The sequence below is a fragment of the Drosophila tropicalis genome, unplaced genomic scaffold (genome assembly GCF_018151085.1).
Source record: "Drosophila tropicalis isolate 14030-0801.00 unplaced genomic scaffold, ASM1815108v1 contig_1009, whole genome shotgun sequence".
Taxonomy (NCBI): Eukaryota; Metazoa; Arthropoda; class Insecta; order Diptera; family Drosophilidae; genus Drosophila; species Drosophila tropicalis.
In genome coordinates, this window is record NW_027172367.1 from 314,668 (window position 1) to 762,545 (window position 447,878).

Here is a 447,878-nt window from a genome sequence, read left to right on the forward strand (position 1 = left end):
GCCCTAACATTTTTCTGGCGATGTCATCGAACCTCGAACGAAATGAACTGGTTCGATCTATGCATTCGTTTAAGAGATAGGTATAAAGACCAAAGATCAGACAGAGACATTTTGGATGCCCTTCGCAGACGCAAGCAGGCCTCCAACGAAAATTTTGATGAATTTCTCGATTCTATGCTGGCTATTACAGATGCTTTGCGAGAACCTTTAAACGATTCAGAATTCATAGCTGAAGTGCGAAACAATTTAAGACCCGACTTATTTCATGAAATTTTGCATGTAGAGACCCCAAACCTAGCCGCCTTGCGTAGGGAATGTCATAAGCATGAAGAATTTTTCCGCAGCTTTAGGTCAAGACAGCTAACGCGTCAAATAGGCAGTAAACGTATGGTGAATGCGTTAATGCATGATGAACCAGTAGTTGAACAGCTAGATGACGAAACAGATGACCCTATTGAGGTATGCGCATTGCGTGCATCAGAGAAAATAAAATGCTGGAATTGTGACGAATTAGGACATGGTTATCAGAACTGTTTGCAACAACGTCGCATATTTTGTTATGGGTGTGGGCTAGTAGATGTGTATAAACCAAATTGTTTAAAATGTAATCCGCGTACGGGAAACCAGTCGCAGGATATCCGCCGATTAGTGAAGGGGGATGTCCGCCCGTAGTCTTGGATAAACCAAAGAATTTAATAATCAACTCAGACGTGACCTTACTTAATAACTCTGACTTACCTAATACTAAACAGTTCAAACCATATCATGTGCGGTTGCAAGAGTATACCAAGCGAAGATCTGAATTACTTGACAACGCGATGCCGCACTCGCGATCTAAGCGACGATTGCGAACGTTCTGGACTAATAGACACAAGCTAAAGAAATTTACTATATCAACCATAATCAACCTGGATAACGACATACGACCCTTTATTGATTTATCAATAGATGGACAAATTTACACTGCTTTACTAGACAGCGGAGCTAACAAAAGTGTAGTAGGTGGAGAATTAGCAACAAAACTTATGACCACCAAGCAATATTGCCCCAAAACGCGCGGTAACGTTAGGACAGCCGATGGGCAATCGCAACAGGTAGTTGGTACGATTACAAGCAATCTCACTTATAACTCGAAAAGCGCCAACTTAGAATTTCTCATAGTACCGACTATTACTCAAAAGGTAATTTGTGGCATGGACTTCTGGAGAACATTTGGTCTTTCAATTTCTCACATCCACTCAGACCCTAAAATTTCTGAAGTTTCTTTTGCAGAGGATAAATTTCCGTTAACAGCTAGTCAGCATAGTCAATTACAAACTGTAATAACTGGATTTCCAACTTTTGAAAGAGATGGCTTAGGTTTTACGAGCCTTATAGAACATATTATTGACACCGAAAACGCCAAGCCGATTAAACAAAAATTTTACCCGATATCACCAGCGAAGGAAAACTTATTATGTCTGGAGATAGACAAAATGTTAAAGCTAGGAGTGATAGAAGAAGCGCCCGCGTCCTCTTGGTCTTCCCCTTGCGTTTTGTTAGTCAAACCAGGTAAGGTAAGATTTTGCCTTGACTCTCGAAAATTAAATGCGGTTACGGTAAAAGACGCATATCCAATACCTAATCTAGAAGGCCTATTAAGTAGACTTCCCCCTGTACATTGTATTTCCAAGATTGACCTTAAAGATGCCTTTTGGCAAATCGGTCTGGAAGAATCATCAAAAGGGAAAACAGCATTTACAGTTCCCAATCGCCCACTGTATCAATTTAGGAGAATGCCTTTCGGTCTGTGTAATGCCCCCCAAACGATGTGTCGTTTAATGGACCAAGTTATTCCGTATCAGCTCAAAACTCAAGTATCAGTTTATCTTGACGACCTATTGATATTATCTAATCACTTCGATGAACATCTTGCTCATCTTAGTGAGGTATCTGCCCGTCTGAAGCAGGCAGGGCTAACCATTAACATACAGAAGAGTCAATTTTGTCTGCGAAAAGTAGAATATCTAGGATATATAGTCGGAGAGGGCACGTTAAGAGTTAACCCAGACAAGGTTAAAGCCATATCCGAGTTCCCAGTGCCGAAAACCAAGCGACAGCTTAAGAGATTTTTAGGAATGACTGGATGGTACCAGCGATTTATCTCACAATATGCAACTATCACCTTTGCGTTAACAGAATTATTGCGTGGCAATTCTTTTTCGTGGAACGAAGAAGCGCAATGTGCTTTTGAAAACATCAAGTCTAAACTTAGCACTGCTCCGTTTTTAGCACACCCAAATTATAAGAAACCGTTTATAGTGCAATGTGATGCAAGTATGCTTGGAGTAGGTGCGCTTTTAGCCCAAGTTGATGAGTTCGGATTCGAACGACCCATCACGTTTATGTCTAAAAAACTTAACAAAGCACAACGAAATTATTCGGTCACCGAACTCGAATGTCTTGCGGTAGTGTTGGCGATTAAAAGATTTCGGATGTATATTGAAGGCCATGAGTTTAAAGTCGTGACTGATCACGCTAGTTTGCGGTGGCTTATGAACCAACAAGAACTAAGCGGTCGATTAGCCCGCTGGTCAATGAAGCTGCAGGGGTATAACTTCCAGATAGAACACCGGAAAGGTAGTGAAAATGTTGTTGCTGACGCTTTGTCGCGATCATTTGAAAATGAAATAGCTTCCCTGGAAATGGAATTATCTCCTGAAATCGACTTGTCCTCGTCGGCATTTGAATCCGAAGAATATAGATCTCTGAGAGACAAATATGTAAAAGCAAATCTTCCGGATTTTCAAGTTATTAATCAATATATATATCATCGCACTGACTTTATGACTGGTAATTCAGCGGATAACGATAAGATGTGGAAATTGATGGTGCCCCAAGAACTCCGTAACAGTGTTATTAGAGCAGCCCACGATCCTCCCAACTCAGCCCATTGCGGCATAGCCAAATGTTTAGAGCGTATTCGACGTAACTTTTTCTGGCCAGGACTAGTTGTAGACGTTAGGAAGTACATTCAACAGTGTGAGATATGTCAAACCTGCAAATACCCAACATGTAAACTAAAACCGCCTATGGGAAACCAAACCATAAGCGAACGACCATTCCAAAGACTATATGTGGATTTTATCGGTCCCTTCCCTCGCTCAAAACAGGGAAATATCGGAATTTTTATCATTCTAGATCACTTTAGTAAATTTACCTTCTTAAAACCTGTAAAGAAATTTAACTCGAATGTAATAATATCTATCTTAAGGGATGATATCTTTAGCTGCTTTGGTGTGCCACAGTATATAGTCAGTGATAATGGCACTCAGTTTAAAAGCCAGGAGTTCACAACATTTATTAGGAATTACGGAGTGCAGCACATATTTACCGCTGCGTATTCTCCACAGGCCAATGCGGCTGAAAGAGTAAACCGATCCATTAATGCGGCCTTACGGTCCTATCTCCGTTCGGATCAATGTCACTGGGATAAATTTCTCAGTAGTATAAACAGTGCCTTACGAAATCATATTCATCAATCAATTGGAATTTCACCCTATGTGGCGGTGTTTGGCCAAAACATGATAACCCACGGAAAAGACTACAAATTATTGACCAACCTCAATCTACTGAATGAAGCTACGGTTCGGCTAGATAGACTAGACAATTTCGTACGTATTAGATCTGATATTCAAAAATATTTAGATAAAGCTTATGATACAAATCAACGGACATATAACTTGAGGAGTAAAATACGCAACTTCGAAGTGGGCCAAACAGTCACTAAGCGTAACTTTAAACTCAGCAACCTAGCCAATAATTTTAATGCTAAATTAGCACCAGTCGGAGTTAAAGTCAAGATCAAGAACAAACTCGGAAATCATTTGTATGTAGTTGAAAACCTTTCAGGAAAAGAGCTTGGAACCTTCCATGCCAAGGACCTTTGGTAATCAGCTTAGCACCCTTTGATTTTTTTTCAGCTTTGAGCCTCCACTTAATAGGGCGTGTCATTCAAATCTGTGGTGTAAGGGTGCGCTGGTTCAAACATTAAATTATATATGTAAATCTGCTAGCTAGACGAATATATTTAGCATACACTATTTCTAAGGCGAATTGACCTTGAGCTTTTTTTTTGGAACCGAGCTTACACGATCCACTTCCATAGAAAAGCTCATGCAAGCCAAGTGCCCAAAAATTGAGCTTGAATAGTGTGCGGGGAGTCTAGAATGGTCTGAGCGATAGTGCGGTTGTGCGAATAAGAGGAGGGAGAAAGCGAAAGAAAAATCGCAAGTGCAAGAAAGGCACGTGGAGTTACGTAACACTCCATACCCCTCGTGGACATTTCCTAAGTCCACGCCTCTTTTTCAAGTTCCAACTATAAGGAAGGAACAAATAAAATTTATTCGCCACTGCCGGCGCGGTCTTGCCTTCAATAACTGCAAGCGCGTACTCTTAATGTTAGCCATATAAGGCCAAAGAGACCAGTGCCAGACGACGACCCCATCCATGGTTGCAAGTCGAACTTTTCGGAATGCGACCAAATAAATGTCGACCCGGTTCTTGACTTGACCAGCGGATAAGTTTTGGAGAGCTATTTGGCCATAAGTGCTCACACATATAGTTGTGGGGAGCGTAGCCAACCAGCCTAATTCCTAGGCGAACCCTCGTTGGAGTGGATGATTCACCGTAGGACTCGGGATAGCTCCGCCCACCATCACTGGAGATTTCTAGTGGAAGACGTTGTCGCAGACTCCAAACCCATCGTTGAGGAACCCTAACCTCGGCCCCAGCCCGTAGTTGGCCTTTAACCAGCAGCTCTCTTTTTTTTTTTTCATTTAAGTATCGTACAAACATGTGTTAAAATTTATAAGCTTGCAATTTATAATTAACTTTCTATATAGCAGGTGTTAAAAGTGATTCTTGTTGGTAATGAGAAGCAAGTTATATTTCGGTGCCACCACTATTAATATTTTTAACAGCATCTAGTGCTCCGCCCGTCTTCAGGCCTGCTGACTGGATTGGACTCTACAAACTGTAAGTACGGCATAGCCGCCTAAAATCCATTGGCAATATATAACAGCTTGCCGTGACCACAGAGCTAGTTTTTTTTGTAGATTTTGAATCTGAAATGAATGCCTAACGTAAAATCTAAGTTAAATCGAATTCATGCCTATAAATCTACCCACACATTTTTGTACGATTACTTTTACCAAATTAGTTAGGATTTAAATATAATTGAAATTTTTGTTAATACTATGAATATAAGTTGGATATGAAATCCGATGTTAACTTCTGATCTTAAAGGCATATGCCGTTTTTCCATTGAATTGAATATATGTATGAAATGATGAATTGCTGAGTTAGTTTATTTGGGCACCTGACGTAAGAGATTTAACAGCCGCAAGATGGGTAATACCGGGTTTCATTAGGTATTACAAGGTTGGGTGGGTAAAGAGAAGGCAATAACATCTAGGTCCTTCAAACAACTTCCATCACCTCTGCATAAAATCCCTATTTAGGTGTAGTCCTTTATTCCTTATCTCTGTCTTCATTTTACTTATGTAGCGCATGTTTTGGGAGAGCACAAGAACCACCCCATTTTCCCTGAGCTCAGCCGAGCCACTTGTTAGTAAGACAGAGAGTGCACTCCGACACCCGCGTGTTCGTTACAATTTGATGGGGCACTTTTTTCCTTACTTCAATTTCTGGTATCAACTTCTCCTGGATGGAAAATCCATGAAGGAAGGGAGTCAATATAAGCATTGTATAATAACTTTAGACTTTTCTTCAAGCTACGCCAAATAGATAATATGATATCTAAAATAGTAAATACTCACAATCAGAGGTATTTATCTCCTTTTCAACTAAATATTTCACTTCGTAATAAAAGTAATAGAGCTGAAAATATTTGTCAAGTATTTAACATACTTTTTTCATCCGTTTAAACTGAGTCATGAACGAGGACTAAACGGAAAAATCTATTTACTTCACATTCTTCAATGAGCCAAGTTCAATCGGAATTGCCTAAACTTAAACTCAACATCAATAAAGTTCTTAAAACAAAGGAATCGGTTTTGTTATGACTAGTTGGGAATAGAAGTTTTCAGATATCTACTCAAAGAAACACATTTTTTAACAGTCTTGAGTTTTTTTTTTTCAAAAATACTTCCAAAATTTTAAGGCCTGTTATCATTTTCGAATCGAAGCCAAATTATTGGCTTTGAAATCGTTTGCCTTTGAGTCAGTGGAATGAAAAGTAATTGCACATTTTTATTTAAATTTATGAAAACTACGGATTTTAAATATTTTTCTATTAATCTGTAATATGTTTAAAACAATTCTAAGTATTATTAGATAAGTTCAATCTAACCATTAATTTATAGGAATTATTATAAGGAGGCAGCCAAAGAATTAAATGTGGACAAGTTATGACAGCAGTCGAAATGGAGTTGACCTTTTCTTGGTTTCTGAACGTTTTCAATCAAAATGTTTAAGCCACAAATAAATTCATATTTAAGGATTTGGAATTAATAGCAAATTTATAGTTAAATTATTATAAGTCTCGTTAGCTTTGTAAGCTGATATACAGGCAAAAGAAAAGTGTTTCGCGGTTTGCTTCGAAGACGTTTGACATTTCACTCGGAACTAAGAAAACCAGTCGAAAACGTTGGAGATTTGATCTCGATTTACATTTAAGATCGACTCGGAAACGAGAAAAGGTCTAATTACTAGAAGAGTGATATCATTTTTGGCAAATCAAAAGGAAAAATAATCATTTCCATGAGATTTATTTCGGTTTTACAAGGGGAACTTCAAGTATCACCGATTTGGATGAATTTTGAATATGTGGTAGAACACCCCGTCTGTGTAGTGTTAGTGTTAGTGTTAGTTTTTTTATGTGGGAACTGTATCATTTGGGTGATATCTAAACCGTTCTCCCCAGGTCAACACTATACCTCCTTGTAGGGTAACTTTAAGATGAAATTGTGCATTAAAATATGTCACTTGGATATTTCTAAAGCATCTACAAGTCAGTTACAATACTGAATCCCAAAAACGAGTTTTTGTGACAGGCCTTTAACAACTTCCGGGAATAGCTGACGGACCAACTATATTGTTTAGGTAAACTGCAAATGTCTAAGCTAATTTTAGCTTTGCAAAAGTGTTTAATTACAGCTTAGCGTATGGATGAGAAAATCCATTAGTCCATGGCTCATTAAATCAAAAATAGCCTGCTCCATTTTACTAATGGACAATCATCCCCTTTCCCCCTGTCTGGTCGTGCAGTTGGTTGGAAGCAGGCATCTTGAAAGTTGAACGACAACAAATCGCATCGCAGTGGCTTTTGTTTCTCTCTATGTGCGTTTCGAAGGCACTTTAGCCAAGACAAACCCCGAAAGCCCGCTGAATTTTCAAATTGGAAATAGCACACAATTTCCCTAATTGGTGAGGGGATGGCGCAAGAAAAAAAGAAATAGGAAAAGGAAAACCAACAAAAACAACAACGACAACATCATGAGTGGCACATTATAATCAGAAAAATGTTGCTGCGGATGATGATGACGATGACGATGATGATGATGTTGATAAGCTCGCGCTACGTTTAATTATTGTATGTGTGTAATGTGCCACTTCTCCTCAGTCCAACCCCTCTCACACCTATTCCCACCTGCATGCAATTGCACACACATGAGCCAGTCTGAAAGGCAAATGGAAACACCAACCAGGCGTCACTCACAGCTCGTAATGGCAATGGCACAACACAACAAAATGGAACTTCCCCCTATAAACAAAAACATTTTTAATATGTGCACAAATTAGTAGAAAAAAGTATCTCCTCAGCCTATCAAAACGTGTGCAAAATTAGCTAAAACTCTGATTGTAATAAACTGCAGAGCATCACGAGAGGGTGCCATGTTTAAAGACCTGGAAATCTACCACCAACAAGGGCCCAATCCACGCAGGACAACAGCTCCACAATCCTTCAACGCAATCCCTGAATATTGTGCTAATTTAGAGCCATCAAAACATTTCAGGCAAATGGATCTGTCCGGATTTAATAATTCATTTTCATCATATTTAGCATAATCATGGAGATCCAAGTTTGGCAATAAAAGTGAGAAACTTGTTTTCCGAAGCCGAGTTACTCATTTGCAAGAATTTAAAGTGCACTTTGCAGTTGCATGCGGAATATGAAAATACTTTCCTGCCTTATCTGGCAGCGGACACACGCTCTGCCCGGATCCTCCCTTAGTTCTGCCTTGCTGGGTCCTGCAAAATGGCGCAGCAAATGGTAAAGATTTCGACTTCCGTCGACTCCGCAGCTAGAGCCCCAACTTATTTCCCATGTTCTATCCATGCCATGGCCCCGCTCTGCAGTGCTTTCGGGGCCGAAAAAAACTTTCGCCCATGGATAATGCCAAAACCCGAGTGAAAGAAGTGTTTGGCATAAAGTTATGCGGCAACCAAACAACAATAAAATAATATAATTTTTTTGTTTGCCAACTTGCGAGTGAATATGGTGGGAGGATGGGAAAGTGTGAAGGAGCAGCAGATGGGGCCGAGTAGAGAACGTGTTGCATGGGAAGCCCTATTTTTTGGCCCAAAAATCGCGACTCATTCGGCTGAGTTTCGCCCATAAACTTTTTGAAGGAATATCGAAAGTTTCGCAGCGAGCTTCGAGCTGCGCGAGAGACACACAAAGGCTACAAAACTTATAACGAGAAAACTTTGGCACTTGGTAAATGCGCGATAAAGAAACAAACAGAGAACAGAAGAGAAACAGAGGAGAATAGAAACTGAGATGAAGCTGGGACTGGGCTTGAGTCTAAGGCACTGGGAGCACCACCAAAACTAGAGAAAGATGTGGGCAAGCTGATACGAATACGTGAAAAGTAGAGGTACAACTCACACACACACTCAGATGAGCAAAAAAGCAGAGAATATAAGTTGGGGGTCAACAGAACAGAAGGATTAGCGGGCACTTTAGACTTCTGGATGCCCTTATGCCGTGAAATTATTTCATAACATTTTCTAGAGGTTGATCCTCAAACACTTTCTTTCAAACATTGATTTCCAAGTCAATTAGTTTAATTCATTTGTTCCATGCAGTGGTTAATGAAGATTAAAGCTAGTTTCTGCTTTAACATAGTAGTTCTTCGACTTGAAAATCAACCAAGTGCAAAGGATTCTTTATTCATTGGATAAACATGTTTGTTGTTTAGTTGCTTGTTGAATCGATATGCTCCGCATAGTGGGGGAAAGGGTATGCAACGAATCAAAACGCAACCATTGGATAAAAACTTGTTCAACCTTACGCAAAGAAGAACCCTGAAGGAACTTGGCTCGGCTGGCAAAAAACTTGTGCTGCCGCAAATTTTTCCTGACAATGGCAACAAGATTTGGCGAGAGTTGGTCGGAGGAAAACTCAAGGAAAACTCATTCGCGCGTCTTAACTAACTAGCAAAAAGAGGCCGAGGGCGGGGGAAAATTATTATTTACGCACGGATGGTGTCATCTAATTACGAATTCATTTTCATTTTGTGTGCCAGGCAGCACAAGCAACACAAACAACACCAACAACACCAACACCATCAGCAACCACAACACACAGAACAAAATGGCGTCCACCGTTTTACAAAATGGCTGCTGCTTCTCGAGTTTTTCGCGGACCCTGCGGACAATACACCTGCATCATCATCATCATCATCATCGTCAAGTTTAGCGGCTGCTTTTAATACAATATTTTCCAAGATTTTCTGCACTGGCGATAAGCAACAAAAAAAAAAAAAAATGTAGGAAATGGGAAAAGCGAGAGAGAGGGGAAAAGTTTTATGCACGCATTTTCAGCAATTTCTGTGTTTTTTCCTTATACTTGGTTTTTTATTTTGCATTTTCCATTTTTGCACCTCCTTTTCCTCTCCATCCCCCGTCGCCTGTCGGCGACCAAAGTTGCATTGCAGTTTAGCTGCTAGCTAGCAGCGGGCCAAAGAAAATTGCATGCTTCTTTGAGGAAAACTTGTTAAAGTATGATAACCACAATGCAGGCCGCATTCTGGCAGCAACTAATAATAAGCAAGTTGGAATTCCACTCGTTAACTCGCCTCGAAAAGTTAAGAAATGCATAAAATTTGTTAACAAGCTGAACGAAAAAAATGGGGAAACGAAAGAGGCTAAAATGAGAGGCAAAACGGCAACACAAAAAACAGATTGTACTCGTACCTATGACGGGATAAAACTATTTTCTTAGCGGAAATAACTAACAAGCGCGAATTTTTCCTTTTTGCTTTATCCTTCCTTACCTTTCCCCCAACTCCCCCTAACCCTCTCTCTCTGCCATTGCTCTTCCGCTGGACTTGTTAATGGTCGCATTAAGCGGCAATATTGTACAGTGGGCATTGTGTCCAGGACTTGAAAAGAAAGTCTCCTAATGAGTTCTCACCTACTGAGAAAACGAAATGAAAAGGTTGGCCAAATGAGAAAGTACTTGAAGTAAGAGGTGAGCGAATCAAAGGTCTACATGCCATAAAATTCAGAAGTATTCAGTGAACAAATATGCGCGAATTTTCGGCCTCAAAATCCATTCAATCATCCAACTGAATCATTTATCCAATGCGTATATGTGTGTCTCCCTCTCTCACTGTCCATCAACGCCATTGGCTAATGAGGCAAATGTTCATGGAATTTTTTGTTGACTCTGAGTCAGAGCCAGAACCAAAAGCCAGAGCGTTTGGCCAGCTAAGCTGACAGGGCCCAATAAGGCAAAGTCACAGCCAGCGACTCAATGTGGCCAAGTAAGTGTTAAGTGCCAACGCATTCATTAATTTACATTAAAATCGAATTAGCAGACAAAATGTGCCAAGGCAAAGCCTCAAAAGCGAAAAAAGACCTGAGGAACAGGCCAACTTCAAAAATCTCTACAATTTAAAATGTTATTTTTTCATTCCACAACATGTGAATCTCATTAAAAAACTCTTAATATTTATTTTCAAAAACTATTCAAGAAAATATCTGTTTAGTGTTAAATTTACTTTTGTTTTCTTTCTGCTTTCTTTTGTTTTTATTTCTTACAAAATATCTAAGAAACTTAGAAGTTGATTTTAAGTTGAATTTATCTTAGGGTTAAGATACATAGATCTGAAATGCCAATTGAAAGAAAGGAATAATTAGCAAAATGATAAAGTACTCATATATGTTCTTGGTCAGCTCCAGATAAATGGACAAATCATTAATTTCATTATTTGCTGTATTGCTATTAAAGAATAATACAATGTTCTTAAAGCTATATGTGATAGAAGATTTTACAGAGTTATGGCGGTTGCTTTTCAGCTGAGAAATTTGTATATACATAGTTATACAAGTTTACATTTCAACCACGTTTGAATCGCACTTAGCCTTGTTTAAAGAAAAAGGTTTAAGCTGGCCAAAAGATGCCAGTGCCGGATTAGGCCAGCCCGAGGCCTGTAGCAATGAAAAAGAAACAAATGCTTAAGTTTTCGGGGTTTTTATAGTCAATCCCCCCCTTTTCAGGCAGTATTTAAAAAACCTGCTAGAAAACTAGATAGTTCATATTGAACAGAATAGGCTAACAAGGGGAACTTTAGAATAGTGCACAGCTTCAAATGACGGGGTATTCTACAACATATCCAAAATTCATCCAAACCGGTGATTAGCATACCTGAAGTTTCCCTTGTTTGACCTTTGTGAGGTTAAGGTTTATTGAATACATGTAGTGTCATATGGGTTCATAAATATGTGCTGAGAGATGGCAGCCCAGGATGCGGTGCGACAGTGTGGCATCATCGGTAGTAAAAAGACAGAACGACAGAAGGAACGATATAGACAGACGTATAAGCAGAAGACGTACAAAAAGTTGATTAAGTTGTATTTAAAGTTGTTAAAGTCGCTAAAGTTGTCATCTAAAGTTGTTGTGTCAGAGTTCGTTTAATTCTAAATTGTTCAACCGACTATTTTGTTATCTAACTATTATTAATTTTAATAAAAAACAATTATTGTATACACACAATAATTCTTAAATACATGACGATATTTTGGCATTTTCTGTGTCACTTAAGTAGATAACACGATGAGTGACTTGACTAACATTCCGATTTGAAGTTTAAAGCATTAAAAATAGATATTTCTCTCAACAATCGGCTAAAATTTGGGAAATTCGCAAAGTTAAGAGTTTTTGTTCACCTTTTTGTGTTGCCTTTGAAATAATCTTCTTTTGGAAGATTGACCTCGAGCCGGCTAAATTGCAAGGTTGACTCAAATTTCAAAAACGTCGTAACCTAACAAGATTTTTGAAAACATTTCAGAATTCTGTCTAACCAAATTTGTATCAATCAAAACCCATTTTACAATCCTCTCGTTAACTAATCCTTTAGGAAAGTCCTAAGCAGTGCATTAACTGTTGATTGTTGTTGCTCCTGATTTCGGTGGTTCATATAAATAAGTTTCATTAATAGTTGCCACGGCATTCAGACCTAGTGACATCGACCAAAACCTGTTTCTATTTAGTAAATTAAAATGAAAGGCAAATTTCGAGTAATAACAATAAACAATTAAACTTAAAATGGAAAGGGCTAAATCAATTTTGTGTCCCAATCAAAATGAAATGCTTTTAATGGGAGAGAAATATTGGTGGAAAATGTGGAAATTGGTGGCATTGGTCAACCATAAATTAAACTAGAAATATAATTTTCGGTTCGCGTGAAATACATACCAATGGACTGAAAAGAGCTCTGAGTGAGGGAAGGTGGTTAGGGAAGAGTGGAAATGGGGTGGGGGTGGGGGTGGGACAATTGAAATTGTCGTCATTTCTGCTATACTGCTGTTGTTGCTATTGCTGGGGGCTATTCGATGGCAGAACGGATGCAATTCCTACAAAATGATAATTTATGATAATGATGCTTCCGTTGTGGCGCACAAAAACTGGACACTGGGGAAGGCGGCATCAAAATAGGAAAAAAAATAAATAAGAGAAGAGGAAAAAATCATCGCTTGGACACGCAAAAATTTGCGAATTGCGTCTGGCCTCGCATATTTATTGATAATTTCCGCCAAAAAGGAAAAGCGGAAGTTTTGCCATTTGCTGCACGCCTGCCAAAAGAGGACAATAGTTGGCGAAGGATGAGTCCTAGTGGGCAGGACTAGTTGGAAAGTAAAGGCAATGGGCAATGGGCATGAGGGTTATATCGGGGGGTATCCCAAATCAAAGTGCCTATCGATTGCCACGAATTGCCTTGTTTCCATTGTCTAACCGACGACGCGTCGTCGTTGTTCTCGTTGTCTCATGCAATTGTTTTGACTGGGCCCCTCTCAGAGTCTGAGTATTTATGGGTTACGCTCCAGCCAACAATGGAGTGTGGAGAAGGGGTCGGGATGATTGTCGGGGTGAGAATTGTGGGCACTGGCCTAGGCTGGCTAGATGTGCACCAAGTCTATTGTCTGTGATTATCATAAACATTAAACAAAACAAACAAAAGGGGCCTGTCCAGTGTCAGTTTCTCTCAATTTGGCCGTAGCATTCTAATGACCTTGAAAATTAGTTCCTGCTCCTGCCTCATTCTGCCACCAACATCCATACATCTCTTTCTGTCTCCCTCTCCGCCACACTGTCTTCTTCACTCTTCCCCCCTTTATGGATAATAAATCGTTGTAGGAGTGTCCCTGCTCTCTCTCTGTTTGAATAGTGCGAAAAATAATTATTGTTATTTTATTTATCTTTTATTGCAAATTAATTGCTCGAACCGCCGTAACACACTGAATAAATGCACATAGCATTTTAATTTATACCATATTGTTCAGATGCTTGACATATGGCCATAGCTTAATATGCCCATTGCCCAGATAATGATGCACTGCATCCGGAAGGTCAGGAGAACCCATTAGGTAATTGTGACGGTCAGCGAAGCATTAAGTCAACTTGGTAAATAAAAGTTTTTCCGACAAATGTTTTAGATCAATATTTTGCCAGTCCTTAACGAATTGCCTCTAGAATTTAACAAGAAATCTACTTCAATAAGGACAAAACATTGTGAGACATCCTATCATTAAGACGCTGCTGCCTGGAAGTACGAACCAAACTTTCAATGTCCCTCAATAAGCACAGACAAGGACATGCCGCATTCGTCTTGCTGACTCGAATGAATTTGCTGCCTACCTCTTAAGGTCTTCGAAGAGCAGGTGCTTTTACAGACTGATAGACAAACAGACGGATATGTCTATATAGACATGACTGTTGACGCTGATCCGTATATACATATACGTATTTTAGCATTGCATAAATCTATTCATAGAGCATATATGTAACTCTAAGAACTCTTAATACATTCGTCGTACTTAATACTCAAACTAAAACGAATAGAATAGAGCTTAACTCGAAAGAGTTTTCATTAAGAGTATTGCAAGTTTTCACTTGTAATTTAACAGCAAAAGAAAATTTGAGATTATATTTACTCCAAAACGAATTATCACTAATTTTTGGTAAACATTTTTTCTTTGAAACGATGGTTTGTACAAATTATGCATTGTAAAATCTGTCAGATTTTGGTTTTATGGCTCCCGCACAACTTGCCTCTTAATTATTAGTATACGTAAAACATAAAGACACAAAAAAGACAGTTCCAATTTATAATAAAATCCTCGGAAAAGATCCCTTTTCCTAAGGGACACATATTGCATGACGTACAAATCACCGAAGAATGTCAGAATCACAACGTTTTTAGATATGATTGATACCTCGACAAGCAGTTCTCAAAAACAACTAGACGCTTTCGAGGAATTTAGTTATAAAGTCTTATAAGTAGTCAAATGAAACGAGAGTCTTATAAGTTGTCTATCTCACCAAGAATGACCCACTTAAGCAGAGTACGACCCACATAAGAAATCATTTTATCGAAATTTTGTATATCCCATTTCAAGGGTCTGATGAAGTGATCAGAAGACGGCTATAAGTATGTTGTTTATGCTGAAGATGTTTACTTAAACATTAACTAAGTTCTCCGTATGCAAAAAAAAGATCAGCATGACAAATTGTGTCTGTATACAAAGCCGACATTTTACTATTAGTTATAGATAGATGCCGATTCTTTAGGGAATTGGTTTGCCATGACTAATTATATTTGGAATTTCTTGAATGGATTGGAATTCATTTGAAAATAATCTTATAATTTCAAAATGAAATTACAGTTTCCGAACTTTGTGGTGTTCTATTAGTAAGGAAATTAATATGAAGAACCTGAATATTGGAAGACAAAGGACGGACGCGGTTACCCGCTGTTTTAAATCTGTTAAAAAAAGGTGAATATTTCGACCTCAGTCATATAAAGCGGTTGCATTGCCAAATCAGAAAGTCACGTAATGTGAGATTTCAGCGCCGATAAATGATTCAGCAGACGTAATTGAGGCTGATTGTCTTGATGACTCATTCGTGCCATTAGAGAATAAGCTCCAAGGGCCTTGCATTCCGACACGTGTCAATATCACTCCCCTTTTGGCGTTGTGTGACCCACAAATGGCGATATTTGCATATTCTGAGAAGCCAATGTAAAGAGAAGAAAAGCAAGCATTAGAGTGTCGTCTTTTAGCGGAATATCGTTATTCTCACAGAGGGAATAGCAAGGTGAGACTAACAAACAAAATGGCGAAGATCGCGTCCTTACAAGTCTTTGTCCATGACGACGTTTTTATACCTCATTCGAATTAACTCACATCAAAGCCAAACAGATTTCATTCAGACAGTCAAATTTCCTTCAAAGTACAACTTACTACAGTAATGCGGCCTGCAATTATATGCATTGACTTCGATTTTGATTAAGTCTGGCAGAATGACCGCTTATTATTTGTTATTGTTTTGGTGATAGTCGCAAAGCAAACAAACCAAATTCAGAGTAATATTCTTCTGGTTCATTAATATCATTAATAAGGGGGTAAACTTGGAAAATAACGAAGTTTTCCACCGAACGTTTCAATAACAGCTTACCGACTCGATGGTCCGATTCGACTACAAAGAAGCCTAAGTTTTATCACACTAACTTAAACAATCTTAAAGGATATATGTGTACTCTCATCTGTATACATAGGCTTCTATCACTAACCATAGGGTTAGTGCTTCTATAGAAGACGGTTGTGCAAGGGTGTCATAAGGATCATAAGTACTTTTTATCTTTCCACCTTAATAGATTCCACTAGTTAGATGAAAACTACATCCATACACTAGATGGATTAGATTCGAACCCGGATCCCCGTTGATTAGTTGCCTACGACTGGGCCACTTAGACGACTCATTTACTTTTTATCCGGCGTTCACATAACAATTGAAGTTTTTGTTGTCAGTCTCATGTTTTTTAATAAGACAATGTGAACCAAATAGTTTACTCTAGAAGTTGGATATTTAAATATTTAATTGTTGTGGGTCACATTTGAAGGCTTCAGTTGCATTTCCTGATTGAAATGATATCATACGGCAGAGTTTCACCCCGCCAAAACTCTCGACCTGATTCATATCTTCGAGATTGGCCCAACCTCCTCTCAAGTCGCAGCCCTCATTCTAAGCTCTTTGCAGCCGCAAAAGTGCCGACTATTCTGCACCTCAAGTATTTTTTTTTATTTGTGGTTACGGATTGGAGAGGGGACCTCAAATTGAGGCCGAAAAAATCAGAGAGCCGAAGCCAGAGAAGCGCAATATAAATGAAAAATTTGTCGCATAAGCCGACGAGCAAATCAACGAAGGACCAGCACACCCACTCACACACCCACACACACACCGATATACATGTACACACATACGACAAGGACACTCCAAAAAAGTTCTTTGAAGTTGGATCAAAACTGAGTCCTCTGAGGACGGACCAGGTTTTATTATTATTTTTTGTCTCCAAGGAAATAAAACGTAATATAGAATAAAAATCAATCTGCGACTGCTGCTGGTTCTATGTATGTATATGTGTATATAGAGCATACAAACATACCATGAGTTGAGCAGCTCAATAAAATAATAAAAAAAAAGAAGAAAAATAGAGTCCAGACAACAACAGCCCCAAAAGGACATGAAGAGAAAAAAAGTCTATATAATAACATAAAATAAAAGGAAAACACACATATATATTGTAGGTATGTATATGTTATAAATGTGCGTTGTTGTATGTATATATGTCTCGGAAATTGAATTGGAGAATATGGTGGAAAAAAAAACCAATCAAATAAAAGCACTGAAGAAGGTCGAAGAGCGGATGTGGGAAGCCTCGAATGGGCATTACCTGGACCTTAATTTTAATTGAAAATGCGTTGGCGAACCATTTTGAATCGCCACTCGTAATTACAAGCGATTAAAATCTGTAAAAATTTATTAAATTCCATAAATCAGTGATGAACCACAAGTCCGAGTGCCACCCCCGTCCCATTCCAGTCCATCCCAGTCCATCCCAACCGCGTTATCCAACCCCAAACCGGGACAATTCCTTTGACAATTAAAAATTATGCGTTCGTTGCTATGCGCTGCCGCTGAAGGGTAAATTGCTTTACCACAACATGTCATCAGGATTGTGTGGGCGGGGCAGTGCGGACCGAAGGGGAGGTTCGTATGTAGTTTTTACATTCTATCTATGATTACAATGAATTTAAATTCTGTTGGTAATGATTTATTATCCACCGCCCAGTGGATTCCATTCTAATGCCATGTTTGTTATTTCGGTTTGATTTTATCACCAACTTGAGAATGATGTAACAATGGTATCTTTCATTTCGGTCAATATCCTTATTAGCCTCCTTAGTGATAGCATAATGAAAACGTAGACTTAGTATCTACGACTTATTTAGTCCATTACAACAATGCCATCTAAACATGTTCCAATTACCTCACATGCGAATAATAAAGTCTCCGAATTATAGATAATTATGTATAGGACATGTCCACTATACATATTTACTACTGTCTCACTATGTAAGTAAATAATTTAAAATGGAATATAAGTAGAATTTGCAAACACTTAAAACCGAAATATACCTATGATATCTATATATATCGCCAAGACTTATATCATCATATTCATTGAGTCAAATGGATTTTTCGATTTAGGTCAAGTTCAAATAGTTATCATCCAATGTGAACCAACAAATCAAGCTCTCGGGTAAAGGAACGAAATCCTCATTAATGATTTCGAATCGTTTCTGACAACTTTGTCCACCTGTTCATAGAGATTTGACTGATAAAGCCAGACGCAGTCCTAAGCCCATGTCCCAGTCCCAGTTCTCGTCCCAGTTGCAGTCTAAGTCATAAAACACGCAAATAATCAACTTTGAATCTAACGACTCCAAAGCGGATTTGGCAACATGTTTACAATGCCGGATAGGGGATGTATTTTCGATTAAAGCACACACACACACACGCAGTCAGGCAGGCACACACTCACACACACGGGCCCGGCACAGATAAGCTACAAAAATTTACATACATCAAAGACTGAACGAACGAGAGAGAGACAGTGGAAAAAACATGAGAAACCAAAGAGAGAAACTTGACATTTTGCACTTGGTCAAGCATGGGCCGATATATGGAGGATGCAGAAGTAAAGGATTCATGGAAAATTGTGGCAGGCGGGCAACAAACAACAACAAGAAGAACTGAAGGGCTTGCCACAACTTATGGCGACATCGATAGTCCAAATACTTTCCTCACACACACACACACACACATACAGAAGTAGAAAAAACCAAGTGAGAGGTCGAAAGCAGGGGAAGAAACCACTCGACAAGCTGTTGGCACACATAGAACGTGCTGAAAGACACTTGAAAGTATGCTACAGTTGCTGGCAAATGTCTACACTCACTCACTCACACACAAACACGCAAACAACTAGACAAAGAGAGATAGAGAGAATCGCCTCAATCCCAAGTTCTGTATCCTCAATCCTGATCCGCATCTGCCTCCCATAAAAGTTGCCTGTCATTTATCTTCGGCGAGTTCTTTTTTCTCGTCGACCAACCCAAAATTGTTTGTCTGCGTGTTTTTCTCATTTTTTTTTATCTTTCACAATTAGAAATGTTGTTCCTGATTCGTGAATTCTTTTTTTTTATTCATTTTGTCTTTCTTTTTTTTTGTTGTTTGGGTCTCTTCTCGATTTGTTTTGGTCAGATTTGCGAGTTGCTCCCTGTTACCATGTGATTAAGGAAGGAAATTGTTTTGGACAACGAAACAAATAACGCACATGGGAGTTTTCCTTTCCCGTCATAGTCCTTTCTGGGAAAGCGAGGGAGAGTTGGCAGTCCACTGGAGAGGTCGGTTTCTTATCGCTAAAGTAGCATCATTTGACAGTTGTCTATGGTTCGAGTTGGAGTCGGAGTTGTGTCCCCATTTTTCCACTCTTACTGTTTATCTGTGTTTTTTTGCCTTGTTTTGTGTGCAGCTGTTGGTAGTTGTAGATTTGTCCTTTTTAGCAAAAGTAAACAAGAAGCGAGGAATGAATTAAAAAGGAAACTTGTTTAAGCTCATAAATGTATCTAGCTGGTGTCCCGTCTATTAAGACAAGTCCTCAGACAGTAATCAATATCTCAAGATCTCACTGAAAAAACTAAAAACTTATTTGTAAAGGAATTTTATAATGTTAGTTTTTTCTACCATTTCAATAATATCACAACTCAATCGAAAATAACATTTCCGTTTGTCAAGTTATTTACAGTTTATTTGAAAATAAAGGTACTTACTAACCAATGATTTCTAAGGTTAACTAAAGATTCCTATGCTAATAATCATTGCCTTTATTTAGGTGCTGTTTGAATGTTTTCACAAGAATTAGCGGCTAACTTAGCCCTTCATTTACCATTTTCAATTGACTTGTGGATATTGACCTTAAACCCTAATCAAGATGGGATTCTAACGGTAAAACAGTGTAAAGGAGGCGAGTAATTAGTTAGTGAAACCTAAATCTTTGTTCTATAGAATATGTATGGTATTAATTCAGTTCTCATTTCAAATAACTCAAAGTGTTTCTATTCGGATTTTAGGCTTTAAGAGTGGTCACCTCAGTTTTCGCCTTTTTATCGACAGATGTTTTTTTGTCGGCTGGGGAAATATTTATGACATTTTATGTTGTAGATCTAGCAAAACTTATTTTTAATTTTGCTTTTGAATTCGTATTGAAACCAATTGAAATTGGAAATTTCGCATGTAATTTCTGCGTCCCTTGATACCAAAGTATTTGGTTAGATAACGACCTGTTTGAAATTTAAGTCAAACCTTGCATTTAAGCCGGCTCCTACCCTTCAAACCCTCAAAAAGGGAGAATATTTCAACAGGCCACCACAAAACGGTGAGCAGATTGTCTGTATAGCTGTTTTAAGGACCACGACGTTCATCAGCAGACTTTTGCTAAGGAGTTCCAGAATTGCAATGGTTATACCATGTCCATAACGCTAAAACTAGTTGGGAATTGCAATTACATAAAAAGTTGGAGAAATTGAGAACTAAAGTCCGAAAACCTAAACATCACAGATGTATTCATGGCCACTGTATTAACTTTCAAAAGGACATTCTTTGAAAAATATAAAAAAAAAAAAAAAAAAAAAACTAATACAAATTACTTAACTTTAAATCTTTATTGCTTTAAATGTGTAAATATTCTTGGCACTCGTATTTGCTTAAGATTTAGTTAATAATTATGTAATCCTCTGGATTTTACTTATTTGATATGCTCTGTTCGAGAATATGGATTTTTCATTATGTATGCATAAGAAAAATCATTCAACTGATTGTGAGACTTTTTCAACCCCAAATACTGAATATTCAAACTATCCATTACAAATAGCCAACTGGCAGTCTCTGTGCATTTTCTCATGGCAAATTATTGAAGATTAACAATCATTAAATTTATGACCGGGCAAGCCATGGAAGCAACCCTCCGGCCGACTGGCTAACGAACATCATTTGTATGCCTATTGACGAAGGGGATTGAGGGCACAGCCATCTGAGGGTCGTTCCGATCACTCTGGTGGTCAATATTTTATAGGCAATCTGTCATTTGTGCTTTAATTGCGGTTAATGCCATCCCCACACGCCGAATGACATTGGTGGAATCGAATTAATCAAAACCCAAATGTAAAATCGAACAAACAACAGGCACAGAATTCTCTCAGAATTCTCATCCAAGTCAAGGTTTTGGGTCAATGCGGGTAACTTTTCTCCCAAAAATATATATTATTTTCCAATATAAAGGAGGATTAGAATTTCATTTCGGTTTTGTTGTCTAATTATGCGTAATTATCAGAGCAAATGCGTTTTGAACTTGACCTTCTGGGTCTGCGGGTTATTTGTATATGCAGATTTAGACCACGACATTTCGTACTTGGCATCATTGTTTCCGTCGTTTTTATTTGATTTTCATATCCTGCGTCAAGGGCAATTTTTATTGGATTTTATTTTTATTGTACTACATAAATTTATTTATTTTATGATATTCTTCTCCTCTGTTTCTTTTCTTGTGAGGATACCATATGGATATCTGTCGTTTATTGTGGGTAAACGGAAACGCCCACTTTTTATTGGAGGAGGGTTCGTTCATGTTTGGGAAGTCATTTTTTATGTTATCTCAGGAATGTGAATATATGTATAGGAAACATTCAATTCAATTGCCAAAATTGGTTTTCGTTGGAAATTTATGAGGAACACAATAAATTGATATTGGCTCTAGCCAGATCCAAGAGGTGTATTCATTTTAAATTTGACAGAATTGTATCTGGTTATTAATCACATAAGAAACAAAAACGGACAGAACTAGATTTTGCAGCCAATCTCAGTTTTTAAGAGAATAAAGTGAAATATGAAAACTCTGTCAATGGAGATTCCTCGTTTTGTTTCTAAGTCATCCAAATCCCATATACCCTTTTACCAGAAGTATGTTGATGAGGCCTCCAACAAAATTAAAGACATCTTGGACCAACTCTGCTGGTTGGTGAGAACTTTGGAAGTTTGGCCCTCCAAAGTGGAAGTTTCCTTTTAAGGAAGTTTTGGAATCTGTTTTCAAATTTGACAATCATTTTCAACGCTTTCCCCTATAATTAATCTAGGACTTCCCTATTCAATCTCGAACAGGGTTTCTATCATCCTGTTTGATATCTCAAATCCAATTTGACTTCATTCCTTGTAATGTTTTTATCACTTATGTAATTGGTCATCAGCAATGCAAAAATGAAGCCAACATTTTTGTATCTATAAATCAACCACAGGAAAATAAAAAATTCGTTCCTTAATTTGCTAGCAAAACAAAAACAAAACCTAAAAAAGAACAAACAAAATTTCCAAATTGCGCCCGAAGCCCTTTTCAACTTTTGAACCCAGTCAGACAAAAAACGAGACACACGCACCCGGAACATACAGAGAAAATTCGCAATGCCATTTTCAATAACCTTTGGCTGGCAACCAAACAAGAGAGTGTTAAAGTGGGCCTGGAGTCGGAGAGTGGGAGGCAGTCCCTTTTGTTCTTATTGGAGCACACGCTGGAAATGCCAATACAAATGGCGCAAAAAAAGGACACGCCAGCACGAGGATGAAGCAGCAAAAAAAAAGAAGAAAGTATTGCAACCACTTTTAAGTGTTGCCTTTTGCTCTTCTTCTCCTTCTTTTTGGACCCCTTGGGACGTCTGATGATGGAGTTTACGCCGGGGTTTTTTTCTGTTTTTGTTTCTTAAACATGCGCACTAAACGCTAATAGTAGTTGGACGGACGCACACCCTCCTGTTCAACCCACCCACTAAGCAACCCCCAAATACGGCACGAATGCTCCATTTTGTTGGGCTTAAAGTTCCGCTTAAGTCGATAAAAAATTGTTTCAGCTCCATAAAAGGCATCGGGGGGAAAAAATAAACATATTAAAGAAATGCCAAGAAATGATTGGAAATTACATGAATTCTGATTTGGACTCGGATTCGAATTCCTGTTGTTGTTTCTGTTGTTTACTTCCTGTGTCCGCAAGATTGATTCACAGCGTGACCAAAGGTCCTGCAGCAAAATTATTCACGCGTCCGGCCTGAACATGCAAGCAATATAAAAAAAGCACAGCGAGGACAACAAGAGAGGCCACATCGGAAAAAGGACACGTGCACTCCCAGATTTTTTACGAGTTTCATGAGGGAAGGGCAGTAGATGGATGATGAGGTTCCCAAAACTTGAGTATGGTGCAAAGGAAGCAGTTCATGACATCCTTATACAAGGGTTGTGGCTAGTTCTGCTTATCCGCGAAGAATGTGGCTCAAAAGTTTTGGCTTAAAAGAAAAGTATAGTATCATTTGAAGAAACTTAATGCACGATTATACAACAAAAATATTAATCAATCCTAGCAACTGTATTTGGCACTAAAGACGGAAGTCTTTAAGAATGCCAGTAATGACATTAAGTCTGTGAGTAATACCCACTCTAAAATAAATTTACATTTAAGAATGTCCTTTGGTTTGAAAACTGTGATAAATTGTGGACTAACTTCCACGATTTCACCCCGTTAGCAAAGACGGACTTAATGTCAATCTTAAATCAAGGCAATTTCTTCCACAATCTGAACATGTGTTTCCGATTTGGGTATACTTAAATTTTCTCTTTAAAATTTGGGCAAAACTGGGAAAGACTGCCATGAGCCCCCACGAACCGTATGTTTAGAGGATTTTAAACTAATATTCGTCCCTCTCCCCCGCCTACGCACAGACACACTCACACTCAAATACAATGGCGGAAAGTTCTCCTCTTCAATGTCATTGACTAGTACTTGCCCCCAAAGTGTTGGGGAAAAGTTTTTCCTATTCATTTTGTATCGCATTGTTGTTATTGCGAAGCTTTTCCTTCAACGTCATCGTTGTTGCTTTCATTTTCCCCCTCTCAGAGGCATTTTTGTTGTTCTCCTCGAGCGTATCGTTGAACCTGTTTTTTTGTGTCTGTGTTTTATATAGTAGAAGTTTAATATGTATATACTATATAAATATGTGTATGTATATATATATACCTCCTGTCCACAAAAGAGCGATTCTGCGCGTTATTTGTTTGGCGCACACATCCATGCGCATTGTCTGTGCGGATTGAATGGAGGTCTCTCTGCCGGTTTGTTGTTTTTACTGAAAGCAGTCTCTAATTATTTGATTGGCAATGACTTTAACCGGTTATCCAAAGGACGAAAGAGGGTGGATGTCATGGCTCTCCCCCTCATCCATTTCCTTTATAAATTATTAAGTTTTATGTTTCCTTTTTGGACATCGCAACTTGACCTTGAGAGAGTTGAATGCATATTAAACGTACGTGAATGGATTTCAAAACATGTCAATACGAAAGTTACTCACAATAAGGTTTCTTAATGTATCTTTTAAAGTTTCAGGACACAGAAATATGTTCTTCCTTAATTAAGAAAAGAGTATTCATTCCCCTAATATAAATATTCTCAGAGTATCTCAGAGACTTAGCTAATTATGTGAGTTATCATTTACTTTCAAATACCTTTCAAATTATTGGGAGATATCAAGGCTATATACACATACACATGCACACCGCAACTGATAGTCAAGTATTTTTAAATTTATTTAATTAAAAAAACTAAGAAGTATTACTGCAAAGGTTAAACAATTCAGTCTATCGATAAAGGTTAGAATAGCCCAGATTATTTATATATTTGTTATTGCCATATATTTGGCACTTTGCTGGCTCAAGAAAAGTTTATTAATGAATAAGAATTGATTACTTGATATTAAACAAAATACATAGGATTCGCAGCAGTCAAGGAGGGAGAGATTAAACGCTTCTTGTATTCTTCCTTGGGTGATTTGAACAATGTAGTTCTGTTAATAGAGGGTCGGACTTAATAGGATTTTGAAATTGTTTTAAACTTAACATTGCCGCTTACCCAGTAAGATAGACACGTCCACGTGCGGCTACCAAGTGAGCCAAATATGCTGGAGCTGGATACGAGACCGAGCGAGTGCAGCGAGGAAACATGTGACACAGGTTAAAGGTTAATTGCTGCAACAAATCAATGTCCAAGTTGGCAGTGTTCTCGATAACGTTGTAACGGGTTGGCTTGGCTGTGCCTTGAATGGATTGATGGCTGACCATAAAGAATTGCACCTCATTTGGGTGGACAATGACGCTATCTACAACTGTTCCTGGATCCACATTGTTGAATTTATTGCCCTGCGAAGGAGCACCGGGAGGAAAGAATCGTGTGTGATGGCGTTTTACCACTATTACACAACATAGTTTGGGGCTTATACGCAGCTGAAAGACACAAAGATAATTCCATGGTTAGAGTACTACTTCGACGAGTGCCATAGCAATGTTACCTTGGCGCATGCCGCATTAATGCCCCTCAGTTCGAGAGCTTTAATTTTTGGAAATTGGCCCACACTTACTCCATCGCGATAATAGATAATATGGTCCGGATATCGTTTGCGATATGAATGATAAATTCGTAAATGTTCCGTGACAATTGTTTCCATATCCTCGATCTCTTCGACAGTTGAACGCTGTAGACGGTATTGCATGTTATAGGCAGCTCCATAGAGATCATGTGAGGCAGCGACACCAACAACACTAGGCATTTCCCTTTGATCCGGCGAAGGATGGGTAGCATCGGCTCCCAGAAACATTGCATTTGATAGCAGTCGATTTGGTTCATCTTTTAACTTGTGATTTATGCCATTCAGTTTCGCATTGATCTTCAGAAGAACATTGCCAATCAGTTGCGGATTTAATTTACGCTCGACTGTGAATTGCCTGAGGCACTGTGTCAGTATACCATGTTTAAGCTCAGCTTTCTGCTTGATGGTGTCATAGGACACTCCAGATTGGGGTATGATCACAATCACCAAATCGTGCTTACTGCGCCTTAGGTCATCAAAACAACTATCCAACTCCCTTTCATCTCTAAAAGACCTTATTTCGGGCATTTCCTCCAGGCAGACTTTTAGCGAAAGTCCCTGGCGCCGGAACATGTTTCCAAGGTCAGCAACCTGATTATATGACAATTTGCGTTTGCCATCTGAATAAAGAATGGCCCATTTATGGACCTTCTGTTTCGGTTCCAAGAACTGGGCGCGTTGGTCCATGCGCCAAGAGCCATTCCTAACCATCGACATTTGCTTATTCCTGTATTCCACCAACGGCGGGCTGAGAGTACGTGTATGGACTACAATAAAATCGTTGTGAATTTTAATACCGAAGCGACTTATGGAAGGATCATGATTGTGTGCTATAAACTTGAGTAAGTTGTTGATCTTTGCTTTGCGTTCGTTGGTCGAAGTGGCAGCAAATTTGATTATAGACGCGACCTGATTAGTGCCGTCTTTGCGAGTCAATGGCTGGCCGTCTTCGATGCGGCACAGTTCGAGTGGCAGAAAGATATTCTTAGACAAGGGTCCGGCATACAAACAACGCAGATTCGGGTACCTTAAGGGATAGTTACGACTTCGGTAGTATTCTTCTACCGTCACGGTTTTGTTAGCAAACTGGAATTTTTGGTATCTGGCCGGCGATGATGTTAGCCCGTTCACTTTAAACACGCGTGGTACACTGTCGAAACTTGGCGGTGGCTCATAAACTATGGTTAAATCTTTCAAGTACTGCTCCGTTGATGGATACAATCTGTCCAGGTTGGTTGTATTTTTAATCGATTCTTTCAAGACGTAACGTTCTATATACTCCAAAACAGAAAGAGCGATGGGAAAGGATTTGTGCGAGATGTCTACATTCACGAATGGTCGATCTCCTAAAACCAAGGACTGAAAAAGACCAATCAGGCACTCGTAACCATCGCCGAGATCCATGCGCCTATCGGGCTCAGCCATTTTAAAAAAGGAGCGCCCCACGCGAATCGCTTTCCTGTGGCAAGGTGATGCCAAGACTACCTCCAGACACTGCAAGGCTTGCATGGGCTTGTCGTACATTTTGTCTTTCATATAGCTAAGTAAAGATATCAAACGAATACAAAGTTATTTTCATATAAGGGCGAACACGAGTTACCTGCGAAGAGAGTTCAGGTCGACTTGGGGACTCGCAGTCTCTTTAATCTGAACATTGTAGTTTAAATTTCGTCCATGAGCATCGGTCACCTAAACAAATATCAATTAAATACTACATTTTCTTAGTCGCCTTTTACTTTACTTGCCTTGACATCACCACACTTAGTAGCAGTATTTAGTTTGTCTACAGAGTAACACGAGGCTCGGCCATCGAAAGCAGCTGTAGCATTGTTTAGATGGATTATACGAAACTGTTCAAAGGCATCGCGATAAAACTTCCTTGGCCGCTCCGGCACGATCTTCACATCATAATGATATGCCTTTGACGGCATCTTTGTCAAATCAACTTCGAGATAATTGACAGCCACCTGTCCAGGTTTGCCAATGGTGCCGCGTTTAAGGCTACCGGGCTTAAGTGGCGGATAGGTTATTTCTTGGCGTTGCTGATTACCCGACTGAGCTTGAGACTCGATGGCCTTTCCTTTGACATTTACCTCCTTGTCTCCGCTCCCATGACTCTCCGTATTCCTACCCGGGTGTCTCTGCTGTTCCCTTGATCCTTGACTAGATGTCACTGTTTGCGACTCTGTCGGACCTTGATATGGACCTCGAGCTTCCTTTTTTGCACGCGATCCATGGCCGGTTTGCTGCTGCAAACCAACTTGATTTATCACAGCTTTTTGTTGTCCTTGTTGTTGCTGTTGAATTGAACCTTGACTAGGTGGGACTGGCTGATGCATAGTCGGACCCCATGAGCTTTGATTTTGTCTTTGGTCTTCCGTTTCGTACGATCCATGGCCGGCTTGCTGCTGCTGACCAACATGATTTAGCTTTGGGCATGGTTCATTCTTTCTCTGCCCCCATGGACTATTATTTTGAACTTGACTTTTCTTTTTATCCCCTGATCCATAGTCGGTTGGCTGCTGATTTACTTTAACATTTTGATACGCATGTTGTTGCTGTTGCTTCGCTCCTTTGTCTGCTTGGGGGTTTGACGAACCCCATAAAGTTCGATTCTGGTCACCACCTTGTTTTTGGCCCCACGATTCTTGCATGCAACTACCTTGATTTAAATTAAAATCCCGTAGATCCCCGTTTTGTTTTTGATTTAATCCTGAACCATACGAAACTGGTTGAGGGTTATCTTTTTTGTCTAAGGAACCTTGGCTCTTGCCTTGTTGCATGACTTGATTTTGCCCTCTGCCATTACTTGCTCCGTAATTTTTCTTACCTGTAAAACATTGTGTATTTGAATACAGCCGATTAAATATAGTTTTTTAATTAAATATTGCATAATCTGTATGTAACGAGAATTAAATTTTGTCAGTGTTTTTAATTGTAGTTTTTTTCGTAAGGAGTTCATTTAGCCGTACTTCCATCCGTCCGTCCGTGTGGATCAACACAAACTCCTCCTAGGCCGTTGAAGCTACTTAGTCAATATTTTTATATAAGTACTGGTTTGTATATCTTGGATTCAGCCGGGTCGGATCACAATATCCTAAGCTGGAAAGCTGTTCTGTCCGCTACGCCGAAGTTTAAATACCCTTGCAGTTTAAATTTTTTCTGTCACTTGAACAAAACATGCATTTAGTTTGATCGATTCGTTAAAGGAAGTTTTTTTTTTTCTATCTTCGAGTATGGGCTCTAATGTAAAATCAAATCAAAACGCTTAACTGATGAGGAAAGAGAACAAATAAAGGCATAACACGTCTGGCTATGGAAAACATATGAAAGGCCGCACTCATAGTGTGATCACCAATGCTGAGAGACGACTCGTATCAAGAAAAGCGTCTAATTCTCACGACTCTGTGATTCGTGAAAAATGTGACGTTAATGTTAGTACATATATCTACTGTTCATCGGGTTATTTCGAAGGCTAAACATCTAAAGAGACTTAAAATCAAGAAGAAGCCTCTCAACATGGCAAGAAAACCGCAACGTCTCAGTTTTTGTCGCGAGCATGTGGCCTGGTCGACACAGTAGCGCAACGTGGCGTTCTCGGACGAATAAAAATTTAATTTAGAGGGTCCAAAAGGGGTATAGTTATTATTTTCATGATATACGCAACGAACCCCATCATTTGGACAGTCTTATCTGGCCAGTTTGTATGAATCCCTTCCAAACAGGATGATTGAAGTCTTGGAACAGATAGGTGGATCGACACACTATTAAATCTTTTTTTTTACTTTTATACTCTATATTTTCTGTTTAAACGAAGCTATGCAAATGATAAACCATTAAAACGAATATAAAATGTTCAAATGAAATACAATTTGACCAAATTTGATGTAGTTTAAGAAAGCGTAACTATTAAACTTAACTTTAAAAAAAACGAATTGCTATCTTCATAGGTTGGGGAGCACTGTGTTATGAAAAACATATGTTGGACGTGAGCCATTCAAGTGATGAGGAGTGAAAGTGTGACTGGTCAGCGTTCGCATAAACACTTTTTGTAGCGTTGCGTATGTGTGCGTATGCGTGTGCTCGGCTGCTCTGCTGATTTCGAGCGGCGTCGCTGCCGGCAGCTTAAGAGCAGAGCCAATTTTATATGTACCTTGCATTCTATTTATCCCATCTGATTGAAACTTTGGGATCTAAGGTTTTATAGCCAATACTATTACATTAGTGAATTTCATAGCGATACTCCAACTGCTTCATATACTTTTCCCGATCCTAGAGATTTTCAAACTTGGAATGACGTAGTTAATAAAAAGCCCGATAGCGCTTAAGATGGCTGAGTAAAACGCATACGCACCGGAAGACAGATGGACATGGCTTTATTGACTCAGCTGATCAATGCTGATCAAGAATATATATGTCTCCTTCTACGCGTTACAAACATCTGACCAATTTTATAAAACCCTCTGAAAGGGTATACAACCCCGGCCGTCTGGTTTTTGACAAATGTGTCTGTTCCACTAATATCCTTACTGTGACATTAGATTTTGGACCAGTGTTTCTTCAATTATTCGTGGATATTCGAATGTATTAATTTGTGGACTGGCAATGTATATATTATATTTTGTTAAAAATTTGTTGTATACTCACTAGAATTCTTTTTCATTTTATTAAGTTTATATGATATTTATTTTGTAATTATTTATTTTAATCTAAATTATTCTGTTGACTTTGCTCGACTAATTTTTTGTGATTTTTTACTGTGAGGAAGTTTTTCAAATTTAATGATGTTCTTCACTCTGTTGACTTTGCTCGATTTATTTTTTGTGATTTTTTACTGTGAGGAAGTTTTTCAAATTTAATGACAGCAAGTGTTCGACAAGTCTGTAAAGAATGCTTGTAGAAAACTTTGTCAAATCTATATTATATACCATATACCCACATGTTCAATTTACAGGGAACGATTGAGATAACCAGCTGATTTTTGTGTTTTCCGATTTTCATCAAATATATATCATTCGGCGTTGAATTCAATTCACATAATTTCTAGCGAGATCCACAAATTCTTCAAAGGGCTTACACATGTATCTGTTATATTGGAGATATAGAAAAATTGTTATAAATATTTGGCCAGCTAAAAAGCTGGGCCTTGTCCACATGTAGAGAAAAAACGCTCTTATTGTTCATAGTTTGAATACAATTAGAATTGTGGATTAGCTTTTAATGATGTTCCTTGCAAAAATGTATATTAATTTTAGTCTGAAGTGTGCAACACATAGAACGAAGCATCTCCGACCATACAAAGTATATATATTCTTGATCAGCACGACGAGACGAGTTCAAATAGCCATGTCCGTCCGTTCGTCCGTTCGTCCGTCTGGATCAACGCAAACTCCTTCTAGACCGTAAGAGCTACAGAGCTATATACCGCTGGGGGTGTATATCTCGGATTCAGCCGGATCGGACCACCATATCATATAGCTCCCATACTAACGCCAAAGTCACGAACAGTGACATTTATCAATAACTTCGTTATTTTCTGTGCTATTGTCGTGAAACTTAATATTATACAGTTTATTACGCCTATAAACTACTGTGCCGAATTTGATAAATATCGGGTGACTATATCATATAGCTCCCATAGGAACGATCGGTAGAAAACAGTGACTGTGTTCAATATCTTCGTTATTTCCTTTGATTGTAGGTCATTCTTTCGCAAACATAAGCCTTTTCAGATAAAACGTTTTTCCACATTGATGGCTAATAGGTAAAGAAAGAGTTACCTAAAAAGTTGCAATGGTATACAAACTTTGACGCGGTCCTTTGTGGAACAACATACGCATCTAGTCAATACCACAGAAACTCGGGAAGTTGGCTTTTTACATTATAAAAGTAACTATATAGTGGCCCCATCCGGACAAATTTCATATCTTATTTCACGCAGACTGTAAAGAGCTTAAATACTAAATTTCATTCCAGTAGCTTTCAAATGGGAGGCATAGAGTAAAAGTTTTTGTGAAAATTACTTGATTTCTTGGAACTGCCTGAACAATCCATCCAAAAATGATGGCTTATACCGCAAAGGACTGTATGTAGGTAAAAAATATGAATGTATGTAAAATGCGAAAGGAAGTTTAACCTTTGACACTGCAAACAGAAAATACTTTAAGCTGACAACGCAATTTAAATGAAAATGCAAATAGGAATGTAAATTTCGATTTAATGTGTTCATCACCAAATAACAACAAGCAACCACCCACCCACATAACCGCACGACCACACAACCAAGCAAGCCACCACCCATCCAACCAGTCAGGGAAAGTGTTAATATATTAGGCTAAATAGTGTGATAAAAACCCAGCAACAGCAACAACAAGTCATTTAATTTATAAGCAATTCCCTTTTTAGCCTAGAAGGAAGACATCATTAATTTGCTCTCAGGGGGAGAGTGGTGCAGGCGGAGTGAAGAAGTACCGACAATTGCCAAAAATATTTACAGGCAAAACAGAAGCAGGCACGACAGCTAGAGTCGCTACCCATTTTCCAAGCCCTGCTTGCTCCTCATCCCACTCCTCCTCCTCCTCCTTCTTCTTTGGCAGCTGATGACGATGACGACTAAAAGTTGTTCCCAGCGGAGCAAAAGAAGTCGAAATGAAATCAGCAGAAAATTCAATGATCAGGGCAGAAGTAAGGCAAGGGGGTACGGTATATCAAACAGCCAGACGTTCTGGCAGCTGCCACATCCACTGCCTGCCTGGCGGTGGTTGATGACTGCAATTGATGGCTGGGAACCGTCCTCGTTCTCGCCCACATCGCATCATCATTATTATCATCATCATCATCATCATCATCATTGTCGTCGCCGTCGTCGTCGGCCGAGCGAAGGGGTTGTGATTTTTGTGGTGCGCGTGTGTGGAAAAAAAGTTATCGGCTGCTTAACTGAGAGGGTGGCTTCGTCTAGTAGCCGAAGGATGGGGATGGGATGGTATCACAGGAGCAGGAGGATTCTATGTGACGTGCAAATGCCAGAAAAATATTATGTGACATGATAAATATTGCACTCTGGGGGGAAGGCTATAAACCCGCGAAAGAAGTTGTTGCTGTTGCTGTGGCTGTTGTCAACATCATTGCCGAAATAATATGACAGATTCATTCTTGGCTGACAATGATGACCATGATGATGATTATGGTTTGGTGTGGGCTGATGGGTTGGTTACTGCCAGAGGATTGCGGTCAAACTGTCACTTTGCGGTTTTTATAATTGGATAGAAACAAAAAGTCGACTCAATAATATTGGAGGAACGGTAGAAATATATTTAGTTGGTTCTTGGTTAGTTTAGTTTAGTTTATTATTTTCAATATGTTTAAAGATGTAAAATTGAAAGATAATGGAATTAGATAATACAAAATTGGCCTTGTATTAATCGGATGCTGAGCATTTCTTAAAAAACATCACATTGGATTAAAGGGATATTGAGAGGCAATAATTTTCAAAGAACATGCTCTCTAAAAAGTAAAAATTTTACTAAACTTCATTCGACATTCGATTTGATGGGCATTGACAAGTTTAAAGTTTATTATTAATATTGTTATTATTGTAGGCTTCGCATACTTTATTCGCTTCATTTAGTTGCAATTCCCAACTAGTTTTAGCGTTGAAGACATGGTATGGCTATTGAAATTCAGGAGTTCTTTAGCAAAGTCTGCTGATGATAGAACTTGAAGGTTCTTGAAATAGCTATACAGACAATCTGTTCACTATTTTGTGTGTTCCCTTTGAAATAATCTTCTTTTGGAAGATTCATCTCGAGCCGGCTAAATTCCAAGGATTGATTTATTATTATCATTATTATGAGTATATGATAAGACCAAGCACTAGCCACTCATAGTTGCGAACGGCCATCGTTTGTCTTACAATTAGACGAAAACTTCATCCATGTACTAGACTGGGATAGCCTGACTAGGTCACTTAGACAACTCTTCTACCGAGGACTGCAGATTAAGAGTTTATTATTGTTTATTTGTTAAAAACCCAGTTAGAAAAAATGTTTCCCCGACCAAAGCTTATTTATTTAACCGGTCATTTTTGTAGAAGTTCTATGACATATCTCGATGGGCATTGATAAAGTCCAAATCAAGTTATTAATCTTAGCTTGCATACATTTTAAGTAGTTTTAGAGCTACTTTAAGGTTTCAGAGGCGTTCTTTTAAGTCACTGATTGTTTAAGCTTCAATGGTATTGTTGAAGAATATAGCTATTTCATACCCACGCAGGATTCCTTTTCTTTTCTAACCAAAACTTTAGCGATTTGTCCAACCACTAAACAAATTCAAGTACATCCTGTTGCATCCTCACCTAGGACCTACACACTTCCATTGTAAGGTCTTTGGTGAAAACTTTTTACTTCTTAACGTCACGAGGCGTCCCAAATCAGGCATTGAAGGTGTCAATATACAAAAGAAGCGCTCTCTGACACGCGTCTGACGTTTATTGCCCTCCGGCTGACGACATGAAAACTTTTTGGCGGAGCATCAAGAGGAAAACCTTTTTCCGGGAAGCCACATGTGAAAATTGTCGGTCGCGATTTGTATTTTTGTGTAAATATTTTCAAGTCAATATGGCAAGAGCAAACAAGCTGGAGATACGAACGTTTTCATGGAAAGGGACGGTAGCTGGGGGACGGGGTTTTTTTGGCTTTTAGGCAGCTGGCAACTTGGTTTAAAATTTCCCATGTCCATTTCCCATTTCGCTTTGGCGTCGTCACAACTTGTCCAAACATTTTGCAGGCACAAATATTTGAAATGTTTCAGATTTCCTTGAACAACACACAAAAAAAAAAACACATTTTTTAAAGTGTTGTACAGTAGCCGTTCTTACCCCATCCTCTTCTTCCCTCCCTATGCCCGTTCCCACTTTTTCTATCTCTGCACCCTACCCTCTCACGCACGACCTCAGCAAGTGTTGCCAACTCGCTCAATGATTTCTTTTTTCCGTGCAGGGTTTGTGTTTCAAGTTGAAATGCTTCGTTGGAGGAGGCGGAAAGGGGAGAATTTGGTAAGGAGGGGGCGTAGCAAGAGGGCAGGCAGTGAGGCATGGCAGGACTCGAGTGCGTGCTTGAAAATACAAAAATTTCACCGCATTTCGCGTTATTAACACGTAGGTGCAACTTGCAGAAGGTACGACAGGCGGTGAGGTGGTACTCTCGGATCTTTAGCTGAGGCTGACTTGGGTTCTTTTTTTTGGTTGTGGTTGGGTTAGGGTCCGCTGACACCATGTAATAAGGAGTTTTCATGGCCTCTTGAATGCTTACGCTTACCAAGCGAGGACATTTTAATTGAGAGTGTTGCCAGAAGGACGACGATGCTGATGATGATGATGACGAGGCGATGGCGATGGCGATGTGGCGGTACTTGGGCAGCTGCTGCAACTGCTTAAGTGCGGTCCATGGTCCGCCCTCATCTTAGTAACGGATTGTTGACTTGATTTTCTCTCTAGCTTTGCGAGTTGCCTTGTTCTCAGTTCTCTTTAGGTGTTCATGGATGAAAATTCTTAAAAGAATAAGACGAATGTCGCCGTTTCTCTTTGCCTGAACTCTCAAGTATCGCCGAGACACTCTCTTGGCATTTGACCTGCAATGGAACCTTCAGAAAACAATCTGCATAAAATTCATTTCCTGTGTTGTATAACCAAATTTAAAGACATTTCAACAAAATAAGATGAATAAAATAAAATAAAAAATCCTTTTTGCTGACGTGTTGCACACTAATCCAATCCAATCCAATTAAAGCAAATAAGAATGAAACCCCCGCGGACACTTGACCTCACAGCACATAAGACAAAGGTGTGTTCCTTGCATGCCTCGGGTATTTAAAGGAAATCTGGCAGTTACTTTTAATAAGTGTAAAGATTATGACACTACCTTAACAGTCACTAAGTTTGACTTATGGCAAATAAATGCAAAGGCTCTTACCTGATTTGCTGACAAGAAGAATAAATGTCCTTTAGAAAGAAATTGCATTAGAATAGAACTAAAAAGCTTTTCAGAAAACCCGAACCAAGCTATAAACGTTATAACATTTGGGAAAACTAATTTTGAACTGTCCAGAAGAGCTAAAAATGTTGCAAACTAGATAAGAAGCTAACCTTCGTAACTATTATTATCCGGGTACCTTTAATTACGTTTTGATTAATCCGCATCATATCAAGGACATTCTATCATAACAGAACACATCAACAACACTTTGCCCTTGCCCCACGACCTTTTGGTAAGCTCCTCTTATCTGCACGTCAGCAAACATACTGAGACACGCCATCGAGGAAAAGAAATCTCCTCGACTAATAGAATTAAACTGATAGCTAAATCAAACATTTAACACGCAGCCCTGCACACATGTCACAACCGAAAGACTCCAGTCAGTCGAAAATTAGAAAGCCCGATATCGGCGACCCCTTTAATCCATGTGGTCATCCGACACTGAACTCCAACTCCATTTCGAGCACAAGCTTGAAACTTATGTCAGTGGCACGCGTCTCCGGCACGTGACCTTAACATGAAAATCACGCTCAAGATCGGGGTGGGGTGAGGCGAAGCGCACGAGTGAGAGAAGTCGGAATAGTGTAAGATAGAGAGAACGGGGAGGGAGTACAGGCCAAATACAGATGCTTTTAAATTTAAATCGAATCAAATTGATTTGCTCACAGTTTCAGTTCCTTGGTTAATTTTCCCGCACGCCCACTCGAGTTTCAGGGCTTATTTGCATTGGGCCAGGCCCGCCCTTTGTTTAGCCATTTGACAAGTGTTTTGACAATATTTATTGAGTTCAGTCCCCACCACACCACCGTGACTGCCACGCCTCTGGCCCTGCCCCCGGGTCTGATTTGATTTGCTTAGCGCCTCTGCATACTTACTCACTTGTCGTCGGACACGTTTCTGCCTAATGGAGTTGCTCGAGTGGCGTGAATTTCAATTAAATTAAATCAAAATGTTGCATTTTTTATTAAGGCCATTAACGGGAACCCACTCGCAAGTGTGGCAAGAAGGGTTCCAATACTCCTCCCGTGCCTGCCAGCCACCCACTTAGTTAGTTAAATTAAGTTAGCAGCACCCATCTTAATGTGCATAAACAAGTGGCAGATCTGGGCGTGGCTCGTGTCCTGGGTGCCTACCACTTGTCTTGCCACTTGGCACGTGAATGTTGTGCCAATCTCTTGTCATGCCATCTCATACAGACAAATGTATCTGTATCTGAATGTGACACATTGCGAAGTTACATAAGGAGTGGGAGGAAGTCTTCGCAAAGTGCTTGTATAATATTTAATAAAATTACAATTTACAAAACATCTTACACTCCTCAAATCATGTTTTTCTTACATTGTGTCCATTTTTCTCACTACCTTTCAGTCAAAAAGATTGTTCGTGTACTCTTGCAGGTTTTTGGGACAACCTTTCCCTACCTACCTTCCCTCTCAAAGAGAAAAAAGTAGGGTTTTCTACTAGGAACGGACTACAAGTACCATCCAATTTGAAGACAGGCCGACATGAACACCAGATTTCATAAAATCATCGGATCTGGGGTTGGAAAAAAGGCACCTGAAAGTATACTTTAGAAAGTTAAAGAATACATTTTTAACCGATTTCAGACTATCCAATATGTTAGATGCAAGAGATTTCAATAATTCTTTGAATTTAACTTCGTATAAGATATTATCCATTATAGCAAAGACTTACCTCTTTGATATTTTGTTATTTTTATTTACCTGTTAATGAACGCGTTGAATTCGATCAAACAAACTATAAAAGAGCATGCTACATCGCGAGAGTGCTCCAGCCTAAGATTGTAGGCTGTCCTTTCGCCAACATCAGACATTTCAAATAAAACATATATTTACGTTGGCAACAGGTAAGAGCGTGCGATTGGCACGCATACACATACAGTTTATGTAGCGTTGCGTCTGTGTGTGTATGCGTGTGCTCATCTGCTCTGTGGATTTTAAGCAATGAGGTAGTAGACTGGCTGCAGCACTGTCGATTTATGTGTATTGACTGTAACTTGTGTTCTAGTTATCTGATTTGATTGAAATATCAGAATCTGATGTTTTATATCAAAAACTATCATATAAGTAAACTTTATAGAGATACTTCAATTTCTTCATCTATGTTTCTTCTAGAACTATATGAAGTAGTGGTCCGATCCTAACAATTTTCATACTTTATCTGCTCCGGGCTATAAGTAGCTCAAACATCAAGTTTCATTCCGATAGCTCTTAAGATGGCGGCGTGAAGTTGATGTGCACAGACGTCATCATACCCTCTGCAAGGGTATAACAAAATAGGTATAGAAACTTCTGAGCTGTCGAAGCCAGCCCCAGCCATCTGGTCTATACCATGGCCATGCATGGGGTGAAATCACTAACCATACAACACATTCATTCCGACATTCCGATCGCCAAGCGAATACTCTATCGGCACAGCCACCGGGATACATACGAAGCTGATGCCAATATTTCTTGATATTCTTTCCACATGGGCATTTCCTACTCGCATTGTTGAAAATTAAAAATTTTGGTCGAGCGAGCTATTGAAATGCGATGTTGTACAACTTCACATCACACACACACTACGAAGCCTGAGCATGTACCGACGAGTGTACACATACATAGACAGAACGGAATCACAATTGTGTGTCGCTTAAGCGACATAGGCCCGCCTTCGTCGTTCTGTTTCATTTTCGTAGCTGCTTAGCCCTCTCCCCACTTTACGCTCTTATTAAGAGTACGAAGGTTCGGGTTGTTCCCGAAGTTCTCTGGGGTTCCATGACTACGCTAACGTTTGCAATCAAAAAATCATGAGTTTGTCCCATCTAGGTGTTGTATGCTTAGTGGTGAAATGGTATTTTAAAGTCGCCAAAGTGTATGTAACATACAGAAGGAGGTTTCTCCGACCCCTAAAGTGTACATATATATTCCTGATCAGCATCAACAGTCGATAATATCTAGCCTTGTTCTTCTGTCTTTGGTTTACTCGTGAATGGTATACCCAAGTCGGCTAGACGACTTTCTTACTTCATTGAAGACGTGAACACTGATTGAATAGTGAAAACTTTAATGTTGAACGTTTCTTGCACTGTGATTCTTTTCTATACAATATAAACACAGCTGCGGAATTCGGTGTCCTCGTTCTGCACGGTGATATCCTAGTAGGGCATTGGTATATTAAAGGATAAGGACATGTGCAGCCGAGATAGACTATGTTTGCCTTATACTTATTTTAGTAATTTACTTTTTGTTATTTAAAGGCTGTCCAACGTTAAGATGTGGGATATTTAGCTATGTAATATTATAAATTCGTTATCATTTAAATAGTTTCATTTGTGATGACGAGATGTGAGTTCTCACAATTTTGAATTACATTTTCAATTCACCAAGGAATGGTAATGGTAAATCATAATAAATGTTTTTTACGACTTTTCTATACACTTGGATGACTTGAATTTGATTTTAAATTTTAAAAAGTGCCTGCTGAACCACAAAATTTAATTGCACATGAAACATATGCCTCGAGGCGTCGCCACCCACAAAATACAGACGAAAATCTTTTAATAGCCAAAGATCAACATCATAAGCAGCAGCAACAACAACCGACAGTCGGAACAGCAGCAGAACCAGAATCAGACCACGTCCGAGGTATTCCCCAACGCCATTTCGATGCACCCTTAAAATAAACAAAAGCCAAAAATGCTTAAGTAATTCAATTTGGCCAAGTTAATGCTACAAGTTACCGCTGGAGGGTTAAACATGACCAAAGCAACAACAGCCCACCACTTGTCCTTTTCTCCTGATACTCTCTTGATACGGGTATACTCATTAATCCACAGGCAAACAGGCATTTAAATTGATCTTTTTAGCAAGAGGGTTTTGTTGAAAGCGTTAGAGTATTCAAACTTCGTCAATGCCAAGTTCAATTTGCATATATTTTTTGTTATTTTATATACTTTTCGGGGAGTCAAAATTAAATTGCATAATGAAATTTTTCATAGCTGTGCCTTTTGCATTTGCTTTACATTGCGCCCACAAAATTGGGCTGAAACTTAACGAGGCATGCCCTCCCAAGGGGGCAAGTGGGGGAGTCTGGACACTCCATGTGGTCATCTCGCTGCTGGACTACGACATTCCAAGACAGAATTTCTTTTTTTTCAACCTGTCTGTGGCAAAAGGCCATTTAAGGGAAACTTTAAACAAAAACTAAGGAAACGTATTGCTTTTGGATTTGACATAAAAACTAAAAGCATTTAACCTGCTAATGGATAGGGTTGCTTATCACTGATTTTTAGACATGAAAAATTAAAATGAATCAAACTCAAGACTTTTCAACTGCTTTAAGACTAAGCTTACCATTGCCAACAGGCTTTTAACCGTCAAACTCTATTATGGTCCAAACTCTTTTTCTAGCCTTTTCATTATTACTCACAATCATTGTGTCTAGGCCAGGCTCCCAATGGTTGTGTGATCAACTAATAAATATTTTTGGGCCAAGCTTTGATTTTAAAGCATTTTAGGATCTATTCCAAGTAACAGTTGAAAGGGATAGACAGAGTGACAGCTTAAAACACAATAAGTTTGAAACATTTCAAAATATTATTACCAAAGATATATACTTCGGCATAGCCGATGCTAGCTTCTTTAATATTTCTATCCTTGTAAAAAGGGTATATTAATTTTCAATATTTTTGGATGAAAATTTTCACACATAAAAAAATTGAACTTCTTAAAAAATGATCGTTAAAATTTTGCTTGTATGATGGTGCATACTATATACAGTTTGTATACTCCGTTTTGCCGGATCGGACCACTATATCATATAGCTCCCACTCAAACTAAAAGTCACGAACAGTGACTTTTCTCAATAACTTCGTTATTTTCTAAGTTATTAACATTTAATATTGGTGAGTTTTCGTGTGTTTATGTGAACTGTCAATTAATTCTTTGCAAAAAATAATATTTTCCTAGTTAATTGTTTGCATTTCGTAAAGAATTAATTGACAGTGTGAATTTCGACGAATTTTCTTTTTTTGTTTCTTTTGGATGAAAATTTGAAATTTTTGAAAAAAAGAAAAAAAAAACAAAAACTGAACAATTAGTTATCATTAGCATTTGTTTTTTTACCAAAACCATGAAACCAGGCTTCTTTTTGTTTAGTTTTCTTTCTAACTTTTGTTTACATTGAATATATGTATGTATGTACATGTATGTATGTATGTATGTATGTACATACATACATACATACATACATATGTATGTACAATTGTGTTCAAAATAATAGCAGCGCATCTTTTTCTTAGAAATATGTCTATATTTTAGGCATGTTCATTCATGACGATCAAACACTGATGCATTTTTTTGGTAGAATATGGTGTGGGAAAGAGAACAACGAAAAAATCCCGTTAGAATTGCTTTCCTCTATCTTTTTATCGATAATTTTGCGTGAATTGGCAGAAGTTTTATTGTTCAAAATAATAGCAGCGCTTTATTTCAATATTAAAAATATTCAACTAAAAGTTGTTAATTTGTTTAAAGTAAGTTTAATTGTTGAGTTTACTATTATTTACATGGGAATACACCAAAAAATTGTACTTTAGTAGGTAGAGGCAATCATTGTTCAAATGAAAAGCGCGAATTGATATTAAGCCTGGGAAAGCAAGGGAAAACATACCGGGAAATCGAAAGATTGGTTGGATGTTCTTCTAAAATGATTAATAATGCGATTAACTATCAACACAAAGCCGAAACCCGCTGCAGGAAAAGATCTACCACTGACACTGACGACCGACGCATTGTGCGCTACAGTAGCGCTAATCCTTTTGCTTCTGCGGAATCCATAAAAGCAGACCTAAGCTTGTCAGTAAGTGGCGTAACTGTTCGGCTAAGACTTCTGGAGCCTAAACTCAAGGCCCGAAGTCCAAGAAAAGTGCCGCTTCTAACTTCAAAACCTATCAAAGCTCGAATACAGTTTGCTAAAGAGCACCTAAAATGGCCCTTAACAAGGTGGCGCAACATACTCTGGACCGACGAGAGTAAAATTGTGTTGTTCGGTAGAACTGGATCCAGACAATATGTCCGTCGTTTCCCAAACACAGAATATCAGCCTAACCACACTCTAAAGACAGTAAAACATGGTGGATTAAAAATATTAATATGGGCCTGTTTTTCATATGGCCGAGTAGGCCCTATCCACATTAATGGGATTACGGATGCAAAAGTATACGTGGATATACTACAAAACGTTATGCTTCCATATTCCTCTTGGGAAATGCCACTAAAATGGACGTTCCACCAGGACAATGATCCAAAGCATTCCAGCAAACTTGGCAAACAGTGGATTGCAACGGAAAAGATTGACGATGATGTCATGATGCCATGCCATGGCCAGCACAGTCCCCAGATCTCATCCCGATTGAAAACTTGTGGGGGGAGGTTAAACGAAGTGTGGCCAAATCGAAACCGTCCAATAAAGCGCAACTTTGGCAAGTTGTTCAGGATGCATGGGCTCAGATTCCTTTAAAGCGCTGCCAGGACCTCATTGACTCCATGCCGCGGAGATGTGAAGCTGTTATAGCTAATAAGGCCAAGTATTAGTTCATAAGTAACATAGTGTAAGATCCCAATTATTTACAAGTCTGTTAAATGCTCATGTACATACCGAAACCGGTGTTGTAGTATCGATTGTTAGTAATAAGTATCGATTGTTAGTAATAAGTATCGATTGTTAGTAATAAGTATCGATTGTAAGTAATAAGTATCGATTGTTAGTATTTTAAGTATCGATGGTATATATTGGTACGCGACCTAAGGCCACACTAGAGCGTGGCGTCTTTCTTTCTTCTTCCGGCAACCACCAAACGAGACAGATATACAGCTGCTCATCAGGAAAAGAAATCTTTTGCCATCGATACTTATACATTTATCTTTCAGAAAATAAATACGCGATTAAAATAGTTATTTTAATAAATGAAGTTATAAACAAAATTCAGTTGACACATTTAACATTTTCGATTTTTGCTGCTATTATTTTGAACAGGGCAATTTCGGCATTTTTATCATTTTTTACTTAAATTTATAAATGAAATAAGTTTTTTGATAAAAAAAACACACTAATTTTGTTTGAATTTAAACGTAAATACTAAATTGAAAAAAAAATTTGGGTGTTGCGCTTTATATAGCATCGCATATATGTAGCTTACAGTGTGGCTCAGTATGAGGTTGGTAGAGAGAGACAACTATAAAGTTCATCAGTAGTGGTAGATGAGCGTCTCAAGTTCAGTCTCTTTTACTCATGAAATTCAACCAGAAAGCACGTTGAGACTCGCTGCACAATTTTAGTGACAAAAATTAAGGCCAATAATTAAAAATCGATTCAGGAATCCCAAATAAAGAGCTTAGACGAATGGTTAAATTTAATGTAAAAAGGTTTCTTTTTAAAAAAAAAATTCAAATGTTCGATAGAACTATCGATAGTATCGATGGTTTTTTCCATCGATTGCGAAAACTATCGAGTGGAGCCACTATCGATTGGAGACACTATCGATGGTTTTGCAGCTCTAAAAAAATATGTTTATATTTGGAAACGAAAATGGTTTTCTGTCGCAGTTCTTGAACGCATCAAGGCAGAACACACGAAAGCGAAGACAACGGAAACCATGCATTGATTTTAAATTTTAAATTGATGAATATATTTTTGTTGCATTGCGGATACAAATATTGAGTCATACATATGTATGTAAGTACGTATGTATTTAAATGTTGTCAGGTATTTGCTTAACAAGTCGGTATACCAAAACGAACTACATACATACATATGTAAATGTTTAAACGGTACCCGGTTCGGTTTTTGGTACTTGCTTCTCACTTTGATATTTCGTTATGAGCCTTTTGTTTGCACTCGTTCATTCGTACGCGCTGCATGAATAAAGTGTGAGACCGAGTTTAAAAAGTGGTCGGATTGCCAAATGAAGAACAATCATCACAGCTGCAAAAAATTAACTGTTAAAATAAATATCATCAAATAAAAATTCACTTTATTAAATAATAATTCATTTAATGTAAAAAAAATAATCAAAGTTTACTTATGTCGACAGTACTTCATTTCATTTTTCGATTAAAGAGTTACATTTTATATCCAAATGTTGGAGTCAAAAGAAAAGTTGGAGTTTTTGTTTAAAGAATTTTTACTGTTTTACATTTTAAAGATCGCCCGCTTGGAATATTTGACCCTCTGTTACAAATTGTCTTAAACTTCGAGAGGACTGACACATTTTGCCTGGAAGACTGATATTTTTCCAGATTAGAATTTCCCTAAGCTTAACATTTATTACATATACGTTTGTGCGGGGTTTTTGAAAATATCCCATCATCTGCGAGCCGTGTTTCCGTCGTTTTTGCTTCCCGAACCTTTCCCTTAATGAGAGTGTCTTTCCCAGATGTCTTGTTAAACTTTCTTTTTATTTCGAGATATTCGAGATACGGGCTTAGACCGCGATTTAAATTTTCTATAAGGGGCAGAAATAACCCACATTTCAATTGGGGGGAATGGAGTATGTTAGTCCACTCTGTGTGAAAGATCCAGTGTATCGTGTCTTTTCAGGCGCTTTGTTGCAGTGCTGTTGTCTATTGGGTTGATAGCAAGATGGTTATTAGCCTACCCATTTCATCCCCTACCCATGGATTTCCCAGTGCCGTATGAATTTTTGCATTTGTTGTTAATATGGTGGCGTCTGTAAGAGCTCTGAGTGCTTTATTTTATATACGCTGTATTATCTTTTTGCTGAGCATAGCAGAATAATATATTTTGCGAATTGCAACTTCAGCGGACTACGAAATTCCATACACACATCCATTTAAATCCATCAAAACCATAACAAACCACAAGTTATTGGATCACCTATGTATAAGAAAATCTGTATTTTTATTTTTTCACACTGTCGACATTGCCTTTCTACATTTTTGAAGTATAGTATAGATATGTATGTACATGTGTTTGTAATCAGCTCAGCTGTTTTATATTGTGGGTATTGGGCTTTGATGTTTCATTTATTAGTCGGCATGAAAATTTATCATGTTCATAACCTTTCAAAAATGGTTAAATGTAAAATTTTTGTTGCTCCAGGCTCCAGTGAGACGGGAGATTACCTACATGCCTTATGGAACTCTGAGTGGTTCATAGATCTCTGCATTGGAGGTTAGCGGATGCGCCTCCAAAATGATTCTCTGCGCTTTTTTTTGGAATCTCCTATTTGAAATGCTGGCAGTGCCCCAGATAGGAACACTATACATATGTGTGTCCATATGGGCTTTAGGATTTTTGTGCAGCCTGAGCATCGATCTTCCTATTAGCCAGAGAAGCTTTCTCAATCTAGAGTCCAGGATGTTAATTTGGCGTACCAGGTGCGGCTTCCACTTTTCTATTGTTTGAAACCATAATTTTCATTTAAGAATATAAGAATGTTCCCGCCTGTATGAATAATCCTGTTTGCGCGCAGATATTGTCTGTTTTAAAACATTGCCACGGGGTTATTATATTTGAAGCCCTTGCAGAGGGTATTATAAAGTTGGTCAGATGTTTGTAACGCACAGAAGGAGACGTTTCCGACCCCATAAAGTATATATATTCTTGATCAGCATGAGAAGCTGAGTTGATATAGCCAAGTCCGTCTGTGCGTATGCGTTTTACTCAGCCGTCTTAAGAGCTATCGGGCTGAAATTTTTTTTCGGGTGTTTTTATTACCGGGAAAAAATAAAGTACGAAAACCATCAGGATCGGACCACTATATCATATAGCTCTAGAAGAAACATTTTCATAAACATCGAGTATGCTATAAAATTTACATATGTGATAATATTGGATATAAAACCCCAGATCCCAAAATTTGAATGTGATCGGATAAATATAACACAAGTTACAGTCAATTTAATAATCGGCTCTGCTCCCAGCTCTGCCGGCAGCGCTGCTTGCTGTCTACTACGTCATACGTCATCAACAGAGTACATGCAAACACACACAGACGCAACGGTACACAAAGTGTATGTGTATGCGTGCGTTGCTTTGCTTTGGGAAAGAGGGAAGAAGAACAAATTGTAAAATAGAGAGTAAAATTGTTGCAGTTGGTCGCTAGCCACCACAGTCGTTTCGACACAATCTTATCGAGTAATTTAGATAAACATGGATTGAGTGAGATGGGGCGGTATGAATTGGTGGAGTTTTTACCTGTCTTTGGTATGAGGACGGTACTGTTGATGCATCAACAGAAATGCATACACAGACGCAACGCTACATAAACTGTATGTGTATGCGTGCGTTGCTTTGCTTTGGGAATGAGGGAAGAAGAACAAATTGTAAAATAGAGAGTAAAATTGTTTTGTTTGTATATTGATGAATTCTTTTGCAGAAAACAAATTTTGAACATGTAAAATTAATATTACCAAGGACTGCAAGGGTATGTATATAAACTTCGGCATAGCCACCTGCAGTAATTTCCTCCATGGCTTCGCGTAGCAGTTTTGATACTCCTCTATTCGATTTATTTATATAATTTATGATATAACTACAGCAACAATATGCATCCAATATGAATTGGATATCCATATTTGCTCTGTGTAGTTTTAAAATATCTTCATTATATGCGTTCAGCATAAAATCAGCGAATTTTCGTCGAAGGAAAATTTCAGGCTTCTTTAGGTTTGTTCGAATGGCTTGAATAAAATCCGCATATTCAAGATCCAAACGACTAAGAAAATTTTCAAAATTATTTAACTCTATTTGTTCATTATTTGGGAGGTTTCTTTTTTTCTTCCAAGAGCAAAGGGATGAAGAATTCTAGTTTCTGGCATTGGCGGATAGGGAATGTTAAACCGACATTTGCTTTCTCTACGAATTTCTCTTTTGCATGTGGCACTGTGTTTATGGTATTGATACCTAAGAACATCTTGAAGCTCCTCATTATCCCCGTTAGTGGTAATGAACATATCAATGAATCTAATAACATCTTCTGTGTTTAACGATCCATTAGTATTCTCCATTTTTGGAGCTCCTTTTAACCAATACATCCCACGTTGTTAAAATTCTATTCTCCTATAATAATGAGACAGTACAAAATCACCAAAAATGTCTTTGCTTTTAAAAAGTTTCATTAACTGTTGAAGTCGATGATCAAAATATCTTGAGCCTGTCGCAGGGTCTGACCGGATCAACCGTGCTTTTTCTGATGCTGACAGATTCGATGCATCCTCTTCACTGATAATTCTATAGTCTATGAGAAGGGATAGAATTACCAGAAGTTCATTCCATTTGGTCTCGGCCGCGGAGAGAGTAATGAAGAAAGTTGGCAGTCCAAACTGGCGAATCATAGCTAAAACTTTTTTCTTCTCCGCTTCCCAGTGTGCTGGAGAGAAACGCAAGCCTTTAAGAAGATGATATCCATCGTCATGCTGAACCAGGCTATTGACGAAGGATTCATCTATCATGTTAGCCGCGGTAACATGAGCCGTACCTGATTTTTTCCTAAGGCAAACAGAAATGACATTTTTTATGCGAATCATTTCGTATCGTTTGTAAATGTACAAAATTTTTGGTACTTTTGAGACTTTGCTTTGCGAAATAGATGGAAATGACAACTCTTCAGCATCTTCCTGTATCGTCATGTCTATTCGTGCAATAACTGCATTTTCAACGGGCTCATTTTCCAGCAAAGTTTTTTGACCACCGGGATTTAAATTGTCTTCTTCCTCGTTGCCTTCTGGTGCAGGGTCGATTTCCATTTGTTCGGCAAGAAGGTGCTCCACAATTGGGCGATCTCGGTCATCAGCAATAAATGGTACTTCCTCATTATTTGCAAGTTCGCCAAGCCAGTTATGTACGACAGAAATCCCATGCTTTTGGTATAGCTCCGTGCTTTCCAAAAATGTTAATGCATCCATAACTTTTGCTGGGCGAATAGTCTCAGTCATGAAACTGTGTCTGTACTCTAACTTCCTCTTTAGTAGTATTTGTATTTGCACCACATGGGTGTTATCAAAGGTTCGTGGCAGATCTGTTACAGTATCATTTACGGAAATAGGTACATTAACAACTGCTCCTCTTACTGCGCACTGTCTTTCGTAGCCTAGGGAAATAATTCGAATAAATGGGATTACGGGGGGAAAAAGTCTTTCTTCTAGGCATGTTATATCCCGAATGCACTCAGGAATTTCGGCGAATGCAAAACCTTCTGATAGGCATAAGTTTGGAATTTTTCCAGTATTTATTGCTCTGTGGCAAGTTGAGCAAAATAAATAATTGCCATTTTCAGAATGAAATTTCATTGACAAATAGGAGGCTTTCGAGATGTCTAATCGGGGAAACTTAAGAGAAATTTAATTTTTGTTCAAACTCTTATCATTTTGTTTAAAAAATGTGCCACCCCAGCTCATGCATATTTACGTGGGGCCCATTTTTATATTTCGGAGGTACGCCACCTGCTCCTGCAGCCTGTATTCTTTATTGGCTCGTCGTTCAGCACGTGCCAATGCGTCTTGCCTACGATCTCGTTCCCGTGTTTTCAAATCATTTTGCCGATTATTTGCCATGCGTTGCGAATTTCTCTCGCGAACCTCGTTGCCATTTTCTTGGCGGTAATTAAGAGTCCGAATTGCAGCTTCCCGTCGTCGTTGTTCAGCAGATTTCCTCGACAAGCGCGGCATTTTAAAATCTTACAATTATAGTCAGAGCTCGCAAATAACAGTTGAGCGCTTTTTTTCTAGCGCTCTGGTTGAGAGCATAACCGAAAAAATATTACACAAGCGGTCTCGCTCTGAGGCAACCACTTTGACTCTATTCGTTTTGGGTTTCTGTTGAGAGATATCATTTGACAAATTTGAGAGAGGGTCTTGAAATGAGCAACAATTTGAGAGCGAAACAATAACTGTCAGCTAAAGACCTTTTGAAAAAAAACTCAGCGCAAAGTGTTTTTTGCTGTGTTGGCTAGATTTAAGGCTAGATGAATGGCTGAAATTTTAAATATAATTTTTATTAAGTCAAAAATATGTTTTTCTTTTAAATAAAATGTATTTATTTGAAAATATTTTAGACATTATTGTTGTATATTTATTTTATTATATTTAGTATCATGTTGACCCCAATAGTATTAAGAACACTTATTAAATGGATTTTATATATTTTATTTTATTTATATATGTACATAATGCATGTATTATTTTTATTTAATTTTCATTAAGTTTTACAATAAGTAAAGAATTCAAATTTTCCGCGCTTATTGAAGAGCGCCTTTCGCTCAAAATAAAATGGAGTGCAGAAAATGCCCTGTCCACAGAAACTTGATTTGCTGGAGTGGCCAGCACAACCTGTGCCAGTGCATTCAAGTGCGGCGACTTGGTATTTAACGGCAAACGACCATACGTCATGTCGAAATTTTCGATGTCAGTATAAATGTCACTAAGCTTCGAAGAAACCTGGGGTTCTATGGCTTGTGACATTGTTTGAACGTCATCTAAGAATACAGAAAATAAAGATTCTTCCGAGGACGAGGATGAAGACTGGGGCGGAGATGCTTCGTTCTATGCGTTGCACACTTCTGCCCAAAATTAATATACTCTTTTTGCCCTTGCATATGGCAAAATATAAATAAAAATGAATTTGTGTGACTTTTTTTCATTTTGCAAAGAATTACTTGACAAACTGTAAGTAACTTTGTGGCGACGAGCTGCTATTTAATCAAAAAATGTAAATATTTTGTTATTTGTAAAAAACAAAAACTGGACAATTAGTTATCATTAGCGTTTGTTTTTGGTAAATGTTTACTATTACTACTCGGGCCCAAAACGCGCTTAAACTACATAATTTGGTAAATGTTTACTATTACTACTCGGGCCCAAAACGCGCTTAAACTACATAATTTTGGTATCAAACGAAAGAGAAAAATTGCACGAGCACGACCTCAGGTGCGCCTTGGCGATTTATTTCGTAGTTTTTGAGTAATTAACAAAAGAAAATTAATATTTTTAGCGGGACTATAGCTAAAAGTAGCTTTTCCCGGCTAAAACAAGCTGTTCAATTTTGAGATGGTGTTGCCAAATGCCGAATTTTGGATAATCGAATACGCGGGCTTTTTTAATCTTTTGTTCGCACTATTCTCAACAAACGAAAATATTGTTGAGTTTACAATATTTTCTTGAGTTTATAGAACAAATATAGTTTAGAATACAATATTCCTCCCGAATATTCCTCGACATTTGAGTTTAGATTAAAATATTTGGCTACCAGGGCAGTCAAACAGCGCGCCAAATAAAAAATAGCGTTTGACAACACTGAAATCTAGCTTTACCCGATTTTTCCACTTTTCAACACTAAAATCTCGAGTAGTAATAGTAAACATTTACCCTTGAATTGGCGAATTGATCAGTGTTGAGTAAGGGATAACATGACTGACACTAGAAATGTGCGATAACAAGACATGCTGTCGTCCAGTGTGGCTCAGTGTAAGGTTGAGAGAGAGAGAGACAACTATAAAGTTCATCAGTAGTAGACGCTCATCTAGCGTCTCAAGTTCAGTCTCTTTTACTCATGAAATTCAACCAGAAAGCACGTTGAGACTCGCTGCACAATTTTAGTGACAAAAATGAAAGCCAATAAAAATTAAAAATCGATTCAGGAATCCCAAAAAAAAAACTTAGACAAATGGTTAAATTTAATGTAAAAAGGTTTCTTTTAAAAAAAAATTCAAATGTTCGATAGAACTATCGATAGTATCGATGGTTTTTTCCATCGATTGCGAAAACTATCGAGTGGAGCCACTATCGATTGGAGACACTATCGATGGTTTTGCAGCTCTAAAAAAAATATGTTTATATTTGGAAACGAAAATGGTTTTCTGTCGCAGTTCTTGAACGCATCAAGGCAGAACACACGAAAGCGAAGACAACGGAAACCATGCATTGATTTTAAATTTAAATTTTAAATTGATGAATATATTTTTGTTGCATTGCGGATAGAAATATTGAGTCATACATATGTAAGTACGTATGTATTTAAATGTTGTCAGGTATTTGCTTAACAACTCGGTATACCAAAACGAACTAAATATTTAAACGGTACCCGGTTCGGTTTTTGGTACTTCTCACTTTGATATTTCGTTATGAGCCTTTCGTTTGCACTCGTTCATTCGTACGCGCTGCATGAAAAAAGTGTGAGACCGAGTTCCGACAAATGAAGAACAGTCATCACAGCTGCAAATAATTAACTGTTAAAATAAATATCATCAAATAAAAATTCACTTTATTAAATAATAATTCATTTAATGTAAAAAAAATAATCAAAGTTTACTTATGTCGACAGTACTTCATTTCATTTTTCGATTGAAGAGTTACATTTTATATCCAAATGTTGGAGTCAAAAGAAAAGTTGGAGTTTTTGTTTAAAGAATTTTTACTGTTTTACATTTTAAAGATCGCCCGCTTGGAATATTTGACCCTCTGTTACAAATTGTCTTAAACTTCGAGAGGACTGACACATTTTGCCTGGAAGACTGATATTTTTCCAGATTAGAATTTCCCTAAGCTTAACATTTATTACATATACGTTTGTGCGGGGTTTTTGAAAATATCCCATCATCTGCGAGCCGTGTTTCCGTCGTTTTTGCTTCCCGAACCTTTCCCTTAATGAGAGTGTCTTTCCCAGATGTCTTGTTAAACTTTCTTTTTATTTCGAGATATTCGAGATACGGGCTTAGACCGCGATTTAAATTTTCTATAAGGGGCAGAAATAACCCACATTTCAATTGGGGGGGAATGGAGTATGTTAGTCCACTCTGTGTGAAAGATCCAGTGTATCGTGTCTTTTCAGGCGCTTTGTTGCAGTGCTGTTGTCTATTGGGTTGATAGCAAGATGGTTATTAGCCTACCCATTTCATCCCCTACCCATGGATTTCCCAGTGCCGTATGAATTTTTGCATTTGTTGTTAATATGGTGGCGTCTGTAAGAGCTCTGAGTGCTTTATTTTATATACGCTGTATTATCTTTTTGCTGAGCATAGCAGAATAATATATTTTGCGAATTGCAACTTCAGCGGACTACGAAATTCCATACACACATCCATTTAAATCCATCAAAACCATAACAAACCACAAGTTATTGGATCACCTATGTATAAGAAAATCTGTATTTTTATTTTTTCACACTGTCGACATTGCCTTTCTACATTTTTGAAGTATAGTATAGATATGTATGTACATGTGTTTGTAATCAGCTCAGCTGTTTTATATTGTGGGTATTGGGCTTTGATGTTTCATTTATTAGTCGGCATGAAAATTTATCATGTTCATAACCTTTCAAAAATGGTTAAATGTAAAATTTTTGTTGCTCCAGGCTCCAGTGAGACGGGAGATTACCTACATGCCTTATGGAACTCTGAGTGGTTCATAGATCTCTGCATTGGAGGTTAGCGGATGCGCCTCCAAAATGATTCTCTGCGCTTTTTTTGGAATCTCCTATTTGAAATGCTGGCAGTGCCCCAGATAGGAACACTATACATATGTGTGTCCATATGGGCTTTAGGATTTTTGTGCAGCCTGACCATCGATCTTCCTATTAGCCAGAGAAGCTTTCTCAATCTAGAGTCCAGGATGTTAATTTGGCGTACCAGATGCGGCTTCCACTTTTCTATTGTTTGAAACCATAATTTTCATTTAAGAATATAAGAATATTCCCGCCTGTATGAATAATCCTGTTTGCGCGCAGATATTGTCTGTTTTAAAACATTGCCACGGGGTTATTATATTTGAAGCCCTTGCAGAGGGTATTATAAAGTTGGTCAGATGTTTGTAACGCACAGAAGGAGACGTTTCCGACCCCATAAAGTATATATATTCTTGATCAGCATGAGAAGCTGAGTTGATATAGCCATGTCCGTCCGTCTGTGCGTACGCGTTTTACTCAGCCGTCTTAAGAGCTATCGGGCTGAAATTTTCGGGGGTTTTTATTACCGGGAAAAAATAAAGTACGAAAACCATCAGGATCGGACCACTATATCATATAGCTCTAGAAGAAACATTTTCATAAACATCGAGTATGCTATAAAATTTACATATGTGATAATATTGGATATAAAACCCCAGATCCCAAAATTTGAATGTGATCGGATAAATATAACACAAGTTACAGCCAATATAATAATCGGCTCTGCTCCCAGCTCTGCCGGCAGCGCTGCTTGCTGTCTACTACGTCATACGTCATCAACAGAGTACATGCAAACACACACAGACGCAACGGTACACAAAGTGTATGTGTATGCGTGCGTTGCTTTGCTTTGGGAAAGAGGGAAGAAGAACAAATTGTAAAATAGAGAGTAAAATTGTTGCAGTTGGTCGCTAGCCACCACAGTCGTTTCGACACAATCTTATCGAGTAATTTAGATAAACATGGATTGAGTGAGATGGGGCGGTATGAATTGGTGGAGTTTTTACCTGTCTTTGGTATGAGGACGGTACTGTTGATGCATCAACAGAAATGCATACACAGACGCAACGCTACATAAACTGTATGTGTATGCGTGCGTTGCTTTGCTTTGGGAATGAGGGAAGAAGAACAAATTGTAAAATAGAGAGTAAAATTGTTTTGTTTGTATATTGATGAATTCTTTTGCAGAAAACAAATTTTGAACATGTAAAATTAATATTACCAAGGACTGCAAGGGTATGTATATAAACTTCGGCATAGCCACCTGCAGTAATTTCCTCCATGGCTTCGCGTAGCAGTTTTGATACTCCTCTATTCGATTTATTTATATAATTTATGATATAACTACAGCAACAATATGCATCCAATATGAATTGGATATCCATATTTGCTCTGTGTAGTTTTAAAATATCTTCATTATATGCGTTCAGCATAAAGGTTTGTTCGAATGGCTTGAATAAAATCCGCATATTCAAGATCCAAACGACTAAGAAAATTTTCAAAATTATTTAACTCTATTTGTTCATTATTTGGGAGGTTTCTTTTTTCTTCCAAGAGCAAAGGGATGAAGAATTCTAGTTTCTGGCATTGGCGGATAGGGAATGTTAAACCGACATTTGCTTTCTCTACGAATTTCTCTTTTGCATGTGGCACTGTGTTTATGGTATTGATACCTAAGAACATCTTGAAGCTCCTCATTATCCCCGTTAGTGGTAATGAACATATCAATGAATCTAATAACATCTTCTGTGTTTAACGATCCATTAGTATTCTCCATTTTTGGAGCTCCTTTTAACCAATACATCCCACGTTGTTAAAATTCTATTCTCCTATAATAATGAGACAGTACAAAATCACCAAAAATGTCTTTGCTTTTAAAAAGTTTCATTAACTGTTGAAGTCGATGATCAAAATATCTAGAGCATGTCGCACGGTCTGACCGGATCAAACGTGCTTTTTCTGATGCTGACAGATTCGATGGATCCTCTTCACTGATAATTCTATAGTCTATAAGAAGGGATAGAATTACCAGAAATTCATTCCATTTGGTCTCGGCCGCGGAGAGAGTAATAAAGAAAGTTGGCAGTCCAAACTGGCGAATCATAGCTAAAACTTTTTTCTTCTCCGCTTCCCAGTGTGCTGGAGAGGAACGCAAGCCTTTAAGAAGATGATATCCATCGTCATGCTGAACCAGGCTATTGACGAAGGATTCATCTATCAAGTTAGCCACGGTAACATGAGCCGTACCTGATTGTTTCCCAAGGCAAAGAGAAATGGCATTTTTTATGCGAATCATTTCGTATCGTTTGTACATGTACAAAATTTTTGGTACTTTTGAGACTTTGCTTTGCGACCATATCTTGTTTTTGCCTTGAAAATTTGTCCGCATGAAATAGATGGAAATGACAACTCTTCAGCATCTTCCTGTATCGTCATGTCTACAGGTCGACGACCTTCACCGCATTTTCAACGGGCTCATTATCCAGCAAAGTTTCTTGACCACCGGGATTTAAATTGTCATCTTCCTCGTTGCCTTCTGGTGCAGGGTCGATTTCCATTTGTTCGGCAAGAAGGTGCTCCACAATTGGGCGATCTCGGTCATCAGCAATAAATGGTACTTCCTCATTATTTGCAAGTTCGCCAAGCCAGTTATGTACGACAGAAATCCCATGCTTTTGGTATAGCTCGGTGCTTTCCAAAAATGTTAATGCATCCATAACTTTTGCTGGGCGAATAGTCTCAGTCATGAAACTGTGTCTGTACTCTAACTTCCTCTTTAGTAGTATTTGCACCACATGGGTGTTATCAAAGGTTCGTGGCAGATCTGTTACAGTATCATTTACGGAAATAGGTACATTAACAACTGCTCCTCTTACTGCGCACTGTCATTCATAGCCTAGGGAAATAATTCGCATAAATGGGATTACGGGGGAAATAAGTCTTTCTTCTAGGCATTTAATATCCTGCATGCACTCAGGAATTTCGGCGAATGCAAAACCTTCTGATAGGCATAAGTTTGGAATTTTTCCAGTATTTATTGCTCTGTGGCAAGTAGAGCAAAATAAATAATTGCCATTTTCAGAATGAAATTTCATTGACAAATAGAAGGCTTTCGAGATGTCTAATCGGGGAAACTTAAGAGAAATTTGATTTTTGTTCAAACTCTGAACATTTTGTTTAAAAAATGTGCCACCACAGCTCATGCATATTTACGTGGGGCCCATTTTTATATTTCGGAGGTACGCTTGACGTACGGCACTCCTGCGCTGCTGTGTCTGCAAGTCTTTGTGTTCCTGCAACTCCTCAGGCAACAGTGCAGCTCTGGCGTCCCTATTTCGTTCCGATTGTCTCTGAGACTCCGCTTGTCAATTCTGAGGGTCTTGCCGAAAATTAATAACTCGTGCCTCGTTCATATCGCGTATCTGTTGCTCTAAAATTCGGGCTTGCCTTTGAATGACTCTTCTTTGGGATGAATTTAAATTCTGTCAGCACGTGCCAATGCGTCTTGCCTACGATCTCGTTCCCGTGTTTTTAAATCATTTTGGCGATAATTTGCCATGCGTTGCGAATTTCTCTCGCGAACCTCGTTGCCATTTTCTTGGCGGTAATTAAGAGTCCGAATTGCAGCTTCCCGTCGTCGTTGTTCAGCAGATTTCCTCGACAAGCGCGGCATTTTAAAATCTTACAATTATAGTCAGAGCTCGCAAATAACAGTTGAGCGCTTTTTTTCTAGCGCTCTGGTTGAGAGCATAACCGAAAAAAATATTTCACATTAGGTCTCGCTCTGAGTCAACCACTTTGACTCTATTCGTTTTGGTTTTCTGTTGAGAGAGCAACAATTTGAGAGCGAAACAATAACTGTCAGCTAAAGACCTTTTGAAAAAAAACTCAGCGCAAAGTGTTTTTTGCTGTGTTGGCTAGATTTAAGGCTAGATGAATGGCTGAAATTTTAAATATAATTTTTATTAAGTCAAAAATATGTTTTTCTTTTAAATAAAATGTATTTATTTGAAAATATTTTAGACATTATTGTTGTATATTTATTTTATTATATTTAGTATCATGTTGACCCCAATAGTATTAAGAACACTTATTAAATGGATTTTATATATTTTATTTTATTTATATATGTACATAATGCATGTATTATTTTTATTTAATTTTCATTAAGTTTTACAATAAGTAAAGAATTCAAATTTTCCGCGCTTATTGAAGAGCGCCTTTCGCTCAAAATAAAATGGAGTGCAGAAAATGCCCTGTCCACAGAAACTTGAGTTGCTGGAGTGGCCAGCACAACCTGTGCCAGTGCATTCAAGTGCGGCGACTTGGTATTTAACGGCAAACGACCATACGTCATGTCGAAATTTTCGATGTCAGTATAAATGTCACTATGTTTCGAAGAAACCGGGTCTTCTATGGCTTGTGACACTGTTTGAACGTCATCTAAGAATACAGAAAATTAAGATTCTTCCGAGGACGAGGATAAAGACTGGGGCTCATGATTATCTTTCTGTACAGCCGTTTCTTTGAAATGTACATTATGTGTGTCGTCGACCTAAGAATACAAAATTAAAAATAAGCTAACATTTGTTTTTCAATTTTAGTTTAGTACAGGTGAAAGTGTTTGACGAGGACAATTTTACTTGTAAGTATAATAACACAAAACAACAAATAGCTAACATGTAGAAACAGGACCTGACATAAATTCATATTCCATCTTAGTCAAAAACGGTTTTTGTTTAAAGAATTTTTACTGTTTTACATTTTAAAGATCGCCCGCTTGGAATATTTGACCCTCTGTTACAAATTGTCTTAAACTTCGAGAGGACTGACACATTTTGCCTGGAAGACTGATATTCTTGCAGATTAGAAATTCCCTAAGCTTATCCTTTTATTACATATACGTTTGTGCGGGGTTTTTGAAAATATCCCATCATCTGCGAGCCGTGTTTCCGCGGTTTTTACTTCCCGAACCTTTCCCTTAATGAGAGTGTCTTTCCCAGATCTCTTGTTAAACTTTCTTTTTATTTCGAGATACGGGCTTAGACCGCGACTTAAATTTTCTATATGGGGCAGAAATAACCCACATTTAAATTGTGGGGAATGGAGTATGTTAGTCCACTCTGTGTGGAAGATCCAGTATATCGTGTCTTTTCAGGCGCTTTGTTGCAGTGCTGTTGTCTATTGGGTTGATAGCAAGATGGTTAGCCTACCCATTTCATCCCCCACCCATGGATTTCCCAGTGCCGTATGAATTTTTGCATTTGTTGTTAATATGGTGGTGTCTGTAAGAGCTCTGAGTGCTTTATTTAATAAACGCTGTGTTATCTTTTTGCTGGGCATATCAGGATAATATTGCCTTTCTACATCTTTGAAGTATAGTATAGATATGTATGTACATGTGTTTGTAATCAGCTCAGCTGTTTTATATTGTGGGTATTGGGCTTTGATGTTTCATTTATTAGTCGGCATGAAAATTTATCATGTTCATAACCTTTTAAAAATGGCTTGTAAAATTTTTCCTGCTACCGGCTCCAGTGAGACGGGAGATTACCTACATGCCTTATGGAACTCCGAGTGGTTCGTAGATCTCTGCATTGGAGGTTAGCGGTACCGCCTCCAAAATAATTCTCTGCTCTTTTTTTGGAATCTCTAGATCAAGTACCTATTTGACGTGCTGGCAGTGCCCCAGATAGGAACACTATACATATGTATGTCCATATGGGCTTTAGGATTTTTGTGCAGCCTGAGCATCGATCTTCCTATTAGCCAGAGAAGCTTTCTCAATCTAGAGTCCAGGATGTTAATTTGGCGTACCAGGTGCGGCTTCCACTTTTCTATTGTTTGAAACCATAATTTTCATTTAAGAATATAAGAATATTCCCGCCTGTATGAATAATCCTGTTTGCGCGCAGATATTGTCTGTTTTAAAACTTTGCCACGGGGTTATTATATTTGAAGCCCTTGCAGAGGGTATTATAAAGTTGGTCAGATGTTTGTAACGCACAGAAGGAGACGTTTCCGACCCCATAAAGTATATATATTCTTGATCAGCATGAGAAGCTGAGTTGATATAGCCAAGTCCGTCTGTGCGTATGCGTTTTACTCAGCCGTCTTAAGAGCTATCGGGCTGAAATTTTTTTTCGGGTGTTTTTATTACCGGGAAAAAATAAAGTACGAAAACCATCAGGATCGGACCACTATATCATATAGCTCTAGAAGAAACATTTTCATAAAAATCGAGTATGCTATGAAATTTACATATGTGATAATATTGGATATAAAACCCCAGATCCCAAAATTTGAATGTGATCGGATAAATATAACACAAGTTACAGCCAATATAATAATCGGCTCTGCTCCCAGCTCTGCCGGCAGCGCTGCTTGCTGTCTACTACGTCTTTCGTCATCAACAGAGTACATGCATACACACACAGACGCAACGCTACATAAAGTGTATGTGTATGCGTGCGTTGCTTTGCTTTGGGAATGAATTTTGATATTCCTCTATTCGATTTATTTATACATATAATTTATGATAAACCTACAGCAACCATACGTATCCAATATGAATTGGATATCCATATTTGCTCTGTGTAGTTTTAAAATATCTTCATTATATGCGTTCAGCATAAAATCAGTGAATTTTCGTCGAAGGAATATTTGAGGCTTCTTTAGGCTTGTTCGAATGTCTTGAATAAAATCCGCATATTCAAGATCCAAACGACTAAGAAAATTTTCAAAATTATTTAACTCTATTTGTTCATTATTTGGGAGGTTTCTTTTTTTCTTCCAAGAGCAAAGGGATTAAGAATTCTAGTTTCTGGCATTGGCGGATAGGGAATGTTAAACCGACATTTGCTTTCTGTACGAATTTCTCTTTTGCATGTGGCACTGTGTATGGTATTGATACCTAAGAACATCTTGAAGCTCCTCATTATCTCCGTTAGTGGTAATGAACATATCAATGAATCTAATAACATCTTCTGTGTTTAACGATCCATTAGTATTCTCCATTTTTGGAGCTCCTTTTAACCAATACATCCCACGTTGTTGAAATTCTATTCTCCTATAATAATGAGACAGTACAAAATCACCAAAAATGTCTTTGCTTTTAAAAAGTTTCATTAACTGTTGAAATCGATGATCAAAATATCTTGAGCCTGTCGCAGGGTCTGACCGGATCAACCGTGCTTTTTCTGATGCTGACAGATTCGATGCATCCTCTTCACTGATAATTCTATAGTCTATGAGAAGGGATAGAATTACCAGAAGTTCATTCCATTTGGTCTCGGCCGCGGAGAGAGTAATGAAGAAAGTTGGCAGTCCAAACTGGCGAATCATAGCTAAAACTTTTTTCTTCTCCGCTTCCCAGTGTGCTGGAGAGAAACGCAAGCCTTTAAGAAGATGATATCCATCGTCATGCTGAACCAGGCTATTGACGAAGGATTCATCTATCATCTTAGCCGCGGTAACATGAGCCGTACCTGATTTTTTCCTAAGGCAAACAGAAATGACATTTTTTATGAGAATCATTTCGTATCGTTTGTAAATGTACAAAATTTTTGGTACTTTTGAGACTTTGCTTTGCGAAATAGATGGAAATGACAACTCTTCAGCATCTTCCTGTATCGTCATGTCTATTCGTGCAATAACTGCATTTTCAACGGGCTCATTTTCCAGCAAAGTTTCTTGACCACCGGGATTTAAATTGTCTTCTTCCTCGTTGCCTTCTTGTGCAGGGTCGATTTCCATTTGTTCGGCAAGAAGCTGCTCCACAATTGGGCGATCTCGGTCATCAGCAATAAATGGTACTTCCTCTTTATTTGCAAGTTCGCCAAGCCAGTTATGTACGACAGAAATCCCATGCTTTTGGTATAGCTCGGTGCTTTCCAAAAATGTTAATGCATCCATAACTTTTGCTGGGCGAATAGTCTCAGTCATGAAACTGTGTCTGTACTCTAACTTCCTCTTTAGTAGTATTTGCACCACATGGGTGTTATCAAAGGTTCGTGGCAGATCTGTTACAGTATCATTTACGGAAATAGGTACATTAACAACTGCTCCTCTTACTGCGCACTGTCATTCATAGCCTAGGGAAATAATTCGCATAAATGGGATTACGGGGGAAATAAGTCTTTCTTCTAGGCATTTAATATCCTGCATGCACTCAGGAATTTCGGCGAATGCAAAACCTTCTGATAGGCATAAGTTTGGAATTTTTCCAGTATTTATTGCTCTGTGGCAAGTAGAGCAAAATAAATAATTGCCATTTTCAGAATGAAATTTCATTGACAAATAGAAGGCTTTCGAGATGTCTAATCGGGGAAACTTAAGAGAAATTTGATTTTTGTTCAAACTCTGAACATTTTGTTTAAAAAATGTGCCACCACAGCTCATGCATATTTACGTGGGGCCCATTTTTATATTTCGGAGGTACGCTTGACGTACGGCACTCCTGCGCTGCTGTGTCTGCAAGTCTTTGTGTTCCTGCAACTCCTCAGGCAACAGTGCAGCTCTGGCGTCCCTATTTCGTTCCGATTGTCTCTGAGACTCCGCTTGTCAATTCTGAGGGTCTTGCCGAAAATTAATAACTCGTGCCTCGTTCATATCGCGTATCTGTTGCTCTAAAATTCGGGCTTGCCTTTGAATGACTCTTCTTTGGGATGAATTTAAATTCTGTCAGCACGTGCCAATGCGTCTTGCCTACGATCTCGTTCCCGTGTTTTTAAATCATTTTGGCGATAATTTGCCATGCGTTGCGAATTTCTCTCGCGAACCTCGTTGCCATTTTCTTGGCGGTAATTAAGAGTCCGAATTGCAGCTTCCCGTCGTCGTTGTTCAGCAGATTTCCTCGACAAGCGCGGCATTTTAAAATCTTACAATTATAGTCAGAGCTCGCAAATAACAGTTGAGCGCTTTTTTTCTAGCGCTCTGGTTGAGAGCATAACCGAAAAAAATATTTCACATTAGGTCTCGCTCTGAGTCAACCACTTTGACTCTATTCGTTTTGGTTTTCTGTTGAGAGAGCAACAATTTGAGAGCGAAACAATAACTGTCAGCTAAAGACCTTTTGAAAAAAAACTCAGCGCAAAGTGTTTTTTGCTGTGTTGGCTAGATTTAAGGCTAGATGAATGGCTGAAATTTTAAATATAATTTTTATTAAGTCAAAAATATGTTTTTCTTTTAAATAAAATGTATTTATTTGAAAATATTTTAGACATTATTGTTGTATATTTATTTTATTATATTTAGTATCATGTTGACCCCAATAGTATTAAGAACACTTATTAAATGGATTTTATATATTTTATTTTATTTATATATGTACATAATGCATGTATTATTTTTATTTAATTTTCATTAAGTTTTACAATAAGTAAAGAATTCAAATTTTCCGCGCTTATTGAAGAGCGCCTTTCGCTCAAAATAAAATGGAGTGCAGAAAATGCCCTGTCCACAGAAACTTGAGTTGCTGGAGTGGCCAGCACAACCTGTGCCAGTGCATTCAAGTGCGGCGACTTGGTATTTAACGGCAAACGACCATACGTCATGTCGAAATTTTCGATGTCAGTATAAATGTCACTATGTTTCGAAGAAACCGGGTCTTCTATGGCTTGTGACACTGTTTGAACGTCATCTAAGAATACAGAAAATTAAGATTCTTCCGAGGACGAGGATAAAGACTGGGGCTCATGATTATCTTTCTGTACAGCCGTTTCTTTGAAATGTACATTATGTGTGTCGTCGACCTAAGAATACAAAATTAAAAATAAGCTAACATTTGTTTTTCAATTTTAGTTTAGTACAGGTGAAAGTGTTTGACGAGGACAATTTTACTTGTAAGTATAATAACACAAAACAACAAATAGCTAACATGTAGAAACAGGACCTGACATAAATTCATATTCCATCTTAGTCAAAAACGGTTTTTGTTTAAAGAATTTTTACTGTTTTACATTTTAAAGATCGCCCGCTTGGAATATTTGACCCTCTGTTACAAATTGTCTTAAACTTCGAGAGGACTGACACATTTTGCCTGGAAGACTGATATTCTTGCAGATTAGAAATTCCCTAAGCTTATCCTTTTATTACATATACGTTTGTGCGGGGTTTTTGAAAATATCCCATCATCTGCGAGCCGTGTTTCCGCGGTTTTTACTTCCCGAACCTTTCCCTTAATGAGAGTGTCTTTCCCAGATCTCTTGTTAAACTTTCTTTTTATTTCGAGATACGGGCTTAGACCGCGACTTAAATTTTCTATAAGGGGCAGAATTAACCCACATTTCAATTGGGGGGAATGGAGTATGTTAGTCCACTCTGTGTGGAAGATCCAGTGTATCGTGTCTTTTCAGGCGCTTTGTTGCAGTGCTGTTGTCTATTGGGTTGATAGCAAGATGGTTATTAGCCTACCCATTTCATCCCCTACCCATGGATTTCCCAGTGCCGTAGGAATTTTTGCATTTGTTGTTAATATGGTGGTGTCTGTAAGAGCTCTGAGTGCTTTATTTAATAAACGCTGTATTATCTTTTTGCTGGGCATATCAGAATAATATTGCCTTTCTACATCTTTGAAGTATAGTATAGATATGTATGTACATGTGTTTGTAATCAGCTCAGCTGTTTTATATTGTGCGTGTTGGGCAACGTTAAAATATAGAGTGCAGTAATGTGCTTTGATGTTTCATTTATTAGTCGGCATGAAAATTTATCATGTTCATAACCTATTAAAAATGGTTAAATGTAAAATTTTTGCTTCTCCAGGCTCCAGTGAGACGGGAGATTACCTACATGTCTTATGGAACTCCGAACGGTTCGTAGATCTCTGCATTGGAGTTTAGCGGTGGCGCCTCCAAAATGATTCTCTGCGCTTTTTTTGGAATCTCTAGATCAAGTTCCTATTTGACATGCTGGCAGTGCCCCAGATAGGAACACTATACGTATGTATTGTGTGTCCATATGGGCTTTAGGATTTTTGTGCAGCCTGAGCATCGATCTTCCTATTAGCCAGAGAAGCTTTCTCAATCTAGAGTCCAGGATGTTAATTTGGCTTACCAGGTGCGGCTTCCTCGTTAACTACAAAATTATTGAGGAAAATAAAATGGCAACAGTGGCACGCTAATGCCCAACGAGGCATGCAAACCTGCATGTTTTTAAAAAAATTTTTTCATCGCGATAGCTCTTAAGATGGCTGAGTAAAACGCATACGCACCGATGGACGGACGGACATGGCATATATAAAGGGTGTTTTTTTAGGCGTTTGGTTTTTAAAATTGAAATGAAACACAAAATTTGAATATTACTGTTTTTATTTGAGATGATAAAACAATCTCTGCCAATTACTTTTTAAAAATGACTTCATGTAAATGTTGGCCGCGACTGCGTTTCAAGTGATGAACACGGAAGGTCCAATTTTGCACCACTTGCTGAGATCGCCGACGAATGGACAATTCACGATTTTCATTGACACTGGCCGCTACAGCTGCAATATTTTCTTCTGTGCGCACTCTCCGTACACGATTCGATGGTTGAATGTCCAATAAAGTAAAATGTGTGCGAAATTTGTCCACAATTGCCTTTACGGCTTGCTCGGTTGGTCGGTTGTGTCGACCATAATATGGACGTAATTTGCGAAACACATTTTTCACAGAACACGAATTTTGATAATAAATTTCAATGATTTGTAAACGTTGTTCGGGCGTAAGTCTTTCCATGATGAAATGGCAAACTAAACTGAGCATTTTTCACTTTCACAGCTGTCATGAACATCATGCGGTATGTCAGTGTTGCCAACGTGAAAAACCAAACGCTTAAAAAAACACCCTTTATGTATATTCTTGATCAGCATGAGAAGCTAAGTTGATATATATGTATATTCTTGATCAGCATGACAAGATAAGTTGATATAGCCATATCCGTGTTACAACATATCCAAAATTCATCCAAATCGGTGATTCGCATACCTGAAGTTCCCCTTGTGAGTGAAATTGAAAAATATTACGATTCCTTATCAACTCGAATGTTTGCAATACCCAAACCCAAAAGAAAAAAATTGTATTTTATAAGTAACTAGCTGACCCGGCATCACGAAGATCTTTCAACGTTCTGTCCAGTGCGTGCAGTGACCTCTTATGGGCCATTGGGCATTCATCCCAAACAATCAATTTGCATACCTGTAGGATCTTGGCCATTGCGCTATACTTTGTTGTTGATTTAATTGTGGAACATTTGTAAGAACTGTTTCGGCCAATGCTTCGTCGTATTGATGTTGTCTTTGCAACTCGTGGTTTAATGCATCGTGCATATGACGATTGGGTGCTGTCATTCCCAAACACGACAATACTTTATTTGCCATCAATAAACACATATCTTCTATCATGATCAATGATAGTCATTTGTAGTGTAGGATTCAAAGTTTGACGGAGCACACGATGCAATTCACTTTTATCGATATAGATAATACCTTGAAAGTGGGCATGAAATTGTCTTGTATAATATGTGTAACACCAAATGATGTTATCTGGAAACAGTTGTTATATTTCTGAATGTTGGTCAGGAAGTGCTCTGAATCATTTCCAATCCCAGAAACTAAAGAGCGTAAAGGATCTGTTGGTGGGACCAATTGTGGCAACTTTACTTTGCCTTCAGCACAACATAATCCAGTAGATTCACCAGTGTATTTTACAATATTTACCTTACAATATTTACATATTGTTTTCATTTCCCACTCATTTAGCAGTAAAGTGTCACTATCACAAAAAAGAGCACATTACTTGGAATGTCATTATCACAAAGGATCACCAAAGTAAAGAAAAGATGGATTGACATATTAGTTGGTTGTCAAATCTAATGTCAATGTCAAATATATGACTGCGTTCAGAAATATAACTTAATATTTATAATTTAATTTGTGACAAAACCTAAGATTTAACAACTGACAGATTAACAACTAAAGTTAGCTAAAATTGAGTTTCTCGAAGCCGACACTATTTATATACTATGCAATTTTGTCGCGTTCGCGATTCACTTTAACTTTTGTTGAGTATCAGAACGCGACATTAGATCCTCCGACGCGTACGCGAATTTGAACTTTATGCAGCGGTAATAAATTACAAATTGACTCTCCATTTTATATAGAAAACGTTTGTATGGGAAATATAAAAATGCTGTTTTGAGGATTTTCCCGGCAATTAATCGAATTTTTTTCACCTTTTACACCTTCCCTAGACCTCCACGAATAATTCTAGACCAAGCTAAGATAAATCCGGTCAGCCGTTCTCGAGTTTTAGCGAGACTAACGAACAGCAATTCATTTATATATATATAGACTAATCGTTTTACTTAACAAAATTTATTTGGTTTAAATCCGAGTCCTCGTTATAAAGATATTAAGTTCTAAGTCTAAAAATGAAGTCAGACCTATTCTTTTGAGCGGCACTGTAAATTGATCTTTTCAGCAAGAGGGTTTTGTTGAAAGCGTTAGAGTATTCAAACTTTGTCAATGCCAAGTTCAATTTGCATATTTTTTTGTTGTTATTTTATATACTTTTTGGGGAGACAAAATTAAATTGCATAATGAAATTTTTCATAGCTGTGCCTTTTGCATTTGCTTTTACATTGCGCCCACAAAATTGGGCTGAAACTTAACGAGGCATGCCCTCCGAAGGGGGCAAGTGGGGGGAATCTGGACACTCCATGTGGTCATCTCGTTGCTGTTTGTTTCGGCTTTGACATAAAAACTAAAAGCATTTAACCGGCTAATGGATAGGGTTGCTTATCACTGATTTTAAGACTGACATGAAAAATTAAAATGAATCAAACTCAAGACTTTTCAACTGCTTTAAGACTAAGCTTACCATTGCCAACAGGCTTTTAACCGTCAAACTCTATTATGGTCCAAACTCTTTTTCTAGCCTTTTCAGTATGACTCATAATTATTGTGTCTAGGCTAGGCTCCCAATGGTTGTGTGATCAACTAATAAATATTTTTGGGCCAAAGTTTGGTTTTAATTTAGGATCTATTCCAAGTAACAGTTGAAAGGGATAGACAGAGTGACAGCTTAAAACACAATAAGTTTGAAACATTTCAAAATATTATTACCAAAGATATATACTTCGGCATAGCCGATGCTAGCTTCTTTAATATTTCTATCCTTGTAAAAAGGGTATATTAATTTTGGTTAGAAGTGTGCAACGCATAGAAGGAAGCATCTCCGACCATATAAAGCACATACATACATATACAGCTATGGTCACATAATTGACACAAAAAATTTTGATTTAGAAACTTTTTTTCCGGAAGCTTTTCTTTTTATTTGGCTAATGCTTTTTAAATGTAACTGACAATTGTTCCGTTACATCTATTGGTTTTGTTTTGATATGCATTTTCTTAGCACAGCTTAGTTTTTTGTTGGACATAGAATTGGCACCAAACAAGCATAACTGAATGTTTCGCTCACTCAAGCATATGCGCACTCTAGCGCCCCAACCAGCCAGCGGCCAATTTCGGCCTTATGAAAAAATGTTTTTATATGTGCATATCTTGGCTATTTAGATAAAATTTGGTTTATTTTTTTTTAATTGCGGGGCGGAAGGGGGCTTGGCAAATATTTAAAAATAAAGTTCATCACTTTACGTACTACTCGAGCCTACATATCAAATTTGGTGGCTCTATCTTTTATAGTCTCCGAGATCTACTGGTTCATACGGACTGACAGACGGACATGGCTAGATCGACTCGATTGTTGACACTGATCAAGAATATATATACTTTATGGTGTCGGAAAAGCTTCCTTCTGCCTGGTACATACCTTTTTGGCGACTTAAAGGTATTAAAGTTTTTATAGCATTACAATTTTTCTTTTTTTCTGAATGTCCAACATCTCAAGAATGGTATGTTTAAATTTTAGATCGCTGTCGAGTTTTTTTTTTAATTTATTATTTTTACAACAACAAATAACTCGGTTTTTTGTGCGAAAATTGGGGTTTTTGACTTTCAAGTGCTTTTAAAAATCGAAAAAAAAAAATTAAACCAGAGGGTCGGGGCTAACTTTGACCGCGTCAAAGTTTGTATACCCTTGCAACTTTTTTGGTAACTCTTTCCTTACCTATTAGCCATCAATGTGGAAGAACGTTTTATCTAAAAAGGCTTATGTTTGCAAAAGAATGGCCTACAATCATAGTATAGGAATAAAGAAGATATTGATCAAAGTCACTGTTTTCCACCGATCCATTTATTTTTATAGGCGTAATAAACTGTATAATATTAAGTTTCACGGGAATACCTTAGAAAATAACGAAGTTATTGAGGAAAGTCACTGTTCGTGACTTTGGCGTTTGTATCGGAGCTATATGATATAGTGGTCCGATTCGTCTGAATCCGAGATATACAACCCCTGCAGTATATACAGTATGTCAAGAAACACTTTACACACATAGGAAAAATTATTTTTTTTCACTTTAAGTAAAAAAATAACTGGTTTTTATTCATTTTAACAAGTTTTTTTTGATTGATTGTAGTTTAATACTAAATACTTAATATAACTATAAAAAAAACGAAACGAAAATTATTAATACAACTCAAAAGAAACAACAAAAACTGAGATTACACATTACTGACACAGTCAAAAAAAGTGTTTACACATTTCATTTTCAGCTTAAGTGACTACAAATCTCATGGAATTTAAGCACATTTTGGATATTTTTAATACTTTGTGTGGCCCCCGTTAGCATTAGCTACGTGTTGGAGACGTCTTTTCATTTAATGGATTAAGTTGCTAATGTAATCCTGAGGGATCTTTTGCCACTCTTCTATTATAAAAGATTTCAGCTCAGCTTTGTTCTTGGGATTCCTATTTCCCACTTTTTTTAAGGAAGGACCACGCATTTTCAATGGGGTTAAGATCGGGACTCTGTGGGGTATCTATGACCTTGCCACAGTTGTAGAGCAATCAATTCCGGACATTAAACTCTTTGTGTTTTGGATCGTTGTCCTGATAAAATTTGAAAGTTGGCCTTTTATTATGTACGAAGCCGAATTGAGCCGCACTTGTGGGCAAATGTGTCTTTAAAATGTTGAGGTACTGCTCAGCATTAATGGTGCTCTCTATAAATGCGATATCACCGACTCTTTGACTGGATATGCACTGGATATGTATGGTTTTCCTCGACACCGAAAACATTTCGACCAATTATGGAACAGATTTGCCCAACTGGTGTTTGTATAAAATCAATTGGACTACGTCAAAACTTAATCTCTTTCCTGGCATTTTAAAAATCAATTATTCAACTCAATTCAGTCAATCATTCAGCTCATTCAACAAAATTTCGTGACAAAATAATGAGAAACGCAAAATTAAAGCTGTTCTAAGAAATTCTGGAAGCATATCTATCGGAAAAGTTCTATTATTTCTAAGGAGAGCAAAACAGTTGGCAAAAATGAAATGTGTAAACACTTTCTTGACAGTGTCAGAAATGTGTAATCTCAGTTTTTGTTGTTTCTTTGAGTTGTATTAATAATTTTCGTTTCGTTTTTTCATAGTTATATTAAGTATTTAGTATTAAACTATAATCAATCAAAAAAAACTTGTTAAAATGAATAAAAACCAGTTATTTTTCTATTTAAAGTGAAAAAAAAAAATTTTTCCCTTGTGTGTAAAGTGTTTCTTGACATACTGTACAAGCCTACGGACGGACATGGCTATTTGAACTCATCTCGTCGTGCTGATCAAGAATATATATATATACTTTGTATGGTCGGAGATGCTTCGTTCTATGCGTTGCACACTTCTGCCCAAAATTAATATACACTTTTTGGCCTTGCAAATGGCAAAATATAAATAAAAATGAATTTGTGTGACTTTTTACATTTTGCAAAGAATTACTTGACAAACTGTAAGTAACTTTGTGGCGACGAGCTGCTATTTAAGCAAAAAATTTAAATATTTTGTTATTTGTAAAAAACAAAAACAGGACAATTAGTTATCATTAGCGTTTGTTTTTTACCAAAACTTTCTTACTTTTGTTTAAATTGAATATATGTACATATGTACCGCTTATCAGTAGTTGTTAAAGCTAAAGGTCTGCATACTAAATATTAATTATAATTTGTATTAATTTTTGTCATCTTTTTTTATATTTTTTAAGTTTTTGCCTTGGATGTGCCAATAATTTTGTTCAATGAAATTGACAAGTTGTTTTAGTTACTTAATTTTAGTTAATCGTACGTTTAAGATAAGGGAAAAAAAATTTTGAATTCATTTAATAAATACTTTGTTCCCTTTGTTTAATTTTTGGTTTTATTAATTTTACTTCTAAAAAGTTATGAAAAGTTGCCATTAAGTTCAAAAAACTTGCTGTGCCAATAATTTAGTTCGTCACTGTACATATATGTATGTATGTACATATATTTGTCGGAGATTGAATTAGGGATTTCTAAGAAATTGAATTGGCGAATTGATCAGTGTTGAGTAAGGGATAACATGACTGACACTAGAAATGTGCGATAACAAGACATGCTGTCGTCCAGTGTGGCTCAGTGTGAGGTTGAGAGAGAGAGACAACTATAAAGTTCATCTGTAGTGGTAGATGAGCGTCTCAAGTTCAGTCTCTTTTACTCATGAAATTCAACCAGAAAGCACGTTGAGACTCGCTGCACAATTTTAGTGACAAAAATTAAGGCCAATAATTAAAAATCGATTCAGGAATCCCAAATAAAAAGAGCTTAGACGAATGGTTAAATTTAATAAAAAACGTTTCTTTTAAAAAAAAATTCAAATGTTCGATAGAACTATCGATAGTATCGATGGTTTTTTCCATCGATTGCGAAAACTATCGAGTGGAGCCACTATCGATTGGAGCCACTATCGATGGTTTTGCAGCTCTAAAAAAAATATGCTTATATTTGGAAACGAAAATGGTTTTCTGTCGCAGTTCTTGAACGCATCAAGGCAGAACACACGAAAGCGAAGACAACGGAAACCATGCATTGATTTTAAATTTAAAATTTTAAATTGATGAATATATTTTTGTTGCATTGCGGATACAAACATTGAGTCATACATATGTAAGTACGTATGTATTTAAATGTTGTCAGGTATTTGCTTAACAACTCGGTATACCAAAACGGACTACATACATACATACATATGTAAATGTTTAAACGGTACCCGGTTCGGTTTTTGGTACTTCTCACTTTGATATTTCGTTATGAGCCTTTCGTTTGCACTCGTTCATTCGTACGCGCTGCATGAATAAAGTGTGAGACCGAGTTTAAAAAGTGGTCGGATTGCCAAATGAAGAACAATCATCACAGCTGCAAAAAATTAACTGTTAAAATAAATATCATCAAATAAAAATTCACTTCATTAAATAATAATTAATTTAATGTAAAAAAAATAATCAAAGTTTACTTATGTCGACAGTACTTCATTTAATTTTTCGATTGAAGAGTTACATTTTATATCCAAATGTTGGAGTCAAAAGAAAAGTTGGAGTTTTTGTTTAAAGAATTTTTACTGTTTTACATTTTAAAGATCGCCCGCTTGGAATATTTGACCCTCTGTTACAAATTGTCTTAAACTTCGAGAGGACTGACACATTTTGCCTGGAAGACTGATATTTTTCCAGATTAGAATTTCCCTAAGCTTATCATTTTATTACATATGTATACGTCTGTGCTGGGTTTTTGAAAATATCCCATCATCTGCGAGCCGTGTTTCCGTCGTTTTTGCTTCCCGAACCTTTCCCTTAATGAGAGTGTCTTTCCCAGATCTCTTGTTAAACTTTCTTTTTATTTCGAGATACGGGCTTAGACCGCGACTTAAATTTTCTATATGGGGCAGAAATAACCCACATTTAAATTGGGGGGGAATGGAGTATGTTAGTCCACTCTGTGTGGAAGATCCAGTATATCGTATCTTTTCAGGCGCTTTGTTGCAGTGCTGTTGTCTATTGGGTTGATAGCAAGATGGTTATTAGCCTACCCATTTCATCCCCTACCCATGGATTTCCCAGTGCCGTATGAAATTTCGCATTTGTTAATATGGCGGCATCTGTAAGAGCTCTGAGTGCTTTATTTTATAAACGCTGTGTTATCTTTTTGCTGAGCATAGCAGAATAATATATTTTGCGAATTGCAACTTCAGCGGACTACGAAATTCCATACACTCCATTCCATTTAAATCCATCAAAACCATAACAAACCACAAGTTATTGGATCACCTATGTATAAGAAAATCTGTATTTTTATTTTTTCACACTGTCGACATTGCCTTTCTACATTTTTGAAGTATAGTATAGATATGTATGTACATGTGTTTGTAATCAGCTCAGCTGTTTTATATTGTGGGTATTGGGCTTTGATGTTTCATTTATTAGTCGGCATGAAAATTTATCATGTTCATAACCTTTCAAAAATGGTTAAATGTAAAATTTTTGCTGCTCCAGGCTCCAGTGAGACGGGAGATTACCTACATGCCTTATGGAACTCTGAGTGGTTCATAGATCTCTGCATTGGAGGTTAGCGGATGCGCCTCCAAAATGATTCTCTGCGCTTTTTTTGGAATCTCCTATTTGAAATGCTGGCAGTGCCCCAGATAGGAACACTATACATATGTGTGTCCATATGGGCTTTAGGATTTTTGTGCAGCCTGAGCATCGATCTTCCTATTAGCCAGAGAAGCTTTCTCAATCTAGAGTCCAGGATGTTAATTTGGCGTACCAGGTGCGGCTTCCACTTTTCTATTGTTTGAAACCATAATTTTCATTTAAGAATATAAGAATATTCCCGCCTGTATGAATAATCCTGTTTGCGCGCAGATATTGTCTGTTTTAAAACTTTGCCACGGGGTTATTATATTTGAAGCCCTTGCAGAGGGTATTATAAAGTTGGTCAGATGTTTGTAACGCACAGAAGGAGACGTTTCCGACCCCATAAAGTATATATATTCTTGATCAGCATGAGAAGCTGAGTTGATATAGCCAAGTCCGTCTGTGCGTATGCGTTTTACTCAGCCGTCTTAAGAGCTATCGGGCTGAAATTTTTTTCGGGTGTTTTTATTACCGGGAAAAAATAAAGTACGAAAACCATCAGGATCGGACCACTATATCATATAGCTCTAGAAGAAACATTTTCATAAAAATCGAGTATGCTATGAAATTTACATATGTGATAATATTGGATATAAAACCCCAGATCCCAAAATTTGAATGTGATCGGATAAATATAACACAAGTTACAGCCAATATAATAATCGGCTCTGCTCCCAGCTCTGCCGGCAGCGCTGCTTGCTGTCTACTACGTCTTTCGTCATCAACAGAGTACATGCATACACACACAGACGCAACGCTACATAAAGTGTATGTGTATGCGTGCGTTGCTTTGCTTTGGGAATGAATTTTGATATTCCTCTATTCGATTTATTTATACATATAATTTATGATAAACCTACAGCAACCATACGTATCCAATATGAATTGGATATCCATATTTGCTCTGTGTAGTTTTAAAATATCTTCATTATATGCGTTCAGCATAAAATCAGTGAATTTTCGTCGAAGGAATATTTGAGGCTTCTTTAGGCTTGTTCGAATGTCTTGAATAAAATCCGCATATTCAAGATCCAAACGACTAAGAAAATTTTCAAAATTATTTAACTCTATTTGTTCATTATTTGGGAGGTTTCTTTTTTCTTCCAAGAGCAAAGGGATTAAGAATTCTAGTTTCTGGCATTGGCGGATAGGGAATGTTAAACCGACATTTGCTTTCTGTACGAATTTCTCTTTTGCATGTGGCACTGTGTATGGTATTGATACCTAAGAACATCTTGAAGCTCCTCATTATCTCCGTTAGTGGTAATGAACATATCAATGAATCTAATAACATCTTCTGTGTTTAACGATCCATTAGTATTCTCCATTTTTGGAGCTCCTTTTAACCAATACATCCCACGTTGTTGAAATTCTATTCTCCTATAATAATGAGACAGTACAAAATCACCAAAAATGTCTTTGCTTTTAAAAAGTTTCATTAACTGTTGAAATCGATGATCAAAATATCTTGAGCCTGTCGCAGGGTCTGACCGGATCAACCGTGCTTTTTCTGATGCTGACAGATTCGATGCATCCTCTTCACTGATAATTCTATAGTCTATGAGAAGGGATAGAATTACCAGAAGTTCATTCCATTTGGTCTCGGCCGCGGAGAGAGTAATGAAGAAAGTTGGCAGTCCAAACTGGCGAATCATAGCTAAAACTTTTTTCTTCTCCGCTTCCCAGTGTGCTGGAGAGAAACGCAAGCCTTTAAGAAGATGATATCCATCGTCATGCTGAACCAGGCTATTGACGAAGGATTCATCTATCATCTTAGCCGCGGTAACATGAGCCGTACCTGATTTTTTCCTAAGGCAAACAGAAATGACATTTTTTATGAGAATCATTTCGTATCGTTTGTAAATGTACAAAATTTTTGGTACTTTTGAGACTTTGCTTTGCGAAATAGATGGAAATGACAACTCTTCAGCATCTTCCTGTATCGTCATGTCTATTCGTGCAATAACTGCATTTTCAACGGGCTCATTTTCCAGCAAAGTTTCTTGACCACCGGGATTTAAATTGTCTTCTTCCTCGTTGCCTTCTTGTGCAGGGTCGATTTCCATTTGTTCGGCAAGAAGCTGCTCCACAATTGGGCGATCTCGGTCATCAGCAATAAATGGTACTTCCTCTTTATTTGCAAGTTCGCCAAGCCAGTTATGTACGACAGAAATCCCATGCTTTTGGTATAGCTCGGTGCTTTCCAAAAATGTTAATGCATCCATAACTTTTGCTGGGCGAATAGTCTCAGTCATGAAACTGTGTCTGTACTCTAACTTCCTCTTTAGTAGTATTTGCACCACATGGGTGTTATCAAAGGTTCGTGGCAGATCTGTTACAGTATCATTTACGGAAATAGGTACATTAACAACTGCTCCTCTTACTGCGCACTGTCATTCATAGCCTAGGGAAATAATTCGCATAAATGGGATTACGGGGGAAATAAGTCTTTCTTCTAGGCATTTAATATCCTGCATGCATTCAGGAATTTCGGCGAATGCAAAACCTTCTGATAGGCATAAGTTTGGAATTTTTCCAGTATTTATTGCTCTGTGGCAAGTAGAGCAAAATAAATAATTGCCATTTTCAGAATGAAATTTCATTGACAAATAGAAGGCTTTCGAGATGTCTAATCGGGGAAACTTAAGAGAAATTTGATTTTTGTTCAAACTCTGAACATTTTGTTTAAAAAATGTGCCACCACAGCTCATGCATATTTACGTGGGGCCCATTTTTATATTTCGGAGGTACGCTTGACGTACGGCACTCCTGCGCTGCTGTGTCTGCAAGTCTTTGTGTTCCTGCAACTCCTCAGGCAACAGTGCAGCTCTGGCGTCCCTATTTCGTTCCGATTGTCTCTGAGACTCCGCTTGTCAATTCTGAGGGTCTTGCCGAAAATTAATAACTCGTGCCTCGTTCATATCGCGTATCTGTTGCTCTAAAATTCGGGCTTGCCTTTGAATGACTCTTCTTTGGGATGAATTTAAATTCTGTCAGCACGTGCCAATGCGTCTTGCCTACGATCTCGTTCCCGTGTTTTTAAATCATTTTGGCGATAATTTGCCATGCGTTGCGAATTTCTCTCGCGAACCTCGTTGCCATTTTCTTGGCGGTAATTAAGAGTCCGAATTGCAGCTTCCCGTCGTCGTTGTTCAGCAGATTTCCTCGACAAGCGCGGCATTTTAAAATCTTACAATTATAGTCAGAGCTCGCAAATAACAGTTGAGCGCTTTTTTTCTAGCGCTCTGGTTGAGAGCATAACCGAAAAAAAATATTTCACATTAGGTCTCGCTCTGAGTCAACCACTTTGACTCTATTCGTTTTGGTTTTCTGTTGAGAGAGCAACAATTTGAGAGCGAAACAATAACTGTCAGCTAAAGACCTTTTGAAAAAAAACTCAGCGCAAAGTGGTTTTTGCTGTGTTGGCTAGATTTAAGGCTAGATGAATGGCTGAAATTTTAAATATAATTTTTATTAAGTCAAAAATATGTTTTTCTTTTAAATAAAATGTATTTATTTGAAAATATTTTAGACATTATTGTTGTATATTTATTTTATTATATTTAGTATCATGTTGACCCCAATAGTATTAAGAACACTTATTAAATGGATTTTATATATTTTATTTTATTTATATATGTACATAATGCATGTATTATTTTTATTTAATTTTCATTAAGTTTTACAATAAGTAAAGAATTCAAATTTTCCGCGCTTATTGAAGAGCGCCTTTCGCTCAAAATAAAATGGAGTGCAGAAAATGCCCTCTCCACAGAAACTTGAGTTGCTGGAGTGGCCAGCACCTTCTTATAAAATTCCAAAATATTGGTATTTAACGGCAAACGACCATAAGCCATGTCGAAATTTTCGATGTCAGTATAAATGTCACTATGTTTCGAAGAAACCGGGTCTTCTATGGCTTGTGACACTGTTTGAACGTCATCTAAGAATACAGAAAATGAAGATTCTTCCGAGGACGAGGATAAAGACTGGGGCTCATGATTATCTTTCTGTACAGCCGTTTCTTTGAAATGTACATTATGTGTGTCGTCGACCTAAGAATACAAAATTAAAAATAAGCTAACATTTGTTTTTCAATTTTAGTTTAGTACAGGTGAAAGTGTTTGACGAGGACAATTTTACTTGTAAGTATAATAACACAAAACAACAAATAGCTAACATGTAGAAACAGGACCTGACATAAATTCATATTCCATCTTAGTCAAAAACGGTTTTTGTTTAAAGAATTTTTACTGTTTTACATTTAAAAGATCGATGGTTTGGAATATTTGACCCTCTATTACTTCGAGAGGACTGACACATTTTGCCTGGAAGACTGATATTCTTGCAGATTAGAATTTCCCTAAGCTTAACATTTATTACATATACGTTTGTGCGGGGTTTTTGAAAATATCCCATCATCTGCGAGCCGTGTTTCCGTCGTTTTTGCTTCCCGAACCTTTCCCTTAATGAGAGTGTCTTTCCCAGATCTCTTGTTAAACTTTCTTTTTATTTCGAGATACTGCTTTTTATCATCTGTTCTTTAAAAGCTTTAAAATTTTGGATGTAAGATGAATTCAAAGAGCTGAATACAGCAATGCAACGGGCTTAGACCGCGACTTAAATTTTCTATATGGGGCAGAAATAACCCACATTTAAATTGGGGGGGAATGGAGTATGTTAGTCCACTCTGTGTGGAAGATCCAGTATATCGTATCTTTTCAGGCGCTTTGTTGCAGTGCTGTTGTCTATTGGGTTGATAGCAAGATGGTTATTAGCCTACCCATTTCATCCCCTACCCATGGATTTCCCAGTGCCGTATGAATTTTTGCATTTGTTGTTAATATGGTGGTGTCTGTAAGAGCTCTGAGTGCTTTATTTTATAAACGCTGTATTATCTTTTTGCTGGGCATATCAGAATAATATTGCCTTTCTACATCTTTGAAGTATAGTATAGATATGTATGTACATGTGTTTGTAATCAGCTCAGCTGTTTTATATTGTGCGTGTTGGGCAACGTTAAAATATAGTGTGCAGTAATGTGCTTTGATGTTTCATTTATTAGTCGGCATGAAAATTTATCATGTTCATAACCTATTAAAAATGGTTAAATGTAAAATTTTTGCTTCTCCAGGCTCCAGTGAGACGGGAGATTACCTACATGCCTTATGGAACTCTGAGTGGTTCATAGATCTCTGCATTGGAGGTTAGCGGATGCGCCTCCAAAATGATTCTCTGCGCTTTTTTTGGAATCTCCTATTTGAAATGCTGGCAGTGCCCCAGATAGGAACACTATACGTATGTATTGTGTGTCCATATGGGCTTTAGGATTTTTGTGCAGCCTGAGCATCGATCTTCCTATTAGCCAGAGAAGCTTTCTCAATCTAGAGTCCAGGATGTTAATTTGGCTTACCAGGTGCGGCTTCCTCGTTAACTACAAAATTATTGAGGAAAATAAAATGGCAACAGTGGCACGCTAATGCCCAACGAGGCATGCAAACCTGCATGTTTTTAAAAAAAATTTTTTCATCGCGATAGCTCTTAAGATGGCTGAGTAAAACGCATACGCACCGATGGACGGACGGACATGGCATATATAAAGGGTGTTTTTTTAGGCGTTTGGTTTTTAAAATTGAAATGAAACACAAAATTTGAATATTACTGTTTTTATTTGAGATGATAAAACAATCTCTGCCAATTACTTTTTAAAAATGACTTCATGTAAATGTTGGCCGCGACTGCGTTTCAAGTGATGAACACGGAAGGTCCAATTTTGCACCACTTGCTGAGATCGCCGACGAATGGACAATTCACGATTTTCATTGACACTGGCCGCTACAGCTGCAATATTTTCTTCTGTGCGCACTCTCCGTACACGATTCGATGGTTGAATGTCCAATAAAGTAAAATGTGTGCGAAATTTGTCCACAATTGCCTTTACGGCTTGCTCGGTTGGTCGGTTGTGTCGACCATAATATGGACGTAATTTGCGAAACACATTTTTCACAGAACACGAATTTTGATAATAAATTTCAATGATTTGTAAACGTTGTTCGGGCGTAAGTCTTTCCATGATGAAATGGCAAACTAAACTGAGCATTTTTCACTTTCACAGCTGTCATGAACATCATGCGGTATGTCAGTGTTGCCAACGTGAAAAACCAAACGCTTAAAAAAACACCCTTTATGTATATTCTTGATCAGCATGAGAAGCTAAGTTGATATATATGTATATTCTTGATCAGCATGACAAGCTAAGTTGATATAGCCATGTCCGTGTTACAACATATCCAAAATTCATCCAAATCGGTGATTCGCATACCTGAAGTTCCCCTTGTGAGTGAAATTGAAAAATATTACGATTCCTTATCAACTCGAATGTTTGCAATACCCAAACCCAAAAGAAAAAAATTGTATTTTATACATAAGTAACTAGCTGACCCGGCATCACGAAGATCTTTCAACGTTCTGTCCAGTGCGTCCAGTGACCTCTTATGGGCCATTGGGCATTCATCCCAAACAATCAATTTGCATACCTGTAGGATCTTGGCCATTGCGCTATACTTTGTTGTTGATTTAATTGTGGAACATTTGTAAGAACTGTTTCGGCCAATGCTTCGTCGTATTGATGTTGTCTTTGCAACTCGTGGTTTAATGCATCGTGCATATGACGATTGGGTGCTGTCATTCCCAAACACGACAATACTTTATTTGCCATCAATAAACACATATCTTCTATCATGATCAATGTGTCATTGAAAATTTCTTCAGTCATTTGTAGTGTAGGATTCAAAGTTTGACGGCGCACACGATGCAATTCACTTTTATCGATATAGATAATACCTTGAAAGTGGGCATGAAATTGTCTTGTATAATATGTGTAACACCAAATGATGTCATCTGGAAACAGTTGGTATATTTCTGAATGTTGGTCAGGAAGTGCTTAGAATCATTTCCAATCCCAGAAACTAAAGAGCGTAAAGTATCTGTTGGTGGGACCAATTGTGGCAACTTTACTTTGCCTTCAGCACAACATAATCCAGTAGATTCACCAGTGTATTTTACAATATTTACCTTACAATATTTACATATTGTTTTCATTTCCCACTCATTTAGCGGTAAAGTGTCACTATCACAAAAAAGAGCACATTACTTGGAATGTCATTATCACAAAGGATCACCAAAGTAAAGAAAAGATGGATTGACATATTAGTTGGTTGTCAAATCTAATGTCAATGTCAAATATATGACTGCGTTCAGAAATATAACTTAATATTTATAATTTAATTTGTGACAAAACCTAAGATTTAACAACTGACAGATTAACAACTAAAGTTAGCTAAAATTGAGTTTCTCGAAGCCGACACTATTTATATACTATGCAATTTTGTCGCGTTCGCGATTCACTTTAACTTTTGTTGAGTATCAGAACGCGACATTAGATCCTCCGACGCGTACGCGAATTTGAACTTTATGCAGCGGTAATAAATTACAAATTGACTCTCCATTTTATATAGAAAACGTTTGTATGGGAAATATAAAAATGCTGTTTTGAGGATTTTACCGGCAATTAATCGAATTTTTTCACCTTTTACACCTTCCCTAGACCTCCACGAATAATTCTAGACCAAGCTAAGATAAATCCGGTCAGCCGTTCTCGAGTTTTAGCGAGACTAACGAACAGCAATTCATTTATATATATATAGACTAATCGTTTTACTTAACAAAATTTATTTGGTTTAAATCCGAGTCCTCGTTATAAAGATATTAAGTTCTAAGTCTAAAAATGAAGTCAGACCTATTCTTTTGAGCGGCACTGTAAATTGATCTTTTCAGCAAGAGGGTTTTGTTGAAAGCGTTAGAGTATTCAAACTTTGTCAATGCCAAGTTCAATTTGCATATTTTTTTGTTGTTATTTTATATACTTTTTGGGGAGACAAAATTAAATTGCATAATGAAATTTTTCATAGCTGTGCCTTTTGCATTTGCTTTACATTGCGCCCACAAAATTGGGCTGAAACTTAACGAGGCATGCCCTCCGAAGGGGGCAAGTGGGGGAATCTGGACACTCCATGTGGTCATCTCGTTGCTGTTTGTTTCGGCTTTGACATAAAAACTAAAAGCATTTAACCGGGTAATGGATAGGGTTGCTTATCACTGATTTTTAGACTGACATGAAAAATTAAAATGAATCAAACTCAAGACTTTTCAACTGCTTTAAGACTAAGCTTACCATTGCCAACAGGCTTTTAACCGTCAAACTCTATTATGGTCCAAACTCTTTTTCTAGCCTTTTCAGTATGACTCATAATTATTGTGTCTAGGCTAGGCTCCCAATGGTTGTGTGATCAACTAATAAATATTTTTGGGCCAAATTTTGATTTTAATTTAGGATCTATTCCAAGTAACAGTTGAAAGGGATAGACAGAGTGACAGCTTAAAACACAATAAGTTTGAAACATTTTAAAATATTATTACCAAAGATATATACATATATCTATATAAGTATACTTCGGCATAGCCGATGCTAGCTTCTTTAATATTTCTATCCTTGTAAAAAGGGTATATTAATTTTGGTCAGAAGTGTGCAACGCATAGAAGGAAGCATCTCCGACCATATAAAGCACATACATATACAGCTATGGTCACATAACTGACACAAAAAATTTTGATTTAGAAACTTTTTTTCCGGAAGCTTTTCTTTTTATTTGGCTAATGCTTTTAAAATGTAACTGACAATTGTTCCGTTACATCTATTGGTTTTGTTTTGATATGCATTTTCTTAGCACAGCTTAGTTTTTTGTTGGACATAGAATTGGCACCAAACAAGCATAACTGAATAGCGCCCCAACCAGCCAGCGGCCAATTTCGGCCTTATGAAAAAATGTTTTTATATGTGCATATCTTGGCTATTTAGATAAAATTTGGTTTATTTTTTTTAATTGCGGGGCGGAAGGGGGCTTGGCAAATATTTAAAAATAAAGTTCATCACTTTACGTACTACTCGAGCCTACATATCAAATTTGGTGGCTCTATCTTTTATAGTCTCCGAGATCTACTGGTTCATACGGACTGACAGACGGACATGGCTAGATCGACTCGATTGTTGACACTGATCAAGAATATATATACTTTATGGTGTCGGAAAAGCTTCCTTCTGCCTGGTACATACCTTTTTGGCGACTTAAAGGTATTAAAATTTTTTATAGCATTACAATTTTTCTTTTTTTCTGAATGTCCAACATCTCAAGAATGGTATGTTTAAATTTTAGATCGCTGTCGAGTTTTTTTTTAAATTTATTATTTTTACAACAACAAATAACTCGGTTTTTTGTGCGAAAATTGGGGTTTTTGACTTTCAAGTGCTTTTAAAAATCGAAAAAAAAAATTAAACCAGAGGGTCGGGGCTAACTTTGACCGCGTCAAAGTTTGTATACCCTTGCAACTTTTTTGGTAACTCTTTCCTTACCTATTAGCCATCAATGTGGAAGAACGTTTTATCTAAAAAGGCTTATGTTTGCAAAAGAATGGCCTACAATCATAGTATAGGAATAAAGAAGATATTGATCAAAGTCACTGTTTTCCACCGATCCATTTATTTTTATAGGCGTAATAAACTGTATAATATTAAGTTTCACGGGAATAGCTTAGAAAATAACGAAGTTATTGAGGAAAGTCACTGTTCGTGACTTTGGCGTTTGTATCGGAGCTATATGATATAGTGGTCCGATTCGTCTGAATCCGAGATATACAACCCCTGCAGTATATACAGTATGTCAAGAAACACTTTACACACATGGGAAAAATTATTTTTTTTCACTTTAAGTAAAAAAATAACTGGTTTTTATTCATTTTAACAAGTTTTTTTTTTGATTGATTGTAGTTTAATACTAAATACTTAATATAACTATGAAAAAACGAAACGAAAATTATTAATACAACTCAAAAGAAACAACAAAAACTGAGATTACACATTACTGACACAGTCAAAAAAAAGTGTTTACACTTTTCATTTTCAGCTTAAGTGTCTACAAATCTCATGGAATTTAAGCAGATTTTGGATATTTTTAATACTTTGTGTGGCCCCCGTTAGCATTAGCTACGTGTTGGAGACGTCTTTTCATTTAATGGATTAAGTTGCTAATGTAATCCTGAGGGATCTTTTGCCACTCTTCTATTATAAAAGATTTCAGCTCAGCTTTGTTCTTGGGATTCCTATTTCCCACTTTTTTTAAGGAAGGACCACGCATTTTCAATGGGGTTAAGATCGGGACTCTGTGGGGTATCTATGACCTTGCCACAGTTGTAGAGCAATCAATTCCGGACATTAAACTCTTTGTGTTTTGGATCGTTGTCCTGATAAAATTTGAAAGTTGGCCTTTTATTATGTACGAAGCCGAATTGAGCCGCACTTGTGGGCAAATGTGTCTTTAAAATGTTGAGGTACTGATCAGCATTAATGGTGCTCTCTATAAATGCGATATCACCGACTCTTTGACTGGATATGCACTGGATATGTATGGTTTTCCTCGACACCGAAAACATTTCGACCAATTATGGAACAGATTTGCCCAACTGGTGTTTGTATAAAATCAATTGGACTACGTCAAAACTTAATCTCTTTCCTGGCATTTTAAAAATCAATTATTCAACTCAATTCAGTCAATCATTCAGCTCATTCAACAAAATTTCGTGACAAAATAATGAGAAACGCAAAATTAAAGCTGTTCTGAGAAATTCTGGAAGTATATCTAACGGAAAAGTTCTATTATTTCTAAGGAGAGCAAAACAGTTGGCAAAAATGAAATGTGTAAACACTTTCTTGACAGTGTCAGAAATGTGTAATCTCAGTTTTTGTTGTTTCTTTTGAGTTGTAATAAAATTTTCGTTTCGTTTTTTTTTTATAGTTATATTAAGTATTTAGTATTAAACTATAATCAATCAAAAAAACTTGTTAAAATGAATAAAAACCAGTTGTTTTTCTATTTAAAGTGAAAAAAAATAATTTTTTCCATGTGTGTAAAGTGTTTCTTGACATACTGTACAAGCCTACGGACGGACATGGCTATTTGAACTCATCTCGTCGTGCTGATCAAGAATATATATATATACTTTGTATGGTCGGAGATGCTTCGTTCTATGCGTTGCACACTTCTCCCCAAAATTAATATACTCTTTTTGCCCTTGCAAATGGCAAAATATAAATAAAAATGAATGGTAAATGTTTACTATTACTACTCGAGATTTCAGTGTTGAAAAGTGGAAAAATCGGGTAAAGCTAGATTTCAGTGTTGTCAAACGCTATTTTTTATTTGGCGCGCTGTTTGACTGCCCTGGTAGCCAAATATTTTAATCTAAACTCAAAAGTCGAGGAATATTCGGCTGCTCTGGCAGCCGAATATTGTATTCTAAACTATATTTGTTCCATAAAATCAAGAAATATTGTAAACTCAACAATATTTTCGTTTGTTGAGAATAGTGCTAACAACAGATTCAAAAAGCCCGCGTATTCGAGTATCCAAAATTCGGCATTCGGCAACACCATCTCATAATTGAACAGCTTTTTTTAGCCGGAAAAAGCTACTTTTAGCTATAGTCCCGCTAAAAATATTAATTTTCTTTTGTTAATTACTCAAAAACTACGAAATAAATCGCCAAGGCGCACCTGAGGTCGTGCTCGTGGAATTTTTCTCTTTCGTTTGATACCAAAATTATGTAGTTTAAGCGCGTTTTGGGCCCGAGTAGTAATAGTAAACATTTACCAAATGAATTTGTGTGACTTTTTTCATTTTGCAAAGAATTACTTGACAAACTGTAAGTAACTTTGTGGCGACGAGCTGCTATTTAAGCAAAAAATGTAAATATTTTGTTATTTGTAAAAAACAAAAACTGGACAATTAGTTATCATTAGCGTTTGTTTTTGGTAAATGTTTACTATTACTACTCGGGCCCAAAACGCGCTTAAACTACATAATTTTGGTATCAAACGAAAGAGAAAAATTGCACAAGCACGACCTCAGGTGCGCCTTGGCGATTTATTTCGTAGTTTTTGAGTAATTAACAAAAGAAAATTAATATTTTTAGCGGGACTATAACTAAAAGTACCTTTTTCCGGCTAAAAAAAGCTGTTCAATTTTGAGATGGTGTTGCCAAATGCCGAATTTTGGATAATCGAATACGCGGGCTTTTTCAATCTTTTGTTCGCACTATTCTCAACAAACGAAAATATTGTTGAGTTTACAATATTTCTTGAGTTTATAGAACAAATATAGTTTAGAATACAATATTCGGCTGCCAGAGCAGCCGAATATTCCTCGACTTTTGAGTTTAGATTAAAATATTTGGCTACCAGGGCAGTCAAACAGCGCGCCAAATAAAAAATAGCGTTTGACAACACTGAAATCTAGCTTTACCCGATTTTTCCACTTTTCAACACTAAAATCTCGAGTAGTAATACCCTTGAATTGGCGAATTGATCAGTGTTGAGTAAGGGATAACATGACTGACACTAGAAATGTGCGATAACAAGACATGCTGTCGTCCAGTGTGGCTCAGTGTAAGGTTGAGAGAGAGAGAGACAACTATAAAGTTCATCAGTAGTGGTAGATGAGCGTCTCAAGTTCAGTCTCTTTTACTCATGAAATTCAACCAGAAAGCACGTTGAGACTCGCTGCACAATTTTAGTGACAAAAATGAAAGCCAATAATAATTAAAAATCGATTCAGGAATCCCAAAAAAAAGAACTTAGACAAATGGTTAAATTTAATGAAAAACGTTTCTTTTTAAAAAAATTCACATGTTCGATAGAACTATCGATAGTATCGATGGTTTTTTCCATCGATTGCGAAAACTATCGAGTGGAACCACTATCGATTGGAGCCACTATCGATGGTTTTGCAGCTCTAAAAAAATATGTTTATATTTGGAAACGAAAATGGTTTTCTGTCGCAGTTCTTAAACGCATCAAGGCAGAACACACGAAAGCGAAGACAACAAAAACCATGCATTGATTTTAAATTTAAATTTTAAATTGATGAATATACTTTTGTTGCATTGCGGATAGTAGTGTTGGGTAAACGTTGCTCAATTTGGTGAACATGTTCACTTGTTCTTTTTTTTCGAAGTGAGTCGACTCGCTCACTTTGGTCAGTTGCTCATTCACATTGCTCAGTTGCTCACTGTTCATGAACAGTTCAAAGCTACTGAATTCTTCACACAACAGACAATGAAATACGTTATGTTCCATTTTAAATCTTTTTTTTTATGATTTTATAACTCTTGTACTTAAAACTAATTTAGGAAAACAAACCAAAACCTTTTTCATAGATTTGATTCCCTTCATTGGGAGTATTTATGTTCTATAAAGCTTGTACTTAAAACTAAATTAGAAAATAAAAAACAAAAAGTTAAAGTTAAAGAAATTCCCTTCATTGGGAATATTAGTCTTCTCGTTAAATAAAAATACTATTATTTAGGAACATACATAAAATTTACATGTTATTATGTAAAATCATAAGATTTTCCACATTGGTCGGCTTCAACAGGGACCGTCTTTTGGTTACTGTTTCACCAGCACTGGAAAATATGCGCTCGCATGGCACAGATGTTGCAACTATGCATAGGCGACTTAGCATATATGTATATAAATGCGGGTATTGCATTTTTCGCTGATTCCACCATTCCAATGGATCAGCCTTCCGAGATATATACTCTTCAGCTAAATATTTATCCATTTCTCGAATACCAGCAGCAATTGTATTTGTGGGGTGGCTTACTTGTTGGAACTTATTGTCGTACTCGTTCCAGATGTCGTCTTTGTCAGTAGAACCCAATTCTTCAGCTGGGACACCTTCATTCAGTGCGACAACGGTGCGCATTTTTGTCAGTTTTTTTTTATGTCAGAAACCGCGTTTTGAAAGGCTTCTGTTGATTTAAATACTCGTCCTTTAAATCTTGGATCCAGAATGGTGCTTTCTGCGTACAAAACATTTGTTTCCACCTCTCTGAATCTGCCATCCATTTCAAAAATGAGCGTCTCGACAACCTCCTGCAAAGTATGGCTTGCAACAGACGCATTTATTGTCACCATTTTTTTTTGCAGCAACCCAACTAAGACAATTATCTTTGATAGCGTCACGTTTTTTTCCGCGCAGATCTCTTCCGTTAGTTGATAGAAGGGCTGTAAAATTGGAAGTACTCCTTCTATCAAACTCCAGTCTTCTGGGGACAAAATAAGGTCCGTCCGTGTGGAGAGGGCTGCCACAACTGCCTCTTTCAACATCGACAGTCTTTGAAACATTTTGAAGGTGGAATTCCACCTTGTGGACACATCCTGCGTGAGTTTTAGTTGTGGCAAATTAAACATAGCTTGCATGTCCTTTAACTTTTTTAGCCCTGATGAGCTACGGTTAAAGTACTCTGCGATAGCTTTTACTTTCGTGCGCACACTGCTGATTTTTTCCAAAGCCTTTTGAACAATGATGTTTAGAGAGTGCGCAAAACACCTCACCTGTTTCCAATTGCCCAATTTTATAGCACCAACAATGTTGTGGGCATTGTCCGAAGCTATAGCCATTACTTTATTTTGTAACTCCCACTTGCCAACAATTTTTTTGAGAAAACCAAAAGGTTTACTGAAGTGTGTGACTCTTCAAAGGCCTCGCAAGCAATGGTGTGTGATTGTAGCACTGTTGTATCCTGATTTATGTAGTGCACAGTTACTGCTATATAGCTCTCATTGCTGAGTGATGTCCAGCCGTCTGTTGTTAGACATACCGCAGTGGCCATTCGCAAATTGTCCAAAATTTGTCCCAAGTGTTCATTACGAACTTTGGGTATCAAAGAGGTGGTTAACGTCTTTCTTGTGGGAAGCTTATACCCTGGAGCGTGCGAGACATCATCAATAAGCTTTTTGAATTCCGGCTCTTCAACCAATCGCAAAGCGTGATGACCCTTGGCGATCATTTTCACAAGCTGGCGGTCAATTTGTTCTGCTTTTCCATCTGACAAAGGTTTATGTACAAAATTTGTAATTTTTGGTTGAGGGTTTTGAACAACAACCGTTATCTCCTCGCTCTGTCGAACAACGGGCTCCATAGCTGTAGGGTGTTTGCTTTTAAGGTGCCGGCTCAAATTGCTCTGCGATTTCCAGCTAAGGGTGCATTTGCAATATTTGCATTTGGCCTGTTGACTCCCTATGTCCTCAAAATGATTCCAAATCTCACTGTGTTTCCGGATTAGCGACATAATGAATTTTTAAAAGCGAAACAAAAATTGGCGCTAACACGAAGACAATAAAAAACGGAAGAATGCAAAATGAGCTACCAGTACGTAAAAATGAGAAAAGCCAACAAAAGTGAGTGTTGAAAAACAGCTGAGCAAAAGAGCATGTGAGCAAAAGGAGCAAGTGAGCAAAAAAGAACAAGTGAGCAAGAAAGAATAAGTAAGCAATAAAGAACAAGTGAGCAAGAAAGAACAAGTGAGCAAAAAAGAACAAGTGAGCAATAAAGAGCAAGTGAGTAAAAAAGAACAATTCGAGAGGAACATGTTCAGTTGCTCAGTTTAGTGAACAATTCTTTTTTGTTCACTCACTCATGAGCAACCCAACACTAGCGGATAGAAATATTGAGTCATACATATGTAAGTACGTACATATGTATTTAAATGTCGTCAGGTATTTGCTTAACAAGTCGGTATACCAAAACGAACTAAATATTTAAACGGTACCCGGTTCGGTTTTCGGTACTTGCTTCTCACTTTAATTATTCGTTACGAGCCTTTCGTTTGCACTCTTTCATTCGTACGTGTGAGACCGAGTTCTAAAAGTGGTCGGATAATTAATTTAATGTAAAAAAAATAATCAAAGTTTACTTATGTCGACAGTACTTCATTTCATTTTTCGATTGAAGAGTTACATTTTATATCCAAATGTTGGAGTCAAAAACGGTTTTTGTTTAAAGAATTTTTACTGTTTTACATTTTAAAGATCGACGGTTTGGAATATTTGACCCTCTATTACTTCGAGAGGACTGACACATTTTGCCTGGAAGACTGATATTCTTGCAGATTAGAAATTCCCTAAGCTTAACATTTTATTACATATACGTTTGTGCGGGGTTTTTGAAAATATCCCATCATCTGCGAGCCGTGTTTCCGTCGTTATTGCTTCCCGAACCTTTCCCTTAATGAGAGTGTCTTTCCCAGATCTCTTGTTAAACTTTCTTTTTATTTCGAGATACGGGCTTAGACCGCGACTTAAATTTTCTATATGGGGCAGAAATAACCCACATTTAAATTGTGGGGAATGGAGTATGTTAGTCCACTCTGTGTGGAAGATCCAGTATATCGTGTCTTTTCAGGCGCTTTGTTGCAGTGCTGTTGTCTATTGGGTTGATAGCAAGATGGTTAGCCTACCCATTTCATCCCCCACCCATGGATTTCCCAGTGCCGTATGAATTTTTGCATTTGTTGTTAATATGGTGGTGTCTGTAAGAGCTCTGAGTGCTTTATTTAATAAACGCTGTGTTATCTTTTTGCTGGGCATATCAGGATAATATTGCCTTTCTACATCTTTGAAGTATAGTATAGATATGTATGTACATGTGTTTGTAATCAGCTCAGCTGTTTTATATTGTGGGTATTGGGCTTTGATGTTTCATTTATTAGTCGGCATGAAAATTTATCATGTTCATAACCTTTTAAAAATGGCTTGTAAAATTTTTCCTGCTACCGGCTCCAGTGAGACGGGAGATTACCTACATGCCTTATGGAACTCCGAGTGGTTCGTAGATCTCTGCATTGGAGGTTAGCGGTACCGCCTCCAAAATAATTCTCTGCTCTTTTTTTGGAATCTCTAGATCAAGTACCTATTTGACGTGCTGGCAGTGCCCCAGATAGGAACACTATACATATGTATGTCCATATGGGCTTTAGGATTTTTGTGCAGCCTGAGCATCGATCTTCCTATTAGCCAGAGAAGCTTCCTCAATCTAGAGTCCAGGATGTTAATTTGGCGTACCAGGTGCGGCTTCCACGTCAACTACAAAATTATTAAGTAAAACAAAGCAGTGGCGCGTTAGTGCCCAACAAGGCATGCAAACCTGCATGTTTTTTAAAAATTTAATTGAATCAATCTTCATAATATACATATGAACTCGTTGTATGTGGAGGATTATCGACACAAAAGTTTGTTTTAATTTCAATTGTTTGAAACAGTAACAATAATTTTCATTTAAGAGTATAAGAATAGCAAAACATACGATTTCCAGCCTGTATGAATAATCCTGTTTGCGCGCAGATATTGTCTGTTTTAAAACTTTGCCACGGGGTTATTATATTTGAAGCCATGGGAGTAGTAGACAGTGTCTTCTCCTGGGAACCTACTTTACATTTAAAACGGAAGATGTTTAAAGCGTGTAGACTGTCGGTGCAAAATTTGTATTGCCACCTGTCTTTGCCGAGAGCAGTTGGGGGTCAACGTTTTGAATTAAATGTCTGGTAAGAATTTAAGTTAAGTGCAGTGTTAAGTTGCCATTTTCATTCTCATTGTCACTTGCAATTTGTTAATTACTTACCCGATGAATGTTCCAGCAATTGTTTCTTTTTGCTTTTTGTTGTCTGCTTTTAATTTCAATTACCTGTCGGATTAATGCACAACTCCACAGTCTTAGCCTTTTTCTACGATGGTGGCAGGCGGCAGCTTTAGCCTTAACACGTTTCCATTGTTTATTGTCACTCAAACGCTTCTTCCACACACTTCACATGTCCTTCCTTCTTCTGTCTTGACTACCATCTTTTTAAATTCATATGTATGTACATACGTACTCAGACTTCCCGAGGACATCAGCTAAGGGTAACCAACATAATATCAGAATATCAAATCAATATCAAATCTCGTCCTATCTGAGGATGTATTGCTTATTTTTACGAAAACAAAATAAATAAATGAATGGAATAAAGCATTGTTGAATTAAACAACTTTGATAACTTTTGGATCGACTTGCGTTTAGGCCATCGCATAGAATGTTTGTTCTTGATAATCTTATGCAAGTCTCCGCTGGAACTTTCTATAGAAAACTTCACCAAATGGACAGTTCTGCACCGTGAAGAGAAGAGTTGGATTTTGTACATGCTTAAATAAAAAACATTGCTACAATTCTGCAAATAATTTTCGCAATACTTGTCGTCATCGACGACATTTGTGACATTTTGCCTGCAAGACTGATATTTTTTCAGATTAGAATTCCCTAAGCTTAACATTTATTACATATACGTTTGTGCGGGTTTTTCGAAAATATCCCATCATCTGCGAGCCGTGTTTCCGCGGTTTTTGCTTCCCGAACCTTTCCCTTAATGAGAGTGTCTTTCCCAGATCTCTTGTTAAATTTTCTTTTTATTTCGAGATACTGCTCTTTATCATCTGTTATTTAAAAGCTTTAAAATTTTGGATGTAAGATGAATTCAAAGAGGTGAATACAGCAATGCGGTCTAAGCCTGCGATTTAAATTTTCTATAAGGGGCAGAAATAACCCACATTTCAATTGGGGGGAATGGAGTATGTTAGTCCACTCTGTGTGGAAGGTCCAGTGTATCGTGTCTTTTCAGGCGCTTTGTTGCAGTGCTGTTGTCTATTGGGTTGATAGCAAGATGGTTATTAGCCTACCCATTTCATCCCCTACCCATGGATTTCCCAGTGCCGTATGAATTTTCGCATTTGTTAATATGGCGGCATCTGTAAGAGCTCTGAGTGCTTTATTTTATAAACGCTGTGTTATCTTTTTGCTGAGCATAACAGAATAATATATTTCCCGAATTGCAACTTCAGCGGACTACGAAATTCCATACACTCCATTCCATTTAAATCCATCAAAACCATAACAAACCACAAGTTATTGGATCACCTATGTATAAGAAAATCTGTATTTTTATTTTTTCACACTGTCGACATTGCCTTTCTACATCTTTAAAGTATAGTATAGATATGTATGTACATGTGTTTGTAATCAGCTCAGCTGTTTTATATTGTGGGTGTTGGGCAACGTTAAAATATAGTGTGCAGTAATGTGCTTTGATGTTTCATTTATTAGTCGGCATGAAAATTTATCATGTTCATAACCTTTCAAAAATGGTTAAATGTAAAATTATTGCTGCTCCAGGCTCCAGTGAGACGGGAGATTACCTACATGCCTTATGGAACTCCGAGTGGTTCATAGATCTCTGCATTGGAGGTTAGCTGATGCGCCTCCAAAATGACTCTCAGCGCTTTTTTTGGTACCTCTAGTGTCTAGACCAAGTTCTTGTTTGACATGCTGGCAGTGCCCCAGATAGGAACACCATATGTCCATATGGGCTTTAGGATGGCCTTGGTCAGATGTTTGTAACGCACAGAAGGAGCCGTTTCCGACCCCATAAAGTATATATATTCTTGATCAGCATAAGAGGCTGAGTCGATATAGCCATGTCCGTCCGTGCGTATGCGTTTTACTCTGCCAGCTTAAGAGCTGGAATTTTTTTTTTTTTTGTGTCTTTTATTATCTGGAGCAGATCAAGGTTGAAAATGATCAGGATCGGACCACTATATGATATATGTAGCTCTAAAACAAAAAATTTTTTTTTTTTAATTTCATAAAAACTGGAGTATCCCCGTGAAATTTACTAATGTGATAGTATTGATAGTATAGAAATAAAACCCCAGATCCCAAAATTTCAATCCAATCGGATAAATAGAACACAAGTTACAGTCAATATAAATCGGCTCTGCTGCCGGCAGCGCTACGTCATTCGTCATCAACAGAGCACATGCATACACACACACACACGCAACGCTACATAGCCGAAGTTAGCTTCTTTGATATTTTTGTTTAATATAAGGTGCAAAGTACATACATACATATATTAGACAAATCTTCGTCTTGGAGCTCTCTGTATTTCTGTATACTATGCGCAGTACGTTCAAGTGGCCCCTACGACACCAGGACAAAACCTGTTACGCGCGAGCCAAAGCAGATTGCTGCCCACCTCCAACCCGTCCGACCGAGGGTGCAGACGTATAAGGCACGGCACGAATCCCGTGGACAAATACACAATAGAAAAAACATACAAACAAATAGTAATATAGCTATATACGAACTAAATAAAAAAGGATAGATGTTTTAAGTATATTAATAGATATTATAGTATATAAATCAGCACAGAGGCAATATTGACTCTGTCTATTAATTGTTTGCAAAATGCAAACATTCGTCTGTACAACACTCTAATACTTAGTATGTCCTCCATTAGCATCCAGTACTCCTTGAAGGCGTTGCGACATCGACGATACGAGGGCATTCAAGTCGTAATGTTCGGCTATTTTTTGGCATTCCTCGTCTGCTTTAGATATAGGGCGACGTTTCGCTACCTTCTTCTTCAGCAATGCCCATAAACTCTCAATTGGATTATATAATAGCCAAGTGCGACACAGAAGCGACTTATGCTTTGGATCATTATCCTGATACAGTTTGTATTTCAGTTTGCTCGGGTTTTATGATCAACGAAGCCATAATTGTAATTCCTTCTTCAAAATGTCCAAATAATATTCCTTTGTCATTATTTCATTGAATATTCGTAGCTCTCCAACGCCTTTCGGGGAAAAACAATATTTTTATTCTGTAAGGCTGTTTTTGGCTTGCGCCAAACTTTACCAGGGCCATCGTTGTAGAACAACAGCGTTTAATAATGCAAAGTTCAGTCTTTTTTTAACGTTTATACCAAACAGCAAAGGCTTTTTTCTGGCAAGATATGAAGAATGCTTGTGGACGTTCAATACTTTTCGCACAGTCTCAGGGCACATGGTCTTCTTGAGATTAATTTTAATGTCCTCAGCTAACTCTCGGAGGCTTGTATCCGGTTTATTTTTCTTCATTTTTAGAATATGGGAACAATCTCGTCAAAAAAGCTTTCTTGGTCTGCCCTTAGATCTGTGCAATTCCAGGCTATTGATCTATAAACAGTTCTAAGTTGTTTATTAAACATTTTCGCCAATTTTGCGCTATCTTACCCTTGCTATAATTGAAATTTACTCATTCTATTAAATTTTCATCAGTGCCATTACGAAAATGACATAATAAGGACGTGTGATCTTCAGAAGATAATTTTTCAAAAGAATAAGTGCAAAAAAGGCTTGGAAAAAAATAGTGACAGGTCGTATTGGGTTTTGACGTACCGCTAGTTTTCCTTTAGTCATTCTTCGACCAGGGTTTGCATTTTGCAAACAATTAATAGACAGAGTCAAGATTGCCTTTTGGTGGCCTTCTTGGAGTTTTTGCTTTGTTTTCTTTATATTCCTATAGTTAATACCTATGTTAATAAGATTTTGTGAAATCTGGGATCTGGGGTTGGAAAATAGGCACCCAAAAGTATAAACAAAAATGTTCAACTTTTTTAACAGATTTTAGAATATTCTATATAAGAAAACTAGTTTTTGTTTGCACATACATATAACTAACAAACAATTTGTTAGATGCAGCAGATTCCCATAATTCTTTGAAATTAAAAAGCAGACAATTCTTAGAATCCCTAAAGCATACTATTTGGTTAAAATTTTACTCGTTATAGAACTATATCCTGAGTGTAAGATATTATCCATTATAACAAAGAAATAACTCTTTGATATTTTGTAAATTTCTTTTCAATCAAGCCTAATATATTAATAGGATAAAATAATAATGTTTTTAGTACAATATTATGCCTATATCATGGAATAATATATTGCAAATGAGCTCATTTTGAATAATTTGAACGTGATCACCCCCCAATTACTATAGGAGACCTATTGAACTTCAAACACTTTTTCATGACCTCAAAAATGTCGGCCTGTGTTATTGGACATACTGTAAATTTGGTGTTCGAAATTTAAAAATTTGTTTATGGTATGCCAAAGTCGGCGAGACGACTTTATTTATTCTCAATCAACTCTGCAGTTATTTTTTTAAGATATCATAACTTTATGAAAACACTGTGTTGTGGTTAAACATTAACTATCTTATATGTGTACATATATATTTTGTAACAAAAGTAAAAAATTAAGTGCAACAAAATCAGCCACATTCACCGACAACGATATAAAAATAATTATAGTTTTACACACACTAAATTTAAAATTTAATTTTTGTTAAACAATACAATTATGTCTAGATCGACAAGGCTCTTGATCCTGATCAAGAATATATATACTTTATGGGTTCGGAAAAGCTTCCTTCTGCCGGTTACATCTATTATTTTGATGACATGCAGAAGATCTTATTAAATATATCAAATGTATATATCTACTCATATATTCTTGCAAAGCATAGGAAGCCGAGTCATGTCGAATGGAGCCAAGTTTCTATCCCCTGTCCACTGGAAATTAAACCATAAAGGATTTGTTTGAATTATATAATTTCAAAGTTAGTTCTTTAGAGAAGCGTTTTTAGCCAACTTCAATACATTTTCACAGTGGGACTCCAGATTAGTAGAACTGGATTAGTTTTTTTTACTTTTTTTGCAATCGAATCACGCTTCTATCCGGATTTGGTCATATTTTGCACAATTTTGGACTTTATTTTGATGTGTTTTAAAGAATTTTACAATGTTTTTTATAAATTATTTATAACAATTGCAAATTACATACCTTGGTCTCTATTAACCATAACTTAACTTGATTCATCATATATCCATTCAATAAATTAAGTTGGCAGTTGGAAAACAATTTTGTTGTAGCAAGCGTGAAAAATATGTAGTTTAAAATTGCGAAATGCAAAAGGATAAAATATGTTCTTGTTTACTTTCAAAATTATAACTTTCCGCCAAATACTAGTCATGAATTTCAAAAGACTTTTAGACAAGAATCTACGAAATAAAATATAAAAAAATAAAATAATAATACAACTTGACAAAAATGTATTAGATTTATACAACAACAACTTCTTTCTTTTTTCCTTCCCGAATTTTAGGTAAGAAATCTCGTCAAAATGAAAAAGAAATTTTTGACTGAATTGTTGGTGAAATGAAACTTTTAAAGAATATACATTATATATATATATATATACTTTATAAAAAATGTTCCAAATCAATTACATGCTCACCTGTTTCATTTTTTGTATTTAAATGTGCCCGCCTAGACAAAATGAGCTCTTCGGCTCAGACCTGAGCACTTTCGGCTCACTTTTTACTCAGACCTGAGCATCCGGCTATTTTTTTCGACCATCTGGGAAAATAAGGTGACCAAATCCCCCTATATCAAAATGTCGGAGTCGAAAACAAAATAGTGGGAGTCTGATAGTGTGGCCATGTTCGCGGTTGGCACCATGTGTTGCATGTTCAACTCAATGGTTCGAGTTCGATGGCTTGGGTTCACGGCGAGAGGGTAAAAAGTTACGGCGAATGGGCAAGAATTTACGGCGAATAGGCAACTTTTTATGGCTCGGGCGAATAAAACCGCATTGTTTTGTTTGTCTTTTATTGTTTTGTTGGTATTTTTCTGCTTCTTGAAAATGAATCGATTGTGTTAGAAACATAAAATACGAAAATAAAATGCTCGCTAAAGCGGTTTGTGTTTCCCGTGTCAAATGTGAAGAAAAAGGAGTCTAAAAAATGCACAAAATGGTTAAATTATTCTTCAGGTAAACATTATGGTAAAAGTGCAACAACAACAAAAACAACACACACCAAAACTCGCTCTCCCACTCTCTCGCTCTCAACGCTTTTATATTTTTATGAATGACGTAAGCCCGCATCGCTTTGGAGCCAGTGTTGGCGAAATTTGTTCAGCAAAAGTAGCTAAACCGATGACTGAAGTGCTTAAATGTAGCTAACTTGCTTTCAAACGGAGCTTATACGAAAACAGTGTTTTTATTGGAAATTCTACTTTACTAATTTAGCTCAACTCATCATTTTCAACTTTATCGCATTTGTCTTCTTTAGGAGCCCTGACTATAATCGAACCAACATTTTCCGTGTCGATTTATTCTATATCTATAAGTAAAAGTTTATTTTATTTTGAAATCAAAATTTGAAATAGTTGTTCTTTAGTTAATAGCTAACATTGAGCACCGAGAAGTTCATTCTATTCCATTAAGCACCGAGAAGTTCATTCTATTCCATAGTTTTGTTTTTATTAAGTTCACTTGACTGAAAAAACTCTCTACTTCAGCACAAAAATATTTGTATAGGTCGAGTCAAAAACTATGAAATTAATTCCGCATACAATAACAGTGAACTTTATTGTAGCCAATTCAGAATTTTGAAAATAGCTAGACATGTAGCTAATAATGCTTTGAGAATTTTCGTAGCTATCGGCCTTAAAAAACAACCAGATTTAGCTACAAAATAGCCGATTCACCAACACTGCTCGGAACCCCCATCCAAAAGAGCGACGAATTTTGCCTTACCTCTCGCACATAGACACAACACAGAAGAGCGGAGTAGTTTTAGATGAGAGAAACTCTCTTAAGTTGATTTCTTTTTTTGGTCAATGACCTAAGTATCCGCTCCGTTAGTTTCATTTTATTCAAACGCACCTACGAACCAAATAAAATTGTTATTCACCCAAGGAGCTAGACATTTGAACAAAACTATGTTCATAGTTGAACGAACGCAAAGGATGGTTGACCTTTTGCTTGAACAAAAAACTTTTGATCAATCAGTGACCACCAAGCGTTAAACCGGTAATTTGTGTAAGGATGTTGGCTCCTTGTCCAAGACCCCTCCAAAATATTCAACGGGCATCGTCTTTAACCGATCGAAACAATTCGAATACTAGAATGGATCTTTGTAACTGCCATTCGAACAGTGTCGCATTACCGAAATCTGCGGGCTCGGCGCCAAAAGGTGACCCCCGCCTCCAAATTTTTTAAATAAATGTAGTAAATTGACATAAAATAAAAATTCAAAAATTTCTGAAAAGTTGTTAAAACTTTTAACTTTGTCAATTTGTAACTTTGCCAAATTCTAAACGATTTTCAAAAAAGAAATCTCATAAAAATTCTTTCCAATTTTTGAGTTCGAATGTAATTAACTTTAATACTCAAGCAATATAAAATATGTCAAGGAATAGCAAAATATTTCCATAAACCTTAAAATCATGAAGCTGCAATTTAATTTTTAGAGTGTTTCGAAAAATTCATGTTCAATTTAAAAACCGGATAAAGTTTTTTTTTTTTCAAAATATCCGATTTCGATGTAATTAATGTATATCTTTTTGAAGTCGGTTAGCAATTGCGAAAATACACTCTGAAATAATAGGTAGATGAACTAGACATTCAAATTTGCGAATTGTTTTTGACCGATTTTCATTTATGTATATTCTAAAATTCAAGTTGGAAAATGGATTTTTAATTTGCATTATGATCCAAAAGTTATTTTTTTAGTTTTTTGATTGAGTATTTTATTTATTGACTTTATGTAAGTTCATTTATTTTGTATCTCTGGTAATCATGGAGTTCTTCCAGAACAAGTTTTTATCTCTCTTTTCTCATTGTGTTTTGAATGCGTATTATTGTTGTTATTTTGATCTCGCTTTTGCTGTTTTGTGACAAATTTGAGACAATAAACATTTTGCAGTTAATATTCGCGATAAACACGGAAGAATTCCAAAGACGAAGAAGATGTAAAACGTTGATAAATTTCAGAGAATAAAAATTCATTAATAAATATCAACAAAAGCAAAACCTGCTGCTAGTTGAGTAGGCGGATGACCGGCTCCGAGGAGGAGTTCGGCAGGGGGGCGCAGATTAATATAAAGTGCATGTTGTTTATTAAAAATTAAATAAATATTTTTGCTGTCGCGTGAAACTTGTAAACAGGCATTGTTTCGTTTCGGATTCGTTGAAGCAGCGATCGCAATGCAGCTCCGTGTTAACACGAAATTCCGAAACGAATTTCTCAATTATTATATAACAAAAACAAGTCATTTAACACTAGAAATAGAAAATGTAACTTCTATACAAATATTTAAAGAACTGTGAACACTAACTTAGATGCTTTTGTTCCTAAAAGAACGACAGTATTTCAGAAATCCGTTTCGAACACCGATATTGATTAAATTTAGCACGGTCAGTTATATCTATGTATGTTAAATTAACAAATGTTTAATTTTAAAGCAATACCGTGAAAAGTAACGAAGTTATTGACAAAAGTCGCTGTTGTCGACCAATCGTTCCTATGGAAGCTATATGATATACTCATCCGATCTTTATCGAATTCGGCACGGTCATTAACAGATATATTAAACTAACAAATGTTTAATTTGAAAACAATCGCGTGAAAAGTAACGAAGTTGTTGACAAAAGTCGCTGTTGTCGACCAATCGTTCCTATGGAAGCTATATGATATACTCATCCGATCTTTATCAAATTCGGCACGGTCATTAACAGATATATTAAACTAACAAATGTTTAATTTGAAAACAATCGCGTGAAAAGTAACGAAGTTGTTGACAAAAGTCGCTGTTGTCGACCAATCGTTCCTATGGGAGCTATATGATATAGTCATCCGATCTTGATCAAACTTGGCACAGGATATTTATAGGCTACTAAGTTTCACGGCAATAGTTCAGAAAATAACGAAGGTATTGAGAAAAGTCACTGTTCGCGACTTTGGCGTTTGTATGGGAGCTATATGATATATATTTGGCTGAATCCGAGATATAACCCCTGCAGTATATACAAGCCTACATGCTAAATTTCTCTGTAGCTCTTACGGTCTAGGAGGAGTTTGCATTGATCCAGACGGACGGACATGGCTTTTTCACTCGACTCGTCGTGGTGATCAAGAAAATATACGTTTCATATGGTCGAGGATGCTTTCTTTTATGCGTTGCACACTTTTGACCAAAATTAATATACCCTTTATGCAAGGGTATAACAACATAGACGCAAAGTTACTCATTTTAGGTCCTAAATATTTGAACCGTTTAAAATTGGACTGTTCAGTCAAAAATACATTTTGGTAACAAATTAAATTGTTAAATAAAACTCTAGGGGACTATGTTTTATAAACGGACTTGGGTAGGATTCCAGGCTCTAACTTTGGAAAGATAAGGAGTCGCTTTGTCGAATCGAAGGGCAATAAAATGTCACCATGATCGATGAGTTTCGCTAGTCGTCTCTCTGTTTTATTTATACTATCTTTGTAGTAAAGAGCACAAAAATATTGAAAGAAAAAGAGAAAAGTGTAGTGGGAAAGTCGAGAGAGAATGGCGGTGGGTGGAGGGGAGGAGGTGGTGGTGGTGGTGGTGGGAGTGGGAGTCAATTTGTTAATTTTCGCGGTGCAGTGCCAGCCCAGCGTTTCGAATGTAAACAAGCGTTTTGTGGCCCGGGGAGCGAGATCTGCGTGGACGCGTGCCATTGACAAAGAATTTTGTTGGCCGCAAATATATATAATAAATTTTACAATTAACACATACACGCACACACACACGCAAGCACCCATGTGGATGTGGATGTTAGCAACTGCAATAAGGCCAATAAGAACAGAGACTAATTAGTGTAATAAACTGGAGCAAAACGGAAGTGAAATGCACACAATGAAAATGGTATTGGCAATAAGGAATCGATGGACTGGTCAGTGAATGAAACATATATAGAAAATGATATAAATATCATTATGTATGTATTGTTTATATGTATGTTCGTATGTGTATATACCGCTGAAGGTCGTTTTTGTTTGCCTGCGATAAATTTTTGACTTTAAAATAAATATCACACATACGCAGCGTATGCAAATACAATTTATGACCACAAAAGTTGTCTGCGTCTGTATATTTGTTTCGGTGGTTGTATCTAAATATACGTATATTATCTATATGCTTTTGTTATCCAACCTTTTTTTTTTTTTTTTTTGTTTTGCTTATCTCCTGCCATATGTGTGATTATATATGTATGAATGACTTCTATATATGTATGACTGATACTTGATTGAATTGTAGCCATCGTCGTTTGTGCGCATAAACTAAATCGGCCTTTAGGCTCTCTCTATCTGTTATCAGCTGTCGATTAAAAGGCAAACAATTGAGCAAAGAGTCAAAGTGAACAATGTGAGCAATGCCAATCCCCCATCCACCCATCCACTTCTTTTAGTTACTTTGTAAGCAGCCCTCTCCTCCGATTCCACTCACACACGACTAAACAATTTGTCAATCAACCTGACAATCAGTTGCCAATCATCAAAAACCTGCGTTGCCTTAGATGTGAGAGAATTGCGCGATTGTGACTAATTTGCAAATGCTGTGAATTCTAAAAAAAACACACAAAAAAGAGGCCTAAACAAAGGTGCCCCACCAACAGTCATTGACGACGTCCAATCGTTGGCATAATTTAGCACAATTATTCCAATTTAGAACCAATCGATCGTATTAGTTGGACATTTGAGGCTGGTGTAAATAGAGGCCAGTGTCCCATTTAAAAGATTAGATCGATAAATAGTACATATGTATTAGAGTATTGAGGGGGCCATTTTTAACTAATTGTAATGATATCAAGTATGCGAATCTTTAGGCAGGAACAGCTCCAGGAATCCCATCAAGATCTATTGAAATGTCAATTTGACAATTAAAATTCATCATCCATTGCATTAATTACTATCTGAGGGTTTGTTTCTCGAATTCAATTGTTTATATTTAGTATCTGATTTATGACATTACACTTAAACAATCTGTTATCCGGGATTATCCGAACCCACAAATCATTCAACATATTTATTGTTTATTGTGCTTGGCTTGGCCTTTTTGTTGTTGTGGTCCATCCGAAAAATCGGTGACAGCATCATCGCAAAATGCTCATAAAAGGCGCGTACATGACAACATCTCTTGATTGTGCATATTTTTGGCCAACACACACACACACACATGGAAAGATATCAGTGTGTGTGTATGTTCATACATCCAAATACAACTTATTGGACATGTGCGCAAATCTTTTTGAACTTTCGCATACGGCTGCTGGCAGAAACAAGTGCCAAGAGCAAACCCTGACATACATTATAAATTGTGTAGCAACGCCCTCTTTTTTCTGCGATTTTTCTAACAATTTTCGAATGTTTCTTCGATACGTTTTTTGTTGTTGGCTTTTTTTCACCTACACGCGCGCATAATCTCATTTCGAGCGGCGTCAATAAATTTTGTTTGTATTCGGCTTTTTTTGGCAAGGCATATTCAATGTAGAAACATATTATCATATATGTATGCTTATATATACATTGTTTTCTTTAAGAGACGCCCACATCAGAAGAACAGTTGGTGACCATCAAAACGACGGAAATGCCATCAAATTTGGTCTACCTGTTGTCCTAGTTGTGGACCAAGAGGCAATCGATCGATCGTTGGAGCCATCAATAGAGCCATCAATGATAGGGGTTGGCCTTATCAGCCAGAGTTATCTACTTGACCGTATTAGTCACATTTTAGCCAGTCCCGAAACAATCTAAAATCACATTTTATGCCCATGAGTAATCGTAATTATTAGTAATTAGGAGCAGATCCATAGTTTACTCATAGCCATTCATTTGACCCAATGATATAATCGGCCAATTTTCGTATCAAGCCAAACATATGTTAATAGCTTTCTGTTGCGATTTGCATTTTGGCCAACTTTATTGACCAAAGAAAGCCAAACTCTTTGTTTGTCACCATAAAAATTCGCAGCATAAAAAGAGAAAGTATTCGATCAATTAAGGGAATTGAGAAAGCATAAAAATTCTTCTACCTCTGCCAGAGAACTGGCAATGATTTCGCGTTGCCAATAATTTAACTTAGCAATATTAACAACTTATATCAAGTCAAAGATTTTACACCCTCTTTCGAGGATTGCCAAGTTCAGTCATCAGCAGACACCGCTAACCGCATTATATTGGCACTAGAACCAGTTGGGAATTGCAACTGGATGAAGCGAAAAGAGAAATTTGGTAAATCTTTTTTATACTGGAATACTTTCTATCCATTGAGAATCATTCGGCTTGGTAATGGTAATCGTAACACACATTAGAATTGATATCGAGCGTTATTTGAACTAAAGTAAAGTGATAGCATTATTTCCTTACAAAGAAGAATGGAGGAAAGCCACTCTGACCATATTTAAGTGCATACATTCTTAACCAGCATAATGACACGTTTTTTTCTTGACCTAACCAAAACCACCTCCAAGGATATACAAAAGTTAATGCGACTGAAAATTCTGATCAGTGGTTCTGATATATTTTCTGATATTTTTGACTATTTATTATTAGGCAGATACATATGTATATTCAAATAGTAGGCAAATCAGTTTTTAACTTTTAAAGAAGATGATTAAAGACTTTTGTTATAATACAACGTTGTTTTCAGTCAATTGTTAATAGAAGCTGTTTAAGTGGTCAGATTATGCCGTGTCTTATATTAATGTTAAGATGCCTGCCTTATATTAATGTAGAATGATCCTTACATTCTTTAAAAACTTTTTATATTTTCTATCAAGATTTCATATACCAAGTATTGAATGTGTGATCCAAATTAGATTTCGAATTATTAACTATTTGCGAAGAAACCTGAAAGTATGTATGTGGACAGTGGCAAATGGATATGCTATATAGCGCATATCGGCGCAGTTGCCATTAGCCATTTTCGATTTCATTGATTACGTACGAGAGGCTTTCAAATTGTGCAAATTGGTTTTCCTGTTTCATGCCCACGCGTTGGGATCCAAAAACGAACTCATATAGACATACATTGTACATATGTACATACATACATATATATATAAATATATATGTATTTGGATAACATTTGATTTGATTGAATGTTTGTTTTGAACAAAAACACATTGGACGCCCGCGCGCGCCATCTGCCCGCTGGGTCTCCACGAATGTTTGGGTTACATTAAGAGAGCGCGCCACACGACTTTGTTGCTCTTTCGCTCCCTCTCTCATTGGCTCTCTGTTTGCTCACACTCTCTGTCGCTGGCGCTGTCGCTCTTTGAAGCGATCTTTGGAGGAGGGTTAGTGGTACTTCTGTCCCGTTCGCTGTGCTCCGCATTTCATTCGTTTGCGTTGGCTTGACGCGTTCACAACGTTGCGTATACGCCCCGTTATCGTGCGCTCTCTCCCTGCTTTTAATGCGATTTGGGCTTCCTTTTTTGAGAATTTGACGAAATCTTTAACTGCGTGCAACTTCCGTTCAACTAAGTGTGTGAGCGTGTGTGTGTATGTGTGTGTGTGTGCGTTCATACGCGAGTGTATGTGTGTGTGTGTGTGTGGGCCTATGGAAATAAATTCATTTCTATATTTATAAATGAAAAATATAATTCTGTGCTCTCTCTCTCTCTCTCATTCAACCATAAAATCAATTTAATTCGCGCGAATATAAAAAAAAAAAAAACAAAAATTATATCAACAAATAGCAAAAACCAACACCCACACACTATAAAAGAAAAACACACACATTGACGCCATTATTTGTTGTAATGCCTGGCTTTTGTTATTAACATTATTATTTGACTATTATTTGATTTGGTTTTGTTCCATCTTAGCACCTAACATTCTATCGTTAACGAATCGAAAGTGAAAGCCAACAACTCGCGATCGTCGACGAGTTATGATAATGATGATGATGACAAAAAACAGTCAGCAGCAACAAAAGTATCTACCATTGAGTTGAGCAATGTGAAACATATAAGCGGATACACCGATAAACGGATAGACCGATAAGTTCAAGTAAACAGAGGAAAACAAAAACACTTTTCAAACTTACATATCGATTCAATGAGCAGCCGCAATAGCAGCAACAAATTGGCCACAATGCGTCTGCAGCAACGATATAGTCCAAATACAGCGACGGCAGCGGCCACAAAGGCAGCCCAGACAATTGCCAATAGCAACAACAACAATAACAATAACAACAACAACAACAACATTAGTAATAATAACATTAGCAACAACGGCCACAACAATACAAGTCGCAACAACAAAATTAACAATCAGCGTGCCAAGAAATTGAACCTCAACATCGGCAACAACAAATTGCAAACAACAGCAACCGCTGCCGCACCACCAGCAAGAGGCACAATGGCCCCCTCAATCCCTGCGCCCAGCCAGACCATACTAATGGATAACGATGGAATTACCGCTGCTCCAGCTGACGAAAACCTCATCGGAGAGACCACCACAGCCGTGGAGTTGCGATCGTCGGCAAGTTCGCATTATCGTGCATATACCACATTGCGCAGCAATTCGACCTCCGCCATTCTGGCTGAAGCTGGCCTGCCCCTGGGCCCCATGGGCGATCATGGTTCCAGCAGCATACTCTATGCCCGACCCCGCACCCTCAATGTCCATAATGTATGCCAGACGCCAGCGCAGATAACACAATTGTTTTTTGGGTATGTTTTTGTTTTGTTTTCCTTTTTTGTTATTGTTTATTTCATTATTTCCTTCTCCTTTCAATTTGTATTCTGAAAACTTTTTATTTTCTGCGATGACGATTACATTTACACACAGAAAATACTTTACAACAACTAGAAAATTAAAAGTAAATATAGGATACTTAACTAGGAAAGATAAAGATACGTTTTATCTTTCGATCAGCACAGATTTTATATTACAAATTCAAATATACTCCTACTTATATGATCTTAATAAGCAGTTCTTCTACTTTAGGATTATATTTAATAGTTATCTAGGCATTTAAAAGGACTTAACAAAAATCAAATGAGGATTCTTTGAAGAAGAATCTCTGAGATTGTCTTAACTTAAAGATCGTAATAGTTTTTGGCTTTTATTTAGGTATTATTTATTGTTCAATTGAATGTATTTAACCTCATATAGTTGAGACTTTTTAACAAGTCTTTTGATTCTTTGAGCTTATTTTGACATTTCAGTTTCTTTTTATAAGGATATAGTGAGAAATCTTTAATTGGCAATTTTCGACGTTGTTAATTTGCGGGATAAGATAAGAACTTCAAGTATAAACCTACAAGAATCAAGATTTTCAACTGACTATGGCTATTCTAATTATATTTGCTTTCCTTATTCAATTGTTGATTAGGATTTTCTTTATATTTTGCTATCTTTCTTCGATTGGCCATACTTCTGGAGGGTCAAACTCTCTTCGATTGGCCAAGGTCGCCATCGATGAAAAAAGCATTTCAGATTAATGCCATATCGTATAAATATTTATGGGTTATTTAAGGTTCCCGCTAATTGATGTGCTCTAAAAAACAAAAATAAGAAAAGATACGATAAAATTGGCTTCGTTTTTTGTAATTCAATGTGTATTGCGTCATATGCTATGAATAATCGAGATGGAGGAGAATGTTTGAATGTTCCTAGGTGAATTCAATTGTGTATAATTCATAAACTGTTCTTGTCTGATCTCTATCTCTTACATCTCACCATACAAAGGTATATATACACCATACAAATGTATGACACAAAGCTGATTAATCATATACATACATAGTTGAGCAGACAAGATCAGATGGGATCATCAGAGGGCGTCGGGACTCTTGGTGGTCGGCATGTCTCCTTTGTACATGAGTCTAATTGTCTGCAAATGATGCCAGCCACGCCTCCTCAAGCTAACGCCCTCTTCCTACACATATACACAAGTAGATATGTATATGTATTTCTACAAATGTCTCATTTTGTATTCCGTTTTCTGTTTTTGCTGCACAGAGATTTTGTCATCGTTATTTTAAACCAAAACAAAATTGATATATTCGTTTTTCCCTCACCAAAAAGACAACAACAAGAAAAGAAAGGAGGTGGGAACAAAAGAGAATAAGAACGATGGGGGGGAGGGTCGGAGTAGAATTCAATTAAATGGACATTGCGACGAATTGTCCCCCGCCTGTCCACCGAGTGCAAAGACTGAAAATTCAATGAACTTGATCTTTGTGTTGTGCGAAACGCGAAGAATGAATTGAATTTAAATGAAAAATAATAACAAACATATTAACACGAGCATTCGCTCTGTATGTCTGTATGTGTCTCTCGGTATGAATATTTGTCTCAATTTGCATATAATAAAGTCATAAATAAGCCAACAAATTGTCATTTTAATAACATATCGTATTTATTGGGCACATTGCCTCGAGGTGTTGTGAGAAATTTGTTTAGAGAATTTAACTTAAGCCGCACACCGAATTCTGTATATCCTCATAGGTTAGATAAGTCGACTCGATTTTATGATTTAAGCCAACACAAATTTGCCAGTAGTATCTGTTGGTCTATTAATATTGTGTCCCAATTCCTCTGACTGAGTTTTCATATGCTCCTCTTCTTTGACATTGAAGAGTTCAATTAATCAATTGATTTTACGAGTTCGATGCACGATGGCAAATTTAATTTTAACTCTGACTCTGACTTGATTTTCGTTTTTTGTTTTCCGTTTGTGATTCGTCTTGACCTTCTTCTTCTGGTTGAGTTCAGCTCAAACGATTGACACACACAACGATTTTTGTAGACCATGTTTTGCTGGGCACGTGTCTACGATTTGCCCATTGTAATATGTTCATTTCAAAGGGGAGTCTGGGGGGGGAAATGCTCATTAATAAGAAAAAAGAAAAAGTCAACTGATTTCAACTCATAAATCACAACGACCGGGAGTCATTAAAAGTATAAAATTAAAAAGAAGGCAACACATTATGGAGCAAAAATCTAATTAAAAAAGTTACGAGTTTTTGTCATAATACAATGTGGCCATAGATAGAGAATAGTTAGGGTATATTTGGATCGAGTGAATGTTGATCTTGAGTTGGCTCAAAGTCTGGATTCGTATCACGTATTATAAAGAAGCCTACACTGTACAGGGTATCTCCTAGTCATCCCACTGTAAGCCCCTCATCTTGGCATCGCCTTAATTTAATTGTGATTGTGACCGACGGTCGTTGGTTGATAGTCGTCAGTCGTCAGTCGACAGTCGTCTTCATTTCATTCATGCATCAATAAATCAAGCATTGACCAGAGCAGAGCAAGTGGCCATGTGTCTATATGTAGTAGTTTTCATTCCTTTTTATGAGTTTATCAAAAGCACTTCAATTTAGCAAAATTGCCGCATTCTTTGTCAATTATTTTATTATCATTATTTTTATTATTTTGTTATTTTGCTTGGATTGGCTGTTGTGAAGTGCATTTATCATATTCGTAATAAAATTTGCTTTGCTTGTTTCTTTGTGCATTATTTTTAACTTGATTGCGGCATAGACATAAGCTATATGTGGTTATATATGTACATATGTATGCCAAGAGGAGTCGTCGAGTATAATTAATTTAATAAAATGGCAAATGAGAAGCAAAAAGAACAGAGTCTTAAGTTTAGTCAGTTAATTAATGACAAATCGTGCGCCGTTTGGCTGGCTAAGCGAGAGGTGCGACTTCTAAGAAATCGGCAATTCTAACAGATTTTGTTTGAAAACTATTAATGAATCAACTGATCAGAGGTGCGGACTCAAAATCAACAGTAGTACCAACTGATCTATCTCTATTTTTAACGAAAATTAAGTTAAACCTATAAATCATCAGCTAAGAGACAACTCCTTATCCAACGCCTGACAGTTGGATAAATGATACGATTAAATAGTAACCAAATCAGCTTAGAGATTTCCCAGGGATTGGGAATCACCTAATGAGTTCTCCTCCCCATCCCATCCTGGACATCCAAATCCGGTTAAGTTGGAACCAAACTGATTGTTGTCTGTTGTCATCGTTTATGACTTATCTATAAATAAGAAAGGTTTCAATAAAAAACTTGAAATTTGAAAAAAAAAATCAATTAGGTAAATTAACTTGGCACTTGATCACATGCCACACACACCAGCAAACTTACACACACAAACACACATGTGCAAATGAAGCGTTGAAGGGAAATGGAAAACTTTCATTGCGGAACTCTGGCACGTTGGCTAATAAATAATAATTAATGTGCTGGAAAATTCATTAATAATAAGCAAGCGAATGTGTGTGCTTGTGTGTGTGTGTACATTAATTATTCATTGACTTTTCCTTCGATACAATTGAGAAACGTGTAGAGCTTTGTAGTAAACAATTAATTGATAAATTGCAGAACCCAATGATTCCCAAGCATAAACACATTACAACGAACAGAAACTGAGCTAATCGTTTAAAAATAACAGCAAATCAAACAGATTATTATAGTACCTACAGAGATACAAAGTGATACGAGACTATAAGTGGGAAAATGCAAAGTAATCAAGGGAATCAGGGAATCCCTAGAGCCAGAAACATCTCCCCTCAAGGTCTCCATCCACTACACATAGACAACCTATGGACTAATCCACAACTCTTCTTGGCGGCCTTCTATTAGTGGGGACTATATTAGGGGAGACAATCGAAAAGCTGGCAAAGTGCTTGACAAATATCTGATAACCCAAGAGCCGATTAGCGATAATGGGCGCTGATCGAATCGAACTAACTAACTGGCACTACTATTTATATAGATGAGACCATGATGTGGTCATCCTTTGAGTCATCAATGATGCAGATAAAGTAGATTACATGGTCAACCGTTCTCAAATTTTGCGGCTTCCTTTCCTTCGATTTGTTTACTAATACAAAATCCCCCACTGCATTTCGATGCAACACATTTTTGGCGTCACTTTTCTATTTTTGGCTGACATTCCATAACGTCATGGCTAAAGATCGCTTCCTCCCCCGCAAACTTGTGCACTTGACGCGTTTCGTTCACGGTCTTTTGGCCGAAAAAGAGTTTTTCAGTGCCATAATTTTTGGTGTATACAAACAAAAAGCGAGAAGCGCTTAAACAACTTTTGGTTTCCTATTTTGCTCTTTATAATATTTCTCTGTTTTGCTTTGCTTTTTTAGTTTTGCACTTATTCATTTGGTCTGCACCCGTCGTTTTATTTATGCGCGTTAAATTCTAAAAATAAGTAAGTCGAAGAAAGTGTGAATTGCGAGGGCCAAGAGCGAGGCTACTTCATAATGTGCAAAGCAAGCAAAAATCATCAAAAATAAATAAATGTTAGCAAACAAAAACAAAAAAAAAAAAAAATGTTTAAAAATTGTTATAAATACTATACTAGACACCATCGCACACACACACCCACACACACACACACACAAACATATATCCCATTAAATCATGTGAGAGCCAAAGTAGCCGAAGAAACCGTCTATAATAATTAAGAATATAATTTTATGGAATGCTGCCATTTCGCGTGTAGGCGGAGGCTTTTTCTTCTTTTTTGTTCTTTGTGGCTGCTGCTGCTGCTGCTGTCATTCCCAGTTAAGTCACGGCGAATTGCCAGTCACGGTGTGATCGGCAAATCGTTACAAAGGCATAAGCCCAATTGAAGTATTGAAGAGGCATATATCAGAGAATAATCTGCGGCTTCAGAAAACATGCCAATAGTCGCCCAGCCCCTTTAGGACTCTGGGTTGGTCTCCTACTACCTTCAGCTAAGCTAAGCTAAGGAAACTCTCTAATTTATAATGTTTTTATCTGTCAATAAGAACTGGCAAATCAGCTGATACATATATTTACTTAGAGATCCATTTATAGAGTTATTTGCACTAAGCTCGTTCGAATTGCTCTCTAACAATGACCTCAGTTTCTTCACTGGATGATTGATTTACTGACTCACTAGGCACATTTCACCGATTCCATTCCATTTGCTTGTAAGTCGCATTCGGACAGAGCCTAAAGATCGGCCAGTGTGTGGGAGCATCATGTTCCCAAAGACCTGAATACTTGCACATGGTTAGCTTTTTTCAATGGCGATCGAATGGTCGGTCGGTCGATCGATATTGTCCACAGATATGTAGTTAATTGCTGGTTCTTTGTTTGGCCGGCTACGCAATTTTGTATGTTCGATAGGCGGTGATAGGCGGCGTTCTTGGCGCGACATGGAGAGAGGGCGGGACGGTAGGTAGTCAGTCAGTCAGTCAGAGAGTGAGGCACATGTAACCTATTTATTTTTGAAATGTTGACCTCATACAAGCACTCAGCCGACTAGCAAAACTAAGCACAGCACGAATACGACGAGGCCGTCGGCCTGTGGCTGCTGTTGGGGCTATTGGGGCTGCATGGGAGTAACGACGACAGCGTCCAAATGTGGCGATGACAACTTCATTATGAAGCATGTGGACTGTTGGTGTGTGACAGACTGTAGAATTCACAGTGACTTTGTTCTGAACCGCCTGCCACAATGTTGGCCACTATCGATACTTTCAATCAGAACACGATAATTCATGACATCATCATCGTCATTATCATCATCATCATCATCATCATCATCGACACAACCATCACCCAATCATCAGTTTATGATGAACTACGGGCAACAGCCCGTAACATCGACAGCTCCAGCTCCAGCTTTGGCTCTCTCTCGGCCCCCGCTCTCTGGTGCCGCTTGAGTGACTCGCTTAATTAGTAATTTAACACAAAATTAAATAAATGAAGCGCTCCGTAGCCCCTTTTGCCCTGCTGTAATGGCTATAAATATAATCCACTCCATAATTTCATTTCGCCTTTTGTTGTTTTGGCTTTTCGCTTTCCATGACATCAAAATTCGTGCGCGATAAAAAATCACTTCCAGCTTGGCGATTTTCTTTAATCGGCATTTCATTGAGCACATTTTGCAAATAATTGTTGTTGCTGTTGAGTTTTTCTGATATAGAATCCACTTGTGGAGAGAGGGGTTGGGGTTGTGTTGGGGTTGGGGCTTGGGTTGGGGGATAGTCAGCGGTAACCAGCCGCAGCATTGTGCAGTCCGAATAATCAGTTGCCTCTGGGAGCGTTCAATGTGCGGTTCAGCGTTGACTGTTGTCTTCGGTTTCCTCAATATCGGTTAACAATTTTTGCCATTTTATTAAATTTGATACCAAGTTTATGGTACACAAAAGAAGCCAAACATAGCCAAGTTGTCAAACTGAACGATTAAGAAATACAAAAGTAAGACGTGGATAAAAACATACAAGGTATTGGTTTAGATCCTTATTATCCCTTATTTTGGGATAGTATAAAGCAGAGATTTTTAATGTGAAGGAGTCTTGTCTTGAGGAAATCAAAAACAGAAATGACATCATGCAAAGAGTAGAAACTGTCGCAAGAATTGTAATTCCTTGGGCAAGTCTTCCCCTCTTTCAAAATTTGACTTCATTTCCTGGAACTTGAAATGCTGACATATACAGAAACGTGTCGAAAACTTCCTCATTTAAATGTACATATATTTCCATACCTTCCTATATACATATATTTGGATCAGTAACACTGGTAACCTTGTTTCAGCTAGAATCGATTGTTTGATTTCGAAACTATCGCTTAACTTCTTGATACTGATTTGGCAAATATAAATGTGTAAAGATTAGATTAAACCCAATCGATAGGGGCATATAAGTTAAGGCGAGACAAAGAAAAGGGAAAACCGAAAATTGAAAATATAATGGAAGTTTAGGTGCCTTGTTCCATATGGATGTACATATGCACATACGGTATAAGGCTATTTGTTTCCCCCAAAATACTCTCCATACAGTAGGTACACATGTGTGTTTACCTAGCTAAGCAAATTGCCCTCCAAGTGATATCATAGTGCGCTACAATTTTGGCATACAGCCGCTTGAGCGAATAAATACAAAAATGGTTAAGAACCAAAAGAACGAAATGAAATGCCAAAAGACAAAACCAAACAGAAAGAGAATTGCGCTGTGTGGATGTAACTTAAAAATAAATGTTGATGTCACAAAGCGAAACGAAATGCCAAAAAAGGTTATAGGACAACGAACGGCATCAAGAGATGGTGGGGTAAATTAAAGCCAAAGAACTAATGATGATGATGATGTAGAGGTTGATGATGATGATGATACTATGTCTAACCCAAAAACTATCTGTCAGACTTCGTCCATTCTCTAACTGCGATGTGAAAGCTCTGCCGCATTGTCTGCCAAGTAGAAATGTTGGACACAACTAAAAATAGCTGCTTAGTTAAAGACCTGACGGCCCGGCCCCGGACCGGCCCGACGGTCGTCCGCATTGAAACGGCGTTTTACTATATAAATAGCAAACCGATTAAGCAGATATGAGAATTGCTTGAGGTAGGGTTGGCTCTCGCCAGTCGGCAAATAGATTTAGATACAGATACAACCCAGATTGGTTAAAGAGGGGAATGGTGGGATGGAGAAGAGTCCATTGCGGGTCTCAGATGTTATCAGAGAAAAAGAGAAGTATGTCCATTAATCAAAATCAACACAGAAGACGGAATGAAGCTTCTGAAGTCAAATTGGAATAAATAAATCACTTTTTATAAATTACAAGCAATTGATCCTCGCATTTTGACTGAGGTCTCTAAAACAAAAATAATTTAAATTGGCCACATTTGAGTTTACACTTCGATCGACTTTTCTATATTCATTTCATCCAACTTCCTGGAGTTCTAGATACTTTCTATAACACCTTCAAGATATCCCATCGAGGGTCTTTAAGAATCATATACAGTAGTTTGAGAGCAGGAAGGGACTGCATTCCTTATAGACACATCAGCAAGCAAAAACTTTTCTACGAATTTTAGATAAAATTCCGAAAACCAATTTCACTGTAAGCCATTTCAATTATGGCCAAACTCTATATTATTTGGCATTTAGCATATGATTTATTGACTTTGCAGCTGTGAATAGCAACGGAAGAATGGGGTGAACGTTTCCAATCGACTTGCAGATACCCTTTTATACTAAACTTGGTAACTTTTTCCCACTATCTTGTTTGCTGATTAAGAGGACAAAGAGACAAAGTGGGACATCAGGCAGGATGTAGAGCGAATCGATGGTTGTCCCAAGAAGCGTGTGAATCGTTTTAATTTCATTGAGCTTAATATACCCCATCTTACTATCGCAGGAGAGTTTTAGGAGATAAATATTTCTTAAATACATATGTAGATATAGCTTCATACTGAGCAGTCCAAAGAGCTTAGAAATTACGTCAGAGGCGGACCATTGATAAATTTTTATTATAGGTTACGAAGTTGTACGAGAAGATAACGATAAAGTGGCGACAGTTGTCAAATAAATACAATTATGTTCTGAAAACAAAATACAAATAAAATATTCCACAGGCCGGCCCACCAGAAAACAGCTGTTCCGAGAGACACAGGGTGAGAGCGCATGAGAGAGTGTGGAGCTCTTTGGGTGCGCTCTTCTTTCGCCTGCTCCCCATTTGGCTCTCTCGCTAACGGAGGCAGCGCGTCATTTTTATTATTAGTTATGACCTCATCATCGATTATTGCTGAGAGTGTGTGTACAGATACGTGTCTGTGTGTGTGCCTCTGTTGATACTTTATTGAAACGAGTCGTTGCTGAGCAAGCTGCAGGCCCCAGTCAGCCAGCTAGAGTCGTTTGCTCAGCTACCTACCTGTTGGCTCTTTCTTGATACCCTATGGCCCCATTGGAAGGGTTGTATAAGGCTCGCTCCAGAACAGATAGCGGGGGGCATGCTGAAGGGAAGAGGAGGGCCACCCACCTCCATAAGACTGATGATTCCAACTCCAGTCACTCGCTTACAGGGTATCTTGAAATTCAATTCAATGGTTTTGGTGATTAGCATTTCGTTTCTGTTCCGTTCATTTCCATTGGCGCCACAAGTTTTATGCAAACAAATCTTCACTAACACACCTCTTGGTAATAGGCATTTGGCCATACTATCGCATGGACATTGCCAACTGCTGATTAATCCCCCACTCCGCCAATAAAGCATCAAGTGAAGTGTCTCTAACACATCGCGACATGTGCTTGATCTCTCTCCCTGTCTCTTTGTCCCCATCTCTCTGATGCGAGATTTGTTTTATGCAAATAATTTCTGTGCTTTGATTTACAATCTGTTAAATGCAAATATTATGTCTAGGCGCCTGTTTTTATTATTGTTGCTTGTTTGTTTTGTTATTCTTTTTGCAAAGTGGCAAGCAACATTATTTCGAGTTCAATGTACACTTTCTGTTGTTGTTCTCTGTTTCTTTTTTGGTTTTGTCACTTTTATTGTTGTTGTTCATTTTACTTTTCGTTTTGTTTAATTGCATTCGGAAATTGTTGACGTTGATTACTCATTTGTAAGGCACTTGCACTCCGGGGGTCAATGGAATCATTTTGTACGAATGCAGCAAAATGAAGTGGATTTCGCCTATGGATCAATATGATGACTATGATAATGATGAAACATCACTTCAGTTGGCCCCAGTCCAACGATATTTGTTTGCGAAATGTTCATTCATCATTGTCGGAAATGCTGATCCGATTGAATGTTCAATTGGAGACATGTGTCTCTTGGATTACCCCAAGCAATTCTGGAATAGAATGAAAGCAATTGACATAGTCCAATGATTCTGCATCGATCTTTGATTGCTTGTCTCATTGACATTTCCCCTTTCACCGTAGCAGCAGCGAATGAGGAAAGTCCTCGATCTTTTCAGTGGAAACCCTTCCGAGGTTTCCCAGTCATAGATTAACCATGCTTTTTGAATCATATGGAAACTATTGGCATTACTATCTCGAAAACCTTGGCGTCTTAACTTGGCTTATCTGGGGCAGAGACCTGAGCTGATATTCTCTTTACCTACATACATTTCCGGTAGCTCATAAGGCGGTATGCTATTATTTACAGAGGCCATTACAGATATTTACCGGTGTCCCACCTCACTCTCTCTTTCTCTCTCTGTGCTCATTTTTTGTTATTTACTTCTTCATTGCCAGTCATTGTGGCCTTTTTATTGTTTATAAAATGCGTCGCCTTAATACAAACCTAAAGAAAACTTGTTTACCACCGCAAAGAGCGACTACGCCCAGATACGAATATCATTGGCAATTTGGCTCATCACGTCAGGTTCTTAGAATCCACTACTGGAGAATTTCATCACAAATGATAATTGTGACTCATTGCCCTGGGACCTGTCAAATGTCGGAGTGTAGTCGTAGCTCAGGAACAATGGAAAACAACCGAACAAATATTCCCATGATTCTCGTTTCCATGGGCGACCGCAAAGCGAAATTGGACTTGGCAGAATTGATCAGATTTGCTTCATATGAGTTCAAAGTTCAACGTCGTTCAAACTGCTTAACTTTACCGGAAAGATTACGAGTTGAATTGGGATTTACTTCCGATTACAAGAAATGATCCAACACATTTTTTGTTACTAACTGCCATGCAGATGGGTGATTGGGTTAATGGGTGGGGGAGTTGATTGTGCGGTTGCTGCACTTCCTCATACCCTCCCGGAAATCTTTCAACAGCAATGCGATCATCTCTTTGCGTTTTATTCTTGCTGTAAACAAAGCATAAATATTGCTTCTGGTTGCCATAAAAATACCAAACACAGATGAAAATGGCGCAACTTCTGCCTCTCCGGGCAGTAAATAGCAATCTTTATCCCATTCACATCCACATCCACATGCACACCCACTCGCCACCAGAATCGGACCAAAAATAGAAGTCCAAAAGAGGCAAATCCCATTGATATGCCGAATTTAGTCATTTTCGTAGTACGCGAACCCAGCCGAATGTGTGGGCGGGAAATCTTCTCGCTCTTGCTCTGCTGGTCTAACCAAGGTGCAAGTTTTTGCTTTCCGTTTGTTTCTTGGTTCTTGCCAGTCATGTAATTGGCATCTAGACAAGTTCCACCGCAGCTGCACTCATTGTTCGGCTTCTTGGCTCAGTGACATAATCATTTGCCTATTGCTTTTCTTGCATTGCTCAATGTGTTACACCAAAATGTTTTCATATTTTGTCTTACCTTATACTGCTTACAAATTCGTTGCATATTTTATGTTGGTGTAGTGTTGTTTGCACGATGTTTGTGTAGGTAGCCGCAAACGAGCGAATGACAAGTTTGTTGAGCCATAAAAAATGTTGTCACTCCCAATATGTTTGGTTAATTGGACGCGTTTTGTGCCCCATTTCCCCCCTAAAGAGGTTTCGTTTTGTCTTTTTGCGTTGGCTGCAAACTACGGATTATTTTGCATAGAAGGTAAAATATCCATACGATATACGGTAAATAAACCTTTAAGGAATGACCGAAATTATTCACTCCAGTCCAATGAACTCCAAAGAAAGATATTTTCCAATTCTCGAATTAGATTATCCATTTTTCGATCCGCTGATCTAGTTTCTAGTTACTTTTAGAAGTATTTCCTATATATTTATTTAATAAAATGTATGATTTAATTGCCCATCAATTTAATGTGTCTGATCTGACAGGCTCTTGACGTCATTTGGTTGGCGCTTCACTGGCAACTGATAATCTAATTTTGATTCCCAAAAACTATGGAAAAATTGAAAACGAAACGAAATGGAATTCAGTCGCAATTCTAAGCTCAATGAGCCTTATCGTCCAGTAACAATCGACAGACGTCTCAATCAATAACAAAATAATCATCAACATCAACAAAATAAATGCTCATTAGGCTAACTCCAGGTTCTGTCATCGCGAAAAGATATTGACAAACGCGATTACGAAATCGTATTACACAAAGTTCTGTTTCGTTTTCTATCCCTGTTCCGCTTGTGACACTTGTGGATGATTTCATTTGTGCGTTTCGAAAACAAAATTCATAACGAAAAGTCTATATATGTATGTAGATGTCGAATGAAAACAAAAACAAATTAAATGGAAATCAAGTAACTGCGTCGCGAAATATCTCGAGTAGCAGTATATCTGACTATAATATATCAAAATAAATTTCTTATTTCTGTGCTCTATACATATGTACATATTCATATGCGAACTGGTATACATTGCGTATACTCGATAATTTGAATTGCACTACACAATATTCATCTCTGCATTTCGGTTTACATATATTCTGTTTTCTGTTTTGCCTTAAACTAAACAAATTATGAGATTTTCAATGTTTTTGTTGTTGATGTGGACGATGTGTTGTTGTTGTTGCTGTTGCATTCTTTGTCATTGCCAACAGTCGCCGGAAGAGGCTCAAACGATGGAGAAGAATCTGATGGATGCAGCTGCCACAAAAATCTCGTAACCATATATAGAATATACTCGCTTTTCTTTTTATGGACTGCTCGAAAACAACCGAAACAAAGTTTCTGGTTTTGGTTTTTTGTTTTGGGTTTTGTGTTTTTGCGAATTCCAAAACATGTGTCTCTTTGTGGAACGTGCCTGGCTTGTGAATGTGTTCATCGTAAATGCGATAAGTTTTGTAAAAACTGAACAAATTGGCTCTTCCTACATATACGGTAGCCGTTGTCGTGTCCTTCACATCGCACAGCGATATCTGAGTTTTTGTTTATAAGGAAAATAATGTAAAGCAGGTAGTAAAATGTGTGTGTATGTGGTTCCTGTATAGACGTATTTGGCATTAGAAGAGGCTATTCAATTTACTTGACCCGAGCTGGCTCAGTTGCTATTAATATATGCTTGTATCATTGCCGATATTGAGTGATTTATTGGTCCTTATCACATTTCCCCAATGAAGGCATAAATATTTCATGATTATCGTAATGAACACAGTCATGCGTTATTTCCGATATCCACATTTATTTATTTTAACCGGCTTGTTTGTTTTCTTTTTCCCATTACAGAGAAATCCTGAATGCCTGGCGTGCTAAGGCTCGATGCAATGTGGTGCCCGATGAGCGAACACACGAGCTCTTCCAAGAGCTAAGTTTCCATCCCAGCCAAAAGCAAAGTGAGTGATTAGCCTGAATCCCTCGATCCAACATTTAACTAATGCGCATTCCTCTTACAGTCAGCGAAATGTTGCAAACCGCCAAAAAGGTGGCCCGCAAGAGCAGTGGACAGACAAATGGTCTAACATTTGGACAATTTTGTGTCTTGGCAGCGGATTTGAAACGTTTCCGGTGAGTTGGTTACATCTAAACTAGACCGTCAGCTGTTAGATTGAATGCTTTTGTTTAGCACTTCTTCCCTAGTTGAGTTTCTTTTCATTCTTAAGGGTTTAAGACCGTATACCGTTCATCATGTTTTTCAATGTCAACTTAGTTAGAGATACAAGTTGCTGGAACTGTACATCCTTCTTTGTTTTGGTTGAAATGTTTTAACAACTAAGCCACTTATATGCTAAAATATGTTTGTTTAGTGCGGTTTAATAATAGAATGGATGGGGTTGATTGTCTTTGATGAATGCATTCGTTAACCTTTCACTTATTTTGCGCCCACAGAGCTTCATCGATTTCGTCGAATACGCCATCAACAACCTACAGTGAATACAAGTACCAGCCACTCGTAAACTCTCTCGATCATGACGAAGCCAGCAATAGCAGCAGATCAACTGAAGCGGCTGCCACAAGCTCCTCTGGCGCAACTAACTCCACGACATCAGCTGCCAATGCCAGCATCTATAATAACAAGAAACCGGAAAATTATGGCACAGAGCTTCGTAGTACAAAATCATTCAGCAGTGTCGATGATACCAAGAAAAAGAAGAACGCCAATAATGAACCAGTCGAAGTATTTCTTGGTGGCTCCTGTAATCCCACCACTTGGCGAGCAGATGTGGCCATCCCCGCCCTGAAGGAACTGGGCATTTCATTCTATAATCCTGTAAGTCCAAATATTCCACTGCTCCATTCGCATTAGCTGATCCCAATCTTCTATTTGAACTTGCAGCAAGTATCCGATTGGACTCCCGATCTCATTGAACTCGAGCATCGCGCTAAGGAAAAGGCCCGCGTATTATTCTTCGTTATGGATTCGGAAACACGCGCATCTGCTGGTGCCATCGAGGCGGCACACATAGCGGGTCAAAACTGCAAGCAGCTAGTGTTGGTTTTGCATCCGTATAAACCAAATCAGAAAATCTTAAACGAGCCTATTTCGCAGCAGTAAGTTTGGCCAGAGTGTTCTCCTCCCGCCGTCCATTTAATAAACCCGATTCCTTGCAGAGAATACCTCGACCTAAATCGTAATCAATTGATACTTAAGGAGCTGGTCTCCCGTCGCGGTCTGCCAGTGTTGGATAATATTCCTCTGGGCTTGCAACGAACCAAGGAAATACTGTCTGGCATTAGGGATCCCCCGTCCAATATATCTTCTATCCTAGAGTGAGTCCCAAAATCTTCGCCCCCCACTCGCTCCCGATCTCACCTGCCTTCTTCTTCATCTCTCTTTCGCAGTACTGTGCGTGGTGCCTTCGATCGTGTCAATCCCCAAAGCGGTCTCCTCACTGTCGAACAGTGTAAACGTGCTCTCTTATTCTTAGGCTACGCTCAGAGTTTAGTTAATTTAGATAATTTAACAAAGATTATAATTAATCAACGCGAATCATTGAAACTGCTACAAAAGAACAGTGAGAAACCACTGTTGCCGGACACGGATGACACGGCCGAGATCGGTTCGGATGACGAACATCATCATTCTTGCGGCAATCCACCCATTCAACCTAACCAGGAGCTCATCGATTTCGATCTCTTCTGCATCATATCGGCATATCTGTCGGTGCTGCAGCAGGAGATCCACGAGAGCGGCTGCATATCGCCCATTAAGGGCACCAATGTTCCACCGCCCCAAGTGTACTTCACCAATGGTAAGCACTTATTGAGTACCGATGATCTAGGCAGATTCTAAGCACCCTTTCCTTACTTTTAGCTCCCGATGTCGATATTTACTTCTCGGCCAGTAAGAACATCTCTCGCACCTCGAGCAATGGAAGTGTACCCTCCAATAGCAGCAGCGGCATTGGCCATGATCTGGAACATTTGAGTCGCAACCGTGATAGTGGCACGTCTTCGCCCCAGCCAACAACAACGGCTGGACTGGCTAAGGGCTCCAAGCCTCAGATCTTAGTTAATGTCGAATCCATAGAAACAACCGAAATAATCACCACCAAGACGATAGAGACGAAGCCAACAACGCCAGGAGTGACAGCGGTACCCTTTGTGCCCACCATGGAGGAGGAGGAGAGTGACTCCAGTGACTCGCTGTTCTCCAACAGCAGTTCCAGTTCGCTCTGTTGTCCCGGCATCGCTGGTGGAGCAGGATTGGATCTGCGCGATGTCTATTTGGGTGGCAGCTGCGTCATGCGCACCAAGTGGCGTCAAGAATTGGCAGTCCCCTATCTGCAGGCCAATGGCATTAGTTTCCATGCCCCCGCTCTGCACGAGAGCATACAGCAGTTGGCCAATGTTACACAGGAAGCCGACTCCGAGGCAAGTACTAATCTGCAGGAGCAACAGCAGCAGCGCTCCTTCATACGCACACGCAGAAAGTGCCGGGGCAATCAACTGCAGCTGGAAGAGCAGGAAGAGCTAACTGTGGCCGAGGAGTCACTCAGCTGGTCACTGCCGCCCGTGGCAGTGCGCCAGTCACTGTACAACCCCGCCCTGTTGGACTCAAGTCGCGTTCTGCTCTTCGTCATCACCAATGAGACGCGTTCCCTGGCGCCCATGACCTTGGCCGCCCATTGCATAGGTCTGATGTACAATGTGGTGCTGGCCGTGCAGATGCTGCCCGAGGATTGTGTCCTGGGTGGTGAGAAGGTGAGACTGATTGACTGACTGATACCAGCGGCTAGTTGGATGCTAATCGGAATCCTCATTTATTGCCTTTTCAGTTAACGGTGGCCGCCATTAAGGACTACAATCGTGGACGTTCCTATCTCATTGACCTGGCCATGCGACAGGGTGTACCCGTTTTCAACGATATCCGTGCAGCCCTCCGATGCACAGCGGCCAAAGTGCAGGCCTACAATAACCGCGATCGTTGCTAATTCGTACCTGTTTTCTACCTTTGAAACTTTTCGTACTTCTTTTATTTCCTACAAAGTGGCAGCCCATGACAATTTAAGCTATAAACTTATATAATCCTATACATACATACATATACGTAACATTTTTTAGTGAAATTTGTGTTTGTTTCTTACGCCTATCCTCTAACTTGAAAGAAAAAAGCAAAAACTTACTTAAACTGTGTCTAAAAGTGTATTCTGTACTAAATTTAAATTTTATTACTACGCGTCCAACCTTTCGGCTTAAAATGCATACAAATACATACAAACATACATACATAATGACCTTATAATGACTTTAAATCTATTCACACAAGTGTCGTCGCCCAGAAAGCGCATTTCGGAAGCAACAAGAACTATCTTATTGTTAGTAAAAGCCCTAAGCATGCTTATTAAATATTTATTTACAATCTGCATCCATAACCGATTACTCGATACATGTACATATACATAGATATAGATACTATTCATGCCACAACAAAACACGCAACAGCAGCATATAGAATTTTAGTTACTTAATAGTGAAGAAGGCATATTTTATACTTACAATTAGTAGGCATTAAACATTTAAACTACAAAATTCATACAAACATAAGTGTATACATTACAGACACACATACATACACACATACATGCAGTGCTAGTTTTGCACTCTAGTAGTAGTGATCCACTGCACCAGCGTGCTGGTCAACAAATATCTCAATAAACAATTTTTTCTAACATATCTTTCGAGAACTTCTAAATACCTACATATATAACTTGCAAATAAACCCAGTCTGGGCCGGTTCCCTATATATACCAGCCGATTTTCACAAACTGTTAAATCAAAAAAAATTATCCCATAAGATTCCATCCTTGGCGAGTAGTTGGCTTATACCACTTACAGCATTGGAGCTAATAATCAATAAGTTTCAAACTTGGATTCCACAAAACACGTTGCAAGAAGGATGTGAAAAGAACACAGAATATTTAAATTTATGGGTTAATTGTTGAAACAAAACCCCAAACCAGAACTGAATACTCTCTAATTAGGAAACATAAAGCTTTCCATTCCTGGAAGTGCAGTTAATAACAGTTTATGAACTGCATTCCTAGTATAAAATGGAATGCATATGCCGAAAGATTTCGACTTTTATGCTGTTGTCATTTTCCTTAAGATGTATAGCTGGCACACTCTGCGTATGCGTTATATTTGGCAGAAAAATCATTTGCTACCAAAAGTGAAGTCACCCAAAACGGAAATATCCCAAAATTGGAAATATGTGCGAAGACATGTCTTTAATTGAATTGAATCAATTCATTTTTCTTTTATTCTAAAAATGTAGAAATTTTGTTTCTCAAATACCTATCCACAACGATAAATTGAGTAAGCCACGTAAACGTAATAATTAATTTACATGAGGTGAAGGAAATTGTAATTAAGAATGGCCAAAGGAAATTGTAACAGTTTTTTGAAATATATAATTTTAGCCCAATCGTCAACGGGGGGTGGGAAAGCTTTCTTGGACACTTAGGGTTCAGCTAACCAGTCCATTTTTTGCCAAAGGGGCAGATTGAATCGGCGACTGGTGTGGTTGCTTTAACTATAAGGGCAATTCGGTTTGAAAACGACTATGACCTGGAACTCTACGGTATATTTACATTTTAAGGTACATCTTGGAGTTGACAACTCTGTGGGTGAGGAGCAAATTGTAACTTTCAAGGGCGTAGTGAGGGGGGCCGAGACGTGCAGGTGTCATCCTGAAAATATGTTAAATCGAACCTTTGGGGAATTTAAATTTAAGATAGGAGACAAGAGACATTTAAGGTCTTTAACATGAAGTTGTGCTAAAAAATAAAGTAGAGTAGTTTTGAATGGAGAGTCTTTATTCCGAAAATCTTTCGGAGGTCAATCTTTTTTTGTAACGAATGAAGGGTCATTTAAGACTCGAAATACGCTGGAGAATAGGGATAGGGAGGTTGATGCCTCTTGAATTTTCTTCGGAAAATAGTTGTATATGTTAAGCCGTTTTTATAATTTACTTCTAAGATAGTAATGAAAATATACATACATACATAAGTATTTAATTTCTTGGTTAAGCCTTCCTAGATGACGTCCTGAATGCAGACTTGGTGGCATTTGACGATGAAGTAATAACTGTATTATACATATATTGCCAGTTTACATATAATACAATACAAATCACATTATTAAAATTAAAAACTAATTAGACCTGTTCTAGTTTGTGAATATAAAATCGGATTTCATAGTGTGAGCAAGGCAAATTTGACAATTATAAATTCAAACACGAACTTTATTTCAAAATTTCCAAATGTCAAATAAAAGCTTTTGCTCTTGTCTACCCAGAGTGCTGCCAGACAAAGCATGACAATTGTTGACGAGCTGGCAACTTGAGCAGTACGATCAGCTAGTGGAAATGGAAATGGAAAACTGACGTGATAACGAAGAGAGAGAGAGAGAGAGAGAGAGAGGGAGTGCGCAAAATAATGAGCAGCGTAACTCTCACTGTCTGCTGAAATATTGTGAATATCTCGTTGTGTGGGGCATAATTTTTGCATAGCTTCGTTTAAAACTCAATCAATTAATAGATTTGTTGATGACACTTCGCCAGAGACACGCGCGTTCTATGCACTTTTACATGCTCGGTATGGAGTGACGTTGGGAACCCCTCCCCTGCATTCCTCTCCACGGTTCTAGCCCGCTGCTGAATTTGGCGACTTCGACTTTGATTCAGTCGCCAATTGTATCGTCGTGTGGTATGAACGGGCTGCCGCCGGCCTGGAGTAAAGAGCATGAGTGTGCATGTGTGTCCATGTGTGCGTGTGGGTGTGAGTGGGTTCAATCAACCTGTAGACGGCGTGACATTCCTTAGAAAGAGACACTAGACTAGTGTTTAAACAACAGCATTTTAATCAACAATTTTGGTTATATAATGAATACAAGTGAAACAAAAGTTTAATATACAATATGTACAATGTACATACATATTTTGTTTTGATTGAAACAGAACTACGTAACATTTTGATGCAGGCAAACAGACTAAAATATTATTATTTTTATGTGTGAGTGTGTGTGTGTGCGTGCGTGTAACTGTGAGAGAGAAAGAGAGTGAGTTGTCGACTAAAAAGAAATAAATAAAACCAGCGTAAGCAAGCAAGAGAGACAGCTGAAAGAGAGAGTGATAAGCGCTCTCTTGTCAGTTGGGGCTTTTATAATGGGCCTGGGCCCCACAGAAGCCGTAGTTGAGTTCGAAGACGGACAACGAAACCGTTAAAAAAAGAATATTGAATCGCGAAACTTGACTAATCATGTCATAATTTCATACAAATATAAATTCACTAAATTTGCAAGTGCATTGCATCTCTTCTTCCCCTTACCCATTTGTTAATTAAACAGCGAAAAAGCCGCCTTGAGACGTGGCGGAGTAGAGTGCAATAAAAACACAAATAAAAATCAGAAGCAAAACAAAATCCCCAAAGTGGAAGTGTTCAAGTTAGTAAAAATACAACAAAAATATACATACATACATATATGTAAATAAATATGTGGATGTGTGCCCGCCAGCGACTTTAATTATGTACAACGAGCCACAAAAACAAAAACAAAAATAAAACAAAAAACACACACAAAGAAATCAACAAGTGTGTTTTGTTGTCGACGTTTCGTTTGTCTCGTCTGTTGGTCTACTTCGCTTTCATTCATGCGGTCAACTCGAATCAACGCGTTCAGAACCAACAACAAATAACAAAAGCAACAACAATAACAACAGAAGCTGATAAAAACGCCAGAACTGTAACCCGCCTCTGCCTGGTCATTACTTGAATCACAACTTAGAGTAAGTTTCCATACTAAAACTTATTGTTTATCATGGGCGTAGTCAGGAAATCAAAAAGTATAAGGGATTTCCTTTAAGAAATCCTAGGAACTCCGCAAATACCCTAACAATATATATGCACGTATAAATGATTAGACCGAACGAACCACCAACAAGAATAATAATAAGTTATATTAGTCTATTTTCCAACTATACGTACATACAATTCCAATAACATCGAAAGACATACTCCAGTTTGTAAATAACTTTTTCTTGGGATCTCCTACAACTTGGATATTCTGGCTGTATTCAGGGCCTCTGTCAGCAGACGACCGAAGTCCGAGTGGACCGCGGTAAACAGTTTAACGGCACGTTCCTGCAAAAATTGGCTTGCCTCGCACAGATGCTCGGATATGTTACGGATAAGACGCTTGCGACCGCAATTATCCAGCGTGTAGGTCCAGAAGTCGGTGACCTGACTGTAGTTGTCCTCCGTGTCGCCACTCATGTACCGATAGACGTCGCCCGAAACGGGACAGCAGGTCTGCAAGGCGAGAGCTCGGGAGCTCTCCTTGGGGCCGCAGAACGAATTGGGAAAGTAATTCGGGGCTCCGCTCTGATTATCATTGACAGTCATAGCGCCATCGCGCTGGAAGTTCCTCACTTGAACCCGATATGGACAATTCACCGGGATTTGCATGTAGTTTGTGCCCAAGCGATAACGCTGCGAGTCCCCGTAGGAAAAAAGACGTCCTTGAAGCATTTTGTCTGGTGAGGGCTCAATCCCAGGCACCATGTGTGCAGGACTGAAAGCCAACTGTTCGATCTCGGTAAAGTAGTTGGTAGGATTGCGATCCAGGACTAGTTTACCAACTGGCAAAAGAGGGTAGTCCTTCTGAGGCCACACTTTGGTGACATCGAATGGATTGAACTTGCATTTTTTGGCCTCCTCATTGAGCATAACCTGAATGAACATGCTCCAACTGGGGTAATTGCATTTCTTAATAGAATTGTACATATCCCTGATGGCATAGTCGGGGTCATGGGACCTCAGCTCATCACAGCGACGGCAATCCAGATTCTTTATACCCTGATCCGTTTTGAAGTGAAATTTGACATAGTAGGTCTCGCCACTGGGATTAACCATACGATAGGTATGCGCTCCATAACCATGCATATGACGATAGCCATCCGGAGTGCCGCGATCACTAAAATACATCACCAGAGCATGCAATGTTTCGGGGCGCAAAGTCATGAAATCCCAAAACATGTCCGGATCTCTAAGATGGGTTTGTGGATTTCTCTTCTGGGCATGGATCAGGCTGGGAAACAAAGATGGATCTCTCACATAGTAAACAGGCATATTGCAACCAACAATATCCCAGATTCCATCGTCCGTATAAAACTTGACGGAGAATCCCCGCTGCTCCCTCACCGTATCAGCCGATCCATTCTCTCCGCAAGCAACCGAAAATCTCATAGCGATAGCTGTCCGTTTCCTCACCCGCTCAAAGAGAGACGCTGCACAAAACTTGGTTATATCGTGGGTAGACTCAAAGTACCCAAATGCCCCTGCCCCCTTGGCATAGGCTACACGCTCCGGGATGCGTTCGGTATCAAAGTGCATCATCTCATCCAAGAAAAAAAAGTCTTGCAGCAATGCCGGACCCCGTGGACCCACTGTTTGAATGGCATCCTTAACCCCTATACTTGCTCCTCCAGAAGTGGTGCATTCCTTCTGAACCTCGGAATCGTTGGTCTTGTAGTCGATTAGTTGATTGGAAGCCGGGTCCCGAGAACACATTTTCAAATTTCGTCACTAAGAACTGCAAATGCCTAAAAAGTATTGTATGTATCTGGAAAGTAGTCGAATTTTTATATGCTATTGATACTATGTAGAATGGATATGATTTTTCTTTGACTAGAGATTTTAGTGATAAATTCAATTTGAAGTTTAATACAATGGAAAATGTTTTTTTTTCTAGAGAATCTAAAGTGTGACTAAACCTGACTACTTTGGTCAGTCATTCAAACTTAAATTACTCAAAAGTAATTTCTCCTTTTTCCGACTCTCTTTCCATCCACCCAGTTAGTCCTCGCCTCCAGCAAAGCAACTTGGTCACACCCATCCCTTGTCTTAATTCTGTTTATGTAATAAATGATCGTATCAGTTCATTCAACGAATGAATGAGAAGTTAATTGACTTAGTCATTCGGAAATTTTGTGTGCCATGAATACTCATAATATTTTTGAGTACTTTAAAATTTCAATTAGTTTAATGTTTCTACTTACTAATGGTTCCATTTTCTACTTTACGTCTCATACCAGCGGACAAATTGTAGCACACTCAAATGTTAGTGAGTTTTGGTATAATAAACACAAGGAGTTATTCTCTACAGAAAAGTGATCTAAATTCGGGCCCGAATCTAGATCTCACGGCCCTACCCACATTTGTAGTGATAAAATTGAAAAGGGTTTTCGCCAAAGCCGGCAAAACGTTTGTCGGCTGTGACTCGCGACAGTCACGAGCGTTCAAAGGTGACAATTTGGCAAACAGGAGGGGGGTCTGTGACAGTGTGCGGATCCGATAAGAAGGACGGCGGAGCAGAGGTAGATAGAGCCCCTACTTAGTATAGGCTGCCACGGAGCTTATCGGCTGTTATGGCACTCCAGCAAATACGCACCACGAACGACGAACACTGGCGAGAGAAAATAATAAAAGTCTGATAATAATCACAATTTCTGTTTCAGCATTATCAGCGAAAGCAACTTCTTTCTCGCTCTCTCTCTCTGCCACTGTCTCTCTCCTTTCTTCGTCTAAATGTTTTTGTTTATCAGGGTCTGGGCAGTCAATAAAGTGTTGAAGATTACTATTTCTCCAAATATATATGAGTGTGTGTTCGTACATATGTGGTATATGGTTTTTTGGCGGGTTGCGGCGGAGAGACACGTCTGCATAAAGTTGAGTCGTTTTGGTTTACAATTGAATCGTAAAATACCTGCACATACATAGTACACATATTTATATAGATCGACATATAACGATAAGAAGAGAGGTTTGTGTGCACAATCATAAAACATGCGACCCCCCATTGGGGGGTATGTAATGAGAAACGTTTAGCTGTCGAGTCAAGCCCACTCTCGAGTTGTACGAACAAATAGATTTATGGACAATACTTCAGTTGGGCTTATCGGACCAGCTATTGACCGGAAAGCTATTCGAACTGTAAAACTTATGTCTCTGTGCCTATGTAAGTCGACGGCTTACTTAGTTAGTTGCACTCTATTAAATTGAATTACCCCAATTAACAATACAACAAAAAATACCAATTGACAGCTTTTACTTATCTTTTCATTTACAGTTGCCAACCATGGTGACTGGACTGGTGGGAGATCTTTAAGTACCACAGGAATATCCAACAAGAATATACCATGAAGCATCCCCAGGATTTAACAATCACCGATGGACAGCAGCTAATGAAGGTCGATAAAGTGGAGAATATGGAACAGGACTTACATGAGTCTGGTAAGTTAAATATTTGGAAAACCTATTCAGATTGATTGGATTGTTCAGAGTGAACGATAATTTTCCTAACTTTGTATACAATTGGTCAAACTCTTGAACATCCAAGTCGATTTACCTGTGGCTACACGTAGGAACAATCTTAGTCCTTTTCCCTCCAAGTTTTACTCAGATCATGTATACAAATAAAAGTTCTAGCAAAAGAAAAGAATGGACTAACTCTAGAGTCCACTAAGGGATCAGGGTGAAAGTGATGTCGAACAAAGAGTTTTATCCAAATAGTCCTCTAGTCTTCCTCTTCAATGTTTTCCGAATAGATATAGCATGTGCAAAGTATTTGCTACACATTCTTTATTAAAACACAGTTATGCATTTCTTAGAGTCATAAAAATATATTCCGATGCAGTTTGGGACCTTGTGAAACGGCGATAGATTGCAAGGGTATATAGATATCAGTATATCCAAAGTAACTTTGATATTTTATGATTCCAACTCTGACAAAAGCTTCAGATTACATTTTTATCCTTTTGGTGCATATAAAGAAATAAAATTGTTTGTTTTATCAATTATGTCGGCATATCGGGAATTTGTTTCTCCACAAACTTGGACATTGAATCTTTGTTTCGTTTGACTGATTTATCATGATATGTTTTATGATTTGAGCATGATTTTGAATTGATTTCCGAGCTGCTTTTGCAGGCTGACACAAATGCCATGACTAAGCCGAACACGTGCCAAAAGTCTGGCAAGAAGTCGTCCCAAATTGCGCTTCAGGTGGCTTGCCATTTGTGCAGGGAATTTTTGTTATAAATAGGCACTGGGCTTGATAAACTCGCTGTGGGCTCTCCTGATAAGCCTGCAATCATTATAAATGTTTATAATTTGTTTATTGATTAGAGCAAAACACACAAAAAAAAGAAAAGGAACAAAATAATTGCTTGTTCTTTATAAATGTTGCTTCCAGATTAAAACAATGATTGCTGCCATAATAAAACTATTTATATTGGATTAAAGACATCTATTTGTGAGTCGATAGATACAGAAAAAGTTGGCTATATAGCAAAATGTGCTGAAATTGCAAAAGCTAAAGCAAAACCGAAAACGAAGTCAAATAAAAACCTTACAAAACAAAGCGAAGTAAAACTTAAACGTAATGCTTAACTTAACCCCAAAGGGTTAAATATGCGCAAAGGCAAACACAAGCGACTAAACGACAATACCCAAGTGCTAACTAGAAGCAAGCTCAGCTTTAAATTGTTGAATATTTATAGAACGAGGTGTGGGGTGAGGTGTGGAGTGGTGTGTGGGGTGGGGTGGAGCGGAAGGTTTAGGGGAGGAGGGGCTAGAGACCAGGTCTGCTTTCGATCTATACTAAGCTATTCCGTGCTGTATTCTATATATTTATATGCTAGTGTCACCTTAGCCACTGACATGACGAAAGCTATTCTTAACAGCTAAGGCGCACTTCATTTGTATACTCTAACAGAGAGCATATAATATTGGGCCACAGGTTTGCCCCTTACCCAACCTTAAAACCTACATCCATATACTATGTGTATATGCGGATCGACTAGCAACAAGGATTCAATATTTCAATGAATTTATGAATCCATGGATTATAAGAAAACCTAGAGCATAGGGCCTTTGAGGGGCTTTCTAGTTTTGTGATTTCCCGATCCCTCTTTCTGTCTCCTCCTTCGCATCCACTAATGAGAGATCGAAACCGAAGCAAAGACTGAGGCTATTTGGTTGGAAACATATTTACTATATATTAGATTGCTAGACACTTTTGGTTTTGCGCTCTACTGATATGATATGGGTGCGAGGTTATCGCCCAGACGTGAACTCAATTGATTTGCATTCGCATCGGTGGGTAGTGGCTCCAGGGGCAAGGGGGTGAGGAGGGGCAATCATTCTGTCATTTGCTTTTCATTTGGAAACTACGGCAAATCTCTGTTTTTTGTAGTTTTATTGAGGTTTTTGCCTTCTTCAGTCGCTTGAGTCGATTATAATTAAAAATATTATTATTATTATTTTTTATTTGGTTATCTAGATAAGTAGCAAGCAAATGCCGCTTTGGCTGGGTCTGTCCCTCCCAGTTTATATATACATAAGTTATCCGTAGTTTTTGTTTTCTTATATCCGCTTTAGACACTCATTAATTTCTATGAAGATAATTGAAGTGTCTTGCGTCATATTCCCCATCTCATGTGTGTGTGTGTAAGTAACTACAAACGAGTATAAAGTAAACAAATATGCGTTACATGGAAATTTGCTTGAGGTCTTCAAGAGTTTCACAATAGATAACTATAGATAACTAACTATTTATGACACAGTGGCAGGCAGGAGACTAAACTATGTTGATAGGTTGCTATCTTGAAGGCCCAATTCTTTCTGTAATTGTAAATGGGATTGCCAACAAGTATCTTAACTAATCTAACCAACTGATATACATATTTATGTATGGATTTCCATATCCTACAACTTAATTGTGAAAGGTATCAAATACCGTAATGCCCATAAAAGTGAAATTCTGGAGTCTACTTGTGTTGTATAGATCTGTCCCTATGAGTTCGGATTGTAAAGAGACAAGCTCGGAGAATGCAGCTTCACAAAAATGAATAACCAAGATAAGTTCGAGCTACTTTAAGACCCAGATCTCTGACACGATCGCTCGCCGTCAGATCTCCATCAGTTAAATGAGGCCTCAATCGTCGGCCTTCGAGTGACTCTCCGGCAATGATGCACAACGGTTGCTCCCCAACTGTCGCCTGTTCCGCCGACATATGGGCCGGAGATTGCATTAATTGCAATTACAAACTGTATGTGAGTATTATGGAAATCATACTTTGTGTGTGAGCAATAGGAGCGATCGCAAACATGACGCATATGTTTTGGTTTGAAACCAAACACACAACAACAACGCGGCGGAGGCATGAATCACGGAATACCAACTGAAAACTGTTAAAGGGTCGGCCTCGGGATCGGGCACTTGGTTGCTATCGAGCATGAGCTACTGTACAGTTGCTATCTAAAAGATACAACCGGGCGTTTCCTGCACGATGGGTGTGATGGAGAAGTGGCACAACATAAGATCACAGAGTGAAGCTTGAATGCCCTTGCGATCTTCGAATACATTGGGAAAGTTTCAAAAATTTTCCCAGAATTCTTTTCTCTGGATGGAATATATCAATTGTTTTCGATTCCCTTTGGCAGAATATGCCCTTCTGTAGTGTGTTTATAGTCGGATATGCTTTGATATATTGAGGTGTTACTTGGTTATCATCAAAACGAATGGACACTTCTTCCAGTGACGAAAAAATAGAATTAAAATAAAATGCATGTCATGTTCATGTTGTTGATGTGTCGCCTGACTGTCGCTTTTCCCGCAGCGCCTCCACTCACTACACACACACACACACACACAGGAGACACACACATGTGGGGCCGTTTTACTAGTGAATTTCCAGAGAATTATGAAAATTAGCAATGCCAAAAGACCTGTCTCCCTCTCTCTTTCACATTCTCTTTGGCATTTCTCTTCCTCTCACTCTCTCTGTCCCTGTCTGTCTGTCTGTCTCACTCTGTCGCATTCGTCAAGTGAACTTTTTGAACGAAAATTATTATTTTATTTGCATACTTTTTTATATGCGTTTATTTTTGCACATGCAACAAACAAGTATCCATAAGATACTAGCCATGTGATTTGCATGTGTTGTTTGTCATCATGATCATGCTACACTCACACCCATATGATGAACGCCATCATCGTCATGCCGATGATGACGACGGCAATAATGAACAGAATGATAATGACGATAATGACGATGATATTCATAATGTTTGACTGCAATTTACTATTTACACTTCATTTAGCGGCGACAACTTTAAGTGAAATGTGTCCACATTGCTGAGTGCCTTTGTTGTATCTCTGAGATACATCACATCACATTGCATCTGGCTGTGTTTGTTGTTGCCCACGATATGGAAAAAGCTTACCGCTGCTTTTCTAATTGAGAAATTAGCTCAAGTGTGAGGACAGAACGATTCCGAGTGGATTGTGTAAGGACAGTTTCAGTGTGAAAATGCAAATGCAGTGCTTAACTGAAAAACGTCTATAGATTTTGAATATATGTATTAGATAAAGACCCAACTGCGAGATGAACATCATTTCCCTCTCATTATATCGTCTAGCTACGTCCTTAATCCTATGATCGACAATCGACCTCTTCTTAGCTTATTTGTTTTGTCTATAAAGTCTGTAACATTTAAAGCTATTTGGAAGGATTCTTAATCACAAGAATGATGTCCAATACTTTTCCTTCTTTCCAGAGTACCCGAAGGTCATTGACACCAACTTATTAACGATCTTCCTTTGATTCAAGTTATCTCTGCCTCAAAACGATCTTAATAAATTATAGAATTGGTGTAACAAGTGATGTTAAAGCTGGTAAAGCTCTGTTTTTTTAAAGTCTTCTTTGTTCCCTGCGATTAAGTTCGTCCTATCTTAGTATCCTGTCTATGTCCATGCTTTCGAGTTTTAGTTGACTTCTCATCCTTTTCACAGACAATGCTTCCTCCAGGACTCGATTCTCTGCTGTTTGCGCTCCAGTTATTATCAAACAACTTCATTTGACCGTTAGAAATTGATATTGTCGCCCCACTTGCTGTATCCATCAATAATTTGCAACATTTTTCCCACTACTACCCACTCGATTCGACTCCATTCCATTCATATAGCAACCACGTCACGTTTTCTGCCTGCAGAACGAACCAACTGTCCGCACAGACCCACGACAAAACAATATGATGACGCCAATCACCAGCGAGCGGCACCGACGACCGGCAAGCAGCCAAAGTACACATTGAATATGAGTATGAGTGGCTGCGGTGGGGCAGTGCTACTGGCAGTGCTTCTGTTTCGTCACAGAAATTCCGCCGTATACATAGAGTGGCTGGCCATCCGGTTAAAGTACGGGCTTGCGGGAGGGCCTGGAAAGTCCGCTGCGATTGTGCATTGCCATTGGGCTCGGAGCGGGAGTGAGAGAGTGGGAAAAAAGGGAGACGGAGACAAACAGAGAGTCGTTGGTGTTGAATGACAATCGCGCACAGACAAATACAAATTAATTTCAATTGAATCAAAAGTATCAATCAACGTGACAAAAAACAAAAATCTCACTGCGACTGCGCCTGGCGAGATCCAACAAACAAACCAAAACACTTGGCAACTCTCCACAGCCCGACAACTGGGACCGGGCACGGCTGTCGCTATCTATGCATTCTATCTGCCACATACATACATACCTATCTATCCATCTATCAGACATTGCAGTCACTCTGACTAACTATGTATGAGACTGTTTTGTATGGGTTATATTTATTACCTCGCGTTGATAACCGCGGCTCAACTCGCCTTGGCTTAAGCTCATTCAGCCTTATAGAGTATCAGCAATCCGGGCGACCTTATTATAAGAAAAATGCTCACAGACATACATAAATAATTCCAACTGTCCCAACAGTTGCTGATGGTAATGATGATGATGGGGAAAGAACATCATTTAGCTCTGGTTTGATAAACTCTCAGTGATATCAGTATTTGCCTAGCCAGAAATATCACAATTTCTCTCTTTTTCTCTCTCCCATGCTCTCTTTATTGTTTTACAATATTTTGTTTAAATATTTAATTATGCTTGCCGACGGCAATACGTGTGAGAAAAACAAAGCCCATGGGTCTTATCAAATATGTGATATAATAACATAAACAAAGAAAGAGAATTAGCTCTCTAAATACATAATAGAACAAATTGAATTAAAGTTACTTAGTTGTTTTTACGATTCCCAACTTGTTTAGGAGTTGTCGTTTCGACTGGGGATTCCCCTGGACACGAATGGGGTGAGGTTTACTTTCATTCAAGCTGAAGAGTGGAGATCCGTTTCTGCACTAGTTTGTGCAGATGAGCATTCCCTATCAAAAGTATTCCGCCACAATCATTTATGACTCCTTCAGGAATCTATGGAAATATCATAAAAAACATGAAATAAAAACGATTTACTTTAATGAATAGCATACAAAAACAAAGCACACAAAGGCGAATATGCGACATACATAAATGTACATACTTATATGGGATTTTATATATAGACTACTAAACATGCTATATACCATATACATATATAAGCTTAACCTGGGTTAGTGATAACAGGCAATCGCTGCTACTTTTGCTGCAGCAGCGACCCGGCTGTTTACCGAGGCACGATCCGATTCCGATTCCGACTCCGAAACCGAGCCGAGTCCGAATCTAGTCCGACTGGTAATCAGCGTAGATTGTTAACAATTTTGCTAAGACCCGAGTATAAGCAAGTGCAACAACAAAATACAACAAATACAAACATACATACATACTAGGTAATAATATTTATTAAAGTTTATACAATTGTTGCTTTTCGTAATGTTGTTGTTGTTGTTGCTGTTGTCGTTTGGCTGGACTAATCACTGGTCCCCAGCCTACAGAGCCGAGCAAGTGGCGATCGTCTCTGCTGCTAGTGCGGCTGCTGCTGCTGCTCGCCGTCGGCGTCGACGTCGTCGTCGCGACTTCTATATCTACAACAAATAATATTAAGACAGTTAGTACGTGTTGAGAACATTATTTGAGGTTTAGTCAATGTTTTGCACTAGGCGGTTATAATACAGTAGAAACCAGAGAGGAACCCGGTACTCGATAGCTGAGAGCCGACCCGATAGTCTGCCGGTTCGTTCAATTGTCAGAGGCTAAAACGGAATACCATAATTAATTAAAAGTGTTGATAAAGGACTGTGATAATCCTCGTTTAACTAAATAACATACATATATGTATCCATCTATATATATGTAAACGCGTCTACCTTTCCTTATATACGTTCGCTAACACGATTTTCGCATTATTTATCAATGGGAATGGACACTGACTGCATCGCCTTCGGTTGCTTGTAGTAAATTCCCTTCCAGAAAAACAAAAGGAAAGACAAAAACCAAAATAAAATTAAACAGTATGTAAATATACAGTGAACCAAATTGCCGTCGGTTGTTTTTGCGCTTTAGCTAGAACATTTTTTTCGGTTTTTCGATTTTTTGGTTTTTTAATTTGTGCAAATATTTAGCTTTACTTAAGTGTGTCTATTGCTTGGAGAACAACAACAACTACAAAAACAACAGCAACAACTAAAATTATAAAAAAAAAGGGAAACGCTGCAATAACAACAACAATGTGCCCCAACAACAAATTGTGAAAAATAAATTTGCAAAAGAGTGTGAAGGATTTACAAATATTTGCCAATCGCCAATTGTCTATGAGAAACTAGCCCTTCTACACCCTTCAGACACACAAACACACACATACACACACGCACACACGAGGCAAACTAATTCGCAATATTTTCATTTGAGAAAGAGGAGAGTAAACAAAGAAAATTGAATTCCAAATGTATGCATCAATGTTGCCCAGTTTGTTGAATATGAAAACCGAGACCCTAACCAACTCAAGCTACGATGATGCATTTCTGTTAGAGGAGAATCTAATGCACATAATGGGTGAGTCCAACCGATATCTAGTATGTAGTCAAATCGATTTCAGAGACGATCTAAAGACTTACTTTCATCTCTATTCTCTATTCATTCCCTTTGGATTTCTCTGCCAACAAGTGGTATCCCATTGGACTTTTGTTAACAAACAATTTGCATATAAAAGATCATAAAGAACCAGCTAAAATACTCAGTTTGCTCCAACTAAAGATTCTACATAGTCATCGTGAGAAGAACTTTTAGCGGATTTGTTATACAGTTCTCCGAAAAAGGTTCTGACCTGATTAAACTGCTGATCTTCATTCAACTGCAAAGTATAAAGATTTCCATTCAAATGAAATCCATAAATAAATCTGCATATCCTTAGATATTGAGTGTGTGTGTGTGTGTGAGTGTGTGAGTGTGAGTGTGCATTGATCAAGGGGCATTGCATGATGGACGACTATTTCATTGATGTAATATTCAAGCTCATCCTTGCTGGGGCTTTATCACTGAACCTCCATATCAAAACATCTGATAAGTGCCATTATATGGGGGGGTCTTTATCATCACCAGCAAACCAAGAGAATTTTATCAGATTGCTGTTCTATTTTGTTTTGCTTTTAATAATTAAAAGCAACTTTATTGCAATTCTTATCAAAGATTATCATTGTACCCATCCATATCTCTCCTTCTACCCCCCACATATGCATCCACACACAGACAAGGATAGGTTGTTGCAGACGATAAGATTTCATCAAAATACAATATATACATATGTACCTAAGTCTGTAGTCACAAAGATAGTGAGGGAAAAAACGAAAGTGGATCTGTTTTGCTGTTTGTCAAGAATTTAAAGCGATTATAATATGCCCCCGGGGTATAATTAGATTATGCATAACAAAATGGTAAAACATTAGCATTATAATGGACATATGTACATATGTGTTGTGTTTTTCTGGTGGTGTGATTGCCATTGGATTCAGAGTATTATCAATTTCTTTTGGGTGAATCTGTTGTACACACAAATGGCCCAATTTGGGGCATTTGAAATTTCAACTCATTTCTAATTTAATTGCCATTCCACCACAAAATAGAACAAAACACAACACAACAAGTTTCATTTGTTTCACACGCGAATGGTTTAATTAATTGTTATCAATAGAGACACATAATATTATTGACGATTCTGTACAATAGTCAGGGTGATAGGCACTTTGTCTAACTCCATCGATGATAGTCGTCACAACCTCTCCAGCCACTACATGTGTTATTTGTACTTAATTTCTTGTAATTATTCATCTACCTTATAATATAATCACCATGTACCGAGTTTTCCTAGTTTCAGTTGCCTAACCGGAAATACAACCCCATACTAAAAATTATTCGTACACATGTATGTACCTACCCAACTACATATGAACATTTGACTGATTGAGTTTTGGGATTGGCGTTCATTTAAAAGGGCCACTTGAGAATTAGTCTTCAAGCTCGTAGAACTACAGTAAAAACTGATCTTTATTATCGATAAGAATTGTCAAAGAAACCAAAATACCTGAGCTAGGAGTACTCAACTTTTTGGTTGACCACTGGAAACCAGAAGCAGATAACACTCAAATCAAAAATCTCAAGTATCTGGAGAACCCACAGTGTGCTAAATGTGTATATGCTTAACCGATACAGCCAAATATTTCGAAATGTATTTTAAAATATCATGTATTTTTCACTACCTTACATATCTCGCATTCTTTAGAGATTATTTCAGATTTGAATATATGTTTATCAAACTTAGAATTTCGAGAAATACATTCGCAAATCACTTTACCTTGGTGTAAATCACTTTCCCTGTGTAAAAAGTAGAATCTCCGTCCAAATATGGCATAAAACCTGTTATAGGAAGATGGAAGTTATACGATATAACTCTATGATCTTGATGAAGCTTGACACAAATGTAATACCGCAATCACTACTATAGTTATTGATCTAAAACTCGATTCTTTAATGAATGGGTCTATCTATTCTTCCTCGTCGTTGCCAAGGCTAGACATTTGCATAAAAGGTGTGTAGTATCTTACATTTCTTGCAACTGGTGCAGCCAAGTGGGTTTAGTTGGCCACCGTGAGCTGTTCAGGGAGTATGCCTCTAAGCATCCTGTAACCCGTGAGGTTCAGATCTAACCCACCGCTCATTATCCCCATTGGAAACTGTGAGTTCTAGTGTTCGGAAAGTTTTGTGATTGCCTTTGCTTGTTATTCTGACCACTCGCTCCCATCGATGCAAATAGCCGCTTTGCTGTCCACAAAGAAGTTCATGCGATCCTTGTCTTGGGTCAAACCTAGCAGTACATAAGAATATTACAAATACCCTATTAAACTGGGCTAAAAGTGTGTACCACTAAACTAGATGAGTTCTGGTTCTAAAGTATATAAAATGTGAACAGATATGCAAATATCAGAACTCGTCGGAGTTCTGGATCATATTCCTATTCTAATGATATCGAAGTGAAGTGTTGTCCATGTGTTTTCCTACCGTTATAATCATAATTCTTGGTCTCTGTCAATTTAATCACGAAAAGTACAGTATTATTTCAAATACAACAAGATTCGTGATCGTATGTTATGGATCAAATTCCAATATGGACAATACTGATAGGGATGCACATCAGAAGTGTTTCGTCTTTGAGGTAGGTCTAACCCGAAAAAATGTATTTTTGCCTGGTCATGCTGGCCAAGCAAAAAGATATTGCCCGTCACAATGACTAGCCGAAATTGTCGCTCCCACCTTTAGGTAAAAGAGATGCCTAGTTCTTAATGTTAATTAGTTGGGCCATAAAAGCGAAAACCCCAAAACCATACGAATTAATTCAGGTGTGAATAAAACGCTTTGGTAGATACATATATTTTATTGGGATAGCCGACCACCGAGAGGTGAGCTACGCAGATGGTTGGGTGGCTGGATAGATGGATGGATGGATGGCTGAACTGAGCTTATTTATTTAAATGCTTTGACAATGTCAAGTTCTAAATGTCGCGCCGTCTCCGTGCTACACAGTTCAAGGCAAAAGACTGTTTAATTGCCTCTACGCTCCGACTGAGAGTGTATGTCTGTTTGACTGTTTGACTAGGAGAGATACAAATGTATCTGAAACACGTTAGCGCCCAATTAAAACGGCTCAAGCACCAAGACTGAGCGAATTGAGTATAACAAACATATTTAATGGAAATTACACTTGACTTGATTGTGCACATACTAGAAAAGTAATATAAGTAGTCGATTTTTTGCTGTTGTTGTTGTTGTCGAGATTTATGAATAGGTATATACAAAAATCACCACTAATATGTACATATGTCTGTATATATCTACTCTTGATGCTTATACAAGTCCGATGATTGGTCCAGGTTTTATTGTGTCTGCTGCTTTGACTTTTTGTTAATAACAATTTAATTGAGACGTTTTTAGTATTTTAATTACAGACAATATGCAAGCAATTATTAGTCATAAAACTAATGAAAAAGCTAATCAAAAGTATGGAAAAGTTGAAATCTTAATTGGATCAAGTTTTCTTCTAAACAGGTTACGTACGTACATCCATTTCTATACGCCATATAGAGATAGGTACACATATGTATCTGAGATTAGCTAAATTGAAGTGGAATCACCAATCCGATGCGTAATGTTACCCAAACTATCCCAATGATCGCATTCGGGATTTGCCCGATACCAAAATCCGATAGAGTCTTAGACATTGTCTTATTTACCCGATAAATAGCTAACTTTATTTCACATCTTGATATGTAAATGGTGGTGGCTACCCCCATATATGTATATATATCTTTGATCGCCCGATATTTGCACTCCAAAGTCACACAGAAATAATTGACAATTGACACTTTCTAATGGCTTAGACAAACATCCGTTCAGAGATCATCTAAATAATGATCAAATCGGATAGATATAGATTCCAATATATGTAGATGGGTGCGAATGATGCGACATATTTCAGCCCTTTTCACGCCTCACAGTCTAGCCAAATATTTGACCAGATGACAGAGAACTATGAGCTCAGCTCTTACTTTACTTTCTTTATACAACTTAATTGGCAGGTCTGATTTTCGGGGAAAAGCCAATCCAATCCAATCCAATGAACGAATTACAAGCTTTGTTTTGGAATTTTCAAGCTTAACCATTCGGAAAATCAACCCATTATACGTACATGAATAGTAAATCTGTGAACACACAGATTGGGTAGCAACCCAATCCCCAATAAACCCCAAACTGAATACACCTCCAATATCATTTCTAAACATCTTATGCAATATTTGCTCATCATGCTAATTTTGTATTCGTTTGTTGGAGTTCAATACGAGTAAAAATCCCAAATTGAACAATTTTACATTTTAATTGCCGGTTTAGCAAGTGCAGAAGTCTTGGGTAACTTATTAGTTAGTCATTAGGAAGTATTTAAGCCACGTCATTAGACAACACCCGAAAGCCATCAAATGTTTGCCATTTTCAAATGTAAAGTTCCATCATTCCTTACGTATGCAGGTTTAATGAACCCTTACAAAAATAAAAAAGGTTTCAATTGCGTGCACATTTCTAATAGACAACCTTGACTAATTGGCATACGTGATTCTATAATAGATCAGACGCAGCGAGTGCAATGCAGCTGTTGTCTCTCCACCGATATCCATTGTATTATCTAGGCAGTCCTAGATCACAGTGACGGATCACGGTGAAAGTGACCTTAAGTTGATTGTGCTCAAAATAGTCCCTCGAACTTGGAAAAGCTATCTATTTATCTATTGAGATGCTAGAATTACCTCCTCAGATGAAGAATACATGGGCTTAAATGAAAGAGTGCCTCGAATTCGGGCGGGAGTTTCCCAAACTTAATCCGCTCCTGCATTTGTTGTCTCAACCATGTGCATATAATCAAAAGTCTCCCCTTACTCCGACGTGACAATTGGAAAAATCGTTTCTCCTTCTGATCGATTGTGTTTTGTCATCGGTTTGTCGATTTCTTACGCATCTCGACGTCTGAATTTGATCTTTGACATGCAATTTGAAATAAACGAAGAGAACAAAAAATTGATATCTAGCCTTTTTCTAGTTGACTCACTTGCCTGCTTTTGTTGCTGCTCTCTGTCGCGATTTTGAATTTCTACTATTACTTATTATCAGTAATGCCATTAGGCACGTTATTGAAATGTTGCCGCCATGGAGCCAAGGCGATAAGAGGTTATAAAAAACAAACGCACATACAAAAAGTTGATCGTGCCGAGCGGGCAGGTCGATTGAGGGGGTTGGGTTGGGGGTTTCTAAAATGGGTGGGGGGCACTGCTAAATTACACAGCTAATGTTAGTCGTCCCCATTGTTGTCATCGATGAAACAAAGCAAACTCGAAATATATGTACATTTATTTAATTGAGGTCTTTGTTGTAATTGGCAAATCGATTATTCAAATATGTATACATATATGTAAGTAGGAACAATTTATGTTCTATATAGGAAAAATTTTCAATTTCCATTGCCCACAGGTCGCCATTGAACATCGAAATCGAAAGCAATTACTTATATATGTATGTATATCCCCTCGACATCTGGCGATTTCACGAACATTCATACTTTATTTCGATATTTCCTTCAACATGAAGGGCTTAAACATCTTATCAATTGATTGAATTTCGTTTTCTGCCCATGACTAATAATGACTTGCAACTGAATCATCATCCTTTATCTTTTATTCATAAAGTTTCATTCCGTTCTTGACGTCCAATCCTACATCTCATGATTCTAAAAGAGACATTTAGAAATTTCATCCAGAAACCAAAACACAAACAATTGAGCTAAAAATAAATGCATTTTGTTGATTTTTGTTTTCGAGTAGCAAAAATTCAAATATAATATACAGGTACATATAATGTATAAGATCCAAGCAGGTATTCCCACATATGTACTTAGTTTAGTATTTCTCCCCTATACTTACTCTACTGGAAGAAGTAGAACCTCTCAAAGGGACAAGTATTAATCCTTTGCCCACTTTGATCTAAGAGATTGATCGTAACTTTATATGTATGTAGGTTTTGTCTGTGGTACATATACAATCTTTATTTTTGAAACACTTTGAATGTGGCTACCAAAAATAGGTTCCGCAGTTCTTGGGAACTAACACAGACGCGTGAAATATTGTGTATACGTGTTTCTCTAGTATAGATTTATGCGTTTTGCTATTTTGGCTCACTCGGCTCTCTCAGTTTGAATTGGTCATATTTATTTGTTTGTTTTTCATGGGGCTCGTCGGGTGATGTTTTTTTTTTGTTTTTTTGGAGGCTCGTCGACAAATCAATTAAGCATATTAAATTGAGAATCACAAGAACAACAAATGAAACAAGTTGGAATTTAAAATTCTCATTCCACCATCTCTTCCACCTGCCTAGAGATCGTCTCTTACTCCCTTAGATCATGTTGGCCAAATAAAATGTTGACGCGTTCAGTTAGTCTTATCAACCACTGAGAGACAGAAGGAGGTGAGAGTGAGAGAGTAAGGGAGAGTAGAACCACTGCGGGAGATAGAGATAGAGAAAGGTAGAAGTGCTGGGCACTTGAACAACATTTTATAAATGGTCATAAAATATGTATAGAATGGTATGGAATCGCCTGACTAAATCGAATGCATAAACAGAATACAAACTAAATTGAAAATCCAACAATTTTAATCTCAGATTACGAATCAGGCGAAAAACAACTTTTCGCAATGCTCATACTAACGGTGACGGCGCATATCAGAAACTGAACTCTAACGATGACTAGACAAAATTTCATTTTCATGCCGGGGCCTGTTTCTCTAACGCGAAATGGCAACCCCAACTTCAACAGCTGAGTGATCCAAAAGAGAGAGAGGCAGCTACAGAGAGAGAGCGACTGGGAGAGGGAAAGAGCCAACGAAGATTTGTTTATTTACAGTGAGGCGGCTTTAGTGCAAACTCTTCGTACCAAAAACAAAAAAATACCCGAAATTTTGTTGTCATAATAAAACAGAAAACAGCAACAAAGATAAAATGTTGGTAGTAAAGTTGGACTTGATTTGTTTTTTGGCTTTTCGAATTTCGCTGCGTCTGCTCTTATTTCGGTTAAACTCTTCAAGCGAAATGGTTGCAATCGGCTAGACTATTCTGTAATTCCCGAAGAAATTTCAATCCCACCTGGTGAGTAGGAACGAAAGGTGTTAATTGAAATTCTCCGTCGAGTGATGTGATTAATTTAAGTATTCGAGGAGTGTTTAACAAAATGAAGGAATACCTGTTAATTGAACTGCTAATTTTTGGTAATCAGAATATCTGCAACTGATTAAATATCAAATTGCCATTGAACGTGAATTTGCTTCACACCTTAAATTTGGAAACATCATCCAAATTCGGCAGATTTTGTCAACTACGAAATTAACAGACACAAAACGAGTTGTCTCTTTTCAAATTTAGTTACTCTAAAGAAGAAGTGAGGCAAGTATTAGATTAAATTACAAGACCAAATTGAAATGTATATAGGATATGAACATATTCTTATGAGCTTTCGGCCCTATTAGTTAACTTGTTCGTTTATAATTCGATTTTTGTGAAATTTTGTATGCCGATAGATGTGGATAATACAAATGAATGTGATTAATTTGATTGCAGTTTTTTGATTATCAGTGTGGAAAAGACTCCCTGGTCTTAAAGTCTCAGAGATTAACTCAGTTGGTGACGCCTATTAAGAAAATCTGTATACAGCTTACTAACAAACCAAGTATACCAACTATAGCCTACTATAATGCGCCCCTAGGGGTCTAATTTTTAAACTTCGATAGATAATTGTACGGAATATCAAGCTAAATGTCCATGATTCACATAGCACTCATTTTTGTCCACTGTTCCCAACTTGTTGCATGAATTCTTAAAAGTTAAAGAAAATTTTAATTCTAGTTTGTTTGGTCGCTCTGTCCATCGGGCTCTCTCTTACTACTTATGAGCGCGCGCACACACACACACACAGATGTTCAAATTAAAGCCGGCTTGTTTTCAAAATTTATTTATTTGTTTATTTATAAATTTCTATGTGCAACTGTGTGTGTGTGTGTGTGTGTCTGGTGCTTTGAGTCTGGTTTTGCTGCTGGCTCTCTCCCTTTCTCTCTACTTCTCTCTCTCTATCTTCGGGCTTTGCAAGAGAGAGCAAACAAATATGTATATGCAAACACAGTTGAATTGATTTAAGCGTCGATTAACGCCAGAGCCGGATTCAGCAGTCCTGAGGCACCGTGGCACTTAATTATACCCTTGCAAAAAGGGTATATTCAGTTTGGTCAGAAGTGTGCAACGCATAGAACGAAGCATGTCCGACCATACAAATATATATATTCTTGATCAGCACGACGAGACGAGTTCAACTAGCCATGTCCGTCCGTCCGTCCGTCCGTCTGGATCAACGCAAACTCCTCCTAGACCGTAAGAGCTACAGAGCTGAAATTTTGCACATAGGCTTGTATATACTGAAGGCGTTGTATATCTCGGATTCAGCCCGATCGGACCACTATATCATATAGCTCCCATAAAAACCCAAAAGTCACGAACAGTGACTTTTCTTAATAACTTCGTTATTTTCTGCGCTATTATCGTGAAACTAATATTAGAGAGATTATTACTCCTATTAACTACTGTGCCAATATATATATCATATATGTAGCTCCCATAGGAACGATCGGTCGAAAACAGTGACTTTTGTAAATAACTTCGTTACTTTTAACGCGATTGCTTTCAAACTAAACATTTCTTAATTTAATATATCTGTTAATGACTGTGCCAAATTTGATAAAGAGCGGGTAGTCATATCATATAGCTCCCATAGGAACGATCGGTGGAAAACAGTGACTATGATCAATATCTTCGTTATTTCCTATGATTGTAGGCCATTCTTTCGCAAACATAAGCCTTTTTAGATAAAACGTTCTTCCACATTGATGGCTAATAGGTAAGGAAAGAGTTACCAAAAAAAGTTGCAAGGGTATACAAACTTTGACGCGGTCGAAGTTAGCCCCGGCCCTCTGTTTAAAATTAACCTTCCAAATGCTTTCGAAGTCTATTCTTTACGATTTCCGCTTCAATTCAGTGCGGAATCATCAAAATCAAAAATTTTCTTAGTGTTATTTCAATTTTCGGATAAACAAAACAGCTTTTAATATTGGTTTAATATATTACCCAGAGACTCTTATTGGTAAACATTTACTAAATCCTCTGCCTCAGCAGTTTCCATCACGTCTTGGTGATTGGAAAACCGAAATTATTGGGAATCGAGTATTCTATATTTCTAAATTTTTAATATCTGACGTGATTTTAACGACTCAAAAGCTTGCCAAGCCGATTTCAGAATTATATTGGGAAAGTAGTGCACTTTTAAGGCCACTAATCGTATTCACTTCATGTTACGATATGGGTTAGGGCTGCTGAAATAACTAGTAACTAACTAAAGAAGAGGTGAACAGGAAAAGTTCCTTGTTCCGTCAAGTGACTGGTGAGGCCTCTCTCCTGGTAGTTGCCCCGCCTTAAGTCCGGCCCTGATTTACCCATGCAAGAGGCCTGACTCTCGCTCCGCCGCTGTCGCTGCCTCTGCCACTTGGCTTTGGATCTAACTGGGAGCAGAGACAACATACGATGTAGTGTGAGGGCAGCTTCGACGCTTTTGCCATCGGACTTGGCGTGTGCGCAAGTTTTTATTTTGCTTTTTTGTTATTTTTTTATTTTTGGTGTTAAACTGTTGTTTTTTTTTTTTTTACTTTGACTTCGACGTCGTCGTCGTTGTCGTCGTCGTTGACGACGATTCGTGTTTCCATTAATCAGTTGCACTAAAATGGTGCGCAAGTCCGGTAGAGTTAAAATTTCTAGTCGCGATCGCGCTGGGAACGTTTTAATGCGTGGCAAAGGAGCCGATGCTGGGCTGCCCGGGAGGCCCACTAGGCAGAGAAAGAGGCGTGGCACTAGTACCAGTAATACAGACTCAAGTGATGGTATGTATGTTGTTGTTGTAGTTGATTGTTGGTATTGCGCGATTTTTGGTCGTTGGCTATTTAGGCATTTTCTACGATATTTACCTGAATACATGCATACATACAAGTGTATGTACATGCTGTTCAATGTATGTATGTGTGTGTGAGGGGGTGTGTGTGTGTGCATATTTTCATTGCAATGATTGCTTAGGTGAGCATTCAAAACTGTAAATCGTCAAACTGTAGGTAGGAATTCACGTAGGCGTCAATTAAATGATGGACGGATGTGGCTCCAAAACTGTAAGGGCATCTCAAAGAAGTATGCAAATTTATTACAAGTGTGTGGCTCAGTTGCCCTTAAACTGTGCATAAATTATTGTTGATTAAGTCAAATTGAATCGAATTGCTAATCAGAAAGTCTACATACACATGAACAATGACTGTCAAACTGTGAATCGGCACTCAAACTAAGATGAAACTAATCCATTCTCTGTCTATTTGCAGAATCTGAAAGCCGTATAATGCATTCGGATGCTTTGTCTGTGGGTCATCCGGCAACATCCCATAGCCCAATTGGACATGTTCTAAGTCCCAATGCGGTCGGATTGGGCATGAGCAATAGCAGTAATCAGAGCAGCGAGAATTTTACTGTCTGCAATGGCAATAGCAGTAGCACTAACAACAACAACAACAATAACAACATATACTCTCCCAACAACAACAACAACAACAATAGTGGAAGTTCCAGCAGTCAACAACAACAACAACAGCAACAGCAGCAACAACAACAATCGCCAACTGTCTGTGCAATTTGCGGAGATCGGGCAACGGGCAAACATTACGGAGCCTCAAGCTGCGACGGCTGTAAGGGATTCTTCCGGCGGAGTGTGAGGAAAAATCATCAGTATACCTGCAGGTAAGCAATTGAATAAATTCCCCAACTCCTTTTCGAGGTTATAATGCAATCTACTTCCATTAGATTCTCTCGCAATTGTGTGGTCGACAAGGATAAGCGCAATCAGTGCCGCTATTGCCGTCTACGCAAGTGCTTCAAGGCTGGGATGAAGAAGGAAGCCGTACAAAATGAACGTGATCGGATCAGTTGTCGTCGCACCTCCAACGATGATCCCGATCCGGGCAACGGCTTGTCGGTGATATCCCTGGTCAAGGCGGAGAACGAGTCGCGCCAATCGAAGGCTGGTGCAGCCATGGAGCCCAATATCAACGAGGATCTGTCGACGAAACAGTTTGCCAGCATCAACGATGTGTGCGAATCGATGAAGCAGCAGCTCCTTACTCTCGTGGAGTGGGCCAAGCAGATACCGGCCTTTAATGAGCTTCAGCTGGACGATCAGGTGGCTCTTCTGCGTGCCCATGCCGGTGAACATCTACTGCTGGGCCTGTCGCGCCGTTCGATGCACCTAAGGGATGTTCTGCTGCTGAGCAACAACTGTGTGATTACGAGACATTGTCCAGGTAAGTCCACGTAATGGAAACCGGTTAGATGAAACGGTCGTTAATGCCAAGTTGTTCTTGTCATCCAGATCCACTTGTCTCCCCCAATTTGGATATATCGAGAATAGGGGCGCGCATCATTGATGAACTTGTTGTGGTGATGAAAGATGTGGGCATTGACGATACGGAATTCGCCTGCATAAAGGCGTTGGTGTTCTTTGATCCAAGTGAGTAGATCTCGATTGTGACCGGCGATCAATCAGTTATTTATTGTCCTTCCACCAAATCTCATTAGATGCTAAGGGCCTGAACGAGCCGCATCGCATTAAATCCTTGCGCCATCAGATACTCAACAATCTCGAGGACTACATATCAGACCGGCAATACGAGTCGCGTGGACGGTTTGGGGAAATTTTGCTTATCTTGCCGGTTCTGCAGTCAATCACCTGGCAGATGATCGAGCAAATACAATTTGCCAAAATCTTTGGAGTGGCCCATATTGATTCCCTGCTCCAGGAGATGTTGCTAGGCGGTGAGTTCAATCGAACGATAAACTAAAACTCTCGATTTTATTCAACGACTTTTCACTCTTTGAAATGCAGGCGAGTTGGCTGACAATTCGTTGCCTTTGTCGCCACCCAATCACCCAAGCGATTACCAGAGTCCGACACACGGCGGCAGCTTAGACGCCAGCCAGGGAGTTAACTCCTCTACACTGGAGACCCTGGCTGGGGGTTCCAGTAATGGTCTGGATATAGATGTGCAACACATTCAGGCACTAATCGAGGCCAACCATGCAGAGGACACGTTCCGGGCCTATGCCGCCAGCTCGGCGGCAGCTGCAGCTGCAGTAGCCGCCTCAACTTCATCAGCATCTACCCCTACCCCTACAGTTGCTGTTGCTCCGGCTGCAGTGTCCCCGCCATTGGGCAGCCCCAAATCGCAACAACAACAGCAACAGCAGCAACATCAGGAGAGTCCGTATATTGATTCCGCTGCAAGAAATTACAACAACAGCCGATCCGCCGGCCTACAGACTCAGCAACATAGTCCACAGCGTATGCATCCATACCAAAGAACCGCCACGTCGTCGCCGGCCGACTCCGCCGTTGGTCTGGGCTTACGCAATCCCGCGGACATAACCCTCAATGAATACAATCGGAGTGAGGGGAGCAGCGCCGATGAGCTGCTATGTCGCACGCCCCTCAAGATTCGTGCCCCCGAGCTACTGACCACCAGTCAAGCCAACTATGTGATGGGTGAGTGTCATCGGGTGTCCTTATATGGGAAATGTTCTAAAACTCGCTTCCTTTTTTCCCTTTGCAGAACCCTGTCGCATGACGCTCAAACAGGAACCCGAAACGGGATACTAAAACCTTGGTGCAATGGCCTTCAGTTGGCTGTCCCTCTCCCCCCATACCCACAAACATACAGGCCCGTCTTGCTAGCTCCTAAGTGCCTAACTAAAACGGAAATAAAACACTTACTTAATTGTTATGCCTTGAAACACTTTTTGATACTTTTATTAGTCAGTAAGTAGGTATTTTGGAAATTGTTGCTTAATTTGTAATATTTGCAAGCAGTTGCAATCGATTTATCTTCTGGAGTCAATAGTTTTGCTCAAAAACCTTTATATCGTACATAGATATACATATATACAAGTCCTAGCATGTAGTAAGTTTGTTGGTTATCTATATACGTTATATATACTTATACATATATCCATTTACTATGCAATATTTTGTTGTAGGTTAGGGTGTTGTTTAGTCTATGAAACGATAATGTAAATTAGCTACCATATACACACACATATTCTATGTTAAAAGCAGAGAAAAACTATTTTTATATGAACATGTAAAATATACAAATTAATTTAAAATGGCTGAGTGAATAAAACAAACAAAAAAATATTACTGAACAGATATTATCTTTTAATTTTGCTAGTATTCGCTTCAGATGAGAATAAGCCTCGAATCTGAGTGGCAAATTCAAATCAAAATAATCCATGGATTAAAGGGCACAACGTTGTAATCCATATTAATTCTAATATAGTTTCATAAAGCTTAATAGTTTGTATTCAAGACTTGGCTGGATATTGTACAATGTCAACTTTTTCTGTGTTAACCATCGAGTCAAGGTTTTTAACTACATAAAATTCGAGTAATTTAGATAAAGTTTATTGTGTTGACTTCAGATTCAACCTGCCTACCCATTTTTAATGAGTCACTAGAAGTTATAAGGATTTCTTATGCCAAGCCAAGTCTAGTCTGTCTATTTCAAAAGTTAATTTTACTTTTAAAGTAGTGGACAATGCTAATGCATTGAAACCCACGGAGCTGGGTGTATGGCTGGAAAATTTGTTTAACAAATCTCTGCCTCATGAGTCCATTTTGTAAGGATGTACGAATGTCACTTACTCATCATGCAGGAAAAAACAATTATTCGTTAACCACAATCCTTGCCATTAACCCTGATGGAACTACCTTGTTTAGCATTGCTTCATCGAGGGGTAAACGAATTTATAGAGTGAGTGGGTCTCCACTAAACCAACGACGTAACACAAATGATGCGGGAGACTATTTAATTATTAATTAGCTACTAGTTAAAACTGATTGATACCAACCAAAAGTTTTCAGAAACAACTTATATTAGAAACCCGAAATGAAAGACCACCAGAATCGAAACGGATATATCTTTGGAAAGTCTCTTAAGACACATGATGGCCAAATTTGACTGTAACATAAATTGCGCAAAGGGTTAAAAGAAGGAGGAGGAGTCGTGGACCATTTCATGCTGACAAGGGAGTCATTTCATGAACAGAATACGAGTTCATTTAATACCATTTTAATCAGAAAGAGTATTCGAAAAAAGAATCGTATATGGTCAGAAATTGCATTTAATGCTATATGGGTACATATTGTGGGTTTTCCCTGAGTTCAGCGCCTGAATTTGGTTTCACCTGTTGTCATCCTTCCATCGTGTTAGAATAATTGCATTTGGTTTCTTGGAAAATTTCACGAATTAGTTTCCCAAATACATCTAACATAGCAATTCAATTAATTAATAATTGCAGATGATGACTATTAAAGTAACAATTTATATTTAACATTTATTTATCGATATTGCTAATGCCCGTCTTCTCCACCTGAGTCAGCAGTTCCTGCAGTTTGGTATCAAACAATTCACAGCGTATTGGCATTTCCAGTGAGTAAAATGGATTCTTAAGGACATAGTCTGAGTACAGTTCGTAGACCTTACGCAAAAGCAAATCCATGCCATTCAGTCCGGTCTCCGAAATCACTATAAACTTGACCCCCGTCAGGGTCTGGAAACAGTGCAGGGTAAAAGTATCGGCCTCCAGCAACTCGATGCCGGAACTCTTTGGCTCGGGACTCAGTTGGCTGGCAATGGCAAACAGTGGGTAGAACATACTAGCGAGGAAGATTTTTTCGTTGGTGGTCATTTTGGGACGACTGAATTTCAGATTAATGGGATAGTTTTCAGTCGCTTCTAGTGTGGCCTTCACGTCCCGGCCATCTTCCAACTTGACTCCGTTGACGGCAACACCATTGATGGCGACCAGCACATGGCCCACTGGAAAGAGATTACTAATTGTTATTATGGGCAAAGTGAGAGGCATGAGTGGAACTTACCATTAATGCCGTCCTTTCGGTTAAATGCCACCGACACCTTCTTCGCATCGTAGTCCAAGACAAGGTCCAGCGGGTATGTGAATGTTTTCTCATGCTCTATGCGGGGCACATTGTTGTCCAAGTTGAAGATAAGGCCGCCCGACTTATTAACTATATAAACGCCATAAATAATCATGACTTTAAGAATGTAATGTTTATATTGTGAACTCGAGCTTCATATATCGTCATCGCACTGTTATCGATAACAGTAGAGATGGTAAATAATGCTTGTCGTTTATGCGTACACTCTGAATTAATATGATAAAAGCAATTTCTTTAAATAATTTATCTCATCGAAAAAAACACTTGTTGCTTTTATTGTTGAGCTTAAATAAATGAATATAAATATTTTATTTCTCATCTTAAAAATTCATTATTAGAAATTAAATATGTAATTTATCGACTCACGATATACAGACCATCTGGTCTCATTTATCATCTCTTTGAATCGATGGGAACTAGTTCCGTGAGTTTTTTTTTATTAGGTTTCATTCACAGCTGTCAGCTGGCATTTGTATTAAAAATAAACATAATTGATTTTCTGTCCTATCCAAAAATATAATCCCTGGACTGCTCAAGCACCGTAACCAGACGTCACTGCACTGCTCCCCCACCTTGGTTGTGAACTTCACGTAGTGACTTAGCCTCAGGAACAATGGGTTCCGATGATCTCAGCGCCGGCGATAAAATTCAAAAAGGATTCCAAATTAACAACATGATCCTAAGAGATGCAGACTCCGGCAAGATAATTTGGCAGGAAAACAAGGACTTCTCCGCTCCCGATGTCGAACACGAGGCGCGCGTCCCAATCAAAATTCTGGACATGCGAGCCGTCTCTCGAGAAATCAATTTCAGCACCATCGAGTCCATGGAGAACTTCAGACTCGACCAGAAGGTCCTCTTCAAGGGGCGCATCATGGAGGAGTGGTTCTTCGAAATGGGCTTCGTTGGAGCGAACACCACCAACACCTGGCAGTCCACCATCGAAGCGGCGCCCGAGTCCCAAATGATGCCAGCAAAAGTCTTAAATGGCAATGTGACAATTCAAACCAGTTTCTATGACAACGAGACACTCATCACAAAATCGGTTGTGCGCTTGTACTACATATAAGAGGCGGCGTAGGCGGTCGTCGAACGCCCACACTTTGGCACACATTGGCCAGGTGTCTGCTTGTATTCATCGCATATACATATGTATCTATGATTTGGATATTCATCTGCATGCGTGAATGATGATTCTCCCCATTTCTACTCAATTCTCTCGCGTTCTTGGCATTTCAATGCAATTCTTTTGATTGTATGTGCGTTCGAGTTAGTGAAATTGTTGCACTACTCATACACACACACACACACACATACACGTACATACATGTACACACATTTATTTAGTTATAGACTAATGCATTTTTAATTTATTTATTTAATAAACAATTAACAAATCAAATGTGAATAATAAATTTTCTAACGAATTTCCCCTGTGTCTATTTCTAAATAAGTGAGAAAAGTCTCTAATTTAATTATGTATGTATGTATTTATGTTTGACTTAAGGATAATCAAAGATAATATATGTATGTATGTATTTAGAGACAACGTGGAGTACTGATTGGATCTTTAAGGAACATCACATTGACATCTTCAAGAGTACTTTAGGTCATCACGATCCTATAAAAACCATTTATCAACAAGGAAACCTTTTTTATATTAAACAGAAAATGATCCAAGTCCGTCGACTTACATTGATATGTTCCATAGTTCATTTTGATATTCTAATACGTTCTCCATGTCTCTATCGAGAGTGACTCGAATCGTAAATGGGGTCAATACAAACAAGTTGCGGCTATGTTTTACTTTCAAGTCGCTTCGAAAACCAAGCCTAATTCAGTCGAGGGTCACTCCAGAAGAGTATGCCCACCGGCAGCGGTTCTGATTTCGTATTTAGATTAAAATATGTGGCGATAAATATTCATAATTTGATTCGCAAAAACAGAAAGATGGTCAAGCAACAACGCAGAAGAAGAACTCGAAGAAGAGGCCAAGAGACTTGTTGTTGACCCCATTTCGGGTTAGGCCAGGCAGGCGGCGGGCCACTTCATCTAAAATAGAACTTTTGGCCGGTCAAGAGACACTTAATTATGCTGGCCGACGCGACGGACGGTGGCCGTCGATGAGAAAGTCTTCGTTAGACCAATTGCCCAAGTCGGCCCTCAGTTGTAGTTGGACTTGCAACGTGGACGGGTTAAAGAAATGGCAAAACTACGCACTATCGTTCTCCTGCTGGCCACATTGATCCTGCTGTTGGCCGTGGTCAGCAGTGAGGTTCAGAGGTCGCAGAAAAACAGGCAAAAACAGAAGCCGGGAGGCCAGGGAGCCACTGGCGGTGCCCAAAAGAAGCGTCCAAAGCCTCAACAGGCTCAGAAACAGAAGCCCAAGCCAAATAAGCCGCAGCAGCAAAATAGTCCCGATGTGTTCACCACAACGATTCCCGAGTTGGGAAGGATCCGTGGTAAGACCTTGACAACAGAGTGGACTGGACAGACAATTATGCAGTTCCTGGACGTGCCCTACGGATCGGCAGATCGCTTCAAGGTAAATTAGAGAGTTTTGTAAGAAATTCCCTTTGACTGACATTCCGCACTTTAAGGCAGCTGAGCCTGCTTCGCCGTGGAAAGGAGTATTGTCGGCCCATCGGCACCATGCGGGCTGTCCTTCAATACAGGACATTTTGAAGTTTGCCAAGCTGGAAGAGGATGGCTTCGATGTCGAGGATTGCCTGCGTCTTACCATCAACACAAAATCGGTAATCCTCTAGATAATAATATCCATTGGCAGCAATTGATTTTGTTTTCAAATTTCCAGCTGAAGGGTGAACTTTCGCCCGTTATGGTGTACATCCACGGAGACTTCTTCTACGAAGGCAACACAGTGGAGGCAGCGCCTGGTTACCTGCTGGAGAACGATGTGGTCTTGGTATCGGTCCGCTATCGTCTGGGTCCTTTCGGGTTCATGTCCACCCTCACCGAGGATATACCCGGAAACGCAGCGGTAACTGACATTATTTTGGCTCTCGAATGGATACAGAAGCACATAGCCTCATTCGGTGGCGATCCTAGGAGGGTAACGCTCTTCGGACAAGTTGGTGGGGCAGCAATGGTCAATGTCCTGACCCTGAGTCCGTCAGTGGCCAAGGGGTTATTCCACCGTGTCATATACCAGTCGGGCACGGCTCTGTCGCCAGCCTTCATTACGGACAATCCCATGCCTGCCACAAAGGACATAGCCAAGATTGTTGGCTGCAAACAGCTGACCAAAACGGATTCGCTGAACAAGTGTCTGCAACGCGCGAATGCGACCACTTTGCTGGCCGCCTTCAGCATTCATGGCGAGGACAAGCCCTCGCTGAGTGGTGGAGCTTATGGCGGAGTTCAGTTGGTGATTGGCGGGCCATCTGGCATCTTGCCCGAGCATCCCGGACGTTTACTGGCCGCCGAAAAGTTCCAGGCCTATCCCACTCTGGGCGGAAGTGTCAAGCACGGCGGAACCTTTTTGCTGAGGGGTAGGTGCAGCCCTTGTTAGTCTTTATTTCCTTTCTAACTGTTTGGTCTTACAGACATCTTCGTGGAGAGCTTCAACGAAAGCGTCGCAGTCGACAAGCTAAGTGGGCAGGAATACATCAACACTGTTATTCAGCAGGCTAATGGAGAGGACCCTACAGGCTCGTGGCGGGAGTTTGCCAGTGAGGAGATCTTTACGGCAGCGGACATTAAGAACGGAAGCTTCAAACGCCTCACACCAGGCCTCATTGACGTAAGTTGCCATCGGTTAATGTAAATCATTTGTCTTACTTTAGTCCGTCTTTTTCACAACTACAGCTCTGCAGCACTATTTCCCTCAAGAATCCTGTTCTTCTGGTTCTCCAGGCTAACGCCAAAAAGTTGCCAAACAGCACGTATCTCTACAGTTTCGACTACGAGGGCGAGTTGAACCGGTATGCCAGCACCGAGGAGGAGGCCTCCTTTGTACCCTTTGACTCGGGAGTGACACTGACCGACGACAATCTCTATCTGTTCCCCTGGCCACGCTTCCACCTGATCAACTCCGTTCGGGACATCAAGATAGCCAAGCGCATGGTGGATCTGTGGACCTCATTCGCAGCGACCGGAGTGCCCCGTGCACCAGGAGTTCCCGCTTGGCCACCAATGAGTGTGGATATCGCCAGTGGTGAGGAAGCCACTGGTCCCTATATGCGCATTGGTCGCACTGTCTCCTTCGGTGACAACTTTTTGGATGAGTACAGCATTGCCGTGCAGGAGGTGAAATTGGGTTACACGTTGGTCAACGAGGACTACTACGAGATCGAGGAAGCGATCCTTGCTTCAAAAAAAGGCGCTCAAGTTCCTGTCTCCCATGCCAATCTGGATGAAGACAACGACGAAGCCGACGAGGAAGAAGACACCGATGCCAATGAGGCTCGCGGACAGAATTTAGTATTCATTGCCAAGAAGTACAAGTCCTAGTAGTCAAAATCTTCTGTTTAGAAATTAGTCACTTATTTATTGAGCATTAAAAAATAAATTTCACACATTACAAAAATTAGAAGTCTTCTAAATGTTTTCAAAACCGATAAATATAAATCTCTAGGTCGAAACAGTCCTTGACGCCCAACGATGCCCGACCTCCATGTCAAACTTCCTATATCCCATACATGAGAAAACGGTCAGACAAGTTGGTGACGCATTCAACCAACCAAAATCGACAACCCGGAGAAGGACAAAAGGAGTATTTAAATACTCCACAGGTTGTAAGTCTCGGATTCAGCCGGATAGGATCACTATATCACAATTCCAAAAGGTTTCAGTTTAATGAAGCTGCTAATGATTGTGGCAAATTGAATTAAATTTGGATAACTGTATTATATATCTGTCATATAAACAGGCCATAAAAAGCATGCTACATGCGCCGCATTGCTCCAGCCTAAGATTATGTAATGTAATATAGACAAATTGAACTATGTAGTTAGCCCCGGTCCTCTGGTTATTGCTAATATTCATCAACGTATTGTAGATGGCTTATTTGCAGTAAGAACAAATTTCAACAAAGAGAGGAACAGATAGTTTTTAAAAGGTATTGAGTAGGTAATTCAATATCTCATGTTGTATTGACTACATTGATTAATTGATAAACAATCAATATGATAGTTTATAGAATTTTAGTTCAAAATATTTGCTCTTACCCATCTCTTTAAAGTGTGTTCAATATACCTATAAATATATGTAGAGGAGAGTGGGGCTAATCGGCGCATTTTCACTGGTACCACCACCAGATGGTAATACATGTCGGAAACTGTTTCAGTTAACATTGATCAAAACTTAAAACCAAACCGCAAAATCTACCATCCATACCCCCCTCTATTACACTCTTAATTACACTATCTCAAAAACATTAAGACCACGAATAGACCAAGTAAAAATTCCACGACTTAGATTAGGTCACACAAGATTAACACCCTGTCCAAACTGCAACTCAACATCCGACCTAGAACATACTAAAGAGCTGACCTGCAACCTCCCACATTGGCGAAGAAGTCTTCTAAAAACTATGCCCAATAGCAACCCTTGCAAACTCCACTCCGACAAAGCTCTCCATCATAATCAACTACCTCCACATCCTATAGGTTTAATTTTGAAAATACAATAATAAATGTAAATTCTGTAAATCTGTTGATCTGTAAATACACACAAGTCAAGCCGACAACTCTGGGTTGCCCCACGCGCCGATTAGCCCCACTCTCCCCTATGTAATATACGAAATCAGAAAACAGTTTCAGATTAATATTGTGGAAGGTCTTCCTTAGGGATTTTCAGATAATATTTCTCAAGCAAGTAGCAACAATCTTTCGAAATTGAAAAATGTATTTCCTAAACTGTAATTCAGATTATAGACAAATTGAACTGAGCCGGAGTTAGCCATGTGAATAAATGTGTTGGATTGAATCTAATTCACGGCTTGGGCCCAATGAGTTGTTAAAACTTTGCCAAAGGGCAGTATAAAAAAACATAAACAATTTTTTTTCAATTTCAACTTGTCGCTGATAACCCCAAAGAGCTCCATAGACGCCAAAGTACTTGCATCATGGGTGAGATTGTGGGGGAGGAGACCATGTCGCAGTGCAGCTCCACAGCAAAAGCTGGCACAAAGACGAGATTAAATATGTCTCGATTGTGACATCGGGAACTAGAACTACTTCGCATCTACTTAGTACATAAGTAATCACAATACACAAACATACTGACATATGTATTTAGAATGTACGTCAAGGCGAATGCTGGCACTAGCGATTAGTTTTGAACTTTCCATTTCCTACAATCGAGTGCCGAAATCAGTTTCAATTGAGTCGCGACGTAGTTGAGAACATGCGGTGGTCTTCGGTAAAGGCCCAGCTCGAGATGCTGTTGGCGACGTTGTTCATATTCTCGATATGCCAGTGCCAAGCCCGTCCCAATGTCTACGATGATGTACACGGGGAAAACGAAAAGGATGCCTGGTTAGCTGGGGTCTACCAACCACAGCCTTTGAGGCCAGCTCCGTGGCAGGTGCCAGGTGCCGCACCTTTACCTAACCCAGCATCCGGTGGGGGATTGCAAATACCTGGAGTCGGAGAGCTAATCGGTCTGCCAGGCTACAAGTTCATTCGGAATCGTCCCATAGATGCTTATCTGGGCATTCGCTATGCGCAGATCGGCAGTGGATTGGGTCGCTTCCAACAGGCCAGATCTGTGCCATATCAGGGTCAAGTAAATGCCACAAAGGCAAGCCCGAACTGTGCCCAGTTTCCAGAACTGGATCGCATCCAAGAAGACGAGGCACGCGGCAAGAATGTGGATGACTGTCTGACCCTCGATGTCTATACACCGAATGGAGCTTCGAATCTGCCTGTCCTAGTCTTTGTCCATGGTGAAATGTTGTTCGACGGTGGCTCCGAAGAAGCCGCACCGGATTATTTCCTGGAGCATGATGTTGTACTGGTCTCCATAAACTATCGCCTTGCCCCATTTGGCTTCCTCAGCGCCCTCAGCAGCGAACTGCCCGGAAATGTGGCTCTCTCCGATATCCATTTGGCCCTTCAATGGCTACAGCGCAACCTGCGTTACTTCGGCGGCAATCCCCAGCAGGTGACCTTGGTGGGGCAGGCTGGTGGCGCCACCCTGGTGCATGCCCTAAGCCTTAGTGGACGTGCACAAAATCTGTTCCAGCAGTTGATTCTGCAATCTGGCACTGCTCTTAATCCCTACCTCATAGATGAACGTCCTCGCGAGACTCTGTCCACGTTCGCCCGCATTGCCCGGTGCCCCTATGCTGGCCAGAACCTTTCACCCCTCTACGACTGCCTCAGCCGACTCCGCACTTCGGAATTGTTGAGGGCTTTCCAGCAGCTTTATGAGCAGAACGAGCCACGTGGCCTCACTTACCTCGGTGGATTCAAGTTGGTAGTGGGCGACAGTCTGGGCTACTTGCCTCAGCATCCGGCTAACCTTGTGGTTAATAATCAGAATAGTTCCGTGCCGTTGATAATAGGAGCCACCAAAGATGCCAGCGCTTTCATTTTGTCGCGTAAGTGAGACGAGTTTTTATTTTTATTTTCATTTTTATGACCTCGGGTCAGGATGGTCTGATAGAGGATCATCGTGGTGTGTACTGATAGCTGAATTGAGAGCAGGAAGTTGATTGAAAAATAGTGCTACTTATGTACACAAAATAGCAGCCACTGTAATCGTTGAGTTTAATTTTTTTCATCAATTGATTAAATATTAATCATTCATTTTAAGCAGAAAAAAAAATAAAAGTCAGTATGATTTTATGGCTTTTCCACAGAGGCAAATTTGATATATCAAATTTAAAAATTTACAAAAAACAGATTATTTTTAAATGTTTTCTGTAAACTCATTTTCTTTTCAAAATCCACTTTTGTTTTGACTTTTCAAAATTGAATTTTTTAAATACTCCGCCGAGAGATTGCACTTTAGATCTGATAAGACCAATTCAGGGCAGAAGAAACTCCCTCGACCATCACTTACCTCGCAGGGACTGAGGGCACAAATTACAGTAATGCATTTTAACTGCATTTGATTAAATGCATGATTAAAAGCCTATTAGATTTAATAGGCTTTGGATTAAAGCTTTCGATTTCAACTGCTACCATTGTCTTCCTCTTCATTGCCTGAGACTACCTCGATCGAATTAAGAAGTTCATTTAGAAGAGGGGAGATACTTGAGATGTCGATGCATTCGGTGCTGACTTCTGCGATGTTGATAGTATCAACTTGATACATTGTCATTAAAAATAAGGAATAAATTTACTTATAAATGTGATCAACATTAGACATTAAGATATGTTCTTACTTTTTGGTCCATATAAAAACTCCTTATAATTAGATTTTTGAGGTGTGTCCTAGCAAGCATGATTGTTAAAGAAGCCTGCATAATACTAATCTAATTCTAGGGTCAAAAATCGCTGCTAACAACCACAGGATTTTCCTTTGAAGACTTCTCCCTGTTTACAAAACATTCGTTAAATATTTTACTGTGGTATGATCTAGTTGGGGTGACGGAAGCTTGGGGTCTAATCGCAACTTATAAAAATCACCCAAATACAATTGAGTATTCTTTTGTTTTTGACTGGCAGAGTATGCTGGTTCCAACTTGTTTAATATCAACTCATTCTGAGTTTATCAGTCTTAAAGTTGCCTTAATGTGGTCAGCACAAAAGTCTTCATATCTTAACAATCAGATTAGCAGAGTTTTTAGAGTTTTGAATGAGGAAGTTCTTACAATACAATATTTCGCGTTGTTTGACAAATTTTAGAGGATGCACATGTTGATAAATGTATTCTACGACAAGCTTAGGACAACACGAGTTGCCTCATTCCCTCTCGCTTGCACCCTTATGCATGTTCGAATGAAATGGGACACTTTTTCTTACAACGATTCGGTGTTATCGATTTAGAAGACGTTACTGCTCCAAAAAGGATCTTCAAATGATTATTGCTTATTGGTTTCATATTGTCATTGATATCTATGCTAGGTTAGACCAGTATACTTATAATATAGCTCTCATAAAATTGATCGTTCTAAAACACAATAGATTCATTTCAACACGATTTAAGGTTCGCCAGTTTAATACATTTAATAATGTAAAAGTTCTCTTGCACGTATATATCATTTAGAAACCCAATAACTATTATAAAGCTTTGCAACACTTTCAAACTTAGCTTCCAAAACGACCACAGAACAGAAAGTTCTAAAACAATGCGGAATTATGCTTACAAATGACTCGGAAACGAGAACAGACCTTATTAAGTTTGATTCAATATAGGTAATATTCCCAAAACCAAAACGTTCTTTAAAACGAAGTCTGAGAGCATACTTGGTTACTTCATTCTTAGAAAAAACAAAAAAAAAGCTTCTTTTTAATTACCGAGCAATTTTCACATTTATTTCTGAGTGAGGTGAAAATTCTTTACTCATCATACTTTATTAAGACATTATAGTATGTTATATTTCTAGCCGTTCCAATAGTCGGATAGACTAACATGGCAGACAGAGACTGATATTAACTTCTTTCATTCATTCTATCAATTACAGGTTTCTATAGTGAAGTGCAGCGAGTGCAATCTCGAAATGTCAGCGATTACATCAACGTTGTCTTGCGGCATATAGCTCCGCCTCAGCACCACAAGATCTGGCACGACTGGGCGTTGCAGGAGATTTTCACACCTGATCAGACGCCGCAATATGTGAACGCGCAGAGTATCTCGCAGCATCTCTTGGAGTTGAGCAATCTGATTTTGTACCGCGAACCTGTCATCGATTCCATTAGGTTTTCTTTCAAGAAAGTTCCGACCTATTTGTACATATTTGACTATCGCGGCCAGTACCATCGGTTTGGTCACTTGAATAGTCCTTTGCCTTTTGGTGTGGATGCTTCGCTCAGCGACGACAGTGTGTATCTGTTTCCCTATCCGGTGGAGGCCAGCCGTTTAAATCCGGAAGACAAGTCACTTGCCCGAGCACTCGTTACAATGTGGGTGAATTTCGCTCAATCTGGCGTACCCAATCCCTACAATGGTGTCTGGCCGAAGGCTAGTTCTGAGTATGGACCATTTTTGCGCTTTACCAACTCAAAGGAAAGCGTACTCGAATTGGATCAGCATTTCGGTGAGGGCATTTATGTTCCCAATTTGTATGGATTTAATCAGATACTTAGGAGCACCACGCCCCAGGTAAGCCCTACTACCACAACAACAACTACTACAACGACGACGACAACAAGGCGTCCGTATGCTTACAATCCGTATGCCCAAAGACCACCTCAGCCATCGCAGCCAGAGCCGAGGAGACCTTCGGATCAGGAACGATATGAACAGTTTCTCAAAGCTCAAGAACGGAGACGACAGCAATATCAACGAGAGCAACAAGAGCGTTTGGAGCGTGAACGAGCGCAGCAACAGCTCCGTGAACAGCACGAACGAGAGGAGCAGAAGCGGGTAGAAGAAGAACGTGCAAAGCAGAGAGAGCAGGAAGCACAGCGGGAGAGAGAAGAACGTGAACAGCGTCTTCAGGAAGAACGTAGGCGCGAGTTTCAACAACAAGAGGAAAGGGCCAGAGAAGAACAAGAAAAACGTCAGCAGCAGGAAAGAGAGCAAGAAGAGAGGGAGCGAGAAGAAAGGGAACAACAACGGAGAAATGAACTTCAAGGTGAGAGTGAGAGACCTTACGAAACTGGCGCTGAAGAAGTTTCTGGCAATGAACCTATTGAACCTCCCAACTATGAAGATTATGAAACCAACACAGTCACTGTCATCGGGAATATACCAACTGGCTACGACCTACCATTTGACGTCAATGACCCTCGGTCGTATTCTAGCTATGACGCATATGTGGAAGCCCAGTTGAAATTAAGAGAGGAAGAGAATCGGCGTTATGAAGAAGAGCGTGCCAGAGAGGAAGAGGAGAGAGCACGAGAGGAGGCGGAGAGGGTGCGACAGCAAGAAGAACAGGGTAATCAGGAACGAGAGCAAGTTCATGAGGAAGAGGAGGAGCAGAGGGCCCATGAGACATATGGGCGAGGTCAACAGCAAGGGGAGCAGGAAAATAACTTAAGAGAGGAAGATAATCTTCCAGTCGACTTTGACCCTAATGACCCTCGATCTTATCCCAGCTATGAGGCATATGTGGAGGCCCAGATGAAATTGAGGGAGGAAGAGAATCGACTGTATGAACAAGAGCAAGCCCGAGAAGAAGAAGAGAGGGCGCGACAGCAAGAAGATCATGGTAATAATTTTGAAGAGGACGATCGTCTACGTCATGAAGAAGAATTGGTTCGAGAGGAAGAGGAGAAAGCCGAAGAGGAACGGAAGAGAGCTCGACAAGAGGAAGGAGAGCATGACGATAATTTTAGAGAGGAGGAAGAAGAGCGGGCGCGAGAAGAAGAGGAACGAGCCAGGGAGGAATATGAGCTAGCAAGAGAGGCGGAAGAGGAGCAGGCTAATTAATCTTCACCGATTTCTTTTTAATCCAATTACACTCTCAGATCCACAATCAATTTGCCAAGTTGTCAATATTAACCAATAAGATGTGTTCAATTACCCAATCACCAATAAAATGGTAATCAATCAAATTTTACTATTATTTTTATCTTTATCAGTTATGTAAATAGATTACAGGCGTATCTTATTGCGATTGGGTCGCTTTACCAGGCTCTTTCGGTTATTTGATTTCGTTGTTTTACTGCTTACGGCTAATTTTTCGTTTGCCGCCAATTGCTTCTTGCGCTGGGCCTTGGCACGTTGCCGGCTACGTGACCGGAGATAGTATATTTCACGTATCAAACTATGTCCTTGGTCCTCATCCCGCAGGGTCGCGGAGAACTCGTTGAAGTAGTTGCCGCCAATCGTGAGGGTTTCGTCGATTTTCATATAGGGCCCATAAAGAGTTGTCATTGGTGGCCAGTAGCCAGTGCGGTAGGAGCCCAATGGATTGCCGCTGATCACAAAGTTAGTCCACAAGTCTACCATGCGATGTGCCATTGTCTCGTCGGGAGGACTGAGCCGCTTGACATGATCGGGGTAGGGAAAGAGATACAGGGCCTCGTCGGTGAGGGAGACGCCGGCTCGGAACGGGCTCTGCATGTTGGTCTCCTCGTCCATTTCACGGTAGCGATTAAACTCACCGGCATAATCGAAGGAGTAGAGAAATGTGTTATCCGGATTGTGTTTGTTGTTCATATTCAGGGCCAAGAGCACAGGTAGCTTGTGGTTCAAAGTGCCAGCCACCTAATGGGGGGCGGATTATGTTTTGTGGTAATGTGAATGTTTAGTATACTTACGTCGATTAGCCTGGGAATGAGTGTATCGAAGGTTCCATTCTCCAGCAGCTGGCGATTGAAGAAGTCATGGGTCACAAAACTAGTCAGCAACATTGTCTTGTCCGTGCCCACTACTTGGCGGATGACATGATCGATGTAGTTGTAGGTGTCGTACTCATCGTCAGGAATCTTCCCCTCAAAGTCGTTTTCCACAATTTCATTCAAAACTCTGGTGCCGGCATTCTTGGGACATCCACCCAGAGCAGGATAGGAAAAGTTGGACTCCAGCATGAGATCGTATGGGTGCTTTGGCAGCACCCCACTTGGTCCGCCAATCGTAAATTGTATGCCACCAGTGTGTCCTATGCCCAAATCCGATTTTTCAAGCTGAAAGTATATATTTTCCCAAGTAGAGGATTGTCTGACCTTTTGATATCCTTTTAACATACCGCATGCTCCATGAAGGCAGTGAGCAGCTCTAGAGCCGTAAGCTCCATCAGGCAGCTGTTGAGATCCCTAACTGTAACCAATCGACAACTCGCTTTCTGTGCTATCTCCTGTGCATGTTTGCGAGGATTATCTTCGAGAAAAATGGGCATTAAGGCCGATCCTGAGTGATAGATAACCTGACTAAAGAGGCCTTGCTGCACCATAGGCGACAGGGTGAGAAGATGTGCAATGGCTGCTCCACCTACTTGACCGGCGACTGTCACACGATTTGCATCGCCACCAAAATACTTAATAAAATGTTTGACAAACTGCAAAGCTAAAAATATATCTAAGAATCCAGCGTTTCCTGGAATTTCATCCGTCTTTGTTGAGAGGAAGCCGAAGGGGCCCAGACGATATTGCGGAGTGACAAGGACCACATCCTTTTCGAGCAGATAGTCAGGAGGAGCCTCTGAGTTGCTGCCCTCGTACAGATACTCGCCATGGATGTACACCAAAACGGGCAGTTTTGCGGTAACATTCGGTGTCGTGATAGTCATGGTGAGGCAGTCCTCGACATCCAGAACATCGTCCAGTTTGCGTAACGAGTCCATGGACACAACCGACGGACAGCCGATTTTTTCGGCTGTGGCATCCATTACATCTTCCCATGGTTCGATTGGACGTGGCGCCTTGTTGAGGGGAAAAAGTACAAGATGAACGACTGCTCGAAAATATAAGGCTGAATCCAATACGCATTACCTTAAAGCGGTATTGTCCTGTAGGTGGTTCGGCATATCTGACATCAACAAACTGCAGTACTTCACGGTTTGTCCAGGCTGTCTCCACAATTTTTCCCTGTATACTACCCAGCTTGGGTATCTCAACTATTGTGTCTGTTTCCTCATCATAATGTTTGCCACGAACGCGTGCCTCTGCCTGTAAGTCGCTCTGGATGCTCAGCAGAAAGCTAAAGAGAACAAACAATCCGATCTGCATGTTGCGATAATCAAATGACCTAAGAATCCTGGCCCAGAGTGTGTCGCAGCGCACACTAGTCACGAGGGCGCACAAAACTGAACTGATCTTCGGCTCAAGCTGGCCAATAGATTTTGCTCTGCTCTGACCCAAAGTTTCACCCCCGAGCTGCGCATAGATCAACGGACTCGGACCAGAAACCTGACCGACATACACTAAAGAAGAATTCGCAAATTGATGAAGACTAAAACAAAAAGACCAAATGTGGCAGCACATTTAACATATGCAAATAATTAAGCATGGATTTCGCCTCACTCTGGTTTCTGTGCAAGTAAAAGGGAAAAGTCATTTCGGCGACGAAGACGTCACCCGTTCCGTCAGCTTACAGATTACAGCTGATGAAGTCGCTCAGCTTGAAATGCAAAATTGATATTTGTCGGCAAACAGTGATCTTAATGGGGCTTGAGTTTGTCTTTCTCACGACGACGACGACGCCGACGATGATGATGATGATGATGATAATAATGATGATGATGATTAAAGGTGCGGGACGCGGGTCGCAGTTTAATGAATTTCTGCGCCCGCAGCATCGGAAAGCAAAAACATTGACGAATTTAAAATTTAAATTTATGCCAAATTGATTTTACGTTTCTGGTGCTACTGGTATTTCTAGATTAATATCAATTTGCGTTTTCAGAATTAATCATCGGAAACTACGGGAGAAAGCATCAGACAGAAACGGGGCGCCCCACGACTCTTTCAAGTCAACGACTTCTCGACTGAATCTTCAGATGGATCGACTTAGCTTATGCGTCATCTTTACATAATTCTAGTTCGAAGACTTTTCATTTCCCATTTGCAAAAAGGGAACTCACTCAAGATTATTAATAATCATCAAGACATTAATTGATGTGGATATCTCTAAATTTCTTGTCTACATATATTTACAATCTGATCGCTCTTAAATTTAAATAATTAACAAATTACAACAAATAGTTTAGAAAACACAAAAAGATTTGCTCACTTTACTGATGAACATTTATGCAAATTATGTTTAAAAGCCAACACTTTCTTTTGTTAGCAAAGAGCAACACAAAAATGATTTATGAATCTAAAAAATGTTTCATTCCCTTCCCCTCACTGCCTGACTACATACGTATACTATGCACGAGGGTGGTCTTAAAAGTTTTCAATCAATTTCACCTGATGAATGAAATAAACAAATGGTTTCTGACCTCAAAATTGAACAACATCCACCTAAACCTAGGTGATTTCTATGTTTCCCTTTTAACTGGAATCTTCCAATTAATAAACAATTTGCTTACGACTGAAGTTGACCCTGCCGTCTAGTTTAAAATGATAATCCATCTTTTTTATACCCTGCAGTCTTTGCAGCACCTAAAATGAATAATTGTCTGCCAAATGCGAGTTAGAACCACAAGGGAGATAATTAGAGAATTGCCGACTTGGGAATACCCCTGCGGTTCCTCAACTATTGAGTCCGCGAAACCTGTCAATCTCTCTCACCTAACACTGGACTACATAACAGGCCATCTAAAAACTAATATTAATCTGAATTTTGGAACATCTCTAAGTGTCCTTTTAGAGGCAAGTTTTTTTTTTTTAAAGGTTCATGTAACTACTTAGGCATATCTTGAAGATTCTTAGTGTGTAATTTGACATTCGATGATATTTTAAGCAAATTTTTAAACTTTCTTTAAGAACTAAGTGAAATGAAACTTAATATGTTTAACTTTTGTACCTTTTACAAACTAAATCGGCGACCGTTTTAGTCAAAAGACGCCTTTTTTTTTGTTTTTTTGGCTAAGCTTTATTTGTTTTTTAAAGTTATTTTTGTTTAACCAAAATATTTGAACCTTTTTATGAATGTTCAGAACTAAAATTTATGATTATACTTGGAGGCAGAGAAATTTTGATCCCTTTTCATATCGGGTTATTAAAGGTCATCCGAACAGTTTGAGAATAAACATCGTGTTCATTTGGCAAATGGCTTCACCAAATCAGATGCACCAAAGAAATATAAAAAACGAAACAAAAACATAAAACAAAATTAAGTCACGAAGATTCATAAGACAAGTATTGCTTAAAAGTAAGTAAGTAATTAACGCTGAGCATGGAATATAAACAACTTTCAACCTCCTCCGTGGCACATTAGAATAAGTATTTTTAAGTACAATTTTCGCCACAAAGATTCTTAGATTTCATTTATATACACAACACTAGATTCTAGATTTCCTATTTACGAACTCTATTTGGACGGAAGATACGGACGGAAGATGGCCAATATTTGATAAACCAAAACAAATAAGCAAAGTTGCATCAAAGTTTGGAGTTTGTGCCGAAGAACTGGACTTTTCTAATTTTTAAGGGTATTGAAAAATTAATAAAGATTGACTCGACTCATTACGAGATCTAGGCAATAAATATTGCTGATTCTTGAATTGATAAGAAAATGTCAGATTCACAGGTTATCACTTGCCAACAACGATCACTTTGCACCGAAACTTCGCTTCGATTCGATTCAGTTTAGTTTTTCCGTTTGAATGGTTTTCGGAAAATATTCCAACAAAGGCCGTAATAATGCGACAAATTATTGTGTTGATTACGTTGGGGATATTCGTGCAGTGCTCCAGGACAAACAGTTGGGTAAGTTCCACTTGAGTTTGAAGCTTTATGAAATAGGCATTAAACTTTGGCTATTCTCAAGGATGGAGAGATAAGGACAGCCAGTGGATTTTGTTACGCAACTGTAAAACCCATTTTGGGTCATCTAATGGGCGTTCTGAGGCACTTGGAAGTCTGTGAGGCAGCAAGACCGATCGATGTAGTTGAAAGATTGGAAAAAATCCAAGCTCTCTTGGTGACTCAACAACAACAAACTCAATCATTGGTAGACTCTCAAGCAAGGGCGCCAGTGGAGCATCAGTTGGCGACATTAGAAAAGATGGAAACTCACCTGGACAGACTGAATATCCAACAGAGCCAACTAAAGGAACAATTAATGAATCAGAACCTCAAAGATTCGGCAGATAAAATGAGAAAACTCGAAAGTCAATTGGCCATCCTGGAGGAGAAGCTTTCCTCGGCCGAATCGGCACTAAGCAAATCTGAACGTAAATTACAGGAGCAAACCCATTTAGTTGACAAATACAGAGAGGCAAGGTTGAAGAGCTTTCAGAGAATCGGCTCGAAATACTATTATATTGATGAAACGGAACGACTTAGTTGGGAGGCTTCTTCCAGGAGGTGTAGGCAAATGGGCGGCCATTTGGTCAGCTTGCAGAGCAAAGTTGAGTACGAGGCCGTGAACATGCAATTGAGAAGCGGAGAAATATACTGGACAGACGTTAATGACCAGGTTAGGGAGGGTCTTTATGTATCACACACTGGTTACGTTGCCAATTTCCTGCATTGGAGGCTTTCACCCGACAATTACAACAACGAAGATTGCATTGAATTGATTCCACACATGGGAATGAATGACAACAATTGCAACTACAAGAACAATTTCATTTGTGAGATTTCCGCTGAGTTGGAGTGAGGCTTCCAGGAAACATTTTAATTTCACCTATGCGCTTTAAGAATCTGTTTCAAATTATAAGCCATTAAAGATTTACCCAACCAGGACTTGTCGAATTTCTCTATGGAGTCTCTCTCTTTTCTTTCCCCAATACTTGATTCACCTTGATGAATCCTCAATGGTAAATTACACTTCATTCTGCCCTCAGCAAGGATCTTAGGTGCAGCATCTCTCATCATGGAGAAAGGATATTCCGATCCTCACAGTCACTTGGTCAGTTTGACTTAGGAAAGATGGAAGATTAGGATTGGCACCCAACATTATTAGGGAAAATCGTTTTTTTTTTTTTTTTTTTTAATATAATATTCTCTATATTTTCATTTTATTAATCATTTTCGATTCCTTTTCATCTTGTTTTTGGTTTTTGTTTTTCAATTGTTTTGCTTTTGTTTTGGTTTTCAGTAGGTATGTATCTATTATATAATAATATGTTATAATTAAGAATCTTCATTTCATCTAAATATTTCAGTTATAATAATACAATATAATAATCATTAATAATATTTTTGTTAAATTTCTGGGTTGCCGTTCTCTTATCATTTCTTTTCTCGAGTGTGAGTGTGTGTGTGTGTGTGTGTGTCAGTGTCGTTTCCTTTCTTCTTCTTGTTTTGTTTGTTGTTGTTTTTGAATGTGGAATTTAACTGGCTTGAAATGGGCTGTTATCGTTTAATTTTATTTGCATTAATAATTATAAATGTTTTTATGAATCTCTTCGACTCTCGCTTTGTGCTCTCCTTCTCTCTCGAGTTTGATTATTTCGATTTCTGTTTCTTGGATCGTTCAGTTCTAATACATAATATTTTTGGTTTCTTCCCCCCTCCCCCTTGAGGTTAGTTTCTATAATCTTCGCTTTCTTTTGAGATAATGAATTCGAAATCAAAAATTCTAGACAAGCTAAAAGCAATTGGTATATATAGGTATGTATGTATATATATATATTTATATATATTCTAGGTAGTTTGCTTCATAAATCTTGATTATGCTGGGCAGCTCAAACAGAGAATGCAAAACTCAAAAGAACACAAACATGGAAACAATTGTATACCCTTTCATTGGCTTTTACGTATATTGTATAATAGCACAAACTTTGTATAAAATTTTGTTAAGTACTTTTGCTTTCTCACTTTTCATTTTCGTCTTCCTGAAGGGCCTAAAACGTGTCTTTAAAACGGAGAAACAAAAGTCCAAATGCCGAAGTCCACGTTCCACGTCAGGACAAAGGAGTTGACTCCATCCATCCTTCCGGGGAACTAGCTCCCAACACTTGAGATTTCCCACTTGCAATATTGAGAGCAAATAATCCCATGTTTCAATAAATGGCTATCATTTGGTTAAGTTATCCTTTGTTTTAAATATTTTTGTAGCTCAGTCTTTTTACTAACAATTTTTTTTTGTGTTTTCTATTCTTTTCGCTTTCGCTTTTGAATTGAAGCGAATTGGGTGGAAAACTATTTAATTTTCGGAAATTAGGTGGATTAGTTTTCCACAAACCAAGATGAGTGTGTGTGTGTGTGTGAGTGTGTGGGGATGTGTGTGAGAGAGGATGGGAAACGAGTGTGGATGAGGATTCTATGAGATTATGTTTCGATCTATTTGTGCTTACTTATCGATTCAATAATTTTGTTTTAATTCATTGCTGTTAGCTCTATAGTTGCTTGGAAGTACCATTTTTTGTTTTGTTTTCGTGTCTACCTTTGGTAACTTATTTAATTTGGTTAAATACTTTTCATTTCATTTCGTTTTAACTCTTTCATTTAGTTTTGGTTTTTGTCTTTTTTGTTAATGCTTTGCGCTACATAGTCAACAATTTAAATTTACCTTACGTATTTGTAACCGCTAAGGAAATGCATAACATATTCTCGTCTTTGTAGCCTTTTCTCAAGATTTGTGTGGATGTATCTGTATCTATAACTGATCGATTTGTTGTTATTATTGTTGTTGTTTCATTTGGGAACCAAAGCAGAGAAAATCAATTGAGTGTTGTGCTGAATTTTTGTTCGAATGAAAGGTTATATTTATTTGGTTTGTATCGTTTTTTTTTTTTGTGTGTTTTTCTTTTTGTCTTTTCATTTTGGTTTTTTGTTTTGTCAAGTATTTACAATGTTTGATTTCGGTTATTAGATATATGTTTATATGCATGTTAGGTTTGTTTGTTGCGTTATAAAATCTTAACATAATTATATAAATTTGTTTAATTCATTAAATTTGTCTTGCTGGCTTGGTTTTTTGTCAATCCTCTTGGATTTGGTTTTGGGTTTGCTTAAGTAAAATGCATTGATTACGTTGCAAGTGTGTATAGAAATAGCGGGCTACTTATAAATTATAAAACCAAATTCCCGAAACTAGAACCCGGAGTCCTCGCGATTCCTTCTTGTTTTGCCGTAAAGTTTACAGTTTTGCCATTGAAGTTCGAATTCGGATTCGAGTTAAAGGCTTATCCTAAGTTAGTAGGTATATTTTGTGTGTTATGTAATATGTAATCATATATATATGTATATATATATATATATATATATATAGATATTTATTTTATGTAAGAAGCACTTGAATATATATCATTTTCGGTTTTTATTTTGAGTTTTCTCTTGTTATTTTAAAGAAAAGTGAAAACATTTCGTTTCATTTGTTTTTGTTTTTGTTTTTGTTTTGTTCTGCGTTTTAAGCGCTCTACGGCTCACTAATTTGTTAATGCTGTTTGTTTCTTTAGTGTTTAATTAGTTGCTCGCTACAATTTGCTTTAATGCATACATAGTTAATAATCTTTTCGTCTTATGTTGGAGAAAGTTAAAAATCTTGTTTAGCTTATATATATATGTGTATATACATATCCATACATACATATGTATGTATGTATGTATGTGTATATGGTAAAGTATTCATTCTCATTCATTCATTAGCTTAAGCTCCTCCAATCCAATACACAGAACTTTTTTGTTTCGCAGAAAGATTTAAGAAATTAGTAAAATACTTTTCTTTTCTAAATTAATAATCTTTTTTTTTTTTTTTTGTTCTTTTTATCGTTTTTTGGGTTTTTGTTTTTGTTTTTTAAAAGCATTTCTAGAGAATTTCTCTTCTAAAGTATCTAATAAGTACGTATGATCTATGTATGTATGTATATGTATGTGTCATCATCATCTATGTATTTTATGTATATTTATATAGAATAATTTGTTGTTGTTGTTGTTCTCTTGTTGTTGGATTTAAATTTGTTGTCTCCGGATTTAGGCATACTCTGTAAAACCTTTCAATTGTTGCTTCATCAAGGATCATCCTAGATTACAATACGTTTCTGCAGTGTATAGGTATATGTATTTGTATTTGTATTTGTATGTATTTGTAGGTATGAATGCATGTATTGGTAGAAGTAATTCGTATGTATGTATATATATTGGTAAATGTAAATGTAAAGTGTATAAAAGTTAATGATCTTTCAATGCAATTGTATAAGTTAGTATTTATGTATGTATAAGTAATTTCTAGATTTAGTCGAGTTGCTAATTAGTTGCTATAACTAAAGTTTCCCCACTTTCCCCATCTTTCCGCTGGCTGTCTGTAATATGTCTAAGTGTGTCCTTTATTGCTTATTTGATTTAGATCTGAAATTGTTGTTGTTGTTGTTGTTGTTATGGAACAGGTTATTTCTATTAAATGAATGGAAACCAAAAGACAGAATTGAAACAAGGATAAAGAAAATATAAATTTATTGCATTTAATTAGAATATTATATCGTACGGTATTTATATATATATTTGTATATTTAGTATGTACAAAAGTGCTAACAAATTATATAAAAATATTAAAAATAATAATTAGGATTGAAAAATTTCAAATTAAATGCTGGATCTTTGGCTGTCTAATGGGTCAACTTAAGGCCAAAAACAAGAAACTAAAACGTGATTCTCGTGTTAGTCTCGTGTTTGTTTGTGTTTGTGTTGGTTGTCGTTTATCCTAGAATTGATTTTTATATAGTTTGCTTCATTCCCATCTCTATTACTCTTTACACAAGTTGCTTTGATTTAGATATTACTACGCTTTGTGGCCTTGATTTGCCTTTTACATATATTTGCAATGGTTTTTCATTTCCCTCCTCTGGCTGATCGCATCCTGGATCCTTGGATTTCAAATGATTTATACAAAATACATATTTTTATTGTTCTCAAACCGTAAGCTTAAACTAATTGCCATGAGAACGATTAGCAATGAACTCTACTACTGCAAAATTTCAGTTGTCTAAATTGTATGTTCTATTCAAAATTTAACTCTATAGCTACATATACATACATACATACATACATAAGTGTGTATGTATGTATATCTCCTCCTTGATCACTTTATATGAGAGAAAAACTACATCATAATCAAAAGGTTCATTTGCCATTCATTTTGTGTAGTTTTGCCGATTATATACAGGATAGTTTCCAGGCATTAGCCAATTGTTTGCAAACTAATATATATATATGTATATACCTATAACTTTTAATATTATTATAATGAAATTGTGGCTCATCTTGCTGAGCTGCTTCTTCCTTATCTTATGGCACATATCGCACATATGTATATATGTACAGTTGTTATACACTTTGAAATTTGTATTTGTGATTTTGCATTTTGGTTTGAATAGTCTCGATAGAAGCCTGTACATATTTTACAATCTCTGTTCTGTTAGTTTAGATAGTAGAAGCGATTAGAGTTTCCAAATGCACTTGCAAAAAGCAAATTAAATTGACTGTTGTTTTCGGTTTTCGTTTAGCTAAATGAGAATACAAAAGTTGTATTGTTGCAGCAATCGATTATAGACACAATGGCAGTTTAAACCATTTCAAAAAAGGACTCTTTGGACTAAGGTTATAGATTTCGGAATCAAAGAAGACAGTAAAGCTATAACGGGAGAACTTAAATTGTTAGTTCTAGGCGGTAAAATTGGAATATATCCTGAAAATGACTATTAAAAAGAGGTTCACGTGATGCCAATTGGGGGAAATTCAATCTTCTTTCGGATCCGTTACTTAAAATTAATTTGTTGTCTACGGATTTTGGTATTCAATTTGTTTTGTTTTTATCTTTTTTTTTTTTTTTTTAGTATTTTTCCATCATCTTGTTTTGTAAATCAGTATTAAGCGTTTTGTTTTGTTTTGTTTCTCATCGATTTTGTTGTTGTAAATTTTTACTATTTTTGTTGTTCTTGTTGTGGTTTTAAATGCAAAAAACTTGTTGTATGTCTTGTATACTAAATTGTTATTATGTTTGCCTTTACATTCGCGGCATTTGTTTAATGGGTTTCTTCCCTTTACTTATGGTTTATATAATAGAGTATTTACAAATTGCTATTCCGTAACCCAATATCAGTGAGTGAATTCATTGGGGACTTGCACTCCTTTCCCCCCACAGTTAATTATAATATTTTAATGATCAACGCGTAGCTTTCACAACAGATTCGAGAACTTTTGTCTGCCTATATATATATATATATGTATATATGTAATTATAAAGTTAATAGTTCTCGGGTCGTGTGTATTACTATAAACTATAAATTTCGTGTATATATTTCCCAGTTTGTTCAAAAATGCAAAAACTATTCCCATTGCTGTGTGTGTCCAATATCCTGGCTTTCTCGTATGTGTATTGTGGATATTATAGTAACGAATGTGTGTCCATACAAGTATGTGAAAAGGATAAGGAACCCAAAGACGCCAAATCAAATCAAACCCTGTCCATATTTCCAACTGAGATCTATCCTTAAGAGACAACTTCATCTAGATATACATACTTAGTTAACGTTTATGAATTGAGTGGATTAGACTTCAATTGTAATCCTTGCCCTGTCCCTCCTAGTTACATATGGTTTGCTATGACTTTCTTGTAAAGTTGCATCTAAAATTCATAAAAAAGGAAAATGATAAGTTCATGTATCGCAGGCTAATTCAATTTACAGAAAGTACAAGTGTGTCTATCCCTCCCCCTTCTGATCTAGTACATTTCATTCTCATCCCAATCGACGGACTGCAGGACTAGCTTGTCCAGTTCCTTGGAGTCGCCCGAGCTGCTGTTGCGCCTGCGTCGCTTGCGTTGGAGGTGGGCCCACTTGCGATTCAGTTGGGCCATTTGAGGCGCCGCAAACATGGCAGCTGCTGCAGCACTCAGTTTCGTAGGCGTTATGGCACTGCCATATCTGGATGTGGGCGTGTTGGCGGCAGCAGGACTCATGCTAAAGAGCTCGCGATTGCCAAAGCGAAACTTGCGCGGCGGTGGCAAAGGCGGAACTGAGGCAGCAGCATTGCCAGCTGAGGAGCAGGCTGTGGTTTTGGCTTTAGCGAGATGTGGAGTGTCGTATGGGGGGCGGTGGCGTTATCATGGCTAGCGATGAGGTGTCCTCGACGTTGGCATCGTCTTCGTCGTCGGTATCATCCCCTCCGTCCTGATCGTCACCGTCGTCAAAGTGGAATGTGGCATCGGACTGGAAGATTCTTGATGGCTGATGCCCGTAGATCTGGTACGAGGGTGTCTCTTCCATGGGAGATTGCAGTTGGATTGGCGTAACAGGCATGGACTTGGCATACTGCTTGGCGTGATGTTGCTGCTTTGCGATCTGGGCGGGCATTACGGGCATGGTTGCGTTTGTAAGCGTGGGCGTTGGTGTCGGTGTGGGTGTGGGTGTGGTCATCGCCTGAATGAGTGGCATCGATTTGGTGTTACATATCAATCAATCACGGTAAATGTAACTGCAGTTCTTGGGGCTCTCCTGCGGGCTGGGGCTGCTGGATGGCGGCGCTGGACTGGAACTGCTGTTCGACATCACTGGCGATGAGCCGGAGCTGGAGTGCGGCTGCTGCTGCTGTTGCGGTTGTTGTTGAGGGCTATTCGAGCGATGTTGAGTTACTGCAAATTGGAGGGAGGAGACTCAAATTAATAACCAAATAGCCATATACGAAATAACTGTTGCATCAAGACCAAGACTCATTTGTACATTCAGACGGGAACTTTCGGTGCATGTTGCAACAACTTTACATTGTGTGTGGATATATCAGATATGGAATGCCTACGAATATAGATCGAGGCTGTTGCATCATGCACAATTAAATTTACACACACACACACACACACATACACACAGAATCCAAATTAAATACACTTACTAAAACAAGAAAAGAAAAACAACTAAAAAAGGATCAATTTGATTTCAAAAGATTGTCGGAACAAGTCACGAATTTGATGATATCAGGGAATACAACCATCAACGACAATGCCAATAGATAAAGACTTGAAGATCGATATTCGATTATTCCGGTTTCGTTTCGGTTGCATTCCCTGTTAATATTATATATAAAAAGTAGACCGATTGCAGGGCCATTAAGTTATGCAGTGAGTGTATATGGAAACACATAGAAGACATAGACAATAGAGTTATAGACAGTGAAAAGTATAGAAAGAGAAGGGAGATCCAGCAGAGATGTAAGATTTGTGTGTGTGTAAGTGTGTGTGTGGGTGTGGGTGAGTTCTGTAATTGGTTTTGATTGAACTAAAACTTAAATCAACTTATCAAGAGACATGTGTTAAGAGAGAAGAACCGGAACTTACCGATACCATGACGGGGCGGCTGTCTTCTTGCGCGACCAAGACTTCTGTTTCGTGTGTTTGTGTTGTTTACAGCCTAAGGGTGGTGATATATAATTATGTTTGTTATATTCATTTTTGTTGTTGTCGCATGTTGTTCATGTGCTTGTTTCATTTTGTAAAGCAAAAGAATTAAAAACTCAAAACGAACAGAAAACCAGACCACAAACAAGGCAAACAAACGTAGGCAAACGGAAATGAAAAGAAAACCCCAATATTTTCACTCTTTTTTCGATTAATTTGGATAATACGCCTGATTTTCTAGATTGCAAGCATAAAAATAAAACTAATTTAGCATAGACAAACGAAAAACAGAATATCTGTGAGTATCTTCTTGTTATATCTATATAGATGTTATATATATATATATTAATATACGATACATTGGGTGGGTACATCTATTATATAGTTATATATTTATGTGTGTATGTGATAATATCTAAGGTAAATGCACTTTGATTCACTATTGGGGGGGGATGGACTAGTGGAGGGGAGTTTACTCAAACATGGTTTGATGGAGAGGGGGGAGACCATGCAGAAGAAGTCAAGAGGCCAAGCCGATATGCAGGAAGGGATAAGTATTTCTTTCGGCAGGGAGGATACGTATCCATCCCCCAACATACACAGACACACGGGCACACACAGACATTCAAGCAGAGAGCAATCATCAGATTGGATTGCCGATGACCATAGAAAACGGAGCGAGTTGGGCGAGGGATGGCTGACTGATGGACTGATCGAATGGCTAATTGACATAATTTTGATTCAGGGCCCCCGTCTATATAGTAGCATAAAACCCAAAACTGAAGGCATTCCAAAAATGTAATTACAAACTAAAATTTGTGCATAAAATCCCAAAAAAAACTTCTGATTTCTGCGAATTTCAATAGACGATTAGAGAGTTAGAGCGAAATTTGTGGATGTGTTAAAGAGCTTTAGAGGAATTTTACTGTTTTCTGTTAGTTCCATATTGCCAAAATCGATAAGCCAATTCAAAATGAAACTAAAAGTTGACCAAATCATAATAGAAAAGAAATGAAACAAAGTAGAAATAGTTCAACAAAATATTGGTATAACTAAAGTTTGCTTTAGTTATGCATAAAGTATTTACCATATTTTGGGTAATTAGTCCCTGACTGGTTTCAGCCGCCCCACTCCCGTCTCAAAGGTAAACCTAATGAAAAAAGGGAAGAAGAAGAGAGAAAAGATAGATAGAGATTTGGTATTTTTGTCTCAGTGAATGTTTTGTTGGTAGTATCTGTTGTACATATGTATGTAGTTGTTGCAGTTGTTGTTATTATGTTATGGACTAGTTAGTGTTTGTGTTTCTTTGTGAAAAAGTAGATCGTAGATAGATATAGAGATTTGTATACAGAAGTTAGTTGAAGAAGTGGAAAATGGAAAAACAAACGTTGATGATAAACAATACATGAAATGCTTAGAGAGAGACGTCTGCTAGATTTCGATATTAGTCCGTCGATTCGAACGATTGGTGTATTTCAATATATACAATAGATAAACCTCTCAGAAGTACATATAGAGATGATAGTAGCCCAAAAGAATTCAATACAGCCCTCAGATTGTAACTCAAATGGGAATGGAAATGGGGGGTGAGATTTTCGATTCGTGCTGACATATGTATGTATATCTTATGATCTAAAATTTATGAATGTGCATGAGAAAAGAAAAACCAAGAATAAATAAATCATCAAAAAGATAAGGAACAAAATTTTGGATGTGATGGGATTTCAAAGTAGATATTTTTGATGGTTAACAACATTTCTTAAGGAGAAGTTCTCTTAACATTGGTTTCTATTTTGAATTGACAACTATTTTAGTTTCCAAAGATTATCATTCAGTTTCCTTTAGAACTTTGAATATGGAATGAGATGGAATGGAGAGTAAAATAAAATGAAAATATCAGCATGCAAATGCAATATCAATTGATAGATACTTAAATAACTAATAGAACATAAATGGGATGATATTTGTGCTTTTATATGGAAACCTGTTGAACTTAAATGTATTTAGGTGAAGTACTACTACATAAAGATACACACACACACACATATCAAGAGAGACACACACTCGTACACACAAGCAACACACACACGCACAAAGTGAGTCTAAGAAATACACCAATCGACGATTGGGTGAGAGAGTTCAATGAAATCAAACAAGCGCACCACAAGGATTCATTTCATTTGTACTAATGTTCAACAATGTCAACAACACCGAAAAGAGAGCAATGGATAATACGATTAGAGATTAGTAAGATACGATAAAACAAATATGAATGTATGTATTGAGAGATGCCTATGCAAGGATATTTACGATACAAACTACAGAACATTTGCAAATCGAGACTTACCTTCTTGACGCTGCGTGTGGTCGAAAAGCCATCACCGCGTCTATAGTTGTCGCCCTAGGGAAGAGATAATTAGGTTAGTGATCCGCATACGCAGCTAGGTCAATCCGAATACCACTTACCATCACCTGGTGGGAGCGCAAGGTGCCAAAATTGTCGCGTCCACGGTACGTTTGCTGGGTGTTGTAGCCATCGGGCTGGAATTGGAAGAGGGTTTCCGAATTGGGTCCCTGATGCATTTGGTGCATGGCCGGTGGTTTGCGCAGAGTATTCTTGGGCGAGTGCATTTTGTTCTGTGGCGGTGGCTGGGGCAAAAGTACGGGCTCGGCATAAGTGACTTCCTCCACTTGGGGCAGTAGCTTCGGTTCCTGCTGGATGCGGCACGACGATGGGAAGCTAAATGGGTTAGAGATGCGTTAGGAACAATCATCTTGTTAGCGGTTCAGTATTTACTCACCTGTTCACATTCTGACGTTGCTCAAAGTATTCATATTCCGTATCGGGATAGGGCAGATTGTCATCCTCGTCCTTATGGCAACGGCGCCCGCAGAAGTAGCCTGTAAAGAAGCCCACTAGGAGCGAGAATATCGAACCGGCCAGGACGGCCATCACCAAAGTTTCCACCGTGTACTGGGCATTGATAATATCTGCAGAAATTTGTGGACCTGTCATTAGAATTCGTTCGTCCATTCAGAGCAATTCGCAACAAATTTGATAGCATTTCCGTTTCACGGTTCATGAATCAAAACATGTTGGTGAGGGCATTGAAAACAATCATCACAAAATATTGAACCACAACGAATAGGTTTATGTATTGAATAATTGTTTGTGACAGGATCAAGGATATTGGGGACGGTGTGTGTGTATGGGTGTGGGTGTGTGTGGGTGTGTTGACGGGAGTTGTAGATAAGTTCCATTTAATTGCAATGACACCAATATAAACGACATCCAAACATCGAAATTAGAGGGCACGTTTCAAAAAGGGTAAAATTATGTGTTGTTAAAAATGAAAAGAAATAAGAAGAAAGAGGAAAGAACAGTTAATATAATGGAACAACAACCATGTATATATATATTATATAATAGTGTGTATATATCAAAGTGTTTTTCGAATCAAAATCTTTAACAAATCATTGACTTGTCATGCAAAATTGAGTGAGAAGATGACAAGAAAACTATAACTTTAAGGATTCTTAACTAAAGAGACATCAAAATACTTTTAAATAGTCATGCATGAGGTAATTCCATATATATTTCTATGATTATTTTAGAAATTTACACAATTTTTATGGTGTGAAAAGCGAAACAAAAGAAAATGCAAGCAATTTGTGACAGAAATTGAAAAGCATAAAGTGGCAATAAGGCAAAGGACAACAGCCGAGAAGACGCGCGAGTCCTGGCTTAAATTGAAATTGTGATTTGTTTTATGTGCAAATGTGACAACCGACAGACGGCAAGGCAGAGAGACTGGCATGCAGGGAAAAGGGCGAAGTAAGGTAAAGCCACATGCATCATAATAAAGGTAAAAACAAAACAAAAATATGGGGAAAGAAAACAGTTTAGTGGCAACGACAGTTTGTACCTTCAAAGTTTTTATCAATATTGTCAATGATTTCCTGATCCTTGCTCTGACGCCGCGAATCCAATAAGTCCATGTCGTTGCGGAAACCTTTTTGTTCGCCCACATTGGCATCCTTCGAATTGATTTTGCCTGTTGGGGAGGAGTGGGCAATGTTTTTTTGTTTAGGTTTCCTTTACTTTGCTCGCTATTTAAGGGCAAAACTCACCTGAGGGACAGGCCGCATGCTGACCGGTGGCCACATTCTGATAGAAATAGTTCTCCTCCAGCCAACGTGGGGCGCCATGGGAGCGACACTTGCCAGCAATTTTGTCCCAGGCACAATATGGATCCTGCAATGCGACGCATTCGCTGTAATGGAAGACAGGCGGAGGGAGGGTGAGTCACATGTATGTAAAATGCCATAAATGGTGCATATTGAGCCAGTCAAGTGGCCCGACAGCACATTTGGAGGGCAGAGAGAGAGAGAGAGAGACACATATAAAAACGACGCAAATTGCTACATGAAATAAAAATGCCTTTCTCTGTCTCTATATTGTGCCTGCTACTGCCCCCACTCCTGGCTATTGCCACTTACCTGCAGCTGGTGATTTTGTCATTGTGACAACGATGCAATTGTATGGCTATCACCTGACTATCTGTCACAATGATTAATTTACCATCATCATAGCTACCATCTTTGGGTTGATCTGTGAAAAGGATTTCAATATACAATACCCACATACATATATGGATTCTTTATTGACTTACCATATTGCATGGTTCGAACTATTTCCAGATTGCGGATGGGTTCACTCTTGGTTAGTACATCAATCTCTTCGATTACCACCGAGGTAACCTTTTCAGCAGAGTCGGCAGATTCGGCATTCACGGATTTGATTATCTTGCCATGATCTACGAAAGACAGAGAGTCAGTATTCGATGGAATCGACCTTTCTTGTGTCTACTTACCTGTGCCCACAAAAATCACATCGTATGTCTTTCCTCCAGGTGTCTTAATCTGTGAGTCTACAGCAATTTGTGTGAAGCGATAACTGAAAGCATAATAGAAGGAAGATTACATTTGAATCGATATTCAATTGAAATTTGATGAAAAACTAAAAGTATATTAGCAAACGTCTAATGTCTAATCAGCTCTCCTAGCGAATTCCCATTGAAGCCCATTCGTTATACACCTTTAGGGATTTTAATCTGTGTTGTTTCCTCATTTTGGCTATTGATTGACAACAATTGCAACATTATAGATGGATATGGGTGGGCGAACGAATGGAGACGAGGACGCGGTGTGGAACGAGATGGGGATGGGGATGGAACAACTGTCTGTCATTTTGGTTAGACGCCATTAATAATGGACAGATGCCAAAATGGTCGCTGACGACAAAGTACACAGTTAGAATGAGAGGGACAGAGAGAATTACAGGGAGAGTGTGGGACAGAGAGGAAGGATAACAAACGTAACAGAATGCCAGAAAGCCGCAACATGGCCTCAGGCACAAGGAACAGCAGCAGCAACAATAACGACAACAGCAACAGCAACAACAACATTTTGTATTTTATATGTAAAAACATATTTTTAACAACACCAACAAAAGGACATGAAATAAAAACGGAAATTTCTCTCTGATTTCACCACAAAAATGTTGATGCTGTTGCCCATTTTCATTCGTCCTTTTCCATGGCAAACTCTGCCATTCTCTCTCTCTATCTGTGTATCTCTATCTATCTTTCTCTTGTCCTATGACGCTTTCTGTTAGTGTTATTGTTGTCCTTGTTGCAGCAGGCAACATTTGTGGCTGGCCGCTTGGCTGCCTTGTCTATTGTTCCTTTCATGTTGCCTTTTATTTTTATTCCATTTTTGTTGCTGTGCAATTGTTTGCCTGCATTTTGCCTCGTCTCGATTTAAATGCAAATGTCCTGGGGACTGCAACTGGGAATGAAAACGGACGGTGAAACTGGGTCTGGGACTTTGTTCCCTTTATTGTTAATTAACAAATCTCAATTTTGAGTTTTACTCACATATCTATAATTTACATGGCCAAGGAATTACATTCAAAAATAGGACAAAAAAAATTTTGAAAAGAAGTTTTGAACTTTTACCATCCTCTGAGTCTGAATTGATCATGAAGGAACCTTTAACATTTTGAAAAACAATTACAACCTTTAAAGCGAAAGCATTTCCATTCTTAATGTACTTATTTTTTAATTTCTTTGACGGGAAAATAAGTATTTACTCGATGGTATAGAGAGGCAAATGAAATATTTAAAGTGATGCGGAAAGCAAACTTAAGCCGGAGCAGCTTAGAAAATGTGAAAGAAAAACAGAGAAAACAAAATGGAAATGAAATAAATTCAAACTAAATGCCATGAATGGTAATGTTAGCAAAAACTTTTCTTTTGGCCAAAATTACAAAAATGGCAACTGAAAATAAAACAAAACAAAGCGAAAAGAGCAGAGACACATGCAAAAATAAAAATGACACTTTTGGAGGCAGATCTCAGGGTCGGACCCTGGTCCAAAAGGCAGATGGCAATTGAAACTTGCAAAAATTTTTGTTTTTTTTTTTTTTTTTTTGCCAACTTTTGTATCGCTCCGATGAATTTAGAAGGCGACGATGACAACAAAAACAGGAGCAACAACAACGGTCGAGGGTCAGAAAAAGAAGTTAACTTTTCCGCTTCCCATTCTCTGTTTCGGTCTCTGTCTCAGTCAGGCAGTTTCAGCCCTTCGTTCGCCGGGTGAGGAATACATAAGTAAATGGAGATGAGAGGAACACCAACAACTTGAGCGATAAGAATGTAAAGAAGAGGAGATAAGAGATAAGCAGAAAACGAAATTGCGGCCAGCACCTTGTGACCCCCAGCCCACCGATGAAAGGATGCTACAGGATATGGTCAACCAGCTGCCAGAAATCAACAGAATACGGATACCTCCGGTCTGGAACAGGAAACAATTTGTTACACAGTCCAGGACTCGACTCCGGGCGGGATAGAACTCCATTGGTTAGGACCAACTTTAGTTGAGATGTTAAAAGTTTCAGCTTATAAGAAAACTTTTGCGCCCCTCGTCTGCTGCTTTCTTCCCCTATTGTTCGGCATATGCAAATCGTTGTCCTACGTTGAGTGTGTGAGTCCTGCCAAGTGTTTTCTATCTTCTTTTCAAAGATTTATTTCTCGTACACACACTCACAATGCGAAATGGCTGCTGGCCGGAAGTGGCCACCATGGAAAGCATTTCTTGGCTCAAATAAAATTATAATAAATTTCTGTTTTCAGCCCCCCAAACGCCATAAATTTTGCGCATTTTTGATTCGATTTTGGCATTGGCATTCGATAATGTTCTCCCCCACTAAAAACTGACACCCCCTCCATCACGTTCGGCCTCGAATTATTTATGCGTATTGTTAAAAATTTAAATGTGGAAATTTGATAAATGAATTGCTTGGCCAATTGCGACAAACCGGCTTAAGAGCTTCGTTCGAGTCGCACCAAGCGACCCTCCCGAAATGGATCCTAAGCTCATAAAGATGTGCTGACAATTTGCCAAGGGCAATAAATCACAAAACATTCACAAAAATATTGACTACATTAAATGAGGGAGCTCCCTCCTTTGGAATTCCAAGTCAAAGCTCAAAGAAATGTAAATGAAGAAGACAGAACAAAAGCAGAAGCGACCTTCCAAGCCTACGACATTTGAAATTTAAACACTTTCAATTGATCGAATTCGTCACCCAATGGTGGACTTAACAATCTGTAGTTCCAACAACTATCTTTGGGTTGAATTGGTCAGATTACCAACTCTTCCATATGGTTCTGTGTAGTAAAGACGTCTTCGAGGTGGCTATTTAAAAGGATAAGCCACCTCGAAGACGTCTTTAATACACAGAACCTTATTAAAAGGGAAAAAAAAGTTCTTGAAAGTTCTTCTGTTGGTGTTTTAAGAGAGATTTCTGCCAACTTCCTTCAAGTTTTATTCATGGAAAGTAGAAACTCGACTATCAGCCAGCCAATAGCCACTGTATTTCAGTTCATTAGCGAGGGATGAGTACTTTGGCAAATTTGCTTTCTTTAATTATTTTCTTATTATATTTTCATGGCATCCTTCCATAAAGCAAGTGGACGGGGGCAATCTCAATTGATTGAGTTTCCCTCTAGTTGGGGAGCAGCTGCATTGAGATTTATGTGAATGACTCAAGCCAGCATTCGGGAATCGTGTGCCACACTTACGACTTACTTAGTATGGATGTCCGCTTAGTATGTCTGTTGCAACTGCAACATCCGAGTATGACCGACTTTCTGACTTATCCAAAAATTGTTGGTCTCGAAATGTTTGAAGTAACTTTGGCTGCGTTTTTATTTTATGCTTTTCAATTGAGTTTTGGGTCATGATTAAATTCAGATGCATGCCCCCGCCTTCTGGCCCATCTTACTATAGCCTTCCTCTGGTAAAACTCCCTCGAGCCAAACGAAAATGCAACGAGTCAGTTGCAGAAAGTGGCCAACATGTTCACCCATCCCCGTCTGCAGTCCATGCACTCGCCTGGCATTTGTTGTGGTGTGCTCATGTGGCACAAGTGCTGTTAAGGGGTGGGAACGGTACATGCTAGGATGCAGCAGGCAGGATGCGAGATCCGGGATGGTCGGCAGTCTGCGTTGTTGCTACGTGTTCCATATTTCATTCTAATTTATTCAGTTGTGCATACATATTTTCGTTACGGGTTGCCTCCTCAGCGCATCCATGCATTTCCTTCTGGCTGGCTCGGTTCGTTTGGTTCAAACTATCGCTTGACTGCAGCAGCAGCCCCCCTTCCCCACAACCACTCATCCCTTGGCCGACCCTTCGCATTCTTTTGCCATGCCCATGTGTGCAAACCTGCTCAGTGGCTCGCTTATGATTTACTCTTTAAAGTTTGCCGCTTACCCATCCCTGAACCGTCCTTGTGCCGCCCACCGACACTCACATCTCAACAGTCCCGTAATTGTGGCTCAATTACATGGAAAAGTTGCCAAATTGAATTTTTAAATTCCCACCAAGAGACCAGTGAGTGAGAGGGAGAGAGACTAAGGGCGAGCGAGAGCGAAGAGTGCAAATAATTTATGAGCATGCAGCAAAAAGAGGCAACCACCATCCCGCCGAAGGATCTTGGATGGGAACACCAGCTGCGGGGCTCCGGCTGTTACCCATTTTACGGTTATATGCGCTGGCTAACACCTTCGGCAAATTTGCATGTGGTTGTTGGCACTTGAAGTGTCTGAGTACAGACAGATGCGATAACCTGAACGATGAGTTCTCCTTTAAGTTGGCCATTCAATACATTTATCAGTCCAGTCGAATGAGCCTAGTGCGGGAGATACCAGGGAAGGAAACAATGGCTTGAATCAACTCAAGACTCGTTAACCAGTTCAAGAATATTACATTTAAAGATTGTACATCATTAAGGTATTCCATTTAAATGTAAACTTGGTGTCGACTTGACTGAAAAGTTGAAATTTTCCGCTTTCCTGGCGCCGCTCATATCATACGACTGCTTGAAATTTTGTATTATTTAAATGAAATTAGCTGCATTGTTCCAGTTTGCTTCTCAAATTAGATGTCACGTATTCACTTGGACACCGAGAGAGTCCCAGCGCCGCAGTCCAAGTTGGATCCAGTGCAACAGCCGTAGTAAAAGTTTTAACAATCCGCAACCCACAAAACTTGGCCCAGCCTCGTCCACATAATGCTCATAATGCGGTTGTTTAATGCTCACTGCCACGCCTCCGTTTTCATTCTCATCCCCCCAAAGCCCGCTTTCTATATTCCATTTCCCAGAACTCAACCCACTTGGCTGAAATTGGCTTTTGTGCAATAATATTTACATTGCCGGAACATCATTTCGGGTCCCAGACCCGGATGCAAACCAAAATCCCACCCTCGCACCACCGCCATAAAGAAGAAATGATGAGAAGCAGGAGTTGCTGGCAAAAATCAACCCATGTATGTATGTGTGTATGTATATAAAGGACATACATGTATGTATATAGATTTATATAGAGGGAGATACACATAAGTGTGGAATACTCACATTGTGCTCGTCCGCACCAAAATCGGTTGACCGAAAAATGCCGGAACATTCTCGTCCATTAGTGAATGTGTTTTGATGAAATTTAATGTGGGATCCGGAAGTGTTCGTGAATCATTGTGACAGGCTCCAGGACGCGGATCAGGCACCTATAAAGAGACATAACGAGAACGTGTGAGAGAGAGGAAAGGAGTGAACGAGATTGGGTAACAAAATATTAGATTGGGTTCGTGATGCGAATGCTTCGCTGTGGAGTCAGACTCTCACCCAGCAGACTCTGGACACAGTGCCTCAAACGAGCATATAAATTGCATTTGCTACTCTCTTGCCTTCCGGAAACTATCTAAAAGTATTCGAGCCAGGACTCGTCATGTTCCTGGATAAATTGGGTTTATGAATCTCAAGCGGAAAGAGCAGATACTCAGTGTACTCAGTGCTTGGTGGACAAGTCACACAATGAGTTAGTTTTCAACTGAAATTCCAACCATGAAATGGTTTATGATATTTTACGTTCTTTTGGTAATCCAAATTTTATTCACATTAAAAAAAAATTGAATTTGCAATTTCTATGTAGAGGAATGTTCCTCTTTAACCCAAATCGATGACGACATGTGCAGTCATCTGCCAAGAATTGGCAACGGATTTACCGACATGCAAAAGCGAATCTTTTGCCAAAAAGAAATTTACAGCATCTTCTCCTTCTCTTTACTATTTGTGTGGCAATCGGCTGAACCCATAAATTTCTTTGTTGGGGTAACAACAGCTGCGCCTAAGTGCGGTCACAGGGAATGAATTCTTAAAGTCAAAGAGGGAAAGGGGAACTTCTTCTCCAGGTATGTGCTTGTTAGTACTCACCTTGGCATTATTCACTGGGAGCCAGTTGGAGTTGATGCCGCTCTGTTCCTTGAACTGTCCCTCGAAGGTGTCGGCTATGTCCTGGCGATGGAAAATGGCAAAGAGAACATTTTGAATCAGAATGAAAAGAAAGTGGCATTGGAATGCTTACCTGCAGGGCAAAGGCACAAACCGCTGAGCCGGGAATCGAATTTGTTGGCGTGTTAAAAACGCCATAAATCAATTTGGAGCTCATTGATCCGTACTGTCCTTCAACCAGGTTGCTGGCCGATTCTGTGGAATAGGAATAGGCAATTAAAGATCCATCTTAATTGGGAGCCTCTCTGCACTTACGTATCTCATTAAAGTAGAAGGGATAATCGCCAGGGATGGAGCAGTTCAGACGCGACTTGAGAAACGAGGTCCAACGGTTGCGGAAACGATGCGGGCCACCCTTATCCCATTTGCAGACGCGGGCAACGCGTGAATAAATCGCCTGAAAGACAAATATTTTAACAAATGCATTGCTGTGGTCACCATCCCTCCTGAGCCCGCCGCCCATGGCGTCCCACTAAATGGAAAACCAACAAAGTGCCATAAACAAACCGAGACCGATAGCTGTGTTTGGTCATGAATCAAAGCCGAATATAGGCAAAACATGAATTCACTTCCCCCGATCGGTGGCTGGTTGCGTTTGTTTTCCATTGGGTTTTCCATATTGTTTTCCATTCGAACACTCACCTTGCCGCAATTGATAAATTCCACCGCCGTCTCCCGGAAGAAGAAATAGACAAAATCTCCTTGTGTAAATGAGCTCACAAAGTTTGGCGCTGCGAAAAGAACGAGAGAAAATCGTCAAAAAGTTAAGTCATAAAATACATTTATAGTTTCGGTTATAAACTTTTTTATAGTTGAAAATTTCCAGCAATTTATGAGCGTTTCGCTTTTCGGGCATAATCAATCGAATGCGAGTTATATGGAATCCAAATGGGTTTCATTGTCATTGGTGTTTGGAGTTTATGATGAAAACATCCTCATCAGGAACATCCTCAAAGGATAAGAACAAAACTTCAAGTGAAATCCTAAACATGTATAAACAAAACTTCATAATGGAATTGGAATTTGGGATATGTCGAACTTTTTATTTCTCTAAATTGGGTATCAACTTTGGCTGATTCTAAGGATAGTGAATTATTAAATATTTTTGTACTAGAGTACCCAACTGACATGTCGATGGGTGTGGTTCTTGCTTGATACATTTTCCAGAGAGAAAGATAAGTTTTGGCGGTTTTAATTCAATGTTTGCTAGAATTGATTTTGGTAAAGAATGCTTTTGATTTCAGCTCGTTTCCGAGCACGTGCTCCACATTTATGGCGGAGGCATCATTTATGTGTCAAGCGAGCTTATGAAATATTCAAGCAATTCATTTTGTCCTCGTCCTGTAGCGACCACTGACCGTTCAATATAAATTATGGAGGCTGATGGACAGCACAGGAGTAGCAATGGCAAACGAGAACCAACAGGCAAGAGGCTGGAAACGGTTTGGCCACAAGTCGAAATGTGCCATGTCTATTCAGATTCAGTTAATGGACTCTTGTCATATGATAACCGAGGAGCCAAGTCAAGCGAGCTCCGGCCAAGTGGAGGCTGAAATATGCAAAAGGCCCGAACCACACGCAACATGATGGCAACGGAAGTTCAAAACGGAATCGGACAATGCACTGTCAATGCGAACGCACACACAAACAGACTTAATTCGATTGGAGAAATGGTATTTTCTATATAAAGTAACCGCAACGGGAGGGCTCTTCTCCCCTCTCGCCTGTTCCTTTTCTCGCAGTTCTTCCGCGACATTTTCAATTACCCGAAGTGGTTATAATAACATCAACAACTTACCATTGAGACTGAGGCTATCATATTGTTCCGTCTGCAAGGGCTCACGATAGATAATCGGATCACTGCCGCTGAAGTCGGCCACTGTTCCCGAATATAATTCGTTGTCTGCAAAAATGGACATAAAGAGGAAAGTTTGATTGTTTAGTAAAATACACAATAATATTTAGGTACACAGGATAAAGAGATTAACGGGAGGAATGTCCACACAGGGGAAATGACCAGTTGAATAAATAGAAACTTAAACAATAGAATCTCACTAAAATCAATATGCAACAATGTTGATTTAACTTAAAGCGGAGGGTCAGTGGACATAGTCATCATTCTGAGTCCTTACAAATTTTATAAAATTAAAGCCAATTAGAAATTGCCTAAAACCACACGACATATTTAACCTCAAATCTATGTCTAGATGAATAGCCAATTAGGACCACCTTTTAAATGGATAGCCTAGCCTTGTTTTCGGTTAGAGAATTGCATTTGGCTTGTGGCAGAAATGATTTATCACTAATTTGTTCTTTGAGGCATTGAAATATATTTGATGGGGCTTTATTTATATAAGATTCTTTGATAAATGTCAATTATGCTTTGCATTTTATTAGCCGTAAATGTTATTTTTTGTTTATACAACTATTAAATATGCAAATGACTTTGAGAATGATAAAAATCATAAAATTTTAATCAATTGTTGCTCCCACTACACATACGCCCTGTCGGCCGACAGACAGGCACACACTCTCACACTCACACACTCACGCACTCACACACACACACAGGAAAAAAAAGAAGAGAGGAAAATGGAAATTGCAAATGTGCGCGCAAATTTAATTAAGTTAAACGACAAACACAGAGCAATAACAACAAAGAACAAGAACACCAAGCAAAGGCCGAGGAAAAACTTTTTGACATGTCTCGGGCGACATTGAGGCCTGAACGCCTGAAGGCCGGGACGGCTTGAGGGCTTGGTAGGGGAGAAGAAGATAAATGAGTTTTTTTTCTGATTCTCCTTTTCCATATCGCCCTCTCTTTGGCTCACTGTGCCTGTGTTTCTCTGCGGCTGCCACAACTTTTGTGTTTCTCTTCTTCCTCTTTGTGTACAGCGAATTGGCCTGGGCTCGAATTTGGCTTTGGCATTGTCAAACTTCAATTTCATGAGCAAAAAAAAAAACAAAAAAAAAAAAAGAAAAATACAAGTATGGAAAAACAGAGGCAACAACCGGAAATGCTGAGCGCGCGGAGCTCAATGGCGTCTGCCCGTTTATTGTCTGGGCGGAAATGGTTTTGCCAACGGCCTAGCCAGTTCAATGGTGGACTCGGTCACTGACCAGGGGATATGGAGAAAGGGGGGCAGCGGGCAAGACAGTACAGCATCGATTGCTTTTATAAGGAAACTTGTCCGACCTTCAGGCAAAGCAAATGCCGCATTATCGCTGCATCTGCAAGCACATAGAGCCACAGAGAGACAGAGAGAGAGAGAGAGAGAGAGAGAGAGAGGTATATGCATAGATAAATAGAGTACAGGGAATCAGACAAAGAATGCAAAGAGAAAGAGGGAGAGAGCAGTGATCTGTGTTTGTCTTCGGCAACATCCTTTGGATACACAAAATGTATTTCATTTATTTATAATTATTCTCACAGAAATATGTATGTATGTATGTGTGAGTGTACATATACAGAGGGGTAAAACATGTTCACAATGATTTATCTTTTTAATTTATCAAAATTGTGATTGTGAATTCGTTTGTGTTTGGGTGTGTGGGGCGGATGGGTCTGGCCTAGGAGAAAAGATTGTGTACGGTTTATGCAAAGAAAGTAACTTTTACTCATTTACCCTGACAAAATTTTTGCTCATACTATCCCTATCCCGCTCTAATCAGTACCCTAATCGGTCTAATCAAGTTGATAAGTATTTTCATGGTATATGAAACTTATTTGCTGACTATGAATGCCCCTACTATTTTGGGAATGGTGAAAAATCAATTTGGGAAGCAAAAGTCGCAACGTCCTCGATAGTATAGTGGTTAGTATCCCCGCCTGTCACGCGGGAGACCGGGGTTCAATTCCCCGTCGGGGAGAGACGGAATTTTTTTTTTTTTATACCCTTGCAGAGGGTATTATAAAATTGGTCAGATGTTTGTAACGCACAGAAGGAGACGTTTCCGACCCCATAAAGTATATATATTCTTGATCAGCATGAGAAGCTAAGTCGATATAGCCATGTCCGTCTGTCCGTCTGTCCGTCGGTGCGTACGCGTTTTACTCAGCCATCTTAAGAGCTATCGGGATGAAATTTTTTTTGGGAGCTTTTTTTTTACCCGGGTGAGATAAAGTATGAAAATCTTTGGGATCGGACTACTATATCATATAGCTCTGGAACAAAAATTTTTGCAAAAATTGGAGTATCCCCATGAAATTTACCAATATAATAGAATTTGATATAAAATCTCAGATCCCAAAATTTGACCCTGATCGGATAAATAGAACACAAGTTACAGTCTATATACATAAATCGGTTCAATCGCTGCCGGCAGCTCTGCTTGCTGCCTACTACGTCACCATCTGTTAACAGAGCACATGCATACACACACAGACGCAACGCTACATAAACTGTATGTGTATGCGTGCGTTGCTTTGCTTAGGGAATGAGGGAAGAAGAAGAACAAATTGTACATAGTATGAAGAGTAAAATTGTTTTGTTTGTATATTAATGAATTGAGTTGCAGAAAAGAAATTTTGAACATGTGAAATTATTATTGTCAAGGACTGCAAGGGTATATAAACTTCGGCATAGCCGAATTTAACTTCTTTGATATTTTTTTCATAATATTGTTTTTTTTTCATATGTATGTATATATAAATATTTTATATATAACTTTTGCCAAACTTTAAATGATTTTATTAATTTAAATGCCTCTAGCCGTTTGACTGTTTAGGCCTCTTGTAATCTTTCAAATTGCTTATGATGATCGAAGGTGTTTAACTTCAGAACATTTACTTTGAATTTCCTTATACCTTCCTTATTCCTAACTGATTTTCGTTATAAGTAGATCTTCCTAAACAAACTCTGTGAAGACATTTTACTGTGAAATTGGAAATCGCTTCTAAATTTCTGCTTTAATTTTAAACTTTAAAATTAAGGTTGTTTAGCTTTTAGACTTGCTCCAACCATTTGGCAAATGTTTTTATTGGCCGTTAGCTTCACCTGGTCTATTCCACCTCGTCCATCCCTCCACCCGCATCTCATGATAGAAAATTAGCATTCGTTATTTATCACCGTCGAATGGGAAAATGTTTGTTGCCGTACTTCGTGTTCCTTTTGCCTCGAAGCAGATTTTCTGTGCTTTTCCGCTTTTACTTTTCACTCACCGCGTGACTTTTACAGCCTCTTAATTTAAGCACTCGCCTGTTGGAGTAGGGCGAACGCTGGTAACAAGGGGCGAAAGGGGGGCGCGTTATGGCCGCCCTGGGGCAGCCAGGCGTGGGTGTGCGTGTGGGAGTGGGAGTGAGGCCCGTGCGGCAAAATTAATTTGTTGCAGACGACATTTTTAATGCGGCTTTTTGTTTGCCGCTACTGCTCCTTGCTGCCTTCGTGTATGCCAGCTCACTTGGAATCATTTTCGAATTTATGTTGCGTTTGTAGTTTGTGTGTTGGCCAATTTTTGCTCTACGCCTTCTTGTCACGTAATTCAAATTTTATATTCACTTTGCCAACCAAGCTTTCTCTCCCCCCAACCGCTTTCTCATCAGCCTGCCCCTCCTCGGCTCTGCCACGTGTAAAGGTGCGTGCAGGAGTCTCTGGGGATTCTGCTGTGAATTTTATCGATTACACGGAATCAAGCCAAAAACCTACACAGCACAGGCATCCAACATTCAACATTTTCGGCGTTTTCGCATGCAAATTAACAAGAAATTATAATTCACGCATCAAAATTTACATGTAAGCTTTTTATAAATATGCAATTTTCCCTCAGTTTAGCATAAATTTCAGCTGGGCAGTTTTGAAATGGATTAGGGCGAAAAATGTCAAATGCGTCAATTTGTTGAAGCACATAAATTTTTGGTAAAACGAAAGCGAATATGACCAATGCCCAATGTGGGCAAGAGTCTAAATCTGAGGTTTGAGAGGCATTACATCAAGGATCCGTTTAAATCTTTTAATCTAATGATTAAAAATAGGTTGGAGCAAAGAGATACAAAGATCTTCAGTTATGGACTTTGAAGGAGTATACAGACATCGAAGGCGTTGCTCAGAGCTGTAATTGCATGGTCAAAAGGTCCTTGGCAATGCTAAATTTATGAATTGGAGGCAATTAACAATGGAAATGCAATTTACGTGGCGTCTGGCAAAAGAGGTTGCCTTTGTTGTAGCTTTAGTTGTAGTCGTAGTTGTCGTTGTCCTTGTAGTTGTCCCCTCTAAGCTAACGAGGCGCACAATAAACAGAGTAACCACCCGCCAGCACACCTCCCCTTGTCACTTGTCACTGCATCGACAGGACACGAAAAGTTGTTGCCACCTTCCGCCCCCCAAACCTGCCCGTTGTCGCAGCTTTGACTTGCATCTAATTGGTTTTTTTTTTGTTGCACTCGTCGCCATTGTTTCATGCAGCAGCGTTTGCTTTTATATTGTTTGCTCATTATAACGCCAGTTACCTGACGACGACGACGACGAGGCCGGCAATGGTTGTGCTCCAAGGAGCACAGGACTCGTCAAGCAGGAGTCGTTCCGCATTGCAGCAATTGCTGGCGCTTAACTCATTTTAAATGACAATCTAGCGTGCACAAATTATGTGCTCAAAAAACCGAAATCCAGAGAACTGCAGGTTGCATATATCCTTCGAAGCCTGCTATCATCCTTTCCTTCTGGATTCCCGCTCTCCGATCTACGACCTCCGACCATCTGTAGTCATTGTGAAATTGTGCTGCTGATAGTTTTGGCCGACTTCCTTTCGGTGTGGCCCAGAGAGAAGTTCGATAAACTCTTTCAAGTGATTTAATCGATTTTTCTTACAGCGGAAAATGCTCTTTAGACACAAGGCTCAACGTCGACGATGAAAGTTCATCGCGTTGACTGCGGCAATTTGCATATTTTTGCATGTTTTATTATGCAGCCAGACACAAACACACGCTAATACATAAATTACACTCATTTTCAATGACAGGACTACAGGGAGACTGGGCAAGAGGGGCAAGAGAGGGAGCAGTGGCAAGGTTGGCGAATGTTTAAGCACGCGTAACTTTATTACATGCCACACTCACACACACACACACACACACACACTAGTGTACACACCAAAGCCCATATCCCTTAGGTTGAAACTGGCGTTTTAAATATTTGATGTCAACATATTTTTTATTTCGGTTAGATGGCCAGAATGCAGGTTGTTTTCCAGCGTTCTTACTATGCCTTAATTACACACTCATATGTATATATGTTGCGAGTGGAAAGCCGTTAGTTAAATAGCTCGTTTAGGAATAATTAAGCTAACACACACACACAACTATAAAAGTCACCCCATAGACCAGTCTTCAAAAATGACTTAATTTGCTTTTGACGTTTTGAAGGAATTTCTTTCAGTGAAGTCACCGATTCTTTTAAAGAACTTTTCACACATACATTTACAATTGCATTAGCTACTAAAATAACTTATCCTTTAACAATAGTTGGCTAGGTTACGACTAAAAGGCTATTCATTAAACTAGTTTGAGTAAGATTTTTAGAAAAAAATTGATTTCATTCTGATTTAGCAAACTTCTTCTAAAGTGTCCTTTTTGATAGTTTTCAAATGAAAGCTTTTCACTGTACTTTTGCAGGACTTGCCATTTGCCTTACCTTTTCTCTTGACCATCTTTTTGAAAGCTTTTGAATGCCATTAATCATTCTTGTTTTTGTGTTGGGTTTTTTTGTTTGTTTGTTGCCAAATATCAAAACAAAATCCTCATCAAAAGTTAAGTCTTTTATCCTTTATCAAGATAACACTCTACTCTTAGGCCACAAAAACCTTTGTCAATAGGCTAGATACCCTGTATTTAATGACTAAAGGGGTATATAAGGGTTATTGAACTCGGTTGTGGAGGAAAACTTTCTTTCCAACTTTCTTTCTTTCCAAAAGGGTATCTAGATTTCGTGGTTCCACATCGACAGTGGGAATTTTTTGTGTCGTTCTTAGGGTTAAATGTAAATAAACGCAATTTATTTTAACGATTTTGCATGCATGAATAGTTTTGGATTTTGGTTTGTGGTTGGATAAAGGTTTTTCTCCGCATCGACTGTCATATATTGCTATGTGCTTGTGTTGGCGCTATTGTGTGTGTGTGTGCGTGTGTGTGTGTGCCTATTAATTACAATAATTGCGGCCATGTGGCTGACCTAGTTCTGATGGCAAGGCAGCAACTTTTATAGAATGCGACATCTTACATATTCTCATTTATTCCTTTGTTTTATGAGCTTAGACAAGGATTTAATCGGGGCCTTTCGTTTCCTTTCTTCTGGCAAACGGCCAGGATTCATTGTTTAACAGTTTCCTTTCTTGACTAAATTTGTGTTAGTTATCAATTTTGGGTTTTTCTTTTCGTTTTTGTTTTCTTGGCTCTAATTACATTTTACTTGTATGCTGATAAAAAGAAATTGCAAAAGATGAAAGTAAGATGGAGAGGCGTGATGGTGCGTCAGGTGGGGGGGCATAGAGTGTGCGGGGGAGTGGGATTTAAACTTTTGGCAACATGTGTCGCCGGGCCAAGAAGCGGTTGGCGGAAAAGCCGAAAAAGCTTTACTTGCTCTACTTTTATTATGCTTCTTGGCTTATTCCCTATTCGTTTCGTTTCCTTCTCTACATTTTCCTCTGGTCGTTGGCTGGGATTTTGCAAATTTTGCAATTAGCTTAATTTGCTTTTTATTGGCGCACCACAATTATCAGCTGTTGGTTTTCTGTGCAAAATCTGCTTCACTTTTTGTTTCCATTTCCTTCTTCATTTTTCTCCTTTTTGCCTTTCTCGTTGCAGGGGCCAAATGAGTTTGACTCCAGTTTCAATGCAGAGACCATTTGGGTCTTGGAGTGTGTGTGCTGATGCTGATACTGATACTGAAGATGCTGCTGGCACTTTGCTTAGAAATGATCAAATTAAAAGTTAATGTCTTGCTCTTGCCCCCAAAATAGCGTTTCGCCATCTGAATGGCCAATGTTTTGCAACTTAAGCCATTGTAGAGGGGATTTTGATTTCGAAATGATATTTATGTGCACATTTTTGGTAGCGACTCAACTGCAATTGAATGACTTGGAAACACATATCTGCTTATTGCTGAAGAGCTTCAAAGCAAATATTTATTGTACCACATACACTCAGTGGATGAATGGCACATTAAAGTCACCAAAGTGTATGTAACAGGCAGAAAAAAGCATTTCCAACCCCACAGCCAAGGTCGTTTGTCCCTCCTTCTATCCGTTCGTATGAACATCTACTTTTACCGTACTCCATAAGCCTTAGAGCCACATATTGGGTATGCAGAAGCTGATACTATATCGAATCAAATGCCTTTTCAAACATTTCTAATTCTTTAACTATCGATTAAGTTTTGTTTTGAAACATTTAGACGTTGTGTTGTTCTTTTATTTGCCTTTATTTTTTGCTATACTAAAGAATTTTGCTTTTGCAAAATACCAAGGCAATATTTCAGAGCAATTTGGGGATGTAATTATCTGTTATTAATGGTAGCTTAAGGGTTTCTTTATGGCCCACTTGTAACTAGTTTCATATCCCTTGTTCATCCTCCGCCCTCCACACTCAATCCCTCCTCTCTCGCTCACTGCAAATGATTGTCAAATGTAAGCAAGCAAAGCCCGAGAAACCCACAGGTCTATAGGCCTTTAAAACAAAACAGAAAAGACAAAAAATGGACACATTGCCACACAGTTGGAGTGAAGATTTTGCGGAAATCGCAATGGCCGCTTTACATAGAAATGTACATATGTGAAGGGCAGGGCGGTCGGGAGGATGAGAATGAATGGCTCTAAAACAAACAGCAGCCTTTTATTTCTTTGGGGCAGGAAGGAAGGCCAGTTAAACGGAAGGAAGCAACACGCAGAATGCTCAAGAAACGTGTCTAGTGTAGCCATGTTGCCATGGCCATGCCTTTGTTTCAACAGGATGCCAACCGGGAGGGGTGCTCGGTGGGTGGATGGGTTTCAGGATTGGAGTGGTGGCGACTGTTTATGGCAGCCCGTTTGTAATTTATATGTTTAGGCAGGCACTAGGCAAACTGTGTTTTCTGCTTTATGTTTGTTTGCTTTGGCTTACATTTTTAACACTAAACTCAAGTAAATAACATAAGACAGCAAGTGCTCCATTCTTCTAGCCAGCGCCTAGCATCACTCAAGTGCCAGTACTCTGATGTATGCCTTATGAATTATGTCCCACACACACACACACACATAAAACAGGAACGATATGAAAAAGAAAGCAGTAGACGACGTCTAGGGGGAATGTTAAAGTGACACGGTTCTAATGCTTGCTCTATGTCTAATTGCCAATGTAAAAACGAATCCACAAATTGAATAGAAATATGATGTACAGCTAAGGATACTCTGTTACTTTGATGATCGACATATCTTTATTCGAGTATATTTGGTTTAGTTTATCAAGGTAATCATTCGAAACTAAGGAAATGAGGTAGCATTTAATTAATCGATGTTTCAAAGATGCTTGAAAAGGGAGCCTTTTTATATTACTCATATCCCAATCTTTAGTCAGGACTACAATCAAACAGTCTAGGATTTAACATGAGTAAGTTTTCGTTCTCGTGTTGAAATATAGCTACTGTTAAGCTTATCATTAATCTAACAATCTTGTAAGCTGTAAAACTAAAACAAAACAATTACAAATTATGTATCTAACACAATAACCTTTGAGCGGTTGAAGAAGTTGGAAAACTTTTGGGTCACTCAACCCACAGGGCAGCAAGAACAGCAGAGAACAACAAAGGTTAAGTCAATATCTCTTAAAAGCTAACCAATATCGATGACGATAAATGCGAAAGGAAGGAGCGGAACCACATCTGAAACTATGAAAGAGGATTATTCATAATTTATGAAATGTGTGTGGAACAGCTAAATGAGTCAGACAAGCCAGCGCCAGTGCCAGCCATGGCGCCTCTCTCTAGGGGATGGCATTAATTTTGGTCGACTATCAACAACGCCGCAATGTATGCTACAAATTCTCCTCCATGTGTATGTCTACGTCTGCACACGCTTGTGTGCGTGCGTGTGCGTGTGTGTGAGGAAAATTAAGGAGAAGTAGAAGGAAACGAGTTCAGGGTTGCTTTTCGGTGGAGACGAACAACAGCCGCGTCGACTGTCACACAAACAAGTTGTTCAACTTTTAATGTTGCACATTTTTCGTTTAAATTTGGTTTTCTGGAGTAGGAGATTTACCCTGAAGTGGATGGTAGAGGCTGCTCCAAAGTGGAGGATGGCAGCAGTGCTCTGGGGGTTGCTGCTGACTTAACCTTAATGAGCATCAAAGTGTGTGCCATAAACCAGTTTATGGAGCTCGTGTAAGGGTAACAAATGCCACTCCCCGTCAACGGCCCGCCGCTCCTTCTGGGGGGATTCTCGTTCGTTTCTCTTTTTTTTGTCAGCCTAATGAGAAACAAACACAAAAATTTCAAAATAAACGACTGAACAAATGGCTTTTGCGGTTCAAGTGTGGGGTATCATTTGCCAAATCTGTCTACTAGGATCTTCTACTGCCTAACCACTAATATCTGCATTGGCAATCACTTTTCAATGCTTTCGCCCATTAATCAGTCGATTGTTGTTAAGTCGGTCTGAATCAGTATAACTAATTGTAAGTCGTGTACTTAAATACTTGCCTAATGCAATTCCTTTCTCTTCTTGCTGTCCACATTTCCAGCAGCTAATTGTTCTTGTTAATGTTTTTGTTTGAAATAATGAAAAAATGGTAACCAACGTGGAAAAAGAAAAACGAAAAAACAAGTCAAGAGCAGGACAAAACATGGGCGTAGTTCGACCACCAAAAGAAGGAGAGAATAGATGGAAAAAGCACTTGTAAGACGCAAATTTTCTTTCAAAGTGAAAACTGTTTTCTCAGGTATTAGAAGAGAAATTAGTTATAGGCATTTATTAACTGAACTTTATGGGTTATATAGGATAAGCCTTCGTTAGCTTAAAACCTTTAAGACATTTAAGAGTGACCGTTCTGACCCTTGACCCCTTGCCACACCCATGAAATGAGCCATTGTCCCTAAAAAGGGTCACAAGCTGCTGTGTTTTTTATCGTCGTTTTTTTTCTTTTGCTGTGTTGCTTTGTTGTTCCGCCATTTTGTTTATTGTTTAGACTTTGTTTTCGAGTACATATTTTACTGCAGACGCTTTTGGCTTTTTTCCTACGACTTTTCGGAGTGGCCAGTGTCTTCCCTTAACCCCGTTTCCGAACACCACCCTCTTACCATTAAGCCCTTGCCGCTCTAGGATTTTTTGTTGTTTCAGTGCTTTTATCCTGCGCAGTTGTTAGACGCTCATTTAAACTTTTGGCTCTTAGCAGATTTCATTGTTTTTAATGAAACTGACAGTTGTTGTTGTTTTTTTTTTTTGTTGCTTTGCATTGCACCCGCATTGTCCTCCCGTTTGCGTGTATGTGTGTGTGTCCTTTGGCCCCTTCTTGATGTTGCTTACACAAGATAACGGGCCATTTGTTTTCTTTTGGTCATTCGCTTAAGCCAATTTAAGTTGGCTAAAATAAATTAGCTGTGTTTTACTCTTAACGACCCTGCTTTTGAGTATGGGTTAGCTTAAAACCAAATGTTCTAGAAAAATTCCCCTTAATTATTCAATAAATGCGCAATTAGTAGGCTCTGATATCCTCTAAAATGGACTAAAATTCCTAAGCAATGATCAAAAATTTATAAAAAGCAGAGGGCCGGGGCTACCTTCGACCGCGTCAAAGTTTTAATACCCTTGCAAGTTTTTTGTTACCCTTTCCTTACCTATCGGCGTCAAAGCCGGAAAACGTTTTATCTAGAAAGTCTAATTTTTACCAAAGAACTGCCGACAATCTTATCAATAACGAAATTTTTATGAAAATTACGTAACAAGAAACGAAGTTATTGACATAAGCCACTGTTTTCGACCGATCGTTCCTACGGGAGCTAAATGATATAATAAACTTAATATAAAATTTCACGAGAATAGCTCAGAAAATTGAGACTATCACTGTTTGTGATTTTGCCGTTTGTATGGGAGCTATATGATATAGTACTTCGATCCGTCTGAACTCAAACTGCAGCTCTAGGAGAAGGTCGCGTCGAACCAGACGGGCAGACGGTCGGACAGGATGGCTATTTGAAGTCGTCTGGTCATGCTGATCATGAATGTATATACTTAATATGGTCGGAGAAGCATCTCCTTCTATCCGTTGCATACTTCTAACCAAAATGAATATACCCTTTTTGCAAGGGTATAAAAACAAGTGGGTCAAGGTAACTTGTGTCGTACCGAAATCTTAATACCCTTGCCAGATTTTTTGTTACTTTTCTTTTGCATCATAAAAGAAAAACACTGTCTAAATCTTAGGCTGGAGCATTGCCTATATCTTGCTTATAATGTATGGATATATGAATATTTTAACAGTTTGTTGATTGTCATATACGACTGTAATGATAATGATGAGGAATGATTTGATCTAGATCAAATTTGGCACAGTCAATTCCAAGTATATATAACAGATAAATATTTATGTATTTACGATGCAAGTTTTGAATATATCAAAATTATTGATTTAAAACATTGTTTTTACCTATCCAATTTCAGACCTGTAGGTTCTAGATCTATAATGAGTTTGCGTATATCCAGACAACGGACGGACGAAAGTATAGTTATTTATGAAATCGTCTGCTGATCAAGAAGATATATACTTTGTATAGTGGGAGATACTTCTTTTTAAAAACCTGCACCAAGGGTATAAAAAACGTAAGACTTGATGCGTTATAAGAAATATACGAGAAGCTCAACATATCCTCGATAGTATAGTGGTTAGTATCCCCGCCTGTCACGCGGGAGACCGGGGTTCAATTCCCCGTCGGGGGAGAGGTTATAGTCTTTTTTTTTTTATTGACCATTGTATTGTATTCAAAAATAGAACTATTTAGTATTAGTATTGGTTTGTCCATGTATACACACAGCACCTTATATGTGTGTGAGCGTTGGTCGAGTTCTCTGAAATGCTTTGGCCTTTTTTCGCGATGCTTTATTATTTCCTCTTTGCGGGGCTTTTCGTTGCAGCTTCATGTCGTGTTTGCATTTCTCTGTCCGCCCACACCCACCATTTTTATACCCTTGCAAAAAGGGTATATTAATTTTGGTCAGAAGTGTGCAACGCATAGAACGAAGCATCTCCGACCATACAAAGTATATATATTCTTGATCAGCACGACGAGACGAGTTCAACTAGCCATGTCCGTCCGTCCGTCCGTCCGTCCGTCCGTCCGTCCGTCCGTCCGTCTGGATCAACGCAAACTCCTCCTAGACCGTAAGAGCTACAGAGCTGAAATTTTGCACGTAGGCTTGTATATACTGCAGGCGTTGTATATCTCGGATTCAGCAGGATCGGACCACTATATCATATAGCTCCCATACAAACCCCAAAGTCACGAACAGTGACTTTTCTCAATAACTTCGTTATTTTCTATGCTATTATCGTGAAACTTAATATTAGAGAGTTTACTACGCCTATAAGCGACTATGCCAAATTTGATCAAGATCGGGTGACTATATAATATAGCTCCCATACAAACGGCCAAGTCACGAATAGTGACTTTCTCAATACCTTCGTTATTTTCTGAGCTATTGTCGTGAAACTTAATATTAGAGAGTTTACTACGCCTATAAGCGACTATGCCAAATTTGATCAAGATCAGGTGACTATATCATATAGCTCCCATAGCAACGATTGGTCGAAAACAGTGACTTTTGTAAATAACTTCGTTACTTTTAACGCGATTGCTTTTAAATTAAACATTTCTTAATTTAATATATATGTTAATGACTGTGCCGAATTTGATAAAGATCGGGTGACTATATCATATAGCTCCCATAGGAACTATCGGTGGAAAACAGTGACTTTGATCAATATCTTCGTTATTTCCTATGATTGTAGGCCATTCTTTCGCAAACATAAGCCTTTTTAGATAAAACGTTCTTCCACATTGATGGCTAATAGGTAAGGATAGAGTTACCAAAAAAGTTGCAAGGGTACACAAACTTTGGCGCGGTCGAAGTTAGCCCCGGCCCTCTGGTTTATTGTTTTCCTTGCTCGCTTGCAGTTCATTGATATTCATTTTATATGCAGTTTGTGCCACACCCATGTCAATGACGATGCCGCCCTTGGCTCCCTCCACATGTCCTGTGGTTGCATCTTGCTTTCGCTGCATGTTTGCTGTTTGTACTTGTGTTCGGGCTCGTGCTTGTTGTACTTCTTGTTTAAAGAGTGACTAGTTGTTGAACATTACATTCAATTAATTAATAATTAATGCTCGACTACATAAACATGAATCAAAAATGTCTTTTATTGTAATTTGTAACAAAGGCATTGGATTGAAGAATTGTTTAAACAAATATGTCCATTTCAAATAGAATTAACAACTTCATACATGGCCAAAATCAATTCGGATAAGTCAATGACGAAGATGAAGGTCTTTTTGGCTGATATCGTAACGTTGCAGAGATCATCTAACTGACGATTGCGTTTTCCAGAAAAAAGGGTCAAGTTGTTGCCAAGAGGTGAGAGGTGAGGGGTCCACACACAAAGACTCACGCACTTGCGGCCCCTTTCCTGTCATATGCAAATGCGATATTGCCCAGGAACCATCGCCATGGCAAAACAAGGCCTGAAAAAAGGCTTTAAAACGACAAAAACGGCAACGTGGTTGTCGAAATTGGACCAACACGGTTTTTTCAGAGCTGGCGGTCTGCGCGCGTTGCGCGATATGCAAAGTAGGCTTCGACTTGCCCATTTTTCGCCAACCTTTTTGGCAATGTGTTGTTGTTCTTGTTGCCCCGGTTCATGGCCGGCCCGGGTTCCTGGGCCCTTGACATTTTCACGTTGGCAACAACCAGCCAGCCCAAGCCAAACCGTTGTCCACATCGCCATTCGTCAGCATTTTAATCGCGTTTGTGCATTTGCTTGGAAAAGTCTAAAATTGAACGCAAGTGATGGCAATTTGTACGCTTCGCTGTGCCCGTGTTGTTGGCGGACAACGCCGACGATGACGACGACGGCCATAGGATAGCTTGGAATGGGTTGGGTTGTTTGTAGCCCCGAAATTAATATGCGCTGGCTTTGGACCGAGAAAACTTTTTGGCTGGCGCAAGGGATTTTGCCTCCCACTTTGTGGACCGCGTTTTTTTGTTTTGTGCCAGCAGCAGCGTCGGCTCGTGATTAATGTGGCAAATGCGCACTTATAAATTATTTATTACTATTCTTCGCATTGTTTTCTGAGGCGTGTGCGTTATTGGTAAGACATTTAAGCCATATTTTTCGACTATGATAAAGGTCGCTGCGGCCGGGTTCAGAAAACGGTCCTGTCTCCACGAGGACAGGAGCTGGTTAAAATTGGCCGCTGGCTATTTTAATATTCAAAGCAGGAAAAGCTTGGATCTCTTTCGGGGAAATCGTCAAAGTTGTGGTATAAACTGGGTAGACGAAGCTGAGACATTATGACTTGGAACCAACTTTCCTTTAGGACATTGAAAAGAGAATAATCAAATCGATAAGGAAATCAACACCAAGGAATGGTCGCCAGCATCCTTGGTGTTGTCCTCTCTGTAAAGACAATTTCAAAAGTCAGTCTTCATTCCTTGAAGTGTGGATCTCCTAGATCTATCGGAGTAGTCCTTACATCTGTTACTTCGTTTATATTATTAAGTAATTCCACTTATATTTTCAAATACTTATAGTTCTATGTCAATTTGAAATACTCATGCTATAACTTATATCCCGAAATTTCTTTAAGCTAATCCAATTTAACCTAGTTGTTAATGAATTTCCTATGATTCGCCAATATTTTTATGCCATTGGGTCTATTGGGACACATTAAATAAATTAAATGACAAAGTCGCTTTTGGGTTTTTTTTTTTTTACCCATACACACACATTCATCAATTTGCCATCTATCCATACACACACACACACACACACACATATACATACACAGCTTGACAGTGAGTGGGAAAAATAAAAGTTTTAGCTTGCTTAATTTTTTATTGGCAAAGTTTTGTATTATGCCTGCCTACATCCCGCCCCCACACTCTCTCTCCCTTTCTCTCTCTCTCTCTGTTGTCAACGACTGAAATTTATTTCGCATGCAGTTTTTAAATTGAACAAAAATAGATTCCTTCCGCCGTATTGAAGACCTGAGCCTGGCGTTACCAGTTGGGGACAGAAAAGCAGGATAGATATATGTGAAAGACAGAGAGAGAGAGAGTTGTTGTTTCTTTTTTTGTGGAAAAAGCAATTGAAAACTTCATCATGGTTACAACAATATTTTTTCAACGAAATTGGCACAAAAATGTTGTCCACGAACTTTTTGGGTGGTTTGTTTTTGTCGCAAGCGTTAGAAAAGTGCAAGAAAAAAAGTTTGTGCTAGTTACCAGGACCACGCCTCCGAACCAAACCAAAAAAAAAGGAGGGAGAATGGAGGGAAGCGGGAACCTCTATGACATCAACGCCCTGTCACGAATGAAAACTGAATTGATAACATTTTCAGCTTGTTCTGGCATTTTGTTGGCTCTTCTTCTTCAGTTGGCAGTTTTTTGTATGCTCCATTCGTGTCCGGGCCAATTTGTAATCTAAACAACATGGCCCCCCTCCGTCCATACCGATCATCATCCATTTTTGGTTAGCTAATATACAAAAATCCTGCCAAGGCAAGCGGCAAAAATCGACACAGCAACAAAATGACTAGCGGATGAGAAAGCCAAAAGGGAAAGGAAAGAGGGACAAGAGATATGTAAAAATGTCGATTTAATATTAGCACCATAAAACGAAATCAAAGTGAAATGAGAACAACAACAAAAACAAAGAAACGTGAAGAGCACAAAATGGCGTCAAGCAATAAAGAAAATGGCGGCAGCTTTGGGTTTATTTTTTCAGCTTTTTCGTGCTGGATTCTTTTTTGTTGGCCAGGATGTGGCAGCTTGTTGATGATAAACTCTTATGACCCACATTGAGGACGAGAAAGGAGATCGCAAAATGGGCAAGCAGCCAACACATGGAGCAGGAGTCAGTCAGTCACCCAGCCAGCTGCATCCGACGGAAGTTCGTGGCAACACTTGGCCCAACCTCTGTCCTCCTCGCCCTCCACACACACAGACACACATACATGTGTTCACACTTTCAAGTTAGTTATAACCGTTTATCGATATTATGGCACATCACGCTCTCTCCTGCCATCTAGCACCTACTTGGCCCACTCTGCCTTGGCCCTAGCCAAAAGTTGACGGTGGCTGCAGACAATGAAATGCAAACAAATCACTACGCGAAGAAACTTTTCCCCACAGGCCGCCAAATAATGCCGATTTATGGAGGGCCAAGTCGAAATATTATCAAAGCTACGATTCCTCCGCGAGTCAGAGAATGAGGGGCAGCCGCACAATGTGTTTGTTTATGGGTCAAATTTGTGGCTCCAAAGCAAGACCCCCTCCCGTCGAAGTGTACACTTGTAGATGAGACCTACAGAACTCATCCACATCAAGGATCTTGTGTGAGAAACAAATCATATGTGCCTTCTCGAATTTACGTTAGTTTGAAAGATATTATGAATAAAATTTTTGGTCAAGCTCAGGTGGGACATGTCCTTTAGTAGTGCCGTTGAATTCCTTGCATTTTATTCGGAATGAATTTCAATTAAATACAAGATGAATGCAATCGAAAATAGTTTACTGTCAAATTGTTGGGCTGCTTCTGGGATGGATGTTTCAGAGCGGATTGTAAATGAAAAATATGAATTTTGTTTGTTTTCATTTTAACTTTTTGTTGCGCACATTGTTTGAAGCATCAGAGATGGCAGGCCGAACAATAATACTGCAAATTCATCATATACAAACATTCATAGGGGTCCAGGGGAGAGGCAGCAAAGAAAACCCGAGCAAAAAGTGTGAAAGAGAAGAGCATGGCAAATACTTTGGCCGAGGCAACAGTTGATGAATGACAATTTTTATCCGATTTACCTTACACATATTTAGACTGGCAGACGGATGGGAGGGAGAGCAGACGGACAGATGAACAATCGAGTACTCCTCACATTGAGTGGGATGAGGTAATTGTCTTTTTTTTGCCATTTCTTGCAAATGGCGATAACGACATAAAAAACACTAAAGTGTGACCTCCACATAGACCCCCGTGCCGATACGATAAATTATTCAAGTGCCACGGGAGAGCAGCGGACTCGATGTAAAGGGACCACTTACCAGCGAGGACCGAGGTGGAATTATGACGCGGATCGTAGGGACACACAGCCTGGCCATTCTTGGTCGCTTCCAGGGTGTAGTTGCTGTCATTGATGATGTACGTGTTGCACATGGGCCGGAAGGAGTTAGTGCCGCAGACGAATAGCCGGCCTGGCGATGGAACTACCATTATTCGTATGTAGTTTTGGCAGGCCTCCTGAAATTTTCAAAACAAATTGACAGCATTAATAAGATGCAAATGCAAAACAACACAGGAAAATAAAAAAAAAAATCCGTCACTCCCCGACGGGGAATTGAACCCCGGTCTCCCGCGTGACAGGCGGGGATACTAACCACTATACTATCGAGGATGTTGTCTCACTCGTTTCCCAATTGGATTTCTCAACATATTGAGTAAATTATTTAAAATGATCTAGAATCTAGAATCTATATTTAGCAGTTTCTTATGGTGCTGATTATGAAAGAGATGGCAAATGGGAGATCTCCTCACCTGTCTGATAACATAATCTGATATGAAATTAGATTAATGAATGTCAAACCTTTCTAAATTTAAAGTAAATACAAGTTTTTTGTTCCTTTTCAATTATTTGCAGTCTTTTTAATTGGGATAAAAATCATTTTCACATGGCCAAGTTTGCCGAGTCAACATAATGACATTACTGTGGTTGCCTGTGCACATCGTGGTCGTGCACGATTCCAAGCAGAGCAAACTGAACCAACTACACATGGGTTCCGTATTTGCCTACCAAGCGAAACCGACACGGAATGATACAAATTAGTAGAACAAAACAGGGCAAACAAACAAAACATTTAAATATTTTAACACCCGGTTGGAATAGGAACCGGGTAGGAACCCCCCTCTCCCCGAAAACTCATGCGTTGTGTTGTGTTGTGTTCTGTGGGATACTCTGTAGGGATGGGGCTGCAGCGAATATTCCAAATGATTTGTCATGTCAGACAGAGAATACTCGTACAGCAGGCAATGTGCAGTCATTTCCGGCTTCGAGGGAGCGTGAGCCAAAGTTTCCATCTTCCTGCGTGTGCGGCAAAAAGGTAAAATGCAAAATGGAAGCAAGTTCCCCATTGCCTTTTAATATTTATTGAGTTGTAGGTTCCACCCCCGACTCTGCCCACTGCCACTTTGCTTCCTGCTGTGCTTGTTGAAGTACGAGTATATTTGTTACGCATTAAATATTTCAATTTGCAAAACATTTATGCAAAATAGAGAAAACACAAATAGTGTTCTGACACACATTCCCTGGCACTTCCGCAATATCTCGCTCTATCTCTTTTATTTCTCTTTCCCTGCCTCGTACAGGGGGAAAACCCTGCTGCCTCTTGGTTCTCCAATTCTAAACTCGTTAGGCCAAAGTTCGCAAAACACAAATTCAGGCCAAAAATTGCAAGCGGAAATACAAGTTCTCTAATGAACATATGCAACAGCATACACTCGAAAAAACTTTGCATCCAAACACAAATTGTGAACTAGAACCATAATGGAAGGTGATCAGTTCAACATTTTGATGACTATTCTTACACTGTGAAAAGTATTTAAGTTTTAATCATTTTTTGGAGTGCATCATCGAATTGATATATGTATGAACCTATGTATCGATGTAAGTGAGAATGCATTTTATCATCATCATCATCAGATTGTGTGTATATCAAACTTTTAGGTATATTGCTATAATTGAGAAGAAAACTTTTCGATTGTCGAGTCGAAACCTCTCTCACATCAGTATCTCGTACAAACAAAGTAAATTTGGCATTAATCACGTCAGCAGGGAAATGAGTATGACAGAGGCATGAAAAATTAAAAAAAGATACATTTTAGTCAGGGCCAAAGTCGATTCATTTGTTGTCCTTTTTCTCGTCTCTAGCATTGGAGTTAACTTTTTGGCAGGATAAAATACGCCTGCAGGTAGGCAACAATTTCGTTAATGATATACAAACACAAGGGACCAACAAACAAAACAGCAAATTCAGGTAAAAATTGTAAAAGCATCTTCACTTAATAAACCGAAAACATGAAAAATGAATGAGGTAAGTGAGTCATCGCTCCGACTAGGGTATACCATGCACCAACTATTTACACATCTCACTTGCTCATTTTTCTGTCCCAGGTGGAGACTTTGAGAGAGGCGGAGAAACATTCATTTTGGCGACTCTAATGTATACCTTCATCCTATTGATACAGGGTATAATGACTGACAGAAAAAGCCTCAACTGTCGACCAAAGGCAGAGAACGGTATAAGTTAATATTTACTTTTTGAACCCACACAAAATGTGTCTACAGTTTGGGCCAGGTCATGACTTAACTAAAATAATTATGCAAAGCGAATTCCTCACAAAGAATTTGCAAATAGCTCAACTACCAGTCAATGAAATATTATTCCCATTATTTGGCAATCCAAAATGAAATTGTTTTAAGTCATGCCTTTCTTTTTCCTTTGCCCAACTAAAGCCGCAAACTGAAATAAATGTATTCATAGGTATTATTCAACTGAAATATGTATGTATGGAAATTGTTCAATGTGCAGAAAAAACCAAATGTTTTATTTATTAAAATGGCAAAAGCATTTCAACTGCAAAATTAATAAATTTAACAGTTAATTGCATTCTAAACAATCCACTAAGTTCATCTGACTCCTTGTCCTCGTTCTGGTTCTGACCAGGTCTGGTCTGTTGGTCGTGTTAATTACAACAGCAATAAAATAATGAAAAAGTACAACACAAAATTTACACACTTTTCGCAATTGAACAAGCTTTAACTCTGTGAAAATGTACCTACCTCCCCCCCATCACCATTTCCCCTCAGTGCTCATGTAATTGTTTTGCTAATTCATTTAAATTTATGCTCCATTTTTGGCCAAAAACAGCAGGGCAAACATTTCAGACATTTCAAATAATCAACTTAATGAAATGAAACCGAAATTATGTTAAATTAAAAAATGTTTGTCGGGTCGAGGTGGGTTAATAAACATTTGTATTATTGCATAGTGCTTAGTATATTATAAGCCAGTCATTAATGCTAGTTAAACTCATCGTTTAACTTTAGAACTTATAAAATCTTCAGACTAATTAAAGAAATGGAAGTTCATTTTAAACTTGAAGCCAGAAATAATGAAATTCCGAAAATGTCAAAATGAAATGAAGGATTCGGAACGGACCCATGACCACGCCCCAAAATGAAAAGGGGTGGGGGCAAGGGATGGCCGGTTAAACAACAAGTGAGATAAATGAGTATGCGACGAATGAATGGATGGATAGATGGATGCATGAACGAATTGAAATGGAACTATAAAGGGTAAACAAATGGCAAAGCACGAGTACTTTTGTGGTTTCTGCATTTGAGCCGGGTTAAAGTGGGGAACAGAGCAAAAGTGTTGGAGCCACCTGTGTGCATAAATTAAAACCATTTCCGTAGGTCTAAATGAACAATGGTCGATGCCGATGCTCATTCCCTTGGACAGTCAAAGCTGAAGCTAAATGAATGCAAAATGTTGGGATTAGGGAGCTGTAGGAGAGGGAAAACAATCTGCAAACCAAGTCAAATGCTTAATGATGGGACAACTGAACAGCAAAATGGCATAGTAAGCGAAAGCTTGTGGTTCTCATTTACGAATTCCTTTCAAGCATTGTTAACTATTCGCAAACTTGTATAACACGCCAAGAAACAATTATGAGGAAAATTTATCGATTATATACATACATACATATGTATGTATGTATGTATGATTATGTAGCCTTTGCGGTGAATGGAAGAGGAGCTTTATAATGCATGAATGCCATAACAATCAGTTCTCTCTCGCTTTCTAGCAAATTATTTATCATCCGAATGTGCTTTTTATAATATTTGACTTTTAACAATAAAAGCAAATATTTCAACGAGGTTTTATTAATTTATTCCGTGGCATATGTTTGCCGGGTTTTCTGGTTATTTTCACCTCTTTGTCCGATGCGTTGGCATTTTTCATATTTTGCCACTTGACCGATTGAGGGGTCGGTGGATGGGGCAAAGAGTGCATGAATATGTTATGATGATGGCGATGATGGCTGCTCATTTTGTATGAGTTGCGAATTCCGTTTCCAGCTATTTATGTAGCTTAAAGGCAAAAAAATAATTGTGGCAAACAATATATCAATCAAGAATTTAATACTCAAAAAGACAGCGAATACTCACAATGGAGAAGTAGTCGCTGGCTTTAACCGTTTTCAAAAACATTTCAATTTTAATGAAATACTTTGAAATTGAAATATCATTTTACGAGATCAGTAAAGTGAAACCAATTAGTAAGGACCAATAAATTCAGAGGGTCTGGGTCCTTTTGTGTGTCATAGATGAGGATACTTTGATATACAGATTCCGTATCATAGTTTTGATTGATTGATGGGCTAGAGCTGAGTTTGTTGGCCTAATTTTTGAAGGCGGTTGGTTAACCAATTGCTTTGAACGACTTGACTTGTCGTGACTAAATCGCATATTTTCGGTTGGGTTTATTTTGGTGGCAAAATCACTGGCAAGTTCAATCAACATTATCTTCATAAGATCAAAAATTAGCGCAAATGTCAGTTAATTAAAATTGTAAATTTTGAACTTTTCATTAATACGCGAGAACTGCAATTTCTTCCTTGAAGTAAAAGTTAATTTGTTCTGCAAGTTTTTGGTGGGGGAAATGGCAATCAGACACGCCATATGAAAAGAGAAACCAAATGGAAAGCTAATTCTTTCCTTCGATGCTATAAATAACTGTGCATAGAGAGAGTATTGTAACATTTGCAGCAAGTCAAGTGGAGTCAGCGAGCAAATTGAGTTCAACAAATTGCACCTGTTAATTTTCTTGTTGCAGTTGGCAGTTGGCAGTTGGCGATGCCACGCCTAGCCAACAAGTGTTGGCTAATTACGTCAGCGACCCTCGATGGTTTCGAGCAGCTGCTTGGAAGTGCATTTGAGCATGCAAGAAAGCATAGAGAGGTGGCACGTCCTTCATTTCTCCTTTGTGCTCGCCATTTTGTGTTTACTTGACCGGAAACGGAAGGCGCAACAGCGCAGCACAACAAGAAGGAGCCAGAGAGATGTGGATGGAGACGGAGCCCCAGACAGAGGCAGGCCCAAAGGCTACCGAGGGGGGCAGAGTGAAACGAAGCCGTAGAAGTCGATGCAAACCATTTGAAAGCCAAAATGTTTGCCATTTCCATTAACCAAGAAGCAAAAGCAAAATCCAAACTTTGCTTTGGGGCTTGTTTATGCTTTGGCTTTGACTACTCATTGCAATCCCCCACACCCCCTGACAGTAGTTAGCAGTTTTCTTAATGGGTCAACTGGAACACATCAAGACGAAGAGCTTTCAAAGAATTTCGGGCATTTGTTTTGTTTTTTTTCCTTTTTTCCTTTGCTCGGACTAGATAGACAGAGACAGAGCTAAACAAACTAAATAAAAATAGCGCAGAAAGTTGCATAAATCAATTTCACTGATGCAGAAAACATTTTATTGCTTTGTTTTTGTTTTCGGTTTTCGCATTTCGCCTTTCGCAAAGTTGCAACGGAAGCAGCAACAACGAAATGGAAATCGAATGGAAATGGAAATGAAAATTGCAATGCCCTCAAGGCAAAGTGCTAAAAAAAAAAATATAAAAACTTGAATTTGAGAATTCGGGTTTCTAACTAGAACACAAATTTCACCTCAGGTGTGAGCTACTGATTAATCGGGTCACAGCAAAATCACGCCCAGATAAAGCCATATAGGTCGTAAGTCCTTCCAACTAGGATCATTGGGGTATACAAAATGGAGTAGTACTCACCTCATCTTTGCCCTTGACGAGACACATTTTGGTATCATCCTCTGGCGATGTCCAGATCAGACGTTGCTGCTCTGCGAGATCGTGTATGCTTAAATTAAATACGGTATTTCTGCAATGAAAGAGAGAAACAAAAGAACGAAATGATAACGTCTTACTGGCGAATGATAACGTTTAAAATAGTTTAAAGGGAAATGAAACGGCCATTTGGATTTCGTTATTTTTATTGTTTTTGCTATGGAATTTCAACAGCTTGTGATTTTCTTAATTAAAAAATTAATTAAAATTCATTTAACCTTTGAACCTCAATCAACGTCCCTTGGCCGTTGCTGGGTTACTTTGCTTTTAACCTCTTTCTGCTGCAGCGCTCATTGTGAAATTTATGCCAAAAATTCCAAAATTTCTCGTTAATAAAATTTTGCACACCCAAAATGAAGTGGAACTAAGGACTGGGCATGTGGGCTGTGGTGGGCGTGCCATTCCCTGGCTTATGAGGTGAACAGAAATTTTATAAAATCAACTCATTGATTATTGAAACCACAACTACATACATACGTGTGGCCATGTGTGTGTGTGTGTGTGTGTGTGATTGTGAGTGTGTGTATATGCACTTTGGTCGAACATTTTATGGTTGCCGTGTCAGCCAGAAGAGAAGGCCAAATGAGGCAACCTTATCGAAACTTCCGACATTTTTGGTTGAACGCAGCAAAGAGAGCGGAAAATTTAAAATAAATATATGTATGTATGTACCTATGCACACAAACAAAAACACACACACATAGTACATATACCGTTTATGTATATATATGTTCTTATATAACTTGACTTTGCATAGAGCATGGCAAATTGGTTTGGGGAAGGCAAAGCAATGATGCGGTTGGTAAAAGTGGAGAAAGATTCTGCTATCCCCCAGCTGGGAAACGTGCAACCATTTGTGCTTTTGCGGTTAATATAGTTGAAATAGTCCTTTTCATTTTATTATTCAACATTTGCTTATCAATTAACCCGGGAAGTGAGACACATTCGACATGATTCCTATAAGTATCTTATATTACTACCAAAAAGCTCGTACATATTTGAATTCGCTTCAAGTTTCTTTTAATCTAAATATTTTGAATGAAGATTTTCACTAGATCTGCGACTTTTTGGAATCCTATCAAACGTAAGGATTGTGAAGAGATAAACTTTATAATTTTACGGTTTCCTTTTTCATTTTGAGTCTTTCAGACAGAAGTTAGAAGGCAGAAAATGAAACATTTCTCCCTCTTCGCTCTCTTAAACACCATTATCAGTCGATATAGCCATGTCCTTGCGATAGTTAATCCCTCTTACATACTCACAGCTGAGAAAGGAAGAATCGTTGGAAAACCAAGTGAGAAAAAGGGTTTTGTGCCTGGTTGGGTTTGGACCTTTTCACCAATTTTACTATATCATATAACTTTAACAGAAACAATCGGAATAAGAGACTCTTTTGAGGAGAATATTGTGGTAACACTAAAAAGTTAAAGAAGTCTACACTTATGATGATGATGGCGGTAATGTGGGTGGTTCTTGGTGGTCGAGTTATAAGAAGTTGATTTTGTGGTTTGCTTGCATTAATCTCTAGACGAATATCGTGTCTTTGGATGTTCGTAATGAAACTTTTCTCTATTTGTATTGCTTCAAGATCCTTGTTCTGGTATTTGTGCACTTCTCTTTGGGACATGGATAATAATAGTACATATCCATGTTGGGGCTATTAGCCTAATAAATGATAGCTGCTTGAGTTTTGGTTTGCTGATTTTTCGCGAGCTTCACTTTTATGTAGAAATCACTATAGCCGGCAAGGCTAAATAAACTTGGGAATGGGTTAAGTTAGTTTCCTTGATAGTTTTGCTTCATGTTATTAAAATTCTCAAGTGGTTTAAGCGTTCCACAGACAATCTGCCCACCTTTTGGACTGTTTAAAATGACCTCAACCCAGGTAGTCATCAGCTAGTTTCTGTTGTGTCAGTTTACCTCATTATATTACTAATCAGAATTTACATTTACTGTTGAAAAGTAATAGAATTGTGTGATGTTTGTGGACCAGGTCCGTAGTTTCGAAAAGTGTTAACCGAAAAAAACTAATCGCATATTGCCAAATTTGTTAGGCCAACTCTGATTGCTTTGGGAGAGCGGAAAACTGAAATCCTGTATGTGTTTGTGGACCCCATCTGAGTTCGGGACCATTAACATAACGTAAGCCCTGCGGAGGCTGCTATTGTTTGGCAATTATGCAGCGCGCTTTAATTATGACAACGGCACACGGCAACTTCAAACGAACGTGCAACGGGCCGCCAACAAGAACAATTCAGTTGGTGACTCTGCAGATTGCAGTTTGGTTGCTTGTACTCAGAGCTGTCTGCTCCTCCTGTCAGCAACTCGGCAACCTGTGTATAAATATAAAATGTGCAGAACGAAATTAGCATACGAAAGGTGCCGAGAGGACAAAAAAGGACGAGAGCAGCAGCAGTCACGCCAACATGGCGGATGCTGCCACACACTGAGAGAAGAACTGAAACCCCAAGTAAATTAAGAGAAAAGGAATACCCTAGCATATTCCACGGAATCGAGTGTCAGTGGGGAGATAATCAAGCCTATAATATAGAAGAAATGACTAACTATTTAGTTGCATCTTTTTACTAAAAACTAATCAAAGTTATTTAAAGTCCTTAATCATTTTTAATTCTAAACAATAGAGTCAAAATGATTGGTTGAATCGATGTTTCTAGTTGTTAACTTGTCTGCTCTTTAAAGAGCATTACAAGAGGAAATACTCCTTGTAGGTTGTTGGCTTGGGGACAGGTACACACCCAAACACACGCACACACACACACCCACACACACACACCCACACAGACGACTAGCGCGGTAAACAAACACATAAACACTTTAACGCACTCCTTAGCACACATAGTAGACGCATACTAAGGCAATGATATTTACACGCTTGCGAAAATGTCCTGGAAAGGCAAAAGCGGCTACAACAGAGGGGAGTCGTGGGGGAGATTTGAAAATAACGGCGGAGCACTGATGGAGGGGCAATACGCAAGAGGGAGGGGAGTAAAACAACTTTATGGAACGCATTTGGCGTAAAAACCGCGCTCATAAATATTTTCCACACGGCGGAGTGTGTTAGTTGTTGTTGCAGTTGCAAGTGGTGAATGCAACGATTACGAAAGGATTTTCAGTACTTTGCGCCCGCTGTGTGTGTGTGTGTGTGTGCAGCGTCATTTTAGTTGTATCTGTGCAACTGAAAAACGCAGTTGTTGGGCCATTTTGAAAACGTTCAAGATTATGTTTCCGTTTTTTTTTTTTGTTGCTTTTTATTTGCGTGTTTATTTTTTCAAAGATATATATTTTTAATAAGAAGTGTTTAAAAAACAAATGGTAAACTACAACTAAGCGGCTTATGCTTTAAATAAACATTTAAGCCATTTTGTTGCCCGTTTTTATTATCGAGAGCATTGAGTTTTAAATATTCAACACAGAATACACATATAAACAATTGTGACTGTGTGTGTAATAACTAGGCAAATCAGACAGAAACCAAACACACAGTTTGAAATATTTGCGGTTTTCCGGGAGTCCTCAAAATCGATGGCGGTTACTCTCGTCCAATCTACATTCATGAATAAATCGACGGAACGCATTCAGAGATATGTTGCAACTATTCCAAATGACATTTTAAATGCCAAATTTATGTATTTATTTCGTCCAATAATTTACACTTTCTATTACTGTTGGATTTTTAAGCCTTTAAGCCGAATTCTTTCTGGCATTTTGTTTCAAAAGGACATCTAATTAGTTAATTTCTGGAAAATCAATAATTGATTTAAGGGAAAATCCTATTGAAGCATATTCAAATATTGAAAAGATATCTTTGATTCGTAGGGATAACAATTTGTTGTCACTTTCTTCTTTGGCCAAATTTCGAACTCTTTGAAATTGAATTAAAACAAGAGGATGTGCCGAATTGAGATAAGATTATAAAGTTCGTGCTTAGTGAAAACATTCTGTAAATCGTTTATTTAAATAAAGTTTTAACTCTCAGTGTAGATATGAGTGTAAACAATAATGCTAACCACATTCTTAGTATGGGTGTTCTTCGAATTGGCATTCTAATTATTGAAACTACTTAAATATTCAATTGAAGCTACATTTTTGAAAGGTTTTTGGGTTGTGAACGCAGACTCTTGGTTTCATTTCTGAATAATTTAAACACATTTAATAAGAAGCCATTGCTTTGTTATGACTGAAATCGGTCGGCGCTCTCAAAAGGCAAGACCCGCAGGCAGTGGACCCTTTTCAAATATCAACCGAGCAACAACCACCAGCAAAACAAAAGACACATGCACATAAATAACAGTATTGTGGTCGAAAAGCTTTCAAAAAGCGTTGGGAAATTGCAGCACGAAACGAAAATAAAAAGCAAAGGCCGACAGTGAGAGTGAGAAGGAGAGATAAAATAGATTGAAAAGGATACATGAGAAAAGGGAATGGAATTCTTGTCGCCATGGCCGCCATTTTGTGGTTTGACCCACAAAAGTATCAAGTAGACAAAACACAACAACAACACCAGAAGCCCTGTGGCACAAGTCTAGACCCAAAAGAATAGCAGACCAAAGAAGAAGATGCAAATCACTCATACGCAGCGCTGTCGCCATCCTCCCGCTCCGCTAGTCCCTTGATCTCAAATAACCTTGATTGTCATGCCAAGCCAAAGCAGTCCAAAAAGGAAACAGTGTATTGTCCTGTTAAGGGTATTATACAATTTGTCAGATGTTTGTAACGCAGAAAGGAAAGCGTCTCTGACCCCAGGAAGTAGAAAAATATTTTCTTGATCAAGGACAACAACCAGGCCGATCTAGCTATGACCGGCTGTTCATTCTTCCAGGACAACTTAAAGCAAGAATTTAAATAAGAATTGAGAAATAAAGGGTATACATTTGTATTGAATAACAGAAAAAGTTTCTGCAGTCATGAACTGCAAGGGTATATAATCTTCGACTTAAGTTTCCTTCTTTTAAATTTTTTTCGCATTTTCCGCTTCTGTTCTTTCTTTTGATAGCCAAGCAACGCATCTAGTCCATCACCTTACAGGACCCATTCCATCAAAGGCACTGCCTTTATAATCTTCATTATTGTTATCTCAGTTATCATCAATATTGCTGATTCAATTCCTCAGCTTGTTATTCAGCGCCTAATAAATCACAAAAAAATATACATTTTCCCCATTTTTTCCTGCAGTGCGTAATGAGCATTTTCAACGCACAATCTGATTAATTTGTTGTCAGCTCAGGCGAGAAACCAAATGAACATTATTCGTAAGTATATCTAAGCATCATTAATTTAAGCTATGATTTGTAATCAAATATATTCAAGTTATGAATGCCACTGACAAATCATTTGATCAAACTTGAATGTGATATTTGACTACTGACCATTTTAGCACTTCACTGCAAAACTCTTTGTTATTTGAGTAGATCCTTTCTGAAAAGAACGAGAGCAGCTGAGACATTTAAGCCTTCAATAATATCATAATACAAGGAAACGGGCTTAGGGCTTGGACTAGGAAGTGGGTCAAGCAACTCGCGAAACTATTAACAAATCTATTCAACCGCCTCTTTAATATATTCACAGACAGTCAAGCCTTCGAACCACGCGATCAAGAACACTTGCGATACAGAACTGTCCTCTCGTTCGGCAGATTCCTTGAATTGTTGCTAAAGGCAGCCATTTATCTATTTAGCTATCTCGTTAATATCACAAGAAATGAACCAAACGGGTTGTAGGATGCCCAAGGAAACCCACGAGAACAAGTTTAACCTACTAGACCGCTTATCTATCTAGCTACCTGGGAAATTATGTATCTCCTGAACTTGCGATATGCATTCAAATCAAGTTAAAAATAATGATTTTACCTGTAGTTAACGTATTTATTTAGATAGGGGGAGAATTAAAGCGATTAGACTTGGTATTCCTAATGCCAAATGCGGGAGTGAATAATGTTTGTCTCCTGAATGATGCTAAAAATCGAAATTCAAGGTTTCTTTCGATAATCCTTCCAACTGCGTCACAGAGAAGTCAAAAATTATTGAAGCGCAGCAGGAGCTTCTCCTTCAAAGCCCAACTGAGCCTTTGTCATTTTTCATTGCTTATTTGATTTTTCTAGGGCTTACGGAGCCAATTGCAGAATTTGAGTTTTTGTTGTGAATGGATGCATCGAATTGACGGTTTGAATTTCAACTTTCCTCTCTGTCTGGGAAAATGTCGAAACTGTCAAATGCCAAAAACGAAAATGTGAATTGCCTGTAGAGTTGCACGAGAAGCAGGAAGCCCCAGCCAGGTGGCATTTGATTTTACCTGCAGGTCATGTGTCTCCGTCTCACCTGCTGTTTGTTGCTGGCTGCCTGGCAGGGCAGCTCTGCTCTGGAGTCTCGGCCTTCAACATGACAAAGCGCATAGCATTTCATCAATGGAGCCGAGAAGGACAGAGCAACGTCGAGCCACACATTCAAGTAAGCTTGATTAAAGCCTTCCCGATTGCAAACCTATTACGACTACCCGCCCTGAAGTCAACTGCAATACATAAAATATTCGTCACAGTCATTTCCAATTTGTCAGATGGATTGAATGAAGCTTTGATACAAATTTAATATAATGTTATGTCTGCAAAATGCACTTTGTCTAATTATAAAGTATCCGTAAAAACAATCAAGAGTCAAATCATTCAGGCCGTTAATATAAATGACTGGTTTAAAGGTTTGTCACACTAATTAATTGGTAATTTCTGTCACATAAGGACTTATACCCAACAGAATCTTCTAGGCATTGCTGTTTATCTGATTTCACTTTTCCTTTTGCCCTGCAAGTTTTCGTGAACATTCCAAGGCGGTAAATAATGCAAGGGAATTGGCTTCAGGGCCCTTAACATTGTTAGCAACTCAATGGAAAACCTTCGTGAGTTGTCTGTGCCACTTGGCGAACAATTCAATCTGCAATCTTCCATTAAACACATTGGAGAAAAAACGGCGCGCTTCAGTCGTGATGAAATTGCCATGAAATCCGTTTTGGAAGACATACACTGGTGCGGCAAAAAAACGCATGCCACATTGCCTGAAATTAGCAGAGAATTGTTGTGCACACACACACACACCGAGATACCCACAACCACACCCGCACTTATTCGTTGACGGTGAATGAATGCATCGTGAAAACGAGCACAAACGGAAATGAATTTGCGGTGCAAAAATGATTGTTGCGCGGTTGCACAAAAGCTTGCCCCATCACTTGCAACATACCACAAGAAAACCGGAATAAAAGATGGCCACAAGTTAAAAGAAGAAATGAAAGGAGTAGAGCCAACTGGTAGAACTGACAAAGGGAAATTGCAAGCGAAAATTTAATGCCCAACACTGTGGAGAGAAAATAGTGGACAAAGTTTTGTTATTTGGAAATGATATGTGAAATCGAAAGGCATTATACGGCTTTGAAAGGTTCTACAAATGATGTAGACTTATATAATCGTCGAAAGGATCAAAGAAGTAAATAGCTCTTGTTCCACTGTGCGGGATTCGCACGAACCATACGATGAAAGAGACACTAAGAGCCAACAGATAGGCCGACATACAAAAATACAAATACATCTGAATGCACACACACACACACATGGTTATAACGAAAGCAAAATGCCACTCGGCACCGTTAGACATTCGACGCTGAAATGGGTTTCTTTCTTTCAGTTGAGTTCCGCCATTTTGGTTCCTTTTTCGTTTAGCAATTTTATTTCCTCCTTTGTCGCTATTCCATTCGATTGCCAACCTGATGCGGTGACAGCAGCGAATGGAATACGGCGAAGCCAGCGACATTTTGCACATATTTTCCATCTTAATGTGTTAACCCAATTTTCGTGTCGAGCGCTTAGTACTACGCTCGGTTTGTACAGGATTGGATTGGATTGGATTGGATGCCGACAACGATCAATGAGACAAGCTATACACAATTTGCCGCCAAATTACGAGTATAACGTCCTTCCATACGAATTAACGAGCCTTGACAAAATTTTCAGAAGAAGCATGCAATCTAGATTGAGTTAGACAACCACTCTCACACGTTAATTTGCATAAGTGACACTTGCCAGAGGCAAGAATAGATAGAAACTTGGCTTTTTAATGCGTTCTTGGCCACCGTGACAGACAATTAGACAGAATTTAGACAGAGACGTTCTGCTGACAGACGGCCGAAAGGTCAAACGAGTGCACTAAGAAGAATTCTTTCGAATAAAAGTTTCATCTTGATGTTTTTTTTAGAATATTCATATGTATGTATCGGTTAATAAAATAAATCTCCGGATAAGGTGCTAGGAAGGTAACTTTGCTGACTAATTTAAACAAATTCTTTTTGACAGCACATACATATTTAGTTTGAGAGCGGGTGAGGAAATGGAGGCGCACGTTTTCCTATATGTGTATATGTATATCCCACATTGTCCGTGACGTTTCACATGCAAAACGCGTGTCACATTCGCATTTCCGGCTGTCATGCTAGTTTACCCCACACACACGAAAAAAAGGACCTCTCTCACTCACATACAATCTACATACACGTGGCTTTGTCGTGCCCTGCAAAAAAGTAAGTTTTGTCAGAAGAGAAGAAAGCATTTGCGACTTCGCTTCGAATATCATAAAATTCCATAATTTAATAAATTTACTCATGGCCTTTTTGATTTTCATTTAAATGATCAGAAATTAGCAAAGGCAAAAGCGATCAAAATGGGATTAAGAGGTAGGGAAGGGTATTCAAAATTCAGCACGGTCGAAGTAAGCCTGGCCAACTGGGTTTATTTTTTTGGCTTTCACAAACAGTTGCCGTTCGTTACTTTGGTTACTTTGGCTCTTTTTTGGTCTGAGGTCAACGGGCGGGGTGGGGAGAGGGAGGAGCGGGAGGGGAGTGCGTGCATGTGTGTGTTTCTGTGCTCCTTTTGAAATGTGGAACTTGTTAAAAATCCATTAATCACGTAAGTGGCAACTCTGGCAACGACAACGTCGGCATACAAATGCGTTCATGCGTGCAAAAAGCTGAGAAGCTTTCCCCTCCAGCCCCTCTCGCTCTCTCCCACTCTCTTCTACCATCCCACCTATGCTGAAGACGGAGCTTTCTCTTCCTCTTCCTACACTATTATTTACACGCACTTCACTGACACAAACACAATTCAGTGTATGAGTGTGTGTGCGAGGGTGCTCGCTTAATTTTTCTACTTTAGTGCGTTTGCATTTTGCTGCCTCATTATCTTCCTTTCACTTCCTGATTTCGACTGAAAATATTTACTAGAATAATTGCATTCAATTTGAGAACAAAAGCTTATTTTGCAATATTAGCTTTTAATAGAATAAATAGAAGGGTTAACAAGGACTCGATGTAATCTCGCCAACTTAAGAACAATTGAAGAAAGATCCAATGCTCTGATTAAATCAATAAATTCCAGTAGACTTAGAGCCAAATTTACAGCATTTCATTTGAGGAAAAAGATTACTTGGTCAACACTAAGGGAGTTTTCATTCCAATTAACCTTTCTAGGAGAACTATGTCACTTTGTGGATTTCTTCATTTGGTAATGCTTTCAACTTTATCTCTTAACTTTTCGGGTTGACTCGAGAAAAGTGTGATAAATGTTTTCATTTGAAATTGCTGCAAGAAATGTTCATGCACATGCCTTACTAATTGCTAAAACCAAACATTTTCCCTCTACAGCGCCTTTTGCTAAATTTATTTTTGCACCATTTTTGCAAATTTTATGTGGCTGCAACGCACACACACTCTTTTTTAGTGTGTGGCCAAAGTGGACTGCCAAGTCGTGTTAATATTAAATTACCAAAAACTATTTGCAATTTTCAAAAGTTTTCCCACTGTCTGCTGCGTAGACATGGTAGTCCTGGCTGGCGCTGTGTTTCGGCCCAGTTCGGTTACTTTTTGCTTGGTTTCTATGTATGTGTTGACGTCTTGTCTTACAAGCTGCACGCATTTCACATTGGTAACAAATTCCAGCACTCTTCACTTGTACCCTTCCTTCTTATCATTCTCTCTCTCACACACATACGCACACAAGTTTATTATGTCTGGCCTGGCATACGAAAAGTATGCAACATTTTAATATGTGTGCCAGCCAGCTGAAAGTGTGTTTGTATGTATGTGTGATGATAGCGAATGGGTGGGGAGTTTCTATAATAAACCCTGGGCAACCAACATTTGTAAGCATCTTTTGCGGTCTAAGCCAAGGAAAGACAAAATTTACAGTGAACACACACACACACACATTGTCTGGGTCGCAATCTTTTGTCTTCCTGCCACAATTCTTTAGACTCCCCAATACCCAAACTCCGCCTGACTCCGACAGAGTACAACTCCAACTTCAGATTTCGTCTTCAAGTCATCTTGAAAACTGGCTGCTTGAAAACTGAAAACTTGGAGCATCTTCTCTCATATCTTTTGGGCACCTGGTGCAAAGTTTTTCCCTTGTTTTTCTAGCCAGCGTTGCAAAATCAAAGTTAGCACGCATGTTGGTCCTGGCCCGTGTTTGCCCTCTTCAATCTTGGGCAAAAACTTTCGCATACATGAACACGAACTCGGAGTATCTTCTACTTAAATTAAATACAATGTGTGCGAAAAGTAAATTGAAGTTTGCTTTATGTGGATTTTTCACTCGTTTTCAAGGGTTTCTTTTTGTTTTTTGTCTGCTCATAGTTTCGTTTTGAGCGAGTCTACAGGTACCTGCAAAAGTTGACATTTAGAAGCAAAGGATACATGAAAGGCAGGTGAGCTCGCTATGGTTTGGGTTAAAACTTGAACTTTAAACTGTTGCTTGGCATGCTTGAAACTTACTTTGCCTGCTATCTTACTCACATTAGATGTATTTTACTTCTGTGTAGATCAGCTCTGTGTTTTATTGTTTATAAATCTATTAGAATCTTTTAGCAATATTCAAATTTAAATTGAGGGATTTTGTCCCTTCTCTGCCCTTTAAATCGACTTGACCAAACGCAACCCACAACAGACTTTTTCCTTTTGAGTTCAACACAAGCAAGAAGAATGTCGCACGAAAAGGAAAAAGTAAGTCGACTAAAGTGAATGGGGTTGAGAGGCACTCGAGTGACACGCCCACAAGATTGTTTTGTGGATGGCTTTTATTTTCAGTTTTAGGTTTCGTCGAGTCGTTTCTCTTTCATTCTTCCTTTGCATTGGTAAAAACTCACCTAGCACCGATGAGCAGGCTATTGCCATCCTTGGTGACGAGCTTGAAGTGATCCACGACACTTTCGTTGCCCAGAAATTTTAGTATATCTTCAGGACCTGTAAAATAGAACAAACCAAAAGATATAGTCAAGTAATTGTATATTCTATAAACTAAACTCTTCCTTTAAAAAGGCGTAGGGTGTTTTTGGGGAGAAGCATGCAAATGCCTAATTAGGCAATTAGGCGGCGTTAAAGGCGACAAAAAGCATTTGAGAAGACGTCAAGAAAGAGGGCTAGGAAAAGCGAAAGGGAGAAAATGCTAAAAATGGCGCAGCACAGGAAAACAATGCAGCTGTCGGCCAAAGCTCAGGAGTTGGGAATGGAGTTTCTCCAGTTGCTAGATATGCAAATGAGGACACTGAGTAGTTCGGGCTAGGGGAATCCGAGGGTGGCGTGAGCGGAAGACGAAGGAGGTTATGCGGGCAGCTGCACAAAGGATTGCCCGTTTAGTTGCAAAAACAACAACTGCAGCAACAGGGAAGTAAAGTTTTTGTCATTTGTTTACTTTAGTTATTCGCATTTACTTTTTGTTATCCTCGGCGAAAGCGCCGAGGCACAAGGAGGCACTGGTTGAATAAGGAAAACCGACCAAGCCACCGCTGATGGTTGTCACTTGCCACGAACTTAAAAGCCATGATAAACATGCGAGGAGAGCCCACACTCATTAAACGGCAAGGGAAAACAAACTGCTTTTAGAATTTATCACACAAAACTTCAAAAGATACCTACAAACGTAACAACTGGTAAAACAAAGGTGTATATCATCTAGGACCTTACTAACCAGGCCTCACTGAAAAAGAACTTTAAGGTATATCCACTTGCTGTCTCTGAATCAACTTGCAAATTTAAAAGTTCCTTGGTATCCAATGCACGAGCTAAACTCTCTGTTCATTAAACATAATCCGCCATTTGACCAATGATATCGCAGTAAGCTGCTCATTCACTTTTTTCTCGGACCGGCAAACCTTTCAACTTTGACTGCATGTGGTCAACCGCAAAGTGGCAAAAAATGGTGCAGCTCGTTTTTTTATTAGTGATAGAAAAGATTCTTCTCCCATCTCGTGGGACTCTGTTTGCCCATGTGTATACATCTGTGTATACAGCTCCACCTACCAACGTATTGAAAGTGCATTTGGACTTTTCATTTCACCGGCATCATCTCACCCGCGAACTCGAAAAAAGTACTGAAAAACCCAGCTCAAATTAATGGGCAGAAAAAACGTGGCTTTATGCGAGAAGCTTTACGTTGGAAGTGAAGAACAAGCCTTTTGTTTGTCTGACATTTAACGTGACACATGGGGACATGTGGGAGAAAGGCGCTAGTCTGATGATGGGAGGTGCCAGGACGAGATGCTGAGGGTGACGTGAAAGTTTCAACAGTCTGATGAAGCGACTGTTTTAATTTGGTGCTTTAATTAAAAACAACAAAGACTCTCTTTTGCCCAACAATAAAAACAGGAAATTTGTCAAGCGTCGGGAAATGGCAATGCGAGAAATAACTACGAGAGGAAATTGAAAAAAATAATTGCAAAAAAAAAAAGAAACAACAAAATGAAATGGCACAATGACAACAACGTGTCTCATTATCTGATAAAACAAAACTTTGTGGCTCTTTAACAAAGAAATGTCCAACTATGTATACATTATAGTTGATTGCCTTCATGTAGCTAAACTGGATGACAACAGCATTAAGGCAATCCAAGGACAATCTGTGCTATACTATTTGATCGGGAATCGAACTGGCTACATATATCGTCGTAAAGGATACAAAAGTCACCTCGAAAACCTTTTCCATACGTTCAACAATTTTTCGGTTTGACTAACTTTTGTTTAATGCCACCGCGGGCGAGGCTTTTTGTCGACCCTGCGTAAAACTTCTCTAAGCCCAAAATTGTAAGCTAATATTTGCCTTACCTAGAAATATACACACACATACATACATATATACATACATACATACTAGAAGAGCAAACAAAGAAACAAAAAGCAAAAATTGTTCACAACCGAAAATCTAATATTTACCTTGACTTTGCCCAGAAAATGTAAACTGCAACTCAAAACGGCCAAGCGCGAAATGGCAGTGGAACTCGCCATCGCCAACGCCATCGCAATGGCTCTGGGCCGAGGCTAAAGCCTGTGCCAGGGCCTGGTCCCCGGACCGCTTTCGATGTCCCCCTCGACAGCCATTTCCCTTACATATATTTGAACAAAAGCCAGAGGAGCCAGAATGGAGTAGTAGTTGATGGGGAAGAGTAGTGGAGGCAGGGGAATACCCGTAAAAAAACACACACACACAGAACGCAAAGGAAAACTGACAGAGTCTATCACTTTAATCAACTGGACTCGACTGTGTCGACTCTGAAAATTATGCAAATTCAACGAAAATAACGTAAATTCTGACGTGCGAATCTACAAATGGTACTCTTCTCCTCCAGTTTGTATGTGACTTCTCTGCCCTGCTCTGGGGAGTTTTGCACTGCGGTGACAACGTGTTCATGTTTGACTTTGCCTTCCATTTTGACCGCCTGGCGGCCTGCCAGCCAACCAGCCAACCAGTCAGCCGGACGTACAGCCTCACTAGCTCAGGGAACGTGACAACGCAAGGAGTGGCCAACTTAATGGTCAACTTCCGACAAATGAAACGAATTTAAACCTTCCGAGGGGGAAATTTCTCCTCCCACTTGTGGTGCGGCATTTCTTTATACAAATTGCAGTGGAAAAATAAGCCGATTATTAAATATTTCTTAATGAATTTCTCATTTTTCTTTGGTGGATTCTTGAACAAATTTACAAAATAATTCCACGCGTATTGTGCAGACCAAAAATTTACACGTCCCTAGTGGCACCCTCAATGAAATGGGAGCCCAAACAAAACTGGCAGGTGAGACTTAATGCAGCTTGAGATTCCCAGAGTGGAGCGTTGAATTCGGCGGACAAAATGAGTGAAAGACAGACAGAGAAAGTATCTTCATATTAAATATTCAACAGCTTTATAAATGCAAGACAAATGTTGCTCGTTCTTGCTCTTAGAAATGGAAAGACGGGAAACTGTTGAGTCTGTAAATAATACAAACCTCCGGAAGAGGAGATGCACCTGCAAAGAATTTACTCGAGGCAGCAGAATAAAAACGTTTAAATGCATTTCAGACCATAGAACCTCTTCTCCACCTATCTACAAAACGGATTCAAACGACAAACCTTTTGAAATATTTAAGAAAAAAAGTTTATTACAAAGGATTACAAAAAAATTGATTAAGTAAAATGAAAAGGATTGGATAATTAGTAATTGTGTAACTTTTAGCAAATTTTTGACATCTCGAAAACAATGAAAACCCATGACGCAAAGTTCCATGTTATTTCAGCTTGTTTCAGTCTGAAATTGATGTTTTCACGGATAGCCCATCTGGATGCGTGGTCATTTAAAGTCCCTGGCACACACAAAGAAGACGCGGCATCTCATAAAAATTATATGGTTGAGAAAGAAAAGCCCAGGGCAAAAAAAAAAAAAAAAAAGAATGAAAAATGGAAAAGAAGTTGGAAAAACGGCTTCACATGCCGGAAAACAAAATGCAGCGATGCGTGAAAAACATTCCACGACTTTTGCGACGCCGCCAGTTCAGGAAGCTGTCCACCACCGGCCGATGTTCAATGGGAAAAAATTCCCAGTCGAGATTTGCATTTAATTGAAATGAACGTAGTGGCCAGTATCGGAGACACACACACACACACACACGATACAAATATACAAAGGCACAGAGGAAAAAGAGCGAAAAGCAAATAGCAGGAACCAAAAAGGGAAAAATCATTGGGCCGATGTGAAAGCAGAAGACTGACTCCCATTCGTAGACTCTGCCAGGTCGGCCTCTCTGGTTGGTCTTTGGTCTTATCTCTATTTCTCTCTCTCTCTCTCACTCTCACTCACTCACTCACTGCCTCTAGTTTATCCCACAAAGCGGTCGTACTCCTTTCTTGATTGGCTTTGTTGGTTATTTTGGGATAGAATTTTGTCTAATCCACTTTATATGAAATTCTGTTTCATAGAAGTTGCCAGTTTAAATTTCAACTTTCGCTGGATGGAATTCCTAGAAATGGGGACGATTCTAATTATCAGCGGGAAACCAGTGTTGGAAAACTACAAAGCTTTGCTTAGGGTTGATCAATAACTCAAAAACTGGCTGTTGATGATAGCTAATGTCATCCAATTGATTGTTTGATTTACTCAAATTTACGATAAACAATAATCCTACATGCCAAGGACACGGTCAAGGGTCTAGCCAGGGATTTGGTCGTACCCAGGTATCTATTTATCATCATCAATATTTCAAATTGTTGCCAATTTCTTGCACAATTCGTGCATTACAATTCGATTGGTTTGATCCAAAGAAAGCATCAAAAACTGCTTCGTAACCTTTTAAAAATGGCTTTAAAAAATGCTGATCTGAATCTCCGACCGATTTCGGAGGAACTTAACTGTCCAGAATCTGCCACAACGTGCCAATTTGTTGTAAATGGTAAACTGAGACACATTTTCTCTGCGTGCTTCGGACAAAATGAAATTAATCGACAAACGTTAAAGGAAATCCATAAAAGCCTTTAAATTCACTTAGGCTGGAAAGGAGGATGGGCGGGAATATGGGTCTAGGTTCGTCTTCTGTTTGGTACGCATGTCCTGCGGTGGCCACGAAATGTGACAGGATATGAACTACATGCCATTTATGTAGCAATTAAGACAACTTACGCCAAGTGGAAATGCAAACGCATCAGTACAAGGACCAAGGACCAGAAATAACCACTCATTCTCGTGCTCGTGCTCTCTCTTTCTCTCTCCTGCATTTTATGCAGTTTTAATTATTATTGTATTATTTTGCATTTATTTACGCATGTCGCGCTTTCGAGCCCGGCCTTTGTGTATTGGCCGTAAAGCATCTCTCTGCCACAATGATTCAGATGATGATGATGATGATGATAATGGGAAACTTCTGTCAGAGTTCGGGGTTCTTTTAATGACAACAAATTGTCACAACCAATTGCCAGGTGTTTTATTAAAGGACCCAAAATGAAAGTTGAAGAACAATTCGTTTAAGCGAGTTCAAGTAATGGGAAATCGAGTTATTAAAGAGATTGCAGTGTAATTTAAATTGGATAAAATGGACTTAACCTTACTTCGAATCAGAAACTTCATTTACAGCACAAACTGACTTTTGGTCGTTAATGCAATTGGATTACGATGGTGGGATCTCATCATATACAGAGATATGATACTTTATTTATGTTTTATGGAGGATGCAGAAAAAGAGTTTGGCACATAATGAAATAAAATGATCAAGTGTATAGGATGGAAGATGGTTAGATCTTTAATATTTATGTCATCCAAGTGACTTACTTTTTTCTTACAAGCAAAGAAATAAAGTGTCCTGCATGACGTTTGAGTCCTTTTTGTCATTAGAAAACTTGAATGAGTCTTGTTGTGTCTGTAAATGTGATTCCGCGCTTATGTCTGTGAATACATCTGTATGCCAACAAAGCATTATCTAGGCACAGCTCGGCTGTATGCTTACTCGCATAATCCTGGTCTGACTCTGTATCACTGTAAGAGCAGCCTGGTAACATGACGGAGATAAGATGCTTTACATGTGCCTAAACAAACAGAGGAAGAAGGCAAGTGACAGGTGGCGGGATGCGGGAGGCAAAGGTTGTCAAATGCAGAGGCAGCTCCGCACAGCCCACATCCATCTACAGCTGGGCCTGAGGTGCGCACTAAGTGAAGGCATGCTTGAATGAATCGCAAACATGGCCCAAAGATGGCATCAGCAGGGACGTGCGGCAATGGAGACTCAGGTGTGTATGCCAATCTGTGAGTGCATGGGTGTCCCTGTGTCCCCGTGTTTGACTGTGTGTGTGTGTGTGTATACTAAACACACGCGTCACTTATTACTATGACAATGATATGTACGTCCCGCACAAATATGAGCACGAGCCAACAACAGTGTAATTGATCAATGCTGACTGGGGCACGCACACAATCAAACAATGACTTGCAGTGCCTTGTAAATTGGCTCAACTTTATGCGAGCAGGATGAAGGTTTATCCCAGAACCTCCAAGGCCTCCAGTACCTCTGGCAGCGCAACATTCTCTCTGTTGCGTCTCTTCACATACGGCATTAGTATGTGCGTATAGTCTGCACTTGCACTGAAAGAAATCGGTTGAAGTACTCAAGAAAACACCGAGAAACTAAAATATTTTGAAACATAGAATCAATCTATTTTGTGTGCGCACTAATGTAAAGTAAGAATTAAACAAGGGTTCTATGCGTTGATATGGATACAAAGATTATGTTTGGCTATTTCCAGCGTCCTTCATGTAAAGTTTTTAAGGCAATCTTCGAACACCTTAATTAGTCATTCGCTCATTTCTTAGTCTTACATGATAGTCATTGCAAGTTTCTGACAGTGTAAGCACGTGCTAAAGTTTATGTATATTGCCTCCACAACTGATGATGACGACGCTGACGATGACGATGGCACTTTGTTCGTGTTTAATGATGCCGTTTGGATGTCAACCATACATAGATAGACAGAGAGAAAGAAAGAATGGGAAAGAGCGAAAGATAGACACACACGAACTCATTCCTGTGGCTCGTCTGAATCTTGACGGGGATTGGAGATTGGGCAAGATGGGATGGTCTCCTCGTACTCTGCTGCCCTTTACTGACATCATCATGTAGGTTATGTCGCTGCACGCTCGCTGGCTTTTCATCAACTCGCATCCAATGATTGCCATGTCATGGCATTCTCCTCTTGGCTGCTCCAATGACCCATAAAAGGGACGCTAGCCTAGCCTAGGGATGCTAAAGCAGACTTTGCCAGCTTTTGTGGTTCACAGATCTGAAAGCGGGTCATGTCAATTCGAGCATTAGCTGAACAAACCATAGCTAAACATAGTAACGGACAGGTGCAAGATAGAGATGCACCGAAACGGGGTGGCACTAGGCAACCGAACTCGTCAGAATGTGTCTATGTTTTCAATGCATCTCCAGTCAAATTGAGATTATACAACATTTCACTCTGAAATAACATTAACGTTGAAGTTGTGATCTAATTCATTAAGTTCTGCTTGTTTTGAACAATAGCTAAATCTTTAACTTACTTAAAGTGACATTAACATATATATAACATATATTCTAAGAACAACAAAAGGCAGTTAAAAAGGTTTTTTCTTTGTATGCACTAATCAGAAAAAAATACGAATGGCAGAAAGAGATAAAACATCGTAAAAGAAGACAAAAGATAAAAGCGCCGAAGGGTTCAGCCAAACAAAACGACATGCAAAAACAATCATGAACTTCTCCACAGATGGCAGGGGTTGATATCAAGAACCCAAAAGGCTGCAAAGCCAAAAAGTGTAGCCTACTTTTGTGCGGTTTATTTGAACTCAAAGCGAGCCTTTGGAATATCTTAACAAATACGTGTTTAAAAAAAACGATTTCTACTTATCGCTAGAGTGAAATGTTCATCCGACAAAGGCAACTTGATAAGAATGCCATAACTTGCACAAACCTGAAAAGAGAACAAAATATTGGAAATTAGACAAGGAGGTATGGAATATATAAGAATGTATGTAAGTAAAAGTAAAGATTTCTCCTGTAGTTGTAAGCGATAACTCTAGTTTCGTGTCATTTATATTGATTAGTTTTCAATTGGCACAGCCATTAGAACAAAATTGGCGAGCCAAACAAAATATTTTCAAAGATTACTTTTTGTAGTTGACTGTGGCAAAAAAAAGGACCCAAAATTGGTTGCGAAATTGGTAAAAGAACACCGGGACACAATAAACCAAAAAAACTTCAACGAAAAGGAGAGAAAAAGGTTGTGCATGTTGCCATTTTGGTTGGTCGCGCAGCTGCTTTGTTATCATGCTAGCAATTTATTTGCTAGTTGCAACAACATTTAAAGATGCCAATGAATGTGAAAAAACGGCAATAAAGAAAACTAAAATCGATGGAAATATTCGCTGTGGCATAAATTCACTTGTTTTCGTAAAGGGGACTGCACACAAAAAAGGAAAAGAGGGCACGGGAAATGCCTGCCTGTAACCCAGATTCGTTTTAGTTGAGAGGATTCAATATTTTTGTTTATGGTATTTTTTGCTCTCATGTGTGTGCCAACATGCACAGGTGTGTGAGTGTGTGTTTGTGTGTGTGTGTGTCGTTTACATTTCACCACAGCTGCAAATGGCGGAAAATGAGAGCAGTAAAAGCAAAGGAACAAGCCAGAACAACTAAAACGAGAAATGTACATTTTTTAAGCACTGTATTTACCGCTAAATTCTACAACAGAAAATAATGGAACAAGAAGGATGCAAAAGCGATGGCAGCTATTATTCGCAAGTCCTTTGAATGCAGTTGTTTAATGTTGCTCATGGAAAAGGTTCTTTCTAATGGGTAAATGTTCATTTAAGAATATCTGAATGTCGACATCTTGTGCCTTTGATGGTGCTCTTGCCGTATCCTGTTGTTATTGTTGTTCACTTATTGTTGCCATATATTTCGACTTGTTCCAAAAACACATGCGCATCGTTCCCCCTCAGGCAAATTTATTGAATTCGCACAGTGGCCAGGAAGGCAACTTAATTTTCGGCTAAAACTTTGTTACGGTTCGCCATGTGTTCAAAGGACGGAGGCATCGTGAAAAATAAAATAAAAAGGACCCCAGCAGACATTTTCAAGTGCCTTTGGGATGTGAAAAGCGGCAGGAACAGCCGCAGCCAAAGCAACAACAACAACGAACATAGAACAAACTTTTAGAACTCTGCTTTTGCTAGATATTCTCTATGTTTGAAGAATCTGAGAAGCTAAATCGGATCCTGTCGATCGAAAAATATCACTTGATTATAACTATGCAATAAACACCTTAAAGTTTAGTTTAATCCGATTGTTGCTACAAATGTGACTGACTTAATAAAATTAATAGAAAGCGATGCAAAAAGAGACCCTGCGAGTGAGATGGCAAATCAAAGTCAGCTGGGGAAACATTGTTTTAAAACGATGAAATGCCAAAGAGAAAAATTCATACGACGGGCAGCATCGAGGGGAGGGCAGGGAGCACCCCAAGCTGAGTTACAACTAAGCCAGCGAGGAGAAGGCAATAAAAGGCAAAAGTGGAATATGTGCCACAACGCTGAACAGATGCCAACGACCCACTGCACCGCTCCCTCACCCTACAACCTAAAATCCCCTCTCCATCAAAGCCGGTTACATATTTCCCCTCATGCGAGCCCACTTGAAACTTTGGCTCTATTGTTACTCCCAAACATCTCCCCCTCCCCTGGCAGGTCCCATCCCCTAACACACAGCTCCGCCCATGCGCTGTTACTATTATTTTTTCCCCAGCTAGTGCTTGTACTTTCCCTAGACTTTTTGTGTTTCGAGCTCAGTGAATCTTGGACCAGCTATGTTCTGCCACAGCTCTTAAAACGCAAAAAAAAAAAAAAAAAAACACACACACACACATTCGTACTTTCATACCTATACACAGTTATGATGTACATATGTACATAACTATTGAAATCCAAAGGGCTGTAAAAAGTTTTAAAATATAATTGCCGCTCCTTTTGTTAACTCCATTAAATTTATCAAATGGGCAAAACTTTTTCATATTTCCCTTACACTTTCAACATTTTTTTTTTGTTGGGCCTTTTTTGCTGCATATGAGCTCTTATTGATTAATAGTTTTATTGTATTTATATTGAGCACGACCATTAATTTTACATGTTAAATAAAAGAGCACTCAATTATGTGGGTCGAGCTGCGACCCGCCCATCTGGGGGAATCGAAGTGTATGCAATATTCATGAATTCCCTGCGTTTAACAATGAAAGCTTTTTGGTCAGTTGACAAATGTTGGCCATCGCATGGGCGTAGGTTTCAACCTTTCGAGAGCTGTTCCATAGAAGAGTATCGTTATCAGTCAGTTAGTTCTATCTCTGTTTCTAGCTCCCTCTGAAACACATGGAGGTAATAAGATGAAGACCAAACGCTTGGCCCTTCCGTAAAGACCTTTCTTTCTCCATGTAACAACGTCGTTACAATCCTATAACTAATCATTTAAAACAATGGATTATCATGATAAATAAAAGATCTCTGGTGCAGTGGCACGGGATTCCATTAATTGACTTTCAGTTTCTTCCAATGATTATGGGTTTGTCATCGAAAGACGAAAACAAAATTCTTATCAGTAAGGCAAGCCGGGCACTAGATTAGTCGAAGGTCAGTTAAGATGATTAGAAATTATATTTATGTTTTCAGTTTCGTTTCTTTCGTTTGTTTTCCTTTTCTTTTTTTAGCTTAAACCCCCAGCTAAACCTTCCAAAAATGTCCCAAAGCTGTTAACAAAAAGTTTCGCCATCATCGGGCCTCATCATCATCATGGTCGTCGTCGTCAACCTCACTGTAGCCCAATGATGAGGCGTCAAAATGCCTTCAAGGCCCAAACCTGGATGGAATATTAAAAAAGCAACAAACAGGAATTGAAAAGAGAATCAACGGAAGGCAAACCAAGGCAAAAAATAAAACTGGATGCTGATGACTGGGATGCTGGGTCAGAATGATGATAGCATTCTGCGATGCTGCCGGTGGTGGCAAACATTTTCATTTCATTTTCATAATTTTGCCATTTGGCAAATATCTCACGCATTTGCAATTATGTGCGGATTTCTCATTTCATTTACGTTTGGGAGGTCGGCCCCCGACGCCGAATCGTAGTTTGTTACATCTTAACTTTTCGTTTGTTGCACATTTACGCGCAACCGCATTTCAAAAGTAATAAATTCTGCAGCATTTGCCAAAGTTGCACAAAGCACGGAAAGCGAAACAAAATATAATGCGAAGCAAACTTTGCTCATTTGCGGCCGTTGCATATTTTGATTTCGCTTCTTTTTTTTTTCCTTGCCATGTCGAAAATAAATTAAGAATTGTGCGCAAACACACACACACACACACACAGACACACAAAGTGAGGGAAGGGAACAACAAATTAAAAGTATTTTGTAAAACTTTCAATTCCAAGCCCCAAGCAAAAACCCAAACCAAACAACCAATATTTTAATAAGAAAAAGTTTCATCAAAATATAAGTAACAGAGAAGTTGGATGGCACGAGGGGGGGCCGGGAGTGAGGACAATGTTTGTTTAGAAAAAATACCCTAACAAGGATCCACTAGGTTATCCCATTCATTTGTTCGGATTCGACCGATAAGATTTCGAGGTAGAGGAATCGATTAAGACTTGTCGAATTTTGAGCTTAAACAAAATATTCTGAAAATTTTAGATTTACTCTTAAGTTTATTGTGTTTTCCGCCGTGCGAATGACTTAAGCACCCGTCCAGGAAAAGTGTATGAATGGGAATACGTATACAAACAATTTTTTATTGGGGTAAGGAAAAAATGTATAAATATTTCACACGCTTGTTTTTATTGAAAAGAATATATTTTTTCCGTTTATTTTTGTTGCTTTCATTTCGTCCTTTTTTCTCTTTCCTGCGTCTAAACACACTTTCTGTGGACTTTTCGCTACTCCTTTGCCCATCGAAAGAAAAGTGGAAGAAAATAAGAGGAAGCAGCTTGTTATTATTATTTTTCCCATTGAAAGGTAAAAGTTGTAGTTGCAAACAATCTCTTCTTACCCCCAAGAAAGGTAGAGAGTAACAGAGAGCGTGTGTGAGAGAGAGAGAGAGAGTGAGCGAATAAGTAAAGGCAAAAAGGAAAAATCAAAAACCAAAGCCGAAGTTCCTGTTGAGTTTTGCCATGAAAATTAATTGCGCATTTATTTGAGTGAGTTTTCACCCCAACTAACTGGCTGCATTTGTTGTTATTTGCCGCTGGCTTTTCTTTTGAGCGAGTAGAAGTTAACTAAGCATAGATGAGTGGATAACTCACACATACACACACACAGAGAGAGAAAGAGAGAAAGGTTTTATGCATAAGTGGAAATCATGGAAATGTACTGCCAATTAATGTGGCATGGAAAAGTTTTGAGTCGACAAAGAAGCATTTCAATGAAGCATAGAAAAATAACTATGTGCAGCGACCTTATCGCCACCTCAGAACAGCATTGAATTGACGACGCACTGGAAAGATCAGATCAAAGTGGATCGAAAGAACAGTGCAGTCTGAAAGTCCAGTGTCATTTGCAGTTCAAGAACATAAACAATTATCACATAAGCACAAATGCCAAAGTCATTGTCGTCTTCATAATTACACAATAGCATCGCTAAATATGCGCGGTCTATGCACTAGGAATGGAGGCGCCGGTGGTGCTGGCTTATCGCACCTGAGAGCCCAGTCAACGATAAGGCGGCAGTGACCATTGCATTGCTATTTTTGGGAGGCTATGTTGGTGCCATTGTCCGTGCCTGTGTCTGTGGCTGATATGATATGATGCGAGAGAGGTGGGCCAGAGATCAGGGCCAGGGGTAGGGATAGTAGCAGCGGCATTCAATGGGTATAAAAGGCCAACGAATGCATTGGCAGAGGCAACAGTCTTTAGGTCTTGGTGCTTAGAGTGTGAGCAAATCAAAACCGGAGCAGTAACAGGAACAGGATCTGTAGAAGGAACACCAGAACAGGATGAAACTCACTATTGTGCTGTTGGCCCTAGTGGGCTGTGTGGCCGCCTTTAGTGTGCCCACACAGAAGGTTAAGATTGCGGACAAGGAGTTTTTGATGAAACAAAAGTTTCTTTTCGAAATTGTCAACCGCATTACTGAGCCTCTCATGTTCGAGGAATGGATTAAGACTGGCCAAAAGTTGGTAACCGAGAAGGCGCAATATAAGGTAAGAATAATAAAGGGAGACGGAGAGAGAGAGGAAGAGACAGAAAGACCTAATGCTTTTACTGCCTTTGCAGACATTTGACTTTTATATGGAAAAATTCTGGGAGTCCTACAAGTTGGGCGCATTGTTGCCCAAAGGTGAATTCTTCGGTTCCCTGGTGAAGACCCACCACAAGCAGGCCTATGGTCTGTTCAACTTCTTCTACTATGCCAACGACTGGGAGACTTTCGTAAGCAACGTGGCCTGGGCCCGTATGCATGTGAACGAGGGCATGTTCATCTATGCCTTGACTCTGGCTGTCATTCACAAACCCCAATTCGAAGGCTTGATCCTTCCTCAGATCTATGAGATTTTCCCACAATACTTCTTCAACAGCAAATTCGTGTACGAAGCCGAGAAGTTTGACTACGAAGTGTTCAGCAAGCTTATCATGTACGAGAAGGAGTACAAGGATATTCTGTACAAGGATGTCAGTGAGTTCAGCGACAATTCCTACTTCTATACTAAGGACTGGAAGACCTGGCAGTGGTGGAAGATGATGGGTCTGGGCGAACACTGGTATGTTGAGGACAAATTCTTCCTGCGCGAAAACTTTGGCGAGTTCTACAACGATCCCAAGTACGTGAATGTGATGCAGGGCTTGAAGAAGTTCTACATGCCAGTCGACTACACCCGGGACATTGCCTTCTTCAATGCCGATAGCAAACTGACTTACTTCACCGAAGATTTGGGCTGGAATGCGTACTGGTACTACCTGAACATGGACTACGCCTTCTTCTTGAACGGCAAGGAGTTCGGTTTGGAAAAGGATCGTCGCGGTGAATGGTGGATCTACAATGTCCAACAGATCCTGGCTCGCTACTACCAAGAGCGTTTGGCCAATGGCTATGGCGAAATCCCCGACTTCTTCTGGTACAAGCAAGTGGAGCAGGGCTATGATCCTCAACTGATCTACTACAACGGTGTGGGCTACAGTTACCGCAAGAACTACTATGAATTTGCCACCTATGGCAACTTCGACATGCTCTACCAGGTGCAGAACTTCTTCGGCCGCGTCAACAAGGTCTTGGAGAATGGTTACTTCAAAACGGCTGATGGCGTTGTCATCGACCTGCACAAGCCCGAGTCGCTGCAGTACATTGCCAACTACCTGCAGGGTAATGCCGACACCGAAGACAAATACTTCCTTAACTACTGGTACTTGCTCGCTCACATGTACTTCGCCGATGTTGATTACAATGACTTCGAGGTGTTCCCCAACATCTTCCTCAACTTTGAGACCATGATGCGCGATCCCTTCTTCTACACCTTCTATCAGAAGTTCACCGATGTGTTCTACAAGTTCGCATATTACCTGAAGCCATACACTCAGAAGGATCTCTACTATGAGGGAATTACCATCAAGGACGTGAGCGTGAGCAAGCTGGTCACCTATTTCGACATTGTTGACTTTGATGTCACCACCCTGCTGAATGATAAGATGACCTTCGTCGATGGAGAGTTCGTATGGGACAAGGCTCTGTTAGCCCGTCAGGCTCGCCTTAACCACAAGCCTTTCAACTTTGAGTTCACCATTGAGTCCGACAAGGTGCAGAAGGGTGTGGTCCGCGTTTTCCTCGGACCTAAGTTCGACGAATATGGTCGCGTTATTCCCCTGGAATACAACAATCAGAACTTTGTCCAAATCGACAGCTTCGTCTATCCATTCATTTCCGGTGTGAACACCATCAAACGCAGCTCAAAGGACTTCGCATGGACCTCCGAGGATCGCATCACCTACACCGAACTCTACAAATACGTTATGTTGGCAAGCGAAGGCAAGTACGAATTCCCATTGGACATCAGTGAGCCCCACAATGCCTTCCCCGATCGCCTGGTCCTACCCAAGGGCTGGGAACAGGGCATGCCCATGCAATTCTACTTCTTCGTCTCACCATACACCGAGGAGTATGAGCAGTTCTCCAACTTCGACTACACCTACTCGTCGGGCGTTGGCTCCGGCACTCGATTTGTGGACACCAAGCCCTTCGGCTATCCTTTCGACCGTCCCATCGATGAGTACACGTTCTTCGTGCCCAACGGATACTTTAAGGATGTCAAGATCTACTACGTCGACACCTTTGCCAAGTACTTTGAAAAGAAGTATCCCAACTTTGGCACGTTTGACTACTCCATCGAGTACTAGAAGGTGGATTTAGCTGTAATTAACTTTAATACTACTTCTGCAATGCTCAACGAAAAATAAAACAAAAAAAATTTATATGTAAAAAAAAATACCAGCAACTATCACAAAGAAATAAAGACTCGAAAAAATATAATTAAACTTGGCTTTTCCACTACTTGAAACCGCTACAAATACAATGTCACCGACAAGTGACAGCCCTTCGACAAATTAATGGGCCATACACACCGCAATCTGCGGCTCTGATTATACTCGAATCGAATTTAACCGCAAAAACTAATAATAAAGTTGAAAATGTTAAGTGCTTGGAGGCATTCGAAGGGAGAGATGACAATCAACCAACCCCCTCAAAGGGAGTGACCATGTGGGCTGGTTACTCGATACACATTCATCCGAAAAACCACTACGATTGCGATAGTCATGCAAACGATATGGTCCCTGCCGCTTATCGTTCCTTCCGTCCCGCAAAGACCACTTATATGTAACGCAATTCAATTGCAAGACAAGCGGCATTCACTTTGCCACGTTCATCAGTATCGACGAGGCAAACTGATTTGGCAACCGATAATTTACAATGCTATTATATCTGTATGCAATAGGGTGAATGCAAAATAGATTGACTGCCGAAACGAGCTCAGTTAATGTCATTTAGCCAATCCCTTTGAAGCTACTTACAATTAGAGATATGCATTGCAAGAAACATCCTTTCCAAATTGAAGAGCTTTAATCAAAGTGGCTGGAAACTAAGTTTTTGACTTTACTTTAACAAGTATGTATCTTTGTTACGTTCCTTTCTAATGAACAATGGTTCGACGCCACGGGGAAAGACGCATCTGACAGCGATGACGCTAATCAAAAATATGTAGTGACTAGTCTGATACAAAGCTTACATTTTCTTTTTGTGCTGCAGTGCTTTGTCTCTACAATTTATTTCAGTCATTTTAATTGATTTTGGCGTAGACGCACGGACGACGGGAGAATACGTTGGCCAAGCTGGACTTCCTAGTGCAACGACTTGGTATTTGTAACAATTAATATCCGATATCTTGGAGGCAGCCATCATTAGTTTCTGTTCCAGCGACCATCTCTGACGTAGATATTTTACTTGAACTGCAGAACTGAAGATATCAATAGCCTGCCTCTGATGGCTAAGTAGGAAGGAGTCAAACTACAACAAAAAACACAAAAAAAGTGGACAGAAGACTGGGTGCTCCCTGTTGCTGCCGCTACTGATGCTGCATTTGACAGACCATTTATCATCGCACTAATTGTGTATCATTAAAAAAAAGCGGCCCGGCTGGAGGATGCGCTGATGCTGAAGCTGATGTTAATCCAAAGAAAAAACAGCCACAGCCACCATCGCGACGGGCAAACCTCAATACCCGTTGCTGGAAGGCTTCCTACTTCTGTATCGATGAGCCTCCCTCTCAACCTGACAATGGCATCGCCAGCCGCCAGCCGCGACGGCGCCAACGTTAACGAGGACGACAGCGGCATTGGCCGTGGCAGCGTCAGCGACAGCAACATCGACAGCATCCAACAGCCATGACAGTGATAGAAATCTGTGGCAAGGAGATTAAAACGTGTACCCAGCCAGGGGGGTTGCAAGCATTAAGGACGAGAGAGAAAGTTGTTTTTGCAAAAGTCAGTCATGATTATCGCCACTTTGCCACCATGTCGAGGGAAAGACATGGCATAACAATGGGATGTACAAGACCTTTGTGACGAGAGGCAACAATCTTCTTCGTTTTCTAATTAGGCTGAAAACTTAAGTCAGAGAAGAGGCTAAACGCTTGAGGATCATTTTACATTTTGTACACAAGTTCATCAGTTCTGGAAACATTCTTATGGAATATTGACAAACAAATGTTTCCTTTCAACGGTTTTTTCCATTTGCTCGGTAATCCCACTGTCCAGCTATAGAAACGGATGAACAACTCCATTCAATCTAATGAGAAACGTGCGCCATGAGTTGCGATAAATGGTTAACATGGCGGAATCGTTGATAGTGAGTCCCCATGCCCAAGCAACTCCCAGCTCTAGTTTCAGTTATACCCGCCCATTGTTGCCGGCCGCCCTTCAAACGCACAAATACATAATAATCATAAAAATTCAAAGCCCTCTCCCCCAACTCGAAATGATGATGGATTACAACGTCAACTCTGGCATATCCCATTCCCTACCCTTGACTAACCCTCCCACACGGAATGTGTGACTCAGCCAGAGGCTGATGAAAATGTTAATGTCGTTGCCAATCACTTTGTTAATCTGGCCTGAGCGGGTTAGTTGATTTAGGCCATCGTCCTAGCACCCAGCGCCAAGCAAATTCAGAAAATCGAAAACAATTATGAGCCTCATTCCGCAGAAGGCTTCGTGCTGACGAGTCGCGCTAAATTACAGTAGGGAAATGCCCGCCCAGTGGAGGGAGGTGTTGTAGGTGGAACAGAACCAGGACACTGACCAATGTTGTCACGTAATACACACTAATTAATATTGATATTATGGGGCGTGGCAGTACTGAAGTTGTCTGCTTGGCTTCTATTTGGCTCATTAGATTGCAGTTTCTGCTTAGCCATTGGCTTTTTCCCTACAAATCAACATGCCAAAAATGAATTTTGTTCTTCCTGGAAACCAATTACTTCAACAGGGAACAAACAGAAATGAGTTGAGGATTTGAGATTATCTATATCTATACATCAAGTATATGGTAGATTTTAATTACATCCGAAATGGATTTTATCCTATTTCTTCGAGTTGGTTTTCATTTAGTTCTAATACTCTATGAACTTCTATCTTGGTGTTGTAAGGTTCATATCGTTTAAATTTTCAATTACATTTCAATTTTCATAAATGCATTTACCATTTTTCTTAATCTATCAATATTCCTAGGTTTGTTAAGTGAAAGTCCAAAGGATTTGACAATCTATATAGAAAACTATACCTTCGGTGACTTAAAGAGCTCCTGCTTGAATTTGGTAAGCTCTTATTTTCTAGTAAATTTATTTTAATTGATTCTCCTTCTTTAATTAGCCGGGAACCCTGCTTCGTTTTATCTCCCCAAATCAGTTTATCCTTTCCAAGAACTATAATCCCCTCATCCCTGAAAACAACAGTAAATTTCATTAATCGAGGTTTAATCTATATCGGGTACAACTAGTACGAGTAATCTATTAAAAGAGGTTCAAAACGAATAATCAAGGGGCATGTTCTAATGATTATAACGACAACTCCGACTACCAATAAAATAGTTATTGCAATTAACATCCCAATTAATTGTGGCAAATGAAGAAAGGACAGTAAAAATTCAGCCTTAACAAGTTTCTCCAGCTCGGAACAGGCTTGTAAAAATGAAAGAGGCATGCTTGTTTGGTATGCCAAATGCATTTAATGGGGGGCCACACACACACACTCACATACACAGATCACATTTAATGGTTATGGGGACATAATTTTCATGTCCACATGTCTATGGCTTCTGGTGTAAGCCCCACAAAAGGTGAAAGGGATGGGTCGTCATAAAAGCCGGAGAAAAAGAAAAGCTGATAACAGTGAGCGGGGCAACAAAAATATTTAATGAAATCAGGCAAGACCAGATAGAGAGAGAGAGAGAGAGAGAGAGAGAGAGAAAGGGAGATGGGGTAGCAGCGAGGGAAAAAGGGCATAACAAAATGCAATTGTTGCATTATTAATTTATATTATGCGCAATTGTTGAAGGAGTTCTTCACCTCACCCCTATCCCTCTCACACACACACACACACAGATTGCTGTTCATGCGGAAAATCGTGAAAGAAAGGCAGAGAAAGGAAGGCCACAAGATAAGCACATGCAACGGTTGTCGGGGTGAAGCCATCAAAACCGAAAAAGAAGAAAAAACTGAGGGAAATAAAACCAAAAAACAACAAAGAGAAAATTTGCTCGCTCTTCCTGCCTTCCTCTTTCTTCCTTCTCACTCGGACTCATATCCTTCATCTCACTGTCTCTCCCCATAACTGTTGTTGTCTCTGTTTTGCTTTCACTGTGGCCAAGGTGAAAGAAATGCGTTAATAAAAACAACAATTGAACACAGTTATGATTGAAGTGGAACTGAGGAAACAGAGACAGCAAAGGAAAGTAGAGAATCAACGTCATCAATGCGGAACTATGCACCAGGGGGTTGACCTGGTCCATGGATGAGTTGGCTCTAGCTATGGCTATGGCTTTGGGTTGGAAATTGGAATTGGAAGAGGATGTGAAAGTGGAGTTACAATCCGGGATAGGGATAAACCAACCCCCATCGACCACTCTACATACATATACACGAACGTATGTGTGTGTGCGTGTGTGAGTGTGTATGCATGATATGTGTGTGAGCATCCACCCCATCCCAACCAAAAGAGGGAGCGGAGTGTTATTGCGGCTCCCATTGCCAAAGTTGGTTTTGTAATTTGTATCGATCGATTTGATGTTTTGTAAACGGGCAATGGGAGCACATACTGTAGTACCCACCCAAAGAATGGAATTCGGGATACATACATAGAAGATGCAAAAGTTTCAAAACTTTTATTCAGCACCATTCTCGTTCTATTTAAATCCCAATAATATCAACAGTTATTCTAATAGTTTTATCTTTTTATTGATAATCCACACTATTTGCGGCTCGTTGTTCCGCAAAAACTTTTGCAAATTTGTTCAAGGCAAATAGAAAAGAAGCAACCACAAATAGTTTTTGGGAATATCATAATCTTTTAATATATAAGACCTATCTAATCAAATCGGTAAGAGAAGAAAAACTGTGATGGGAAATAATTCAAATTTTGGCCAATTGCAATCCTTTTTAAACCAAAACTTCAACCGCCAGACATTGGAATACTTTTAAAGCTACTGAGATTATGAAAGAAACATTTCATATCTTTTATTTAAGGCATTTCTTCGGTTGCGTTTTCTTGTTTAGATTAGAATGTAATGTGAAAAAGATCAATAATTATGGTATGCTGGTTTTATGTCTGCATGTGTGTGTGTGTGTGTGTGTGTGTGTGTGTCTGTGGTTGTGTGCGAGCCACTTGCCCTCTATCAAACTCTCCATGGCCTTTGAGGGGTGGGATTTTGGGTTCTTGGTTAGTTGAGACTTTGATTATGTTGTTGCCGTTGTTGTTGTTGTTGTTGTTATTGCTATTTAATAGTGAGCACCAAAATTGTGCGTACACTTGCCACGAAGCCTTTGGCGTTGTGATGGGTCTGGTTAGTGTGTTTGCATTTGCAACTAGTTAGCAGCTCCCGATGCAGGCGAAGAGGCAAATTGCGGTTTACTGTTTCAATGGGCTCCCGTCTACATACATTTGTGTTAGAATGTGTGTGTGTGGGTGTGTGTTGGTGAAAATAATTGTTATTGTTACTTGAGAGAGAGAAAATAGAGGGAGGACCAAAACCGATCCGAACCCAAGCGAACCGCACTGCATCCTCCAAACATTATAACGTTTTGCGGTAATGTGATTAACATTTCGCTTCAAAACTCCCTAATGACCCCACCAGCCTTAGAGGTCTAGCTTGATGGGGATGAAAGAGGGTAGAGAGAGGGGGACACAGCCAGAGAGTGGCGTTTCGGTGAGCGAGGACTAAAGTTATTAAACTTACATATTGAGCATTGATTGGTGTTTTGCGGGCTCTAGGAAATCAATGCGGATGCTGAGCTGATTTTGATGCTGATGTTAAGGAGATTGTTTGTATAACGGCTCGTATGCATTTCCATTAAAAATCATTCAGACAAGTCTGCACAAGCAATAGTCGAGTAATTGCAAATTAAAAATTGCTTATTACGGCAGAATACACACACAAACACACACACACACATACATTTCCCTTAATTTAAGCCATACATGCATAAATCGTTTCCATGTGTGTGTGTGTGTGTGTGTGTGTGTGGGCAAAGGACTCGTCGCCATTCCGACTACGCACACATAAAATGGCATCGCATTTTCTGCTTAATGGCCATTAATTAAAGTAGTAACAATGCCATTTCATATTAGCCCAAAAGGAAATTGAAGACCTACCATCGGTCCGGTCTTTGGCTTTTATAAATACATACATATGTGTATGTATGTATGTATGTGTGTATACTCAGTTTACTGAGTAATTTAATTTCTTACTCGATTTAATCGCTTCAATTGGTTTTGTGCAGATTAATGTAACAGGACGTGCCCTCGTCCACGTCCTCTACCAAGTCCTACCGCAATTTACCATACACACATACATATGTATCTACATACCTGTAATGAGAAGAGAGGGGAGAAATTTTGATTAGAATTCAATTGTTTATAAATTGACGAGCAATGTTCCATCAGATGGTTATTAAATTTCACAATGCATATGTAAATTGCTATCGTTTTGCAAATTGTTATAGCAAACCGATACAAATAATTTAGCCAATGAAAAAATGAAATTCCTGTAAATCTATAACTCGTACAGGTTTCAGCGACACATTTGAGATGACTCAAATTACTTTGGTGACAATTTTGAGAGCTTTCGAAAATTATGCTCAGAAGATAAGTGGAAATGAATTTGATTCGACCATTTCTAGTTTTTAATAGTATTAAACTAAGGTTTTGCATTCACAATCAGTCAAAACTGGGGCTTAGCCGTCTAATTCATAAGATTTTTAGTCATGGGAAGGAGTTAGTGCAAAAATGTGTGCTCTGGGGTTATGCTTTGATGGAATCGAACTAGGCATGACATTCATTTTGAACAATAATCACGATTGTTTCTTGTTTGTCAAGCAAAATTACTCGTGTTGTTTCTTAAAAATCTAAGGACATTTCCAGTTGTGGGTCACAACTACATTACCTGTAATGTAGGTGCCAACAACGGAATTAACATTTTCTTTTGCCAGGTAACCATGATAATCTTCATGAATACTGAGTGTAATACCCAAAATAGCCTGCACAATGTATGCTCAATGTCCAGAAAGGATGACACTAATGGTCCACGCTAATGCTACAAAATGTGGAAATGCTGTTTTGTTCGGTTTTGCTCCTTTTTCTGGGGCAGACCAGGGTGTGGTCCATCTGATTACGATGCTGATGTTGATGCGGCTGCTGTTGGGCTGGCGAGGCCGATGATCCTGGTGATGGGAAAGCCATACCCCAAGGAGAACATGAACATCTCAGCCAGGCCACTCACTCAGCCAGCTAACGAGCAGTCCAGGGTCAACATTAATATTTGAGCAACGTACGTTGGCTGCGCCCCGACTCATTTTTTCACTCTGTTTGTATGTGTGCCTTGCTTATTCGTCCTGTTGTTGATTATTCAAGGATCAGAGAGCCAAACAAAGCACATGGCAGCAGCTTTGCTCTCTCTTTCTCTACCTCTCTCTCTCTCTCACTCTCTCTTTGTGTGTGTATATGGAGTATAAATTTCGTTGTGCGGAGTCTGCCAAATCAGCAAAAATTTTCTACTGTAAAAGCAAAACAAAACAAAAAAGGAGAAGCATTCTCTGGCCTTAGTCATGCAGCATCTCAAGGGGAACAGGCGCTGGATGAGGTAGAGGGGGGCTTGGCAAAATATGCGGCGTACGTGTTAAGTGGCAAACGTTTTTCAGCTAGAACCCGTACAAAAAGCGAACGGAAAAAAAAGTAGAACTGAAGCCAAGTCCGTCAGTCAAGTCAAGTCACGAGCTTTTTGCCACGCATTTGTAAACTTTATAAATCAGTTCGTGTCGAAGCTAAAGTTGGCCAACCATCTGTGTGGGTGTGAGAGTGTATAGTGTGTGTGTGTGTGTGTGGAGTAGAGAGCAACGATGCGTTACGAAAATATTTCACGTTATTTTTTAAATTGCATACTTTGCGGCGCAGCATGTACGCTGATTTGACAGTCGTGGCCATGGCATAGTCGTGGCTTGGATGAGTCACAGCAGACATTGTATTAAATTCCTTTAATAATTGCAATGCAGATGCAACTATTTGACTGTCGACTTGACTTTGAACAATCTTTCTACTTATCCAACTGACTCAGCTCAAATCTCCAAATTGAAGTATAGACAAACCCAAAAAGGCTACAGGACAAAATTTTTAAAAACAGACCCAACATTTTAGCTCAACTTTCAAATCCAACTCAAATGAACTTCTTTTGCTCGGATTTCATTACTAAAATTTAAAATATTAAATCACAGACTTAAGAAATTTGCCTTCAAATCTAACAATAAGTAATGACAAATAACTAACCAGATACTACAGCTTGAGTTTATATTGATCAAAATATCATTGTTTGAATGGAGATAGTGGATATTTGAATCATGCGACATATATACATGTATAGCCTATAAAAACCAATATTGAATTTAATTTTTCAGGTAAATATTTGTGAAAACAAAGGCAATTTCTGTCTCTCTTGCTGAATTTTCGAAATGTTTATCTTTTGATATTTCCTACAACTTGTCAATCAAAAAAGTAAATTGATTGTTTTTCCAGGAAACCAAAATTCAAGTAAAATGTAATTCAAATCAATTCGTTTTTTTACTTTCACCACAAAAAAAAAAAAAACATTTTTCCATGAATTCAACCTAAACTGAATTATTTTATTTGGCAATGTATCTATCTACCTCTAGCGGTCAAAACCTTATGTAGGTTTGTTTTATTCCTCGGAAAAAGAAGTTGTGATTTGTATTACCTTCCTAATAAACCAAGCAATGGAAAAATAAGACCAATTAACAAAATAAATTGTTTATTTTTCGTATACTAAAAGTGCAAAGAGTGAAAAGTTTCATTTAGAATGGACATCTCCAGATACCTTTCTGTCAGATATGTATGTATATATATTTCTGGTTAATTTTTCTTCTCTTTTTCTGTTGTTTATTCAACGTTCTGAATTTTCTGTTTTTGCCCTTGCCTCATAAACATTTGCTTTTTGAGTGTGTGTGTGTGTACTTCGCCATTAGATGGTTCTTTTTCATAAGCTCTTTTTATGCCATCTCTGGTTGATGTTTGCTTCTTTTCGTGATTCTTCTTCTACTGATTTCTTGTGTTTTGTGCCATTGCAGCAGAAGCAAGAAGAAGCTGAAATATATTTGATGTATTTTTCCAACTTATTGTGTTCATGTTTACATATTTATGTGTCCCTTTTTCGCCCTCTGTGAATGCTCGTTTAATATTTATTTCATGTTTTAATATTTGACACGATTGCAGAACAGTTGCGATGACCAGAGAAAGGGGAAGGAACTCGGAGCTGCCCAGTTGGTGTCCATTGAATCGTTGGCATTTTCAACGTGCAGCGGCTGGCAAAGTTTTTCCTGTTGCCTTTTTGCTTGACTGGCCATTCTCCCCTCCGATCCTTCCGCTTGTGTTTCTTCTTTTGCTGCTTTCTATCGTTTTTATTTCTAGAGTTTTGCAAACATTTGCGATTGAATAAAGTTGCCTGCAGGATGGTTGCCAAGATTTGCTAAACAATTCGATTCCAGAAAGTTTATGACACTTATTGGTTTTCTGGGAGGGGTTTGAAGGGCCTTACGGGGGGGCCAGTGTGATTGAGACGATTGGAAAATTGGTTACTTTAGTGGAGTGAAAATGTAACATCAAAATTTTACAACAATTAGCTCTGACAAATAGGAAAAAACAATAAAAAAATAGGCCTTTTCAATAAAGTCCAATGATAACTGGCAATGTTTTTGTTCGGTTGTTTTTTGAAGCATTTGGACTTTGGTATTGAATAATATTTGATCTCCAATAGCCTTGACAAGGCCAAACAAGAGACTTGTTGTGAGCTCAACATTTTTATTATGTTTGCTCATTTCTGCAACTACTTCTTTATCCTTCCATTCTGTTGCCCCTTCCCGTTACCCATTGCTCTCCATCAAGCTCTCACTTAGTTGACTTCCACTTTAGACGTTGGATTTAAGTGTTATTGTGGGCAATTTGATACTTTCGATTGAGCAACAACATTTGCTTGTGCGTTCAACTGGAGCGTGCAACTCTTCAGACTGCCAGCTCAGGCCCACAACATCCCAACAGTTCCACAGTTCGAATGGCCCCCATATTCCTGCTATGCCACAATGCTGTAAAAACAGGAAAATGGCTGCCATACAAATACATAAATTCACAACTCTCGCTCTCCTTCTCTGCCTCTGTCTCTGTCGCTTTCTCTGTCTCGTTCTAAATCTTTCCCTTCTTCGCAAGTTTTGCTCAATGCGTGGAATAGTCGTCTTCAAAGTTCTGCAGACGCTTCGAAAACAAGTTGAATATAAATGATGTTGTGTGAATTCAGCAACCGCCATCCAGCCATTTAAGGACTAGAGAGGAGAAGGAGCATATCCTTGGCCGGACTAAAAGAGATGTCTGCTGTGTGCGTGTCTATGTGGGTTTGGTTATTTATTTGTATGCGTGCCAGTTAAGCTGCAGCATATAAATATACCATATAAATCGTTAGCCAACTTTAACCAATAAAAAATAATGTCTGCAATCACATTGCCATTTGTTAAAAATAAAGAATGATTCGACTCAAAATATTGAAATCGTGCCCCAAAAAGTAGGCACTCATTATTGGTAATCGAAAAACAGCCTTTCATTCGTTTTGAGAGTCTATTTAAATGGAAACCTTCTATATACTTTCCTTTATCTTCATTATACAACTTCATCCAGATTTAGCATTGCCGTTTTCATTTTATTTGCATCCAAAACAACAAAAAAGACAACTTTTTGCCAAAGATCTTAATTAACTCGCAGCAAAAACAAAATTTGTTCAGCAATCTAAAATAGTTTGACAGGATAACCCACTTGCCAGAGTACGACAATGAGACGAGCAGAGAGAGAGAGAGAGACAGAAAAGGCCAGAGAACGAATAAATTTTTGAAAAATTGCAAAACTTGATTAGCGATTTGCGAGCATTTCCTGGCCCCGCCGTTGCCCTCCACCTCTAATTTCACTCAACTTTTCTATGACGATGCTGCACAAATTTGCACAGCTGAAACAAAAATGAGAAAAAAAGGAAAGTTTTTCTTCATTCTGCGAGTGCTATCAGTGGCAAATTAATCTGACTCCAATGCCATTCGGAAACTGGGGAACAGGGAAGTCTGCTCAGGTGGTGGTCAGGAAACTCGCTGGCGCGCATACATCACGAAATGCAACAGCGAGAGGTCTCCTTTTGCCCATTGCCTATGCTCCCTTTTGGTCCCAGTTCACTTATCCATTTTGCTTGGCTGCTGTTGCTCCCGAATAATTTTTGCACTTTCCCCCAAACGATTCTCTCTCGCTCTCTTGATGTCTCCGCCCACTACCTCCTCGCTCCCAGACACACAATCCAATTCCCAGCGTGCACTGATATGAACTAGAAATGCAAAAAGTTGAGGTTGCTTTTTGGTTTTCAACTCTTAGTTGCCGATAGTTTCATAGATGGCACGGTGACACGAGGTTTTAATAAGGACTAATTCCATTTTCCATTATAATCAAACACGAATCCAATAATAATTGAGCGATAGTTTAAAAAAGGCTAATGCTTAGCTTCAGGTTACCAAGTATTACACAATATTCGTTGTCAGACGAACAACATTCTTCGCTCTTCGATCATCATCTTCCGATTGGGAATATTCGTGAGTCCTTCGCACGTGAGTCACTTGAAGCTTCGTGCTGTCTCTAATTTTGCGGAATTCTCGCATCGAAAATCCTTGTACGTATTTGCAATTTGTCGGTTTGCCGGGGGGTCGAGGCAAAAGCTGAAGGAAAAAACCAAATGTTGGGGCGCGATAGCGTGATTGAATGGGTCGCCAGACTCTGCGGCATAATGAGAGTTATTGCTAATGCATTCAGAGGGGGTTTGGGGGCAACTAGCCAGCTTCCCCCAAACCAGGTTAGTTGTGCGCTCACTTTTGGTCCAGCTCGGCCCTCAGCTTGATAAATGGCCCAGGCCACAACCCGGACCGAAGGTCTGCAGACCCCCGTCATCTCTGCCCCCTTGCCTCCGACGCTGTGGCTTGAAGTAGAAAAGTCTAATGAAATTCTAAAATGAAACATAAAACTTCCAACTGGACACTGCAGGTGTGCAGTCAGATTTGCATGCAAGGAGAGTGCCGACGATCTACTCAGTGTCTGTGTGTGTTTTCCATTTGAAAATTTACCTTTTGTGGCTACTTTGTGTCCTTGGCTTGGATTGTCGATGAACAAGGTGAAAGTCACCTCAAACCAATATCTTCAATCCCCAACCATTTGGGGCTATTCAATTTATTTTTTCCCCCATTTTTTCAATTTATTTAATGGTTTGCCCACAGGCATCAGCTCTTTAAAGGAGAACAAAGGTTGGGCCATATATCATGTTGAAGGGGTGAAATGAGCATAGACAGATGTTGGGCTTTAAGCCGGATATTAAACTCTGGGAGAACTTTAAAGTCGAATTCAAATCAATCGCATTGGCATATGGAAAACAGTTTTAACCGAAAGGAACATACGACAGTAAATATCCGAAAACGTCTTTGAGATATGCTCATCGCATAAGTCTTAATAAATCGAGTAAGACAAAAATGTTTGTCGATTGGCCACACCCTTTATATTGCATTCAACAGATTGTGGGATAGTGGCTTGACCGGCCATTTGCCAATCACATGTCCATCTGCATGCAGTAGCAAATATTCCACATTGTCTGTACTTTTGTGTTCAATCTAGCAAAGTGAACTGGACAAGGTATATAAGTACCGCAAAACTGAATATGTACCAGGATATGTCCCAGGACAAAGCATATGGACGGACGAAGGATGGAGGACGGAGGACGGACAAATGCTCAGACGGACGGGAAAGAGCAAAGAGCAATAGAGTAAGCGAAAGAAGAATGTTGCTGAACAAGCACAAATTTTATGACATTGCCCAACAAGTAAGAGGAGGAGCACAAAGAACTGAGAACGAGGGGGAGCGACAGAGGATACATACGTACATACATACATATACATATGTAAAGGCACAAAGAGAGGCAGAGGGTAAAACTGAAAAACGCAAACACAATTATAACAAGTGCGGGAAAAAGGCAAAAGCGCAAAAAAGAATGGAAAGAAAACAAGGGAAAAGAGAAACCTACAGCACAGCACAGTTTGGGGAGAGAGGAAGGCTGCATGAGGCTGCTGGAGTGTGTTGACCAACAATGTTGGTCACAACATGTACACACACCCAGGACCCACACTCATACACACACACAGAGCCACTAACAAGAACTAATATTTGACAGCTGCCTCTGATGCTTACCATCCCGCTTTGCGTTCGGGTTTTCTTCTTTCTTTTTCCGTTGTTTTTCTTTCCCTTTTTTTCTGTGTTTCTTTCCCGGCGTTCTTCGTCCTGCGTCCGGTCGTCGGACGCATAAATGTCGACGAGCCTGCGCCATTTTGGTCTAACGTTCAACGACTTTTGGCTGATTTCGTAAAGGGCCAGCAGAGCGAAAGACCCAAAACAGCAACAAAAGCAACAACAACAGAAAATGCGAACAATTTTTCCCAACTTTGCCAACATCGAAACTCAAGTAGCCACAGTAAAAAAAACCCCCAAAGAAAAACATTTGTTGTAAAATAAAATTAAAGCGCAGCCACAACACATGCCTCCCATTTCGATGGAACAAACACAAACGTCGCGACTCCAGCGCGATGGAGCCACACACCTCTTCAGCGGGAGGCGATGCAAATGAAGCACTCGAATCAAAGGCAAAAAAATATATGTTTTATATTGCAAGTTTCATATGCCGCAGAAATGTTGCAGCAACTTTTAGAGTGCCGCAGTCAGGTGTGATGCGGTTGCAATAAAAAAGTGCCGGCAACGAGAAGCCAAAATTACGTACAAGTGGCCAAGTACTTCTTCAATGGAGAACTGAAACTGCACATAGAATTCGACTAGGAAATAGGCTAGGCTATACTCTACAACCCAAAAAAACATATTTTTTCTTTTGGAATGGCTCATTTAACGAGCCTTTCCACTGATAATCATAACGGTGAATGGTTCATCCCCAAGACTATGAGGTTTGGTCTACTTTTGTTAAGGACACGCCTCCACATATGGGTGCACACACGCTCGAGTCTCCCTCCGTATACAAAATAGCTTAATGAACCATTGAAGAACGCATAGAAAACGAAAAAGAACAAGGGTAAAAAGCAAAACACATCAAACAATTTCAAAATTTAAGCGCACTTTCACATATTTTAACCCTTTTTTCGAGTGGGGAGTGCAAAAACTACCAGGGAATCACCCTTGTCATAGTCCTTGTTTTAATCAGCAAATGGAAAAATGAAATTTAAATGCTGCACATAATTTGAAAAATATATGCAAAGCCCAAATGAGCACTAGTCATCAGCTCAGAAAAAAGCAACAAATATTATAAAATCGTCCTTCTTATCAGCAACATGAACGGGTCTCCACTCCTAGCTGGTTGTCCTTGTGTCGTTTAAAAATCTAATTTGAAATAAATGAACTAAATATGCTTAACACGCGCGAGCATTCCAGACGCGAAGGACCAACCCACTGGCAATTGTTGTCCTTGTGCTGAAAAGTCCTTCTTACTTGTCTAACAACTTCCCCGCCACCCTCGACTATGCCTCAACTGTCTCTACATATGAAATGGTCGCTTTTTATTTTTTATTCATTTTTCCCTCTGCTAGAATTTCCCTTTTTGTAGCGATACAATTGTTGCCGCAAAACTCAACCCCGAAAATAACCACATGATGAGGAATTCGGCGATGAGCATGAGGGGCATAAGCGCATTTGCATGGAATTTTAATAAGGCAAAAATATTTTGTATATTCGCACAACCCATGACTACACACACGCACACACCCAGACATAAATACATACATATGTATATATTTTTATTTATATGTATATGTACATATATGTGTGGAAATACATAAAGATACTTTTTTTGATGCTTTTGACGCCATATTTATTTATCTTTCATACGCAACGCGTTGTCAGCCTCGACTGATGCGAAAATGTGATAGAAAATACTAAGAGGAAAACCAGACAACCCAGGACTGTGTATCCTTTAAAGCTATAATGGCAAAACTTTGTTAACACGTCTGCATTATTCGACAAGAAACTAAAATTTGCAAGCGTCGGGGTCACCATTAATCGATATATGATATATATGGAAGCTGTAACAAAATGTGCCATAAAAAGTCAACATTGTCAACTCAATCAGATTTGAAGGCAGGCTTATTCTGTAATGGCACTTTGTAGTAATTTAGAGCAGCACCCAAAAGTAGGCCACGATTCAAGGATGATTCTCTCTTACAGAGAGTACCCCCAAATGATTAGCAAATGAAAGCAATAGCAAATATTTTCCATTGTGTTTACTGTGCGTGTTCGCCGTGTAAAGAGTCGTTTGCCCATGGCAAATGTGTTTTGGACAAAAACTTGCACAGGATAAAAAAAAAGACAACTTTGGGTAAAAACAAGATGGACGCTGTTTTTACGCTTGAAAAACATGCGAAAGACAAATTCACGCGACATCAACATGCCATAAACCGAATGGGAACGTGGCTGCCAATCCAATGATCATGATGATGATGCGAATGATGGTGATGGCGATGGTTTTACATGACCGGAGTATTTTGCTGCCTTGTTGCTTTTGTTTCATTTCCTGACTGCAGTTGGTGTTGGTCCTTTGTCAGCAGGGGGTAGAGTGGTGGTTAGTTCATTCAACTGCAAAACCAAAAAACTTGTTCGGCCACACAACTTCAGTTGAGCTCTGAACAATGCCCCGAAATGAATCACCTTACACCTTTCCCCATTCCCTTTTCCATGCCCAAGCCCCATTCCCATCCTCCCCAATCTCATATCCATGTCCATGTCACTTTTTTGCTCCCTATTTGTAGACATGTGAAGCTAATAGTTTTCAGTCAGTCAGTCAGTCAGCCAGTCGGACAGACGAATATTGTCTGCTCTGCAATATTTCAAAAATAATTTTTGTCAACCAGCAGTAAAGTGACCACACACACACACACACACATCCAGGACAGAGGAGCAAGTCAAGTTTTAGCTTGATAACCCACATACTATACTACATACTACGTACTCGTATCTCGAGGGTGCTAGTCATAATTTCCTACTTTATTAAGGAGCATCACATTTGGAGTGGCCAAACAGTTTTTGTCTCCATCTGCCTCTTGTTTCAAGTGTGTTTATGGATTATGGACATCGTTTTCAAGGGGTTAGGGCAAGGAGAACTGAAGGGACACAAACAATTCTTGGTAATATGTTTAAGCTTTATGTCAAAACATTTTCGGACAAGGGCTTTGTGCATTGTGATTGCTCAGAATCACAAGAATAAACTAATGCGAATGCTTTGTGAATTTTAAATACAAAATGTTTCGCTTTCGAATAGTAGTCTGAAATTTGGATTGAAAGTATTATTATGTTCATAAAAAGTAGATACTAAAAAGAAACCTACTCCGAAAAGTAACTAACTAATCAACCCACGAATTCATCAAGTAATTACATTCTATAAAACATATAACAATGCATTCTTTTTGAAGCAATTTAGAACAAACAGCAAGCAACGCTTATTATTCGCTCTAAGCTTCATTTGCATTTTGAAATATTCAATCCCGAAAGTGAATGAAAACCAACCCAAAAAAGATCTGGTAGAATAAAATAAAATGGCAAAATAAAAGACCACAACACACACAAAAAGTGTTAAAGCATGTTTAATGATTTTTAATGGCACCCGGGCAAAGTGCACAATTTGAATGCGAAATGCACACAAGCAAGGCTCAGAAGTGTCCTTCTTTGGAAATTGATTTAAATTTTGTCGACTCAATTAAAAAATGCACTTTTATTTTAATTCAATGGCATATTCATCAATCATTTGAAAATGGTTTCCTCAACAACAAAATGCTAAAAACCGAGCAAATAAATTCTCTAGAGCAGGAACCACACAGAGAGGACAAAAGGGCGAGAGGGCGAGAGAGAGAGACAAAAGACATTGAACCGGCAACATCCTTTCATTACTTTTTGCACATTCGGTCATCAATTTTATGCATTCATATAACTGTCAATGGGCGGTAGAGTGTGGTCCATTCATGGGTGTGGTTAGACTTAAATTCTCTATGAAATCCAAGTGCAGATATGTAAAGATTTTGGTAAATTTGTTTATGTTCTTTTCACTTCAAAGGGCAACAGCTGGGCAAACATGATAAGCATAAGTTGTTTTCGGCACACCAAATAAAGCCCACATCCACACACCACCCACCGCCCCCACACACACACATACTATGAATGCAAAAATTCAATTTCAATTGAATTGCAGGAATGAATTTTGTTCTAATGGTTCCCGTTCGATTGTTAACAAACAAAATGTTCCCAGATTTACATAGAAAATTTGCATTTCTGTTTCATTGAAAATCGGCAAAATATTTTTAAAACTCTTCCATGTTTAACAACAGATTGAAAATCAATACTTTCAATGCCGCATCACTTTGGTTAAATTTCACAATAGCCAAAAAGTTAATAAGTCCTAAAATCTCTATGATGACATGGGACATGCTATTAAAGTGGCGCCTTCTATCCATTGGTTTAATGAGTATATAACTGACGGAAAAGATGCATTTCTGATAAGGTATTCTTTCATTTATTATTATGGTATGCAAAGGTTATCAATTCATTTGAATTTGAATGGAAGACTGTCTGACTCGACTGTCGTTTCTATGTGCCCTGCCTTGTTTATTTAGGTGCCAAGTTCCTTCTTCGATTCGGTAATGTCTATAGACTTGTTTTATAACATAATTTGCAAATTATGAGTAAATCAAGTGCACCAAAATGGTTTCCAAGAATCACATTTAGAATTAGATTCATAGAAGGAAAACGAGGGAGAGATTAGAGACGAGAGAGAAAGGTCGGACGGGGAGTGAAACCCCACATCGTCCAACCTTATTATGGGTTGTTGCAGCTGCTGCTGATGTCGCTTTGGCAATGTCATGCAAAAACTCAATAAATTTTGCGCAAACGATTTATCATGAGGTTGATTACGAAAATGCAGACACAATCACAAAATGTGAGCGAATGTGAATGTGGGTGGGTGTGTGAGATCGCGTGTGTGTGTGGGTGTGGCACAGACACAGTTGCATGCATAAAATAATATGGCAATATTATAATAGACATACAACAAAAAGCTCCTCCATTGCCATTTTTCACATGTCAGGACATTGATTTGCAGTTGTTACACAAAATGGCGCCCAAGCCGAGTTCGAATTTAACCCACTAATATGGCCCAGTCATTATGGGGGGTGCTGTGTCTGTGTGTGTGTGTGTGTGCACATTTTATATAATGAATGCTTTTGGGATCATAGTAATACATAGATTGGAGAGTCGACCAGTCTATTCGACTAGTTCAAAGGTTACAACTAAATTAGCATAAATTTGTGGTGTGAAAATTGACAACAGTTCGCAATGGCAAATTTCCTAAGCGTTTTCCTCTTCAAAATTGAGACATTAACGCCGGCTGGAAGCAGCTTTGATTTATGATTTCAACTACATCCATAAACATTTAAATGTCTGTGTGTGTGTGTGTGTGTGTGTGTGTCGTTGGCAATTTCAATTGAAATTCATCTATTAATATTTTATAATCGAATTTTACGTTTACCAAAGTCTTTGTTCGTGATTTGCATATTTAGTTGGGCAGAAATTTGACGAACGAATCGAACAACAATCTCCGGTCCTTTGGTCCGGCCACGTATTATTAACTGGAAATTTAATTTACTCCGCACCAAAGGACAGAGGGTTGAGACTTCATTGCACTTGGCTTAAAAGCCAAAGGATAAATCCTTTTCGACCTGTGTTCGACGCTCTTACGTCCTCTCCGTTTCTGGCAAGTAGTAAATTAATTAACTTTATTGTCAATCTGACCATTTTTGTGTCCTTTTGAAACTTGATTAAAAAGCTAACAGCCCTTCACAATGATACTCCACATACATTCATATATTTGAATAATTTATAAACATTTGATAAGAATATTTGTCAATTTTTCAGTTTTCGTTCAAGGTAAATTATTCATGCTTTTGATTTTCCACATAATAAACAATAAGAGAATTATAAATATTGACGTAAAATATTAAACTCTTGATACATTAGATTTCAAATTCAACAGCTCTACTCTACCCACAGAGACGGCAATAGTCAATTCTATGACTATTCTTACTTTACATCATTTAATCAAATGATCAAGTTTCATATTACTCATATTACTCGAGTTAATTCAAGTTTCTTAAGCTCCTTAGTGATACCATTAAAAACAAAACAAGCAAATTGTCGTGGGGATATTTAATCCATTCCAACTGAGAAGATAATTAACTCTCTATTAATATAGAATAATTGGTACATCTAATTAGCCGATTAAAAGGTCAATAAAGAAGTCATTATTATCAATAACAAATAATGATTAAACTAAATGCTTATTAAGGGGAGCAACTAATCTCATATAATCTAAATTTTTGACAAGAAAATTACATTTTATGTAAAGGGTTTTCTTTTATGGATTATAGCGTTTTCTCACATTTTGGCCATGACTTTTAACGTACCCTCACATCATTGCAGACGCTCTATAACTGATTTGTCATTGGCCATTCTGTTTCCAAAAGACTCAATTTTTCGTTATCCTATATGGACACTAAGCAAACATTGTCAAAGGTAATCATGAAACCAGTCCGTCCCTGGTCAAGTGGGTAACTTCTTTTCAGATGTCCAATCTGCATGCTGTTCTCCAGGGTTTCTATGGGTTTCTAGCTTGGAAAGGTAACGAATGGGCCGGATTCAGGCAAGGGTAACGTAGGGCAAGCTTGTGAATGAAGTTCATTATTTCAGTGCTTTTGCATAGCCTACTTTTGGGGTTATAAATGAAGAACGAAACGTGAAATTCACCTCATTGAAAATCCGTTTAAATTATATTCAACTGTGCAAGGCTTTTTTTTGTTGTTGCGCTAGTTTTATAATTAGTATATGCATTAAATAAGTTCTAATTTGCAGCCTGTTTAAGCTCTTAGTTGGTTTAATTTTTTAATTAACAATTTCATAGTCGCCTCGCATAATCGCCAAGTTTAGAGCCGTTTTTAATGAATATTTTATGTTAATGACCTGAATGAATGGGAAATTGTTGTGAAAAGGTAATAGATATCCGAAAATAATGAAATACTTTTAACCATATTTGAATAGCCTCTTAGCCGCATTATAAATTTGAGTAAGTTGAAAAAGTCTCTCTTGACAAGGAAACAAGGGAAGGATATAACTCTCATTTATATGCACATAAATTGCATTAAGAATTGACAAGAATAAAATCAAATTAAAAACTCTTCAAGGATGGTTCAGCAAATGCAAAAACTCCCACAAAAAAAAAAAAAAACTTCGAGAAATGCATTCGAAATGGGAAAGCGAGGAAATACGCTGAGCAATGCGTGTCCTTGTCCTAATAACAACAACAACAAAAGAGACGAAGAAGAAAGAAAAGATATAAAATATATACAAATAAAGAAGGAAAAATTTGGCATAAAATGGAAGTACTCTAACGCTGCTGACACGCCCTCGGGCAGAGCACTCTTGCTGATTTGGAAGTTAGTAATGTTTTTTTGTTCATTCTCTTGCCTCTGTCTCTCCCATTGCTTTTTGTGTTCTTTCTTTTTTTGCATTTATCATTCCCCCCTACCACCACGCTGATACACCTTCACCCATTTCCCTATTTGATTTACTCAATTTTTTCGTGCATTTCCTGCTTGATTTTCACGAATTACGTTTATTGCTGAATAGTCGAAAAGGATAGCCAGAGGAGAGGGAAAGCCAACACTGAACACGATGGAGAAAATTCTAGAAAAATTGAAAATGCCATTCGATTTGCAATCAACAAGCTCAATACAAGGAATCCCAGTGAAACATAGAACTTCGAATTGATGATGAATTGATTTATGTTTGCTTATACACTTCTTCCACTTGCTTACCAATTCCTTCTACCACACTTTTCCATTACATTTCCATCTGCACTTCATTTCATTTACCTTGGCACTGATTCCGTTTTTATTTCTTTAACTCTAAAGCTCAGTGGACTGGGCTTAAAGCTGAATCATGTAAAACATGACCAATATAGGACAATGGTCTTAAATAGTATATACACTTTCCCCTACTCTATCTATCTCTCTACTCTCTTTACACCACATATTTCAACGACAGACGTAAGCAAATAACTAACAAGTTTTATGATGCAATTCTTCCAGTTTTGAGTTGTGTCTACAACTATTTCCATCTAGAAATACTCTTAATTAATATTTTTCTGAATAAAAGCATTTTGATGATATTAAAAGCCAAGATATTCGAATTCCCAGAAGCTTAAGTAGCGCCTTAATCCCACAAAAGTGCAATTAGCCTAGACAGTGCCGCCGCTGAAAACCTGTTTTGATCGCGTCGCAGAACAACGAACTTTGATGAAACGTGTGCTGCGAATAGCTAAATGCATCAACACGCTTGTCAGTCAGTCAATAAAATGACGTCACTGACTAGAGCTCTCACCTCAGTTCCAGTTTCGATTTCAATAGCACAAGCTAAGTGATAATCCGACGGACTGGCTCTACTTATCTGTCAGTTCAGCGCATTTGGGAATTCTCACAGGGCAATTCCACTAATATATGTAAGTCGGTGCGGTTTCCCCACAACAGGCATGATAAGAATGAAAGTATAAAAGCTGTGCTCTACCACCGAAACGACATCAGTTCTCAACAGCTCAGCATCAGCACCAACAAGACTCAACCCTAATCAAAACAAAATGAAATTCCTATCAATTGCCTTCGTTTTGGCTGTCGTCGCCGCTCTGGCCAGTGGTAAGCATAAGCGACTAGATGATTCTGGCTAGATCAATAACTAAATACTTTCAATCCTAACAGCCACTCCCCTGAATCCTGGCAATGTGATCATTAACGGCGATTGCCGTGTTTGCAACGTCCATGGTGGAAAGTGAGACCAGAAATGAAAGAACAGAAAGCGCTGCCTAACTTGACATTCGATAAGCCTCAAAATGTGAAACAAAGAAACTGAGCAAACCTTAAATAAAATACACATGTAAACTTTATTCGTTCCACCTGTCTTTAGCAGCAATTATCTCCATTCTAATTGAGGACAGATTATCGAACCTCATCTTTTTGAAGGCCACAATCTGGTCTGCCCTTGGCACCATCAACTGATTGCATTATTCTCGCATTAATCATACCCGTCGCTTCTCGAATTAATACCCGAATTAAGATATATACTCAACTCAATGAAATTATAATATCTTGGAAAACACAATTAACACAATTATTATTATATGAAATATTTAAAATGATTAAAAATCTGCCAAATACATTGTGTATCGCATTAATTATATATGATTTTTGTGCGGTAGTAGTTGAAAATATGCCCAGGACTCGTTTACCGAACGAGAAATATTAATGAATCAGTGGCCGAAAAATGGAAATTTGAATTTCCCAAGGATTGGGCAAGTGAACTGGGACGATGCACGGTGGCATCTGCATTAACATAACATTTATGTGTGTTTGTGTGTGTGTGTGTGTGTGTGTGTATGCATAATAAGTGCACCATTATGTTCTACATAATCCAGACAATGTAGCACCAAACCAACTGACAAACTGACTACACTCTCCCTCTCCGCCCCTTGGATCCCGATAATATCGATGCGAAATTAAATTATTATTCATCGTTGTCCTGGGTTATGTCACATTCATTGGACAGACAAATCAATGGAGCATTATGTTGCGGCCAGTCCTTGAAATGTTTATTTGTATGTGTGTGTGTGCGGATGTTGTGATGTCACTTATGCATTGGCCTGGCATGGCAATTATAATTGTTATTAACAATTCTTTGGTTAAGGGCTTAATAAAATATATATTGCACACACTCTCGCATATTGCGTATGTATGTTGTTAGGTTGAAATGTAAATTCCCATTTCCATAAGTTTCAAGTGACAGATGCTCGTGAAATGCATTGGCAATATTGTAAAATCCTATTGTATATAAACATATTATTAATATTTGAAGGTCTTACAATTGGATTAAATCGGAGAACACATAAACCAGGTCAGTAATGAAATATTTGAATACGTTATTTACCTGCAACGAAAAACAAAAGAGAGAAAAATTCATCAGTAAAGTTAATCCATTATTTATTAGATATATAGTATTCTAAATCTGAGATCCGATTATAAAGTGGGTTGCGCTTTCCCATGAGCTGATGTTTTGAATCCTTTGAAGAAACTTTAAACAAACGACTATGATGGACTTTAAGACTTGGATAGTATTGAAATGGAGATACTTAAAATCCCCCCTGGCTAGCTATAGCTCTTTGTCTACCTCTCTCTCTCTCTATCTTACTATCGCCATTCCTTTTTATGTAACTCAAAATGTAGATTTATGTCCCACTAGCGTAAATCATCAAATGCATTCCTTTTGGCACACAAACTAAAAAATTTCCTTTTCCAAAAAAAAACCGCAAAGGGATGACCGAGATGAGCTATCCCGCAGCGAGAGCAGATATGGAGAAGAGGACGACATCACATCATAGCCATCATCATCATCATCATCATCATCCATTGCAAATGCCAACACGAGAAATCCCCGAAAAAAATGTAATACCTACCAAAAGAAGCCCAATGCGCATAATTTTGTTGGAAAAGGCGGAGAGTAGGGACAGAGATAGAGAACGGGCAAAGGAAAGGAGAGAAAAGAACGGAGGGAAAGCAGCAGTGTAGGTTGACTGCATTTCATTTTAGTTTCGGAAGCCAACAAAATGGCAGCCTGGCAAACAGAATAAAAAAATGAAGCGAAAAAGGAATCGGGAGACAGGGATATAGAAGGACAACTGCATCGTGTTTGTGCTTTATCGCGACTTTGGCAACCCGCTGATGATGATGTTAATGATGAAAAGCCACCGCTCCAGAAAGCTCGATAGTCCAAGCAATTTGCACCATAATTGTTTAAGATGAAAGCCGCAGAGAAGAGAAGCAGAAACAAGTCGAAAGAGGAGTCAAAGCATAGCATACTTTTTGGCATCTTTGAGCTGTTGCAGTTATTGCTTAGTAATTATGACCGTTTGAAAAAAAGATTCTATGTCAAAGTGTTTGTGTGCGGAGTCAGCGGAAATTGTCTGACAGACAAAGCACTTTTTCCACTCACTCTTTTCTAGGCGACGCCATTTTGTGTTTAGAAAACGTTTTCGCTTATCTTCTTTCTTCTTTCGGTACCTTTTCCCTCTTTTCCTGTCTGCCATTGTCTGTCTGCGTTTTGTGCACTTCCGTTTTTGCCTGTCGCATCAGTTTTTACGGCCAAGAGCTGAGCCGAACCGAGCCATAAAGTATGCAATAACATTTTATTGTAACAACTCGTTAAACGTAACAAAAACAAAAACAAAGAAATGAAGAGAAAGAGAGAAAAGGTAAAAGCAAAGGTAAAAGAACAAGCCACAAGGCTGCTTCTCGCCCCACCCATTCTCCGCCCTTTCTTTTGTCCACTGTTTAGCATAAAATTTACTGCGCCACGAACATTTGACGTTTACGTTGGCCGTCTGCCCGTAAATCCTACTAATCAAATTTATTACCCACACACTCAAACCACAACACACACACACACACACACACACATACCGATTCTTAAAGTCCAACCGCAAGACCTGCTGCCCCTTACCTCCCTTTGAACTCTTCAAATGCCCGGCAATATGCATATTAAATTTAATTAGAGCGACGGTAAACATAAATTCAGCCACTGGAGTACAACGGCTTGACGTCTATTGCTCCTGCAATGGCTAAAAAGACCAATACCAACAGCACAAGAAGACTTATAACAGAGACAGACACAAAGAACAGAGAAACAGAGAGAGAGAGCATTGGCACTTTTGCTCATGCTCGGACTTTTTGCCGCTCGAGAATATGACAGGTGTTCAACTAGCAATAAAATGGTCTAGTCCCTTTCAGATTTAAGTTTTTCAATAAAATTTCATCCGCCCAAGAAACATAATAACATCCCTAACATTTAGTCTCATACCACAATCGACTTTAGCTTTTTGGCTAATTTTGATTATTTTACTGCCTCATTTTGGGGACTCATGTTAATTATCCCACAAACGTGGCCAATCCCCGCCCCCCCAAAACCCGTCGCAGTCAACAATTTGTTGTGCACACTCCATTTAAACAAATAGAGGGTTTCGGGGTGACGCTGAGACAAGAGTGTGTGTGTGTGTGTGTGTCCTCCATCTGGGCCTCCCTGATAGAATTTTTGCTCATTTTATGCTTCTTCCGGAGTTGCCATGAATGTGACATTAATGAGCTCTCAGCTTATCCCACAGGCACCAAAAGAGTCGGAACTCAAAGCCCCCGCACACACACAGACACACACATAAAGTTTATGGTTATAATTTGTCCTTGAATTGGGCACACACACACACACATGGCCTGTTCATAATTAAATTGTTATTTAGACAGAAAAGCTAAACTGCTCCACTCATTTAGAGGTTATAAAAGGTCGACGTTGTCGTTGATTTACAAATGGAGGAAGTTCAAAATTCACTTTATGCAGAAATGCCTAAATCTCATTTGCCAAGCTCCATGACAACCTTTTTATTCCATGACGGCCACACTTTGGTGGCCAACAGAAAAGTGGCTTCTTGCCAAAAGTTCCCATCCTCTCACACATACATAAGACTGAAAAAAAGACGAACAGAAAACTTTGTAATTTAACAACAAAAAGTAAAAACATAATCCCGACTCTAGGTAAATTCAAAAAGTTGACAATAACTTGGCATTAAATTCATTAACATCATTTGGCTTTCCATCCCCACTTCCCACATAGTCCAGTTGCCACTTCATTATCAACATTATATCCTCTAACGTTCACAATGAAGTGTATATTTAATTTGATTGCTTATTGCTTTCTTTGGAAACTTCGCAAAGTCCTTTCAACGCCAAGTCTCCACACTGAAACTGAAGACTGGTCAAAGTTTGTGAAACGGGAAAGCAGCCAATTTGATTAAAAACTTATAAAAACTACTAGAAAGTTGTCATTAGATATGATGCCATTATCTAAGGGCAAGTCCCTTATAGGGAACACCTTTGCTAGCTCGATTCGGGTGGTCGATGATAATTCTCGTCGTTTTAATTGATTTTTTCAGCTTAAAATCTGAATTAAATTTTAATTTATCACACTTTTAAATTAAGGTCCCAAGTCAGGCAAATCAAATGAAGATTTATATCCACATGGCGCGTAACAACCATAAATCTCTGCACTGCGACTTACAAGCTCATTCGGTGTCACCTACCCCAGAAGGGGATGGGGTCGGGGGGAGTGCAGCCTAATTTATCTACCATTTACATGCCACTAATTACAGGAGATGGGGCACAGCACCGGCAGAGGCGATGGCAGTGGCAGTGGCAGGGGCACTTGGCTTTCATATAATGAAGTTGCATGCCCCGTCCTGCATTTCGTTTGTCTCGTAATTATTGTCAACAGAAAAATATATATACACACACGCACACACACACACACACACTCACGATCTTATCTAAATCAGTTTAATGAATGCTGTTGCTACTGATGTCGATGGAATACCACCAAAAATGATGCAGGCAAATAGAAAAGGGAAGACGGTAAAGGAGAAGGAGGTAAGGAAGGGGATGGGGAAGAAAGCATCCCGCATGTTGCACACAGCAGACAAATAGCTAAAAATACACACAGAATACGGAATTGCAGGAGAAAACATCCCTGGCACCACCCCCTTTGCCTGTCGCCCACAATCTCCCGCACATCGCCTCCCCAAATAAGCAAACAAACAAACAAACAAACGAATGAACGAACGAACACGGACTGAGAGATGAGAGAAAGTACGAACTGCAGATAAGAGAAACAGCAACAGAAAATAGAAACAGAGAAACAGAGAAACTCGAAATTAAATTAAAATCTTTCAGTTTCAATTACGAGTTTTTGTGCCACTTCAATTCCAACATACAAAACACAAATTGCATTCAAAATGCATTAAAAGCAATTTGCACGAAAATTTGCATAAAAGGGAGCACACGAAAAGTTGGTGGGCCCTGCAGCCCGGGGAAGACTTGGATAGCTAGAAAGGGATGCAAAAATTATACGCTATCAATTATAATGGCAATGACAAAAAGCAAATGCAATGCAACACAAGGTGAAGATGAAGAAGAGAACTTTTTTGTTCCACTGATTCGAAAGCCAAGAGAAAGAGGGGGCCAAAGAGGGGGCGAAGCAAAGCAAAGCAAATTGCATGTTGCATTCAAAATGCGCGCATGTGTTGCAACAAAGGGCCGAAGATACAACCACACAGACAGAGGGGAACAATTCGTCTGCTTGTCGCCTTGATCCATACCACACTCGAAATGCTTGTTCATATATAAAAGTGCATAGGACAGCAACAACGTTAGAGATGAGCACGTGATTAGGGTGGAAATGAAAGTGACATGGTCAAAAAAGTGCCTAATGGGAGAATCTTTAGTTAGGGGCAGATCCAAGGTCGTGGTTTCTCTATACACACACTTGCTATACAATAATCCTGCAGTTAGTATACTTTTCCATCATTCTTTGGATTACCAATCCATAGGTACCTTTCATTTATCTTGATCTGGGAAAGCCCCTTTTACAATTTGGTGATACTTATTTTGACCAAACAATTTAGAGACAAATTTATGGATGTAAGTGAAACTTATAAATGACTCAAATCGAATACCACCAACAAGAAAACAAATTGAAACCGAGACCTGTCGAACAATAAGTTAGAAACTGGAAAACTATTTTACAAGATATTCGAATCTTCTTTTTATTCTTTGAGTCACTTTCATGACGTTTGTCTTAAGCCGAAATGTGGTTTTAATTAAGTTCTATCAATTTATTCGTGTCACGTGTTGCTTGTCATCTTTGGAAGTGCCATGTGCCTATGGAGCGAGGTTGTCACCGCCGGTGGTGGCGGTGGTGCATTGCCGCCATTGCCGACACACGAACACGGACACGCATCAAAGGTGCAAGCGATTGCACTCAAGGCGTCAACCAGGCGCATGTGACCTGACTCCACCTCAACCCTCAGCCCGACCTAGTCGACCAGCGACCTCCGACTGGGCGGCAGATAGACCGACATAGAGATTGGCAGGGCAGACAGATTGCAGTTGCAGCCAGCCGGCGCCCGGCCAACACGCTTTTCCATCTGCCCCGTTCTCCGTCCCTCATCACTAACCACTGACAACGGCATTGTCGAAGGTGTTTGCGATTTCCCGCAATTTCTCCCTCTTTCAGGGAGCATTGAATTGAATTATTGCTTGCTGCATGCAACAAATCAGCTATAAACTTGAAGTTGCAGTTGCCGTTGCCGTTGCCATTGCAGTAAAATGGAATCGCTTGGCGATGAATCGTTTGAAGTTCTTGAAGATCTGGAAATTTAATTCGCAAACTTGTTTAGAAATGCATAAATTGAATATTAAATGAAACTGTTTATCCTTCAAGGCATTGGCAATGTGACTACCCCAACTGGCCTCACTAATAGGACGAGGAGATTGGGAAAAAGTTTCCAAGATTCCCAGATATAAACATCTGTTGTTTATATAACGAAAGTTATCATTTCCGATGTGGTTTCCCAGAAATAACACGAGATTCTTCTCGGCTATTTATAACCTAAGCAAGTTGAAAAAAACTCATTCTGTATTTTCTTTTCGGAATCAGTTTACGACGGAAAACGTTATTTATTTAAACATTATTTATTTGGACTTTAACCTCGCCCAGTCCTAACCATTTCACTGTACACACATGAATGTATGTATATTCAGCTGTTACATTCATCATTACACACTTCTCCTATGTCCATTGGTTATCTTCATTCGCTTTTGTTCTTCAGATATCCATTTGCATGTTCTGTCCATGTCTGGTCTATGGTATAAAAGGGGGGAAGAACTGCAATGTTAGATATTCTATTTGTATGTTAGGATAGTTGAAAATAGAGGGATACAAGTTGGACTTGTTTATCTAACGTCACACAGGATATTAGTAGAGGCATGACTATTTCAAAGACTTCTCTAAAGAAACTAACTTTCTTCCCTTCGAGAGGTCCCACAAGAAGCCCTTTCATTTGACATAAGAATGTCTACAAGAGCTTTAAATTGATTCAGTTATCGATACGTTAATACTTTCTCTGAGAAATCTTAACCAACGGAACTTGCATTCCAACAACATGTTTAGTTTTACGTTGGACCAAAACAATGCCCGACCAATAACTGTAGCTTCTTCCTTTTAATGTAGTGTAATATCCTGTATTTTATCCCTTTTACTCCATGATATTCAATATGGTTTTGTAAATTTGTTAGTTAAAACTGAACTCAGCGATACTTTAATGAATTTGCAGCCTTTAAATGACAACTCATTTGGCCTAGAAAGTATCTCATTAAAAACAAACTATTAACAAGAACAACTACCAACATGACACACACATACACACACACACACACTTGCATGCAACCGTTTGTTTTAATTTATAAACAAAACAAAAAAAAAAAACGAGAGAACATATAAAAAGGAGACAAGAAGACAAAAGCAGAATTGCAATACGAGTCGTTTACATTGAAGTAAGACACGGCGAAAGGATAGAAAGAGAGGGCAAAAAAAGAACTGGTAATGTTGACGTTTGATATGTGGAACACGCCCACTGCTCCCACCCACTCGTACATACAGCACAGAAACATCCCCCCTTCTCCTCTCTTCTGCTCTCCACTCTGGAATCCCACCCCGGGCGTGAAGCAACAGAAACATGTGTCTACATTCGCATCAGCGTAAAGCGCAAAAGAAGCCACAGCCAGCGCCAGCGCCAGAGCTAGAGCCAGAGCCATGCATTAAAAATCTACGCTTCCGGCTACAGTTGGGGGCATTGGAGTGTCCCCCCTCCCTCCCACCAGTCCGGCACCAATAGAAATAAAAAACTAGGGAATGGCAAATGCATTTGGAGTGTTTGCGGCAAATGCCAAAATGAAATACATAATACTTAGCAACAACATAAAAAGGAAACAACAAAAATTGTAGAAGAAAAAGTTTTATTTTGTTTGCTGAGTTGCATTTTCGGTAGTCTAGCCTACTTTGTTGCCAGGCCACACACCCACACACACCCCCACACACACACACACAACATTTTTACTAAATCATGTCCGATTTGCCGGGTGTGTTTCCTTTTTTCTATTTAGACATTATACACAAAATTTGTCTTTTTTTTTTTTTTTTGTATTTATTTAATATTTCTCTGTGAGCCATTTGAATTGTATTGTTCGAAAACCCGCGACAGGCCCCGCGGACAATCGTCGATGTATTTTCCCATTTTGAATTGTACAATTTCCATGTGATTCTCTCTCGTAATCCGCTTTTAAAATAATGAAAAAATTTGAACACTTTTAGTGGGATAGAAAATTGTTGCATATACAAATGTATAAAGTTATAGGTTTGGTTCTCCATCCAGGCCGAAAGTGCGGAGAGAGAAAATCTCATTCAGGTTCTAAAGTAAAAGTGCTTCACTTTTTTAGTTCCTCGTTGGTTCTCCCTTGGTGTGTTTTGTAGTGTTTCCTTTTTCCGCCTGAAACAATAAATCTTCTGCAGCGTATCAATAAAGCTTGCTAATTTTCCGCTCCAATTAGCAGATTCTATTCTCAACAAAATCAAAGCGAAACCAATAAGGGATAAAGGAAAGAACTTAACACAATGGGAGAAACAACTACAAATCAGAAAACTATAAAATGGGGCCAAAAAAACTTGGTATTTGTTTGCTCAAAGGAATCAACCCAAGTGGAGGATATTGAACAAATTAATAGAAATAAAATTATCCCAACATTGCACACTGTCTTGATTCTGGTTAAATTCTATTAAGTTCTACCTGAAATCTGTTCGTACTTTCTTTTGAATCTTCAGCAATTGGATAGTAAGAAACTTTGTCTAAGTTCGACTGCAAATCAGTCTTGTTGTTAGTTTACGATCCTAACTTTTGCTTTGCCGAAAATGACTTACTTTTACAACCTTTGACAGACAGACAAATCCTTATCGAATCGTCTTCTTATACCCTTATACCCTTATACCTTTTATGAGTTATAAAGATTAAGAGTATTACAAATTAAAGATTCAGATCGGCCAAGATTTGTTAAATACGATATATAATAGTCTGGAAATCAAAATCTCACACTGTTTGAAATCAGGAATAAGATGCTTTGATTGGCATTTTACTTTGGTTCTGTATTCATTACAAGTGCAAAACTGCAGAAAAATATTTTTTCAGCAAAATATTTTTTCAGCACTTGACAGGGGAGAGAAGGAAGGAAAGAATGAGAGAGAAGAGCGAGAACTTAATCCTGGTGACGCAGGAATGCGCCGTGACAAATAGTTACCCATGGAGAGAAAGACAGAGACAAAGGCCGGCTCACGTACATAGCGCGATTTTGTCACTTGTATCTGCAAGATACTTTTCGACACGTCGGAACCATTTGCAACTTGTGCATCCTTCTTAAAGAAGAGCCATCCCACACTTGCTCTCGCTCTCTCTCCCTCTATCCCTCCCGGCATCCCCCAGTAGGCAGACTTGAAAGATACAAATGTATCTTCATTTGTGTATACGTCCATGTGTGTGGCAAGCAACGCCCCTGAAAACACTTTTGTGGCGCCTCTCCGAACACACCCAAAAGAGACGTGGCACACACATGCAGCCAGTGCACACAGACACGGACGTATGTTTGCATACATATCGACAGAGTCAGCTGACGTTGCACAGGGGCAAGTTGTGTGTTTACACTCAAATATTTTTCATTTTATAGCAATGCGGTTGGTATATCCCTCACTCTACTCTCCACCTCTTCTTCATCATCATCATCATCAGCATCATGAGCATCAAGAGATTGCCGACACTCATCGTTAAAGTTTTTAGTGGAGTGTAATTAGTCTTTTCTATGGCATGTGTGGCACTCTTGTTGCACACGTTTTTATATTTGTTGTTGCCTGTCGGACAGTGTGCTTCGAATAGTTTGTAAATCCTTTGCGGTTAACACTAATTTGATGGCCCCGGCTTGTTGATTTTTTGGTCAAAAGGTAAATGGCTGCATAATGTGAAAATAATTGGTATGGAAATCGTGTTGCCTGATGCACTGAAGTTTATTTGAATTGTAAATGGTGCATTCAATTTTGGGAGTTATTCTGTTTATTCTGTAAATAAATGGGGCTATAATGTGTCCAATCAAATATTTAAAGTCGATATAATTTCAATACTTATCAGGTACTTATTTACTTTAGAGGTATTTACCATGTAAAATCTTAAACTTTTTCGATGACAAACCATCTTTGATTAATCAGATAAACAAATATTAAACTATACCAATGATATCGGAATGATTGTTATTGGAAAATTGGAAAATTCAGCTGAATTCTGTTTACAATTCCATATGCATTTTCCTCTAGCCGATTGGTACTCCGAAAACGCAATGTAATCAACATTTACAAAACGTTTCTTTCCTCTGTTTATCTAGGCCACATTCAAGTAAGTAGATGATTGTTACTGTGGAACAATTGAATTCAATTACTTAACGAAACTTTTCTCTTGGTCTTCCTCTCTCCATCCTTGTTTCGTCGTATCTATGTATCTTTATCTCTGTCTCTGTCTCTGTCGGTCTCTCCCAGTTGAATTTTCGCAAAAACAGGCAAGACAAATATAGATATAATTTTTTTTAAATTGAAATTTATGTGTGTGTGTGAAGACAAAGTCATTGGACAGAGGAAGATTCGCTTTTATAATCGTCACATGTGTTACAGATACATTTGTATCTTTTTGCTATCTGCCGGCATTCCCTGACTGAAAAGTCAAATGCAGTTGCTAGTAACAAATGCGCTTAAGCAAACTGTCAATTTTAGTTGAAAATTTTCGCTTCATTGCACTTGACTCAGCTCCTCAGCGACAGATACAGCTCCATTCTCCATTCTCCGTTCACCATTCTCTCTGGCTCCCAAGCTGTCTCATTCTCTACTATCTGTGTAGCTTTTCCATGACCCCATAATATATATGTGTAATATAAAACTTTGCTCGTAATTATTTTTCCAGAAACACCCGCATAGAATTCCCACATGGAAGGCGGCAGCAGCCATAAATTGAAACGGAGTATGGGCAGAGCAGGCGAGGGAAATGTAGGAGGAGAAGGGGAAGGGGACAGTGTCGTTGGGTGTGAAAAATGAAAAGCATCCATAATCTAATTTTATCATTATCACAGTTGTCTGCACTAAGTGACGTCACACGCACTCCATCCACAAGAAAACAGAAATGCATTCGAGAAAAGATGATGAAGACGTAGCAAAAGACAGGAGCCAAAGATCGACATAAGATATGATCAATTAAGTCAACTTGGGGAAAGTTGAAACTAAAATATTAAGTGAAATATCTACAATATATCGAATCCATTTTGATAAGTTCTTAACTAAATTGAAACAACTTCAAAAAGTTCTTATAGGTCTAGAAAAAGAAAAGTTCATGAAAGGAACAACAAATACTTCTTAAGAATTTCAACTTTTTGTGTCATCCTCTATGCGGACTAGATGGAACATTTTAAAACTTAACCTGAAGGGTATCAAATAGAAAAAGTGTATTATTGTGTAAGAAAAATCGCCTGGCAATTGACTTTGCTAGCAACAGCAGCAGCAAGTGCTGCTATTTTATGCTATTTTCATGCGACTTTTGTTTTTGTCACATACATAAAAGAGAAAAGGAGAGAGACCGAGAGAGAGAGAGAGAGAGATGGAACGAGATAGAGTGGTGATAGGAAGATGCATCCTGCTTAACCGTTCTCGTCCGTTGTCCTTGCGCTTATTGTGCTCCTCGGCTTTCCTGTGTCTGAAGTTAAGTGCAACTCTAACATTGTGCACCCAGAGAGATAGCACAACGGCATTCCATTGTTGCGTTGACTGCTTGAAAAGACTTAATTCAGCGCTCAGCTTTTTACACCCAAAGCCAATTGGGGTAAGTTCCCCCTCAACGCCCCTTCTTCGACCCCACACACACCATCTCTCCTCAGAAGTATGTATAAGCTCTAAAACTCCACAAGGACTCACCTCTCCACTAAAGACTGACACACACCCACACAGAGTTCAACTAACCGACTCTATTACGCACTGTTGTTGGAGCATTCAACGCAAATGGCGACAACATTCAGAACAGCACAGGACAAAAAAAAACACTCACCCTACAAGTGGAGTTTAACTTTTCATGATGTCCGACAAGCCAAAAAAAAAAAGTCTCAAAACGAAGAGGAAAACAAGAAAAAACCAAAGGGTTAAGCTGCCACAAAAAGTACACTCCGAGTTACGTGCACACTGGAATGAAAGATCCCACCAAACTTTAATTTGATAAGCTCTTGAAATAAATTGCAGCAGAGTGTCAAAGTGTTACCAGAAGGTCACCTATCTCGTTACAGGTATCCAAATTGGATTGCGGTCAAAACAAAACTGTTTAACTTTTCACCTTCCAAGCGGCAAATTTGTTGCCATCAAATTGACAGTGATTCCAAAACGATTAAAACTGATTAACTATTGTTCAATTTACCTCGAGATGCAATGCAAAACTACTCAAAAGACTGGTTCTGATTTTAGAATACATAGAATATGTTTCGATCTCGAATTTTCAAACAAATTAGTAAACTAAATCGTTGACTGATCGTTTCTTTGACAATTATCAATTAAATTATATGGTTTATTCATATTAGATTTGAGTCTTCTATCAAAAGAATATTCGATTGTTTTTAAGCTTACCAAATCAAATTGTAATGAACTTCAATTGTTAGAGTTCTGATTAACATACCTGCAAAGAAAGAAGATGAAAGATTTATTATTGAATTGAAATCAGATTCAGGTTGAATCGTAAAAAAGGAGAGTCCCCTCATTAGAAACCCATTTACCGAATCATAGTCGCAGAGCAATTAAAATAAACCCGGCCACTTCAACAACTGAGCAAACACACCCAATTACAAATGGACGGAGAGAGCTCGTAAACTTGGCATTTACCACATACTCGATGGGCCCAGAGCTCCGTCAAGAGGCGGGGCGAGAAAAGGCGGCAAAAGAAGGCCAACAGAATTAAAGGCCAAGCCAAATAAAATCAGGTAAAATGCTGGCTATAATTACGAGCATTTTTTTTATTATTCTTTTTTCGAGTTTAGAAAGAGGCAAGAGGTAAAACAATTATTTACATGGTTGCATGGGAAGGGTCGTCGGTTCGAGAACAGTCAACGAACGGAGACAACCATTTACAATCATTGACCTCGACCCTGTCTGTGCCGACGCCACGCCTCTGCGAGAAGATATGTATGTCTGGCAATTTATGCATCATTAAGCAAGGGGAATTAAAACGAGAGCAAAGTAACAACAAGATCAACAACATCCAATAATAAAACAATAACAACACCAATAGAAAAATGTATTTAAAGCTCATATTAAGGCCATCTAGCATCTTTATAAAACCTCATTGAAGCTTTTGAAATTAAAATATTTGTGTCCTAAACAAAAATTCGCATCGCAACTGCATTTGAAATGCTTAGAACAATTGTATTTGACAGAAATATAAAAAGGACTTCTGAAAATCCATCTTCTCCTTGCTGGTATTCATCGTCAATGCTTGATTTATACCTCCGAACACATTTCAAATGCAGATCCCGATTATTCTTGGTCATAAATTAAAGACAATTTCGATGCACTGTCAGCAAAATATTGAAACCATTCTATTTTCTATATGTTTTTTTCTTTTGCCCAAAAAAAAGTCAAAAATTTCATCACCAAAGTCGACTTTGAGATACCCTGCGTAATGGAACTTAAAAGAATCCCAACATATATTATATTAATTTGAATAAATCTGTTAATACTACGACTATTAATAATTAGAAAACAGATAGAATTCGATTGTTACATACAGTTTGTCAGTTTGCATATAACCCTTTATCTTTTCTGGCTGCAGGGTATAGAAAAGGGCCCATGAACGATTTATGGTATCGCTTTGTCTTGTTCTCTTTCTCACACACGCAGCACCCGCACACACACACACACACAAACATATCGTGTTAAATGTTTACATGCCTAATTATGATTTATTTGTGCAATCATTTTTCTCAACTGGAAATCGTCAGAGTGCCCAGCAGAGCCAATATCACCAAGGCAGTTGGTCCAGTTCGCCAATTTCCTGTGGGTGGTTGATTGCTCGAATTTGCTACCACCTCAGTGTGTCCTTAAGTCAGACCAAAGGACACACACGCACAGTTCAATAAAGAGAGTGAGAGTGAGATAGAGAGACAAATGTCCCAATGGCTGCTTCTTTGTTTATCTTAGTTAATTACAGCAAAACATTTTTAGGGTCGCTTTCGCTGTCCCTTTCGCCTGCAGCTGGCAAGAATGTTTCTGTGACAGGGGACAGTCCGTATATTTATTGTAGAGACTGTGAGTAAATGTGGGCGTGGATATGCATGAATGTGTGTTGCTTTTGCGTGCGGACAGTTCCGCTGATTAATTGCCATTAAGCATACAAGCTGTCATTATTCATTCACATACACACATACAAACATACATACAAATGTAAAATGAAGCAGGGAATACCCACTGAATGAATGCTATGTGAAATTATTATTCAAATTAATTTGTTTCGTCTCATCGTTGAGAATAAGCATTCCGAAAATGTTTACTTCAATCGGTTATTGGTTCAATTACTCAACTAGAATCGTTCAGTTTTCTTTCTCTTTGATTAATTATTTAAACAAACAATTAGTAGACGTTACTTCTATTCTATTACGAATTCTAATGATAGCGATCTGAATTTGTGTTAGAGATCCACAGCCTAACACCAAATGGTATTCGGTCACGAATCGATCAACGTCCTCGATAGTATAGTGGTTAGTATCCCCGCCTGTCACGCGGGAGACCGGGGGTTCAATTCCCCGTCGGGGAGAGACAATTAAAGTTTTTTTTTTACTTTTTAAATAAAATGTATTTATTACAAATGTATTTATTAAGCCCAAAAATTTCAATAAGTGAGCAAACTTCATTTAAACATTAATGAAACGTCTTCATACATCATTAAACTAGTTTTGTAGCCCACGAATTTCTTATTATTAGATTAATCTGCAAAAAATTTGAAGAAAAGTTTAGTTTAATTAGCCTTGGGCAAGAGGGCACTTTAGTCTGCCAACCATTTAGATAGTAGAGAGTAAAATGCAACTAAATCGCACATGTCATCATCGCCCGTCCCTTTCCCATTAACTGCTCAGCTAAACTCAACTGTGGCCCTTTACGAAGGGGCGAAGGGGGCAGTCAACAACATCCACTTGCAGTTCTGCTATCCCGTCTACACTGTTGACTTATTTGCTTTGAGATAAACGCCAAGTTGATTTATACAACCCACCGACAATTCATTCAGCCATTTGCACCAACAGTCAGTCAGTCAGTCACTCACTCGCTCATTCATTCATTCATTCAAGCAGACATGCAGTCAAGCGTACAAAATTCTCTTGTTTGTTTCTTTATTCATTGGCCCAACAGCTGGAGAGGGAGCTTAGAATCGAAAGAGTGGCCACTGCAGATACTTATCGCCCAGCTAACAAACTAGCAAACAATAAGAAAAAGAGCCAAATGGAGATGGAGAGTGGAAGAGGAAGAGCGAGTGAAAAAGAGAGATTGAGTGAAAGGCAGAGTGCGGGGGAGGAACGGAACTACGTGGCTACTTGAGGGCTCACGTCACTTGACAGACAATCAATCGGCCAGGCCATCGAGAGGCGGAAATTATTCAAGAGTTGCCGCCATCGTCGGTGCATTTGAATTTGAATGTGGCCATTTTATTTTCCACAACGGTATTCGGCAGACATTTTGTCTGCATTCAACGTGAGCATGAAGAACAACAAAAACAACATTACCATGGAGAATAGAAAAAGCAGCATGGACTAGAACTGGAGGTCAAAGTTCTCAGTGCTTGTGGGTTCGTTCTCTTCGGTTTTGGGTGGTTTATCAGCTGATGATAATATTTTATTCAATTAACTCACACCATTCATAGTGCTTCACGCTTGATTAAATTAGGCACCCAAATAATAACTCGAGACTGACCACAGCTGTGGAGCAATTGATACGCTTAGCGTGGCAGTTCTGATAACTTTTCTCTTGTTCGTATACTCGAGTACACACCCAAGTACATACATACAAAAGATAGTATATACATATGTACATATGTACATACTCAGAGACCAGCTGTTTGATTGCCTTATAGGCGCTATCAGTAACTGAGTGAAAGTTCAGAAGTTCAAGGGTCTAGCATGTGGTGTCAAATATGATTATTTCTTGACGTTTAAAAGTCAAAATTGATTATTTATACCGACATGGCCAGATACCTGGTATAACACGAACCAAAGTCGAGTCATCCGGACTAGTTCTTTTGGCGGCAGCTGAACGGACTTATTGTTAGATCCGCCTAAAAAGACTCCCGAAGCTGATGCAAAAGCAGTCTATTAACATACATGGTCTAAACAATCTGGCTAAGAGCTAATTAGAATTCGGGAGAAAGACGATATTGCTCAATTTAATGCTGTGTATTCTGTGCGAGAGGATGGTTCTAACTGGTTCTATTTCTAGTTCCTGTCTCGTTTAATTTTCAATCGTCCTGTCACACACCTTATGCTTAAGGATTTTTACACCATGCAGCCATAGGGTGAAATAGTTTATTAAAGTCCCCAAAATGTACCCCATAAAGTATATACACACATATATTCTTAATCAGTATCAACAGCCGAGTCGTCCATCTGTCCGTCCGTATGAGCCAGTAGATCTCGGAGACTATAAGAGATAGAGCCACCAAATTTGGTATGTAGGCTCGAGTAGTACGTAAAGTGATCAAGTTTATTTCAAATTCTTGCCACTTTGCCCTTTCCGCCCCCGCAATTAAAAAATTATCGATTATCTCCGGTAATTTTCTATCTCGTGCAATCAAATTTGGCACACTTGAATTTTATACTAATATCCAGCAAAATACCAAATTTGATCAAAATCGGAAAACAAATAGTTATGCATATAAACATTTTTCCACAAGGCTGGAGTTCCCCGTTGGCTGGCATGATTGAGTGAGCGAGATAGTGAATTATGCATGTAAAAAGCATTTGAACAGATTTTCTTATAAATATATAAATGCATTTGTTAGTATAAGTTTAAAATATATTTGTTGTACTGGTGCATGGTATACCTTCATTTGTATTAGTAGTGTTAGTGTTAGTACACATATACATAGGGGTATTTACTAATCTCTACCGTTTAGTGGGAAGAACAAAACTGATATTTTAATTCAAAACATTGGCTTGCAAAACAAATTCATTCTGTCTCTTTCTCGTTCCATCTACAGAGTTTACACTTGGCAAACTCCGATTTGCCATCGACACCTGATACCTCATCATCAATTTATTTGGCTGCATTATACATAAATGTATGTGTGTATCCTTTTGTATGTTTGTATGTACCTACATATGTTGGGTGAAATCTACTGCATTTACATGATGGGTCATGATCATTGCTCTGAAGATGGAAATGTCGTTTGAGGTTTCGGTAAATTTGTTGCTCGATGTACATTTGTTTATCATCTCTGAGTGGGAGTAAAATGAAAGAGCAGCACATTAGGGGGTGAGGAGGGGAGAGTGGGATTTGTGTATTATCCACAATTACTATTTGGCAAGCAAATTTTGCCGGCTTATGCTTGGTATAATTGAAATTCGATGATTCAGGTGCACACGGCTGACTGAATGCGTCGTCAGTTGCTGGAACTATCTTCTCTACCTCACATTCAGTTCTCTGGTTAAAGACAGACCACAAAGTTGACGAATCGTCGCTAGAACAGCAGAAGCAGAAGGAGCAATCCAGAAGCGCTCACAAATTTTGGGGAATCAAGGGAAATGCAACAACAGTAATTCATCAATTAAACTCAGCCTTTATAGAATTACCAAGCATTGCACATCCGGCCCAGATATATACATTTTGGCCACACAAAATGCAAATTTGCTTGCTCAAATTTGTGCAAAAGTTTTTATCCAGAGGTCGCCTGGGGTTGTGTTGGGCTTTTAACCGGCTCCTTCTCGACTCATGTGTATGTGTGTGTGCGGCTTTTGGCAATTTGGAGGCAAACTAATCGATGGCGAAACATTTGCCCAGACACAAAGCAAAACGTAATGCAAACTGCTGCAACCTATACAGGAATACAGAATGCGAATGCTCGTCGCATGTCATAAAAGATGCACATTGTATCTCATGGTATGCCTGGTCACCACCCCACCACACCCCCATCCGCCTCCACGCCACTTCTATTCCGACTACGTCCAGCTTACTTTGCGGCGAGCATACGTTTGTGTTGGCTCTTAATGCGCTTTTGCATTTGCATTAAAAGCGACCATGGTAACTGACAGACAGGAGGATGGACACACTGACCCAGCTACAGTGGAACAAAAGATGGAGAAAAACGATTTCTTTCACAATGCCTAACTTTTTCATAAATATACACAGTTATCCCTGGGTTACTTAGATATACACACATATGTAGCTATAGTCCGACACTCGAAGATTCAAATTTACTCTTGTTGGTAGCGTGCCACTGTGCTTCCCAATCTGAGAGTTGGGTGCTCGGACTCTCTGCACCACATTGCTTATTTAATGAGATTAACGTCTAAAGACAAATGTCATGTGCATGTTAACAGTAGCAGCAGCGCTTGGCCAAAGCGATCCGGTGGAAGGAATCTTTTAGATGCGACGACTGCTCGGGATCCGGTATCTGCGGTTGGGAGGCAGTTGGCAGCTGGTTGTGCTTCTCGTTACCGCTCCTGCTGTCGATTGTGTACGGCCATAAAAGGCAGAAGGCGGCACATTAAAATTCTAAAATGTTTTTACCAGCCTACCAAACTATAGACATAAGCCTGCAATGAAGTGTGCTCATACCGAGACGCAGCTCAGGACAGAAGAGGCAGAAAATGTGAGTGCTTTATTTTTTTCTTCTCTTTCTGTACATACGTATATATAGTTTTTTAGCCCCATTTTGATGTCAACTTCAAAGTGGCCGAAACGATGCCATAACGATGATGCCCAACCATAATGTCACTGTACGGATTTCTTAAGCGAAGAAAAAGGCATTTCCAGGCAGACCACAAAAGAAAAGGAAACGAGTCGAGCTGATGACAGCCTTGACCAACCATCCGACCGAGAACCCCCGACCACCTCGGCCAGCTCTTCCTGGCGAGGTGAAAAGTGAAAAGCTGTCATGGGGCCATGTTTGTCAAATACGCAGCAGAAGAATGAATAAGAAAAGCATCCGTCTATGAAAGCTAACGAGCTGTAAACTATGAAAGGGCAAGTTATTCTTCTAGCAGGGCAAAGAGATTTTATGATTTTTTCTCAAGGATCTGTCAACCTCAATGGCATTTCATTAAAAGCTATAAGACTGGAAAACTATAAGCCGAAAATACAAAATCTATTGTCTGCTATTCCTTTTTAGATACATAGAAAATACACAATGAACATTTAATAACTGATATTGCAGTACAATTATCTATTGGGATAAATTCTCATTACAGACTTAATACAACTACGCAATTTGGTATTTGTATTGACAAATTGAGTGAAACGCTTGCGGTTACGTGTCCTTACTTCAGTCGCAAAAGACCTTCACCGAGCTCTTATCTATTGAAGGACTTAACCCAAATATTTTAAATCTTTGAAGTCCATTTGAGCTGAATCTTAAAACCCTTAAGCATATTGTGTCAATGCTTTCATAAATCGCTTTGCCATGAGGAAGAGCTTTTCATTAAGCAGCAAATTAATTTAATGACATGGTCGCACACACACACTTACTCCATACATACACATGTAGGTATGTATATAGAAATGTGTGTACAAATATAACGTACATACTAAGCGGCTTAGGTCAAAATGTCGTAAATGACTTTTAAATCTAATCCACTTTAAGCGTAGAACTTTGGCCTTCCTTTGCAACCCATCAGTCGCACACATCGCTGATTTGCCGATTGTCACAACGACATGCGTCTCAATAATTCATCAAACTCAAGGGGGCGGTGGCGTCTGCCCAGCTGGAAAGACTTCAAAATGCGTTAGCAGCAGTAACAGCCGCAGCATACTGAAGAGACATTTTGGAGGCCTTCGACATGGCGGCAAATTGCGTTTCGGTTTGCACGTCGTAGCCACAAAAAGAGGAACCAACGCCTGACTGACAATGATGAATAAAAGGCGATAAATCTCGCCAAGACAACAGCACAAAAAAAAAAACGAAAAAAGAAAAAGCCCAGACTAGAGCAACTTGACGACGGATTTGTGGAAAAAAAAATAGAAACCAAAAACAGATGGTACAAAGTACGTAGACGGAAGTTGGCAAGACGGAAGACATTTGTTTCAAGCTGCCGTCTCAGATGGGGTTAGGAGGTACAGCAGTACCCTTCTGGTGGATAGGCCTTACTCTGTCTTTCTCTCTTTCTTGATGACGTGCTCTGATTTGTACCCAAGTGAGCAGCAGTTGAGTGTAAGGCGAGGGTTGTTCCTCTAGTTATCAGTTACCATATGAGTTTTTGCAATGGGTTCATATTCTCTTTATGAATGATAAATGGTTTGGTCTCGACAAACAGATGTCTCAATTATGGCCGGGCAGACATTTGCATTATCCTTCAAATATATTACTTAATTTTGAATATTTCAAGTGAAACCGACTTTCACTTCAGTCCTCCGACTACAAACAACTTAATATTTCTTTTGCAGAATTCCCACACATAAAGGCAAATATCTATTATACATATTTCTCATGAATCAATTATAATATATCATCCGATATTGTCAGACGCAAAGTGACCAACTTGTATTGGCAAAGCAAAGTCTCTAAGAAGGGGCCCAGCTACAAAGTTAAAGTTGGCCGGGCAAACACGTAAGCACTTTGCCGGATGGGTGAGTCCCAACAAGAACTACAACGGCACAAGCAATAACAAAGACTAGGTAAAAAGCCAGCTAAAGTTTGTGCCCGAACGACCACGACTACGGCAACGACGACGACAATTGCGGATGATGAGGATGAGATGCTACGTGGGCGCCATTGGCGCAGATCATTAGCGTTGCGCCTCCCGCAAAAAGGGGGACAGCAAGTAAGAGACTAAGGGCGCAGTGACATAAACGACGGCAATGACGACAGCCGTCCATGAGGGCTAAACGTTAACAGAAACAGAAACAAAGTATCTAAGAAACTTTTGGGCTTGTTGTGTTCCTGACAGTTGCCCAACAATAACAACAACAACAACAACAAGCACTAAAACAACGACGACAACAAGAAGACGAAGAAAAAAAGTTACTGTCCAAGACAAAAGCCTGATTTATGTTTTATGGCCCTGTCCAGAGAGTCGAGTGGCTAACATTAAAAATGTGTTTATTATTTTAATGTGGCTTACAGTAAACGGAGCTACAATCCAACTAAAAAAGCGTCTTCATCCAGTGAAATCCGATATGTCAATTAATAAGTCTGCATAGAAGCATTATAGATCGAATGGAACTTTGGTAATTTACCCAGTATGTTCATTTCAGTTGCTCACATGGAGGAGGACTGAACTTTTCATAGGTTTTAACATCATCGACACATGCAACATCTTCACCTAGACTAACAAGCAAAAGAACAACACACCAACAACAACTACAACTGTTGCCAACTCATTTTCCTGTTAATTAATTTAATTAGAGTATTTTTTTTCGCCCCCCTCGCACCCCCACAACGAAGGAACAGGGAACGCGCCGCAAAAATCAAGGGCGGTAAAAAAAAACAAGTTGAACTTTTTAATTGCATTCAATGTAGCTGCCAACTACGAGTATTACAAGGACAAGGATGAGAAGGACTCTGAGGATGAGGATGACGTTGCCAACTTGGCTTGAATGGCGAAATTCCAGGCTGATGCTGTCATTTAATGACATTTTCATCAAGATCCTCCGGGTTGTCGCTAGCCCATGCCCCCATGTCCCTACCACCACCACATTTCCTTTCCTTTCATTATCATTATAATTGTCATGCTGATTTCTGTGCTTCGCGCACATTCTCAACTATTTGCCCAACATTTTCCATTCCCGCTGCATTTGTTTGCAAAAGTTTTTCGGCAAAAAGTTCTTTCATATTGTGATTTTAGTTCACAATAGAATCCCACTCTCCACAGTTCCACGGCGTGACTACGTTTTTAATGAGCAACTGGAAGCAACTCGGAGTGCACAAGTCTATAATTGTACAATTGTACATACAGATATTTGTTCGCACTACACATACAAATATGCGATATGTGAGTAATGAAGTGCCAAAGAAGTCGACGAAGTCGACGTTGAAGAATGTGTGAACTGATGTGCGAGTGACATGCATAATTACATTTCAATGCATTAATGCTTTTCAAGTGCCACTTAAACACTTCAATTCAATACTTTTCACTTGCGTACAACTAGTTCTAGTTCAATCTGTGAATAAAGTAAGATGATTTCACTAGCATTGAAAATCGTCTTGGAAAGATTGAACTAAACCCAAAAAGACAAAAACAATAAGCAAATTTCCCATTCTGTGGCTTTTATCAGTATTATTTTTATAAATTTATTTAAATAATTCAATTAAAATATAAAAACCAAAAACCTAAGTAGTAAAAACTTGTAAAGCAAAAAAATATTTTCAATTGCCGAAACCCGGGATTGAACCGGGGACCTTTAGATCTTCAGTCTAACGCTCTCCCAACTGAGCTATTTCGGCACTTGTCACCAACGTCGCCCAATGCCGACCAGACTCCCCGTGTGGTTAGCTGATCCCAGGGCTTATTGTAAGATAAGGAAAAATTCCCCCTCACAATGAAATTATTTAATTATTTAGCAACAGAATTTATATTTTATTTATCACTTTATTGTAAAACAAAGTAAAAATGTTTACAAATAAATTTTATTTATATTGTAAAAAGATTATTGAGATTTTGTTGCAGAATTTGTTCTGTTATCAGACAAATTATGCTGACTTTAGACCCTTTGACTTGGACAAAGTATTTACGATTTACTAATTAATTGCATTCAGAATCAATTAATAACTAATAAATTATTTATCACTTAATTATTAATGCAATTAAGAATCATTTAATGCCAAATTATACACATTTTAGTTCAAGAAGTTAGTTAAACAGTGTTGAAAAATTCCAAATATTAAACTTGTTTATCATAAATCTCAACTAAAGAATATAGAATTTTTGGTTAAAAAAGTTATACCACTTGTGAGATGAAATTTTTGCCTTTTTTCGACTGGTTAACATAATATCTCTTAAACGACTCGATCGAACGTCCTAAAGTTTTGCAGGATAAGTTCGAGGTGAACACGGATAATTTAAAAAGGACTCCTCTATGCAATAATAAAGCCATAAATAGTGAGTTTTTGTGGAAAACAAAGTTATTGTCTCTTTCTTTTCCCTTCTTATACTTTATGAATAAATATTATTCAAAATCTTTTAGTTTTTAATAATATCTTTTGTATCATCAAATATGCAAGGACACGAAACAATTTGTTCAATTTGAACAAATCCATGCTCTTTGGCAATAAATTCTTAATTTTTGCCACTGCTAAGCAAACTTTTTTTTGCTGACAATAAGTTTTTGCCACCGCAGAAACTAATCAGCACGAAAAACAAAAAAGAACTGCCACAAAAAATGTACAATTATTAAACTTTTAATCAATTTATCAATATTAACTTTTTACTTGTTCGTTGGCCGCCAAAGTTTTTCAACTTTTCAACCTACCTCACTTTAACTTTTTCATTAGGGCTTGCAAAAAGGAAAGGCGAAAGAATCACTAACACAAAGAGTGAAATATATGTACATACGTCTATATAGAGAGAGAAACAGAGAGTGTGAGAGAGAAAGAGAGAGATAGAGAGAATGACAGTGATAGAGAGAAAAAGGAGAAGGAAATTCTCTTCAATTTTTGTCGTTACGCCATTTCAATTACTGGCCAAGTGCCAGGGCCAGGACGATCAGTGGCAAAATTTATAGAGACTAAAAGAACAAAAGGAATAAGTAAAAAACAAGTCAGGGAAGGAAACTATGGCTTGACATGGGAAGGCATCGCATGGTGGCGACATGCTGCATCCAGCTCATTTGTTGCAAAGGGGGGCGGGAGGTGGCGACGGTTGCTGTTTGAGGGTGGCTGGCTTAAGCTCTGCACTTGTCGTATTACTAATTTCCCTGGTGGCCAAGACACCAGAGCAGCCATTGAACTTCATAGTCATCGTTAAACGTTCAATCTGCTGCATGAACTCTTGCCGCATCAGCAACTGCTGCATCGACTGCAACTGCAACGGCAACGGCAACTCCAACAGAAACTCCAACTGCAACTGCAATGGCAACTTTTTGATTAACGCCATTATAAGCTGATTGTTCAGTTCTGCTGCCAGGTTATTGCTGCTGCTTGACTTTAACTCTACACGACACAAAAAAGTACAAAAAAAAAGAATAAAAAACCGACAAAAAAGAAAAGAGAAAAAAAATTGCACTCATGTGTGTAATTTATTTTACTCCTCGACATGGAAAAACTTCCTAACCGGAAAATGAGCACTCAATTAAGAAAACGTTTAATCCATACAAAATGTTCAAATTGCACACGGATCCAACCCGGCCAAACAGCAGCAGCAAGTAAAAAGGATGTCCATGGCAATGTCCCTGCTGGCACCCCTCACCTCACCTCCCCCTGTTGGGGTAGATTCCTCCTGCCCAGGGGCTGTTAAATTGCTGTCTATATAATTGATTGGGCTGTGCCTTTGGATTTCATTTTAAAGCCCTCAATACAGTGATTTGTAATTCCCAGTTCAAATTACATGGCCAAATGCTTTATTTCTCTTTCGTTTATTTATTTAATTCCTTCTCATTTGAATGGACTGCAGGAAATAATATTCGAATAAATATCCCTAACCTAAATATACAATAATCTTTATCATATTTCAATGTATTAAACACAAATTAATCAAATTAAGATTTAAACTTTTGCCAAATTAAATAATTCAAATCATCAACATTAGTTCATACAGATTTTTAGGAACAAGGAATATTACATTATATTTCTATATCTATATCATAAACAAGTGCAAATGACCAGATCTTAAAAAATATTGCGAATCTTAAGTCAATATTTGAGTAGGAAACATCATTAAACTCAAATTCGGTTAGGATATAGGATTGTTATGTACAATCTTAAAGCTCCTTTGTGTGCGAACATGTATTATGGGTATGAAAATAGAAAAACAATAATCCAGTCCAGTTTACAGGGGTACTTTGCCGCTTAAAGTATGCAATACTCTGGAAAAGTATTCATTACACCAAAAGTGAACATCCAATTTCACGTGTCTACAAATGCTGCAGGTCATAAAGACTGCACGTGCTGAACACATAACATGTGTCACTGTAAAGGTCAATATTCTATAACTTTCCATTCATGTGACATATGTGCTGGACAGTACAATTCACCAGATATTTAGGAATATTTCAAAATAAATGGATTTCACCGTCGAGTTCTTTATTTTTAGACACTTCTTCAACTTGGAGGTTCACTCTATGTCTATGTCTTGTTGCAAACTTGTGTTATTTGAAACAAATTTACATTCCAAAACTTGTTTTTGTTTCTATTTGAATACTTTTGCATACTTTTGGGAGCGAATTTCTTTCATTTCGCCCACGTCACGCCGAATTGAAATTTTGAACTGCAGTAATGGATCCCAACAAAGTGATTAGAACCTTATAGGGCTAACGGGGTTATGGAAAGGGAAATGCAATCAGAAATGGTAAGTCAGACATAATATTTTTAGCTGTCGCATTTCCGCCAGACACCGCGCCGATTTGGACTACCGAAAATGCATATATTATAAACGAAACGGGAATTGGGCAAGTTGATTTTGGTTTATGTCTGTACATGTGTGTGGCACCATAAGATGTGTGGAAATTATGCGAGGCGCGTGTCAAGTGCCGAGTTTACAAAAAGAGAAAAAACTTTTGCCAAGTCGGCTGAGAACTTCGTTCGCCTTCATCGCGTGGCATATTCTTATTCCTATTCTCCGTTCGTCGCCCCCTGCAATTACATTGTGAATTAAATTGTAATGAGGCGCATGCGGCGAAATACTTACAACTAGGAAAATAAGTACCGAGACCGGCTCCCCACTTCTCGAGCTCCACTCAAATGGCAATTAACAGTTATGTTTGCTGCTCCAACACGTTGCAGACAGTTTTATTGACTGAGACAACGACGCGTCGTCTTCGGTGAGTCGGTGGCCGCCATTGGCAGAACTGCAAACTATTTTTAGTTAGCTTTGAGTGAGTTTTAGTGGGGTAGGAATCGGGGAGACGAACGGCTGCCCATCACCACCAGCAGCAGCACCTTCGTTCCCTTTTTTGTGGGGCACAGGAAGTGAGTGACTTAAACGCCGACCAGACACAATGTTCTTGCTGTTCGCTTAATTGGCCGCTGCTCCAACGGAAGTTCACGTAATTTCAAGTCGATGGGCACAGGGCGGCATCAAATGCAAGTTAAATTAAGCGGAAGATCGCCAATAATCGCCGCTGATGAAATTATCTTAAATCAGTCTTCTGTATAGCTTACTTCCCATTCAATTTGAAAACTACATAGCTAAAAACGTGATTTGATTTCTTTATGAATACAAAATTACTATATACTGAGGCAGCTGAAAGTAACTTTTACCTGGAGCTATTTGATTCATTCGAAACGCCAAACATTCTACACGATTACATACAGAATTTATGTGTTTTGAGTTTTGAGATTGAGATGAGTTCAATCAAGAATAATTATACATTATGGGGTGACAAACTTTGACCTTTTTTCCAGAGGAATCATTTTCAGGGATTGTAAAAACTCTAGGAACAAAGGAATAACATTTTTTTTGAAATTTCATTCTGCCATTTTGTTTGAAGGACTTTACCAATATATTTTGCTCACTGATGGAAAAACATTTTCACAAGCTGTTTCGGGAATTGAAGAGAGCATTTTCTCAAAGTTTGGCATATCAAACGCAATGCACAAAGTGCCACAAAATGATCCACATTAACCGCCCACTTGATAGACGTAATTTCAGAGCATGCCAAGTGATGCCGCACCCACTTTGAAAGCAGAGGGGTCTTGGCTCTGGTCGCCTGGTCGGAGGCTACTTCACCGGCCAAGAAGAAAATGTGCATTTAAATGGCCGTTTTGTCGCAGCTCCTTAATGACAACCACTTGCGGCTGTCAAATGCAACCCTGGGCGGACGTACACGCAGTGTTGTAATGTTTTATGGCTCGGGAGGGGTAGGGCAATGATGTTGCCAGAAGAGTATATGCACGTGTATGCAAGGTGGTGGGAGGAATGGGCTGGATGTTGAGGTTGTTGTTTTTGTGCGGTGGCCAAGAATGGCATATGAATGCATTACCAACGGCAAGGGTATACACACTCACACACACACATACAATTGCCCAAGTTTTCTGTTCCCTTTTTCGCATTACCCTCTCTCTCTCTGTGTGTATCTCACTCTCTATCCATTTGCTTCCTTTCCCTTACTTTGGCGCATTCATAATTTGCCCATTAACCTTATTTTCCTGTTATGCATGAGTGCTAAGAAAAAAAAGGAATGAAAGCTAAGAGGGAAAGCAAAAGAAATTGTCACCCCCTAAAATGAAGGTTTTTACGAAAAGTTCCCGGTTCCCCCTTCATGGAACTCCCTCGTTTCTTCCTCCTCTGATGGATTTTAAATGAACTTTAACACGTGCAATGTCTTTTCCTTGGAGTTTCCTCTTTTGGCTGGGCTAAGTAATTGGCTTTTGGGGCATGGCCTCGGCCCCAATACAGATAGTGTTGATGCTTGAATTGATTCAGATAAGTCAGACATTTTCCGGAAAACTAATGACATATTCAGTATGGAGATCCTGACAGTTTAAGCACCTGGAACAACGCGCAAACTCTCTATACTCTACTGGTGAACTAAGTTTAATTATAATGTGTTTACCAACACTGCATAAAAGTGTGACCATACGATTGTTAAGTCTTATATGTATTTTGTCTTAAGATAAGTTGCGGTTCCATTTCGCAATCGACAATTTTGAACTAATCTGTCCCAAAATTGTGTCCCATTTCGTTTCGTCTGTTCCACATTCATTTACATAAAATTTTATACTTGTGTCTAGGTACATATTCTCCATGTATGTATGTATGTAGAGTATCTCCAGCAATGACACATTCATTTGAATTACTTCCTGCCTCCGACAGACCCCCCAAAAAAAAATATATATGAGAAAAAGTGTACGCCGAAAGCCGCTTGACTCCATTTCTTTGGCTCATTTATAAGCAGCACATGTGCTGTTTGTTGGCTCCTGATGTGACTTGTCTGGAAAAAGGCTCGGGAAAGTGCAACAGCAGCAAAAATATACAGAGTGGGAGATCCACATGGGGGCATGTCTTGGTCAAACTCTCTGTTGTTCACATTTAGTGTGTGCCAAATGCACATTTAATAACGTAATTTCTGAAGCGTGCAAAAGATATTTTTAGAATTTAGTTTTCCAGCAAAGGGTTTCCTCATCTTTTTTGTCTCCTTTTCTGTTTCATCTTTCGAAGGCAGAAGAAGTCACAAACAAACTTCATGCATCCTACAGAAATGTCTCTACATTTATTTCAGCACTGAACAAAATGGAAATGGAGTTCTAGTTTGAAGTTCAAAATGAAATCGACAGGAAAACTCAAAAATCTTCGGACAAGCAATACGAATTGAGAAGGATTTTCCTTGGAATTCATAATCCAAGTGGATAGAAAGTGGGAAAATCTTCAAATTTCTCCAAGTGTATTTTGTACATATCTATGTCGCACTTACGTGAAAGCGTCACCCAACTTTTTAGCCAAAAAAATTTGCATATGCACGTTACTCCCGTAGGTATCTGACTATGATGACGTCGTCGTCGTCGTCGTCGTTGTCGTTGTCGTTGCCGTTTGTCGGAGAGCTTGAGGGCAGAAAAACAGGACACTAGAAATAGCTGGCAGCTCTCTATAGCTGTCTCATTCTCTGTGTCTGTCTCCCTCTCCCCCTCTCTTTTAGTGTGTCTTCGCCACTTTTATGCAAATAATGTCTTCCAGGAATTTTTGTTATTTATAGTTAAGATAGCAAACGTGTGGATGCCTGATATCTAAAAGTGTGCATTAGTAGCTATGTATGTATATATGTATATATGTACATATATGGTATACTATATCTTCTTTTCTTGGCCCTGCACCAACCCGTCTTGCTTTCTACTTCTTTCCAAGTTATTGCTTCATTTCTTTGGCATACTTCCTCCACCCAAAAAAGAGAAGATGGTTTTTTTTGGAGTAACTTTTGATGCCATTCCTAGTTGGGGGCATGTAACTCCTATGTACAGTTACATAGTTGTCTCTCCTGTTTGTATCAATGTGTGCGTGTGTGTGGGTGTGTGTGTGTGCAGTCAAATTACATTTTCTGGAGCTCATAAGAAGTTACTATTCAAGTTTTTGGCAGTTGATTTCGGTTATTTTTTCGGTTTTTCTCCTCTTTCATTTGCATCCTTTCCCGTTTGATTAGTCATAATTTAAATTGACGAATGCATTAGTTTTAATCTTGTTGCTGCGATTGCTTTGATGCTTTAGCATCTGACAACCAATCTCTTGACATATGACTGGGAATTTACCTCAACCCGAGGGTGGCTCTAAAAGTTACCAATACCACAAACTTAGAGAGCAGTTGGCCCTAAGCAGTTTCCCTGGGACTGGACCTCCCCTCGCATTCTTGGCCAAATAAAATTGGATTGTCTTAATAGTTAGAATGTCATGTCAATTGCCAATAATTATCATATACGGAATATAATTTAAATGGATAATAAAGATTCTCACCTAATTCCACATAGAGTTTTGGTCGTATATTCTCCTGCCAGGCACTTTGATTACCAATCACGAAGAGGGTCAGTAGTAGGAAGACTTGCATCTGGATTTGCATCCATCCATTACCGTATCCACAAGTTTGGCCTAAACGATGGCTTTCTTTTGTTGCATTTCTTGTTATTCCTTTATCGGTTTCTGCTGTTGTTTCTGTGGCTGTTGTTGTTGCTGCTGCGGCTGCTGTAGTTGGTGTTGTTGTTGCTCTTGTTGTGACTGTTGCTGTTGTTGGCCTTGTTTGATTTATTATTCTTGCTGCACTTTGCAAATGCATTTTGTGGCTTTTCTTGTTGCTGTTGTTGTGCGTAATTTTATTTGCTGAATTGTGGTGAAAATTTAGCATTTCTATTTTGCATAAATTTTAGTTCAATTTCCTTGTTATACAATGCTGAATATTTAACCGACTTTATGTCGCTGTTGTTGTTGTTGGTTTTTTATTCGATTGTATATATATTTTTATTTTATTGCTGCTATTGATGATGTTTTTGTTCTTGTGGTCTGGATCGTGTATATAGCATGGATTATATTTAATTTATTTACTGCATTTTTATTTACTTGCAATTTAAATGCAATTTAAATATGACAAATATCTGTATATAAACTTTGTATTTGTTTTTCTCTTGTTTAACAATTTGTTTATTGTTTTTTTTTTTTTTTGTCTCCCTTTCCTTTTATTTGTGTAACAAAGTTCGTAAAAACATTGAGTTTGTTTAGTTTCAGTTATTCATCAGATGCAACATTTCGAATAACTTGTTCGGCTTTGATTTTAAAGTCATTTCTGCAAAGAGATTTAGACAAAAGGATAAATAAATTAGTTGCAGTTGTAATTACGATGTTGACATAATTTTTTAGTCAATATTGTTTATTCGAAAAGAGAGAGTGAAGAAAATAGAATAATAATTGAACATAATTTATATTTTTAACCGAATTTTGTTCAAATTTCAATTGTAACAAATTGTATGAACAATTAGTAACAGAAACTAAGACCGATTCTAATTGTAGGACATCTTGTGAAAAGCGGATTTCTTGGTCGGGGCTAAATTACTAACCGCGTCAATGTATTGTATATCCTTTAAGTTTATTTTGTTAATCTTTCCTTAGCTACAGTTGCTGCCAAAAATTTGAGACATACATTTTTATACCGTACACCCATAGGGTGAAATGGTATATTAAAGTCGCCAAAATGTATGTAACAGGCAGAAGGAAGCTTCTCCGACCCTATAAAGTATATATATTTTTGATCAGGATCAACAGCCGAGTCGATCCGTCCGTCGGTCCGTCTGTATGAACACCTAGATCTCGGAGACTATAAAAGTTAGAGCCACCAAGTTTGCTATATAGACTTGTGTAGCATGTAAATTGGTCAAGTTTATTTCAAAATTTTGCCACGCCCTTTTCTGCCCCCGCAATTTAAAAAAAAGAGTTTATCTCAAAAACTATTCTAGCTAGAGACACCATATTTGGTATGTATATTTGCTTAGTAAATGCGCACATTATGTATGTGAAAAGATTTTGCCACGCCCCTTTTCGCCAACGGTATTTTTCTACCTTATGCAATCAAATTTGGCACCTTTAAATTTTATACTAATAACCAGAAAAATAACAAATTGGATCAAAATCGGACAAAAAATACTCGAGTTATGCCTATGAACTTTTTCCATAAGGACGGAGTTGGCCGTTGGATGGTGGGGGCGCTAGGGTGCTCGTATGTTAGAGTGAGTGAGATACTAAGATTACTTGTATAAAGCATGTGAAAATGCATTTGTTTAATAAAATTTAAATATTTGCTTTACTGGTGTATGGTATACACAAGTCGGCTAGACGACTTACTTACTTCATTTGATCTTAAATTCTGATTTCATTAGATTTTTATACATACATATAATATTAGTGAAAAGATTTGATTTGGTCATTTATGGCGTTGAGTTGGTCATTCTTTTGAGATGATGTACCGTAAATTTGTGGGCGTGTAACTAACGGGTTTTTTTTATAAAGCCCCGAAATACGGACCTGGCAAAATAAAAGAGACACTTTTAAATTTTTGAAAATTTGTCGTTTGTATATATATATGAGATATATACCCTTTTTGCAAGAGTATATTAAGAGATCCGGCTGGCGGCAAAAATAATTCGACGTAGATTCAGCATCAATATAATTCTGGTCCCAACATCAGTCAGAATTTTGCAATTTGCACTATTTCTTTGCCGCCAGTTCTAGAAAAAGGCTTTTGAAGGTGAAGTTTGACTCAAATGACAAGAACAGTGCCTCACAAAAATTTTGGAAAAATATTTCCGAAGGTATTTCGAATTTCAATAACCCTTGGGGCTATATTCTGAGTATTCCAATGAAGATGTATCTCTATACATCTACTCCTCTGAGTATCTCCTACCAATCCCCATTAATCTTTTTCAGTATTCTCCCATTTTGTGGTAACAAAACATCCGTGTAGAATTGTAAGCCTTACTCTGTCTTTCGAGTGTTCATTATCATCAAATTAATTTTATTTTCTAATCAATTAAAAATATTACTCTCAAGATCGGATCTGATTCTATTGATCTACTTATGGTTACTTGTATTTCATTTATAAATTGAATGTTTTGAATTTCTTTGTTGTATGTCTGATTGTGAGTGTAAAGGATTTTCGTTTTGATAACAAGTCTAATCTCACCCACACCCACTTTCTACACTCAAACACACATCCGTTTTTTCCTCGGCGCACATTTACATAGCTCCTTTTAATAAACTTTAAGAACATTTTCTTTACTTTCTTTCGTTCGTTTGCAATTTTGCAGGCATAAATTTTGTGCTCGATTTAATGGAGGTCTACACTCAAATCGGCTTATTGTGCAATCGTGTGTGTGCACACACAAAAACACACTGTCAGAAATACCTACGCACTGGGCCACCACGCCCCGTTGGGGTGGCGCTTTGAAGAATGCCTAGAAATGTTTGCCATGCAGATAAGTTGGACGACCTTCGCCCATAAAAATGGATGATGGCAGTGGAACGACAGACGGACGAAGTCGTCGACGTTGCACGCAAAGAAAGCGGGCAAACAAATGAACGGCAGAACGAAGCGAAGCGGACACAAATTGAAAGAAATGAAATGAGAATAAAAAACCGTAGAACAAACAAATAGCAACAACAACAACAACAACAACCAGGTGCCAAGTAGCGTGCACAGTTAATGAGTTTTTCAGCAACCATTTGCCCCCGACGTGACCCACCCAAACCCACCATCATCGTCCTCCTCATCATCACCATCAGTCCAAACGAGAGAATTAAAATGTAGCACGAAATGAGAAGAAATGTAGCACATGAAGGGTTTTGCAGGTGAAAACGGGGTTATTTGGTATCATAAATCTGCACACAGGTGACCCGCAGACTACAGAGGGAGAATGAGAGAAAGCAGGTAAAAAAGTGCAGCGCAATTTGTTCTCAACTCATGCGTATGTAGGTGTCGACTGTGTTCTAATTATGACGTCAACAAAGCGCACAGGTGACCATAGACTGAAGAGAGGTTTGGGTCAGAGACGAGAAGAGCCACATACGCTTGGAGGAGGTTTCATTCCAACAATTTGGCCAACTCTGTAAATGATAACATACATAGAGAAGAAATGAAATAGTCCTTTTTATTTTCAAGTATTAAAAGTTAAATTTTTTTAAACGTCCTTAAAGTTTTCGACACTTAAAATGATTTTGCCTTACTCACAGAGTACTTCGAACAAACGAGAAAGGTTAAATGAGCATTTCTCACTATGTCCTTCAACTTTCCTTGTACTCGCCATAAAGCAATTGCATTACATGGCAGTTGACAGAGTTTGCGGTGTGTGTGTGTCACTGTGTGTGCCGATTTTAGGGTCTGGCAACCAAAAATTAAATGCCTCGAGAGTCCCTCCATGGAGCAGGAATATGTCAAGTGTGTTCGTATGTGCCAACACATCAACTGTAACAACAGCAACATTTTAGGACCATAACAAAGACAGAGGCAAGCCCTGAGCGTTGGACTGACTCTGAGCCTGATGCATTGCGCATATCACTCAAAAAATAATAATATTAAAGATAACATGTAACATAGAATGTCAAGAGCGACATTGTGACTCGAATACAGGATACCCAATATCAGATGTGACAACTTTTATCATCATTTTAGAGATATATATCCTGCACTTTGGGGAAAACGATAATGAGAGAGTTATAACAATACTTTTGGGTGGTTTTGGATGATAACTTTCATCGAAGAGTTGAATGTAGCCTTTTTCGGACTAGCTTAAATGATAATCTGATAGAAAATGAATACCAGAGGGGTTAGGTCATAGGCTATATAGCCTATTGTAGAGCCATTTTGGCTTTACTCGTCGTCCAATGGACCCTTCTAAGGTGGAGGATGCCAAAAGCTTGACTGACGGTCTGTGATTTCATCACAATCTCTTTCCACCTCTGGCCCCGCATCCACCGCCAGCAACATCCACTTAACACTCATCAGGCGATGCAATTTGTTTGTGGCCGCCATTTTGTTGCAGTTTGCAAAATGGCTGCCGTTCGCCATTGCCTCGAATACAACAGACCAACAACAACTCTTAATATGCGGCATTCTCTGCAATTTACTTCGTCCTTTTTTTTTTTTGTGTGTGTGTGTTTCAACATTTTTATATATCGTTTGCCTGCAATGAAAATATTTATGTTGCAAATCTTTTTTCTTTTTTTGTTGCTTTTCCTCTCGTTTTTTTGCGGCTCGACGCTGTTTTTCTTCATTTTGTTTCATCGTCGTTTTCGTGACTTGTTGTTTGTCTTGTCTGCATATCCTGCAGCGATTTTTGGTTGCTTTTGTTTCTCATTTTATTTGATTTGATATCTCTTCTCGTTTTTTTGTTGTTTTGTTTTGTTGCTTTCTGGCCTGGGCTTGGGTGTGGGCCTTCTCCTACTTCATATATCCTTGTAAAATGGGATTTTGTTGCTGTTTGTCGTCGCGTAAACTTCTCATTTATTAGCTTCGTGTGTGTGTGTGTATGGGTGAGTCAGTATATGCGTGTGTGTGTGTCTGTGACTGAAAATATTTTACAATTTTTACAAGCACTTTTGATGTGTGTATTTGTGTGTGTGTGTGTGCGAATATGTGGGGATCCTGGCACCAGGACAAACAGATTTATTCGCTTAGAAAACTTTGTTTCCTTATCTTGTCAAGCATCTTGTGTTGTTGTTTGTGTTTTATGTTCCATTCCTTGTTCTTGCTGTTGTCCCTACTACTACATCATCATTTCCTTCTTCACCATCCCCATTCCCGTCCCCATCTATCTCCTTCCACTTCTTCATCATTTCGGCGGTACTTGAGCAAATAATCATAATGAAATTTTTAAGGCTTATGACAATTTAACATGTTTAGTCCTTGTGAGTGTGTGTGTGTGTGTTGCCTGCCCATTGCTTAACCATGAGTTATGCTGCGACCTAATTGGAATTTATGTGAAAACTGTTATTCTTTTTTTTTTTGCCATGCAAATTTTTATGTATTGGTTATGACAATTTGTGGTTTGCATTCATCGACGAGGGATATCTGATTTGCAATCGGCACAATCATGATGGGAATACACTTTATAGTGCACTTAATTTATTCTCTATTTACAAAAATATCGTTAACTTATTTATTTATTAAGAGAAATGAATGTCGACCATTATCGAAATGGATTAGACGATTTAAGCTCAATCTTGTTTATTTGAAAATAAGTTAAAGCTCAAAAACTTTATTACTTCCTGAGAAAATAACATCAAATAAATAATATCACTATAATTCCAGAGGAAATCGTTTCCTATGACTTTTAATTGATTGCAAATAAATAAGAAGTGAAATTTGTCATACCCTTGGACCATAGAGAGAGAGGTAATATTAAAGTTGCCAGAAGACAGAAAAAGCTTCTCTATGGGAGAATCATAATAGCCCGAAATTGGCTATAAAACATGATACTAGCATGTTCCTGTTAATAATTTTTATTACATTGATTGATAATAACAACTCATAGATTTGTTAAATCACTCATGCTGCTAACGTAGATACATGCATACTAAATATTTACTAAACAATTTAGTTTAGTGAACTTTTCTTATCAATCTTTATATGACTCAATTAAGATGGATGTTGTGTTTCACCATCTCATTAGATCTGGTGTCTCTTCTGCTGCCATAGAGCAAAATAAATTCTCATATTATGATCAAGCTTCAAATCGAAAAATTTCAATTTTAGCAAAATGCGAAAAAGAAAACATAAAAAAAAGAGTCACGATTTTAATTTTCATTGCATTTTGTCACAAAGCTCGATAACGGACGGATTTAGAGGCTAGATGTCTTCCCGACATTTGTAGCCCTTTCAATTCTAAGAAACTTTGCTGAAGAAAGTTTAAAAAAAATGAATATTTTAGAAGTTAGAAGCAAATAAAAAGAGATCCTTTTCGAAAATATGGCAACTATCGTGATAACTTAAAACACTAATGATGCAGTTCGATTCGCAGGACCCGCAATAGGGTGAAACCATCGAATTTTGCCATGTCTTTTTTTTTTTAAACTATCACAGTGTAATGAGTTATGATATATTCAAATCGACGATTCCATTTGCTCTTAAGTCCATTTTATCTGTATATTTTTCCGGGCTGGATGTACATAACTTTCCACTTAGTTCATATGCAGATTCCATAAGATTAGATCTTTTGGCCACTTCCCTGCACATTGAGATGTCCTCCGTGAATAGGATAAGATGAGATTGTTTTTGAATCAGAGGAAGGAAATTAGACTTTACTTTTAATACTTGATCATTGATTTCTACAGTAGAATCCAGTTATAGCGACTAAAGTTCGATGAGTGATTGAGACCAACCCTCAATACAAACTTATGTGAAAAGGCCTTCGGTTAGTACTTCTTCTAGACGCTCCCTTGACCGTCCTTATAACCGGATTCTACTGTATTTCGAATTCGTCCAAAATGGAATTTATTTTAGCCATGTTAAGATGGAGACACAACTTCTTACAAGGACTTCACGCTTTCAAAAAACTTTCACGTTTCCAGACGGGGCTGCCTTTTGTCATTGGACATCAATTTACATGTGTACAAGTGTAAATTGGAAAACTCAAGCTGCAAGTGAAATTCGTATTAATGAATTGAGCGAGAAGCAGCAGTAAAGAAAAACTTTGACCCCCCACAAGAAGACAAATAAATAAAGAAAAGCCGAGGCAGTTGCAGTTGCAGTAGTGGAAGTTGAAAATTTATTTACATAACCGCAGAAACAACACTAGAGGGAGGGAGAGGAAAAGAGAGACAAGGAGTGGAAAGGAAACATAAAGTGGAAATGAGAAATATGAGGGAGTAGAGGGAAAAGGAGAATGAGAACAAGCAAAAGTAGCATTATGCTAATCCACACCAAACAAAATGGGCGATGGTAAAGAAAAGCCTGAATTCCTCTTGTTCCCCTTGCTCCATCTCAGTCTCTCCATCCCACTGCCTCACTTATTGTCCCTCTCTCTCTCTCTCCCTCTCTATGTTTCCGTCTGTGTCAACTTAAAAAGCTTTTTGGTCGTACACAGAAGGAAGACGCATTAGCGCTCCTTGCTGCCTGGCAGCAGCTGCCAACACTGAGAAACAGGAATAATAATTATGAGGGAAAACAAGCAAATAGAATAACTAACTATTATTTACTAAAAATAAGTCACACAAAAACAACGAAACAAGTGGAAAACCGAAGAGGAAAGAAAGAATGGAGAATGCAAGCCAAAAGGAGAGTTCGAGGTAAACGTGATGCGGCATAAGAATTATGTATATCCCTCTCAGAGACATTAGTTAAATTTAAATCCTGTGCTTCGCAATAAAGCTCCATCACAAACAGAATCGAGAAACCGAAGAGACAAGCCACTGCCTACAAGGAACTCAGAGAAAGGAAGAAGTGAAAACGCCAAAGCCTTACCACTGAGGTCTGATCTTTTTAAGGAGATCTTTGGTCAGCTTGGATCCCACAGCATAGGCAAATCCAATCCAATTCTGAAATCAGATTTCTTCAAATTAATTACAATTCATGGGTTTAAAGCGCTAAGTCCGATTCATTCGTAGGTACACATTCATGGCACCCCCGAATATTATTTATGAGAATTCTAAAACCAAAAGCAAACAAAGTCAAATGTCCGTCAGTTGTCTTCCCAAGAAGAAGCAGAAGCATACGCAAATTTATAGGATTATCAAATGCAAAAAGAGCTGCGCTGCTGCTAATGTTGAGAGGGTTTCCTTCGTTACTCCGCTGAATCCCATAAATCATGGTATCAAAATGCCACACATTCGGATGGTGGAGGACAAGACGAATGGAGGGAGAATGCGTTAAGCTCGTTGGCTAAAGCAGAACACGTAGTGCCTGCTGCCTGGTGAAGCGGCGAGGCATAAGGGCCTTTGTTTTTCTACTACCTCCCCTAGCCCCCATCCCCACCATCCATTTTGCCTTTTCTCAAAACGTGACAATGCGCAAACGTGCCCTAGGAAACACACAAACACACACATCTGACTGATGGAAAATAAAAAATTGTTTCTTTAACGAGAGAGACAAAAAATTGGGGACCTAATTTGACTAGAGCTTTTAAACAACAGTGGAAACCTCTGAACTATGACAAATGAACCGATCGATATACATATTTACTGAACTGATTCCATATATCCACCCATATCTAATAGTCAGTTGAAGTTTTGAGTTCACATTATCAAAATAGTTGATACTGCCAAGTTCCACTGTTTTTGTTGTTGATTTATTTGCATATGCACAGAATGTGAACTATTATCCAATAACACGGTAGCGCCCTTTCAACCCCTTGCCCTCTCTCCCTTGTCTGCGATAGTTACTAAATAATCGTAAACACGCGACTGTGCAGGGCTAACGTCAACAACAACGACAACAACAACAAGCACAACAATAATAATAATTCGCATTCAAAATCTCGTAAATCAATTTTTATACATTCTAATTATGTGATTAAGTGATTTATGAGTTTTGTGTGGCCACCACCCGGTGGTGGCGTCTCCCCTTAACTGTTCTCCTCCCTCTTGTTCTCCCCTTTAGCCGGGTTTATGGAAAAGCATGTGATGTGCCGCATTTTCTATCCTCTATCTGCGATTGTTGACCCCGCTCTAAGAGAAACATAATCAGTTTATTCCCTCCGCGGAGTAGACCTCTAGCGATTTCTGCCTGAGTTCAAACTTCATCTGCTCTTTGGCCGATCTGTCCAAACCTCGGATATTATATAGGGTATCATGTGCCCGTTTATGTTTTGTTTGTTATTTGCACTCTTCAAAAACAATTTTTATGGTCGCACTAAAACCGGACAAAATGTGTCCATGACGTTTATGATGTGACATAATGGTACCTCACCCCCAGCCTCAGCTCACCCTGTCCACAATTTTGCTGACCTGACCCCCCTCTCAAAAGGAATGAGAAAAAATAAATTTATATATAAATTATTATTTGCTCTTTGGTTACTTTTATGCGGCTCGTTTACTTTATTTGTACAAATTTTGTGGGTCTTGCAAGTCAAACATCGAGTTGTTGTCATCTTCCTCCTCACTCATGTTGATTGTGTTCGATTTAATTGATGGTTTGATTGATGGTTTACTAGTGTGTGTGTGTGTGTGTGCGTAAGTTCCTCTTTCCCGTCAGCTGATTTATGAGGAGAAGCTCGTAAAGGAATTAGTATGCTTGTTGAATTTTTAAGTGCACCAACATCATCGTTCTTGTCGTTTTCACCTTCATGATATAAGATGTTTTTGTATGGCAAACCTACCCAGGCTAAGTGCGCAGTAATTTTTATATATTTTTGTGTAACGTGTACATCTGTACATCCATGTTGATGAATGTATGTATGTACATATGTACATATATGCAGTACCCATCCTTTTGACTAGCCATTCGTAATCGGTCTATTCAGACCATTAAAGCAACTTGTTAACATTACTATCAATATATATAGAAAAGAATGTCATGGCGTTATAACAGTTTATAAGAATTTGGTTCTTCATTTTAGGATAAATATGTAGGTATTGTAATGGATAGATCATAGAATCCAGAATATAATCTATAAGTTAGGGCTTTTGTAGGGTATCTTTAGTACCACACCAAAGTCATTTTCGTTAACCAAGCTTGGTTTAGCTTAGCTCAGCTTTTTATACCCTTGCAAAAAGGGTATATTAATTTTGGTCAGAAGTGTGCAACGCATAGAACGAAGCATCTCCGACCATACAAAGTATATATATTCTTGATCAGCACGACGAGACGAGTTCAACTAGCCATGTCCGTCCGTCCGTCCGTCCGGCCGTCTGGATCAACGCAAACTCCTCCTAGACCGTAAGAGCTACAGAGCTGAAATTTTGCACGTAGGCTTGTATATACTGCAGGCGTTGTATATCTCGGATTCAGCCGGATCGGACCACTATATCATATAGCTCCCATACAAACCCCAAAGTCACGAACAGTGACTTTCTCAATAACTTCGTTATTTTCTGAGCTATTGTCGTGAAACTTAATATTAGAGAGTTTACTACGCCTATAAGCGACTATGCCAAATTTGATCAAGATCGGGTGACTATATAATATAGCTCCCATACAAACGGCCAAGTCACGAACAGTGACTTTCTTAATACCTTCGTTATTTTCTGAGCTATTGTCGTGAAACTTAATATTAGAGAGTTTACTACGCCTATAAGCGACTATGCCAAATTTGATCAAGATCAAGTGACTATATCATATAGCTCCCATAGGAACGATTGGTCGAAAACAGTGACTTTTGTAAATAACTTCGTTACTTTTAACGCGATTGCTTTTAAATTAAACATTTCTTAATTTAATATATATGTTAATGACTGTGCCGAATTTGATAAAGATCGGGTGACTATATCATATAGCTCCCATAGGAACGATCGGTGGAAAACAGTGACTTTGATCAATATCTTCGTTATTTCCTATGATTGTAGGCCTTTCTTTCTCAAGCTTAAGCCTTTTTAGATAAAACGTTCTTCCACATTGATGGCTAATAGGTAAGGAAAGAGTCACCAAAAAGTTGCAAGGGTATACAAACTTTGACGCGGTCGAAGTTAGCCCCGGCCCTCTGGTTCATTAATAATTTTAGTTTGTTTAAATCTCATGTTGTCCGACATAAACTCTGAACTCTAACTGACAAGATAGCATAGTGAGCAAATCCGATTGATTGATTATAAGAAACCTTTCGACGAAAAGAAGCTTTATTCAAGATTGTTCAATGGGTTTCCTTCAGACCCTTTGTTGTGATATTTATCTTTATCTAGCTCTTTTCTATTGGGAGAGGGAAAACATTTGGAAAAATCATCCTTTTGAAGTTCTTTTAAGTTAGTTTATCTTGTGTCTCTTTCTTTTTGGTCTGTCTTTAATATGGTTTTGCAAACGACATCTTTGAAATATGTAACTTTGAATTTGTTTATTAATAATTGACCAAAGAAAGAAGGCTGTGTGTGTGTGTGTGTGTGCGTGTGTGCGCTGTTCCATCCAATCAAAAAGACTTCGCAGACGCGGTGGCACGTGCTCATTGGATTCGGAATTTCAGGAACATGAATTTGCACAACTTAAGGATGTCAAAAGTCGAATATAAGCCGACGGAGCGTGTGACTTTTTTGTGTGTTTGGAAAGTGAGACTCGTTTTCGATTTTCTTTTTTGGCCGAGCTAGAGGGACTTTGTCGTCCAACGACTACCCCTGGTGTCCTCGTGTCCTTTGACATCGGACAGACAACATCCCTGTATTATCTTTGAGTTAAGGGCTTAGCAAACAGTTCTGTCATTGATATGGACAGCAAAGATCGTTCCGAGGGGTGGAACGGACCAACTGGTTGGTCCAGTTTGCTCCGTTTTCAGCTGCGTTGTTTGGGTTCGGCTTTGGTCATCTTCATTAAAAATGCATGCGTTTTCCTATGTTGTTTTTCCTGCTCGTTCTTCTGTATCGTTTTCATTATGCACAATTCTCCTTGCTACATTCCAACCTATCCCCAAGGGCGGCCCAATCTCAAGTTGTTCCTCCCCCTAGTCCAATTCTTTGTCCTGCTGACACGCACGCACACGAATGTTTCGCTCTCTGTGTCGCTGCCCTGCCAGCATTCTCTCTTTGTCCTCTCTCCCTTTTAGCACTCTTTTTTTTATTGCATCATAAATTTAATATTTTTATGTAATGTTTGTATAACGGTACGCTTTTACTACCCTTCTCTGTGGCATGTGCCTCGACAGCAACACAACAAAAATTCACAACATGCAAGAACCGCACGCCCTTGACTTCGCCCCCACCCACCCACTCCCACACACTCCCCACAGTTGACGTACGCAAAAGAGGAAAAGCGAAGAAAAAAATGAAAGAAAATGTTCTTCTTGCTTCTTGGAAAGTGTCGCCAGCGCGTGCCATGGGAATTTCAGTATTTTTTGCGTTTTGCTAAATCTGATTCTCGTGTTGTGGGGAGGGGAAGGGGAGGAGTGGAATTTCTCTTGTCATTTCATGAATGCTCTGAAGTTTTCTTCTTTATTTTTATTTCGGTTTTGGTTTTGGTTTTTGGTTCTTCTTATCGAAGCCAATAAGTTGCGAGTCCTTAGCTTCAATCAATGAAAAACTGGATTTGGAATATGAGAAAATGCGAAAACCCTCAAGTTGTGTGACATTGGGAAATGTTGAAGTAAAGAGCCTTCCCAATACATATGTATGTGTGGACAGGTGTGTGTGTGTGTATGCCAAGGTATTTTCTCACCTAAGGCGAAAAGTATTTATAATTGGGGGTCCTCTGCCGAAAACTTTTGTTCGCAAAATATAAATAAATACATTTCCTTTCACCCAAAAGTAAATCTGGTCGCCTCGTCATTGATCCAATTCATCTTCGTGGATGTAAAAGATAGTGGGAGTGGAGGACAAAAGTCATAAACTTTATGTTTTCCAAAGAACAAAATAGAATTATAGTTTTAAATAGTTTTATGATGATTAACCATGAAGAAACCCCAAAAGAAACCGTTCGTCCAAGCGTTTGTCCTTGAAGTTTGTTTCACATTTTAGCCACGTATTTGGAATAAAAGTGAATGCCCCTCGGACATATTTATAATCAAATGATATCGGCCCACCGAATTTCATAAAAATGGGATTAAAAATAGCCAAGTTCGGATTTAGCCGGAGGCAGTAATGAAGTTCTCTTAGAATTGAAAGAAATTTTCCATACTTATAATCAGACAAAAACCGGAAAAGCCTGAAACAAAGAGAGTGACCAAAAGTGGTCTTAATTATTGGCTTTTTCCGCAAGCAGTTCAAGGTGTCCGTTGGGAGCTTGACTAGAAAAAATAACTTTTAACGATTATTTTATCTTAATATACTTTAATTATAAGCAACATTATAATAACAAGTGAAATACATCGCGAAGGATAACCGATAACTTCTTCTCTTAGCTGTAGCTTTGTGTGTCTATGATCGATACAGGTTATCAACACTTTGTAACCAATCGGATATCAATTATTCTATCTTCTTTGCATAAAATTTTTCTATATACTCATGAGGATCCGAAAAGTTTAAGAATGACATTAACTTGGACAATAGCTTAGAATTTTGTAAAAACCTACATCAGATGGCAGTTTGAGTTTGTAAGAGAACTGATGGCAACTTAATCTTCTCTGAACTTGCAGTAGAAGACACGTGGATCCCCACAGCTTTACTTCAGCTCCGCGGGAGCTGCACGAAGTAGCCGGTACTAAGAATAATACCGATTTCCGTTCAAATGTCAAAATGGCACTAACATCATCTAGAATCCACTCCTCGATCTCCTACAACTATGAGCACATGAACAAGAAGCGATTCGCATTGAAGTAACGTTTCCAAATTGTAACATTATATGAATGTCAGGCACCGAAGTAGTCAATCGATGGCAGTTTGTAGACCAAAGACACTGACTGAAAAATCCATGAAATATCTGTAACTAAATATGCATAAGTACATTTAGCTTCAGTTGGACCCCGATTATCCGGGAGTGTCGGAACCAGGGCCATCGCGGAAAATCGAAATACCTTTCATCTTATTGTTAGTTTATTGATGTCTTGATGATGATGTTTCTCATTGATTGCCAACTAAAACGGGGAAGCCCCAAATTAGAATAATCGGGTAATCGGGGTCCAACTGTAACTATACACTCTTGAAATAAACTGACTTTATATAGTCTTGTATATTTGCTTCTATTACTTTTGAAAGGCAAGTTTTAAAGGTAATCTGGTGATGGGATAACTTTAATGTTAAAGGAAATTGAAAATTAGTTACAAAAAGTTGTCTAGGAACATTGAAATTCTGTGAATTTTGATTTGGTACCAATTGTATTGTTTAAAAAATATCAAATATTCATTTAATAACATTTTTCGGCTTTTAAATGTGGTTTTATTTATTGTGCATAGATCAGATCAGTATTAGAAATCGGTGCTAAATCTAAAAGATAATCAAATTTCTTACTCTTTTCTTCATCGAGTTTGTTTCTTTATGCAAAATTTACCTGCAATTGTAATAAATGAAGAATTAAATTTAACAGATGTATGTATGTATAAGTAAATGTATGTACATGTGTGTATTTTTCACTTTCACTTATTCCTCATCATTTAATTTCATTTAAAATGCGTCGAGCCCAAGTGGGAAAGCGTCGTCTTTATTGCAATTTCCCTAATGACACACGCGCAGAACCTAAAAAAAAACCAACAAAGTGACGAAGACAACCAAACGAAATTGCCCATCATATTTACTTAGGATATATGTACACACTTATGTACATATGTAGCGAGGATATACATACATACGTACATTGTATGTGTATTGAAGAATACAAAAGCCGACACACCACTTGCATACGAAATTAGAAATTCCCACGGCTAATCCATCAGACAAGAGACAGCCAGAAATAGGACTCGATTCCAGTTTGGGAGTTTCACTCAGCACTCATCAATGAAAATGAAATAGGAGAGGCGCCAACCCTCGTAACCTAACTCAACTGGCTGCCATTAGCGATAACAATAAAAAGGAAAACAAGAAAAAAGAAAGCCTGGATGAAACGAAACAAAATTGATTTCCAAAGTGCGAGAAAATCAATAAATCACATGGAAACGCAATGGAAGAGTTAACACAAAAGGAGAAGTGGAATGATCGCATGAAATGACAGAGAGGAGAGAAGATAAAAGCGTATCCAAGGGAAGAGCGAAACCCGAATCGAAATTTAAATAAATTCTTACAAACAAAGGCTGAGAATTATGTGTGTTATCTCTGGTGCAGTGCACGTTCCATTTGGCCAACAAAAGCCTCTTTAGTATGCAAATCGAGGCTTAAGTGAATCATGCAGTCGCTTCAACGCAGCATCTCAAGACCAATTGATAATTTATGCCGTAATAATTAAGCAGAAGCCCAACCCGAACCTCCAACCTCTCCCCCACAGTCTCTGTCAGTTATCCAAAATGACAAGCAAACGTAGTAGGAAATGCGGCAATGACGCACGATGGGACTCCATGCGGTGCCAGCATCTAGACGAGAGGACGTGGATGTGGTGGATGTGGTGGACGGGAGACCAAGAAAGGAGTGACCACAATCACTAGGTAAAGGTGTAGATGGCCAAAATGCAGCGCTGACCACGATAACCGCAAGGAAACTTAAGCAGAATGTAAGCCGCTTCACAACTTTCCAATCGGCCATAACTAGATTAACTAACAGGTATGCAAATCAAAGTACGCAGGTTTACTTAATACAAGCGATAACACGCTATGGCCTAGGGCCTATAGACGCTATATGGTCCACTGAATGTAACAACTTTTTACCATTGAAAGAAAACTCATATTAAAACCTTTTGTAAGTTACTTTGTCAAAGCAAAATATGTTTGGTAGGTCACCCAGATAGATGAGAGGTTTCTTATAGTCCTATTTCAATTCTTATGCTTTTTCAAAATATACAAAAAACAAAGATGACTATGAGAATTTTTATACCCTTGCAAAAAGGGTATATTAATTTTGGTCAGAAGTGTGCAACGCATAGAACGAAGCATCTCCGACCATACAAAGTATATATATTCTTGATCAGCACGACGAGACGAGTTCAACTAGCCATGTCCGTCCGTCCGTCCGTCCGTCCGTCCGTCCGTCCGTCCGTCCGTCCGTCCGTCTGGATCAACGCAAACTCCTCCTAGACCGTATGAGCTACAGAGCTGAAATTTTGCACGTAGGCTTGTATATACTGCAGGCGTTGTATATCTCGGATTCAGCCGGATCGGACCACTATATCATATAGCTCCCATACAAACCCCAAAGTCACGAACAGTGACTTTTCTCAATAACTTCGTTATTTTCTGAGCTATTGTCGTGAAACTTAATATTAGAGAGTTTACTACGCCTATAAGCGACTATGCCAAATTTGATCAAGATCAGGTGACTATATCATATAGCTCCCATAGTAACGATTGGTCGAAAACAGTGACTTTTGCAAATAACTTCGTTACTTTTAACGCGATTGCTTTTAAATTAAACATTTCTTAATTTAATATATATGTTAATGACTGTGCCGAATTTGATAAAGATCGGGTGACTATATCATATAGCTCCCATAGGAACGATCGGTGGAAAACAGTGACTTTGATCAATATCTTCGTTATTTCCTATGATTGTAGGCCTTTCTTTCTCAAGCTTAAGCCTTTTTAGATAAAACGTTCTTCCACATTGATGGCTAATAGGTAAGGATAGAGTTACCAAAAAAGTTGCAAGGGTATACAAACTTTGACGCGGTCGAAGTTAGCCCCGGCCCTCTGGTTTTGATTGTTGATGCAGTATTTCTGTAACACCAAAGATTCTATAGACACTAGATTCGGCTTACCATGCACCAAGTCATACAACTATTTCGACAAAATATGTGCATTGAAAACTCTTCTTCACTCCTACGAAGAGATCTAGTGACAAACGTTTCCAATTCCAATAGACATTACCATACAAAATCATTGTGACAAGTTTAAGGTCGATGGTTTCCAGGACCGGAAAGTAAGCTTGATCACCGTACATACTCAATGAGACTACTTATCAAATTTAGTGGCTCTAGCTTAAATAGTCTCCGAGATCTAGGTGCTCATACAGACAGACGGACGAAGAATTCAAAAAATTTTAGAAAATAAATGCAACAACCAAAAAAAAAAAAAAAAATAACATTAATAAACTTACTAACTTTGTGTTGCTAAACTGTTGTTTCGAACTTTTGGTTGATGTCAACTTTCTGATCTATTCCCTCAACTGGGTCAGAGGCAGGGCAGGCCAGAGGCAAAGTCAGGAGTTATGGGCACACAAAATGATGAATGCAACATTCTCTGACTGATGATGACCAGTTTTGTGTGCAGTGTCCAGTGGGCTCTGGCTGGAAAGTTGACTTGATGTACTTAGTAGTTTTCAGTTGTAATTGAAATTTAGCAACAAAAACAAGAGCAGGAACAGCAACCAGAATGACAATGACAACATAGAGAGAAGTCTCTGGGAATTGAATTGAGCTGAGTGACTGCATGAGTGACTTGAATGTCAGATGCCTGGGCTTTGATTGATGAAGATGAAGACATTTTCCGTTTCGGCGGCTTGCAATTTGCTCCCTGCCCACGCAATGCTCCCAAGAAATGCGACTGAAACAACAACATCATCCACAACAACAACAACAACAACGACAACAGAAACTGCACTTGACCAATCTGGACACTGCACACCACTTTATTGTACATGCCGTGGGGTCAAAGAGGATGAGGAGGGCAACCAAAGTTGTCATCAACTGAGCCGCACCTTTTTGACCCCAACCCGTCTACAGCATAGAGGGCAATGAGGCACCGTGGTACTACACATGCTGAAAAACTTGCGAAATTTCAGTTCGAAAGATGGTATACAGATTACTTTAATTTGTTTATAAGCTTAGTTTAAGCCATTGGTTAATGTATTTCGTAATGCATCGAAGTTAGTTTTCAACCAGGGTAATGTCAACACCTCTTGACTGCAGCTTTTCGACCCGCAAGCATCACCGTGCACAGAGACACACTGGAAAACAAGCAGCAACAATAACAACAATGCAATTTCCCAGGCATCACATAAGATGAGACTCTGCTCTGCCCTCTACTCATTACCGGCCGCAGAGTCCGGCCAACCAGCAAACCGTCCAACCGACCAACCACTGGCCGCAGTTCAAATGAATTTAATTGAAATTTCAAACTTGTCAAGTAGCGACGCCTGCCCACAGTGTGGCCCGACCAGTTCGAATGGGACAAACGAAGATGCATGGAGTCGCTCGAACTTGGTAGCTTCAATACCCCAAGTCAAGTGCTGCGAAATGTGGAAAAAATAACTAAGTTTTCGCCGCCGTTGCACTTTTGACATTCCTCCTCTCAAAGTAGCATCTGGCCAAGATTGGGTGAGTGCTGACCAACAGAACTAACCTCACACCACCCATCACCCATTTCAGAAGAAGTGTCATCCAGTGTAATGTAACTTTTTAAAAGAAAAGTTTCGCATTTTGCTGAGACTTTTCCTATCTTTATTTTCTTTTACTTCTCCCATTTTTTTCCCCCATCTTGACCGGGAAAGTAGCTCGCCAAATTTAGTTCTTTAAAAGCCAACCCACAGAATGTATTCCACTTGGTGATTCTATGATGCTTCAGTATACCCTGTGGAAAGATGAATTCATAAGAACCTGCGGCATGAAAATGATCAACGCCTGCAAAATGCCTAATGAAATTTCGTAGAGCTCTTGAAAGCCGAAATGAGACGAATTTCCTTTTTTGACAGAAGCATCATTAACATGTTTTTTTTTTTGTTATATCAGAAGGGGTGCAACCCCCAAACGCACACACAGACATTTGCATAATGGTTAAAAGGAAATCAACCCCGAAAAAGTTGGACATATTTCGTAAAGTGCACTCATCGGCGAAGCGCGATATGCGACAGCTGCAAAAAGGGGAACGAGTTTCGCCTCGAGGCCTGCCCAGGCCACCGCATTTAACCCATGATCGGCCGACCATTTGCTTTCCAGCTAGTAATTTGAGCATAATTGAGTTAGAGCTCGGAACTTAGCATAGCTTCATTTGCTCCATTTCGACGACATTCAATTTAGATTTCAAATTGAAAATGTAAATTTCCTAAATAAAAAAAAAAAAAAACGAAATAAGTTTGAACAAAATGAACACTTAAATGCCTCCAGATGGTTGGCATCACTTTTCTTCCTGCTGAAGTTCAAGACTCAATGAACTCGTTTAATAAATTATTTAAATATTAAGATTAATCAAGGGAATGGAAACTTTTTGATCGATTTTTTGGGTGAGTTTCCTCTTCTTGTTTAGGGATAGTCTTGGTTTAAAATAAGCAGCTTGGGCTTATTACACGGGGCGATTGCTAAGTGAAATGCACTTAAATCTACTTTAAAAATTAAATCTCTACATTTTTCAGTGGATTTATGTTTTTTGCAGTAAACTGCATTTAATTTGTCCAGAAAATGCGTTTCGCATATCTGTTCCTGCGATTAACGCCATATAAACCAAAACGGAATGGAAAATGGAAAAGTAAATGCCCAAAACCATTTGAAAAACCAACCGTATACAAACGAACATACATACATATATGTATATAAATGCAGAAAAAGGTTTTTCATAATTCGTTAAAACCATAATTTATAATATCAATAAAAATGGCGAAATGTTCGCCCAAACCCGGACCCGGTTGGCCCCCAACCAAGTCTGAACCGTAAACCCGCAAAATGCCATGAAAATACTCCCCCGATGTGTATGTGTGTGTGTGTGTGTGTGTGTGTGTGTGTGTGTGTGTGTGTGTGTGTGTGGGAGGGGAGTAAAAAATTGCAAACATTGAATTTTTAATTGCTGGAAATTTGTGTTCTTTGGTTTTTATGGTTTTGCAGCGAATTTTCCTTCAGCTCTCTTTCTGTCCCTCTCCCTCTTCCTCTCTCTCTCTCTCTCTCTTTCTGTGTTTGTGCATTTGCGTTTATTTATTTTGAGCCTTTTTATCGCATCCTTTTTGTTTCCTTTTTTCACGTTGCATGCCTCTATTCAAAAATATTAACTGCTTTTTATTTGCGTTCTCATTTTTCATATGCAGTATGAAAATTTTATACTAAACATTATGTGAATAACTGTACTAGGACGAAATATGAAACATTTGAAAAACAACCGAGCAAAGAAGAGCAAATAACTATTCCTAGGAAAGACTTGACTTTGAACACTGAAACATTTATGTGTTATATGTGAAAACTATTAAGTTAAGAAGCACTAAGCACAATATCAGTTTAAAGTTTCATCACATTGATTAAACCACGAACTTACTCCTTATTAGCAAATCAAGGAAATGCGAAATTTGTAATATCAATAGATATGAAGGAAAAACTTAATTAAAGTGAATGTTATCCTTTTCTTTCTATGGAAAATATTTGTGACTGAACTTTTAGCTGTATTCTTAAATCAGATTCCCAGATGTATTAAATTTCTTTAATATTATATATTAATATAGAGTGTACATCAAATTCTGAATATATTAAGTTTTAGTTTTTATCGATTTGCATGTAATGAATCAAGTTGTTAAATTAAAAATGAATCAAGTTAGATGAAAGTGAAGCAAAATTCTTGGTTTGTTGAAAAAGTTATTATATCTTTTGTATATCCCCGAAAGGATATGTGATAGATATGTATATCCTTTATTTTTTATAAGAAATATACATATTTAAAAGCGTATTTTAAGAGGATGCAAATGATTGGCCATATATGTATATATATTAAACATTACTGGATCAATTCGTGGCTGTCATCGGGAACGAGAACTATTTTATTTCGATTTAGAATGAACTTAAGAACAAAAACATTAATTCTAAAAAAGATCACAAATCAAAAAGGATTCAGACCGTTGCCTCATTTGCTCATAATTGCTCCAAATCCTGGTCGTAGTTTGAATATGAATACTAAATACAGTAGAAACAGACTATGGCAGTCCCATTGAAAATTTTAAAAGTTAATCGAATGCTGCTGTATTGAGGAAAGGCTGCAACTAGAATCTTAGAATATCACTAAAAAAGAGTTTATATACAAAACGGAACATGGCCAGAAGAAAGATCAAGGGAAAATATATCCAATAATGCTTTAACCATATTTTTGAAGTCTCTGGGATAACCATTGACGATCTCTTCGTGTCCCCTTTTATGCAAAAGTCTCAAGTTAACCTGTAATCGTTGGTTAGAAGGACTTGATTTTAGATTAGGGATACATTATGTTGGACTCTGATGGCCAAGGCAAAATGTCAGTTTTCCATTTGGGATTTAGAGTCGAAATTGTTGATCAATTACACTAAATAAATAATTTAATAAAATATACGAAAGGAAATCAAATTCCATTAGTATAAAAACACAAAATAGAATTAAACAACATTACAAATTGATGCAAATAAATGAAATGTGTAATTTTAACATTCTGTGGCTTTCTTTTTATTGCCGTTGTTGTTTGGTCGCTTTCATGTAATTTGTCATTTTAATTTACCGCCTAGTTTGTGTTTTTGAGTTTAATTAGCAATTCAATGTGTATAAACATTTCATGTACAGAGAAAATATGTGAAAAACAAAAAGAATACGTTTTTTTCCTCTATTCTCTTGTGCAATTAACTTGGCCCTTTAACATAAATGATGGAAAAAACTTTAATTATAATTTAATTAATATTTTAATCACGCAGTCATCGAACGATTTTAGATTAAGTGGAAATTTTAATTGCCATCTTTTGTTTGTTTTTACTTTACTCGTTGCAAACTCAAATGAAGATAGAGCATTTAAAAAAGGTCACTAAGCCGACAAAAGATGATTTGGTTTTTAAGGATGGTCAAGGATTTTTAAACATTATTCCTGAATTTGACGAAGGAATTTCGAAAATCAATAAATGGAACGATTTTAAGACAATTCAATTTGGGGGAATTGTAGAGAAAAGTTCAAGACACTTGAGTTTCAATATTAACTGGGTCTTAAATCTAAATATATTGTTAGAAACAAAACCTTAATCAGCTCTGAAAATTTATGAAACATTTCGATTTTACTTGTAATTTACATTCGCATTAAACTTTTTGTTAATTTAATGATTGTCGCCGTTTGTGTCCTGTTTATTGTTTTGTACACTTTGCGTGACGATTAACAAACAGCCCTAAAATTAGCCCGAAACCTGTTTATGGCCAACAAACAACAACTAAAACGAAAATGGGTTAATAATTGTGCAAAATGTTAAAGTGTAAATCATGAAACAAAATAATAGTAGACAAACAAGATCCGACTATATGAAACCACTTCTAAATGAACGAACTATTGAATTGCTTAAACTAGAAGGTTTAACTTAGGTCAGTTTAAAATATCAACGACAAATTTATATATTCTTGTGATTTCTATAATGGAACTAAAATTTCAAAGTACAGTGAACCCTCTGTTAGCGAAGACAATTTGTTCTAACTTCGTGTCCTTTAAGCGAAACCAATCTATTCGAAAATGAATCAATGTAAAACTCATAAATCCTCTCCAGGTTGAGAAATAATTATCGAATGAAGTAAACATAAAATGTATCAAAACTTTAAATAAACTGATAATTTCGCCAATTTATGTACGTACATATTCAAGGTTTATCTTATCTTATAAAAAGTAAATGAAACTCATAAGATTTTAAGGAATTAAATATGCATTGGACGGAAGGAGATGACTGGAAATGGAATAAGGAAAGTTAAGTTTCGGAAAAAAATTCGAATTAATAATGGGTAAAATGGTTACACTAGACACCTCTATACGGTAGATTGGGGGATATTCCGTTTCGTTGCTTAACAGTGATCGAAAATTTCGGTTCCTACCTTTTTTTGTTGGTCGTTAACCGAAAATCTGTTCGTTATCCGAAACGTTTGTTAACCGAGGGAGTACTGTACTAATATGTTACAGCTCGGTTCGTTTGATCGATTGGATATCGGATGAAAAAAGTCTATAATCAACCACAGCTCTATTCTACACATTTCATTTGGACAACAATTTGCAATTTTAATTTGCGCCATAATTTACACACATCTTTGACACTTTGGCCATGTCCCTTAATTTTTGACTATAAATATCCTGCGAAATTCATTAGGCAAATTAAATGGCAGTCGCCACTCGATGGGTGCGTGTGTGTGTCATTAGTTTAATTATAATCATTTTTACTTGTCACCGAACAAAACAAAACAAAATTAATAACAAACTAAACAAAAGAAAACTAAATAAGGTAAAGCGACAAAAAGTATACACACGTACATGTACATATACATACATATGTTTGTGTGTATGTAAATGTTGTAAATGTGCGCGTGGCTTGGGTGTTGACCAAATTAAGTTGGCAAGTGGCTGACTACCCAAAAATGATTGATTTAATGACGCTATCATTGACACTCCAATCCCAAGGCTCACCCACGAAGAGAGACAAAGGGAAAGACAGCCGCACAGTGGGCTGAGCTCGATGAGATGGATCTATGGGTAGTAAGTCTAATAAGTACAAGTATTTATCGGTGAGAATTCACATTGCCAAGTGTAATGCATTCTAATAAGACATCTCCCTTTTAAAGAAAATGAATGTTTTTCAACCACTGTAACACGACAGCCTATATTTAGGTCGAAAACGACTAAAGTGGACAATCCACTGGAAGAGGGAGGATATGTCAGAGAGGGGAGGCAAAGACAATGGGAATGGCAAGATTTTTTTTCATAAATTCGCATAAAAACACAAAAGCTGAGACGAAAAGCATTTGTTTGTCTCTAAAATCAGAAAAGTCTCTTCTCATTTCCACAGCATTTTTAATCATTATGTTCATAATGCTGTTTGTTACATATATGTAAAGAAAACCTTCAGCAGCAAATAACCTATAGAGTAATTCGGTTTTTGAAAGGTCTGAGAACTCATCTTACTCGTTTAAATGAAATCCCTTTTATGAACTTCCCAAAGTACTCAATATTCGAAGAACGAATAGAGTCACGTCTTGAATTTGTGAGTCATTGGCTTTTGAAAACACAGAGAAGTTTGTTTATAGACAACAATTTTGTTTTTAATATCAGTGGAGAGGCCTTTGAAAATACCCTCTCTGATGCAGGACTGCTGGATGCCATGATCTAAACTTCGCAGATAACCTTAAACTGGATTGAAAAATGAGACTTATTTGGTCATTAAATGTATTCATTCAATGGTCTAGTATGTATGTTCAGTAAATTCACAAGGCATACTTATTGTTAGATAGATCTGTTTTGGTTCACTTAAGATCACTTTCTTCTTACTAGAGAGCATGAATGAAAGTCAAAGTCAATTAACTCTATTCGAATCGAATTTATAAAAATTAAAGACAACTGCAGACTGAATGTTAAAGGCAACGAATTGAGTGTCAAAGCATCGAAATGTACTCGAATCATTTCAAATATTTGAATTGTCGTATTTTGATTAGGACGTTTTGTAGCAAAAATAACTAAAAGTTTTTTCAAAAAGGTACTTAAAAATAATGGTGAAATGAAATTTGAATATCCAATACCCCAATTATTTCAGTGCGCGGTTTTGGATTGGACTGAACTTGGGAAATTGAATTAAGAAGGACTTCCTAATCGCCACTAACCCAGAAAACATAAAAAATGCTATCTATTTGAGCTCCAAGTCAGCACGCTTATTCACTGGAAGTCGAGTTTCAAAGTCATTCAGTTCATTCAGTTCATTCATTTCATTCATTCAGCTCTCTAGTTCGTATGTACCTCTGTTACTCCTTCTGAGGCATTCTCAATCATGAAATGCATGTTTCATAACAATTAAAAGGACATTACCGATTTCATTAAAAGTTGAGCCAACATATATTGGGATTAATGGAAGGGCCAGTTGATCTACTTTTTTCATCTTGCTTAAAGAACTCATGAATAAACATTTAAATAATCTTGAAGTTATTTTAACTTTACTTTGATTTTTGCTGTCATAAAGTTTGTTAAATTTTTATGTATATATTTTTATATAGAGGAAATTGAAAACAAAAACGTAAAAAAATGCGAAATGGTCATTTCCTCTTTAAGTAATAGTCAATTGAAAATTGTTTCCCCTGGTTTTATTCCATTTCAAAATGCAATCCGTTGCCCCAGGACACATCCATTTAATAATTGAAATTTGTTAAAACTACAAAAAGTGCACATACATACATATGCAAACCAAACAGATTTTCAATGACCACCCACAAGGAGGCAACATTTACGATTGGCATTATCTCTTCCAAAAACCAAAACAAAAACAAAAGGAAAAAGGAAAAGGCTCTCACATACAGTGGCTATAGACATTTTCAACTCGTGTATCTTGATTAGAAAACGCCCAATGGGCAAAGACCAAACAATGAAAAGAATGGTAGGAGAAGAAAAAAAGGGAAAAATCAATCGATTTTTCTTAGGCCATAAATTGTGGAGGAGTAAAACTAACTGCACTGGGTATTTGTAAGATTATAATGGCAACAAAAACATCAACAACAACAATAATAATATGGGATTTCGGTCGTAAAATGGAATGCAAAATAATTCATGAATTCATTGAAATTTATTTGCATACGAAGGAGCAAAACAACAATTACACATACATACAAGCATATCTTGGCTAAAGAGTTGCTTTTTTCCTGGCTACTTGGCTTGCGCCTTAAGTGGCCTCCAAACACTAAAGCTCCTGAAGAGCCACTGAAAAAGCCGCCTTCGCTATACTCTATACTCCAGCGATACGAGTTAACCTTTAGTTTTACTTACATACATCTCAATCCGATCTCTGGGAAAAGGGTATAGAGGCCAACCACACCAAACCAAGCAGCCCCACAACTCTTTCCAAGATGAAATCGTAGAAATTGAATTGAATTGTATTTGCCTGCCTCTTTGGTAAGTGGGGCGTGTGAGTCTATGGCGGACTGGGGGGAATGCGATGGGCATGGGGATGGGGACAAACGGCAAACGATACGCATATCAATGGAAAAACAGAGCATCAACAGACAACTTATACAAATAGCATACACACATGGAGATTGTCGAAAAAAAACATGGAAAATGAAATAGAAATCGAGCAAATGAAAAGAAAGAGGACCTAAGACCAAGTTAGAGACCCAAGAAAAAGACACAGTCAAGGCCTGTGGCTGTCCCGTCAGTGTTGGCCTTTTGGCCACTTCTATCACTTCTATGATTCAAATAAAGCTTCTTTTCATGCCAACAAATTTGTTTGCAATTCTTTTTACATTAAAATATTGGAAATCGGATTCTGAATTCTCTGCAAGTATTCTGAATCAATTGAAATGTTCAATCGTAATATTTGCTGGTTAAACTTTAGACTTTATAACCTTTAAGTCAGAAAGAATTCAATGGTTTGCCGTCGCCGTACATGATTCTCAAAATTCCTTCCATTCACTTTCCATTTGGCTTTATATTTTTTCGAATAAGTTTTAGCCTTTTCAGAATTTTGCAATTGCCAACACTAAATCCCGTTCTCTTCCGTCTGGTTACATCTTGGCGTAGTGATAACTTCTTGCACGACTTTGGCTTTGGCTTTGATGCAGTGGGTGAGGAGATCAGGGGCACAGCAGTCAAGGAGGTGGTGTGTGTGTGTGTGTGTTGCCTCCTACTGTGAGTAGCACCCGCACAAGTTTAATGTAACTTTTCTATCGTTGCGCTTTTCCTTGCCTTGTTCTTCTTGCTTCGTCTCCGTTTCTATTTGTATATCTTAAACGCGTTTCGCTGTATCTACTTAAGACAGCTTAAATATTTGTGTAACATAATACAAAACATACGGGCTTCTTTGGTTATACTTAGATGCATAGCTTAGAGATAGCAATTGGGTTCGGCGGGAGGGTGGCCGCACTTGGCACGGCGTTGGACCAAGTGTGAAAGAGGAGCCTGTCTGTCGTCACCCATTCCCAACTTCTGTTGGACTTTGTTTTAATAGGGACTGGGTATTCATTTTGGCTAATTATCGAAGATAATTCTGCAAATATTGACTGGGATGAATACTCTGGAATGGTTGTATGCAAATGATTTGAAATGTATACCAAATTGATTTACTTAAATTAGCATTTGACAATCACCTTTAGAGATCATCTGATGATCTAAGACCATCTCTAAAATGGAGAGAAACATAAGCAGCCTACAAACGAGAAACGATAAGAAATAAGATAAGACCGAAGAAACCGGAATCAGCTGCATTTGCATAGCCTAAGAACCAAATCATCTGTGAAATCGGTTAACTAATTTAGTCATAAACCCAATGGAATCTTCGATAAATAAACAGAATAGAGGAGAAAACGAAAGACAACAATAATTACGACATATAGAATAATCGAACCCTGTTGTCAGTCTCTGTTTGTTCATATCAACGCGAATAGGCTTCACTTTAATGAGTAGGAATCGATGATGACGATGACAGCGACTCAGGCCCTCAAACTACAGTGGAACAGCACTAACGACATCGAAGTCATTAGTATTGAAATTGCATTCAGTTTGGAATACGTTCATTTTATTTGTGGCTACACTTCTGGCCTCTTGCGTTAGTGTAAATGGGGGGGATGAGGCGCCACTTGGTTAGAAGTTTTGCCATCACCTTTATGCAGTTACCACTGTAGCCTAATCTGGAGTTAGAATCTTTAATGGCTTTGCGGGCGGTTCTTCTTTTGGGTTTTTCTATCGTAATGCGGGTAACAACATGTTTTGTTTACATTTCAAATGGAAATTGCTCTGCTCTCCGCTGTGTGCGGTGTCTGAGTCGAATTCGGAGTCTATCTCCTGCTGACTTTCCGAATGTGTTGGTGTGTTGGTTTGTGTCTGCGTTTGTAGATACTTTTGTAGGATGTGCCGCTGACAAGCGTTTTGTCTGATGTCTGGTGTCTTGTGTCTGCAAAATGCATTTTCTGCTATTTTCGGTTAACTAGACTCGTACCGGAACCTACTAATGAGATACACTCAAACACTCAGACGCACACACACACACACACTCTTACTGGCTCTTGCATGTGTCGTTCGTGCGAATCGTGTGGGCATTAGGCAAATATCAGATTGCAGGAGAACTTCTACGCTCGATCCTTTGGACGTGCAACTGGAAATGTCCTCCTGTCAGTTTGTGCTCTGTGTGCTGGACAACGCATTAGCGTTTGACAAAATAAAGAATACTCATTGAGGGAGAACAAGATTAAGTAAGCAGTAGAGACGCAACGTCACTCGCACAAACATCGTCAGTCGGCACGTCGAGTTTCCAATATCCGTATATGTCGTCTGCAATCGATTGTCCCCTTTTCCTTTGTGTATTTTATTCATTTCCAAGACCCTAATGAATTGGTCCTCCTCTTCATACTTGAATGCATGTTTATAAGTGTGTTTACAGTGGATTGGAAAAACATAATGCCTTATTCCACAAGGAATTCTTATTATAAATATATAATATTTAATTTTTCCACTAATATTTTATGCCATACGGACTCCCTTTTAACGTTGATATCCATTGTGCAAATTAATAATTCAGCTGATATAGAAACTTAAAGCCAACTTTGCCCGATGTTCATGGACCTTTGTAGTGCGACCCACGTAAAAATCGTCAAATCTTTCAATAAACTTCTTGTCAGTTACGATACCGCTGCAGGCTGGAGCAGGTATTGATGTCTAGAAAGAAGTAAGCTCCTCAGCAGCCTTTTTGACAAGAGACGAAATGGAGATTCGTCGCCGAAAGAAACCTGCACATCTTCCGTCTCCATGTCATGAATACCCTTAATAATATGTAAGATAGATCGTATTTTTCATTGGATATTTCTATATTTCTCACCAAGTCTTCTTTATTAAGATTTTTCTATGTCAAAGAAGGCATTTCCATCGATTGTCAAACTTGATCTCGGGCAATAAAAAGCTCTAACACGAATTTTAATCGTCCGTGGCTCTATCTTTGTGCCCTTTCACGTTGATCAAAAATAGGGTCGGTAAATTACTCTCTATTAGAGTATAAAAACATAAACCTATCCAATATTTTTTAACTTCTAGAAGATGAGTTAATCTAAACCAATTTGAAGGAGAAGTCTGAAATTATTCGAAACCTAACAAGAACCACCGATAATCTCGGTCACTATATACAGGTACATATTGCCATTTTGGTAAGTTCTCTATTTTAAATAATACTCTATAAATCTAAACTTTAGAGAGATAGTTTTCCTTATAAAATTTCGATCCTATCAATTGACAAAACTTACCTTTGTCCGATCGAATCCCACAATTCCCAATTGAAATGCAATTGAACCTTTCGCAGAGGTCTTTCAATGTGACTATATTCCGGTGATCCTTTTGCAGGGGGCAGTATTGGTAGTTTTTAGTTTAAGGTTGTTGTAATATTCGTATCGATGATTTGGACGCGGATGTTTAATTATTTTTTTGTATCAATTTTATTTTTTTTTTTTGTCGTATTTAAGAACAAATTATATATAGACACTTACACGAGACAACACCAAAGAACACAAAATTTGTTATATTATTATTTCACTTTTTTTGGACTTCTTCTTCTTTGATTTCTTTTCGTGGTAATTTATTTAATACGACAAATACAACAACAACAACGAGGACGACGACAAATATTGTACATATGTACAGATGGAACACACGACACACAAAAACACAGATACAGATACACTCGCACTCACACACAAACAAAGGAGAATCGGAGAGACACGCACGCGGTTAAATAGATATATGTATGTATGTATATAGAATGGATAGTGCGATAGACAACGACGATACAAGGCGGACGTAGGGGGTGTGGGCGAAAAGATACGCGAACCGAAAGATACTTTTGGCGATATTTTCGTTAGTTTGTAGTTTATAGTTGCTTTCCGATAAGTATGCAATTGAAAATGTGTGTGCTCTATTCGATCATGCTGGATTTTGGCGATGCACTGATGGAAAATGCTAGCAGAGAAGGGAAAGAGAATGATTAGCAGAGTGCCGAAATTGCTTTTCGAATCGTTTATTATGACAACAAATGAAAAAAATTTCGGGTTTTCCTTTTTTGTTTGGTTGGCAACGCACACGCCGAAAGGACAACGACTGCAATGAGACAGCAGCAGCAGTAGGATTCAATAACATTTCGTGGGGGGTGTGTGTCAGAGAAAGAGAGAGAGAGAGAGAGACCAAGCAGAGATGGAGAGAATGAGAGTACATTTACATCTAGCACTCTCTCTTTCTATCTGTCTCTCGCTTTTTGTCTGTCTCTCTGTTGAGCTCTCTGTGTGGCCAATTTGAAACATTGTGAAATGAAATGCAGCGAAACGAATGAAAGCCACAAAAGAAAGATGCGATAAGAAAAACCAGAAGGAGCGGATGAAAGGCATAGAGAAAGAGAGCCACAGAGAGTAACAGCAGCGGCCTACAAAATAAACAAAATATAAAAAAGGATAATCCCATATTCAGAGACGTAGAGAGAGCGAGAGAAAAAGAAGAGAGAGAGGTAGTGATAGAGTGGTGAAGTGAGAGAGCTTATATACCAAAACAGACTATAAAAGCGGCAGGCTCACTTCTTCTTTCTCCCCTACCCGCAAATCTCATCTTGTCGCTCTCTCTCTCTCTCTAATTCTCTCCTTCTGGCTTTATCTCTCTCTTTCCCTCTCCTTTGTATGTGGCAGGAGGTGTGCGCGCCAGTCGAAAAATCAATGAAAAATATCTGGAAAAATTGCCGAAATTTTCTATTTGTTGTTTTCATTCTGAACAATCGCAATTGACTGTTTTATTTTTAGTACGATTTTGAAGATAGAAATTATATGCATTTTATCAATTCACTTTTATTCCAATTTAATAAATTTGCCAATTTGAATTTTATATTTCGTAGCACTTTGAAAACGAATTGTTGGCAAATTACCCAAAAAAAAACTTCACAAACTTGCACTTAAATATCTAGAGCAAATTTACTTTATTTATTCTGTGGTTTTTGTTTCGATTTGTATTATTAATTCACTGCTTTAATGTTAATGCAAATTGCAGTCAGAAATCGGTGATACGAAAACGGCGATTCAACGGCAAAACTCATCCGAAAATATTCAACCGGACCGGACCGAGAACCGTTTCGGCCAGCGTTTCATTAACGAATGAGAGCACCACAGCAACAAACAAAAACAATTCTCTCTCTCACTCATCAAATTGTTCCCATGTGTTGTTATGACCAACATGAAAATACCCTCCCCCACTTGAGCAAAACCTTTGAAGTAGCCCTCTAACAGAGGCAAACACCTATGTTAAGACTCATAATTGAGTCTGTTACTTACAGTTTGCTCATCTCTGAGTCTGCTACAAACAGAAAACTCAACATTCCTACTCCCACCACTTCCTCCTTCAACAATGCTACACACTCATGCTCTCTCTCGTGTCTCGTTTCCAGTGGTCCGCTCTCTCTTAGTGGGCTGCCGGGTGAGTCTGCGCGCTGAAAGGGCGTTTATTTAACATATTTTAATACTCTTTCGTAGGTAGCCTATTATGAATTTGTTACGTTCCTTCCATAACATAAACTAAAGCATATGCGATGTACATTGAGGCACTCAGTTGTGTTACCTTCCTATCTGGCTCCACGTTGTGCGCCATAATTTTAATGTAATCTGTTATCCTATCACAGCGACGATACATCGACCGATAACCGAAAGAAGGCAGCAGATTGAGATTCTTTGTTTCCGTAGCTCTTGCGGGGTGAGGGGGTTGTTTGCTGAAATCTCAAGCTTTAATTATAAAATTTAATTTTTTATAGGATCTCTACTGAAACTAACTTTAAAATGGCAATTCAATGACTGGCAGAAGTAAATTAAACTATTGAATAAGAGGGACTAAAACACTAGTTTTAGTAGAAAAAAAGAGAGCTTACTAGTTACATGTTATTAATTACACAGGCCGACATGATTTTTGCTGACGTTAACTTGAGAGGTGTTCCTTACTAATTCGCTGATTCTAACTGCATACTTGGTTTTTGTCCATCACGTCTAGATTTTGTGAAATTTGGAGATCTGGGGTTGGAAAATATGCACCCAAAAGTATACCATAGAAAGTTTAAACAAAAATTTCCAACTTTTTTTACGGATTTTAGAATATTTTGTGTAAGAAAATTAGTTCTTGTTTGCACATATAACTAATATACAATTTGTAAGACGCAGCAAATTCCCACAATTCTTTAAAATTTAAAAGCAGACAATTCTTGAAATCTCTATAGCATACTTTTTGGTTGAAATTTTACTCATTATAGATCTATATCCGGAGTGTAAGATATTATCCATTATAACAAAGAAATAACTCTTTGATATTTTGTAAATTCATTTTCAATCAAGCCTAATATATTAATAGGATAAAATAATAATGTTTTTAGTACAATATTATGCTTATATCATGGAAAAATATATTGCAAATTAGGTAATTTTGAATAATTTGAACGCATTTTTTTCGAAATCCTGACGTGATGGAGAAAAACTAAGTACAGGGCCGTGATTAGCAGCCCCCAATTACTATAGGAGACCTATTGAACTTCAAACACTTTTTCATGACCTCAAAAATATCGGCCTGTGTTATCAAAGGAATATCAAAAAATGAAGCAAGTAAGTCGACTCGTCGACTTGGGTATACCATACACCTGGTGAAACAAATATTTCAAATTTCGAAGACCAAATGTATGTCTATTAAATTGTTTTTACATGTCTTATACTATGTGCTATCTCGCTCACTCTACAAACACACGAGCACTCTAGCGCCGCTACTAGCCAACGTCCAATGTTGGCCTTGTGGACCGCGTAGTAAAATACGTTCATACGCATATTTTACATGTTTCTAGTCCGATTTCAATAATATTTGGCAGTTTGGTAGAAATAGATAAGATTAATTAGTCTGCCAAATTTAAATGCGATAGTCAAAAAACTAAAGGAGGAAATCGTTTTTTTCTAAATTATGGAGGCGGAAGTGGGCGTGGCAAAATGTGAAAATATCTAAATTCTCTGCGCATACTATGCCAGTATACATACTAAATTTGGTGACTTTAGCTTTGTTAGTTTTTGATAAAATCAGTTTTGTTTAATTTACGGGGGCGGAAGTGGGCGTGGCAAAATGTTTAAATAGCCAATATCTGCGCGTCTATTAAGCTAGTCTACATACTAAATTTGATGTCGGTAGCTATCATAGTTTTTAAGGAAATCACTTTTATGTAAATTCCGGGGGCGGAAGGGGGCGTGGCAAAAAGTTTAAACAATTAGTTTCTGCGCGCTAACTAACCGAGCATATAAACCAAATTTGATGTCTCTAGCTATTATACTTTTTAAGAAAAACAGTTTTGTGTGATTCCTGGGGGCGTAAGGGGGCGTGGCAAAAAGTTTGAACAGTTAATTTCTGCGCACTAACTAATCGGGTATACAAACTAAATTTGATGTCTCTAGCTGTCATACTTTTTAAGAAAAACAGTTTTATGTGATTACTGGGGGCGTAAGGGGGCGTGGCCGAAATTCCAATTAATGCTGAACATGTGCATACTACACGAGTATACATACCAAATTTGGTGGCTCTAGCTCTTATAGTCTCCGAGATCTGCGTGTTCATACAGACGGACGGACGGACGGACGGACGGACAGACGGACATGGCTAGATCGACTCGGCTGTTGATCCTGATCAAGAATATATATACTTTATAGGGTCGGAGAAGCTTCCTTCTGCCTGTTACATACATTTTGGCGACTTTAATATACCATTTCACCCTATGGGTGTATGGTATAATAAATCAAGTTAGTATACATAACCATATGTATATTTTTATACCATACACCCATAGGGTAATATGGTATATTAAAGTCGCCAAAATGTATGTAACAGGCAGAAGGAAGCTTCTCTGACCCTATAAAGTATATATATTCTTGATCAGGATCAACAGCCGAGTCGATCTAGCCATGTCCGTCTGTCCGTCCGTCCGTCCGTCCGTATGAACACGCAGATCTCGGAGACTATAAGAGCTAGAGCCACCAAATTTGGTATGTATACTCGTGTAGTATGCACATGTTCAGCATTAATTGGAATTTCGGCCACGCCCCCTTACGCCCCCAGTAATCACATAAAACTGTTTTTCTTAAAAAAGTATGACAGCTAGAGACATCAAATTTAGTTTGTATACCCGATTAGTTAGTGCGCAGAAATTAACTGTTCAAACTTTTTGCCACGCCCCCTTACGCCCCCAGGAATCACACAAAACTGTTTTTCTTAAAAAGTATAATAGCTAGAGACATCAAATTTGGTTTATATGCTCGGTTAGTTAGCGCGCAGAAACTAATTGTTTAAACTTTTTGCCACGCCCCCTTCCGCCCCCGGAATTTACATAAAAGTGATTTCCTTAAAAACTATGATAGCTACCGACATCAAATTTAGTATGTAGACTAGCTTAATAGACGCGCAGATATTGGCTATTTAAACATTTTGCCACGCCCACTTCCGCCCCCGTAAATTAAACAAAACTGATTTTATCAAAAACTAACAAAGCTAAAGTCACCAAATTTAGTATGTATACTGGCTTAGTATTCGCGCAGAGTATATATATTTTCATATTTTGCCACGCCCACTTCCGCCTCCATAATTAAGAAAAAACCGATTTTCTCCTGTAGTTTTTTGACTATCGCATTCAAGTTCGGCAGACTAATTAATCTTATCTATTTCTACAAAACTACCAAATTTTATTGAAATCGGACTAGAAACATGCAAAATATGCGTATGAACGTATTTTACTACGCGGTCCACAAGGCCAGAATTGGCCGTTGGCTAGTAGCGGCGCTAGAGTGCTCGTGTGTTCGTAGAGTGAGCGAGATAGCACATACTATGAAACATGTAAAAACAATTTAATAGACATACATATGTACATTTGGTTTTCGAAATTTAAAAAAATTTGTTTCACCTGGTGTATGGTATACCCGAGTCGACGAGTCGACTTACTTGCTTCATTTTTTATTGTCATGTTTTTTTTTTTTAATTCGTTAGGGTTATTTTGAATTTTTAATCCCAAATTTGCTCATTACTTTTCACTTTGCTTCAAGTCAAACATTATACACGGAAAACTTTTTTTTTTTTTTTTTTTGTTATTTGGTTAATCATACAACGCTGAAACATCAACAAATCAGAGTATTAATTGACTACCATCACCCCATAGTTCGCCAAAACTTGGTTGAAAGCCGCCGAATTGATACCGCTTAATACACTAGGCACTTACCCCATAGTTAAGTCGATGAAAGGCCTTCCATCGATGCACTGTGGGAGGAAGTTTTAAGTTTTTTTCCCACAACTTTTCTCCTCCGTGTTAAAATGAAAATGACGCCTAGCAAAAATGCAGCGCGTTGCCACATCAAGAAAAACGATATATCACTTATCGCTATCTCCATATTGCGCATTTATCGATTGATCGATGCCAATATATTTTTATTTATCGATCGATCCCTATTGGAAATGTGCCGCGTAAAGTCGTTAAGTTAAAAAATTTTAAAGTTTAGGTAAATATTTACTTACCTTACTCGAGCCCAAAACGGTATCAAACGAAAGACAAAAATTGGTAAATGTTTACTATTACTACTCGGGCCCAAAACGCGCTTAAACTACATAATTTTGGTTTCAAACGAAAGAGAAAAATTCCACGAGCACGACCTCAGGTGCGCCTTGGCGATTTGTTTCGTAGTTTGTGAGTAATTAACAAAAGAAAATTAATATTTTTAGCGGGACTATAGCTAAAAGTAGCTTTTTCCGGCTAAAAAAAGCTGTTCAATTTTGAGATGGTGTTGCCAAATGCCGAATTTTGGATACTCGAATACGCGGGCTTTTTGAATCTTTTGTTCGCACTATTCTCAACAAACGAAAATATTGTTGAGTTTACAATAAGGTACGTTTCGCATTTATAACGCCATTAATATATTTTCATTATTGGTCTAACGGTACAATTTTCGTTGTTGCAATGTTTTACCGAAATACTTGTTGGGACACAACAACAACATATACGAACTTTGGAATTAGTGGGACTAACGGGACTTTTTTGTTTACGAGAATTCTATTTTAGGCGCGTTTCATAATTATAACGCCACTTTCAATTAATGAGGTTTATGCAGTGCAAGTGATAAGATCAGTATTCTTTATGTGAAAGTGAATACTGGCAGGAGCCACCGACTTATCCAAAATTTTTTGAAGGATCCTGACTGATCCTATGTCTGTAAAAAAAAGGTCAGGAAGGAAGAAATTACTTTCTAGCCGAGATGAGCGAAAAATGATCAATAAAGCTAGCAATACTTGTAAGAATTTGCGCGACTTGCAAAAAATCGATAAAAATGTTAGTCGTACCACCGTTTAGCGGACACTAAATAGGTCCAACTTTATAAAAAACAAGCTGATGAGTTACGTTCCAGCTTTAAAAGCTGAACACAAACTTGCTCGGATGGATTTTGGGCGTCAAAATATGGAGACACAGTGGTCATCCGTAAGTCACACAAAATAATAACACAATTCGTTTTTATTGCAAGGATTAAAATTGCAGGTCATCTTTTCGGATGAAAAGAATTGGAATTTGGATGGTCCTGATGGTTTTCGGAGATATTGGCATGACCTGAGAAAAGAGCCACAAGTTTTCTCTAAGCGAAATTTTGGAGGAGGAAGCGTGATGGTTTGGGAAGCTTTTTCCTCAGTTGGATGCCTGAATCTCCAATTCGTATCATCACGAATGAAGAGTGGATATTACATCCAAGTGTTGGAAAACAGTTTCGTCCCATTTTTGAATGAAAATGAGGATAGAGACTGGATTTTCCAACAAGACAATGCCGCTATCCACGTCAGCAGGGAGACGAAGTCGTGGTTTGCCTCAAAGAATATCGCCCTTATGTCCTGGCCATCGAGATCACCAGACCTCAATCCAATTGAGAATCTGTGGGGCATCTTAGTCCGTAAGGTCTACAAGGAAAATCGCCAGTTCAACACAGTTCAAGAACCGAAAAATGCGATAAAGGAGGCTTGGCTGGAGATTGACCCAGAGATGGGTTATTGCCAAAAATGGCTAACAAATTTAAAATATTTTGAATAAAATTATCACTAATTGTTAACATTTATAGTAAAAAAACGCATTAATTGAAAGTGGCGTTATAATTATGAAACGCGCCTAAAATATAATTCTCGTAAACAAAAAAGTCCCGTTAGTCCCACTAATTCCAAAGTTCGTATATGTTGTTGTTGTGTCCCAACAAGTATTTCGGTAAAACATTGCAACAACGAAAATTGTACCGTTAGACCAATAATGAAAATATATTAGTGGCGTTATAAATGTAAAACGTACCTTATTTCTTGATTTCATAGAACAAATATAGTTCAGAATACAGAATATGCTCTGGCAGCCGAATATTCCTGGATATTCGTGGAATTTATAATTTAGAGTAAAATATTTGGCTACCAGGGCGGTCAAACAACGCGCATAATAAAAAATAAGGTTTGCCAACACTGAAATCTAGCTTTAGCCGATTTTTTCACTTTTCAACACTGAAATCTCGAGTAGCTTAAGTAAATATTTACCAAAGTTTAAACTAGCGCACACTACAATTGTTGAATTAAATTTATATCTAATTTATCTTTGTATTATTTATTTTCTGTAGAAAACATATTCAAAAGTAAGTGGTACACTTGATTTAACTTGTGGCCCGTATTCAAAAATTTCGTTGCTATGTTTTGAATTCAACAATGTCATTTCTAACAACATAAGACATTTGTTTTGATTTTGATTCCATAACATGAGTTTATATTCTAATCAACTTTCGAATTTTATACACCAGCCTCTTAAAATCAGTAATTAGAACTTACCTCATATATATTTTAAAAATTATAACTGACTGTTTTATTTCTAAAGTATATTTTGGCTTGATTTGTGGTACACTGAACAAGCATAGTAATTTTTTATGCATAAGTGCTTTATGTTTTTTAGTATACAAAGAAATAAATATATAAATATTTATGTGCTTTTTGTATTGTGCGATCGTATAATATTACAAGTTTAAATTTAACTATGAATTAACATGTTGTTAGTTGATAGTTAGTAGTCTGTTAATCAAAACTGTAAGAGTTATAGACTTGAAAAACTGTTTAAATTTAAGTTATTTTGTCATTCTCGTATCTGATTAATAATTAAAATACGTAGAATTTATTAGAGTTTTAAGTCAATATGTTAAAATAATTTTATATGTACAAAGATGTTCATTTATTGGAATCTGCAAAAAAGATAAAAGAACATTGTTTACAAACAGATAAATGTTATATTTACATCAAATCAGATGAATCATAAAAGAATTCATAAATACATCATTAAAAGCTATACAAAAAAAAAAGATAACATCTCTCCCCGACGGGGAATTGAACCCCGGTCTCCCGCGTGACAGGCGGGGATACTAACCACTATACTATCGAGGATGTTGTTGGCCGTCTGCCAAATATCACATTTCAACATACTGAGGTTTTTTATTAAGTGTCTTATAAATATTAATGAAATTCTACTCTCTATTACATAATGTTACTGGCAATACCTTCAAATTTAATATTTCGTTTATTAATAAAAGCAAGATTTTGTATAAAGTTTCCATGAATTTTACAGTATGCGTATAACAGCGTTTGGACAGCCAGCTGTCAACATCCTCGATAGTATAGTGGTTAGTATCCCCGCCTGTCACGCGGGAGACCGGGGTTCAATTCCCCGTCGGGGAGAGATGTAATTATCTTTTTTTTTAATTTTTACATCCGATATGTATGTGACTAGTATTCAAAGAATTGGGAAATATGTTACTCATATTTAAAAACCTTACAACCAAATCTTTTTGCTTCTCATCGGGTCTTGGAATTGATTTCGGATGCGAAGTTTATAAATATTTGTAATCCAGGTACAACCTACTAACAAAAAATAAAGTCACATTGTTATTGAATTGACATTTGTAAAACTAAAATTTATAATACATACAAAAGTTAGATTTAAAAAAAATCACATCTCTCCCCGACGGGGAATTGAACCCCGGTCTCCCGCGTGACAGGCGGGGATACTAACCACTATACTATCGAGGATGTTGATTGCCGGCGGACCAAACACTGTTACAAGCTTGCACCAAAATGTATAGCAAGAAATAATTCAAAATTCTGGTTCCATTAGACGCAAAAATGTGGTAAATCGCATACTAAGGTCTTGTTACAGCGGGAGCCCAAAATCTTCCGAAACCTTGAAATCTGAAATTAAGTTATACTTCAATGACCTTTAAGTCGATTTTTCTCGGCATTGAGACTTAAATGCAGAAAATTTTATAACTGGTCACTAGTGAATAATAATATAGTTTTGAAAATAAAGCAGTTTCAATTCAATCATGTGTACATATATTGAACTACCTCATAATAAGAGTAGCTGCAAACGGTTATTGTTATAGAAATTTACAAAAAAGGAATTGGTATTCGTATTTGTAGTACTAGTTAGTACAGTAAAAACTGTAGAAAATTATGTCTCCGATGCTAACAATAAGATGTAATTTTTCCAAATTGGCTAAAATTTCCAATAGTTCTGAAGATGATTATATGTAATTAAAGCAACATTATTCTAGCAGATAAAGATTACAATGGTTTTATTATAACACAGAATATTAAATTTAAGAAACATCAGTGTGTTCATATGTGGCATTTGGCAGTCGGCAAACAACATCCTCGATAGTATAGTGGTTAGTATCCCCGCCTGTCACGCGGGAGACCGGGGTTCAATTCCCCGTCGGGGGAGAGATGTGATTTTTTTTTTTTTTTGTAGTTAATAATTTTTTTTAAATTCTATGAGCCAAGATTTAATAGCCATATAAGTAGATGCATATGTCATAAATTTTGGGGGCGTTGTTTGAATAACTGGAATACGTTCTCATAAGTAATAATTATCAGACTTCTCTGGCTTGCACACTGGTCTGAAACAACGTATGTATAATTGGCAAACAGGCACAATCTTACAATTAGTTGACGCAAATATTAATTTCAATTACCTGTAAATTCTAAATATTAACATCGACATTGAATTTGCTTGTGTGTTGGTTTATTTTTATACCATGCACCCAAAGGGTGAAATGGTATTTAACTGGCAGAAAGAAGCTTTTCCGATCCCATAAAGTTTAAATATACATATATATATTCTTGATCATCAACAGCCGAAACGATTTGGCCATGTCCGTCCGTATGAACTAGTAGATCTCGGAGACTACAAGAGCTAGAGCCACCAAATTTGGTATGGAGACTATTGTAGGATGTACAGTTATCGAGTTTATTTAAAATTTTTGTCATGCCCCCTTCTGCCCCCGCAAATTAAATAACTAACAAAATTAGAACCACCAAATTTGGTTTGTAGATTATTACAGTATTTCCGCAGATTATGAATATTTAAAATTTTTGCCACTCCCACATCCGTCTTCGTAGTTAAATAAAAACCGATTGCCTCCTGCAATTTCTTGACAAACAAAATCAAATTCGGCACACTGGCTAGTCTTCTTCACGTCTACCGACTTATCAAATTTTATTGAAATCGGACTAGAAACACGCGAAATATCCTTATAAACAAGTTTCTCCAAGCGGTCCATATGGGCGGAGTTGGCCGTTGGCTAGTGGCGGCGCTAGAGTGCACGTGTGCTTGTAAGAGTCAGATAGCATATGCTATGATGAAACATGTAAAATAATGTACTAAACATAGAAATTTAAAATTCCTTTGAAGACAGTTAAACCATCGCTGGGATAAGTACATTATTTAAAAGGACATAATGTTAAAAAATAAATCAGTACTTAAATTAAATTCCAAAGAATTCAAATTGGGTTGTATATGTAATTTTAAATAAACTTTATTTAATATCAATATATATAAGTACATGGAAATACTGTGGAGGGAGACACATGACATGCAGTCAATGAAAGGACTTTACAGGGAAACGGTCTTAACGTAAAACTTAAAATTTAGATAATACAACAATAAACAATTTGCTCTTTAAGTACGAACTAAAAATACGGAATATATGTACAGTAGTCCAGCCGTTAATGCGTTAGTCGACCTGTTTGGCCTCATCTCTATTCCGCTTGAATGAGACGGAATGGATGAGCAATGGGGGCAAATTTCCCCGCAACATTTGTAGTCGTTTGTTTTTCTCCGGGCGACGTATTTCATCTCTCGAACTAGATGAGGCGGCCGAAGTCGTTGCCACGGATGTCTGTGTGGAGATGGAACCCAGTGAATTGGAACCTGCCAGCATTTCGGAGCTCTGTGTCATGAGCATGGCCGATCGCCGGAAATACCGTGGCATGGAATAATCATCTTGGGTGGCCCGAGCAGCATTCGCTGTCTGAATGGAATACAGGCTCTGAGAGACGCGGTATTTCTCAATGGTCGGAGTGTCCTCATAGTTCTTGGGCAAGTTGCTGAACGAAATGGACGGAACTTCGGGAGTCATGCTAATCTGACTGCTGGTTATGGTTCCCGTGATGGAAAATATGTCCGTTTCACTGGCAGCCGATCGCACATGGACATTCATGTGAGGAACGCTTTTGGCGGAGCGCAAGATGCGTTTGGGAGTGGCCGACAAATGGGGATGCCTATCGATCAAGCGCGGTCGCAATATCACCTCATCCTTACTATCATCGCCTTCCTTCTCTTCGGCAATGGGATCGAACTTCATCGGTGACAGCGTTTGACTTCCCTCTGGCGAACTGTCTGCTGATGAGGGGGCCAATGTGAAGGTGATTCGTTTTTCTGGCGAAGATGCCTCTGGTTTCTTAGAGTCCGTCGAGTCTCCATCTATAAGAAGTGTGGAGAGAAAATACATATGAGCAACTTTCGAAAGTTAGTTTGTTCCTTGTGAAAACTGTAAACAGATTCTATAAAAGAGTTTGCGGGCAAACAAGATAAAGAACTAGAGTTCATGACAGATATGGCCAGCACTTGGCCTCGCAGCAAGGGATTAGTGTAAAGTAGATTCAGATTCCTCGTGGATACATTGAATACATCCAAACTGACGACATTTTCATGCAAACCTAAAGTTTAAAACTGGTGACCAAAGTCTAATAATCAATTTTTTTCTATTTCAGCAACTCAACAAAAATAACGTCATGGCTATAGGGAATCGGAACAGTCGGTCGGCAGTAATCTTCATTAGCATTATAAAATTAAAATCGACGTGATCGCTGACATGACGTGGGTAAATTACCCAACCGTCATACAACCGTGTGTACGTTCAGTTGAACGGAAATCGTCACATTGAAATGCCATAAAAGATAGCAAAACACACATTTTTTTTTGCCCAGTGTATACACTGAACTAGTAAATTATAGAGTCATTCACCACCAGCACAAAAACATTTAAAAAAAAAAAGTAATAATAAAAAAAAAACGTGATGAATAAGTGAATGCTGTTAAGGTAGAAAATGGCAACAACAAAAGTAGTTGCTCACCTCTTTATCTTCCATACAACAAAACAGAAGCTGTAAATTTATTAAGATATGTATATGTACATATGTAGATACACAATAGATATAGAATATATATACAAATGTATGTACGTAACACATGTTTTTATAGAGATGGCCGGGTCCTTTCAGAATTCAAACTAAATAAATGTATTTAAAACATTCTCAAAGACTCTAACAAACTGAGACTTCGTCTGATTAATTACCCAAAGTTTAGAAAACCGACGAATTTCCTTAGTTAATTGGATCATTTCTATAAGCTCTTCAGTAGCTAACTAGCCAGGTTTGGATATAAGTATTACATTAGAAGGAAGGAAATTGCCTAAAACACACACAAATTTGACATAATCATTAGTAGTTTTAGATTACTGCTCATTTTGCTGAACATGTTCACTTGTTCTTTTCTTCGGAGAGAGTTAACTCACTCAATTTGTTCACTGATTGACTTCCCTATTCAGTTAATCAGTTGCTCACTTGTTCAGTTGCTCAACGTAAGGATTTTGACATCGATTTTCATATTATTAATATAATTTGTTAGTATTAGTTAGTGAATAAAAAAGAACGAGTGAAAAAGAACAACAATTGAAAGAGAACATGTTCAGTTGCTCAGTTTAGTAATCAATACTTTTTGTTCACTCACTCATGACTAGTGGATAGATAGACTGATTTGAACAGGCGTGTCCTCACATATTAGGCATTAAAAGAAAAACACTTTCAAAACTTCCACTCGCAAAGTAAGTTTTAAGATAAACTTTTCTGTATTAACAATACAAATCATTCAAAACGATCTAAGGAATTTTTGATGATGGATAGACATATATTTATATAAAGAGTTTAGATATACTTTAACATACTAAAGAACTGATAGCCGACCTATTGTTAAATATATCTAATCATGATCGTAAGTTTTCTGAGAATGTCTCCGATAACGACTTATTTACTTATGAAGTATCTCAATGTATACATACATATGTATGTCCCTTTAGTATAATCTTTCATCACCTCAATGACAATTTTGATCAGAATCTGAGACACTAAATACTTGTTCCAAAAAGTAAATGTGTATGACTAAAGTTGAAGATTTGATTTGAATTATGTCACATTTTGGCAAAGACAATGGTTATTATCGTTTATTTCAAATTGATTGATACCTGTCATATAGATTATACAGACTATCACTTGAATCAAACCTCACTGTCTTCAATTTTGCAATGGTGACATCAACGTACCAAGTCCGCAAGGTTATGAACTCTCAATTCTTTCAAAGGGGCCGGAATTCTGGAGTTAAGAGCCTTGTGAACTATTGATATTAACAGCAAATCGATAGGATAATGATAGACGATGATATCAAATACACTGTGAGTATCTGAATATAATCTTGACCTTTCTGCTTTCATCCCCCTTAAGAGAGGGGAGCAAATTTGGCGCATTTGCGACTCCAACGTCGCTGGAATGCGAAATTGCAAAATCGCCTTCTTGTCATCTTTATCAGTGAGGTACAAATATGGTTTCGTTTTTTTTTTTTTTTTATCAGCTAACAAAAATAAAGAAAAACTGATTTACGTGCTGCGAGTATTTTCTGTTCCGAACTGTTTGCCAAAGAGAGTCGCGAGAACGACTCGATAGAAACAACCTGATTATAAGTAACATGGACTGGCATTATCTGCTCCCCTGACTATATAAATACCTATCTATTTATGTACATATGTATGTACATACATACATATATGTTGGAATACTTATTGGAATATACTCTTCGATGTGAGCTTACTGTTTATTTGTTGTTAACAATTTTATGTACGGGAATCTCGATACTGCGAATCGAGTTAATGATGTGGGTAATCGGATTGTCATTGCCCCATCATTGATTAGACCCTTGGTATAGTATATTTACTGCTTAATTTGCTCATTAAATGCACAGAATTATGATAAAACGCTTCTGGGTTAAAGCAAAAACAAAAATAAATAATGACAATAAATTGCCATCGTCTCGCTGATCTCGGTCGGGTTTTATCACTTGCGATAAGCCATTTCTGGAGTGACGCAAGTGGTGAAGATGATCGGGGGGGCTGGAGCAGATGGTGACAAAAAGAAGCGCCAAATGTTATGACCCTCTCCCACTCCCACCCTCTGGACCGATAACCAGTATTATATACACAAGACAAACTCTGCGTCACTCCAATAAAATCTTGTTAATTAAATTTAGACTCGGATCGTATGATTCCACATTCGTTTTTGGTTCATTTCCTGAATTTGCGAGTGGAAACCGCAGTGGAAATATTTTCAAATTAGGAAGTTATCATATGTACCTATACAATGTAATTCCAAGAAACTCAAATTTTATACGAATGCAGTTTTGGGTTCTTTTGCTCTAGCAAAGAGAACTGGTCCATTCTGTCAGAGATTTCATGCGCAGATTGATCAATCAGAAAGACCGAGTTTATATAGCATTTCTCACCCATATCGGACTACTATATTAATTAGCAAAAGATCTTTAAGCAAAGTAGTTTTAGTTTAACAAAAACCATCTACTACTTTGGCTAATAATGATGAAATCTGTACGATTGTTTGCAATTTGGGCGATACAAGGAATTATATTTCAGATCGTCATGAACAGGTGTAGGATGAAAATTCCTGTTGGAGTATAGTTGGAATAAGATTTCAAAGCTTCTGAATCAATCGACTGCGAGAATAACTTGCCATGGGGTTGGAATTTGAAGCTAGGAATATCCTTGAAGTCTCTTTTGTGTCTCACTCTATTTAATATGAAAGTATCTAAAGCTGTCCATCTAAATAAAAAACAGCAACTTTTCCTCTACGGCAAGGATATTTAACGGACATAGACGATACTATGCGTAGTACGTTCAAGTGGCTCCTACGAACACCAGGACAAAGCCTGTTACGCGCGAACCCAAGCAGATACCTGACCACCTCCAACCCGACTTTCTTTTCTGCAGTAATGTTGAATACTTCGAATACACTTAAAGTGTCTTGAACTATTTGTAATATTGCGGAAACAAGTTCATTTTCGGAATTAGAAACGGCAAATTATCCTAAAATAGGATATGATATCCTTGCCGTAGAATTGCTGTTGACCTGAGCAATCTTCAAATAAGGACTCTCACAATAGTTCTCTTGGCTGTTAAACTAACTGAGAAAGTTAAACTGAATCGGACGGACAAGTATACGGACGTGACTACGTCCATTCTGTGTGATTCAGTGATCCAGACTTTATCTGTGAATTGAATACAAAATGTCGAAGCTGATTATTTCATTCGACATTTGTTATCATCTTCATTTAAAGATTATTAAACAAATTTGACTGATTGTAAAAATTGATTTCAAACTCTTTCTCTTTTTTATAATGAAGGATTCCCAAAGGCATGAGTTTTTAAATTAAAACTAAGAGTCCAATGGACCAAATTATCAACTATTTGTTTTCAAAGGATCAACGCAAACTAAATAAACTTATTATCTTCTAGATAACATAGGAACGATCCGTCCTGAAGAATCGATTGAACAATTTGTATGACTCAAACATTTACATGGGCCATGTACTTCAGGCCAAAAACTGTTGCCATTGGATGAATTCCATAAACATTTTTCAGCCACCGACGATTACGAGATCTCAGCTGGACAGCTTAATGCAGTTTGCACATTTTTCCCATCCATTACACATAAGTTAAATGCATTGCTAGTAACCGATATGTAATTATATAATGATCTCAAGCAATTAGTCAATCTGAAACTGTTGACTAATGCATACAATGTGCAAACAACGCAAAGTAAGCCACAAACAAAATGAAAAACGGCGAATACATATGTCAGATAGGAAAAATGTGACTAAGGGAAGAACAATTTTTGCATATAGAATGTCAAAGTTAAGAACCCAAAGAATATTCACGGTGATCGACAGCAGCTGGGATTAGTTTTTGTTTTCGATTTGTTTGGTTGATAATATTTTGTTAGCATTTCTTTTTTTTTCATTTGGTTCTTTTGTTTTTTTTACTCACATTATAAATTAATCAACTAATATACGTTAACTAGGTCTAATGATTACAAATTACAAGGTCTATAAGCAAAGTCCATGACGAAATACGTGTGTGTATACATATGTATGTGTAGTACTTTATGTGTGTAGGAGACTTAAAACTAAACTAAGTACAAAAGGGGCGAAAGGAGGGGGCTTGAAGGGTGGGGCTACTTACTTACAATACAAGTAATACTAAAAAGGCTGAAAATAAACAATTTCATTGTTGACCTACACGACGATTTCACTCGATAAATAAAAAAAAAAGAAAAAACACTTACTGGCAAATTAAGTAAATAGTATTAAGTCACATTTTGCGTCGAGAGGTTTCGTTGTCGTTTCCGTTCGTAGTCCCCTTTTTCGTTCTACATGTGTATCTTTGGCATGAATACTGCAGAAAAGTATCTATAAAAACAACCCTCAATCTATGTATCTCGGAATCTGAATATCTCAACTCAAGTAGAATTTAACCTTGGGCACTCCGCTGGAGACAATGCTACTACTGCGTGTGCTTTTACCACTAGTTCTGCCACCCAAAAGGGGTGTATGAGCATGGCTACCCGAGCCGTGGGCATGGCCGTGGCCATTAACCACGTCATTACCTAGGCCAGCACCTCCCTCCAGGCGTCGCAGCAGCCGATCCTGATCACTCATTCGCGGAGTGGTTGGCATCTCCTTATTGGGCGAATGGATGCCAGGCAAATATGTCTTGGTGCTGATGCGATTCAGTTTGGTTGGCTGATGGTCCTGGAAGATCTGGGAGTTGGCGAACACGGCCAATATTTCCGGACCCAGCATGGGAACGTTTGTCTGTGTTTCGCGACGAAAGTCCTCCTCGTGGTTCTTGCCACTAACATGAAAGATAACAGAAAGGGGAGGCAAGCAAATGAATAAGTTAAATAAGTCAAATTGCATGTCAATACACGAGCTTCAATTTATCACTAAATCAGTGTGTCAGTTCTTCACTCTCTGTCCAATGATCTATTCGATTCTCCACAAAGATGTGCGAAAAAAAGACCGACTATACATATTTAAGCTGGCAATTAGTACCTCATCAGTCCCAGACCCAGGCCGGAGTTGCCTCGTCGCATTGGCTGATCGCAAATGGGCTGTGGTACGGTTAGCAAATTGTTATTATCCGCCACAGTGGGTTGAATGCGTCCAATAATGGTGCCATTTTTCTGGGATGCCAAAAAGTCTTCGTCGTCCTCGGGATTATAGTTGGCTGGAATGAAAAACTTGGCAATTAATTTCACATGTTCACGTTTTAACAATCTTTCTAATGACTATATATACATACATATATTATAATTAAGCCGTCTTTAAGGTAAAACAAAATTACTAGTAAATCATGACACAGCTAAATAAAAAACTCTTTAACTTGTTCTAGAATCTTCTGTAAGATGAAATTTATCGCTAAAAATACAACTCTTTCTTAAAGTCATGTTTAAATATAATAACTTTCAATTGCCAAAACACAATTTCCTTTCTATTTCAATTTCTAACTGGCAACACCTTAAACAGATACTTTCCTTCTCGTATTTCGCAAAGTAAACAAACTTCATTGTTTATCTAAATATCTCTAACACGTTATTATGATAGAGTGTAGGCCACATTTCCAAAGAACTTAATACAAACTCCATTTGTGGCAAGACAAAGGCAAAATACGCAATACTCCACATCGATTGCCCTTGAGCAGGTGTATTGATCGGCCATAAAAAAGTCGCAAATATTCCATATTCAATTTCAAAAAACATCAGTTTCTTTTCTCTCTTCTGCCTGTTTGCAAATGCCAAACACGTAAAGTCGTACTCGTACTCCAACTCGTACCCGTACCCGTACCCCAAGGCGCAACATTGTGCGTTCGAGATCTACATTTTTGACGAGCTCCACTAGGTACATACATACATACATACTTAGGTATGCACATATGTACATATACTTGTCATCTACGAGCGTTAAAAATTACCGATCGATTCATCATAGCAGAAACGCTCCTCAATGCAATTCCAGTAACAATCTTCCCAACAGCTGAAAAACCGTTTGAATTCAAAGTGTCAGTCAAGCAAAATTGGGAAAGAAAATACAAAATTTTAAAGCAAAACAAAATAAAAGAAAAGAAAAAACAAAGATTACTACTTACTTCTGAAAGCAGCGGCACATTTTTGTTCAGTTGCTCCGCAAGGCTTGGATAAGGTTGCTTTTTTTTTATTTGGTTAGTTGGTCGTTGTTGTTGCTTTGTGACGAAATGCTTCGATTTTTGATTTAATTTTCTGTTGAAGAAAATTACATTTATATTGCTGGCCTGTGACTCGTTTTCGAAAAAAAGTGTTTCGTGTTGTTGCTGCTTTCAGCAACTTTGTCGATTTCGTGACGCAGCGTGGAGGAGGAGCTTGGAGCGTGGCGACCGCTTGACGTTTTATCGGCAACTAAAGTGCCCCCCCAAAAAAAAGTACGAGTATCTGTATATATCGCAGATAGCCCGGTGAGCTCTCTCTCTCTCTCTAAGCCACGTGTGTGCGTGTGTGTGTGAGTGAGTACGTGATAAAAGTGAGCTGATATTGTTGGTCTGGGGGGCTTCTTCTGCTCTTCGATTAATTCATTCACGCGCACAAGCTTTGATCGGGTGCCGGAGTCGGGTCGGTCTGTGGTACCAGTTTGAATTTTTTTTTATGTCTTAGAGAAGGTCGCAGCGAGATTTGTGAGAGTGATTTGAGATTGATCGAGCATGCTTTTTATGATATGTAAGTGTCAAATTTTAGCTGGCTGGAGAAGAGGGAGGAAAGAAAAGCTGAAGAGAGAGAGCGCTTAGCGAAAAGCTTTCGCCAGATTTCTCTCAAAGACGCTTAGTGTATGTCTCTCCCTCTCTCTCACTCTGTCGCTCTCTTGCTCTTTTGATGTTGTGGTCTCAGTTTAATGTTCTCTCTGTTTTTCGGATTTAACTGTGTGCACAGTGGTAAAAAAGAGTTTGAACATTATTCAATTCTTTTTTATTATTGAAATATTTAAAACTAACTGAACTGAAGTTGTCAACTCAAAAGCATGGACAATAATTTTATACTTTTTAAACTTTTAGGAATCAATGTTCACTGTATATGTATGTATCTGTTGATTCCTTTCAGAGTATTTCAAACCTTGTCCCACTGTAACCTGTTGGCACAATGTGACACACCTGCAAAGGCAGCAATCACAAGCTTTGCTTAACTTGTTGCAATTTCAACTTTTGTGTTGATATTCCGTTTAACTTATATCAAGTAAACTGAGACAAAAATACAAATACATATGTATGTATGAATGTGAGTGTATCTGTGTGTATCTCTCTGTGTGTGTGTGTTTGTTGTTTGCGTTCACTTAGCACTTTTGAACGATAAGGCGCTAAAGAGTCTGCAAATTGAGGCCACATTCCCCAAGCCAACGGCACAGGTGAAAAATAGGAAATAAGAAACATTTTCTAGCATACTTTTGGGCGGCATTTCTTTTTAAGTTAATTTCTTGAATTACCAGGGATTTTAAATGTGACTAATTGTAAGAAATCAACCGTTTTAGCATTATGCCAGATATACATATGTATCAGTATATATGTATGTATGTGTGTGCGTGTGTGTATGGACATTATAAGTATTCTTTGAGTTAATCAAAATTTGCTTATCTATATGTCTTTTGTGTAAACTCAGTCCGATAAGGAAATTGTATCGCTTTGATAAGTAAATTGATTTTTAATGTCTTTTGGAATTTATGAGGGATTTCTTTGCCCTACAAATTTAAAAAACGCCATTCGTACTACTTACTATAAACGTTACATATACTATCTAAACGATTGGGAAATTTAGCTTTATTAAAGTGTCAAAACTCGTCCGACTTTTTGTTCTTCTTCCACTTTGGTTTATCTGGCTCTAGAGTGTATTACCTAGAACGTAATCTCTGAGTGCAGATAAGTAACAGTGGGTATCATTTCGTTCTTTCAGGCCCCAGAGGTGTGAAGTATATTAACCAAATAAACAAAGCTATCATTCAACCAAACATTATTCAGTTCAAAGATCATCGGCATCATGTGAATCGACTAAAACGCCAATTACAGCATAAACAATCAATTGAGAGGTTTTGACAAAACTTCGACGAATTCATCATGGCTGGAAAGTCATTAAAGACCATTCGACGAATCGCCTCGAAACCCATGTGCCCCAACAATATGTAATTGAATGTCAATCAGTGTATTGTGTTTCCCCCTTTTATTCGTCTCTCTGATATTAATAGTGTTCATTGTCTTTTCTCTGCTGTCGTTTCTTTCGTTGTCATTAAATTTGTAATGCAATTTGCTGGCACTTACACGTTTTGTGCGTGTAGCGCATTTTGAACCTGATTTATCTGTTATACAATAACACTCAGTCGTTGAAACACGAAAAACTATAGTCAACTGGCTGGCAAGAGCGATCGGTTACAGGTTGATTTCCAATGCAACTGACGATCAAATTATTGTTGCAGTGTCTTTTACAGGTTGTTATGACAACAAAATCATCAAACCGACACAGTAAAAACTATGTCGAACGAACAGCGGCAGAGGACGAAGTTTTGTCTACTCAAGATTGAGTTGGAGCTCATGGGAGTATACAATGTGGTCCTCAATCAAAGCCTTTATTCTTATTTTCCCTTTTACTAGTAGAAAGCTACTTGAAATTCGTTACAGTACATTCGGGTGTGGATTGTGATTTGTGTGTTTCAAGAGTCTAAAAATGCGACATTCTTAGTAAACGTGAAAAATTCACTTCTACCAAATTCAGAGATATTAATTAAAACCAAAATTCAAGTTCTAGGTACATAAATACTAGACCAGGCACTCGTGCCATCTCCCCCTCACGCGTTGGTTTCGCTAGACGGAGACTGTGATACCTAGTCCCACGTTTCGGCTTTCAATGATTCCTGGAAAGAGTATTGCATTTTCTACAATTTACCACTAATAATTTATTATGAATTTTGAGAGTATTATTAATAACAAATAGATAGAAAAGCATAAACACTTTAGATTTATGTTTCCTTGTCAAACGATTTCAACGTTTACAATTGGCTCAATTTCATTTAATGGCGTTCTACCAACTACGAAAGTTGGACAGTTTGAACTGCATAGTCAGCCAAGTTGTTGTTCGAATTAGCTACATATGTATGTATGTGCTAGATAAACTAATAATAAAAGTTCTATGGACTCCATGAATGACAAAATCGAATCCCTTTCCCAGGAAATACATATATACATTAATTATACTCTCATGGTCTAAAAGAATAAGTTTCTACCAAAGGAAATTGTACACTTTAATCGAATTAGAATTTTAAGTGCTTCGGCTATACACTATGATCATGTCACATGCTCGATCGCCATATTAACTTCTTTTTAATAAAACTGTTTGTGTATCACTTAAATGTGTGTCAATTGCTTTTTTTTTAATGAACAATTATAATTATTATAATTATTTGTCCTAGTTAAAGATTCTGCCTGAGGATTATTTATCTTTACTATTGTGATTTCGTATTAATGCGCAGATCTTTTTGTATCGACTTCACTTACAATTAAGACTTTTGGGTTGGACAAAGAAGAGATAGTCCCACCAAAACTGTTGACTTTCATAAAGAGGATACATTGTTACTTCATGGATAAGAATTGTCTGAGCTATAGCTTTAACTGCTTGTAATCGAATGAGTTGACTTTAAAAGGGTGACTAGTGCATAGAAAGCCTCAATGTAACTCTAATTGTGTACTAAAGAAGTGTAAGTAAGTAAGAAGTCATCAATAGGTATAAAATACTTTTCCAACCACTACACTATCTGGAGTAGCGATGCCACAGGTTAACGTCCAACTTCGCCTTCATGGCCCAACTTATGAAAAATCGTTTAAAACCATAACATCGATATTTTTAATCCGAAGTTGATAGTTTTTGGTTGCCAGATTTTGGCAACAAATATTAGTATGTATATTAGTATTTACATACTACATCAATCTGCATACCAACATTTAGTGGCTCTATCTCTTATAGTCTCCGAAATTGAGTTGTTTATATAGCCGGGCGGACAGACCGTTCGACTCAGCCGCTGATCCATATACATAGGTATATACTTTATGGGGTCGGAAAAGCTTCCTTCTGTCTGTTACATAAATTTTGGCTATTTCAATATGCCATTTCACACTTGGTGTAATAAATAATATGGACTAAATTGTTTTTTTTAGGGATTCCTAGTTTAGTTTGTAGAAACTGTTAAGTCTTTGGGAATGGAATGAAGTAATGAGATATATCAAGATACACAAGTGAAACAAATATTTCAAATATAAGACTAAATATATGTATTAAAAATTCCTTTCAAATGCTTCGAATTTTTAGCATATTAATGTGTCGAAATTGATTGTAATAAGTTAATAATTGGAGAAGACAACAGTTTTTGTTCAAATTACGGAGGGCGGCGTTGCACAAATTTGAAATAAACTTGACCCAATCGCTCACTAATCGAGTTTACATAACAAATTTGGTGACTCTAGCACTTATAGTCTCTGAGATCTAATTGTTCTCTTGGTCAACTTTTAAAGTACAAATATCTGTCATACGTCAGTCCGTTTATCAATATGGCTATTCGTTTTGTCTTATGAAAAGCATTGAAATAAACATCGAAACATGACTAAGTTTTATAAATTTGTATGTACATATGTATGTATGTGTGTGTTGATTAAATGAGGCGATACACAGCCCCCAGGTAAGCATTTGTCCTGGTGTCGGGTGGCACCTTAAGTAAGTGAGCCTAAAAGAGTTGTTCGCTAATGTTTATGCTGAGAAACTGAACCAATGACCAATGTGAGACTCTGAACCAAATGAGTAACTTGACTCACTTCAAAAACAATAACAAGTTAACATGTTCAGCTAAATGAGCACTGCTCACCCCATTCTGACTTGTACAAATGTTGATAGATAGATCATTAGGAACGATTCTGATAGATACTTATCTTGAACAAATCTTTTGATAATGTTATCAACCAATGATAGACTACGAATATTTGGTTTGTATCGATTTAAAGAAGCTCTCTGATTGGGCAAATAAAGACATCTACACGAATTTTATTAACTTTTTGCATAAGTAGTTGTTTTTCTATTACATTCAACCTATTAACTAATTAATTAAACTTTATGATCCGGTTTAACTTAAATCATGAAAATGCCTACAAAGTACCTGAAAAATATACACTACGGATAGATTACGTTAATGATGATTATCTATCAATGCGAGCAAGTGACTCCAGGTATGTAGACATATCTTTGAATGTGTCTGAAAGGGCCCACTTTTCTCTTAGCGGCTATAAAAAATCTGTGCTAAAGCAATTGCCATAAATTGCAATTAGCTTTGAGACAAGTCAAGCAACTCTCTGTGAATCAATTAAAACATTTGTTTGTGCAACAAATAATTGACAAATGGTTCGCCCTAAACACAGAATTAAATTGGCTTAGTCAGTGTTTTTTCTTACGGTTGGGGATAAAACTGCTGCTTGCATTATTTTAAGTCATCTGCCGATAAAGATCTCGGATATAATGAGCATTAAAGCTCGCAAATTGCAAGTTTTGTCGAAAATACGAAAAAAATGCCAGTTCATTTAGTTGAAACCTTTTTTAAAATGGAGGTTTCATACCCTTACCTGAAACGGGTATATTTAGTGTGATCAAAAGTCCGTCAAGTTCGTCCGTCAACAAAATCAATTGATTTTATCATATCACCTAGCCCATACCAACTGTTTATCTGTGTTTTTACAGAGTATTCAGTCTGCGGCATGGCCGAAGTTAACTTGTTTTGCCTTTGAACTTAGCTGGAATCGCATGGCAAAGCGAATTTGGTAAATTACTTCCGTACAGTCAACACACAACAACAAAACAGAAATGAAACAGACAGACGGCCAACAATGAAGTGAAATTATGGTTTACGATTTCAGGGAGTCACTCGAGCGTTGCATGGGCTAAGCGCTGAATTCTTTTTTGATTAAGCCCACAACTAATAATTGTGCTTGTGTATCTATCGGGGCATAATACAATTTCTAGTTTCCCATAGTTCGGATTGTTGGCAAACATTCAAATTTATGGGTCTAATGCAACTGCATTTCGATTTCGGTATTTCCAGTTTTGAAACTCAAATCTTTTAAGTCTTTATTAATTGTTTGTTCGACAGATCTCCTCAGTTTGATAGCTCCGCCTCAGTCTTGTTCATATTTTACGATCAGCAAACAAGTTTTATGGCAAAAATATAAATATATACATTCATACATACATCGTCTATAGATTATCTTGAATCGTCCACTGGGAAAACACTGTTCCCAAGTACAAAAAAGTAATTACAACTGAACGCTTCATTTTGTCACAACGACATTTATATACCCTAAATCTAAAAATAAAGTTATGTCTCAAAAGGTTTCAAAAAAAGATGTAATTGGAATTTAAAAATAAAAAAAGTAAGTTCAAGGTTTTTTCCGCACAAAAAATGTAAGAAATAGGTAAAATTTCAATGCATCCCGATTAATTTCCAAATTGGATTAATAAATATTTACATAGACTTTGTGAGTTATTGTTAAAGCTAACTACTTAGTATTTATTATTCCGACTCAAGTCCGCTAAGTGGAAATTCAAACTCGACTCACACGATTTTATGGAGAGTCAAATTCATTGACATCAATTGACCAATTGCATTATATTTCAAGTAGAAAGTCAAAAACAACTTCTAAATTTAGAAACAATGAATGGAGAATGAAAAACTTATGTAAATGACTGTGAATAAACTATTCAAACTGATTTGGAGACCTGACTAACTAGTAAAAGTTCATGTGTTTGCAAAACAATTTTAAAATCGAGCATTCTAATATTTGCAAGCTAAAATTAAGACTGATATGATAATTTATTAGATCAACAGAGTTCGAAGCGCGTGCGTTTATTTTCCAGAAAGGGGGGGACTGGAAAAAAACAGTTTAAATTATTCCAGAATGGAGTTTTCAATCAACTGCCTAAAAGAGGGCCTTGTGGTTGACGGGGAAAAGCGAAGAAAACTACAAGGGGGAAAGGCAAAACTTGCTCGATTGCATTTCCAAGTCTCAAACTCGATCGGTGTGCGTCCAACTTAAAACCACTTGACTTGATGTCATGTCTGAAACTGTCACAGTCCAAAAACAAAACGACAGAAACAAAAATGGGGCCATTGCACGGCATGGGCCATGAGGGGCAACGGCTATTGACACCTCGTCGATCGAAGGGGGAATGTAATGAGTAGAAATTCTGAAGCCAACTTTCAGTGTAAAGCAAATATTGAGTTGCCTTTCAGCGATGTGTGAATAAGTCAATTTGCCAAGCGCAATTACATGATCAATAACAAGAAGTAAGTAAACAATGCCTAAATCTTCAAAATCAACGAAATTTAAAAAAAAATGTAAATACAAATAAGAAATGGCGTCGAAACGCCTTAAGTTTACTTTGCACCAAGAAGGAAATTTTATTTAAATCTTCTTAAGTTAAGATTACAACCAAAAGAAGATAAGTTCAAAGACATCAGGAACTACTAATTGTAAGTTACATCATCCTCAGACTTTGCTAAAAGAACTCCAGACTTGCAATTGCCATGTGTTCAAAGCTAAAACCTGTTGGGAATTGCATCTAAATAAACACGGGTTAAAAGCAAGGTTTGACTTTAATATCAAAAAGGTCGTAATTTAAATAGATAAATATTCTAAATCAATCAAGATTTAAAATACTTTCATATTAATGAAACAAATCAGAACTCGAAAATGAGATTTCAAAATCTAGATTTTATTTTCATACTAGGCACCCATCGGATGAAATGGTATATTAAAGTTGCCGAATTGTATGTAGCAACAAAAAAAACTTTTTTGACGATCTGAAAGTTTTTTATGGTATATTTTTGATCAGCAGACATGTTGATTTAGCCATGTCAGTCTGTCCATCCGTCTGAATGACCATTATGATTTCTGATCTATTGCCTAAAAATACCAACGTCCCTTTCTTTTTCCTTTATCAAAACTATCACTCAATATACCAAATAAAAATTGGATTTAAGCTATGCATATTAACGTTTTTTACTAGATGGAGAATAGGGGCGTTATATATAGTAATTAACATTATCACTTAATATTGGTATTTTTTTTCACCAATTTTCAGTCGTTTTCGTATATTTTGGGTCCTAAAAGGATTTGGATCATATTTCCTTATTCGAAATAAGATTATGGGCAAAAAGTTAACAAAACTCAAAGGAAAAGATGAAAATGAAAATGATTTACTAATCCGATCCAGGCGATTTATTTTAAGTCTAATAGCTTTTGAACTGGTTGACGCTCCGACGGACAAAAAAGTGTCCTACAAATTGTTGCTGAATTAATAATATTTGGAAAGTAATATCTTGTTGAAATTAGTTTCCCAATAAAATATACACTTTTTCAAGCTCCACCTATTTTTTATGGAATCTAAAAAAAAAAAGCCCAGGCCATAAACGGACAATTAAACTTGCTATTGATATTTTTTATAACTTATAAATCAATCAGAAATTAATTTGTTAAGTTGTACAAAGATGTCATTTCAATAACTTGTTTTTTCTTAATTTTTCCCCAAACAGAAATTAAACCACTTTTTAATCCTACTAAAATCGATTTCCTTGCCTATTTTCGAGGAAAAGTTATTAATAAAAACATCGAACAGCAACACATTTCTTATATGCTTTTTAATCGAAAGTATTTTCAAATTTAATAACCGATCTTTATCTATTGTAGAGCAAAGATAAGATTTAATTTGTTTGAAAGAAAAAATGATTGTTTCTACAAAATCAAACTTTTAAATACAATCATTCTATCCTACTGATAAAAATGTCTGTCTAATATTTTAAAACAAAGGATAAAAGGGCCTCTCTGCTTCAAACGCGGATCTTAAGTTTCTTAAATATCTAGGTAATTAGCTAGATACTAATCTGACAATTAACTCGCTTAAGATCTCAAGCCGTGATCATTTGGATTGATCCTCAGAATACAGGGAGCCAAATAAAGTAGGTGAAACTTTAAGCGAATCTAGCTCCTCATTTTTGTGGTCATTTGAAGATGGTAATTCGGCAATTTGAGGGGAAAATCGTTCATTGTATATCGAAGTTTGCTCACCCCACGAGGATCCGCCACTAATATTTTATATGTACATACAGATTTGTATCTTGTAATACCCTTTTACAGACTCCTACTGCTTGGGAAGATTTTATCAATCTATAATCACAATATTATAGTTCTAATTAAACAACACGTTATGAATAATTGTGGTCAATTCATCTATTGTTTAGTTGGTATAGATAACTCTACATTTATACCACGCAGCCATAGGGTAAAGTGCTATATTAAAGTCACCAAAGTGTATGTAACAGGGAGAATGAAGCCTTTCCGATCACATAAAGTATATATAGTCTTCATCAGTATGAACAGCCTAGCGATTTCATACCAAATTAACCCTTAATAAACCCATTATCCTAGGTGGGTCATAAAGCCGAAGTTGGCGAGTTTGCTAATGCTTGGTGCATGGTATTCCAAAGTCGGCAAGAGAAACTTATTTTGAGACCTTGAGAAATTAGTGTCTTGCTCTTGGAAACTGTTTTCAGCCAACTTTTAGCCCTTGAGAAATTAGTGTCTTGCTCTTGGAAACTGTTTTCAGCCAACTTTTAGCAAGTTAGATCCAAAGTAAGTAAATTGAAAACGGAATGGTAATCTGAAAACAAATAGTTTGAAAAGTTTTCGTTTCAAAAAGTCGGATAAATGAATTAATTTAGAGCTCAAATCTGAAGTGACTTTTGATTATAGTATATAAACGCGTTTTTAATAGTTGCTGATTAGAATTCTCTGTGTAGAGTCGGAAGCCGTAGTTTACAATAAGGTTTTATTATACTCCATCGACTATGTATTTTCCGTACACGATGTAATTAGAGGTTGTTTCTTTTGTTGTTGCACTTAGTTGTGGGTCTCTAATTGTTTTTATATGATTGTAGATTGTACATGAAGTACTCAAGTAGTATTTAGTTTTGCAAAGCCTGTTAAATTGTGTTTTTGTAATCAAATATTTATAAAGCACTTTAGTCCTATCTTCAGACAGGTTTCCCAAATTGTTTATCAGGTCAGTGTGAGTGTGGACATATAGCCAAGGGAAGGGGAAGATGAAACACCTTGGGCAGGAGAATTGTTACACCAATCACGGAACTACATAAATCGGGATATTCTCATGACATTGAATGTTTCCATTTTATGAATGAACACAGAATGCTTTGTGTTATAGACAATTCTCACTTAATCGGTTAATAAGTATGTAGGTAGATATTTATCTCGGAGTTACAGTTCCGCCTTTTGAAGGCTGACACAAAGGGTGAGTCATGGGCGTATTAAAAAGTCATTTATTGAATCATTCATTACACGTTTCGTTTCAGAAGCTTCCTTAAAAGCAAAGCAATATACGATAAATACATATTTAATATAAAAATAAATGTACAAGTATGCATGTATGTGTGAGTCTACACATTGTTGGTAACAGAAATCTTAACGACGAGTTTTATCTGTATTCTGTGGGGACTAAATCACTTTATTGCTAAATATCTTTTTGGTTTTGTTTTGTTTTTGTTTACAGCCGACACTGAGCGATTGTTGGAGCCCCTTTGGCCTTATCAATAACGACAAGTGTCTGACAATTTTGGTTGTTTCTAATGCTGCCCGTTTCAAAAGTCGTGTGACCAATTTCGTCAATGCAGCTTTAGGCTGATATCAGATAGTGTCGTGAAAATAGGAAAGATAATCGATTAGATATACACGATGGTGAAATACAGAATTTAAAAAGTGAAAGACGTTTGGCAATTCCCAGATTTTATTCTAAAAAGGGAGAATGGCTACGCACTGCATAAAAGGAGATCGATTGAATCATCCATTGTTGGTAGTTGGAAGAGACTTTTTCAGTGATTCACTCTAAGCATTTCATAGGAAAAGGATGAATAATTCTCCAGCTTTTCAACTTAAAATGCAAATTCGACCATTTCCACATCTCTGTATTTCTACCTACATACCTAGGTACTTGTTTGTACGTACATATGTATGAATATATGTGTGTACCTTTTCTAATTGTATTTATTTTTTTGCTGTTATTAACAACTTTTATTGCCGTAGCACATGACAAGGCAAAGTCGGCTAAATCGCATAAAATCGCACATTTAAAAGTGAGTTTCAAATTTGATTTGTAATCAAACTTAATTGCACACCAATGTGTATGTGTGTGTGTGTGTGTGAAGGAATTTCGCAGAAATCGAGAAAAGTCAAGAGAGAGAGATGACCAAACCTGGATTGAATGAAACCCTGAGAGAGAAAGAAGCCGCACATATTTGTATTCCTTTTCAGGCCGCCAGACACAACGGTTATTTTGTATGGTGAGAGAGGGGAAGAGCGCCTGATGATGTTGGGAAGGCAACATATGTATGTACATACATTCTTATGCTAAATAATTGGCATTTAATAATAAGAGAGACTGAGAAATAAACATCTGCTGAGGGAGGGAGTGGGGAGGAAGGGTAATGGGCAAGTTGTCTTGGAGAACACGTTCAAGTTGTTACGGTCGTTGTTCTTGGAAAAATCACGCGGCATTTGAGAAGCCTTCAGGGTCAACAACGTGTTGCACAGTGTATGGTTTGAGTGTCTGTGTGTATGTGTATTCGCATATGATTATTTGTATTTCAAGTGCGTTTTCAATTACAGGTTCTTCAATACAATTCATACAATTCAGTCTCGAAAGACATTCACTTTACACAAGGCACAAAACAAAATTTTCGACAAATGCATGCGTCGGGCTCTACCCGCATCCGTTTTGCCTGCAAATGAGTCTCCTTTTTGCGACTCTTGGCTTTTTCACATTTACCTTGCAATCACTTTCTTTTCACTTGTTTGAGCAGCTTTTTGCGTTATTTGATTTATTTTATATATGTATGTATACACTTATTATAATTAATTTGTTTACATGAAAAACTTCACTTATGCATATGACAGAAGAACACCGAGTGAGTGTGATCCGCGCGCGCGCACATGTGGGAGGTACAACAGCCGTCGGTTAACTGAATCCGAATCAAAACTTCAGCAGCAACAATAACGCCAATCTGGCGGAAACGAATACAGGTGCCTATACACAATACATTCACACACTCGCACAACAAGCTTTCGTTTCGGAAGTTGGCCTAGGCCTGGTCCCCAAAAACCTAGACAATTCTTTGACCTTTTGCTGATTAAAGATCTGTCTTGGGTCTCTGATCTGTGGAAGCTGACCATCAAACAAAAACCAAAAAAAAAAAAAATAAATATATTATACTTATATAGACATCTTCGCTTATCACATGACGAAAATTGAGGAAAATTTACTAAATTTAATTTAAACAGTTTGGTAGAAGAATATCTGCGTTTTCAAATCATATTTTACATCATTGCTGAATTTGTATAAAACGACGATGAATTAAATAAGTTTCATTAATAATCGTCGTATTTATCTTAATATTATTATACCCTTGCAAAAAGGCTATATTAATTTTGGTCAGAAGTGTGCAACGCATAGAACGAAGCATCTCCGACCATACATTCTTGATCAGCACGACGAGACGAGTTCAAATAGCCATGTCCGTCCGTCCGTCCGTCTGGATCAACGCAAACTCCTCCTAGACCGTAAGAGCTACAGAGCTGAAATTTTGCACATAGGCAAAATTATATATACTGCAGGGGTTGTATATCTCGGATTCTGCCGGATCGGACCACTATATCATATAGCTCCCATACAAACCCCAAAGTCACGAACAGTGACTTTTCTCAATAACTTCGTTATTTTCTATGTTATTATCGTGAAACTTAATATTAGAGAGTTAATTACGCTTATAAACGACTGTGACAAATTTGATCAAGATCGGATGACTATATCATATAGCTCCCATAGGAACGATCGGTCGCAAACAGTGACTTTTGTAAATAACTTCGTTACTTTTAGCGCGATTGCTTTCAAATTTAACATTTGTTAGTTTAATATATATCTATATCATATAGCTCCCATAGGAACGATCGGTGGAAAACAGTGACTTTAATCAATATCTTCGTTATTTCCTATGCTTGTAGGCCATTCTTTCGCAAACATAAGCCTTTTTAGATAAAACGTTATTCCACATTGATGGCTAATAGGTAAGGAAAGAGTTACCACAAAATTTGCAAGGGTATACAAACTTTGACGCAGTCCCGGCCCTCTGGTTTATTTTTGAATGTAACAGACTATCAACAGAGCTCCAAAGTAATGCTGTTAAATTTAGCAGAACTGCAACAAAAAACTCTGCGGCGAATTTGCATTTACTTGCGGAGCGAATAAAAAGAAAAAATCGATAATAAATCGATGGTGTTATCGACGGACTTCCTAGCAATCTTGAAATAATAAATACGAAACCAAAATAAATTAAAATGGCTTCAAACAACATTGCGGAAGAGACTTTTGAAGGCGGAGAATTCCCATTTGATGATGAAGACGAGCAAATGGTGGCCGGCAGCAACTTGGGCAGGAAGCGTCTGTTCAGCAAGGTGTGCAGATTGATCCTCCACCACACAATTGTTTACTAAATTGAAATCTTTTACATTCGTAGGAGCTGCGGTGTATGATGTTCGGCTTTGGCGATGACAAGAATCCTTATACCGAGACTGTGGACTTGTTGGAGGATTTGGTAATTGAGTATATAGCGGAGACGACGCACCGTGCGATGGAAATCGGACGCACTGGGCGTGTCCAGGTTGAGGATATCATATTTCTTGTCCGTAAAGATCAACGTAAATATGCCAGAGTCAAGGACTTACTGACCATGAACGAAGAACTGAAGAAGGCTCGCAAGGCTTTCGATGAGATCAAATACGTGGGTGAGTATCTTGGTATATTGGCACAAGGAAAAAACTGCAGTTATTTAATTTTATTTGTTTTGTCCTTGTAGGGAACGAGGGAAAGCTGAAATGACAAAAACCCAAAAAACCAGCCGCAAACCACATTTAGAATTAAGGAAATAGTTACATTTAAAAGTAAATTTAATTTTTAATCAAAATAATCTTCTATATCAATGTCGGGATTAAGTATATCATCACCATAGGGCTCCAGATCTATGCCATTTAGTATAAGATTCTCACACGTTTCGGCTAGGTCTGTATTGCCTACGAGAATGGCTCCTCTTAGGCGATTGTTTTGCATGACAAATTTTATGTACTCTTTGTTGCGGGTACAGCGGACAAGCAGCTCATAATCTTGTCCCAATTCCTGGCCAATAAAACGCCCCAGTAGAACCACAGGATAGCCGAAAAGTTGTGTTACATGCCCAAACAATTCGAAACAGAAATCCTGGTATATAGTCTCTCCCTCAAAAGCTGCAGCCATACTGCGTCCGGCCATGGAACCCATTTGCCGCGCCTGTGTCCATAAACGCATTTGAAACCAGTGAGGAGCTGGTGACCAGGTAGCAGTACAAACATCCCCCGCAGCATAAATATCAGGGAGATTGGTCTGCATCATCTCATTCACACAAATGCCACCATCTTGTGAAATATTAAAGGAATGATCTGTCTCAAAATCATGGCGAGGTTGCACTCCCGTAGCGGAGACTATAAAATCACAACTTAGCTCTTCGAAATGGCCATCTTCATGGCGTAGCTTGATCTGTAGACCACCTTTTCCATTAGGATGCATACAATAATCATCTATGTGGCATTTATAGTGAATTTTTGGAGGGATTCGTCCCTTGTTAACAAGTCCACCACATAAATTGTAGCTCCTATGCCAGTCGGGGCCTAAAGCTGCTCTTTGCTTGCTTTCATCGTTTTCACTGGGTACGATCTCGCTATATCTGATTCTCTTTACAGCTGTTTCCGTTTGCGTTCCTTTAGCGTCCTCCTCCTCCTCCTTGACTTCACGTCGAGACACTTGAAAGAACTCTGCAGCCCCTGGATCGACAAACGTAGCTGATATATGACTGTCTTTGACTACCCAGTGGATTTGAACATCCTTCAGCTCATAGGCCAATTCACTGGCAATGCCTCCATTGCCCAAGATCAATACTTCCTTCGCCTGACCCAGTCTTTGCTGCAGGTCCAGCACCGAATCCGTATCTCGTATACCTATAATACATGCATCTTCCTGGTCCTTGCCCGCCCTTCCGGAATTAAACAGTTTCGGTGCTCCACCGGTGCAAAGACAGAGATAGCCATACTTGATGACCAATCCTTTCTTGGTGCGTGCCCAATGCTCGTTGCTATTGATGTACTCCAGCTGATCCACATGAGTTTCAAACTGAGCACGAATGTCTGATATGTTTTGCTCCTGTACATCGAATTTGTGCAAATAACGAGCAATGGGAACCAGATTCGTCACACTCTTCACCACGCTGGACTCGGTCAGCAGGAGAATGCTGGCCGAAGGACAGCATATGGCCAAGGACTCGGCACAGCTCACACCGGCTATCCCACCGCCCACAATCAAGAAATCACAATCACGGGACATCCTCGTAAACTACGGCCACAACAAGCGAGAACAGCTGTTCGAACAGCTGATTTCTACAGTGGGCAGTCGCCAACGAATTCCCCCCAAAATAACAACAAAAATGATTGATAAACACGAAAGAAGACGACATTTCTGCGAACATGTGCAGGTGCTCCAAGCATTTGGTTTCAGCAAAGTTTTGATTGCAATTGGAGCGCAGGCTCTTCTTTTTTTAAATCGATATCTTTGCGTGTATGCAGTGGCGTGTGGGGTTCGTTTCGTTCAAAAGGGGTTAATCGAATTCAGTAAAAGGATGTGAAATTTCGACTTACTATTTATAAAAGAACAGACAACACAATTGTTGAAGAAATTTGATTAAACGAAACGAAAGCGATTTCTTACGCTTACGGAGCTTAAGTGAAGACTTTCATTTAAGACTTCATTATCTGAAAAAGGGGTTCACAAAAGGGTATTTTGTGGACGAAGTGAAAAGGAACACGATTTAATTTCGATTACAGTCAAAAAAATGTATTGTTATTAGCACCAAAATCGATTTTTCAGTTTGGAACATTTTCGCGGCATTTCTGAGTTAGTTTTGGTCTGATTTACTTTGCCTTACTTAATTAATTTTTTCAAAATATTCATAATGAGATGAGAATGTCTTGACTGGATTCATTTAAAGGTTAAGACAGAATTTCACCGTTAGCAAATCGACTTTGCAGGCAACCAACTTTGTTTTATCGTTTTACTTTGTCGACTTTACAGATATTGACAAAAAATCGGAGTGCTCGGTCAATTAGATTTTTATATTTAAAGATTTTGAATTTTGTTTTGACTAAATCAATTTGTAAAAAAGTAAAATCTACATTTGCCATTTGAGTTCAGATGCGCTTCGGACCCCCCGGCCACCGCCACTGCCTCTGCTTGTTTGGGTCTGCGGAGTAACAACTTGAATATAAAGAGCGTCGAGTAGGCCTCACTTGTTTAGACGCCCGACAACAGCCAAGCAGCATCTTCGAAGCGGTGGTGATCGTCGTAGCTAACTCTGGATTTGTCAAACTAAAAATAAACCGTCTGGCACTATAAATTTCAAAGGGCAAAACTGATAAGGCAGAGGATAGAGTGGCAGACGTCAGCGTCTCGGTTAAGATGAATGCATTTTCGATGCTTGGCCTAGTACTTGCAGTCTTTTGGGTTGGGGTAAGTGAAACTGTGGAGTAGTTGGTCGGTCTTTCAACCTCTGATGTGATATGAATTGTATCCTTTAGCTACCCCATTTGGCGTTGGGCAATGGCAATAGTTGCTCTGCATCTGTCCTCGAAGCTCGTCGATTCTTTCAGCTGGAGAATGAGCAACTGCGTCAGCGCTACCATGAGGAGTTTCTGGCTGCATACACATACAATACGAATGTCACGGAAGCGAATCGGGAGGCGATGATTCAGATTTTTGCCAAAAATGCTAAGGACACCAAACGATTGGCCGAGCTGATTAAGTCATCCGACTATGACCAATCCTCGGACTCCGACATCAGAAGGCAGTCGCGTCTCTTGTCGGAAAGGGGTTCGGCCGCCCTCAATCCGGAGGATTATCTGACTCTCAAGAATGCAATCAGTTCAATGCAGTCGAATTATGCGACCACCAATGTGTGCTCCTATAAGAATCACAGCGATTGTTCCCTCACCCTGGAACCGCATATACAGGAGCGTCTATCGAAAAGCCGGGATCCGGATGAGTTGGCCTGGTACTGGAAAGAATGGTACGACAAGGCGGGCACTCCGCAGCGGGACAATTTCGCGACATATGTGAATCTCACCCGCAAAGCCTCCCAGCTAAATGGTAAGTGATGGGATGATCAATGACCCTTTAGTGTTTAATGTGAAAATCATATATCCATTCAATATGGAGGAACATCAGATTCGACAGAATCTATTTCTATTTGTTACGGTGGCTTATGCAATTCATTCGTTTCAACAAATTGATTCGATTTCTATTTATATATTCTTATACTTTTTATATACATCATGTCTTTGTACATACATACATAGGTTATCGCTCTTATGCCGACTATTGGGTTCACTTTTATGAAGATCCCGACTTCGAGCGACAGTTGGATGCGACATTTAAAGCCATTTTACCATTCTACCGGCAAGTTCATGGTTACGTTCGTTATCGTTTGCGGCAACATTACGGCGAAGATGTGGTCCCCGCCGAGGGAAACATACCCATGCACTTGCTGGGCAATATGTGGGGTCAGGCCTGGAACGAGGTTATTGATCTTTTCACGCCGTATCCGGAGAAACCCTTTGTCGACGTCAAATCCGAAATGCAGAAACAAGAGTACACGGTCAACAAGTTGTTCGAGCTGGGCGATCAGTTTTTCCAATCCTTGGGGATGCGTGCCTTGCCTCCGAGTTTCTGGAACTTAAGTGTCCTCACCAGGCCCCAAGACCGGGAGATAGTGTGCCATGCTTCCGCTTGGGATTTCTATCAGGACAGCGATGTACGCATTAAAATGTGCACCGAATTGGATACCCACTACCTCTATGTGGTCCATCACGAGCTGGGTCACATTCAATATTATCTGCAATATGAACAGCAGCCGGCTGTTTACCGGGGAGCCCCCCAATCCGGGCTTTCACGAAGCCGTGGGCGATGTCATCGCCCTGTCTGTCATGTCGGCAAAGCATCTGAAGAGCATTGGCCTCACCAGCAGTGGGCGACTGGACGAGAAAAGCCGCATCAACGAGCTGTTCAAACAGGCTCTCACGAAAATCGCCTTTTTGCCATTCGGTTACACCATGGACAAATATCGCTATGCCGTTTTTCGCAATGAATTGGATGAGTCCCAATGGAACTGTGCCTTCTGGCAGATGAGATCTGAGTTCGGTGGCGTCGAACCGCCAATCAATCGTTCCGACAAGAACTTCGACCCCCCTGCCAAATATCACATAGACGCCGATGTGGAGTACCTGAGGTACTTTGCTGCCCACATATTTCAATTCCAGTTCCATAAGGCTCTCTGCCAGTTGGCTGGCCAATATGTCCCGAATGACAATCGGCTTACCCTGGACAACTGCGACATCTTTGGTAGCAAGGAAGCTGGAAAGGCTTTGAGTAAATTTCTGTCACTCGGCAACTCAATCCATTGGAAGGACGCTCTACAAGAATTCACAGGCGAAACCGAAATGAATCCCTCTGCCCTCTTGGAATACTTTGAGCCCCTCTATCAGTGGCTTAAACAGGAGAACAGTCGTCTTGGCGTCCCCTTGGGATGGGGAGAGACAAACAGTAAGTTAAAGAACCTTTCCCCTTCATCCCCTAAAGGGGCCATATCTCAGCCACCTAAATTGATTCCTGAGATATCGTTCCTACCTACCTATCATCTAGATTTATTCAATCTAACAATTCAATAATTGTCCCTTCCAGAAATCCCATCCGACTGCTGCGGACCTTTTAGCACATAAGGAACCAACTGACATCAAATTTACTAAATTTTAGAAACATATTTTGAACAAATTAAATGATTACCTAGAAAGTATCTAGGAAAAGTATATAAAACTGTTTTTCTTTTCGATCCTTCAGATCGAATAACCAGCTTCCGATCCCGCCAATTCAAGACTCCACATTTTACTCGATTTCAATGACCAATAATGATATTTAAATTGATATTTATTGCATCGATTCATTTGTTTCGTTTCTTTCATAATACAATAGACTTTTGTTGTTTTTTATTTAACGATATTTCCAATTCTGCAGTTTTCTTTCCTGCACACAAAATTGTGTGTTTCTCATTTTCAATTTTCATGTCAATTTTCACTTGCCGAATGAACAAAATATTCCCACACATTTGTTATTACTATTTTTGTGTAAATTTTGGTTATATGCTTTTCGATTTTCCCTTTTTTTTTGTACACAGCATTTAGCTCTCAAAATTGTGTAAGTGTATAAACTTGTTTTGGGGATTTTCAAGCCTGAACACGGAGTTCGTTTAACTACTTTAGTTATTGATTTGAGTTTCTCAGTTCAAGGTGTTTTCCTTTTATGTGGCTGGTGTGTGTGTGTGGGTAGACGAGAATTGATTGGTAATTTTCTAGGTGAAGATTCGCAAACTACTACAGAACCCAGCAAAACGAATTAGATTTAGGAATTAACTTCATTAATTGCAAATTTTCGATTAGGTTTACTCGTAAGTATCTATGTGTAGTGATATCTGCGGTTTCTTAGTTTTCGGGTATGATATTTCTCTTAGTTTCTCCATGCAAAAATTTGAAATATTGTATGTTAGCCATCATTCTGGAACATGATAAAAATTGTATGTATCTGGTTGGGTATTTTAATTAATGTGTATGTTTTTGAGCCATTACATGTAATCTATTCAATGATTCATTGGACTATCAGTTGGATCTGTGCGACAAAAGACTTTGGGTGTATTTTGGCTATCCATTATTATCGATTTGTATGTTTTCCAACAAAAGTTCTAGAATAGTTATAATGAGGACTTGGGTGAAACATTTGTTATCGCAGGGAAACTTAATGGAATCTAGAAATTTGAAACCACAAAAATGTAAGTATTACTTCATAGAGAAAGTAATGGTTTTCGAGGTGTTGAATGCAACATTTTTAAACTTTAAATGAACGGCTCACACTTTTCCGTATAAAATAATTTTCATCTTATTTCATTTATAAGCAGATTTTGAAATGATTTATATATATATATATATATTCGTATAAATATTCTTATTTTTTTTTTTTTTTTTTTTTTTTTTGATAGCAAGATATATATAGGCCAAGAGTTTAGTTTTGGTTAGTGCTAAGTGAGTGGAACATTTTTTCATAATAGTTTTCTTTTGTTTTACGTTTTTTTTTTTCTTTTCTTTTTGTTTTGTTTTTTGATAGTGTTTAATATTAGGTGTATAGGATCTAACAAATAATTTTGGGAACATAAATAAATGTAACTAGTTGTATGAATACGATGCGGAATATCTGGTATTATATGCAGCTGTTGGGTGTTTTATACAAAATCGAATAATATATATATATATATATTGTTGTATATATAATATAATATATAAATATGCCATATAGCAGGATCTTATCCTTTACTACTTAGAGATTATTATTGAATACAATTTGTTGTTGTGTTTTGTGGTTTTATTCAACGCGAAAGAATTCGGTCTTTTCCTTACATACTGATAAATTTTTGATACGTGCCTCTGAATTCCGATTCGCAATGCCGAGCCATATAAAATATGTCGAAATATTGGGATTTGATTTATGATGGGGGTAATTCCGAATCAGAATTGAGAACAATCACGATAGTATAATTTTTGTTGGTATTGAATATCAAGAATGAGATATTTTAGCATGGCAAGCAATTTCGAACGACAATTGGTGTATGAATTTCGGTTTCGGTTTTCAGTTTCTGTCTTCTATTTTCGATAAATTGACTTTTGGAGAAATGTCTAATTGACTCTTTTTCCCGGAAATGTTTGATTTGTTCTTGGGCCAATGTATTTCTTAGTCCAAGAACGGGTTTTGTCATACGGGTCGCGAATGATGCGGATGATGTTGGTGTTGATTTACGCTGCTGATGCTGTGGTTGCTGCTGCTGCTACTAGCTCCTCCTCCAGTTCCTTTGGGTCTTGTTGGTGGCGGTGGGGGCGGGGCCTGCCTCATTCTCTGTTGCAAAATGCGCGGCAGCTGAGGATGTGCCTTGTGCTGTGCTGGAGGTGCTGGTGGCGGTGCAGGCCTTTGTTGTTGTTGTTGCTGCTGTTGATGATGATGATGCTGATGGTGATGCAATTGCTTGCCCATGGATGAAGCTGCCGACGAGGAACCTGAGGTACCAGAAGTGGAGCTGGTGGATGCATGGGAAGTAATAGAGCCTGTTGCCAATTTAGTAGTCGCTCCTGTTGTCACTGTTGCTCCAGGTGAACTGGCCATGCTCCTGGTCAATAGAGGCGGCTGCTCATTGACTTTTATAGCCGCCACTGGCACCGGAGCATAAGAGCTGCCATCATCATCCTCATCAGATGACAATGAATTGGCATCGGAGGGAGTTCTCGATCGTGAGGGTGGCGACATGGCTTCTTGCTCTTGCAAGAATACCCGAAACCCCTGTATTGACTCATTGAGGGCCCACAATTGGGACAGTAGCGACAAGTCCAACTGCCTTAGGCCATACATTTCCCGCCTTAGAATTGCCAACTGGCTGTCTATGGTGGAAGAACCACTGCCGCCTGCTCCTGCACTGCCCGCGCTGTGAGTGGAGGAGGCCCGACTGTGTACAGATTCTCTGTCGCTTAGCGATTCTTGGGTGGATGAGAGGCTGCCGTGACGCTGGCTGTGACCATGGCCGTGACCATTATGATTGCGCTGCCTGGCCGCGGCCGCAGTGGATGTGGATGGTCCTAAATACAGTTCGCCAGTGGCGGCCGTTAAGGACGCCACACTTGCAACGGCTGCTGGCGACGATTGGGGTCCAGCAGCGGCAGTACTCAAGCTTTTTGGCAGTGGCGGCAGACCGCTTAAAGTGTGTTGCTGGGGAGGATCGCTTTGCTGTTCCATCATTTGGCTATGTTTCTTCTTACTTCTTCTTCTTAATTAAATCGAATTAATATTACTTGTATTTTTTGTTTTTGTTTTGCTTGCTTGTGTTTCCTTTTTTCCTTGTGTCCTTAATCGCACTCCTTCTCCTTTCGCTTCGTTTGTTTCGCTTAGTGTATATTGAATTTCCAACTCTGTCGGCACATGGGACACTGTTTGTTCAACGGTTGCAAATTCAGCCACTTTACAATGCAGTGCATATGGAAACAGTGCGAGCAAACGCCCCACACCAGCGGGCAGTCGTCTCCGGGTAGAGCACACTCTGGACAAGTACTTTCAAAGGACATGCGACAAATACCACAATTCTCGTCATTAGCTATCCAGCGCCAAGATGCCACTCCTGTCCATGACTTGATTGTTACTTTCATTTTGTGTCACTTCATCGAATTGCACTAATAGCTTTATCGCAAAAATCAAACTTCAACTGGCGGACGGGACTGCTTTGTGCTAAAAATATTACAATTTCTGTGTGTTCACTTCGCCAATAATCTATTGCTTTTTCAGTGACGGCAGAAAAATATGTAGGTCGTAGAGGCAGTGTTGCCGAATCAGCTGTTTTGTAGCTAGATCTGGCTAATTTTTAAGGCCGATTGCAACAATAATTTTGGTAAATATTTACTTAAACTACACCCATTATTAAGAAGAATATAAAAAAAGAAAAATATTCCACGAGAATAATCGCTTTGGTTATTTAGTTCGTTGTTTTTGTGTAATTAACAAAATAAATTTAAGTTTTTGGCAGGATTATAGCTGTTTCCGGCAAAAGTAGTGTGGCCAAATTTTAAGATGGTGGTGGAAGGTACGATAAATGACATTGCCAGATGTCCAATTTTTATTTTACAATTGGCGGTATTTTCAAAACACTAGATGCCGGTTATAACAATACTCCAGAACCGACCATTTTGCTTCGCCGATAGAAAAAATAATCAATTGTCATTTGAAACCACCTACGTGCAATCACTTTTAATTCTCATCCAACCAATCAAATTAGGATAAAGAATTATACAAATCTTTCGAGTCTATCAAACCACAGTTGTTCACAGAGTACACTTAGAGCACGATTCCCTCTGTCAGAAGGATTAGCCGTGCCGAAAATAATAATAAATTAGAATAATTTTCACAGGATAAAATTCAATTTCAAAATCTGGACTACTGAGTTTCACTTTGCGTTGTCAGATTTCCGAAGTCAAGTTGTTTAAGTCAACATTTTTTTTTTTATTTAATTTCTGGTAACATTAATGTCAACGTTTACCAATATCAACCATGAATTCTAGACTTTTTGGCATTTTAACATTTTCAAATATTGAAATCTCTAGTATCTACAGTTATTATATTCCCAATTCTGTTTTCAAATGCATCATACATCGAAACTCGCAAATTCTCTTTCTCTGCCTTTTTAAAGAATAAAGTTTACACCGAATTAAATTTCGATATGTACATACATACATACATACAAACGTATGTCCATACTCGCGAATACTTAAAAGTACCAATCATACTCCTAAGAAGTACCGTATTAATTTTTTTCGCTTGGTTTGCTTTGGCTTTTCTTTCGTTTCTTGGGCTTGATGCATGATGAAATAACATAAGGTGGTCTCTAAAGTATTCTTGCAATAAGTGCGAGTGAAAGGAACATGTGTATTGGGTGCCGTATTGAGTGTGAGTGAGATGGTTATTTCATCATGGCTTGATGCGCTCAAAAAATCACCGAATCAGATTCATATAAGAAAAACCATCGATTTTTGTTAGATTTAAAGCTATGAGAGATAAGAAATATTCCAGCTGATTAAAAAATCAACCAAAATTTAAAAAGTCAGACTTTGATTAATAAGGTCACAAAAAAAGAGTGATACATAATAACAATATGGATAAAAAAAAAGGAGCGTGTCCACATTTTTTTTTTTTTTGGTTTTAGCCGTGTTCTTCTTGTCCCAATTATTTAACCGGCTTTACTGAAAGTTCGCTCTGAATCCAGGCTGGCACGCATTTTCAAGACATGGAATCCAACTGCACTGTGTTTAAATTGCACGGAATTAATATATTGATATTTATAAAAGACATAACCTCATTTAATATTTACCTTCCAAATTTCCAAAGGATCAATATCCTGCTCAGCATTGCGCTGCTCAATGTATTGTCTTATATCAGTCAACAAATGCTTTTATGATGCTTTGACAGTTTATCGATGGGTGGCTGATTTTGGTCAGCGTTTATTAGACTTGTAAGTTCGCTCACTACTAAACCTTCTTTTTTAAAGCGAGGGTCTAGCTGATACTGTTTTACGGCTAAAGCTTGTTTCCTTAAGTAGTCAAAAGGCCGTAGGATTTCGCATAAATATGCGATGCAAACATATTCCTCGTTTCTTAAAAATAATGGCGCTTTCGCTTTAAAAAAGTTACTATTTAATGCAAAATGTGCCACTCTTCTGCAATCTGTTTAATGGTTTTTGTAATATTAGAATTATTTAAACGTCTTTCAAAATTCACACCTCAAAAGATTTTTTTCCGATTAAAACATCGCCGACATTGGAGATTTCCCCATTTGGATCGGTAATGACGATTAGACGAGCTGTTTTGTAAGTAGCCAAAACCATTTTAGGATGAAATCACTATACCATATAGTTATAGAAGAAACATACATACATAAGTGAAGAAAGAAATCTGTATCATCTGTTCTACTTGATGTGTATTCAAGATCTTAGTCTTGTTTCGTAAGTCAAATATTATCTACAAATTTCAAGTTATTTGATAAGCTGAAAGAATTTTACCAATTAAAACTGTAAAAAGAAGTCCAATGTCAGTTTTGCACTGCAAGTATTTTTAAACAAATCTTTTATTAATTGTTTTTTAAAAACGGATCCACAGACTTTTTTATTTTTTGAGGTTGTCTATACGGTTTGGCATACTCTGCGTGTAGCTTCGCACGATTTCAGGTGGAATCGCGTACCAGACATCCTTCGTTCGCTTTCATTATGCCATTCGGAGGGGCCGCATATTTCGCAAGCTGCGATTTCACATGGCTCCATAGGTTTTCTATTGGATTCATATCCGGGGACTGCGGTGGCCACTTCATAGTTTGAAATTTTTGGTTTGTTAACCAATTTTTCATCAAATGGGATGTGTGCTTTGGGTCATTGACTTGCTGAAAAATGTATTTTTCAATGTTGCCAATGACTCCTCCCAAATTTTGCAAGTACTGCTCCTTATTCCATCGGCAAACACTCTATTTTTAGAAATACAGCCCCAAACCATTATGGACCCACCACCGTGCTTAACGCTTTGCTGCACTGTATTTGGTGATTGGACTTTGGGATCCCTAGACCAATACCACGATCGTCCGTCTGACTCAAAACGAGCCAAATATTTGATTTGCAAAACAAGACTATGATCTTGAACATGCATCAAGTAGAACAGATAGTACAGACCGATGAAGTGAGAACATTGAGGCTGTGTTACAGTTTTGCTCGTCAGTGTACATATGTATATGAAATTTCAACCTGATTGGATAAATAGAACAGAAGTTACAGTCAATATAAATCAGCTCTGCCGGCAGTTCTGCCAGCAGCCAGCTACGTCATTGCTCGAATTAACAGAGCACACGCATACACACACAGACGCAACGCTACATAAACTATATGTGTATGCGTACGAGGCGGCATGCATGTATGTAAAAGGGGATGGGGAACAAGAAAAAAAATAAATGGAAATGATATTTGGAAGGGTTTGTCTGTGCATTGATGAATTGAGTTACAGAAAAGGGGTTTGGAATATGTAAAAATATTTTGGAATAGCCGACGTTAGAATTTTTAATATTATCAATTAAAACTTGATAGGTAGAAATTTGTAGGATTAATAAGTTACCTGAATTTGATTTCGGCTTTTCCTTACTTATAGATGAGGAAGTGGGCATGGCAAAAGAAATACATACCAAATTTATTGACTCTTTCATTTGCGATGGCGGAAATGGGCGTGGCTAAAATTTTATATAAACTCGATCACTGTACATATGTACATACTACACGAGTTTGCATACTATACTAATTTTACTTAACAATATCTTGAACTCGATTGTCATCAAACAATTCAAATATCAATAAACAAATAAATATAGTAACGATCGGTAAATCAACGCTACATAAAGTATATTGTATAAAGTAACTTGTATTCCCGGTGGTCCCTTAGGGTCCCAGTCCGGGCCTGGACATGGCTAGATCTTCTCGGCTGTATGCCACTAAAAATGTACACATGTACTTTATGGGGCCTGTAAAGCTTCCTTCTGAACACGAGAGGAACGGAAATAGTGAGGAAAATAAAGACAAATCCCCGACTTAGTGCTTTGGAATTAAACACGATCACGAGAGGATAGGAAATATTGATGAAAATAATGACAAATCCTTGACTTGTTGTTAGTGCTTTGGAATTGGAGGCCCAACCTTTTGAGGAGCACGAAAGGTCCGTCTCTGTAAAAACCATTCGTCATACCATTAACTAACCATTTTTTGTTTTTCACTTCTTCTGAGATTGGCGATATTGCCTGACAATGCTTTAAATAAATGAAATGTTTCTTTGAAAACAAACGAAAAATTTCAATTGCTTGAGATGGGAGTTAATTTGAAATCGAAACAAAAGGGAAATGGGGAAATTCATCCCAATTGAGATGGGAGCAAAATCGAAATTCAAATAAAACGAAAAAACAAGAAATAAAAGTGGCAAAGTAAGTAACTCCACATGAAATTTCTGTTTTGGAAAGGATTCCCCACGCAAAAATTTTGGCTGGAATTGCGAAATTCAAAGAATATTGCCGCAAATTCCAAAGAAATGCAAAACAAAGAATATTGGAGAATATTAACTCAATGGATGATTTTCTAAATGAAGCATTTTTCATTAGCATCGACGAGCTATTTTTGCTCCCCCTGGTAGGTTTAAGAGAGTTACAAAAATGTATTAAAATTATATTAATATTATTTTGTAAATTAATCCCGGAAAGGGTAACGAGGAAGCCGGAACCTCTTTAAAAAAATTCAGGAGACAATGTCCCCGTGTCAAAATTCTCACTATGATGGCCGTGTCCCTTGATGGCAAATATCCACTAATTTGGTTTGCTTTGTTGTTGATGGCAATCCAATTAATGGTAGAGTGCGAAAACATTTCCTAGAGAATAAGGGAAAAATAAGAAAAATAATTAATGTTAGTGAGTACGATTTAGTATTAGATGGGATATTAGAATTAGTTTTCATTTTAGCTTTTAAGAGTGATTGGTCATGTGGAAAAAAATAAAAGAAAAATTATGAAAATGGTCATAAGTACAAGGTGGTCCCGTCGGCAAATCATACGGTTGTATCAATGATGAAATAAGTAAACTGACAACTGACAGCTAACGAAGTCGAACGACAACTGAAATAAGACCTCGTCGTGAGCAGCGCTGCTGCCGATGGGACCACCATGTACTTATTTCATCATGGTCCGAGCTACCGACGTCGGCAGAAAAAAGGCTAGCCGACGGCACCCGAACGAAATAACTTCGTTTCTCCAAACACAACCGGCTGCCGAAAAAAAGTTTGGAAAAAACAATTGACAAGAATGTGATGGCGCTTAAATTCTTTATATACAAAAAATTTATATTCTAAGATAATTCATTTTTTAATTACACATTGATTATTTAATCAACGAATTGGTACCTTTTATAGATATGTACATTTTATATTATGTTGACAAACAGGTTTCCATTACCGGTTTTGCCTATTTATACTCTGCGTTTTCGGCACGCGACAAAGCGGAAAACGAAAAGCAACAACCGACAAAGTAACAAAACATTGTTCTTGTTGCTAAGCGGAATTTTCGAAAAACTGTGTTTCTCGAAGATCAAGCTAATATTTGGCTAATATTTTGTATGCCCTCCATTAGCACCCACTACTCCTCTGAGACGTCGCGACATCAAGGATATAAGGGCATTCATCGTAGTATTTTTACCCACTCCTCATTTATGCATCGTTTGGCTACCTTTTTTTGAGCAAGACCCACGAATTCTCTATAGGATTGTGATCCGGAGTCTGGGGGGGGCGTGTCAATCACTTTACTACTATTGTAAAGGACCCGAGTGCGACACAGGAACGACTTATGTTTCGGATCGTTGTCCTGGTATAATTTGTATTTCAGTTTGCTGGTGTTTTGTGGGTCAAGAAGCCAAAATTGTGTGCACTTCAATTTCGTTGAATATGCGAAGCTCGCCAACACCTTTCGACGAAATACAACCCCAAACCATGACTGACAGCTTGCCAAATTTTACCGTAGGCACGATATTCTTTGCCTGGAGGGCTGTTACCGGTTTTCGGCAAACTTTTCCAGGGCCCTCATTGTAGTACAGCATGATCTTGGTCTCATCACAAAAGATGACATCGTTCCAATACTTCAAAGGCTTGTTGACATTAGACATTCCGAAGCTTAAACGTTTCTCAATATTAGCAGCTGAAAGCAACGTCTTCTTCCTTGCTACGTGTGAATATTTGTGGATATTTAGCACTTTTCTAACAGTCTTAGGACACACGGGGCAATTCTCTGAGGCTTGTTTGCGGTTTGTTTTCAATCGTTTATAGGATTTTTTAACAATCCCCTCGAGAAAGCTTTTTTGGCCTGCCTGTGGAGTTCTGCAGATCCAGCCTATTCTCCTGTTTTGCACGTTTTATAATGTTATAAACTGTTCTCACTTTGACCTGGAACATTTCAGCCAACTCTTTTGCTGTCTTTCCTTTATTATAATGGAAATAAACCAATTGTATTAAATTGTTGTCGTTTCTTTTACCAGGCATTGCATTTCGCAAAGAATGAATAGGCAGAGTCAAAAATGCCGTTTCTTAGTTTTCTTTATTTCTTTTACCCTTTTTTTTTTGTCATACCTAAACCTGAATTACACTTAAATAATTGTTAATAAAAAAAACTCCCAAATTATGCCTTTCCTTAAATTTTCCATGTTTAACCTGAATTTGTTTGCCTTTTTTCATTTTGCAAACAATTAATGGACATACTGTATATTATTCGCCATATGAATTGTTTGGCGCAAAGTTTAAAATAACCAAAACCAGTATAGGGAAGCGAAATCCCAGTATAAGGTAAAGAAATCTCCGTATGTGGTTAACCAAATAAAAGGAAATTCGTGGCGCGGGTTTTTTAAACATGTTGATTAATTGAAATTGTGAAATTGCACAAATTTTAAATGTGTGTTTGTGCTATTGTATGCTGTACATTAAAAATTAAATGATGTATTATTCAATGTTATTTTATTTAGATCGTAGCCTGCAGAAAAAGACGTCTGATCACACTTTTCAACAAGTCTAAGGAAAGATGTGTCCACAAGCCCGAGTGCAGTGTCTCACAGATGTTTAAGATCCCCGATGTAAATAGTGGTACACGATGTACCACTATTTGTAAGTAAATAGTGGCAAAAAAAAACCCAACGTTTTCTTGGAATTGTTTTTGTTTTTAAGTACGCAGAGTTCAGACAAAATGCTAGGAGTTGAGGCACTGCGAAACGAACGATCAAGACTCCGACTGGAAATAGCCGATCTTCGATCTGCAATTTGCAAGAAAGAACAGAGGCTACGTGAATTGGAGGATGCACTGGCAAATGGTGGCGACAACGAAGATGGACTTGGCGATGAAGGCGGCGAGAGGAATACCGGAACGATACAGACTCAGCTCACCAATGATGACATAGCACGCTACAGCCGACAACTTATTCTGCCAAATTTTGGAGTTCAAGGCCAACTGAGGCTGAAAAATAGTTCTGTTCTCATAGTGGGAATGGGGGGATTGGGCTGCCCAGCGGCTCAGTATCTGGCAGCTGCAGGAGTGGGCTACCTGGGCCTGATAGACTACGATCAAGTGGAGCGTAGCAACTTTCATCGTCAGACTCTTCATACTGAGGCTCGTTGTGGGATGGCCAAGACGGAATCTGCGAAGATAGCTCTTCTCGAATTAAACGCCAGTTGCAGAATACACTGTCATAGCGAGTTGATAAACAGCCACAATGCCTCCAACATAATGCGCTCCTACGATGTGGTCCTGGACTGCAGCGACAATGTGGCAACTAGATACCTACTTAACGATGCGTGTGTGATGTTCCGCAAACCTCTAGTCTCAGGTAGTGCCCTTAAAATGGACGGTCAACTAACAGTCTATAACTATGGAGTTCAAGGGCCATGCTATCGTTGCATATATCCGGTACCACCACCACCTGAGGCAGTGACCAATTGCGGCGATGGAGGCGTCTTGGGCGCTGTCACAGGAGTCATTGGTAGTTTACAAGCGTTGGAGACTATTAAAATTATAGTGGGTGGTCTGGGTGATGTTTTGGCCGGACGAATGCTTATATTTGACGGCACTACCGGCCAGTTCCGTAACATTCGCATCCGCTCTAAGCGTTCCAATTGCCATTCGTGCTCTTCTCAACCGCTGATCACAGACCTCATTGACTACGAGTTGTTTTGTGGAATGCACGCCACTGACAAGGATCATCCGTTGGAACTGCTTGAGCCCGATCAGCGCCTTGATGTCCAAACATACCATGACAAACTGGAATCCCAACCACATCTACTGCTGGATGTTCGTTCAACAGCAGAATTCGAAATTTGCCAACTATCTAGCAATTCGGTTAATTTACCTTTGGCGGAGGTTCTGGATGATAGCTATCTGAAGCGTTTCGCCGTAGAGTTCCAAAACAAAGACTTGCCAATTATAGTGCTTTGTCGGCGGGGTAATGATTCACAAATTGCCGTGCAGCATATGAGAAATCGCTTTCCCGACCATTCCATTCGTGACCTGATTGGAGGACTCCATGCCTGGACTAAAAAAGTGGATTCGGATTTCCCCATTTACTGATCTGTAGTTAGTCCTAGTTTTAAAGCACTGGAATAATGCTAATGTATACATTTAAATATATGTTGAATATGAATGCTGTTCAATTTAATTTGTTAATAAAATTTAAATTTTCTTTTTGAATTTTTATAAAACGGATTTTACTTTTATGTTTTGCTCTATTGACAAAATCAAAAATTAAGCGATCAAGTGTAAAGCGTTATTCGTATTTTTTTAATAAAGAATATTAATCAATTTTTTTCACATTTCAAGACTTTTGTTGTTTCTGTTTTGGTTGGCCGTAGTACTCGCTGTAATCGTATTCTCTGAATGGTACATCATAGGTGAGTAAACCGTAATCACGAGCCCGTTGGACTGCAACCAACAAGCGAAGATGACTCTTCTGGCAGAGACCCGTTTTCGAGTAGCTCAAAACCTCGCCACTGTGTGGGGATATGAATTGCTCAATCAGTTCCGTATTGCGATGATCTAATACCAGATATTCATCCCGGCAGATGGGGCAGGGATTACCAGTGGAGATTTTGCCTTGGCGTATGCATGTCTTCCGGGTCTTGCGTGGGGCATACATACCTTTGTGGTTACGCCTAATAGAGAGCAGAAGCTAATTAAAATTAATGATTTCAGTTGGAATGGATTTTGGCCTCACCGGTATTGCGTCCATACGAAATCATCGCCATAGGTTTGCTTATATGCCGCACTCTTTAGATACCGTATCGACGACTCTACAGGAATAACTTTTGTGCGATCATTGACATCTGGAACGGAGCTTTGTGTGTTCGCCTCGGTGGCATCGGCATCCGCACCCGCATTGTCTCCAGTGTTATTATTTTCAGTATCACCAGCTTTGCATCCCATTAAACTGGATGTATGGAAGGCAGCGCCGCGGCTGCTCCGGGTTATCTGGACGAGTCCATTGAGAATACTTCGTGCCATCGGCAACATTTTATGTCAAAATTTCTGGTAAATTGCTGTGAGGTAACAAGCTAATGCCGACAGGAACAGCTGATAACAGATGACAAGTTATCGCTATCTCGATTTCCTATCGATAGCAAATATTTACTATCGATTAGAAGCCCTTGGCACTATTCCGTTACAGGCAATTCCGTGTAGGCAATCTAATGAAAAACTTAAAGATACATTTACGAATTAGTCATGCTTTGCTTTAGTTGTCTAAATTTTTAATTAAATTTTCTTGCACAAAAGAATATTGAAAACTGAGAAACCACTGAAGCTACGACTTGAAACCGTGAGTATGCGCAAACACCTGCAAAAGCTCAACGGTCATCCACCCACATCCATTCGCATACACCGACCGCCGATTTAGGTTCTTTAGTTTCTTTGGCGAGGCGGAAGTGCACGGTCAAAGTGTTGTGGTCGCAGACGCTCTCGCGAGATTCGTCGTCTGTGTGTTTGTTGTGCTGTTGTTGTTGTTGCTGGTGGGGGCAGAGCATTAAATCACGTGAATAAAAACAGTGTTTATTTACTTTCTTGCCCCGTTAGAAGGAGTCGTGGACGAAGCTCACCGTGTGTAATATTCCAGTTAGTTTTAGTGTAGGATCATTTTCCCCTTCGCTTGCGTGCATGTCTGAAATTTCTTTTGGCTTTAATCAATATTTTGGCTAGACATGGATGGGTCAATTAGTTTTTAATTGTGTTAATGTGAAATAAGCCTACCGATTTGCCTATTTACATTAGTACATTAGTTCGAGCGTTGCCCCTTTTTCTTTGCAGGTGTCGCTGCTGCCACTAGCAATATTAACGGCCTTAAGAAATACCGTTACTTGCTAAAAAGGTGAGTCAAATTGTCACACGGGTGTTGTAGCAAGCTTTTTTTGTTTTTATAAATAGAGTGGTCGGGGACGATGAGAAACACGGGCGGGCAGGCGTGCACCATGTACATGTGTATGTGTGTGTACATACCTACATACATATGTATGCAAGTCACACATTAGAATTTTGTTATCAATTTGCAAAACGACCAAAAACAACAGTAAAACCTGAATGCTATAAATACTGCTGAGTAAAGCCAACGTAAACACATTAAAAACAAAAAATAGTAAAACAAAACAGCGTCATTTGTGGCATCCTTCACCAGGGCAAAAGGGTGTCGAGGGTGCAGCACGAAACTTTTGGAGTGTCTCTTGGCGCCTTTCTCACACAAATACGAACGCAAATCGTCGTTATGTTGTGCCAAAATTAATACCTGTTGGGCCCTACAAACACATCGGATCCCCATTAGGGTGTGATCGACTATTGAAATACTCTAGAAATCAAAAGGTTTAAAACCCTTTTACATTACACTACATACTGTGTGTGTGTATAAATTGTCACACGGGGGTTGTAGGCGCCCATAATATTTTTGAAAAACTTATTTGGAAGAGTTCCTTGTAATCTTATTCATAAGTATTCGTCTCGAGATAACCCATAGATGACATGATATATGGATACAGTACTTATTGGTTAGAGGCTATTCTTATAAGAACAATGTTATTTTTATATGCAAACGCCACTAAAACATACATATATTATGTCATCGCTTTTGTAAATGAATGTAACTCGATGTTACATAAAGGTATTTAAATACTTTCATGTAAGCTGAGCGAAACCTCTACATTTTTTATCAGTTTATTAGGGAGCGTATCAGTTTTATTGTAGGTCGTACACATTCTCACCTTAATAATCGACAATCAGCTGATTAAATGAATTGTGGCAAGTTTTCCATTTGGACAATTAGTTCTGAATGAAAAACGAGATGTCTTACTTTTATTCACATCTGAAGTATGAACTTGTGCATTTGGGGAATTATCTTTACCAACTTCGTATTAAAACTCAAATGCTCTTTTGCAAAGGGTTCAGGACATTGGTAGGCGTCACCGAAGTCGAAACTAAAATTTCTTCTTTCTCTGATATTTACTGCCCACACTTTCTTTACTTGGCATTTACGTATGTATGTATGTATGTATGTGTGTATTTCTGAAATTTGAATCACCGTTTTATTTGTGAAAATGTTTTTTTTTGTCCTTTCTAGTTTGTTTATCCTGTGCTGTTGCACGTCATGGGGGATGTGTTTGCGTTCTTTACTTCTATTTGTGGGAGAATTACACACCGTCAGATTATGGGGTTCGTTTGCCCCATATTCATGTCCTTCGCATAACCATTACGTGTGAGAAGCCAACGCGTGCCTGTCAGTTCCATTTTCATTCATTTTTCCAATACATAAGTCGATTGCCCAGTTTTTTGATTAATGTGTTTTCACATCAACACACGAAATGGGGATCCGACCTCCCAATAGTTATAATTAAGCTAAAATTTCCTATTCTAATCGACATAATTAATATAATTACATAAAAAAGTAAGCCTTAGTGTTGGAGCCGTTCATTAATTATTAATTACCATTAAGGAATTCCCTTTAACTCAGTTAATATGAGAATATTTAAGGAATCTTAAGAAAATGTTAATCACTTGGAATATTTTATTGAAAGAGGCGTCAAGGGGGACGCCCCACCTACAGTCCTTTAAGACCTTCTGCCCGTGCGATAAACGCAAATAATAAATTCCAATAGTCCTCAGCTTAATAATGCACAGTTTATGTTTGCTACTCATGTTGCCACAACAAAATTTTCCATCAAAGCGCAGGACTATATTTTTATATATATACAATATTTCCACAATTTCCTCAACCTACCTCAAAGAGAACAGAGAGCTCTACCATTTACAACACAATTTAAATACCAATTTGCCTAATTAAGGTAGCTTTAAGCCGCGCCTCCAAAAATGACAGCTCATTTAGGTTCCTGCGGTTCCACAGTTCTATGGGGACACCTTTTCCATGATCCCGAAATATTGCGTGACACGTTTCGAGCGATGGTGTAGAAGAAGTCAGTTTAGTGCAGTCTCAAGGTAATGACATCAACATCTGCAGAGGTCGATGAGATGTTACCCCGTTGCCTGGAAACTTTGAAGAGCGTTTAAAGAGGTCTTCAAATCATTGTTGCTCCATGTCTTCAGCTTTTGTTTTTCCCATCGAATTGTTTAATTATGCAAAAGGGTTCGAGGTAGAAACACATCTGGACAAGTTCACATAGACGAAATTGGTGGTCTGACATTGAATTCAACCCAGGGTTTTCATTCAGGGACAGTTGTCAAGGCTTTGAGGTTGTCCATTCTAACCGAGCTGCTCTCTTTCCCTTGCAGACAATGACGGCCAAGAGTGATAAGGAAATCCTGGCGAATTCCATGTATGAGGATGATCCAAATGGCAATTCAGCGCCTACAACAATAGAAGAGGATCACACCATGGAATGCCACAACGCAGTGGTAGCAGCAGAGGCCACGACAACCAAGAACACGACAACAGCCGCAGCAGCCACAACATCTCCTCGTTGGGGACCTCAGAACAAGGGTGCACAGGAGTTGGCCTCGCTGTACAGTCCAGGTCAGTATTTATTATAGTCAGAATGAAATGTGTTTTATTGTGACTCACTTCGAAAGTGAAAAAACCCAATTTGAGAAAGAAGCCTTAAAAATAATTAAAAGCTTCCCAATGTTATTTTTATAGTCTATTGATCGCTGATTTCCGAAAAAATGTGTGGGATTTTATCAATTGTACCCACTTATCTTTAAAAGGGGGGCAAACGCTGTTGATACTGTTTTAATTATAATTATGCTTTGCACTGAAATAATTGGGTTTTTATTGATCACCTACAACATTCGAGTCGATCCCTTGTTCTATCTGTCCGTCTATTGTAGATGATATAAGTTTAGGGCGTTGGGCATAGGAATTGACAGCAGGCCCCTTGGTGCATGGTATACAGAAGTCGGAGCGACTACTTACAATTAGTTACTTTTATTTGCCATCGAAGTTTTGATCGACGACCTGAAAATTGTTGGGTTATCTAAAGTTTATTTTATAAATGTACTGCAGGTAAACGAGCTCAGGAAATTATTTGTGTCTACACGTGTATTGGCCTCATGATCATCAATTTGACATTGATAGTGAAACATATGCGCTGGGAACGCATCAATGTGGCCTTCGTCTCGGCATTGTGTGGTATCATTACGGCGGATTTTGCTTCTGGAGTAGTGCACTGGGCTGCGGATACGTGGGGCTCTGTGGAGTTGCCGCTGATAGGAAAGGTGAATTGAATACATCAAATAGATGTAAAACCCATAAATACTAAGTTAAGCCATCTTTCGCAGAATTTTTTACGTCCTTTTCGGGAGCACCATCTAGATCCCACATCAATCACAAGGCACGACTTCATTGAAACGAACGGCGACAATTTCATGGTTGGCATTCCAATTTTGGGCTATTTGGCCCATTATTTCTATGCCAAATCGCCGATTGAGATTCAACTTAACTTTGGGTGGATTTCGTATGTGTTTCTTTGCTCCATATTTGTGGTCATGACGAATCAGGTAAGCAGTAAACCCAAATTATGGTGATGTGATTTTACAGTTTGCATTCGGTTTCCATTTCAGATTCACAAATGGTCGCACACCTATTGGGGACTTCCCAGATGGGTGCTCTTCCTACAGAGTTGTCACATTATTCTGCCCCGCAAGCATCATCGCATTCATCATGTGGCTCCGCACGAAACTTACTTTTGTATAACTACGGGTTGGTTGAATTGGCCACTGGAAAGATTGCGGTTCGTTAATAAAATATATAAATATTTGTGCCCAATTAACTTATTGCAATGCAGATTCTGGTCGACTTTTGAGCTTATTATAGAGCACTTTACGGGTCTCAAGCCACGCGATGACGACATGAAATGGGCCAAGAAACTCACTTAGCTTTGCTACCCTTAAGTGGACGACTGTATATATGGGAACACAATCCTGGACCAAAGCAGCCTTAACCTTAACTAAAGCTAAACTAAAATTATATTTTTTTGCACAACACGGTTTAAACGATAAGATTTTTAAGATATCTACTGATGCCTATGAAGACAAAAAAGAAAAAAGAAAACAGAAAGTTTGTTAAGCATATTTGCATGTTAAGTTTTAAATTTGTTGTTATATTTTTGATCTCGCTTTAAATCCTAAAAAAAACAAACCGAAACAGTTTGAGTGAGCCTTTTATACAATATACACAGACATTGAGCACCAGCTGGTTATAAAGGTTGACATTTTATAGGAATACATGAAAAACAAAAGACATTTTCAAATACATTTCATCGCATTAAAACAAAATAATGTACTTTAGGCGCTGAATGCAATCAAGAAACCAAAGAAGTGACTTACAAGTTTTAGCCTTACAAACCAAAATGATTTTTAAACGAAGAACAACTTTACAGTACGCACATTTTTAGTGGCTTGTATTTAGTTTAGTGGAGAACTACAAATGAATCCTAGACGCTGAACAATTTGTATTTTAATGTATAAGTCTTTTTTATAAATGTACAAATTGCTTACAAATATCATTTGGAGTGCTAAAGAACAAATTTTGATAACAAATTAACTCTAAGAGAGCAATATTCATTGTGATTCAATAAAACAAAAATAAAGATAAATATTTATAATGAAAACTGTTCCGATCAATAAATCTTGTTGACTAAAGTCTAAACAATCTTAAGTCAGTCGATTGTTTCTTAAAAGATAAATGAAATTTGTTTGTGCAGGTCAATTTTTAAATTGTTAATACTAATTGAACACTATGTGCAATATAATTAACATTTGTTCTGAAATAATCTCTTGTTTGGCTAATTCTATTTTCAGACAGGTCACATACACATGTTCCTTTGAATCTAGACTTCCAGGTGCGATGATAAGGATGCCCATCAACAAGCGACATTGGCGAACTTTCCCCTTTTCCGAACGTTTTTTTAAATATTTTTATATAACAATCAAAAAAAAAAGACATCAACGATGTTTTATTTTTCTGTAGAGAATCCTCTCCTTTCGAGGCCACGAAAATATCTATTGATTGATTCAAACATTATCTTCATTTTCCTCTCTCGCTATTTGTTGTTTCTTAGCTTCCTCGAGAGCGTGCTGTCGATCCACTGTCCATTTCTTTATCTTTCTTTGGGTATGAGCCGCACGGGCGCGATCTTCCTGCTGCCGCTTAAACCTCTGACGCTCCAAAGTTGATTCACTGTGAACAAAGACGGGACGACTTCTATGACGCAACCAAGCCTTGACGGTGCGCTTTTTCTTTTTTTTGCTTTTATCTTCGATTGGTGTTGTCAATTTGACTTCTGTTGGTGGGTTCTCTGGTTCCAGGGCCAACCTTTCGGCGTCTTTGCCACTTTGACAACAGCCGCACATGACAATGATAATGATAACTACTATTGAGACCAGTATTAGGAACCACAAAAGAGAAACTATGTCCCCTAGAGGGCAGTTTTTCAAGATCAGATGTGGCCTGGGAATCACCTCAGCTACTTCGCGCCCAAGGTCTCGTTTCAGTTTATGGCAATCGTATGCAGTCATGGTATTGACGTCGGATTTGTACCTTGCCGGCGTATCATCATGCCACCATACCTCAAATGGATCCACCGGCTCAAGTGTAAAGAGCTGGCTACATCTGTTATAAACATCAATCATCCATTTCTGGCACTCCATACTGTTTATGTCGATATTGCATATAGGATTCATAATCAATTAAACCTTTCTAAAGGGCTAACACTTGACAATCTAATAATCAGTTGCTACGTTCATTTGTCGTTAGTTCTTCATTTGTTCCTTTGTTATCTTTCAGATTCATTGAGTTCAGAAAAATTTTTAAATTCGAACAAAAGAGTCTTTCATGGGCCAATCGTTCGGCTAACAAAGCGCCAACCATCTTGTTATTGAAAAGGGGTCTGGGAAATTGTTTTTCAGAATTTCCATGGCAACGTTGCACCAAAACATTGAGCAACCCCTAGAAGATAATATTTATTTTCTTTTTGGTCAGTAAAGCAGAGTTGATTCTTTGCCAAATGAGTGCCAAGGATAAAATTGTTGGGAATCCTAGTGAATCGGAGATGGTTCCACCACCACCGCCAACGGCTGCTGGGAGACCTAGGCCTCCTACATCTCAGCTCTTCTCGGTAAGACAACGCGAAAACCCTTAACCAGCAGTTTCAATTGAAATCAACTTCAAATTCCAAAAGCGAGGCAATCTGGTTAGCAGTCGAGGAGGTGCTGACAAAACCTCTCTGGCCAGACCTTCCACCGCAGTGAGGGCTGTTGGTTACGCGGCTAATAACAGTGCGGGCTCTGCTGGACAAAAATTCGATCAGTTTTTCCTTGAGAAGGCTAAGCAACAGACGCTCTCATCGGCTAACGCCTCCATAGATGCAGCCAAGGAGGTCAAGTGAGTTGGACAAGACAGGGACACTCTTGTGCCGAATCAATGACTAGCAATCCCTTTACAGTCCTCAAATCAAGTACAAGAACCTAGAGGCAAAGATTGTCAAACTTCTGGAGTCGTCCATAGTGTTGGCTGCTCGTAGGACGCCTTCGACGACCGAAACCAAATCTTCACTCTCCGATTCGTTAAACAAAGCCAAGGAAGCTTTCTCCTTGGATCGGACGTTGCATCGATTTCGGGATCAGCAGGGCGAGAATGTGTTTCACAATTTTGACCTTACATATGCAGTAAGTTGGTGGAGTAACTTGTTGAGTAAACTCGATTCCGCATTCCCATTGTGTTTTCTTAGGTCTTTTTCAACCTAGCCGAGCAATACGAGCAGAATGAGATGCATATTGAGGCGCTTAACACCTACAGCATTATGACCAAAAACAAAATGTTTCCCCATGTCAATCAGCTGAAACTTAATATGGGAAACATATACCACAAAATGGGCATCTATCCAAAGGCAATTAAGATGTATCGCATGGCTTTGGACTCCGTACCCAACAATCTTAAACAATTGCGGCTGAAAATCACTGAAAATATCGGAGTCTTATTCGTACGGATGGGCCAATATGCCGATGCGGCTTCTAGTTTCGAGTTCATCATGTCCGAGCGGGCTGATGTTAAGAATGGCATACACTTGCTACTCTGCTACTATGCCATGGGAGATGTGGAGAAGATCAAAAATACTTTTCGCAATTTATGTGATGTCCAGCCGGCGGAGAGTGACAGTGACTTGGAGAATGAGAACAATATAATAAAGCTGCAAGGACAAACTGTAGCTGGCCAGGATCAGGATGAAAACGAGGCCAATGCCGATACTGCTGCTGAGGTGGCTGTTATTGAAGCCGGCGCTGGCCCATCTGGCGGTAGTGCCACATTTGGCAAAGTCCGTGAATCTACGGCACAGAGCTCGGGTAAATCTCGGAGCCGTCGGTATGTTTTGCAGGCCTTAAAGACAGACGACTTGGCTACATACACGAAGCAAAAGCGAAACTCCGAGAAGCGTAGCATCACCATGATTGTGGATCTCATTTCACCCATTATCGAGGAGAACTATAACGATGGTGAGATGCCAAGTATATCGATCGATAAAGTCAATATTTCATTCACAATTTCTCTTAGGCTACAACTGGTGCATCGAGGTGATCAGAACTTCGAATTTATCGTGGCTGGCCAACGAATTGGAGCTGAATAAGGCTCTAGTCTATCTAAGGCAAAACGATGTTAACCAGGCCATCGAAACTCTACAAATGTATGACCGAAAGAGCGAAGGATCGATGACGGCTAGTGCGCTAACCAATCTCAGTTTCATTTACATAAACGTAAGTTCAGCTGGTAGATTTGAAAAATCAGAAAGAGTTAAGACCTAGTTCGGTAATTCCCAACAGCTTGGTAACCTCGAAATGGCTTCGCACTGCCTCAATCAACTGAAGGAGTTGGGAGCATTGGAAACCAATGCTCTAGCCCTGGTAAACGCCAGCATTGTGGAAATTCAGAAGCAGAATCTGTCATCAGCCAAAGAGCAGTTGCATCGCGCCTTGCAGTTGCAGCCCACAAATTTTGAGGCAAACTATAATCTGGGTTTGGTGGCGTTAGCTGAGCAGGACTACGAGCAGGCTGAGGAAAAGTTCGAGCTACTCAAGTCTCAGCTGATGGTTCCGCATTCAGTACAACACAGTCACGTCTATTATCAGTTGGCGAAGTTGCAAGAGCGAAGACTTAGCCAGGGAACCGGAAATTTTAAGTCCACTCCCTCGCCGGGTGCCCTTCAGGCGTACCTCCAGGTCCTGGGGATTTCGGCTTCGGACGTGGACTCCCGCTTGTTTGAGAAGGTTGGCTCGATGTATGAGCAAATACAAGACCATCAGGAGGCCAATCAATATTACAATGAGGCCTATCGAATTAACATGAGTGACATTAATATTGCCAGCTCCATTGGATCGTACTACATAAAACTTCAGGCCACGGAGAAGGCTTTGTATTATTATGAACGTGCTGTCCTGGCCGATCCCAACGATCCAAATTTGATGTTGCGCATAGCAAGCTGCTTTCGGAATTCCTATTTACCTCCTAAACAATATCTCGGCATGTTTGAGAAAATCTACGCTCGATTCCCGGATAATATGACCTGTGTTCGAGCCCTTATGCAGGTAAGCAAATCCTTGGGCATGAGCGAACTGCACGAAAGGTATTCCCTGGACTATGCTAGGCTCCATAAGCAGCAACAGGAGAGACAGCAGGAGCAACGCTATCAGCAGCAGCGGCTATCCTCCGCCACCAGTAACCGGATTAGAGGTAAGTATTCCATTTGTTATAAGAATAATATGAAATAAGCATGCTTTTTTTTAGCTCTAAGACCATCGAATGAGGAACGCTTGTTGGAGAATAATGAGATTTCTCACACTATAGCCACAAGCAACTACAATGGCCAAGAGCATTTTGGCAAGACTTCGTCCAGTTCTTTCTCGGGTAAGTCAAATAACTGCTGATCCGAAGAGCCTTCGATCATTGTCATTCACAATCCTCCTTATCTGTATTAATGTAAATCAGTGCAACAATACGATCCGTTGGGCCCACCAGCAGAACGTCCTCGCACTGGAGTATATCGTTCTCAGCCGAGCAATGACTCGGACGATGATGCTGAGATGAACGCTGAGAGTTTGCTGCCCATTTGAACAAATTTTACGCTGTAATGTGGACTTAACATTTAAATAAATGGAAGATTAAATAAAATTAGAAGAGTTGTTCATATCATATTATTTTATTTCACGATTAAGGCCAATAATAATACATAAATTTGTTGTGGTTCTAATTATTGGTTTAACTGATATCATTGATCATTTAAAATCAATTGCATAATTATTATTTTTGGGGAGCGGAAAAATAATGTGTTACCTAACGTCTTTCTATTAATGTCCCTAGGAGCCCAGTCGTTTGTTTTCACCTCTTCCTGTTTTTCCTGCATGTCTGTTTATTTTTCGCATTGCACATTCATTGGATGCGACGTGAATTATTGATTGAGTAAAATAATATGGTTCCAAATAGTTTTAAGCTTCTTATACATTTAAGAACCGACTCTTTTGATCAAAAAGTAAAAGAGTAAAATTTACGTAATGAGTCTTAACGAAACAAAAAGAAAAATACAATTACTTATTTAAGTCGGACACAGACATATACACAATTATCTAGATTTTTGATAAACAAAACCATTCTGATATTCTTCATTCACTCTGAATTTGGGCATAAAGCAAACGAAATCGAAAATATATATATTCATATATACTTGCCAATTATCAAAAATCAATCTTACAATTCTCTCTACTTCCGCGTCGTCCTCTCACTAATTACGTCCCTATGCTCCCGTTACCTACTGATCTTAGTTTAGAAGCTCATGTAGCCACGCGAAGTTGACCGACGACGTGCACACAAATAAGAGATGAGAACCACAAGGATCAGGGCAACCAAGGCAATGCCCACGGCAATTGGAACCACATCCGATGTCTCAGAACTATCGCAATCGTGAACGGAGGAGAATCCGGTGGCATTAGCCTGTCGGAAGGCCTCCACTTGGAGCTGGCTGATTGTTAGTAGGCCAGTGGTGTTATCGCTGCCGTAGGTCTCTGTCAGATTGAAGTGCTGGGGACGGGTGCAGTGATATGACATTTTTTCTGGTGTTTTCAAATCATCTTGTCGACTACGCTGCAGCTGAATGGTCTGGTTGGCTGTAAAGAAAAGATTAAATGAGAAAAACACACTAAATTGAATCTAATCTAATCTCCATATCTATAGTGAAAAGATCCTAGGACAATGCAGAACTTTAAACTAATTACATGTCTTGCATAGATCAACTTGATAAGCACGCATGGATAATGCGTGCCCTATGCATATCTCCTGAACATACATATTTCTGAATTATGCAGGATCGGAGGATAGCTGCCTACATTTCATTATGAAAGCGCGGTTGCAAACTTATCTTCAAGTTTTCCTACTGGAAAATCATACACTCAGCACGGGAGATTGTCACACTTACCCTTTGCATCCGGATACTCGTCATCGTTCAAAGTGAATGTAATAAATATCTGGGTTAGCACAATAGATGAATTCTTTGTCTCAAATCGCATCAGGAATGAATGTACAGATGATTCAGGTCCCCAGCTCAATTGAATCGTCTGCATTGTTTTTGAGTCGCAGACGTGGTCGCCAATAGTAGCATTGCTAGGTATGTTTGCCAGACCATAGGTGGTGTTCCCGTCTATGCACATGAATTGAAAGAATATTGTAATGAAATGCCAATTTCAGTTTATAATATTATAATTGTATATGATTTACCCTTCTTCGTATAGGTGAAGTTGAATTGGGTGGCCATGGTGAGGAGAATACAGGAGGCATTCCAAGTGCCGGCTGTTGGTTGCGGATAAGGTTGGGGAGCATGGGTGGTGGTCGGCACTGGAGCTGGTGTGGTTGTGGTCTTTGGTGGCTCAGTGCTGGTTGATGTGGAAGTTGAAGTCGACGTGGAGGTCGAAGTGGAGGTCGAAGTAGAGGAGCTCGGCTTTACTGTACTCGTTGTTGAGGTGGTGCTGCTGCTGCTGCTTGATAATGGATTGGGTGGTGAGCTCTCCTGTCCATCGATAGCCGCTGGTGTTGGACCATTATTTTTCAGACCAAACAATATTTGCGAATAAGCTGAAAAGATTAAACGAAGAAAAATCATTTTTTTGTTTTCATTCCTTTGTCAATTATTAACATTTATAGTGATACTCAGTGAAATGAATGAACTCAACTCGTTATAAGTATGTATTATTGTTATTATCAGTATAGGATATAGTTGTAAACTACATACTAACTATATTTTACAAGCACTGGCAACGAATCCGGATCCTCGTTCTTTAGTTGCCTAAATAACTGGGCCACTTGGACAACTCATCTAAAGGTAATATAATATCAAGGAACCTAACGTAATTACTAAGTCTTGCAGGGTTTTAATTTGTAAACTTTTGTTTTAAAACATTCTATCTGTCTTTCAATAAACAGGAACTCTTAAGAAACTTTAGACTAGCATCCCTGCTTTTTACAGGCAAGGATCTATCAAACAAAGAATACAACATTTTTTATCTTTTTCTACTCGCGAATTGTGAAACTCAATCGAACTAGGTGTGAGTCATATTCTAAAGTTAATTCGGAATGGACAAAAGTTGGAGTGAGTAATTCGAGTAATACTTTGATAAACGAATAAATCGCCATATATTGATAAACTTACATACACACACACATATGTATGTATGTACATACATAATTGTATAAATGGAAATTTACATATGTACATAAAAATATACAAATATATATAAAGGGAAGCAATATTCGTCGTCATGCGGGTATTATCCGATCCAAGTGTTATTGAGCGAAACAAGTCAACAATTTTATCTAGGCGGCGCCTCCCCCTGGGTCACGGGATCGTTTTGTCTTAAAACTCGAATTGAAATCGCAACGAGCAAAACAAAACAAAACCAAAACAATGTATTTTTTATGACTCAACGTAGCTTTAATTTAATAATTTGTTGCTAAAGCAGTTTTAGTCTACACATACATACATATACACATATGTACATATGTACATACATACATACATATAAGTAATCTGGACTCTGCCCTCTGCGGTTATTCATTTCACCGGCCGACCCTTGCCGCTACCACCACCCGTTCTAGTTCAATGCCATTTTACAGTCTTCCAAAGATGACCTTTAAATGCAACTTAAGCGTCTGTCTGGACAGACGGAAATACAACGATGGGGGCGTGACTTTCTCCCACGGACAGACATACATATGTACATATAATGCAATTTCTCAAAGAGCAAAAAAAAAAAAAAGAATGAGAAAAGTGCAAGGAAATTAAAATCGGATTTATATGACTCGAACATGCAACAACAGGAGGCATGTAGGAATAGGAATAAACTTCGATAATTAAGAAAGGATTCTAATGGACGATTCTACACCTCTGGATTAACCAACTATGTGTATGGTCTGTCGCTGTTTCGTTTATTTCGAAATTACCAATTATAATATAAACTAATTATCACCCCTGACACCGAGTACAGCCTGACACTATCTCCTCACATCAGCGTGGGCAAATTTGGTTTTATTTGGTTTATTGATTGAGAATAAAGTGAAAGTTCGTTTTGATATGAAAGCCAACTGATACCATGAGATTAATGGAAGGCTAGACGGAAACTGATGGATTTAAGCCTTTTCATCAACTCAACTGATCGGTAGTTTAGTAGATAACGGGGATCCCTATTTTAAAGTGTACCTTATCGAAAACTTACAAAAACAATTGTAGGCGCTCTACTAAAATATTCGAATTTGCTATCGGTTTTTAAAAAATCCATAGATATAAAATTATGTGCATATGTATGTGAATCAAAGAGAATTCTTATCAGTAAAATATGTATTTTGCCACTCGAAATATACTGTATTGTGATTTACCCGTTAATATAATCCTAAACATATACATATACATATATCTAAGTATGAATATTTATATGTGTGGAAAAATAACAATACATATTATATGTACATTTGTGCCACATTTTGCGTCTTTGTTCAGAATGAGAGTATGTACAGTCATATTTGTATGTATTAAATGCAGATAAAGATTAGCTAATATTTGTTGTAAAATCTATAAACCACAAGTAATTGGAAACTTCCATTTGCCGTTTGATGTATAGGAACCAGTTTGGACAAAGAACCATCCATGCTAGTTATCAGAGGGAAGGGACTGCCTAATGTGAGGCCCCGCATCATAAGGTGGAAGGAAATACGAAGCCGAGGGGTGGGTGTAGAGTTTGAGAATAAATTAACAAATCAAATAACCATTTAAATTGAATATAATAATAGTGTGCAATCAAAGAATAAAAAAAATGTCGAGCTGTATACATGGGATGGGAAAGATGGCTGCATTTTCGGATGGGGGGAAATGGTCCGAGAAGGGTAACTTTTTAATGCGTCTTCACGCTCATTCTCCCATGCACAACGTGCTTGTGTGCGTGCGAGAGTTTTGCATACAGGTAGGCGCCGTTAGATAAGAGGTGGAGCGGGGCGAGCATTAGAAATTAAAGAAACTGTATTTTCCATCCACCATCTTGTCAGCGAATTGCAATAAAGTATGAGTATCGAAAATAGAGTCTAGATTATATACTATTTCGCATTTTGCTTCATTTTTTCTGGCTTTCAACCCACAATAGCAAGAAGCCTTCTAGGTATACATATGTACATATGTATATAAATATATCCATATGTACATACATACATCATATCAGACACACGAACACAACGACTTACGTGTGTGCACCGACCGAGACGAAACAACAAAAAAAAACAAAAAATAAATAAATTGCGATGAACCAGCAAAAATGTTGTGAACAAAGACCTTTCCAGGTTTTTGCGACGCAGTTTAAGGGGTGCGGGTGCAGGGGTCGTCGCGTAGTTTTCCACAAAATATTACCGCCGTTTCTCGTCTTACTCACCAGCACTACTCAATAGAAGCAATGTCGTGCAGACAACAATTTTATTGACAAACATGTTGAACAATATTCTTTAACTAGTACTTTTTTTTCTTATTTTTTCTCCAATGGCACTTGATAGTTTTTGTAGTTGTCACTCAGCTGGTAGTTATTCGACTCGCTCATTTTTAATGTCACGACACTTTCTATCGGTGCAGCTAGAAATTTATCGATACTTGCAGGTTTCGAATTTATCGATAACATCTACGAAAATTGGGGTGGACATTTTAAATAATTTTCCTTTACATTTCATTTTAATGATGTGGCAAAAACTTCTTTTATTATTTCTTGATCTAACGACTTTTGTGTTGTTTAATTTGGGATTTCTCAGGCTTGAGGTGACGTTTTCTGAGAGACTCAAACCAAAGATTTTCATTTTATTTTTGAATTCCGTTGCACTGGCAATATAATATGCACATATGTATGTATATGAATGTACTTAAATCCAACAATGCAAAAAAAAAACACTTAACAGTTTGAGACGCACTGTACAATTATTTCCATTTATACATACAATATTTTTACACGTCAGCTCCGTTTGTCGTATAGTCGTGGACTAATTCTTGCCAGGTAAATGTCTATATATGTATGTGGGAGTGGCAGTCGGCAGTCTCAGACTGTCGTGTGACATTCGGATCTCCTTAGTCGTCTTTGTTGTAATGCTGCTCTTCATCTAATATTTTCATCTCTTTTAAAATTTGATGTGCTTTCGGTGGCACAGTGTGACTTTAAAGATCTTAGCCTCAATAATCATACAGCCATGTCCCTCCTTCTGTCTGGATCGACAGGATCTTCTACAGAGCTGGAATTTTGATGGTGACTTTTCTAAGAAATTTCGTTATTATCTATTGTCTCTTGTCACAAATTTTAATATTTGTCAGTTTTGTACAACTATAATTGAGCGTACCAAATTTGATAAAGATGGGATGAGTATGTCGTACAGATCCCATGGGAACGATCGGTTGAAAACAGTGACTTTTATGAACCATTTTGTTGCTTTTGACGCAACGAAGAACTATAAAACATTTTTCCTCCTTATAGGCTATAGGTAAAGGAAGAGTAATAAGAAAACTTGAAAGGGTATTTTAACTTCAGAAGTTAAAAGACAAAGCTAGCTTGGCTTCCTGGTGCCTGGAAAACCGCTGTCACTTATAATATTTGTAGTTCCTTTTTCGGTTACTTATGGTAGGTTTTGTCCGAAATGTTTGGCATCCTCTGAATCCAGCTGAAAACCGTTGCAATTATTTAATTAATCACCCATTAGACGACCAACTTCAACAGTGAAAAATCATCATTGACACACTGTGCCACACATTAAATTTTGAAGAGATGAATGATGATACTACCAATTGCGTCTTCCATATACAGACATTTACTTGAAACGACGTGTAAAATAATTAACATTTGTATGTTTAGATATAAATAATGTACAGAGTGTTTCAAATTGTTAAACTGTTTTGTTTTTCTATTATTGTTAATTTTAGGATACCTTAAAAACCTTAGACTAACCTGGGATTAAATCCCGGATCCTCCTTGTTCTGTTGCCTCTATGAAAGGGGCATTTGGATAACTCATCTACTTAGGATGGCATGGTAGTAATGTATTATGGTACAGTAAAACCTTTCCTTGCAAACGCCTCCAATGGGCAAACACTTCTATAAACACTATAGAATTTGTCGAACCAATTCGAATTTTGAAAAGAGTATTTAAATTTTGGCCAGAAGTGTTCACGCACAGAAGAAACCATCTTCCACCATATAAAGTATTTATATTTTTCATCAGCGCGACGTCCGTCCGCCTGCCCGTCCGTCTGGATCGACGCGAATTCGTCCTAGACAGGATGAGCAACAGAGTTTTGCATGTAGGCTTGTATATACTGCACAGTTTGTATATCTCGGATTCAGCTAGATCGGACCGTTATATCAGATAGCTCCTATACAAACAGTAAAGTCACGAACAGTGACTATGGTCTAAAAATTTAAAATTATAACACCTATAAACGACTGTACTAGGAACATTTAAGTGCAGTTAATATATCCTTTTCGCGTAAGTATAAGATAGTCCAAAAGGGGCCGTGGGTCTAGCTAATAGAAACGGAGGAGCAAGGGGGCGTAGCGGGAATTTGATCACATACATATGTACATACATATGCACCACACCGAGCTTACATACTAAATTTGGTGGCTGTCGCTTTTATACTCTTCGAGATCTAGGTGATCATACAGACGGACATGGCTAGATCGGTTCGGCTGTTGATGCTGATCAGGAATATATAGTCTAGGGGGTTTACATGAAAATACGACTTAATAGAGATTACACGATATAAAAAGACAATCGACGTTTGGCTCGGTTCGACTTTGGCGTCCGTCTATGACACTTCGACTTTTCGCGCCCGGCTTTGGCGCTCGACTTTTAGTGTTTGACTTTGATACTCGAATTTTAGCACCCGTCTATGGTACTCGAGTTGACCTTGCATCCCACTATGACGCACGACCTCTAAACACGTCCGTCTTGTTTGATCGTCTTTTCTCACACGCTCACGTTCTTTCCTTGATCGTCATCTCGTCTCCCGTCTTCGTGTACAAGTGACATCTGTACAAGTGACATTTGACATCTTTAATATACCTTTCCACCCTAAGAGGGCTTAGTGCATGGTATAAAAAGTATACCATGGTTAATTATATAGTCTGCAAAGAAGTTCTACAACTTTAGCTAATACAGTAAAACCCTCACTTCTTCATCCGCAGACTGGCAAATCTGAATAATGTAGGTCACATCTAACGACGCCTTCTTTCCACAGAATCTAAGATCCTTTTTGGCAGATTTTAAAATTTGGGTAAGAATGAAGGAAAGGATTTTCATAAAAGGATCTTCTCTGCTATTCTAAATTCCTTTCCACTTTTCCCATCCCGAATTCCGACAAATCGAATTGGCACTGAAAATATGAAATGAGAAAATAAAAACGCATTCGTGTTGTTTATTTGGAATTACTTAATTCCATATCAACATAATATTTTTATTGAATTCAGTAAAATTTTTCAAACATTTTTCTCATTTTCGTTACTCATACACGACGTATTTTTGTTTTTACTTTGTTGTTTGCCTTTTTATTCAATGTTTTTGTTCTTGTTGTAGCTTTTTGTTCTTTTAATTTTTTTTTTTTGTTTAATCGTTTTTTGGTTTGTTTTATTTTACTTTACTTGTTTTCTTGTAAGTTCATTTTCTTGTTTAATATTACAGCTTATATTTGGTTTCTTCTTTTTATTGTATTTTTTTTTCTTTTTTAATATTTAACCTTTTGGTTTTTGTTTTGTTATTTTTTTTTTTTTGGTTTTTTTTTTTTATAGTTTAACTTAAATAATACAAAAGCAGTGTTTGTTTTGTTCTTCTTCTTCTTGTTACACACACATTATTTAGTTTTACTATGATTTTTAATGAAGGTTTTTCTGTTTCTTTTTTGTTAATAATTTGTTTTTAAACCTAAATTAAAGCAATCATGTTAGGTTTTCCTATTTTTTGTTTTTGTTTTTTTAGGCGTGTTTCAAGTAGAATTGGAAAATCTCGAACGAATCGAACGATTTTATTGCCAGAGACTATTTCGTGGAAAACAAAAAACAAAAGTTACAAAAAAAATGAACCAATTAAATCAGAAAGGGGAGTAATTTAATTTTGGAGGCATGGTCTTGTTTTGTCTTTGTTTCGAACAGAAATCAAACTGAATAATTCATACTTAATTGTTAATTTTTGTTTTTTGTTTTGTTTTATATTTGATACCATTTCCGTATATAACATTTTTCCATACATACATACATATATATGTATATGTAACTTTATGTTATATGCCTTAATTCCTATATGTTAGCTTAAGAATAAATACACTTTTTGCATGAGTTTCTGTTTTATTTTTTGTTTTGTTTTTTGCTTTTTGCTGTTTTTATTTTTTTCTAATGCTGCTAATGTTTTGCCATAATAATTGCTAAAAACCAAATGCAAATGCAAATGAAGTCAACATATACATATATATATATATATATATATATATATATATATATCCTTTTTTACTACATAGTTTTTATTTTGTTTCGTATATTTGCCGCAGTTTTCCTCACGGGGGAGAGATCCGCACTGACCGGATCTGAATTGATCGGAAAGTCGATAAAGCATGGAATGGCTTTTGTTCTTATCTTTGTTTTTTGTTTTTAGCAAACTTTACGCTGACTTTTGGTGACTGAAAGGACAAGTCGAAGAGGAAAATGCAGAAGAAGTGATTCGAAAATGCGTCCTTTGTTTCGGTTAAACGATTAAAAACATTTGAATGAGCATTTGTTGTTGTTGCCTGGGTTAATTGGATCGTTCGTTTTAGTCAACCTCAACCAAATTAGTCATTCGACTTTCGTTTCGTTTAGAAATGGTTTTTGTTGCTTTACTCCTGGGTTTGTTTCGTTTATATATTTTTTGGTATTTGCTTTTTGTTTATGTTTCTTTTTTTGTGTTTTCGTTTTTTTACATACACTTTGTGTAAAAAATGGCAGTTTATACATATATATGCTTGTTAAATATATATATAATTTATACTTTTAAATTGTGTGCTAGTAAGGTTGCCGCCGACTCTAGGGAAAGAGCGTAAAGTATTGCTAAAGTATTTCGAGTGTGTAACGAATTGGTATAACATTCACTCTATATATATACACATACATATACATATATCGCGACAAGGCCAATGACAAACCTAGAGATTCAACTTTTGAAGTCGCGAATCGCGGGTTGGCCTGGGAGTAATGATATATCGAATGAGAAGGAGGGAAAACCGAAAAGGGAAAGTTGCAAAATCAAAGAAAATATATTTTTTTTCTGCGCCAATTTCCATACACTTGCTAGAGGGTCAAACATTTACGTGGCAGTTCTTTTTTGTTATCTCTTTTATTATATGTATATATGAATTTGTTATTAGTTCATTAGTTATGTTTTATGTTTATTTCGTTATTACCCTATATAATCTACTAATATTTATCGGCGGTTTCGGGAACACATTTGCCGGGACTTGAATAGCAACTGAAGGACAAAATTTTGTGCGTAAAATGTAAAGTAATCGATGAATTTCAGTTATCGATCAGCTTATCGATCTTCGATCTCTCCCTTGTGATCGAGGGAACAACTGCAGCTGTATTAGATTAGACTACTTATCTAATTTTGCTTTTGTTTTAATTAATTTATATTTTATTTAGCTTAGTCATAGGAAAACATGCACTAGCAAAAATTTTAGAAAACTATTTTTTATGTTTTTCCTTTGTTTTGTTTTGTTTTTCCTTTCTTTATGTTTCGGGGTAGGGTGATGGCTGGGGCATTGGTTGTGGTTTAAACAATTTGTGTTTTCTTACTGGTTTTGTGTTTTAATCTTGGTTAACAACTAAAAGTTATTTTAAAACAAAATGCACTTGAGTGAGGCCAGGGAAGAAGTTGAGAATTCGTTAGGAAGTTCGAAAAATCGGTATTGAATGGTCAACAAAAGTGTTTGAACCTGGCCTAGAACAGAGGCCTCCTCCATTATGTGTATGTCTGTGTGTGGGTGTGGGTGTGGGAGTGTGTGTGTATTTAATTTTTGGTTTGCAGTTTTTAAGCAAAGTTTCATTGAATGATAATATATATATTTATAATATATATTTATGTTTTTTTTTTCTTTTTATTTATAACATTTTATCCATTAAACTATTATTTCTTGTTTGTTTAACATTTTATGCTTTCGCTTCTTACAAATTACTCTAGTTAGTTAAGTTTTTGTTTTTACTTTTGGATTTATACATATACATATACACACATATATGTACATATATATATGTATATATATAGTTTTTTTGTTTTTGGTTTTTGTTTGGATGGAAAAAGGGGGATTACTTTCATATTAAGCTTTTGGTTTTCGTTACTTTATCTTTGCTTTTTGGTGGTTGAGAGAGAGATTTTCGATTTGGTTAGATTTGGTTAATAAGTTTGCTGAGGCCCAAATTGTTAGTGCTTAAAGAAACAACAAAACCACAAAATGGAAAATGGAAACAAATGAATTTGAAAAGGGAAAATAGTTTCATTGTTGAAATGAAAATTTGTTGATTTTCTTATTATTTTGGGTTAATTTGGGTTTTTGTTTAATTCGGTGTACATAATTTAATATAATTTATGTTGTTTCCCTTTTAGTAACTCGGTTGTTAATTAGTTCTATTACCTTTCAGCTATGTAAATTTTATTTTGCCTCAGTAATAACTATATAGTTTAGGGGAAGGGTGGTGGAGGGGAGGGGGAGGGGCATTCATTTTTCCACTTTTGTTTTCATGCAATTCTCACATTTATGATCTTTTGTTTTGTTTTTTTTTTGTTTTTTCATCAATAATAAGTGAAGAGTATTAATTTTTAAATATGTTTTATTTATGCTTTTAATTTTTTGTTTTTTTGTTTTTTGTTTCTTTGTTTTATTTTAAAATCTACAATTATTTATGTTGTTTTTGTTGTGTTTTTTTTGTTTGTTTGTTTTCATTCGGTTTTATTGTTTTGTTTTATATCCTTATATCGGGGTTGTTCTTTCTGATGCTGGATTTGGGTTGCCTGCTTAAATTTATAACAAATTTAAACAAATTATATAGGGTGTCTATATTTATTATTATTTTCTGTTTGTTTTGTTTTGTTGTTCGGATGCTGCAGTAGTTCATCTGTTATAAATATAAATTGTGTTTAATAAGTTCATTTTGTTTAATGTTTTCATTCTTGTTGCTGCTTTGCTTTTATTTATTTATTAATTTATCTTTTTGTTGTTGTTGTTGTTGTTCGCTGCGCTGTTAGTCGTTTATTTGTTTATACACACAAAAAACAAAACCAAAAAACGAAAAGAATTTGTTAACAACAATTAAGTTTGCTGTAGATTTATTTGTATATGTTTTTAGCTTGTTCATTTTTTATGTTGATAATATAACAATATTTGCGCTAAATTATGTGACTTGCCGATTTTTTTGTTTCTTATTTGTTTTTTTTTTTTCATTTTTTGCAATTTATTTCGTCATTTGTTCTTTTTTTTGCCTAAATCGTTAACTAAATAAAATTCTCCTAACAAATTAAGTTTTTATGTCCTGTGTGTGTGTGTGGGTGTATGTGTGGGTGTGTTTAAGGTAGCGTTGGGTTTCATTTTTTTATCATTAACATATTTGTCTTGCTTAGTTAGCGCTAGTTTTTATTCTCCTTTTTCTTGTCATAATCTTCTTGATGTTTTGTTTTTTTTTTTTTTGCTTTTCCTTTTGTAGCTTTTGTTAATGTTTTCTCTTTGGTTGTTGCTGTATCTCGTGTTTTTGTTTTAAACTTTTGTTTACTTTGCTTTGCTGCTACTTTTTGGGGTTTCTTCTTTCTAACTTTTCTTCATCTTACTTTCGCGCGAGTGTGTGTGTGTGTGTGTGTGTAGGTGTATCTGTGTGGTGTCTGGGAATGTTTCTGTGTTGCTTCACATTTTTATTCCACTTTAGGTTCCTCTTCGTTTCCCCTTTTCCGTTTCCTTCTCGTTTCAGCTTCGTCATGTTGCTTCTCTTAATCCACCATCAACTCGAAGTGGACGGATCCTCTCCTATCGGAGCGATCATGATTAATGTTACGGGCCCAGGCTTTGCATTCAATATTGATCAAGACGCCAGCTGAAATGAAACGTTAAAACTCCACATTAATAACAGTAAATAACTAACGAATCTGTCAAACAATGTTACAAGACATCGAATTGGCCCTTATCTTCACCAATAGCATAAAACATAAACTTAAGAACATATTTTGTTGATCACTATCAAGACAACATCCGTTAGTCCGGACATTTATCACCTTGTTCATGGAGACTTTCAGATCCGAATCCAAGTTTACGAAGAGGGGACTCCATTATGGGCATAATCTGTCCTAACGTTCTACACTAGGACGGTTGACATTGCTTACTTCATTTTCTTTCGGGTTGTACTTTATAGCTCATGGTTCCAAATGCATCTTGCTACTGCTCTGAGGTTTTCCTGGGCTACTTCATAAGCAAAAACCTCTTGCTCCTAGCTCCCGTCTAACTGTTTTTTAACAGATTGCACGTTGCAAATGAAAAACAAAGAGAAATAATAATTGGAGTCTCCACCTCCTTGTTTTTCAATCTGTTCTGTCTGCGAGGTGGGAGAAAATTGAAAATCTTTTGTGATTTTGTCCTCTTCCCAATTTCGCTTCATCCGTTTTTCCCAGTTTTCTTATCTCGTTTTGATTGCTTGGCAGCAGGAAGCGAAGAAGCAGGTCGCCTGCCCTGCCCATTGGTCCTGTGGGTTGCTCAAGCGGAAGCGGAAGTGTTGCGCTTTCATAAAAATGAGAAATAAATTGTATGCAAAATGGGAACCATTTTTACTAAGCTGGTTCTATGACCTAAACACAGAATAACGTAAGCCTATGAAAAAGACAACTGGATAACTCGCACGTTCTTGGCATAGAATCCTTCCATTTCTCTATTATTCGAACACACACCTACACATAAATACATATGTACGTATACCAGCCCCGTTTATCTTTTTATCACATTGTTTACCTATTTACATATTTACAGATATGTATGTAAACGAGGGCGGTTGTTCCTAATGAGCAAGAGCATGACACGTCATCTCAATCTTCTGATGGAATGGTCGATACTCAATCGATAAACTGCCCCGTAGTCAGCCCCAATGGGACGCATCTTCCGAGTGTGGCTAAGGTTAAGTATATGGGCCTCACCCTTGAAAGGCACTTGAACTGGAAAGTTTAAAACAAAAAGAACTCAGTTAATCCTGGCAGGATATCTGAGCTCAGCACTTGCAACAAATTGCCGTCTACAAGGCCATTCTGCTTTAAATCAAAGCATGGACAGATCTACAATATAGATTTCTTTAATGTTAACAGTGAGAAGTGTCAAACTTTCGTCCAATTGGCTGGAGACATTTGACAAGCCTTTTTCATTAGTATATCCTTTAACTAAAACGTATGACTAAACGAGTAATTCAAATGGTGTGTGGTATATACATATATTCGCGTTGATTGACAATCGTTTTTCTCTAATGAATTGAAACTTTTAACATTGTTTATTCTGTTAACTTTTCGTTTATCCTTTTGTGTCCTTTTCGGCCTGTTTTAAATCTAACATTCATATGGCATGACCTGTAAATATAGTCTTTCCTTCACACGCAGAGACACCATTTTTCTTGAATTATTTTGCAACCCATTTCCCTACACTTATTCATAATTGTGTCCTAAGCGGCTTAATAGCTTAGAAAGTATTCTATTGAAATAAGGAAGCACGAATCCTTGTTGGTTGCGTTATTCTTTCTTCTTTCTTGTTTTCATGCACTCCCACCAAACACACTGGCGCAGACAAAGGTTTTATTAATGTTTATTGTGCCGTGAAATTGGGTTTTGTAAACGCTTTTCTAGTTCTGTTTGCTGGATTCTTTGAGTTGCTTCCGTTGCAGGCACAACCGAGATAGAAACGACTTCCAGTTGAATTTAATTTGAGCTCTCCGTCCCATTTTGATGCTCTATTTTAGAGATCTGCTCGCTCTATTACCCGCTTATCGTGAATTTGTGTTAACTACACACAAACACCAAATTTTTCATTCGTCTTAGACAGTTTGTAGTATAAACACTTGGGCATTATGTAATTGTCCAGAAGGGAGAAACATAAAGCATAGAGCAAATATTCAAACTGTATATGGGATTGCCAACAGGCACTGACTTAAATACTACAGGGACGGATCAGGCCAACAAATTTACTCACTTTCAACGGTGAACTGCACAGCAACGATTGGCGGTATGTAGCCCTCAATGTTCATGAACGGGAAATAGAAATGCGGGAAACCCATACGAGGATAATAGTCGCGAGCCTTGATGTTTTCAACGTCGGCGGGATTTTCGCCCTCACAGGATACCCAAACAACGCCAGTCTGCAAAAAGAGAAAGAATTCGTGTACAGATCAGATTAGTGGTTAGTTGAGCTGCTTTAGATTGTTGACTCCTCTGGAATGGATCTTACTTCATTTGGTCGCAAGCTCTGCTTTGCCTTGATGTGCTGCCTCAATTCCTCGGGCATGTCCTTGGGCAAATTTTTGGAGTCGTTGTAAATTTCCGGCACCCAGTTGTATATCTTTGCCGGAAAATATTCAGATTATTAATTGAGCATGCGACTGATGGATATGTAATCCACTGTTACCTTATTTAGCTTGAGGAATATGCAGGGCCTGGCCACATGATAGCCAAAGTTGTTGTCCAAGGTGCAGGGCGAGAAGGATGTTGCATCAATGCCACATACTTTACCCTCGGGTGGTGGTTGCTCAAAAGAGCAGTTCACTTGATTCTTTTTGGGCAGATCCTCGTAGGCTAAGTCATTTGAGAAGGGTTAAACATATTAAGATCTGAATAAAATGAACTAAATATCAAAAACTAAAAGTGGAATTACAACTAAAGCTAATGCTTTCACAGCGCTTTCTATCAAAATAGTTGAGGGAAATGCGTAGGTAAGATTTAGTCTGGCAAGACTTTTTTATAGCATACTTCAAGGCGGATGTTTTGATAATCAAAACCAAAAACACATTTCACTTACTGTGATCTTTTTAATGGGCAAAAAATATAAAAGTTAACAAAAATTCAATAACCAAGTATTTCAGGTATTTCACGGAGAACGTTATTGATTAAAAAACAAAAACAGTAACCAAAGAAAAGTGTATTTTTACTTACATTTCAAAAATCGTGCAGTTTCATCAACCCAATACTTATAATTATCTTTCTTCGATGATTCGTACCAAACTAAAGTGCTCTCAACATTCGCCTCTGGTGGCATTGGTCGGAAGCCAAGACCTGGAGAAACACAAAATGGAAAACAGAGGAAATTAAAAAGAGTTTTCAGTAGGCCTAAGTCCAATCGATTGTCTCTGGCCCGTCCAACCCAGCTGGCTTTCCCATCTTCTCCTTTCTTCTATATGGTCAACTCAACATCCAATTAGTTAATTAAATTGGGCTTTTCATTCTGTTTTGCTTGAACCACACACATATCCAGCCCATATGGATCTACGTTTTCAGGGCGTGGTCTTCAATTTGGTTGGCTTTTGGCCGGTGACGAGAGGCGTAACTAGAATTAATATCTTCCAGACGCTCACCTGGATTGGATCCAATTAAACCATTGTCCAACATCCATTTGGGCTTATCGTTCTCCAATGTTTGGTAAAACACCGCAAATATGGCAGCAAAGAATCCAGTTAACGCCGCATAGAATATAATATAGAATAGTAGAATTTTTGCTGCAAGAGAGGAAAATTTAGAACAAAGTTAGTACAAGCTCATCAACATCATCTGTGTTCCTAGTATTCATGTGTGTGTGGGTGTGGGTGGGTGGGCTCTGCACATCAGTCCTATCTACAGACAGACGGACCCGACCATACGCTTACAGAATAAATAAATAAATCATTAAAGCTACCGAGTCAAAAGTAATTAAGTTGTTTTTATATGCCACACATTTTGGGCGCCACATTTTGCGATATGCCCCGCCCTGGTAATTAATATTCTGAACAAAGCGGAGCCAGCGACTGCCGCCGCCTTTTGGCTGGCTAATTAAAATTTAATAGCAAGGAACGCCATCAACTGGCACGAGACTAAAAAGGAATCCATAGACACCAAACTGAACCTAAAGCCCTAATCGTTCAGCTATTCCAAATGCCATCCGTTGAATATCTAAATAGAATTATTTCCATATATACATAGAATAGATAATAATTATTATTAACAACCGCCATTAGAGAAATTGTTGCTCGCTTTTGATAAATTGTAAGATGGAACTAAATAAGTTTGCTTAGTACTATTTATTGGTAGTTTTCTTTAAAGATACCATCTATTAAGAAATCCTAACTTTGAGGAGAGTTACCTGTGTCCAGGCTAAAACTTTGACTAAAGTAGTGTAATCAATTCCTAACAAAATATAAAGGTCCCAAGACCTACAAATAGTCCAATTTAACGACGGATGCTATATAGTTGTCCGATTTGTCCTTGAAATTTAAGAATTTTGCTTCGCTTGCATAAGAAAACAATATGTAAATCAATTTGTTTAGCATACTTATTTGGGCAAAATTCGATTTTTTTTTTACCGTGCACATAGGGGTGTTGAGCCGTTTTTTGAGCACTTATGTCAATTTTTAAAAGTTAATGAAGTCGAAATGTTTTGATGCCGCTTTACAGATAAAACATCAATGCACATTTCTGCATACTTGCTTTTTCAAATTTTTCGAACACTGACGAGAATAACGTTGTTGAAAACCAGTGTTGGGAACAGAATGAATTTCTTACTGTTTATTGCAAATTGTTGCTTGACTTTGAGTGTATATATCTTTTGAAGGAAAAACGTTATTGATAAAACTGTATATGCAATTAAAAAAGTCGGGTTTTTAGTATGTGTAAGTATATTTAATTTATTACAAATTTAGGTGTGTCCCATAAAATTCTGAGCAACTCTCAAAAACAAAATTTATAATAAAATCTCAACTTTAGGTAGAGTTATAAAAAAATGTCTACCAGTGTTATGTCCAAGACTTTTACTATTGGATAGAATAATCAATTCTTTGTAAAATACAAAAGTCTCAATGTCCACAAATAACCAATTTTTGGCAATTTAACTTTAGCTCATAACATCATATTTCTGCATATGGACGAGATTTTAATATAGCAGACACGGCCGTGTCGGCGGGATGCACCGCACATTTAGCTAAAAATGTTTGTTACCCCAAATAAAATTGGATTTTTTACTTAAATTTGTGAACATATTTAGACTTTTATGTGTATGCGAGCCAACTACTGAAATATACATATCATATACATGTATATCATATCATTGCAAAGAAAGTTGTCTGGAAATGCAGCAAAGGCAAAGAAAATAAATTAAAGAATTTTAAGATTATTTAAGTACAAAGAAATTTATCAAAAGTGCAAAATATAACATTATTTGACATGTCATTATATTTTTCCATTCAGGAAAGATTTCAAATGGCACTCTGATTGAGACTCTATTACTCTCCTTGTGGCAAAAGTGAGATCCGAAGTGCAACTCACGAACATAGCCAAGTTTAATTCACTGAACACATTCTTCAGTTTCTAGTATAATTCAAAATTTTCTATTCACTTTTACCTTAATTCCCCTTGATCTAATAGCAGATACTTCTGTTCAGCTAACGAAACTTCAAAAGCGCATTCTTCCTTGGTCGATTGACTTCGACCTTCTTCAACTGGATCATAAAATAGGCAACAATAGTGTAACCCCTCTTTGTATTTACGCAATATACTTTTATAACAATTAAAGAATGTATATATGTACGTTCCTACTGGGCTGTACATAATACTTATTATTACATTTTCCGCATTAGCCTTAGTGCCAAATTTTAGCTGTTTCTGTTGAGAAGCCATCCTTTTATCCAACTGAGGGATGGCTTCTTATTTACATATGAGAAAGTATCCCTTGTATATCCTTTCATTAACTTTTCCGTCAAGAACCTGTCAGCCTTCAATGTCAATTAGACAATAGCCAAGGGCTTCTCCATGGCAACGCGTGTGTGGGTCGGAGTGTGTGAGTTAATTGGCAGCTGAACTAGCTGGAAGACAACCGCCGCTGTCCTGCCCCAACTTTGCCCTTGCATTTTGTGAAAGTTCAATAGAAGTTTTCTATTTTGGTTTTGTGTTTCTCTCTATGGCAGCTCACCCGACTTTTGACATTTTATAACTGAAAGTGTGAGGAGCTGAAGTGAAAATACGCCCCCTCCCCTGTTCACTCTCGCGATAGTTTGTCGTTTTGACATTTCCCTTTTCTAATTAAGAGTGATTGAGAGGACCCAAGTGGTTGGACAACGAACCGGAAATGCCTCCATCTTACTGTCTGCAGTTGGAAAATTGTGTTTTGTTTGTATTTGATCTAACCGCGTTTTTAGTTTTGCATTTTCTATTTTTACGTTCAGTTTCATTTTCGCTGTGACCTTTGACATTTTCTCCAAGAGACGTACACTTCCCTCACGACGCTGAGAAATAAATTATGGTGAGAAAGGCGACAAACCGTTTGTCATTGACATTGCGATAATCATTTATCTCTGTCCATAAATCATTGTTACAGAAATTAGGTACAACATGGACTCTATTGAGCGTGGGAAATGCATATTCGAGCAGCTATTCGATGTGGATAATGGAAACAAATGATCAGCTAGAGTGTAATTATAAATTGAAACTATTAGCTAATTTAGTCAGAGGATAGTATATCACTCAAGCGTTCAATCATTTGTGAACATTTCGGCTAAGAGTTTTGACCCTTAAACCTTGTCATTATTCTTTTATGTCTTTTGCCTAGCGTTTTTCTTAAAGTCAATTAATTGTTGAATTGTTCTGCCCGTCTTGAACGCGTCTTCAGCGCCTGCGCTTTGCTGCTTCTTCTTGTTCACACCAACCCCTACCTGAAAAAAAGCTCGCTTTTGTGTACTGTAAACGAGTATGTAGGTGCCTACAGTTTGAGAAGCATTATGCTTGTGCCCAAGCAAAAGTTGAGGGTAAAGAAAACAGAAAGGAAAAAACGGGAAAGCCTTAAAAATCAGATTTTCTACTTTACTTACGTCACATAGCTTTAGTTTCTGTGGTCTTTGTGTGTCCTCGTGGGACCGAGCGCTCGCAGAGAGCAGGCGATGGGGAGGACACAAGCCCTGAGGACTCGAATGTGTGTGCTATTTTAATTTATGTTCCTTTTCATATTTTTAGCCTGACATTTTAATATTCGTGCGATTTCGCTTTGTGGCTTTATATTAAGTTCTTTTAAGATGAATTTAAGAATCCATCCGACTTTCTTACATAATCTGCGTTCTCTTTCTTGGCAGCCAAATGGAACTTAATGTTTGCTTGGCAACACCGAAAACATTCCAACCTCAAGGGTTAACAACGGGATGGGGCAGAGTGGACACCATGTAGTTTGCTGTGTGTGCTTTTTATTTAAATTTTCTTTTATTGTTCTGTGTGTGTGTGTGTGAGTTTTTGTCTCTGCACTTAACGAGCTGCTTGCTCTGGTTTTAGTGGCCGCTGCGGCTTTTCTCAAGTGGGCTGCGGCGAGGGATACTGCGGTATTTCAGTTTGCTATACCACAAACCAGAAGCTGCAACATTTAATCTGCTTATCTGAATGTGCAGGATAAAATATAACTTAAATTTCAAAAATTAGCCGTTCTTTTGCTCCCAACGAATACATAAATCAATCAACATTCAGGAAAATCCAACTACAGCTTTTCGAATACCCATGTAAAAGTATTTATGAGTATGTAAGCATTCCCAAAAAAGGATTTTAATTACAAATTCATTTCATTTTTGTTGGAGTTTACGGGTCTTTTGGGGCTGCGATTGATTTATGCTACAGAATGCAATATTGGAGGAGGAGACCATCCGGTGGGAGATGTTACGTATACGACACGGGGACCGCTCTCTCACGCGGAGTAGTTGTTTCGTTCACTCTCTCAGCGTTTCTCGTGCTCTCTCTATCTCTAGTTTGCTCATTCGCTTTCTCCCTGTTGAACTTTGACATTTGCTGCACTTTATGACACAATAATGTTACCAGAGAAGAGTTTTTCTTCACTTTGCTGCACGCTGTTCTCTCTCTCTCTCTACCCCTTTCATTCTCTGTCTTCTTCTCTCTTGCTCATCCTGTTTCTGTTGTGGCACGTTATTATTTTTCCTTTTTCCCGTTTTTTTTAATTTCAGCTACAATTTCACCTTGTTGCGCGAAAGAGTAAGAGAGACGAAGGTGGTTGGCCATGTTTCTCGGTGTACTTTCTGACAGTTGGACACACTCGCAGTTCCACAGACAACCACATATTCGCAGGACACAAAAAAATAAGAAAAAAAGGGGAAACCAGAAAAAATCCAACTGTCAAAAGCAGGACTCACATCGCCGCAGGCATCATAAATATACCACATAGACCGATGCACAGAGCACAGAGACATAAATGCGGACGACAATCAAAAGTATTTTTCCCCAATTCAGGATACCGAAATGCAAATTCAAAAGTAGGACTTAAAAAACTAGATTCATGCATTGAAATGTGTTTGTATCCTATTTAGTTTAGATACAAATTTTAATTTAGAATCGAATTGCAAAAGTCAAGGGACAAAAGTAGTCAAGCTGAAAGTCAAACAGTTTTAGGAGTAATATTGCAATATGAGAAACAACTTTTTTAGCGTCATAAACTTGAAACTAAGTCTATGTTCTTTTCGGCCATATATGATCCACATAATTTTACATGAACTATGTTGCATAATTTCAGTGAAATTGCTACAAATTGCTAAACGTTCCATATCATTGTTTAGTGTTAATTTTCACACAGTCACTTAAGTCATTTCGAGCACCAGCAACCTGCAATCAACGCTCTCTAATTAGTTTAAGTCAATGGCGAGCAAAACACGGCCAACAGACAAACCAATATGACATCAAATTAAACTGTCTGTGAAAAAACCGCACAAAACCAATTAGTCCTATGCAAATTATGCAACTGGAAGAGTCGAATAAAGGTAAAGTGGCCATGAAATCAAACAAAATTTGGTAAATAGAAGTCCTAAATATTCTGAAATGTCAAAGACCAGTCAAGTGGAAAAGCATGCATCTAAATATAATATACCGAAAATGTCTATCTTCTTCCATCTTTCCATTTCATGTTTGGCATGGAAAACTGTCAACATTTCAATTTGATATTTCGTGCAGTTTCTGCAATTGAAATGAGCACGAAGCAAAACGATGAGATGACACAAAATCGTACACTATATACATATATGTATATTGCAACAATTGAAAAACTAATGATGGAATTCATGTGCTACATATATTAGAGACGATTGACTATTTTTGGCTTAGTTGATGATATGTCTGAATCGTTTTTGAGCAACGCATCGCATTCAATATCGTGTTTTTGCCATATTGATATTTCCTTACATTGGGTTTTTCCTTTAAAAAGTTTTCCCCATCAAACAAATTAGAATTGACGTGTTTTCTTCTTTATGTTGACGTGTTTTTCTTCTTTATGTGTAATTATTTGTGTGATGCCCTCGCTAATTGAAGGTGAACAATGCCATCGAGTGCAAAATGTTTAGCATCACCGAGAAGGATGAAATGGAAATGTAACCCATGATATTGCAACAACTATTTGCAGCATTTTGACATATTAGTTAGCATTCAATTTGAGTGTCAGTGGGCGGGAAACAGATGGAAACAGTTCTCACTCAAATGCGAAAGTTCTTCACTTGAATCTTAGAGAAGAAAAACTACTACTGACTACTTGTCAGCCTGCCCTCGTAGTTGTAGGTACTGACCTACAGTGCGAATGATTCTACGCTGCTCTCTGATTGAGTTTTTATTGCTTTGAGGCATTTCATGGGATGGCGATAGGCAAATTGATGTCAATAATTGAGAATGCCAGATGCTATTCTTGATGTTTTAATTGAAAAGATTGTACTGGGTCTGTGATTTCAAATGCTGGCTGTGATTTATGGGTAAGCCACCACAACTCATCACAGAGATCATTCAAATTTCAATCGGATATCCATCCGAAATTACCTAAAGACTTACCCAGAAGTCTACTAGGTACCCACATACATACGTGGAAGAGATATTGTTGACTAAAAAGCTCAACACAGAAAAAATCAATTCTAACCTCATTCCAGTAACCAGCGACAAGTGCCGCCCACTGTTGGAACTGTGGGCGTGCCTTGTCTTTTGTTTTTGTTGGTTTTTTTTTATTGCTTTTGTCTCTAACCTACTTAGGGGGCAGAAATGTTGTGCTGCTTCTTCAGTTAAACACTTAACACGCCAGGTTCCTACCCCGACCGTCCTGGCCCCCCAGAGCCAGTTCCTTCCACCTAGCCACCGCCATTACTTCTTTCGTGTTATGGTAAAATATTTTCCCTCCATTGCATATCAAGTTTCCCTCGTCTCTCTTATTTCTTCTATGCCAAAGGAAATGCGAGAAGATTTTCATTTTTTCTCTTGCTGGTGGAACGAGCGAAATCAGTTTAGAGCAAGAACCAGAACTGCCGGACCGTAAGTCAAGTCCTGGTGCCGGACATTAAACCCAAGAGCTTAGTTTAACGAAGGCCTCTTAGCCGGCCTTCGGAGATTTATGAAGGCTCCCCCCTAGGGAGATCTAAAGAAAATCCCTGTAACTAATTACGATTCACATAATTAAGACACGAGTAAATGGAGAGCGAAACATAATTGCTTAAAATTTATGAAGCTCGCAAGATTGAATAACAGTTTCTGATCAAGTCAAGTACAAGTTTTTATAAGTCCCTTTTTGGTTTAGGATCCAAAATGAATGTAGTGTCCAAGGACGGATATATGTAGGTGGATGGTCAGGGGTTCTTTGCTTGTCATCGGTAATTAGGGTACCAAATATATATGTATATATCCATAATCTATAGCCTCACATCATTCCATTTCTATTTGCTAATCTTGTCATACGATGCGACAGCACATAAAATTCAATTTCATTAAAAATTTACCAGCTCTGTGGAAGGGAAAGGACCCTGCGGAGGAGGAGAGACACAAGAATTGCTAAAAATAAACCAGGAGACAGCCAGCACGTGCCAGAGACAGTTTGAGTATGAAATTGAAAGATTGAGAGTTGACATGTAAACGGAACGCTTGCGGAAGGGGGGGATGGAAATGGGGATGGGGGCATGCAAGTCACATTGTGTGTGCGAATGCTCAATTGATTGGCAAGCAAGAATCCAATATCAATAAAGCACAAAATAACACGTACCGAATAAATTGATGAAAATCATTTCTTACGACTCCATAACTCTCTGTAAACTTTCATGTAGCTGATATACGTTTATTAGAATGAATTCGTGTCGTCGCCTCTTTGCATGGAAGCTCTCGATCTGATAACTGACCTAACCGATTTTATGTTCGTTGTTGTGATATCAAAATAGTTTCATTCAATTAGTCAAAGTGCCTTCATTTATCAGCGAAAACAGCAAAAGCCGTTAATAAACAATAACGACTATCGACATTGTCGATTGTGTCTGCTGTATCTGGAAATCAAGAGAGATATCATAAACTTTCCGAAAGAGGCCCGGAAATTTCTCTTTGTGGGCTTTTGTCCATAAAATATTTATGAGAAAACTTTTGCCTTTTCTTCCGTGTGTTTTTCAGTCGTCTTTTTTGGCCGTTGTCATGGCGTTTACACACGAAATCAAACGATTAGTCATAGACCCATAGACCCATTTCGCCCTTCAATGTCCTCCCTTTGCCCTGCTCTATGGAAATTCTATATTTTTATTGTAAACATTACAAAAGCGTTTCTTTCCTTCTGCTTTTTTCTGGGTCGCTGGCGCCTTCAATAATTGTTATGCAATCGTAGGAGCTTCGATGGCTATTACCGGCCTGCCGCCGCTGGTTGAAAAGCTGGTAGGAGCTGAAGGGTTGCAGGGCCAGAACGCAGCATTTACTGTTATTTTTAGTTTGTGCAGGGGTGCAGGTAATTTGGAAAGGGCAAAGTACGTGACTTTTTCAACATGTAAATGTATTCAACATGGATCGATATCCCAGACTGATTTTCGAGATGGTGGAAACGAAGGAAATTGGAAAAATGCATTTTGCATCCATGTAACAACAAAGAAAGTATGTACTCTAAGTCTATTTTAACAATATCTAGGATCAACACCAAACTATTTGTAGCAGTTTACACGATCTATAATCCACAGATACTCAAAGTTAGCCCAACCCACAAGATTTCGTTTTTGAAGTTCAATTTGTCAATCAATTGTCTCTCAATCAGGCAGATATATCCTATAATTTCGAATGAATTTGGGGATTGATGGAACAACAAATAAACGCCCTTCAAATGATCTACCTAAAGTTAGTACGAGGAATATACATAAGTGGCCTGTCACACGTGGCGTATGCGCATTGATTTGTTTGGGAATTGTCTCTGATTTTGATTCGCCCCACAAGCAATTATAGGAGACAGTTTGGTGTGGCATTAGGATGAGATAAAGATAATATGGAAAATGGTATATTTTGTACTTACCCCAACTGGAACCGGTTCGTCCAAGGCATTGGCTAGTTTCACTGTTCCATATGAATTTTTTGAAACCCTCCCACTTGCCCATTTTTGGCGGTGGCGCATAATATTCACCAATTTTCTTATCGGCCATTTTTGTGTTTGAATTTACGATTTGATTTTCTTAGTTCCTTGTTTTTGTCACTTGGGTTAAATCGGATAGGAGGGTGTCCTGCCTCTTCTATAAAGCTAGTTTTAAACTACTTTGGTATTTCCTTTGGTTTAAGCTGCTGCTTAAACTTTACGATTAAGTATTGAACGCCTTATCTTTATGAATATTAATTTATATTATTAATAAATGTAATTATTGGTATTGATTTTGTTTTATTTATTTTTTTTTGTTTTGTTTTTTTTTTTTATAAGTTCTTCTTAATCAACTGCTTTGGTACAACATTTTTTAAAATTGGTTTTTGTTTTTGGGTTGGTTTCGATTTATCGGAATGTCTGTAGCAGTATATTGGTTAGATTTGCGCTAAGTTTTCCGTACTGAAAGAGAAAAGGTTTTGCTCATGAATAATTCCATATCTTTTCGGGGAAAAGGATTTCGAAATCGGAGTTCTTATGGTTATATTAACATAACTACACACATCTATATGTAGTTATGCATCAACTTGGTTTTGTTTTAGGATTTGAAATATTGTCTTCAAAGCTTTTCCCTAACGATTTCCCACTCTCTTTGCTGCTTATATAAACTTGACTTGACTGATTTTCGCATTTGCAATTTTCAGTTTTCGTTTTTGTTGGATTCGCTTTCAGTTGTTGTTGCAAGACGGCGCAGGTTTTTTTCATTCGGTTCGTATTACTTTGTTTCTTCTTTGTCTTGAGACGCAAGGACACTCAGTGGATCAATGGATTGGATGGTTTTGAATTCTAAATGGTTTCGCCTGTTAATTAGTTTTTTTTTTTTTTTATCGATTTGATTTAAAGGAATTACGATTGGGGCGATTTAAAAAAAAAAATTTAATGGTCTTCATTTACGTAAAAAAAACTGCACTTGCTCACCAGCCAGATTTCTTGCCACACACTCTGCTGCCAACTGTTATGTAATCTCAAGCTGGAGCATGGAAAAAGCCTCGACAAGTCTATCCTACTCTTGGCATGGGCATGCGCACACAGAGAGAGAGAGATAGAGAGAAAGTTTCAGAGAGGTATCGAGGCTATAAATTAGGGAGCGGGAGCCAGTCTGGAACTAAGCTTGGAAGGTTTTCCTATTTCTTTTTTCTTTTCATTATTATTATTATTTTTTTTTTCGTTTTTGTCTTGTTGCAGCTTTGGAATCGAACGGAAATATAACGTTTTTGATGGCAGAACATAAAAAAATGCTGTCAGCTGGGCGCCATTTTAATGAGAGTCCTAAGAGGCTCATGGGGTGTACAATCGAGGCGAAATGGAGAGCCAAGCATATACACAAATGTTGGTGGCAGGAAAGGGCGGGAGGTAAGTCTGTTTTCGAATTACCCAATTTGTGTTGCATTTAGTCCTTTTCCAATTTTTCAGCTGACGCCCAAAAGCATGCAACACACTTTTCAATTAAGTGCTGACAGGGGGAACTGAAGTGATGCCCCTCGCAATATGCTGATGATGATTTGGACGATGCCAAGCGGTTATCATTGAATTCTATTTTTTCCTTTTCTCTTATTCTTCAGTCATTTTTTTTTTTTTTGTCTCATTTTGACTTACTTTTTTGCTCTGTCGCAGTCGACGTGGACGTCACTGTCGACGTCCTACATTGCGCAACGCGCAAAAGACTCGGCTCTGGTTCTGTTCTGTTCTGTTTCTGGCTGCGGCTTGGCTTCTGCCTGTGGCTATGCTGATTGAGGGGCTGGGACTGGGGCATGAGCGGCGTATGCCTAGTAAAAGGGCATGGCTCAGAAATGTAGAAATGTAGGCAATGTGGCTGCTACACACACACACACACATGCAAACACACGCACACACAGAGAAAGAGAGAAATAAAGATATCCCTCACAAGTGTGCGAATGTGTCTGTGTATTAGGGGTGGGGGAACCCCCTTATTTTCGCATATGCCATTATTATCTATTTCAGAATCTTTAAACATAGAAAGACTACAGTCTTCACTGGACTTCGCTTCGGGGATTCATAAGCGAATCGTGAAGGTTGTACCTTTTTTGTGAATCTGTTTCCTTTTGCCTTTTGGAAACTTAAAAGCGGCCCATGACTTGTTGTACACAACTTCTTTCTGTCTTGCATAACCAATGGAACAAACCAACAACCAACTACAATCTGAAAGTTCCTGTACAAATGGGAAAACTTGCATAGTAATGGTTTAACGTGCTTAGGTCTTAAGAAGGGCAGACATTATACCATAACTTACGGAAAGGTCCATCTCAAGGTTATTTTGTATGTTTATGAACTGCATTATATAAAATTGAAACAAAAATTTATTATATGTAAGTGTTCTCTACTTTCCTCCCATCGGCTTTCGTTAGAATTCTATTTTTTTTAGAAGCAGCAAAGATGAACGGGAAAAAAATCGAATTTCAGTATGTATATAAGTTTTACAAGGATTTCTTGGCTGTGCCTGTCACACACACGGACACTCACAGACACAGACTCCCCCCAACACACACACACACACAGACACACACACACACACACACTGTGATGTCCTCGTTCTCGTCGACGTAATCAGCTCGAAAAATGTTCCCACAATTTATATATATGCATTTTTCTTGTTATATCACTAGACTTTTGTTTAACATATATATTTCTATATATTTTGGGCACTTTTCACTTGTTTTTCGGTAAGGATTTTTTTACATAACTAGGAGGGTTCCGTTTTTAAGCTCTTGATAACTTTCTCTCACACAACACAACTATTTGGATCCTTGTTTGTTTCGTGGGGCATATTCGTCTCCAACTTCAGTTAAATATATTTGCTTTGTTTTAATGTTTCAATTAATATGTACAAATGTATGTACATATGTATGTATATATGTGAACTTGTATATCATACATATATATATTTGTGTGTGCCGTTAATCCGCCAGCGAATGCGAGTAGCAACCGTCCACAGTTAAAACGCCAATGATAGTGCCAACCCAGAGTCGACGTCGCCTAACGGCGCCGCAGCACTTGCAGCTGGGAATCGAACCGTTCGGCGGGACTTCGGCGCTGCCGAAGTTGCCGTCGTTAACAGTCCGTCCATGGGTGTTAATACAGCGAGTGGAGAGGGAACGCTGGAGAGAGATTTGCTTGTGGCAATGGGGGCGAGTGGTGAGCGGCGATGGGCTAGGTGACGGAGAAAGCTTTGCATGGAAAAATGCCTGTGTCGGAGCTTTTTTCGCGCTATCGCGGCTTTGCTTTTGGGTTCGCTCATTCGCCCATTGCCGTTGGAATTGCCTATGTGACAGTGACTGAAATGTGGGTGGCGTGGGGGGATGGTCTGCGGCTGGTTTGAAGAGCTTTCTGTCGGCTTTAGCCGTGATTTGCAATTCCCTTTAGTGGCTACAAAACTATGTATATTCTTTCGTGTCAAAGGATGCAGATGACAATAATTACAAAAATACGAAAAACCACAATTTAAATCTTTGAATTTCGTTTGCCCCCTAAATTCTTACTTTTCCCACACGATTTCTAATCACATTCAAAATCCTATCCCTTAGTCTGATTCGGAACTGCTGCACGCCATGGCCGTATGCACTGACTAAATTTCCCTAGTGCATCTCAAACTTTAGTAAATCACTTGCATCTGGCAGTTGGTTTTACTTCTAGATCTAGACAGTGTGCTGTCTTTGTCTCCTCGTCCGGCTGAGCTCATGCGCTGCGCTCTTCCCGAAACCATTTAATTAAATCGGCGCAGGAGGCGGCAAGCGTATTGACTTTCCAATATGGCGAATTCCCACAAATCCTCGCCGTCACGTCTTGCGCACTCTCACTCACTCACTCTTTCTCTCTGCCCCTTCTCTCTGACTCTCTCACTGTAATATAATAATTATTGATTATTTGCTTGTGAACGTTTTTTTTTTTTTTGGCTTGAATGTTGCCGGGAGTATTGGCAAATAAGATGAGAAAAAAATCCGAAGCGAGAGGCGAAAAACTGAGTTTTGGGCCACGTGATGCAACTTTTTATTTGCCGAATAGGAAAATGGAAGCTCGTCTCCAAGTTTTTTCCCCACCATTTGGTTACGTCATTTCTCAGCTGATTTCGGAGTTTGGTTGAAAAAGTGTTATACAACTGGGTCTCAGACATTGTTATACAATTATTGACATCGGGGGAATGGTTTCATCTGAAGTTTACAAACTAACTGAAATCTTTCAATCTTTCTTTTTCTCACCCCTACGCCTTATGAGGCAATAATCCGCCCAAGAAACTTACTTCTTAGGAAGTGTACTGCATTCTTATCCTTATGGACAACTCGTATTTATTATAGCTCAAATCTAGCATGTGCTTTACATAGTAAGAAGTAGACACAAACATCGTTTGGTTTATTGCCATTTTCTGAAATTGTCAAGCCCCAATTAACATAAATCAATCAAAATTACAACCAGAGACAAGTAGAAGGACACGCACACATTAAAGGATGCTGTATAAATTGACACCAAGCGGCATAGTAAATAACAAAGGACCACGGAAGGCACATAACATAATCAATTACAGAATGTGCGACAAACAAAGAGTATGTGTGTGTGAGAGAGAGAGAGAAACGAAGAGAAAGTTGAGGTTTCAAACATGCCGAGTTAATGTGAAAAGCTCGGAAAATTGTTCTGCCTTGAATTGGATACCCGACAACAATGGGCATAGTCGAAATATGGTCACAGAGCCCTTAAGCCTTTAAATAATGTTTGTCAGGATAAAGGAATGAAATCAAGCAGAACTATTCAAGAAAAGGAAAGAAAGAGACGTTAACAGAACTGGGGGAGGAGCCAAGCAATTTGACCCACTTTGGCTGCCAAAAACTTTTGCCAAACCATAAGATGCTATAATTGTCTTGCTGGCAACTAACAGGGGATGTGTGTATATGGAGGAATCCAACTGCAAGTAGTTGTTATAACTACTTGGCTGTTTTCGCAGAAATGGCAAAGTTTAAGTGCCTGACAAGAGCGCGTAGTGGGAGTTTCGTCTTTTGTCTGGCTCGGCTGATGGGACTCGTCAAAGACCTACCGCGGAATCACAACCCAAAACGTGTTATTGAAGGTATCCTCAATAACCAATGGCCAATTATTTCTCTGTGAATCGTTACCTTCTTTTTCATAGACTCTCTTCTCTTAGCAATGTACTTGTGGTCCTAAATTAATATGCCCCATTCTTATTTTGTAGTGCACATAATTCGTGAAAGTCCGACTAAGGACATTTTTAGCGTCCTTGTCGTCGTTGCAAAAATCGATTGCCAAGCCAATCATAATCATGAATTCTGATTGTGCAAGTTTTAATACAATTGTTTATATTGAATAGATAAAATTACGAGTATTTAAATGGTAATACTTAGGTCTAAATGCAATGCCACTCGCTATCTCAATACTCAATTGTCACACACTTGGTCTTGAGATATTCATTAAGAGCCTCCTGACCCAGATCCTTTCCATAGCCACTCTGCTTGAATCCACCAAACGGAGCTGCTACATCGGTCTTATTGTAGACATTCACGAAAACGGTGCCGGCCTCTATGCGATCGGCAAAACTGAGGGCCTTGCTAATGTCCTTGGTGAAGACGCCGCTGGCTAGGCCATATTCAGTGCGGTTGGCCCGATGCATCACAGAATCCACGTCGCTGGCATTGAACTTCGAAATGATCATTATGGGGCCAAACGATTCCTCTTGAGCTATAAACATGTCGTCCTCCACGTTGGTGAAAACAGTGGGCGTGAAAAAGTAGCCTTTAAGATTTGGCACTGGTCCGCCGCCATAGACCAAGGTAGCACCCTCTTCGACTCCCCGCTGACAGAACTCGATAAGCTTATCGTAGTGGGCCTTGTGATTTTGTGGTCCATGGGCAGTCGAGCGGTTCAAAGGATCTCCTATGGTCATGGAACGAAGGTCCTTGACCACACGGCGAACGAACTCGTCATGAATGCGATCCTCAATGAAAAGACGGCCGGCTGCTATGCAGTTCTCGCCCTTGTTGAAGAACACCGAAGACATGCCCTAGTCAAATAAAAATGAATAACAATATTACAAAATAAGTTTAACGCTTCCGAGAGGACTACTTACATGCTTCACTGCTTTGTCAAGGTCACAGTCTGCAAATATGATCAAAGGACTTTTGCCGCCCAACTCCAGAGAGCATTTCTTGAGATTCGAGTCTGCACAGGACTTCATGATGTGCTTGCCAATGGGAGTGGATCCCGTAAAACCCAATTTGCGTACCAGGTGATGGTCGGCAACAGCCTGACCAGCGTCTGAGCCTTTGCCAGGCAGAACATTGATTACACCAGGTGGGAATCCAGCCAAAACAGTTAGTTCGGCGAACTTTAATGCTGTTAAAGGACACGTTTGAGCAGGCTTTATTAGACAAGTGTTCCCAGCCGCTATACACGCAGCCATTTTCCAGGAAAGCATCATCAGAGGATAGTTCCAAGGCGTTACAAGCCCGCATACCCCGATTGGCTCCTTGCGAGTGAATGTAAGCACATTGTTTGGCCGTGCAGGATTGACAGGAATCGTGTTGCCCTGGATTTTGTCACACCAGCCGGCAAAGTACCGCCAGGCATCAATGGACATGCCGATGTGAGTCTTTAAGGCCAGAGTGTAGACAGCTCCTGAGTCTACAGACTCGATCGTGGCCAGCTCTTCTTTGTGCTGTTCCATAAGATCAGCCAGCTTGAGCATTAATTGGCCTCTTTGTCTGGCCGAAACCTGCTTCCAAGCACCATAGAAGGCTTTGTGGGCTGCTTGCACAGCCTTGTCCACATCGGCTGCAGAGGCACAAGCCACCTTGGCTAGTACTTTTTCGTCTGTGGGATTAATAATATCTAGAGTCCGTCCGCCTTCAGCATCCACGAACTCTCCGTTGACAAAAAGCTGGGTTGGGACTTGAATCTCTCGCTTATTTGCGTTAAGAAGGAAACCTTTAAACGGCACTTGTTTTCGGTTTCCTCCAGAGGACGAAGATCCCTGGCGTAAGATCCTAACGAGTTGGTCGAAAAACTCCTCAAAAACAGGAGCCATGAAAACATGCTCGTTTTCGAGTGGCACGTCAAAAGCTTCCTTGACTTCCTCCACAAGGCGCACCACATCCATTGACCCAGCGCCGGCAGCAAAGAAATCGGTCGATGGTTCAATGGAGTCTTTGAGAATCGCTTGCCAAATGGAAGACAGAGCACATTTTTTGGCCAGCTCGTCTTCAGTGAAGTCTTTAATGGGTTCTTGATTCGCCTGCTTAAACCAATCACTGGCGGCAATAACCTTCGAGCCACGTTTCAGTCGACGCACATTCACAAATGCTCCATCGGTTCCCTCAATTAGTAGGCCACCTTCATGAACGAAAGCTGGCTTAGAGAGGCCTTTCAGACGCAGGGGCTGGGCATTTGAGACTGGACCGGCCGAGTACAAATGGGCACCGAACAGGCGCACTTGCTCTTCAACCACTTCACCTCCTGTGTTGAGAACAACCGTGGCTATGGCTCCTGGGACCGAGTCCAAGCCCCTGATGAAGTTCCAAATGCGTACCGCTGTTTGCCCAAGATTTATTACTTGATTTTCTATCTTAAACATGGCCGGATCATAAGTAGCTCCCACCTCAGTCTGTGTAATTTTGTAAGCCTCCCCCTTGGCGACCAAATCCACGGCTACTCCCATTGCCTTGACCCCCTCCGGGTACAGGAATCGCTTGTAAATCGTGTCCAGCGTATCTGTTGGCTCAAGATTTGTTTGACGTGTTAGAAGCAGCGGACCTGTGTCCAAGCCATCATCTGCCCAGAATATACTGAAGCCTGCCACTTCGTCTCCCTCGATTAAGGTCCACGAGATGGCACTGGCACCACGATGCCTTGGCAAAATCGACGGGTGATAGCAGATACTGCCCAAGGCAGCGCCGTCAATCACCTCCATTGGAATAAATTGAGAGCAGTATGGCAAGACATTCAAATTCGCTCCAACAGACGCATATTGCTCGAGAACTTCCGGTATGGCTATGCCCTTGCGGCGCCAGCTGGCGAATTTGAAGACGGGTATTTGATGGGCCTTAGCTGTGGTGGCCAGAATATCCTCGCGATTTCCTTTATCCGGAATGGTAAAGACTCCAACGATTTCAACATTTGGCCGTTCCAAAAATATTTCCAAGACATCAGAGGCAAAATTGCTCTGGCCAATAATGGCTATGCGTAGTTTCAACTATAAGAAAGATAATTACAGAAATAATTAGTATCGGTCGGGGATTTAGTTCTTCAGTTTCACATTCTCTTCTAACTGGAACAAATCATTATCCGGTGTATTCATTAGTTTTCAGACTTATTCTGAATGACTCGACAATAGTTTAACTGACTTTCCCTTTAACTTTTAACAAATTGCCAGGATCATGCCATACACTTCTCGAAGAGTCCTTCAAACAGTTTATATTAATTCTTCGCACTATATGTATATCTGAGTTGAATGTATTCTTCAAAGGCTACAACAATTATACATCGAATAGGACTAGTAATCCGCCATAAATGAAATGATAGATCGATCGGTGACCTACATATTTTGTTTCCAAATGATAACACTGCAAAGCTTTTTACTATGTATATGTACGGTAGGTCGTTGATTTCTTCACCGTGTGCCGATTTTCTTTTAGAATTTTTTCAGAAGACCTTCTCCTACTGAGTGATGTTGTCTTTTATACCCCGAAATAGAGTCACCTTAAAGTTATGTGACATGAGCACTTAGCAATTGGCATCATCAACGAACAATTGAACCTATGACACTACGAAATGGAAAGAGCGATAACAATAAACCAAATTAAAAAGTTAAATAAACATTGTGGGTAAATTATAAACTCAGAAAGTTCCATCCTAGATCGAAGGGGGGGGTCTGATCTTGCGTCCTTTATAAGTATAACTTATTGAATATGAAGAAATATTTTTTTCTAAAAATACTAACAGTCATAATTGTCTGTCACTTGCTCGCGCCTTGCTTTGAAATGTTGTGTGTGGTGTGTTCAGAATTTAATTCACTTTTTGATTATCGCTTTCTGATTAGCCACGATTAGGTTTCACTGAATATTGTTATTAATATTTAAAAGCTAACGTTTAGCCGGCAAACTAGAAACTGAACCTCTGCGAACGTTGGGGTCTCCTATTTATACCCCGCTGGAACTTCCACTACATATTCACAATCGTTGACGTTATCAGCTGTTTCTAAAAACTCTGGGGAATTGTTATTATTGTAGTTCTAGGTAGCGACATACCTAAATAGCTACATTTGTATGTAATCACATATATTTCATAATTAAGTCAAAATAACATCAATGGCAAGGCATGAAGAATTCTTATCAATAACAAACTGCAGCCCAGGCCCCAAAAGTTGCTAGAAACGATCAGTCATGGGAGGTAGATTGCAGTGGTAATCGTATCTCCAGGTGCGGTTACTAAACAGAATTAATCCAATCCATTGAAATCGAACGATATTAAGAATATTTATCAAGCCAATGATGATTCAATTTGGGTGTGATGACGAGGCGTAATCGTTAATTCCATCGTCTGAGTTCGATTTTAAAATACCCTTTATGCTAGTATTCACTTCCGTGCTTGCTATCTCTATTAGTAAGCTAATTTACCTAATTAATGAATTATCTTTTAGTAAAGATCTTTGGGTCATCTGCAAAACTTCATCAGTCTTTCAGTAGGCCCCAGTCGCATTACAACTATTAAAGCAACATGGTATACACCCTCAGTCCTTTCATTAAGTACTTTGGAGTCCTAGGACTGGTGCCGTGGGCAGAGGAACCCTCTCGGCAACTGGCACAGAAGTTGTACACCTTTGCAATTGTTTTGGTGCACATATTTTCTTATATTCTGGCTATGTCGGCGCCCCCGAAAGATTTGGATCTGCCTGTCTCGCAACTGGTCAGTGATATAGTGTTCACTGCCCATATGGTTACCATGTCGGTAATATTGCTTCAAGCCATGTTTCAATACGAAGAGTTTTCCGACTTTTGTATGGAACTTAAGAGCCTGAATTTGCGTTTCCAATGCCAAGTAAAAGTACCAGCAAACAGTTTACCTAGAATGCGCTCTTTAAAGCTACTTTTTCTGGGCGCGGTCAGCATTTTGACGCTGATCCCAGGCATATACATTGGAATAATCACCAACAACTTTGTGGGTTATTTCTTGTATTCCATTGGATCGGTGCTAATTAACCGATGTCAGACCGTTCTACTATTGATCAATGCTGAGCTGTTGACCTTCCATGCTGAACTGTTGTGCCAGCAGCTGCAGCAGATACTCCGCTGTCGCCAGTTGAGATCCACTTGCATCCTGGAAGGGGATTGCCATCGACTCTCCTCCATTGAGTTGCTACTGAGTCTGAAGCAGGTGTACACGCAGCTTTACGGCCTCTACATCCGATTTAATGCTCTATATGGATGGTCGATGCTGTTCATATTCGTGGTTTTGTTCTTGGACTCTACAGTCAATATTTATTGGACGCTCTTGGCTCTTACCGAAGCCTACAGTTATGTCTATATAGGAATAAGCTGTGCCAGCTTTACGCCACAGCTTGTGCTGATTTTTGCTCTTTGCAGCAGTGGAGAGTTCTGTAAACGACAGGTAAATTCATAAATGGATTTAATGCTCACCAACGATTTAACGGGAAACCCGTGTAAAGGTATAAGTATCTATGTCTTACCTAGCATGAGCTGATTGGAAGCCAGATACGTGGTGTGTCCTGCGTTTTGCAGGTGCAAAAACAGCCCGTGCATCAGGGTTACAATGCTCTGGTGGTCGAATTCTCAATGCAGGTGGAACAGGATCCCTTAGTCATCAATGCAGAGGGCTTCATGGACATTGACTATGGTCTGCTCATGTCGGTAGGTATTATAATTAAAGGGAAACTCGTTTGATCCATATCGCAATTCACTTCATTGCAGATTTTCACTGCAATGGTGACCTATTTGATCGTCTTGATGCAATTCGGGTCCTTCTGAAGACTTCTTTAAGAATTTGGAAGCGGCTTGACCGACACCCCAACAATCGCCAACCATATATAAGTCCCCTCAGTACGTGATTTCGATAAGATTATCACAGCAACATTAACCAATTACAAACCCCTTTTATCAACAATTTGTTTATATTTTTGTCACACCTTCCATAAAATAGTATAACAGCTGCAAACCAGTTTACATTTTGTCAACCACGTCAAGTGTTACCAAAAATTGCCTTATCTCTGTGAGCTTAGTAGACCCAAAACTCTCCCAAAGTTGTTTACTGCAAGAAGCACGGCGGCGAAGAAACTGAGAGAGATCTCAGCAAGTACCTGCCCCCAAAAATAAACATCAGACCATTTGAGGGGAATCTGAGAATTAGTTGTCAAGGTCTATTGGGGGGGTACCGAGTGCTACCCAACTGGGATTTGGAACAACAAACATTATATTAATCTCTGAGCACGCATTGGCCAGCTGCTTTGAAGTGAAATTTCATGCATTTCCATTTCGTTCCATTTGGCTTGGGGACGACACATTTTATACTTTGAGGAGTCAGACATAATCAGTGATTATCGATAACCTAGGGACCCAATCTATGAGATTGCCCTCTATATATATATTGGTCTGGGGAAACAAACAGCACAGAAGTGAAACCGGTTCGCCACGATCGAGAAACCGGTTTCAAGTGGTTCGAGATGTGCCAATTTTGATATAAAGTCCAGTCGGGGGCAAAGAAAAAGTCGAGCTAATCTTACTTCTAGTTTGCCACTTTTTTTTTATTAATTTGTTTATAGCCACTTTCTGTTGGGCGGTTTGAACTGGTTTCAATGCTTTAGAGTGCTTATCAATAATTGGTTTGAAATTGTTGGTTTTTGGAATGTTCTTTTATTTACTCAGTTAGATTTACAAAGAATATAGAAATAAACGCAGGTTACAAAAACAAAAAAGACTTAATAAAATTATTTTAACTCATAGGTGACCTGCGCTTCCACTTCGAGCTCCTGGACAACAATATCTCCATCATCATTTAATATTTCCAAATTGCACTCAATTTGCTCAGTCCTAAGTTGCTTCAGCTCGGTCTCTGTGTCTGGGGCTTCATAATAGTCAAGCTTAATCGAATTTTTGGATTGCTCACTGTTTGACGGGACACTATTATCAATACCGTCCCCACTTGCCCCCTCTTCAGTATGATTTGGCTCTTGTGATCTCCCAAGAGGATTTAGCTTAACCAATTCGTTGAAAACGTCTTCATCGTTGTCATCCTCATCATTGCTTTCACAGAAATCTTGCTTCTCCAGCCTCTCCATACTTTCTACATCAATGAATTCATGCAATCTCTTAGCTATCTTGGCCCATTTGACCTTAGCATTTTCCTTGAGCTCAGTTATGTCATCTCCAGGCAACGGCTGTGATACTGAAGATTCTCCATTGTCCCCAGTCATTGGCAAGGCATCTTTTTGATTTTGGTTTTGCTCCGTTTCCTTCTTGGGTTCATCTTCCTTCCACGCATTCTTAAGCTGGGAAAGATCGCGTTTCTCTGCCTCTTCCAGTTCATGCACTTGATGGAAATCTTCACAGTCCGTATAAAAGTATCTCTTAAGCACACCATCGGATAATTTAGGAGGCTCTACAACGGCTATTGGCTCCGGTTCCTCCTCTGACTCACAGTCAGTAGAGCCATCCGACCTATTATCATCATCTATGTTCGAGCTTAGACAAGGCTTGGGTTTGCCAGTGGTTTCGGACTTGTTTAAGTCACTCGATTGATCAGCTAATGGAGTGGGATTTTGCAATTCCTCCTTCTTATCACTGATGACCACCTCTTCCGTTGAGGAGTTCACGTTTGACTCCGAGGAATTTGGGATAGCTTCAGTCTGGTCGGTACTCTGAGTGACGACTTCTGCTTGGCTCTTTCTCTCGTATAGTTTACACCCACCCACAGTCAACTGTGCAGAGTGCTCATCTTTTTCGTCAAGGCTAGCCACCGCTTGCGCTTGTCTTTCCCGCTCTTCTTGCTCCTTCATGCGTTCCATCATTTTCCTGAGCAGCTCATTTTCTTCATCCAATTTAGCTTTAGCTGCTTCCGATATATTCTCATCCTCATTTTCCTTTGGCAAGAACTTTTCCAGCATTTCACGTTCTTCGTTACTTAATTCCAACTGAGTGGACCCGGACTTCATGCAGGACTTTAGTTCGTTGTAACTACGCATGCATTCGGTAGCTGCTTCGACTTCGTCGAAAACTTTTACCTTCTCCAAATCAAGCTTCTGGAAGAACTCAGAGTCGATGGAACCAAAAGTCTCGGTGGGGAAGGAATAGAATTCTTCCGATTCCGCATCAAATTCTTCGGTTATCTGATTACGGAGATTGCGTTCCATTGCCTCGGCTACCAAATGTTCAGCAGACTTGCGAGGCTTCGGCTCATACGGCGTTGTCCAGATACCTCTGGATACATGTTTGTCATCGTCTTCGTGATGTTCTTCACTGGCCGTGTCATAGGCGTCATCGTCATCACTGTCACTTACCAATGCTGGTGGTGCCGGTAGCTCTTCCAGTTCCCCAGTGTCCTTTTTAACGACCACTAAACGATTATCTACCACATCCAAAGTATCATCATATTTTTCTTTCTGGGCGTAGCAGCGAGCAGCAGATGCGGCCACCCGTTGCTTACGGCTCTCCTCCTCTTTAGCCAATTGCGCATCTAAACTCTCGGGAGTATCCTTGTTAAACTCGTGTATTTGTTGAGAAGACAAAAGCTCTTTGGCTGCTCTAATTTTGTCCGCACACGTAGAGGTCTTACGTCCCAGCATCGTGGGATTCTTGAGGTCTGATACATGTGTTAAAAAATCCCCAAAGGCGTCCAGGCATTCCCTTACAGATTTTCCCTTAGCAGGATCTTCTAGTTCGGGCAATACTGGTCTCTCAACATTTGGGCGGGTCGAGTAGCTGAATTCGTCATCTGATTCAATAGGACCAAACTCCAAGCGTTTGGATTCGTTACATTCTAGCTCATCGACTACATCAGAAGGAAGAGTTTGACAGATCTTTGCTGCTTCTGAATCTACAACAGTAACGATTTCAACATTTGACTCTATGTTGTACGTTGCCTCAGTTTCATCTTCGAGTTCTTGCAAAAGTTTTCTTAGGGACTCCTCTTCCTTAGCCAACTTGCCTTCCATCTGAATACAAATCTTCTCCGCGGCCTCCGCACTAGTGTCAGACATTGATTGTCTATCGTTATCATTGCCATTCTGTGACAGACTTAACTGACGCAAAGACTCTTCCTGTGGCCATTGATGGCTGGGTATATCGTGGCCCGAACCGAAAACCCGCTTTGGTACATCATCTGTCGCGTCATCTAAAGCTTTTGCAAAGGCCAGATCTAATTGGTCGTCATTGTTTACCGTACATTCTTTTGCACCCTCGTCAGTTGCTGATGCGTTGAGCTTATCTTTCGTTTGTTTCTCTGCCTCACGTCTTTCGATAAATTTCTTACGTCTCTCTTCATGCTGCTCGTTTAAGAGTCGCGACTCGCCATCGCATTGGTCTTCTTCACTCTCATTAGTATCGCTTTCAACTGGTTCAACGGGGGACTCCTCTATGCCCCTTAACTGGTCGGTAGCTTCTATTAGCTCTTGGAGATCGTCATCCAAATAGCTAGCCATTTCTTCCATATCGTGAGCACATTTCTCAGTGGCATCAAGGCAGACTTTCTCGAATTCCAATTGGTTCATGGATTTGGGTACTAAGCTTGATTCATTGTCAAAATGAGAGACGCTTCTTTGTGGATTATTTTCTTCACAACAGAACTTGGCCTCAAGTTGAAAGTCAGTCGTAAGTTTGCCGAGCGATTCAGATTCTGCAAAAGATTCGGACTCAAACTTTTTGTACATATCGTCGATGAACTTAGATTTAATTTCCTGCGGAGTGGGACTTTCTTTGTCAATGCTGTGGTCTTGAGCGATTGCTTTAATAGCCAGAGACGTTCGCTCTAGTTCAGGACCATCATCGCTCTCTGAATCGCTGCTCAGTTCAGGCAGTCCTTTTAATTCAGAGGAGGTTTCATTTAATGCTGTAGGTTCGGACTCGGGTGTTTTACAGGACACATTTGTTCCAATTTCTGAGTTCGCATTGCATACTTTTTTAAGTTCAGATGATGTATTAATATCTTTTGCTTCTTTGTTTTCACTTTCAACATTTGCTTCTACTTTATATTTATTTGATTGTACGTCCATTTCATTAAGTTTACCCTCCTCGATAAGGATGCGTTTCTTTTTCGGATTTTCTTCTCCAAAAGAATCTTGACTGTGATCTTTTTCCGGATCCGTTTCGTTTACAATTTCAGCTAGTTCTTTTTTTTCAGCATCCGTATTTTTGACAAGTTTTTCAATGCTTTCCATATCACCTCCTTCAGCTTCATACAAAACCTTGGGACGCCCTTCTAAGCGTTGTACCCGAGGATTACTTAACTGCTCTGCCATGTGATCGGCAAACGAGGAAGCGCTCTCATTATCTGCGCTTGAACTTGAGCTAGTCGAGCTATGCTCTGATTTCGCTTGTTCCCCTGAAACTTCATCCCATGTATCATCGATAGTGCCGTTTTCCAATTCAGCTCTTTTCCTACTATTCTCGGCGCATTTATTTTTTGCCTCTTCAGCTTCCGAATCACTCGACGTTATATATGGGACCTGTTGATCGGCTGGAAGATGTTTGTTTCGCATTCGAATGGTGCCTTAACGAAATATTGAAAACTGAATAATCAAACTTCATATTGGAAAAAATAGTACTTACAATTGACGCTATCGCGAGTTTTACGGCGTTCCTGGCGATTCCAACGCTTGTTTTCCTTTCGTTCACCCTCGTACCCTTCACGTTTCCTGGAAAGAAAGAGAAATCGTCTGGTCTAGAGATCGGGTTGGATGGGATATGCTGATTATAAATATAGACAACACTTCCTTTTGACTTTTTCAAATGATGTAAGATACCATTTCATGCCATGGCTTATTTCTAGAACTGTAAGGATTTTCAGGTATTGAGAGTAAATGCTTACCAGGCTTCAGCACAAGCACGATCACGCGGAAATACTGGACGACTGTCCAAGTAGGTAAGCTCCTTCTGCAAAATTGAAAAAGAAATAAAATAAGATAATGACCTTTGACAGCTTCTTATAATCCATTACATACACAAGCCAGTATCAAAGTCTTTCGATATTGCGGTATTCGGGAAACCACGGGGTTTCCCTGCAAAACCAAGACCTTCAAATTCGGCATCTGCTCGAATATTTTCACCACCAAGATGTCGTCTATACGATTATTGGATAGATCAAGTACGGACAAGTTTTTACATTCCACTAAGCCCGATAAGCCTTCACTATCCTTAAGATAATTTGAAGATATATTTAACGTATTTAAAACTGGCAGAATCTCACTGCCAATATTCTCAATTTTACGAATATGATTCGAACTAAGATTAAGAGTGTCCAGCTCCGGGCAATACTTTAAATTTTCGATTGTAGTAACGAGATTGTTCTGCAGAAAAAGGCATTTCAGTTTGCTTTGTTGCTCCAGACCCTGAATCTCCGAGATGGCATTGCAGTCCAACCACAGGCACTTCAGCTCTGTGTAGTCCTCCAGACATTCAATGTATTGATAGCCTGAAATAGAGTTCAAACAGCATTGCATAAGTACCAACATCCTTCAAGAATTGTTGAACCATATGTATGTACCTTGGAAGTGCAGATATAGCACGTCATTCAAACGCGGCGTTTGATACAACTTGTCTCGCTTGCACAATTCCTTAAGGCCTTTGGCGGTTATCCGATTTAAACCGGTCACTTCCTTGCGCGCCATTGTCTCGGCACTCTTAGACATATCTTCTAAGTCAATTTCACTGATTTCTGGAATTACTTTTGACGCTTCACTATTGACGCAATGGCGGCCGTTTGCTTTTTTTTTTTTTTTTTCCTATTGAACAAACAATAACGAATGGGTATGCATTTGGTTGGCAGGCAACCGTTTGTTTCTAATACAAGGGCGTATTGATGGGAGTGCACGGCCATGGTCCACGGCAAAGCGATCGCATTTCTGTCATAAATTCCATACATAAATACAGGGTATATATGCTGGTTCCTAGGATCAGCCACTCGTAATTAATCTGCGGTAACATCATCAATTGCTGGCAATGGTAAGCAAACGGATTGACTTGAATATTAATGATAATGATATGCCTTTTGGCAGGGGTCTGAGAACTCATTGATAGTCAAATCTGCCTGCTTATCCTCCAATTTCATTCATCTGATTTAAAATTGTTTATTTAAGTTTCTTTCAGTGCTGCACAGTTGTTTTAACACAGATTCGAAATACAAAAAATGCACAAATGTTTACATAATAAATTGCTTAATTGGTTACGACAATTTTGGATTTACTTTATGCTTGTTGTGTAACATTGATTAATTGTTTATTTATATTTGTGATCGTCCATAAAATCGCATTAGTTAAAGCCTCGGGATACATACAATACGATATCTATAATAATTGTAAATTGTTCGATTCAAAATTGTAAATTCGACTTTGAAACAGTTTTTGGACTCGGTTCCAAGTATGTAATCATTTGCCTCTTATATTGCTTGTGAAAACAACTGGTAATATCAATCTTCAATGGTTCTTAAATTGTGTACAGATTGCATGTGTGGCGATAACAAATATTTTTGGGTTTACATGATATACATACAATATAAAAGGACAATAATATAGCTTCTTTAAAAACGAATATATAATGGTGGGATATGTTTTGGTATTTGGTTCAGCTAGGGATACACATACTACAAGTTATATAAATGTATACATTTATGTATAGATTCTAAATGCTTATAAAAGTTCTTACAAGGACACTTGCACGCTTTTGTGGAATTTATGAAATCTCGATGAGGTTGATAACCTGTTTGGTTTTATGTAGGTATGTATATGAAGGTGAATATGAGAGCTAAGTCATTATGTACGATTTGGGAATGGGACTAAGGAATGCTGAAGAACTTAACACAATTAAGAATAATATTGGGAGTGATAATGGTAAATGATGTATAATAAATGTTTGAGATGTTGATACTCAGTTCACTTTGCTAGGGATATAAATGTTGAGTTTGTAAGTTATTCATTTGGGTGTGTAATAATGTGTACATGGTTTGTTCTGTTACTTAGACGACAACGATATTTCGTATGCATACGACAAATCTACAAACTACAAAAATTTATTAAAGTCGACAGACGGGATCATCGCTTCGAGTCCTAAACGTGATCGTAGCTTCGGCGAAACGACCGATACAAGCAACAGGCGAAGAGTATGGTAAGCAGCTGCAAACGAGGGAAACCATTAAAGAAGATAATAATATAGACTTTGAGTAATGTATATACCTGAATACCCGCTACTGCCAACACTACGCCAGCCAATATTAGGGTCTTGGAATCCAAAATACTCAACAGCCTCTTCAGACAGCCCTCTTGAGCAGCATGGACCACGGTGCACTCCTTGGCCTCGTTCAAGTTAATGATGGTGCAGCAAGCTGCTGGCAAAGTCTTGTTCGGAAAGATGGTCTCCCAATCGGCGGGCCCGTAGGTGCCACAGCAATCCAACTCCGTTTGCAGCAAGGTCCAGGCATCGCGATAGTCTTCTCGTTCTTTGTAATGCTTCATTGTCATGTTGTATTGGGTTTCCATCAAATGGGGCAGATCCGAATGCTTAATGTAACCGGCAATGCTTAGGCCAATTTCGAATAGGAAGATCACCACGGCCAGAATGGCAAAACTAAGAATCATGCAACTGCTCTCTTTCAGTGCTCCACAGCAGCCGAGGAAACATATGATGGCCACAGCGGCGCCGACAATCATCAGTATGATTGGCGCAGTCCAAATGTGATCACTCACAAAGTTCGAATAATGAGCATAGTTCAACTGGACCATTCCACCCACCAGAAAGATGAGCAATCCAGTGAGCTAAAGCAACAAGATAACAAATAAAAAAGTGTTAGTACAGTAGAAGGGTGCATGTATTATCGGACTGTACTCACTGCGAACAAAAGGTTGCAAAAAAATGTTATGTACTTGACACATGTCAGACCTCCGGATGCCATTTTGAGCCAAAACTTTTTCAGAACTTCGTGTCGCTAGGCCTTGTGCTTTGATTCTGCTAAAAGAAATGGGTGAAAAAAAGGTAAAAACGAAATATGAATCAATTGACCAACGGTCACACATCAATCAATAAAATGGTCAACAACAACCACTCACACACCAACACACCCACACCCACACACATGAAAGCACAAAAGAGATACAAGTGTTCCCAAGCCAACCCCCAAAATCATAACACGCAAGTTTGTCTCCATTTCTGCCATTCCCTATCATGTCTGGCCAGGGATTAACCCTACGATTTCTCCCTCGCTCTCATGAAACACCCCCTTGAACGCAAGGCGGCAAGTTGTGGATGCATTCTGTCCGCTTTTCCTTTCTCAGCTTGGCCTAGTTTTAGGCGCATTATTATTTGTTATTACATTTTATTGCTGAACAAGGGGCGCGAGGGCACGTTTTTAGGTACAAGGACGACCAGCCTTTGATGTGTGATTTAACCAATGTGCTCTTTAAATCGATATGCCCTGATGAAACCAAAGAGGTGCAGTTGGACGAAACTGCTGTGGGCATGCTTTTACATTTTTAATAAACTTTGCAAAAAGTAGTCCACAGTTGCAATTATACTAATAAATGATAATGTGACTGGGTGTCCTAGTAAATTAAATCGGTTAACATTCAGACTTTGCGAATATTTTGGCATTAAATTCACATTATGTGAACAATACTCTTCAACATTTACTATTCTCGATTATCCATCATAACCAAAAAAAAGTCCCTCACTTTAAAGGGACCATTCTGAATGGATTAGGCCAAGTCACTTGGTTTTCAGCTATGACCTATTTAAAACCAGTTTGTAAATATAACGGTAGAGGAAAAATATTAAGGAACAATTAATAAATTTCTCAATTTTTTATGCTTTTTGAAAAATATTTTGTATATATTCATGTAGACACAGTGCCGAATTTGGTTAGCTTCTTGACTGTTGGATTTTATTCAACACCTTTTATTCGGCACGGACAGACTGAACACCGATTGAGCTTTGGATCAGGATTACAAATAAGCAATTAGTTGCTTTAATGGATTATACACAGACCGACACAAAAAGATGGACTCGACTCAGCCATTAATGACTTCAAAAGTACAACATTTGGTAAACGTATTTAGACAAAAAAAAAAAAACACTATTTTTGCATATTATAAAATAAATTAAGTAAGTCGCAACGTTGCTCATAGCAAGCATCTGCTACCGCCCTCATAGTTAGCATTGTGACAAAGGGTTATTGACTATTTTTAGTCCGAAGTAAAACATATTTAACGAGAGTCGGAAAATTTCAAATTGCCAAAAGTTGTTAGGATCGGACATACATATTTGATTGGTAAGGCCTGATCTCTTAAATTGCTGTAAGTTTACATTACTTTATACACTTGCAAAAACGTTTTTTAATTCGGTCAGAGGTGAGCAACGCATAGAAGAAAGCATTTCCGACCATACAAAGTATAAATATTCTTGGTCAGCACGACGAGACGGGTTGTAATCTGTCTGTTCGTCTGGATCAACACAAACTGCTCTTAGACCGGACAAGATACAGTGCTGAAATGTGGCTTCTGTATGTCGGATTCAGCTGGATCGGACCACTATATCAAACACATAGCTTCCCTAGAACGCTAAGTCTAGCGTTTTAGGCGCATTATTATTAAGAAATTAGATAATATGAAAGAGCAATATAAAAAAACCTGCAAAGTTTTTGTAGTTTGAGTTTTTTGTTAATCTTAAGCTTAAAATGAAACGAAATTATTGGAAATACATATATATGTACATCCATATATGTATGTACATACATACATATGTATATTTCCAAGTTACTTGAGAAATTTAAATTAAATTTTTAACACCAATTGTTCCTCTTAAACTTGAAAACATAATAATTTTCACCATACAGGAAACTCTGTAATAAAAACAAAACTATTCTGTTTGGAGTGTTACTATCTAAAATTCTATAAATCGGCTGGGTTTCAAGTATTATATATGTATGTATGTATGTATGTATTGTAGCCCGTGGTTCACTTAGTCCGTGAGTCATGAATAACAGCTGCACTGACCTGGGCCTTACCATAACTATACAGTTTTTCTTGATATCTAACAAATTATGATAACGATCACATGAACTCTTCAATTAGGAAAGGTCGCTGTACCAATTAGCTGGACAAGAAAAGTGTCTTATGTGGCAAAAGCTAGCAACAAAATCGATCGATTTGAAATTGTGTCAATACAAGTTGTTAACGACTCTCGTATCGGGCTATTGGGACACTTTGATTGAATGGAGGAAAAACTGGGCGAGTGAAAAGTTTCACCTGTTCGCGTGGTTCAACAGGGACACAATATGCAGGACATCCACTCACGCGTAAACGAACGATAACAACGCCTTGGATTTTCATATATGTATGTATGGGTGCACATACTATTTATGTATGTAGGTACGTCAATACGTTCATTCATACAAATGTGTATATACATACATGTGTGGGAACACTGGTGCGTAACCAGCGAAAAACATGGATTTTGAATCCCTTTTGCCTTTGCAAATTCGAGCAGGGTCAAGTCGGTGTTTGTAGCTTTGGAATGTAGAGTCTTCAACTATGTGTGTATATACTACACAGGTAAACATACGCTTTCTAACATTATTACAACTGAGGATCTCAAGGATCAAGCATCTTTGTACCGTTATGACCAATATTTGTAATAACTAATATACATGTAGTTTTTTTTGTACTGTCTTTTCAATCCATATACATGCATAACTATGTTGGTGCATTTTAGCCAGGTTTTGTACCACTATGGAATGCCTATATCCGTTGCATTTGTTGTCTTCTTATTCCCCATTCCCACCATACATGCCACTGGTTAAGAGTTGGGGCAACGAACAAAATTGGAGTGGTATGATGATGGTTAGTAGAACTGGACGACGTCAATAAGCCAAGTGGGGCCCACTATGCATGTGTGTGTGTGTTTGTGTGCATAATGATACGCTTACATTGCGTGCCATCAACTAATTCCGGAAATCTATCCGTGGGCATGGCTAACGGGAATAAGCTAGGAATATTCACCAGTCCAACACTGCCACCTATCACTCACTCTCCCTCTCTTTTATTATACTGACTGACCATTGTGCTATTTTTATACATCGCTGGGGAAAATGGGCAATCGGAGATGAAATTAAAACGCAAAAGACGAAAGTGTCAAAATGCACAATAAATTTTAAAATCCAAACAAAGCAGCGGCCACAGCAGCATCAAAGGGTTAATAAACTGAAGGGAACTCAAGCGGCAAGACAAGACTAGGCGACTAGGCGCACTAACACAAACGAAACTTTATAAATTTATGTATGCATCAACATTTCGTTTGTTTATTATTTCTTAAACATTGTAAAGCTGTAGTTGAAAAAGGAATTTCTAGTTCAGTTGTGTTCAACTAGTTTTCCCCACAAAAAATCACAGGTAGAAAAGCAAGACAAAAGGCCACAGAAAAGTAGAACGGAAGCAGGGGGTGAACCTGAAAGACAGTGAAATAACTGCACACACCTTTCCCTTTCGCACACACATAAACGGGGTTGTTAACAACCAGCGACTTCACCTTTATACACCTTTTTTAATATTAATGCACACAATATCGAAATAATTACGAACCAATTATACTCCAGTACAGCGTTCAATTCAAGTTAAGCCGTTACTTGTTAAGACAGACTATGCCGCCGACAGAGAGACAGACGTTGTGTTGTTTTTTTGAATTCTAATCAGATTCAATTCGCTCGGGCTCTTAAATGCAACAACAACCATTAAATATTCGCTGTAAAAAAAAAACAGAATATTCGCCGTAAAAATTGAAGACTTGCCGTAAAAATTGAATATTCGCCGTTCGCCCTAGAAAAAGGAGTGTGGCAAAACGAAAAATAAGTGCTGGAAATTATGCAAACTTAGCGTTGCCAGATGCGTCGTTTTTAATAACAAACAAGCGCCATTTTCAAATTACTGCTGGTAAAAGAAAGATGGGTGGATATAATATCAGCACAGTATATAACCACCAGGAAATTAAACAAATAAATGCATAAGGCATTTTATGACCACTCAAAACAGCAATATTGTGAATGAGTTCCAATAAATTTGGAAATAATGATTTAGATTGTTAATATTAATTTCTATACCATGCTCCAATTAAGTAAAATGGTACATTTAAGTCTCCGAAATGTATTTAACAGGCAGAAAGAAGCTTTTTCGACTCCATAAGTCAATATATCCGTTCTTATGAACACCTAGATCTCGGAGACTATAAACTCTTAATGAAGTAAACATGAACATCTGATGAATGGCCGAGTGTTGAGAGCTAGAGCCATAAAATTTTACTGTAGACTAATATGTGGGGTCCACGCAAAAGCAGATGGAGTGGTCGTCAATATTTCATTGCAATTTCGCAATACTCACAGGCTGTCTCGGAGTCTTTCTTGAGGTCATCATCTCATCTATAACAAATTGCATCTCCGCATCCGTATCGGGCATAAAACAACATTCAAGAATTTATGAGTTTTGTTTTTATTTATTTAATCGTTTTGTCATGCATCTCTTTACAAAGATAGAGTAAACGTATTCACGAATTGATCGATGTACCTACATACATATGCACATATAGGGATCTTCGTCAAATTGTTGTACACACCAAATGCTCATTAATAAGTTAAGATCAGGATTAACTTTATTTACAATACGAGTAAGACGATTTCAATTTATTTTAGTATTTAGTATCATATAAATGTATTAAGTATAATATGTATATAATAGACTTGATTTTTTCTTTTTTTTTTTTTTTGGTTTGGGGAACATTTACAAATACATACTAAACATCTATATTGCAATCGATTTTCGAAATTTTTTATTCATTACGTTCCCTTTTCTGTGCTCAACAGAACAAAATTTGACTAGATTGACTCGCTACCACTTTGTTTCCCGTATTGCTCACTCCGGCTGGGCCCTGCAAAATGGAAGTGAAACATTGGCCCAGCCGGCCACACCGACTAACCCAGAATACCAAATCTCAACTAATCAAACATAATCAACAAGCTTAAGAGGTGACATCCACCCTAACTACTATTTTTCACTTAATTATTGTTAAGACCCAAGCATCTACGCATACACGCATACACGTACATATATACATATGTATGTATTTATGCGAGTGTGTTTGTGTGCGTCTACCCACTGGGTGCTGCTATTTTTATTACTGTTTACCGTTAGAACGTCACTGCGCCCCATTATTGTATCTTTCTCTCGTTGTTGTCGACCGCTTCGCCGAATACAGTGGGATACTCTCTCCCCACAACGGAAGTGTGCCAATTTCAATACGTTGTGTGTTAATTGTTTAGCTGCCCTCTCCGACTCTCTCACGCCTTCTCGCTCTCTGCTTTTCGTCCTTGCCTTCGCCATTGGCGGCAGCATTACGTCTATAGTAAATTTCAAGTGCATTAAAAAGATCATGGGTGGTAAATTAACTTGGTGTCGCCAGGGTTGCCATTTAACGTTAATTGATGCCTTCGGTTTTTGTTGCTATTGCTGCCAATTATGCATGTATGTATGTATGTATGTGTGCACTACTACTACATCCACTCGCACAGCTTTGGATCGAGTTTCAGTTACTAGCTTTAATTACACTTTTTCTACGTTTGGTGTTTCATTCGTCCGTTTCTCGACTCTTAGATTATTATTAGCTTTATATAACAACATGGATAATTGCATTATGTGTATTTTGATGGTACGACTTAAACCCAAGACCCAACTTTTTGCTAAACTCATATTAATAATCCTAAGAATTTATATTATAATTTTCTGATATACTTATTATGGTGAGTTCTATGAGGGTAAAGTTATTTTAGGTATATGTATGTATACATAGAGCTGGAACTAAGTTACACAATTAAGTCTTACTGTATGCCATTCCATTCCCATAGATTCTTAAATTTTATCTATATTTTATCTGCATTTTTTTGTTTTGTTTTGTTTTTTAAATTCTATCCATTTACCACAGACCAAAATTCAAGCCTTCGTCGCTGTTCTTATAGAAATTCTCGAAAAGGTTCATCGAAATTATCATTGACATCTACGAAAGGTCCTGCTGAGCCATTAGCCACTCCTCCAACTGTAGGTGAGCCATTGAGTAAGAGCGTGGGCTGCTGCTGCTGAGAATTCTGCTGGGGAAGCATTAGGTTCGGTGAGGTCGTAGGTCCCATTAGGGAATGACCATGCATAGTTTGCTGCGGTTGTTGCTGTTGTTGTTGTTGTTGTTGCTGTTGATGATGATGATGTGCTGAGTGATGGGATGTTTGCTGCTGATCTAGTGGCGTTTGCATATTGCATATTGGTTGCGGCGTCTGAAGACTCTGCATCAGGAGGCTCCCATCTGTGGCTGCCAAAATGGCACAATCATATGCACCGGCTACGGGACCGCTATTGGCCAACGCGTCATCAAAGCAAATCGAGGAAGCGGCATTGGTGGGATTGCCAGTGCTGTTTGTTCCTCCGTTGGCCTCCGCCGTTAAACTGGACAGCAGGACTCCACCCACTGCTCCGCCATTGAGTTCCATGGCAGCTGCTTCTTCATTCCGTTTGGACAGTATAATGTGCGTCAAATTGATTATGTAATTCTTGGCCAAAGTTAGTGTCTCGATCTTTGATAAACGTCGCTCCATTTCCACATGGGGAATGACCTCTCGCAGAGACTGGAATGCATCGTTGAGACTGTGCATTCTCATGCGTTCCCTTTCGTTCGATTCCAAACGACGCAAGTTCCTCTCCTTGGCATTTAAAGCTCCTTTCCGGCGCCGATTCGAATTGGAATTTGAGTTCCCGTTGCAGTTGGAAGAGTTTGCATTGTTCGGTAAAAGGCTAGACTGTTGGCGGGTACGGCTCGAGGGTCTTGCATTACTCTGGGAATTACCTTGTAGGTTGGAATTATTGTTATTGTTGGTACTACTCCCACCCCCATTGCTGCTGCCGCCTCCGCCACTTGTGTCGTCGCTTTGTGAACTCGAATCGGTCATCTCCAGATCATAAGTATTATTGCTTAACTGCGAACAGAGGAGAGAGAGAGAGAGAGAAATAAAGAGATTGGAGAAATGTAACGCAGCAAAGGATTCGATTGTCTCACCTGTGAAGTTCGTCGTGTTGCTCGACGGACAGGTCTCGAACTTCTTTCCGCCGATTCCGGCGATAGCCCATTATGTCCATCTGTATTATAGTTGTTGTTATTGTGATGAAGTTGTTGCTGAAGCTGCATAAAGTCATGACTGCCAATCAGCTCTGTTAACTGCGTTGCATCCATCATTGTACGTGTATCCAGGCTAGACGCGACTGTACGAGTAGACACAAATTTAAATAACAAAGTCTAATCACAATAAATCGTAATAGCTACTAAGCGATGACTATTCCATCGTTTATCTTTGGCAATTTCCTTTTCAGATGAACTAAAGGATATTAATTCATTTTGCCATCAGCTACCAAGAAATAAAATAGGTCTCTATTCTCTCTGCATATATCGAACAATCTGCCGTTAGACTAGGAAGAAGTTTAGGTGGAAAGCCAAAGCACATGTAATTCATTGCATCGAATCTAATTTTTTATCATTCTTAAAGTATCCTGTCAAAAATCAGTTCGTTTGTCAAGCTGTCTTCATAATATATAACATCAATTAATTACAATGCTTTCTGTCAGCTCATTTTGTCGCCTTCAACAGCTGTGCTTTTGTTCAATATTATTCATTCAGTTGATCCATTTGTGAAACTGTGTGTCAGCTTCGATATTGGTTATCTGTAATCAAAATGGGCTATCTGTCGCGATATCACTATCTGGGCACACACGTGACTGCTCTGGCATGTAAATTAGTTTGGCTCACAAAATTTCACGTATGTACCTCGTCAGTATTTGTAAAGATACTGATTACTGGATTAATGCCAACGTCAATTAAAAGTAATTGATGTGCTAACGGTCTGGATGACGCTTAACTCTTCATCCTAACGAAACGATTCCTTAACAATTCATTTTGATTCACTATGGTAAATTCTGATTGCCTGTTGCCCTGTTCGGGCACCAAGGGTCAAGGGGCATTGTGAACGGATTGCTCTTTTTTTGCTGCTATTTTCTATACTTTGAATTTTAAATCACAATTGTTGCTTCGTCCTTGCCTCCCTAGAACATCGCTTTGGTGGCGTTGTTATGGTTATGCCTCAGGCGTTTGACCGGAAAAGAACAGCGTGGAGCATTTAAAGCACTGACTTGTGGACACGGACATGGTTGTAAGCTGTAATAGAAAACGCGCACTTTGCGGCCACCATCTCTGTTGTGGCCGTTGAGTGAAACAAAAGTGTCGCTATTATTTAACGACGAAAAGCTCCTTGGGCTCCACTCTGCACTCTCTATGACTCTTCGTCTTTAAATGAAATGTTAAACAGAAATTACTCAGAGTAGTGCATTGTACAAGTAACACAACACAAAACACAAACGGCTAAAGGGCACAGCGGCGTTCCCGGGCAGAGATGCAAACGTGAGTCGTGATCAATGAGGAACGGCGTAGGATGGACGGCACCGTGTCGATTACCTCATTGCTTGAGACGATTCTGTGCCTGCAATTGCACTACTCATTGATCGTGTCACGTGCTTGCCTCCTCCGCAATTTTTGAAATGGGTGTGAGGAAAATAAGGTTATTGTGTTACACTGACACCGTTGCCTTTGGTACGTGTTATGTAATGGAACAGTTTGTTGTAACCAGCAGAAGTTTTTTCTTAACGCCCGACAATGAGTCGCCGATTTGTCACCATCGAATGGACCTTAATGGGGATCTCTGCAAAATATGGCATCTTCTATTTGTATTTCAAGCTTCGCCTGCAGTTGACACTGAAAATGCAGCTTCTGTTGTCTGGCGGGGCTGTGAGGGCCTTGGGAGGAGAAACCAACTTGTCCAACATGCCTTAACACAGAGCATTACCACAAGCACCTGGTCTTGTATAATATTTATTATGCTTTCTAGTAAATAAAATAAAACGTAGCATACATTTCAGCGTCTTTGTTTGAGTGCTCAAGTATACGAGTGAAGCGATGCCTGAGCTAACAAGTGGAGCAAAAAACAACACTAACAACAACAATAGAAGTATATTGAACTATTTTTTGTCATCATTGATATTTTCATTAGTGCTAGTAGAAATGGCATTTGTATTAATATGAACTAAAATGCGTATATGTGGACTAATTCCTTGGAGGATAGACAAAAGATTGAGAGTAAGAACTTTGACTCATCAAAATGGGTAAATGTTACATTGGATTGGCAAACAGCTCTAACTAAAGTTTTTGAATTATTTTGAGTTGACCGAACACAAAACTTTTTATTATCCCCTATTTGATTATTAAATCTAAAATAGTTCCATTTGTTAAATATTATAGGGGTCGATAACAGTCTTTAAGAACTTACATTAGATCGAAATTCCAAATATAATACAATTTAAATTAAATTGCGTGATTGTTCACTTTTCACAATATTTCAAAATAGATCTTTCACAGTTATTTTCACTTTAGATTTGGACATTTTTGATAAACATTTTATGCACTTGTCTCACTTGGAATATATTTATCATTTTTCTATTTGTATTTGTTATTTTGGATCTTAAATTTAAAAACTTTCTTAAAAACGTAGAGACGAGCAAAATGCGCTGGGATAAGTTACCAAACTGACTTGACACGTCGAGCACCGGAAACGCGGAAGCGATGACGATGACGGCCACTTGTGGAATGGACTGCATCATCGCGACTCGTCGACGACTCGCCGTCGTTCCCAGACCCAAAGGCGAATCACAAGCCTCGCCGACGTGCCGAGCAGGCCGAGCAACAAGTCAAGCCAACGATGGTCTGAGTTTGGGGTGGTACACCCACACGAATGCCTCGCTGCCGACTGACGAATGAACAACTACTCTCAGGGCTCAAATTGTGAGTGGAAATTCGTCTGAGTGAGTGACTTTTTCCCTTGTTCGATAAGCTGGCTAGAAAGCTAGAAACATGACATTCAAAAAGCCTCATTATCGACTTATGTGTTCTCATCAATAATAATATATAGAATTCCAGCCTTCAATTTACAAAGTTATTAATCTGTGGTTGGGCTATTGAAGTGCTTAAAAATCTGAAAACGAATCTGAAATTTTGGAACACAATTTCAAAACGCTAACCGAGGAGCACATCTGTTTTTTTTTTCAGTGGGTATCAAAAACTCCGGTCTTATCACAACATATTCCATTTCTGTTCGTACCGCAGTCACCCACCACGGGGTGGCTCGTGTTTTGGAGTTCCTCGACATGTACACCACGTGCTGAGGCACAACTTCGTATCAGAGGGGGGTAATACTGATGTAAGGGCATCAACGGGAAGAGATCGCCCGTTACTTAGGGTTGCGCCCCCATTTGGCTGATTAGCCTGCATTCGACTTTGACTGACTTATGTCCCTGCCCCAGTCCCAGATCTAGGGCCTTTCTCTGCTTGTAACTGCCACTCCGTCCCATCAATTTTTCTTTTTTTGTGTTACTAACTCCGAATCGACTGACTGTGTTGTATACTATTATTATTATTATCGTCTGTTTGTCCACACTCTTGTTATCACTCTGGGCTCATATCCTTATCGGCTGCGGCTGGGTTTATCTGATGATAAACTTATTGTCTGTCAGATAATAAAATGTTGCCTAGCAAAGTTCGTTTTTGCTTTTCTTTTATTATTATTTTTGTAAGTTGCATGTGATATATTTTTTTGTTTACACACAGGAGAAATTGTTTCGTTGCAGTTGTTTGATGTGGCTTAAAGGATTTTCATGATTTTCTCTCAATTTTAGAAATGTGTACTCTATTCTCAGTTAATATCGCAAACTTTTACACATACATAGTTCGAAATTGCTTTTCTAGGATTGACAAATTTAAATTTATCAATTGCCATGTTTTGGTTTAAGAACCCAAAGAATTGGTAAAATGTTTACTCAGAGTCAATTTATTGAGAAGTCTCTCCATATAGTCAACGGGATAAAAATAAGTCAACTTCGCCATCAAGTGCAAAGCTCTTGCCTCTCTGACAACCCTCTGATGCCACCATCCCGGCTCCGAGGCATACTTCCGCTTGCCTCTCCACTGGCCTTTCTGCCCACAAATGCCTCTTCAGTCAAGTGTTGCCAAATACAAATTGACAGTTAATATTTTTAAACTATGTAGCAAGTGGGGAGAGGTGGTGGTGGCGTGGTGTGGGGGGTGTGGTGGTGGACGAGCCTTGTCGACAAGGACATTATGTAAATCACACGATGGCAAGAGATGGGTTGCTTGCCTTCGCTCTTCTTTCATGGCTCCAATTGCTTCCTTCGATGTGGAAATAGTAAACAGGAAAAAAGGCATAGAGCAAACGAAGGCCAAAGCCCGACCATTGCATCTAGCAATTGCGTGGGCAACTCTCTGCTGAAGGAGCCTTTTGATTATGCCCCAGTAGTTAAGTCTGTGGCAGGGTGTTGGCTTTTGGTCTACAACTAGTGGGACTACACCCTTAACATATTAAACCGATCATTGTTCTCGACAAGCATCGCTCACACAAAAGTAAAACCAGGCAAACAAATATATACTACCCAGACTTGGTCTGTTTTGTTGTGGTTACGTACAAAAAAGACAAGCACAGGACGAAATTCTCGATTGAGAAGAAGCAATCGTTGGTTTTTTTTTTTTCGTGGTAAGAGAAAGCCATTGCTGAAAATGTCCGTAGCTACTTGTTTAAATGTCGTAGGCACACAAAAGCAAATCTAGCTCATATACTTATAAACAATCGTCCTAGTATCAAGTCAAGTAATCGTAGCTAATCATGTGGTCCAAAAATTATTATCATCGTAATTAAACTCTGAATTAACAGGGTAAGCAATGTGAGTTTGTCATCCTGTGTCTTATCACCAAATATAGTAGAAGGCACTTCCGACCCGATAAACTATATACATATATTCTTGAACAGACGCGATGTGCTCATCAACTTCACTCACTGAGTCAATCAGTCTGGCAGTTGGCCAGATCCGATCTTAATAATATGTACTTATCTGCCTTAAAACCCATCAATCGAACAGCCTACTTTACTGAGAAACATCGCATAATGTAGAAAAAATCCTGTGAAATACAAAAGTATTTGAAAAGAGGAACTTATTCAAGCAAATTTCATCGAGGACTTTGAATAGGCTCGTTAGATTCAATATCTTTTTTGCGTATGAGTTAACAAGTAGTTAAGAGTTTTTGGGGTATACCCCGACTGATCTCAGCCTCTGAGAAATATGTACAGATGAATACAAACTCTAAATTTCTTATTCCAGTTTAGAGATCTGAGGGGAAGATCCCCTTTGCGGAAATAATGCTGGGAGGAAGTCGAGAGAAGCATATATTACAACTTTGACTTCCTATCCATCTTTTTTATTTCTAGCTTGCGTACCTTTTCGGTTATGAGTTGCCTATACATTGGTCTATACAACCAACGTTTCACTTATATTATCGTTTTAAAAAACATTTCATTTAATAATCACTTCCACTTTACGCAATCTCTTTTCCTTACAGTTCCACCAATCCCTGGCAACCGCAATCTCTAGTCAAATTCAGGCAACGTCTATAATGCAATCAAAAGAAGGTCCTGTCCCACATTAATATGTATACACGACGAGCATATTTAAGCAGAAGCTGCAGGGAGGACTTTAACACGTTTAAGACACAAATTTAATCACACGACACAAAGCCCTCAGCAGAATCCCCCCCGTCCACCCCGATGCTTAGCTGGGGTAGAAATCACACCCGCGGTTATTTTAGAAAGAATGCTAAAACTGAAGGAGAATATTGTAAAGTACAAAAATAAAATGTGAAGAAAAGGCTGTTAAATAGCTACCCTCCAACCCCTCCCCACCCCGTCCATGCCCCAAGGGCTTCAAGACCCACGCGGCCTGTCAAATGTCAATAGCAAAATGTCCTCGTCGTCATAGCCCTGTCCCTTTCCTTGTCCGTGTCCACATCCCGGTGGCCGACAGCTACATACTTAAGCTGCTTCACCATCGTTGATCACCGCAACAAGCAATCCTCTTTTTCGCATCTCCTTTCTAAGCATCTCCTGCCGCTGCCCAGATGAGCTGGGGGTCAGGTCAGTTAGTTGGCATATTTACATTTATTATGCGAACCCACACAGGAGCTCCTTGTTATATTTGCCTACGAGGGAGACGATGCCTGGAATTGTATTATGAAATCTGAAAGAAAGCAAAACCCCCATATTAGTTTCCGATTAGAGTAAGTAAATCCTTGTGTCTGTGTTCGGCACTAACTCCTAATGACTTGACTTTTGGATTACAATTTTGTATACTCTTGGTGTTTATATCCTTAATTCCCATGAACATCCGAAAACATTCTCAAGCCGTTGGATATTTGACAACTTGGCCGTACTTAAATTTCGACTTTAACGTGTGTCCTGCGACTTGGAAACCGCACAGAGGTTGTTTAAAATCTTCCTCATAATTCTACGTCAATTGAAAACAGAAATAATTATTATTTACTCAGTGCGGCAAACGCGTAACAAACGAGAGCAAGACCCAACGAGAGGAGTTTATTTATGGTCCACATTTTTGAATTAACGAGCCAGAAGCAAGGAGGCATCTGTATGTGAAAGGATATGCGGCTGGATGTGTGGCTTATGTGTGCACCACTGCCTCGAGAGCTGTGCTAATTGGTGTCATTAAAAAGTTTTTCTTGCAATAAAGTCTTCAGCAGCAAAGGCGAATAAACGGGTGGAGGGAAGAGTAGACGCATTTAAGCATAACACGTCCCGAAAAAAAGAGCCGAGTATTGGAGTCGGGCGTGCATACGTCACAACTGGCATCTGCTTTACAATGTTAATGTAATCAAAAGTTTACGTCTTTCCGCCTGATTCGTGATTATGAAAATTCGTAACAGAAAACTTCAGGTGACTTTTCTTTTTTAAAATAAACAAATTAGCATTTAAATTACGAGCGAGCCACAAACAGAGTGCGATAATGCGTGCCTGGCGAAAAAAGTCAATGAAGCGGGATTAATTGGAATGTCCTGACTTTGATGGCCCGATGGTCATTTGCACCTAGATCCACCTGTAGTGAGGCTATCTACTTACACTATAAAAAAAGACGAAAGTTCACCATGACCAGTTATTTGTGTAATAGCTGAGATACGAGTGTAAATTGTGAACGGAATTTATTCATTTTTATTTTGACAGAATGACAATTGGATGTTCCCTTTCTGCGAAGGGAACTTCACACATGTTTAACAGGACTCTCACTACCCATTATTATTAGTTATATGAACTAACCCACCGTAGCTGGATCTTTTAGTCATATCCATTTAATATATCCATATCTTTGAGTACATTTTAATCTATAAGTTCGCAGTGAAATCAAACACCGTTTCTCTATGTGTATGGTGAAGTAATTGTTATTGATGGCGCATTGTCCAATGTTGCAGTTGACAGAACTTTCCTCAAGATTGGCAAGCAGGAAAGAAGGTTGTTATGTAAATTAGAGGAAGAAATGGCAGCTGACTTTGGACGTCTGCCTATGACTTTGAAGACCTGTTGACTCCAGTTAATGAGTCTTTGGATATTTCAAGTAAATACACCGGCTATTCAAAATATTAATTTCAATTAAGTTTGGCTTAAGAGTTCGGACAAAATATTGAATTGGAACGCATTTTTCTTCGAATTCTTGATATCTGCCCATTCGAAAACTGTCTAAACTAAGGCCAACATCCATGAATATTTTAATTTTTGCACACGACAACGGGATCGATGATGACAATGGGAGCTTGAGAAAGAAGCAGGATTCAGGATTTGCCTGGGCGTCTATGTGGCGCCGCTCTGACCGTCCCAGGGCCACCCTTTAATCACATACACATAGCGCAATCTATTTACATTTACACCAAATGTACAAATTTATTTATCGGCAAGGGCGATGGAAAAGGAAATCGAAAAATGGGAAAGAGAGACAGGGGATGGTTGAGGTTTCAGCGTCAAACGACGTCACACAGAACGTTGTTTGCGTTGGCGACAAACGCGCTGGAAAGTAGGCAACGTTATCTGTCTATACTGTCCGCGTGTGTGTGTGTGTGTGTGCGAGCGCTTGTACGTGTGCGTGGGTGGTTTTGGGCGGTTTAATAGGGAAAGGGATAGAAATAGGACATGTTTACCCACATCTCTGTGTGTGTATGCGTGTGTTTGCGTGTGGTTGTGTGTGTGTGTGCGTGTGTGTGTGGCATGCTGATGAGTTCTGCTTGTTGTTGTTCTTGAACAAACTTTAATTGTTTTTGATTTTTCTAAGGATTCAAGTGACGCGATTTTTCTCATTTTTGGTTTTTGTTGCTTGTTTACTCAACAAGTGGATGACTCCAAGCAGGAGCAGATGAGACAAGGGGGCGGGTTGATGATTATGGTGCTAGCGACATAAGGAGGGAGGATGTCCTTTTGAAGCCTTTCGAATGAGAGTTGTCAACAAATCATGATATATGTATGTATGTATGGATGTAAGAAAGAAGAAAACGGGCTAATTAAATGTACATTTGTGAAGCTTCGCCGCAGGGATGAAAAGAAGGAGCAACTCTCAGTTTGTACACAGCAAGAAACATTTTAATTGTGAAATTCCAGGCTCAGCAATCGTGCCCAATATTCCATTTGATTCCTCTCAGTGTACATTTTTACAAATGCACTTCGTTCAGTCAGTTTCCCTCGGTACTGCAACCACTTGAAATACTTCCCAACGGCCAATTGCCTAAATGTCACGTACACTACTAGTACCATGGACTTTGTGTAAATGCCAAAGATATGCGAAAGAGTCCTTCTCCACCCGTCCCTCGACTTCACCAAAAATTCCGCTAATTGTGGCACATGTTGCGTACTTCATGTCGTTCTCCCCTCCCTCTGCACCGCTGTGGCATGGCATTATGTGACGTAGTATTTACCCTCAACTTTAAGTTCTCCCACAATGCACTTCATGTGCATTCTCTGCTCCATCCCATCGCCATCACCCAGCCTCTACTTCAGTTCACTTTGTTTTGTGGCTCATCTGCGTGGCAAATTGAAAATTGCGCTCATTTATTTCATTATTGGCAAAACCAGGGTTTCTTTTTCGTTTGCTGCATGCATTTGGCCCCATTCAAATAGCCGTGAAATTGCATTTGGTTTATGTCTGTGGAACAAGCGGGCAGGGAGGAGTGGATGTCAGAAAAGAGATAAAGAAAGTGATACGCAAATGCCAAACTTATAGAATTAAAGTTTAAAGTTATACCAAAGTGAAAAAAACAAGAAAGTGATTGCTAAACTTTCATTCACATCTTATCTACTAACTAAAAGACACTAAACTAAGTGTTAGGTAGTTCGAGCAAAGGACTTCGAATTCGAGACCACAAAAGGTGTATAACACTTTACGCGGACTCAAAAAGGAGCCTCATCCTGATCTAAAGTCATGCTAAAGAAAAATAAGTTTACAGATTTCCATGAAACCATGGAAGAAACTTCTTAGACAGATCATTTATATTTACTAACAGAAGGTTACACGAAAAGATCCCGGGCTCATTCTATAAAAATACCAACCCAATTATGTCGAATCATACTTACCTGGGTAGAAGAAGTTCATTTTATTAGCTCTGATGTTGATAGCCATTTCACCCCTTTACGAACCGTTTGGCTCCAGCACTTTGAGCTGTAAGCATTTTAATTTAATTGAAACTGGCCCGCATTTGGACAAAGCCAAAGTAAACCGCATTGCACCCGCTTCTTTAGCATTGTTTAGATATTATTTAAGTTTACTTTTATTGGGGAGTCGAGTGTACATACATACATACATGGACAGAAAGGTGTAAATGTGTGAAATCGAACTGCGTCTGCGGGCTAAGATAAGAGAAAAGCCCTCGATGCCATTTGTGCGATTAGATAAAAAGGGAAATCAAACGATTGCTCCGCACATGCCATAAAAATCCGCATGTATCGAAAACATAAAAATTGCCTGAAATGAATTGAATTTGATTTCCCAAAAAGCAGCTACATAAGTGCAAATGAATCTGCCATTCCAATGGCAAAGGCCACGTCTGGGTTAAAGGGTTGAGAACAATGAGAAACCGCTCTGAAGTCGAGGCAAAGTGGACTTTTTCTCCATCCACTAGGCTAGGTAGAGGATAACTAGCATATACTTATACTAAGTCTGCTTCATATTGTACTTGCGGGTATTTGTGTGGTGGTACTTACTTAGCCCTCTGGTAATGGTGTTGACCCCTACTAATTTCCTTGCTCACCACTCTCCGATCTCCTGGTAATTATGAGTATCCAAGCCAGCTCTTGTCCCATGTTGTGATAAACCAATTTGAATCTAGATAATTATATAAGGTTAGTGCTGTGCGAATTATCTTCTCTGCTCTTGCTTTGTGTTTTTCTGTGGTAATAAAATTTGCACTAATGGATGGCCTAATACGGTTAGATGAGTGAGTCACGGTCATCTGAGTGACTCTGATGACAATTACATAAACCACATAGTCTCGGGCTCATTCTCATGTTATACACTGCCTACACTGCGCCAAAACTAAAATCATCCTGTCACATCATCTCATTAACATTTGCCAGGGGTTAAACTTCAATCCCCTCATTATAATTTTGTTAAATGTTATGTAAAAGAGTGTCATATTCCCACCCCGACTCTCCCACTCCAACCTCCGACTTGGCGCCATGCTGGCGTCACTGTCGACTTGCAAATGAAGTCCTTGGAGGGTTGCCCACCAGCTTCCATTTTCAGCCATTTGACGTTTTGACTTTTAATTGTGTTTTAAAGTGTTGCCCGACTCTCCCCAGGCCCCTGGCCCACAGTACACAGCCAACAACTCGGGTCACTTACAGGCCATTTGGTTTTTGATTTAGCTCGGCTGTATGGTCATTTGATGCCTAATTAAATTTAACGATGGCGTTGATTTCTTTCTTGCCACAGAGAGCAGTTTTCTCATGCCTTTCACAGCTTCCGATGGGGACTGGATATCCATTCATACATTCATAGTTTAGAAGTGTATTGTATGTCCATGACTTATGACACGCCCATCTACACATGGGAATACACTAATCTCACACCATATCAAGAAAATGTCTGTGATTGTTAACCACTACCGTTATGTAGCCATCTGACACCAAATCTTTTTGCTTTCTAAAACTTTAATTTCAATGTTTATAACCACAGGTTAACTACTTAAATAGGCCAGATCGAACCACCATAACTGAGAATAAATCGACTCCTTATGTGCCTAACTCACAGAGACCTTAAGACCCTTTCTTTAAGTTAAGTGCGAGATCCGGACGTACGGCATTCGGTCCTCTACAGGCTAGAAACCCATGATAATGCACTGGCCCTCAAACTGCTGGAAAACATCATCCTAAAAATATGTCACCCACATGACCTGTCGTTTAGACCAGAGACGGACTGTTCATTCAACTCCCATGTCCAGTAAGAATGTCTCATAATTTAGAAAAAATCTCTCTCTAAATAAATATTAAATAGGCAGAAATCAGGGCTGGAAATCCCACGCCTAGTTATGCGTTAGTTTGAATAATGGATTCATAGGTAAATTGTCTGGTCAACAGACATGTTGGTAGAATTCAATCATAACTGTTTTTGACTTTTTTAGTACTCCTACTAAAAAATAGTTGAAATGAATTTGACGTGAAATTAGGATAGATAGAGTAATAACTGAAAGAGTAATTATCAAAGTTTGTTAAAACGTTTTCAAATAACAAATGGTAAAATGTAAAACTTCAGTCGCGCCGAAGTTTGTATACCCTTGCAAATCTTTCCTAAGCAATAGCCGTCAAGGAAAAGAAGTTATAAAGAATATAAAAAGTCGAAGTCGAATTGTCTTCTAGCATAGGCTTTAGAGGAAGTATGTAATTTTATCGATTCTTTATCTGAAGACTGTATAATTTAATCCTTCGATTTTTTCGATCTTTATTTTATTGAGTAACAAAGTAATCGCCTGATCGCCTGAATCCGAGATATACAACCCGTGCAGTTCATTCAAATCTACATGAGTAATTTCATGGGCCACTGGGCACAGTGGTTGGTTGGTTAAAAACATTTTTTAAAATGCAAAAAAAATGTAATAAATAAAAATAAACAAAATAATCATTCGTAGTCATCCCCCTCCTAACGTTACACCCCCTGCTCTAAATCACCATATAACCAGAGGGCCGGGGCTAACTTCGACCGCGGCAAAGTTTGTATACCCTGGCAACTTTTTTTGGTAACTCTTTCCTTACCCATTAGCCATCAATGTGGAAGAATGTTTTTTCTAAAAAGGCTTATGTTTGCGAAAGAATGGCCTACAATCATAGGAAACAACGAAGATATTCATCATAGTCACTGTTTTCCACCGATCGTTCCTATTGGAGCTATATGATATAGTCACCCGATCTTGATCAAATTTGGCAAAGTAGTTTTTAGGCGTAATAAACTCTCTAATATTAAGTTTCACGACACTAGCACAGAAAATAACGAAGTTATTGAGAAAAGTCACTGTTCGTGACTTTGGGGTTTGTATGGAAGCTATATGATATAGTGGTCCGATCCGGCTAAATCCGAGATATACATACAACCCCTACAATATATACAAGCCTACATGCAAAATTTCAGCTCTGTAGCTCTTACGGTCTAGGAGGAGTTTGCGTTGATCCAGACGGACAGACAGACGGACATGTCTATATGAACTCGTCTCGTCGTGCTGATCAAGAATATATATACTTATATGGTCGGAAATGCTTCCTTCTATGCGTTGCACACTTCTGACCAAAATGAATAAACCCTTTTTTCAAGGGTATAAATATGCTAGACCTAACAAGATCGACATTTGTTTAAATCAATAATAATTGAACACAATTAGGGGGCAAAGATACTAAGCAGCTCTTCGTTGAGTTAAATCGAAAATCCCCATAATTTAATTTAATTTAAGTCTAATATAATAAAGTAAACCAGCTTAAATTTTATAAATATTAAGTTTTCATTAATGTCGAATCATTCAGCGACATCTTAAAGCGATAAATCTTGATACAAATTTTGCACATTTTTAAAATTTTCCACCTTTAATTCGGAATATCCTCGGAATAAATGTCACTTGATTATTTCGATTACTTTTAAAGTAAGTCTACCGAATATTTGAAAAAAAAAACAATCAAGCAGGCCTTGTCTCGGCTGTTTGCTTTATTTTTCTCTACATCGGAGAGAAGAGACTCTCTCATTTCAGTTTAGTCTGAATCTTATTAACATCAACACTAGTTTTCTGGAACAAAACAAAAAAATAAAAAATAATTTTTTGTTAAATTATTTATTAAAACATTGCTCTACACAACTGCAAACACAAAATTTATAAACTTTAAAAACTTTTGAAATACAAAATAATCGACTCTTGTGCATAAAACGTAAAACACCTCAACTCGATTTAAAGCAGTCGACTCGTGCATAACTTCTAATAGTTTGGCTTCATCATCATCAGGGTAAGTATAGTTGCTTATATTTGTATGAAGAACCAATCAGATAATATTGGTAGATCACGATTATTCCTGAATCAGCAGTATCACCACAAGGTTTGGATATATTCTATTCCGGTGGAGTGGAAGTCCATAGCCAAAGCCGTATACTGTGATTCCTTCTGGGTCGTCTATGGATTTAATCAATTCTAAAAAGCTTTTCATCCATTATGCTGGCCGAATGCAATGATACATTAATGGAATCGGTTTTCTATGCCTTGTTCCATACTTCGTGTAATCTGACCTCATTGAGATCTCTTGTTTGTCCTCATTGATAATCTCCTGACGTTCAACTTGTGCCAAACTGGTGGCGCCCACAAGCAATTCTGCAATTCTGGTGTTTCGTTAAGTTGCATTGTAGCAGTCCGGTTACTGGTCTTCGAGATGGTCATTTTAATGGACAATTGTGTCGATGTCTGCTTGGCATTGCGACTCAACTGTTTTCCTTTCAACCGAGGCATCAAAGTTGACCCCACCAGATGATTGAGTCAGGAAGAACTTGTAAAACCAACGAGCTCATTGTAAATGGTCCGGACGAGTACCTTTTTACAGCAAGTCAACGATGAAAACTCATCTGGAGTGATCTAAAATTCTGTATATGATCAAAGTCTGCGGTTGTTGTAAAGAAATCACTTTCTTCATATGGATGCCATCTGGTTTAAGGATATGAAAGAGCTTGACATTAAGTGTTTTGATTTCTTAAATAAAAGAATCGAAACGCTGAGCAACCAGGTGGAATACTTTCATTTCAAAAGTCCTAAGAGATGGATCATGATCACCCCAAGACTCGGGCACACAAACGCCCAATTTTTGTATTATTGCTTTTGTATTTATTTTATTTATATGATATAGTGGCCTGATCCGGCTAAATCCGAGTTATAAAAACTGCAGTATATACAAGCCTAAATGCAAATTTGCCTAAATTTCAACGCTGTAGCTCTTAAGGTCTAGAATGAATTCGCGTCGATCCACATAGCAGGACCGACAGACGGACATGGCTATATGAATTCGTCTTGTCCTGATCAAGAATATGTATACTTTGTATGGTCGGAGATGCTTCGTTCTATGCGTCGCACACTTCTGACCAAAATTAATATACCCTTTTTGCAAGGGTATAAATATTTTAAGACTATGTTGATTCTATTCATAGCTTTAACACGTACATATATGTATGTACTTATTATACAGTTTTATTAAAAACTGTCTTGTTTTTTAGATGTAACTTTCGTTGTCCTGTTATGAAAGGATCTGATGAAAGTAGTAAACGATTAAGTAGGTCTTCATTTGTTGCTACTCGAGAAATTTTTCTTGTATAGTGCAGACGAAATTTTTTAATGTCCTTATTTCTCGACTCGGCAGCTTCCTCAGACAACTCCCCAATCGATACCAAAGCCTATTTAATAATGGATGGTCCATGAATTATAATTTTATAAGCGGTAGGCGGAAGGTAATATGTACCATGATATATCCTTGTCAAATCAATGGCTATTTTGAGTGCAATTGTCTTAACTTTTCAATATTAATTTTGTATCCTGAACAAAGTGCTTGCAATATTGTTGCACATCTTTCAATAAGGTCTTCATATAGGCCTGTAATTTCCGCTGATAACCCAGGATTACTGAAGAATTTTCTGGCAGTGTTTCCATCATTCGATGTTCCAAATCCACCAACCTTGGGCAACGATCAATCCCATTTTTGAAAGAAATTCTGTTTGTATCCAGAGCTTTCATCAAAACCCCAATTTCCTATTAGTTTTAGGTTACAAACACAGTGTGGCTCTAACGGTCTAGGAGGAGTTTGCGTTGATCCAGACGGACGGACATGGCTATGAATTCTGGTGGCTCAAAAAACCGCTTTATCTTGAATATCTCAAAAACAAGAGCTAAACTAGCGACCCCAAGTTACTGCAGAAAACAAAATGTGAATCTTGTACTAAAATCAACCCAGCCTTCATTCTAACGATAAACAGTATAAATCGTATTTGTAGTACAAACATTTGAAACTAATACAACCTTGAATCTTGAAGATACACTTACTAAATGTGTGTAAGTTTACTCTTCTTGAATCTACTTGTTGTGAGCACAAGGCGAAATATTGATTTAAGGCTTTTTTCATTTGGTGAAAAAGTCACCCTCAGGGACGAAGGATTGAACATCCCCCTTAAATTCCAATACTTGCTCTTGCCGGTCCACTTGGATTACTTAGGCCTGAAGATTGTCGCTTAAGTCGCTCTTTTGGCATTGAACAAATAAGCACGAAAAAGGATTCAGGAGCGAAAACGCGAGCTAATAACAGGATTAACACAATGGGGGAAAATTGAATTTCATGCCAATATACAATGGCACGCTTAAAGTCACAGGTCTTGGTGCTGTGCCTTGGTCTCGCTGTAGGACTCGCTCTACGGAAGAAGTTCGACGAGCGAGCAAACACAAAGTCCCAAACGTAATTTTCACGAAATCATTGAACTGCGTGTGAGTGTGAAAAATAACAATTTAGATAAATATTGTGACGGCGACGGCGACGGCGACACGACCTCCATGGGGCGTCACACCGGGTCTTCTTCTGGGGCTAGCTCCTCCAGACTATGCGCATCGAGCGTTGACACAGAAATCATATTAATATAAATTAACGATGTGGAAAATTTAGTTTAGTAGTGAAAATGGCGCCGTAACGAAGGCGAGTCAACTTTATGTCTCACGTCGTCGGCCCATCAGTCAAAATGTCCTGGCGTGCAAATCCCAAAGTGGACCCAAACTCAATCTGAGAGATTGTTTTGTTTTGCTTTTGAAGCGCATTTTTTACTCGTTTTTCGCCAACTCTCCAGCATCAATCTCAATATTTTTCAATTAATTGCCCTGCTCTCAATCGACGTTTGATTTAATTTCAATGCATTTTCTTCCAACGTCATGTGTGCGAAGTGGGCGAGTTCGGATCCACTCCCGACTCAACTTAGATTCAACAACCCGCGCAA

At 38.6% G+C, this 447,878-nt stretch overlaps 31 protein-coding genes, 3 long non-coding RNA genes and 9 other non-coding genes across 56 annotated transcripts; 21 read left to right on the forward strand and 22 right to left on the reverse strand.

Annotated features, from left to right (window-relative positions):
* Positions 1–24,701: 24,701 nt before the first annotated feature.
* Positions 24,702–27,302, reverse strand: LOC137587253 (protein argonaute-2-like). Its single transcript, XM_068303581.1, has 5 exons — positions 27,117–27,302; positions 26,972–27,060; positions 25,294–26,911; positions 24,858–25,228; positions 24,702–24,792 (listed from the first exon to the last, which is right to left on the reverse strand). The coding sequence occupies exons 1-5, from the start codon at positions 27,300–27,302 to the stop codon at positions 24,702–24,704; spliced, it is 2,355 nt and encodes a 784-aa protein (XP_068159682.1).
* Positions 27,303–94,928: 67,626 nt separating this feature from the next.
* raw lies at positions 94,929–120,882 on the forward strand. Of its 5 annotated transcripts, XM_068301361.1 has the most exons (10): positions 94,929–95,095; positions 102,971–103,819; positions 116,995–117,101; positions 117,162–117,273; positions 117,595–117,976; positions 118,043–118,257; positions 118,318–118,476; positions 118,549–118,958; positions 119,021–119,910; positions 119,985–120,882. In XM_068301361.1, the coding sequence occupies exons 2-10, from the start codon at positions 103,203–103,205 to the stop codon at positions 120,138–120,140; spliced, it is 3,048 nt and encodes a 1,015-aa protein (XP_068157462.1). In that variant the 5' UTR covers positions 94,929–95,095; positions 102,971–103,202; the 3' UTR covers positions 120,141–120,882. The 5 variants fall into 5 exon arrangements, with proteins under 5 accessions (XP_068157462.1, XP_068157709.1, XP_068157547.1 ...); XM_068301608.1 differs by lacking the exon at positions 102,971–103,819 and having other exon boundaries at positions 94,930–95,095; XM_068301446.1 differs by lacking the exon at positions 94,929–95,095 and having other exon boundaries at positions 102,540–103,819.
* Positions 120,883–122,868: 1,986 nt separating this feature from the next.
* Hnf4 (Hepatocyte nuclear factor 4) lies at positions 122,869–148,423 on the forward strand. Of its 3 annotated transcripts, XM_068303606.1 has the most exons (8): positions 122,869–123,994; positions 127,336–127,499; positions 145,555–145,966; positions 146,030–146,526; positions 146,595–146,732; positions 146,801–147,037; positions 147,108–147,764; positions 147,832–148,423. In XM_068303606.1, the coding sequence occupies exons 2-8, from the start codon at positions 127,406–127,408 to the stop codon at positions 147,876–147,878; spliced, it is 2,082 nt and encodes a 693-aa protein (XP_068159707.1). In that variant the 5' UTR covers positions 122,869–123,994; positions 127,336–127,405; the 3' UTR covers positions 147,879–148,423. The 3 variants fall into 3 exon arrangements, with proteins under 3 accessions (XP_068159707.1, XP_068159700.1, XP_068159691.1); XM_068303599.1 differs by lacking the exons at positions 122,869–123,994; positions 127,336–127,499 and adding an exon at positions 134,408–135,064; XM_068303590.1 differs by lacking the exons at positions 122,869–123,994; positions 127,336–127,499 and adding an exon at positions 144,799–145,071.
* On the reverse strand, positions 124,148–125,933 carry CatB (Catalase B). The gene has a single exon (XM_068303293.1). The coding sequence runs from the start codon at positions 125,775–125,777 to the stop codon at positions 124,257–124,259; it is 1,521 nt and encodes a 506-aa protein (XP_068159394.1). The 5' UTR covers positions 125,778–125,933; the 3' UTR covers positions 124,148–124,256.
* A 1,165-nt stretch (positions 148,424–149,588) lies between the features above and the next one.
* Trs23 (trafficking protein particle complex subunit 4-like protein Trs23) lies at positions 149,589–150,393 on the reverse strand. Its single transcript, XM_068303615.1, has 2 exons — positions 150,159–150,393; positions 149,589–150,099 (listed from the first exon to the last, which is right to left on the reverse strand). Exons 1-2 carry the CDS (start codon positions 150,331–150,333, stop codon positions 149,615–149,617), a joined length of 660 nt encoding a protein of 219 aa, XP_068159716.1. The 5' UTR covers positions 150,334–150,393; the 3' UTR covers positions 149,589–149,614.
* Positions 150,394–150,670: 277 nt separating this feature from the next.
* Positions 150,671–151,666, forward strand: PrBP (Prenyl-binding protein). Its single transcript, XM_068302599.1, has one exon. It carries the CDS (start codon positions 150,853–150,855, stop codon positions 151,306–151,308), a length of 456 nt encoding a protein of 151 aa, XP_068158700.1. The 5' UTR covers positions 150,671–150,852; the 3' UTR covers positions 151,309–151,666.
* A 776-nt stretch (positions 151,667–152,442) lies between these two features.
* LOC137587168 (glutactin) lies at positions 152,443–154,712 on the forward strand. The gene is made up of 5 exons (XM_068303445.1): positions 152,443–152,784; positions 152,840–152,995; positions 153,055–153,751; positions 153,806–154,002; positions 154,068–154,712. The coding sequence occupies exons 1-5, from the start codon at positions 152,443–152,445 to the stop codon at positions 154,710–154,712; spliced, it is 2,037 nt and encodes a 678-aa protein (XP_068159546.1).
* Positions 154,713–156,586: 1,874 nt separating this feature from the next.
* Glt (Glutactin) lies at positions 156,587–161,872 on the forward strand. Its single transcript, XM_068302796.1, has 2 exons — positions 156,587–157,806; positions 159,838–161,872. The coding sequence occupies exons 1-2, from the start codon at positions 156,609–156,611 to the stop codon at positions 161,745–161,747; spliced, it is 3,108 nt and encodes a 1,035-aa protein (XP_068158897.1). The 5' UTR covers positions 156,587–156,608; the 3' UTR covers positions 161,748–161,872.
* Positions 161,873–161,912: 40 nt separating this feature from the next.
* On the reverse strand, positions 161,913–164,035 carry LOC137587173 (glutactin). The gene is made up of 4 exons (XM_068303460.1): positions 163,751–164,035; positions 163,009–163,680; positions 162,581–162,946; positions 161,913–162,527 (listed from the first exon to the last, which is right to left on the reverse strand). The coding sequence occupies exons 1-4, from the start codon at positions 163,985–163,987 to the stop codon at positions 161,913–161,915; spliced, it is 1,890 nt and encodes a 629-aa protein (XP_068159561.1). The 5' UTR covers positions 163,988–164,035.
* Positions 164,036–166,760: 2,725 nt separating this feature from the next.
* LOC137587179 (accessory gland protein Acp29AB-like) lies at positions 166,761–167,528 on the forward strand. The gene has a single exon (XM_068303471.1). The coding sequence runs from the start codon at positions 166,761–166,763 to the stop codon at positions 167,526–167,528; it is 768 nt and encodes a 255-aa protein (XP_068159572.1).
* A 3,711-nt stretch (positions 167,529–171,239) lies between these two features.
* Sema1a (semaphorin 1a) lies at positions 171,240–320,605 on the reverse strand. Its single transcript, XM_068302551.1, is given in 23 exon segments — positions 171,240–173,903; positions 173,905–174,443; positions 175,143–175,215; positions 177,550–177,603; positions 177,669–177,942; positions 178,004–178,211; positions 179,129–179,257; positions 179,334–179,476; positions 179,703–179,814; positions 179,876–180,019; positions 180,077–180,159; positions 185,188–185,333; positions 186,040–186,120; positions 186,191–186,312; positions 186,373–186,514; positions 186,760–186,848; positions 187,916–188,020; positions 205,390–205,585; positions 211,193–211,301; positions 222,463–222,559; positions 289,423–290,242; positions 318,740–319,448; positions 320,445–320,605. Coding segments are annotated over 21 exon segments (3,600 nt in total). The 5' UTR covers positions 289,808–290,242; positions 318,740–319,448; positions 320,445–320,605; the 3' UTR covers positions 171,240–173,534.
* TRNAD-GUC (transfer RNA aspartic acid (anticodon GUC)) lies at positions 189,916–189,987 on the forward strand. The gene has a single exon. It is a non-coding gene; the product is annotated as a tRNA-Asp (tRNA).
* On the forward strand, positions 199,939–200,010 carry TRNAD-GUC (transfer RNA aspartic acid (anticodon GUC)). The gene has a single exon. It is a non-coding gene; the product is annotated as a tRNA-Asp (tRNA).
* TRNAD-GUC (transfer RNA aspartic acid (anticodon GUC)) lies at positions 205,668–205,739 on the reverse strand. Its single transcript has one exon. It is a non-coding gene; the product is annotated as a tRNA-Asp (tRNA).
* Positions 235,123–237,604, forward strand: Lsp1gamma (Larval serum protein 1 gamma). The gene is made up of 2 exons (XM_068295418.1): positions 235,123–235,329; positions 235,403–237,604. Exons 1-2 carry the CDS (start codon positions 235,123–235,125, stop codon positions 237,512–237,514), a joined length of 2,319 nt encoding a protein of 772 aa, XP_068151519.1. The 3' UTR covers positions 237,515–237,604.
* LOC137586761 (bomanin Short 3-like) lies at positions 259,159–259,535 on the forward strand. The gene is made up of 2 exons (XM_068302915.1): positions 259,159–259,287; positions 259,351–259,535. Exons 1-2 carry the CDS (start codon positions 259,233–259,235, stop codon positions 259,422–259,424), a joined length of 129 nt encoding a protein of 42 aa, XP_068159016.1. The 5' UTR covers positions 259,159–259,232; the 3' UTR covers positions 259,425–259,535.
* TRNAD-GUC (transfer RNA aspartic acid (anticodon GUC)) lies at positions 274,370–274,442 on the forward strand. Its single transcript has one exon. It is a non-coding gene; the product is annotated as a tRNA-Asp (tRNA).
* Positions 282,200–282,272, reverse strand: TRNAF-GAA (transfer RNA phenylalanine (anticodon GAA)). Its single transcript has one exon. It is a non-coding gene; the product is annotated as a tRNA-Phe (tRNA).
* LOC137587058 (uncharacterized) lies at positions 285,426–286,501 on the reverse strand. Its single transcript, XR_011033855.1, has 4 exons — positions 286,480–286,501; positions 286,242–286,414; positions 285,670–286,169; positions 285,426–285,614 (listed from the first exon to the last, which is right to left on the reverse strand). It is a non-coding gene; the product is annotated as an uncharacterized lncRNA (long non-coding RNA).
* Positions 320,606–327,884: 7,279 nt separating the features above from the next.
* Positions 327,885–327,956, reverse strand: TRNAD-GUC (transfer RNA aspartic acid (anticodon GUC)). The gene has a single exon. It is a non-coding gene; the product is annotated as a tRNA-Asp (tRNA).
* Positions 327,957–328,175: 219 nt separating this feature from the next.
* TRNAD-GUC (transfer RNA aspartic acid (anticodon GUC)) lies at positions 328,176–328,247 on the forward strand. The gene has a single exon. It is a non-coding gene; the product is annotated as a tRNA-Asp (tRNA).
* Positions 328,248–328,526: 279 nt separating this feature from the next.
* Positions 328,527–328,598, reverse strand: TRNAD-GUC (transfer RNA aspartic acid (anticodon GUC)). Its single transcript has one exon. It is a non-coding gene; the product is annotated as a tRNA-Asp (tRNA).
* Positions 328,599–329,219: 621 nt separating this feature from the next.
* On the forward strand, positions 329,220–329,291 carry TRNAD-GUC (transfer RNA aspartic acid (anticodon GUC)). The gene has a single exon. It is a non-coding gene; the product is annotated as a tRNA-Asp (tRNA).
* Positions 329,292–330,360: 1,069 nt separating this feature from the next.
* Positions 330,361–350,129, reverse strand: LOC137586981 (uncharacterized). Of its 4 annotated transcripts, XM_068303209.1 has the most exons (6): positions 349,961–350,129; positions 338,173–338,302; positions 337,999–338,060; positions 337,080–337,254; positions 336,632–336,879; positions 330,361–331,332 (listed from the first exon to the last, which is right to left on the reverse strand). In XM_068303209.1, the coding sequence occupies exons 2-6, from the start codon at positions 338,190–338,192 to the stop codon at positions 330,584–330,586; spliced, it is 1,254 nt and encodes a 417-aa protein (XP_068159310.1). In that variant the 5' UTR covers positions 338,193–338,302; positions 349,961–350,129; the 3' UTR covers positions 330,361–330,583. The 4 variants fall into 4 exon arrangements, with proteins under 4 accessions (XP_068159310.1, XP_068159302.1, XP_068159318.1 ...); XM_068303201.1 differs by lacking the exon at positions 349,961–350,129 and having other exon boundaries at positions 338,173–338,491; XM_068303217.1 differs by lacking the exons at positions 337,999–338,060; positions 349,961–350,129 and having other exon boundaries at positions 338,173–338,491.
* On the forward strand, positions 348,380–348,598 carry LOC137587113 (uncharacterized). The gene is made up of 2 exons (XR_011033867.1): positions 348,380–348,430; positions 348,492–348,598. It is a non-coding gene; the product is annotated as an uncharacterized lncRNA (long non-coding RNA).
* Positions 350,130–351,449: 1,320 nt separating the features above from the next.
* Taf13 (TATA-box binding protein associated factor 13) lies at positions 351,450–352,154 on the forward strand. The gene is made up of 3 exons (XM_068301141.1): positions 351,450–351,642; positions 351,705–351,972; positions 352,044–352,154. Exons 1-3 carry the CDS (start codon positions 351,526–351,528, stop codon positions 352,064–352,066), a joined length of 408 nt encoding a protein of 135 aa, XP_068157242.1. The 5' UTR covers positions 351,450–351,525; the 3' UTR covers positions 352,067–352,154.
* On the reverse strand, positions 352,117–353,790 carry Pyroxd1 (pyridine nucleotide-disulfide oxidoreductase domain 1). The gene has a single exon (XM_068301021.1). It carries the CDS (start codon positions 353,594–353,596, stop codon positions 352,142–352,144), a length of 1,455 nt encoding a protein of 484 aa, XP_068157122.1. The 5' UTR covers positions 353,597–353,790; the 3' UTR covers positions 352,117–352,141.
* Positions 353,791–354,352: 562 nt separating this feature from the next.
* On the forward strand, positions 354,353–357,133 carry Acer (Angiotensin-converting enzyme-related). Its single transcript, XM_068294085.1, is given in 5 exon segments — positions 354,353–354,775; positions 354,844–355,411; positions 355,621–356,195; positions 356,197–356,863; positions 357,002–357,133. Coding segments are annotated over 5 exon segments (1,899 nt in total). The 5' UTR covers positions 354,353–354,724; the 3' UTR covers positions 357,040–357,133.
* Positions 357,134–357,226: 93 nt separating this feature from the next.
* lmgB (lemming B) lies at positions 357,227–360,145 on the reverse strand. Its single transcript, XM_068294133.1, has one exon. It carries the CDS (start codon positions 360,143–360,145, stop codon positions 359,114–359,116), a length of 1,032 nt encoding a protein of 343 aa, XP_068150234.1. The 3' UTR covers positions 357,227–359,113.
* Positions 360,146–360,270: 125 nt separating this feature from the next.
* Positions 360,271–360,708, reverse strand: lmgA (lemming A). Its single transcript, XM_068294232.1, has one exon. It carries the CDS (start codon positions 360,547–360,549, stop codon positions 360,292–360,294), a length of 258 nt encoding a protein of 85 aa, XP_068150333.1. The 5' UTR covers positions 360,550–360,708; the 3' UTR covers positions 360,271–360,291.
* A 6,919-nt stretch (positions 360,709–367,627) lies between these two features.
* Positions 367,628–369,189, forward strand: Uba4 (Ubiquitin-like activating enzyme 4). Its single transcript, XM_068295865.1, has one exon. It carries the CDS (start codon positions 367,681–367,683, stop codon positions 369,052–369,054), a length of 1,374 nt encoding a protein of 457 aa, XP_068151966.1. The 5' UTR covers positions 367,628–367,680; the 3' UTR covers positions 369,055–369,189.
* Positions 369,190–369,241: 52 nt separating this feature from the next.
* Positions 369,242–370,059, reverse strand: mRpS18B (mitochondrial ribosomal protein S18B). The gene is made up of 2 exons (XM_068295913.1): positions 369,698–370,059; positions 369,242–369,635 (listed from the first exon to the last, which is right to left on the reverse strand). Exons 1-2 carry the CDS (start codon positions 369,991–369,993, stop codon positions 369,299–369,301), a joined length of 633 nt encoding a protein of 210 aa, XP_068152014.1. The 5' UTR covers positions 369,994–370,059; the 3' UTR covers positions 369,242–369,298.
* Positions 370,060–370,152: 93 nt separating this feature from the next.
* Positions 370,153–375,115, forward strand: Kua (Plasmanylethanolamine desaturase Kua). Of its 3 annotated transcripts, none has more exons than XM_068301899.1 (7): positions 370,382–370,590; positions 370,783–370,843; positions 373,246–373,486; positions 373,976–374,187; positions 374,251–374,469; positions 374,533–374,702; positions 374,757–375,115. In XM_068301899.1, exons 3-7 carry the CDS (start codon positions 373,249–373,251, stop codon positions 374,845–374,847), a joined length of 930 nt encoding a protein of 309 aa, XP_068158000.1. In that variant the 5' UTR covers positions 370,382–370,590; positions 370,783–370,843; positions 373,246–373,248; the 3' UTR covers positions 374,848–375,115. The 3 variants fall into 3 exon arrangements, with proteins under 3 accessions (XP_068158078.1, XP_068158000.1, XP_068157914.1); XM_068301813.1 differs by having other exon boundaries at positions 370,382–370,575; XM_068301977.1 differs by lacking the exons at positions 370,382–370,590; positions 370,783–370,843 and adding an exon at positions 370,153–370,297.
* An 869-nt stretch (positions 375,116–375,984) lies between these two features.
* On the reverse strand, positions 375,985–376,620 carry LOC137587186 (uncharacterized). The gene has a single exon (XM_068303481.1). The coding sequence runs from the start codon at positions 376,618–376,620 to the stop codon at positions 375,985–375,987; it is 636 nt and encodes a 211-aa protein (XP_068159582.1).
* Positions 376,621–376,959: 339 nt separating this feature from the next.
* On the forward strand, positions 376,960–380,131 carry nompB (intraflagellar transport protein 88-like protein nompB). The gene is made up of 8 exons (XM_068302562.1): positions 376,960–377,087; positions 377,151–377,353; positions 377,415–377,637; positions 377,700–378,462; positions 378,521–378,720; positions 378,787–379,693; positions 379,748–379,867; positions 379,949–380,131. Exons 1-8 carry the CDS (start codon positions 376,977–376,979, stop codon positions 380,071–380,073), a joined length of 2,652 nt encoding a protein of 883 aa, XP_068158663.1. The 5' UTR covers positions 376,960–376,976; the 3' UTR covers positions 380,074–380,131.
* Positions 380,132–380,140: 9 nt separating this feature from the next.
* On the reverse strand, positions 380,141–385,081 carry Lamp1 (lysosome-associated membrane glycoprotein 1). Its single transcript, XM_068302575.1, has 4 exons — positions 384,919–385,081; positions 381,728–382,081; positions 381,429–381,650; positions 380,141–381,120 (listed from the first exon to the last, which is right to left on the reverse strand). Exons 1-4 carry the CDS (start codon positions 384,971–384,973, stop codon positions 380,780–380,782), a joined length of 972 nt encoding a protein of 323 aa, XP_068158676.1. The 5' UTR covers positions 384,974–385,081; the 3' UTR covers positions 380,141–380,779.
* A 2,846-nt stretch (positions 385,082–387,927) lies between these two features.
* Positions 387,928–408,121, reverse strand: nrv3 (nervana 3). Of its 2 annotated transcripts, none has more exons than XM_068292069.1 (8): positions 408,051–408,121; positions 405,041–405,559; positions 396,114–396,254; positions 395,695–395,814; positions 395,171–395,337; positions 394,994–395,104; positions 394,739–394,904; positions 387,928–392,615 (listed from the first exon to the last, which is right to left on the reverse strand). In XM_068292069.1, the coding sequence occupies exons 2-8, from the start codon at positions 405,165–405,167 to the stop codon at positions 392,512–392,514; spliced, it is 936 nt and encodes a 311-aa protein (XP_068148170.1). In that variant the 5' UTR covers positions 405,168–405,559; positions 408,051–408,121; the 3' UTR covers positions 387,928–392,511. The 2 variants fall into 2 exon arrangements, with proteins under 2 accessions (XP_068148170.1, XP_068148246.1); XM_068292145.1 differs by lacking the exon at positions 408,051–408,121 and adding an exon at positions 406,076–406,116.
* Positions 408,122–410,446: 2,325 nt separating this feature from the next.
* Positions 410,447–414,263, reverse strand: LOC137582556 (cytosolic 10-formyltetrahydrofolate dehydrogenase). Its single transcript, XM_068297176.1, has 3 exons — positions 414,114–414,263; positions 411,246–413,366; positions 410,447–411,179 (listed from the first exon to the last, which is right to left on the reverse strand). Exons 1-3 carry the CDS (start codon positions 414,117–414,119, stop codon positions 410,550–410,552), a joined length of 2,757 nt encoding a protein of 918 aa, XP_068153277.1. The 5' UTR covers positions 414,120–414,263; the 3' UTR covers positions 410,447–410,549.
* A 626-nt stretch (positions 414,264–414,889) lies between these two features.
* Gr39b (Gustatory receptor 39b) lies at positions 414,890–416,157 on the forward strand. The gene is made up of 3 exons (XM_068303495.1): positions 414,890–415,780; positions 415,864–416,040; positions 416,101–416,157. Exons 1-3 carry the CDS (start codon positions 414,890–414,892, stop codon positions 416,155–416,157), a joined length of 1,125 nt encoding a protein of 374 aa, XP_068159596.1.
* An 859-nt stretch (positions 416,158–417,016) lies between these two features.
* On the reverse strand, positions 417,017–422,097 carry dtr (defective transmitter release). Its single transcript, XM_068303314.1, has 5 exons — positions 421,883–422,097; positions 421,341–421,810; positions 421,208–421,272; positions 420,949–421,034; positions 417,017–420,889 (listed from the first exon to the last, which is right to left on the reverse strand). Exons 1-5 carry the CDS (start codon positions 422,025–422,027, stop codon positions 417,114–417,116), a joined length of 4,542 nt encoding a protein of 1,513 aa, XP_068159415.1. The 5' UTR covers positions 422,028–422,097; the 3' UTR covers positions 417,017–417,113.
* A 343-nt stretch (positions 422,098–422,440) lies between these two features.
* Tsp39D (Tetraspanin 39D) lies at positions 422,441–428,117 on the reverse strand. 2 transcript variants are annotated; one of them, XM_068300588.1, is made up of 4 exons: positions 427,962–428,117; positions 424,220–424,335; positions 423,567–424,145; positions 422,441–423,506 (listed from the first exon to the last, which is right to left on the reverse strand). In XM_068300588.1, exons 2-4 carry the CDS (start codon positions 424,280–424,282, stop codon positions 423,441–423,443), a joined length of 708 nt encoding a protein of 235 aa, XP_068156689.1. In that variant the 5' UTR covers positions 424,283–424,335; positions 427,962–428,117; the 3' UTR covers positions 422,441–423,440. The 2 variants fall into 2 exon arrangements, with proteins under 2 accessions (XP_068156689.1, XP_068156772.1); XM_068300671.1 differs by having other exon boundaries at positions 424,220–424,338; positions 427,962–428,099.
* A 2,258-nt stretch (positions 428,118–430,375) lies between these two features.
* Positions 430,376–431,645, reverse strand: dimm (dimmed). Its single transcript, XM_068303508.1, has 2 exons — positions 431,467–431,645; positions 430,376–431,386 (listed from the first exon to the last, which is right to left on the reverse strand). Exons 1-2 carry the CDS (start codon positions 431,641–431,643, stop codon positions 430,376–430,378), a joined length of 1,188 nt encoding a protein of 395 aa, XP_068159609.1. The 5' UTR covers positions 431,644–431,645.
* Positions 431,646–444,641: 12,996 nt separating this feature from the next.
* Positions 444,642–445,638, forward strand: LOC137586945 (uncharacterized). Its single transcript, XR_011033836.1, has 2 exons — positions 444,642–444,874; positions 444,953–445,638. It is a non-coding gene; the product is annotated as an uncharacterized lncRNA (long non-coding RNA).
* Positions 445,639–447,878: the final 2,240 nt, after the last annotated feature.

Excerpts from the sequence above, each read along its gene's own strand:
- LOC137587179 (XM_068303471.1), top strand. The coding sequence starts at position 166,761 with ATGGGCGTTCTGAGGCACTTGGAAGTCTGTGAGGCAGCAAGACCGATC.
- nompB (XM_068302562.1), top strand. The coding sequence starts at position 376,977 with ATGAGTGCCAAGGATAAAATTGTTGGGAATCCTAGTGAATCGGAGATG. Across the intron at positions 377,638-377,699 it reads ATTTTGACCTTACATATGCA|GTCTTTTTCAACCTAGCCGA; the intron begins GTAAGTTGGTGG and ends GTGTTTTCTTAG. Across the intron at positions 378,721-378,786 it reads TCAGTTTCATTTACATAAAC|CTTGGTAACCTCGAAATGGC; the intron begins GTAAGTTCAGCT and ends AATTCCCAACAG.
- Lamp1 (XM_068302575.1), bottom strand. The coding sequence starts at position 384,973 with ATGTTTGTCAATAAAATTGTTGTCTGCACGACATTGCTTCTATTGAGT. Across the intron at positions 381,651-381,727 it reads CTTCACCTATACGAAGAAGG|ACGGGAACACCACCTATGGT; the intron begins GTAAATCATATA and ends TCATGTGCATAG. Across the intron at positions 381,121-381,428 it reads CGAGTATCCGGATGCAAAGG|CCAACCAGACCATTCAGCTG; the intron begins GTAAGTGTGACA and ends TTTTCTTTACAG.
- lmgB (XM_068294133.1), bottom strand. The coding sequence starts at position 360,145 with ATGATGGAACAGCAAAGCGATCCTCCCCAGCAACACACTTTAAGCGGT.
- LOC137587173 (XM_068303460.1), bottom strand. The coding sequence starts at position 163,987 with ATGCAGATCGGATTGTTTGTTCTCTTTAGCTTTCTGCTGAGCATCCAG. Across the intron at positions 163,681-163,750 it reads CAGGACAATACCGCTTTAAG|GCGCCACGTCCAATCGAACC; the intron begins GTAATGCGTATT and ends CCCCTCAACAAG. Across the intron at positions 162,528-162,580 it reads TCATTCCCAGGCTAATCGAC|GTGGCTGGCACTTTGAACCA; the intron begins GTAAGTATACTA and ends GCCCCCCATTAG.
- LOC137586981 (XM_068303209.1), bottom strand. The coding sequence starts at position 338,192 with ATGTGCCGCTGCTTTCAGAA. Across the intron at positions 338,061-338,172 it reads ATGTGCCGCTGCTTTCAGAA|CTGTTGGGAAGATTGTTACT; the intron begins GTAAGTAGTAAT and ends ACGGTTTTTCAG. Across the intron at positions 331,333-336,631 it reads GGAGGGAGGTGCTGGCCTAG|ATGGAGACTCGACGGACTCT; the intron begins GTAATGACGTGG and ends CACTTCTTATAG.
- Taf13 (XM_068301141.1), top strand. The coding sequence starts at position 351,526 with ATGGCTTCAAACAACATTGCGGAAGAGACTTTTGAAGGCGGAGAATTC. Across the intron at positions 351,643-351,704 it reads GGAAGCGTCTGTTCAGCAAG|GAGCTGCGGTGTATGATGTT; the intron begins GTGTGCAGATTG and ends TTACATTCGTAG. Across the intron at positions 351,973-352,043 it reads CGATGAGATCAAATACGTGG|GGAACGAGGGAAAGCTGAAA; the intron begins GTGAGTATCTTG and ends TTGTCCTTGTAG.
- lmgA (XM_068294232.1), bottom strand. The coding sequence starts at position 360,549 with ATGAAAGTAACAATCAAGTCATGGACAGGAGTGGCATCTTGGCGCTGG.
- dtr (XM_068303314.1), bottom strand. The coding sequence starts at position 422,027 with ATGTCTAAGAGTGCCGAGACAATGGCGCGCAAGGAAGTGACCGGTTTA. Across the intron at positions 421,035-421,207 it reads CGTGCTTGTGCTGAAGCCTG|GAAACGTGAAGGGTACGAGG; the intron begins GTAAGCATTTAC and ends CTTTCTTTCCAG. Across the intron at positions 420,890-420,948 it reads AACTCGCGATAGCGTCAATT|GCACCATTCGAATGCGAAAC; the intron begins GTAAGTACTATT and ends TATTTCGTTAAG.
- Glt (XM_068302796.1), top strand. The coding sequence starts at position 156,609 with ATGCGGTGGTCTTCGGTAAAGGCCCAGCTCGAGATGCTGTTGGCGACG. Across the intron at positions 157,807-159,837 it reads CAGCGCTTTCATTTTGTCGC|GTTTCTATAGTGAAGTGCAG; the intron begins GTAAGTGAGACG and ends TATCAATTACAG.
- Gr39b (XM_068303495.1), top strand. The coding sequence starts at position 414,890 with ATGGTATACACCCTCAGTCCTTTCATTAAGTACTTTGGAGTCCTAGGA. Across the intron at positions 415,781-415,863 it reads GAGAGTTCTGTAAACGACAG|CATGAGCTGATTGGAAGCCA; the intron begins GTAAATTCATAA and ends TGTCTTACCTAG. Across the intron at positions 416,041-416,100 it reads ACTATGGTCTGCTCATGTCG|ATTTTCACTGCAATGGTGAC; the intron begins GTAGGTATTATA and ends ACTTCATTGCAG.
- Kua (XM_068301977.1), top strand. The coding sequence starts at position 373,249 with ATGACGGCCAAGAGTGATAAGGAAATCCTGGCGAATTCCATGTATGAG. Across the intron at positions 374,470-374,532 it reads TTGTGGTCATGACGAATCAG|ATTCACAAATGGTCGCACAC; the intron begins GTAAGCAGTAAA and ends TTTCCATTTCAG. Across the intron at positions 374,703-374,756 it reads TGGCCACTGGAAAGATTGCG|ATTCTGGTCGACTTTTGAGC; the intron begins GTTCGTTAATAA and ends ATTGCAATGCAG.
- LOC137587186 (XM_068303481.1), bottom strand. The coding sequence starts at position 376,620 with ATGGAGTGCCAGAAATGGATGATTGATGTTTATAACAGATGTAGCCAG.
- Uba4 (XM_068295865.1), top strand. The coding sequence starts at position 367,681 with ATGCTAGGAGTTGAGGCACTGCGAAACGAACGATCAAGACTCCGACTG.
- Tsp39D (XM_068300588.1), bottom strand. The coding sequence starts at position 424,282 with ATGGCATCCGGAGGTCTGACATGTGTCAAGTACATAACATTTTTTTGC. Across the intron at positions 424,146-424,219 it reads TTTGCAACCTTTTGTTCGCA|CTCACTGGATTGCTCATCTT; the intron begins GTGAGTACAGTC and ends TTGTTGCTTTAG. Across the intron at positions 423,507-423,566 it reads TGGCAGTAGCGGGTATTCAG|CTGCTTACCATACTCTTCGC; the intron begins GTATATACATTA and ends CCTCGTTTGCAG.
- LOC137587253 (XM_068303581.1), bottom strand. The coding sequence starts at position 27,302 with ATGCCGTCAAAGGCATATCATTATGATGTGAAGATCGTGCCGGAGCGG. Across the intron at positions 25,229-25,293 it reads TTAATGCGGCATGCGCCAAG|CTGCGTATAAGCCCCAAACT; the intron begins GTAACATTGCTA and ends TGTGTCTTTCAG. Across the intron at positions 24,793-24,857 it reads GGACGTGTCTATCTTACTGG|AACTACATTGTTCAAATCAC; the intron begins GTAAGCGGCAAT and ends CTCTATTAACAG.
- LOC137587168 (XM_068303445.1), top strand. The coding sequence starts at position 152,443 with ATGGCAAAACTACGCACTATCGTTCTCCTGCTGGCCACATTGATCCTG. Across the intron at positions 152,785-152,839 it reads GATCGGCAGATCGCTTCAAG|GCAGCTGAGCCTGCTTCGCC; the intron begins GTAAATTAGAGA and ends CCGCACTTTAAG. Across the intron at positions 152,996-153,054 it reads TTACCATCAACACAAAATCG|CTGAAGGGTGAACTTTCGCC; the intron begins GTAATCCTCTAG and ends TCAAATTTCCAG.
- PrBP (XM_068302599.1), top strand. The coding sequence starts at position 150,853 with ATGGGTTCCGATGATCTCAGCGCCGGCGATAAAATTCAAAAAGGATTC.
- Lsp1gamma (XM_068295418.1), top strand. The coding sequence starts at position 235,123 with ATGAAACTCACTATTGTGCTGTTGGCCCTAGTGGGCTGTGTGGCCGCC. Across the intron at positions 235,330-235,402 it reads CCGAGAAGGCGCAATATAAG|ACATTTGACTTTTATATGGA; the intron begins GTAAGAATAATA and ends CTGCCTTTGCAG.
- LOC137586761 (XM_068302915.1), top strand. The coding sequence starts at position 259,233 with ATGAAATTCCTATCAATTGCCTTCGTTTTGGCTGTCGTCGCCGCTCTG. Across the intron at positions 259,288-259,350 it reads CGTCGCCGCTCTGGCCAGTG|CCACTCCCCTGAATCCTGGC; the intron begins GTAAGCATAAGC and ends CAATCCTAACAG.
- mRpS18B (XM_068295913.1), bottom strand. The coding sequence starts at position 369,993 with ATGTTGCCGATGGCACGAAGTATTCTCAATGGACTCGTCCAGATAACC. Across the intron at positions 369,636-369,697 it reads TTCGTATGGACGCAATACCG|GCGTAACCACAAAGGTATGT; the intron begins GTGAGGCCAAAA and ends GCTCTCTATTAG.
- Pyroxd1 (XM_068301021.1), bottom strand. The coding sequence starts at position 353,596 with ATGTCCCGTGATTGTGATTTCTTGATTGTGGGCGGTGGGATAGCCGGT.
- LOC137582556 (XM_068297176.1), bottom strand. Across the intron at positions 411,180-411,245 it reads TTGACAAAGCAGTGAAGCAT|GGCATGTCTTCGGTGTTCTT; the intron begins GTAAGTAGTCCT and ends TTATTTGACTAG.
- CatB (XM_068303293.1), bottom strand. The coding sequence starts at position 125,777 with ATGTGTTCTCGGGACCCGGCTTCCAATCAACTAATCGACTACAAGACC.
- raw (XM_068301361.1), top strand. The coding sequence starts at position 103,203 with ATGAGCAGCCGCAATAGCAGCAACAAATTGGCCACAATGCGTCTGCAG. Across the intron at positions 103,820-116,994 it reads ATAACACAATTGTTTTTTGG|AGAAATCCTGAATGCCTGGC; the intron begins GTATGTTTTTGT and ends TTCCCATTACAG. Across the intron at positions 117,274-117,594 it reads GCGGATTTGAAACGTTTCCG|AGCTTCATCGATTTCGTCGA; the intron begins GTGAGTTGGTTA and ends TTGCGCCCACAG.
- nrv3 (XM_068292069.1), bottom strand. The coding sequence starts at position 405,167 with ATGGCCGATAAGAAAATTGGTGAATATTATGCGCCACCGCCAAAAATG. Across the intron at positions 395,105-395,170 it reads TATTCCTCAAGCTAAATAAG|ATATACAACTGGGTGCCGGA; the intron begins GTAACAGTGGAT and ends TTTCCGGCAAAG. Across the intron at positions 392,616-394,738 it reads TGTGCAGTTCACCGTTGAAA|CTGGCGTCTTGATCAATATT; the intron begins GTGAGTAAATTT and ends GTTTCATTTCAG.
- dimm (XM_068303508.1), bottom strand. The coding sequence starts at position 431,643 with ATGATGGATGCAACGCAGTTAACAGAGCTGATTGGCAGTCATGACTTT. Across the intron at positions 431,387-431,466 it reads CAACACGACGAACTTCACAG|TTAAGCAATAATACTTATGA; the intron begins GTGAGACAATCG and ends CTCTGTTCGCAG.
- Hnf4 (XM_068303590.1), top strand. The coding sequence starts at position 144,915 with ATGGTGCGCAAGTCCGGTAGAGTTAAAATTTCTAGTCGCGATCGCGCT. Across the intron at positions 145,967-146,029 it reads AATCATCAGTATACCTGCAG|ATTCTCTCGCAATTGTGTGG; the intron begins GTAAGCAATTGA and ends TACTTCCATTAG. Across the intron at positions 147,038-147,107 it reads CCAGGAGATGTTGCTAGGCG|GCGAGTTGGCTGACAATTCG; the intron begins GTGAGTTCAATC and ends TTTGAAATGCAG.
- Trs23 (XM_068303615.1), bottom strand. The coding sequence starts at position 150,333 with ATGATTATTTATGGCGTTTATATAGTTAATAAGTCGGGCGGCCTTATC. Across the intron at positions 150,100-150,158 it reads CCGAAAGGACGGCATTAATG|TGGGCCATGTGCTGGTCGCC; the intron begins GTAAGTTCCACT and ends ATCTCTTTCCAG.